This window comes from Plectropomus leopardus, chromosome 1, assembly GCF_008729295.1.
Source record: "Plectropomus leopardus isolate mb chromosome 1, YSFRI_Pleo_2.0, whole genome shotgun sequence".
Classification (NCBI taxonomy): domain Eukaryota; kingdom Metazoa; phylum Chordata; class Actinopteri; order Perciformes; family Serranidae; genus Plectropomus; species Plectropomus leopardus.
This window is the reverse complement of record NC_056463.1, coordinates 7,607,484-8,149,983: the sequence shown is the minus strand read 5'-3', so window position 1 is coordinate 8,149,983 and position 542,500 is coordinate 7,607,484. Positions and strand designations below refer to the sequence as shown.

Sequence of the window (542,500 nt, the reverse complement as noted above, 5' to 3'; positions counted from 1 at the left end):
GTAATGAATCGCTATTATTGCATTTTCTTTTTAATCACGTTTTCAATTTAATTACTTTTCATTTCAAAACAGTTTTGAAGTTCATATTGCCAAGGTAAAGCAATTCTTACCAGATTGTCTTGATTGGGAATCAAATGACAGCAAAACATGTAATGAGATTAGAATAAAGTGGGTGTGTTTGTGAAGGAGAGACTCATTATTCCAACTTCAAAACTCAGCCCAGTACCGCCTCTTAAAGACAGGAATGTTGGCCAATGAATAACGCAGTTAAAAAATTAACGCGTTAATCATGGACATTAATTGCATTGTGATAAAGGTATTAAGGCCGACAGCCCTGATATTAACAAATTTTTTCTCGTCCCAACATTTTTACTTCCCTGGATATTCTGCATCATAGCAACCAAATGCAACCCGAACATCTCAGCCTAAAAAACACTGTGCCTCCAGTGCACTTTTTGCCACTTTCAGCTAAGCGTTTCCTCAGAAGCACCTGGCATTTTCAGCTGGGAAAAAACACTTTGGTGGACACGGGGCTTAAATGTTGCTTTTCAACAGCAGAATCTGAAATCTCAGATGGTCCCACCTTTTTGAATAAAGAATTGTAAAACAACTCTTGCTTACAAACTGGATGCAAACCAAAAACAAGGTTTTATGCCGAGGTAGATTTCATATCTCAAGTTTCCCATGCAAGTTTGTCCTTAACAGAAGGAACTCAGTCAAATCTCTGCTGTGCTTTAAAAATGGTCAGCTGTAATGTCAAGTTAAGCCAATCATGCAATCTGAATCCTTAAAGTCCATGTGTTTTATAAATCTGCAGGTTTCCTTCCACCGTCTCATCCTGCATTAGTACCTTGAATGTGTTAAATCATGACATGTGCTTGTTGTTAAGTCTATGTGAATGCTTTTCACGTGCGTCCATCTCTTCCGTTAGTGTCTGTTTGCTTTGAATGTTTGACTTGTCTGTGTGTGTTTACTTATTTGTATGTGATGAACAGAACTGTAATGATCAGCCATCGCTTGCATCTTAACAGCGCATCCTTCCTTGCTGTTGGTTGCACATAAATCTGTGTTTAATTGTACAGTTTGTGTCTCCATCTGAATGCTGCTGTCTAACCATAACCTCGCCCCTCCTGTGAACTCTGCCTTAACATTTCCAGATGACAAAGTCAACCCACCAACTGCACTGGGACAGTTACTGTGACAGTGAACCGGTCAGTATCTGTGTGTGTGCCATCCGTGTGTCTGTACGTGTCGGAGAAACCTCAACAAGTAGAGTTTGGGTCACCTGAGCACTTGCAGCTCAAGCCACACTCTCCCCTGCTCAGCTGCACACACCCCTCCCCTCCTCCTCCTCCTGCTTGTGTTGTTGCTCTTTGGATATTTCCTGGTTTGGTTTGGGTAGTGTTTATCTAAGCTCCGTTTGTTTTTGCTTTTCCCTGGTTTTGCTGCTTCTCTGAGTTATGCTGGTATGTCTGGTCATATCCTGGCCACTGTAGCTGCCTGTGCTGCTGTGTGACTTTTTTGATCATTGACAGTAAAGTGTCTTCACTGCAGCGATAGTGAAATCCTCTACGCTGATGATCAAGTCCTCACTAAGTTACAGAGTGCAGATCAATACCGTAGGAGCACTCCCCATGCCGTCAGCTTCCGGTTCCAAAATCTACCAGATTACGTGTGTCATCAATAATGCAAGATGAGCTGCAACCTCGATGGTGCAAGATGACGCATTATATGTTATTGATAAGATAAGATGACCCATTTTGCAACATCAGTGACGCGAGACGATGCTTTTCATGCCATCTGTGACACGAGATAACCTGTTTTGTGCCATTGATGATACGAGAGGACGAGTTTTATGCTTTTGATGAAACAAGATGACCTTTTTGCACCACTGATGAAGGGAGATGGCACATTTTGTGGCGTTGATAACACAAGATCACCCGTTTTGCATCATAGATGATGCAAGGTGACCGGTTTGGCACCATCAATAATGTGAAATGACGCGTTATTTGCCATCCATGATGCAAGATGATGCTTTTCATGCCATCAGTGACACAAGATTACCTGTTTTGTGCCACTGATTATGCAAGAGGATGGGTTTTATACTATTGATGACACAAGATTGCCATTATTGTGCCATTGATGAAGGCATTTTATGCCACTGATAACGTGAAATGACCCGTTTTGCACCATGGATGATGTGAGATGGCACGTTTTGCTCTGTTGATGTCGTGTTTAGCGCCAGCAATGATGCCAAATGACATTTTTGTGACAATGATGATGTGACATGATGTGATTTGTGTCATTGATATGGCGTTTTACATCTCCGCCGGATCTTGGCTCACGGCAAGGGCGGGGAGCTCCGGAGTTGGCAGCAAATGCAGCATCTTAAAACCATTCATCTGCATTCAGTTGTTGGTATTTATCAAAATATCAAAATCATAATTGAAATAAACTTGGCGATGAGAAAAACAAAAAAATTTCACAAGTCTTGCTCTTAAAGATTTGACTCAGATTTGAACCAAACGTCTTCAAAGTACAGTATCTGTGCTGTAAGTTGCCTGAATAGAACATAATGCATTTCAGCAACGATACGTTTGACTGTTTGAGCAATGAATGGGCTGAGTTTTAATCACAGACCTTCCTCATTGTTCACCGGCTAGTTTGCGGCTGAGCTGCAGTTTATTTACTCGCTCACACCTCTGTGCTACCACAAGCTGACACACAAAGACACACCCTCACCTCTCAATTCCTGGATCTTATTCAAATCACACTCTGCAGTAGAAACACTTTGATTGAAGGTCAATGATCAAAAAGTCTTTTGTGATTTGTGTTGGTATTTTGGAGGGGTTTGTGGTAGGTGTTTACCTTTTTATTTATTAACACATGGTGTGAGTAACAGTGCTCTTTGATTCTTGAGTTACATTTTATTAATTCTTTAATTTTCCAACACTTTTATCTCACTTCATTTTTGAATACTGATAATACTGTGAGATGCACAATGTACTTAACATAAGCTCTGACAATAATGAATACAAAAAACTACAAATATGCAGTGGCTGTAGCATGATTAGCCTTGCAGCCATGACCTGTATTAGAAACGACATCAAATGTTATTACATGTTGGCAGAGGAAATATTTCAAATTGATGTATTTTAATGGATTTTTTTTCAGTGTTATTTTGTTTCATTTTTAACATTTACATCTGGAATCCAACACCCTTTTACTACACTGAAAGATTGTTTTCACTTGAAAGAAGAATAAATTAAAGCCACCTTTTAGTAATAAATATAGATATTCCTGCTATAGAAACATAACACCAGAGTCACTCACGGGTCAGTGTGAGTTTCTGCCATGAAAGCAGAGAGCGAGGGCGGCGAGAAGGAGGCACGTTGGTGTAAGTGTGAGTCTCATGTTTGGAGTGTTTGTGTTTCGGAGGCCTCGGTATGTGATAATTATGGCAGCCATAGTGGAATGGGCCCATAAAGCAGAGAGCAGGGCTCACATTACGGTGGGTGTATAATGCAGTGAACGACTGTGTAGTTATGTAGTTACATCAAAGCATGTGGTCCCAGTCTGAGAAAAAAAAAAACTCTTCCTCTTGTCATAAACAACTAATCCAGATCCAGATTTATCTCCTTTGCATGTGCATTTAAAACATATTTCTGTTTTTTGATTGTTGTATTTAATGCTTTTTGTTTTTAAGTAGGCTAATGACTATGATAGCTACGATAAAATGTGCATAGAAATGCCTGTTTGCACACTGTTGTTGCATCAAACTCCTAGTTTAGTGTGTCGTCCACTAAAAATGGAGGAAAACCCATAAACTGCTGCTCTTCTCAGCTCTTTTACCAGCGTGCCAAATTTCTGTGGATTGGTTTAAAGGGGGAAGCCAGGCCAGAATTTCCACTACATGAGCAGAACCTGCACCCGCTGCTGATCACTCTGCACGTCAGACTGCAGCGTTTGACCCCTGAGCTCCTTAATGATAGCTTATTTTAGTATGAGTCATTCATTCTGTCTGCTTTAGGCCACTCTTTTCATTTCGGCTGCAAAGTAAACTAAAAAACTATTTTAAGCATCTTTGCTCGACACTCTGTAAACATTAAAAAACTTTTGGGCACTGTGAACGTCAACAGTCTGTATGAGTCCTTTAAAGTGACTCGTCATTAGTTCTTTTGACGTCCAGACTGCTGTTTCGTAACAGCTGATGACACCCGGTTTCTACTTTTTTGTTTTTTTATTTGTAGGACTGCTTCACAGTGGAAGGAGAAGACCTGAAGCATGACTTTGAGAGGCTTCAGCTGGCCATGGAGATGGTGGGCTTTCTTCCTTCCACACGCAAACAGTGAGTGACACACACACACACACACACACACGACAGGACAAGACCGCAATAAGTGTGTGATCGACCTCATCATATGTAAATAACATGGAACTTTCTGTTATGCTGGTTTTGCACAATACCATTCAAAATCAAATATCCACCATTTTTCATAATTATTTACAGAAAAAAAGAGGAAGATAAATATAGAATAACAAAATAAATAAACATTAACCCTGTAAACACCTGCTGGTCTATGTCAGGAGATTGCTTAGTTCCACATTAAAACTGTTCTATAGTTTAACTTCAAAGACTGACATAAAAAAACTTTTTTTAGTGGTACGAGCACTATCCTGTTTAAAATTAAATTTCCCCCTTAAATTGTAATTTCCTGGTAGCAGGTCATTTTAAGGCCTTAAACATTATTTGTGCTGTTCGAAATTCCTCATGATCTGTAAGGTTTAGCTGACTGTGTTTATAGCAATTTTATTGTTTCACTGATAAATCTGTCATCGTTCAGACACACTAGTTCAGAGGAAATTTCGTTTCATTTTCATTTTTACTTATGCCGGTGATGTACATGCATCAGATTTAGATTCAAAATCACTCGAAAAAGAGCAGGGAGAAGAAAAAATGTCTTATTTTACCTGCCCCTTTCTCAAAACATATATAAACAAAATAAATAGATGGATTGTTAATAACTGTTTCTTAATAAACAACACGTAACAGTATAGCGTTAAGTAAATATGTGCAAAATAATTCCCTTTATTGTTGTGATTTGTTGTGCATGGAAGAAAGTATTGTTACAGTTCAAACTCCTCATATTTGCCATTACATTCATCATCACCACCAGTATCATAATGTAAATTTACATTTTTATCTTTTTTTTTCAATCAAGTCTGTACTAATAAAATTAAAGGATTCCACAGACTGAGAGTAACTGCAGCTAGACTCTGTCCGCAGTATTATTTATTTATTTATTTATTTTTGTTTTTAAAATGTAATCATTTGGCATATGAATACTTGTACAGTCTTGTTTGTCATTTACACAGATACCCACCCACGCCATCCAGCTTTACACAATAACCAAAATAGGGAAAGAAAGTAATAATAATACTAATAAATGGAGAAATTAATTAATTAATTTAAGTCAAATAACCGAATAAACCAGACAAATAGAGGTAACCAGTCTTGGCTTTGTATGTGACAGCTAAATATTATTCAAATAAAAAGGTTTTAAAATAGCTAAGGAAAGCCGGCCAAGTTTCATTAAACCTTTAGCGTGATCCACGTACACTATATCTGACCTGTAACGTTGACATCACCTCCTGAGTCCGCTGTTTAAAAGTCCTGCAGTGCTTTAATCAGTTCAATGTTTCTGTTGTTTAGGATCTTCAGCCTGCTGTCGGCCATCCTTCACCTCGGCAACATCCGCTACAAGAGGAAAACCTACAGGGACGACTCGATTGACATCTGTAACCCAGAGGTGCTGCCTGTCGTCTCAGAACTGCTGGAGGTACTGCAGAATAATCTGTTTTAGTTTTTTTTATTGCTTTGAGTTTTCTTTGACTTAAAAAAAAATTGTGCTTCACCAGAAGATTACTGCAGGGTTTTTTGTTCATGTTGCCACAAAAAGGCTCCTTTCACAATTACACTAACTATGAAATAACTATGAAATTATGAACTATGAAATAAATTTTGATAAATTAAAACATGGTCACCTTATGTCATGCAAACAAAGACTCCTTTTCATCCAGTAATTAAAAAATTAAATTCTCAGCGTGCACAAGACTTTTCTGACAGAATTTATTAGTTTACGGTGTATTTAACTGTCTGTCTCCAAGTTATTTTATTGTGCTCTAGACAGAATACTTCTGTGTTGATCACAGATACAAGACTTATCATTCATAGAGTCACATACTGTGTTAATTTTTCAAATGAGGTTGGGAAGGTGTAGGACAAACTATGCATGTAACTCTTCACCTAAGTTTGACTTTAATGTCCTTTGAAGCTGAAGGTACTTGATGAGTCCATAAGGGAGCCTCATGTTGACATGACAAGTGATAACTTTGTATTATCCAATAATGTGTTTTCACTTTAGCATTACATCATTATTGTTGGTGGAATATTAACCGACTCAGTGACGAGACTCTCAAAGTCTTTCTTTGTGCAGGACTGTCACGTCTCTTCTCTGCTAACCGGACGAAGACAGTTTTCATAACAGAGTATTTTGCTACTGTCGATTTTTTTAAAGCACTTCTTCAAGCTGCACACAAGCACTTAAACACTGTCAACGATGAAAGGCAGCTTGACTGGAGCTCTGTGATGATCCAGGAGTCTGTTGTCACCGCACACACTGTTGCTGTTATTCTGCAAAATGATGATGGGAATGATGGGTTTTATCATCTGATCAGTGAAGATCGAACTTATTTCATTTTCTCTCTCAATGTTGTCACAACCAGGTCAAAGAAGAGATGCTGTTTGAAGCTCTGACAACGCGGAAGACAGTTACTGTCGGAGAGAAGCTGATCGTTCCTTACAGACTCGCCGAGGTGAGACGCTTCTCCTAGTAGACATGTTACAGTTGATATCAGATGAGTGCGCAGTATTAAACATGGTGAATTTAGACATTTAGATACAGAAAAGCCACCAAATTTAGATGCAAGTCTCAGATATAAAATTCCTTAGACATGATAGAAAAATCAGTCTGCTGCTTTCTTGCTGTCAAGTACACTTGACCAGACAGAATCACATCATTATCAGTCCATGATCTTACTTACTTAAGAAATAGTTTGGCAAGTTCATAGACAGACCGAGTGCTGCTCCAGACTCCTTTACAACCTGAACTATATTCACTCATTGGCTTTTCAAGTCTGCAGCAATCTGTAACTGGTTTATCCCCACAGTCTCTCTGCCTCTCAGCTGTTCTTCTGAGGCAGCTACAGCAATGTCACTTAATGTCCCAACAAACATTAGATTAATGACAATAGAAGAAACAGTGAAATAAAAGCGACGGTAATAAAAATAAGTATATTTTTTTTTTTTTTTTTTTTTTACTCAGAGGTTCATAAGAAAGTTAGCCCGCTACGATTGCAATAGCAACCATCCTACTCTGTAAATATGAATGAGAATGTATGTTTAGATGAGAGCGGGCTTACAAAAAATAGAAAAGTCTTTCATTTGTGTTTTTACAAAAAAATGTGTTCATATGATTAAATTGTGAGAACGATCCTCGTGTGCGCGGATTCCCAAAAACAACCGAAAATGCTGTACTATGCATGCCAGGCCATGGTTGGTGATGCAATGAAACACCATAGAAGAACACCACGCGCAAAGTGCAGCCACAGCATCATCGTCCTCACAGGATCTGCACATTCCCAGTTTATACTCTGGAACCCGGTTTCAAAAGTTTGCGTTTTCAGGAACCAAAAACGCTGTTATCCTATGAACAAAAGGTCAATTTTCAACAAAAGTTTAACATTTGATGCAAGAACTGTTGCCGTGTAAACTACCCCTGAATTACTAAAAAAAAAATAAATTTAAAAAAGCATACTCAGTATGCCCACTTGAATAAAAGTTTGTTCTCACTCTGTGAGTCAGACCTGAATATATTTGAGTTTTTCTATGAGTTTTTAACGTTAAGATAAAGTATTACAGTCTGTAGTGTGACTAGAGGCGTCTTTCCAACTCAATAACGGCGCAGCAGCCTCGTCTCTTCAGTCTGACCCGGCTGTGTTTAGAGGACAGCGTGCACCAGTACTGGATCCCCTCCTGCTCTCTCTCTCTCTCTCTGCAGCTCTCTCCGTCTGTGACCACACATGAACACACATGTGCACACACTCACACACTGACTAACACACATACACAGAGTCCTTCAGTGTGTTTTGAAAGACGGGAAGGCATTTCAAGTCCCTCTAGTTTTCATTGAAAACAAACACACGTCACGCTCTGTAGATGAGAGCCATCTGAAGGAGGAGCGGGAACAACATGGATACAGTGTCAGTAGTTTTGACACTTGATGCTTAAATGTTTTTTATTCCAGTGATGCCAAATGTTAAACATTTTCTTGAACACATACTTTGAGTTAAGTTGCATGATTTTCGTATTTTCTAGCTCTCGATATTCACCCACAGAAACTGTCTCAGCAGTAATTTTACCACAAACTCTCCCAAAAGATGGCGGCGTGTTCCCATCGAAACAACCTCATAACGGCCTGTTGGATATTTAGGAGCCATTTCATATGAACAAACAGTGATTGTTTTGGTAGCTCGCTGGGTGGTCTCTGTATAAATATTGCTCTAATTGTCACAACAATCTCACTGCCTGTTAACTGAAATCATACACTCCAAAACCTCAAAAGAAATCTGAGCGTTTCTGTAATGAGTTTTCTCCATTTGGTCAAAGTTATGAGGCTGTTTCCCTTTCAATGTTTTATATCCAACTTCCTCTAAATAATGAAAAGCTTATGGGGTCATTAGACCGCAGTATGTATGGGGTTCAACATAATATCTGTCCGGACTCGTGGAAGGCATATTTGGTCTTTGGCTGCTAAAAATATCCTTGTTAATTATTTAGAAACAAAGGAATTTTAACTTTGAGTAGCCACTTGATGGTTTGTTTTGTTTCTGAAGTCCACGGCTCACCTTTAGCTGCAGCGAGGTCAAATCTTTCCAGCGGATACGGGAATTAAAGTTTTCTCAATAATTTAGCAAGAAAGCTTTTGTCTCTGTGTTTATGTAAGAAAACACAACATTAATCCAGCACACTATATCGTCTTCTATATCTTCCAAATATTTACTGTTTGCCATGAGAATATCATGTCGGCGTTCCCAGCAGCAGAGCCTCATATGTTGTATATTTAGTGTATGTCTACGCTAATGTTTCCATTAGACCATGACTGAGATTTTAACATTCTGCAGCCTCGTTCAGCAGATCTTGGCAGATCGTACTGTCTGTGCCACACTTGATCGGTTTGGCAGATCTCATGAGTCACCTAATGTAATAATAGCATTAGAAATGGCCCGGGGACGCCCTGCTGTGGCACTGAACTGTGCAGTCTGCCGACATGTCTGTGCCTTCTGTGGCAAAGCTTCACTCAACACTAGAGATGATTTTAGGCGGTACAGTTGTCTAGTTTCTTCAGATTTTTTCCTGTTGTCATATGTTGTGAATCCCTCTGAGGCTAATAGTGATTTGTGATGTTGGACATTATAGATCATTACAGCACTGTGGGGCATGCTTTGTGATTTGCCTACAATGAACTTTGACTTGACTAATCTGTAAAGCACTTTGGGTTGTGTTTTAGTGTGAAGTGTTCAATATAAATAAATTCTCCTTGCCTTTCAGGATTACTCATTACATTTTCCAGTAAGAGCTCTGAGAGTAATGGCTGCTGACAGTAAAGTGAGGATGTGATTTACACTCAAACTATATTTACTTACAAAGGAGAAATACAGCTGTCTGCACATCTTGACTCCACTTTAAATAACCTTTTTTTCAGGCGGAGGCCAGTGTTGTCTGGGACTTCATGTCTCAATTGTTGACCTTCAATATAAATCCTTTTTATTTTCTATCTTTAAATGCCTCCAGTCACTGTGTTTTTCTGTGTGCTGGACCTGCACTAAAGTACAATGCAACAAGGCCAAGCTGTAATGTATAACACAGATGTGTGGAGTGTGAGCAGGTAGAAACAGGAAGGATGTCTGGAGTTGTATTGTAATGGATGACTCCTCAAACCTCTGGATCTGCACAAATACGCATCATAGACTTCAAAGTATAATTTCACATTTTGGGGATTTTCTTGCTAGATGTTAGATGAGACAGTACAGTACAGGAAATGGGTAGAACTCAGAATTTGGTACCTCTGGACAGAAATGAGACAGACATACTTTCCCGAATATTATACTGTACATGTAAACAGTTGAAAAATTTAGACTTCTGCCTTCTTAAAGGAATACTTTACCCGCAAAATTCAGTTATTCACCCAGTGTTACCTTGAATTCATAATGAAAACGTCCTCTTACGTCGAAGAGTCCAAAAATGGCCAATATTCTTAATTAATTAAAGTCACTGGGGACCAAGTTTACAAAAAGTAAAACTATTTCAAAACATTTCTTTATAAACTCTCACACAACTCATGCAGTATAATCAAATCTATTTTATCCAACAGTACCACATCGGCTCGTGCGTGTTTGAACTCTGCTTGTGCATTACATTCAGTAGCCCAGGCACACTACTCCTGTTTGCATGAGAATAAATATTTAGATTTTAGCGAAATGGCATGTGTTGCATTGCATGTGGGAAGAACTGAACATACGACTGATAAATGTGGCTTGGATTATACTTAACGAGTTGTGTGAGTTTGTTAATGGATGTTTTTTATTTATGGTTTTGCTGTTGTTAAATCCAGACCCCTATGACTTAAATTCATCAAGAGTTTTTGCAATTATTGGATTCTTCGTTCACCATGAAGTTTCATTACCAATTTCAACAAAATACATATACATAACCAACATGAAGACAGATATTTTGTGGGTGAAATATTCATTAAATCAGTCAAATGTAGTAAACTGATGGGAGTAACACTAAAGAGATTCTCTATGTGCAGGCTGGTACGGTGCGAGACTCCATGGCGAAGTCCTTGTACAGCGCTCTGTTTGACTGGATTGTCTTCAGGATCAACCACGCTCTGCTCAACATCAAGGACCTGGAGGAGACCACCAAGGTGAGATGACACAAACAGAGTTCAGCCCTTTCAGTTAGACTCAACATCAAGTTCTAGTCTGAGAAATTCTTAGTCATGGACAAAATATTTGTATTATGTTTGAAAATGAAATTCTAGTTGGAAAACAATCGCTGTTACTCAAAGACTTAAAATTGTTACTAATGACTCTGCAACTGTTAGGTGCACACAAGCACGCGAAAAAAACAGAACAAACAAAAAAAAAAAACGCTACTAAAGGTGAGGAAACACCAGAGGCAGGATAAAACTTATAAATAGAAAGATAAAAATAAATAAATAGATAAATAAAATGATACTGGTAATAATATAGATAGACAGATAGGGAGATAAATAGATAAGTAAAATACTCAAACTGTAAATAAAAGGTCAATGAAAGGATAACAGAACAAAGTAAAATAATAAATAAATATGTTAAAATAATAAAATTATGTGGAGAGTAGAAAAAGTACTGATACAGATGAATTTTTGGATGAAAGATTGAATGTTTTCATGTTGTGTTTTTTTGTCTCCCTCAGATCCTGTCCATCGGAGTGCTCGACATTTTCGGGTTTGAAGATTACGAGAACAACAGCTTCGAACAGTTCTGCATCAACTTTGCCAACGAACGTCTCCAGCATTACTTCAACCAGCACATCTTCAAACTGGAGCAGGTGAGACGACTCTTAAATATTCTTGTTTTATTCTCAGGACCTGACTTCCTGTTTCAGGCTCCTGGCTGGGAGCTGAACCTCTGAGCTCCTGCGTTTATGTTATTTTAACACACTGTAAAATCTACCAGCTTACGTTCTCTAGCTGTGACCATTTCTAAGGAAATCCCTCATGCTTATCACACCACGCAGTACACGTACATTACAATGACACCGAAACAATAGAGGAATTCTTCATCACATTATGCAACAAGGTGGCTGACAGCCGTATGACTCAGTTTAGCCTCTAAACCGCGGCTGAGGATGTATGTTCTCTTAAGTGAGCTGATTAACTTCAAAAGGCTTCTTAAAGTCATGATCCGTAAGATTTTCCTGTACGTTGAACAGTGTGTTTACCTTGAGATTGGCTGAATGAGCAGACCTGCCCTGACATGTTTGACGGGCTGTTGACATGAACGACTGCAACCTCAGTCATTCCGGTTTTGTACAAAGGCCTGCCTAACCCCCGCGTCATAAATATGTCAAGACGTAATCTGTAGATGTTTTTAATGAGAAGAGACTTCAAAGGCTTCTTTGTTTTTGGAGGTGAAATATAGGATTATATTGTGCTGTAGATTAAGGATATGTCAGATTTGCTATGTTAAAGTGTTTGTTTTTCGTACGATCTGACGGTTTTTGCCAGTAATGACCCAAGATTTAAAGTGTCAAAGCTTCATAAAGCAAACGTGTTGTCAAGCATGCATGTTTTAATACAGGGAACAAAGAACATGACACAAACTTTATTCACAGATTGTTTTTTATAGTTTGGAAAAAATAAAAATGTATAGTTTTAGTGGCAAAAAGTCTTGTCACAACCCATTTCTTCCACACTTCCTTGTATGCTCCCAATGCTTCTTTCTTGAAACACTTGTAGAACATGTTTGAAATCAGACCAAATATTTCATTATGGTCTGGAAGGAGACCATTACAAAAACCTACCTTTATTTTTTTCATTTTTCTCATTGATTCTGACACTTCAGCTTCCAGTGTTTGTTGATACTTCTCAGAATCCCTCAGTACTTCCTGTGTTACTGGTTACTCCACTTAGTCGGGTAAAAAAGAGCCAGCCTACAGCAAAATAGTCGGCCACAGCACAATGTTTGTGTCTTTAAATGTAGCCTGTGATGCATCTGCTGTTTTCTGTTTATGATGCATGCTGAAAATGAAACTGCATACATGTTTTTTTTTTTGGTTTTTTGATGCATTACTATATTCCTAGTGGTCCTATTGGATTTCCTTCGTGCTCCAGGTTTTATCTACATCCATATATTAAAGAGCACCTTAACACCCTGTTTGGCTTGAACAAGCAGCCTTTATTTAAAAATGTGTGCCTAGAGGGGGAAGCAGCGATTGGGTGTTGAACATGATGTTGTCTTGTAATTTGGGACCAGTAATGTTATAGATTTTCACAGATATTTTGGGGCTCTGTATGGGACAGAATTACTGGATTTTTATGGAAAAAAGAAAATTACAATTATAATTACAACAATTACAATTATGCTTTAAAGGGCCTCTTTGGCAATACTGCTGAAAGAGATAAGGGTGTTAGCCAGGGGGGGACTAGAGAGTTGGTGCTACACTTCTGCAATGTCGTCTTCATAGTATATTAAAGTATTTAAATGTAAAGCATTTCATAGCTTTGTAATTCTCATTTTAAGTTTGTTGTCAGGCCTACAATGAGCAATATTCTTCATCACCTAGTGGGCATTAAGGCCCGAGTAGTCAATTATATGACATATAATTGTATGAAATTTACTGTTCTATTTTTTCTTTTTTTTATACTAGATAAAGCAATATAAAAAAATTGCAATCGAAATGTTAAGAAACAACGTTCTTGGATTTATTCTCTGCAGTAGTTATACTCCAGTATGCCAGACTGTACTGTACCTAAAGTACAAAGTTTGCTCGTACATATTGTCTATCATTGGCTTTATGTGTGAAGCAGCATTTGCTCCCACACATTGGATCTCATTCATGAAACATGAGCAGAACAAATTTGTATGTAAAGTGTTAGCAGAAGGAAATTTACATGTATGCTAGCATTCATCAATATTTTAGCACCTACGATCTGTTCGTAGGTACTAACAAAATCTGCCTCTGACCACTCGCAGAGCTTGTGTAAATAAGGAATGCAGATAAATATTGCTTGTCATTATAAGAAATAACAATTTTAATATGTATGTTGCTCTGTTGTGTTATAATATATGCAGATGCCTTTGAAACACATACATTAAACATGACAAAAGAGTAGAAAGAGCAGAAATATAACAGTTGGCAAATTGCAGATTCAGTTAAAAAACAAAGATCAGTGATGGCTGTTTTAATTTGTATGGTCATTACATATTCTGAAATACTGAGCCTGAAGAAGATAAAATATCTTTCTCAACTCCACTTTATTTAAAATAACTTCTCAGTGTCAGAAAAGTTTTTTTTTCTCTCTCTCTTTCTGTCTTTGTTTGTGGCATGTTCTCAGGTCGACAGGATGCTCTAATCAAAAGTCATTTTCACCTCCTTATACAGCTATTAATGGGCAGGATGTATACATGTTGCTGAGTAGCAGGAGCACAATGTCAAGTTGCGATTGATTTGCATTCATGAACTACACACGTGCCTACGATCAAATCCAAGTTTTCCACAGTTTTCATGAATCCAGTTTAGGTTTTTAATACCAAAGTGATTGATGTGCAGATCTGCTTGCAGGTTTACTTATGAATTTACCTTATGAATGAGACCCACTGTGTGCGCACTTTGAGCTGATGTCTGTCCACTTTCTGATGGCTAAAACACTGTTACAGCGTACACATTCAGTTTTCCAGTCAAACTAAAGTCACTGCAAGCAGCAAAAGTCACAAGTATTGACCGCCACTACACACAGTCTGCATGTCAACTGTATTGATTTCTTGTATTTTCCATAGATCAAACTGCCCATACAGTTTTTCAGTCGCGTTTATTTAAATCACACATACGAGATTTTAATCAGCCCAATCATAGAATAAAATGTACTTTTTGTGAAATTATCAGCTTGTTTTTATTTGAGTTTTGATGTCATAACACTTGATTAAAAACTGCACCAAAGACTTGATCAGAGAAAACTGGAAAGCTATTAAATTCATAATGGCCTGCAGCACAGTAGATACAGTAATGCATTAGTTGAGTGTGGAAAAATCGATGTGCACCACAGAGGAAGCCTGAAAAGCTTCTGAAAATGATTCAACCGGGATAAGTTGACCAAGAGCTGGCATGCTTCATATTTCTGCTGAAGCCAGCTTCACACCCTCGTCTACAGTTACATACAGTGTATTTCCATTCATCTGTCGACCAGTGAGTCACTCTGTTGGGAGCAGTTAGGGACTAAATGGTTTGCTTAAGGGCGCGTTGATGGTCAGAAAAGTACTTATTTTCTTCTTTTGCTCTATTTTCCAACCTTTTCAAACAACCTCTCTGCCAGTAATTGTTGAAAGACATAAAATGGAAAAAGAGAATGTTAGTATAATAATATTTATGTTATAATAATAAAGTATAATCATGAGTTAGCTTTTTCAATTGGTTTGCCAACATTTACATCTGTTAGCATGATGGTAAGAAAGAGGATTTGCATGATAGAAATGTGAATGGAAAGAATAAGTTAAAAAGAATAGCTGAAGGTAAATTTCATCTAATCCTCCTGTCACTGCTAATCTACCATGGATGTATAAAGACAACTGGATACAGCATTGGAGGTTCATTCTCATAAAATTCTTATAAAATTGCTCAGTGGCACATATATGCAAAAAAACTTGATTTCTGCAGAATGAAATTACCCGGATCTTCTGTGTCAAGGGGAACATAAATAATGCGCACTAGAGACAGCCAAAGAGCTAACGTCCGATTTAACCCTCTTCCAACTTGAGTGGAAATAGATATGATTTAATTGTGTAGCTCTTCTAAATTTTCCAAATGTTATTGGACTGAATGGATTAAATCTCACTAGTGAAGCGTGGGATTTTGTGTGGGTTGTGACGCTCAAAAACTTTTTTTTCCCTCAATGTAAGTCTATGGGAAAAAGAAGTCTCTTTTTTTTGTCCCTGTGGTTTCATGTAACGGACCCGGATGTTGTAATTCCACAGTTTGGCCACTGTGTAAAGGCCTGGGGCTTGTCATTTACAGGATGTCTACTGCACAAATCATAAATCCCTCCATGCTTCAGTAATTCCTGGAAAACTCACACATGCACACACACACACACGTATACATAAACTATAAACAATGGTCATTGAGCAAGCTTTAAGGGCACAGTGTGTTTAAGGTTTCAAGTAAATTTCCTGGGGAAATAATGGATTGTTTCATATTTTTCATGTTAATCTGTTGTTGCAACCAGGTGTTATTCAATCCCAAAGAGACACCATAAAAAAGCATTGATTGAAGTTGTGATGACAGACAGAGGCATGTAAAACCGCAGGAAATAGGCTATTATTTATACTATAATTATTGGGATAAATGAATGAAAGAAAAAGAAAAATATGAAGACCTGTAGAGCAGTTGTGCGGAAGCTGATTCTGCAGATTTTTGGAAATGTGTTATTGTCGGTGGAGTCAAAAAAAGAGTGAATCACAGCAGTAGTCAGAAGATGATTTAAAGGCATGTCGAGGAGGCGGATACAGTATCCTGTGCAATATAATGCAATCCAATACAACACCCCCACAAACCACAGCTCGGTGATTACCAAAGATTTGAGTCAGCAACATCTGACACATAAATTGAATGTTATAAGATTCACAAATGTTTATTCCAGAAGTGCTGAATTAGATTATATTGCACAGGTGTTTCTTTTATAGTTTCCAGCCTGTGTGTGTCATGAGTGTTTATTAAACGACACAAGACTGAAAACCTGTCATTAGTAAGTCACTCATTCAGAGACAACCATCACGTTTATGTTGATATTGTGCAAGAATGAAAAGACAGACAGCTTTAACTTTACAGGCGTGCACGTATGACACTAAACAACATAAACCAATACCTCTTTAAATGGTAATTTGCTGATGCAGTTGTTTATACCATGAAATTATTTCTCTCTTTAGCTTATGTTTTTCTGAAAAGACAGAAAGAGCCATGCAACAAAACAGAGTATTAAACAGTGTCTGAAACTTACATAAAGGACTCAAAACAATGTAAAAAAAAAGCAAAAATATCTCAATATATCTAGAAAAGCGTTTTGGTCATTTGAGTACTCAGTACACACGCATGTTTGGCTGCTGCAGCCTCACTCGGTCTGGTACGACCAGGAGCTTATGGTGGCCAACCTTTAAATATTTATTGCTCTGTTATTTTACATGATTGAGTCAGTTTGCCGACTTTTTGGCTCTTGTCTTTTTGTGCTACTGTGGGACTTCAAGTAAGCATTCACAATCATCCCGTCATTGGCATTATTGCTGCGTTAAATGTTTCTATAAGAACAGACGGTTGTTTTTCCACTGACTCGACACTGTTGCTGTTTTGTGTAACACAGTCTCAAAATAAAACTGCTCTTGTTTCTGATATTGTAATATATCCCAAAGACGAGCCAGCTGCACTTTTCAGGGGGGAGGGCAATTAAATAAATCTTTTGTTGTCAAGAGTCAAATGGAATCAGTTGGATCGTTTGTGTGGAGAGAGCTCAGCGAAACTACAAATCAGTGCAAAAGAAAAATGTGTTGCAGACTGATTCTCTTAAACTGTTGCAATCTTAATGTCAAACATTTTTCTACAAGAATAGCCGGCAACACAAGTCAAACAGAAATAAGCCCCTTTTGAGTGCAGTTTGCAAAACTTTGTCCATATCAGCACTCAGTTATTTGGTTTTATTAGACCAAATACGGATGATGAACATCATCTTCCTATGTTCTTCATGTCAATTTTATTAGTAATTAACTTCATTTTTCCAGCTTCTTGACTGTAGGGTAGCAAGAGAAGAGACTCCAGTGATTTTTATTGAACCTCCTCTGGATTAAGGTCTTTATTGGTTAAATCTCTTTCCCAGGAACACAGGAAAACAACATGTATGGGGAAGAACAAATGATAAATGCTCTGAATGCTTCTCTCATTATTAAACCACCGAGAGGCGGAGGCAAGATCTGAAGAGTGTTTTATAGCCCGGGAAGACGACATGAAAGCAGCCATACAAACATTGTTGCTTTGATTGAAAAATGTAAAATGGCTCAGCCCGCATAAGACCATTTGTTTGTTTTTGATGGCACGTTGATAATTAATATTTTTATGGGTATCTAGAGTCTTTTTCCAGACTTTAAGACTCTTGCTCTGCATCTGTCTTCTTTTTCCAACTGCTTAAAAAATATTATTTTTTAATCTGGATATGACGAAATAAGACATGTTGCATTGTTCTTGTACAGTAGGAGCTGCCAACATGGTCGCTTCATTGCAAGAAATGCATTAAAAAAAATCAACAGTTCCTAGAAAAAACAATGCTTGTAAGCAAGTTATTATTATTGAAGGTATCGCTAACACGGAGCTGCTTGTTTGCATTGTGTGTTCCTGCAGGAGGAGTACAGGGCAGAGGGCATCAGCTGGCATAACATCGACTACATTGACAACACAGGCTGCATCAACCTGATCAGCAAGAAGCCCACAGCGCTGTTCCACTTACTGGATGAAGAGTGCAAGTGAGTCTTTCCACCTGTCTGACTGAGAAAACTAATTGTGTATCCTGTGAGGTAAGCCGTCAAGTGCCTCTGGCAGGTTAAAACAAACTTGGCAGCCGTCCTGACAGTTGAGACACACGCAATGTAGCTTCAATATCCTTTATTTTATTTCAGCAGGAGGCCTTTGTTGGATGTTACTCTGCTCCCTCTCTCTGCTTTGCACCTGTCTTACTTTATACCGACAAAAAAGCAAACGAAAAAAATGTAATTCAGCATCAATGAACCATATAACACAACTGTTTGCTACAGCGTCATATATATGTGTTTACTTAAAAACTGAAGAAAAAAGACCAACCTACTGTGAAAGGGGTTGATTGTATTGACCAAGCCACGGTGTTGTCACCCAACTCTTTTGCCTTGCAGAGCTTTTGAGTCATTATTTTCCTCAGCACCAAATTGCAGACAGACTAAGACAACTCACTGGTGAAAAAAGATGGATATTTACCCCTTCTGAAGACCAAGATAGAGATAAAAAGAAATCAAGGGAGAATGTAGGGCTGAACCTGACTGAGAATTATGTCAGTTTTGAAAGTTTAAATGTTGTTCGGTGGGATGTTCAAGTTAACAGCAACATTCATGTAAAACAAAACAAAAACAAGTTAGCCCTTTGAGCTTATGCATATAAACTGTATTTTCTGCTGACACTAGAAATCAAGCAAAAGCTAGAGGCTGCATCATATTAAGTTGTTGTGAACTGTAAATTTGCCACTTCTAAGCAAAAGGGATAAAATAATGTTATATCAGAGCCTGACCAGCAACGACTCTCTTTGTCCAGGCAGCTTCCTCCGTCGCACTCAGACTTACTCTGGGTCTGCAGCTGCCTGTACAGCAGAGCAGCATGAAAGTGAAGACGAATCACTATGCAGCAAATCTGGGGGCCAAAATGTCCCAGGATGCTCACTGAACACTGACTGACAAAAAGAAAAGAAAAGAAAAGAAAACAACTGCTCGACTTGATTTAAATCTCAGTCAACTGAAAGGTTTCCCAATGACGATTCAGATCTCCGACTCTCAGGGGGGCAGCCCAAGGAGAATGCATATCGGCTGTCATTTGTCAAGTGGCCTTAAACTCCAAATGAATGCTAACATTTCTCCACGTCTGATGAGTGATGCACACATGCCACCTATTTAAGCAAAATTCAGAGCTTTAAATCCATCTAAACAGACTTAAACAAGCTTTATGCTGGCTGCAAAACATAAATTGTTTTCAGCGCTCAGTTTTTTGAGGTTTCACAAGAGAAACTGACAGTGAAGTAAAGCTCGTGTTACTATAAATATGATTAAATGTGATTTTTAATCTGGTTTTGTCTTGACATAAGTGAATGAAAAATCAAATTGACCCACTGCCAATTTTGCAGTTCTGCAAGATATAGAAATATTGTCATATTTCAAACAAAAGCATCTGACTTGTGTTAAATGTGCATGTTTTTAGACTTATATAATCCCTGTAATGTCTTTAAAATACCATAAAATGGAGTAGAGCAGAATGTAAACCCTTTAAAGTGCAGGTTAAATTTAATCCTTTCAGGTTCAAGACTGTAATGTGACTATTTTTACTAACAGTATTTCCTGCTTTATTCCCCCTTCTTCTCCGTTTGGACACTGAATCAAATTCCTCCCACTCGGAAAAGCTGGAAAGCTCCGAGTCTTTCGGCTGTGTTGTTTTCATAGCTCAGTTTTCACCCCGATCCAAAAAACCCCCGGTGTCTCATTCTTCCCCTCTTCTCTTCCTGTGAGCTGTTGATTTTCTGCAGAATCGCTGGCTCTTGATATTAAAGAACTGGAGGGAAATCTGAGCCGAGATCAGCTTTAAGTGATAATCCTCAACCTGTGGCGTCAGAGGATAAAATGTCAGAACTGGTTACAGATCAGATAACTCGCCACGTTTCCAGTCGTCCACAATGAGATCTGTTGTAGTAACTGTTGTTGTGACTGATGGAAAAGTCTTTGATTTTGTTCTTTGTGGACGATTTGATGACGATTGTGTCAAACATAATCAGTGTCATTTATACTCCAGCATTCATGACGTATTTTGGAGCTTTAAACAAGTGCATCTGGAGGGTGATTTCCCCAGCAGAGCTCCTTTCTCGATGTGTTTTAATATTTGAAATAAATGAAAAAACCTGCTGTTCCTTAAATGAAACTCTTCTGTCCTTTTTTTATTTCAGTTTCCCTCAAGCCACCAACCAGACTTTGTTGGATAAGTTCAAGCGGCAGCATGAGGGGAACAGCTACATCGAGTTCCCTGCTGTCATGGAGCCCGCCTTCATCATCCGACACTACGCCGGCAAGGTCAAGTACGGGGTCAAGGTCAGTGTTCATTCGTCGCTTCCACACCGAGTCGGTGATTTGACAAAGAGAAGTATGACTTTGGGGGTTTTTTTAGATTTTCTTGTTGGAGGGAAAGTTTTTGTTTTCCTCACATATTCACACACTTCAATGTCAAAACCAGTTAAAAATGTTTTTTAAAAAAACAAAACTAAAAATCAGCCACAAATCTTTGATTCATGTTGTTAATAATTTTTTTTTAATTTTTTTTTTTATACATTTTCTTTATTTGGTTTTACTTACTAGCAACAGTCACAGTCATCTTTGGTTAGATACTTTTACAGAATGAACTATTTTTCTAGTTTTTTACAGTGTAGACACAAAAAAACATAGCACATGGAGTGTTTTGCTTTTGATATAAATTAATAACATTAAAGAGATGAATTAACAATTTTAAATAAAAAAAAAATAAGTCTCTAGGGAATATACTCTTTCCACTTCTTCCATATCATAACTGGACTTTAGGAGTATTCATTTTGTCTGTAGGCTACAGCACAACAAAGTAAGAAGTAACAACAATAAACACAATTTTAAAAAGACAAAAAATAAAAAATAAATGCATAGTCTACTTAGTTTCTAAGGGTAGAAGCCCAAATATCAAGTGAGAATGACTAAATCACTAAGATTTGCAAGTCAAATTCAACAGGCGGGAAAAATGCTCTGCTCTGCATGACTGTATTTATTTTTTATTTGGACATCTGTTAATGTGCGGACCTCAGGAAGATGAGCAACTGCTTCACAGAATAAGACAAATAAATAGAGAAATAATACCATTGACTTTCATTGTCTATCTTTGTTACACAAACACACAGGATTTCAGGGAGAAGAACACAGACCACATGCGACCGGACATCGTGGCTTTATTGAAGAGCAGCAAGAACGCCTTCATCTGCGGGCTGATGGGTATCGACCCGTCGGCCACTTTCCGCTGGGCGGTTCTCCGAGCCTACTTCAGGGCCCTGGTGGCTTTCAGAGAGGCTGGGAAGAGACACACGCAGAAAAAGACCGGTGAGAAACTCCACTTATATGCACGTTATAGCAGGGAGGCAGAGTATGATTTGATATAGGAGATGGAAGGGGAAATATTTTCTAAGCTAAGAAAGTCAAAGACATGTCATTAACACTTTTATATTATTTTTATTGTGTTAAGGCATTAATTGATGTTTAAACTGTGACTTCATTATTAATTTATATCACTTTACAGCTTTCAGTGATTGATTATCTTAGAATAAATATTCAAAATGATGAAAATCTGTGCTCATTGTAGTTTATGTCAGAGCAGCACAAAATAATTTATAAAGGACATTTGACTTTACTGAATGGCATGTGATAACAAGTACTTTTTAGTGTGGCAAGAGTAATGATAAACTATAAAACTACTAAATCTGCAAAGGCAAATAATGTTTATTTTATTATTTGCCTCCTCTTGATATTTTTTTAAGCTCTCACTTTATTGGCTCAAAAAGAAGAAAACTAAGCACAAACAAAGAACAAATGGGCTCAGTTTAAACGGCATGAAATTTCAAATATGATTTTTCAGTTTTTCCCGCCATGCACGGTACTGTGTGCTCACATGCCACGCAGTTACGATTTAGTCCTCTTCATTCATTGTAGTTTGCTTTATCTCCGCCATATTTTGTGTCTCAGCAGTCACTGTTGTGTAGTATGTGTGCATATAGTGCTGGTAGTGCTGCCGTGTATTTACAGTAGCTCTTTGCTTTGTCTCCCTCAGCTTTGGCTTTCTACGAATGCCTTCTTTTCCCTGTAGATAGAGTTGATATGCAGTAGATATTACAATCAGATGTTCTTTCAGCACTGCCGTAGTTTGAATCAGCTCTGCACCCTCTTGATCCTCCCACACATTAAGTTCTACATCTAGATGTTGTTATGCAAAAAAAGAAATATTATACCTTCATAGATATCTTTTAGAAATCCTTCTAACTGAACTATAAAGATATCAGTTACCCAAGGGAACTTGATACATGTCTTCTAAAACATTTCTGCAAAATGAAAACTCTTTGATACATGTATTTTTATTGTTTTCATGGGCTAATGTTTAAAGGTCCAGTGTGTAGGATTGAGGAGGATATTTTGGTTAAAACAGATAAAACAAGTGTGTTTTTTTTGGTGTATAATCACTATATATCACAAACTAAATTTGTTGCATTTTCCATTACCTTAGAAAAAGCTCTTTATATCTACAAAGGGAGAGGGTCCTTGTTCCGAGTCCACGTTTTCGCACTGCAGCTTTTTTACAGTTGCCCAAAACATACAAATCAAACACTGGCTCTAGATAGGGCTGTTCGCATCCTGCATCAGCAACCATAGTTGGCAACCAATCAGTTACAAGCTGAACAGTGCCAGAAAAACAGATTATTTATGTGAAACTGCTGTATTCAGTGATTTTTACCGCTTTAAATCAGCGGGTCTGTTTTTCCTTTTTGGAGAACAGGAGGCCTTGGTCGATAAATTGGCTCCTGGTTAAAACTTCCTGAACATCTGGAGCTTAAGTCAGCAGAGAAAAAATGAGCCAAACAGCATTGAAAAAACACTGATTTTAAATGTGAAACTGCTTTTTTGTTTGTTTGTTTGTTTGTTTTTATCGGTTTAATATACTGGGTCCATTTGTTTTGGAGCTTAAGAGACCTCTGTGGATAATTCAGCTCCTGGTCAAAACCTCCTAAACATCTGGATCTTGAATTACCAGAGAAAAAACTTAGCATGCATTAGCAAGTACTGGGCTACAGGCCCATCTGCAACGAGCCAAACAGCAAAGGAAAAAGACTAATTTGTAACAAAAATGCTTCATTCTGTGTTTTTACCAGTTTTAGTAACTTAGTCCATATGATCTGGAGAGGAATAGACCTGTGGATAATTCAGCTTCCGGTAAAAGCCTCCTAAACAATAAACATTGAAGTAATCGTAACCAGGAGCTGACACTTGGCTCATGCAAGAAGTTTCAGCTGGTTGCAATCTGCATCCTCACCACTAGATACCACTAAATCCTACAGACTTCACCTTTAAGTTAAATTACCTTAAAATACTCCCACCTTGTCGAAGCGGACAAAGACTGTAAAATCAGTTTACAGAAAAACTTCTAGAAGACACTGTATGAAAGAGCCTTTGGGGGGCAAACACCCGCTCACAGAACTATAATGACAAACATCCTACTGCTGCAGTTTTGAATGTCAATCATCTTCTCTCCAGAAGTCTTGCACAGGTATCTCTCCAGTAGACGACTGCATCTCTTGATCTCTTCCTTTTCGCTGTCTAATCTCTCATTTCTCTCTCTCTCTCTCTGTTTCCCCCCTTCTCTTTCCTTGTGTATTTTTTTGCTCTCTTGTTTTTCTTTTGTTTTGCTTCTCCAAGGGCATGATGACGCTGCTCCCTGTGCAGTTTTGAAAAGTGTGGATAGTTTTAGCTTTCTGCAGCACCCTGTGCATCAGAGAAGCTTAGAGATCCTGCAGAGATGCAAAGAGGAGAAGTACAGTAAGGCTGCCAATACAACAATAACTCCTCCTTACTTTCATGTTAGACCATGACCTGGGGAAACTGTAGGGACGAGGCTGACCAACATCATCAATTTTACTGCACTGTGCTGCAGCCAAAGTCAAGCCAGAAGAGATCAAAATAATTTAAACTTAAAGAGAAAAGTTTTTGTTTTCTGCTTCATGATTTGAGCTCTTATTTTCTATCATTAGACTAGATGCTTGTTGGTCTCCGCTCCCTCTGTCTCCCTCCTCCCTCTTTCTCACGCACCTGCATGCATTTGTTCTTTGTCTCGTCTTGCATGTAGTTCTTGTCTTGCATGCTTCAGCCATTCTATCACTTACACTGTGCTAGTAAAAGGCTAGCAGAGAAATGCATGCTTGTATTGCTCTATCTGCTAATTCTGGTCTGGGGAAATGACACCTCGAGGCATCCATCACTTTTTTATTTATCACACAGACACACTTTTATGTCCAGTCTTGTCTGTTGGGCAGTGGGAAATGCATGCTGTGGTTGCTCGTCCACCACAGCACACGTCTAAAATCAACCAACTTCACCTGTCACTAATTCACATAAGCTGGTGATGGTGATAGAAAAACAGAGTTGTTTTAAGACGTCACTAACTTGCTCACAGGTAGCTTTTACATGCGGTGCGGGAACACACAGCCAACCGACCTCACACACTTCTCTCAAAGGTCACTTTTCCTTTGCAAACATTTCACCACACTCAGATGTGTTTGTGTCTTTTTGTTTTGTGCCACCCTGCAGCTCCTGATGAGAATGAAAATGTTGTACATAGTGATGAAACTGAAAACGGTATACTGTTAATAAAATGCTCTCAGATTATTATTATTTTTTTAAGTAGGCAAAAACACACTGTAGATTTCCCCGATTTCCCATCACTTTGATTGATTGGTTGGTTCAGAGGGAATGCTTGTGTCTGCCAGCAGCTGTAGGCTTATCACTACCTAAGTCATCACACTGTAGTAATGTAATAAGGAAACCTTAAAGGTTCAGTAGGTAACTTTTATAAAATATTTGTTTGTCATTTTTGCCAAAACTGTCAGTATATCCTGACAGTAGTACTTAAGAGAGATAATCTGTGTAAAAACCCTCCTAATGTTCCTAATGGTATTTGCAAGAGTCCACCATCAACCAATCAGAACTAGGAGAAGTCCCCCAATGCTGAGAAACAACCACCAGCAATGAAAAAATAACCCATCCTATGCCAACAAGAGCGTACACATAAACTATAGAGGACTGACAACAAAAAGCAAACTAAAAAGAGTTAAAACATCCCAGTCGCTAGAAGAAAACACTGGCATTATACGTTTCTGCAAAACATTACATTCAGATGTTTCATACGCAACATTTCAGTGTTTCTAGATTGAGATAGAATATGAGCTAACTTTGTCGAGGGGTAGAGGGGATGCTCACGACGCCAGCAAATTTGCACACCACTTAATGAAGCACAAACTACAAAGCCAGTTACATTTTAGCATATCATTGTTGTGTTTTAATCAGCGTTTTAGGCACCACATTGGGTGTTCTGTAGTGACCCACTGCTGTGTTTTCAGTGGCTTTATTATCGCCAAACTTGGGTGTTTTTCTACCAGTGATAACGACACTTTATTACTCATTTTTTGCAGATTTGGGGTAATTCTTTGTTAAGGTGCTCATTTTCATCTTTGCATTTGCTTAGGTTTCAAAGGGTTAACTGAGTGAGAGCGTGTGCAGGGGAAGGGGGCTGTGCAGAGTGCACAAACAGTGACTGACACAGCTTTAGAGACTCCCCCTCGCTCTGATTGGTTGTTTGCTCAGGTGCTGTGGATTCTTCCAAAGGACATTAGGAGCACAAGGAGGATTCAGAGCAACAAGACTATTTGTCTCATGTACTACTGTCAGGATATAGAGGCACTTTCAGCAAATATGACAAAATGTTTTACTTCAGATACTTGGTGACTGCCTGCTTCACCTTATTAGGCAATTGGGAAAATGTGTTTGAATATTGGTATTTTTTATATCAAATCAAGGTTTTAAGCAAACCTCCAGCACAGACTAAACTAAATAACTCTTCAGTACCATCTTCTGTAATTCGACACTAACAAAAGCCACTCCCTTTTAACCTCACAGATCTTTGTTTCAGTATTAAATCATCTGCAGCAGACTATATTTACAATGAAAAGACACATAACACTCACTGCAATAACACTGGAGTGTCACATGGGTTTTTCCTTGGAAAGGGTTTGAAGGATTTTAGTGTTTGTCTTTATGTCCATTGTGAGTGTGTGTGTGTGTGTGTGTGTGTGTCTGTGTGTGTGTGTCTGTGTGTGTTTTTGTGTTCTTTCACACGATGCCAACCTGTCTGTTCGTGATCAGGTGTGACCAGGAAGAGTCCACGCACACCGCTGTCAGACCTTCAGGGAAGCAACACCATCAACGAGAAGTCACCACGGTAAGAGTCTATGCTGTGAGATTTGTTGTAAATGTGTTTTTTTTAAAGCTTCCTAACACTTGAGTGATGTGTTGGGAAGCTTAACTTACATGTTAAAAGCAACACAGTTCAAAGCTTGCGACTGCATTCAGAAGATACCACAGATATGCAGGAGCTGGACGCACATGGCACCTTTATATATGTGTCACAACAAAACATTATAAGCTTCATAAAGGTAGTATTTCTTGCAGGAGTATTGTATTAGATCACATTACAATGCTTAGTTATTTATTTGTCCATCACATATATATATATAAATTAATATTGGGGCACATTAAAGGAAAATTGGCGTTTTCCACCATTTCTATTCACGTAAATAATGTTTTAAATCCAAGCTGATAATGATCGTACATTTATGTTCACATTCATGAACATAATTTGAAAGATTATTGATTTCTTACGTATTTATTTATATCTAGGCTATTATAATTTTCCATATATATTTACATATATTAGTTGAGAGATTTTATTTTTATTTTCCAGTTTCCCTTTTTGCATTATTTACTAGGGTTGAACTGAATACTCAGATAAAATGAGTATCGTCAGGATGAAATGTGTCAATCAGTAATATGTGTAGAGAGGAAAATTCTAAATTTGTAGTAGTTGTGCGCCAGTTCTTACTCTTGTGATCAAAAATGATCTGAAACTCAATCCTGAGATCTTTCTGTAAATAGTTTTCTCATGAATTATAAATATTGCAACTTCTGATCACCCCATATTAATTTCAGAATTAAAATAGTCTGGTTGCCACGCCCATTTAAACCCACCTCAATTATAAACTAAACTACAGATACAGATAATGTACTCGCTCATGCCTAATATTTACTCCTCATTTTGCCTTTTTTTGACAAGAAGACAAGTAAAACACAGCGATATCGGACAAAAATACACTGGACAGATATTATTGATATTTATGTGGTCTGTTCTTCATGATTCAGTTAAGCAGTACTGGGTAGAATTAACTTCTCCGAAACCTTTTGTTTGCTTATTTGTTTTTTCCCTGGCATTTTCTGCCTTGATTAGACAATTCAAAGAGGTAATGAGGGGAGAGAGAAATGGGGAAAAACCTGCAACAAAGGTCCCCAGTGCCTCAAACCAGGAATGTTGTGGTTCATTATCTTCACCTCGAGACCTCCAGGACATCTTAAAAACATAGTATTTGATCTCACATAAACATTACAAAGAGCTCTGGAACAAGTAGTTGTCAGATGCTCTATTCTTTAAATAAAATCTGCTCTTAATAATCATGTAAAGATATTAACCTCAGGGCGTTGAAACAGACGTGGCGTGGCTTAAAAAACAAGGCTGACTGTGCTGTGACCCCAGTCGTTGCTCTCATGCCACCCCACTGAGACCCCGGTCCACCACCTCCTCTAATTAGCTGTAGACCGTGAGATTAGCGGCCCACGACAGCGAGCGGTGGCACAGATTGACTCGCACAAGACGGCTTTTGTTACACAGGAGCTCAGTCTGGGGCTGTTAAAACCCCTCCTTAATGTGATTTGCAACCTCTGCCCTCCCTCGCTGTCTCTTTCTCTCACTCACACACACTCATCCTCGACACTCTGAGAGCACTAAACCCAGCACAGCTGCTTCCTCCGTGATGTAAAGTCTGAGCTATGCATCGGAGACGAGTGCCCGGAGAGTGATAAATATTAAGTCCCTACAGGGTGCTTGTCGGCTGGACAGAGCAGCGGGACAGTGCAGTGCTTTATGGGCCTCTCAGACAGAAGGTGGAGATAAACAGTCACTACAAGAAGCGTATTGTACCATCACAGTTTACTGAGATCAATTATCAGCTGGGGAGAAATTCTTTCTCATCTTCTTTATATAGTGGGCCAGATGCAAACTAAAGATTTGTGCTTAGTCTTTAGTACATGCTGAGGTGTCAAATATTATTTTTTTAATTTGGTCAATAAACCCTAAAACACCTGAGGTCATATAAAGATAGTGCATAAACTCAGAAATAAAAATAAATCCAGAAACTTTGATTTACACTTACATGTTGGAGCTTTGTGGAGCTTCTGCCGTAATTTATAATACTGTAATGCAATGCAGGCGTATGGGTAGTACAAATCATATGCATCTGCATCTTCAGGGAGTGTGCAGAATTACCCCAGACTGCGATAAAGATAGCAGTGTACTGGCTGTGTGTTAGAGAAGCATCCTCTGGGTCTCTTTCGTGGCATCCATAGAGAGAAAACCAATGGAGAAAAGTCACACCTCTGTTGGTGTTTTATTACACTTGCCTTCTATTTGTGGCTTGCATATACAATGTATTTCAGACTCAAAACACAGGATTTTTGATCTCACCAAAAAAAAAAAATAACAGTTTAAGGGATAATTATTTATTATTTCAAAACCAGAATCAGCTTTACAGACCAACTAAGATGCACAAAGAATTTGACTCCGCTTTCCAGCTTTTTAGCTACTTAACAGAACTGGAGCCATGTGAGGCTGAGCTTTGAACACAATGCTAATGTCAGCACGATAATGCTCATGAACCTGCTGACATGCTGATGTAATGCAGGTGTAAAGTTCATCATGTTAACTATTTAAATTTTATAAATTCAACAAAACAGACACACAAATTTGGTAAAAACAAATAAAAAAAAAGAATTGAAGAAATTAAAATTATGACCTGATATCGGCTAGGAGTGGGGAAAAATTATTACAAAAACATTACAAAAGCATGCACATCCAGGTAATAAACAGTAGGTGCTGGACAAGAGAATATGCAAGAGACCGAAAAACAGAGTCTGCATATTAAAATATGCCCACGCAAATATTTAAATGAATTACCACCGAGGAGACGTTTCATAAGAACAATTCAATTAAACATTTTTTGGGAGCATAGTCTAGTGTGCAGACTCTTTTATTGTCTCTTGGAAAAAATGATATGGCATAGTATTGTGATTTTGGGTAGCAATATTGTATTAATATGCAGACGCCAGGTAACTATATTTTGGTTATATAAATGATTGTTGAACTTTTGTTGGTATACCAGAATGATGAAATCAATTGTGTTTTCGTTCCATTACATGTGTTTTTCTGCAGTAAAAAAATGATTGAAGTGAGATAACTGGAAAGAAAACTTTATTGTAGTAGATAAAACAGATGTATTTACATAATTTACAGTTGAATATATTGCAATTTATGTTATCACAATAGTCATCATATTGTACAACATTCAAAGAGGCAGTTATATTATATTATAATTTAAGTAGCAAAATAATATGGTGTCATGGGGCCTCTAGTCATTCCAACTCCTAAGTTTTGGTGCTAGATGAAAAGCTGGGAGGATACATCCTCTTAGGACCTTGAATGTCACCAAATTTCTGGACCAAAGTGGTGGAGCAACAGTCATTACCATCTCTAGAGGCTAAAAACATTTCCAAGAGCAAATGTTGGTGCTTCTTATGCACAGAACAAGCTGAACACAGTGAACACACAGAGGGCTGTGGTTATTTTTAATGCCAACACTGCAGTGAAACGGGCACAAGCGACTTTTTTAAAAAGCATATTTATGTATTTCAGCATTGGAAAATCACTTTCAAGTCAAACAGCTGTCCCTGCACCAAAAAGCTGCCGCACCAAACAGCTCAACCTTTTCATCCTCTCTGTGTGTGCTGTGTGTTTGTACTGCTTTCATTTCCAGTAGCGATTAAAACGTCTCCACACGCTCACGTCCCGCCACGCTTCTCTCTTTCAATGATTCAGCCTCCTGCTAATAGCACAGCATGAGGAACCAAACACATCTCGATCCTGTCGTCTGTGTGTCATAGTGAGCGGTGTGTAACTCATCAGGAGAAGTTCTTGTAAATATGTCAATTAAAGTAGCGGAAGCAAAATTAAGCACTTCAGTGGATCTGAAGAGCTGAACCCTTAGGACCCACTTTAATGTTACACACACTTCATGCACACATTCGTGCACAAAATGCACCTATCAAAATCAAGCAAAAAATATTATACTTTATTATAATTTTCTACTTTCATTGAGTTAGTTTTTTTCACCAACATCAGTCCTAATCATAAATATAAAATATTTCTTTTTTTATTTAAACCTTCAAATGCCAGGTTTTTGTCACGATGTGACTATGTTTTAGATTTATTTTAAAAACACAAAAAAATTAATTATCAATGTATGACATGCTGAGTAGATTAGCAGCAACATTGATTTTATTCTTCTTTTTTTTTTGCAGTAACAAATACTCACTGCTCTACACACAAAATGCGCTTTTTCAAAATCAGGCTGTAAGAATATTAAACATTCAGATGATTTTCTATTCCATTGATTTTATTTTTAACCAACATCTGTCCTAATTATAAATATCAAATATTCATTATTTTTTTTAGAATTCTAACCCTATCAGTGCCGGGTTTTTGTCATGATGCCACAATGTTTTTAGATTTAAAAAAAAAAAACACAGTAAAATGAATTATTTTCAGTATACTACAAGTAAATTTTGAATTTTTTTTAAAAATTAAAAAATTAAAACAATTTTTTTTTTGAAAATAGCTTGTATTTTGTCCGTATACCAAATCTGGAAAAAAATGACATCATCAGGTGAAAAATTGTGAACGTTACAAATTCTGAGGTAAAAGCCCAGAATGACACCCAGAAATAATACAACGCATGTTTTTATGCTTTGATGGCTGTGGGATCAAAAATCGCGGTTTGGATGGGTTTCAATGGCACTTTGTTTTCACTTAACATGAATGCAACAACCCTGTTCATTGTATTTTAAACTTATTGGCTGGAAATTGCAAGATTAAAACAAATAATACACAATGTTGCCAAAATGTATGCCATATGGTGAACACAGTCAAAATTATCGAAGATGAAGAGTGTGTAAATGCATCAAACAGTCCCTAAGGGTTAATGATAGATAATTCTTGCCTCAGCTGTTCTCTGATTCACAACAATGATGCTGCAGATTGTTGGCTTTCCTCTTCTCGTCCTCTCCTTCAGGCTGAAATAGTTCAGCCTGGTTAATGGTTTTAACCATGACCTGACCGCTGCTGTTTGTGTTTGTCTTCTGGGCAGGTGGTGAGGTTTCACCTTGAGGCCTGAGGTTTAAACCCTTTGAGGCTTCAGTAAACTGTGTCGAATCATGTGTGAGGTGAATTCCTCCCTATGAGGGAGAAAACATGGAAGCTTACTGCCCCTGCTGGTCACATTCCTTCAGGGAGGAAAAAATAAGCTCCCCTTCAGATACAAAACACAAGCCACTGTTTGATATTACTTAAAATTATGCATAAGTTACACTTCTCTAAATTTAATCTACATCTGTGAGTTAGCAGTGTGTCGTGGTCAAGATTTCTGAACTTTTTTGATGCTTGACATTATGTTTGAAACCTGACACACACTGATAAAACCAGACTCTCTGACAAAAAAAATGTAAGGATGTTCATGATTTTTGTCAATTACCGTCTCTTTTCTGTGAAAAAATATCTCTTAACAATAGATGAGGCTGACAAATATGATCCTAAAAGTCAATATACAGTCTAAGAGCAGAGAAAAACACCAGTATGGTGTTAGATTGTGACTGACACTGTGTCGTTTATGTTTCATGTGTCATCATTCACTTCTTGTATTTCACTGCTTAGATTTGCTATATTTATTTTACATAATTGTGGCTCCAAGCTCGACATAAAAACAAAACTGTTCACAAATATACATATTTTATTATATTTGCAATTTAGCCTTGGACATCCGGCCTTTATGTTGACTTTATGTGTTGTGTGTGCACTAATAGTCAAACACATACAATCGCTGTAAAATGCACGTGCTTTTCTTGCAGTAAATGTTTTTAGGATTTTTTCTTCCTCTGTTGTAGTCGGTGTTTGTTTGACAGACTCCATGCAAGCAGTTTACAAATACGAAATAAACAGCTTAAAGTAAATTTAATAACAATAATAAAAAGAAATAACTGTTGAAATTATTATTTTTTAATTCTTTTACACAATAACAAAATCTGCCAAAATAAGAGGGTGAGGTTCTGTTTGCTTTAAAAGTGTCATGTAATATAAACATTCCTATTTTAAGGTAAACATAATGCATGAAGGCTTTTTTAAAATTATTTTGTGTGTGTGTTTTGTTGAAAGGAGTTCCCCGGGCCTCGGCTGGAATGGGCGTGTGGGTCGTCTGAGACGTTTGTCCTCCGGAAGCTCCACCACAGAAGAAGATGGCATCTTTGTCAACTCGGCCAGCAGCAAACTCCTTGAGCGAGCCCACGACATCCTCATGTCAGTAACATACACATCCGCAGTCACTGTAATTCTTCAAACTCCATTTAAAATTAGATTTATCCTCCTCATTGTAGTGTATTTTCTAAAAATTAAGATGCTGTTTAGTGGTTTTGTTTGTGCTTTCTTTCTGATTCTACGATGAAAATTTTAAAAATCTGTTTTTTATTCTACTGTTATTTGTTATGTTGGTCAGTAGTGTAGCCTCAAGGCGTCCTTAAAACTGAAAGAGATCAAACTCAGTGTCAGAAAACATTCCTACAGCTCCAAAGGTGCTGTTGTAGCTGACCTCTGACCTCTGATCTCTGTGCAGGGGAGCAAGTGAACAGAGAATTTCCCCACAGGCGATGAATAAAGTCCCACTTTATTGACACCAGTATGACCCGCTTGTAAAGAATTTGTGGAATTATTTAACGTATTGTTGAGCTTTGACTTACAAACTTACTTGCTGAACTAACTTTTGTGTATTTATTTTTTTTATTTACAGGAGGAACAAAAACTACAAATCAAAGCCGGTTCTTCCGAAGGTAGAGTCCAGGATGTCTTTGATTTATCATAGAGTCATAGATTTTAATATAGTGTGACATTATTAACATTATAAACGGACTCTCACTTCACTCCTGCAGCATTTACTGAACGTCAAGTCACTGAAGTACCTCAGCAACCTGACGCTTCACGACCGCATCACCAAGTCCCTGCTTCACCTCCACAAGAAGAAGAAACCACCCAGCATCAGCGCGCAGTTCCAGGTCAGACACACACACACACACACACACACACACACACACACACACACACACACACACACACACACACACACACACACACACACACACACACACACACACACAGCCGGTAGCTCACTGCAGAGCTCGATGATTTGCCATTCAGTGCTGTCAGTGTAAAAACAACACGATTAACCCGAGCTGCACTGAGGAATCTCCCTCCAGCTGTGAATATGATAAAAACAAGGTGTGTCATTTTTCCAGCCGTCCGTGGGTGGAAACAACCTTCCATTTTTCCGCCTGGTCCAAAACTCCCACTGTCCACTCTCTTATCCCTGTGTTTGTTTCATAATGTGTGTGAAGTCTGTTACGTAGTTCACACACCCACCCAAAAGTCTTAAATGTATGACATCGTGTCTGGGAATTTAATACAAAAAACGAAATAAGTGTCTCATAAAAGTTAACTTTTGGTTCGGTGAGAAAGTACAGCTACTGATGCACTCTTTTGAAATTCCCCACCAAGTAGAAGGAGATGAGACCAAAGACTGCAAAAAACAGGGTTCCCACAGGGACTAAATTAAATCAAGGCCTTTAAAGTTGTTGAAAATGGGGATTTTTTTTTTTGCAAATATCCAATATACCTATATATATCAATTCATTCGATCGATAATTGATACCAATGTGTATATATTCACTTTTTTTCGCACCTTTATTTTGTTAATCATCAGGTCTCTTCTGTGGAATCTACATCATGTTTTGCATACTCTTATTGTGATTGCACACCAGCAGATAGAGATATAAAACACAGTGCTTTTCACTGTATGAAGTATTCGTTCATTGTGCAAAATGAGAAAAAATACTTCAACTTATGGTTTATGTTTTGTACATTTTCACTTTGTCAATTAAAAATATACATACTGTTTTGTGATATCAACAGAAATTAGCATGTTGGCTGATTCTATTGTTTCTTTTTTTTCTTACTTTATTTTTTCCAAAAGAACATTGAAATACAGTTAAACACTGGAGAATGTACAAACAGTTGGTCAGCTTTGTATTTCTACAAGCAAATGCACTGATGGACATATAAGTCAGCTCATATGGTAAATATGCCGTGATCATTTTGTGAGTTCACATTAACAGTCCATCTTTCCCAGTTCTGCAGGGAATTATCATCAATTCCGATATTTGATTTTAAAGCCCATATCTGCTGAAACCAATGACGTGCAGATGTTATTGTGCATCCCTAGTTGAAAATAGATGCAAAATAGACATGGGTCATTGAAAGTGTTTCAGTTCATACATTTGGTGCAAGTGGCCATTAGAAAAATTGCAGCTTTTGGCACTTCTGCACCGGCTTCAGTTCTCAGCCCCAGAGGTTTCCACTTGGATGAGACCTGAGAACGAATATATTCCATTAAAACTGATGAAAACAAAGAGGACAACTGTAAATTGTTGGTGCTCTGCTCTTTGTATGAGCATGAGATAAATGACACTGACAGCTGCCATTAAGATTCAGAATAATTTGCTCAAAAATGTCTCTCATTTGCAGCCAGTAACACACACCAGCTCAGAAAAACTTTAAACAACCCCAAAACATTTTTATTTTGGTCCTGACTTCTTTGAACGTGAACTCAGTGCTCTGGCTGTTGGAGGTAGAGATGAGTGCCGAGGCCTCTCTGGCAGGCAGCCCTGGCCCCAGTGTGTGGATGACTTCACTTCCCACATCCTGTGCTGCGCTGATTGCTTTAATCTCCCATGGAGGAGGAGGAGACCGAATACCTCCTGCCACTGAATTATCACACACACACGCTGACACAACATGTGCATTTGTTTACACACACACACACACACACACAATTGCACATGGAAATACTGCACACATGGCTTTTTTTCCGTGGACATGTTGGTTTTATTTATGATCGCAGGCCGTGACTTTAATCTTGCAACAAAGAGTTTTACTTACAGATGAAGCGACAGTTATTCACAGCTGAAAGATCCGCCACCTGTCTGTCAAACAGCTGTGGAGCAACACCAGCAGTGTGCCTCTACATGCGCCTTTATATCCCACGCTTTGTGTTAAGTCGGACCTCTTGTTATTGTTTCTTTTTCTGCAGGCCTCTCTCAATAAGCTAATGGAGACTCTAGGTCAGTCTGAGCCTTATTTTGTCAAGTGCATCCGTTCCAATGCTGAGAAGGTACAGTATTTTCGCTCCAGACTTTGGCCACTTTGACTGTTTTGATTTCGTTTTCAAAGCATTTTTCATTTCCTTTTGAAGTTTGAACTTCTCTAAAGCTGTTTATCATCCCCCCGTCCCTTCTTCTCCTCTGTAACCTCTACCGCCTGTCGCTTTTCCTTTTTCTGTCATTTTCTCTTCTCCTCTCCTCGATTATCTTTTTTTCTCTTTCTCAGCTGCCCTTACGCTTTAATGATAATCTGGTGCTGAGGCAGCTGCGTTACACTGGTATGCTGGAGACTGTGCGCATCCGACAGTCGGGCTACAATGTCAAGTACACTTTCAAGGTAACACACACACACGTACACCTTGAAGATAGTCTAGTCTTTACAGGAACACTTCACCCACAAAATCATTAATATGAATTATTAATTATTTGTATATCGACTACTCGCTCCTTGTTATGATTTATGCATGAAGAAAACTGTTTCTTGCACGCCTCCGCAGTGAACAGAAAATCCCAAAACTGAGAAAATTCTTGATAAACTGAAGTCCTGGGGTCCACATTTAACAACAGTAAAAACCCATATCAAAACATCTGATTACCAACTCTCTCACAACTCCTGCAGTATAATCCAAGTCTCATTTATCCAGTCATGTTCTCAGAACCTCCCAAACACAAGCGTTTTTGCAAAAACCTTATTCACTTATTGTTCAAAACCCTTCCACAGTAGAAGTTTCGAACATGGACAAATAGTGTGCCTGCTCTCATTATGCCAATATTACGTATTTAGCAAAAATGCAACGTTTGTTAACAGATATTTTGATAGTTTGGCTGTTTTTAAACATGGCCCCCTTTCACTCCAATTCTTCAGTAATGTTCTTTGTTCGTCCTGAAGGCATGTCAGGGAAAACAAAGTTTTCACAACAAATTCAATGAAAAATGGAGTGAGTGGTCACTTACATAACTTTGTGTTTTACACTTTGAAGCTTGGATCGATATCACTTGTCTTGTGCTGTGTTCAGACGTCTTCCATATAAACCCTCAAAAATCTGAGCAAACTGTTTGCAGTCTTTTGAAAACATGGGCAAAAATGGCAATGAGCAACTTGGCAAGAACTGTTCTCGAAATTGTAAGAAATTACTAGATTTGAAAAATCATTTTCTAAAAAAGCAAGCGAAAATTGTCCAAAAAGAAGAGTCAATGAAGGAAATACTCAAGACAACATTTTGAATAATTTAAATGTGCAGGCGTTGCAATAAATATGGTCAATTCTATTTAGATAAAAGCTATTTTTAAATGAGTTTTGAGCATGATTAAGGAAGATGATGACTGAGAGACCTCTAAATTTAATGAGGAATTGAGTCGTATTAAACATGACCAGTAAACTGACCTTTCTGTGTAAAATTGGTGGCGTTTCCCTTTAATAGACAGTGCTATCAGTTTCCTGAGAGCTATAACAGACCCGCTTCATCCACTATTCTTTGTCTAGAGATTCCAAGTATCCTGTTATCCATGAAGCAAACACTCGATAAGCCAAATGGTGAAAAGAGTTGAGCAGCAGATCGCATTAACATGTTCCCTCTGCGCGGGCGTGTGCAGACCAGAACACCGATGCACTATCAATCTCACTGCTAACGTCCCGAAACTTAAACGACACTCAGGTTTCCACGAGTTTCTCTGCCAGCGATGAATTCATCTCCAGGAAACATGTCGCTGATGCTGTTTGAGCCACGGGTTCATTGTGTGTTGTGTCGAGGGAATTATGGGGGACGTGAGGTGGCAGCCATCTTAACCACGCTGGCTCTCGAAAGAATGACGTCAACCCTGTGAGAAATACTGTATGACTAATAAAACAGATCGGGTTTTAATGCAGATTGGAAGTGAGTTTTTGGACAGAAAACGTTCGGGAGTGGCTGACTTCCACTCCAGTTTTCTCTGACATTAGTTTCCAGTTTGTGGTCTTGAATGTTCATTTGTGCCAGTCATGTCACGTCAAGGTTTCAGCTAAAGATTAAGTCACTGCGCTTTAGTTTATACAGGAGTCACTTCACCAGATCATAATGTATTTTTTTTCATGGTGGTATCCACCACAGCTGCACAGATAGTTTGGGTTCTGTTTAATGTGCGTCTGAGACACTGGCTGCCTCCCAAAATTCACTCAAAAAGAACCGAATTTAATTTATGACACTCAAACCATTAAAAATGAGTCATTTCAGCAGCAGTGACTCTGTTCAGAAACAATGTCCCAGGATAATACACAGACCCCAGTTTCACTATTTTTAACTTGACTAGAAAATTGCAGCAGTGGAAAGTAACCAAATACTGAAGTATGGCACTTATATACGAATGTGGAGATACTTGTACTTTACTATATATCTAATGAATGCTATCAGAATGGGGATACTTCTACTGCACTACATTATAGAGGTAAAAATTGAACTTTAATCCCCACTACATTTATCTGACAGCTATGTTTACTAGTTACTTTTAAGATTAAGATTTTACAATGAAAATGTGATAATCTCATAAAATTTATTGTACTGCAAAAAAGTTAAACCAGTGATTTCAGACCTTTTGGTGACTGACTGCTTACAAAAAACATTATCTAGTCATGCTTCACATGTTTATAGTTTCCATCTAAATGTATAAATGCAAATTTTCAGCAGATCAGCAAAAGAAATGCGATTTATGTGCTTTTTCATCAGCTACTGGTATGTGAGTGCTGGGAGCTGGTTCATGAAGATAATCAGTGAGTGGCACTAATTCTCCAGACAGGTGCCACTGCAGAGGAGAGCGCAACCAGATGAGGGACAGTGAAACCTCAAACAACAACATAGGATGCGTAATATCAGAGAGCACACTGGATAGTGGAGCTACAGAGTTTTAGACGACTGATATTACAGCCATGAGCTCTCGACGAGTTTTCACTGTGTTCATTCTTAAGCTTTGAGAGTTTGAGGTGGCCTAAAAATGACAGTATGTCATGACTAAATCAGTTTATATTGCCCTTAGTCGCATTAACCTTTTATCAATGCACCAACTTTTCCACTCTTTCTTTTTCTTTTTAAATTTCGGTGTTTCCAATCAGGTTTTTTATGCACATATTGAAAATACACATAAAAACAAGTGGATGGAAAACACACTTTATGAGTTGTTACCAGTTGCGCCAAAAAGACATCTGTCCTTTAAACTCCTGAGACGCTGTTTTGTGAATATGTTTATGCCCCCAAAAAGGTAAAACCACCCAATATTATGCAAGATCTATCTTATTATTAAATAAGATAGAAATAAGATTATTAAAAATAAATAAATAAATCAGAAGCAGAACTTTATTTCCCCTTCTTTCCTCTCCCATGTATTATCTCATAACCCCTCACTTTTATCTTGTGACACTTTGACAGGTCCCAAACCCTAGATTGGGAACCACTGGACTAAACAACCAAACTGTTTATAAGATAGTTAAAACTATCTCAACCTTGAACAACTACAACAGTAAAATGCTAAATGGATATTTTTACCTCAGTATTAACAGTATAATAACATAACATAACATACATCACTGTCAACACTTAAGGTCTTTTACTTGCGTTTTTAAAACATTGCAGTGGTTCTTCTTCCACCACTAGAAAATAGTTCCCACTAACACTTGAAAATTAATATAAAAATGACACTATGTATTCATTTATTCATGTGGAATGACCTTAAAACCTCATAAAACTGTTTCTGATGAGCTCACTCACATGATTTCAGCACCAGACATCTTCATTTAGCAGAAATTCCCCCCAAACATATTAAGTGCTGCGGTCAGCACTAATGAGAAATATCTTGAGCATGGCATCACTTTGGAGGACTCTGCTGTTTCCCGACTCCTCAGAACAGAGTCTCTCCATTGTCCTCGGCTTTCTGAAACACTCCCCATGCTTGTAATTGTATAAACACAGCATCTGTTTCCCGATCCACCCCCTGCAGCCCAGGGTGCAGAGAGTATTGAATTCAGACAATGGGCCTCAGTTTGAAGAGTGGGAGTTCAGCATATTTATACCATGATGTTCGACCCCCTGCAAATATGGACAGCATGGACGTTTACCTGAAACCACATGTGCCTTGACAGCTTCTTATTTCTGCTCGAGAGATGCTGCAGGAGGCAGCTTCGGTTTCAGCTGCAGGCCAAGATTTATATTTTAAATTCAGGGCCGCAGCGTTGTACATCCCCAACCAATGAATCCTACCAGTGTTAGAACAAATGATGGTAAACATGTAACTGGACCGAAATCTTGTAAAATCCAAAACAGGTACTGTATGTAAACTGACAAACATATTTCTCATTCAGACTTCCTTGTTCTCTTGTAGGATTTTGTCCATCACTTCAGCGTGCTGCTCCCAGAGGGAACCAGTGCCGCCAGAGAGAGCATCCAGCAGAGTCTGGACCAGTTAGACCTGGAACCAGAGGGGTACCAAGTGGGAAAGACGATGGTATTTACCCTGCGCTCTTCTTTTTGTAGTTCCTTTAAATCAAGTGATAAACAAATATCATATAGAAAACATGATGCAACATCTGTTTTTAATATGGAACATTATCCCTAAGTGAATAAGCCTCATCTACTGTACAAACACATTAAAACCGTTTTTTTATTATAGATTACAGTTGAATTTAACACAGTTGAGCTACATTTTGTTTTTTTACATGGTCTTAAAGTTTCAATCAATACCAAAACTACCATGCAGAGTGACAGTTAATTCTATATAAACTGATTAATATTTTAATGGGAACTAGTTTTTCAGCCGTAAAAAAACAAAAAAAAAACAAAAGGGGGTCCGGTTTTGGATATTTCACAAAGTTAAAGTTTAAGCTTCAGGTAAGTTTCGGAACAAGCTGACAGCAATAACAAGATCACTTTATGTTTTTCTCAGAGCCAAAAGCTGCCAACAGCACAGGACACACTGTATTTTTCAAAGCTCAAAGTGTATGATCCAGATGTAAAATGAAAAAGTAGAGTAAAAAAGTCATGGATTTTCTTCCTTTGTGTCATTGCTTGTTGACACTGGCAAAAAGACAATGTTTGGGCTCATTAAGCTGTATATTATTATGAGCTTTATGTTATACTATCTTTAGGAATCTGGAAAATGTTGGTCCAAGACCCAAAATTGATTTACTGAAAATAATGTGGGGGTTTTAAATTACTCAAACTCAGTCAGTTTATTAAACCGTTGAATTACAGAGGCTTTTGAAAGCATCACAGACAAAGGGAAAGGATAGTGTTGGGAATAACCTCTTATTATCTGAAAGCATCCTCTCTCTGGAGAAAAAGCATGTAATAAAGACGGTGCCCCATATTTGGTGCTGGCATGAATGAGTCATGATGGAGAGCTCCCTGCCTTTGGGATGTGTCTATATAATTAGAGGATCATACCTGACATATTTGTGACCATGTGTCCAGCCGGGGATCTCTGCGGTTTGTGTGTGAGCAGAGCTTTTTAAAAGAGTGTGTGTGTGTGGAACCCCATTCTTCATTCTTCACAAGTGTGTGTGTTACCCTGTGCTGACTCTCCTCATGGTTCCTCCCCTCAGGTGTTTCTGCGGGAGGCTGGGCGTCAGCGGCTGCAGGCTATACTCCACGCTGAAGTTCTCAGACGCATCGTCACGCTGCAGCGGCGATTCAGAGCACGGCTGGAGAGGAAGCAGTTTGTCAAGATGAGAGAAGCAGCGATCTGCATCCAGGTACAGCACAGCGTTTTTCATCATCACTGCTCTCATCTACATCAGAATTCATTTCCATCTTTTCATTCTGTTTGATTTAAAGAGCTGTGTATTGTGTTTTTGTTTGTTTGTTTGTTGTGGAATACATATATATATATATATATATATATATATATATATATATATATACATATATATATATATAATATGTATAAATAATATACATATATATATATATATATAATATAATATAATATAATATAATCGGTTGAATTGTAATTAATAATTTGATCATGTCATGTTGACAGAATCATCTGGTACAAATGAATCCAAGCATATTTAAAAAAAACATAAATTTTTTACATTTTAATAATTTTAAAGGCTAACAAGTTAGTTGTTCAAGTAAAAAACAACTATGAATAACTGTGAACACAGTTCATGGCATCAGTAAGCAAATTATGTGGGATTTTCCCTAAATTTGCAACGCTATGATTCTAATCAATATCAGAAAGATACTGATAATTATATTGTGTTTCAGTTTTAGCTCAAAACAGCACAAAATTTGAAGTGAAACAACCCAAATGTTTCTGTTAATATCAGGATGTTTTACTTTAGTTCCTACACTGGAAATTACTTTTAAATTTAATGGGAAATCTATGTGAATGTCCCATGCAAATATAGTTAAAATCAACTTGTCACACAAAAACATGTCCAGTCCAGTTAGGGGTTAATTTGTTTTTAAATTCTATAAAAGAAAATTGAAATTACCTTTTGCATAAACCACAAGAAGGGCAGTCTCTAGCTCATTTGATAGACTGTTGGGCCCGTTAAGTGGCCCTTTGCTGCACTTAATTCCCCCTCACTTCCCTCTCTTGTCTGTGCAGCTGTCCTATCATTAAAAGAAAAAAATCACCCAAAAATAATCTGAAAAGAGTCTACCTATAATAAAGTGACTGTACTTAGTGAGCATGAAATTAGGTTCTGTGCTAAAAGGAAAATAATGCATCAGCATTTTCATCTTTGTATAGAAATGGTGGCGCTTGTTGCGGTCCATAGAAGAGGAGGAGGATTATGACCCTAAAGTCCAGGAGGGGGCAGCCCTGTGTCTGCAGACACACTGGCGAGGTTACCGAGAGCGTCAGAGGTTCAGGCTGTGGAGGGAAGCTGCGCTGGTGCTTCAGAGGGCGTGGAGGTCATGGCTGCACCGGCGGTGCACAGCAGCTCTGGTCATTCAGACGGCTTGGCGCTGTCATCAAGCCAGAGAGGCCTACTTGCGTCTGTATGCTGCTGTGGTACAACTGCAGGCAATTAGCAGAGGCTTCCTCGCCAGGCAGAGGTAAAGACATCATCTGAAACAGTGGTTCCCAACTTGTCCAGCCATGGGGTCCAGGTTTTGTCCTTAGTCATTCGTTCAAGGTCCACTCATTAGAAAAATTACTATGTATTCAATTTTATGTCACAAAATGTATACAACACATGGGCTTCAAACACAACGAAGTAAAACATATTACAAGAATAAAGTGCAATTACTCAAAATTTCGTAAATATATACTCTTGCAGCCAAAAAAGTGCATATTACTGCTTGAAGATCAGTGACATAAAAACTGCAAAGGCACAGCATGTTAATAAACCAAATAATACCAAGAACAGGGCAATAAAATATTAGCTGAACAGCAGGAAGCAGAACTTCAAAACAAAAGCCCTGTCTCAGAAATCTGAAATAAAATGTCTTTTACAAACTTCACAAGTTTGGGAGTCACTTGTGGTCCATTCAGAATGGACCCACAACCCTTTTTTGGACCATGATCCACCAGTTTGGAACCAGTGCTGTAAAACACTTTATCCTGAGCAGCACCACCAGTTCTGTTTTTTTAGGTATAGATGAAAAGCCAACATTCAGCGTTTTTGTGACGCCTCATTCTGTGCAAATAGCTTCTAAGGGAAGGTGACTGCATGATTTTTGTTAAAGATGGTGAAAAGCCAGATTAATCTTTGCACACAGCTCCTGCCTGCAGTGTTATGTGGTGTATTTGGTCATTGTTCAGTGTGCTAACAGGCTGTGCTTATTAAGAGCTTGACATGACGCAAGCAATCCAACCCAAAGCAGCTCTACAATCAGCTGAGCAGCTGAGAGCTAGAATTATATATCAGACTCTAAGTTTGGTGAGGTTTTCATGATTTTTTTAATAACTTAAGTTGTTTTAAAATGTTTCTTGATAAAATTAGTAAGAAGTAAGCTAAAGTTGTAACCGTGTCCTCTTGATTGACAGCTTCAAGAAACTGAAGGAGCAGAGTCTGAGGGAGAAGAAGGAGCAGCAGGAGAAGCTGCTTAAGCTACAGAATGGCCAAGTGATTCTCCTGCCAGAAGAAGAGGAGACGCCGCCTGAGAGGATCATGGGGTTGGACCTCAGCACGTGGGAGGATCGTTCCTACGAGCAGCGAGAGAGGAGTCTCCAAATCCTCAGCAGCCATGAAGACCCAGTGAAGGAGGAAGGAGAAGCTAGAGAACATGCCAGGACAAGAGACAGTCCGTCTAAAGTGCAAACTGAAGCAGTGGACTCGATCCAGACGTCCGCTGTGGTGGTGCGAGAGAGGTCCAGAACTGTAGATGAGCCCAGCCAGAAAACCACTCGGGCCAAGAGGGAGAGCCGGCGGATGAGGGAGTTGGAGCAAGCAAAGTTCAGCCTGGAGCTCCTCAAGGTGCGAGCGACCGGCGGCGGAGCCTCGTCCCCGTCCGAGGAGCGACGCTGGTCTGTGGAGCTGGTGCCCCCTGTGACCCCGCCTCTTCGTTCTCCTCAGGGCACGCCCGACAGCCAGAGCTCCAAGGGGAGCTTTGAGCTCCTCAGCATGGATGACGAGCCACCCAAGGCCACAGAGGAGGTGACAGACAGTGAGGACCTCTGCTCCCCTACTCCTCCAGTAGCTCCTGAGCCTGATGTGGTCGTTTCAATGAGCCCGGAGCCAGCTGAACAAAACAGGACAGTTTCTGATGCTGTTGTCCACCCAGGAAGCCAGAGCAAAATAGATCTGGCAGCCCCCACACATCCGCCCAAAATCGAGAACTACCTCCCTACCTTTTACGTCCCAGCTAGTGAGGGCAGCGCAGTCGTCCCTCGTCGTCCCGCTGAAGAGGCCAAACAAGACACAGAGGCAGCCGTCTCTACAGCCACCACCACTGTTAGCAAGCCTCTCAAAGAAAGGCGGGAGTCATCGCGTCGACCTGTCGTGGTGGTCATCAGTATGCAGAAAGAAACACCGCTAAGCCAAGAGCTGGGTGATATTGTCCGTCCCCCTGTAGAAGTTAGAGATAGTGCAGCCCAGACAGGGGAGAAAGAAGACCCAGCTCCTGTACCTCAAGATCCCGTCCCTGTTTCTACCTCTGCCCCTCAGGCTGACCAGGCCGTCATCGAGAAGCTGGTGCGACTGAACGAGGAGAAAGAGGTGAGGCAGCGCAACCAACAGCAGCAGAACGAGAAGGAGATGATGGAGCAGATCAGACAACAGAAAGAAGTTCTTGAGCGCCAGCGCCTTTTCTTCGCTCAGTACGAGAGAGACATGTTTGAGAAACATCGAGGAGAAGCTCTGAGCAGGATACAGCAGAGTCGACAGGGCGGGCAGGATGTTGGTGGAGCTGTGAGCTCTGTAAAGCCCGTCAGACCCAGTTCTCTGCTGATAGAGAGGACAGCAGGTTTAGCTCCTCATGTCAGGACACAGTCGGACTCCACTGTCCCATCAGTGCGCTCTCCCCCAAGCGTAGAACCGCGGGTCAGTGCTCCTCACCCCCAGCTGCCTCCTCCACCTGCTTCTGCTCCCAGAGAGAGACGTAAGGAGAGCAGACCCGTCGCTGAGGGCTGGGCGCCCAAACTCACTCTGGAGTCTAAAGATGGAGGAACCAGAGCGAGAACAGCCGCCAAGAAGCCACCAAGTCATCAGGGCACCGCAGTTAATATGACGGATAAAGCGGGCAACATCTTCTTCTCTCCAAAGGACAAAGTGACATTTACAAAGTGAGTAATGAAGTAAAACAATGCTGTTTTTTTGCTTGCACTTTGCATGTTTTTGTTGTTGTTTTTATCAGAATCAGGTGTGATTGACAGCTGAATGTGTCAGACGATGTGCTCGTGATCAATGGCGCTGCCTGCGATTGGGTTGGACAGGTGTATGTTTGGGAACTCAATACTGTGGCTCCACTTCCTGATAACTAATGCTGCCTTCACATGCTCCTCAGAACTATGGTGTACTCTCCAGCTGTGCAGTCATAATTACAACATACACGCATTCAAGTGCTCTGGTCACAAAAAAGCCAAATTCATAGACGCTAGAAGTAGGAAGGTTGTTTTTTCGTGGCTGATGTTTTACCAAAAGCAAATAGCACAGAGCTCCTTTGTGCTTTGGTGGCAGAACAAAACACGTAGAACGAACGTCAGGTATGCAGTTAAGTTTTTATTTGTTTATAAGCTTAAATATAATCAGTTTATATTTGCTTAGCTAGCTTTATGTTCCTGTTATCTCAGTGAATGAGGGCTTAAGATGTTGCAAAGGGAATTGCAACAAAAAACGTCTCTGTTGACACTGTTTCCATGGTTTCCGCCATTTCTGCTGCCCTGAAACGTCACGCAAACATCGCACCTCTGGCATCATCAAAATATCTCAATTTCCCATTCATAATTATGACTTTGGAGGGCCGTTCATGTTCTCGGAGGTCATTAACATGGTAAATACGATGTTTCTGCTGAGCACGTGAAGGCAGCATCAGTTGCAGAGTCTGGCTTCAAATTATGTCATCAGCACAAGATGGCAGCGTTTGAAGCCGTGATGTTTTAGCTTCGTGTTTGTACAGGAGAGGAGATGTGCTGTCTGTCTTTATGTACAGTGCACGGTGCTGCCCTGTGGTAATGTCACAAATGCATCGTCGCAGAGGGCTCCTCGCCGTATGGATTTGACACAGTGACATAGACGAATAAGCCGAAAGTAAAACAAAGACTGTAACAATTTTCATCAAGATTAGCTAATTTTTCCAACAAAAAAGAAGCACCATCATACTTATTTAAGAAGTGCTAAAAATACATCATACAAGTGTGTATTAATAACATTTTTATTAACATTCTTGGTTGCAACTTTATGGAATTCTTTCCTCTATTCTGTTTTCCTCTTTTTGTCCGTCAGGTTTGACAGTGATGCTGTCGCTAAAGAAACACCTGCAGCCGTTCCCAGAGAAGGACCGCCATCAGTCTCCAAGCCCTCTAAAGGAACAAAAGCGCGGGAGGTAAGCAAGCAAGCATCCTTTCTCCTTTTAGAAAACAGACATACAGCATGTTTTTTGCGAGTTTGCAGGAGTGCCTTTTTGTGTTGTGAATGAATTAATGAATCTTGGCAGCTCCCAGTCTTACACTAAAAACGACACAGCTGACCTACACGAAGAACAAAATGAACTGAAGCTAGTTGCCGGTCATTAAAGGCACCTTTTAAACATGCTGTTATCACTTCTGATGAAACTCCAGGTCGGCAGAGCGGGCCAAAAAAAGAAAGCCAGAATGGCACGGACCCGCTCCGACTTCCTCACCCGCGCCCCCATCCTCTCAGTTGGGGGCGACTCAGACGAGGATGACATTGATGGCGACAGCCCCGTCAGCCCCGTCAGCCCCCGTCATTACACTCTACCCCTCTCCAAACAGAGCTCCACGGAGGCGGGCTTAAGAGAGTCCTGTTTCAGTGACTCAGACATGGTAACAGGCACCAATCAAGCCAACAGTGGCCCTCTCTACACGTTCCTAAAGCGTGGCTTCTCTTTGACGTTTCTAACCCCCTCAGCAGAGAGAGCACAGATCACTGACTCAAACCGAGCTGCAACAGACTTTCTAAAAATGTACAATAACTTTAGATAAGAGTTAGTTTTGAATTGTGTTTTCCCTTTAACGCTTAGCATAGTTGCTTTTCTAACGTGATTGGGCTTTCTTTCTCTCACAGCTGTAACACTGACTAATTTCATGTTTTATTTTTCCTGGTTATTAACAATGTTTGCATGTTACTTGGTGATAATACCTCTCTTAGCATGTAGCACTAGTCACAAGTCAAACCTGGGAATCCTTGAAAACAGTCATTACACTCTTGACTTTCATCTTTTAACAAACCTCTTCAGTCTTTTAACCGCTCTATTTCTGGGACAACTGATTTCTTTTTCCTGGTGTCATATGTTTCAGATATACTATTTGTTGTGTTTGTAATATCATGATTGCTATAAACAGCATTTACACTCTCCCATACCTAGAAAAAGTTCCTGTAAATGTAGCTGGTGCATCTGCAGTGATGTGATGCCGCCATCTACTGGCTTGAACTTGAACTCCTCAGATATGTTCTCATGGGCCAGAGGAAAATTCACAGCAGAGAGGCTTTTCTTTTGGTTTTTGCATTTCTTTAACATTTTATCCAATCTGACCTTGTTTCAGCCTGCAAGCACTGAGGAGCAAAAGAAGATACACAAAGCTATGTCGTCTGGAGATTTGGTCAAAGTGGACTCACTACGCAAGAACTCGCAAGATGGAAGGTTTGTTCTTCAACTTAGCAATGCTTGCATCCAAGGTGCAGTTACTCCAGGGTGAATGAAATCCAAAAACTGAGAAAATTCTTAAATAAAAGTAAAGAGGGACCACTTTTAATGCATGTGTTTGGCAAGTACTGAGCATACAACTGGATGAATGAAATTTAGATTATGGTGCACAACTTCTGTGAGAATTTGCAAATGGATGTTGTGATATAGTTTTGCTGTTGTTAAATGCAACCCTATTAACTTCAGTTCATAAAGAATTGTTATGATCTGAACTAATTTTTTGGATTCTTTGTTCACTGGTAGTATGCGAGAGAAAAAAAATTATTCATCATGAATTTAATGTAACAAACTATGTTCAAATGATCATTTTTTGGTTGAAGTATTCCTTTAACAGAAATATTTAGAGTGTTTTTGTCACTTATCACTCAAAGCTATTTACTTTTTTTATCTCAATTTTTCATTATTAATCATATAATGTTTATCGGTTTTGTTTTCATTTTGAACAGGGTTCGTAAGATGCGTTTCTGGGGCAAGACAAAGTACGGGGATAAGAAGACATCCAGAGAAAAGCTGATCTGTGGGGGTGACTCTCTGGATGGAGACTATGGAGACACTGGGCCATTGCTAGGAGACGGTGTGTTATCCAAAAGCAACTAAATATATTTCAAGGACTCTTGGGTTGGATGCTAAAATACTGTATTTTTAAAATCTTTGAATGCACCTGAAGTTCATTTGACCGCACAAATCCTTTTAAACTGGTAACATTCCCACTGAAGTGTGACTGACTGGACTCTTATGGCACACAGCAGGTCAGGAGAACATGTCGCCCCCCTGCAGTCCCGACCTGACGCTGGATCGAGGCTTCAGAGACCTGAAGGAGAACAAGGAGCCATCTCCGAAGGTGAAGCGAAGGCGCAGCGTTAAGATCAGCAGCGTGGCTCTAGAACCTGCTCAGTGGCAAAACGACGCGCTGCAGATCCTCACCTGCACCAACGACTACCGGAGCATGAACGACTTCCTCATGAAGAAGGTAAACACAAACACGCTCTCTCTTATTGTCTTGATGTATATGTGTCAAGATTTAGTTTGCAGGTTTACTTCAACAGCTTAAATTTTAACTTTCGACATCGGTTTTCTTGTGCTGTGTTCAGACACCTTTCATAGATGTGAATCTTTGAAACCTGTTTCGAAAACATAAGGGAATAACCAACTTGGAAAGAAATGCCCCACAAACTGCAAGACATTAGTAAAATATGAGAAGAAAATTAAAAATTACTTTAAAATTATCCAAAAATAGGGAAAACATTATTTCTAATTTAAAAAATATATATTTAAAAATATGTTACAAAAAATATAAGGAAATAAATTAATGTTTTTCATTTTCTTGTTTGTTGTGTGTTTTTTTCTCTTCTTATTTTCAGGTCATTTTTTGTAACTTTTACTAAATCTTTCCTAATGTCATGTTGAGTTGCTCGTTGCATTCTCCCCCCGTTTTTGAAAGAAATCAAACCAATTTGCTCAGGTCTCAAAGGGTTAATGCAAGGAGAAAAACTCCAAACTCATGTCGAGTTTTCATTAGTGACATCTTTTCAAAGCTACGGGCAGTCCATATTCACGCTAACAAAATTATCATCTCAAATTTTAGATCAACGACTTGGACACAGAGGACAGTAAGAAGGACACCATGGTGGACGTCGTGTTCAAAAAGGCTCTGAAGGAATTCCGTCTAAACATCTTCAACTCTTACTCCACAGCTCTTGCAGTAAGTGATAACCTTAAATAACGTGATGAGGAGTACAAAACTGTGATTAAATCAAAATTCTTTTGACATTAGATAAAGGACTGGAACACTATTTCCACATGAGACAGATAAATACTTTGTGACCTTGCTGTCTTCCTCCCTAGATGGACGATGGTAAAAGTATCCGCTACAAAGACCTCTACGCTCTGTTTGAACACATTTTGGAGAAGACCATGCGACAGGAGCAGAGGGACTGGAGAGAGTCTCCTGTCACAGTGTGGGTCAACACCTTTAAAGTTTTCCTGGATGAGTTCATGACGGAGTACAAACCTCTGGACAGCACGCTCAGCAAGGTACACACAAAAAAAAGTGTCTGTGGACTGCTCAGGAAAACATGGATTTTGGATGTCTAAACTTTTAAAAGAAAGTTTAAGCTCCTTTGAGTTTATTCAGTTTTGGGGGTATGGTTAAAAATATTCATTAATTGTTGCGGATCTGATAAATTTGTGATGTTTTTTTTAATGTGTGTAAGGAAAGGAAGCATCTTAAACTACAAACTGCTAAATGTCATGTACTGTGGTGTATAAAGGTGTGTTAGTTTGCTATAATTTGTAGATTTTATCTTTCATGTCTTACATATACACTGACATAACTTAATAGATAAAAAAGCATACTGTTGCTCTGTTTTGTCTTTATATTCTACAGCAAGTAGCTAAACCTGAACGCAAAAAACGGAGGAAAAAGGACACTGACATTGTAAGTCTCTTTTTTCGTGCTCATCATGATTTTATAAAAAGGCAACACCCTAATCCAATAGGGAGTTCTCTACTTCTCCACTTGTTCTTTGGAATAACAGGATATAAATATACTAGAGACCAGAATAGAAAAGGCTTTTAAAAAAAAAAGGAAAAAAAACACATATAAATGTGAAGAGAAATATGCATGTGAACTCCAGATGAACCTGAGCTCTGCTGCCCTCTGCAGGTGGAGGAGCATAACGGCCACATCTTCAAATCCACCCAGTACAGCATCCCCACGTACTGTGAATACTGCTCCTCGCTCATCTGGATGATGGACCGTGCCTGTGTGTGCAAATGTGAGTGTGCATGTAAAATATCACGGCAGGGATTCAGCAGACCTTGAGAATCCCTGAATGTCACACACTGGATCAGAGAAAATTTGTCTCAAAAAGGTTCTAAAATTTAACAAAAGGGCGTGGGTGCCTTGGAAGAGGTTATTAGATCTGATTAGATTAAAATAACTAATTAGGTGTCCTCCTATCCCTGTTAGAGCGCATACCATTAAGGCTGAGCCCTGAGGCCTTTTGCTGTGTGTCATTTCTCTCTTTCTTTCTCTCTCTGTCTCTGTCTCTCTCTCACTATCAAATTAAGCAGAAATGCCAAAAAATCTCAAAAAAGAATAAAACAATCAATTGATAAAAAAAGACAGAAAATTATTCAACAATTTCAAAACAGTTTTTGTTTTATCTGTTAATAAAGGGGGAAAAACATATTTGCTACCTCCAGTTTCTTAACTAAAAATGTGCTGCTTGTTTATGTAAATGTAATTGTAAAAAGAATAGTTTGGGAACATAGGACCTCTAACACTGTCCAGTTTGGCTCTTGAAACTCATCCATTGCTTTTTTTCCGACAGTTTTTTAATTTGATTTGGAATTTCGCAGCACAACAACTCGAGGATAACACTTAAAATAATTTCTAAAAATGCTTATTTCCAAAGTGGTCCTCGGTCACAACACCAAACAATGCATGAAAACATACATACACAAAATATAATAATTATTATTATTATTATTATTTATTTTTTTGTTCCAAAATTACCAAATGATCATTCCGTTAATTGACTAAATAATCAACAGGTCAATTGCCAGTGAAAATAACTGGAAGTTGCAGCACAAAAATGTATGTGCTGTTGAAACACAGTGGACCTTAAAAATAAGACATTTTATCATAATTTCTTTAATATTATGCCTAAAACACCAATTAAGTGGAAACAAGTTTAATGTTTAGAAAAGAGCTTGGTGGTGGAAAGGCCAAATAATTGAGCCTTTAAACTGACGTCAGTGACTGCAGGAACCCTGCCACGTGCACACACACACACACACACACACATATACACGCTCATACAGTCAACTGATAGTACCAACACCAGAATATAAGATTAATTTATTGTCATTGTGTATTTAAACAAAAAACAACTGTCCAAGCCAAATCTTTTTGCCCAATAAACTTCACACAGACATTCACATGAACTTGTACACACACACACACACACACACACACACACACACACACACACACACACACACACACACACATACGCACCACACACACACACACACATCTGTGGCCGAGCTGTATTCAGTCTGGCTCAGACAGAGAGCCCCACCCTCTCTCCCTCCTCTGCCATAATCAGATTGTTTTCAACTGGACTCATGGGGTCTGCGGCTCCGTCTCGGCACAGATTTCCTCACACAGTTTGTCCTTTATTCCCTCAGGATGTTTTCCTCTCGCCAGCCAACGCTGCTTTGGTCTCTCAAGCGATAACGTTTTTTTCCCCCTTTTGTCACAACTTTTTGCTGAATAATGAGGAGGCACTGCCTTTCTGTGGAGAGTGGAAATGACCCGTTTGATTTCTCTGGTTGTGTTTATCCAGTGTGCCGCTACGCCTGCCACAGAAAGTGCTGCCAGAGGACGACCACCAAATGCAGCAAGAAGGTGAGCAGGTCACAACAATGTCCCATGACACTAATTGTTTTACTGGTGGTGTATTTACAGTGGATGGTGTTATTTCTGTCACATAACACCAGCAGTCCTAAGTCCTAAAAAAAAAACTGAGCTGGCTGAGAATATTCTTGTTTGCGTTTTGAATTATTACTATGTTTTGGTTTTTTTTGCTGCATGCATTTGTGTGCAAAACATGTCTATGTGTTTTTAACAGAGTGTATTTGTGTGTGTGAACAGTTTGATCCAGAACTTTCCTCCAGACAGTTTGGAGTGGAGGTTTCTCGTCTGACTAATGACGAGAGGACAGTGCCCCTGGTCGTGGAGAAGCTGATCAACTACATCGAGATGCACGGCCTCTACACTGAAGGAATATACCGTAAATCTGGCTCCACTAACAAAATTAAGGAACTCAAGCAGGGACTCGACACAGGTGAGAGATACTAGCCGGCTTTTAATACTGAGTAGAGATTAATAAAGAGGAATAAATACGATCACTAACTGTTGGTTTGGTTTGTCTGCGCTCTCCTTGTGACTGCACAGATGTTGAGAGCATGAATCTGGACGACTACAACATCCATGTAATCGCGAGTGTTTTCAAGCAGTGGCTGAGAGACCTGCCGAACCCTCTGCTGACATTTGAGCTCTATGAGGAGTTTATACGTGCCATGGGTGAGTGATCAACATCTAACCCCGTTGTGCTTCAAATGCATCACTACTTCTCTCAGTCTTTCTTTATTCGGGTCTCCATAGAGTGCTGCAGGGATGACGTGTTTTTGTAGGCCAACCCGGAAGTTAGCGTCGCCTTGGTTCCCTGAACAAAGCCAACGGGATTTTTCCATTAGATTTTGGATTATTGCAGAAAATAAGTTCATCTCAGCAAGCAAAAGTTTATGAACACATTTTGTTCAGCAAGATAATCTTCACAAATGAACACCACTTTCATGATTTTTGAAGCCTGAATGCAGTTATTAGAGGTAAAAGCCAACGTTAGGCTATAAACAAATCACACCACAAAGAGGCTGTAAAGCCATCTTCGGCACGATGACATTCTGTAGTCTCACCTATATTCACAAGTGATGTATTTACTGATGGATTTTTGGGGGGCTTTTCTTGCCTTCATTATAGTGCAGTTAGAGAGTAATAGGAATGCTAATACCTAATAACATAAATCTATCTGAATGACCTTAAATGATATATTTATCTGTCCTGTACTTTCACACATTTAATTCAAAGAAAATAAAATCTTAAAATATATTTATTGTCTCTACCAAGAGGGATTTCTACCTTCTTACACCATTTGGTCATAGTTTACAAACCCTGACATGTTTGGAGATAATGAATTTGAACTGTTCTTTAATACTCTTCAACAACATACACCAGCAATGAATTCTACCTGACCAGAGCTCCGTACTCAACTGTTTTACTGTTTATTACTTGTCTTTGCTTTAGAAATCATAAACCTTTGTTCTGTTGCATATCATGTTTGATAAGTGTACTGAGAGAATAACTCTCAGAATGTCTTTGGTGTTAGTGTTTCAGTACATTTCTGACTATATTGAAAAGAGCACACCAGAGATTCTGCCCACAACAAAAATGTATGATTGGGATCAGCAGAAGATTTATTAGTTTGCTGTTACAGTAGATAGATCCATGCAGCAGATGGTGATTTGTCTTGTTGGAATGCCTCCTCAGGTTTGCAGGATAAAAAGGAAACGATCAGAGGAGTGTATTCAGTTATCGACCAGCTGAGCAGAACTCACCTGAACACTTTGGAGCGCCTCATATTTCATCTTGTCAGGTAAGAATCTGTTCTTATGGTAATCTTAGAGAAGGATTAGCACATGAAACTGCTTTATTTCCCCCCTGACAGACTGCTCTAATACTGAATTTATGATCTAGGATCGCTTTGCAAGAGGAGACAAACCGTATGTCAGCGAACGCCTTGGCTATAGTTTTTGCTCCCTGTATCCTGCGCTGTCCTGACACCATCGATCCACTGCAGAGCGTCCAGGACATCGGCAAGACGACCGCGTAAGAAAATGCTTTTTGTCTATCAAATGAATTCTGTGCCTTTACCCTTAAGGGTGTGATTCACAAAGTGTTACAGGGCATAGAGTCATTTCAGTGGGGGCCATATGACCAGGTGGAAACATTGGAGTGGACCTGAAGATGAATTAATCTGTTTCATGAGGAAAGAATTCACAAAACTCTTTTCAAGGGTGGCAAGATCCAGTTTAGCAATATTTATTCAGAAAGTAAAAGTGCAGTTTGAACAGATATTTGATGGGGAAGAGAAGAAGTCAAAGCCAAAGGCAACCAAAGTTATTGTCAGGTTCAGGGTCGTTGTAGCAGAACAGCCTTGTGTAAGAGAGAGAGAGAATTCTATTAATCCCAAAATTAAATTTTACTGTTACAGCAGCTTAGAGCAAAAAAAACAAAAAACCTATACAATACTTATCAATAGTATAAAATCCATGTACTAATAAGGCAATAATAACTGCAATAAAAAGTGGGAGAATTTTTTCTGTGTTTGAAGTGAACATGAACATTAAGCAAGTCGTGCAAAATCATCAGCAGCAGCATTTGTTTTTTCAGGGAAAACTGACTCAGCATTAAGCTCTTCAGGAATTTACATTTATACGTGCTAGAGGGACACATATGACAATAACCAAAATAAAAGGATGAAAAAGTTCATAAAAGCAAATAACTAGAAGCGACGTCTAGCAGGAATAATAAACAGCAATGAAAACATTAAAATGACAAAAAAAAGTTAAATAAAAATAAATAAACAATAATAAACAAATCTGCCAGGAAGGAAGTATATGTACTTGCATAAATCTAAATTATGCCGTTAATTTTTTATGCTATTTTGGATCAGATCATTTAAAGATGTTGAAAGGTGAATTAGTTCATTACCTACACAACAATAATTTTGGATAAAAATATGATTAATTTGGCTTGCTTTGCTGCAGGAATTCGTAAATTAAGTCTGATGAAAACTGATGAGATTTGTTCTTTTTAACCAAAAAATGTGACAACCACTTGCGTTAGGGGAAAATACAAAGGTTATACTGTATTGCACTGTACATCTTTTTTTATTAGCATAATGTGAACTCATTTTGCTGTGCCATTAAGTATTTTCAGTCTTTCTGAAGTGGTCTTGCTTCCCTCCGCAGGTGTGTAGAACTTATCATATGTGAACAGATGAATAAGTACAAGGTTCGCCTAAAGGACATCAGCAGCCTGGAGTTTGCTGAGAATAAGGCCAAGTGCAGACTGACCCTCATTCGACGCTCGATGGTAAGAACAGATAATGAATATAATTTATCCCACTGTTCACTTAGATGAATCACATGTTTGCAGTGACTCATTGATAATTTTACCTAACTGAGCCATCCTAAAAACTCCTTCAGTGCTGCACCTTCCCTGATTTCCTCCTCTCTAAACTGTTTTTCACCTCTCCAGATTTTCCTCCCTAACCTGTCCTTTCCTTTACCCAGAAACCCGTACTAATAGCTGTTAGGTTTATGACCATAGCGCGCACTATGGTATGTATTCACACACCATGGATTACATCCCTAATTTATCATCCAGTGGTGATGTCGTTGTGGTACCGATCACTGTATAGTCTCATCTCTTTAAATATTAACATCTGTCTTCCCCATCCCGAAAGCATGACTCATCACTTCACTTAGTCTCTGCTTCTGTGTTCTGTAACTGTGAATGAAAGCATTATGTAATCATGCAATCACTTCTAATAAGATTTATATAATGCTGTATGGTTTATGGAGCATAGAAAGTTAACATTTTTTCAGCATATTTTATGAATTAAGATCTGTTTTTAGCAAATACTTCCTGGACAGATCAGTGTCTCATTTTTGTAAGAAATCTCAAATAGGAAATTGGAAAATATTATTTTATTTTTGTAATTACTTTATCTGAGTAAATTGTGGACAGAGATCATAATTAAGTTGTTTTCACATTATAGGGACAATTCAACCCAAAATGAAAGATACATATTTTTGCTCTTACCTGTACTGCAGTTTATCAATCTAGATTGTTTTGTTGTGAGTTGCCGAGTGTTGGAGATATCGACCGTCTTCTCTCAGATATAATGTACTTTTTTGGGAGTTTTGAGCACCAAAAGCTTAGTGCCATGTAGTTCCATTACACTCGCTATGGCCAATATCTCTAACACGCAGAAAACAATCTACACTGATAAATGGCACTACAGGTAAGAGGTAAAATATGTATCTTCAATTTCAGATTGAACTTTCTCATAAAAGAGAAAATGATTTTTAAAACTGGACTCTGTTTTCCTGTGCCTTTGAGTCTTAGTGTCTAATAGACGAGGCAATTTTTGAAATTGGTCCAGTTTTGAAAAGAGCTGCAGCAGCAGCAGTGAAACAGGCTGAAATGTAATCCCTGTGGGCAGCTGAGCACAGTCAGTTATTGTTTTGTCCACTGACAGACTCAGAATATCTGACAACATTTTGGAACCCTACAGAGAAATTAAAGGTTTTTTCTTACCTTTCGCTGGTCTGTTTGTTATTGTGAGCATGTCTCGCCTCTGTCTTGTTGTGAAATCTCGCGAGAGGTGACTTGTTGCAGGAAAAACAATAGTGGAAATATTTGTGAGAGTTGAAGGGAGGAGTGCCAGGATTTGCATGTTTATGTATGATCAAAAAGATGTTTAATTTCAATGACAATGTGGAAAAGTGAGATTTCAGGACCAGACTTCTCCTTGAGGGAAACACACCAACAAACACAACAAAGTAGTGTAAAGTAAAGAAAAACTTTTAATATCTGTTGTGAGATGCTTTTAATAACAATCTGAACCTGTTTGTTTAAAGGGAATTACATGGCAGCCTGTTTCTTCAGTGTCTTCAGTTCTCTGAATACTGGACCGATTTCCAATTTTGTTGTCTCCATTTGTCACTTAGACACAAAAACATGGGCAAATAGGGTCCAAGTTCAAAAACACAAAAGTTAATATTAAAGTGTTAGAGGACTCTTATTGTGCATTTCTTTAGCAAATATCATTTCTAAATCAGACAACTGTTACTGTCTGTTAGTATAAGTCCCTGAGCTGTACACATTATCTGCCACTCAGCTAGAAAGGCAGTGGATCAGCTAGATGTTAATACTGCAGATTAAAACTTAATTTTATGAGTGCAGCATTACTGATTACTTGTCTTTTTGCTTCTCACTTTTGCTCTTAAGAAGACAAATGCAGCTAAAAAGGTAAAGTCTGTGTATTGATGTGTTGCGTCTACTTTTGTGTTTGATCGGTCTGTTGGTGCTGCTAGATGTTTTTAAATGTGGCTGGTGTTTTCATGTGGTTTATTCACTGCATGTGTGCGTGAGCGACCTCTCGCTGACTGGGTAGAGTGTGCACTCCATACAGGCTGAGGCCTTTGCAGCGGCGCAGGTTTGATTCCAACCATGGCTGCGTGTCATTGCCCCTCTCTTCTCCCAGTTTCCTCTCTCTCCAGCTGTATTATACTAAAGGCAAAAAAAATCTTTAAATGAAGTGGTGAAATATAATGTATGTGAAAGCATAACTTTATCTTTGGAGTACAGATGTAATATTCACATTCTGCTCTTAATTTGTTTCTCAGGGAAAAGGCCATGTACAGCGACCAACCTACTACACGCCCTCTCCTCCGGTTAGCCCGCGGCTGCCATCGGTGGCAGACCCCGTTATAGAGGAGAGCGGTGGTGAAGAGGGAGAGGATTCGTTTTCCGAAATCTCAGAGCATCAGCAGGCAGCTATGCAGCAAGAAGAGAGAGTGCTGACAGAGCAAATTGAGAGCCTGCAGAAAGAGAAGTAAACACCTTCAGTGCACTTAAAATGTTACATTATCTGTAATTATTAATGCATTGGAACAATAGATGTTTTGAAGAATTTAATTTAAAAAGTAACATTTCCAATTTGTTTGCATAATTACTGTTAGCTGCGTCTCATCACTCTGTTCATCTGGTTAATGTTTGCCTCTGCAGGGAGGAGTTGACTTTTGAGATGCTGGCTCTGGAGCCACGGGCGTCAGATGATGAGACCCTGGAGTCAGAGGCCTCTATCGGTACAGCAGACAGCTCTGAAAACCTCAATGTGGACTCTGAAGGAACCATTTCTGATTTCTCTGGTATGTCACTTTGCAGAAGCTCACTTTCAATTTGCAGCTGCTGCCGATAGCTGTGGCCAGAGGCATTATGTCTTCAGGTTGTCTGTCCCACTTTCATGAACACAATATCTCTTGTGATATAAAACACCTTAAGGGAGTTTCTTAAAATCTGACACAAACATTCACTTGGACTCAACAAAGAACTGTTTAGAATTTTGCAGTTGAAGGTCAAAGGTCACTGTGACCTCACAAAACGTGCTTTTGGCCATAACTCAAGAATTCATACACTAAGTAAAAAATCTCACACAAATGTCTCATAGGATGAAATGATAAAGTGGTGAAATTTTATGTGCCAAAGGTCAGCTTCACTGTGACATGATAATGTTCTGTAAAAACACATTTCAGGCCATTAGTCAAGGTCATAACTCAGGAACAGAAGGGGAGACATTTGGTGTGATACTGAACTGGTGACTCTAATCTTGAAACCGTGTCGATTGTGTCAATTGTCTGTACTGCCGAGGGGGAATGTTTCACAGACAGTGATGTAAACTAAGTGCAACTTTACTTGTGCGCAGAAACCAAAGGTGGTAATTCTAGTTTATGTGTAAATAGGGAAAAAATATGGGAAAAACTCAAACTCAACTTGTCTCTGTCTTTCATTGCAGAGAGAGGTCCGGGGTTGACTTCCCCCTGGCCTCGGAGATCTGACATGACTAGCCCCCGACGCCGCGCTCTACGCCGTCAGCCTGACTCCCTGGACTCTGTGGACTCTTGCTCCAGTGTTTCTTCCTACTCCTCCTCATCACACTTCCATCCTTCATCCTCCTCCTCCTCTACCACCACTAGGCGCTTTCGTTTCCACTCCAAGTCTCCCACATCAGGCTCAGGTCCAGCCCAGGCTCAGGCTCTGAATGCATCTAAAGCCTCACGCTCCGACAGCATAGCCAGTAGCCTTACAGGAGATCAGGAAGGTGCATATGATGAAAGGCCCCAGTTTACCAGCCGAGGCACCTTCAATCCAGAGAAGGGCAAACAGAAACTTAAGGGGGCCAAGCATTCAACCCTGAGGCACCCCAGAGACGGTAGTGGCAACGGCAGGGACCCTCCAGACATACCACAGCAGCTGGTATTGTATGGCAGTAATGAATTCATGGTATGAAGGACAGTGGGACACCAAAGCACTCCCTATCCAACTCCCTGGCAGGTGTAGACGTTCTCAATGGGAGATAGCGACTGATCTCCACTCCTCAAAGCACTTCTTGCTTCTTCTCTCGCCTTTCTTTGTTGAAGTCTGCAAAGAAGAGTCCCCAAGTGCCGTGTACAGTGTTTCCAACCTCCAAAGGGCGGAGAAGTTTGCCAGAGGGACAAGAATCAGTGGAAGGACTCCTCTAAAACTGCCACCATGCTCTCACAGTGCCTCGGCAGCTCTTTACCCGTCGTCATGAGGAGCCGCACTGAGCAGGAGGACAGAGAAAAGGGAATGTTGGAATATGCGGAAGACCACTCAGCATCAGGGAATGTTACAGAGCTGGAAAGCAGTGTACTACAGTGAATAAGAAGAAATCAGGCAACGTCAGGCGTCACGGATGTTACAGTGAACTTAAAGCTCACCATTATTAGCTGCTTTATGAGTTTACAGTTCATAACAATCAGTGTAAGCAGTGGTTGCTCTGTTACTACAAATTTATTTTTCCCTTATTTAATAAATTTTAATGTCACAGAAATTCTTTATAGCATATAATATACAGGTATAAATACTGTACAAAGCCGGAACACCAGCCTCTGCTGGGTAGCTGAAGTCAAATATTTATCTTTTTTTTGAGTATCTTGGACAGAGATGTACGGATTTGGGCAGTGGATGATTTATGTGTGTATGTGCATGTGCCGAGCGCTCATGCGTGACTGTGTGTGTGAGAAAGAGAAAAACCACTCCATGTGTTTTTAAGTTTGTGCTGCTTCTTTTTCCCCCTTACAAGGGAAATACCGCCATCAAAGGGACCAAGTGAGCTGGTGTGTATTCCAGCCAAAGGGGATCCCAGCTCTGTAAAGAATGTCAGATATGTAAAAATCTCTGCATTCACTGCTTAACAGCCATACAACAATTGTAATGTACAGTACAGTTCATATGTACAGTATAGTGGACAAATGCCATTCTATTCTTGAGACCCATCGTTACCCCCCCGACTCCCAAACCCATCCCCACCTCCTGTCTCTAAAGTGTTTGCTCAATAGCAACCAAGAAAGAACATAAAATCAGCTCGTCTTTTGTCTTTATTATTGAGAATGTTTATGTTTTTAGCCTGTATTTTTGCATAATGTTTGTTATCTAGGTCTATGTTGAAATACCTAACACAGTACAGTACAGTAGGTGATATATTTGGAAATATTCCTTTTTTACATTTGACATTAGGAAAAACACAGGTGTTACTAATAACATCAATATTGACTGTATTCAAGTGTCATGGTATGTCATGACAGTAAGCAAGCATGTACAATACTGAGACCCTAAAACTGAAGCAGCTAAATGACATTTAGCCATTGTCGATTTTATTATTTACATCTGTGCTTCTGTGAAATGTCAAAATGTCTACCCTGAATAATACACACAAAAACACTTAACCTGGACCCTATTTTCTAAGCATTTGTGTTTAAGTGACTAATGGAAAAAAACAATTTTGAAAACTGGTCTAGTATTGACCAAGAGGGCTGCAACCGGCATCAGCGAAACAAGCTGCAGTTTAATCACTTATCACGACAGCAATTTGTGGACTATTTCTGATTAACCAAAAAGAATATTACTCTTTAACAAAAAGGTTTATCTCACACTTGAAATAACAATCTGAGCCTGTCAGTGACAAAACAAGCACTTCTAGTGGATGTTAAGCTCATCCACTCATTCATAGCTGCCGGCTGCAGCCCTCCTGCTCAATACTGGACCAACTTAAAATATCATTGAGGGCACACACATCCAAAGGACTTTTACAGGTGCTGGATCAAAAAGTCCAACCAAGGCAAGATCTTCTTGAGGCATTTTGGAAAATGCCTGAGGAACATCTCTGTTAGATTGAAACGTTGCACAATTAAAATTTATTGGGGGCTTTTAATACAGTGTGCAGGTCTTTTAATTGATTATTGTCCCGATTAGTCACTTAGACACAAAAATATAGAAAAATAGGGTCCAGGTTGAAAAATACAAAAGGTACACTTTAAGTAATTAAAGCAGTATTGGATCCAGGAGACGGATTTTACATTGCTTTATTTAAATGATACACAGTCAGTGACACCACAAAATAATATGATATATTACAACACATTTTACGAGGGTCCCGCGTCAATGTTAAAGTCAAACTATGTTACTTTCGATGCAATATAGAACAGCTTTTCTCCATTCAGTAAAGACAGTGGTTTTGCTGCTACAGTCTTACTCGGTTTGGTATGACCAGTAGATCATGGTGGCTAACTACCATAAGCAAATTAGATATTGTTGTGTCCTTAAGTTGCTGACTTATGATTCATCTCTACTACAGTTTTACTAAATTTTAGAATTTTATTTAGCATAATCCTATAAATGTCACAACACAGGTTCAGTAAAAGTTGTGTCAGGTGATTTTACAGGAAGACACTAAAGTGTTTTCTGACTCTTTTTTGCCTCAAAGATACATATCATCTGCTGCATTTTAGTAAAATTACACTTGTCTCAGTTTGTGTGTCTTATAGCAAATATTTACCCAGTCAGTGGCCATGTTTGTCCTACTGCATTTCATAATCTTTGATAACCATGGGTTTCATAATAGTTTCACATCCTGGTTGCAGTATTATTGCTTTATGGATCTGCTGTCTCCTTCAAGAAACAAAATGAGACATAAGTTCTGGCTTCTGCTGGGGAACAGGTAAATTACAGTACACTCTTTCTGTGTTGCTGGATTTTTCTACATTTCTTCATTCTTCAGGTGTTGCTTCTGTCCTGAAAAGTTACTCAATCCAGGTGTCACGTCCTGTGCATTTTTATTCCCACTGAACAGGTCAATCTTTGGTTGGGGCCATTTTTTTCCTTTGATATAAACCAATTTTTTTTTTTTTTCAAAGTTCATTTGTTTCATCATCTTTGGATATCACACTCAAGTACCTGTCCAAAAATAGACTTATACGCAGTTTAAAGGCACATCCAACTCTTAAAAAGGGGTGTGATGATGAAATACAATGTAAAGAGGTGTAACAACTTACTACCTCCTAGATGGATAAGTGAAATGTCTTTCTAAACTATGCACTTATAATGAAAGTTAAAGAACTTACAGCATTTAGTTGTTCACTTCTTCTTAAAAAAGAAAAAAGTGTTTCATTTTGTTAGAAGTTATAACAGAATGGACTCAAGTGAGTATCCTTGCTGCAGTGTCTTGATGAGAAAGATGAGATGTGCTGTCTAAAGATGTTTCAAATAGCCTTTCATATAATTCAGCCTTAAATATTTTTAGTACCTTTATAAACTGTGTTTTTATGCCTCTGTGCATGAGATAGACATGGCCTGTGGTGTTATGTTTGCAGGTTGTCCATTCCATTCTTGTGAATGTGATATCAAGAACACCTTGAGAAAATTTTGTCAAATTTGGCACAAACGTCCACTTAGACTTAAGAATGAACTGATCAAAATTTGGTGGTCAAGGGTCACTGTGACTTCACAAAACATGTTTTCATAATAATTCAATAATTCATGTGCTAATTATGACAGAATTTAACACAAATGCCTAATAGCATGTTGATAAATTGAGGACATTTGTAAAAAACAAAGTCAAATGTCAATTTTACGAACTATAGGTTGCATAAATAAATAATGGACTTAGCTACTGTGACGTCACCCATTGACTTGTGGACTTCCATTTCTTAGCCCCAATTTCAGCATTTCAGTTGTTACCGTCTTGTTTTTTGTAGCCAGAAGTGACCAAATTTGGACAAGAGGCTCATAAACTGTAGCTACCTCACAAGCAGCCAGTCACTTAACCGCCGCGCCCCTAAATATGCATAACTTTGTTGCTTTTAATAAAATGCAAACAGGTGAGTAGTAGAGAAATTCACCCCTTTAGAGTTATCATGGACGTTGAAATTGGGGGGCTTTCCACCAGAAAATTTTGAGCATCAAACACTGAATTTTAGTTTCTACATTCACAGACAGACAGACAGACACACACACACACACACACACACACACACACACACACGCGCATCAGATGTCACTCTAAATAGACTAAATGAACAACAAAAAAATGGACACCTATGGTAACCCATACTTCCCAACGCACACCACCTAAAGCCAACTAAAAAGCCTTAAAAAGCAAAATAAAGTTTAAAAAAGATCTCCCTTTGACATACCACAACAGACTGGATCTTATTTCAAAATAGACACGAGTGGACTGAAATCAGACTCATTAGAAGCGCACAGCTGACGTTACCTCAAAAATAAAGGTATGTCAATTGATCAAAAATGTCTCGAGGACAGCCTCCTGGTGACGCGGGCCACCTATCGAGCCGCGCATGCGCAGAGGCGCAGTGTCACGGCACCGTCAGGAGCAGCCGCCGCCGCCGGGGAGACACGGGAGCTGTCGTGTTGTTTATTTCACACAAGATAAACTTTTCTCCACCATGTCGGGATTTGACAGCAACCCCTTCGTGGACCCAGTGGACGTCAATCCCTTCCAGGTGAGACTGCAGTTTAGTTTTCAGAGTTTTTAAGGAGCTTTTTTTTCGTGTAAAGTGAAGACTGAAAGAGATATGCAGCAACAAAAACCTGTTTGGTTGGTTGCTGGGTTTGGCCTCAGCATTTCCTGGCTAAGAATCGTCACTATTATGAAGTATGACACGTTGTAGTCCAATTATAGTCTGTTTATAAAGATTATCTTTGAAACTGTGTGTTTACGCTGAACGTGGGCTGTTAACTCACCTGCGCAGGTGAGCAGACCCACGAGCAGGTGCCTGCTGATATTTAGCCATTAACTGTGACTCCTCCTCAGCACACCGTCGAAAGAAACCGCAATGAAGATTTTTAAACTGGAACCTGACTTGGAAAACTGGGATTTAATGGCGCGTTTTGTTTATTTTTAAGATCGTTATAATGTCAGTTTTCGTTTTATTTTCACATCCCAGTGTTCTCAGATTTAAAACCCCGAGGGAATAATGGTTATATGTGAGCATATGTCTTAGTGACAAATTTACCTAAAGAAAATGCACCTCTCTGTTTACTCAAACACAAGAAATTATGTCTTTGTCGAGACAAATGTGGTGCAGGGCCAAGAGTCTATTAATAGTTAATATGGTGAGAAACAGGTAAGTGTTCTTCCTGGACTAGTTGGGACTCTGCTGCCCCCACACATGTCTCCAAATACAAACTGAAGGCTTCTCAGTAACCGGGCTGCAGCTCACTATTATTTTAATGATAAATTAATTTGTCTAATATTTCCTCAATTAACCGTTTTGTCTGTGAAATTTTTAAAAATGGTGAAAAATGACAGATATGTTTTCCCAGAGCCCAAGCTGATGTCTTCAACTCATGTGTTTTTATCTGACCCAAAGTCCCAAAATCCAAAGCTATTAAGTTTGTTGTCATGTATGACAAAGAAAAGCATAAAACTCTTACATGTTAGCAGCATGAAACCAGCAAATGCTTTTGTTTTGCTTTAAAAAGTACTAAAAATTCAATTTGATTTAATTTGTAATTTGTCCCAGAGGGCATTTTGTGTTGCAGCAAGTGTAAAACCATAAAAACACATAAAGCACAAAAAATGTCACACAACAACATACAACTTTTGCCAATAATTTGTATACTGGGTGACTTGCACCTATGAACATTCAAGCTCCACAGGAGCAGATTAGTGTCTGCCATAACGCCGTAGGGTCACGCCATAGGGTCCATAAAAATTTTGTGAGCATCAAATATGACATCATCTCCTAACAACATAAACAGTTTACAATACAGTATACAGCACCCTCAACAAGTCATGACAGTTACAGTAAAAACTTAAAACATTATTTGATTATTTTTTTAAATGTTGAGAAAGTATTGAAACATGCCCTTATTAATTTCCCAGAGTACAAGGTGATGTCTTCACAAAGTGAAGCCAACTGTTCAAAAATCCCCCAAACTATTCAAATGCTTATCATGAATAACAGAGAACAGCATACATAAAAACATAATAAACTGTATGTACAAAATGCTTTGCAGTAAGGGAATTGCTTCACAGACAGAATGGACATAAAACAGGCCAACAACGTTATTCAATAGAATTGAAAAACAAAAAAGGTAATAACGGGGTACAAAGCAGGCATCATGGCTTAATAACAGCAAAATTATAAATTATAAAAGCACTAACTCACAAACAATAAGTCATAAAAGTAAAAAAAAAAACATTTTTAAAACAATTGCACCAGTGTGAAGCATGAAAAAAGGATTTTCAGGCCTGTGCTGATGCATGTATTCATGCTAGTCTGGGAATAGGGTCTGAAATGAATATGATTGACAGACGCTAAATGCTTCCAGGAGCAGGCATAAGTTTATTTTTCAGAATCTCAGGCCAGTTTTCATTTGCAGAATGTCAGAAGACTCATCATGGAAAACCAGAAACTGTTTGGCTCTTTTGCTTCAAAAGTACCGGAGCAATAGTTGCAAATTATTTTTCTGTCAATCAGTTAATTGACTAATCATTGCAGTCCTACTCAGTGATACATCACAATTCATTGTGTTCTCTTTCAGGATGCCTCAATCACACAAGCCACCAGCGGAGCCTCTGAAAACATCGGAGAGTACAACCCATTCTCTGCAACTGAAATGGTTCGCTCCTCAGTGTTTTTTAAATGTAAATACAGGTGTGATTGTTCTGTATCACTGAGAGGGAAGTTTGGTATTTAAAATGCATTATTGCTCCAATTGTTTCACAGTCCCACACTGGCACGACCATCCCTATCTCTGCTGGCTCCTCTCAACCCGCCATCCTGCAGACCTCTGTGGAGCAGAGCGCAAAAGTGAGACACACACACACACACACACACACATTTACATATAAAGGAAAATAAATAAACTGGTGTGAAATGACATTTCAGCCACTGGAGATTAACAGTCTGTATTTGGGAGTTTGCTGAAGCTTTGAATGTGCTAAACAAAAGAGGCTGACAATAATAATGCACTAAAATTTTTGATTTAATAATTTACTTACTGATGTCGATATTTTAGAGTCAATAAAAATCAGACATCAATACAGTAGTATTACTCAAATCCTTTTATATAAAGGTCCAGTAGGATTTGATGGCATCTAGTGGAGAGGTTGCAGAACTGAAACTTCTCTCTTGTGTTTAGCATGTGGAGCTATGGTGGCTGACGAGAAAACACAAATGGCCAGTGTTTGGTTCGTCCGTTCTAGGCTACTGTAGAAACAAATGGCAAACTCTGTGTAAAAGGGCCCGCTACTGATGTAGACATAAATAGCTCATTCTAAGGTAACAAAAACACAGCAATTATTATTATTTTCAGGTGATTATGAGCTAAGAAAAACATAGTTCTAAATATTATAAATAATTTCTGACAGCAGGTGCCCTTAAGTCCTACACAACATTCCTTGAAATAAGAGTAAAAACATGAAAGTCTAAAATACTTAAAGCAAAAGTCCTGAATTCAAAATGTTACTTACTTAAATTAAAGTAAAATAAATTTCATCTACAAAGTCATTTTAAAGCATAAAAAGTAAAAGTACTCATTATGTAGAATGGTTCCTTTTTGCAGTGTTATATTATAGCATATTATGTTTTTCTGTTCTGTTTGTCACTAACTGATAGATTTAAGACCATTTGAATGTTGTAGTTTATCAAACTAAAGCCAGTTTTTGAAAGTTAATGTACTACCGGGGAGGTTTGCAGTATAGCAGTGCATAGTAACATTTAAACATGTATTTTAATGTAAAAAGTAACCACTAAATACAGTGAGTGGCAAATAAAAGCAGTGAAGTAAAAAGCACATTTCCCTCTAAAGCTTGCAGGACTAGAAATATAAAGTAGAATAGAATAGAATTGAAATACTCTCCATTACTGTTTAAACAGTAATGGAATAAAAGTAAAATTAATTTGAATAAGGATTGTTGTGTCAGAAGAATTGTGACTATGTTTATTTTACACATTTTGCATTTTGAAAATTCAACTTATCTGTGCTCTTTGGTGGAATATCTTGTCACATATTGCATATTTGCCAATGCCAATATATCTGTATATTACCTAAAATACCTAAAATCGGTCGCTAGCCTAATTTTGGTATTGATATATCAGTTGGGCTGCAGGGGTGAGTCAGTAGTTACGATCAGAGAATCGGGGTAACATTTTGTCTCAGGAGCTGGTGACCTACACTGCTGAATTAGGTGTGTAGTGGGTGTACTGTTGCCTGTGGTGAAGCTCATGAATTTCCCATCACCGGGATACTGGGTGGAAAAAGTGCAGCAGTGAGTTTTGCGATGCAGTGATAGTATTGCAGTGTTTAGAGAGTTGCTCTTTCATCATCCTCTGTCAGGCAAACGCAGCTGCTGGCCAGGCTAAACTGATCAAACAGCAGGAGGAGCTGGACAGAAAAGCAGCCGAGCTGGAGCGGAAGGAGCAGGAGCTGCAGAACAGGAGTGAAGGCAGAGTGCTCAACTCTGGCGGTAAGCTGATGTTTTTGGAGATTGTAAGTACATTTGAGCTGTACATGTACCGTAACACTTAGATTCATGGTCTGCGTTCTTATTTGCTTAAATAATTGAACTTGATAGGCTTATATTTGGGACAGACGTTTAGACGGGACGGGCTTTTAATTCCTTTCACACAAAACTTTTGCTCAGCAAAGATGGGAAATACAGTCACATTATTTATTTAACCTTTTTAAACCTAGGCAAATTGGCTTTGTTTTTATTTAAAAACATAGGAAGGAGGTAATGAGCAACAGAAGAAGAAATGAGTAGTACAAGAGTACAAGATAATTTCCTGAAAATTTGCCAAACAACAAACAGAAAAAACTGAGAAAGTATAACAAAAAAAATAGAAAGCGAGAAATGACCTGAAAAAATGCTTTAAAATTACAGTGATTCTGTAAAGTATCTTTCATGATAATCATTAGTATAGTTCACTGGACATTTCTCACTAGCTGTTTTAAAATAGCCTTCTTCATCTACTACTCTCTTTTTTTGCTCTATTGTTTACTATGCCGGTAATTCTGTCTACTTTGTGCTCATGGTTTCATGAAAATGAACTGAATGATTGAATTGTAGAGCATCTTACCAAGTTAATGATGTGTGTAGCATGTCCATATTGACCAAAGTTTAAACATATATACATATTTGTATGCCTGATCTCAGCAGCTAACGAAAGTTATCTCCAGCAGGTAGCCAACAACCTGGTTTTATACATTCAAACACCTTCTATAAAAACGAAGTGCATGGCAACCAGACCAGGCCTCTAATACAGGCCTTTATTTGACAAAATGTTTAGCCACACCAGGCTAGTAAAAGGGACTGGGTGTATACTTGGGAAGTTTTATGGTAAATGATGAAAATTGACACATTGCTCGCAATGTTAATCCAGCTCTGATTTTTGTTGTCATTTAGCCAAAGAGAACAACTGGCCTCCTCTCCCCAAGTTCTCCCCTGTGAAGCCGTGCTTCTATCAGGACTTTGAGGAGGAAATCCCTGAAGAGTACCGCAGGATCTGCAAGAGGATGTACTACCTCTGGATGTGTAAGCACTCCTGCATGCAGTCTTTGTTTCATTCCTGTTGTTTTTGAATGTGAAAGAGTTATTGATCCATAAAACAGGATGATTGATATCTGATTATTTTGGTATTAAACCTGTACCTGAAACACTTGTTCTACTGCCACAAAGTTATAAATCGTTGAACCGCTCTCAAATTTAACACTTTAAAGTTACTTTTAAGATACTCTAATATGTATTAGTTACTTTTACAAATATTTAACAGTACACAATCCACATGAACCACTCTTGATGTCATCTTAAATAACATCTATTGCACAGCACTTTATGCTTCATGAACTTTATGTATTTAATGAGATAATATGTCACTTTAAAAGCTGGTTCTCCTCTTACTCCCATTACCTACCATTACATTACTTACCACACGTAAAAGTGAAGGCAGACTTACATGGCAGATCTGTTTAAACTAGATATTTCCTGAACTAGCTAAGCTAAAAACACAATAATACTGAATCTGTCAGCATGTTTGTGTTTCGCTCACTACCGAGTCTGTTTGTAACCAGCAGTGTACCAAAAACTTACCTTCACTTCACCTGCTCACGACTTCAGATAAAAGACACCCAACTGTCCTGCTATTGTTTATGCTGTTATAACAAATGTGTGAACTAACCGCAGACATTTACCTCGTGCATGGCTGGACTCACGGTGGTGTGCCACTGCACATCCATATTTGGTGTTATTTTGGCATAAAAAATGATTTTTTTTGCCTTTATTAGACAGGACAACTTAAGCCTGAACGGGGGAGAGATAAGGGTTGATGTGCAGAAAAGTGCCGGGGTTGGAGTCAAACCCGCAACCTTTGTGGCAAGGTTGTAGCTTCTGTACATGGGATGCCCGCTCTTCCAAATAAGCCACCAGGCACACAAAACAATTTTTTTGTTTGTTTTTTGTTTGTTTTAGCATGATGGAGGTTAAATTAAATAAATTAAAATTATTTTTAATTAATTAAATGGGATACGCTTCATGATATGATACATTTTTAGAGCCATTATTAGCATAAAATAAAACAAATTCACAAAAAAACCTTTTCTTTAAAGAAAACATATTAAAGTTGTCTTTAATATGTCAGAGCCAGTCAGAGAGGTTGACAAAGATGAAAAGACAACCACAGTAAAGACAGTGAGGAGGAGTGGGCTTCATTACAGATGTGGCAGTGGTGTTAGCAGTAGATTAGAGAGAGACGACTGTGAACCTCAGCGTCAGGTGAGGGAGACCCAGTGTGCAGCTTGACAGTGATTGCGACACGTTATAGTTTGTAATGTCAAAAAGCTCTAAGAGTTACTCAGTGCAATAATCAATGCTGTAAAGTGGTCTGGAGGGGGGTTGTATGTTTGTGTTATGGTCCCACCAGGCCTCCACAATTATTGGGGAAACACTGAAAAAGCAAAAACAAAAGCACAGTGTAGCCTTTGCTTTGAGGTTGATGTCTTTGATGATAGTCCAGCTCATTGTTTTTGTCTGTCCGTGCAGTCCACAGTGCCACTCTCTTCCTCAACGTGCTGGCCTGCCTGGCTTACTTCACTGCAGACGCTGCGAACGGTGTTGACTTCGGTCTGTCCATCCTCTGGTTCATCCTCTTCACCCCCGTCGCCTTCATCTGTTGGTACAGGCCTGTCTACAAGGCCTTCAGGTACACCGTTTCACTGACAAACAAGTATTCTTTGATTTGCATTATTTACAGGACAGGATGTTACTGTTAGCTAATTAGTGGTTTGTGTGTTTTTTCCTAAATAAATAAGACTTTCAAACTTCAGCCAGAGGGGTTAGAGGAAGGATATGGGAGTCACTTTTATTCTGCTTTTGTTCAGTTTTGTGTCTGCCGAAAAGCATAAATGTGAGTTTTTGGTAGAGGAGAAGCATCTGAAACAGCATCTACACCTTCACTGGACTCTAAAATAGTTTGATAGTTAACAGTTAACAGTAAAATCTTAAATATTAGCTTTAACAAACAGACTAAATACCAGGTTTCTGGGTGTTTTTTGGTCTGAAAGAGATCACTATATTTTGTTTATAGTAGATATTCTGTATCTATTGAAACTTTGATTGGAAAAACTGAGTTGTTGATGCTCTTTGGACTTTTTTATTTCTTCAATACACCAAATATTGTGGCAGCAGTATACCACGATATGAAAGTTGATGGTTATCATACCATTTGCTTACCTACAAGAAAAAATGCAACGCAATGGAAAATGTTACCATTATTTTAGACATGTACATAGGCTACATCCATTAAAAAAGTTTTTAAGTTTCGGATATAGTAATATGATGTGTGTCCAACCAAAAATAACCCTTCTATTATCATTTCTTTAAGGGTCATTTTACTGATGATAATGATAATAAGTTTGTAATACCATGATACTGTGAAACCACATTATTTTCTGTGGCAATCATCATACCATGAAAGTCTCACACCGTTTCAACCCTAATATCAATGTTATATAGATATTGCGATACAAGACAAGATATCGCCTTAAGTTTTGAATGTCATAAGTGTTGTCTTTTCTTTGTTTTAAAAAATGCATTAAAGTAAAGTGAAGTCATTTTCTGAACGTAAAAGACTGTTCAAGCTGTTCCATTATCTGCCTTTACCAAATTAGTCATGATACTTCTCATTATTGATGATTATTTAATCTCATTGTGTAAATATTTTATGGAAGCCCTAACGGTAAACCCAACAGTATTGTCGCAATATTGATATTGAAGTATTTGGTCATTTGCCGAGCCCTAACTTGTACACTTGAATGCCCTCTTGAACGCTAAATATCTTTAATAACCTGCTGTTCGTGTTGTCTGTTTTCCCTCTTTAGGTCTGACAGCTCCTTTAGCTTCTTCTTCTTCTTTTTTGTCTTTTTCTTCCAAGTGGCCGTGTACATCATTCAGACTGTTGGGATCCCCAAGTGGGGAAACAGGTCAGTAAGAACCTTTTTAATCTGGACAGTCATCTGTTTGTTTGGTGAAAGTGTGACGCTGTGGTGTAAATTGTTCATTGCAAACAAGATGTTTCTGTTTTCAGTAGTAATGATGTTTCTGTGCTTTGGGTAGTAAATGTAGGTGTGCATGGGTCTGCGTGTTTCTTCATTCACACCTGTGTTTGTGTGTGTATTCCTGCCCTGTATCTCCTCTCCTGCATCTCTTTGACAGATTCCTGCTGCCCTAACTTGTCTGGGTTGCTTCTTTGTAAGTGTGTGGAACTTTTCTCTTTGGGCGTCTTTCCTATATCATGTAATATATTCAGCTTTTCCATCATTTTTCAAACATTATGCCTTTCTGTGGGGCAGGTTAGGATGTTGGCTCCTTTCTCTTTTAATTCAGTCATTTTTTATACCAAAGCATTCTGTTGTTTTCTGTATAGTGCATGCTCACTGTAAATGACACGTGGCTATCTGTTGTCTCTGCTGTTGGCAGTGGATGGATCTCATCGATCAGTATGATCCGGAAAAACTTGGCCGTGGCCGTGGTTATGATGGTGGTGGCCGGTTTTTTCACTGTGAACGCCGTCCTGGCTGTCATCCTACTGAAAATGGTACGCTACATCTCTACACAAAAGAATATTGAATCATGTTACCGTTTGTACTTTGCACATAATTTTCTTACTATTTGAACATTAACTAGTCAAGTTCCATGTACCATGCGTCTCTGGGTAGGTTACATTATATAACCCTTATTATGCTATTTCAAAGTAAACTGCTTTCTAGACTTACCAAAATAGAAAGTCAAACATGGCAATAAATGGCATTTTTTGCTCCAACTTGGTGACAACGCATGCAGATCAAAGAAAGAAACAAAGCAAGAGAAACTAAAAATGATGGTGAAAAAAACTTACAATGCAGCTGCAATAAAAGGGCAAGCAAGACATCAGAGGGAATATGAAGATTTAGAAACTCTCTAAGGGTTATAAAGGTTCAGAAGCACTCTGATGCTGTGTTCAAACTATAGACTGTGAATAAGTATCTTTAATGTTTCAGTTTTAATGTTTTTTTGTTTGCCATTTCCCCATGAATTATTGTGCTAATTTGAATGACAAAAATGTGTTGACTGCCTTTCATTATGTGTATTTATTACAGATTTGGGCCAAGAAGAAGATAAAAAATGTCTTAAAGATTAAAATGAGAAATTGGATTGTGCAGTTTTGGTGGAAATATGGTGTGAGCACATAGTTTGCAGATAATAATCAACAGCTTGGTCTTAGCGCAGACTCCGCTTAGTGCACACGCTTGCTGTTAGAATGAAATTATGTCTTTAAAAGGGCCAGGGACACATGCTGCATCTTTTACAGCAAATTTTTGGGTGCTACTCTATACCAACTTTCAAGGGGTGCAGAGGTAGGTTGAGTCAGCACTGAGTTTGGAGCTGATCTTCTTTAAGACATTGTTTCTTGTGTGTCTTAGGTGAAAAATATTGTACTTGGGACAGATGTCAAGCTCTGGGTCACCCTGCACAAAAATGATCAACTTCTTCTCCATATTGGACATAAACTGATATTTACGGAAGAAAGGAAAGATTTATGTCGCCTGTGATTGGTTGTTCCTCATCACATGACATGCAGTGCGTGCTGCTCCGTTCCAAAAGTCGAACTTTGTTAATTCAGGACACAGTTGGGAACAAAATGTGTTTTGCATGGTAAACAATTGATTTGAGGTGCTGCTGCTCCTTAAAGAGAATCCCAGTTTGTTTTTTCGGTGCAGTGCATTCTGGTAGTTGTAGGTTTTCTATCTCAAGCAAAAGCGAATGCCACAGTACTTTTTATCTGTTTTCTCTGGTCATGTAGCACCGATTTCAAAAGTATTTGTGTCCTTTTACCGCATAGACAGCCTCTTTACAGCAGTGAAATACTTCTTTAACTTCTTATTTTGTTTTAAGATATCCTCCTCCGAACCAGCAGACAAATGGGACAGACAACATCCTTGCGATTTGTCTTCTGCTCTGATTTATGAACCTGTTACTGCCCTAATCTGAGCCCCTCTCCCTTTATCCCACAGGTCCACTCTAAGTACAGAAGGACAGGTGCCAGCTTCACCAAGGCCCAGGAGGAGTTCTCCACAGGAGTCTTGAGCAACCGAACCGTGCAGAGTGCTGCAGCCAGCGCCGCCACCTCCGCTGCCCAGGGAGCCTTTGGCAGGAGCTAGAGAAATTAGGCATCCACGTCCTTCATGCCTCAGGCTAGTCTCTACTCGGACCAATGCAGCCAAGTCCCAACATACTTTGTGGGTTTAGGGGGTGTGGGTTTGATTATTTAATGAAAAGGGCAAAAAAACAAGTAACTTATGATGAGGGGAATTCTTCTCGATACAAGACCAGCAGAGTGAGGTGCCTCCATTCTCATCTTACGATACAGAAAACAAGCTAGAGGTCTTATTCAAGCAAATAATTACTTGCACATGTCTCGGTTATTATTGATCTCTTTACCACCCTCATCTGCAAAATTCTATCAAAACTTATTCTGGAAAATGCAGCAAGTTGAGTTGAATAAAAAAAGGCGTAGAATGAGGAAGATTGGTTGTGACAAAAAATAACCGGAAACGGTATAACTAACTGGAACATATTTAACATAGTCGATTAAAAATGTAAATGTGAGCGCATCTGCGACGCGCCACAGAACAGGGCTGGGGTTTACTGATAAAGAACATTTATTTAAATCCTGTCACTGTTAAATACGCTGGCGGAAAGTATTAGGATTTTTCTATCTCACAGTTCATGTAGAAATAACATACTGGGGCCTCAGACTTAAACACTGCGAAGCGTTGGGATTATAGAGAAAGCGTATTTGACATGAGAATGTTTTACCATCATTGAATGATGGATCCACATAATGTATGTATACATATTTTTGTCATTACAGCAGCATGAAGAGCGTTGCAGGGTAACCAGGCCATTCTGCCGTATAAACACTTCTAATGTATGCACTACACTTTATACTACCGCTGCCCTGTAAAATGACATGCTTAATGTTACACTACTGAAGAACACAGTTACTGATTGAATTTCGCTTACTAAATTCTTTGTTTATGTGTGTATAACGTTGCGTTTAATAATTGCATAATTAATGAAGGTGACGGGATGAAGATTTGTCTTTCTACTGTTTTAACCAACTTACTGATGTCAATGAAGTGAGACAAAAAGCTCTTTTTAGGGCAAATGAAGACGTGGTTTACCTGGGATGGCATATTTTAATTCATGTTGAGTTATGTTTTATGTCATAGTATGGCGCCTTGCTGGGATTAAAATGAAAGACAGGGTGCTGGTTAAATAATGTAAAGTTACTGACATAGTATAGAACTTAGACGTTTTTACGTAGAGAAGTGTATTAAAGGGAAACTTTGGTGTTTTTCAACCTGGACCCTGATTTCCCATGTTTGTGTGTCTAAAGCGTTATTTGCATGAGAAGACTTTTACCAGGAGACCATAGGCTTTAGAAATGAACCCTCACGTCTGTATTTGGTGTGGCACATTTGCACGGGATAAGCAGAGTCTGTATTTTACTAGAATTCACTGACACCATCCCCCAGATATGATGTACGCAGTCATTTGTAACTCCACTTTTCACAACACAGGAACACGACACATCACCAGGCAGTGATGTCCAATTTTAACCCTTTGAAACCTGGGAGAATTTTTTTTTTATTTTAAATATATAGGGAGAAGGCAAGAAGCAACTTAACAACTTGTGGTCAAAAAATGAGTAAGAAACAAGTAAAAAAAAAAAAAAAGAAAATTTATGAAAAAGAAAATTAACTTAAAAGGGTTAGGGTTAGGCTTAAGGAAAAGTAAAAAAACAAACAAGAAAATGCCCCCTCCAAAATCCTTTTCAATATATGTGTGTGTGTGTGTGTGTGTGTGTGTGTGTGTGTGTGTGTGTGTGTGTGTGTGTGTGTGTGTGTGTGTGTGTGTAATTTTGTTCTCTAACATAATTAAATCATTTTAAATATATATATTACTAAACACTATTACTAAACACACATCTTTTTTTCAAATTAATTATGTGGTCATTTTCTTATTTCTTTTTAAGAATTACTTGAAATTTGGTCATTGCCTTTTTCTCCATGTTTTTTTAACAAATAAATCATACCAATTTGCCCACGTGTCAAACAATATAGCTTTTATAAGGTGTCTGAATGCAGCAGAAGAAAACTGATGTCAATCCAGTATTCAAAGGGTTTACCTTTTTCCTTTTAAATGTGGATTTGTACAACCATTGAGATTATTACAAATCACATGAGGTCCCCTGGTAATACTAGTCTCGTGCGAATAGGACATTTTTTTTTTAATTGGTCCAGTGTTAAGCAACACTGCTGTAGCTGTGAAACAGGCTGCAATGTAACCTCTCTGGGCTAGGACCCCACAGAGGTGTCTGTTTTTGCCATTGACAGGTTTAGAGTGTCTGACGATATTATGGAAACGAGTCTAGAGAGAAGGAAAACCTTTAAAGCAGACGGTAAATAAAAATGCTTAGTGTCTTTGTCAGACACTATGAATAACAATCTGAGCCTGTCAGTGGCAAAAACAAGCACTTACAGTGGACTTGGATTGATGGTGTGAGGTTCTCCCAAAGGATTACATTACAGATTATTTTTCCTCTGCTATCTGCAGGCCTCTCAATCAATATTGGACCAATTTCAAGAAATGTTGTTCCCATTTGTCAATTAGGCTAACAGAATATGGGAAAGTAGGGTCCTGGTTGAAAAATACTGAAGTTTCCCCTTAATGAGCACAAAGAACACTATTTATCTGTCGATAATACATTCTTTTGACTTTGTATCCATAAATTATACTGCATCTTAAAGTCATGTGTTACTGAATAGTCGCAGATAGTTTGTATTTTCTAACTGCTTTATACCTACTTGTTGTTAGGTTTTAGCATTTTCACATTTTTACTTGTGAATATATATAAACATGCTGTCCCAGTACGATCTTTTGTAGCGGTGACACTGAATCACTTTGTTTAGGTGTAACCTCAGTGCCTTTAGCAGGTGTTGGGTAATAGTGTTTTGTCTGATTTTGTTTGTCTTAATAGAGACATTTATTTTATGGTGAAGTTTCCCTTTCAAGGATCCTAATGTGTATTAAGGTGTGTTGTACATATTGGTGTCTTATTTAAAACATATTTACTGGAGGGGTATTTGCTCAAAATCGGTTCTCAGTCTTAACATTAAATTAAATAAAAGTCATTTTTTCCTCTTTTGAAAATTTGGATCATGTTTAAGATAGCTGGTTATATTAATGTTACGTTACCTGTGGGTTTTTTGCTATTGTTGTAAGTCTGTTCCTATGCACAGACTTCTTCGCTGTGCAGAAGTACAAAAAACGGTTGACTCCATATTCAGTATGAAGTCACATGTGTCGTGAAGAATTGAAATGACTTATAACTGAAGATGTGATGGGGATAAAAATCTACTGTGTACTGATTTAAGGGGTAAGCACTATTGGATATGGAGTAGAGCTGTAAAGTTATTTGGTAGGTTACGATATTTTGAAATATACTTTTTTCCTGCCTTAAATGGTGGAAAGTAATTAAGTAGCCTATATTTAGAAGTGCTGTACTAAAGTTCAAATTTAAGCTACTCCTTATTTGAATATTTCCAATTCAACCCTTGGGTATCACTTTAATTTACTACCACTTAAGGCCATTAAGAACAAAAATGTCCACTGTCAAAAACTTTCATAAAATGTTTTCATATAAAAATATTTTTTTCCCCACTTTTTTGGGTTAAATCTTTCAATCAACTTCAGTCCTGATCAAAAGTACGAAATATTTAAACATGTTTGGAATTTAAACCATTCAAATGCGAGTTTGATTCGCCAACATGATGTCACTGTTGTTTTAGTGAAGAAAATACAAAGAAAATGTTATTTTCCATTTAGTAAATGAATGGGAGCTGTTTTTTTAAGACAGTCTTGAATATGTTAATGATTAGCAACAAGATTGATTTTGATGCATAAATAGTTTTTGTGCATCATCAGATTTCAAATTTAGGACCCTTTAATGAGAGTAAGGACAAAAATGTCCACTTCCAAAAACTGCTATAAAAATATTACAGATTAATATTTTTTTCCTCTACCTTTCCTTTTTTTTCTCTCGATCAACTTCAGTCCTGATCAAAACCACCAAACACAGTGTATTATAGACCCATTAGAAAAGCTGATATCTGAACTCCAAAATGTATCGAGAAAAAAACAGCTAAAAAAAATCATGCCATATGCAGCAACACAGTCAGGCTGCTTACCAAAATAAAAGTTAAAAATGGCCCATTTTGACAAAAATGTCAACAATGATACCAGAAAGTAAAGTATACTCTAGTTAATTTAGCCTTAGACTCCACTAATGCTACGAATAGGCAAACTGGTTCTTATTTTTACGATTTAAAATACAAAATACACTGATGATTCCTCGGGCTGTGTATAAATCTCTTTCCTCCAACACCACCGGGCTTTAATACAGACTTAATTTCACTTGTATGGTGTTATATAATTATCGTAAAACCAAACCTAATATTTGTTGAGGGCGGTAACATCACATTCATAAATCCGACCAGCTGCTCCTCCGCATTCCTCTGGCGTCTCCATGGCAACAGCTTCTACTGTTGATCATCCCAAGATGGCGGACGAGGAGAAAGCCTCGGCGGTGAGTGTGAAACCAAAGCTAGTTACCGTGTTTCTGCGGGAAACACAAACATGCCGCTGGGTGAAGTAATGGTGGGACGCTCCCCGAGTAAACGTTACGTTGTGTTTTAAGTGCAGCTTTCGTTACAAGGCTCCTTATTTGATTTTTTAGCTAGCTTGGCTAACCGATAAGTCGGAGCTAAGTTGATTAACGCTAACGTGCAGCTGGTAACTTGCCTCTCGTGCTGTCTTTAATCTCACTTATCCAAGGACAAGCTAAAAACATGAGAGCTAACAGCTTACGTTACAGCTACATTGAGGTGCCAATAAAAGAAATGCGTAGGTAACGTTGCAGGGCAAATGTGCATTGTTGACCATCGTTAGCCCACGTTTTATACTAAAACTATTGACGTTAAATGACGTTATTAACTGTCCAGCTCTGCTGTAAATATGGCTGGCTTGAGCACAAACTCTTGCTGTGTTACAGCTGTAACTGGGATTTAGTATGTGATGAAGCATTGAGTATTAATGCACAACACGACAGTGGCAAAGCAATCCACAAGTGAGTCAAATATGGGGAAAAGAGGCGAAAGCGAAACACTGGGATTGAGCATGCGTGCATCTACCTGCACCTAAGGAAGCTGTATCACAACCTACTGATGTAATATCAACTAGCTAATGTTTCTGTAAACGCAGTGAAAACTGATCAAAACAGACTTTGCAGGTCCAGGTTAAAAAGTCTTTAAATGCATTTAATGTATTAGTCTAAAAGTAAGGCTTTAGTTAGTATTCAGTTGACTGAAATTAATCTTGAAAATGCTCAGATGTGGGAAGTGGGATTTTGGGATTTATTTTTCTTCTTATTTTACATTGCAAAATCTCGAATAAGTGGTAAAGTCTTTTTTATTTATTTATTTTTAAATGATTTAATAAATTCCTTGTATTAAGCTCATTTGGATGGGAATCCAAGCAGTGGAATCTCACATCCAGGCCAGAAATGCCAGATATCCACTTCTGTTGGTAAACTTAATAGATGCCTTTTATGATAATATAATTTGTCCATTCGTGTGTGCCACTGCTAAGAGTTATTTTTCCACTGGACAAAAAGTAATTTTTTGTTACAATAAACATTTTGGCAAAATAAAATTGTCCTTGTTTAATTTTGGTTATTAGAAAATTGGTCTTATTCTGAGTTGCATTAAAAAAGTCTTAAAAAGTCTTAAATATAACTAATCTAACTTAAACTGTAGGAACGCTGGCTAAAGTACTGTAATAATATTACAAATTTGGACCTTACTTGAGTATTTCCACTTCATGCCACTTTATAGCCCTTTTTTACTCCACTACTTTCCAGAATCTTGTACTTTTACCACTACATTTTGTACTACAACTTGACACTATTAATTACTGGTTGCTTTTTACATTGAAAAGAAATGCAGACACACTTATATGATATGATGCAATACTATACAAAACCTACCTACCTACTTACTTACTATCTGTCCAGTATACAAAAAAGGCTGTCTTAAATGGATTTCACATTGACAAACCAGAAAATAAAACTGCTCTTCTGTGTGTTAATTAGTGATAAAAACATAACATGAAAGTAACATAATAAATAATGAAAAGAGCCATTGTGCATAATAAGTGGGCTTTTTTGATACACAAGGACCACTTTGCAGATAATATACCTCTGTAACTTTTACTTGTAGACAATGTTTTTGTACTTTTAAATTAAGTATAGGATTTGAGTACTTCTTTTATTTATCTGTTTGTGTTTATTTCTTATTTTCCAGCTCCCAGTTGCTACCGAAGCCAAGAAACGCCGGGCACCTAAAGGTACAGTTTACACTTGCAAATCATCTTACAAAATGATTTTCAAACAACACCCATTATTTTGATTTCTGACCATTTGTCTGTAACTGGTAAAAGACACTAACAGTGAGTTTGGACCTAATCGTCCTGCAGAGGTCACCCTCTCTCTTCTATCTACCGTCCTTAAACGGAAGAAGCTGTTGTACAGTATGCTGCTCTGCCATGTTCCAGATATTTCTTTGCATGGAATATGTGTGTTGATCATTTTTCATATCAGGATATTTTGTCATAATAATTGTGGCTTAATGTCCTGTTAACCAGTTAAACTGTTTCTCATGATTAAGCTCTTTGATTTGGTTTGACAATATTTTGAATTTATCATCAGCACTGCTGAGAATATAAGTCCTACGAGAGCAATAAAGGACATGCGATGGTATTATATTATATGGTACTCTATTTCCTTGCAGTGACCTTTCACATGGCATGAACGCCCTTAATGTGGTGTACTTAAGTATAGTATAAGTATTAGTATAATTTGAGGAGTCAAATCAAAACCTGTAGGACATAAATGCAAGGCAAGATGACTCAGTAATGAAGAAAGTAAACAGTGTATTTTAATTGGCTGTACAATACTGTATTAGTGAAGTACTACAAGCTCCACAACTAAATAAAAAATAGTAGCACTTAAAATCCTCTTATATGCCGACATTAGAAAAGAGAGCAATAATTAAAAGTACAATAATTGAAAAAAAGCTAGAAACAGAATACAGTCTAAAACATTTTTTTAAAGAAATTTAAAGCAATAAAACATTTGCCACACATGCACATCTAAGAACAGAGGTTGTCTTATGCTGTAAAGCTCCTTGAGGCAGATGTGTGATATTTGGTTAAATAAATAACATGGACCTGACTTGGGCAAAGACTTCAAAGAACAGTTACTTGAAGAGAAATATCAACACAATATTTAAAAGCATCTTCTGAGTTACAAGTAAAGTGGCTGCACATGAACTTCATTACCTCCTCTTTAGGGAAACGTAATGCCTTACAAGTATGACATAAACCTAATTCTAAGTGTGAAATAATTGAGTTTTCATATCACTTGTACTAAGTCTTGAATCTAAGCTATGATTGGATATTGAAATGTACTCCAAAGTCACCTGAATATATGCAAGAAGTGAACTGTCTTTTTACTCAAAAATCTAAAAATGTGAAAATAATCCAATAAAAAGCCAAAAATCTGTGTTTATTTGCCTCCATAAGCTGCTGATTTTATACTCATTTTGTTGTTACCATTTTGAAATGTAATTAGGGTTATATAATGCACGCATAAAATTAATTATGTTAAGCCAATGCCAATAACATAAGGTCATTTCACTGTTTCCAGTGCAGTATAGAATCAAGTGTAAGTGTAGCCATCTGCCTTATTTCGGCACTAATTTCTGTCGAATTCCGGGAAGAATAAGCGTCGGCAAATTAATATGAAACTAAATTACTTAACAAGACCGAGGGGTTTTTGAAGTTTTTGTGGTAAAACTTCCCCCCCAAAAAATTCATCGTATTTTTCATTACATTCTCCCCATGTGCCTTTTGATCTCAGCATGCCTCTTCTCTGCTCTTATCCCCTTTTAACAGATGGTTGAGGCACATGGAAGCCAAATCTGTCTTAGCATTAGCCAGATCAAATGTAACAATGAGAGAATGCCTCCATGTTTGGGATGAAGTTTTTCACAGGACTATATTTAGGAGACCTCATGCTGCGCTGTTCTTCCAAGCTCCTTTCTACCCTTCTTCTTTCATACTGTAGTTACAGGAATACATGTCGCACATGTCTCCCATCTCTCCTCCAAGTACGCCCTGCTTTGTGTATGTGGACACTGGAGCGCCACAGGGCCCCATCTGAAACCCAGAGACAAGAATATTATTGCTGTCTCAGCAGGAAGAAAGCGGATTAGGATGCTACAAATAGGGCCATTCCGAATCTTGACGGGGCAAACGTGTGAAAACCCATGCAGTTTTCACACTCAGCGATGGAGAGGATTTCTCTGAAGTTGTTGGATGAGGCTCTAGTTCTAGCGGCAAATCAACAGAGCACCGCTTGAAGCGCTGACAGATAAAAACAGAAGGGAGCTTTAGTGTAATTCACACTGTATTTTTACACAAGCGGTTCATTAATAATATCCCCCCCCAATGGCGGCGGCAGACTCAAAGCCTAGCACTTCATTCCACGTTGCCTTGAATCCTATTTTTAGCCTCAGAAGAAGGTAGTAGGTGTAAGATAACAGGATTACCAGACTCAAACTAGCTTGAATTGGAATTACGTTTTCCCCCTTATGAAATGAAATATTGTACTCCATTGGGAAGAAGACTTGGAGCATTGTGGTTGGGTTCTTGAGGTTACCTAACCCTTTCTAAAGCTGGCTTTGTATTGTGCTGCTCATTCCTTCAGTCTCCCTCTTTCAGTCTGTCTCTGTACCCTCTCTGTTCTGTCACAAGCACCTGGCTTGCGAGATACATTGTTGCCCTGGCAACGGGGAGAATATCTCAACCTGCCGAGACACTAAAAGGGAGACGGGAAAAAAAGCAGTGTTTGTAACGAAAAACTTGCTTACAAGGTGACATTTTCAGCAAGACTGGTGAATAGATTATAGTTTAGCCTGGGGTTTTGGTTGAACTGTTAACACGTATGTTACTGTCAGATCAAAGACTTGCTACTGTCTGCAGAGGGAGGGGGCTTTCATAATTATTTGTTCAACTGCCAAATGTAAAAAGAAAAGACTGGATAAATTAAAAAATAGTCCAAACAGACTCTTAATAATCTTAGCAGTAAAAACTTGCTAAAAGCTAAGATTTGCAGTGTGATGGTGAATTGACCTAAATTTAGCCTGCGGATTTAAGTTGAAGTGTTACATCTGTGTTCACTGTCAGATCAGAGACATACTAATGACTGCAAAAAGAGGGAGCTTTCAGGATTAATCATTCAGCTATCACCTAAATAAGTCATCTGAACAGTGGAGGGTAATGAACTTTGAGGTTTTCCTGATTTTTATGCCTTCACGCCGGCGACAGTTGTGGATAGAGGCATTGTGTTTGTACGGATGTGTGTAAAGAAGGGTGTCCATCCCATTCTTGTGTTTGAGATACCTCAAGAACACCTCAGGGAAATTTCTTCAAATTTGGCATTGACATCCATTTGCACTCATGGATAAACTGATTAGAATCTGATGATCAAAGGTCACTGTGACCTCACAAAACACGTTTTTGGCCATACCACAAGAATTCATGTGGTAATTATGACAAAATTTCACACAAATGTCTATCAGGATAAGATGATGAAGTGATGAAATTTTATATAAAAAAGTCAAAGGTCAACTTCATTCTGTGATATAATGTTGTTCTGCAAAAACACTTTCCTGTCCATTAGTCATCACCATAATTTAGGAGCAGAAGAAGAGAGATTTAGTTTGATACTGAATTGGTGACACTAATATTGGGTAACCAAGACCCTGCAATTGTGTTTATTGTATAGATTAGGCTTTGGCTATATATTTATTTATTTATATTTGTTTATTATTTTCATACCATCCTCAAATTTCATTGTGCACATAAAGTTTATTTATAGTTTTGTAATGTTATCCTCACCACTGGCAGCAGTGTTATTTATTGGCTCGGCAGCCTGTTCAGTGGAGACTGACCTCTGGTGGTGTGTAATGTGCACCACATACATTACATCCTCAACACTGCAGCTCCGTATGCGTTTAATAGAAAGGGTGTTTGTATTTCTGACGGTATTAAAAATAATACCATTGGGATTTCTAAACCTTGGTTTACTTGGATACTGTGCAAGCCTTATATAGATGTACAGTGCTGCCAGGTTGGAGATGTATGTGAAAAATACATGTTTTAGAATTTGTCGCTTCTTTACAGTAACATCCATATTTGAAGCATTGTCTATTATTGTGGCTGCCAATGAGTCTGTACAGAAATGGATGTATACTGCAACTTGGTTGAGGCCAACCACTTTGCAGTAATTATGTTTTTTCACATTAATTCTTCTCAATGTATTATATTCTTCCTTCCAGCTCCAGAGCTTCCCATAGTGGAGAGGAGAAACTGGCTTATCCACCAGCACTACATCCACAAAGACTATGATACCTGTAAGGTAAAGTACTTCCATTTACCCATCCTCGCTACGGTTTATTCTACTGTTGACCCATGTCTGTGGTGGTCTGACTGACCGGTTAAAAAATAATGAAGATAATTAAAGCCTGGCATGTACCGGGTTCTGTCTCACACTGTACTTTATTATGGCCTTATTCACTGCATTGACCTGTGTATTCCCACATGAAACCGGCAGGTACTTAGTAAAGTCTCTGGATAAATGCCTGTACTTGTAAGCTATATTACAGGCATCCTCCTTCTCACTTTCTCTGTGAGAGATACACCTCACTCCCAGGGCCCTATTTTAATTGCTCCAGAGCAGCGACGAGCACAAAGCGGCAGGTCTTGGTTACACGGACTGTGTGGGGGCGTCCCTAAACACACCTGCTATATTGGTTCATGTATGTGCAGCAGCGCAGTGCAGAAGAGCTGGCGGACTATACAGTAGATTAAGGGGTGTGGCGTTTAATAAATACTCTGTTAGTCGCATCACTGGTCTCATCGCTCTGGAGCAGCTGAGCCATTCACAGTGATGCACAGTCACGTCAATAAATGAAGAATCTGCTTTTTCAGGAAATCAGATTTTTTGTGTGAATGATGTAGAGTGGCAGCCAGAGGCAGATGGCATGAGTCTCTTTTTAAAAAAGACAATAAGCACAATGGTGATAGAAACTAATAATAAAAATTAGTTTGGGGGAGCGGTTTATATGATTGCATCAATTCAACACTATTTCAATTTTAATTCTGTCGTATTTGAAGTTGCATATGGTTACATCATATCTTAAAAAGTGACAGAACAGCGTTTCCTTCGTGCCACAATTTCTATTTTTTATTTTTTTTAAGTTGGAAAAGACGCTGTGATGCATAGAATTCATGAGCCTCTGCCTTTGGTATTCCAGTTGTAGAATATTGAGACATAACAGACCTGTCTGATGTATGTGGAGTTGCATGGGGTCACTTTGTAGTAGCCTCATGCCATTTGGATGCGATTTAATGAAAGTGAAACATAGTGGATGGCCACCACTTTATTAATCAGAATATCAAATATATCACCATATCCATCCTGCTTGCTTCAGATGGCTGCGGAGATTTAATGAACTGAAGGTGAAAGTTTGCATATTATATACAGCAACTGCATGTAGACATCAGTTACTGTAAGAAACACTCATATTAATTAGATAAATGATTTACCATCGTTCCTGCTTTCACCACCATGATGCCAATTTAAAAGCTTCTACTGGCTGGAAAATTGTTTAATTAGAATATAAATTACATTTTAAGTATTATTCTGTAATTTCTATGCATTTGCTTCAAGTATTCAGTTTGATTTAGTTGATAAAATCATCACATTTGCAACAGACTGACCTGAAACAGATGTGGCTCAGAGTTTAAAGTCAGGCAGTTTATTGATATTTCATCAATATTATATGAGTCAGGTCCCTCTGTGTGGAGTTTGCACGTTCTCCCCATGTCAGCATAGGTTTTCTCTGAGTTCTCCAGGTTCCTCCCATAGTCCAGACATGAGGTTAATTGTTGACTCTATTAAATTGCTTTTAGGTGTGAATGATTGTCTTAATGTGTCAGCTTTGTGATAGTTTGGCGACCCATCCAGGGTGTAACCTGCCTCTCGCCCCGATGCCAGCTGGGATAGGCTCCAGCCCCTTTGGGGCCCCTTAACAGGATAAGCGATGAAATGAATGAATGAATGAATGAATGTCGATATTGTGGTAAGAAACTAGGAATCATCTCAGATTTTGGATATCGTTATATTGTAAGCGTTGTGTTTTCACAGTTTTCAAGGCTGCATTTTAGTGAATTGATGTAAGTTTTCAAACTTACCAGACAAGTTGTTTTTCTATTATTATTTTTTACCTGCTAAGTCATTAACTGATAATTATTTATCAAAAATGTCATGATGTAAATACTTTGTGAAAGCAGAAATAGTCGACCTACAATATCATCGCAATGTCAATATCGAGATATTTGTTGTATTAAAACATTTTGATATTTGATTGTCTCCACATCGCTTAGCCCTATTTTTGAGGGACGTTGATTTTCAGCACAAAGTCTGAGCCACATTTTTCGCCAAAATACCAACAACTTGCTCTGTGCTGCATCATTGAACAAACCTCCCACCTGTCTATGCCTCTTCTCTCCCCTGAGCCTCTTGCGCTCTGTGCTGGGCACCAAAATACCACACAGTCTGGCAGATTTCAGTGTCAGGAAATACCAAACTATCGGGGCTCTCAGTCTGTTGTAATGCAGATGTACAGAAGAGGGTAACATACTCTTGAATGACTCTGAATCCCACTGGGGTTAGTATTCATCGGGGCCTGAGATGATATTTAAAGCATTGTAGTCATTCATTTTAGCAGCACTCGTATTTACACATGTTGAAAATGACACACACTTGAGTTGAAGAAATTGTGTCCTGCTCTGTGTTCATGTAGGCGATCATCAAAGAGCAACTGCAGGAGACTAATGGAATGTGTGAATATGCCATATATGTCCAAGGTAAGCCTTATTTTTTGTAGTAACCCCTCCTCACACACGTATGATGCAAATGAGGAACTACATCAAATGAAGGCTCTGTGGTAGTCCAACGCCCAAGATCCCCAATACATCATTTAGTTCCCCCAAATCTGTTCTTTGGACCCCACGCTGTGCCTTTGATTTTTAATGTGCTTTTTTTTTTTACATGCTTGTGTAGATGAAGATCTTTTTGTGTTTTAATTTCTTGCCACAGCACTAATCATGCGTCTGGAGGGCAAGATCCAACAGTCCCTGGAGCTGTTTCAGAGCTGTGCCATCCTTAATCCCAGCAGCGCTGACAATCTCAAGCAAGTGGCCAGATCACTGTGAGTCTGCTGCACTCAGGGCGGGCTTGCATCGACCCTCCTTCATTGGTTTACAAGAGACATGTTGGAGAAAAACGCATAGAGATAGCAGCCAAACTGCAGGCCAGTTATGGCCTAAACTTTTTTTTTAATACTGTAGAGAAAAAGTTAATCCATCCCCCGTGACTATTTTACACTGTTGCAGGAATGTAATAAGGGCTATTTAGCATACAACGATTAAGATTGATTAATTTCTTATTTGGATTATTGTTGTTTATTCTTTCTGCAGATTTCTCCTGGGAAAGCATAAAGCAGCTATTGAATTCTATCACGAAGCTGCACGGCTCAACGAGAAAGATTGGGTAAAAGAAAAGAAACACACCAGACCTGAGATTCTGTTTTGTTTTACAGTTTGTGTGTTTAGTGGCCCTGACATCTAAAACACAACGTTAAGTCCTCTCCACAAAGTCTTCCACATTTAGGATGGGGAATGCCTAAAATGAATGTCTTTTTATGCAACACTTTTAGAGAACAAAACTTCAAACCAATCCAGGAATGTTTTACTGTAAGGTCTGTAAAAATTGTATCAAACAGGCCAGGCAGGACCATTAATCACTTACACTAGTATGTTTTGGAAACTGTCCCCTCTAATAATACAGTCAGTAATACTGTAGAATTTGTATTCCACAGAGCTGTTATCTTAAATAACTTTATATTTGGAAATTGAATTTGGCTCAGCATTCATTATTCATTAAACATGCACCAACACCCCATCTTTAATTTGACATTTCCTCACCCCAGGAGATCAGTCATAATCTGGGTTTGTGCTATTTCTTCGTCAAAGACTTCAAAAATGTGAGTATGCTGATTTTACCGACATTAATACAGAACAGATTGGACTCATTCTCAGGTGATTTGATCACATTAATCTTCTGTCTCTGTCAGGCCGAAGAGCAGCTAAACATAGCTCTCCAGATAAACAAGCACGACAAGACTTTCATGATGCTGGGGAAGGTTCATTTGCTCGCTGGAGAAACTGACAAGGCCATCGAGGTTTATAAGAGGGCAGTGGAGTAAGTACAGGTCAAATGTGGATGATGTTGAAAAGCACTGAGAAGACATTAAAGAGACAGTTCACCTTTAAGTCAAAAATACATATTTTTCCTCTTACCTGTGGTGCTCTTTATAAATCTGTATTGCTGTGGTGTGAGTTGCAGAGTGTTGGAGATATCGGCTGTAGAGGTGTCTGTCTTCTGTCAAATATAATGGAACTAGATGGCACTGGGGTTGTGGTGGTGTGGTTAGAAAAATTCAGCAGCAATGCATCTTTCCAGAAATCATGACCTAGTTAATCAAGATAATCTAAAGACCTTGTTATGGCAGTTTCATGCGGGTAATATTTTCTTTCTACTGAACTACACCCACTGTATCACTGCGCAGAAGGAAGTATATGTACTGCTAGCTCACCTAGCGCCACTGAGTTAGCTAACATTACAGCTCAGCTCAGCAAGGCTATTCAGTGAAGGCTGAGACACAGTCTTTGACACCATGGGAGATATCGGATATGACACGTACGATGTAACTGGAGCTGCGATGTTGGAGGGTTACAGCAGATGGTGCCAGAAAAAAAGGGACATCAACCACTCAGGGCTCTTTGTAGGTGGTCTTTATAGCCTCCTTGGCACGTTTGGCTTGATAAAACTTTTTGGCTGCGCTCGAATGGATGGTGGCCGATATAAGAAAGCATTTGTTCATGTTCATGGTAACTTTTCAGCATTTAAAGAATTATATAATTCTCACCGATATCTGTATTTTTAGTAGAAGATATATTCTGAATCATGACGACAGTGGACACTTTAGTGAAACCAATCAGTCATCCCCATTTTCTAGGATGGTTCACCAGCTATTGAGCCTTTTTGTAGATGCAGGCCAGATTTCACTGTGCATACGTTGTACCCTGATAATATGATGTGATGTGACGCCCTTGCAGCTAAGCTGAGGAGAGAGCATTTAATGTTTACATCTCACTCTCTCACAAGCAAGAGCTGCTTGTCCATGAGTAGATGAACAATTCCTTCTACGCGATGATACAGTTGGTGGATGGAGCTCAGTAGAAAGAAAATAGTTCCCTACATGAAACTGCTTACAACAACGTCTGTGGATTATCTTGAGGAACTGGGTCATGATTTCTGGAAAGAGACATTGCTGTTTGAGTTTTTCAAATATAATTTTTTCGTGCTTTAAGCACCATAAGCAGAGTGCCTTCTAGTTTCATTATATTTGAGAGAAGCCAGACATCTCTACGGCTCCAACACCAAAACAATCTAGATATATGAATAGCACCACAGGTAAGAGGGAAAATATGTAATTTTGATTTTGGGGTGAACTGTCCCTTTAGAGACAAATCCCTAAAATGTCTGTTTTTATCAAACATTCTTGGTATACACATGGTATTATGACTGCATTATATGGTTCTCTACATTTATTATTTTTATTTTTTAGAAATAACTGTATATTAATTCATATTGAATATTACATTTCAAGTTTTTTCATCCCACAAAATGATAAAAGAAACTTTTTTATTAATAACTGTTAATATTTACACAACCTCGGCATGACAGTTTTCTTCATGATAACATCCTCTCAAGACACTAAACGAGATAAGAGCCATTAAACATGCTGTTTCAGAAGAGGCTGGTTATTTCCGAGGTGTTCCCTCTTGATTTATCTGATGATTTTCAATCTTTGGAGCTCATTTCAAAAAGTAGTCCTCCTTCAATCTCTCACAAAGCTCCAGTTTTGCCACATTTTAACCCGGGGGGGCCTCTTCAGTTCAGTATAAATTCTGTTCATTTCCACCTCTATTCACGTGTTAATATTTAAACATTAGGTTGTGGCATAAATAAGGAAATGACATCAGTGTGTACAATAGGGCTCATTATGGCTACCTCCTGTTGGGGTTAAATTAATTAATCAAGCGCCCCAATGCTGGTGTTGCTTTTAATGAGATGTACCACTGTGAACCTTTTTTCAGTGCCAATCTGCTTCTTCTCTACCGTTCTTTTTTTCTTAGATCCACATCATCTCCCCACAGGTCATAATTAATACTCCACCATTATGCTGAATCAAACACTGATTGAATCAGCAGATTCCCTGAATATCAACTATGTTTGCTTAAGCATAAGTACAGGCATTAAATGTAATTACGGGCATAGATAAAGTGACATTTTTCATTCAACTTGTCTCAATTTCTATTCAGATTTTCTCCAGAGAACACTGAACTTCTGACTACTCTCGGCCTGCTGTATTTACAGGTAGATGTTTTTTTTAATAACCTTTTCAGTGAAATTATGTATACACAAAAGATGAGCATTACAAGATAAGAGTGACATTTACTGGACGTGTTAAAAACATCTAAGAAGCAGTAGATGTATAATTTTCTGTGTTCATGTTTTTGCCAGCTCGGGAAATACCAAAAAGCATTTGAGCACCTTGGAAATGCCCTCACTTTTGACCCCAACAATTATAAGGTACGTGGGTATTTGAACACACATTATGTCTTGGTTTAAACGAAGTTTGCTACTAAGCTACCTGAGGACAGTGCATTAGACTTCTTCTAAAGCATTTCAGTTAAAATAAAAGGTCACACTGTCAGGTGGTACAGTCCATCTTTCATCATGTGCAGTTTCAAAGGGTACATCTCCCTCTAATGTCGCTCTAATCATTGTTTTTATTCCCAGGCCATCCTGGCTGCAGGCAGCATGATGCAGACCCACGGTGACTTTGATGTGGCCATGAACAAGTACCGAGTGGCAGCGTGTGCTGTGCCTGAGAGCCCCCCTCTCTGGAACAACATCGGCATGTGCTTCTTTGGAAAAAAGAAATATGTGGCTGTGAGTAATACTGGTTATTTCATCTCTTGTCTTTATCAGTGTAGGACTCAATAAAGGAAGTACTTCAAACAAAAGACACAAAAAACCCAGGTGTGTACTAGTAGCCTAGCCTAGTACTAATAGTTTTTTGAGGCACTTGTACTTTACTTTAGTATTTCTGTAGTTACTTTTCAGATAAAGTTTTACATTAAAAACAAATAATATGCTATAATTAACAACCTTTTCGGCTTGTGACCTCTTATAAAAAAAAAACTGGTTAGAGCTCCTTTTCAGATGTCTGAGTTGTTAACAGTTTGAACATTTTCCCTCTTAACTTCTCACGTGGTTTTATTTAAATGTGTGTTTGATGCCCAAAGAGGTCAAATTGTCCAATATTCCTCAAAAAACAAAGGTTAGAGAAAAGTCTAAATAATGAATACAGATTTGTGTCGCAGAGCATTGTGTTAGCTTCTTTCCTCTCTCATTCATCATTTAGACACCCCTCAGATTTATCTTGTGACCCATCGCTGAGGTCACCAGCAGGTCCCAGGCTGCCGCTGAAAGGCATCCTCTCTCCCCTTCTGCCATGCATTTAAAGTGTCATATACTTGTTTGTGAGTGCTGACAACTTCATTTGCTATTTTACCCTTTGGGGAAACCAAATTCCTGGATTGGTAACCACTGTTCTTAACTACCTAAATGTATAAAGAAGAGAGAAACTAACTCATTTTGTTGTCAGTACGTCTTTAAGTTAAAGGTGCCCTGTGGAGTTTTCTCATTAACAAAGTTTGTGTTTATGTTCAGTGTTTCCCACCAAAATGAATTGTGTGTATCCTTGGAGTCTAACAAACTTATTGACTGCATTTCCATCCTTGTAAAAGATTTACGAAGCTGATTTCTGCATTCTTTTCACCTTGTCTACCAGCTTGCTCTTAATAAAGTGCCTCGGGGATGACATTTTTCTGTAGGAGAGCAACTCTGTAGGAAGTTAGCATCGCCCTGGTTCCTTTGTCAAAAAGCCAAGGGAATTTTTCCTTAGGATTTTGGATTATTGCAGAAAATAAGCTTTGTGGTAAACAAACATTTATGAAACTTTCAAATTTTGTTGAGCAAGATAATCTTCACAAATTCCACAACCACTTCAGGATTTTTGAAACCGGAATGCAATCACAGGAAGTAAAAAGCTAGGTTAGGTTATAAACAAACTACATTATGATCTCATGACTTGATGTCAACATCACAACAAGGCTGTAAGGCCGTGTTCGGCGCAGATTGACGTGAAGACATTCTGTAGTCTGATTTGGCCCCTTGTTAGCAACCGCAATGTATAAACTTTGCTTCATATTATTCATTGTGGTCAAAAACTCCACAGGGAACCTTTAAGTAAGCCTTTGAATGCACTCCTTTTACGTGTAATTAAGTTTTAAATCGCTGTTTTGATCATTTTATTTAAGAAAATGATCTGAGCTTAACCACAAAGGCTATAAAGACAACCACAAGAAAATCTCAGTTCAAAGTGCCAAAATAAAACACCCGCATCAGTGTTGATCGACTGATCATTTATACACTGACCGCAGACTGGGTGCTAATAACATAACATACACAGCTCAGAGAATTTTCACTGTGTTGTCGGCCTTTAATGTAAATTTAATGTAGTATGCTAGAAGCAGGATGTCTGCTTTACTGGAAACTATGCCCTGCCTTCAGTTTGACTGCTTATATCAACTAACAGACCGGTTTCCCTTCATTTACTGTATTTTATATCAGTTTTGGAGGCAAACAGATGAGATCATATAATAGATATATACTTTTCATTTGTTCTGTATGCACCTGGAGTTTTACACCATTGTACAGAATCTATTGTTTTCTAGGTTCTTCTTGGGATCATATATTATTAAAAGACTTGCCTAACAGTCCTGTCAGCTGTTTGACTCCAACTTCATTTGTCCCACAGGCCATCAGCTGCCTGAAGCGGGCTCACTACTTGTCTCCTTTTGACTGGAAGGTGTTGTACAACCTGGGTCTGGTGCACCTGACCATGCAGCAGTACGCCTCTGCCTTCCACTTCCTCAGCGCAGCCATCAACCTGAACCCACGAATGGGGGAGCTCTACATGTTGCTGGCAGGTACAGAGTCGGAAAGACGAGAAATAATTCATTACTGGTAAACTGATGTACTGTACTGCATTATTTTGCAAAAGATACATAGTATGCCTTTTGTAAAGTACATGTTATACTAAAGATTGACTGATTTTGGTTTTTCAGGGGAGATACCAATTATTAGTAGTTAATGAGACCGATAACTAATATTTGAAACTGATATGCACTTACAATAAAAATGAAAATCTTTCTGTCAATATTAAGAATTTGGAATATAAAAAACTCCAAAACAAAACTTTGATTAAATGCCTTTGAGCCAAATAATGGAAAACTATTGACAAAATCTACAAAGAGCCATGTCTCTCATGCAAAAATTTAGAAGCTAACATTAGCACGGCTGAAAGTGTTAAGTAATGTTTTAAAGATGTTATTACATTTTTAGTTTGAGTTTATTAAGATTGGTACTCACACTAAACAACTGAATAAATGAAAAAATCCAACACAAAACTTTGCTAAAATACCATTAGCAAATGTTTAACCAAAACTGAAACTCAAAATCATATACAGCAAGTTCCCTGCAATGTTTTTTTTTAATTTAGTTCAGTGAAAATTTAAATTAAAAATGAATAAATAAAAACAGCTCCCTGAGGTTTTACAAAGTAAGTTCCTCCCATGCTGACACTTTCTTTGCACCTTTTAATTAATTAATTTTAGCGGCGATCATTAAAATAAAACGCCAATGCAGATAATCGGCAAAATCTGTCAACCTCTATACTACACAAAACAAACTGAACATGCTGAATGTGCCTTCCTGAACAGTCATTTTGTGGGTGTATCAGTTCAAGTGTAAACGCTCTTATACTCATTTTAAACAGTGGCTCTGACCAACTTGGAGGATGTAGAGAATGCCACCAGAGCGTATGAACAAGCTGTAATAATGGACGAGTGAGTCTGTCTTACACCTTCTACCTTAAATGCACTGTGTGTCTGAACTTGAGTCTGTAGTTTAATCATTTAATATTTTCTTTCCTTGGTGATGAATTATCTACAGATCCAACCCTCTGGTCAACCTGAACTTTGCCATCTTCCTCTATAATCACGGTGATAAAAAGGCAACTCTGGATCAGTATCAGGAGATGGAGAGGAAAGTTAACTTACTTCGAGACAGCAGCAGCAGCTTTGAATTTGATCCTGAGGTACTTTAGATCCTGTTGATGTTGATGTCTCAATTGTTGAAGCCATTAACATCATTTTTAAGTCTTTGCCCGCTTGTCACTAACAGCTGATGGACATGGCACAGAAGATGGGAGCTGCCCTGCAGGTGTCAGAGAGTCTGGTATGGACTAAACCAGGCAAGGACTCCAAATCAAAACCAAACTCTGCAGCAGCCACCAAAACCCCTGGTGCTCCTCTTGGTACTAACCAAGTTCTGGGACAAGCCATGTCTTCTGCTGCAAGCTACAACAAAAAACTCCAGCAAACAACAGGTACAAATTACCATTATGGGCTGTAGAGTCAGGGGCTGATAAGACAATGAATGGCTGAATGTTTATCTGAAAGGTACAGTTCAACCCAAAATCAAAAATATATATTTTTTCTTTTACTTTTATTGCTATTTATCAGTCTAGCTCGTTTTTGTGTGAGTTGCAGAGTGTTGAAGATATGGGTTGTAGACATGTCTGCCCTCCCTCCAATATGATTGAACTAGATGGCACTCGGCTTTTGGTGCTCAAAGCTTTAAAAATACATTTAAAAAACTCAACAGCAACGTCTCTTTAGAGAAACCATGACCCAGTTACTCAAGCTAATCCACAGACCTTTTTGTGAGAAGCTTCATTTAGGAACTATTTTCTTTCTACCGCACATAAGCAAGTACGCCTGTCTTCATGGACGAGAGGCTCGAGCTCCTGACAGCATGTTATGTAAATATTAATGAAGTAACATTAGCTTGCTCAGTGGTGCTAGGTGAGCTAAGAGTAGATGCACACCTTCCTCTGCGCAGTGATTCACCTAGCAGGTGTGGTTCGGTAGAAATTATTATCTTGAGTCACCGGGACATAATTTTCTTAAAGAGACATTGATGTGGAGTTTTTCAAATGTATTTTTTGGGAGGTTTGAGCACCACAAGTTGAGTGCCATCCAGTTCCACTATACTGCAGAGAAGTCAGACATCTCTATGACTGATATCTCCAACACTCTGCAACTCACACCAAAACAATCTAGACTGATAAAAAGCACTACAGGTAAGAGGAAAAATGTATTTTTGAAAGGGGGTGAACTGTCCCTTTAAATTTGTTCTGAGCACAAACTCAAAATGAGTTAAGCACATGAAAAAAAATGTCATTAAAAAAGTCCAGTGTTACACTCTCAGTGCGGGTGTTGGCAAACTTCACAGCCTCCTCCTCCTCTCTCCATTAAACCAAAGCCCAATTTTTCATTTTAAATGGAAACTTGAAAATCTCTTCTCCTTGTATTCACGGCCTCCTGCGTGCACTACTGTAGCAGATTGAATATATGGGCTAAGGGAAAATGGAATATGTAAAAGACAGAAGCTAACCTCTAGCCAGTATATTTTCTTGGCAACAAAAGAAAAATCAGCAGTGTGGAAAAATGACACACAGTTAAGCCAATAAATTCAAGGCTACTCAGAAAATGATTGTCGCTGCTTACAGCTCTCAGATGTAAGTGGACTAGAGTGCTTTTCTTCACAGTCTGTGGGCTGTGTTTCTACCACTTTTGTGAGGCTGTTAACAAATAACACCAGAACAATGCATCATCAATGTTCACTGACAGACATTTTCCATAATTACACAGCTCTGACAGTCTGTCTGCTGTCGAACACTCAATCAGCAGTGTTTGATGACCAGCTTGTTGTGAATATACAAATACAGCTTGTAAATAGTCTTTAAAACAAGTTCATGTTAATCTTCTATAAACAGATATCTGCATATGTTTGTAGAAAATCTATGCAGTGTTACGAGATTTGGTTTGATTTTTTAAATTTTATTTCAGTAAAATAATTAGTATTGCATACAACCATGACATTGACAGATTTTTGCTGTTGATTACAAAAAGTTATAGTAATATATATATATATATATATATATATATATATGTGTGTGTGTGTGTGTGTGTGTGTGTGTGTGTGTGTGTGTGTATGTTATATATATATATATAATTAAACTGTTTTAAACTAGCATTACGTCAGTACTCCACCTCTTACTCCTACATGTAATGTTTAGTTGTGGGGTAAATTTTGTTGTTAGAGATATGAATGTCCCATGAAAGCATCAAACAGGTACTCCCTAATGATTCACCACCTTTTAAATGTGAGGAAATGCTACCGTTTAAACAAGCTGATCTAAACTGCCCATCTGGGGATGACACAACTGGAGATTATTTCATTTCATTGTATTTTATTTTATGAGGACCGTGAAAAGTACAAAAGATAAATGTTACCGCCTGATGTACCGTACCAGATTATAGCTTACAGCCTCGGCAGTTCAGAACAAATACACAGCACAATGACACGATTAATCTCAAAAAGTACAATAACATTAGGCCTTCATTAAAATTGCATTCAGCCTCAAAACACGATGTGGTGTCATAGTTTTGATATGTACATAAATAATTCTCAGAGCCATCGTGACGCTTTGTGGTCTGATGTGTGATGTTGTACAAAACAAGGTGCTAGAATAATGAATTCTCCATTTCCAAACACAGTGCTTCAGTGATTTTATTGCCCTCTGTTGAGATCTATTTGTGCACATCTGCTCGATTTAAGTTGAACAAAGTTGAAATCTGACCCATAAATTTGCTGTAGCCACTTTGGAACTCAAATTAAAACAGGAAACGCATGCTTGACCTTGTCTTTTGTGTGGGCTTTAATTGGAGTAAGTAGGAGCTGGGAGCTGGAGTGAATATAAGTGCAGTGTGGCTGTATCTTCATTTAGAGTCTGAGTCAGCTCCTATACTGCTGGATATGATATAGACATGTCAGCAGAAGGCTTTGGGACGACAGTAACACAAGCTAATCTCACCTGAAGTTCTTGAATAATGCTACAGATCTAAATATTAATGAATCCAACGTTAAGTTATTTATTCATATAGATCTTTGGGAACCTTCCCCGAGCAACCTTTGGTGAAAGAAATGGCATCAACTCTTGTGCTTTTGTTATTTTCTACCAAAGGCCCCTCGATGCCCCTTGAGCCAGAACCTGATGTGGAGAAAGCCCCCAGCCCGCCCACCGACCCTCCAGGCTCCCCAGAACCTGCAGAGTCGGAAACCTCCAAACCCAAAACCTCCAAGAAGAAATCTAAAGTGGAGGAATGAGTCAGTTTGGTAGCTACAGTCTTTCTTAACATCTTTGTCATAAGGTCACTCTGGTGTTATGGAGTCAAATTAAGCTTCTCAAACAGCAGCCACGCTGTTTGTGGGTTTCTAGCTCATTGTAGTCAGACATGAAGCCTCACGTTAAAGGTTTCTGGTTTAGATACGTACTACACATTTCATGTCCTACACAATAATTTACTTTAGACTGAAAAGGGCAGTGGTAATGTGCACTTTTGTCACACAATTTATTTCAGGAATATTGAATGTCAGTGCATCACTTTTTAAACCAAAATTCAGAGATAATGAAGCGTGTCTTGTCTATCAGTGTAGATGTGGCAGGTTTGGAGCACAGGTCAAAACCAATTCCACTGGATGTTGCAGTTCAAGAATGTCTCTATTTCAGAAAATAATAATGCACACATTCGTGCATTTACAAGTGAATATTCAGATGACTTTAGCAATAAGGTTAAATAATGAATTTCCTTGTAAGGACATTTCAAGGGAAGGTGTCAGTCCTATCAATGTGAAGGAAATGCTGCGACAATCACTGTTAAAATCTGAGGACAGGAAGGGATGTTTTAGAGTAGTTTCAGGATATTGTTTGTATGATAGGGCTCTTTTGGAGGGTTAAGTGTAAATAGTGACACATGCTTTTATATGTGGATAAATGTATGTTTATAGACAGAAATGTATTTAATATTAAATAATATACTTTAAAGAAAAACAGTTGTCTTGATTTTATTATAAAGGCTAGTTTTAGTGTTGTTTTAAATAGTTTTCTAATGTGGAATACCCCCCCCCCCCCTTCTGTTTACGTTTATAACCATTGTTGGCATATGAGCCATATAAACTGTCAGCCGAGAGAAAACGGTATAAATACATAACTTGTTGAGTCGTAATGTGACATAAATTCTACCTAACAAAGCCATGCATTTACAGTATTGCTATATGCATCACAAAGCTTTTTTTTTTGTTTGTTACACAGGAACCCACAGTTTATCAGTGATGCAGAAAATCTCAGCAAGAATATTGTTTACTTTATTCATCTGGTTGTGACTCCCACTGAGCTACTGAATGTGTCTGTGGTGTTTTCTGCTCAGTCAGTAGCTACAAAAGAAGCTCCTTTAAAACCACAGATCACACTGTACATTAACAGGTCACTACATATTTTTAATCATGATGTATGTTAATTTCAAATTAAACACAATATAATTCCCTCAAATCAAACCATACCGTTACCACTTATTATGTTTAGATGCTTAGTTCTTCTTTAATTAGGTCTGTTTTTTCACTGCTATTATATTAGAGCTGATAGATCAGTCTCTTGGTGTTTTTCACAGATATTATTCGATCCGTAAAATTCATTTCACCATGATTTGTCCAAAAACTAAAGTGATTTATACATCTCCTTCATAACAGAACAGTGTCAAAGGTAAATGTAGTTCTTCATTATAATATTTAAACCTGCTGCATCAAGTTTAAAGTTAAAGAGCTGCAGAATGTGCAGCTGTCACATCAGCAATAACGGAGCGATATCACAGCCTAAATAGATAGCTTATGTTAACTTGTGCATTCACTATATGTCATTTTCTGTCAGCTCTAGCCTTAATTGAAGAAACAGTGTTGCTTTGTGCTGTAATACGTTTTAATATTCTTCAAAGGCAGAAGCAGGCGGCAAGTGATCAATTATTTATTCATTCATTTTCTGTGAATCAGAGTCTGAAGCAGAAAGTCTGAGTTAACCGAGACAGTTGATAACCACCTTTATGGTACCCTGTTTATTTTATGAATTCCTTTGCCTTAAATTATTTTTGATGGAAATAGAACATTTCTTTAAAAACACTGACTAGTTCAAGGATTGAATTAGAAAAAAGGCAAGGTTTTTGAATGATAAAAATAGACTTGATAGTCAGAAAACACTTATTTTGAATGTATTTTTTATGGGAAGTATTACATTAATAAATGTAAATGGACTCAAAAGAATCCCCAAATACAATAATTTAAAATAGAACGTTATATCCAAACATTAGGCTGACTGAAAGCAAGCAAAACTGAGAAAACACTGGACATTTGTCATTCCTTAAACATTTTTGTTTCTATATTTAGGTAGAGAGCCCTAAGTATATATGTAAGTAGTTGTATATAGGTTGTACTGCATGTTTTTGTATTTGTTTTGTTTTTCTTTTGTTTACCTTGTCCTACTTCATTCTTGTTACATAACTGCATTTGTAAATATGCTTGAACCATGTATCCAACACAACTATAGGCTGTAGCTACTACTGTGGGAGCCGCATTCACATAGGCGTGCGCCTGCTCGATTAACAACAGCTCGCGGTAGGTGGGAGAGGCTTCCAGGTAGACGTAAACACTCGCGTGCACATACCGCGAGCTGACGTTGGTGTCGCGCGAGCGCTCATACGTGAACGCGGCTCCGAGTTTAGCAGCGACAGGCTACTACAAAGCTAAAAACATGACGCCAGTGACATTTTTCAAAACAGCTTGGCATGCAGGGGCCTGAGAACACTTGGATTGGTTTGGACTCGCAGTATGGAGACATTTTGTGGTTTTATCGTGTATTTTTTAACGTTTGAATCCTGGTCACCATTTGCTTCAGTTGCTTTGGAGATGAGTGCACCTGAACTTTCAGAAGTGTTTTGAGGGCTACGAAACTTCACCGGACTTTCCATGGGCTCGAGGGTGAGTAGATAATGACTGAATTTTCATTTTTGGATGAACTATCCCCTCAGTAGTCGCCAATTTTGGTGAACAACATACTCCTCATTTGAGTCTGGGTCTCAAACATTTAGGTTGAATGTCCTCGATGTTTCCTCTCATGCTAACGAGGCTAACATTAGCCACCTTGTTGCGCTCTGCTCTTTTACCAGTTAACCCAGCGCGTGCAGCTATAAAGGGAGTGGGAGGCAAAACTTACCGCGAGCAAACTTGTCAGTGAGGGAGTTTTTACTTTTTATGAAAACATTTGAAAGCCAAACAATATAGTAATCATAGAAAACGTGAGTTGAGAGAAACTTGCAGGTTCTGTAGTCGAGCAGACTCCACCACAAAGGCACAGTATTGTTTCAGAGTTTTAAGTGTCAGTCTATTATCTTTCACACAATACATGTTCTGATTGAAAAGAATAGCTTATGATTTAAAACATTTCCGACCCATATACTAATGTTGAAATTGTCAATCCCTTTGGTGAAGGCCTGCAGTGGAGTATCTGTCTCAAACATGTAACGTCATTATGTGAAGTGATGTTGTTTGTGTGTGTTTTCCCTTGTAAGCCTGCTGCATTCATCATGCTAAATATTTTTTTAGTCATTGTGAACATCCGATAATGGTTGTGGAGTTAAAAAAACAAAGGGAAAAAAAAATACTTTTTCTTTATACTTTCTTTTAAATTGAATAATATTTGAAGTCATTATCCATAATAATGCGCAATGTTAAGCTTTAGTAAAACTTAAATAAAAATTCAACCCCCCTGCAGTTGTCATGAATGGGGAAATCAGCTATTAACTGCATTAACACTTAGAAAGGGCTGCAGGACTGCGAGCATTTCCAAGTTGGCCAAGATGATAGAAATGTTAAGTTATTGTTGTGTTGTTCATTTTTTTTTACTTATTTTTCCCCTCCCAGTGGTGAGTGTAAATATTTATGCTATCTGGCTCAGGACAGAGTGAATAAAGCTGTGCACAAGTGTCAGGAGGGCAAGGTCACTGCTTGTCAGTCTCTTACATGTGCTGCAGTGTGTGTTGGGGTTGTTTGTCATAGTTATGCAGTCCTAGCTGCAGGTTGTGAGTGTGAAGGAATGCTTGTGATGGAAGTATAGTAGTGTATATATATTTTTATATATATTAATCTCAGTCTGATGCCATGTGCAGTCAAGTGTACATTGGGCAAAGTTCTGCACTGTTCTTTCACTTTCAATACACTATCCTGTCAACAGCACCGTATAAGAATCTCTCTGTTTAGCCTTTAGAATAGTCAGTCGGTCAGTCATTTTCTGTAACCGCTTGTCCTTGTTAGGACAAGCCAGACCATCGCAGGGCCGACACATATAGACAAACAACCATACACACTTACAGTCACACCTAAGGGCAATTTAGAGTCACCAATTAACCTGAGCTGCATGGAGGAAGCCGGAGACCCCGGAGAGAACTCACGCAGACACGGGGAGAACATGCAAACTCCGCACAGAAGGGCCCCCCCCTGACTGAAGCCCGTTCCAACTGGGATTTGAACCTGGGACCTGGGCAACAGTGCTAACCGCAAAGCCACCGTGCCGCCCGCCTTCAGAATAGTTTCTAATTATGTATTCATGTTTGCAAGTGACATATTTTCCCTCAAGAATTCATCCTACACATACATTGAGTTTTGCTTCAATAATGTGACAGCATGTATTCACTGAAGCGCCCTATAAAAAGACAAAGAACCTTGGTTTGGCCCATTTACAAGCACATAGCAGTATATGGCCCTGTTGGCTAATAAAATATTAACAAAAACTGATTTATTTGTATGAACTATGGGCTGTATATATGAACTTGGTTTTGCCTCTGCAGTTCTGTGTAGACTCCAGGTGCATCACCTCCAAACTTTTCACATTATTTGTGTAGCGACTACAAACTACAAACTAAAAGTCACTGTGAGGCTGAGGCTGGGCCTGGTCTCTTTGTCCGACATGTCAACAAATGATAAGCTGAGATCCGAAAGTACATTTAAAAAATGTATTAATAAAAAGGAATCAGCTAATGTGCACAAACAAGCACAACAGTCAATTATCACAGCAATCAAAGGAAAAAGTGCGGTCAACAAAAAATACCTCAACCCACTTCACCCTCTCCCACCAACCCGACATATTTTCTAAATCAACTCTCTAACTGAAGATTAAATCTAACTGGACCATCATTTGACCCTGAAGGTGCTCGCAGCACTGCAGCAAAGATCTGTCAGTGTTACCTTTCTTGTCTTGGCTTTTTATGTTCTTATGATGGATAATAACATTTACATGTGTTGCTATTAAGACTGCAGTTTTTTCATTAGATCCTTTTAAACTGTGCGTGCTTGAATTGCCTGTGGTCATAACTTTTACAGGCCGGCTGATGGTTCGTGATTTACCGCTCCTGCTGCAGTTATTTTTCAGTGCAGCTGTGGAAGATTGGTTTTCCATTTCTCGTCTTTCTACAATTCAAATCGCCTGTGGAAGCATTTCAGTACCTCGTGGAAGTTTCATTTAAAGTTCTCTGGCTCGGGGGAATGGTAAATTATGCGCTTTTTTTTCTCTCCATGTATGGGTTTTTAATTCAGGTTTTGTAAACTGTAAATTACATTGATAAGCCTAGATAAATACATTATTGTTCCTCTCTGGGCATTGATTAAATTACTAAAAACACATTTCTGTGTATCCAAATCACATATTTAAAAGTTTTTTTTTTCCATGAAAAAAAAATCCCTTCATTCCCTAAAATGTCTTCAATATAACACAACACCTTTGCGTCATTTAATATGGACGGATCTATGCATATGTAAATTAACCCCACAGTCTCCGCTAGCTGCATGCCTGCATCTTTAGCTTACCTGCTCAACTTTGACTCTGTTCATTGCGCTCCTCAATGTTAGAAATGTAATAGATTAATATGATATATAATATTTTCAGCTTCTATAGGTTGTCAAACAGCTAATAATGTGTTGCTAACATTAGTTAAACCTTGTTCCTCTAACGCCAGCTTTGACAAGTTGAAGTGAAACTTGGCTTACAGATATATAACTTTACCAGCTTCTTCTCTGATAGCCCTTGCTTCACTGTAGCATCATGCTAATGATATGGAAAGCCCCACTCCACCAATTGATGGGATTGGTTCCTTAGGTTTGTGATGCAGAAAACCCTTTCTGTCTAAATCTGTGTTTTTGAGACTGTCATTGGCACACTGCCATTCCTGGGTGGAAATAATCAGCTATGGTTTTGGATGCGTATTTTGCTCATGATTTGTCTTGTAGCATATAAAAAGCACCATGTTAACAAGGTTAAAAACTTGATTTCCACTGGAAGGGTTCCTTGAATTTCCATCCAGAAGCTCTTTAAAACCTGTGTTCCTTCCCTCTTTTACAGCACACAGGAGCATTTCTGTAATTTGCGCCCCCTACCACTGGACAACAGAATACTTTATATAGAACATTAACAGCCACAGTTTAAAATGTGGTTAATACTGTGAAATGGTTGCAGTTGCAACCCAAACTACGTGGTTATGTTTAGACAACAAAACTCCTTTGTTAGGTTTTTGAAAAAAGATCATGTTTTGCTTAAACTTCGTACGTTTAAGGTAAACCCATGACATGGTATGTCACATGTTATATGTCATGGCAATCACCTTGTCGTGTACATCATGTGCAAAAATTGTGTTTTGCTCAAAATATAATGTGTTGACATTTAGTTTCACACAGGACATATGCACTGGTCTCCTGGGTGAAAGTCCTGTTTGTTTGACCCATCCACCCTCCCTTTTTCTCGTCATAAACCAACAGTTTTGGATTACAGCACACAAGACCCTTCAAGTAACACCCCCTGCTTCAAGACACGTCCCATTCAAGTTACGCCCCACACTTGAGACATACCCCCTTTGAGTTTGCTTGAGATACGCCCCTTGCTTCACGACTTTGCCCTTCAGGTTACACTCCCCTGTTTTCAAGACATGCCCCATTCCAGTTATGCCCTCTGCTTCAAGACAAGCCCCTCTGAGTTACACATACTTCTTCAAGACACACCCCATCACATAATGCCCCCTTAGACACCTCATTTACTACTTCAGCAGTACACAGACGTACTAGAGGTTGCCACCTAAAAAAACAGTCGTTATAGCTAGTAATCACCTATGTGTAACTCATATTTTGGAGATGGAGGGTCTCGTTTTGTTACGTGCAGCTGATGTCAGAACCCCTTGTTCCCTGACTTTTTCAGCCAAGTTGCTCACAGCTGGCTGTATTTTTGTTTTATTGCAGCACACAGCAGACAGAGGCCTTACTTGGACAAAAAAGAAGACATTTTTACTTCCTTTGTCCACCTCGTATTCCTTATTTGAATTACGCAGACATGTGGTGGTTTGATATTTGAGGTCTCCGGCTGTCTGGATCTCAGATAAGCTGTGCTGTTAACCTTCACCCCTTTTTCCTACTTTGCATTTCTACCGTCTAACCTTACAGCTTCTACCTTGTTCATCACATAAAACTACTGTAATTCTGTCTGCACCTCTTCATGCAGTGTCTGCTCCTTGTCTGGCTCTTTTAAATAGGTCCCCAGATAATCATAAGGTCTCGAGTATCAAGCTCAGGACTGGCCGCTTGGAGAGGCTGAAAGTAATCCTCCACACGCTTCTCATCGTCTTTCCTTTTCCTCTTCAGTTACCTCAGTTACACATCATTTGTGTCCAGTTTCCTCTGAACTCAGCACAGTCTCTCCAGACTAAGACACAAGCTGTGTCCCATTTCCATGCTGCATACCAACTGTATACAGTAATACAAATATTATGTTTTTCCTTAGTTATATTATACAACAAATACACATACTTTGCTATTTTATACTACCAAGAAATGATTCAATACATGTATCGTGCAAATAGAATCCAAATTCAACTGAAGAATCCTACTGTCAATTAAACTTAACAAAGAGACAGTTTTTTTTTTTTCAAAATAGCTATTTCTGTGTTTTCCAGTGTGTAATTTGAGCTGTTTCGCCATCATCCACAATTAGATTTTTTCCAGCTGTGAGCAGCTCCTCAATTTCCTTTGTGCTTTTCTTTGTTGGAGAATCAACAATATACTCAGAAATCTAGTGCTTTTTAGCACCCAATGAATAGTTTCTTTTTACATTTGTGCTTTTTAATGAAATGTCAACAATTATTGAATTCTGAGTGAATTGAAATAGCTATGGACTTCTTTTGACTCAAAATTGTAATTTGCCCAAAACTTAAAGGTCCAGTGTGTGGGATTTAGGGGGATATATTGATTAAGTGAATAAAATATTCATAAACATGTTTTCTTCAGTGTATAATCCCCTGCAATCCAAATACTGGCCCTACATAAGGCAATACACGTTTTAATGTGTCACAAATACGCAAGACATACAGAGTGTAGCCACTATAGGAACAAACCAAAAGTCACTGAGAGGCTGAGGCTGGGCCTGGTTTATTGTCTGACATGCCAACAAAAAATTTGCTCAGATCCAAAAATACATTCAATACATTTATTAATGAAAAGGATTCAACTTATTATAACGTGGACAAACTTAGAGTCAAAATTATCACAGCGATCAGAGAAAAAGTGTGTTCAAAAGAAATGCAGCAACCCATTTCACCCTCTCCTATCAACCGACACAGTTGAAAGGCAGATATTCATACAGATTATTAATGTCACACCCCATATCCATGTGACCCAACTTTCCAAATAACCATAATCATGAAACGAATAAATAATACTATCCCAAAACACTAACAAATAAAACGTGTAAAAATGCCAAAATATAAACTATCCCATTAATATTACAAAATTCAATAATGAATTCAATAATAAGATAAGATAAGATAAGATAATCCTTTATTAGTCCCACAGTGGGGAACTTTGCAGTGTTACAGCAGCAGAACAATATGATAGCAAAAAATAGTAAAAAATAATTACAAATATAAAAGAATATTGAATAATAAAAAACAAGGTGCCAAGTAAATACGAAAGCAGGGTGCAAAATAGTAACAAAGTTACAAGGTGCAAACAGCAACTACAGTCTAGAAAAATATATATAAAATATGTACAAACAATGTAAACACCAATTGCACATGGAGGCCTGTGTGGTTCTTTTTGTTTTAATGTTTTTTGTTTGTTCGTTTGTTTTTTGAGGAGTGGGGGATAGGGTGCCAAATCAAGGTGCAGCAGGCTTTGTGGTAACCTGTTGCTGATTCATGCTAATTGTTGATGTTACTCTCCACAGACCATCAGAATCAGACGATGATTCAAAAGGTTTGGACGATGCTGGGAAGGATGAATTCGCAGCTCCAGGTGAACCAGGTGACAGCAGTGTGACGGTCACATGATTCCTGCTTCTCCATCAATGTAAGCACCTCTGATCTCTTTATTCACTCTTTAAGTGATTCTACCCGCCTGTTAGACTGAACACAAAGTGATTTATCAGTAGGAGTATTCAACTTTTAATTTCATACACTGACATCATGTTCTGAAAGCTGATATGATGCATAGAAATTGCCTGGACCCTCATTTATTAAAGTTGGACACACTGATGAATCTTTAATGACATCATAAGATCATTTTTCAGTTTGTACATGAGTTTGATTTATGAAATTATCTGAATTAAGTGAGTCTGCCCATTTAGAAAACATGTTTTGCACCTGTCTTAATATAAACCGGCTTGGGGATTGTAATAAATCAGGCATCCCTCGCAGATCAATTTACAAATTTCTATGCAGCACTGTTGGCATCTTAACACGACCATTGTAGAAACTTAGGATTCAATCACAAGCCCATCTATTTAAAGATTAAACTTGTTTTCAAGAGTAATATGAGCACCATTAAAATTTCAGGGCACTTTGTATCAAAATATTTATGCAGCCTGCATGCACCTCACCACGGGGGTTCACATGTGGTTTTGAAACCTCAGCACAGCAAGCAAGCAAAAAGCTATGTCAGATATAAATCTGGTTTAGTATTGATGTTTTACAGAGGGTATTTATTTCCTGCACACATGGTGGTAAAATCAAATGTAATACCCAGGCTTTTCTGCAAGTGAAAATCTTAAATGGAAACATTTCAGCTCACATAGGTTGAAAGGCATTATTTATCCAAATGGATTGTTAAAGAATGAAATAGTTTGTAAGTACAAAAATCTAATTTGTTTTCAGTTTAACCAAGTCCGGGTTGAAAAAAAAACAACTGACCGACATGTATAGATATTGTTTAGGTATGGAGATAACACACATTTTCAGAAAACTTAGTCTCACTCCATTGAGGTGATGGCGGGGTTTGGGACGCACCAGACAGCAGCACTTTTTCATGCTCTGAACATCTGCCATTACACAAAGAGTAAGAAAGTCCACGTGTGGGTCCGTGAGGTGAGGTGGATGGTTCAAACAAACTCTGGACTTTCACCTGTTGGTTGTGTCCTGTGTGAAACCAAGTTATAACCAAGTTAGTTATCACCAACCTAGTGTGCTATGTGTAGCATGCTACACTAGTGTTTTATGTCACAATGTTAAATTTAGTTAGTAATTAACATGCTTATATAAAGCCAAACCATGATTACTTTTGTTTCCTAAAAATATAGTTTGATACTTAGGTTCTAAGTTTATTTTTAAGAAGACTGCATGCAAAACAGCGGTTTATTTTGAAAGACACAATGTACGGAGCACAAACTGTTAGGCTGTTTCTGAGTGTCCAAACCTGATGCTGGAGGGGTACCTACAGGGTCATAGTTTGACTTGTAGGGCCACTGACCAAGACTAAATTTACACTACAAGTCTTGATGCCCAGGCCTAGAAAATTATGATAATTATGTAAAATACAGTTATGATAATTATAGTTTTTCTCATTTTCCTTAGCTTTTGAAAGAATAATTTTCTGAATATACTAATTTTGTGCAAGTTAGTGAACATTTCTTACCAAGTTGCTCATTGCTTTTCCCCTTATGTTTTAAAAAGAAATAAAACCAATTTGCTCAAGGTTAAAAGGTTTAAATACTTGTGAAAGGTGTTTGAATTCAGCACACGAAAAGATGTCGATCCAGGTTTCAAAGAATTAATGCACCAAATATGTGTTAATCCACTGAAAGCAGTCTCCAACAAATGCACTATTTGTTCCTGTTTGAGTAATGTTTGCTGAAAACTGCAGAGCCAAGCTGCCGTTTTAAGACATTATTTACCCCTTTTTGTGCATATTAAAGACTTTGTTGGAATAACCAGGATTGGACACAGTGACACAGACAGGTAGGCAAGCTAGAAACTAAGAGATGGACTATTGCATTGTTGGGTTTGGTCTATTTGTGGGATTTATTGTCAATAGCAAAAATATAAAATAAAGCCAAAATTATCCCATAAACTGTCAATGCTTCCTGTAAAGAAAGAATTATAGATGACAGGTCGACATGGGTGGTGATTGAAAGGGGGAGATTTAGTCGCCAGCTGATTATATGTTTTTTTATTTTGTGCTTTTGGTTTTATCAGTATGTTCAATCGTTTGACATATCAGATCTTGTACATATAAAATTGACTTGACTCTGCGGGTGGAGAGCTACAGATCAGAGGACAGCAGAAACATTAGACGCTCTGCTGAGAGTGTAGGCAGGAACCAGAGATGAGATGTAATTATCATCTGTAGATATTTTCCACACCTGTAGCTGAGGTGTCCTTGACCAGTGAATTTAACCTCTAGTCGACACGGTGCCCTGAACAGAGGCTGAAAATAACATTTTTCTTGTAAGAGCTTCAGAGGTCATGGCTTTAAACACAAGACATCCCTGATGTCATACTTATGGAAGACTGAATAGTGCCAAAGGATGAAGGATAGCTCATTTATGCATCTGGATGAAAGAAAAGTAATAACTTCTTCTCTTGGCTTTTTATAGTGGTGCTAATCGATTTATCTTTATGGACACTGGGTCAAAGTGTCATATGTAATGTAAAAGGTCTTGCTTGTATTGATGAAGCTGCAGAGATACTGCAGTGCAGTTACACTGAGCTTCATGCATGGGCGGATGACGTGGCAATGGGTCCCTGGGTACAGCCATGCAAAAGGCTCCACCACCTCTCCTACAGAGGTACAAGAAGCACAGATTTTGTGCTGGCTTTACCTCTTTTTGTTGTTGTTGTTTTGCATCTCCTTGAAGTTGTCTGCATCTTTTTATACTTTTATGCCTCTTTATGGTAAATTTGTGTCTCTTTGTCATTCCTTTGCATCTATTTGTAGCCATTTTGTATCTCTTTGAGGTCTTTTTTCTGACATTTTGGGTCTCTTCTTAGATATGTATGTGACATCTTTTGACCATTTTTGTTACTCTTTGAGGTTTTTCTTTGGTTTTGTGACTCTTTGAGGTAGATTTGTGTTTTGTTTATTTTGTGCCCCTTTGTGGTTGTTTTCTATCTCTTTGTAGACTTTGCATCTCTTTGTAGTCATATAATAGTCATATAATGTCACTTTGGGGTCTTTTTTGTCAATTTGTGTCTCTTTGTAGTTCTTTTTATCTCTTTCTAGTCATTTTGTGTGCTTTTTGAGGTATATTTATCTTTTTGGTCATTCTATGTCTCTCATCTCTCTGTAATTGTTTGTGTCTGGGGTCTTTTTGCGTCTCTTTTTGGTCTTTTCAGTCATTTTGTGTCTCTTTGTAGTCTTCTTTGTATGTCTCTTCATAGTTCCTTTGCATGTCTTGTTGTGTTGTCTTTAAAAGGTCAATTTGAGTCTCTGAGATTTTATTTTTTGGTAATGTCTCTGTGTGGTCCTTTTGGGTCCTTTCTTGGTCGATAAATGTTCATTTGTAGGTGAAGATCAGGCGGGCCCAGATACTTTGTTCCGGTAGGCCCATTCAGTAATCAACTCATGGTTCTTTGGAGTATTTTAGTGTCTTTTAGTTTGTTGTTTTGGTTTGACAACTTCAAACTTGAATGTTTTGGGTCTCTCATCAACATAATTTGCATCTGTAGCAGGCAGCAGTTTTCAGCAAAAAAAAGCTCAGATAAACCCACTAAATTATACCTACTCCATATCAAACAGCAGACGAACAATATTAGCTTCTAACATAAGGAACATAGTGCAGCACTAGCAGCAGAAAGACACATTTCTCTCAAGAGTTGGTGAAGACCAAAGCAGAGCTAAAATAATGAATATTTGACTCATGAGTGGCCAGAAACATGACTCCAAATATATTTAATGTTTCCCCTATGTCTACTAGATGTGAAAACAAGTAATAGTTATCTAAAACATAAGCTTAACTAAATGCTAGAACAACTTCAACTTAGTAAGACTGGAATATGTCAGAAGTTTGTGACCATATACAGCATGTTGTAGATTTTTGTTACCAATTGCAGCTTTATATTTCGTATAAACCTACAAATGTAACAATAGTAAACAACAGATATACACTTCTTACGCCAGCATATTTCTTAGAGAACCACGTTGACTGAGAGGAGCTATGGCCTGTCTACTTGTCTGTCTGCCTTCCTGCCTGCTGACCATGTCAAAGTCCAGAAACCAAACTTTTCAGTATCTCTGAGGCCTTTAAATAATTCATGACCACTTGCTGTAACCTCCAGACCTGTTTCACAGTAACTGGGGTTTTTGCCCGAGTGGAGACTTCAGAGCAGCAGGGGACATAAATCTGTTTTATCAAGGAGACATATAAAGGGTTGTAATCAAAACCTATTAGCACAGCACAGCAAATCAAGACTTTATTTGTTACGCCCCACTTCAGCTCTGCAAATTCATGATCAATACATGATTAAACCAACTGAATCAAGCATGTTTGGAGTTTTTGGAGTCTTTTCAATTCACAAAAAGCACTCCCAGATTGGTGTCCAAATTTAGGAGGTTGTTATTCCTTCTGATGAGACATGTTTATGATGTGGGCTGAATTGCTTTGCCTCCTATGGATGCATGCATCATGTCTATGATCAGGGACAACAAACACTGTAAGAAAAAAAATTTCCCAGTGGAGTGTTTCTCCGTCTCTCAGTGGTGCTGGTGGAAATCTGGCAGGCTGTAAAGAACCAAGACGACTCTGAGCCAACGAGTGAATTAAGACCTTGGTGCTGAGATTTTAGAAACAATATATTGTTTACAGTCATGCTGTATACGTGGCAGAATATTTCTATCTCTGGGAAATACTGTGTTGGTGTTTTACTTCCACTTGTGTGAGCAGAGCCTGGAGATCTGACCTGATTTTACTGTTATATCAGCTTCAAAGGAAAAGATCAGCCCAAATAGTAAATAGGCCTGATACTGCATGTGTGTTGGCATTCACTTACAAGCAGTGAAGACATAGAGCAAAGCCTCCACATCAACTGCGTTTAACTGCATGTGGAATTTTATTTCAGATTTTTGGGGGGAGTGGTATTGCACTTTTGCCAGAAAAATGTTTTGGTATTGTACGTTTCTGCAAACCTTGAGTATATTATATTTGTAGGTTTTATACATACTGGGGCGCCTTGTAGCTCGCTGCAGCGACCATGGGTTTGATACCAACCTGCTGCATGTCATCCCTCCTCTTTCTCCCCCTCTCACTAAAAAGCCCAAAAAATATTCTTTATAAACTCCACTGTGCTATGGAGCTCTAGGCGTGATGCCAGACAAAAAAGTGTCAACATTCGAGGCTGAAAAACGAAGCCAATGTGGAAGTGCCAAAAATTGCAGTCTATCCAATGTTTACAGTGTAGTAAAAAAAAACAGTTTGGTTTTCTATAGTTAGGTTCACCATTCATGACAAGTGTATTTTTCCTTATCAAATAATATTTGTGCCTAAACCTAACCACATGTTAACCACAGCGCTGTAGAAACATAAAGAAACAGAGTTTCAAGGTATCTGCAACATGATAATGCACAAATACTTAAGCCAACATTTTCTGACAATTGGGTTATTTACTTACTTTATTGACTGCAGTTAGATGAGCTACGGTCAGTATGAGGCTACAGCCAGCAGCCTGTTAGCTTAGCTGAGCATAAATACTGAGACAGGAGGAAACAGCCAGCCTGGCTCTGTCCAAAGGTAAAACTAATCTGCCAACTGACACCTCGAAGTTTATTTATTACCATGTTTAATCCCGTTTGTTACATTTTTAAACAAAATGGGAGATGTCTGAGTTATTGTCTTACAGGGTGTTCCCAAAGTTTTGTTGCTAGTCAACCAACATAGAGTCCACATAAATGATAATCCTGTTGTTTTTTCAGCATTAATGTGAAAACACATCTTTGGGGTGCTTTTTGGCAGATTGTGTAAGCTTCAGACAGAGCCAGGCCAGCTATTTTCCCCTTTTCTAGTCTTTATGCTAAGCTAAGCTAACAGGCTTCTGGCTGTAACCTTATATTTACCGTGCAGACATGAGGTGGGTGTTAATCTTCTCATGTAGCTCTCGACAAAAAAGCAGATGAGTGCATTTCTCAAAATGGCCCTTCAGTAACTAAAAGACATCCAAGACAATTGCATGTTTTTGTTTAGTCACCAGTGTTTAAGGTTAATTATGTAACTGAAATTGTTAATTAGGGTGTACAGGATGGATGCTCTACCTTACTTTATTTTTAAAGATTTAAAAATGACTCCGAGGATCACTGGATGTGACATTGTCCTCGCTACTTTCACTCGTGGTTGCCCTTTTATAATTCCACTTGGTTTGACACAAACCAGTGTTTGGGATTTAGAGCAGCAATAGATGGATTATAACAGAGAGAGAGAGAGAGAGACGCCTCAAATCCAGTGTGTCTTTGAGGTGCTGTTTCATGTAATTAATCTGCCTAGCTTCACTAAACTTGTGCCATATTTCATGATGACACTAATAATGCCTAATTATATGATGTTGTAAAATCGTATTGGTGTTTAAACATGTAATTTAGGTAGAGTAATGGTGCATATAATGTATTTTACTTTTAATCACTGGGTTTTTCGAGAGGAACTGAAGGAGTGAGACTTTGCATTTCAATAAAGCCACTTGATTAGGGAGTATGGTTGTTGCTGTTGTTGTTTTTCAGCAGATACTGTTTACTCTGAGCTCTGCCTCCCAAAATTCCCCCCTCCGCCCCTCTCCTGGAGACAACTCAAAGACCCCCTGCTGGCAGCTCAGCGGAGCAGCTTTATCTGGGTTCTCCGCTTCTCCCGTCTTTCCACAAGCCTCGTCTTATTGTGTCACCCCAATGTGTCAGCCACAGGCTGCAAGTCGCAGTCACAAACTGCATCTCAGGGATGAGAGAGCCATTCATTAGAGCATCACCACCAGCTCTCTCAACAAAGGTTCACTGTTTCATTTCCCATCGCTCCATATGCATGTAAATTAATACAAATAAAGGAGCAGGAAAGTGGATGTTCTGTTGACAGCGGTTAAGGGAATTTATGTGCAGAGCAGCAGAGATAATTTTCAAAGTTATCTCTTCAAAGGGATACTTTGAGAAATGCAAAGCTAGGAGTAACTCTCTCCCCATAGCTATGTAAAATATGTACAATATGTACACGAACAGTATGCACTGCAAGAAGCTCAAGCTGGTGAATCACATCGACTTGTGTTGTCAATGTCACCTTAGCTTTAAATTTTCAGACTAATGCCTGCTCAGATCTTTGTTTCCAGCGTGAATACAGACTCCAGAAGCTCTGAGGGGAAGTTTGTCCCCTTTGGTTGTTTCGAGGGTGTGTGGAAGTTTCTTTGATGAGAGTTTAGGGATAGCTAAGATAACAGTGCAATTATAACAAAGGCTGCTGAGTCCAGGGAACCTGATCACAGGCATAGTCGGGGGTAGCCAATAGAAAAGAACTTTATTTGAACCCTCATGAACTTTTAATTAGGCTTTAGGCTTGACTTTGCTGACGTCAAACCTGGTTGTCAAGACAACACTTTTTGCCATGAAAGTCCTGACAATAGTCATAAAGACAGTGTTTACACCAAGACCCAATCCTAATAATCCTTACAGTCCTAATACACCCTTTCTCCTACTACTTAGCCCTTACCCCTCAGTTTTACGCATTAATTTCCAGGGGTAGAGTGAACTATTTAACCTACATGACACTCTAAACTGAGTATTTTAAGAGGCACACTTCCTAAGAGGCATTTTTTGCACTGAAATTGCATGACAAGTGAAAATTGTAAAAAAGAGTTGTGATTCAGAATTCAGAGCATATTATTATGAGCACTGAGTGTTTCCCACAGACTTAAAATCTCTCTGTGAGTATAGGAGCGTTGAAGGCAGCAACAACTGCTTGTCGATGCTGTTCAAAGCAGCGGTGAAGGCAGAAGTAAATATCTGACACCAAACAATTAATCCCACACCAACACCGAAATAGCTCGCCTTTGTCATTGAACCTGTAAATATCTGTTAGGCAATATTAGCCATGGTATACTAACAATTACGCCTGTAGTCCTGCAGTACCACAGCAGCTGATGAGTGAATCAATACGCTGTGCATAGCTCTACAATGAAACAAGCTTTTACCTTTTTTTAAATACTTAAATTTGTGATAAAGTTTTGCTGAAAAATTGCAAAGTCCTGCAGAATTTAAAGGGATTGGCTGAATTTGCATTAATTGTTGCAAACACAGTCCAGGCTGGCAGGGCAGGAGCACGGATTGCTATTGTTTATTTACCGAGCACCATTTGTTGCCTGGTAATGAAGCAGTGTGCTTTTTTATTTGAATACTTGTTTAATCGACTGAAAGCATGAAACTTCATTTGTGATTGAATCACGAGCGTCCTGTCAACTGCAGAAAGGACGCCTGTAGCCCACGCAAGAATCTATTAGCAATGTCTGGCAGCACACGCACACTAACGCCAGCATACTATTGACGTATCTCAGTCATGAAGGGTCGTCCCATTTCAAGTGTGCAACTACTAGCTACAACTTGGTTCTGAGGAGCAAGGTGGCAATCAAAATAAGTGGTAGGGGTAAAGTTTGAAATGGGGTTAGGCTAAACTAATCCTGTCGCTCCCCTGGAGAAACCTGTGATAACTTCTTCAGGGATTTTACACAGTAATTACAAATGCTGCCTATTTCTTTTTTCAAATTTTGTGCAAATACAATATTTAAGCGTAAGCTTCCTGTCAGATCAGCAACCAAAATCTACAATTAAAACTTCTCCTTTGTTTGAATACTTGGAGGGAACTCTAAATGTCGCATAGCTTTAGATCTCTGCTTGTCTTAAAATAAACTGGCACTGCACTGACTCAAAGTGGGATTTCACAGTTTTTCATATACTTTGGGAGGCGGTGAGTTTTGCCTCAACCGTCGATTTTCTTTTTGCTGGAGCAGTGAGGTAAAACAAACCCGCATGACTATTGGAAAAAGGAGTGAGGAAGCATTTTTAAAATAGGGAGAGGAAATCGTAGGGGATTTATCATATTTCAGTAATTTATTTATTTACTGAGCTGCCTTTTTTATGGTGTGTGCCTTATTAAAAATATGTGAAATGTGAGTAAAGTCCCTGGTTGGTTTTTCCACTTTATAATAGACTCCAATGTGATTTTCCACTCGAACAAGCTGAACCAGACTCCCATTGCAGAAAGTCGACATTTAAGCTTTACGTTAAAATACGAGCACCCTGTATGAACTCGACCACCTGAATTATGTTTTACTGCCGAAGAAAGAAGCAGCTTCCTCTCATAAGCTGGTTTCAGAATAAAATACTGTCCTTTTACTGAATGAAGCCAGTTTGCTGAGTCATATAAAACCAGTTGAACATATATCACCAGCTTCCTTCCTCAACCTCCATCCCATTTCTGTCCGTGTCTCTCTCCAGATTTTTATGAGATATGATATCGAGAGCCTACTCACACTCTTCCACTTTGTTTTCACATCTCTCTCGCCAGCAGCCTGCGAGAATTAATTTTACTCTTGTAAGCAAAATACTGTCACTGCAGTAATCCGGTAAGAAAGACTATTTATTTCACTCCTCCCTGGCAGTATTGATCTGTGGAGCTATCTGAGCCCTGTGGTGAGATTGTATTCCACGCAGAGTCCACGCAGGCAGGTAGGCAGGACAACTGCAGCGTAAACCGACATGTCAGCCATCCTGTCATCCAGTAAACCCCGCTCCTCCTGTGTGAGCTCATTTAAAATAGATTTAAACACAATACTTCCTGTCATGGATGTTTTACTGCTGTATGTCATAACTGGGTTTAAGATTTTAAATGCTGAACTCTTGTTTTCTCATCATGGTAGATTGTAAGGGACCACATTACTCCGTTACGTGATCCAGTGTGTTCAAAAGGGCCTGGAAGGTTTCTACTGGTGGAGCAAGACAGTTAACTTATATCACCAAATAGTCGTACTCACAAGTGACTACTAAACCCGGCACAAGTGGTAAAGGCTGAGACATTTAACAGAATTTCATCATGGCATGATTGGAACAACGTACCAGCTGACAAGCATCTACAGCTCTGCTTCCAGAAAGTGTGTCATGCTTTAAGGAAAGTTTTTGTAGTGACCAAACACTGGAATTACTGTGTCTTCTGTGTCTGTCAAATGATGCCATTGGCCCCCCAAAGACTTTTCCGTAGACTTACATTGGGAAATAGACAACCGTAAATCAGTGGGTACATATTTCAGGTGCTCGGCTTACAAAAGTCTGTAGTGCGTTTGCTCTGGTGGCCCAATGAAATTGCAGGTAATTTTAAACCCAGGAAATTGAACTTTTTGACTTTAGGTGCCAGTGAGCACCTCTTGTTATACATCCATGATGCAAAAAGCTCAGTGAGGCTGTACTTAGCAGGAATTATACATATACAATATAAACATTTTAAATCATACCAGAAATATTTGGCTGGGGAAAGACAGTTTATGGTGTATAATGTGTGTTTGCTGGCTCCAATTTGGATTGCCACAGCAGAACAGGCAGCACTGTGTTTATCAGACATTATTGCATATCGTGATGCACAAATAAACATGCATGTGCTTTACTACTACTACTATTGCCTATTTATTTTATTTTATTTATTTATTTTTTTTAGTGGTAGTAAAGCACATGCATGTTTATGTGTGCACATAAAGGAAAAAACAGTTGCACCATGCAAAAATTTAGATATTTTAGAGCTCCCCCTAAATTTCTCAAATGAGACTTCCTGGGAACTCATGTCTCTTTCAGGCGAGCCCTGTGTTGCTTCTCCATGTTTTCAATCCTGATCTATGCATTGAAAGGCTATCAGACACCAAAACACAGCAAAACGTTTTGTAGTACTCACAGAAATGATGTGATCACAGTTTATTCTTTATATATCACAGTGATTACTATTTTAACTTGTGTTGCAATGCAGTGTTTTACAGGATGAGGTTGCGTTTGCAGTAAGACTTGAACCTGGTTAAAAAAAAATTGTCTTTACAACTCTTAATTGTTTTGCGGGATCCTCCTCAGTTAGCACCCCTCCTGCGTCAACAGACATGCTCCATTCAAATGAATGAGAGGTTTCATTTTTCCACACAGGTCTTAAGTCGGTCTGAACACAGCTTTAGGCACAGCCTAAATGCTGACAATAACAACGTAAACATGCTGATTGTTAGTCGACGCATTGATGATGGCTCTTTAGTTGAAATGCATCTCTTTTATCAGTTTTTACCCATATTAAATAAATTAAAATGTCTGTGAGTGTCGGTGTCAAAATTGTTTTATGATTTGCACCACCTCTATACAGATTTTTGGAGCTGTGCTAAGTGCTGGTTTTCATTAAATTCACCACATTGACCATCATAGCTTAGCAAAGCAAAGTGCTACAGTGCTGCAAACACAGTAAAATCCTGGGTTAAGTTTGTTATGTAAAGTTAGTTAACTGATGTTGGATCAAAGTAGCAGCTCTTCAAAGGTTGACCACTCGTCATCTTGGAGACGTCAGAAATGTGATCAGAGTCAAAATGTCCTCGACCAGTGAGACTCGAACTTAAAGTAGAAATATAATCAAAGGCTTAAGTGGCTCCTGCTGAGACTTTATGACTCCTCATTTTGGAAATGAAGACACACAAAGCTGTCAGAGTTGTGTGAAAATGAACTGCGCCAACAGCTTTGTTGCAGTTAAGCACAACAGGAGATAAAATCTCAAAGAGTAAAGCAGCATTTGGTTTGGAGAGAGGCAGATAGCACATCAAAACAACCTTCTGTGACTTATAGATTGCATAGATGATTTTCAAACCTGAGCACATCAAAGTGAGAAAATTCACTTACAGCAGCAGGGTTACATTTAAAATGTTTTTTGAACACAAGAGGAAGGCCTCCTACATGGCCACCAGTCTTGGGAACGCTGATAAATACAGCTTGTAATCAGAGGCTCAGCTGGACGTGTTCGCAGCTCCACAGCCTCGTTTCAGTCGAGAGGGAAACTCCAGGAAAAAAGAAGGACGTTAAGTCATAAAGACAGAAACCTTTGAAACAGCAAGATATGCAGCGTCAGGGGGAAACATGTTTTCCTTGGTGATATCATGGGTGCAGCAAAGCGATGTCTGCACAGTCAACTGATTATATTACAGTTTGCAAAAAGCAATTAAACAACTGAATCATGATCAGGAACAAACTGCTGTAGTAGCTGCTCTGCAGCAGTGATGTGACTCTGCAGGACGCTGTGGGGCTGATGCATTTAATATCATCTGTCATTTTTACGGCATATGTCTTGCATGCAGTATGACACTTAAAATGTTCCTCAGAAGCACACCACAAGGCCAAAATTATGTGGACACCCAAACATTCTCCCCAAATTTCACTGCGAAGCATTTTTATCACAAAACCATGGGTATTAATCTGCTGCTACAGCCTCCACTATTCTAGTGTGAGGCTCTCTGTAAGGTTTTTGTATCGTGGTTGCAGGGATTTGCTCTTATTCAGCCACAAGGGCATTAGTGAGGTCGAGCACTGATGTTCGGTGATAAGGCCTGTCTCGCTGTCGGCGATCCAGTTCATCCCGGAGGTGCTGGATGGGGTTTAGTTCAAAGCGCTGTGCAGGCCGGTTAAGTTCTTTCAGTCCAAACTCTGAAAACCATTTTAAACTTTATGAACTTGGATTTGTGGAGGGTAACATTGTTGTTTTGTTCCCAAACTCTTGAAAATACTTTATTGTCTAGCATCATAGTGTGCCGTAAGATTAAGATGATACAATACCCCACGCTTGGCTCAGTCCAAACACACCCCATGCCCCTACCACTTAGCCCTTACCCCTTTGTTTTGCACCTTTGAGTCTAAGAGTTAGGTAACTTGCTTGCTGGGACAGAGGTGTAAGGCGAGGTGTCGGTGCTACATGGCCCTCCGAACTCAGGCTTTTCAACCAAATGTTAGGAGAGAATCATCAGCAAGATGGCTGCATGAGTTTTAAAAGAAACCCACAAATGGTTTTTTTTGTGTGTGTTAAGATTTGAAAATTAGAAATCATATAATCTCAATTTAATGTTGTTTCAATATATTATGGTCTTTTTTTTTTAAGATTATTCACTGGCCAACCAGCACATATGTTCTGTGCCTGCGTTAGAGGAAATAAAATACCAGCAGAAGGCGATAGTTTGTGTATTCAAAAAGGTAAACCAGAAGACTGTCTTGACACTAGCTAGCCAGTTAGCACATTAACAACACAATCCAGTGTTGAAAGAACTAAGCATATTTACCGTCTGCCAGTGAACAACAACACGAACCACCAGAAAACATTTCTCCTAAAGAGCTCAGTAGCTAAAAAAAACCAATCTTAGTTTTATATCCTTCATATCCTGCTAAGTTACTCATTGCCTTTTTTCCATGTTTTTGTGAGAAATCAAGCCAGTATGTTCGGGTTTTTAAAGGGTTAACATTCTGTAAAATATGATCCCAAGATTTGTTTTTGTAAGGTTACGCAAGAAGCAGTGCATAATTTCAACTCTTCTACCTTGATCAGGACTCTGCACGGCAGGAAGGTTTTCCACTTCGTGGAGTGAATTCTGATAACTGTGGAGATGGATCATACCGAGCCTTCCTCTGTGTTTTTTTTTAAATTTTTTATTAATAAATACTGCGAGAGATGAGGTATTTAGGGAGCAATGGTAAAAGAGTTGAACAGCCTCAGGCCAAGAGCGATGGCCAGTGAATAATTGAAAACGTCCTTCCAGCCTGAATCAGGCTGTTTCCTGTGCTGGGATCAATCGCTGGCTGACGTCATGTTTGAGTGACGTGACTCGGCAGGTCTCTTTCAGGGTGCAGATAAAAGTGTGTGCAATGGTTACAGAACATGAAGGATAGGTTCACATTTTTTCAAGTCAGTCTTCAAACAATATTCTTCTGCCTGATTGTACATTGAAACAGTTTTTGTCTGCTGCAATAATTCATTACACGCATTCTGGGTCAGAAACTAACCAACCTCTCACCTTCTCTCGCCCACACAGCTTTTATGTTTTACCAAACTAAGTGCCAGTTACCAAAAATGTAAGCATTGCAACCTTTAAACTATTAAAAACTGACTTAAGTTCTGTATGACAGAGTTTTGCTTGCCTTTAGAAGTCCAGGTGGTGACTGGCTGACAGATGTTTTCCCTCTGGGCTTACCGGAGCTCAATGCGCTCACTGCTGAGACCGTTGAGGACAAACCAGCATACTCAAATTGACTCGACTGCTTCTGATACCGGCTCATATACACACTCGCTGCCCTTGACAATTCCTGGCTTCCTTGGCTTGCCAGAATCGTTCATGTAGCAGAGTCAGACTGAAGACTCAGTGCTTGTTAGCTTTTTATAGCCTGTGGATACTATTCCCAACTGTCTGCAGAGTTTGAAGAGACTGGCTGCTGCAGTTTGGTGGATGGTTAGACAGTGTTTACTACCCATTAGTGTTAATGATTTTTTTTGTATATTGATTGAAATACTCTTGTTCATTACTTATTTCAACCATTGAAATGGCAAAACTTACAAAGAAGTTGGTGTATTTTTGTTTTTTACTGGAAAACGCCCCAGTAGGCAGTAATACCGTCAAAATACCGTCCATCTCTGTCCAAACAATGCTCATACACTGTTCAAATTTAGTCTGCTTTAAGTTTGAGAGAGACTGAATAAGTGAGAGATGTATGAAATAAGTAACCACCGTAACATTTTCACTGCCCTCGATGCAGCTTTCTAGTGTTTACTAAACTATTTTCTGGTGTATCTGATGTTGAAGTAACACATCAGGAAAATAAAAACAGAAAAGTGTACTTGTCTACACACAACTCTGGTCTACTGGCAACGGGAACGGAGACGATTACTGATGCTAGAAAGTTTTCCCGTGTTTAAAAACCTGCATATGTGCAAATTTTGGGGGAGAAAGGGTATGAGTTAGCTAAATCAAGTGTTTCTCTTTTTAGCTAGTTTTCCTACATTAAAAAATATAAGTGCTAATTTTGGTGGAAAAGGGTAAAAGTCTATCTTCTTATTGTTCCTCCATTGCAGCTAAACAAGGAAATACTGTTAAAGGGAACCATAAAAGGGAATACTTTATCAAAAAGACTATAACTTTGGAAGATACCCTCTTGATTTACTCTAATTAACTTGCTCCAATTTACAGTGCTGAGCCCTATATTAGCTTTAACAGAGCTTCAGCATGAACAAAGACTGTAGATTTTGTTCTCCATCTCTTGTACTGAAGTAGCTTTAAGGGGGATCCCCTGATGGCTATATGGACAGCAGGAACAATTACACCGACCATATACTCTTTTAATGTTCATACGAGAGAGCTGTATTAAGACAGACTTGAAAAATATGAACCCATCCCTTGACAATAAAAGCCTCCAGCAGCCAGTGTTCACGAGCAGCTCTCCTATAGTATTAAATGGCCTTGGTAAACACAATGTAAGTGTGAAAATGTCAATGATAATCTCTCTGTATTGGTGCATGCCTGTGCTTGCAGACATGAAAATATGCACCAACGACTGAGTTTGTCATGTCATTCAAATGGGTCATAAATCAGCCCTGACCTGGGTTTAATTGCCCCCCGAGCTGCCGTTTCATTGTTTTAAATGCCTCTCCACCACGGCATGGCAGCACAATAACTTCCTACTGTGGGGTTTTTTAAGACAACCCAGTAACAAATGCCGCTGGTGGTGCTGGAATTGCTTTCTTGAGACAAGCTGAACAACCAAGCATAGCATTATGCTTCTTCACGGAATCGATCCCTCCGAAAGGATGTTGCTTGAATTAGGCCCCTTGCTCAGAGACTGTTTCTAAGCACTCAGATGGTCCAATGTTTATTCATCGGCCTGTTTATCTGGGGGATAGCAATCAATGGATGAAAGAGAAAGGCTCCATTTGAGAAAATACTCTTAATTTTCTTAATTTGGTTATCTCGTCCAGCAAATTTCAAAGGAATCAAAAAAATCCTTTAAACAATTATTTCAACCCCACACCTCATTTACTCCTTATTAGAGCTCAGTAAATATTGGCTACTTTCTTAACATTTACACATTACCAGAATTAAACTGGACCAAGATGATCTCTTTAAGTATTACCATATTGGACTTATTTCTATCTCAGCATCTAATTCAGTGAAATACCGTTTTATATTTTAACAAATCTGTTTTTCCTTTTTCCAGTCCCCAGCTACTTTTTTATATAAACTGTAACTTCAATTATAAATACATTAAAGACAATAAAGTAAAGTGACACAGATAACAAAGTAACAAAGAAAAAAAAACATAACTTATTATCATGATATTCAAAATTTGAAAAATAATAAAAATTTTAAAAAGGGGCTGTTGAGTTTTATGTGTGCATGCAGTTGAGGTTAATTTGTAGATCTATTAGAAAATAAGGACAGCAGGATTCAAAGTGTCATTTTAAAAAAATGCATATAGGTTAAGGTGCTATAATTACATTATTTTATATTTACAATGGATTAGATAACTGCAAATACATGAAAAAGGATCTTGTGTCAAATTACAAAATACTGGTATGAGAAAAAAGGAACTAGAATTTGTGATCTGAAAATACACTAAAAAAATTATATCACATTTTTTGTTACTTTATTGCTGCAAAATTACACTAACTTGCAACATCACTTTTATTTGCGACGTTTCGGTTCTAGATCTTCATCAGGCAAACTGTGTGTCAAACGAGAAGCCGTCTTAATTAGGGGAGTGGTTGTAGGTAAGCATTCAGTCCCATTACCCACATGCAAAAAAACAAGCAACTAACTAATTATGATTATATATTATAAAAACATTAAATAGTGATTCTGCAAGTTAGACAGCGTGCCGTAGACCTTTTACAGCTTTTTGGTCAGTCCGTCCCTCTCCAACGCACCTGTCTCATCTGATAGATGTGCGAAGTGTTCTCTTGTTTGTTACTTTATTGACATTTGAATTCAGCCATAATCTTTCACTAATCTTAACCAAAGTGTTCTTGTTGTCTTAACTTAATCACACATAGGATTCAGGATGAAAACCAATGGTTTCCAGTGTCAAAGTCTTGCATTTTGTATGTCCACTATCAACCTGAACCACCTCTGTGCAACTTCTGTGTGGTCCAAGAAATTAACGCTTCGGTCCTTAAAAAGAAACATTCTCATCAAACAAAGTCTTACTAGAAAGTCGCTTTGCAAACATCACAGGCAAAGCAAACAAGTAGTATAGAAATGTAATTATAGGAGACAGGGTTGCTCAAAAGCTAATGTAATTGTTCCCTTTATAGCTTCTTTCTGTCATATAATGCCAAATAAAAGCAAATGCAAGTTTAAAATGTAACTTTACTTCAAAGGGCTTCACTGTGACAATCTGAAAAAATGCCTAACATCATCAGAGCCTCGTAATTAATGGTTAAAAAAAGTCGTATATGTTCGATGCTGATGTTCCCATGTAGAGAACTAGCAAGTGCGAGAAGCCAAACATGAACTCAGCTTTGAGGTCAGATATTTCTGTAGGAGTGCTGCAGCAACTTTCTAAAGCCAGACCCCCCGGTGAGTATTTTCTCTCTGCCAGCCTCCAGCAGCTAGCAGAGATGAGCTGTCTGAGAAGAGAGGCCAATGCAGCGCTGCTCGTCTCATCTCCTCCTAATCCAGCATCCCCCGCACCCCGCCTTCCTCCACCACCACCTCCCCACCCCGCTCAGTGACACTTAGCACTGGACAGTCTTTCCAATATATTCCACATCCCATTTCACCTCCGACTAATTGGAAACCTGGAGTCCCTCTGTGTTTTTTTACTGTCTGTCTTACATTTCCTTTGTTCCTCTACTTCCCTCAGTGTCTGCCGTCTCCCTTTTCTCTGTCATCTCAATATGAGAGACAGGCGGTAAACTAACCTCGCAGTTGTCGGTGTAGCAGAGAAATGAGAGCGTGAACCTTGTGAAACCAAGCGCGCCCTTTTATATTGGTTCATCTGCATGCAAGAGTGCGGCCGAGACACTGGAGGCTTCACTGGAACAGATGACCTCGGGTTTATGTTTCATACATCATTATCACAAAGCCACTCTGCCTTTTTAAATGCGCACGTACACACACACACACAAGCACACTTTATCTCAATCTTCATTTCTCTTTTTCCCCTCGTCTTTTTCACACACACACACACACACACACACACACACACACACACAGAGTGGAGGAAGGACAATGTGCCATAAGGGTTTTAGTCCGGGGACTGGTGGTAGTGCACTTAGACTAACAGCAATTACCTGATGTGCAGTAGAGACCATGTGGAGAGTCCTGGGGAAATCCATCAAAATGCAGTAAACCCAGTGGGTCTGTAATGAACTGGTGCTCTCCAGGCTCCTGTGCTGCACATCAGTGTCTGGAACCACGTATTAGTCATGACAAATGAAGGCCTATGCCTCGCTTGTGTGTATATTTAAGAATAGGTAGTGCCGAAAGTCCATTGAGGTCTGGTAGATGTTTCTCTTTTTGCAGAGTTTAGAGTTGGTTCGTTGCTTCATAGACTTTATGTTTAAGACCCACCTGTGCTGTGTAAATATCTCTGTAATGATGGTTTTTGCTCACAACAACAAAAAAGTTGATGTTCTTTAAATGCCTTCAGTGAACATGTTGAAACTTTGTTTTTTTATATTATAATTTTCAATTTTATGTTATTGGCACAAAAACCACTAGATTAGAGTGAGGAAAAGAATATATTTTGACTTTTTGACAGCTGGAAATGTTCCAATGTGCCATCAAAAATAGCAGTTTTTGTCACCACAAACACTGCCAGTAGTATACCAACGTACAGTTAAAAAATCAACAGTTTTGCTGTACAGAAACATGGTTGATAATGTACCTGTGTGTTTGTAAATACCCAGTTCAGCTGATGCAAACACTAAACACTAAAAATGACAGCTGGCAAAAACATAGCTGGAGATGTCCTGACGTGTCGTTAAAAAATACCCGGTTTTGTCACCACAAACACTGATGATAGCCTCCCAATATGCGATTAAATAAGGTCCAGTTTTGTTGCCACAAACACCGCTGGAAATAACCCAATGTTTTATTAAAAAATAACTGATTTTGCCCCCCAAAACATGGCTGGAAATATCCTGACACATCCTTATGTGTTGTTAAAAAAATACACAATTTTGTTGTCACAAAAACTGGAAATGTCCCAACAAGTCGTCAAAAATACCCTATTTTGTTTGTTAGTTTCAAACAGTGGTCTGCTGCTGTCTGCTGTTTATGAGCTGTTATGTATATCTTACGACGCACCGCTAAAAAAACTTGGTTTTGCCGCCACAAACACAGCTGGAAATGACCCAATATGTCATTAAAAATAATCTCAGACCTTCAATTTAATGTCATTTGTAATTTTTGTGGGTTAAACTGCCAAAAAAAGGTTTTTTTTAAGAACATGATTTCAATATGACTGAGCTCCAGCTACACGTCTCAGTTGTGTTTGTCCACATGTTAGTATATTGTGCCTTGTGTTGCAGGTCACCTCTAAATCACAGTCACTATTTTGACAGTCTGTATTGGTCCGGCAGGAAGTTTTGCGGATTAATTTTCTCCTCATGACATCCCATTTTAGGATTACCTGGGGAGGTATTGTGCTGCCATGGACAAGTAACCTCCTTTACTAATCTGTCACCAGCCTTTAATGGATTTCTATTTGGGATATAATTATCTGTTTAAGCTGCCAGTCAAAATCTTGTCAGACATCGGGATGCCCTTAAGCAGAGAAAACTCAATATTCTCTTGGCAAAACACTGAAGAATCACAAATGAAATTGAGCTCGTAGGAAACTCATTGATGTGATATACCAGATGCTGCTGACAGAAAAACTTACATGAAAGAAAAACAAACAACACTGCAACATATTTTCATGTAATTGGAACCAGATGTCGAAACAATGCATGTGCAAAACAATACATGCCGTCTTTTAAACGCAAAAAAAAAACATAATTAAGACGAAAAACAAAGCCTGTCATGAGATGGTGCTTACCTTCAAACCACATCTACGTAATGGAAACTAAAAAGAGTCACTGTTGTTTTGGATATGAGCTAATGATGATTCATCTGAGTAGAAAGGACTTTTTGTAAACACAGAAAGGAAGAAGACTCAATTAAAATATAAAATAGCCGTTAAAATATTAATAAACCTCTATCTTCATATTATCTTCACTGTGTTTCTAATGACCCAAAATCATTAAAATATTATAATGTCGGTTTTACGTAACCTTTTTTAAAAAAATTTATACATATTATTTAATATGATTTCTTTTAGTATTTATATTTATTACTCATTTATTATGGCTGAGCGTGCACCCAGATTAAGCTGAGATGAAGGCAATGTATCTTTAAACAGAGATGTTTTCAAAGCATCCCACTCTAACACCACCCTAAAAAAAAACTACAGCTCCCATAATGCTTTGGTGTCTTTAGGAAGGAAATACAAAGTTGGGCTCCATGAGCCCAATCTGTGCCCTTGTTTTTTTTTTATTCTTATTTTCTTTACATTTTTTTAAAATTGGCATTGAAATTATGCCAAATAAGCTACTGGCAGCTCATGTTTACACATGGATGTTGTTACTCAGTTTTATAGTGAAGAAAAGTTAAAAAGGTATAGATTTCGAGGTAAGCTGTGAGGGGTGTCTTTTTTAACTATATCCAAGCGGATGCATTTATTAACGATTGACATGGGAAATAACAATAATCTGGGAAATTGTAAATTACTTTGAACCTAAAAATATCTGTATTATGTCTTTGTGCTCTGTTATGACACAGAGAAGAGGCACAATTTTGTCAGAAATTTAAATATCCTGGCCTCACTTCTCTCTCTCGAAGTTTGTAATCTGTTATAACATAGAACCACAAATACACATGGACTCTATCATTTTCTAATCACTGCGTCTTTGCTCTTTCTGTGTCACAGATCGGCTGAATTGGTTTCTTCTGGGTGAAAGCTGAGAGAAGTTCTGTAGGTGCAGAAAGTTAATGTATATTTGCCAGTTTTGAATTTGATTTAGTCATATTCTGCAGGTTTGTAACTGTCTCTTGGCAACAGTCTTTTTGTTTGTTGCTTATTGCTCTCTGAATACGGCTTTGCCATATGTTTGAGGTTAAGACTGTTAAAAGACTAAAGTTTGACACCCTCTCAAATTTAAGAATGCGCAAAGATCTTGCAGAGTCACTATTTGCAAAAATACAACCAGTTTACTTTTAAGGTTGTTTCCCATCATGCTCCTGTTAGAAAATGCTACTATAAATTCCCTTTAAGAAATACAATATATTCCTTATATGTCTGCAGAAATGCATAACTCTGGAAACACAAGATAAAAGGCATCAAATGTTGATGGTGCTCCTTTCAATTTGGCATCAATAAAATCCACAAGGAAAATGTATTTGCATACCAATTTACATTTTGGATTCTGTCATCTCAACTCGATACAAGCGTCTGCTGGTTAGCTGCACTGTTATAGTGGGAAGACACTATGCCAGTGAAGGAAACCTTTGTAGAAATTAAGATTTCTCACTTAAGTAAGTGGATCAGAGACATGCAGAATTGAACATGGACTCTTGTTCATTCAGCAACTCCACCAGTTTCTCCTTTTCCTTGTTCATGTTCCTGTGCCTCCTTGGCTGGCATTTGTATTAGTGTGTATTAGTGTGTCAGCATACTAACATTTGACAATATTTCAGCACTTTGCTCTTAGTACAGCAGTGGTTTATGGATAAACCAAAGTACTGGACAAATTTAAAATGTTAAACTGATGACGGCGTTAGAGGAGAAGTCAGAGGATCACCAAAATCCATATGATTCATTTCCAAAATGCGCTATATTGACAAATGCTGATGTGGCCAGTTTGCATAAAAAGTTCACAAAAGCACGAACATCCAGATGGTAAAAAAAACTAGGTGCTGGACGAGAGATAGTACAAGAGAAGAAAAAACAAAGTCTGCACACAAGATTATGCTCCCATAAATATTTAATACAATTACCTGTTTAATTACCTCAGTGGTAATTGTATTAAATATTTATGGGAGCATAATCTAGTGTAAGGACTTTGTTTTTTTCTCATTTTTTTCAGCTAATTTCCATAAAATCAAACCATTTAAACTTGTAGACTGGCCCAGGCTCTCAAAACTGCTAATCGACCCAACCCCGGCCGTAATGCTGCTGGAGGAAAAGTCAGTCACCCAAATCCATATGATTCATCCACTGGGGACCATGAATGTCTACGCTGCATTTCATGGCAGTCCATCCAGTGGCGGTAGAGATATTTCAGTCTCGATCAACGTGGCGTACTCATTGACAAAGCAACATTATTATCTGCAGAGCCATTGTTGCCTGACTAAAAATATGTGGCCTCCATTTACTCAAAAACCTTTTGCCAGTTGAATAATGTTCCAATTACATGTGAATCTGACTGAAATTTAGATAATAAACTAAATCCTGCATTTCTGTGATGAGCAAAGAAAATTAATAAGCCTTCATGAAAGTCAAGCACATCAAACATAAAGAGGAGCCAAATGTAACAGCGTTTCTTTAATTTCATCATTTCTCCCTCCGAGTGATTTTAATTCACACTCTGAAACTAGCATTCGATTTCAGAAGCATAATTTAAATTTCACCCAGACATAATGATCAGCAGCATGAAGGTCGGATCGCTGCTGGCCGAAGCGAGGCACGAAGCGTGATAATTCATTGTTAAATGGACACATGGCCAAAACCACATGTGTCCAGGATTCTCGGGTACCTGCGGGGTATTAGTGGCGAGCGGGAGGGACGGGCTGTGGGGTGCTGGATAGAGAGGTGATGACACTTGGCTGCAGTAAGCAGGGATTCAGCGGCTGCTGCTGCTCACACACACACACATAAATATACATACACACACGCTTGAGCCAGGCTTTTAGGGGCCTGATGGGCCGCGGGAGGGGGAAGGCAGATGGGGGAGGACATGACCGGTGTCTGCAGGGACAGCTGCAGACGTCTTCCCTCCTCACCGCCTCACACCTGTTACACATCATGTACGCTACAACACACACAGCTTCGTGGGTGAACCCCAGCACGCCGCCACACGCTCCGAGAATTAACAAACACAACACACACACAAATAAAATAATTATTATTTAATGGGGTTGACATCCAATGATTCTTCATTATCTCATTTGTTACTCTTGAAGTCAAAATGCATTGTTGCAACTTTAAATACATTTCTTGCATGACATTTATTTGCCATTGAGTGTGAATGATGAATACTGGAACATTATCAGGACATTAATTAAAAGCAGAGAATTACTATGACTGCCCTGAAATTCAATTCACTGACTGAGCTACAGTATTCATCCAGAAAGCCTTATCTTTGTGTGAATTCACCACTGACTTTTTCCATTTTTTATTTATTTTAGCTCTGTCCAATATTCCGTATCTGCCAGAGTCTTCAAATTAATTCATGAAAGAGAAATGGAAATGGCAGGCGTGTTTGGTCTTGTTAAATATCCCCCACATTGTTGTTGGTATAGTGTGCAACAAAGAAGTCTCAGTGGATTATTCTCTTAACGTACAACTGAAGTTTAAATTGCGTGTTTATTTTTCTGCTTCAGCATGCACAACTATGTATCTGCTCTGTGAAATATTTAAGAAAAACAAAACAGAAAGAGAGAAATTTACATTATCTTTGCATTAATTCAGTGAAATATCTTTAGTTCTTCGTCCACACAGATTCAAGTCATTCATGAAGCGTGAGCAGAGTGAATTTGTGTGTAAAGTGTGTGTAAATCTTTGCTTATGTACTAATCTACACTGGCCTCTGAGTGCTTGTACTTGTGTAAATAAGGATTGCACGTAAATATTGTTTGTCATTATTAGAAATTACAATTTTAAGTCATAATGTGCTTAGTTACTTTCGGTTTTGGGCCCAAGCCCATTTAAAAACCTGAATTTTAGTATTTAGTTTAGTATTTAGTAATTAGTTTTAAAATAGGCCAGTGTTATATTACATTGTATATATCATAAAATTACGATTTTTTTTAAATGTAAAAACATGTTTTACATGCTAAGGGCTGGCATGTTACCTCATACCCCTTCTTCTTCTCTTACTTCTGTTATCATCTTGTCATTCATATTTGGTGCATAAAAACAAACATAGTAAGAAATGTAATCCAAGAGTCAAATTTTACCTGACAATAAATGAATGAATGAATGAATAAAAGAAGGTAAGAGAACTTGTTTTCATGCAACCAATAAAATTGCTTGTTTTATATCAGGACTCTTGAATGTTTTTCGGCCCAAGGGCCCCTTAGCTGAAAGAAAGACAGAGCTGGGACCCCTTACTACAAATAGGCCTAAAGTATAAGATTGAGTTGCATATCAAACCAGGCAGATGGAGGTTGTCGAGCAAAAGGCAATATCAGCCTCAGGCTGCAGTCTTAACCTGTATTAGCTTTTTGGGTGAGGGAGGAAACTCCACTTTCCGAAAGATAAGTTCTTGCAAAAGGCAGAATATTTTGGATTCATATTAATGTGTATTTTTAGACATACTTTATTTTTTGAAAAGAAAAACCAAACCAACTCAATCAACAAATTGGTGCCTCCCCCTGCAGTAACTCTGAGGACCCTCTAGGAGTCCCGGCCCTCTGTTAAAGACCCAGGTTTTAAACCATATTTGCACTAAGCTCTCTGGCAGATTTTGTTACCATTGGACGGAGCCGTTCTAGCTGTTCCACATTGTTTCCACTCTTTATGCAATGCTAAGCTCAGTGAATGCTGGCTCCAGCTACTACGGACTTTACATCAAACGATTTTTTCAGTGATTTCACTGTAACAAATTTCAGTTTTAGTTTTTTCTCTGTTGGTGCGTGATCCTGTGATGTCATTCGTTGGTTTAAGCTGCCTTTTTTCTCATCTCGATGTTCCAACGATAACAAAAATGTTTAATATTATTGTAAGTTTTAGTCTTGGCTCATGCAAATACTGAAAATCAATGACATGAATATTGTCTACAACCCACAGCTGCACTTTCTTCAGTGCCAACAAGAAGCAGCAAACTGTGTAGACAGCAAACATGGAGGAAACTCTGGGGAGGCACAAAAACATGAAAAGGAAAAGGCGGACAAACTGGTGGATTTGTGCAGTAAACAAAAGTCTGTGTTTAATTTGCTGTGAATCTGATCCATCAACCAGCACTTGTTTTAGTGAGAAATCTTAACTTTTGTAACATTTCACCTCACATTAAGACGGTCTCCTCCCACTAAAACAGCGCAGCTGACCAATGGAGGCTGCTTGGGAGTTGAGGCGGGAAAAAAATCCAAAATGTAAAGTTCATACACAAACACAGTTTATTTTTATAGATTATGTTGATGCTGAATTGACAAGAAAAGTTTTGGCATATGTCACATTTTTTTCTTGTGTCTCTAAAGGTTGTGTATTTTTTCGGGCATGTAAGGAATTATCAATATGTTGTATGTTTGTATTAGTTTGGTGTAATATTTTCTACAAGGAACAGGATTGGAAATAATCTCTAAAGAAATCTAGTGCAGTCTTGCAAGTAGTGACCCTGAAAGATCCCCAGTCTTTGCAAAATCTATATGACTAAAAACTCACATTGTATTTACAAGTGAGAGTGTTTGCTTTTAATTGCTTTTAAAGTATTTTCCGAGCCATCTGGTGTATGGTAGGCATACATAGTTATTGTACAAATAAGAGAGCGGTATAGATATTTTAACGTAACTCTTGAAAAGAAAGCACAACATATTTCCTAAAGCACCCAACTATTCCTTTAAAAAGCTGTATGTATGTTTTTACTTTTCTCAACTTACTTTGTTTTGTACATTTATTTATCCTGTTCCTCAAAGCAACCAGTCCCTCGACATTTGACTTGAAACTTTAACATAAAAAGGATGAATTTCTCTGTCAGCAGGGGTCATGGTGTTCCTTGATCTCAAATGTTGTCGGATGTAATCACAGTTCGTTCTGTATTGATGGAGAAGAAGCAGTTTTGAAAAGCTGACTTTTATTAAGGTCTACGTGACTGGTGAACGAGAGGTCAGGTGACAGAGAAAACAGAGGTCAAGTGAGAAAATGACTCATGGCTTCCTTCAAAGTCTTTTGTTCCATCTTGTGAAGTTTTTACCTTCATTTAAGTTTAAGAAGCCTGAAAAGATTATTAAAAAAGGTGCAGTGTATCAACAAACAGAGGAAAAAAACGGCATAAAAATGATACAAAGAGCAAAAATCGATAACCTGGCTGACTTTGTAAAGCTCATGTCTCTTTGCCGCTGTTTTCACTTCAACAGATGTAAGACACTAACAATGGATTTCTTTTCCACAGTTCATGAGTCGCAGCTCCAGGCCCAGCAGATGACTGTGCCGAGGCCCGGTTTGCTGTAAAGATGTCAGTAGAACCGCGTTTCCATTACCATACACAATACTGCAGAGGAAGTCCGATTTTTCCTCCACTGTCCAGGGCAAAGTCAGAGCACAGGTAAGTCCAAAGGAGCCTGTAGAGAGTTGTAAATTATACAGAAGTTGGAGAAGTTATTTTCATAAAACATAACGCCGATGGCAACTCATTTTGAATTTGGTCCTAGGTGCCTGAAATATTTACAGCCCAAGTGAAGAGAAGTGGATGTATTTTTTTTTAAACATTAAGGAAAGAGTTTCTGTGTTTATGCATAAGAGAAAAGGGTGTTATTTTCAGAATGTAAAAGAATGAGGAGCACATACAGAAGACGTAGAGGACTTTTTGCCACAGTAATGTGGAAATAAAATTAATGATGGCTGAATTCCATTTAGCTGCCTCGGGTTCAGGGTCCTGGAGCCAGATGCATAAACAATTTGCACGCACAAATACCGTGCATACGCCTTTTCCCACACATAAATTAGTATTTATAAAGAAGGAATGTGCGCGCCTCAAGCATTCTTCAGAGCAGGCGCGTGTACAGTTTTAGCTGAGTTAACTGCAGGTGAAAAGGTAAGAAGATTAAATGTAAGCTAAGAGACTACATTGTTTTTAGGATGTTTGCCAATTTCACCGATAAATATTATTTTTGCTGCACAGCATTATGTAAAATGTCAATCAATGGATGGATTTATAAAGTTAATTTAAATTATGAGTGATTAGTATCAGCATTATTTTTATTTACATTTATCTCTCTGCTAGTGATCATTTAATTTTATCCTTTATGAACGCTGTGAATGAATCATTGATCTTTCTGATATTTGATATTCAGAATGATTGTGATTTTACCACAATGATGGTTTGTAGAATTGTAATGAATTAGTGGTACGGATGCTACAAATACCCACAGCTGCGTGTAATGACAGCTGATCTGGCACCTTTGGAGAACCTCGCCGATGCAAAACAGTCAGCAAAATTGCACTTTCTTTACCATATTTCTAACTGACAGGTGTAGTTAATGTTGGAGGGCTAAAAGTATCACTATGCAAACTGATCGAGATTTATAAAACACAATCGGACGCAGGCACAGCTTTATAAATCTGACAAATTCAGTGGGTATGCATATTTCTGGCTTTATGCGTAGACACAGTTTTAGTCATGAGTCTACACAGTTTTATCTGGTCCCTGATGTTGTGCGTGCTGGCTCACAGTCATGACTCATTGGGACACTTGAGTCAATTTTGTGCTCTTAGTAATACCTTTGCATTTTCCTGTGACACGTCAAAATGTCTGCTGTTTAAAAGGCTGGTTGATCTGAGGACTTTGAAAAGATGTCTGTAACTCAGTTACTGAAAAAAGGTGTAAATTTATTCATTTTTATTTGAGTGTTTAATAATGGCTCTGTCTTTTATGTTTTGCTTAATTTCGAAAAAAAAATGATGAAAAACACCAAAACTGACAACAAATTAATCTGTCTAACAAATATAAATACTTTCAGCCAATCTAACATGCAGAACATCATCCTTGACCAGTAAATTGTCATTAGAGCACCAAATTTGTATTAATTCACATCAGAAAATATTGCCTGCCAAAAAACAGAGTTTACCCCATTTTTTTGGCTCACAAAACATGTTTTTTGCCAAAACTCAAGAATTTTTACAAAACTTTGCACAAATGTCTAAGAGGATCTAAAGATGAAGTGATGACATTTTATATCCAAGAAGTCACAGGTCAACTTCAGTGTGACATTATAATATTTTGCATAAAACAATTGTGCATTGGTTACTTATTTTGGGTTCCCTCCTTGAAACTGTGCTCAGCTGGGGGGGGTGTGTGTGTGAAGCAGCAGTGTTTTCACAGACATGGATGTAAACTGGGAAACTTTGCTGGAGCATGAAGGCATACAATGGCAGGATGGTAATATTATTTGCTAAAAACGACAATTTCCAGATATTTCAGATTACTATTTAGCCCTTTTTAAATTCAAAAGCATATGTTCGCAAGCATTTTGTAAAGATTAACATCTTTTCTAGGATCGAAATGGGCTTTGGGCTGAGAGCCACACAGGAGCTGGGGATGTGGGATCATATTGAATATGTTCCCACGTCCCCAGCTTTGTGTAGCTCCCAATATTACTGACAGACGGACTGACAAATGTTGATTTTGGGCTTTTCACAGGATTTGTTGACAATAACAAAAATGTGACTTATCCTTTAAATAATGAAGTTAAAGAAGCAATGTGCTTTTTATGTGGTAATCATTTATTGTTATTATAACATTATTATGTTGCAGTCACTTATGGCAGTAATAATACAGTTTTTTTTTGTCTTTGGACCATTAACTGTATTAATCTTGACATTTATGACTTTAAGATTCTTATGTTTTAATCATAATGGTGTCTGTAATAAACAACAGGGCTGTTCAAGCGTATATCAAGTAGGCTCCAACTCAAGAGGATATTTTTATTTTTGCCTCCTTAAGGCTGTGTGGTTTTTAAAGCTGCAGGATGAAGCTTAAATGGCTAAATGTGTGAAAATCCGAAATGTCACCCTTTTCTGTGTTTTGAGTGTTGTGTATCTTCTGGCTACCAGACATCAAAACAGGGAAATCTGCACTGATGGACATTTTCGCACCTTTCCCCCCACTTGCTGTTCATTTTGTGATAGTGTGAGCAAAAACAACAAAAACACTACATTTGACCATTCAAGATAACTGTAAAGTAGCCGCTGAGGACCACAGACACAATATTAGTTCTTTAATATTAAAGGAATATTTCAGACCTGCTGTACATTCTGGGTTATGCTGATATTGTGTAACAGGAGTAAACCAAAAAAGATAAATGTAAAGATAATAAAATAATTACTATTTTCTTGAGAAAACAAAGGATAAATATAAATAAACTCATAGCCTTTCCAGCCTTTTGCCTCTCTGTATGTGTGAACAATATTATCATGTAATTCAAATTTGGGAAAATACATAGTTATCAGAGCAATTAATCCAAAATAGAAACAGAAATAAAGATAAATTTAAAGGTCCAGTGTATAAGATTTTTGATGGGGTTTTATGGAATCTAGCAGTGAGGATTTCAGACTGCAACCAGCTGAAACTTCTCCTGGTTAGAGTTTCTTCAGCGTTCATTGTTTGTACAGGGAGCAAAATTGTCCACAGAGGTCTCCTACTCTCCAAAACAAAGTGACCTGGTGATTTTACTGAACAAAATAGTTTCACGTTACAAATGAGTGTTTTTTACGCTGTTTGGCACATCAGACACTGGCCGCTAGCCTAGAACCTGTTAATGTGTGCTCACTTTTTTCTCTGATAACTTAACATCCAGACATTCAAGAGGTTTTTATTGGGAGCTGAATTATCAGGAGAGGTCATTTCCTCTGCAAAACAAACAGACTAGCGATGAAAACCGATAAAAATACTCAGTAAAGCAGTTTCACCTCACAAATCAGTGTTTTTCCAGTGCTGTTTGGCATGTTGGAATCGGGCCGCTTGTCCAGGCACTGTGAATGTTTGCACACCTTCTTCTCTGATAACTTAACATCCAGACGTTCAGTAGGTCTGTACCAATAGCCGAATTATCTGCAGAGGACTCTAACTCTCTAAAACAAATGAACTTTGTGATTGAAACCAGTGAAAACACTCAATAAAGCTTTATTTAAAAAAAAAAAAAAAAAAAAATTCTGAAGCTCCTTGCAGAGCAGCTGTGAACGGGGCGACTGTAGAAATATGAAGGTGCAAGATGACAATCTCTGTAGACAAGGACCTGCCCCCTTTGCAGGTTTAAATGGCTCACTCTAAGGAAACAGAAATGCAAAGATTCTCATTTTCAGGTGATTTTACACAGAAGAAAACTGTAAAAACACTTATTATATCATAGTTAATTTCAGCTGAAATATCCCCCAGAATCCTACACACTGAACCTGTAGTTTTGCTTAACCCTCGTGTTGTCCTTGGGGTTAATCTGACCTCAAATGAAATCTTTTGCTATCAAAATATATTTTTTATACTTATGCAAACAAGGTCTATTGGCCCTAAATTCCAAAACAAAGGGAAAAATGTGTGGTAATGGGTTGCACTGAAGTAAGACTAAAGGTATAACACAGAATTGATCGACAATTTATACAACATGCTTTAAATAACAGTCAAAACAGGGCTGGGTCAGAATGACCCCAGAGGACAAAAGGTATATGGCAATCGGGAGGATATTACAAGGAGCTTTGCTGTAAAGATGAGACATGCGTTAGTTAGGTAATAGTTATAGAATTAAAGATCATAGATAGTTGTATCTATTATGTCTCTATATATGAATGTGTCTTGGTATCTCTCCTAAATGATACCCTTTCTTTTGCCACAGTGTCAGACTGATTCCCTGGCGGACTCCAGGTGGCTCAAAGTCCTCCAGTTAACGTTGCCAGCTGCCCTGGGGCGAGTTTAACCTGCGAGGAGAGATGCACCTGTACAACATTAAGCCGGGATTGCAGCGCTCAAGCTCCCTAAATCTCTGTCCACTCAACAGGTATTAAACCCCAAGCAGCAAAGCACCACACAGGGGGCTGCAAACATCTCCTCTCCCCTGCTGATGAGTCTTTGCTTCTGCCAATGTTGTCAGTAGTCATGCAAAGAAAACCAGTGGTGCGGTTAGTCAGCTTGCAAATTATAGCCAGGGCAGTCGGTATCAGTGTTAAGAGAACGAGTTATCAACTCTGCACATCTCTCAACGTCTCAGTTTCTTTGGCATAAATCAGCCGAACATGTTTTCAAATCTCCTTCCTGCTCACTTGTAAACATCACTTTGTTTGTATGAACGGAGCAGCATATTTAGGTGAAGCAGGCATGGCGTGATTGTGAATGACCAAGCTAAATCTATCCACCAGAGAATAATGTATACCCTGAGCACCAAATGGTTTTGATTATGAAACAATCTGTTACTCATGTTGCATGGTTCACAGCAAAAACCCTGCAAACATCCTGCCATATATATCAAACAACCCTCTGAATCTGCACGGCCGGTCACAGATGTCCAAATCGCTCCTTCGTCCTGTTTATCTGGAAATGTATCTCTGTTTTACTCTGGTGGCTAAATTATGGCCACATATGTTTATATGCACAAGCTGTGACTGGTTATTTTGGTAAGTGTTTTGTCCCTGAGGCAGTTTTAGGAATAAGGTGATGTTGTGCTGCAACATTTATCTAGGGACTTTATTTTAAAGCTCGTTCTTGAATCAAAAGACTTAAAATTGCACCGAATAGGGTAGTAACACATACTGTATTTGGGTGATTCATCAACAGATGTGTTTTTGTGTCACTGTCAGAAATAAGAATAACAGAATCACATTTCTTACTTTTCTTATTTTTGTCACACTTACTTGACACGATAAGGGATATACAAAATATAAATGGTAGATGAGTTTTAATCCATAAAAAGTGACCTTTATGTGTGGTTTCTGCTATATTTCCTTTGCCACTGAGTCAGATTTTGAACATCCAACCTGGCTTAATTTAGAACTGAATATTTATCTAATATTACCCTCAAATATAAATGACACAAATACCTATTTTAATGAAATGTATACATATATAAATGTAGATATATTAGTGATTTATGTACTTTTCATGTCAGTGTTCATGTCATTTCAACCACGCAGTACAAAATGTAAATTCAGGGATTTTTTTTTTTTTTTTTCCCAAGTTTATGCAGCATGATAACAAAAGCTGCTTCATTACGCTCTAACTCTTGGGATGGTCACTAGGCAGGCCCAGATGTCCTGAGGGTCCGAGAAGCTTGAAAAATGTCATTTCTACAACAGTTTCCATCTTTTTTTTAAATTCTGATGGGAAATTCATATGGTTATGTAAATGACAATGCCAGTTTTAACATTACTAAAAATATCGTCTTAATACAGTTCTCTAAAAATGTGTTAGAGTCTCTTCATGTTTCCAGGCCAATTTGGACCATAGTTGAAGAATGACCCATTTATCCTCTTTATTCTTTGTGTCATTGCTGTTTTTGCCATGCGCCTTTCATCAGTATAGAAACAGTGTTTAGTCATCAGGATGTTGGTCAGGAGAAAATGATTGATGGTGTGTTTTGGTCATGATGAAAGGAGGTCAAAACCACAAGGGTCACATTCTTTTCTCTTTGTCTGCAGCTCTTTATCTCTGATCACCTTTCCTCCCACACACACACACACACACACACGCACACGCACGCACGCACACACGCAGACACTTAAAGGTTTCTTTACTTGGTACTCTCACGGCCTTGACAGTCGTTCATGCATCAACACGGAAAAAAATGGAAGTTTAGATGATGTCATCTATTGACAGTAAATACAGTATGTAGATGGTGCAAAAGTACCCAAAATAATGATGGGTTGTGATGTTTTTTAGAATACAAAAGAAGATGGCATGACTTGTTAGATGACGACTTAAAAGATAAAAGAAAGAAAAAGATGAAACGGAGATTCATCTGAGATCACAGAGTATTCAGTGTTGCCAGAGAAATTCATACACGCTAGAAGCCAGCTTTGTTTTATTAAAGAGTCCAAAGATCTCTACAAACATATCCTTTTCCACATGTTTCAGCTCACAAAACCTCACAGAGATGAAATGGGAACAGAGCGAGATGCCCATTCCCATGTGCTTCACATTTGTATTTACTGTTGCTGTCCTCTCTGCAGCTCATTACAGCTCATATAGTGAAGTGAAAAGGTTTGGAGAGACACCCGGCAACACTGCCTCCCATACAGCTTTCCTGAGGGGCATTTCCCTTACCATGGCAAGGGCTTTGTAATCTGAGCTCAGCAGGTATGTTGAAGGAGCTGACGTTTGTGTGTGTGTGCGTGTGCGTGTGCGTGTGCGTGTGTGTGTGCGCTGCATAGCAACAGTGGGGAAAAAGAATGGGAGGTCAAAACAAAGAAAGAGGGAGGACAGAGCTGGAAGCTTACCTGGATTTTACAAATGTTGATGCATTTGCATCAGTGTAAGTCAGTAAGATTTTCACGATGCTGACATGTTGAGCAGCTGAGAATGTGTTCACACACAGCAACATCTGGCACATGAAAAATATCTTAAAATCTCTCTCACCTTTGAGGCTAAAGTTAGAAAAGGCAAGATAAGCCAAAACACTATAATTACATTCATAATCAAAAATATAACTTTCTTTCTATGAAACATCCTTAACTGGTGTATCAGCAGATAAAAAAATCTTTAGAACACAGCTATATTTCTCTCAGGGGATTAATGAAGTATTTCTATTCTATTTCTGTTTCTATCTATATAATATGATGATTTATTTCTTGAAATTAATGTATGCAAAGAGATTCAAAAAGACACGCACATCCCGTAGTGGGTGCTGGCTCCAAGATAAACCAAAATGTGAAAAAATAGAGGTCCTCCAGTTAATGTTGCCAGCTGCCCTGGCGCGAGTTTAACCTGCGAGCAGATGCACCTGTACAACATTAAGTCGGGGGGGGGGGGGGGGCAACTAGCAAAAAGTGCAGCAAGGACATAGCCTTTGTACATGGGGCACCCGTTTCTACCTGATGAGCTACTCCAGACTTCAGCTGTTGACACTGCTGTCCTCAATGACTCCCGAGTTTAAATAAAGTATAAAATAAATAAAAAATACAGTGAACAAATAAAAAATAGTGCATAATACATAAACAAATCAACAATAGTGCATTATACGAAAATAAATCAAGGTGCGTTATATTTAAACAAATAAATAAAAGTGCATAATATGTACAGTTTAATTTTTTTGAAAGTAACTGGACACGGTATATTTACAATATTAATTTATGTTATGTTTGAATATGAGTAAATCATGTATAATGTCAAACGAAATCATATAATATACAAAATATGTATTATTATGTTATATGTGTTTATATAATGCATGTAAATAGGAACAGAATACAGTAGCATAATAGAAAAAAATAGACTAGTTATTAAGCATCCTTATTATATTATTATCCTTATTATACGGACATACAGACAAAGAAGTAATTTCTGATCTGACATCTTCATCAGCAGGCAACTTCTTAATAACAATTGCCAGAGGTAGCAGCATGAATAAAAACAGTGAAGATGTATAGCTGCACTAATTAGCTGATGAGCGATGTCAGAGCTAACAGAGTCACAGAGGGGTGTTGATACAGTGTAGTGCTCACTGCTGTTAACACGACAGGGCCAAATGCCTGATATCTTACATTAGTGTTTAGTAGTGTAGCAACACATTTATCTGTTAGAACCAGCCACCTGTTTACCGTCAAAGAGAGAGGCAGCGCTGTTGTTAGTATCAGCGGGGAGTCCCTCAGGGCTGTGTTTTTAGGCCTCTTCATTTCTGCCTGCTTCTTGAAATATTGCAGACTGCAAAACGGGACATTTTTTTTCCACTTCTGCTGTGTTTAGACTGCTCATTATTCATTTTCCACCTATCACAGAAGCCAGTGAGAAAGTTGTCGGAAATGTATCTGCAGCTTGCACGGCTCCACAGGTTGCTGTCGCTGTGGCAGCAGGGAGGCTTAAAAAATGCGGAAGATAGAGAGGAAAGGGACCTAAAAATATCCTGGGAGAAATTAGGTGATATGAAGCTATTCACATGAATGATTGATGTAGTTATAATGTGCTGCTTATGACCAGCTTTTATGAGCCAGTTAAAGTTTTGTTCGCTCAGACTCAGCTTGAATTGCATGAACAAAATCAGAAAAGCGGCACACAGACCGGAGAGGATCCTCATTTTATCTTTCACTCTTTGACGTGAGAAAGCAAAAAAAAAGGCACACTTAAATGTGCTGTGAAATTCCTTTTATCAGTTAAAAGCAGATGCCCGGCGTCGCTTATAGGGACTGTATTTCTGATGTGGATGTGTCAATCGTATCATTGATTAAGAGCCAGGTAATCCATCTGACGTGGAGATTATTGGATCACTGCAGCACCTGCTCCAGGCTGATTCCTATGTATAAAATGGCTGCGTTAATCCATATGGGTGGAGGCAGCCCTTCAGGCATAAGCAAGGACAGGGAGCGCTGCGGCCAGGAGAGAGGCTGTGTGAGATATTGAGAGGCTGTCGGAGCTGGAGACGGTTCTTCTTTGCTCACATGTTTTTTGGTGGAGTTTGGAAAAGGGGGTTGTGTGGCTTTCAGTCAGTCATACAGGGTAATTTAAGCCAGATTTAGGTGAGCTGTCATCAAGGTCATGGCATATAGAGGTGCTGGGAGAAGTGCAGGTCAATAATGTAAGCCTGGGAAAGGAAGTCATTGTGACAAATTCACCAAAGATGCTGTGGTGAGTTTTGGGGTATAACGGCTTTCCCAGCCCCTCAGTATGTTGCTTTTACCGTTTTGAGCAACATAATAAAAACTGCACGCTGTTATGACTAGTTCAAGATATAAAGTAACCAAGAGGGACAGTGGTTAAGTGTTTGTTTTACCACTTTAAACAGCTAGAATAAACAACAGTGTTCATTAGTGCGCAGCCATTACTTCCAGCTATGTCATTCACGAGATCCGGAGTCAAATCTCTCAGGTTACGCTACTACTGTCAAATGTCATGTTTTACAACCGCTGGGTTTTATTATGGGCCCTGTGGCTTCTATACAATGGGCCTCACTGTGGAATGCACCCTCCCCGCTTCATGTACGTGTGCACTCACATACAGCCGTTGTGACACGTTGTGTAATGGAGACAGTTATATCAGGGGCAATGCTCTTTGGCAGTGCGGACATGCCACTATGACTGTATGTTGTTATTGGAAAAAGCAGAGAGCTGAGCGGGGTCATGGCTGCCGCGTAGCACCTCATCAGTCAGCCCAACCGCCCCGAGGAGGGATTGTTTAAATTTGGCTCTGCGCCTCGTCTTGAGTTACGTCCAGATGGTGGATGAGAAGTTGAGAGGCGGGTTCTTGCTTGGTCGAGCGTTTGGCCAGTCGCGGCTTCAATTTTGAAATGGCCAGTCGTTTCATATGACATCCTATACGCTTGTCCTCAAGAACAAGTAAAAGAGAAAATACTGCCACTGATGCTCATAAATTCACTGTATTTTTTCAAGTTCACTTCACAAGGTCACAAAAATGTGCTCTGGCTTATTTCATCAGAACTGTGTTGTGTGTTGCTGCAGATGGCCTTCTACACCACATGGGAAGAGCTTTCACCTGCGAGGCAATCAGAGACTGAAAACAATCTGACGTGCTGCTGGTCATGTGTTATATCACTAAACATCAACTAAATGTTTCCGTGTGCTTTTTGTTTGGAGTCTCAATGGTTTTTCTATTCAGTGCTCACAGATGAGCCCATCATCTGTGGAGTTTAGTCAAGCCAAGGCAATTTTATTTATATAACTCAAATTTACAAATAAGTGAAACACTGAAATGATTTTGTTGCTGATATAATTTGAGTTGTGTATTTATAGTTAGTTTACATGCAAGTTTTTTTTTTCTATTTTATTTGATTTAAGTCTCAGCATTTATCTTTGATGTAGTTATTGTAGATCAGTGATACATAAATTACGTAATTTCGTAATTTACAATGAAAATGAACTTATTCACCTGTTGGGGCTCCAGGCTAAGCCCTGAATGCCCTCAAATTTGAGAACATGAAAAAAAAAAATACAAAAGGCTAAATAACTTTAAAAAAAAGGGTCACCTAACCCCCCCTCCACAAAATTATTAAAGAGACACAACGGGCCTACAAAGAAACACAAAACAACTACACACAAATCGACACAGTTACCTAACAAAACTTACTTAAAAAGACACAAAAATAACTACAAAAAAGGCAAAATAACTTAATAAAGGGGCAAAAGAACCAAAAAGGAACACAAAATAACAACAAAGAGACACAAATTGACAAAAACTCACCAAACCATTCCACCTGCAAAATTACCTCAGACACAACACATCTACAGAAAATCAAAATAACTACGTGAAGGGGCAAAACAACCAAAAAGAGACACAAGACAACAGCATATAGTGGGGCAGCAAAATCTGTGTGTCTCCAGTCCTACGCAGGGAAAGTAGTGGGGCCCTAAACATGCAGGCCTGCTGCTACTGTAAAGATATGGAGGAGAGCAAACACTGAAAGTGGCATTTTATTTACCATACCGTAGATACTGATAATTATTAGTGTTTGTTTGTTATCTGGCCCCTGGCCTCCTGTCATGCAGAAGTGGCAAAAGTTAAGTATCCCTGTTGTAGATGTTTCTTTGCACTCTTTGTTGAATTTAAAAGCATTAGAGGGCCGATGACCTGCAGCTGTACCTCAGTAAAAGGCCTCTCTCTCTTTTGGCAGTGATTGGTCAGTACCTGCTGTAAGCTCAGAGGAAGGTGGACAAAGAGCCACTCAGAGGGACAGACTGAGCTGTCGGCTCATGAGATATGAGGTCAACAAGCCTCCCGGATGCAGCAGGTGGGAAGAGAGTCTGGGGAGCCAGATGACAGTGATGATGATGATGATGATAATGGTGTAGATGATGATGAGAGGTAAGAGTGTGACCTGTGAGTGGAGGAAGCAGAGTCTTGTGCAAACAGAGAGAGGACACACAGACGGAGGGAGAGAAGGATTTAAAGACTTTCCTACCAAAAGTAGAACAGCAGGGAGATGTAGCCAGCAGACCTTACAGGAAAGAGAAGAAAACCACATGAGAACAGCAGACGAGAGAAAACAGATGATAGTGAAAGGGAAACATGGGTCAGTCTAGGAAGAGGAGTGAGACCAAAAGACAGTTAGTGGCTGAGGAGAAAGGGAGCCAGACAAGGGCTGTGGTAGGAAATTTAAAAAAACACTTCTCTTTGACCTCATTGGAAAACATAAGATAGAAAAAGGATGTGACACAAGATTCACAAGGACTGCAAGAAATATCCGACTGCGTACACTAGGCGACGTAATCATGTGAAGCAAATAATCGTGAAGCGAATGTAATGGATGTTAGCCTACCGTGCTGAAACTACTACAAGATGGATCACTAAAAGCATTTCTTAGATACTTCTCCCTGTGCATTCTTAACGTTTTGTTTCACGCACTATATAAATGTGGACAATCAAGTGAAAGATTTGGCTTTATTACCAAGTTTGACATTGACATTAAAAAAAAGGAGTACAGGCTACTGGTCACAAAAGTGAAACGAAATGGTCGTCACATTGAGAATGGTTGCCCCCTCACCTTCCTGTCCGCTCACTTTTATCAAAATGTACCTCAATTAACATGAAAATAATTGTTAAATCTATTTAAGATATGCATATTGTTTTTTTGTGAATGGCACATCACTTTAATGTTGCTGCAGCAAGGAATTGTGGGATGGCATTATGTCCTTTCCTTTTGTAAAGGATGGTCTGTTGTATCATGTGCTAAAACAGATAAGAAAGGAAGAACTGAAGCAACTTTCCTTACCATTTAGAGATTTCGAATAGTTCTCGTATGATATTTAACAAATTGGTACCTCCATGAATGGCATCGGCACGTTACTTACCCAATGTAAAGTTACATAGGTTAGGTTTAGAAAGAAACACGATGACGATGTCTCAAAGTTTACCTGGTGTTGCATGGGACATGAACATTGATCTCCTGTGGAAAAGTCCCGTGTTTGTTTGACCCAGCTGCCATCCCTACTTCCTCCGTATGCAGAGTTTTGCTCTTTATCCGAACTAGTTGTTTACTCCCATCAGTCTATTAGTTACATAATCGTAACCTTCCCTATTACAGGGTTTATGTTTCTGTCTCATGATTATGTGCGTTATATATGAATTCTGGTGCATTACTTTTAATAAGAGGATTTTTCTGAAAGCCTCAAAAATTGGAGCCTGAACAAGCACATTTGTGGCGAGTTGAATGATGTGTCAGTCTTGGTTTTATGGACTTCTGACTGTAAATGGAGGCCTTTTACTCCCCTATACTGAAGCTGTGTCATACTGTAATTCCAAAGCACATTTTTGTTCATGCATATTACAAAAAAATATACAAAGTTTAGTATACAAAATAAAATAGTGTAAATACTTAAAAAACAAAACAATTGAAACTGGAGTTTGTAGGTTATGAACATTATTGTCCCACAATGCAATACACAAAGATAAAGGATGAGCTGCTCACAGCTGGAGAAAAACAAACCAAAACAAAGCATGAAATCCTTGGAAAACATTCTGCATCTCCTTGTGAGATTTTTTATTTTGATTAATGTCCACCAGTGCGCATATTTCATATTTTTCTTTTCGTACAAATCATCAGAGTGCATTATTTTCTTGTATAATGACTGCAGAAACTCTGCAGTGGGGACACAGCATGCTTACGTCTCCACATGTTTTTTATTCTGGGCAGATATTACAGTGACTGAATAAAGGAAATTTTTAAAGATTCTAAAATTTTATACTGTTATTAAAACACATTTCTCTAACGGTTAAAATCCAAGAAGGAGGCTGACTTGTTGAGACACTGCCTGGACAACTCCCCAAGCTGAGCTGTAATATTGTAATACCATATCATTCATAAACCCCCGGCCCATAATCATTAACTCATCTGCAGACTACTATCATATGAAAATAGCACTCTCGCTCCACGCCCTCCATTCGTGCAGTGACAAGATATTTAACTGGTCTCACAGAGTCCCATTCATCATCATGGCTGTCTTTAGAGGAGAACATTTCCCCTTCCACTTCTGTCTGTAAGATGAACAGCTCCACTGGCTCAGCTCTCATTTTATCGTCCTGTTCTCTCCGTGCTGCTGGAAGACACCACTGACTTCAAGCTGCTGGCTTTCAGCTCGTATTGTTGCAGTGGGATTAATGCTGATGGCCAGTATGATGTTCCTACACAGATTAAAGAAGCATCGCCACGCTTCTATTTTTATAAGTAACCCTTTTTAATCCACCAAAGTGAGCAACACGCTTTGAAATATGTAAATCATGTCAACTTCCCTCCACCCATATGATCATCACACCACATATTTCATGCTAATGAAGGCAGCACGCAAACATCCAAAATGCTTTTTTTCCCTTTTTTTTGTTCCTGAACAGTGTGCATCTTAAAAGCTTTCGTAGTAATCCGTGTGTTAATTGCTTCTCTACAATAATGTAATCTGGCCACAGTGGAAGAAAACAGTGGTAAACAGAGTACATGCCGATAAGCCAATGTTGTCTTGTTTGGTTGAAAATTGCTCCTATTGTTGTGTATGAGGCAGAATGATGGTGCTCAAGGTTTAAGCTATATCCTACATAAGGATAAAAAAATAAATATATTATAGAAAAGAAATCTATTTGAATCCCATATGTAGTAAACAGTACACTACAATACACATTGTACAGGAACAATGATTCTATACATGTTTGTTTGGCAGTTTTTAATCCTATAATGTATATTTTCTATATCCATCCCAGCACATGTCGTCATTTTCTGCTTTTGAACGACTCCAATTCAGAGATCATTACCACTCTTGATCTTGTTCCTCACGTTTAGTGACATTTAGTCCGGGTGCCTTATCTGATAATGTCAAACAAGAAGCTCATAATCGAGGCATACATTTTGGCTCTGAGATGACTGTTGCACTTTTGTTTTATTCATCTGAGACATTTAACTAAAAACTTTCATTCACAGTTGTAGAGATCAGCACTTTTATCACCTCCAAACTTGATTATTAGAGTGCACTTTTTTCTCCTCACAGCAGGTGAAAGAGCTTAAAGACTATAACTTAAACAAATTGCTGCTGTCAGGCTTTTAAAGAGTTCCTAGTGAAGCAACCACATCCCATCAATTGTTGCTGCCTTTTACTGATAGTTTTACCATGCAGGACCGGACTTGCTCCCTAAAAGTCTGATTGCTGCCTGACATTGTCTGACAGAGGCTACTAGTGATTCTGAACGTCACCTTGTCACTGATAACTTAACTGGAGCCCTAAACGCGATTGTAAAGCGGTACTCCATTCAATATGATATCACTTTTACGGTGTCTCTAAAGGCAGGTTTTCATTAACCCTCAAATTGTGCAAATTGAAAGTGGGAATATGAAATAAAATTAATGGAAACACGTACATTTTGAAAATAGAAATAACCCGTCCCTTTTATCACAAAAAAATTTTTACGCTTGCATGAGGTGGCATTTCAGGTGATTCAAAAAAAGCCACATTTCTCAAAAGTGCAATGAAAACACTTCTTCACTTTTATAGGTCACATGATGCTATGGCTATACGCTTGTCCTTAGGAACTGGCTCCCTCGGACGTGATGCAGCAGGCGCTACAAGAGGTGTTATTGCATCACATAACGCTTCAAAAGTTGAGCAGATCATAGTGAAGTTTTGAATCCACACTATCCAGACTATCACCTCCCAGGAATCCCTCATATATGGCCACTCTCATGTATAAGGGGCTTGCCATTACTGCTCACATAATAGGCCCATTTGCACATTTTGGTGTGTAAAAGAGGGTAAAAGAGACCCGTCGAGTGCCGGCAATCTCGCCTGACATTACTGTCTTTCAGAGGCTGATTTTTGAAGCTAGAGTGATGATACTGGTATCATATAAACTAGAAGACCTCTGTTGGAATTGGAAACCATTGGTACCAACAGTGTCATGGTAGCTTGTTTAAAGGAAGGTTAAGTAAGGCTGCAGTTGGGATATATTATGGCGAGGTGAAAAACTAGCATGTTATTTGTCACATGGGTCTCTTTAACTCTAATCTCAAGACATCTGAATGAAATTTCTATGGATAACCTCGAATCTCCCCTTTGCAGACACGCCCACTTTATGCTTGTGCCTGAACCTCTAAAACAGTCAGTGGAAATACATAAATTGTGTATGACTAAAAAGCGAAGATTTTTGCTGATTTAAAGAACCTAATTGTATTCATGTACAGTAATGTTTGTCCACATAGTGGCCATTTTATTGTAGTGAGAACATTTTTTTAATCTTTTGTGATAATAGACATGCAGCATTTAGAGGATGTATGACTTTCATAGGCCTGTTGACAATAATAGTAGTTCCAGTAGTAGTAGTAGTAATACTCTGTAGTTTCCAGAACAGAAGTACTCGCCACCCAGTTGCTGAAAAATGCAGTCCTTACAGAAATCTTCAAATTTCAAAAGTTTTTGGTTCCAAATCACAGCCTTTATTTTTTTGGTGCTCACCCTTAAGATCTTGGTGTCTTAATCTGGTATTTTTGAGGGATTTCTTGACCATTATTATCAATTCCCAAGTTTTTAGTACTTTAATTTAGCACCAAATCTATATTGAAAAAAAGCGTATCAAACCAGAAATTGCTTCAGCAACTTACGAAACATAGTTGAGCATGAGATTGGCCATAATACCTACACACTTTAAACTTTCAAAGTTTGAATAGGTGCAAAAACACAAGGTTTATTACATATTTCTGAGTGGATAATCTTGACTTACGGTGCTGAGCCGCATTTCAAATTAATCTGAAGGTTCCCAGCTCTCAGATGTTTACCAATACTATCTGGCATTTACTGTTGACCTGCTATCTACCTCAAAGTATCCCCTGCCCGTCCCCCCAAAGTGACAAAAAAGGATGCAGATCGATGGTAGATCTTAGAGGGTTCTCTTAACTAATGAAATGTGTTAGAATTGTTTAAACTATTATTTTAATTACTTTTTATTCCTTGTTTTACCCCAGAGCACTTTGTAACTTTTTAAGTTAATGAAAAGGGCCATGCAAATGAAGTAATTTTGTAATTATTATTATTATCATTATATAAAAACACAGTGACTGTGCCACTTAGTACAGCAATCAAAGTAAAGTGAGGCAGGGTCAAATACTTTCAATTAAACAAAGTCACTATGGCAACAAAGCCACTGGTGCAGGCGTGATGTGTCAACAGGGGGCACCATACCACTGTCGTGCTCTGGACTTTTGACAGGAGCCTTAATTAGCATATGATTGGATCAGTGGGTATGAATCCCTCTTAAATAAACCAATTTGCAGTCGTACTTAGAAAATGATTGAGGTTGACAAAGGCGGCAGATTTGTGATCACTAAATGGCTCGGGCCGCTGATTGATGGCTGCTGAAGATGTCAGAACAGGGCGAGGCTTCAGCGGCTTCATTTCGCTCCCAGCTTGACCTTTCTTTTTCCTCTCAATACTCGTAATGATTCATCGTCCTGGAGCATGCTGATGAGTGCTGAGCCCACAGTAATGCTGACTGATTGATGAATGGGAGACATGGTGGGATGCTTTGTCTGTGTCATATCATATTTTGAGCTGCAAAGTGCTTGATGATGCAGCATCTTTTAGTTTGGGAGATGATTAATTATGATGACTGAGCGCTTATTAAACCCCAAATTGACCAGATGAGAAAATGGCCTCATATTCGGCCTGATGAGATGATGACTCTGATGTCTTTCTCCCTTTGAATAAAATCCCTAGACGCCTGTTTTTGTGTTTCATGTGAACCAGCTGTCTGTACTGTGATTTTCTCAGGGGGTCTCGTTCCAGCGATCATTGCTGCTTCGTGTGTTTGCCTGTGCGTCTGTCGTGTGATTGTTTCTAAGACAATTGTGTCCTGTTATAGGACACACACACACACCGCTGCCTCTCTGAGGGCCCGGGGCCTCTCCTCCACCCTCGCTTTCTCCCCATCCCACCTGGCATCGCTGTCAGAGGCATGGCTCCGTGCCTTGGCATGCAGCATGCCGTCTCCCTGGCACTTCGTCTGGTTGCGGGGCTGAGAGACGGTGCCGTGCCAATTGGGGCTCCTCCGACCATTGTGCTTGTCCAGTCTTCGGATGCCCAGAGGGGGGCTTTTCCACCTGTTCATTGGGAACCTGAAGTGCACCTCCAGCGGCTGCCATATGTCACTCACATTCACACCATCCCCTCGATGCACTGTGACAGGTGAGTCTTTATTAGCAGCGTCTTAGACAAAATGATACAGAAAACATGGCACTGAAGCAACAAACACACAAGACATTTGGATTCGTCATACTAAGAGAACAGAATATTAATAACATTAACAAAAGCTTTGTTCTATTCAAGTGTCCGAGTAGGTCATTTCAGTAAACCAGCATGCTCAACACGGAAACCTAAAACTGAAACGGCTAAATGGAATTTAGCCATTATTAATTTTATTATTAACGCCTGAGCTTTACCTACTGTGACATGTCAAAATGTCTGTTAAAAAGATGTATAGTGTAATAGTGCCACGATAACTCTTTGCAACCTGGATTGATATCAGTTTTTCTTGTGCTGTGTTCAGACCTTTGAACATTGAAAAAATTGGCTTGATGGTAAGAAAAAAAGCAATCAGCAACATGACAAAAAAGGTCCAATAAATTGCGAAAAAAAAGAGTAAAAAGTTACAAGAAAATGACTTTATAATTATCTACAAAAAGAGAAAGACAATTATTAGAAAACTACCAAACAACCCTTTGGAAAAATAACAAGAAAATTTGATTTATAATTATTAGAATTTTCAGACATTATTATTTATATTCATTATTGATTTTATTTAACTTCTTTTTTTCATGTAATTTTCTGTTTTTTGTTCTTTACTGTTTTTTTTGGCTAATTTCAGGTAATTTTCCAGTAACTATTCACTTACTTTTTGGGCTATTTTTTCTTTCCTTGCTCATTGCCTTCTTCTCCTGTTTTTGAAAGAATTTGCTCAGGTTTAAAAGCGTTAAAGCTGCAGTCCAACAAATGTTATGACGCATATAGTGTGTGATGTTGTTTAACGTAATTGTCGCTGGTGTGCAGTTAAATGTTTGGCGAGGGCTCAAAGCAATATCAGTCGGTTAGCAATGTTGACCTTAAAGCCAGCGTTTTTTTTTCTCTTCTAACCTCCGGGAACCGAAGTGTCCACAGAGGTCTCCTACTTTCCAACAGACTCGTTGGTAAAAAGACTGAATAACGCTGTTTCATGTCACAGTTCAGTGTCTGTCCAATGCTGCTCATTGCAGAGGGGCTTCTTACTACAGTGGCCCTATCTGGAGCCAGCGTTTGGTTTGTCTTGTTTTGGGCTACCATGGAAACATGACAAACAACGTGGTTGTCTCTATAAACGAGGACCTGCTCCCTGTTAGATACAAATGGCTCATTCTAAAGTGACAAAAACAGAACAATACTTATTTTCAGATGATTAAACACAAAAGAAAAAAATGTACTTATTTTCTTTAATCCTACATATTGGACCTTTTAATTAACAATCTAAAATCAAAAGCATAAAATATTTTGTATACACAAAATGGGAATACGTACAAAAAATTGCATTTAGCTTCTGAAGCTTCACTTTTGATTGGGTAGTTACAAATTGCAACACTGTTTCCTTTTTTGCCAATTCGGTTTGTATTTGGCTTAAATGGAAATGATTTTTTCAGTTTCCTCTTGACATATTAAATAGTTTGCAGCTTTCAAGTGGTGCAGCAACAGTTTTGGCTCAGACGATACAGACTCTTCAGAGCTCTGGTAGCTCTCTCATGTTGCTTTGAAAGCTCAAATAGCCGTACGCTGATTGACTTTTTTATAGCTGACAAATGCGGAACAAAATACGATTAAAATAGGAATGATGTGGCAGTCATGTTCATGCTTTGATTGCAAAATTAAGTTCAAGGAATATTAAATATAATGTGCCATTTAGGTAGTTTTTAAGTCCTGCATGTTGTATACTTACAGTAATATAATTTTATACACAGTATATTAAAAGAAAAAGACAGTTGTCACTTTCCCTTCATCCGTCTGAGGTTTGAAGGGGTAATGATTCTGTGTAGTGGTGGTTGTCAGTTCTTTGACACCACTGACAGATTCAACACCATCATGCATTTTGGAATAGTCCCCGACATTTTATAAGATCAGACTGACACGGTGAAATATTCTCTTTGTGCTTCACATTAATGTCTGAGCTGAGCTGCTATCTTCTACTCTCATGGTGTTTATGACTCCCCCTGAAAGTCCCTTCAATAATTTAACATTTCCAGAGCATGAATTAGCAAAACTGATCTTAAAAATACATTTGCTTTTGATAAGAGCTCTTCTTAAGGGGTGGGGGGGGTGATTTTTGCAGTCAGAAGAAGGATCTAGTGTTCTGATCACACTAATACGGAACAGAAGGAATAGTAATGCTCCTAAAAGACCTCAATACATCAGAGACATGCCTCTTCCAACAAGTGACTGCAGCATCCAGCTCTATAAGCCAAGTGCACTGTCTTGGGTTATGAATGGCTTAATTGGCAGCAGCGCCGCAAGTGTCACACAAAATGTCAGCAGTGAAAGAGAGGCTACTGGAACAAACTCTCCAGTGTAGGCACAGTGTCAGGAGAGAGGCTCGGTAAGGCGCTCTGTGAGTTCAGAGAACAGTCTGAGTTGATTTCCTGTCATCACAGACACATAATTACCTCCAAGTCATGTCATTGTGGAAAAAGAACAAAGAGTAGCTCCTGTGGTGGAGGAAGTATTTAGATTTTTTTACTTTAGTAAAAGCAGTTATAACACAAGGAAAAATACTCCAGGATAAAAGAAAAGCTTGCAAAAAAGTACGTATCATACTCACTAACATATCTTAATGACTGCATGGAAGTTTGGGGTAACACTTACAAAAGCAACTTACAGCCAATATGGATACTTCAAAAGATATACATATATATATATATATATATATATATATATAGTTACATGCATTGAAGTTAATAAGTTCTGGTCAAATTCAAAACTGCAATAATCACATTTAGAGCAATAAATTATTCACTTACGGGCAACATTCACAACGTTTTGAGACAAGGAGGAGGGGTTAATATTTAAATTTAATTTCAAAAAAGCAATGTGTTCGTATAACTAAAAAGACTCTGCGTTTCAGTTTACAGGTGGACAGGTGAATAAAGCAGGAACATAAATCAATTTAAAAAACTGTACAAAAAAGATATTTCTGGGAGGTATATTGATGAGGAAAGGTCGTTTTGGGGGTGTTATTTATTTTATTTATTTTGTAACACTGGGGGATATTTGGATTATAAATAAACCTGGGATGGTTATTTATTAATTTAATTTGCCGGTACGTAAACTGGGGATGGTTGTTTGTACACTTATTGTAAATAAATATGGAAATAGTTGACATAATATATGAGTTTTAAAAAAAGTGAGAAAGCACCACTCCTTTCAGACACTGTATTTTTGTTTTTTTTGTTCATAATATGTTTTAATTTTTGGTGTGAAATTAGGTCATTCATTCATTCATTCATCAACACTGGATTTTGTTGACAAAATAATCTTACGACAAGATGCATTTAGCAGCTGTTAATTGTTCAGTGCACGAAAAAAAAAAAGGGTTGCTGAAAAAAATGTGTGTTATGATAGAAAGCCCCAGGTGAGCTACTAAATGGACCTTGACATTATTTTGTAAACTTCATCTGTAAAATCAAAGTTACTGGATTATTATCAGTATTGATGCATGAATTGATATATATATTATTTTTATCCACCCAGAGTTTTGGAACCTATTCAAACACCTTGAACGAGGATCAGTGTACGTCCTGGACATCTTACCTGCCGAGCCATCCATCTATAAATGGTAAATAGAAAATATTTTTTTGAAATGATGTAGGATATATGTGGATGTTATGTATGCAAATACAAATTATTAAAACATACATAAGCATAATTTTAAATTAATAATTAATTATCAATTTAAAAAACATTTTTTTAAATCTTTTACAGTGCCGACGATATGTTACTATAGCTCTAAAAGAAACAGAATATTTTGGGTGGAGTACAAAATAGAAACAGGCCGACTTAGTCTTACAGGTGGCATTTACAGCAACAACAATCTCGCTGTGGACAAATCTCCCCACCTGGATGTGTTCCTTAAAACACGGCACACAACCTATTGAGACATGTTTTTTTCTCGTTTAATCTTCATTTATCCAAGTAAAGCCGACCAGCCTTGTTTTCTTGTCTGGTCCTGTACTCTTGCACATGCATCTACCCACTGCTTAGTCTGATAGTCGCACCTCTCCGCCTTTATCGAGCACTTCAGCAGCAGACAAAGCAGTAAAAAGTTTACTTAATCTATGCAGTTTCTACGCCCACATCCTCCATATCCAATCTTGGAATTCAAGCTAAGATTTCTGCTTCCTTTTGACTGAACTCCGCGCTCATATTATGTCCACGTATGCGTTCACTGGCCTTGTTTTGGAGATTCATATCATCCAGCTGAATTAACAAGGCGAATGTGACTTCATTTTCTGTGTCGTCCAGTTGTACCAGTGACTTAATGTTCTCTTAACACAACTTCAAGTGTGAATATATTTCTGCTATATTTCACACTTCAAAGCCAGCAACTGCTCCATCTCCTGGGAGCGTTTGTCACACCACACTGCACAAACTCCACGATTTATACAGCAGCTGGTGCAGTAAATGTGCTGTAATTGCACAGTCACACATGGATTCGGGTGTGTTCATAGTATCACACCAAATCTATTCATCTGCAGTCCATGTGATAATGATGCTCGCTTCAGCGCCACACCGCCACCGCCGCTGCCACCTCCCATTTCCCTCTCAGCACTTGTGCATGTTATTTAAGGGTATTGTTATTATTCCTGCATATAAGCATCTGTCCCCTCGGTGCATTGTTCGCTGATTGGAGGAAATGCTTTTGTGTTTTGATCTGATTGGGCATCAGCAGTGATCTCTGCAGTAATGACCCGTGCTGGGAGGTGTTACAGGAGCAGATTTGGAGGCGCTATCCTGTTAACAAGGAGCCTGCTGAGACAAGCTGTGAGCAACACCGCTCGGAGATGTGTGATTTCAAGCAAGGCCTGTCCGTGCCAGACAGTTGGTGATCTTCACTTTCTTTTTTTCTTTTCCTTTTTATTGTTATTGAATATGACAGTGAAGGCAATCTAGAGTGCTTTAGCTGAGAGACATACAAGAAAAAAAGGAAAAGTAGATGTTCATTGATTTACTTTTTGAGTCTGTGGAGAGATTCGGGGCCTTTTTTGTTGATATTTTTCTTATGAATGGCATACAAAACTGTCAGTGTCAAAGTGTGGAAATAGGCGTGACTTGTTAGTTTTAACCTTCTGAGACCTTGATCGACATCACCTTTCTTGTGCTGCATTCACACTTCAGATGCCTTTTACAAGCTGTTTAACCCCTGTCCTTCATAAAAAAGGGGGAGAAGTGAGTGAACAACTGGACAAGAAGTGTCCTTTTTAAAGATGGGAAAAAAAACTAGGAAAATACATACTATTTTTAAATTTTCAGCCTTTTATTGGGTTTTTTCTTTTTTGCTATTTACCCTTTTTCTTGTTTTCTTTAATATATTATTATTTTTTATTTAATTTTATTTTTTTAATGTATTTAATTTAATTTTATTTATTTTATTATTATGCTAATTTTATGGACCATGTCTTATTAAGTTGCTCATTACCTTCTCTCCATGTTTAAAAAAAAAAGTCAAACCAATTTTCTCAGGTTTCAAAGGGTTAATAAGGGCAACCTACAGTATATTTAGATTTATGTAATATCTTTTATCTTACTTTTGCCATGACAGGAAGAAGCTTAACAGAGATCCTTGTTGATTTTTCTACATTAGATTTGACTCTTTGATCCCTGTCATCCCCTGTAATAATCTACAAAAGTACCGTTAGAGTAACAGTTGTGTTATTTAGCCTGATTAGCCCCAGATTTAGGCCCCCTGGTTTAGTTTACAGACATACCATTACCCCAGGGCAACAATCGCGCTCTGTGTTAAATGAATTCGGCAAAATCCTCAGTAATCCTGGACAAAGAGCGGCTAACAACACAAATTCTTCTAATTCAAATAAGGCTAAACTGTTCCAGTGTTTACAAGCTGTGAGGTTGTGGAGCAAATCCAGCAACCATTCAGTGACTAAAGTGACTGAGTCAGAGTTCACATGCGAGCTGCTGACTTGAGTTCATGGCCAGTCTGTTACAACTTCTGGCACCCCCACTGGCCTCCCCTGACGAAAACAATCTCAGGCCACTATTACTGTTTTTAAGAGACTGTGGCACGCGGGTATTTAAGATAGGTAGTGGTGTCTTGTGAACGTTAACAACCTCAGGTATCCATTAGTACCTAACTTGTCAGGGAGGAAGCTATAACACTCCACATTTTGGCGTCAGTCATTTTGTCACAGTAGTTTCCCTAAGCTCTTGCTCCTCAGCCGACATGTTGCGTTTGTGGAGCTTCTAGCACGAGTGGCCGCTAGGTGGGTTTCCGTTACAGATATGCGCGAAACTTACGCGATATTTTCGAAATGGTGATAAATATACCTGTAAATGTCAAAATGTCAACATTGTCGTTTTGAGAATTAAGCTTAAAAATACAGACTCACCGAGCTGATAGTTTTGCTGGGGAATCTATTTCTAGTTAAAAAACACAAGATATTGAATTGAATTATGACCTCATAAATGTAACATAAATTGCAAGAAATTAGTAGATTTAGAAAATTTGTTTTAAAAAATCAACAGAAAAAATGTCAAAAAGACAAAAGCTAGGGAAAAGTTGTATTTTTAACTATCATAATTATATATTTAAAATTGAATTATGGTTTATTATCATGTTCATTTTCAGGTAATTTTTTTGTACTTTTAACTGATTTCTTGCTAATTGTCGGTTGTTGTTGCTCAGTTCCTCCTTCCCATGTTTATAAAACAAATCAACCCAATTTGGGTTTTCAGGTTTCAAAGGGTTAAGCTACAGGTTTTTAAGTATAGTATATATTTAATATCTGTTCCACCGCGTACAATGCTGCAAAAACACATCATCGCTTTTCATACGTGAGACATAATATGCTTTGATTCACGTAGGTCTCAACAACAACAGAAGGGCACATGGTGTAACTGAGAAATTTGACTGTGATTTGCAAAGTAAACCTCACCATCATCTCCTGTTCCGTACATGCAAATGACCGTGCCTTAGCTCCATGATTGATACCTAAGTGGAAAAAACGAACGTTGGTTCCTTTATAGAACAAAGGAAGAACTATCCATCATCGCTGGAAACAACCCCGGCTACCCCTGTGCTCCGTAGGCTACATGCAGAGTAATTCTCGGGGGGATGTATTCCAGACATAATGAGAAAAAAACATCAGGGTAAACAAATCGACTTTTTTTTTTTTTTTTGCTGGCTGGCCTAATTACAGGGCAGGAATAAATAACTATTGGAGAAGAGACAGGCACGCTAGTGTAATGCATTGTAATGGGCCGTTGGGGAGTTAATGCGTCATTTTTCTGCCTGACATGTTGCTGTGGCATGTTCGGCTCACTCTGGTCATACAGATGTTTTTTAGCAGCTCTGGCATGCTGCACAGACGTGGGCAGATTGTTTTTGTAATATTAATTTTTTTCTGCATATCCTAAATGTTCCAGAGATTTGCTGCCAGGGTCATTTTGTCACACGTAGTGATATCGTGAATTGAGATATGTATTTAATCTCTAACCATAAGGGCTGAAAACAGAGACTTGTAAAAGGGTTCAACTTAAGTTTTGGTGTTTAAATGGAATATATGCCTGAATGACAGGAGGGAGCATCTTAACTTTTAGAAAAATATGCCCTCGGACACCCTTAGGCGGGGATCACACACTGATGCTCAGATCTGCTTCGAAAATGCCATGGCAGAGCTAAATGGTTGGGTGCGCCTGGGGCTGTCTGGCCCAAGTGTCACATTGATAAGCACTGAAACCGTCGAAAATATTTTCAGTTTTATGCATCTCTGGAAAAAAAAACCCAGGAAAGCATGTCATAAGAGAGATGGATGCATCCCAGACGCATCCTATCATCACTGGTTTTTTAGGTCCAGTGTATTTTTAGGAATCTCCTTTTTTAGTGTACCATGCTACCCTCAAACCACCTCTTTACTCCTACTTAAACTATGTATCCCAGGATGCCTTTCATCGTCCAGTGTGGGGACCCACACTTGTTGCCTTCACTCAAAGGTCAACATGAGTACATACTGTGTATTATTGCTCATTACTCAAAACACAACGTAGCATGTGATCGTTATTTTCTGCAACGTTTTCGACCTTTATTTGATCAAAGGTCGAACGTATTAAGAGGGAGCGGACTAAATGTGGGAATACACACGACCTATTATGCTTTTGCTCATTTTCTGTCATACATATACATATATTGCAATGTCAGATGTTCATATTAAATGTGGCCAAAGTCTCAAATGATGACACGAACCTCAGACTACAGAGTGTTCTGGTAAGTGTTTTTTTCTGCATGCAGGCTGCAGGTGATTACATCATGTCGCCTACACAAGAAGCTACATGCTTGTCAATGTTGTAAATTTCTAACTGATTTCACATCATGTTCCTGCTGGAACATGTCTAGTTGCAAAGTTTTTGGTTTAGAAGCTTTTATTTGTTATTTTTCACAATAGAAAGTACTCCAGCACAGTCATTTCTGGCTTCATGTACTTTACTATATGCAGCTACATGCAAACATCAGGGAAACATGCGATTTTAATTGTTGATGTTGTTGATTTCTTCCTGATTTTGGATCATATTCCTGTCCGGTTGTGAAGATTTTGGTTTACAAGCTTTGATTGGTGATTTTTCACATTGCAAAATGCTGCAATAGGCTACTCAGTTAGACCTACAGTTATTAACCCGGCTGCAATGACGGCGCGAAGATCAATCACAGCGGACTGGGCTTTTTTTTGGATTAGTATTTTCTTAAAGCATGTGTGTAAACATGTTTTAAGACATTGTTGGCTTGGTCTCTTTTAATGGCAGTTCTTCTGTCTTAATTTTTTGGGGGACCTGTATTTATTTTTTACAGCCCAAAGACACACACAAAACAAAATAAATATCTAATAAGATAGATTTATCAGTCCATAAATGACATTTTTCCTCAAATTCTGCTACATCTTTTGGAGTCATGTGCACAGGGGGTATTTGAGTGACAATAATTAGCTAAAAAATATATCAACAACAGTAAACGCACTATCGAAATGAAGTAAAAATATGAAATTTAAAAAGAAAAGAAAAAAATAAATGATAGTTTAATGCCATTTTTAATACCATCCTTTAATCTCTGCAGCAACTAGATCAGGTTTTTCATTTAAGTCTTAAAGTGGGCTCAAACTTAATTTAAATTCATTTAGGGGTCTCCTTAAATTACACATGATGTTATGAATAAAACATAAAATAGAAGCTCATTAAACCATATTGATATAGAAGGTGGATTATTTTCTTTCCAACAAAGTGTTTGCTGCCATTATAGCTATTTTTGGCTAAGATATCATAATGTTGGTAAGAGTTTTAAAGTATCTCCTAAAGATAACGTTATGTTTGTTGATTGTTGCTATAAGAAATGTTATTATGGTTCATTGCAAATGAAATATCTTTTAAGTGCTACATCTTGAGCTTGAAGGTTCATCATTCTTGACTTAAACAGCAAAAAAAAAAAAAAACCAACAACACCACATCTCTTGGTCTTCTTCAGTGGAAGAAGCAGCCCAGTTGTCATAAAGATGTTTTTTTGTAATGTGACTGAAATTCAATCTTTAGATCACATGATAACATATATCTTTGTTTAATCTATTTCTTTTTTTTTTTTTTACATGTGCTAATCTCATTTTTGCCTTCTTTACACATGTAATTCATAAAAACCATGAACGATCACCCGTTTACACACATCAAGGCATGATCTGTTAGCGTCTCTGTCTCTCTCTCTGTCTCTCTGGTCTCTGGTCAGAGCATTCATGCACTTCATGATAGATGAGGTGGAATGGAGGGGGAAAAATCCCAAAACTGAATATTCCCCTCACTGTAATCGTTTCAATCTGTTCTGCCAGAACAGATTGTGGTATTTTGCTTCCCTGTTGGAGAGCTGTATATATCTCCTCCCTCCCTCTCTTATTTCCCCGCTCCCTCTCCCCTGTTCCCATTATTGCAATGTGGCACTCTCCATTTCATTGTCAGTCTGGGCAGCGCTGCTGTAGCATAGACTCGTTACATTGTGCCTAAAGCCCACTGGCCACCTCCCTGGTGAGGGCGCATGATCATCCATCATGGATAAAACATTACCCTACACCGATGTGACCACCAGTTCCTGCGTAGCCTGGAATTGGTGGGGATAAGCACAGAAAATATGCCGGTAAAATTGGCCACCTACTATCAAAATGAAACTCTTAAGGACAGCTCCACCCTATTTGTCGGGTCATATTGAATGCATTTTTCTGCGCTGAGAGAGCGTGGAGCATGCAAGATTAGATGCTGCTTCTTGTTTTGTGTTTTCCGGTGATCCCCGAGCCCCGTTTAAGGAGTTGCAGTCCCTGTTGATTGAGAGAGCCCCTTTAAGTGGCCATGGCAATTCCAACAACAACAGTCGACCTCCTCTGGCAGGAAGAAGGCCCTTAACCACAAGAGCTGGGTCTGGAGGGGGGTGGGGGGGTGGGAGGTGAGCCAGGAGGAAGGCAGCTTGCGGTCGTACATCTTGGGAAGGCTGCATGTGTTGCCCAGACAGCCCCTTAAGTGACTTCACCTCATCTCAATGGTGCTCATTACGAGCGATAGAAAGCCATCCATTCAGGGCAGCAGTATAAAACAAACCAACTCCATCTGGAGAGAGGACAAGAGGGTGTCAACACGGGCTTGCAAAATTGATTGGGTTCTGCACAACCCTGTGAATAGCAGAGGGCTCTACATCTCATCATTTTTACACACTTGACTCCTTCACTGTCACAATTACTGCCACACATTTAGAGTCTGGATGTATCAACAGGGTTCCCACAAACTCTAAATATTTACTCATAAAACAGAGAGAAAAAAATCAAGTGCCTCCACAGTTGCCCTCTAAACATATTTCAATGGCTGAAACTCAAAGCAGGGCACCATGGCAAAACCCACACAGCATCCAGTATTCGTTTTGAAGCCCATGTTTACGCCGCTCAGTTTGGTAGCCTAGCGTCTCCGAGCAGCAGACTCCTGCTGGGATGTTAAGGAAGGCTCTGCCTTCACAAGATGGAGTCTAACCGAGAGGAGGGGAAGACAGGAGGAGAACTCTTGAGACTGCATTATCTTCCGCTGTCAAATTCACTTGGAATACCAGTTCTGACAAATTACACCTTCCTTCAAACTAATATCTCACCGCAAATGCCTTTTTCTCTTTCAAGTAATACACTTGGATGTTCACGTATGGCTGTGGCGAGCAGGAGCTGTCCATATATAGCAAATGAGCCACAGATAAAATCACTCACGCCTGCCTGTGAAATAAGCGCGGAGACAGGATTGTGCCGGTGAACTGCAGCAGGGTGAACAGATTTAGCCAAGCAAAAGCTGTTGGGCGTAATGGCTTTGATTTGAATTTCTATTCCTTTCATTAGGAACCGTTGACATTTCAAGCACACCTGAACGCCTTTGTCACTGACTAACCTTTAAAAAGAAGAGCGATGTGTCTTTCCTGAGGAGACAAAAGCCCAGAAACAAATACTGTCACGTTGACACACGCTTTCTCTAAAATACTGAACCAACTAATGAAAAAAAACAGGAAAAATCATGTTTACAGTAATTAAAGGGTTTAAGGGTTTATTCAGGTGTTTGATGTGCCTTGAGACGAGCATAAATTCAGGTATGTTGGATGCTTCAAAGCGGCATCATCCAATCAAGCGTACACATGCAACATTAGAGGTTTATACTATGTAATAAATGTAGCTCTTATGATCCCAAAAGACCTGCAGGAGATAGATATAAATGTATGCTCCGCATGAAAAGAAACTCAAACTTTGATGTAACTAAATCAACATTGCAAACCAGGTGAGTCATATGTGTTTTGATGCCATTTAGTCATATATTAGTGCTATGTTTTCCCTCCCCGTCTGTTTGGAGTATGTTATCAAGATTTTCCTCGCTGTTCCTCTTATCTCTATAATATACTTTGAATTTATGGTCCAAAGTTTATGGTAAAACAATGCGTCCTTGTCACAGCTGACGCCAGGAATAACTTTGCAGTTTTGCAGAGATGCACCTGCAGTCCGGCCACGGAGAGTGTGGCCTCTTTGGAGCTCATGTTGCTTTGAAAACTCATATATCAAAGTGACGATTGCCAGACCTCTAACATAGCTGCACTCAATTATATCTGACCCACCTTCATTGCACTGTTTCTTCTTGTTATTAAGTTACCTAAATGTTTCTTTAATTGTGTCTCTCCCATACGGTGAACACATGTCAGACTGCAAGTCATCTTTAACTATGACATCTGATAAAAACGTATGCGCCCTATCAATTATCATTAAGGTTAAAGGATGTATGCATGTATGACTGCATGTAGCTTTTTACATGTATTAATTATTTTATTGCCAATGGGTGAATGAATTGTAAGGTAACTTAAAAACTGAGAACGTCTCTCATTTTCTTGGTTGCCTGCATACCCTGTGGATGTTATATGTAAAGAACTTGAATGATGAATTTTGCGGTAAAATCAAAGGGATGCGATTAACATTAATCAAAAAATTTCTTTCTGACAGAAAGCCCTCAAGGCAAAATTCTCCCAACACCCTGCTGCACGCTGACATATTAAGAGAACTGGATACAGTGTTAATGTTGATTGCAGGGCTCTGTTCATTGCTGTGAGAGTTGGTCAGTGACCGATGAAGCCAAAATTGTTCAACTGCTGCGGATAAAATTACCTAGATGATACAGGGATGATCGGCACTACTTCTGCACTGTGCGGCATAAAGAGCCGGCGCTCTAAAGACTTACGGCAGCTGCACACAGCTGAGTCAAGCCAAGTAGGGATGCACAAAATTGGATTAATTAGGCGATATCTGATATGCCGATATACAACAACTAATTTGGCAGATTACCGATAATATATCTACTTTTTCCCCCCGTCTAATTTTAGTGATCATAAGGTCTCCTCTGTAGTGGAATTAACATCATATTATACATTCTCTTACCATGATGACCCACCAGCAGATGGAGACATAAAATACAATGCTTTTCAAAGTATGCAATATTCATTTATCGTGCAAAATAAGGAAAATACATAAAGTTGGGGTTGATGTTTTGTACATGTTCCCCTTGTCAATTAAGAAACAAAAAAGATCGTAATATGATATTGACAGAAATCAGCATGTTGGCCGATTCCGATATTTCATTTTGAAGCCAGTACCTGCTGATACCGATGACGTGCCAATATCATTAACCCTTAGAGCCAAGTGTGTACAAGAGGCCAATTTCCACTGGCCAGAAAATTTAACTTCCGGTTTAGTGCTCCTTTAGTTTGCATCGGGATAAAATTATTTAGGTTGCGGCTCTTCTAGACTTTCCAAATGTTATTGGACCAAATGGATCAAATCCTGATCAAAAAATGTATCCAGATTACAGAGGTCTCTTTCGTTTCTCACAAAACCTTCAAGTTTCATTTAAGGAAAAAGGAAATGCCCAGACAAGCTGCGGGCACACTGCCTTCTTGTTTCCAGTTTCTTCATTTTATACATATTGACGACAGTTTAACCATGAATAATGTTTTACCATGTTTGCACCACAGACTGGCCACTCCCTGCAAAATATTTGTAGATGCACATAGACTTTGCTGTTAGAATTATACAACTGAATCAGTAGTGATTTAAGCTCCATTCCTCATATTTCATCATTTATAATATCCATATTCACATTCTGCCCTACATTTCCGTGTTCCATTTTGATCAATATTTCATATCCCATGTTCCATATTCACTATTTTATCACTTAGATTTTGTTACTTAGGGCCTACCGCATTGTACGTTTGCTCTGTGTGCTTTGTTTTATTTTTTATTTGTTCTATTAATCTTTTATTATTTACTTTTTTTTTGTTTTATTTGTGTGTTTTCCTTTTCTTTTTTTTTTTAGATTTCTACAATGCACGTCCATGCAAGAAAGGAGAAAGCACAGAACAGGTTGTATATGTGATGAATAATGAAGAAATAATTTTAAAAATCTGGGTTTAGGTCAAGAGAATATTTTAAATTAGTAACCCACACACACTTAGCGCTCCAGTTTGATCAAATTAGCTCCATCTCCTGTTTCGCTCAACTCATGGGCTATCATTCAAACTTGGGATCCAATACTTTGCAACAGAATTTAACATTAGATTTGGTTCCTTTGAGAGTAAATCTCCAGACAGCGGTCATTCTGTGGATTTTTAAGCAATCTGACAAAATCCACCCCATTACCCAAACTAATTAGAGCTCAGACTGTCATAGATTCCACTTTATGTGGCCATAAATCTGCTCCTCTGCCCTCTCCATCCTCGTCCTCTCCCTGACTTCTGACGTCAATCAAGCGTCTGTTTTCAGCGGGCTGTGCGCTGCGATATTTCAGCCGCACACTGAGAGGTAATTAGAACAATGATTACCAGCACCTAGGAAAAGAGTGAAGACAGGGAAAGAAAGTGCTGACATGTGTGAGGTGAGCTGTGCCAGGTTCTGAAAATGTGCCCAGGCAAGCACATGTATGACGGGGTGTCTGAGCGCACACCGGCTGCTTCCTGCTGAAGCAAGTTATGTGCTGTGCAGTGGCAGGTGGGAATGCTCCATGAGGCCATGTGCTGCTGCCATCTTTAGCCCGGGGTTTGGGCCAGGTACACAGCAGCTGTTTGTCTCCATGGGCAAATAACCGTCACACACACACACACACACACAAATACACACCCATGCATATCGGTCAAATGTGTCAGATAAGAAGAAATATCACCGCTGGCTCAGAAGTGAAATGTCATCCTTTTCTTGGGGGTTTAAAACTTAGTTTTAAAGGTCCAGTGTGTAGGATTTAGGGGGATACATGGACAGAAATGAAATATAATATAATGAGTGTGTTTTCTTTAGTTTATAATCACCAAAATCCCCCAAAACAAATTGTTGTGTTTTTGTTACCTTAGAATGAGACTTTTATATCTACTTGGCAGGCAGGTCCTCATTACGGAGATTGCTTTGTTGCACAGCAATGTTTCTACAATATCCCAGAACGTATAAACCAAACAATGGCTGTAGGGCCATTCACATTTTTTGCGTTGGAAAGTGTAGTTAGCAGCTCCTCTGCAACAAAAGTGTCATAAAACACTGATTTTTAAACATGAAACTGCGTTAGTCAGTGTTTTCCCTCGTTTAAATCACTGGGTTCATTAGTTTTGGAGACGTAGAGACCTCAGTGGAAAACTCCTCTCCTGGTCAAAACCTCCTGAATGACCGAATCTTCAGTTATCAGAGAAAAAATGTGAGCAAAGATTAGCAGGTGCGAGGCTAAGTGCCCATCTCGGACATGCCAAACAGCATCAGAAAAACACGGTTTGTAACATGAAACTGCTTTATTTAGTGTTTTACTGGTTTAAATCACTTCATAAAAAAAGGTGAGTTTACATTAGCAGATGCTGAACAAGCTGCCCATCTTCAATGAGCCAAACATGTCGGAGAAACAGCGATTTGTCAAGTGACACTTGTATTTTCGTGTGCATTACTGGTTTAAATAATATGTTCTGTTTGTTTTGGACTGTTTGGACTTTAGTGTATTTCTTAAGCTAAAGAAAAAAAGGTGAGCATACATTGGAAGGAGCTTGGCTAACCGCCTGTCTCAAACTTGTATTTGAGAAACACTCATCTGTAACTTGAAACTGCTGTTTTCGATGTTTTTTCCAGCTCATATCACTGGCTCTGTTTGTTCTGGAGAGGAAGTGACCTCTGTGGATAATTTGGCTCCCGGTAAAACCCGCCTGAACGACTGGATCAGAAAAAAGGTAAGAACACATCACCAGAACATCACATCACAAGACTTCAGGTCTGTCTGCAACGTGCCAAACTGCATAGGGGGAACATTGATTTGTAACATAAAATTGCTTCATTTAGAGTTTTAACCGGTTTTAATAATATGGTCAGTTAGTTTTGGAGAGGGAGAGATCTCTGCGGATAATTCGTCTTTTAGTAAAAACCTCCTAAACAAAGAACACTGAAATTACAACTGGGAGAAGTTTCAGCTGGTTGTGGTCTGCAGTCCTCACCACTAAACAATAAATCCCCTTAAATCTTACACATTTATTCTTTATTTGAGCGTTCATTTGAGCTGCACTTTATGTGCAGTGGATGAAGCAAGATTTCACTCAGACTGTAAATAATCCTCAGGATTCATCAAATGCCACACTAAAGACCGCTCATCCGGCTCTGCTGTGATCTGACCCGCGTGCCCTTTAATCTGGATCTAAATAAGATCAGGATCGGGATCATGCTGGGATCACATTCAAGTCAATGCCAGTATTGGTAATCCACTCCAATCATTTGAACTGAATAGCTGATTTACTGATATTAGTGGATATGGTTAGAGTGGTGATATTTAAGAGAGGGATGGTTCTGATTAAATAATATTACATCTGTGTAAAAATTATAAAATCAGATTCAGCGTGTAGATTTTTCTTTAATCTGCACTGGCTGCCCCTTTTTGTCTCCTCCACACGTTAAACTAATGTCAACACCAGTCTTGTCCCTACAGTCCTCTGAAAACACACACATCAATGCAATTTAACGATGCCTGAATATATTAAACTCTACATATGGCTGCTGCTTTTAGAAGAGTTCAAAATACTTAGAAACGTTTGAAATATTACGCTCAACAGCTGCTTCAAGTGCAAGTTAATCCACCGTCCGTTGCCGTGCTGAAATCTAATGGCTATTTCCCTGACTGTGTGGCTGCCATTACTTGATTCATGATGTGAATATCTCTTTAATGTTGGAGATTTGAGATTTGGTCTGACCTGGTGCTTTAATCTGGAAGAAATATGTTCCCAGAACGCATAGCAACAGGCTGTGAGGAAAAAAAAACATGCTGTTAAAGAATTAGAAGCGAGTTTGAGCGCAGCTGTGTGCTTGTACATAATATAATTGGCCTGTGGATGTGAACCGACTTTAACAGGCAGGTCTGCTGTGGAATATATTGCTTCATTATAAAGAGCAGAGCATATTGTAAAAATCTGGTGTTGGGCTTCATGTAGTGTTGGAATAATTGTTATGGTTTCATATCAGCGGACTGGGAATATGTCTTGTAGAGGAGCAAATGTTGGCCATTACAGTATAATAGACGGTCATGTAAACCTATCTGCAAGCCAAAACCATGATAATCTGTCAGACTGAACTGTACGTTGTCTTAACTGTGTTTTATAGGTGCCATTATCTGAATATCATACATTTATGCAACACGTAGAGAAAATCTAGTGACTTCTCCAGTGTAATCTTGCTGTAAAACAAAATTGCCAACATTGGCAGCAAAAGATGTGGAATAAATTACATGCTTTTAATTTGAAAATACAAATTTTCTCATCAATGATTTACGGGCACAAAAGTCCAACACATTATTGATTAATGTTAACATTTCTTTTGCCCCAAAATACCAATATTTAGAAGATTTTTCATGGATGAATTTAAGGAAGCAAGACTTTTCTGAAAGGAATAAAGTCTTTGATATGTAAATCTGAAGCACATCAGTGTAAAATGCTTTTATTTATTTATCTTTTTATTTATCTCTGCCTAGATTCTTAAATCATTGGCAGCAAGTGTGGAAAACCGACAGGTATGAAATTATATAATATTTTACTATCATATAAAGCTTGTGGATTGCTGATATTTTGGAGAATGATAAAACATTAGGAAAATCTGACCCACACAACCCAATCGCCAGAAAATATGTTGGTATTGTACCTTTATATAAACCACGGATATGTCACATTTGCATGTCATTATGTAGTAGATACACTAAAACTTTACATTTCAAATGATGTGGTTAGATTTAGGCACAAAACCACTAAGTTAAAGTTTGGAAAAGGTCAGCTGCTTTTCGTGGCACTATCTTCATAGAAAAACAAAGACAGTTTGCTAAAACTTTTTGCAGAATAAAATCCTTTAAGGGTAGCTCCGGACCTCTGTTTTTTCACATTTTGGTTTATCTTGGATCTAGCACCCACTACGGGATGTGCCTGTCTTTTTTTTAAATCTCTTTACTACAACACACCCACATTTGGGGGCTAAAAAGCCACAGGAAACACAGCAATGGGTCCCTTAAAAACACCCACACTTAGTGCTTATAAAGCCATTCAAAAATAGAAATGACACTATAAAACCTGTTATATCTTGGCCTCAAGCAGTAGTTTACAGCGTTCTCGCTCGGGTGTCAAACCATCAGTGTCCTCTGCCTCCCTATTGCAAAGTCAGTTTATATACAACATCACTTTAGAAATGATTTGCAGAAACGTGAAATGCATACATTTTCTGGCGACTGGGCTGGATCCTCAAAGCTCACATTTAATTCAGAGGTTAAAGCAGGATTATTTACAGCAGAGGTGCTCAAAGTTTTGAAGACAATTAATGGAGCTAGCATATGATTATGGCCTGCACAGGAAAAGTGCTGTTGCTAGTGGTCTACAGATATCACTAACTTCAGCCAATAGCCCCAATGACTGAATGTAATTCCTGTGACACTCATACTATTAGTTGTCTTGCAACCACCAGCTTTCTTGTTGTCATCCTCAACCTGCCAGATGCCCACACAGTCTTGAAAAATGCAATTTTCCTCAAAATTAACTTTTTTGAACTAGGATTTCTAATAGTTGAGAATATTGATTTTCATTCAGATTTCGGTAGATACTTAATGAGACACTCAACTTTGATAAAATATGTGTATTCTAACTACTTAAAGCCAAGTTTCCAGAGGCTTCAGTGATGTGATGATTAAAATATGATGTGTATTTCATATCATGTTCAGAGGCTGCACAAAATGTTTTTTGAAGGCCACTATTGGCCCCTTGGGCTACACTTTGAGCAACAATGATTTCCAATCAAATCCAAATTTATTTATGAAGCAAGTTTAAAAACGATAGAAGTGACCAAAGTGCTGTACATCAATAAATAAGTAAGAAAAAAGCTGCATAAATATCATAAAACAGGAAATTAAAAAAAACTGTTTAAAAAAAGGGCAATTAGGATTTGAAGGTACACCAGTGTGTCGACATGGGCAAATGATGGCTGAATATAAACCTCTGTCTAACCCAGTTGTATCTGATGATGCTCAGTGTTTCTCAAATGCATCCAAAATGCTTACACGCAGGAAATAGGCCTAATAATTTGTAAATTAGTACTTTGATTGATTGTATCTATCCATTCACTGTCATAATTAGCCTGTCTGCCACCTACTGCCCACCAGGAAGCATGGCAGCATTTACAGATGACAAATTGAATCATTCATGCCTTCTCCTCTGCTGTCCTGCTGAATTGTGTAGTTTTGTGTGTCCTAGTTACATTTCGATGTATTCAGGGTAAATAACAAGAATAAAAAGTATGAACTGGGTAGAAGGGATTTCTCAGATCCATGACAGCAGCTAATAATCACATTCGACTGAAAAAATTGTTTTCTAGATAGATATTTCTATACTTGTAACAGAATGAAAATCAGCAAGACGAAATATGACCACTCTCTTTAAAGTCCTTCATTCTCTCTGCAGTCAGGCTGTGTAACCTTGACAGTAGTCTCTGGGAATTAACATTTTATTTTACTACTCTGGATATTAACCGCTTGTTTATCTGTTATCTGGTAACCTTATTTAGTTACTTATTTGTTGTCTCTGACATACTCCTTACTCCTGTCTGCTGTTCAGTGTTTAATGTTTGTACGATCTGTAGACTGTTAAAACTGAATTGACCTTTGGGATGAATGAGGTTGTTTGAATTGAATCGAGAAAAAGAATCCGGCCCTAGAGGTGAGCCCTGGGGCACACCATGTGATCAGTGACGCAAAAAGCATTTATTAAGAGTGAAAATGTGATATTTGACAGTTTATATGAGAACAGGTCCAGCAGCCACAGTGATTTTAAACAAAAAGAGGCTCTGTTTTGGCCCATGGGGTGAAATGGTTACTGTTAATGTCATGGATTACTCAGACCAGCGGGGGGAGCTGTTCCATCTGCCTAACTGTGATTCAGGAGCATTGGGATGTCACTTGTTACCAAACAGCCCCCCACCACCCCCAAAGCCTAGTCACAAGCTGACGGAGAATACAGCACTTGTTTTTTTTTTTAGCTTTCATAATTCTGCTTCATGTAACTGCAAACAAATACTTTTATAACGACAAATACAGAGTGACGCAATGTCAAATTTTTCACCAATACTCTCTCAGTCCCCTATCCTAACAAAAACCAAAACAAGGCTCTGTACTTTATCCCCTCCTTCATCCCCTGTCCTTTAACAATACATACCAACCCTTGGGATTATTTTAAGCAACCTGATTTGAAACTTAAAGGATTTAATCCTAGCTTCTGATTTCTCAGCCACCATGTGACGTCATTTTTTTGGAGACAAGTTACAGATGTTGGCCTCTGTGCCTGTTTGGATTTCTGTGATCATTATTGTAAACAGGAACACATTTTCTCATTATTTGTGCTATGTATAAACCTCTTATGAGTGCAGCCGCAGTCGACATGGATGTATCCCTACTTGGTCTACTGTATGAGAGCTGTTCAATCACAGGATTTGGCTTTAAGAAACTGTGGTTAACTAGATTCACAGCTATTGAACTCACCACCACTGGATATAGAGGACTCCCGAGGTGTGAATTAAGATCATGTTTTACTGCTTTTCAGCTAAGTCTCAGTCTATGTCCCTCTGAGGACCATGACTCGATTGCATTGGAGGGTAAACCCACCTAAATTCAGTTTATCCACCTTTTTATTTGCTAAACATAGTGTGACTTTTACGGATCAGATTTACAATGTACACTATACGGCACTAAACAATGTCAAAAAGATGCCACTAAGTATATAATGACACAGTGGTGTGGGAGTTAAGTTTATCATTCACTGTTTTTTTAGAAAGTTAATTCAGCTTTTTTCAATCAATCGATCAGACTTTATTTGTATGCCACGTTACATACAGACAAACTGTAGCAAAGTCCGTACAATAATAACAACACACACGAATAAAAACAAGACTTTGTGATTAAGTAAAGCACTAAAAAATAGGAGTACTCATTAAAACCAGGAACTGAGGAAACACTATCATAACTGAGGAAACACTGGAGGCAGGATAAAAGCTAAAATAAGTAAATAAATAAATAATTAATAATAATAATATTAATAATAAAATACTCAAATTGTAAATGAGTGGTAAATGAAAGGATAACAGCACAAAGTGACAATAAACATGGTGAAAATAATACAATGATATAGGAAGTAGTAAAACTGTGAAACGGAGTAAAATGTATAAATATATAGTCAATAGATAAAAATATCAAGTTTATATTAACAGAACATTTTGAGTCATTTCACCACCATTAAATTTTGCATGACATTATTATTGTAGAAAACAGACATAAGCACAGAAAAACTCTGCAGCCTTGAGCATTAATTAGTCCAGTTGTGTCACTAACTTTTGAGTAAACAGCTGCTTCCTTACCGACCAAATAGAAATAACCTCATTACTACACCTGCCAGTCCTCTTTGTCATTACAGTTTGATTGCAAGTAGGAAAAATATTTTATTTTTACATTTGAGAATTGGTTGAAAGGCCTGTGTTGATGATAAGCATTGAGCCACTGGAGGCACCAGCACCTTTTTCTCTACAAAGATAAATGGATTTGCTATAAACAGTCTAAAGAATTCAGGAATGCGCCATTGTGCATCATGAGTAGGTTACCTTTGGTACATTAAGTACACAATGATGCAAATACTTTTGTACTTTAAGTGAAAGTTTGAGTGCAGGACTTGCACTTGTACCAGAGTATTACTTCCCTGTGGTAACACTATTTCCTTTATGTAAAAGATCTGAGCACTTTAGAACAAAAGTCTGAATATTTGTCGTTCTAGTTGGGTCGAAAAGTATTTTGAGCATCTGAAAATGTTTTCAGAAGGAATGTAAGTGTTTTTAGGTTTTTCTGTTTGCATTTTTTAGAGAGATCCTCAGTTAAATTTGCCTTTGGTTAGCTAATCAGCACTGTAAAAGTTTTAAGTGTAAAAGTGAGGAATCCTTGAGCGGCACAGACCAGTGAACCGGATGTATTCAGACTATCTTTATATTCAGTGTAGGCCAGGAAAACGCATAATTAATAATATTTAAAGCCTAATAAATAAATAAATTGCCTTTTTCTCTCCCAACCTTTTGATGTCTTATTCATCTTTGCCAAAAAGCAAATAGAGTCACAGCCGACTGGCACAGTTCAGGTGTGTCCTTAGGATTTGAGGGCATTCAGGGCTTAGCCCGGTCCTCTGTCAGGGGGGTCTTGAGGATCCCTCCATGGCACTTTTTCAAATCCCTGTTTTGATGCTTTTTTTAACCCATCAAAAGCTGAAAAGAAATCAGACATTGGTGTTCCTAGTCTGCTGGGTGCTAATAATTAGTAACAAATCTGTCCCAAACGGGCCATTTAAGGGACTTCTAGTTATTTATGATAGGGTGTTGCAAAAAGGGGGAGGAGTGTCAGATATTTTTTGATCACAGTGGAAGACTTTTGTTTTTTATTTTAGCTTAAGGGGAAATCGCCAAAATTAGGATTTTGGATTTTGTCTTCAAATTTTAACTTTCAGACATCGAAGATTTATAATTGAATCTCTATTTTTTAAAATTTTCCTTAAAAATCGTCAAAATCACACCATGTTTCATAGCTAGAAACTGCAAAAACAGTTTGGATTTTTAATTTCCGTCAGTCCTTGGACATATATGCTATGAACAGTTCCCTTAGTCAGAAAAACGCACAACCAAGTATGAGTTAACAACAGAGATATGTTTATACATGCTGTTGGTTGTATCTATCTATCTATCTACTATTATTTATTTTAATGATTGCCGATAAAATTAAATAATTAAAAAAATAAAACTTTACTGAACTTTAAATTTGTAAAACCTCAGGGTGCTATTTTTAATTAATTCATTTTTTATTGACTTTATTTTTAAAAAACTCGCTGGGAACTTTCTGTATGTGATGTTGATCGCTTCAGTTTTGATGATACATTTGCTAAAGGCATTTAAACAAAGTTTTGTGTTGGAGTTTGTTATATTCCAAATTCTTAATACTGAAAGGAAGATTTTCATTTTCATTGTAAATGCATATTGGTTCCAAATATTGGTTACTGTTCTCATTAACTTCTAATAATCCTGTCGATATCTACCCTGAAAAACCAACATCAGTCGACACCTGTCTATCTATCAATCTAATCTATCTATTTATCTATCAATCTATCTATCTATCTTATCTATCTAAGAATATATCATGTTATAGAGGCTATAACGTGACAGAGCTCTTATGGAAATACAAAAACTGTGTTTTGTACCTCAAGCCAGTATTGACTTATCACTATATTATTAAAACATGTCAAATTCGCACATGATTTAACACACCTGTGTTGAAAAGAGGATGTGTCGTGTTGGACTGAAATCCCACACCACAGTTTAGTTTTCGCCTGAGCACACAGGATCCAAACTTCCGTGTGACTCCACACCCTGTTTTCCGGGGAGCCGGTGGAGATCCAGCCCTTCAACACGCTGCTCTCTTACGTCCCGTCCGTGAGCAGTGAGCTGGCCGCGGCGGAGATTTCTCCTTCTGCCCGGATCTTATCTTTTCTCCAACTGAGCTCTTTCTAGTCTTTTCCGCGCCTGACACACAGCAGAGTAGTAAAGTCGGCGCGTTGGAGCTCAGCCGCCCGCAAATCTCTGTGTCCTGGCGCTGCGCCTCCGTGGATATGGATTGATTTCAGTGTTTTTTCTCCGACCTCTGCCTCGACCAAGTTGAGAAAACAGTCCGTGTAACCTGCGGCTCTCTCTTTTCCATGTTTCATCCGGCCAGTTTTAAAAGTACCTGGCTCCGGATGTTTCTGCACATTTTGGGACTTTGAACTTTTTTTTCCACGCTTGTGCATTTTTTTTCCCCAGGAGGTGGCCGGGGATTTTAAGGATTTCTGTATTTTTTGGAAGAGCTTCTCCCGGGGTTCCTGAAGCCTGCAAAGATTTATTTGTGAAAAGTGATGGCCGAGCGGGGAGCTCTGTCGCTCCTCTCTCTCCTCTGTCTCACCTTTCTCTACACGGAGACCACCGCCGCAAAGCATGTCGACAAAGGTAAACGTCTGTCGGTGTTTTCTGCTGCGTGTCTGCCTTTTTACGCAAAGAAACTTACCGACATTGTATCACGAGTTGCGAAAAGAGAAACACACGGAATGCAAACTGTTGGCTCTGAAAACCAGACACGGAGCTAGGTAGCTAATTCCGCCGTGTTTAGGTCAAATCACCATTTACACAACTTTAAAAGTAGCCTACTTTTCACAGCATTTCCACCAGGACATGTTTGAAGCTCTTTTTCCACTCCGTCCTTTTGTCTGCATTGAACTGTTGATAGCTGTTTGTATTTCAAACGATTCACTAACATGCAGCGTGGGTGCTTCACAGATGTGTCTTTGTGTTGTGTGCATTTGAAACTGAAAGGCGTAAAAATACACTTTAAAAAAACTGCTGGTTTAAGATCATGCATGCATATGTGTGTTTGGTCGTGGAAATGCAAAGGGTGGCAGGAACTTGAATGGAAAAAATGGAATACAAAGAGTCATTAGTGCTCTCTGTCAGGTAATAAGCTAGCATCATCAGTCCAGCAGACATCTCATTACCTGGGCGTCAATACATGTTTAGCTGATGGATAAACAGACCTCAATTCATTTGCTTCTGTTAATTGTTTTGAAGTGAGCGGCTCTGCACTGCAGCCTCTGCCTCAGTCCAACTGGTGGTGCTCTGTAGTGAGATATTTCACTGGCATTAGGGACTGTTCTTCATTTATCAGAGAGAGGAGGGCTGGTTGAGATGTGACTTGGTTTTTTTCTTTTCTTTTTTTAAGCTTTACATGTTTGCATCCCTGAATGACTGGCAGAAAACTTCTATCTATCACGAATTGGTTAAGATTAGTAAAACTTTTGATGTTTGAGAATTAAAAGTAAAAAAAGAAGATTAAATCACAGGTGTTGAAAAAAGCCCTGCTTTTACAGACTTGCTTGGCATGCTGGTTAGTAAGCGCAAACCTTTTTTTTTTTTTTGGCCAGATTTTAAATGAGACTTAATAGTGATGCGGATGAAGTTTTTTTTTTCAGTTTTGGATGTGGAACATGGTGTGATTTTGCTGATTTTAAAAGAAAATTTAAGAAATACAGATTTGATTGTAAAGCTTTGATATTTGAAAGTTAAAAGACGAATCTTGGAGTTGAAAAAAGCCTTGGTTTTTCACGCTTGTTGTGCATGCTGGTGAGTTAGTGGAAATACTTTTATTTTTGGCCAAATTTAAAATGAGACGTAGAATAAAGTCATTTTGATGAAGTATCACTATTTTAAACTCAGATTTGGTCATGTTTTTTTTTTATTCTGAAAGAAGCATTTTTCACAAATGATGCAGCCAAGGACCGCTGGAAACTTTTAAAATCCAACAATTATTTCTATTTTTACAGTTTCTGGCGATGATAATTAGTGTAATTTTGGCATGTGATTTTTTTTCAGGAAACATACCTTTCAAAACCGGCGTGTTTGGAAGACATCTTTTCTGTAAAACAATTGGCAGTAAAATAAATGCAAAATACAACCATGTAATTTAAACCAAATAAAAAAACATAAGTCCCTCCCCAGTGCTCCATAAGTAACAAACAGTCCCTTCGAGGTCTTGATATTAGACGTATTGATTATATTTCAGCACAACACGCAACAATCTTCTCTAAGCACTCCAAGCCATGAGTGCCTGAGATAAACTAGAGAGCCATGAGGAAAAAATGACGGAGTGCAAAGCTCCAGCTTATATCACACACCCCATCGTGACAGAGTCACATCTTTATCATTTAAGCCTTAAGACGCTATCAAACACAGCAGCATGTGGTCTGGAAAATTGTGAATATGACTTGTGCAACATGGCCCAGTTTTTTCAGTCATTATGCAAAATAGCTGTGTGTGTGTCAAAAAAAAAGGCAGTCCATGTGCCTTTGAAAGCGTGTTGTTTATTCTAAAAAGAATGAATGTGGATAGAAGACAGGCCTTGGAGTGACAGGCCTGAGCTAGCTGTTGGGCTCTCTTGCGTGTGGAGCCTGATGAAAGACCCTCTCCTGCATGAAAAGCGCTCTGCAGTGGTGGAAGGGGAGATAGAGAGAGAGGGAGAGAGGGAGAGAGAAAGCCCCTCCTTGGCTTTGCTGGAGATCAGTACAAAAGAGAGAGATGGGGGTAGGGTGAAACAGGCCGACTGTCTGGAAAGTAATAAAACCAGGAGATTAAGGGGACCAGGGAGTTCCTTTGGGAGCTTTGATTGATTCCAGAGAATTGGACTGGGACCCACACACAGAGAGAGTCTCAAATTACAAATTGTGGGGTCCCCTTCTCTGAAAATATCTGTTTATTCAAAACACATTTCTTTGAGGTCCCGAATGTGGCCAGAAGTTACCTTGCTTAAAGTTGGCAGAGTTGCAACCCTAAAGAGTTTCAGTCTCATTTAGTTTGGGAACACTTTTTTTGTACTATTTGGAATAACCTGTAAGAGTTCAGCCAAACTTCAGCTTTTTTTTGTAGCTCTTACAAGTTGTTAGAACTTTGAAAAATGCAAAAAGTTCAGCTTTTGTAAATAAGCCCCTGCATGGGGAGTGTAAAATCCATTTAGGCTCTATCTTATCTCTGTAATCCTGCAGGGAGGAGGGAATAGTGCGCTGATTGTCTCCCCGAGGACAATGCAAATAACTTGCTGAAATGTGTAAACATTTGGCAACGCTCTCTGCTCTTACAGACCACTCACCAGGGTTTTCTCCTCGCAGACCACCTCAGATGCAACGCTGCCCAGACTTTTATAAACAGCTGTCGTTTTCTTTGGCGCATTTAAGGTCTTCTCTGTGGACTCTGCAGCTAAGAGCATAATTTACCACCTTTGTGTCGTTGTATTTGGGAAGCCCTGGTGGTCCTACATCCCAAGTTGTGGGGAAAAGAAGGAGAAGGGCTTAAAGTTGGATCTCATTCATTCTGAATTTGAAGAATAATTCATATATCATCCTCATTTTTGCAGTGTAATGAGTAAGAAAAGTTAAGTGATAGGTTTCTTTTCTGCACAAATTAATGGGAATGCATGATATTGGATGTTTTCCGATATCTGATATGCAGCTATTTTCTAATTTTGGCCGATTGCCAATGCCCATGCTTCGACAGAGGATCAGGGCCATGCTGAAGAAAAAAGTCATAATATTACAATAATGAAGTTACAATTTCAAGAAAAAATTGTAATATTACAAGAAGAAAACTTGTAATTTTGTGAGAAATAAAGTCACAGATTAAGATCATGAGATGCAGCCAGACCCGAACTCTGACCTTCAGCATAGAAGTCCCATTTACTAACCATTCATCCATCACTTCTGATCACTTATTCATACTTTGTAGCTTTTTATACCATATTACCTGACTTTCCAGTCTTAATCTGTGACTTAATTTCTCACAAAAGTATTAGCATAGTCTCATAATGATACAACTTTTTTTCTCATAAATTTACGAGTTTAATTTCATAATATGACAGCTGTTTTTCTCATAAATTTATGACTTTGTTCTCATGATATTATGACTTTATTCTCAAAACCTAAGACTTTTTTTTTCAAACATGGCCCTAATCCTCAGTTGTATGATTCAATACGTGCACAAATGTTTTTCCACCTAATCCATCAACTCTCTCCTGTAGTGGAATTAACATATTACGCCTGCTATTTGTAGTGATGGCCGACTGGTGGCAGATGCAGACATAAAATAAAATGCTTTTTAAAATGTACACATTCACTGGGCAAAATAAAAATGCTTTTTTAATTTAGATTTTGTGTAAAAATCATCTTCAACTCAAATTAGCTGCATCATTTCCACATGTCCACATCATCTTGTGATGAGTTGAAAGGGGACATCATGTGGAGTCACCTGCTGTCTCTGCCAAATACAGTATGCTGTTTACTGATCATTTATTTATGGGCTCCAATCGCTCATAAAGTCCTAATGACCTCCATCCACGAGAGACGGATAATTGCATACTTGGCCAAGTGTTTGATTCATCTGTTTCACTAATGAAACCGCCCCCATTAGGAAATGCTAGTGATCTGCTGTGGACACCGATGTTTGCTGCTGCTCCGTGTCCTTGTGTAAGAGGTGGCGTGGCGAGGTCAGCAGTATGAGATCACAGTGGAAAATAACAAACTTTTTTTGTGCTTTGTTTCTGTTTTCTGCTGTTAAATTTGCTTGTCCAGACTTTGTCGGGGTGAAAATGACAGCAGTTATTGAAATAATGTGCCCTAATTGTCACAGCAGTTTGTCACATGTAATTGGCAGGGGGAGAGGTAGATCAATATGCTCTGAATAGATGGCACGACATCTGCTGTTGCATCTTTTTGGTGATTGGGGATCACTGTAATCACCCGCTTTTCGCTTTTATCTTTAAGCTGACTATTGTGCCAAAAATAATAGCACCATTGACTGTAATTTCATCTAACAAGGCTCTCCACTTTGTTGATTCCCTCATATATTGCTGTTATAAGCACGATTTATATAGACGTAGTGCAGTTAAACTATAGCATGGCGGCATCATTTGCACCGTGGAAATAATGCACGCCTTGAAATGCACGTTGTTTGATCCCATTTCTCAACATATCAAACTTTCACGCCTCAGCTGTTAGTCTGCAGGTTTAATGCTTGTACACCAGATTGAATCTACATGAATTCTTTCTCTACACTCCATAAATTTTAATCCCTTATTTTTCCGTATGTTTATTGATTGCTGTTCAGCATGCTGTTTGAAACAGTTTCTCTAATTGGCACTGTTAGCCCCCTGTGTATGTGAGGCATAGACTGGTCGGGCTGGCTGGTTGGTTGTGATGGTGAAGGGGGGGCTGTTGAGTGGAGAGAAGCCAGGGGTCATGGTCTAAAACCCAAAGTGGATCACAGACAACAAATCCACGGTTTCTGCTGTCTTCTAGATGAACTTACCTCGATCAGAGCAGCTTCTTGTTGTGTGGTGCAGAGAAGCACGACAGAAGTGTGCTTTTGCTGTTTGTCCTCTGAAGCCTGTATATCAGTCTCTGATTCTGGTACATTCAGCAGCTTCGAAGACTTTCTTAGGGCTGCATGAAGCTTCACCCACTTTCAGGTATATGTCTTTACATTTTTAGTTGTTGTTGTATCCCTGAATATCATTTTTCAAATATATGGTTTTATGTTTTTTTTTATGTCGTAAACCACCCGTAAAACAATCCACGGTCTGTCTACCTTTTGTGATATTGAATACATTTACCTTTTTTTATACATACTGATATTAAGAAAATTAGGGCTGCCCCTTGAAAGTTGGAAATCCAAATCATCAGTCAGAGAAACCTCAGTTGGCTGAGATTGCTTTAAGTTGAGCAGTCAGGTTTTTTTGTTGTGAAGTGTACTTCAGGTAATGTTTTGGTCCCCAGGTTTTTCTGCAGAGTGAGTGCACTTGACTTTTATGCTACTCTTTGTAACAAGGAGCTGCAGACATGCAGGCAGCTGCATGGAGTCGGAGGGAGGAGACCTTCTGCTTAGAAGTGTGGAATTTACAGATCACAGCAACTTCATACGATACAGTCTCTGGCTTTTGTTTGATATCTGATTTGATGTCTGCAAAAACTGTACATTTAGGACCAGTTGTTAATGCTGTTAGCTTGTTTACTATATTTTGTGAATTTTGCTGTCACATTGACCTTCCCTCGGAGCCTGCTTTAACACTAATTCTTGAATATTAGCATAGAACAACAAAATCCAATTCGACTGGTATAAATCTGAGTTGGGTACAGCACTAGTGACCAGTTAATGGGTGCCTGGTTATTGAAACCAAAAATTTACTGAAACTGACTTCCCGAGCTGGAAACAACTCCTGCCGTCCAAACGCTTGGTTGAAGTTAACTTGAATTTCTGTATTCACCAGCTTTTGTGTTTTAATGTTAAAAACTTCCACACTTACAGCAGTCGCTCCTGGTTCACCAGTTCAATCAGCTCTACCAGGACATTTTGTATGTGCTGGCAGAGAATAAAGGCTTTTTTTGTACACTTACCACTTCTGCTAATCAATTTCCTGGAGGGGAACCCTGCTCCCTGGACACAGGAAAGCCTTTGATTGAATGTGGTGTGAAAGGGGGTATAAGGTGTTGTCCTGAACCATCAGTTTTCTCTGTACTTTGAAAGCCAGCCTATTTGGTGTTATGATTGGTCGGTTCACAAAAAGCGGCTCACATCAAGTGCGCTCCTCTTAAAAGCTGAACTTCTCTCAGCCTCCGAGGTGCTCCTGCTGTGACTAAAACGATGTCAGACACAGCACCTTTCCAATCCGGCTGCTATGACTTCTTTGTGTCTGCTGGCCCTTTCATGTCAAAACAAAAAAAGAGCTGAAAAACACTTGCTGAGAGTTTGAAATAAGTTGAATAGCGTCAAGAGGCCATAAAGCTGTCCATACTGCCCAATGTGATGAGCCCTTTGAGACTTTATGGTAACCCGAGAGACATTACTTCAACAGCTTTGTTATCTTTTACAGGAGACATAGCCGGAGACATGTGCGCCTCACTGATTTCCAGTCTTTCTTTAGTTTCCTCTCTAAAAATAGAACAAAATGCAAAATTTTTTAATTCACTGTGGTGCTGTTGTGCTCTCCAGGCTTCCCTGTTCTGCTGTGATTGAATGATGCTCAGGCTTAATGACCTCTGGGAGAGCAGTCTTTTCAGTTTCCATGGAGCTGACGCACATAGCTGGAGTCTGAGCAAAGAATACAAAAAAAGACACTAAAATTGTGGCTTTATTTTAAGAGTTTAGCAAGTTTAGTTTAACTGATCAAGCTCTGCTTCTAAGCCTCACCGCAGTCTTGCAGTCTAGGGCTGTTGCTTGAAGTACAGATTGTACTTCTGCATTTTTGTGTGCCCACCACCACATTCACAAAGAGGACAGAAGTGGATTGAGAGGGAAAGACAAGTTTGAAGTACAGAGAGAGTGAGAGGTGGCTCTCTATGAAACTCATATCAAACCATAAAAACTAGGCAGTGCTGACCAATATTGTGTTACTATATCGCCTATTTTTCACCTAAAATTCCTTCAGAAACATATTTTAGTGCTCTGTTTGGCTGTTATATGAGAATTTGTGAACAAGAAGTGGGCAGCATACTTTCCTATATTGTGAGAATAGTGTCTGAAAGTACTGAGATCTAACGGTAAAACTAAGCAGAGCTGATAAAATACGAAAATGAAAGATTTTGAAACTGCGTGACCCATTTTTCAGCTCAAATGTTTTCAGGAATATATTTTAGTGTCTTGTATAACTGTAATACAAGATCGTTTGTAACCAGCCAACCAAGCTTGCATTACATCAACCACCAGTGGGAGCGTTTATTGGTGCGGTGCGGCACAGTGCATTCTGGTAGTTGTAGGTTCAATGTAAATGATGCAGCCCCTTTTTCTGTTTACTCTGGTCATGTCGCACCAATTTCAAAAGTACTTGCTTCTTGTTACTGCATAGACAGCCCAGATTTATTAAAAAAAAAACCAAAAAAACCCAACTTTTTCCAGCAATGAAATAATTCTTTTGAAGTTGTTATCAACTAAGTAAATCATTTGGTTAAAATTTTAAAATACCTGTAAAATGTCTAACAAATAGCATATTTTTCAATTTGTAGTGAAATTCTGTGAGCTCAGTTGCTCTCTTTTTGACATCTTTAAAAAGATATAACTGAAAGAAAGCAACATAGAAATCTCTAAAGCATCTGATTAGGTGAGAAGCTGCAAAGATAAAATCTTTTCAATATCTCATCCTGTTACAAGGCCTCACCCTTTGATTTGAACATTTCTGCACAGATAAAACTCTCAGTGGTTTCATATCACAGTAAGCTGGCCATTGTACTTGCAAAGTTTGTTAAACCAAATCAAATAATTTACCATTTTAACACGCAGATATGACCATCACCATTTACTGAAGCTCACGCCAGAGCAGCACACAAACGGGACGAAAGCACTAAGTGAAGCTTGTGTGAGTAGCAGGCAATAGTCTTAGCGCACGACACACTACAATATTAATGTTCTGCTTGACTGCAGTCACAGTTGGTCATGTTATTCAGGACGCCGTGGCATTGTCCAGTCTGTTACCGCATTCAGAAAAACTGCAGCAGTCAAGTTACTGTGTTTCAGAGCCTGTCCTTTACAACTGCAGCGTGACGGCAGTAAATGGCAGTGAGTGTATTGACGTTAGATTTAAGTAGTGTACTGCAAGCAAAGAAGTATTTCCCCCTGGCCTGGCACACAAGCAAAACCTTGTAGGAATGGGCTTTGTGGCCCTTGTAAAGGAATCATTATACCAGCACAGCAGGACAGTGAGGACTTTTTTTCCTGAAAATTTTCCTCAAACTTTTGCTATTTTGGTTCTGCCGAGCTCCTGTCGTGGTGTCTCCTGTCGGTAGTGGCAGCTGCGTAGGATTATGACACATGCAAGCTGTGCTTGTCAGATGAGCCTGGACTAATGAGTGCAAGGCTCTGTTATACACTGAACTGTTTTTACAACCATGGGGGGCATATTACAGACATTTCCTATTAACATAAGGCCATGTCTTTTTAGATGTTTGCATTTTCATTTTTACGTCCTCTAAATGTTTATTTTTTTGTCATTTCTAAGTCAAGGTTTAGTTGACATTTTAATGGTTAGTAAACAGTAAACAGCAAACAAGCCCGGCTTTGTTTTGCATTTTTATTTTCATCATATGATCCCATTAAATAAAAAGTCAGAATTGTGGGAGTTAGTGGTCGGGTTGAAATGTGTGAAAACAGATCTTGATATTTTTTGTCAATGATGTGAAAAATGATGTTGGATCTCTTTGGGGGATTTTTCAGTATTGACAAAGCGGCATTATCTTGCGAAAGCATCTCAATCACTTGCATAGACATAAAGGATGATTAACAGCTGTCATTATGAGGCAATTGGGGAACTTCAAAATAGGAAGGAAGATGGTTATCATTAAAAAGGAGTTTTAAAATGACAAACGCAGTTCAGGCTTTATTCTATGAACGTAATCTACACAATGAGCAGATTAGAGAGCTAGTTCACATAATTCCTTTAGATTTTGGCAACTCCTTCCCCAATCTCAAGAATGTAAATATAATTATCGTAATGTGTATTTGATATAACCATGAGGTGGCTGGTTTTATTCCTGACAGCGGCTCTTGCCATATATAAAGAGAGACTTATATTCTTCTTGAAAGACTGATTAATAACCTTCATTTGGTTGCTCTGTAGCTGCTGGAGCTCCAACACCCCACAGCTCTCAGACATGAATTTATTCTCTGCCGTCTTTTTGGAGGACGTCCAGGGTGTGATGAATTAACCTGAGAGTCTTCTCCATGGTGTAGTTTATGGTGTAGTGCAGTCGTTAAAGCTATGGTAGAGTTGTTTTTTTCTTTTTTTTATTTAACAAACACGACAAAAAGATTTTTTTTTTATGACTGTCAATATATTCCTGACAATAGTGCATGAAGCCAATAATCTGTGAATCCTCTGCCTCCTGATAGTCCTTCTAGACATCAAGATTCAGTTGCTGCATTGTCTGTTTCTTGCCTTAAAAGTTATCAGAAACATATTATAGTGTACTGTTTAGCTGTAAAATGTTCAAATTTGTGACCCAGCTGCTATGCTGAAAACAGCCATTCCAACAGGAAACACAGGCAGGAGCACAACACTCTTATTTTAGAGCTAAACGGTACACTAAAATGTATTTCTGAAAACATTTTAGGCCAAAATAAGCAATGCAGTAACAGAATCTTGATTTCATATTTGATCAGCGCTCTCCACGTTGACAGCAGTTAACAAGCAGTGATCAACATGATTTCTCGCTCCAAATATTTGCAGAAATATATTTTAGTGTATTGTTTAGCTGTAAAAGGACAATGTTTTGCTCCCACTGATGGACAGTGGCTTTTTTGGCTTGACTGTTTTCAACGTGGCAGCTGGGTCACAAACTTTCACATTTTACAGCTAGAAAGTACACTAAAATGTGTGTCTGAAAACATTTGCTGTGAAAAATAGGCAATGCAGTTACAGAATCTTGATTAATATTTATCATGGATGTGTAGTTTGAAGTTTGACTGCATCTCATGAGCTGATGATGATTCAATGCAGCTTTTCCAATATTATTATTTTTGTTCATTATAGTGGTCCAGTATGGACTGGGCAATCTTGGTATTCTCAACCAAGGATTGTTTGATTGCTCAGGTCTCCCAACATATGCTACATATTCTAAAGCCTAAAAATCTTCAAGAAAACAGAGCCAAGAGGAAGTGCAGACATCTAGTTTTCTCTCAGACCACTTCAGTTACAATATGCTCAATATGCAAGTTTATTATGGGTTTGTGGCCAAATTACGGCAACATTAAACTGCCTACCCCAGTTTAAAGTATCTTCAAAGAAAATGCATGCAAACAAGAATCAATAAAACTTTTTCAATATAATGGGGTTTTTTCATTTTTACATTGCCCGTATGGATTGTGCAATCTTCTTATTCCCAACCCAGGATTGTTTTTATGAATTCTGTGGCCTTCTGCACCCGACCAGTACAAGTTCAGAGCGGTGCTTGACCTATTTCCCTCACCAAATTAACTTTTAGAACTGTTGTCTAACCCCAAAACATCATCATCTTTAGTTTACTCATCATATTACTGGTGCAGGGTTTACCAGTATGTGTATGCGGGAGAGATCTTACAGTCACTCATAAAGTATCAATCACTCATGTACACATAGAGCCTCTCAGCCTTCACTCAGTCAAAGGAACGTTTCATGTGCTGAAAGGGTGTGGGGCGGTCGGTCACAGAGAGAGGATTGTGAGCAGCGCTCAATCGAGCTGGCTGCCATCGTCTTGTGCCGGGCTGTGGCTTTTGGCAGCTTTAGCCATGGTGGGATGTGTGTGTGTGTATATGTTTGGGTGGGTATTTGTATAGGCGTATGCCACCCATCTGGGGTTGCACAGCTGTTTTATCAGCGAGGTTCAGAGAGTTTCCCGACTTGAAGAAAAAAGTGTACTTTCACTGAGAGAATGAAGAGAAATTAGACCATTTTGATTCAGCCTTGAGCTTTTTATGTTTTGCAACTAGCAACCTTGGTATCATTGATTCAGTATAATGCAGTGATATTTTGAGGAACAAAAAGGAGTAGGCGTGCACTGTTTTCCACATTTAGGCCAAATTTTTATTGTCAAAGTCTTTATTTAGTTAAAGACAAAATTACAACTTTGCACACAGCTGTGAATCGCAAAGAGGTCGGTAGCTGTGTGGTGTGGGTTTGTTAAAGAACTTCGATTTCTAAAAATGTGCTGCAGAAAAGATTTTATAAGATTCACATAAATTAAAACCCGATGTTTCCCATTGGAAAATATTGACATGTGCACTGGCAAGCCGACACATTCTTTACACAACTTTCTTAGAAGGCACACACAACCCAGTTCAATACCAGCTCCATCCAAGATTTCTAATTATGGTGTGTTTTTAATAGATTATGAGCTGCTGCAGCTTTGGTGAGCCGTGCCAGAGCAATTCTGTTAAGTTTTTGTATTTTCTCCATAATTTTCTTGCTTTGTTTCACAAGGCAAAAACTGGTTTGTCCGGTTGTCTGTAGTGGAAATCCATAAAAACCACTTAACTTAAAACGCAGTAGGCGTAGTGTGTTTAGGCTTCAGCAAGAATAGAAGAAGGTGTCATTTTTTGTCCTGCACAGTACTTTTCCATGGCACTGTGTCAGCATGCGAAGCACAGCAGCGTTCTGGATTGTTGAGTCTCAGACGTTTAGTTTAAACAGTTTAGGGTTTAGAGTTAAGACCACTGGAGGCTCCGTGCTTGTCGTGTATATATCAGCTTGTGTACCAGTTCCTCTTTGGGCCTCTCCAGTCAACCTCCCAGGTTGTATTTTGATTTCACCTGCTGCTATGGTGACTCCTAGAAAAAAAAATCTCCCGGTATTAACTGATGTTTCTGCAGCTAAACCCAAACTGAAACGATTCTTTGAAAGTTCAGCGTCAGATAGAGGCTCCTTTGTGCCGCTGGGAGCTCCCCTTTGGCATGAGGCTCCACTGACTGCAGCGACTTCTTACCATGTTATTGGAGCCAGTTCCTTCTCAACTCTGAGCTCATCTAAAGCTAACAGAGGTCAAGAGAGGCAGCTGAAATTGTGAAATTACTGCTTTAAGCCTTTTTTAATACATTGCCATGATGTAATGGAATTGGCCGTCTCTTTTGATTCTGCTTTCTTGGCCCTTCACAGTTGAATAAAAACGTCCCTCCGCAGCACTTGCTTGAAAGATGATGGCTTTTCTCCTTTTATATGAATGTTACACAGCTCTTACACGACATAAATTTGAGCTTGGCTTTAGAAAATGCTAATTACAACTTGAAATTTGATTTACTGTACATCAGTGGTGAATAAATGTTTTACTGTTGATGAAATTGCCAACCCTTAATAGAGGTATTGGGGCTTCTTTTTTACATTATTACAAAGTTTAGGTTTCTGGAAGGACCTTCAGGTCTTGCAGTTTTTGTGCACAGACCTGCAAAAAAGTTCTTAAAATGACAGGTGTTTTAAACTGTCTGCAACCCTTTTTACACTGCCTGTTCAAGGAGGGAATATTGCCTAATTATTCTGCCTCGCCGATCTTTTTAAAAGGTATGATCACGGCGTGGGGGGCAGAGTATTCTCGTCTTGAAGCCCACATCTGAGGTAGTAACAGCGGTGAATAGACGTCTGTTTAAAAAGGACAACTGGCAGAACGGTCCCACTGACGGGACAGGTGTGACGTTTTGACAAGGTGTTATTTGTGCGACCCATTGAGGGGAGATTAACCTTTGAACGCTGCCATAAAAACGGTCCTCCGGTGCCCTCATTGGTATTTTTCCTCATTATGATGTCATTCATTGAAGTATCTTAGAATTACTTCATATCCAAAGGAAGACATAAGCTTTAGCTTTCTCTTGCAAAAAAGAATAAATGTTGTAGCTATTATGGTTTTTATTTTAGATTGATTCATACAAGGTTATGCAAACAACAATCTCCCATGAAAAAATCTCTGTGTAATTCTGGTGAAACACTACGGAAGACAGAAGAGTCTCTGCTGCAAAAAGAATGAATGCTCAAGCTATTATTGGTTTATTTTTAAGATATATTATATAATGTGTTGTCGACACATGTGTGCCAAACACATGTGTTTAGGATTGTGGCCATTACAAGGAAATACCGGCGTAATGCTGTGCAGTGTACTGACATTTTGTCCCCAGATTTTGCTGCAGAGTGAGTGTTCTTGACTTATGCTACTAGGAGAGGAGAGACCTTTGGTTTTGATGTGGTGAATTTACCGCTCACAGTTGGTCTGCTGCATAAAGGATGAATGCTCTTGCTGTTTTGTTTTTTTAAAAAAAGTAGTTAGCAGAAAATCGGTCAAAAATCTGCAAACTGAGGAGGCAAGGAGGTCACACGCCTCTTATACTTACTGGATGCTGTCATGCAATCTAAAATCACACACTGGGGTGGCACAGTGCTGTCATTGTTTAGTTCAGTGTTTGAAAGAAAAAAGCAAAGGCTAAGGCCTGACCCTGGCTTTTGAGGTGGTCACTCTGACCCTAATGTTTGAAGTGAGAACTACACTTCCTGTGTGGCCAACAGTGACTATAGTAATAAAATGAGACCTCACTCACTCCCTCAGTTATGACTGTCCTTTTCCTAGTGTGGATTTAAGTCCTTGACCTTTAGGGGAGATGATAATCTCTGCCAGTGTCTGTTTTATGGAGTCTGATAAGAGACTTTGAAAAAGGTTCGGCTGGGATATGAAACCTAAGATTGTGAGAAACAAGTTTGGTTATCGTCAGGCTTACACAACGCAGAGAAGGATTGCACAATATTCACATTATGACCCGGAGCATTTCTCTCATTCACAATTGATGACATCATTTGGATGATTTTCACATTGGAGAATAATTTTGTTCACTACGTATGGCGCAATGCCAGAACTACACTAACAGTACAGCTGAGTTTCAGTCGCTGTCGGATAAAGCTGTACAAAACCTGAGAGCAGCATCTGGGACACCACAGTCTCTTGAGCTGTGTCTAAATACAGACACGACCTTCCTCCGTCTGATATGGAGGAAGAGGAGGATGGGCTTGGCGAGGAGGATAAGCAGGTGGACGCAGGGCCAAAAGCCTGTGGAGGTGAGGATTTTAGTCCAGCTTGAAGTGTACACAACGGGCAGTGATGGAAAGCAGCTGCATCAATTCCCTGTGATTCCTTAACCATTGTCCCTTGAACCTTGACTCCGCTCGCTCCCCCACTCCCTCTCAGCCTGTGACAGGTCACTCAGCCACAGCACCAGCATGGCTGCAGAGTGGATGGCGGCCAGCAGGGAGCACCTGCGGAGGAATAGCAGGCGAGCAGCATTCCATCACAGGACCTCGAGACACAGATGTCATATGAGACACGAGGGACGTGTTTGGAGTGGGGGATGGGGTGGGAGGGCCGGTGGCAGAGGTTTTGGCATGGTGGGGCAGTAATGGGGAGGGATAGTAAGCCAGCTGCTACCAACAGATTCTTAATGAGGTGTCCCATCAAGAACACAGGGAGATGAACATTAATGAGTACAGCTATACTTGTCTGTTCATTTATTCCCTCCTCTTCAATCTCGCTAGCATGAGGTGTGTGACATGTCTGGGCACAGCAGGGCTTTTTCCCTACAGGCCTGATTTGGATGTAGTTTGGCTTGCATTTTCAATAATAAAGCAGCAACCAGCACAATTATTCTATTCTGTCTGTGATTTTTTGGTTGATTTTCTGTTCAGTCCTTAAAGTTGGAATTTCCCAGAGCGGAGAACCCAGTGAAATCCTCTGTCATTTGCTTTTGTGACTAACAGCACAAAACTCCAAAATATTCAATTTAGTATGATTATACTTACAGGGAAAAGCAGCAAATTCTCACATTTGAGCACCAGCAGGTGTTTTTTTTGCATCTGCTTTTTTGATTGATTAATGACTGATATTATTATTATTGTCATTATTGAAATTGTTGTCAGCAATCCAGCCAATTGGGGAACGCCTAACTTTTGCCCTTTTTACACAAAGATCACTCTCTAAGCTCCCTTTTTATGCAGCCTATGCATTTTTACACAGAACCAAACAAACCAACCAAACAATGGTGGCATCATGCAGCTCCAGATTGTGATTTAAGACATCATGCATCATGTAAGCAAAAGAGGCATGACGTTAAACACAATAGCTTCTGCTTCTAGTGTGACATATAAAATACACATCGGCAAGGCCTTCTAAACAATAGCAATGGCATAACATGGCAACAAAAATCATTAACTGTTATATGGCAGCTGATCTCATCCTCTGCTCTGAGAGTAAGGAGCTCCCAGACTTCATTGTTCTCCTAATTTGTAGACATTTACGGCCGTTGCTCTTTTTCTTTGAGTTAGCCGCTAACTGCTACATGCAGCTTTTTAATCTCTTGCGTTGGGTTGCACGCATAGCGTGTCATCAAAACATCACACCTGTCCCATCCAGGATCCCACCCTACCGGCTGCCCCTTTTACATAGACCTTGATTCAGCGATGTTGCTACTTCTGTTACCAGCTCTAGGTGAGACAGCTGTATCCCCACATTCTGTGATATTACTTTTTATACAGAAAAGTGAGGCAACGTAATGGTGTGATTTTCCTGCCTTGAACCGGCAGTGTAAAAGGGTCTCTTGAGAGATTTGACAGGTGTGGATGCATGGGAGATGCATTATTGTCGTGATCAGAATGTGTGGACTAGCGCTGGGAATCTGTACTCGATATCATCTAAAAAATCTCAGTACCAAATAGTATCGAAACGTCTTCAGTCAAATGGTTCTTACATTCGATCCATTTTTTGTCAGGCATCTGATCGCGGTCCGTCCCTATTCCATGCCAGACTTTCTGTTGCTGCTGTCTCTGGAGCCGCTCTCCTTAGCAAGTTTTCAGTTTATTATCTGCTTGTTTAGCATGAGCTAAAGCAGCAGGCGCTAACATCGAGCTGTTTAACAGTCCCAATAAACGAGCCCGAGCTAACACAGGCAGCAGCATTTAGCATCTAACACAGGGCCATTAACTGATCCCAACAAACTTTCTGTTGCTGCCGTCTCTGGAGCCACGCTCCATGATGAACAGTCAGTTCACATTTTCCTGGTTAGCACAAGCTAACACAGGCATTAATGGCTAACATCCAGCACTGAGCCTTCAAACGGTCCCAAAAAATTCATAGCAAAACGGCTTGACTCTGTTGCTAAACCCAGTAACAACCGTTGGGTATTGTTAGCCGTGTGATGCTTACAGTTAGCCCTGTTACTGTTTAGTAACATTAGCCATGTGATGCTTACAGTTAGCCCTGTTACTGTGTGTGTGGCCAGGTGGTGCCCCCGGAGTAGAGCTCACACTCCTGCATCTATAACCCATGGTCTGTGGTGTGGTGAGGTTGAGTTGGCCGAGTTCCCACCAAAATGTTGCCACTTCAGTCAAATTATGGGTATCAAATGAAGTATTGCTGGATTTGGTATCACTATAAGGGTACTGGTATCATTTTTTTAAAAAAAAAAAACAAAACACAGTCTTAGCCTGTATGCACAGAATTTTTGACCTTTATGAACAAATAAAAACTTCCAAAGTGATGTCAAAAGTGAAGCTCTGTTCATCAACTATTCCCTTTTTCGACATTAACAACAGGCAGTAGAGCTATGTAAAAACAACCGAGCTAAAAACCGTTGCTGAGGATGTGAATATGTACAGTATGTTTCGCTCGTGAGAGACGGTGAGTTCTTGTATAACCTTTTTCCAGCAACCAACAATCCAAGTGCTTGAATTACTGGTTGGGGAAATAAGCAAAATGCTCTTTCTGCTTTCATACTTCATTTACCTGGAGTGGTCTAAATTAGTCCTGAGTGCATAAGCATGTCATTCAGGCTTTCAGGACACCTGCTGAACAAATTCGCTCAAAGAGCACACATACACACACAAACAAACACACACGCTCAGAGAGCAAGATCCCCTAAATATGTCCTGCAGTCTGTTTGTGCCATATGCCGTCTAATATTGTAGTGAACTGTAGCAAGTCGAAATGAAAATTCACCCAACATTATCTAATTAAGCAGGTGTGAAAGCAGCTTAATTCAAGTCAGTTTTGGCACCTCTCACCGGTCCATGTTCAGCGTGAAGCAACAGTTCAGCTAAAAGATGTGAATACTTTCATTAAGCCAAAGGACCGAGTTGCACACTTTCATTTCTCCTCAAAAGGAGATGTCAGAAGCGGTCTTGAGTTATAAAGGGTGGTGGTTTTATTAGCCACTGCTAGCCCATGGGGTGCTTTTTGTTATGGACTGACAGGGGACTTAATAATGAAGCTCTCTAACCCAATGAGCCCTGAATCACTGGAGCCCCTCTTCCCTTTCTTTGTCCCTCTCCCAATCCCCCCACAGTGCCACTGCATTCCCAGCCTGGCGGGGCAGTGTCTCTGGGCCAGGGCCATGTCACGCACCCCTTTTGGCCCCAAACCACTGCGGTGGGGGGGTCAGGGGTTCAAGTGCTCCCCGTGGGGCGATGCACGGGATGCCTAGCGACGCCGTGGCTCGGCCCCGGCACCGGCTACGTCGGTAATTAATTTCTAATGAGAAAGAAATTGGCTGACCTCGCAATAGCTAGCCTCTTGGCTCTAGCTCACGATTACTGCCCCTTTCCCATTTTGCCTTTCTCCCACACAGACTTCAAAGCAGAGGCGAGGATAGCCCCTCCTGGCTCGATGCTGATAGTGGAGCGCTCGGTGAACATTCCTTGCGTGCTAGACAGAGGTTGAGTGTGGATTTTATGGGCTGTGTTTCTGCTAGTCCCACACATACCTGTGGTTCATGTGCATGCTGTTCTAGGAGGTTAACTGTGTTAACCCCTTCTCGTATGTAACAGAAATACAACTGGCGGTACTGAGGATGAGGAGGTTTCTCAGCTTTTATAAAGATACTGTGTTAGCCTGTGTGTGAGATATTTTACACAAATCTACAGTTGTTTTTTGAAACATAATCCTGTAGTTAAAGGTTGCATCTAATTCACCAGGCCGTTATTGTCATTTTAAGACCATTTTATGCCAATGGCGTAATAATATAACATCATAATAATGCCAGTACATGCGTTTAAAGTTAAGTTAACGTTTGATTCTCAATAACCTTCAGTTGGATTTGATTTGATATTTGAATTTCAATGTGAAAAAAAAATAAAAATATAACATAAATAAAATACGACAGGTGTCAGGCGTCAGTTTGTAGCTTTTAATTAGCTTCCATTGAAAATGAATTGTAGTCTGTGAGTGTGAATACAGCATTACTATGACATTTTAGGAATTTATGTTTATATCTTTTTTCTTTATCAAGGATTTCAATTCGAAGATCAACAATCCATTTCAATGCTTCTCAAATGGAGAGCGTGCTGTTTGATATAATTTGGATTCTTACTGAGGCTAGAAACAAGGGAAACGGCAAGTCTCTCTCAAAAGTAAAACAGATTTAGCTACCCACAAACCCCAAAAACCATCTTATTTACCAGTGCATTATTTTTAGTAAGAAAGCCAGCACATCAAAGAGTCAGCTGGATTTTGTTCAGAGGTACCAAAATGTGCAAAAGCTGGCAACTTCACAACTGGGACAAGACCTCTCAGATGATGTGTGCAGCTTCCAGGCCCAGTTTTTGTTTGTCAAGCCGTAGCCCCAGCACATGAAGCTTACTGCTTCTTTAAATATGATGTCCTGTTTTCCTGCTGTACATAATTAAATACACACATAACCTGAACAGCTTTGCAGTTGTAATGTATCTTTTATGGAGCTTGGCTAGCTGCACACTTGCTTGTAGTTAGTGTTAAGTTGGGTTAAACACCTCACAGAGGCTCCTCTTTGAACATCTTTAAGATTTTTTTATTAGTTAAAGGAACAAAAAAGTCATCTTCCCATTCAAAGATGCTTAATTAAAGCACAATATCTTTGTGTTGTGGGTTTTTTGGTCAGCGCGGTGGCAGTGTGTATCGATAAGACTTCCTGAAGGGAAACAATTGTGTGAAATGCAGGAAGCCATTAGGAAGCCAGGGACTCATGTCTCTCCCTGCTGAGTAAATAGTGTCTGCGCCTCCCCCCGTTTCATCCACTTTTGAATGAGCCCAGCACTTGTAACAATAAAGGCAGGAAATGAACTGTACTCACACAGGAGCGTGCAGGATGCTCATTGTGTTCCTAATTGACCAAACTAGGTTGGGTGATAAAAGCAGACTTTCCTCTTGGTTCTTTGAAAATAGCTCAAAGGTAGCGTGCATTAGGTGTGGTCCAAAAAAAAGCAGCTAATGAGGCTGTATTTTATTGCTTAATTTTAGATTTTTTTGGAGTGTTTTGGTCATGTCCTAACTGACCCAGTTTGTATGAAATTGGAGCTCACAGTTTGAATCCATGACTGCCTAACGCTTTTATTGCTTTCATGTAGCATGCAATATGTATGTGAGCACGCAGTGGGAAATAAAGCGCACGAGAAAACAAACATGGCACGCAGTGTTGTGTGTGCTGTGCGACACCAATTGCAGTCCTCAGTGTTAACCTGTTTACTATTGTCTAACCTCACCTGGCTGCAACATCCTCATTTTTCTCTGAGGAATGCAGGTGTGACTCACAGCCAGACAGCGTTACTTAAGTCGTCACCTGAGAAGCCCCCGCAGGGGAAAGTTGTGCTGCCCTTGAGTGTGGAGCATAAGCGTATTTGAGCTGACCTGCATTCAGAGAAGATTGGCGATGTAGTCGGGATTTAGGTTACTAGTGCCAATCCTACTACTCATTAGTCAAAACTTAGTTGTGTGTTTGTGTGTGGGCAATAATGCCAGCCCTCCCTGAGCCATGAGCTTTTTCTTCATGAGCCTCTGCTGTGCTCTCATGGAGGGAAGGGCAGTATATTAATTACACTAGATATATCGCATCTCGTCCTACATGAGATATATAACATGACTGTATCTGGGCATCAAGTATGAACTGTCATATTTAATGTTAATTTAACCTAATTATGATAGTACTTCATTCAGCATCACTACGAGAGTACTTTATCTTTATTATCACAGTACTTTATTCAACTATTTTATAGCAGTACTTAATTTAACTTTATCACAGTACTTTATTAGCCTTAATTGTCACAGTACTTCATTTATCTTAATCATAACAGTACTTTATTTAACTTTATAATGACAGTATTTTTTAATTTCATGATGACAGTATTTTCTTTAACCTTATTATTACATTAATTTATTTAATTTTATTATTACTTCTTTTTCTTTACCTTTATTGTAACAGTACTGTATTTGGTAGTAGTAAATGTAGCAGATGTCGTACATTTACTAGTATTTTAGGGTCTACAGTAGTTCAGAGGAGATTTCAAAATAATGACATAGATGTATCACAAGATAGCCTAAAAATATGGCAATGTTATTTATAGGCTATATCACCCAGCCCTAGATGACAAAATAATGACATGTAAAATAAAGAATATATTGATACTTTATTTAACTTAATTATAAAAGTACTTTAATTAAAATTGCAATAACAGTAGTTTATTTAGTAGTTTAGTATTTCCGTAGACTATAGTAGTTACAAGAACATTTCAAAATGTCAAGATATAGATTTTATATCTTAATAATCCCGAAAAAATATGGATATATTGCAGGGGCCATATCACCCAGCTCTGAAGGTAATGTCGGCCAATTAAATACAGAGAATCAGATGAACCAGTTTCCAAATTTTGGTTTAATTGTTGGGTAAGGGATCAGTGGTTATCTGGCCCACATTTTGTGCTTAGTGTAATTGATATTTGGTTTACCCCCCAGATTAAGTGACAACTAAGAAGGTTAGCATTGAGGATTTTCCCAGATTAATTCCAGGAGGCCAATCCGAGCGGGATGACCACTCTCCCCGTATCATCCCAAACGTCTGCTTTACCTGGGATTTACTAGCATATGAAAAAGAAATGAGATCAGAGGTGGCGATAAATCCTGCAGCAAAGCCTCCCTCAGAGAAAATGAGATGCACACTTGGCAACGTCAGTCACCAGCCGCTCATGTCCTCATTTCCTATAAATTGATTTTGGGCGCTCAGGTGATGAGAGGTGGAGTAACTAATGCGTATAAAGAAAATGAATGTTCAAACTAGTTTGAACATTCATTTTCTTTATGGCCAATCCGAGCGGGATGACCACTCTCCCCGTATCATCCCAAACGTCTGCTTTACCTGGGATTTACTAGCATATGAAAAAGAAATGAGATCAGAGGTGGCGATAAATCCTGCAGCAAAGCCTCCCTCAGAGAAAATGAGATGCACACTTGGCAACGTCAGTCACCAGCCTCGCTTTCGTGCCTCTAATTATGTGTGATGCAGTTTTTGGCTTTGTTGCATGTAAAGAAATGTGCTCCAGTGAGGCCAGCTTCCCTTTGTTGTAGTCCATTTAACCCCAAGAGAAATGTTTTATTTTAAATGAGACGCTACACATTCACGCTGGTAAGGTCCCAGTGTCCCAGCAGATTCACCAGCAACTAATTTAGGAGTTGCTAAGTGATTTAGCATCTGTTTTTTATGAGACCCAAGTGAGCTACAACTGCCACCCCCCTTCTGCCCATCACTGTCTGTGCCTGTGGCGTCAAGGCTCGCTTTTGAATTTCAATCAGCCCTGGATGCATTGTTGTGTTTATTTGAGGGGGATGGGTCAGACGGGGTGTTAGTAGTAGTAACTGGTTGGTGTGTGTCAATCACATATTCAGTGTGACCAATGGGCAGCTCATTGGAGGCTAGTTTGGTGTTCTCAGGGGGCACAAGGCTTTAACTGCTGCCCGCGGGGCGAACCCTGCCCTTCATTCTTCACACATCGTTCTCCCTCCTCTCGTCATCCTCCTCGCAACCAGAACACAGGCAGCACAATCAATAACAGCCTCACCCTCCGTCTCCTTCCACCGCCCTCCCCCCCATCTGACTCCTCCTTTGGTCAGCCGCTCCCTGCTTTCCATTTATCAACACTGCGTTTGATGTTGGCTTCATCATTCTCTGTCAACCCCCCAACACCTCCATGTGTGTAATTGTATTAGATTCGTCATGGTGGCGCAGTCATTTGGCCCGCCCCAGCTGGTTTTGGGCCAAAGGGGCTTCTTTCCATGTACCTGCAACCCCACACATTAGTTTTAAGTATCTTTAGAGTTTAATTCATTTCCATATGGTGTTGCACTGCTATGGTTCAGTGGGTTCCGCAATACCCTAAGGTACATTACGTCTTTTATTAAAGACCGTTTTCCTTTTCCTTATTACCATTGTTCCTTTACTTCCCTCAGTCCTTCTCTTCTTGCCAGGCGCTGAGGCAGAAGTGTTGAGCTCGCATTAAAAATCAAACCCCAGATGTAGAGGGCGAGTGGAAATAATGGAAAAAATGAATCTCACACATAAACATGCACTTGGACAGTGAAGATGCCCGCATTGTTTTCACACTGTGAAATATTCCTTCAAAAATTTATTGGGCATTTTTGCCACTTGTGCTCATTAGCAGTTTATTCCTTGAAGAATGTGCTCAGTGTGAAAATATTTGACAATAACAGTTTTTATTGCCCCCACAAGGAAAACTGGCATCAGTGACTCAGTATCTGTTTTTAACTGTGTGTCTGTGTTTGTGTTTGTGTGTGCAAATCTGGACAAGTTGAAAATTTTAAATTCAGACCTAATAAAGTATGCTGTGTTTCTCGGAGGTGTTTATGTAAAGGCCAGTGTAATACACGACGTGGATCTTATGGTCATGAAAAACTCGGAAAAATCATGGAATTTGCAAATAGCAGTTTTCAGGTCTGGAGAAGTTTCAGAAAAATAAATGAACCCAGAAACATTTGGAGAAGTCATTGAAATTTGCTTCACAAATATCTGTCAAATGGAGAATATGTGGTTCACTTAAGATCAGACTGAGAAAAATCTATGCTGTTTAAACAATAATTTCGGGCAGATCAGTCACTTGAAGTTATGTTATACGTTGGTAACATCAGACCTAAATTGCAGCTTTTTCTTGTAAATTTGTGCAATGATAGGAAAATGCTGACCAAATTAACAATGTATGGCTCCACTTTGACAAGTTTAAGGCATATCTTGAGACAGACCAGGACCTAGGAAGTGCAAAATGTGAAGTAACAACATTCAGCATTTCTTAGCTGACATCACTAGCTGTTACATATTTTTTAATTTCTATGACCAGGATGACACCTGCTGCCACCTGCAGTGCTTACCTTGCGTCCACCATCAGGCAAAAGACTGTTTCTAGTGCTGTGTCCAAAAACGAAGCCACATTTGCAGAGGCACTGTGGGCGCTAAAGGTGGTTAGTTCTCACTATTTCCATAAAACACAAGCCAGCTTTTTCAGGTCATAATCCCCAAAAGCAAAGTAGCTGCCAAATTTGCATGCGGTGTGCACAGGTGCTTATTGGACTGTTTTTTCTGAGAAACTGGCAAAATTGGATATGCACTGTAACAAAACAAAACCAATTTTCCCCAAATATTAGCATAACCTACCAGGGGCTGTGGTTACTAGTATAATACTGTTATTCTATGGTACTATACTGTATTAACTTCAACAGTATATTACAGTCAAATTTCTTACGCTATTCTATGGTGAGAAGAGAGAATGTGAGGTTTATAGTGCGATACTGTTGCTAACCTGCGTGCGTTTTCTGTCCCTCCATTGGGCCTACTATTGGTAAAAGTACTGCATAATGCTGTAAGTTATACAGCAGCCTACTGTTTATTTTATCTGTTGTTTTGGCTACAAAAAGCATCATGATTTACAGTATTGTATTTTCAAAAATCAGTACATTACTGTCAGAATTTGGTCTTATTTTTACAGCAATTTGTTACAGCGTGATTTTTTTAATTCTCATTTTACGCAGACGTTTCAGAAAGGTATGGATATGAAAACTTGCCTCTAAAGCATAAAAAATCTTGGATATTTATTGGTAAAAATGTGTGTGCGCCCTGAAACTGGAGACATATTCACACACTGGGATCAGAGCTTCACTGGCAACACAACCACAGAAGCTCTAATTCCATTTTATTGTTTTCACCTTTGTCTCATAAAATCCCTTTATCAACTAATGAGCACTAATTTCCTTTTGTGAAACCTGTTGTGTCAGGGTAATCTCTAGCCAATACATTTCTTGTTTTGAGATTTTGAGGAACACTGAGCGGACGTACTGGGAGAGAAGAGACGGGATGGTGTGCAGAGGAGAATGAGGAATGGGGAAGACTTAAAAGGCACAGTGAGAGAATCTGTCTTTGTCGATTACACACGCAGTACAACCTTGGCGGCCACATTAGATCTCTTTCTCCATACACCAAACTACCATTAATAATGGATACAGCTCTCTAGCTCTTTTGCTTTTCTTCCCCTCCCCCCAGCCTTGCCCCTCAAGGCGTCTACCCCTCTCTCCCTGTCCCCCCTTTTCCCTACCTCCATCCTGTCCTGGCCTTCCCTTCTCCTTTCCCCCTCCCCCTCTACACTGTTTCAGCTGTGAGACTGCTAGCCAGGAGCCATGGCAGGTGTGCATACATCATCATGGCGCTGGCCACACAGCCTGCAGCGCCCAAACAGTCATCATCACATGCATCCACCTGCCTGCAAAAAAAAGAACATTATTGAATTGTTGAGCGTGTTTGGTTTCCCGTTTTGTTGCAGTCGGTGTTATCTGGGTTTTCGATGAGGACATTAGCTTGTTTTGTTTCTCCTGACAGAAACCTACAGACAATGACAAATGAATGACAAACACACTCTGTGGAGATATTGAGAATAAAATGGAGTGCATACAAGCCATTGTTGACACTCATCTGCATGCACAATGGGGAAAAGGCTTGTTTTATTAATATTATCTTGATTGTCACTTGAGCATTGCATCTGTCATTTGAGCCGAGATAATGTTCCCCAAACAGAAGCTTCTCAAGCTTAACCCTTTAAAGTCCCTCTCCAGACACGTTTTTAAAGTGTGTTATTCAAATACTAATATTTTGTTTAACATGGTTTTCCCACATAATAGTTAAACTCTGAAAAGGGGATGAAAGCAGATTTATTCCTTCTCCCTTGCTATGAGCCGTTTGCATGCATGTTTGAGCCGCAGTCAGACCCAGACTCAGATGAGGAATCTGTTCACCAAAATTGGCGACAAGCAGTCATATCAGAAAAGAAGTATGAATAGCATATTGTAATTATGTACTTTGCTAGCTTGTTGGATAAACTGGAAGTTGCTGACAGAGCATTAGTGGTTGTGAAACAAACAGTAATCTCTGCTGTGATTGGGTTATTAGTAGATAATGGACGGAAATGCCGGGATCGGATTTACATCCAAAACACTCAGTACTCTGCCATGTCTTTTCTTCCTTGTATATGTCCCTTTTACATCATTCTGTGTCTCCTCTCTAAATTTGGATGTTTTTGCAGGTCAGTACATGATCTTTTTTTTTCCTCAGCATCAGTTTGTAGAGTCTCAGCATGAATAATTGATTTGATCACAGCTGATCAGTTCAATAAATAAGAGGAGCAGCTGCTGCAGAGAAAGGGGAATGCAAAAATTTAACATAATCAACGGTTGAGTTTCTCTTTACTGTTCTAATGCTCTGTATGTGCCCAGAGTACGCTCTACGCTCCGACAGCGTGGTGCGATGAATATCCAAACAGTATGTGTATTCCTGTAGCGCTCGTAATGAACAATGCAGGTCCAAAAATAGAGAATCAACATTTAGCGGCATATGTTTTAATTGTGGCGGACCACCACCAATAAATAAATGTGAGGGAAAAACTGCAAACTCTCGCTTTCTGACAAGTCTGCTCTGTGCTGAAGGCTTCAGGTCTTTTGGCGGTTTTGTGTTGAAGTCTGTTCCTCCGTCGATATGTGTTTCCTAAGTTAGACAGTGATTGGCTTTCGTATTATTGACATACCCTGACTATCTAAGATTCAAACGTAGGCTGGGCAAGCCTACGTTTGAATCTTAGATTTTAGGGAAGTGCACAGACATCGCCCCCTTCAGTAGACAAATGTGAAAACATCTCTCAAGTGACAAACTTTGTGCAGATGCAAGACAGTTTAGTCAAGGTCAGAAATTTTAGACTGCGTAAAGAGAAGAAAAACACATTTTTGAGTGGCCCAGTAATCACCGCAGAAGAAAAAACAAACTGCATACAATATTACATAATCAGTAGACTCCCAGTTTAGCAGCAATCACCATCCTTGTGTGTCAGTTAGCTGAATTATTTGTCCTGTTCACTGTAACATTTGCAAGGCTACACTGATTTGCAAAATACCACCTGAAGCACTTCTTTATCATGTTTTCTCCTGCACGGGGGAATACAAAGGTTTATCTAAAAATAGAGAAACATTATCGTCCATCAGTCTAACCCAACCATTCAATTTGTCTTGATGTAAAATCAGAGTGGTGTTTAAGCAGACGGCTAAATCTGGAGGACAAACAATATTGAGGAAAGCAGATTTGCAAAGCAAACAACAACACTTAAGTAATCTGGTCTGAGTTTCCATTTTCAGCACGAGATGAAAGAGTTCATACATTACTAAGCACAATAGTTGCCACGTTGTATAGCCGTTTAGAAAGTGCACATACATGTGTCACCGTTAATCACGTGTATGGGCTGATGATGGATGATATCATAAATACAGGCCATTTGGTATTTGAAAGACACTAAAGCCCTTCTAATCCTCTCACCATGATAAATGTATGTGTAAGAAAATGGGACCCAGATGCATAACACAGTAGCTGCACTGTTAATCCTTCTGGAGTCACTACTTGCTTTCGAAAAATCCTCGTCTTGAGATTGACGCTGCGTCATTGTCTCGATTTGGCAGACACAAAATAACACAAAAACAGTGTAAAAGTAGAAAGGTGTGAACAGACACGTCTACTGCGCGAGGAACATAAATCATTTTCAGTTTAATATTATTTTGTCATGGCTCAACAATAGATGGTGACCTGTTGTGGGTGTTTCCTTTTTTTATGCATGCTCCAGTGAGCTCTGATGAGTTATCTGCCACTTAGGAGTCTGTAGGTGGTGGTGTAGTTGCTCTGACAGCAGCGTTCTCATATTTGGTGTCTGATATTGTGGTTGTTTCCTGAAGTAATCCATGTGTTTCATGCCACTTTGTCACGTTTCTGTGGCGGGTAGTATATTTCCTCTCAAAGACACTACCATCAGGGTCATAACACCCGAAACAGGTCCTAGTTGGATCCCCCTGTCATGGATTGTCATGGTGAAACCAGAGTACAATAAAAAAAAAAATCAATGAAAGAGGGGCGGTGGAGGGTAGTAGGACTCCCAGTTGACAGATTAAGGACAGGTTCACAACACTCACAGAGGGAAAAATCGTATTTCCTGTCCACTTCTGTGGGATTATCCTTATCTGCTATAACTGTCTATGTCCTCTGCTGTATTTGTGAGGTTGTTAATGTAGTTTAAAGTGCTATATGACGTAGTGCTGCAACATTCCCACTGAAGTGATGACTTGCAGAGAGAAAGAAATATAATTGTGGTTTTAGACCCAGTGCAATGTTTCACTGTCTGAGGTCTCAGACACTGTAAACCATATGATCAAACCTCGCTTTATCTATTGGGGCTGTACCAAACTAAAATTTATGTCAATTGAATTGGATTTGGCTGTTGAGTATGAATATTTGTCTATCAAGGGTTTGGTGAGGCGTACAGAGACAGAGACAGCAACATTCATGTAAAATAGTAAATAAGCCAAGTTAGCCCTCTGAGCAGCGATGGTTGCTAACTATGCTAATGACAGATTAGAAATGTGCAACAATATTTTCAGAGTCAGAGACTGTATTGTATTCAGCTGCTGTGAGGTGTAAAATCACAATTTAAAGCAGAAGGCAGAACTGCTGCAGAGGGAAAAAAAGAACATATGCAGAGCTCTGCCTCAGCTGCATTCATAGACCCGCAAAAAAACCTCTGTATTTAGAGAGGGGACACATAATTAAACGACAGGAGACACACATTTAAAAGAAAATATGAACCACTTAAATTCTGTGGGAAACACACAAGAGCTTTCTCCAGGTAGCTGCCTCCATCTCACTAGGACTCACTCTGGGTCTGGGCTCGCAGCTGCCTGTACTGGTGTGCAGCGTTTAAGTGAGGAGCGCTCACTCTGCAACTAAATCTGGGGACTGAAATGTCCCCAGAAGCATACTGCTAGGATTTCCTACACATTTATTTATTTGTGGCAGCCTGCCATAATTAAACATCTGTCGCCATGTATTGATTTTATATTTTTGGAGCTGGACAATTCATTAGGGGCTCTATTAGAATATATATATATATATATATATACTGTCTGGTTTTTCATAGCACCACAATCTTGGACCGCAGCGTGTACTCTGGGCACAGATGGAGCAGTAGAATACCAGACAAGGTGAAAGTGAAACATTGCACTGGGTCTAAAAGCCACTCACGTCTACATCAGCTGCTCCTCTCATCTGTTCATCAGACTGGATTGACAGATCAGTTAGCTGTCCTGCCACTCAAACTCCTGAAACTGCTGCAGAGGGAAGCTATGAGCTAGGGAACCTATGAGTTCTGCTTTTGCTGTGTCCATGGAGCGCAAAACATTTAAATTAACAGAGGGAACACAGAACACACAAGGTGAAAATAACGGGAAGTTTGCTGCCACAGATAGATTCTAATTACTGATAAAATACAATAAAGGACGACCTGAAGAATCTGATTGAGCGGTCTCCAACTGATGATTCAAATCTCCGCCTTTCAGGGGGCAGCCCTAGAATCTATATGGAGCATTATCAGACAAACCATGCTATGAACAAACAACTGCTCAGTTGCTATTGAATAATTGGTGCTTTTTTTAGCTTTATAGCCATAAACCAAACCTCTGCGCATCCATCAGATTAACGTGTGTGAAGAATGCTAAAGTGAGTTAACACAGCGCGGAGGATGCTGTGAAGATAGGACATGGTGGCTGGGGGTTTCAGGCTTTAGAAATTGGGAGCTTTGCCCATCGGAATTTGTTTTCCTTTTCCTCACGGGAGAGTCCTCCCCTCTCCACCCGAGGCAATCTGTCTTCCTGTCATCCTATTGATCCCCTACAACGCTCATTAATATGGGGAAAAGGCCATTGAGCCTGAGATGAGAGGCTAGTGGCTGTTGTCTGTTGAGAAGGTGTGTAAGCAGAATAAGAGGAATGATTCATCTAGACCAGAATTATATCCTCAGAGCTGGGATACCTTCCATCTCCACTTAGAAAATGTCTGGCTCAGAGGGAGGAGCAAAGCTTTTATGAAAGCCCAACACTCGGACAGCGATATGAGGGTAAATAAAACTGCAATATCATCTCGACACACGGCCACGGAGGTGTGCAGGGGATGTTTGACCTTGCGGACATGGATGACAAAACCCTCCCAAGAGGAGAGTACACAGAAACAAGGGATTTTAATCTCCTTGCATCAAGTGGCCTTGCTGAGCTCAAACCAGCTTAGAATCACTCTGGTGAATGTCAGTGTCCTCTCCAGCAGCAGACAACTTCCCTCTGCAGTTTGCTTACAGAGCGGGAGTGGGTGGCGGCTTCAGAGGCATTATGAATTGTTAAGATGGCTGGAAATGAAACATAATCTCAAATCCACTCAGGAATCTACATGTGCTTTTCCTTTTTTCTTTATTTTTCCCATCTGATGTTGTATTTTGATTCGAGCTTCATTTACATTCATATTGAATTTGTTGCGTGCCATATGCTCCCTGACGTTGTCATGGGATACAGGCCAGACTCATCGTTTCCCTTTTGGAGGCAGCTGAGCACATTCATTTGTGTTTGTTTTAAGTGATGAGATAAGAAGAGGAAAAGTCCATCCTCAGACAGTGGGTAAATGTTGGATAAAACCAAGATGTTAACACTGTCTGCTGTTTCATATCAGTTTGACACATACAAGAAGCTAACAAGTTCTCCTTGAATGTCATGTTGCACCAATACACGTGATGTTTATAGAAGCCTCTTTCACACATGCACTGCTAACATGAAATCAAAATCAATTAAGACATTACTGAAGGAAATGAATGTGAGAACTCAAATGTCCCAATCAGTTGGATTGGACATTAAACAGACTTTCCCTGTCATCTCCCTGGTACAAAGTCTGTAGGTCGGTGATTGTCCGGTGAACTCACAGCAAGTGAATGGGCATTTTGGTGTGCGAAGCCAGCACAAAACAAACATCTGAGGGTCAACATCATTCACACAAAGGGGTTTTGAATGCATTACAGGCTCCCATGGGTTGTTTTTTCCTCAGCAGCAGTTTGTAGAGTTTTGAGTCACAGAGTAGATAATTGATAAGCTGATCCAATTGATGGAGGAGAGGAGCAGCTATAAGTGAAAGCAAACTTTTAGACCCAGATCAATGAACGAATACGTTTCTCCATCCTTTGAAGTTTCTCCTGATGCTCTGCTGCTCCATTTGTGCCCAGAGTATGCTCTGTGCTCTGAGAGTGTGGAACAATAACCAAATGGTATATATTCCAACAGCACTCCTAATGAAAGGCCCAGCTCCAAAAATAGCAAATTTGAACATTGCTAAAGATGTTTAAATTGTGGCAGGCTGCCTCAAATAAATCAATGTGTGGGAACCCCTAAATATACACACATCATGTAGGTGAAAGGCTGTCAAAAACAGCATGAATCGTTGTTTAGACCTGACAAAGATCCAAGTGGGATTGAAGCGTTGTCTCCATTAAACTTGTGTGGCAGGTGTACAGGTGTGACTTTTTTCCTCATGTGTGGGGAACCCTGTCAGATTACAAACCAGCTAGGTGTAATCTAGGTCATGTCCTGCCACCTGCATGTTCTAGCCAGTCACCAACCCTCGCCTAAACCCTACAGAGTATTTCCAGTGGGTAAGAATGCCTCTGTTGTGTGCTCTATGTTTGAGAGCGAAACTCGAGACATTGTACAGAGTTCATATGACAAAACGGCGAGAGATAGTGGTCTTTACGAAGAAACAGCCGGCATGCAAAAATCTCAAGCAAAATGAGCAACTAAAGCAACTGCAGTGTCCTTTTGGCCAATCTTTCAAATAAATCTCTGTTTATTTGTAATAAATCTTACATCTTATTCACTGTTAATGACTGCTTTGATGGACAAAGAAATGTCTTTGGAGACTCCATCCAGTGCACTTGCCTCACAGGATGGCACATTCAGGGGACTTATTTACAGCAAAGCTTACGCCCCAAATCACTCTCACGCTTTTCTTTAACCTGGGATGCTGTGGTGAGATCTCTCTATTCAGCTCCCTCTAAACTTGTTAGTAAATCAAGGCCATTGTGTGCTGCCAGAGAAATTGTCCATTAATAAGCACTATGCCTAGTCAAGTGGCACGGGAAGCATAGGGGTCAGGCCCGCCTTCCAATCATTACACCTCATCCACTTCCTCGTAAAAGGCCCCTAGCCACTCAGCCACAGGTCGCCATGGAGACCCGGGACAGGGAGCGGAGCGTGAGGTGGGGGTCGGGGGTTGGAGAGCGGCGCAGACAACCATTAGCATCCCATTCCATGGTAATTAATGATCATCCCACTGGCTCAAAATCAGGGCCCAGAGAAAAACAGACACGGAGCTTGCTCTCTGAGTGCAAATGTCAGCGGTAAGAAATACGTCTGAGGACTGGAGACGGGAGGTGGTTTTTGTTATGATTGGAAAATGGTGGCAGGATGTCGGTGAAAGCTGTAATGTTGCACGGGGGATCGAGGTGATGGATGTGGAAGTGATTTATGATCAGGATGGATTGTGTGCAAGAAAATAATAAATAATAGCTTTTTATTTGCATAAGCAGCCCTCTACACGTAACTGTTGTTTGCTATTCAAGGGCAGAACTTACAAAACCCTCGTCTTTCAGCCTTTGGCACCTTCCGCACCTTTGACTGGTGTCTATCTGGCTGCGCTCGGATAATCACTTGTCTAATCGAGTTATGAGCGCTGTTCACATTGCAAATACGAAGCTCACATTATTGGGTTTGTAATCAAATCTTAGGTCTGCTTGTCCTTAGGGGATTTTCAGTCAGCCGGCGAGCCAGGCAGCCAATCAGCCAGCCACAACGGCTTTGAAGTGCCGGCAAACCAAACTACCCATCTTCCCCCTTTCTCTCTCTCCTCAAGCAGAGAGCTCCTCTCCACACCGCACAACCAAATGTGCATCAACTCAGACACAAAAGCAATTCTGTGGGCAAATAAAAATGCAAACAAATGCCACACAGATGCCGATGTTTGAACATGCTGATGGGCATAGACAATAACATGGCGTGCGCGCACGCACACACACGCACACACACACACACACACACACACACACACAGCAGAACAATCGGTGGCACGCAGACAAAGACTGTTGCCACACCATTCAGTGAGGGCCAGTGCTGCTCTTCCTGACAAGCAGGCTGTGTGTGTGCTCCCTCAGTCTGGGCTCACAGACCACATCCACAGCACTGACACCACACCTTTATCTCACAAACACACTGGACAGATTAAGAGGAATTTTGCCAGTTTGATATGCAGACGAAGGTAGGGATGTTTACAACAATGTTTAATTGCCTGGTGGTTTTTAAGGACACTGATTTCTATGACAACAATTTCATTCTCACCTAACAAACTCTGTTACTGGAGACATAAAGCCCTGTAAGCTCTGTTGCATTCATTTATCTTATTTTAGGTGTTTCATGCTCTCACTTTTAGCGCGTTTTGATGAGTTATGGCTTGGCTGTGGCTATAATTTTGACAGGATGGATGTCAATTATGATGACAGCTTGACGGTTTTGCTGGTTGTTGCCAGATGGCATGTGAACTTTGGGTTCTTGCCAAGGTCATTCGTATTGTCCAATATTTGCAATCCAGTGCAATACTGTTGCAAATAGCCTCAATTTTTGAGCTCCTGTTTTCTTTTCTCTATTTTTACAAGAGAAGGTTGTTTTATTGCAACATTCATTATAGCTAAAGGTGATTTCCAAAAGCAAATGAAGTAGCTAACTTCACCACTACAGATCAGATTTCAGTCTGTTTTAACTCTTTTAATTTGGTTGACTGGTCTTTTTAGACAAGAGCTAACCCCAATATCACAATATTTTTGACCAAATACCTTGGTATTGATACTGTGATCTAATGTCGAACTTATAACGTGAAAAACAATGTATAATTTGCTTCAAATTACTGAGCAGCCCCTGGGGTTTAATTTCTTTTTAGCTTAGGTATTTAAGGTTGTTGTACAAAAACCCTTAAAATCTTTTCTTAAGGACAAACTTTGAGGCATTTGTTGTAATTAAAGGGATTTTACAGATGTAGCATTGTTGTTTATAGCCATACTTTTGATAAATAAGGTCTTTTGTGCAATTGTTTAACTAACTTAAGCGATTCCTCAAGTACAAGACAATAAGACAGAAAAAATCTCAACTTGGACTTTAAGGAAAATCATAACTTGCCAGTGTGTCTTTGATCACACTGTCAAACAGTCATTCAGAGCTGCAACGAATAGTCGAGGAATCGATTTAGTCGATCAAAATAACGACTGTTTTGATCATTGATGAATAATTTTAGTCTTTTCTTTTTTTAAGCAAAAATGTCAACAGTTGAACAAAAGAAGATAACATAACTGATCAAGTAATGTAGTCTATCAAAAGAAAGTTAATCAGCAACTATTTTGATAACCAACCAATCATTTTTTAAGCAAAAATGTAAAAAAAAATGCTGGTTATAGCTTCTTAAATGTAAGAATTTGCTGCTTTTCTTTGGTTTTTCTGACAGTTGATGGTGTGACTTTGAGTTTTGGACTTGCTTGGATGAAAGAAGCAAATAGATGTCCTTTTGGTTTCTGGGAAATTGTGATGAGCACTTTTCATATTTTTTTTTTGTGACATTTTATAGACCGATCGATTAATCATGAATATAATGGCAGATTTGTCAATAATTAAAATAATCGTTAGTTGCTGCCCTGTAGTCACTTGTTGTTTTAAAACTATACGCAAAGCTGATTTTAAATCTGCAGCAGAGCTGAAATAAATAGAGCAGACCTTTTGATCTGCAGTTTGGATTGAATGTGGGATGAATAAAGATGTGAAAGTCTTTTCATTCAGAAAAATCACAACTCGTGTTGAATTAGAAATGAGTATTCAGCCAACGCTCCTAATATTTCAGGATAACACATACAAACACGGAATGAGATGTAACCCCCATTCTTCCTCCATTTTTACCTCTCGGACTCCTGCAGGTCATTGCCTACATACAGTAGGTCCAGTTAGTGATACAGGCAGCGGTTGTTGTTATTCTAGACATTCCTGCTGAGGGTTGCATTATCCTCCGTGGCATGGCGGCGAATTCTAGCATGTCTGTCACCCACCGACTCATCCCACAGGCGCTATCAGTGCTCAGCCTCTCACAGGCATGCATGTACACACTGTGTCCCACTCTCCTAATCCCTCCCCCCACCCCTCACCCCTCTTTCTCTCTCTCTCCCAGCTGCACCTCTTGTTTATCTGCCTTAGCTTTACCTTTTCCTCCCCTCCCTCCTCTCTCTTCTCTGCCCTCCGCACTATCAAAGGCAGTGGAGAGTATTATCACCTAGGAACCATCCTCTCCTCGCCTTGGCTAATGCAGCCCGACCGCACACACACTGGAAAACACACTAAAACGCACATACAGTATATACACAGAGAGAGCGAGAGAGAGCAGCCTTATCAGCACCCGCTGGTGTCAGACCCTCAATTAATTTTGTCATTAACCGAATCCCATTGCTCCCTCTGCCATCGCAATGCCATGACGTCTCACCCACATGGATGGAAGACACCGCTGACACACATGTATTATACACACACACGTGCAGCATAACACACACATGCCAATTCCACCCTCTCTCACTGACATCCATTTACATCCTAATGATGGAGGTAAATCCCCAGTGCGATCACGTGACCTTTCACCCCTCCTTGCGAGTCACCATGAGCACATTTAGGTCTGTGCAGCCAATCCGCCACCAGATAGTGAGCGATGAGAGGGGAGGGGTGATGGATAGGGATGCAGACGGGCCTGGTGAGGAAGAACAGGGGCGGAATAAGAAACCAAGAGGGTTATTAAGTGATAAGAAAGTGCACGCCACGGAGAGTTGAGGTGAGAGAAATGGAGCTCCTCACACATCTCCATTTGTTTTGTTTTTTTTTAACCTCCTCGGCACCCGATGTGTTACTGCGGCCCCTGGGCTACAAGGGAGCCAGCGGTGAAGCTGTTTACTAGACTCACCAGATCATTTCCTTTCGAGGGAACCGCTCGTGGCCCGGCCCGCTCAAGCCTGATACCGATTTCCCTCCCGCTGCTCACCGTTGTCTGGCTCTGCAGCCCCCCCCACCACCACCACAATGATCTCTGCCACAGCAGGCTGCGGTGCAGAGTAACCCGACTCCATTTTGAAACCCTATTGGTCTTGTTATGGCTCTGACTGGTGGAGTGATCTTGGCTCGGGGGCAGAGAGGGACAAACTCCCTTTCTGGGGGATTCAAACTTCCAGAGTTTGACTTCCACATAATTTTGTTTTTTGTTTTGGAGTAGCTCATTGATGTTCCGCTGCCTTTCTGCTTATCTTTTTTTCCTCGAGCTGTAGTGAGTTGGTTCTCCCTGTCTTGCATAATATTTCTGTTTTTCTTTCCTCCTCGCTGTCCCCTTGCAAATATTTTTTTTCCTTGCGGTGCATTCTGTGGTTTTGAGTGAGCAGTGTGGGTTGGGCGTTGTGTGCACATGGCTTATGGGTTCGAGTCTGGTTCACAGCTTGCAATGCTGTTTAGATTATCCCCGCATCACACTGGAAGTGATACAATGCTGAGGCGTCCTGCTGCTGCATTTGGCTCAGGCTTGTACATATTCCTTGAGACCCCTGGTGTTTGAATTAAACCCAGGATGCCTCTCGCTTGTCAGCCCCCTCTGTCTTCCACTTGTCCATGTGTTAAACTTATGACTACAGTTGAGGAATGTGTGATTTAGATGAAATTAGTATCACAATATTGGGATTAAGTGAACAAGGAAAGAATATAAAAGCAATAATGAAGAAATGTCCCAGAAAATTTTCCTTTAAGAAACTGTACAATGCTTTAAAAAAAATAATATCCATTTACCGGTAACTAACTGCTTAGTTTTTAAGGAAAAAGACTAAATGATGTGAAATACAAGATCCTTTAGATCGGCTTGTCATTGACTCAATTAGCTTTAGCACTGCATTTAAAAGCACTATCTATTTAGAGGTGGGGAAATTTTAGTTTTTATGATATAAATGTTTTGACTTTTGTTTTTTTTCTGCTTGCTTTGCTAACAGACAGCAAAGCGCATTAAAATGCGGAAACAACTAAAGCTCTGGTCTTAACAGGTTAGCTATGTTAGCCCTGGCTGCTCTGCTCTGTGCACCACCCAGATTGAGTAGGAGTTAGCGAGCAGCGTCGCTTATTCTGCAGTTACTTCTAGAAATGTCGTCCCAGTTGTAGGATGGTGTTGCTGTGTTAACAGGATAGCCACACTCTGGTCTCCCTGCATACAGCCCCCGCAAGTAAACAGATTAATTTTAAGCTGCAAAACCAAGCATAGTTAACTATGTTAGCACCACTAGCCATGCTCAGGCTGCTAACTGTGCTAAAAAAGCTAACAGTGATGACAATGCTGATGGAGTTTTAGGCTTAAAATTGGGGCGCTTACACACTGGGGCAACCTGGGAGGAGACAAGAGGATGAGCACAGTGTTTCAACAGCAATGCTGTTGGGTCAGGGTGGCGTTATGTGTGACTCACAAATGTGTCAAGCTTGTAAAAATAGACACTTTGTTTTGAAGTACAGTGAATTTCTGGCACAGAGCTTTTATTTTGAAGGTTGTTTGTTGTCGTTAAATATTAGACAGCTGCTTCAAAAAAACGGCAAACTGGCTCTAAGAAATGGCCAAATGTATGAAGCTGAATATATTAAACTGTGTGGACCTTGAACTAATGACTGAGAAGAAATCTGGACCTTTTGGCTGGACCAGTTGGAAACCACTGCGCTGACTCAAGTGGGTCCAACATGTACAATATCCCAGGGTGCAAGCCTGTTACTCCTGTCAGTACATCCACATCCCCTTAAACTTCCCAGCATTTATCTCTGACTGTCATCTCTGCTGCGACTTTTTTTCCTCTTATCCATCCAACTCAACCATTCTCCTTCACAGTCAGTCACCTTTGTGCTACATAATGTACATATATACAGTATGTGTGTTTTAGCACCTTCACCTCTTCTTCTCCCATCCCTACCCCTAATTCGGTCTCTCCCTCTGTCCTCCCCACCCTTGCCCAGGGGGCTCCATAAATATCATTTCATCCTGTGGAGCCGCTGACACGCTGCAAAGGGCCTATGATAAATAATTCACTCCCTCGGTGCAGGGCAGGCAGACTCCCCTGCTTAGGAATTCAGCATGAGTGTGTGTATGTTAGGGTGGAGGGGCTGGTGGTGGTGGTGTGGCTGTTGGTGGGGGGTTGTGTAGTGGCGGTGATGATACACACAGACTTACAGAGTCAACTTATACTGCATACTAACACACATTTCATTTTATATGAAGAAGTGATACAGTGGAGCAGAGGGTGTAGACTCCATCAGTCCTCCACATTGAGCTCCCCTCTCTCCCTAGTGGTCAAGAAAACTGAATTTTCATTTCTCACTCATGCCTTTATCTCAGTGTTTCCCAACTGGTCCGGCCACTGGGTACACATTTCTCCTTAGTCATTAGTTCAGGGTCCGCACATAAGAGAAATGACCACGTATTCAATTTTATTTGATAAAATGTAAATACCACATGGGCTCAAAACACAATGATATCAAACATATTGCAAAAATAAAGCGCATTAGTTATAACAAGCAGCTTTTCTAGCGTTTGAAGACATCAAGACGTCAACGTTTAATTTTTGACTTCTAAAATATTTTGCTTCTATGCTTTTTCTCTAATTTTTTTTGTTACTTTTAAAGAAAACATGCCTTCCAAACCGCAGGCCCAAAATGCCACAATGATGCTATTTATCACAGCCAAAAACTTAAAAAAAAAAAAAAAAAAAAAAAATATTTCTGAATTTCCAATGGTCCTTGAACACATCATGTGGGACAAACACTTTGTGCATTTTCCCACAGTCACTCAGGGAGGCTCAAAAAATATTTGTAGTTTTGGGGGAAAAAAAACAACAAAAAACAGACAGCCAGTTTTTCAAAAACTGGCAATGGTTGCGGGTCAAAATGGACCAGTGACCAGCTGTTAGGAACCGCTGCTTTATGTTTTGTCCCCTTTTACTCGCAGTACTTTTGTCTTGGCTGGTGATAACCTGACTTCCTGCCATCTCAACCGTCTGTCTCCGTCCTTCCCCCTCTTCTTCCCCTCCATCTTCCTGCATCGCTCACAGCATGCTGAATAGGGTTGATCTGGGGGATTGTGCACGCACCATCACCTGCCCTCTTAAAGTACTGGCTCCTTGATTTATTGATGAGGCTTGGGATTATTAATGCCAATCGCCTCCCCTCGGCTTACTCAGCCGGCACGAGCGCCAGCCCTCCCAGTTATCTGTGGGCCGAGAGACGGAGAGAGGCAGACAGTGGAGGAGACAGTAAGTGGGCTTTTGTGGAAGCTTTGACTGGAGAGTGGGAAATCAACACCAGTCGCGGCGTCAGACAAATTCTGGCTCAAGTTGGCAAACACTGACAGACACTTTTCATTTTGGTAGATTTTTTTACTTTGGGGAGATATGAGAGGGAAGATGAGTGGCAGATGAAGAAGGAATGTCGGCGCTGAGACTGTTGTCTGTCAGGCCGTGTGTGTGTGTGTGTGTGTTCTCATGCCTGTATGTGTCCTATATGGAGTTGTGTGTGTACCTACAGTATTCATTCATGGTGTTACTCGACCTCTGTCCTGTCAGGAACCTCCTATCCGCATTTTCTAGGCTGCACAACTATGACTAAAATAATGATCTTGCTTTTTTTAATCAATATAGAGATCATGATTTTTATTTATGGATATTAGGCACAAAATATTGTTATTGCTTTTATTGTTTACATTTTAGTATACAGAGCACCGCTTTCACCTGTGTGTTCTGCTATATTTCTGCTAATGTACAAATTTTTACATAAAATACGACTGGTCCTTTTTCACAGTGCATTTTCTAGAAGCAAAATATAATGTACATAAGATTGAAACAAACCTTTTTTCACCCAAAATTAAATCAGCAGAGCATTGCTTTTAATTTCATGTTGTGCCACATTTCTGCAAATTAACAGATTTTTGCTTTTTGAATTAAAAAATGAGGTTCTTCTTAACATGAACTGCAAGAAGTTAAATATAAATCAAACTGTTCGCTGGATGCACGAATGTGATCTTTGGCAGCTGGACGGATTCTGTGACGGGCTGTACAGTGTCACTGTTACAGATGTCTGAGTTGATGCTGGACAAGGATGTGGATTCAGTGCGATTGCATTAGCAATGTTATTCTTCTTGAAAAAGCTAGATGTTTGCAGGTGTTTTTTATTTGTGAAGTGGGAAAGTGGCTTTACATTTTTACTCTGGACTGCAGCCGCAACATTCAGGAAAGTTTCACAGGCTGCCGCTGCAGTTTGCACGCACAGTAACGCAGCTGTTAGTTTAGTAAGCGCATGATTTGATATGAAGCAATGTTTTTTATACGTGTATCAAACATTTTAAATGTCAATATCACAGTCACAGTCATTTAATTGAAGGAAGCCAAAATCATGATTGATATTTCATTAATTGTGCAGCTCTGACATGTTCACTAACAAACATGGTTCGTATCATTTGGCAAACATGGACGTTTTGTCTGAATAAGTCAACCCCCTTCTCTGTGCGTGAAGCCCATTATTTACCACGTCATATAATATAGTCGACTTGTTGCTTCTCAACATCTGTATTTCCTTGCCATAATAATAACTTTTGTTCAAGGCAGGTGTGTTCCATGTTCAGATTAGCTTCTTGCTGATGAATCATATGACCGGTGCCACAGCAAAGCCTGGTTATCTGTATGCCCACCTAAAGGGAAGACTAACAGTGATTTCTGTTCCCAAGCCTTCAATCTCAGGTTTTGATTCTGTGACAGCCACCTTTGTTTGCTCAAGATCCCCTCCACTATCTGCCCCAGCTCTTTGTGCTAACAATAGTGTTTTCTTGTTTGTCTGAGGCTTGAATGAGTGCTGCTCCAATAACACACACGCACTGCAGGCCCACTCACACCACAGAGCTGCTGTAAACAATGTGGCGATAGGAGGAAGTGACTTGCACTGTGGCTGCAGGAAGGCAGAGGCCACTAATGTTTAGCGTCTCATCTTCACCCTCAGCCCCTTCGCCCGTTCTAATGGATGCCAAGGAAGGAGAGGGAGTCTTGGATTTGATTAGCCTCAAGCTGCAGCGTCTAATTGCCCCTTCCACCAAAGCCATATTGAAATGATTTATTCATCATCAAGCTCCAAACAGTCCCTTGTAATAGGCTGCCAGAAAATAGGATGCCCGATCCCTGCTCCCCTCCCGTGCACTATTGTCTCTGTCATAGGAGAGGATAATGGGCGTGATGTTTCCATGGCTAGCAGGATGTAGGTTGATGTTTACAGCCATAATAATGGAGGGCATTACTGTTGTTAAGCATTCAGTGTGTGTAAGAGGGAAGGCTTTCTTGGCACAGTGGAGGGATACTGCCTCTTAGTCCACTGCTGTGTCTGCTCCATGCTATTGTTGCATCTGCAGGGATTGTGAAAAGCCTCAGACCGTATTAGATATACCGTTTCACACCTGATTACTTCATGAACAACTGTTGTTCGTGTGTGTGAGTTCCCGTTGTTTAATTTGCATGGGAAATGCGCTCATCCTAGCCAACCCTCAAGGGTTGATTTAAAGGCAAATTACACACAGACGCCATACATCTTCAGCTGTAGTAGACCACTTGAGCCAATCCAATTTTTGATCTGTAAGCGAAGCAAGTTTGTGAAAGGCTTTCGTCTGAAAATGTTCGGGAAACTTTAAATCTCTTAGTTCTCAGCATCTCAGCATCGCTCTGCTCTTATCCCTTATCCAAGAACACACCAGTGGGGCCACAATCGCTGTCAATTCTGAGCAGAAGAGCCTCTTACGTAGTTAAATATGCCCTTTTAAGAACCCTTTCAGCTTAGCTTTTGATATTTAAGCATGAGCAGGCGATGGCGTGGAGTATGGGTTAGTGGTGGATGGTGTAAGGTTTGCTGGGCCGCGTGTAACTAATTCAGAGCACTGTCTGTATTTCCGCTATTTTCACTTTTTTGGAAATAGCCGTAAACGTCTCCAACCACCCATGTCCACGCTGACCCTATGAGGACGTCCACTTGCAGTCAATTTTCTAATAACCCTGCAGTCCAAAACACTGCTGTCAGTCCAGCAGCAGCCGCCTCACCACATTAAAGTTAGTTTTAAGTTAGATATTGGAGAGGCATTGACACCAGACGCAGCAGCACTGTTTAGTTTTACTTTCATTCGATGTTGGCAGCAGGAGGACCACCCAGCCCTCCCGTTAACTGCTGGGGGCTGACACGCACACTTTATTGTACTATGAAGACATTGGCAGACATTAACTTTGTGTATTTATTTTTTGTTTACCTCAGTTCAATGTGAAAAGTATGTCCGAGCCTGCGGGACCTAATGGCCCCCTCAGCAGAGATTCATACCGAATGTTATGAAAAGTCATCGGCAAGATGACGAGCAACGAAAGAAACCCACAAATGTTTTTTTCTTTTTAGATAAGGATGTAAAAATTCTTAGAGCCGTCACATCTTAGTTTCAGTGTTCAGTGTATTACGGTCCTTTTTTAATAGCAAAACAAACATCACAAAATGTAACATAACACAACAAAAATTGCTAGCATGCCATTGCCTTAGTTGCTAACTAGCCAGCTCGCTAACATTACATTGTTATGGGAGATTTGTGCATGACAGTCACATATTTTGACATATTTCCATGTTGCATTCTGCCACTTTTAATGGCATATGATGCTTGAAATGTAAAGTCCGGCAGCAAAGTTGTTGCACTTTTTACCACTCCTCTAATATCAGTGCAGACTGGCCGGATAGCAGCACGGGTTGCTAATGTTAGCCTACAGAGCACCGCTCGTGGCCTGGTAATGAAGCAGCATCCTTTTTCAGTTGATGACTTGTTTGATTGATTAATAGCGTGAAACTTAAGTTGTTAATGAAATGCGAGTGTCCTGACAACCGCTAAATGATGCCTATAGCCCACGTAAGAGAAATCACCACTGCAGAAGATGATATATTCTTAATGTCCGGTAACACTCGTCGCGTCCGTTTATGTGCACCTCAGCATACCAGCGACTTATCAGGGTCTTGAAGGGTTGTCTCATTTCATAGGGGAAGTTTCAACCACTACTTCTTGTGTCTCGCTTCCAAGGGTCAAGGTGGCACTTGAAAATGACGAGTAGGTGTAAAAATATGAAATGGGATTGGGCCTTAACCTCGCCCTTGCCTAAATCTCCCTGGACGGCAGTAAGTCACCTTGATGTCACACGAAAACAGAACAGCCCCTCAGAGGATCAGTTTAACACCTAAGCAAATCGGCTTTCAACAGAGTTATATTAATACGTTATTGGCCAGCAGCTAGCAGCAGGTTAAATATAGGGTGCTGCTGGTGTGGGGCTATTGAGGTGACCCTGTTACTATTCAAAGGGAAACAAGAACCCGAGCACGTTGGCTCAGTTGACTCGCTCAGAACTGGCTCGCATGTAGGCCAGTTGTGTGTCCTGTTGTGCACAAAGACTGGCCATATGTAGTGTCACAGGGGTTGGCCGGCCCCGCGGCTTTTCTATCCTGATGGCAGCGTAACCCAAGCAGTCTGCCTCGGCCCCGAAGGCCAGTGTGGAGATGGAGTTCAGAGAAATGGCATGGGCTTGCCCTTCTTTTTATTATCATCTGCTGCTGTTTCTCTCTGACCCCTCTCTATCCGCTCCGCTCCTGTAGGCCAGATTAATGCTATTCCACAGGCCTCGACTTAATCCTCAAAAAGGATTGTTCTAAGCCTTGACAAGGTAATATCGGCTAAACAGATTGCAATGGTGCACAATCAGAGTTACTGTAATGTGACGCTACAAATCTGGGTGTTACTGCATTAGCACATTATCCTTGTAACCTTCACAGGTCTACTCATTCTGCTACTGTTTTTTGATCTTTTAGTCTAAAAAAAAGTTTATTCACAATTCTGCTTTAAAAATGCTTTTAATATGTTTTTTAAGGTAATTTTAGTCGTGTGTACTCTTCCATTCAGGGAATCCTGTGAACGTGCTGAGAAGGAGCACAGGATACGAGGTGTGATAAATGCTTATCAAATTGGAAGTGTCTCCCACCATCACATTACTGCCTGGAGAGGCTCCATCATCACTGTCTCAGCTGCCAAGTTTAAAAATGCATATAGAGGAAGGAGTGAAGGCTGGGGGGGGGGTAGAAGGAGATGGTGTCCTTTACCTTGAAATAATGAACTACGTTATTGATGAGGTTCTCAATTCATGAACAGAGCATAGAATTTGACTGAATTAATACATGACCGACCTACAAGAACTTTATTGACCACACATACAACATTGTTTTGGTGTTAACAGCTCGTGTTGAAATTGTAATATCGATACTGAATTCTGCCTTGATGCCTGTCAAGCGAACAGTTGGACGTAAGCCAATGTTTGATCTTCAGTGAGCATCTGTTGCCCAAGTTTCTTTTTTAGTCGGCCCTTGTCTGCTTTTTTCAGCAGATGTAGCATGTTAAATTGCCAACGTAGTCTTCAGTAAAGGAAATCACTCTGATTGGCAGTTGAGCTCAGTTCTCGTGAAGAGAAACAGATGTGAAGAGGGCATGAAATTAAACATGCTTTATTAGGTATGAATATTTTTTTAGCTGTCAAGCTCTTGAGCAGATTTTTTTGTGGTATTCTTTGTTGATATCAAAGATGCTCACTAATATCAAAGATCTATAGCAAAAAACTTCTAGTCTCCTAAGTGGGCGTGGTCATGTCTCCCCTGCATACCCCCACCTCTGTAGGAAGTGCAGTAAACATAATGTGGATGGATGAAATCTGATTATCTTCTGTCTTCATTTCTGATTTTAAGCGAGTGTAAGATCACGTCAGGTGTCGTGAGAGTATGTTGCAAAATCAGAGACGTGTCTCAAAGTTCAGACAATTTTTCTGTCTGAAAAATGCCGTTTCAGTGTCAGAATGTTTAGAAGGGTTGGAGCTTGTGACATATTGTCCAATATTTACTTCAGTGATGATTGGACTAAGGGAACGGTCATAATCTGTACTAGCATCTTCAGACTGTCCTGTTGATCTTCAGGTCTGCTGCTATGTAGAGTTGTTCCCTCTCATGCATGCGCAGAATGTATGTGCTACTTGGCCACTGGCTGTCGTCTTCGTGGTGTGTTCAGGTGCAACTTTTTGACTGAGACACAGAAGACAACATTAGGCGACAGTCGGCCATCATTCCCACTAGTTCTTTGATGTTCATTTGGTGTGTCTGAGCCTTTAAATGTGTTGAGAAAGAAATCACAGAAAACATGGAAGATGGACCGTTGCGACCTTCAGGTTTTACATGAGCCCTTTCAGGTGCGATGTGGTTTTTTTCCCGACTTACTGACTTAATTGCACTAAAAAAAGCAACTGATAACAACCCGGGAAATGAGAAAATGAACGGTTTGACATAGACCATGAAATGTTCGCCTAATGCATGCCATTTATTTATGTGTGATTAGTGTCAGTTTTTTTTTACGTGCCGGTTTTATTTGGCTTGAAACAGGCACAGAGAGACGTGGGCCAAATTGATTCTGAACGAGACATATCGGCTGGTTAATGAATCTGGTTAATTGACTGTGTAAGAGGGTGCCATAACAGTCAGACAGTTAAGAGCAGCGGCAGCCTGCAGAGTCCAGCCAACTCATCTGTGATTACGTCACTCTGCTCTTATCGATTCTCGTCTTCTCTCGGTGGCATGACACCATCAAAATTGTTGTAAGCAGAAAAGGATTATGAGCGCAATCATGGCGGTCATTACTGCACTATCATGGGCGTTTGGATGTCTTGACACTCTTGTAAAGTGATTAGCCTCTTCGCTGAGAGTGTAAAAGGGTCCCGCCGGGCTTTGTACTCCCCCTCTTTCCCTCCGGGACTTGAACTGACAGCTATGTGTGACGTGTAGAGACAAAGAAACTTCACCAAAAAGAGAGTGTGGACTTCTCTGCCTGAGAGACTCCTCCGTTCTGCAGTTCCTTCCCTCCTTACAGGTGAGGGTGGATAAGTATTTGAAGAGATTGTGGTTTTCACATCACAGGAAATGAAACGTGGAGCTCCCGACCGTGCAGTGACAAAGAAATCCACGGTCCCTGTTCTTAAGCACGTATACGCCCACTCGCACACAGACAGCTTGTACAAACAGTGTCGGAGGCATCTCCCTGGGTATTGGCAGGGCTCTCCAGGAGCTGCTGCCTCCTCACAGCTCCTCTTCAGATCACCGCCACCTCACGTTGGAGAATTTATTACCCTTGTGATTCTCCGGATCTCAAAACTACCCCTCCCTTCACTATCCCTAATCCTCTTTGTTCTTTGTTTGTTTGCTACAAGATTTATTACGCTTCTATGTATCTACTACTCCGTCCTATTCTACTGTACCTCCCCATCAGCTCCTCTTCTCACTCCTTTTCACACATCCCCTCCCACCTTGCTCTCTCCAGCTCAATAAGCAAACAAACTCACTTCCTCTTGACACTCGGCTCCGTCGCGGTGATTTGCTGTGCTTGTCAGGTCGAATATTGAGCGACATTGTGGCCCCTGTCAACAAAAGGAAGGCCCCGGAAGCCAGAGGGGTGGCGTTATTTGTGCGTGGGGTGGATTATCTCCCCCACACGCCATTCTGGCTTTCCTCATTGTCTGGCGGGTAACCGGCATGCAGCGTGCCGATGCCAGGATGGCTCCCTTGTGGCATCCACAATACACAATGCCTGCCATGATTTACCCAACTCACTTTGGTAAAACTGGATATTACACACATGGCATTCTCACACAGACTGGCTGCTTCCCTTGCATCCGTGTCTCACTGGTCTTCTGGACAATATCCAACACAATTTTCATGATTGAACATCGGGCGAGGAGGCAGGAAGGGAGTTCCTGCGAGTGTCTCATGAGGTGACCTTGTTGGGAGCACTGTCAAGGATGTAAAGCCACTGAACATATGTTCCTGTGTTTCGAAGCCCACATCTCTTCATGCTTTCATTATTGCATGTACATGTCTGTGTCTGACTGCGCTCTGAATTCAGCCCACGTAGTTTTTATGTCTGAATGCCTGCATGTCTGTGTTTGTATGCATAATGCTGCCTCTCAGTCGGACAGACAGTTTTCAAAGAGCGCACTCAAGCTGCGGAAAGACAAAGAACGCACCCAGGTAAAAGACAGATTTTGAAATAGAGATGGGGGTCTTGGCTGGAGCGAGGAAAGACCACCAGCACACCCATCCTCCGCCACCCTGATTACACCCCGCAGAGTCGCGGTTGGACATTGCAATCAATGGCGCAGCAGGTGCTTTAACCCTAATTGACACAGGTGGAGTCGCCTGTACACATGACGCTATATGCAATTTGCTCTCAGACGTGACGCTTTTGGACACAGAAATTAGACTTGTACACCAAGCCCCACTGCCACCAGTGTTTGTTTTACAGCGGGTAATGAGATGCAAATGATCATGCATGGGGAATTGGGGACCCTGAGCCACAAGAGAGGGTGCTGAGGGGGAAGGGATATGACACATGTGCTTGCACGGTGGGACATTCTTAGCCGCTAAAACCAGGCGACAAACAGATTTCACGGCAGGGAACAAGACGGCGTGTCAAAGGTGTCATGCCAAAATGGGATATCAAACCAGTCTATTGGTGGAAATGTGGGGAGGCAGGGTGACACTGGGTGCTTTCCACACCTTACAACATTAGACGTGGATAGCTTGGCTTCCCCGGTGGTATTGAGGAGGTGGCTGGGGGTACAAAGAACGAGGAAAAGCTATGAAAGCCTTGGTAGATGATGTGCTGGGGAAGTAGAAAGCTTGTCACCATCTTTACTTGTAACACAGTAGCTGCAGGCTAACAGGTTGTTCTAAGTAGGATATTGGCTTTTTATGTGCTGGTTTCTCTATATGAAGAAGCGGGTGATGGAGGAGAGAGGAAAGCAAAATACTATAGAACCACGAAATTTTTATGCACAGATTTTTGCACATGCAGCTTGAATTTGCATGAGAAGCATGCATATGCAAACAAGGTAACAGTCCAGCCCAGGTCTGATTCTAGCCACCTGAATAAAGACTCAAAGGGTTAAAAAAACACTTTTTTTCCTGAGTTTATCCACACTGACATTCAAGTGTTGCTTGTGCAAGCTCAAAAGTTAACTTCCTCTAATCTCCCAGACAATGGCTGTAATGGTGCGACAGGGCCTTTGGCTTTCAGTGTCACCCATCATCATGCATGCGTAGAAACAGGCTGGCAGCTTGGTGGTTTGGGACCTACTGCTGTGGCAGACGGTGCATTGAGGGGATGAACTGTGGCACACGCTGTTTTCACCATAATCTTGTGATGGGCTCCAAAATGCCCCCCTACCAGTGAAGCAGACCTGCGCCATAATTTTGCATATAAACCATCGAACAGTTGGTTTGACATCTTGACATTTTGACAGCAGTATCAAAGAATCTTTCATAAGGTTAAGAGCGCTAATTTTTTTTTCTCGTGTCACTTCTCTGGTTACACCTTGTCCTCTTAATATTGGCATTTTTGTCAAAATTTTGTTATTAATATATTCTTATTCTATGAAAACTTATTAACATTATTTGAGGTGTTTTTGTTAAGTTAGATGTATTTTTTTGTTTTCAAAATAATGTTAATATCATTTATTCTGTTTGCAATGCAAAGCCTTCAAGCCCAACATCTTACATTGCTCAGAGTGCAGATAGAATCATTAATTTTAAGGAGGTGACCTGCAGAAGAAACTGCAGATTGGTCTGCATTATAACTTGAGGAAAAATAATCAGGATTATATTGATTTATTATTTTTGTGGACAGGGTTTTTTTAGGCATTATCAGACTGGACAAACTTTTTCATGCGAACCATAAAAACTGGGAATGATAGTAATTTGTAGAATTCAATTTGAAAGGACTTTTTTTGCGTCTTTTGTGTCCCAGCAAAGGGGAGCCAGTAACCTAAGTGGATCTTTATTGGTCAAACACAGCCAATGCAGCACTTTCAACCCCCATTTTCATTAGCCGTTTAAACAACGGACGACAACACAAAACACGAATAACCGCTTGTAACAAAAAAGGGCCGGCAGTGAAGTCCAGGCTTTTGATTTGTGAAAGCAAAGGTGATGTTGTTAAACCAACTGCCATCCAGTTTACCGTACATCACTTCAGTGTTCTTTGTGGTGCAAACACGGACCGAAAAACAGCCACAAAAGATATGTAGTTCTTGAGAAACTCCCCCGAACAGTATAGTCCAAAAGTACCTATTGTGCACTTTTTTCTTTTTCTATTTTTTTTATTGATTGCAATATTTCTCAAAGCAGCAGCAGTTAAGAAGTCTGGTCATCACCTCGCCGTCTTATTTTTATTCTGCTCTCTACTTACAAAATTCAAATAATACCAAATTACTAATACATTGGAGGTATATAGCTACGCCCAAGGCAAACCCTGCACTAAATCACACAGCAGTCCTCCCCAACACTGTGTTGATCTCTTCTTCTCCACTCGTCTCAAAAACAGCTTATACGAGATTTATGTTTTCCTTTCCCATTACAGCTGCCTTTCCATATTGACCTTAATATCAGTCACATTTACACACAGAAGATGTCAGCGGACACATGTAATAGATGAAATCATTAAACCGCACTGGGGTGTCTAGGGTAATTGAAAATGTAACAGACACACGCTCACTCTGTTGTTCAGCCATAAATTGTGGAAACATGAAATTGCGGCTGTTTGTTATTCATTTTGCGGCCTTATTTAAAGGAGGAGAGGAGCACAGGGGGTCTCGTGGGGCAAATGTTCCGCAGGAGTCTGGACATTTGTCTTGATCAGAGCCGAGTCCGACTGAATGACTAAAGTGTTTGTTTGGTTCCTCTGAGAGAATCTAAATGAGATCTATCCTGTCGTGTTATGCTTATTTACTATTGTGCAGATTTTTCATTATCTGTAGATCGGTGTGTGTTGGTGTGTGTGGACAGGTGCTCTCAGTTGGTCATTGTGTTTTGAGACACTAAAAAGTTTCATGTGTTTTAATTGATGTTGTTTGTGTAGTTGTGTGGGTGAATGTATGAAATTTGCTCAATCGAAGCTTCGTGGTGGCTTTTGTTAAAAGAATACTTCCGCTGCAAAATGACCATTTTTTTAAAAATCAGTTTGTGAAGAAAACTTCTCATCTGCCTCCACGGTGAACGGAGAATCAAAAAAAAGTCAACACTTAATAAATACAATGAACAGGGACTGCGCTTAATAGTAAAACTGTATCAAAACACTCGTTTACACAACTCACATAATCCAAGTCTTATTTATTCTCAATATGACCTCACTGCATCTTCACATAGTGTTTTATATTATAATGTTTTTGCAAAAGTACGTGTGTTAGTGAAGTTACGAGCATCGGACTGGGTAAATGAGACTTGGATTAAGCAGCACGAGCTGTGTGAGAGTCTTTAAAAGGAAAAAGAATATTTGCCTTTTTTGAAGTCTTTGTTTACCATGGAGACATGCAAGAAAATCAAAATCCAACATAACATGTGGCCAGTAATGGACCAACACAATTGGTCATTTTGCAGGTGAAGTCTTCCTTTAACTGAGCTAGTTTCTGAACCAATATTAATCCTTTGAGTTTGTATCAGTAGCTCCCATATTTGTGTTATGTCACATCTGTGTTGCTTCTGTATTTTGCACGTGAGAAATGTTTCGAGCCATAGCTCATATGCACGGCTTCCCGCGTGCTTTGGCTTGTTGCGTGTTTGTGAGGTGAAAAGTGAAAGAGACTTGGAGACTGGGAAAGAGTTGCTCAGTCTCTATTCCAACCACCTCCCTCCAATTTATAGCTCTTGGAGCGAGATCTGTCTGACAGCAGGCCTGTAATTAAAGTTGAGAAAAAAAACCCTCTCCAAATGCCCTCCAGAGTTTTTTTTCCTTCCTTCTCTTATTTTGGAAGAGTTGAGGGAAGAAAAAGCTTTTCCATCTCCTCTTCGCACTCCTACTCCCCCACTGAACGTCACTGCTGCGACTCCTACAACTTCAAAACTTTACCCCCAGGGACCTTTTTCAGTGCATCATAAACACAATAAACTAGAAGTTATTTGCTTTTAAGTGGGGGATTTGTTTATCTAAAGAAAAGCCCCGTTAAATGTCATCAGAGTGATTTATTTTTTCCGTTTTCTGTCACTGTTTTACTGCGTTACTGACTTCAGCCTGAAGCCTCAAACACTCATGTAGCAGTTTGTGTCTTCAGCATGTTGGCCACATACCGCTACACACTATAGACTGACATTGAGCCCTGTTGATTGATCTGAAATTATGGTCTGGCTGCATTTTACGTTTAAATTTGACAGCTAATCAATTCCTCCATCAATAACCTCTTGGTACGGAGGCCCTGCGGCTCCTGAGCTACAGCTCTCAGGTCTCCGGGTTCAGAAATAAATCAGCGGTAAGGTCCTTTGGCTCCCATTTATGTTTCCCTGAATTGTTTAAGTTTATTTGTTAGGATCTGAGTGATGTTTGTAACCATTTTTTTCAATTTTCAAATCCATATTTCTTATTTTTTTTAAAAATGATATAATTTTCCTCATTTTATTGACAAATATGCTATAGAGCATAATAACTATTTTATGCTAAAAATATTTGCCAAAAGCTCATCTTCATTAGCAAAACGCAGTAGCACTTTTATCTCAGAGGTGACTGTTAGATGAATATATGCAAACTCACACAAACAAAAACACCACCAACAGCTTTCAACACATCCTTAAAATAACGAAGGAAGTCTGCAATTAGATTGTGCCGCAGCAAACAGAAGCCTTTTTATTTTTATGTTGCTTGTTAGCAGATTCACACGTGTATCTGTGTGTCCTCCTCACTGACACTTTGAAACCACATGAAGGTTTACACCACGGTTTACTGCACCTCTGACATGTTTATTTCATTAACTTGGGTACTTCTTTGACACCGTCCTCCCACATGCACAGTCCTTCCATATTGCAATGGTTCAAAAATACATCCGCTGGGTATCTGTACTGGATAGCTTTTAAGCAGCGGTGGCCAAACTGTTTTGATTGTGAGCCACATACAGAAAAAGGTGCCAAGCAATAGTAAATGTGAAGTAATCAATTTGTTACATGTCAAGAAAAGCAGTTTTTAAAAAAAACAAAACAAAACATCAACATTACTACACAACGCTACAAACATTTAAATGTTTCACATTATATTAGTTTCTTGGTATGCCCATATATTACAGTTTTATTTTTCTATTTCTCTCCATTTTAAGGCCCTGACAAAGACTTGTGGTGGTCAAAACATGTTGACTTTTTAAATGATTTAGCCAATACAAAAAAGGCTTTTTTTTAACCTAATTCCTCCTTGTTTTTCATGTTTTTCATATTTTTGGAGTGCCTGGGTTTCCTTTCTGTTTATCGTGTTTCTTCCTGTTTTCCATGAGCACCCGAAACAAGTTTTGGACCTATGTTTGATCATAGCCTACAAAGCAACCAGTCACCTCTCTCTCTATCGAAGTTTTTATCTATATTCTGTCTTTTCATGTTTGCCGTATCTTTTTCTCAGGTGATTGTTTTTTGAGTCTACTGTACTTTACTGATGAAGTTTTCAGATTAAGACAGGCGGTGTCAGGGCTTGCAGGTAGTATTCTGGTAGTTCAAGGTGACAGTAATATTGTGTTTTCCTTTTTGCACTCAGATGTAGAAAAAAATGACTATTTGTGCGGTTTTGTTTGCAGTGAATCACTGCAATCGTTCATCATTTTAATGCGTTGTTTAATTGGCACACTACTGCAGCAGCTACAGTCTGTACAGTCTGTGGTGTGGTGAAGTCGAGCGTGGTGTATTTGATGGGAGTTCAGAGTACTGAGATGCCACCAAAATGTTTGAAAGTGTTTGCTTTACTACACAGTTGTGGCATCTGGTGGCATTTCATGCAACTGAAGGCTTCCATTCTCCTGATGGCCATGAATTAGAGAAAGGGTATAAAATGAAGCACTCTATTGCTATCAGTTTCACTTTAAACATACTGTTATTGGTACTGGTATCATAACTTTTTAACCATTTTCAGCTAAAAGAATACACCATATACATGAAGATTTGCAGCTCAAACTTTTATGCTCACCTGTGCAGTTTCCAGCAAGTAGAAAACCTGAGATTTTCAGCGAGCTGCTTCTTCTGGCTTCTTTGTGTGTCACCATCCCTGTTCTCTCCTTTGCTAAACGTTGGTCTCCTTCTTTTAACTGTCCCTGACATTGCCACAAGGGAACAAAAGGGCACTGAGGAGTTTTGTCTACAGTCTGGTAAATCAAAAGGACTCCTTGGGGAGCATGAGAGTCTGCCCAGGTAACCAGTGTGAGCACAAGTATGAAAGGAAACACTTTTATGTAGGAATCCCACTGTGGAGCATTGTTAGAATGTAGTTGTGCATAGAGATGTGTGATTATTACAAGGAACAAATGCACTTTCGGCTGTGCTCATACTTTTACTTCCTAAGGGTGCTGAACGATGTTTTTGCATCAACATGGGGTTCTCTGTCTAATTCTGACCTGGGAGCACATGTTCAAGCCTGAGAGTTTTCACTGTTGAGCCCCGATGGGAAGGAAACAGTTAAAGGCGGCTTATGGAGTGAGCGTTTAGTCTGCCGCGGTGGACCTGCGCAGCCAGTCGACTGAAGCAGGACTAGCCCAGTGACTGAGCCGAGCTGGCCGGCTGCCAGGAGCGCCCCACGCTGCAGACAATACCCACCTGTGTTAGGCAGAGGAGGGGGTTGGTGTGAGAGTGATTGTGTGTGTATGTGTGGAGCTAGTTACTCAGTCAGAGTGTGGCTCCTCCTCCTCCTCCTCCTCCTCCTCCTCCTCCTGCTCGCCATCCTCTAGCTCTCCAAATGTCTATCAACAGGCTCCAGCTCTTGTTTTGGCTCATTGTGTTGGACGCAAACGTTTGAAAGCAAAGTCGGAGATGAAAATTGAAACTCGTTTTCCGAGATGACGAGGGGCTTACAAACGGACAGAGGGTCTATTGGCTTGCTTGTGCATGTTCTCTTCAAAGGACACCCCCCTCCACCGGTGCCAGACACCCCCAGTTGGATCCCGGCGACCCCTCCACAAACGTGCCGGAGGCTAGAGGGGTGAGGGGGGGAGGTGAGGGGGTCCCTAGGGGTCTTTACTCTCTGGTTACTGCAAAGAGACTGCTACTGCCAGAGGGTCGCCATGGCAACGCTATTTGATTCCTACAACAATGCCAGAGTACCACTCCCCCCCTCCATCCTCCTCTGAGCTACACACACACACACACACACACACACACACACACACACACACACACACACACACACACACACATTTACCAACAGGGCCAGTGTGATTGGAAGATTACATTGGGGATCACGACAAAGTGGGCGCTGTAGCTGTAAAAGAGACTGGCTATGCCCATGTGAATTACAGGCTAATCTATGCGTAATTAAAATGTTGTCTGTAAATTAATTAAAATCTCATAATTAATATCAGGATGTTATAAATCCTTATTATCATAATACATTTAATGTACTTTTCTTCATTAAATTAAAAACCCAAAGATATTCAAAACTGAGACCTTGCCATGTCATATCTCTGCCAGACGAGGGTTTATTGTGATTGGAAGACAAGAATCTTTTTGCAGAATTCAGTGTAAAAAATATGACAGTTTATAGGGCTGTCCAAATACCTCTTTATGGGCTTTGAAGCCTCAGTGATTACTACCCACAAATATTCAGTGTTTCAAGGGGACGCAGAGAAAAAGTGACAGAGAGAGGGAAGAGAAGGTGGACTATTGCAAGCAACGTTTCTGTGAGTTCTTACTAACTGCGGATGTTGTAAGTCAGACCTTATCTCGAGATGCAAAGCCAGTGCTTCACTACTGTTGGCAGCCGCAGATAACCGTCGCCTCACCTGTTCCCTTTCCTCCTCAGACTGCCAATTCAGTGCTTGAAGCGGGGATCAGTAACTGTGCTGAGGCCGCTGGCCTTGTTCATTTCTGACACTTGCCATCCCATTTGAATTTCCAAAACAAAACAAAAATGTAAGCATTTAAATACTGATTTGGACGTTGATTACCATGGCTGTGATTGAAGCTTTAAGCATTTGCGTCAGCCATAGTAGTCTACATCTTCAAAAGTCAAAATTGTCAAAATTGTTTCAATACTTGGAATTCACTAGCCAGAATTCACCAGTTTAGTGACTGAAGCAAATTAAAGCCTTGGAAATAAAGTGAAGTTTTGTTGTATTTATCTTTAATAAAAATGCTCTCAATGTGGTATCAAAAATTTATATTTTTCAAGGCTTTGATTTGAAGTTAGCGATTCCAGTACTGTTTCAACACAACTGATACATTACAACCTCTTGTTTTTGTCGGATCAAACACTTGACGAAGATGTATTGTGCAGCAGTGAGGCAGTTGCCAAGGAGCTCTCTGGCAGAATTAGAGCCATGCAACAAACAGTACAGTGTATTTATGGGTGTCCAACTTAAATTGTCACAGAGAATTACTCTGGAAAAAATCAACAATGAATGTCTCTTAGTAGTTTTTTATCCCTTCAGATAAAGCAACAAAAGTATTTTTAGCCACTCTGCTGTGATGCTGATTGGAGCATGAAGCCAGGTGCTAAATCACACAACAAAAGCCTTGAACATACTGCTAGTAACATGTTAGCGTGGATGGGAATCAGAGAGCGAGCGAGCATCTCTTTGCGCCTGTTACACCCGACTCTCACAGATAGCCGTTCCACTGACAGTATAAATGCTTGTTGGTGGATAGTGCTGCTGGAAGAAAAAGATGTCAAGACATGAAGTGTATTTTACGGAGGCTGTGTACTCCTCTCAGAATAAAGAACATAGAGGAAAAGTAGACCTCGCTGCCTGATTGTCTGAGACAGCGTATGTACAGTGCGTGGTCGAGAGCAATCATTCCTCTGTGTATGAATGCATTGTCTGCCGGTGCCTGTGTGTGTGTTCGTCTGCTGCAATTTGCATGCTTCTCTGTTAAGCGACATGCTCTGGCTGCTGCGGGATTAACACCACTGTGCCTAAGCCTCGTACCGTAGTATTCCTCATAGACGCACAGATACTCCGACAGCTTCTCTGTAGCCCAGTGGGACATATTTTACGAGTGTATTTTGAAAGACAAGCATTTTATAGTTGATATATCGTACAGTTTTAGTTTTTAAACAGCTGATGAAGCAGTGCTTGTGATGTCTAAATCCCTTCCAGGTGTCCAAATTCATTTGCATGACATGTCTACTAACTACAAGCCAGTTAGATGTCTCTCCCCCTTGTGAGCTGATGAAACATAATTGCAAGTTGGTAATTTGCTCTCAGAAAATGACACGGACAACTAATTTGAAAGATTTGACCACTGTGAAATTCGACAGGAAAATCCCCAAGCACCAAGTATTTCATGGTATAAATAAGGCCTTTTGTATATATATATGTTAGCTAGGCCATCTATGCAGTAGAAAGTTGCAAATATTTTTTTAATTTGTGCTACATAACCAGAGAAGAGGTAGAAAAACCTTCAACTACCAGAATGCAAGGCGCTTGATCAGACTGATAAAGGCTCCTGCTGGCAGGTGACGAAATGTGGATTGGTCCGTGTGAAATAATGGCCGCCGGCCAGATCTCATGTTACCGTTAAACGGTAAGCTAAAACATATTTCTGAGAACATTTTAGGCGAGAAATATGCATCTCAGTGAAAGACTCTTGGTTTATATTTGATAAGCGCTGCATGGTTTTGGTGTTTGATCTCCGTTTTCTTCACAAACTGACTAGTATGGTGAAATGGGGCATCAAAGTATGTTTCTGACAACACTTTAGGCGCAAAATAGGCAGTACAGTGATGCAGTCTTGATTTATTTTCAATCAGCACTGCCTAGTTTTACCGTTTGGTCAGATTTTGGTCCAGGACTGAAAAAGGGGCGGGTGCGTCTCCTAATCAGCTGTATACTCTTTGAGTTCATGTTGATCGCAGCAGGGTTGATGAGCATTATGAAAATGCGGAAGTATGGCCTGTAGATCGAGCAACAGCCTCAAGAGCCAAATTACTAGGGCTGCCCCTGAAAGTCGGACATATGAATCGTCAGTCGGAGACCCCTCAGTTGACTGAGATTGCTTCAAGTCGAGCCATCATTTTGTTTTTGTTTTTTGCTAGTCAGTGTGCTGTGCAGCGTACTTCTGGGGACATTTTGGTCCCCAGACTTTGCTGCGGAGTTAGTACTCTTGACTGTCGCACTACTCTTTGGTATAGAGCTCGAGTGGACATGATGCAGCGGCACAGAGGACACACTGTAAGACTCCCAGATGACATTATCTTCTGTCTTCTGCTTAGAAGTGGTGAATTTACAGATCACAGCAACTTCATACAACACAGTCTCTGGCTTTTGTATGATATCTAGTGTTGGCAAAAAACTGTTGTTGCACTCTGCCGATCTGTCATTAACACCCTTAGCTTGTTTGCTCTATTACATGAATTCTGCTGTCTTGATGAAATCCCTGTTAAGCCTGTTCAAACTCAAAACTCAAATATTGGTATTTAAGGGCCAATTCTGATTTGACTGACATAATTCTGAGTTGAGTACAGCCCTACAGATCACACCATTTGGTGGTGTTTTGGCTTAAACAGATATTTAGGAGCTGGTCGGATGGAGGGAAGTCTACCACACTTCATCTACACATATTATTCACATTGTTTTGATACAAAGCTGGCTGAAAATTGGTGATATCCCTTTAACAGAGAACACAACTGCCATATGCCCACAACACATCCTATGCTGTGCCCAGTGCCTCGCTCCAGGGTGCAGGCAGGAAATGCCATATTGGCCTCCCAGGACAGTGAGATCATTGGCTTGGCCCCCAGGGTGTGGACACATGGTCCCAGACGGCCTCATTCTTCTGTCTCAGCCCTTTGTCCTCCTGCTGACATGACAAGCTGTATGCCTCTAAGAACTCTTTTGAACCTTTTCATCAAGCCTTTCACCTTTTAGGATTGATGTCTTCCCTTTGATTAGCTTTTCTTGCCTGAATTCAAAGAATAAATGCTGTGAGGTTAACAGTGAGACATGAATGCATTACACCTGTGGCGGACATTAACCAAGAGCCAGAATAGAGGGCAATTTTCCTAATCACAGCCAATTAGAGGGACAGCTTGTTGCTTCTTACTCCAAGTTCAGATTGAAGCCAAGGAGTATTACCTATATCTTGGCTATAGCTGGATGGCCCTTGCCGGCCAAGCGGGGTCCCTTTTAATATGATTAGGACGGATTACGGCGTTGTCTGCACATCAAAAGAGCCAGGACCAATTATCACCCCTGCCTTTCAACACGACAGCCGCTCCTCCTCCCTCCCAGCGAACGTAGGAGAGAAAAGGAGAAAACAGAGCCCAGGCGTCTTGTAACACTCCAGAAGCCCCGTGCTAATGGACGGATTCATCATTCATTCAGGCCTTTCATGTACAGTATTAAGCAGTGATGGTGCACAGTTGCCAGCGCTTTGGCTAGTCCCTAAAATAGATTGAGCGTCAGAGCTAATTATCCCGGTCCCAGAGGCATGTACAAACAGGTTCATATGACAGAAAATGTGCTCAAAGGCATTGGAAAGGAGCAGAAAACTGAAAACAAGAACTTCATGCCTACGGGTGATGTTTGTGAATATTTGTCTTTTTTTTATTTTCTTGCAGATTTTTCAATTTTTCTGCATGCTGTTGTAATCGAGATTGTGTGCAGGGTAACAGCTTCGACTGTTAGCTTTGCTCCGTTTTGCTTAGGTGCCCATTACCATAATCCCCAGTCAGAGCGGTTCTTCTATTAGCCCTTTGTGCTGTCTGCGCTCATGACAGGAAACCAAATGGATGTGGATAAAAGTAGTCCCCATGCCCCCACCCTCCCCATCTTACAACACTTACACACAACTCACACACACACGCTGCTTTGCCAAATTACTCTCATAGTTTCACTTTTCTCTAAAGTGCCAGAGCGTAAGCGCTTGAACAAAGGTGCCCCCTGGATCCCTACCACCCATCAAAGGCAGAGTTGGAGTCAACCCAGAGTCCTGTCAGGAGTCAAATGAAGCCATTAAAATCCCTTTTTCCACTGCCCTGACATTTAGTTTTTTTGTGTGTAGCATGGAGCTCTTGCCTGCACAGAGAAGGCGCCACATTACTTTTGTCGCAACATAATGAACTGTTTCCAAATATCAGTACCACACCATTTTTTGTTTTGTAATAATTGTGTGGCTTGTATCATGAGTCGGGTTTCCATCCAAATGTAACAAAATTTTAACTGAAATTTTGAGAAAAAGGAAAGAATATGTGAATTTATGTGCTATTCCGTGCAGTGTTACGTGGATATTGGGAGTTGGTTCATTGAGAGAAGCAGCAGGTGGCGCTAATTCTCCGATCAGGTCACTGCAGAAGAGGGCACAACAAGATAAATTAAATTAAAAAGAGCAACAGCTAAATCTCAAACAAATGAAAACAATTAATGTCCAATAACAGAAAGCACACTGACCAATAGAGATAGAGTTTTGAACAACAAAGATTACAGCCACGTGCTTTGGAGGCTGTGCAAACAAACGCATTAAGAGACGATGAAAAGAGATCGCAATGACCTATGGTACATCATGACTGTATGTTATGTATTCCCTGAATCTTTTTACATCGACCTTAGTTGTATTACCTTTTATTCATACACCAACTTCTGCACTTCCCAATGCATAAAAAAATGTTTGCATTATTTTAAGATTTTTCTAATTTTTTTGGCATGTTTTACTGTGCATTGAAAAAGAGTTTCCCCACACATTCCTTTATTTGTGGCGACCTGCCAAGATATCCACATCTGCCGCCACATATTGATTTTTTTATTATATTTTTTTGAGCTGGACTGTTATTGGACTAGCACTCAGACTGCAGAGAGGACTCTGGGCACAGATGGAGCAAACTCAACCAAAAAAATCTTACCAAGAGTTCTACCTGAGCTGCATGACATGCAAAAAAATAATAAAGGTGCACTGGGAAGCATCAGTGAGCAGCTACTTTGTGTGGTTCATTTCTTCCTTAACCATTGTCCTCTACATTTTCTTCTGGTTAGTCTGCCATAACCAGCAGCACAGAGTAGAGCTGTTACCTGCCTGTAAAGATAATTATGCTCTATGTCCTGAGCTAATTCCAGTGGGCAGACTGCTCCTTGTATCGCTGCACCACAGCTGGCCTTAGAGTGTGCACATCCAGCTCTCCTGCAGTGCTCAGTTTAATTGCAGAACCTCCACAAGCCACGGCCATGAATTTCCAATCCACTTGGGCGTACGCCTCATGTGAGATTTCCGCCTGTATTGTGTTTATACACAGTGCACGTATGTATATTAAATGCTTTGGGTATACAAGTAAATCCATAGCAACCATGTCAGCACAACTGACATCACTGTGGGCGATTAGCAGGTGAACACTCAATCACAATCCCCACAAGCATGTAAACAAGGGGCTGAAGTGGCCTCTGTGCACTACATACTACCGCCCCTGCCTTTTGGCTAACCTGCAGCCGGCGAGGGCGGCATTAATAATTTAACCAAACACTCAGACGTGATGGAGCGGACAAGGGAACCCAGTGAGGAGCACTGCGGTTGAGAGAGGCTATTAAATATGAAAACTATTTGTGGTGACTAATAGTATTTTTGTTTTCCTAGAGATTAAAGTCTCTCGTACTGTAACATAGCGTCTCCCAGCCAGTGAAGATGGTAAATTGTTTGATCAGGAGAGATTACTCTGGATGTGAGTGCCGTCTGGGTGTAAACTGACTCTCTGTGTTTGCTGGTACTGTGTCGCATTCAGCTGCCAATGAGCTTTACCCCAAATTTAACATGATTATATGTACAATTATTATCTTTAAGTGTAGTTTACATGTTATCTGTGCTGGTCGTTGCTGACAAATAAGCCTTAGCACATGTGTTCTCTAGTTAACCCCTGTCAGCTGAGCACATATTCATACACACACAGCCAACTGGGGACAGCAGCTACTTGTATATTTATACATTCATGGGGTGCTGCTGCGTGCTCCATGAAAAACACACACACACACACACACTTACAGGGGGCCTTATTCTTGTGTCGAGGATTAGACGGGTTCAGGGCCAGAGTGCCCCTCTGGTTTCAGCTCTCGCCTTGGTGCGGTGTTTTAGGTGGGTTGGTGGGGTGTGCGCTAAACCCTCAGGGGGACAGACTGCACTGCACACAAATCATTACTGTTCATCAGTTGCTGCCACTCAGCCAATTATTTACTCAACAGCTTGGCTTGGCTGAGACGAGGATACACGAGACAGACACACACCTACTTGCAGAAACATACCTCATTATACATCGGGATTGTACGGGAGAAATCATTGAGAAACAGTGTTTGTTTAGGGAGGGATGTATTTGCGAGTGGGTCAATACCTCCAGCTGGATACACACAATTCGTCATAACTTCAAAGTCTGGATGAAGTTTTCACAACTGATTTCGGCGTGTAATTTGGAAGAGGGCTGTCAAGCGAGGCTCGACATGACAGAAAAGTGTTGCTTCAGCAATACACAGGCCCCTATCTAATACCTTTCCAGTGAATTATTTATAACCGCTATACCACGTAAGCTATATGTAGCATATTAAACACATAATCCTCTCATCTTTTATTGATGCTCCTTTGATACGAGCCTCGCTGATATGTTTAATAAGAGAGCTTAATATGTAGGCCAGTAAGCAGATTTGACTGCCACTTTGAGCCAATAGTGATGAAACTTCACCCAAGCCTGATTGGTATTGCCGTTTAGTTCACAAGTGCAGACTGGGAGAGGGGGAACACAGGCCAGATTGCTCTGGAGGAGATTACGTCTGTTTATGATACACTATAAACACTCATACTCAAGCTGGTCATGCTCAGCGGCTGACTGTTTACACACCTTGGCTGACGGGTAAGAGGGAATTTCAGCTGCGCTCCGATCAAATCTGCCACAGGACGAGGCTGTGTCAAGTGCTCACGCTCTCTGCTTCCTGTGTTTTTATTGCGAGAGGGACAGATACATGCAGACAGAAAGGTGGGAGGGCGAGGGGGGACTCCCTTTGATGGGCTAAACCTCTTGCTTTGTGGGCGGTTATACGCACACACATGCACGTAATCACATCGCACAATGGAGCTAAGATATGATCCGTCAGTGTTCAGGAAATGGGATTCATCTATCTAACTCGATGACGCTGAGACGCACCAGCAATTGCACAGATAGCACTGTTTTGTCAGCAAATTGATTCTGATAATATGGTATAATTGCTGCAGACAAATGAGCCACCACAGAGGAAACAAGTACTGCCTCTATGTTGCTTTCATTCACAAGTCTTCAAAGAAAAACTCATGCTGCTATCATAAAGCTGTAATTATATCTGAATTATTTACAGGTAGTTAGTGGCACTAGTTTCTTTTGGCAAAACCAACATTTATTACTCCTATATAATTATACTAGGGGTGTCAGTAGCAGTTAATTTTGCTCTCAAAGTCCTGATACTGTTAACTGAGAGATTCATTTTTAAGAAAAAGAAAACACCATGAAAAGTGGCCTGTATTACAAGAGGTCTTTTTTTTATTTAGTCCGGTGCACCACTGACTCATTGAGCTTTAGTGCTGCATTTCAAAGCACTATCCATTTAAAGGTGGTAAAATTTTAATGTTTTCTTAAGGAAATGCTTTGTTTTTTTGTTGTCAGACAGGCCAATTTGTGGAAAGATAAGCCCCTTTTTCGCTGCCTGTTCAGAATCAGAGTCAAAATACCTTTATTGTCATTGTACAGGTATAGTGACATGTAGTTGAAGGCAGAAATTTCGCGCTGTAATGCCGCCTCGCTGATCTGTATTTAAGGTAGGATTGTGGCCATGGGAGGGTAATAACAGTGCAGAAATAGTGTCAGTAAAAACAGGACAGCTGGCAAGATGTTGTGTGTTATGTGTGCGTCCCACCACAGGAGATTTAAAAAGTTGCTAGTAGCAGTTAGCATCTAACACAAAGGAGGAGGACAGCAGCTGTAAATGTCTGAAAATAGGGAAAACAATGAGATCCAGGAGCTCCTTAACCTCTGAGCAGAGGACAAGATCAGCCTGCATATAATAGGGAAGGTAAATGATTGTTATTGTCATGTTGTGCCGATGTTATTGTTTAGAAAGCATTGCTGACTCTGATGTTTTATGTCACACGAGAGACGGCTGTTGTGTTAAACGTCACGCCAGTCACAGCTCTTTCAGTTCTGTGATGCCGACATGCTATATAAAAGTCACACACTGGAGCCATAATAATCCAAAAGGGCTATAAAGAAGCGGGTCACCATTGATTAGCCAGGTTAACATAAATAGCGGCGCCAGTCATTCGGTAATCACTGCTGGGCTTAGCTGCAGAAACATGCAAAACCCTGTTAGCATTGTTTACTATATAAGCAACACTATCTATGCTGACTCTGCTCACTGTGCTAACGGAGCTAACAGTTAAAAATGCTAAAAGGGGTTTGCGGCTCAAAATTGAGCTGTGTGCTCACGGGGCAGACCTGAGGAGGGGCGCTGACAGTGGACGCAATGTTTCCATAGCAACACTCTTGAGTCGGGACAGCGTTACAAGCGGTTATCACCAAATGAGTGGCGTGGCAGTGCTGTAAACTGAAGAGTGAAAGTTAACCTTTAGACTGACATGCATAACATGTAAAAAAAAAAAAAAAAAAATCTTCATTGCAGTTGACAGTTGACATCCCTTGAATATAGGCTACTAATGAGATTTTACAAAAGTTTTTCCTCTGTTTTGACCACAAGAAATAGACAAAGACATTCAGTCAGTGTCGGCAAAAAGGGACAAGGTGACATTTTCAGCTGAATTCAATAGCTGTTTTTATCTTTTTAATATCATGTCATCAAAAACATTTGTCTGTAAATTCAGACAGTGTAGGCTTAAGAATAAACACACACCCTATATTTCATACTGTGTTTTTGTTGTATAAATGATTGAACAGTGAGAAATGACACTCCTAGTGATTGAGTCACTTTGTCCTTTTGTGGCTGCTGGGACACAAAGCTCTTTTTTCATTCTGCTCTTATCTAAGCCAGACTGATTGAGGCCACATAGCCATAATTCTCTCTGTAAACAAATGAGACGACTTTCTCTCTCTCTCTTTCTCTCTCTGAGATGCTCGTACAAACACAGTGAGTGACATTCACCTTGTTGTGTCCTGTTGGATTTTTTTCTGATGTCTTGACTGCACAACAACAAAAAAAGGAAACCCATCACTCTGTCTTGTTGCCACATCACTGCACCTCTTCCTCACCGGCAATACGATCCGCATTAGCATCCACAGCAGCCTGGGCAGCTCCTGCTGTCCGAGCTGATAGGAATGAGAGCAGAGATAAGCTCACTGTGTAATGAGTGTTCAGCCTCTGTTGGACAGGAATAAGAAAGAACAACCCTCTTGTGCTGCAGTGTAAAATGGGAAATCAACACAGGTCACATGCATGTCTTTATGTCAAAATCAGTCTCTGTGACCAGGAATGCAGTTTTCGTGAGGATGTGTGGTGATGCGATGCTTTGTTAATGGGTGATATTTATGCCATGCTTCACCTCCCATTCATGCCATCAGCGCTCCTTGCGAGCTCTTTTGTCGTAGTTACACCCTCGGAGACTGGCACAGGCCTCACGCTCACTGTTGGAGTGTGAAGAAGAGAAATGCCGGCTGCAGTGGAACAAAGGTGCAAACAAAGAAGTGGAATGGTTGAGCAGAAATGGACGTATGATGATAAATGCATGAAAGCTAGACGTGCTGATAACACAGCAGAAGGTCCCAAAGGAAGGAGGGGATCAAAGATAGTATCAGCTTAAAAAACTCTGCAAATCATTCTGTTTTTAAGGCTGGGGATATACTTCCTTTTCAGTACATGTTCATGTGTGCATGATGGCTTCCTTGGAGTGGTGGTTGTACACATTAAGAAATGCTGTAAGACACATAAAACACATGAACAGTGGGGGCAGTGTTGGCATAACAAGAGAAACATACTCGACTTTAGGCATGTGTATCACAAGTTTCATCACGATATGATATATTGATTCTATTCTGTGATATTTGCTGATACCACAAAGTCTGCCATGATAGGATTTTGGTTTGATTCAGTTCAAAGGACTGCGACTGATATGAGACGATATCAGTAAATATCCTCATTGTATTTTTCTTGGCTGCTTACCATCTTCTGCCTGGCATTAGGCAGCTGGCATTGTTTAAATGTTTCTGACGGAGGTGCTCCTGGATGGAAATGGTGAGACAGAGGTGAGACTGCTATTTTTTACAATCTCAATACAAAGGTGTATCAGCAAGATAACAATATGTATCCATGTTTTCACTTTAAATTGATAAAATGCTATATCTATCTAAAGCGATGTAACACTACAACCTTACTAGGGCTGCACTATTATGGCCAAAATGATAATCACGACTTTTTTTAATGATATTGAGCACGCCTTTTTTTTTTTTTTTGTCAATATAGCAATTAATTCTGCACATTTAATTGTGGGAAACCAAATTTGCGATTGTGATTAATATTTGATTAATGTGCGGCCCTACCTACTCACCACTGTCACATCGTGCCTGATGCATATCATATATGACGGCACTTTTTCTGCTGTGATCTGCGGTGATCTCAAAAATCAGCAATATAGTTCCATACTTGAGTGAAATCATGTTTATTTTTTGCATCATTTTTACAGTGCAATCTCTAATGTGCCCTCTAGTGGAGTCCTCGAGGTAATGCGTATAGTACATAAGCAAGTACATGAACAATTCCCTTCATGACATAGCGTATTGTCTATGTGAACACTTGGTTAAAAAGCATTGCTTTAATTTAATCATCAACACATCATGAGAGAGTGAACTCTGGCAGATGAAGCATAATAATAAAATGGACAAGACAACAACATACATGGAGCCTATCGAGCTCTGAGCAAGCCTAAGAAACGGTTCACCAAAATAGAGCCGGGTCGAGCGTTTTTTTTCGTACAAGCAGATTATTTCTAAGGTGAATTGCTGAGTCACAACATGCTGTGAGATCCTTATTCAGAAACACTGAATTAATCTAGTGTTCGTTCGTTGGCATTATGTCCAGATAGGAAGAGGTGCAGTTCTGCAGGTCATCTTAGTTTAATACACTGATGTAACACCACTACTTCCCATCTGCTAAATGACACAGCATCCTACAGCATTACAGCTGTTGGCACATCTGGTCAGACTTTGGTTGGACAGAGACCAAGTAGGTCTCTCATTCCTGCACTTAATGCAGTGAGGAGAAGATTTCTTCCTCCTGAGCCAAATTGATGTTTCATGGCATTTTCTGCTTTGCCATGTTCTGGAAATTGAAAGGAAAACTGAACAGATAAACGCGAGGATTCAAACTCTTTATCGGAGACAAAGTTGGCAAATACAAGGTATATATTTTGGTCTGCTGTCCTATCTGTTGAGCCCAGGTTTTGCTCTGTAATTTTGCTTGTTGTGGGTTTAAAGGTATTTATTCTTGACGATTGAAATATCTGTGGACTGAGCGGGGAATTGGCCTGTGTCTGCAGGCTGGAAGTGGGAGGTGATGCAAGTGCACTCTCGTTACAAATAAAAAAAAGCTTCTCTCCAGGAAAAAAAAGATGCTTTCATGACTTCAAAGGGAGCTTGACAGTCTTGTACACTACAGTAATAATATCTGAGAGACCTCCCTTTATGCCCCACACAGCCTCTTCATTTTGTAATCTAACTATGCCCATGGTGCAAACACTTAACCCCTGTAACCACACTTAACTCCACCATTATTACTCCACTGTCTTCAGATAGCGTTCCCCCCTGTGCCCATGCTCCTCCATATGCCCTGGATATTTTGTCCAGAGTATATTTTTTTTGGAGGGGCAACATCCAGTTTCAAGTAAAATAGTAATTGAGTCTCCCTCCCAGTGTTGGCTCGAAGGCTTTGATCTCTCCCGTGCTCCAGTGTTAAATGGTTTCCTCCAAATCTCTGCGAACATGCAGCGACTGGCTGCTCTTTTATCAGCAGCCTGCTAACAGCGCCTCTTCGCCGACCACTTTGAAGCCACAAACAACTCACTCTGAAAAGAACAAAAAAAGGGTGAAAAGCATGAGAAGTCCTGCATATATACTACTTATATAAAAGCAGTTGCTGTAGTGCCATAGGTTAACCCTTGGAAACTTTAAGCGACGTCAGTTTTCTCGTGCTGCATTCAGACACCTTTCACATGTATTTTAAACCTTTGAAACCTAAACAAATGGACTTGATTTCTTTTGAAAACAGAGCTAAAGAGGCAATGAGCAAATTGGCAAGAAATGTCCCATAAATTGTAAGAAATAAGGTAAAGAAAATGACCTGAAAATAGAGAGAGAGTCATTATCTGGGGATAATTATTAAAAAAGAAATAGAGGAAATGTCCAGAAAACTACTACTACTAAAATATAACTATATATCTATCTATATCTTATATTTTTAAAATAATAATGATAATGCTAAATAATTATTATTTTTTAAATTATTATTATTATATTATTATTATTTATTCATATATTTATTTCTAATTTTATTTTTATTATTATTTTTAACCTTTTAAAAACTTTTTTTTGTGCTAAATTTCAGATAATTTTTTTGTAACTCATAACTTGTAACTTCCCATTTTTTTAAAGAAATAAAGCCAGTTTACTCAGGTTTTAAAGAGTTAACGGCACAGTGGTGGGGTTATTATAGAGGAAGACACTGTTGTTGAGTGTGAGATAGAAAAGATACAAATTGGAGACTATGTCAAGACTTTTTCTTTTTCAGAGGAAAGTAATTCTATCATTTCTGTTCATGTGATAAGAATTAGTCTGTAATAGTCAGCTAATGTTCGCTGGGAATTTAAAAGCGGGTGACTCAGCTTTCTTCTTGTAATTAGCAGAATTTGCATGCAGATGCTTATCTTAACAAGAGGGGGAAATTGAGATAGTTTGAAATGTTTTTGTGTCTGGGGCTGGTAATTGGCAGCAAGCTTATCAGAGGGAGATTGGCCACACTTGAGCGCTCAAAGGAGCCCGAGCCAGAGTCTGTGATCAACTGAGCGGCTGGGTTTGACCTCCAGTAGACTTGTCCGATGTGACTTTCATCCTCAGCTCTTCGTACCAGATGCTGTATTAACCATTGCCACCCTGTGAGGGAAATGTAGGCATCCCCTTCAATTCTTTTCCTTCACGATTAAAAAGAAATGACAGCAGTCAAGGACGAAACAGGCCAAAGATCCAGACTTTGAAATCCAATACTGATAAATTGCCGGGTGTTTGACTTTGCAAGGCATACTGGATTATATTGATTTTCCTTCCTTTCTGTGTGTATGTGTTTGTGTGAGTGAGTGTGATAGCAGAGAAAACCAGGGGCAAGAGAATGCAATATTGTGTTTCATTAAAAAATCTATAGGATATCTCATTACAGCCGCATGATTTTCTTTAGTATCGGGGTTGGTGGGGACGGGGTGGAGCTGGTGGGTGGCAAGATGAATGTGCTTTCCTGTCTCAGATGACTATCTCATCTGTTGTTGTTCATGTAGAGAGGAGGAACTGGGCTCAATCTGCCCAGTGTGTCAACTGCTTCCTGGCCATGTTTGCCCACTGCTCGCTGATTTTTAAAGCCGTATCAGATAACTCATGCATGGCAGAGCTAACTGAAAACTTCAAAAATCACAATGTCTTGAAAGAATTTGGGGCATTTTTTTTTACTGTATAGTACTGGCTAGGGATGTCAGATTTGGTTAATTTTACTTTCCATAGCAAAGCACAGATTAACTGGTACCATTTATACTCCCTCAATGTTCGAAAGTACGTCTACTACAAACATTTTGAACATGACTGCCTTCATACTTCAGTGCGTCCTGGAAGAGTCAAAGTTACACGCAACAAATGACACGGCGATGGAAAAGGTTGCAGTAATGTTTCTTTTAGGCAGCATTGTCATTATTGTAATATGACATGCGCCTTTCTTTTTGTCATCAATGTAATTCAACTTTCAGGGGTTCTTTTTGGGGAGTTTTTCCTTAGGCAGTGTGAGGGTCTAAGGGCAGAGGGATGTGATGCTGTAAAGCCCTCGGAGGCAAACCGTGTTTTATGATACTGGGCTTTATAAATAAAGTTGACTTAACTAGATGGCAGTGGTCTGTGAGGCACATATATACATCGCGACTTGTGGACAGAGAATTCTTTTCACTGTTTTACAGATTTGTTGTCTCAGGTCATGTCTCACTTGAACTTCGAGCGTGCCTGAGTGGGTAATTTTTGCCAGTGGAGCGTAGGTCGGACATGCATAACAGGTCGAAAATATTCTTGCTGTTTACATCCCTACTACTGATATTTCACACACTAGCTCTCTCTTTGTTAAAAACACCACCTGCTCCTATATTGTGTTTTTTTTTTTGAATGATGCTGTAATGTCTCATAGGTCAAAAGGAAATGTTCATTTGATCTCTGCTTAATCGTGTTACAAGTATTGAGTTCGATTTGAAGGGAATCTTACTCAAAAACAGCAGATAATGGCATAAGCCACCATAGTGAGATTTTTAGTCAGCCTTCTCTGATAACCATGAAAGGTTATCCTAATTCTCAAATCCTGACATTAAGTGATGGTTTTAACCTTTAGTCTGACTGCTCCGTGGGTGCCCATTTAGCTTAAGAAACATGCTGTTTCTCGCTGTTTTGCTTTCCAATTATTCACGGTGAGGCGGAGTTTTTGACGTTCTCACACACTGTACCCACACACACCGTTTCTACACAAACTCTCACAGTTTGATCGCATGTGCCGCCATCGTCTCAGTGGGCCAGTTCTTCAACGAGGGCCCGTGGGGAGCCTGATAAGAGGGGGAATTCAAGCCTCAATCAGTGCTGGTTAATTATCACAACCAGGGGAGGTGAGAGAGGTTCCTCCGTCTACCCAGTCCCTCCTGGATCTCCATCTCCCTCTCAAACACCCTCGTCTGTTGGAGCTTTGTCTTGCAGTCCGTTCTTCAGGTGTTACTTTCATGTATTGATGTTCAGCCATACTCAAAATAATAGAATATAATAGCCGGTTTCATTTTTATATCCATTATTTTATTAATTTATTCTGTGTATTTAATTATTTACATCAGTATATATGTCTCCTAGGATAACAAGGTTAATGTGGTATCATTTGCAATTATATATGAATATATATGGTATAAATGATAGTTTGCTTTGGGGGTAGTGGTAGTATTTACACAGTGGGAAAAACCCATAGTGACTCTTTTGTCTCTGCAGTTCTGATGGCATTTTGAATAGTGACGGGAGTCTAGCTTAGCCTAATTACTAAGTGTCGCTACGATCAAGTTTAATTAAGAGTTATGTATTTGTAAACTCTCTAATTCCATTATTGAGAGCACAATTTGATTACATGTATATCCAGCTCAAATGCGCTGCCATGGCGGAGGAATACAAATATGCATATTTCAGAAACACGGGTTCCAAATGTAATTGTTGTAAACGTTGATGAAAAATTAATGCCACGCTAATGAGTGCAAAGCATGAATCATTCAGCATTGGAGGGCTATTTCCCTACTTTTCAGAGGAGCCAATTTTCAGCTCGCCATTCAGCATTCTCTTTTAACTGCATGCTGTGACACACGAACACACACACACACACACACACTCACACACACTCACACAAAAAAGAAATCTATGGGTTTTACTGACTCAGCTTAAGTAAGAAAATGATGTGATTCAACAAAAGTCAAACTATCCCTGAGACTGTGGTCTTCAGTCAGGACTTTTGACCTTTAAAATACTCAAAATACACAAAGAGAAAAAGAATTATAGAAAAAGGTGACAATTTGTATGGTTCTGCTGTCACCAAGCATTTTTCGGTTAAGCGAGGCACTAACTTGGCCTTCGACCGCAGCAGCTACAACCCGTACAGTCCGTCGAGGGTGGTGTTTATGGCTGAGTTGGCAGTTCAGCATGCCGAGATGTCATCAAAATGTTCGAAAATATGGCTATAATACAAGCTTGTGGTATCCTGTGGCATTTTGCGCAACTGAATCTTTCCATTTACATGATGAGTATTATATAAGGTAGAAAAAATATCTAATAAATCACTCTATTGGCATCAGTATTACTTTAAAGGTAATCGTACTGGAGTTGTATTTTTTTTAACCATGGGTCTTCAACAGGCTGTCGTCAAACCATAGGGGGTCCACTATGAGTATATACTGGGTATGTTAATGCATGGCAGTTTAATCTGTACCACGTTACTGTCGGCAAGTTTAACATACACCTTCATTTTATGCAAATTATGTAGTGGTAGGTCCCCTGCTCTGTCTCTATTTCGCCTAAGGGGTAATCGGCCTAAAAAAGTGCTGATGACTCCTGTTTTAAATGATATATAGCCCTAAAAATTCCAACAATATAAAAAAGAATTTGCTGTTCAAACTTGCTTTTTCACTGTAGGTCACTTATTTTTTGCAATGATTTAAGATAACATAAAATGCATTAAAGAAGGACTAATGCAGACCCAAAACTTTCAAAATGGAAAGTGTTGCATTCAAACTGCTTATTTGGTTGGAACAACAGTTGGATATTTTTATCTTACACCGTGGTTTATTATTTAAACTGTTAGTTGTGGAGCTGGTTATAGGTTGCAGAAGCTGCAGCAGCAGTCGTGTCTCTAAGGTGGTCTTGGGTTGAGCCTCTCGCTGCAAAACAGGAAATACGGGTCAGTGTGTGTGGTTTTTGGGAAAGAGGGATTAAGTACTCTTTAATTACTCTTATGCTACAGCATGACACGGTTACTAAAGGGTAAGAATGCCATTCCCTGACACAGAGTCAGGATCAAAATCCCTGCAGGTTACAAACTGTGCACATCAGACATGGTTGTTTAAATTTGATATTTTGCCGGACTCTTGCGCTCAAAGCATTCACTAATCCCATTAACCAGCAGATCGTTGGAGTAGGATCTGTTTCTTCATCTGATTAAAGAGAGACTGACATTTGTATTGGAACAACATTTTCTGGCACTATTCAGTGAAGCCAAAGCTGATGGCGTAGCAGTGACCCGGCCCCGCCTCTGACCCTGTCATGTTTTCTGCGGGCCTCCAGAGTTTTACAATGGCACCGAGCAGACAGGATGACAGAGAACTGCGAGCTGAAAAAATTGGATCCTTTCCTCTTTTTAATCTGCCAGTTGAGCGGGTGCCAGCGCAGGACAGCCAGTGTGCGCTCGGCGCCCCAATCATTTTGTCCATCCCTTTATGGCTTGGCCTCAACCCCTCATTTCATCAACTGCTGTGGGGAACGCTGAGAACACCAGAATTGGTGGGTTGTGGTGTCCCCGATCATAGCTACCTCCCTCAGGCATGTCAGATATTGTTCCTGGTGTCAACTCCCAAAAGAAATACATGACCGGCCACACTAAGTCTGAAAAAGTTCTGTTACAAATCTGCAAAAAAATGAACTGAACTATGAGCTGTAACATCTGACAAGCTGATCTATTAGAAAATAACGAAGCAAAAAAAAAACAAACTATATAACTAATATAATTATCATAAATTATTATTATCTCTATTTTGTGTTAGCACTTTTTCAGGTCATTTCCTGTTTTGGTTCTTCAGTGGAGGTTTGTTCCTCTAACCTGGGATTTTGCCCTTTCTCAGATTTCTCCAGACTCATTTTAAGAGATAAATGTCTCTCAAAGCATTGAAAACACTAATCTGTCTTAATGAATGTGCCCCCTTCTCCTTTCTTTTCTATTTCTTGGTAATGAAAAAGATGTCTCCACTCAAATCTTCACTTCTTTCATTCGTTTCAAGTCAAGTGCCCAAATGTCAGTTTTAACAAAATGAAAGAAAGTAAGCTAGCCGCCTCAACTTGCAGCCGCTCTGTATTAGAATCCTTGAAGGGACCTCCGTACTCGTCCTTTGATTGGAAAAGGACACACCTTTTCCTTTTTTTCCCCAAATAGATACATACATCGAATGAAGGAAGTTAGCTGCAGCTCCTTCTCCTCTTCTATTAAAGACACCTCGTCCCTCTACACTCGGTCTCGGGATCATTGTTATTTCCCTGAGGTGTTTCTTGGAGACAGATGGGCTTTAGACGGGAGTTTTGAGAGATGAAGGATTCTGCAGAGAGAGAGTCGCAGGTATAAAGATGAAGGAGAGGCGGAGAGGAAAGAGTGGGAGTGAAGCACAGACAACCATTTCCATTAGTGTCATTAAAGCGACCCTGACGCTGAGGGTGGAAGGACAAACAATGGAGGGATGGAAATAACGGAGAGGCAGCAGCTCGGTGAATGAAGTGCTCAGCTTCATTACAGAGCAGCCCCCCCGCCTCCACCTTTACCTGCGTGGAAGGTTTCCATTTATCCTTGATGGGCTGTGAAAGATTTTCTACGCTCAGCTTGTTGTTTCCTCATAAAGGTCTTGAAGATCAGGGATCCAGTGACACATTTATAACAGGAATACAGAACAAAGACTGTGAAAACTGTTTCCTTCTAGTGATGTCAACGGTTAACTGTTAATTTGTTAACCACCAGGAATATTATTGACCTGTTATTCATGCAGGTCAACAAGTTCATTTTGTTGCTCTTCAGTTTACTGCACTGCACACGAGCCAGGGCTGGTGTTAACTAGCGAGCAGCGCCACTCATTCGGGAATTACCCACAAGAGGAAACATTTCGCCCAACCTGTCTTCCCCCCAGGTAACCGTGGTGAGTTAGCAGCTCAATTTTGATCTGCAAACCCCCATTTGCATTAGCTCTACTGGAGGCTGGGCAGCAGGCTTTATTTCTGCATGGTAACATGGTTAGCTGTCTGTCAGCAAAACCAACAGAAAATACTGTAAAAGGAAAGACATTTACATCATATGGCATTCAAATTTCAACTCCTCTAAATCATTTGTGCTTAGAAACGTGGCCCTAAAGCTCACTAAGTGAATAGCACCTTTTACGCTGCCTGTTCAAGGCGGGAATGTTGTGCCATTCTGCTGCCTCGCCGTTCATAAGGTACGATCTCATAATATGGGGACGGAGTTTTCTCAGGAGGTGGAAACAGCGCCGAAATGCAAAGGAAGCAATGTTTTTAACATGTTGCCCTGTTTTTAATCGTGTTTTCACCATGTTGCTCTCTCCGTCTTATTATCGGCCTTTTTTAAAAGTTATAAGAAATAGGTGTTAAGTCATTTCTTCTTTCTTCTTTTCATGTGTCAACATGTACAGAATGACAATAAATAAACCTTGAACCTTAAAGGTCGTTTTAGGCCCTATAGCACTATCTTTGTGTAAAAGTGCTAAAAGAGCATTGGAAGAGAAAAGGAAAGGCCTCTTGCATTTTGTGTCAATTTGCAATTTTTATTTTGTTTTTTTTAAGTAACCAGTTAGTCACCGGTTAATGGGTGTCAGACTGTCAAAAGCAAAATTAACCAAAACCGACACCCCTGCTTCCTACATAATGATCACAATGTCTGTATTACTGTTTAGCCTCTTAAACTGTAATGACCATTTCCCATTGGCTGTAAATGCCCGTTTTCATTTCAGGATTTCTTGTCCCTTAAGTCCGAGCCACAGAAAGGCCTCTGTTGTTGGAAAAGTGACTGGTTTTGAGTGGTCTGCTCTGTCTCAAGAGCGGCTCAATAAGGAGGGCAGTCAATATGGCTGCTCTCAGACGGTGGGTCAAGAAGGGAGGAGGCTTCCTGCTGCGCCAAGGGTAGAATAGGAAAGAACAGGGGGTCTTTGTGTGGAGTGCAGACCCTCGCCCACTCCTCTTTACCGCCTCCTCTGGGATATCACACCTATGGTTTTAAAACTGTGTATTTTTCTGCTGGAATTGTAAACTGTATATAGGCTGGTACACAAAAATACCCATCATAGAATACATGTTGCACAAGTGAGTTATTCACTTTTTTTTTCTGGCGATGACAGAGTTGTTGCAAACCCTGAAGCAAAAAAATGTCTTGACATGCATTCTGTGAACACATTACCTGAGCTCACACACACCTCACCTTGACAGTAAGCCCTGTAACATCCAGAAATATGCTTTCAACGCCGGCTCATGATGGGAAATGCAGCACAAGCTCCATGTCTCCATTCTGTCTCTCTCATCTGAGAGCAAGGGAGAAACTGTGAGGGAGAGAGCGAGGCAGCGTATCAGGGCACCACCTTAAGCTGGGCTCCCAAACCTTTTATGACTGCTGAGCAAAGTGGATTTGGGACAGAGGTAACAGCCCATACTTATCAAGCAGACAGCCTCATTTTCTAGCCCCTTGCTCTCCTTGCCCGGTGTGGTGGCTCCTATTTCTCAAAGACAAACGGGGGCTCCCACACTGCTGGGCCTGAATAGATTAGACTTCCCACACCGTAATGTGGTTTCTAACACCCCCTTCCTATTTTAACTCTGCAGCTGTGTTGTTAAAAGCCCGCAGTGTTTCACTACTAATAAATTCTGGTGTAAAGATGTGTGTGCTCTGCATTGCAACAGGTGAAGCAGTCATCTGGGCCGTTGCATATCATAGATGACTGCATTACAAGACCAAAAAGTTTTTGTACAAGAGGCCGAATACTCCATTGTTGTGAAATTCATCTCCTTTTTTTCCATTACATTCTGTTTCAGCGAGGTTTGGTTAGATACTTTCCCTGCACTTTAATGATGTATGGGAACATACGCTCTGTTGAGTTTTCTTTCAATGAACGCTTCAGAATACATCAAGAGGCCGCAGCTCGTTCTGTAGGTGTTCATTTGAATTTTTTTCACTCACTCCCAGCCTTGTTAGTCGCCAAAAGTAAACTTTTCCTTTGACCTAAAAGTTGAAGCTTGTTGAAGTCTGTGAGGGGTGAATTTTTTTTCCCTTTTGTAATGTTGCAGATAGAGATCCTTGCTTCCTGCTGAGATCTTGGCCTTATCTGGCTCATTTAGCTCGCCTGCTTGTCTCCCTCTCTCTCTTACAGGAAAGATGGGGCTTGTTAACCTTTTGATATTAGCGGCTAATATTGTGGTTAATAACCACAGACTTGGTTTTCCAGCTTTTTTTGGGTGAAATTGCTTGTGGTGTTATTTGATATTTGGGCTTTGTTGTTATTCCTAAGGGGCCCAATAAACAGGTGAAGTTAGAGTATTTTGGTATATGTACTCATACATTACACCTCATTTTCTAAAAATAATTCAGGAGAGTTTCAAAGAAATGAAATTACCACTTTAATAGCGCACTGTTTAGACCAGGAATACTCAACTTGCTTTGCCTTGGGGCCACCTTTGCAATTTTATTGAGGATTTTAGGATGTCTCTAGGACTTTAGAATGTTTATCAGATTTAAGGCTATTTCTAGGCTTTTTGGACATTTCTCAGATTTTAGGACATTTCTCGGATTTTAGGACATTAGGGACTTAGCTGGGACCCGTGTCAGGCCTCTGCGCGGGAATCTATCACTGGCCTTTTTTGTAAAAAAGCTTAATTTTGATGATGTTTTATGCACTCTATCACCTTGTGTATACTCAAAGTACAAAACAGTCCCCCATGTGAATCACTTTATTTTTAAAGTGAATCAGAAAATGGTGGGGGGGGGGCACCTGGCACCCTATAGGGGCCAGATTTGGCCTGCAAGCCTTAAGTTGAGCATCACAAGTTTAGACCTCGCAACCAGGGTTAGGTTCCAAATCTACTTTTCTTCTGATTTCTAGTTTCTGTGTGCTCCAAAGCATGGAAATACAAGACATTTGGTCAAAGTGAAAGCTTTTTGGCAGCCGGTGTTGCTTTTCATCAAAATATTTGTTTAGTCTGTGCACAGTGGGCCCAGCATTGATTAAACTGTTCCACCTTCCTGTGTTATTATAGTTTGGACTTTGACCACTATGAAGGGCATCTTTGTTTTGCTTTGTTGTCTGTTCGCATGTCTGTTTGTCTTCCTGCAGTTTGACTGCTGCTGGTGGTATCGTAGTTTTTTTAAAAGGAAATAATTTCATGTGGAGATATTGTGGAAAAAAACACTTGTAAATGAAGCTGAGGTCAAGTCAGACCCTTAGCTTCTTGTCCACCCCTCACACCCCCTAGGTCACCTCCATCTCCAGCCCCATCTCCTTCTCTTTCCCCTGCTCTGCTTTGCTGACAGTGGATGTTGTGTCTGCAACTGAAAGCAGATGGTTCGCCATTTTGTTAGGCAGTACAGCTGAAGCTAAGCCCTCCCCTACTGCTCCTACGACGGGGATAAAAAGCTGCTAAAGGCGGCTGTTTTGGCTCTGATAGGATGCCGCAGGACCCTCAAGCCCATTCAGTTTTCTCCTCAGATAGAGAGCGGCTGAAGATGGTCTTTTGACTGGAAAGGAGCCAGGCTACAGCCTGGAAGCTCTGCCCAACCCACACACCCACTGTTCCAGCAGCGTAAAGCAGAGATGATTAAGCATGCCATGGTGCCTCTGGTCTGCAGGAGTGACAAATCCCCCCACTGCTACTCCACTCTGCTCTCTCTCCATCTGTCATGTACACCATCAGTGAAATATATTTTCTGGTGTTGTCACATTCTGCCCAGTATGTACACTCAGCTGCTCTGAATGTATCGATTTTCCTGAAATCAGCTGCTTACTTCAGTTTGGTTTAAAACCACTCGCTTACTGCAAAGAGTCAAACTTGTGTTGGCTTTGGACGCGGTTGATCTTTTTTTCTTTCTTTTTCTTAACCGCTGTTTATTCTCTTGAATCTCTCATCCACGTACGCCTGGAGGAAATTTCAAAATAAAATATTGTATGTGTGAGCACTTGTGCCATCTTTGCATCAGCAGATCTAATACACTCTTCTGAAAATTTGCTTTACTTGCATCGCAGCTGTAGCTGCACATATTATCAGATTTGAAACATGGCAGTGGAACAGTTTGATTTCTGTAAAAATGACACTCATGCCGTCATAAGAAGTAGGGATAGGAATCACCAGAGGGCCCCCAATATGATATTATCACAATAATTAAGTAGCAATACAATATTGTTGCAATTTAAGCAATTTATGTTTGCAATATGTTGAGTATTGCAGTATATTAGATTTATTACCTTTTTTTTAATCTCCAAATTACAGAAAAACTTTTTCAACAAGTGTTTTTATCTAGGAAGATAGTTTTCTGTCTGTTAATCACACCTCAGTAATCTTTATAGCAGCAGTGAAAGTGAGACTTAACTGTTTATTGTGCCGGGTCTAAAAGTTTGCTTTCACTCACCTCTGCAGCAGCTGCTCCTCTCATCCATTGACCTGATCAGCTCTGCCTGGATCAAAAGATCAGTCATCCACCCAGCAACTCTTTAAACTGCTGCTGAGGAAAAAGAAGAGCTCATGATGCAGCTGCACTACATTTACAGACCTACAAAAACGTCAGAATATTGAGAGGAGACACAGAATCACACAAAAGGGGCACACACAAGATTGAAAAAAAAAAAACATCTGCTGACACCCTAATCATGCTAATCAGTCAGGCTTTGACGCTTCAGTCAGAGTAGCAAAGGTCCAACACTTTCAGTTGAGATAGAGTGAGGGCACTGTCCCCTCCCTCTCTCTCCTCTATTCCTCTCCATCAGTGAATTAGTGTGGAAACAATAGCACAGCGTAGTTGGAATGCGGTGTTGTCTTCCCTCTATTCCCCAATGTGAGAGTGGAAAAAATCTATTCAATTCAGTCATTTTCTGCAGCGTTTTGCAGTAATTGTTTGTGCTTTCAAGAGAACTAAGTGCACTGAGGACAACCTGCCATATTGCCACCATAATGGACCGCGCATTACATTGCTTCTCTCTTTGGATCTCACACTGGGGACTCGGTGCCGTAAGGTAGAGAAATTACCTCCTAGTAGTTAAATAGCTGAACCATTGACATAGCATCTCTCTTTTCTGTCTCCTTCCCTTTCCTTCTCTTTCTGGTCTCGCTCTCCCCTGGAGACGTGCCATTTCCCTGGAAGAGAGCAGGCATATTTTAAACTGCATTTAACATTCAGCCACTTATTTCTCTCCATTCGCTGCATTATTAAAATACCTTCATACCCTCTTAATTATTTTTCTAGCTTTCCTCCATCCCTGCAGAACTGATAATTGGTGTTATTTATCTAAACAATACCACTGTGTGACTCTTAGGGTGGGAGCGCTTGAATAATGGATGAGGACAAATGCAAAGCAATTGCACTTACTCCGACTTTGGCACTATCCATGTCAGTGCGATGTTACCATTTATGCTGGAGGAAGGAAATGGCGACCGCGTTCCAAAGTGTTTACTCCTTCGCTGCACTCTCTACTTATAATAAAGCAAGACGTGATATTAACTTGCCAGGGAGGCTAGACTGGGTTAAATTTGTCAGTTCCTCTCGTCCAATTCCAGCGGGGCTTGTGGTTTCATAATGAAAAGCCTCTCGGAGTCTCTGGGATAGACCGAGGCGCAGTGGCTGAAAAGATAGATTGAACACAAAGATGTTTTGCTTTGGAAACATTTCATTGAGTGTTTGGGGCACTCAGGGTCCTGTAGTGTCCTTTCATTTCAGCCACCAGCACATTTTGTGTGAGTGGGTTTTAAAATGTTCCACTGAAGTTGATGACGTCCTTGGAGATGTGATTTTGCAATCACTTGTCATGTGGTTGAACTCAAATGCAGCCTGAGTAGTAGTTCCCTGTATTCCTGAATAACAGTCAGCATTTTACTGCTCTCTCTCTCCTCTGCTGCAGAATAAATGAAAAAAAAATGTTAGAAGTGATATGAACTCATCTTTCGCAGCAGTTACAGCACTGGATGTTGAATGCGGCCTGTCATTGGCTGGCGATTTAGGCCGGCGTTCTCCTCCCCTCTATCAGCCTGTTACCATCAGCTTAGACGAGTATAAAACACGAGAATAAAAGTTACAGTGCAGTGCAAGAAATGGATAAATATTTCATAAAATGCAGTGGCAAACAGAAACATCTTCAGTCTTGATTTAAAAGAACAACAACAAAAAAAAAATGTCAGTGAGTTTACATGGACATGAATAACCTATTTATGATCGGGTTTTTGGAGTATTTTGTCATGTGTTTAAGCATGGAAACAACATTTTTAGTTAATAAAAACCAAAATGTGCCACTGGAGCACTCTGAAAGAAACAGGGATGTATACTCGGAATATGAATAACTCGATTTCTCTTTCCCTAATATGATCGTAACTGGCATAAGCCTCATGAAAAGGAAATTGATGTCCATGTAAACACACTCACTGACTTCACCAAACTACAGATCCCTTCACAGGAGCTTCTGTGATATCATCATTTTGTGACATTTTCTTTTGTGGAGAATCAGACATTTTAATGACAATGCTTCCCTCCCCATGTGCAAATGTTTTACCCAAACAACTTCCAGCCTGGCACTGCATTGTGGGCTAAGCTCGATCTCAGCAGTTGTGATTGGTTTAAAGAATTACAAACAAGCCAGAGCATTTCCCCCCATAACAGAATGATCATTTGTGCTTCCAGACCTTTCTGGAGTGCTGACACAGCACTTTGGAGATAGGTTTGGCTTTGCATGACTACATATACTTGGCTGCAGTGTTATGTGAAGCAGTATATCACAACAGGTTATGATGAACCTTTTTTTTTTCCTTATAACATCTGCAACAAGCAACAAATGTACACTTTTACTGCTGGTGGAAAGAAGACACATACTGCTGTTATTTTAATAAACTCATTAACATGAATACTGCTATCCGCCGTAGTGACAATGGAACGGAGCCAGTTTTTCGATGTCAATGAAAAGAAAGAAAATCATTTGGGTTTTTGCTTGTTGAAGCTCAGGCTGCATCCTCACTCTCTCCTTTTGCCCTCCAGGTTCAGCAGCGCAGCCCTTCAGCCCCTTCTGGTTTACAGTGGAGCCCGAGGACACACTGGCCATTCGGGGCAACTCGGCACTGCTCAACTGTTCGGCCCACAGCGACGCAGCTACGCCGGCACGCATAGAGTGGAAGAAAGATGGCACCTTCATGAGCCTGGTTTCAGATGAGAGACGAAACATTCTCCCCGATGGCTCGCTGTTCTTCACCCACGTGGTCCACTCCAAGCACAACAAGCCTGACGAAGGCACCTATCAGTGCGTCGCCACCATCGACAACCTCGGATCCATTTCCAGTCAGACGGCCCGTCTCTCTGTAGCAGGTAAGAGCAGTCAGATTTATCAAGTTTTACCATAACCTGTACACCTTGAACACCACCGTTGTAGTTTGCGGTGAATTGTGTCGAGAGAACATCACATCTTTATTTCTTTTTGTTCTTATACTGATGTCAATTTTTGATAAAGACTGTAAGACAAACTGTGTTATGTAACATACAGGAATGGAACCATTTCTTTGAAAGTTTTGATTCTCCATGGCTATGCTGCAAATACACACCTGCGTAGGTGTGAAGAGGTTCTTTTGTTCCCTTGTTGATTGTTTTTTGTCCTTGAATTGCGTAGTCGTGTGTACTCTCTCCTCTATAAAGTCCTTCACCTTGCTGGGGCTTGAATGCATCGCCCTACAGGATAAATGCTTGTAAAAGGGTCTGTTTTTTTTTTCATTACCAGCCCCCACAGTGTGACCTTGTTCAGTTTGGGAACAGTAAGTGACGTGGGATTATTAGGTGTTTTGAGTCAAGTCGTGCCCCGAAATTCAATTTGCAGCTGAAGGAGCCACAGAAAGCGTCTACTGTGTGCTCTCTACTCAGGAGTGCTCTGCCAGATTTAAGTCGCTGGAGAGAGGCCTCTTGTTGACAATGGGATAGTACAGTATAAGCCTCTCGGATACTGAGTGCCTGTGTGAAGTTGCTGTCTTACTGTGATTCTGTTTCTTCTCATAGCCTTTTGAAATGTAAGCAAATGAGGCAGTACATTACCGCTGGAGAGATTGAGAAGAATTTTTTCTTCTTAACACAAAGACATCAGTTGTCTAACCACATGTGCAACGCAATTTCTCAGACAAAATCAGTGTTTGAATTTAGTGAATGACCACATAAAAAGTATAACTGTAATAGCTTTGAAAATTTGCAAAATGATACATTTCAGGACTGCAGTCTGGCATTTAAAGACTGAGTAGAGTTAAGGCATTATGTTGGCAGAGATGGAGTATTAAGATAATAAGAATGTTTTCTTTAGTGTGTAATCACCTGAAAATAAGAATTGTGTTTTCACTATAGAATAAGCTGTTTATGTCTATATTGGGAGCAGGTCCTTGTTTATAAACATTAACATGTTGCACTGTCATGTTTTTACAATAGCCCAGATCGGACAAACCAAACACTGGATCAAGATAGGGCCATTCACATTTTTACGTTTTCACATTTTCTCATATCAGCCACCAAAATTAGAAGCCCATTTGCAACAAGCAGCATTTGTAATGTAAAACTTCCTTATTCAGTGTTTTTACCGCTTTCGATCACCTGGTCTATTTGTTTTGGAGAGGAAGAGATCTTTGTGGGAACTTTGGCTCCTGATTAAAAAAAACTAAAACATGAACACTGCAGGAATCCTAACCAGAAGTTTTAGCTTGTTGCATTTGCAATTTTCACCCGTGGATGCCACCAAATCCCCTAAATTTTACACACTTGACCTTTAAAGACCTAATGAGGATCTTAGGGCCCTGACACACCAAGCTGACAGTGAGCTGTGATCAATGTTGGGCCGTCTGTTGTCCTGTTTTTTGTTGTGTCTTGCACCGTTGGCACTAGTCGGACGCTGTCTGGTCTTGTCTGCTGTTTTCCCAGCTGATTCAGCATGTTGAGTCGGAGGTGAAGCTGAAAGAACCATTCAGTGGGTAAAATCACTTACATTGACAGTTCAAATTAGTGCACTAGAAGAGAAATGTGTTCAAGTGCAACGTTTTGGCCAGGACACAGGCAACTTGAGGCGATACAACAGCCTGCTTTCATCCCCATTAGTTTTTTGATATTGGTTTAGTGTTTCTGGGCCTTCACAATTTAAAGTAAAGATTTTAAAATTTGTAAGACCCCGAAGTTGGACTTTGGAGATGACATATTACTTGTGTCCTTGCTACAGCTGCTTTACATGTTGCTGATCCAAAATAACAGAAAGGGCAACATGTGCTTGGTGTAATTTACAAAAAAATACTCTTTGTATGCACACATGCTTTAGTCGTTTTCAGCCATCACGTAGATTATCTTAATGTTGATGTGATGGTAGGTAATTAGTGTCTGGCTTTGTTTGTGGGGCTGTCAGAGCTTGTTTTTAGTCTGCCTGACCCTGTGGTCACCATGGCAATACTGCTGAATCAAAAAGAGGCTGTCTGTGTGCACTTAAGAAAATGAAACACTTATTATACACACATGAAACTAGATATTGTGTTAGATTTTGGATGTCATAAGTGCTGTCTTTTCCTGGTTTTAAAGGCTGTGTTACAGTAAAGCGATATCATTCTCTGAATTTACCAGACTGTGCTAGCTGTTCTGTTTTTTTCCTCTACTAACATTACTGATGATTATTGATCAAAAATCTTATTGTGTAAATATTTGTGAAAGCACCACTAGTCAACCTGACAATATCTTTGCAATATTCAGGTGTTTGGTCAAAAATATGGTGATGTTTGTTATTCTCCACATCATCCAGGCCTGTATGTGAAATAAGTACATGTCAGTGGGCTCATACGTGTGCGCGTCTTCAAGTTTTTTCAGCCAAAGCTGGATGGTAGACAATCCATCTCGGCGCTTCATCAATACCTGTCACTGAAGCTGCGTGGACGTATGATGCAGAGGGGATTCGTTTAGTTCCTGCGCCAAGATGAGTTCTGCTATCAGACAACCTCACACCCAGTGGGATCCGCCTGGGTCAACCATGATGGGATGTTAGATTCAATCAATTTCTACTTGAAGAGTGGAGCAGGTGAAACCTGTCAGCTATCACAGGCACACACACTGACACACTTTTCACATGGAAGTCCACCCACGTAAAAGCACCGACTATTGTGCACATTCATACACGCACAAGCGCCAACACATTAAGCCATTGCGTTTATGGTTCTCCTTACACACACACTCACACATGCACATGCACAACCACTGATGTATCTCCAGCTGGCTGGCAGGTGGCCAATAAAAAGGTTAATTGCGGTGTAGAGAGAGCAGGCCATTAGGCCGCCATCAGACCCGGGAACGATGGCGCAGGCGGGGGCGGAGTGGGCGTGACCTCTCCTATGTAATGACGGAATGAGTCACGGATGGCTGCCGTGGCAGGGAGCTTATCTGACAAATACCGGGGTAATATCGGAGATTGATTGCTGGGAGACGTGCGGCTCATTCTTCTGAAGGAAACACCTCCACTTCCACACATCACCACCATTACCATTGACACCGCGTCCCTTTGCTCCTCAGCTTTATGTCCTTGCTTTACCAGACTCCTGCTGTCGTCTGCTGTCTTGTTTCATTTTGATGATGTTTACAGCTGCACAGAATGTGTTTGCTATCGTATAAGATTCAGCAAGTAGGACAGGTCACATGTAAACAGGAACTGATGTTGTTGTGATTTTGCTGCAACTCCTAGTGGGTGATGAAGTTTTTACCTCCTGTGAGCTTGAAATAATTCCTGTCCACACACACGGAAAAAAATAAAATCCCTGTCCAAATTTAAAATAATCTTGTTAGGACAGAGTTTCACAAAAAGGTTTGTTTTCCGTGACCTTAAATACAGTGCGTGTGTGGAGAAAAGGCCATACGCTCAGGAAAAGCTGTTTTTAAATGTGCCGGTGTACCTTTGGACAAGACGTAAGGTGGACATGTACATTTTTTCCAAAATAACTACATCATATTCAAACCATCTTAAGGAAAACACTTTATAAAATTATGTAAGCAGCTTTATTATCACTGAAACACTGAAAAAGACCAAAGCCACATAAGTGCTAATTTGCAGCACTTGTTCCTGAATGGCAGTTATATTACTTTACTAAGAGCCGGACAATATAGTGATTAGTCTTTGCTAATCACTATAATCATAGTATGATTATGATTATGATTGATATGATTGTTGATATGATTGTTTCATAAGTGTGACTGAATTGCTGGCGTTTGCATTAACTTATAATTGTAGTGCTTCAATAATAAGTTGATTTAATGAGCGATGTCAGCCATTAGAAAATGTTACTATACGAAAATACATGCTGGGTGAAACATCTCACATGTCAAGTTGACAAGTCTTTTATCAGCTTTTTATCTGTGTATACTATATATTTTTTTTCCTGATTCGACAAACAAAATAAGTAATTATATGATCCCGATAGAATTCAATGGATAGTTTTTTATAGCCTTAGTCTTAGAGAGTACACAAAATGCTTTACAACACAAGCACCATTCACCCATTCACAAAACCATTCGTGGCCGAGACCGCCATACAAGGGCCCACCTGCTCACCCAATAAGCATTCACGAGCACACTAACGCACAGATTGAACAGCTATTGGGAGCAATTTGTAATTCAGTGTGTTGCCCTGGGATACTTTGACACGTAGACTGCAGGAGCCAGGGATGGTCCACTGACCTTCTGATTGGCAGACGACCGTCCTTCTTCTTGATCCACAGCTGCCCCGAGCTGCAACTGTTAATTGATTAATTGATTAGTTGTTTGACAGAAAAGTGATCAGTAGCTTGTTTGATTAGTGATGAATCGTTTCAGTCGTTTGTAAAGCAAGAAAGTCAAATATTTGACGGTTTCAGGTTCTCATATGTCAGATTTTGCTGCTTTTTGTCACCTTAAATTATATAAAGCAAGACCTTTGAAGATGTCAACTTGGAGTCTCAGAAAACAGGAACGGATTATTTATTTATTTATTTATTTATTTATTTATGTGTAACAGGGCTGCAACATCTAATTATATTGACAGATATTGCGATGAGTCTTAATTTTGGTGGAAATGGTACATTTTTACATTTAATTTTCCCTGAAAATAGTAGAAATATGTGATTGTTGTTATTGTCTGTACCAAAACAAGCATTTTCTGGAATATGGTTTTTAGGCGGTTGCATCTGCGTCATTTGTAATAGTATGATGTGACATATTTCACCTATTATCAAAAAATTGCACCTTCTGTTATGTGGATATTGCACTTGGCCATATTGCAATTGGCGTTAATATTCCAATTATTTGTTCAAACCTATTTTTTTTTAAACCATTTTCTGATGTGTTATAGCCCAAATGATTAAGTGATTATTAGGAAAATGATGAAGAGATTCTTAAAAGATTAACAAAAAGCCTTAAAGAAGCTCTTGACACCACTGTGATTGTAACTAATTTAAAAAATGTGTGTGATTAATAAGGTGGAAAAATAGTGGTTTAAATGAAACGATCAATGATAGACTAATCGATCATGAAAACAAAACCATTAGTGAGTTTAACTCCAAAACATAAAATTTCTTAGTATAGATTTTTAAAAATTAATTGGCTTTCCATTATTATGCAGAATAATATGATTAATATTTAATTTGTGTGCCTTGTGATCACACACACACACACACACGTATCCTGTAAACCATTATTAAAGTAAGGCATTGTGGTTTTAGGACATCTATTATTCTCCATACGGTCCAGCTTTGAAGTCCCTCTCTGCCGTGTGTTTCCTCTTTGCTGTTGCTTTGTCATGCAGTCTGCCTCTGTGTGTTTTATCCTGTGTGTGCACAGTCAGATACTGTGGAAACACAAGCAGACTCAGAAGAAAGAGGGAGAGGGGGGGAGTTCGGCCTAGTGGGGCCCAGTCTTATGTATTCAGTTTGAGTCTCTGTAAGAGAAAAGGAGGGGGGAGAAAAATTATAGGGCAGAGAGCGAGATAGCAGTATACAGCAGTGATGGCCGGGACATGGAGCGAGACGCGGGTAATGAGAAATCCCATCTTAACTGTCTGCTGTTCTCCCACACAGCCGTCCCCCACCTCCCAGTGGCACGCTTTGAACTCCTCCTTCTTAGGAATTGCTCGAGGTGAGCGCCACCTCACCCCCGCTTAACAGGGAAACCCCCGAATGAGAAAACGAAGAATTAATTTCGCCCTCTCTCTCTCTCTGTCCCCCTCTATCTTACAGTCTCTTTGTTTTCCTTTCTGACCTCTCAGTATGTAAATGAGACTGCTCTCGGTTCACATGTATCAGCTTTTTGTTTTAGTTTTTCTCCGTTTCCGCCCTGTTTGCTCCTATGTTTTTCGCTCTTCCTCTCTCACCTATTGGCGACTGTGGTGCACTGAGATAACCGAAGCCACTTATTGCTTTGCTTTGATATCCGGTTTCACTGAAATCTAATTTCTCCCTCCACACAGTAGTAGAAATTATAAACTGAACACTCTTCATGTGTCATGTGTGTCGCCTCGTATTTAAGCATGCTCATCCTTTGATAGAGTCGGACGCCCTTTGAAGGATTTAGGGGTGTCGGCAGATTCTTTAATCCCTTTTTTGATGTATTTTAATCTATTTTTTTTTGTGTATGTGTGTGTGTGTATTGGGGGTGTTGGACCCCCAAGGACATGACAGCTTGAAAATTCGAAAAGGGATAATTGCGTCACTGTTGCATGGATAGCCCTTTGTGGTAATGTCGGAGATACTTCGCAGTAAACAGAGTCGATTATTTAAGTTGGCATCTCAACATATTGTGAATAATCAAACGTCAGCTGTGTTTTCACAACAATAGTATAAATGTCAAGTAAACATGGATACAGACATCGTTTGGGATGAAACATCATAATGGTCGATGTGCGCTGTGGTGTCTTAGAGAAACATGGATGCAGTAGCATGTAGTGCGATACGTCATGTAGTTATTATCATGTGTTTAGTTGGATATTATCTGAATACAGCAACTTTTTTTTATTACAGAGTAATAATTTCCTTTAAGCATCTGTCTGTCCTGGAAGAGGGATCGCTCATCATCCTCTGCCGCTCTTCCTGAGGTTTCTTCCTCTTTTTTCCCCCCGTTACAGGGGTTCTTTTTCGGGAGTCTTTCCTCAGGTGATGTGAGGGTCTCAGGGATGTCGTACGCTCTAAAGCCCTCTGAGGCAAACAGTGTTTTGTGATAATGGGCTTTATAAACAAATTTGACTTGAAAATTGACCTGCACAGCCACTCTTAGGTCCTTCAAGGTGGACTGATGAGACCTGCATAGCTCTTCTGTATTTTGACAAACACTGTGAGGGGCCTGTGTAAAATGTTTTATGAGCTAAATGTAATCTGTGCGATCAGTTCTGCCGTCATGGACCTCAAAGCGTGCAGCCCGTCATGTTCAGTTTGTGTTGTGTTGGGTTTGTGGTGTTGTTAACCTCTGTTGGGTTAAGACACAAGGAGTTTCTGATGTTTTGTTTACAAGGTACAAAGTAGATTTTCTAGTATTTTTTTAAACATAGTTTAAAAAATGAAATGAAAATGTGTCTTTGATCCCTCTTCTCTCTCTCTCTCACGCTCTCTCAGTTTGTGGGCAATCTCTTGCCAAGTTGCTCATTTCCTTTTTTAAAGAATTCAAACCTATTTTCTCAGGTTTCAAAGGTGTCAGTGCTTGTTAAAGGTGTCAGAACGCAGCACGAGAAAACCGATGTCAATCCAGGTTTCAAAGGGTTAAATTTGGAGTGATTAGAGTGCGTTTGCCAAGAATATATTCTCAAATGTCTACCTTAATTAACCCGATGTTTGTCAATAACCAGTTTTTCTTGTGCGCACTTAGTCCGTGTCACCTTGTATCAGTGCGCTAAACCCGCCCTGATTAAAACAAACACACACAGAGCAAAGGGCAAACAACAAAACGGCTATCTCACAGGCTGATCTGGTTCCAGCACAGATAGAGCCCAATCAGATGATGTCTGACCACTCACTGAGCTGTATGCATTCATCCTACTTATCTCTTCACACTCTGCCCAAAGAATACTCCTTCATTTTATCACTCCTTCTCCTGTGTCGTGCTCTCTTTATCCGTTCTCCAACTGAATCAACCTCCTGTCCTTTCTTTTTTCACCTCCTTTACTACCTCTCTCAGCCCTCTATTTTCTCTTTATTATCCTCTCAGCCCTCCATTTCTCTACTGCTCTAACACAACACACCCACTGGCACACACACACCTACACACACTTGCACTCACCCATTTTGCACTTCCACAGTGGCTGCACCAAAGTCATAAAGCGCCAGAATGGCAAACAAACAGTAATAAATCTCAAAAACAACAACAAAAAAAAACATCTCCCTCATTCTCAAAGGAACCACCCGAAAGAAATGCATCAACCGTGTCATTGTTTTCCTCTTAAAAATTTAATCTTTTGTTTGTCAGCGAGTGCACGTGAGTCTTGACAATGTCCACACCAAAGCTGGCTAAATTTAAAAAACAAATCTTCTCCTTTCCAGTGTTCACTTGTCATCTGCAATAAGTCAACATATCCACACCCAAAAGCTATGCTTTACTAAAACACTCTCCTACCTTTAGTCTAAAAACTCCACTCATGTATTTCAGTTTGTGAATATGATTTAAAAAGGATGGCACATGTCTGTTCAAGCACAGTTAGTTGCTGTTTAAGAATTTGCCATACTGTATTTTGAATGCCTATATTTCCCGTCACATGATCCATGTGTATCTCACAACAGCTTCCACTTATCAGCTGTGAAAAATCCATACATAGTTTAATTATTTGAAAACTGAAACAACCAAGAATACACAAGTTGTGATAATATTATTCAATCTAAGTGATTGTGGAAAGCAGATGATGAGGTTTAACAGGCTGATATAACCCGGCTGTCTGCCTTACTTACCACCGAGTTATTGCTTTAAAGGTTCAGGTCGCCTTCAAATAAACAATATTTTTATTTATTTATTTATATTTTTACAAAAGATTTCCTTTTCTTGGTGCTCGAAGCACCAAGAAAAGGAAATCTTTTGTTTATTAGTGTAATGTTTTAGTGTGGACAGAGAACTAATGTGACAAAATGACAACCAAAATACCAGCATAGATTTTGGTAGTTTCCAAATGTGAGCAGTGTTCTTAGATTTACAGTACAGACCAGCGGACACATTCCTTTAGCCAAGCCATTTCCAGGTGCAGGTGCTTCCCCTTATGACCAATTATGTGCTGCTTTACTGATGAATGCCGGGGTCGTTGCCATGACGAATGGCTCTGACCCGGAAACAGGGTCAGGGTCACCGTGGCGTTCCATTACCCTGATTTCCATCTGTCTGTGGCACACGTGAGGAGCGACGGGGGCGACAAGACGGGAGCGGCTGCAGATAAAGCGTAGAGGAATGACTGTTGCAAACCTGCACTTACACTGAGGTGCATTAATCATATGTTGAGCTGAAAAATGAAAACATTCAGGTACCCTTGGAGCACAAGTAATGAAAAAGGAAAATAAGTAGAAGGCTGTTTTTTAAAAAAAAAAAAAAGTGTACTTGAGCTGTTGTAGCCAGCTGCAGACACGAGGCTGTGAGAGAGAAACAGGACTCAGCTGAGAAAATATGACGTGGGGAACGTTGGTTGAGGATGGAGCTGCAGGGAAAGATCCATCTTTTTTTTTTCTCTCTAGAGGACGGCGGCGGGAGAACAGTGACGGCAGGGAGTCTGTTGGGTTGGAGGTAGATGACAGCCTCCATTTTACGTGTATTCGTTGACTGATTAGGTCCTCTGGGTAGGTGGAGAGGCTGATGGAGACGGCCCTATCTCTACTCTCCAGACACCTCAGTGCCTGCTGTGTGTTTGGGCGTGTGCGTGGGAATGTACAGTGGTGCGTTTAATTAATTTAATTGTGTTTCAGGAATTCTTCTGTTTGTGACATGTCATCTCTCGACATGAGCTTTATTCTGATTGTAAATTCACAGTTGAGCACCAATGCAAGGCTGTTGTTACGTGAGTTACCAGCGTCATTGCAAACAGTCAGTTTTTAAGTTTTGTGTTTTTGCAGGCTAATATGTCTCCTATAACACTAAAACCAAGTGAGATTTTGTATAGAAAACAGGTTTACAACCCATATTTATTACCAATTTTCAATTTATTTGTTTTCTACTGAGTGGTCTTTACACTACAAGTTACTACTAAATCACAATTTGATGTACTTAAACAGGTATTTTTGAAGTAGAATTTTCAGGGTTTATCAAGTGTCTGTAGTTTGGTTGTACATGATTTTATTTTTTTTAAAAAGTTGATCAGATCCTCGATAATCGTACTCATCCTGTCCATCTGAAGTTCAGAAGGAGCAGTAGGTCCAGCAGTAGAATCCTGCAGCAGAAAATTAGAGCAACAAGGTGTACTAAATCATTTGTGTCAACAGAAGTTTGATTATTTAACAAAAAAGATGAGTTGTAATGGCTTAAGGCAGACCTTTTTTATTCTTTTATGAAATGCAATTTCAGATTGTTTTCTATACTTTATGTTTATTGTCAGTTTTGCACATTGTGTGTGTATGTGTGGCTGTGAATGTACTGACAGTATATTTTTAAGTTCTGTTTGTGTACCTTTGTGTTCCTCAAACAGAGTGTGTATGAATGCATAAGTTTCCCCTTGTTGGATAAAAAAAAACTTTACAGTGACTGTGACTAAATCTCCTTTAACATGTGCTCTGTAATGTTGTTTTTACTCTGGTGATTCACCACACTGGACAATTTGTGCTAACTTGGTCACTTTATGAAAGGTTAATGTAAAAGTGCCCTCTACGATCATGTGCAATTGCTTTTGACAATAGTCGAATCAATAGCCAACAGGGACAGAAATGGCTGGATGTTCACCCTGTTACACAAAAGCTAAACCGTGTCAGACCTGTTTAAACCTCATGTTGCAGGCCGGGCTGCAGACCCAGTTCAGCTTCCCAATATTACCCAATTCACACCAACTTCATTTAATTTTACTGAGATTGTGTCTTCGGCTACATCAGCACTCATATAATTTGTTTTAAATGCATTACTATTGCTATATTTTCACCTAATGTTCACATCACTCTGGCATTTTGGAGCCACTAAAATGGAGGGAGACCTTTACAAAAACTGCCGACCTCGACTTAGTCGAAATACTCCAGAAATTATAGTCTGAACATGCGGAAAGAGTGACTTTTGAAACTGCCGCTTGCCTCCTGGTTGACTCTCATCAATCACAACTTTTCGAGCCAAAATATTATAGCTAAGTCTATATAAATTTGTGATTTCATGCATCTTGGGTGGTTACCCTTTTCTCATTGCTGTGATTTCCTCTGGCGATGGATGATGCTCCTGTAAGGCTCTAATATGTGGCTGTATTTACTTAGTAACTCCTCATTTCTTGACCACCTATGCTTAAAGCTAGGCAACGAGGAAAATATGAAAATCAAATATTATGATTTTTTTTTTAACCAAACACCTTATTGTCGATGCTGCAATGACAATGTAGGGTCAACTGTGGGTGCTTTCACAAAATATTCACGCAATGAGATTTTTGCGAACTAATCATCAGTAATGTGGATTTAATGACTCAGTGGGTGAAGACAGATGATAGATCAGCTATTTAGCCTATAAACCGAGAAAAGACAAGCCAAGTCTGTTGTATTTAAATAGTCAAATCGTAACGAAGTTATCAACACTTACACTTTTACTGTGTCTAAAATCGAATACAATATCTAGTCTTTTATCACGATAACGAAATAAAAAGTGCTTAAACTCGTGATACTTCCACAAACACTTTTTGCCATCTCTGTAACATTTTCTGTAAGTAATTGTAACGTGTTTTCACACGTATGCACATGCCCAGTGTCTTTAAAGAGCCATGTGAACGGCGTTTTCAGAGACGTTAGTATGGATAAAGATTATTTCTGAAACAGTACTAAAATGCTTGAATGTTCTTGAATGTGGTTTTCATTTTGAGACGCTGTTGTAGGATGAAAACACTTTAGTGTGGGTTCGGCCTTGTTGTGCCAGGAAAGCTTTACAGTTTCCATCAACATCTCTATCATTAATTCACCTGTTAAAGCATTCAGACAGGAAATAAGCTAATTCCTTATCAAATGAATTCTTCATCACTGTTATGTGCCAACATATCTTCAGAGGTTTTTCCAATTCAGATGGAGTTTTCTTCTGTGCCACATTATGTGCAGCTGCTCAGAAAGGATTTCAAAGAAACCTCCAAATACCTGGGGACATTTTCTTCACCACAATGAAGCCGCATTTACAATTTCAAATTAAAGTGTACTGTCCGATTGAACTCGGACCGTTTTCAGCTGCTTTCTGCACTGTGCTTTAGCTGCTGCAATTACTGTGTTCTAATGAGAGTGATAATTGACTGCTGCAGTCAGCAGATGAAGATAAACTCGTGCATAATGACTTCCCCAACTTGCTCCTCTCATCTGTGTTTTCGAGCCCACTGCTCTTCATCCTGCACCTCAAATCCCCGACTACCCGAACGTCTTATTCCCAGCTGAACACGGTGCATCTCCCAATATGTGTAAGGCATCTACACTTCAGTGAGGAGTCTTCAAGGTGTTCACAACCTCTGAGATTTCCCTTGAATGCTCTCATTTTCATTTCGGACCCGAAGGATAGAATCACGGCGTCAGTGAGAATTTGGCTGCTAGCGTGACATGTTAATCAGCTTGAGTGTTTTGTCTTTTATAGATGCCTTGCTACCATCTGCTCTAAAAGATCTTCTTGAACGTGCGCAGCATAATTTGGGGGTCTCATACAATCATGAGTTGCCCTTCAACAGCTCCAGTTGTTTGTGGGATTTACTTCAAATATATGTCAAAGCCACCTGAGACTAAACTTGGCAAATCCCCAAGATCTCACTAAAGCGATGGGGTAAATTAAGCCATTTTTTTAAATGTGGTGTTTATCATGTTAAACAACACATCAGAAGGTATCCTTTACACCAATCAAGTGGAATAAACAATGAGGACTTAAAATTAATCCTTCATGGTGATGGCAAAAAGCAGATTAATCATTGTCTGCTACTTGCATTACTTAAAAAATCAAGTCATTAGTAACCTGTAGTCGTCCACCAGCTTTCCTAACTGCAGAGCCTGAATTCTTGCTAGTCACGGACATGAATTGCATGGTAGTTATGCTGCTTGTGTTTTGGCAGAGAACTGGAATTTGATGTTCATAAAATGATCTGTTTCAAACAGAACATAGGGCACGAAGAGACGACCCGAAGGAGAGTAGTTTCCACTGTAGCATGCAGATCTAACCACACAAATAACTTTAACCATTTTGACTTAATTCTGAACTCCTGGTTTGTTTAATTTTAGGTTTCTGTGTTCTGCAGTGTGTCCCTCTGGAATGCCAATAATTGCTTTAATAATTGCTTTTTCTTTTAAAGAAAAAAACTTTTTTTTTTTCCATTGGCATTTTCCAAATTAAATTTTTGTCCCTTCTCGTATTGTTTCTTCGTAGTGGAGATTGGTTAACCATTTAAAACCAAATTGGTTCAAATTCTTTCAAAAAACGTGGAGAAGTCAACAAGTATCTTAACAAGACTTGGCCCATAAATTGGCAAAAAAAAAATAGTAAGAAAGTTACAAAAAAAATCACCGGAAAATAAGCCAAGAAAATAATAAATTAAAAAAAAGACTCTGAAAAAATGCTTATCTTTTCTGTAACATCATTTTAAGTATAAAATTAATATAAATTTAAATATAGATATTTTACCTATTTTTTAAAATAATTTTCTAATGATCTTCCCCTCTTTTATATATATTTTTTTTAATTTTACATTATATGGGATCATGTGACTCCTGGAAAAAGTAAAATATTCCTGAGAAGTATTCCATGGAAAAATGTTCAACCTTAGCACATGTCAATTACAAAAAGGAAGCTTTTTAATTCCTGAAGCCAAGGTGTATTACTCAGTCCTACCCTGAGGATATGGGGTGTATGTGCTCCTAATGTTGAGCTCTCAGGGTGGACGTGCATGGCAAAGTTCACACTTAAGTCAAAAAATAGCTGCTTTGTGCAGGGAGCTCTGCTACCTGGGGAGTGCCTCATTCAAAGCCGTGAAAAGTTTTCGGGAGCGGACAATCCATCACTCTCGCCGTTTCTCTGAATCTGCATAAAAAAGAGGCTTAGACAGCACTTGAGAGCATTTTGTTTATCCTCCCCTCCCTCATTGACATTCACCGTCCATGTCTTCTTCCTTGCGGTTCTACAGATAGAGACACCTACGCAGTAACGGACCGGTGTGCTCATCCGCATCGCCCTTTCATCTCTCAGCGCCCGTCCGAGCAAGCATGCATGAGGCAGTTTTGGGTTTTCACATTAAAACGTCCCCGTGTTTCAAAGCTAAATTGGGCTTCATAGAGCTTTTGAACCCTGAAAGAGAGTTGACTCACGTTTTTTTTATTTCATTTATTTATTTTTTTTATGATGGCTCCCCATGCCATGGGGAAATCTTTTCAAACGCACCTCTGTATTTATCAGACACACGGGGTGGGCAGAAAAAGTGAGCCTGAAAGTTTTCATTTCAGATTGAAGCATCGCTAGCCTCGAGTTTTAATATTCAAGGCCACTTGTCTTGACACTTGTTCTTTGAAAATGTTTTTTTAGAGAGAATAGCAGCGAGAATCGATGTTCTCGTGAGCCTTTTTACCATCAATTAGATGATGACAAGCATATCATATTTCTTTAAGGGATGTCCTTTGAAGACTTTGTGGGTAAAATGTGTGATTTCAGGGTGACAGAAAAGGGATTTGATTTTGCTACTCTAGGTGTAAATAAAATATGTTTGATGCATATTTTACTTGGCTTGTGCTGAGGATGCAGAAATATGGTGCAACCGTGAGTGTTTCATTGCATATTCTGCACTAAAAGAACGCCTCGCCTTGGGCACAGATGGAGTGTACCGAGGAAACCAAAGTGCGAAGTGCTCAGTTGGTGAGCATCTTGGTTTCTTATGCTTCAGAGATCAACGTTATTTATGGATTGACTTTTTCGCACCATCTGAGCAGGTTTTCTACAAGCATTGACAGCATGATGATGGCGGCAGAGAGGTGGAGCTTTAACTGAAAGGGGCGCGCTCAAGGTGTGAGAGGTGACACCTCAAAAAGCATTTCTCTCGGCTTCCTCGCAGTTCATATCCCACGCTCTGTCTTCCAGCTGACTGGATTTCACTCTTTCTGCAGAATGCCTCTTTATGCTTGGGGAAAATAGGAAGAAGCACTGCAGTGTTCTTTCCCACATTTCCCTTAATTATGGTAGATTCATTCATGTTTTTTTCTTTAGTGACAAACTAAAGGGTTTAATCCTGGGAACTTCACATTTTGCTTGACAATCCTTAATGGAAAGTTCATTTGCATTTATTTTGTTGCTTTTAGCCAAAGACAGACAGTCTGCATTCCTCACTGAGAGTCACTCAGAGCTAACTTGAGGGTAAAAAGGGGGGTTTGAGGGCGGAGGATGGATTGGTGGTGCTTGCCAAGTGTTCCTATGCATTCTGCAGAGCGACAGGGATGAAAATAAAGGTCGGAAATGAATGGGGCACCGTACGTGTTCTTCATAGGAAATAAAGAGTGTTTTGGGAGCTGTTTGAGCCTGTTCAGACCTGCTTGAACACCGACTCTGTCTTAATGTGCAGGGGCATGACATGTGTGATGCAGGCAAGACTTGTGTGAGCAAGAGCAAGGTGTGAAGAAGGAGAGAGTGTGATAAACAAAGAAGACGGAGAGCAGGAAAATGATATGTCGCTTCAATGAGCAATTCAGCTATGCAGGGAACATGAAGACACCATGAAAGTGTGCATGAATGTGTGTGTGGAGATCCTGCTTTGACTGAGCTGTCCTGAACTGTGTGTGTGTGTGTGTGTGTGTGAGAGAGAGTGTGTGTGAGCCCTGGTGAGGGAGTTCAGACGTCTCATCTGTACACCATGCAGCGCCTTCACACTTGGTGGTTGCATGCTGTGGAGGTGTCATTCAGGGTTGCATGTGCATGAGTACGAGTGTGCGCACACACATGCATGATATCAGGGCGGCGTAGAGGCGTTTGACTCGCTGAATTGAGTATGATGAGGCTTGATTGATGATTTAAAAAATAGAAAGGCTTGCGGTGTTCAAGTAGAGACTCCCTGCTGTTAGTGTTGGTGTGTGGTATTATGGAATTGCTTTTTGTACAACAGACTTCATTCTGCAGTATCACAGAGTAAAGCTTTCATGTCTCCAAGGGGCAATTTGGCTTATAGACAACAGTTAATAGTTACAACAGTGAATAAAAATAGCAATTAGTTTGATACATACACAAATAAACACAAATGCAAAGGTTAAAGGGATACTTTGCAGATTTTCAACCAGCTGTGTATCATAGCAGTGTGGGTAGCATGTGTAGATGAACTGTGGTAAACTTTCTATCTCTCTCTCTCTCTCTAAAACTATGCAGCGCTGATCAAAAACAAAATCAATATTGTGTTGCTGGATGGTTGATTTCTTGCCTAGAAACATCTGGTCACACAGCACCAAGTTCAAAAGTATTTGCAACTTTCTACTGTATAAACAGCCCAGTTTAAAGACAAGACCATCTTTCCAGCAGTGAAATTCTTATTAACATTACATTACAGTTGTCATCACAGTTTAAAGCATCGGAGAAAGCACCGAAAGAAAAGAAGCCAGAAACCAGGAGAAGCAGAATCACATCCTCAGCTACTAACCGATCAAATCACATTTAGTTAAAAAAGCCAGCAGCTGATGGAATAAAATACCACTCTGATCCTCAATCTCCGACTCCCACTGATTGATCCGGAGCTTCAAAACGACCTGTCTCTATGATACGTCTGACAGTCGTTTGTGTACAAGACAAAAACAAGAAAAGAACGCTGCCCCGAGGAGACCTACGCTCATCTTCGTCAGTATCAGAGTGGGATGCTGTGTGTGTGTGTGTGTGTGTGTGTGTGTGTGTGTGTGTGTGTGTGTGTGTGTGTGTGTGTGTGTGTGTGTGTGTGTGTGTGTGTGTGTGTGTGTGTGTTTCTTCCAAGCTGTAGAATAACTTGTGCTCAAGGTCAGTGATAAGTATCTCCCCTATTGTTTATTCACGTGCACATGCGCGCGCACACACACACACATACACACACACACACACCAACCAACACACACACAGTTAAAAGAGGCAAAACAGCACAACAACAGCATGTTTTTTATTCTACACACTGCCAGCACTTTTATCCTCCCTCCAACTCACCTTTCAGCTTTCTTGCACCTCAGTGCTGCATTTTAACACTCAGGTCTCAGTTCCTGTTACATTTACAGCCAGCCAACACAAAGCATGCTTGGATACAGCTATTGCATCAAAGCATTTGTCTTTGATGTCGGGGATGTATGTATTAAATCTTTCTCCAGGCAGAGCAGATTGTGCAACCTTTTGCTTAAAGGACAGAAATATGCCGAGCAATTTGTATCGGTGAAATGTGGATTACACAAGCACAAGCATTATCTTATTTTGGGGATTTGGATGGCTCGTTTTTGGATGACACAATGTGCAGGCACATATTCTCACATATATACAATTAAGACTCATCAGAGGTTGATTCTGTTCAGAGGCGTTCTGCGTAGCATCTGCTGCGTTTGAAGGCGCTGCGCTGCAGATGGACTGGTGTAATTGCTAATGCCACACTGTCAGAGCGTCCAGGTGTTTTCAAGATCTGTTGCATCTTTTTCCATTAGGGCTGAGTGATCGATTCGATTGCCTTTATTGTTATTTTGTCTTCCTCACTTTCCCTGATATGATAATTTCAACACCTACTCTTTTTTTTCCTTTGCAGAAAAGCCACTATTTGCACTTATTAAATGTATCCACTTCATATCTGCACATTTAATTCACAATAAATAAACAGCCTACCTATTATTTGTGTGTAAAGAGATGGCCGCTGAGGGTTTAAATGCTGCTGTGTGATCCCCAATCAAACACAAATCTCTCTCCTGCAGCCTGTTTAATATGTACAGTATGTTTTCTCAGTTTTTGATGTCTGTGTTGGCTGCCGTTTGTTTAATCTGTATTATACATGGCATCTGCATCTCACCAGACATGGCTAATGAACTTTGAAACTGCGTTGTGTTTTATGTCTACATGGGCAGATTGGTCTCGTCATGTCAGATCCCTCTCTGAAATTTGAGTGGCGTCTCTGCTTGTCCTGTTATTGATGCTCGCTGGAGCATCTCCGAAATATGTTTACATGAATTTGGGAAAGGGGTGTGGGGGGGGATCAAAGGGGATTTTTGATCTTTTAGCTCCTGAAAGGCGCACGCAATCCCGTTTTTGCAGATACTATGATTTCAAGTGTATAAACTTGGATTATAATTATCCAACTAAAAGAATTTTTGTTTATTTTTTTATTTATTTCTCTTAAATTTAATCTTTTAGCCCCTCAAAATGATGAAATTCGACAATCTGTCACTCAGCTGTCCAATTCTATTTTGCAATTTCTTTGTTAGACTTGAACCTGTCACCATAATGTTGATCCTAAATTTAAACTCTCATTATTCTCACTCAAAATAAACATTAATATTCTGATGCTGAATCTAAAATTAGTGCGAGAGATGTTGTGTTTGTACGGTGCGGAGGAGGGTCGGAGAGCTGCTAACTGACGTTAATTTGCCACCCCATCACACCTCTCGGCGAGGTAAACGATGATGAATGCCCCTGGCTGTGTTGAGTGACATCATCGCCGTGCACTACATCTGTGTGTTCAGAAACATCTGCTGCTCCCAAGCTGCCAGTCCTGTGCACATGTACACATACTCACCTTAATGCAGGCGTGGCTGCTGTTTGTGTAGTGGTTCGTAGAGAAACTCATCCATCTCACCTCACATTGTCAGCAGCCATTCTTCCTTTCACGACACTTTCAAGACAATTCCCTTCAAGTTCAGGAGTCAAGCTGATGCTTTGTGCAGCGTGGTTGACTGCCTGAGCTCGCCTCATTGTGTCTGCGGCGCATTTCATTATCAACAACACCACAAAGCCCATGCTGATATTCTCCAAATAGCAGCTGCAGATACTTCACACTGATATTTGTTACAAACTCTCTACATAATGTGACTGTTTGTGCAAATGTGAGTGTGAGTGTGTGTGTGTGTGTGTGCAACAATCCTTAGTAAACGCAGCTCACTTCTAATCTCACTGATGCAGGAAATGTTTTTTGTTCCACCTTCACTGGGGTATAATTTGAAGCACACACCCACACACTGTTTTAAAGATAAGTATTAAATTATGCTGGAGAATACTGTACAGTAAGTTTGCTCGGTGCTCGTGTGTTGTGTTTGACACATTTGCATTAAGCTCCCATAGATCAGTGCAAAAGAGGAGAGCTCTGTGGTGTGCTCTTTTATCGTTGTGCCATGATGATGAACTACAGGTCGGCCTTTTTTTATTAAAAAGTTATCCTTAATAATTTTAGGGTTGTAAGAGAAGTTGGTTTGACACACAAGAGTGTATATGTGTGTTTTTTTTTTCTTTCTGTGCTTTTCCTATGAAAACTCCCGCTCAACTGTCATTAACAGTAGTGACGTAGGCTCCCCACACACGCTGTTCAGTGACATTGTTAGCATGAACAGTGTGGAAAGTTTTATCTTGGAAGATTTGAGCTCGGAGTTGGAGGATGGTGCTATTAAACCTTTATTTAACGAGGTGGAGACACACTGAGATTCAGTATAATACTGCATTCATACTGTACAACCACATCATTAGATCCACAGTTAATGTATTACCTACAGTTAAATGGAGGTCTGAAAGCTTCCAGTTTGGAGAATCAAACAGGAGTACCACCTTAAAACGATCAATATAAGTTATCAGTATAAATCAATACTAATGGAACTGAAGATATTATCTTTGCTGCCAAAGCCACCCGACGCCAAAGACAGAAATGTAAATTAGCATTTCTGTCTTTGGCGTAACAAATCAGTCAAATTTGACCTCACAGCACTCGGGAGTTACTGGTCTCCTGCTGACTCAATAGTTTAGTCTGTTTGTTGACTTTTGGAGCCAAACTAACACGGCGTCCACAGCAGTATGTGCAGAAAACATGCAGAAACCTGTCAGTTCATATGGGAAAAAGTTTTTAGAAGGGCTTCGGAAAAAAGCTTTTTTTTTCCAACTCTTTTTTTATTGTAGCAACAATAAAAAAGGATACAAACATACATACTACATACCAGTGCATGAAAATTTGTGTGCAAAAATACATACATACACAAACAAAAAATCCAAAGCAATACTGGACACCTGAACAAAATCTTAGTACGATGACGAAAGATTTAGCACACATGGAAAATAGCATTTTGAGGATAAAGCATACCTACTTCGATCTAAATTGGGCTTCTCGAGTTTAAATACATCAGGAACACTACTGAAAAGCTACAGAATAATATAAAAACCTAAAAAAAAATAAATAAAAAAATAAATAAAAATAATGGAGCTGCCCTGTTAGTAATTTCCATATTCCAGTACTCATATTAAATTAATATCGAGTCCTCAAGCACTCTGAAAAAATAAATAAATGAATAATTTAGTGTAAGACAAGGGTCCAAAATGGACACCTAAGTGAAATGCAGGCATGGTTTAGCATGCTTCTAAGAAACACAGACTGTAGAGATTAGCCATTAGTTGCAAAGTAAATGTTACATAGCTTGCACTGCACATTGATTTTGTTTATTTAGTCAAAATACTTACAAATATTACTGTTATGCCTGGTCGCCATTCTTCCAGCAACATTAGATTGTGTGATTTTTGACTGAAAATGTTGCTGTTGCTGTTTAAATCTCTGTAGATATTCATAGATAGTAGTAACATCACTGCATCCTGTCCAACAAAAGTAAACTTTCTCCGTGTAATAGGGTCACTTTACATTTCTATTTATGTATATTTGTATGTTTTTATTTAACAAAGCAAACAAAAAGCAGTTTCTCTATATGTTGAATGAATCCCGACGTCCCTCTGGAGTCCTCATGCTCCTCCCTACATCAGACTTTGAATGCTGTCCTAGTTTTTCTCTGGACAGGCCTTTGTTTTTCTTGTCTAGATCACCTTCCAGAGGCTCTCCCCTCTCGGCCCCCTTACTTCATCAATTCTGCTGAGAGAGTTTCTCCATTTTCATGCGGCCTCATCCTCCATCCATCTCATTTCCCCGCTAGCTGCTCTTGCAGGGCTGGAGCATAAACAGAGCAACAGGCCCGCCGATAGCATCTACAGATGTGCCGCCAACATCCCCAGATAAGAACCAGCAGCAGCATGCCCCTCTCCAGCAAACAATAGAGCTCCCACTGAAATGTGTGGTGTGAAGATGGAGAGGAGAAGGGGAGGGATGATGGAACGGGTGGAAACTGAATGAATACAAGAGTAATGCAGGGAACGAGGAAGAGACGGCACGGTGGCGGAGAAGAGGCTGAAAAATTGGATGGAGTGGTGGAGGGGAGAGAGGTGAATATGGAGAGGTTAGCTCGTATCTATGTGTCCATCAACAGCAGGACAGGGGTGTGTTTGGCTCCTTTATCTGGATGGCCTGTTGAGCTACTGGAGGGCGGAGGGGCCCTTCATTCCAGGGGAGGGGGGGCGTTGCTCGGGGCCTTAAGGAAACTAGCATTTGACGAAAGATGTGAGGACGGGCCGGCGATAGCTGCTCTCTGTGGCACCTGTGTCGGCCTTGATTGACGTCTCCTTCATAATACCACACCTGACTCTGCTGACATTGGCTCTGTGGAGCTTCTCTCTGCATCCTCTCACCTCCTCCTCCTCCTCCTCCTCCGCTCTCCTCTCTGATAAGGGAGCGAGGGAAAGGGGGGAGGTGAGACAGAGAGAGCAAAAGGGATGTACGGTCGTAGTGCCAACACATTTATCTGTGCTCTGGTAATGGGAGCAGCCGCCGCCACGGTCTCCCGTGGCAACGACCTCTGCAGAAGGTTAGCGTCAAAATGGGCCAAGAATGAGCTAAATTCCCAGTGATAAAATAAGACACCTTAACATGATTAAGGGCCCTAATGCAATCAGTATTGTTTCAGCTACAACTCAATTACCTGTAATGAAAAAGGCCTCGTTGCTTCTTGATTCTGTGGGGAGTTCGCTTGGCTGGAGGTCTGACTGTGAACAGGTGAAACACACATGGGAAGCAGAGGAGACACGTGAGGATGAAACAATGACATGCTGACTCACAAACTGAGGATCAGGCAGAATCCGTTCAATGTGTGGACACACTGGTCACATCAGCTCCCTCACAGGTGTCATAGACGGGCGTACAGCTTATCCTAACATGCAAACATCATTAGAGCTGATTAGCATTTAGAAAGTTAACCCCTCGAAACCTGAGCAAATTAACCTGATTCCTTTCTAGGACATAGGAAGGCAATGAGTAACTCTACAAGAAATTACCCCAAGCATTGGCAAAAAATAAGTAAAAGTAAGAAGTAAAAGGGTAAAAGTTTAAGAAAATTAGCAAACAGAAAAACAACGTAAAAAAACCTGAAAGAAAGTGCAAAAAAAAATTTAAAAATGGGATTTTAAAAATAATATTATTTTAAATACATTGCTATAATACTTAGATAAACTGAACGACTACTGACTTTTTTTTTTTTTACTGTGTCCATAAGAAAGGACAGAAAATCAAACATTTCACGGTTAGCTTTTTATTGCAGGCACATGTAGATGTGATTGTTTGATTTCAGCCAAATTTTGTAGAGGTCAAACAGTTGAATTACAACTTACGAGTCCGTCACATGATGCCATGGAACCAGAAAATATTTTTTTCCATAAACTTATACTTAGCATACCTCTTCTAAAGAGTTAATCTGTGCGTCAGGCCGTAGTTGAAGAGTTGGATGTGAGACCAGTTTAGTTTAGGAGTCTGATGTTACTTTCAGTCCCTCTCTATATCCGTGGAAACATTTAAAACTAAAGCCACGTGTTTGGGTCATTGATGTAGTTGTGTGTATAAAATATTTATTCACTATAAAAATAAAAAATGATAAAGAATTTTCCAACATGAAGCCTCAAAGACTTGACTCAGACTTCCTTTAAACTATGAGAAAGTGTGTTTTCCACATCAACCACATACAATCCAACCAAATACAAATATGCAATACAAATACAACCAACTACAGTGAGAATCCTTTTATACTTTTTTTACTGCACAGGATATACAGTAAATGGTTAACATATAAAATATGCATATAGTTTGATTTGCCTATTTCCACAGTAATAGGGTTGAAACAAGCGTCTCTGAAAACGAGATCTGGATTTCCTCCTCATTGATGTTCCCATGGCAACAACTGACCCGGCCCTGTCATGTGTCCTTCTCCATCCTTCAGCATCCACGAGCCTCTCCTCTGTCTGTTCCCACAACATCCAATCAGGAGCTGTCAGAGTGCCAACTGTGCTTCATCCTGACGTGTCATTTCCCATCTAGACACATTTGATTGTGCGCGATTTCATTGTTGGCTTTTTACTAACATTTGCAAGAAGAAAAGAAATCCAGCAGTCAAACAAGCAACGTGTCACACTTGTGACATGCAGAACGGAGAGGCAGGTTACTGCCGAGTGTTCAGAGCAGACCTTTTACAGTGACTGTCTTATAAAGCGGATGTTATGTCGCCTGTCTTCTGAGCGCTGCTGTTGTAAAAACAAAGCAAGCCTCTGTGAAGACTGTAGTAATCAGGCGGCGGTGACTTCTCCACGCCTCAGTTGTACTCTAAACAGCAGCTGCGCCCCGGGGCCCATCCGCTGATAGTCATAAATGTTTAGAAGGGCGTTCTTTTCTCAACATCTGGTCTGCACCCAGAGTGGCTTAGCAGTTAAAAATATCCCTCCCCTGGCTAAGAGCTATCAGAGATGTTAAGCCTCGCAGAGTTAGCTTAACATACTTAAAGGTGTCTGTCGGCTGTGGGTCAGTGCCCTGAATTCACTGCTGCTGCTCCAGCAGGCTTCTGTCTGCATTTTTTTACAACAATGGAAGGATTTTGTTTTTCTGATTGCCTCCTGCTACCACTGAGCGCTCGAGCAGTGTTGGACAGATCACTGAAAAAAAGTAGTTTATTACTTATTACAAAAGCAAAGGAGTCTTCACTCAGGTCCCAAGTCAAGTCCCATGTCCTACACTTTGAGTTTCGAGTCCTAAACAAGTCATAATATGAGTTTTGTGAAATGTAAAGCCATTTCAACAGCAGAGTGTTGATCAAATACATTTACAAAACTCATGACTGCTTTTAAAAATTCAGACCAAAAAACCCAACAAGTTTGTTGTTTCTCTGTCTTCTGTCTACAAAAAGGCTCAGTTAAGTTGCAAATGACTGCCGTAAAAGTCTTTTTTGATTTTGTCAAATTGAGTCTAAAGTCATCAAATTTATGACTCCAGTCTGACTCAAATCCACACATCAGACTGAAAGTAAGTGTCTCCATCTTCCAAGCTAGCTGGTTGGTGACGTACATGCACGATTGTTGAAATTAGACAAAAGTATGGTTGTAATAATTTGCTTTTGGGGTGACAGTTATATTATTGAAATTATTAGTCATTTGTTACACTGCTTGTGATTTTACTACTGTACCTGCCCAGCACTGGTCTTGAGTTTGTCATGTTGGTATTTCACGCTGGACAAAAGGCTTTAGTTTCACTCTGCGACACCAGTTGTCTTCTTAGGGTTTTACTGCAGGCGCTGACTGGTTACAAGGTCAGGAAACGCTCTTTCTGTCATCTCCTGCACCCGAGAGTCATTTTTACAGTCCAGTAGATAAAATAAGAACCCCTGTCTGAGGCTGACTCCTGCAGAACGCCATCCATCCATCTTCCGCCTGTCCCTCTGATGTGTGCACACAGCACAAGCATATATGTGTCGGGTAGTGTGTGCACTTTTGCGGTTGCCATTGCTCTGCACACATATCATAGAGTTCAAAAGTACTGATTCATTCTCGCATCACATCTCTGCGCTGATTGCTCATTACATGTTTCAGTGTGCCAAAGGTGGTATTGGAGTAGGCAGCCCTATTTTTAGCTCAGTCGTAAACTGGTGTCGTTGTTATCCGTTTATGTTCACAGACAGATGTTTGGATCAGATGGAAACTGAACATATTTGATGCATGAAGATTAAGACGAGTTTTATGGTTCGACATGGTTTCTGTTATGGCAGTCAGTCACTCCCGTCTCCCCTCCCTGTTGGTGAAAAAGACAAATATGTTGTGATGACACCGGCAGACTGAGCATTTCATCATTTCCTCAGTATGTCAGGCTTGTCAGGCTTCATGCATGATGAAGTGCCTCACTGACTTCTTTATTAGATTCCAACACAGAGTCATTAATTAATCCTGTTTTCACTCTTGTCAATCTTGCGAGACCTCCCACCTGTCAGCCCCCGACAGGATGAAGGTTGCTGTTGGCTTTTTCACTGCGAAGAACAACAGCAAACATGTTTTTCCAAAACTGACAAGACCTTCAAAGTTCCTGTTTCCTTCATTTCTCTTGACTTTGTTTACTATGAAAGTGGTACACTCTTGTTTTCTTTGCCTCCGAGTTGATTGAACACAGTTAAACTAGCATGTTTATATGTATTTTTAGATGAACACCCACAGTCTTTCGCATAAATTGGTATCTGTAATTCTATTATATCTTCCCCTATTATCCTGTCTATTTAAACATTGAGGTTTTCTTTGTGAAATACTTCAGTCAGCCTTTTTTTTTTTTGACCACATCCTATATTTGTATTAAACAGCAAAAAGCCAAACTCCCTCTTGGCGTCAGATTTAAAGAATTCATGCTGTGGTTTTCATGCAACATGCAAAGCCACTTATAACTAAAGCACCACCGCTCAAAGCTAAATTTCACAAGTATCTAGGCTGCATTGTAGAGATAGAATAATCTATTTTCCCGTGTGCCATAACACCTAAAAGGCCTTTTATTAACAGTGATATCTGGGGGTGAACAATGTAATCTTCATGTTGTTTGAAGGATATACATTTGAATGCATTAAAAAGCAATTAAAGTTTTATAACAACAGAACAGAGGAGGAATATGAGTGTTTGTCTCAGACATCTTATGCAACTGATTGTTGTTTACTGGCTGTCAGCCTCCACAGTGTTGCCTTCACTCATGCACGCGAACTTGAATGCATACAGAGTGCATTAATGTATTAATAATCTCACATAACCAATGCTGTACCAATGGGACGTTTATCTTCTCGTGATAAACCCTCTGAACATTCTGGCCCAGCAACGTTTTCTCAGAAACCCAGAAGGAATCACCCCGCTGACTTTTTAATCCAGTTTTAAAAGTAAAACGTAAAGCCTGAAGTTGGATGCATAATACTCAAATAAATAAAATGTCTATTTTTTTTATAAAGCTTTAATCTGGCATAAGAAAAACTCAGAAGAAAAATATCACATGAAATATTTAGTTTATTTTAACTTTTACAGAAAAACTTTTTTTTTTTTTTTTGGTATTTCAAAATTACACAAATTTACCAATTAAAAGAGAATGTGAAGTTCCGCTGTGTGAAATGAGGGCGCCGTCTTTGAGGTGCATGTCCTGTTAACTAACTATAATTAAAGTGAACGCACACAAAAACATGATAGTGGAGGAGGTAAATCAGCGTCTGTAATTCAGGTTTGGGCTGCCAAGTCATTTGGATGGATGTTGTTTATTGGGATTAGTTTGTCCAAAAAACACTGCTGGACCCAGTGTGGCACCCACAGGTAACACAGGGTGGCCTTTCCAGATGGTGCCTCCGATTTTATCACACCTGATATCAGACAGATTCGTCAACTCATTATACTTCGTTTCCATCTTCAGTCTGACATTGTGACTGCTCTTACTGATTTCCGAGGGGGATTCAGTTGCCCCTAACCAATCAATCCAGACCAACATAGGCCAATTTAAGTCCATACTGATGTTTAGCCATGCCAACACAGCGGTGGAGTTTTATAGAGTGGAGTGGAACAAAACAAAGCAAAACAAACTTTGATGTCGGGAAATATTGAGAAGGCATGTTAATTTAGAACAGCCTCCACAGCAGCGTCTGTCGTGTTTGTAATGCTCGCTATTGTTGATTTTTGTGATAGCTCCTCATTGGCTGCGGTGTGCAGCCATGGCGCTGATTGGATTGTTTTTGTATTTCAACTAGGGTTGCAAATTGTACTTTTATTAATCGATTCATCTTTAAAATTAACAATCAGATAATCAATTTACAGTTATTTGGAAAAAAAACCCATGAAAACTTTGCTTATTAAAAACAATACCAAATGCGTTTTTTCCTCGGTCAATGCAAAAAGCAACTTGTCTCATGGCCTATACTTTGACAGCATTTCCATTAATCACTTAAATTTCACATTTGACTAAATTCTTAATGACCAATTAATTGATTGTCCATTAATTGTTATCATCTCTAATTTCAACTGAGAATTTAATGATGCCAGAAAAATCATTTCAAGGACTGAACTCAGGCTAAATTTTATGTCCACCTGTACGTAATCCAGCACAGTGAATCTTACTGCAGTACAGTTTTTATATTCAGTGTCTGTTGACGCTGTCAGAGGCGTTGATGTAACTCTGTGAACTTTTTCTTTTTTCTTTCGTATTTGACTGCATTATAATGAATAATTTACTGACGAGGTGCAAAGAATGTAAGAAAAATAATGTATTTCAACACATCACCAACATCTCCACTAACAGTATGCTCAGAAATTACCAGAGAATTTAAGTAAGAGCTTTCTTACACAGAGCCAACAATATTTCCAGGGTTAAGGGATTGTATAAGATTGTGCAGTTGTACCTAATAAACGCACAGTACTGGACTTTCTGACTTCAATGCAGTACTTTGAAAAATATTGATATTCAATACTTTTTGATGATACCATGGGGGAAAATTGACATTGAAGGCATAAAATATATTTTTTTAATTAAATGATAAATGTAACGGCGACTTGTCTTTCTTTGGTTAGAAGCAGAGAACAGCAGGATGACTGCAGCAAACACTAACAATGAGAGAGAGCAAGGAAATGCAGCTGGTACCAAAGTTCAGTTCTTTGGAAAATGAGTAACAATTTCAACTATTCAGAATCAATATGGGTCGATAAAACAATATTTTTGACACTTTCATGAGTTTCCCGTCATTTTTGACTGAGTAAGTAAGTTTTGTTTGCATTCAAAATATCAAAAAGATGTGAGTACTTTACTTTTTTACTGTAAGAATGTAACCTTATAAGTTCGTAGGCGGAATAGATGATTTTCTGTAATAAAAGAAGACCTCAGAAATATTCTCCCCTGAAGCTCTGAAGCCTTCAATTAGGGAATTAATTATCACTTACTCTGCTGCTGGCCTTAAAGGGAGTATGAACAGAAAGAGGCGCTGAACTGAATAAAGCACATAATGTACATATTGTTCAGGAGGATTTTCTCAAAGCCAATACATCTAATAGACATTATTGTCTTTTTTTTTTTTTGGCCTGCTTGATTACTCTGCCACTCCCACATTCGCCTGGAGTCTCAGATACTCATTGCCATTGATTGTCTTCACACTCTGTCTAATTTGCTCTTCATCTGGGGTTGGATCTAACACCTCACTGTCTGAAATTGGTCTTTTTTGGCTCAGCAAACTTGATTTGGCTCTATGTGGTGTTGCAAAATTCATAAAACAATAGGTTGTTCTGTCTTTTCGTGCACGGCATGCAAAACTGTAATGGATGTGTTGATAAGGGAGGGTGAAGGCGTTATTATTGTGCTTTAAAGGAAAACCCTTCTCCCTTCGGACAGCCATACACTAGTAAATATCAATTTGTAACAGTCGGTGCATTCTATGAATTATTCTGTCATCAAGGGCTTTAATTTACTTTTTTAAGTGTACCCACTTTGCTTCAATCTGACTGGTGTACTTCAATTTCAGGTATTGATTTCCCCACATTTCCCAGAATGACTTTGTCCATCCCCGGAGGATGGGCGTGAACTTGTTGAATTCAGAGAAAGGGAGAAAGAGAGAGAAGTAGTGGAAATAATAGCGTGATAAGAATCAGAGTCCCAGTTGTGGCTGTGTTACATTCTGGTCTACTGATTCTGTTATCTGTGAAGAAACTGGGATCTCTGCCTCTTTTGTGATGTGTTGCTTCCTTCTGATTGTTCACGACCGCAAAATGTCAGATCTAGGGAGAATACTTTGCCCTTTGACTTGAAGGTACAGACACCAAAGCCAAACATTTACTGCTGATCTCCAAATATACTGCAACAAAACTCCACTGTAGATTTGCAAGATAAATCTACAATAGATGTCATGTACTGGTCTGTATTTCAAATAATTGATCACTGTACCAGCAGGGGGCATTAGCCACAGCTGGAAAACAGCTGGTCAGTTCAGTCTTGTACATGAAAACACATTTGCTTAGCTATAATAGAGATGCAACATGCATTGTGCAGCCAGTATCCCACAATGCCTGTAGGCAGGACTCATGGATACAATGTGTTTCTGTTTCTATTACTGAAATAGACTTTTGAAAGCATTAGCATAAAGGCTGGTGTATTTTGCAGTTTGTGTACGTGTTTAATGCCAGTTTGATAGTTCAGATAAAGCTGCTGTTGTGCAATACAGTTTTTAAGTGGTTATCTCATTGAGCGTTAGGGATTGGGGGAATAATCGGCATTAAGATTTGTGCATTTGAAGAATTACCATATAGACTGTTTTTAAGCAACAGGCCTCCAGCATTTAATTTTTTTGTTGTTTCAGAGATAAATGTGAGCTGATTTGGACTGTTATGAAATACATGGATTTAGTTATCATACCTCTGAATCATAATCTAGTCAGAGTTCATGACAATAAATATTTATATAAACTGGTAACTGGTCTAATCAATATTTTTCTTAAACTCTCATGCAGTGTACCATCTAATGACATCTCCATATTAATTACATGAATATAAACTAATGGGGGCATTATGTGACCAAGCATCATCAGTGCACCTGACGAGGACAGCTTCATAAGTGCTTTCAGCAGCCATGACCGTTTCTCAGGGTTTGAGTAGTTTTGCACAAAGTAGCCTGAGGAAATCCAAGTTTCATCGCCACATCTTTTCGGCCCATCTTTGGTAGCTTATAATAAGCTTTGAGGAGATGGTTTTCATTGACTCTCCTTTTCCTGTCATGATTACAGTGTGCACACAGCACCAGCCTCAGGTAGCTGGAAGCAGACAGTGTATCACTACTCAAAAGATCATGGGAGTAAAGTAAAAAAAAAACAGCTTAACTGTCACCATAGTATTTCCCCCTATTTGTTGTCATGTATGACAAGTGAACACTGTAAGCAGAGTAGATTATTACACACAAATAATTTAAGCAGCATTTGTGTAGGAATAATTCTGTCTCAAGCCTTTTGATCCAGTAAGTCACTGTAACCGTGATCACTTTAATGGTGCGTTTTCACCAGCAGGTCAGTTCGGTTCGGTTCAGTTCAGTTTGTTGTGGATGGTACCTTTAGTACCTTTCCAATTTTGTCACCCCAGAGTCACCCCACCACAGATTCAGTAGTAAAAGGTGGAGCTGTAAACGCTGCAGTCGCTGAGGGCTGAGCTGTGGCTTATGTGAGTGCTGTATGTGGTGAAAACGCTCAACAGATCAGGCATCTAGGTACCCTCTCTGTGTAGGTGCTACTTTAGGCTCTAAACGTACTGTACCGAAAGCTTTTGATCAAAACATGGCTTATAAGTGATTCCTCTGTAAAAGTGTCACACATCACATATGAACGAGCACAACATCAGTTGAAAAAGCATTACAAAAACATAATCATAAGTCATGATACAGGTGCATTTTTTTAAAACGATATCTGGGAAAAATTTAGGAGATAAGACATTAAACTAAGAGTGCTATTTTATTAATCATTTTAAACTGACTTAAACTCCCCCATAATAATCAGCTCCAACTGTATCAGGTCATTTTTTAAATTATTTCAGCATGAAAGCTTGTTTCATTAAACCTTTGAGAGTGCAGTTCATGTTGATTTTGGTTTTCAGACATGTATGCACAATATTTAAAATATCACAGTATTATTAGTCATTTATGGTTATATATATATGATCAAATATTTATAGAGAAGTAAAGAATTTGATCTTAAATAAAAGCAGCTGTCAGTTCAGATGCTGTATTAGAGTTAGATTGTATCTGTTAATATAAACAGTTACGGTCTAAATGGAAAATATGAGCATGCTCGGATGCATTAACTGTGCCCCTTTTTTGATTGCTTGATTTTAATTTTTTTTACATTGCAGATTTTTATTATGGAAAATAGGTTATTTCACGTTGCCAGTCCAAACACAGCACGTTGTCAGGGCAGAGACATATATGGCCTCTAGGCAGCTCAGAAACATGAGCCAGTTTCTGTTTTTTTTCCTCCTTAATTACTTAAACTGACTGCATGTAAAATATGTAACGCAGAGCGCTGTGTATTTTTGATCCAAGGTGAAAAGCATTCTACAGCCAGTTTATAATTCAGCTGAATCTGGAGGGAGATCCTTAAAGCCTTTTGCATATTCCATTAAGCTGCTCATTGTTATTCTATACCTGATTTTAATTAAGAATAGTAGAAACCCAACTGTGTGATTTAAGTGTATGTGCATGTGATGCTGCTCTGAGGCGAAGTAGACCGTCGTTACGCCTGTTGGTACAGTAGCTCTGTGCGGCGCAGTTCTTTCCTGCTAATCTCCGTCCCATGATGGACACATTCATTCATTCATTAGCATTCATATGATTATAAGCTCTGCCTTTAAAGCCGAGCAGATGATGCAGGGTTTTCTGACGAACCACTCTGCACAAAGGAAGCTTTTGGTGGCTCCTCTGGGTTAACCGCTTGATTTTCTCGGGAAATATTATTTGGAGACACAATAAGATCAGCAGTCACATTTTGCTTTCATTTAAAAGGTTCGAAATGAACAAAGAAACAGCTTTTGCATCAGCATAAAACTCCTGTGTTTTGACCACTAAGACATTATTGCTCCCTCGCAATCATTTGGCCTCATCGCACTCTGGTAATAAGTGTTGAGACTGGCAGTACAGCGCTTCTGCTCAATAGATGGTGCTGAGCAAGGGTGTGGAAAATGAAGCTCCCATGCAGTCGATTTAAATGGAGAATTGTGATTAATTGGAATCGATAGTGTTAGCATCGACACTCACCACTTCCCGCCTCCTCAATGCCCCGTCTCGACCCTCACTTAATGTGCTTATGCACACTTCATCCAGTCCGCACAACACACATGAACCCGCGCATACATATCTGAGACATTATAAAGTAAATGCACTTCATTAGCACTGGCTGCATCCTTAGTCATGCCTGTGTGAGTTAGGATCCCCACACACAAATACACACACACACACACACACACACACACACACACACACACACACACAGCAGACTGATGAACTCAGCCGGAGAGATGTGATGAGGCTGGAGGAACAAAGGATTAGTCGATTGAGAGCTGGAAGCTCAGCAGACTGCAGACTGAGTGCTCACAACAATCTGAACTGAAGTTGCGAGATGGGCAATGTTTTCTCTCCTCTACAAATGTTCTGTCTTTGTAGAACTGTCTTGTCTGCAGATGACTTTCAGAAATCTCTCCTGCGTCCTCTTTGGACCAAATGTCTGAAGCTGTGAGACAAAGTCGTATCGATATCCATTGAATATTTTTGCTATTAGATCTTGGATGCATATTACTCAGGGCATTGTTTTCCAGCTCGTGTTTTTAAGTGTCATTGCACCAGGGGCCCAAACACAGCCTAAAGTTTAAAGTTTCAGTTAAAGGAAAACCTGTCCTGCACAATTATCAATTGTGTTTCTATTACTCACCACATGTTGTGTTGAACTCATGAAGAAAACGGTTTTCTCACATGCCTCAACGAACAAAGAATCCAAAAACAAACAAAACAAAAAAATATGAATGAACAGAAATGGATGATAACCTGCAAACCCAATGAATAGATTCAAATAAACAACAAAACAATATGTGTTACATCTTCTGAAAGGAGGAAGAGGAAGTGTAAACTTATTGTTTCCTGTAATTAATTCATGAACTTTATCGCTAACATATATTAATATATAATTACATATTACACACACACACACATACACACGCACACACACACACACACACACTCCTATTCCTTTAATACAGTTCAACTACAACCACTAACAGATAAAATATTTTTTTTATCATTGAGATAATGAAACTGATGAAACTAGAAAGATAGAGGACCGTCTGTGAGCACGGTAGCTGTGTGGCTGTGGCTCAGAGGTAGAGCGGGTCGTCTTCTGATTGGAATGTCAGTGGTTCGATACCCGGCTCCCCCAAGCAACATGTTGAAGTGTCCTTGAGCAAGAGACTGAACCCCAGTTCCACGTGCATATGAATAGTTACTGAGTAGCAGGTGGCACATTGTACGGTGGCCTCGGCCACCAGTGTGTGAATGTGTGTGTGAATAGGTGAATTTAGTGTGAAAGCGCTTTGAGTGGTCGAAACACAAAAAAAAAGCTATAAGTACAGTCCATTTACCATTTACAATTGAAAGTGTAAAAGAGCATGACATTCAGATTCAGTGAATTCATCAAATCACCATCATCATGTAACTACCATTATATCCTCTTGATTAAAGCTACATAACCTGAAATCAAATTCTTAAAAATAAAATCTAATAAAGATTGAATCTTCTTTTTTTTTAATGAAAGTTCATTTAAAGAAGTGCATCCAAGAATTCCCTCTAACGCTCGCTAGCCTGATTATGATTACTCGCCCTGCACTGCAGCTGCTAATCATAAAACGTATTTGATTCAGTGGGGAGCTTCAGTGACTTTAATCTGAATGATTCAGATGAGGCTTTTTTGCCTCCCCTGGCATGATTATACAGTAGTTGATTGGCAGCTTTGACACAAAACTATCAGTGCTGGGATCGGCTAAGCCCATATTAGCTGAACTATTGTGCTCAGATATACTCAGAGAAGCTGTGCGCGTCGACCCGGGCCAGACGAGAATGTGTAGCTGTTGGGACCTTATCTTAAAGTGTGATTTACCCTGGAGCCACTCTTGGCAGGGGATTTGAAGAGCTGTCTGTAGGTGAGAGAGGGCAGAGACGCCAAATCATCACTCAGCAAGCCGTCAGCATCACTTCCTGTGGAAGCGCACAGTTACAGCAGGCATTCATAAACAGATAAACAAACACTGAAACGAGCCATTTCATCCTCAGTCACACAGTTTCTCATTTCTCACACACACATTACCACGGAGACAACCACAGCTAGCCCAAAAACTCAAGAGGCCCTCCATGGTGGGAACACAACATGATATTCTTTTTGTTGTCGACGGAATAGCCTTCTTCCTTTTTTAAAAACAACTCCTCCTTCCTCGCTAATAAACCCAAGAATACCATTTGCAGTTCACACATTGTAAGTTGTTTTTAATTGAAGCCATTGTGTGCAATTGTTTCGAACGCGGCCCACCAGTGTTGGTTTCAGATCAATGCTTTCAAACGCAGGAAATAATTATTTTGTGTGGAGATGAAAGTCAGGGTACAGCAGCATAAACAGCCTGTGGATCAAGCCTTTTTTAATTAGTGCTGTGTGTCTTCTGCTCTGCGTTGCAAATTAACATCCACCATTGAGGATAAGTGACTGTGCTGCGCAACTGTGTGTGGGTGGTTATGTGTGTGTGTGTGTGCATGAGGGGTTGTGAGTGCAAGAGGTCGGGTCTGGGTGAGGATGGGGGTTGCATGTTTTGGCCTTTTGCACTCAGAATCTGGATTGCAAGATGTCGCTTCCAATATTCTGGTATGTTTTGCAGCTCTTGAGATTAAACCAAAATATACATCTTGTCATATTTTAAAACAGATTCTCTGAGTTTTTATGACTTCCCAAGCGGCTGTGTTAAAGGTCCAATATCAGTCTGGTTGTTTTCCCAGCCTGGCTCGATAAAAGTATGGTTTTATTTCAGATGTTTTGAAAGTAAATATAGTTGAAAGTTGAATTTTTAAACAGGCTTAACAGCATATTTTCTCAGAGTCAAATGCCAGGATCACATCACTCCCACTAAACTGATGAAAAAACACATTTTTTGCCTCTTATAAACCTTTAAGTGTACATGTATGGAAGAACATTGGACCTCTATTTCTAAGCAAATGCTTTAACATCTTTGTCATGTCGTTGTCTTCCAGGGATGCCCAGGTTCGCCAGCCAGCCATCGGCGGCCACCGTGCATCAAGGCAGCAGCCAGGTGATGGCTTGTGAGGTCAACTCGGATCTGGTGCCTTTCACCCAGTGGGAGAAAGACCGCCTGCCGCTGGAGCTGAGCAGCAGGCTGGTGCAGCTGCCCAGCGGAGCCCTGGTGATCAGCAACGCCTCGGAGGCAGACGCCGGTCTTTACCGCTGTTTGGTGGAAAATGTGGGATCATCCAAGTTCAGCGACGAGGCCCAGCTCCAGATACTGCCAGGTAATTGGAGGAAATAGTTTTGTCAAATGAAATGCTGTCAGTAAGAATGCAGGTCAGCAAGCTTTTTTTTTCCAGATGTACAATCCCCCATCCAAAAAAGTTGGGAGACTGTGTAAAACACATAAAACCAGAAGGCAAATCATTGCCTTCTGGTTTTTTATGTGCATCCTTTTTGACATACAGAAGAAAAAAGTCTTCAACGATTTTTTTCCATTTCACATTGATCCAATGCAGCTATTCACATGAAATTGCGACCAAACATTGGTAATAACCCAATAAAACTACAATGATAAAGCAATCCTGATATGTCAATTGATAAAAATGAGGTGCGATGCAGTGGACACAGACACAGAAAACATATATAGAACATGCTAACTGAAATGCATCCAAGCCTTTGTTTGCAATTTCAGCTTCAAGATTCTTCCTGTATGAGGAAACTAATCTCTCACAGTGTTCAGATGGGATTAGGGATTCTCAAAAAAAGATTGTTGAAATTGAAATTCTCAAAAACTACATCAGCTGGTGTCCTCAGTTCCCAAATGCTTTTAATGATGCCCCTTTTCCACCAACATGGAACGGGTTCCGTTCTGGTTTCTGCACCTAATTTTGAACCGTTTGGAGCATTTCGACCAAAAGTAAATTGGTTTGGGACCAGAAAAGTTGATTCCCGGTTGGAAACAAAAAGAAACAGGTTTTCCATGACAACATCAGTGGGCGTGTCATATACTACAGGTTAGAAAAAGGGGATAAGTCTCAATAGTCTTGAACAACTTCTCATCATTATTTGTTGTTCAATGCTTGTTTTTTGGATAAAAATGAATATCTGTAATAACAGAACAAACAATAAATGCCATCTGCCATCTTTCAATGACTCACTGCTTCCATTGGTTATTGTGAAATGTCCTTCATTGATGATTTATAGTTGATTACAATGGTCCTGCTTTAAACAAGTGTAATGGACTAGCTTGCTAAGTAGTATTAAAGTTTTAAGAACCAGAGTTAATTTTGTCAAAAGTGGTCTGAGTGTTATCAAAAGAAAAACTGATGTAACATAGTGGTACACAAGACTCTGTCCCAAATTTTTTGGAATGTGTTACTGGCATCAAATCCAGATTGGGTGCGTATGCACAGAAAACAGTTAAGTTTATAAATTTCAACATTAAATGTCTCTTCTTTGAATTGTATTCAATTGAATACAGGTCAAAAAAAGATTTGTTTTCATTTAACGTCCCAAACTCTTTAGAATCAGTGTTGATGGATTTTTTAGTCACGAACATCAGTGCATCATTTGACTGACACTTACTTCCATTGTTATCTAACGGTGAAAAACTTATTCCTGCTTGCCCTTAATATTGCCTGTTAATCGAAACATTTTCACATGCTTGATTACGGAGCAATTATGTTGGAGCTTCTATTGTAGAACCACTTGTGCGGCAAATTGAAATTAAAATATAGTTCAGTGCATCATTTGATTAAAGCTGTACATGGTGTACTCATACCTTTAGCATGAAAAAGATTGAATGCCAAACGGAGAACTCTCAGCGGGGTTATCGGTAACGCCGCAGTAACTAAGCTGCAGCTCAAAAGGGGGCTGGATTCCATTGTGGCAGCATCCCGTCTCGCCCCTCCAGAAGTTTTATTTACTGAGTTGTTAAGCACCAGGCTCCTGGCAGCACAGAGAAGATATTAGAGGTCATAAATCAGACTTCAACAAGACCCCAGTGGGGGTCTTTATCTCTCTGTGACTCCTCCAAGGATGTGTGTTAGAGTGGCAAAAGGCTGGATGCATGCAGAAGGAAAACCCATAAAACTCTGTGAGGAAATTGAAAGACATTTTGTTTGGATGCTACCAGATGTTGAAGAGACAAAAATACATTTACAGTTTCTTGGTTTCTTTGAAGTTGCAACAAATCAGCTTGAGAATGCAGTAATGTGGGAGTCTGCGGAGAGAGACTTTGAGAGTTTGGAAAAGAGCTGGGTGAAAATGATTTCTGTTTTTTAATTAAAATCCCGGTTCGAGCTTCATAGAATTATGATCTCAGATAAACTGATAGTGCTGAATTCTTATGTATGTGCTCTGGCCACACAGGACCTGGATATTGCAGGATCCGACTCTTGCACTTAGTTACAGCTGGAATTATATGGGATCACTTTGAACTCCTAAAGAGCCGAGACTTGAGCTGTCTCAGACGTCAACATGGACATTATTCATCTGACCATTCTTGGTTTGGGTGTCAGAAAGGACTGCCCTTCTTTTGAAGTTTTTAAGACAGATGACACCCATTACGTCAAAGGTTGCCTTTCTGCTTCACCTACTCAACTCGACCTTAACCTCAGCCTTAACCCTGACCCTTTTTTCTCTGTCGAAGAAACCGGAGAGGAGAGGAAGCTGGAGTTCCTGGTTCAGCCCGCGCCAGTGACGAAGGTTGTGGGCGCCAGCGTGCTGCTGCCCTGCGTGGCCGCTGGTTACCCTGCGCCACACGTCCGCTGGATGTTTGGAGACAAGCTGCTGGAAGAAAGGTAAGAGCGTGAACTCTGGCTGTACGTTTGATTCAGGATACCATTTCAGAAATGAAAGAAGCCTTAAAATGCTGCAGGTTTTCTTGGGGCATGCTTCTGCTCTGACTTGAAACTGCTCTGCTATGACTTATTCAAACCAACCTTTAAAAATCACCTTTGCCCATCAAAGTCCACACACTGCTGTGTTGAGCGTTCCCCTGCTCTCACACTTTCTTAGCAACACAAGCAAAGCAACACAACTATAATGCACTGCTTTTTTCCTACTTGATGCCTTTGGTCTCCAAAAGCTTACCTGTTACATCCTCACTGATACATTGTAGTTTCAGAGCTTTTTAAAAGTAAAATGATCTCTGTACACGTGAACGTTTTAGCAATATTTCAGAATTATAGTGTGTTGTATTTGCATTGGGAAGTTGGAATATCTGAGTTCCCAGTTGGAAATTTCAATCTTCAAAACCCACTGAAGTCAGATTTCTGACTCAGAAAGTCAAAGAAAACGCCAACGTCAAAATCCAACATAGTTGTTTGAACATCAACAGAAGTGAAAGCTGTAGGAATGTCCTGTATATTATTTTCCCTGTTTGCAGGTTATTACGGCTGCTGTTCTTCCTCTTTGAATTAGCCTCTGTGCTGACAGCTGCGTTTTAAATCTCCCGCGGTGGGTAGCACACATAAACATCTCATCAAAACATCACACCCTTACCGCTCATGGTCACGGCTTTCCGGCTTTATGTTTTACACAGAGGCTCGTTGCGGCGCTGTTACAACGTCTGTTTCCGGCTCAGAGGCGAGACCACTCTGTCCCTCCATTGGATGTTATATACAGAATGTTGAGGCATCATAACAGTGTAATATTCCCACCTCGAACAGGCTGCGTAAATTCAGGTTTTGTGGTGTGTTCAGGTGCAACGTTTTGGCCGAGGCACATGTGAATTTAGGCAACATGCTTTTAGGTGCTCCAAACGCCAGAGCCGTGTGGACGCTAGGCATAAACGCAGCAATAGTTTTAGGTTTTCAAACAAAAAGGTATTAGTGTGGATGCAGCCTGAGTCCTGGCGCCTGCTCCCTAAGGTGTTAATGCTTTCCTGCCACTGCTACTCAGAGAGCCCCGGGGGGGAGGCGGGGGACCTGGACGTGCCAGCGGAGCCACTTCAGCTGGGAGAAGAGGCTGCAGGGTTGCCAGCTGAGGGGAAGTTCACAAATTAAGAGCCAAGAGAGAGTGTCACAGCGCCTGTGCTCTCACTCCTCCGGCTCTCATTAGCTCAGGCGGAGCAGCTCAAATCCCCGAGAGCCTCGCGGTGGACGTGGGAAGTCCGATTCTCACCAATTAAGAAAGCACTTTGTTGACCCAAACCCTGTGTACCAGTCCTGTAGAATAATAACTTTGCAACTTGTAGGGTCAACAGAAAATGCCTGGAAATAGGGCTCATTCATCTAAATCCAGCCCCAGAATGGGATTTCTACCTTCAGTGAAATTAAATGTAAGGTCATCTCATCGGAGGCTCCGGAGTGGTGTGAGCCAGAATATCATTAGACTTTCTCCCAACCTTTACTTCCAAGCACAGCACCACATCTCAAGTTAACACCTATTTGAATCATCTGTGAGTACGTCTGACCTCCAGTGGGAGCCGACTAAAAAAGGGACTTATTAATCTACCTTGTATTAATTGCGAAACACTATCCAGCATGCTTATCCGCCCCCCAAGGGTGTCTCAGTTCGTAATTAGCAAGCTCACTCTGAACAACCAGGGAAGTCTTTTCGATATTGAAGTGGACCTCCACGCTCCTGCCTTCAGAGCAGAAATAGATTGTGTGGCGAATACATTACCGAGACTGTTCTTTTGATTTTAATACGACATTGACAATTAAGAAGAATAGCAGTGGAACTTTATTTTTTTTTTTCTCCTTGAGAGTCTCCCGTCCCTCTCAGGCATTACATGAGAGATAGAAGAGCTGCTGTCAATTAAAAATCTGTGTGGCGTAGAGTGTGAGCGAAGAGAGAGAAAAGGGGAATCTGCAAAGAGCGTCTAATTGGTCTTTGGTGCGCGGCACAAACAGGGCCTTGAAAGTAGCGTCGGCGAAGCTGTAGACATGAGATGAAAGTTTATAAAGATGTGTCAGTGCTACCAATTGAAGGCAGGGTGACTCACTGACAGCGGGGATTATCACGTTGAGCTTCTGCCGTTGGTGCTTCAGCTTGGTCATGTCTCTTGTTGTCTTTCTGTCTCTCTCCCGGTCTGTGTTCACAATAGCAGAAAGCCAGTTTTATCCTGAGCCACAGATAATGTAGGTGATTCAAAAAGAAGTGCAGCATGAAACTGTGTAAGGCTGTTTTAGACACGTTCAGACTCTTGGATGTCTAATTCTCTTCAGTAATTCCTTGCCAGTCGTTCCTGCAGCTGACTGACTCCTCAGAAGCAATTGAGGATACTTTTAAAGACACAGTTGAATCCTTCAAAAGTCTTTTTAAAATGTGCCATATAAAGGATTTCTGCCATAAGTTGGATTTCTGTCTTAAGTCTTTGAAGAGTCTCATTAGTATGTTTTTCAGAACCCTCCAGAAGACTGTTTCTTTGTCTCACCTGTCCATATCACCATGTAGGACTTAACGGCTGCAGTAAAACTCTTTGATGTCTGCGTTGACAGATGGGGACAGAGACCTGATATAGAAATTCCAAACAGGTGGTTCGTCTGACTCTCGGTTGTTGAGAAGTTGATTTGTCTCTGTTCTCTGTTGAGAAGTTGTTGAAATCTCTTTAAATTGAGATGATCAATCACTTTCAGATGAGGCGATGATGAGTCATAAATTCTTGCTGTGACTTTGGTGAAAACATGTTTGACGACATGTTGGACCATGACCAGTCACTGCAGCCTGTCAGACATGTAGGTCATGGGGATGGAGGTGCAGAGATGTTTATGAATGAAAGTAAATATGGAAGCATTCATCTCTCATAAACTGGGAAGGAAGGGTCCGTCTTTTTATTAGGGTTTGATCGGTATTGTTTTTTCAGGGCTGATACTGATACCAATTACCAGTATTTAATGAGACCAATAAGCGTTTTATATGCATTTAGAATAAAAACGAAAAGCTTTCTGTCAATATTTAGAATTTGGAATAATAATTTTGGATAGGGTTAGGGTTAGTATAATAATAATAATAATAATAATGATAATAATAATAATATAAATAGTTATCACATATAATAATAACAACAATCACACCAATAATAATAATAATAATACAAATAATAATAATAATAATAATAATAATAATAATAATAATAATAATAATAATTTGGATAACAAACTCCAACACAAAACTCTGTTTAAATATTTTAAGCTAATGTTTAATCAAAACTGAAACTTTCCACATTATATCCAGCAAGTTCCCATCAACTTTTTTTTTCTTTGTATAAAGTCAAGTGAAAATTTAAATAAAAAATGAAATAGCTCCCTGGGGTTTTACAAAGTAAAAGTTCCCCCCATGCTGACCCTTTCTTTGCATTTTTTAATTGAATTAATTTTACATGTGATCATTTAAATACAATTCTGATACAGAAAATCAACAAAATGCCAAATATCAGCCCCAATCATTGGCTAGGCCGATAATCTGTTGATCCCTCCTTTTTTATTGAGCATGCACTTGTACAGAAGGGCTGTGTATTGGCAAGAATTTTAACAAAAAATGTTATGCTGGTCTTTTGTCAGGATATTATGAGGCGTCCCAAATTACACTGACACAATCAAAAACAATCATGATGACTCTGGCATGTCGGGTCTGACTGGTTAATAAAGTGTAGATCAAATGTAGATAAAAACTCTAATAACCACTGCCTTTTAATTATGTAGTTGTCCATCTAATACCAGTTGTTTTATATAAGGTTTTCCATAGAGACGTGGCGGGATACTACTCAGACTTTCTATTACGCTCTGCTGTGTGAGATTATTCAGCTGCGGTATCTCCAGACAGTATCTGGAATGAAAGATTGATATTGCTGTATGAGTTACACCATGGTTTATTCTACTGTAACACGCTGTTTATGTATTCGCCAGATCCTAGTCTCACATTCATTTAGGCTCCGAGCAAGTCTATTGCCAAGGACACCAAGCTCACCATTTATTCTGATTAAGCTCAGCGGCACCGTGACAGAATATGTAACACTTGAAGCTGCTCAGTCAACACGTTGAAAACGCATTCTTAGCAAAATGCCCGTCGTGTCATCGATAGCATCCCCCAGGTGCGGGCGCGCTCTGAGAAACGGGCCTTTGGATTTCTCACAGTGGTCCTGATGACGCTCATGAAAAGGGCAGTCATCTTTTGTTCTTGGGAGTATCACTCTATCACCTAATAGAATTCCCCAGAAGTCAATAAAATGGATGAATTATGCATGACCGCCAGCAACAGGGAATTGACAGAGCATGTAAATCAACCCCTTTCCAAAGCCTCCAAGCCATCCGTCTCCTCTGCTCCTTGTCTTCTCGCCCTCATTTAAATATGATTGTGTATATTGCATTTACTTGTGTATTGAGAGAGAAGCATGGTGAGGGAAATTTGTTTGCAATTGGACTATTATTGGACTGCAGTGTAACCCTCTTTCACATATGTCTCGCATACAAAAGCGCACACATCACCTTATTCACTCTGCTGTTTCTGTGGGTGACGGAAGAATAGACACACACACACACACACACACACACACACACATACACGTATATGTACAAATGCACAGGCACGTTTCACTCCATGGGAAGTCTTTATGTTAGTGAGCTGCTATGGGAATTACATGAAGGAAAAACAGCTTTTAACAGCTTTATTTTCCATGCCATAATGCACCACTGTTTTATAGTAAGAGCTCAAAAAATGTCGGTGTTGGGGGTTTAAATCAAAATCTTGCTAGTGTAACCACATAGAAACCTGTACATCAGCAAACCTCATTTGAAATTACATCATAATTAAAAAGTCCAAAGTATAAAGATGTTTAGGAATCCCACCTTTCGTGCCTCCTTTCAAATTCTTAACAGTTTTTTTATAATTTTGATAATTTTATTTTTAATAGAACATGAAGCAGAAAAGCAGCACAAAAGCAGGGGTAAACTGTTCTGCATCACTTGCAGCGTTGTGGTCGAAAGCATAGCAAAGTCATTGATTTGACAGATATTTTTCTACTGCGAAACACACTTGGAAAATAAAGAAAACACAAATACAACAAACGAGACAAATCACCATGACAGAAACTGTTGCATCTACATATTTTGTGCTGAAAAAATCAATGTGAGTTAGATTGATCATGAATTGGTAGTAGCATTATTGTTGTATAGATCACAAACTAAGAACAGTGCGATGTATTCTGACTGGAACAAGTTGCCATTTTTAATAAAATTATACCGAAAAGCAACTATTTTTCTCTTGCTCCTGGAATTCCTCTGCAAAAAAGCCACAACAATATCAATCCCCCGAAAAAGAATATGTCCTAATGTCCTTTTTTTAAAAGAAACTGTGCAAGTAAGAAAGACAGATGATCCTAAATTGCTATTTTATTGTTAATAGTGAGTAATTCTTACATTCACAGACCTTGTTGACTTGGTGGTACCTATGGTTGTTGGTGGGAACGTCAGGTGTATTTTAGAAATGGTGATACAAGTCCCAAGGTTGAGTTTGAAATGAGGTACTGGAAATTGCCAATTCACAAACAAAATTTCAGTAGAAATTATGGATGAATTGTGGTTGTGGAATTCACACCGCCGAAACTTTTATAATGGTTTGAGGATTGTGATAGCTCCGGTAATTCTGCATGCATACACAGAAGAGAATTGGTTTCTACTCCTGAAAAGACAGCACGGCTGAGTAAATGGCACTGCCATTTAAAATTCCATCCGAGCTAACAATCCTTCAGATGCAATCATCTGTAATTGTCTGTATTTTTGAGTAAAGTCACCAAGTGACACTTAGGCCTTTAACCTGCTTTGTTCTCCACATCCTTTTAAGTGCAGTTACATTTTTAACACCCACACCATCAACTGCTGTCATTGATTTTTTTATTTTTTTTAATTCTCAGTTTTGCTTTTCAAACCAATTTTAAGACACTCTGCACCAATCTGCTCTTTAATGTTGTTTCCAAACTGCAAGCGAAATAAAAATACATTGTTAGCGCAACTGAACCTGTCAGCCTGTCAGAGAGTGAACCTATCAGTGTTAATGGCCTGTGATTTTCACGTGTTCCTTCCCTCAGAGTAACACTTAGTGAGGTTAATGGCAAATGTCCGTCTCATGCTGAACTCATCCTGCAACAGCAGCAGTTCTTAGAGGTGTTTCGGATTCAGAGAGATTCAGCTGACTGATACAACAGTCACTCATACCGCAGAACACAAAGAAATCTGCCCAGCTTATTGTTAAGGAGGAAAAATAGAGAATTGTAGCTTCTTGTCATCTAAATGCAGACTGAGAGTATGAAAGCACTTCCTGTCCATCTGTGCAATATAATGCAATCCAGTACAAAAGCTCTGCACATATTCTTCCTCAAAGAACCTTAAGAAGTTTTTATTCAAACTTTTCCAAATGGCATTGACGTCTTTATTTCTGACATCGTAGTTTTTGGTGGGGTTATGCTGGACTACATTATCTTATAATGTGTTACAATGTTTTCCCCCTCTCATGTTTGTAGATTTGGTGGTTAATTATTAGAATTTAATGCGCTGTGGCACAACATCACAGCCAACTACAACTTTGTACATACACATGAAGTTGACTTAATACCTCTCTGGTATAATTATCTCTGCCAGGTGTAAGCCTGGAGGAGATGGTGCCTTTAGTTGTGTGTGTGCTGCACATATGTGAGTGTGTATATCTGTCTGTCCACAGCTATTCTTGCAAACTACTGGACCAATCAGACAGTTATTTTGTGTGCAAATGTGTGACTGTATGCTCGAGGACCTCTTGTGTTTGCGATGATTCACATCTTTTGAAAAAGCTGTTTTATTGACTGTCTTACACGGTCATTGACTGCTGACTCCTCATTCCTCTTACTTTCCTCGAAATCAGCTGAGCTAAAATCAAGCCTTAGGCCCAGGTCCACCAAAGTGGATTTTTTTTTCCCAGCTAGAAAGCCATGCACTCCTCAAGAAACGCTTTAGAAGCGTAGCATTTTTTTTAGCTGAGGGGAAGACTGAAGCATGCAGAGAGAGAGGACGGACCTGCCGGTCTGTGTGGGTTCATAAGAGGAAACATAGTAAAGGCTATATACTTAATATTAACAGATATCTCCTCTCTTTATGTTGTTCAGCACTTGCTCAGGTCAGATGTGACAATTTGTCTTTGCGGTAGACTGTTTGTCTCTCTTCAGCTGTGACTGAATGTCTAAAGTGACAGTAGTCGGGTTTCCATTAACCCTCAAATTGTGAAAATTGAATATAGAATAATGGCAGCATGTCAATTTAAAAAAAAAATCCATTTATTGCAAAAAAAAGTGTTTACACTTACATGAAACTGCGATGGAAACACTTTTTTTAACCTTTTATAGGTCACATGAAGTACAACAAAGAGTGTTGTTAGGAACTAGCTCCCTCGGGCATGATGTGTTACAAGAGGTGTTATTGCATTGCATAACCCTTCAAAAGTTGAGCGGATCTTCCAGAAGTTTTGAATCCACAATCCTCTGTGAAATCGTGGACTATCACCTCCCAGAAATCCCTCCTATGTTGGTGCTTCCACTTATTAGGGGCTTGTCTTTCCATTATCGCTCGCATAACACACCTAAGTCGCCTTCGAATTGGAAATAATGACGCTGTTGTGATAGCTGCAATAGCAATAAACATCCTATCTGTAATCTGTAATAGAAACCTGTATGGTGAAGTGTTGAATTTAACCCAAAGATGAGTATTTTTCAACTCTCTGCACTTAAAAAAATGCCCAATGCGCAGAATCCACACCCAGTGCCTCATCACGCTACTGGTGTAGCGCAGCGTATGTATGCAGCCCTCCCATTGCAAAACAATTAAAAACATACATCGGCCTCAGAATAAACTGCTTTGGTGGACACGGCCCCTTACTGTCTGTTGCAGGTCACACTTTGGCCTTTGTTGTGGATCAAAAACTGACGTCATTAAAAAAAGTTTGGTCTCATTTTGACCAGCAGAATCTGCAGATTAATACCTGATATGTTATGAGCCATGATGCAAGATGAATAAATCAACTGTTTTGTTATATTCACCGCAATCTTGACTGGGAGAGACGATTCCACCGGGTGCAGCTGGGCGACGTCCCGGCAGTGGCTCGATTTTGTTCCATCCACCACTTGGCATCATACTGCGCTATGACTGTTTCACAAGTGAAGCAAGTAGTTAAATATTTGGTTTTGTCTGTTTTAATTGAGTTAATTGTTGTTTTTTCCTACTTTGTCATGTTGTATTCTACAAAGTTAATACCATTTAAAGTCCAGTTATGACCAACATGGTTCAAAAATTTGTGTCCGTGTTTTAATTATCAAAAATACATTAATAATTATATTATATCAATATTTCACATTCAGTGCCCATAGGCAGGAGAACTCAGTCTGCTCTGTGTAAAGCATTGCAGCTCCATCAAAAGTATACAAGGCGCATGTTTTTTGTAGCTTCTGGGTTGTGCTGCAGTGCATCAGCTGGAATTACACGATTTGTCTAAAGCAGCAGAGATCAGTTTGAGCGGCCAACTTGCACAGATCCACACTCTACTTTTTTCAGTTTGTAAAGGTAGACTTTATGTCTAGACCTCTTACATTGGGTTGCATCAGATTTTACAGGTGTATCTAATATAGTGTATATAAAAAGTAGCATTTAAGAAGGGGTTAAGATTGATGTGAGTCTGAATAAAAACTCTTCTGCTTCATATGTTTCCCTCATTGAGAGATGTTGGCATGTACGGTACTGTAGGTGTCCAGCGCCACATTCCTTCACATACACAGGAGGCTCATATGGTCACAATTCTGCTTAGAAACTCGAAATTTCTTCAGCACTGGAAAAATGATAGATGGCAGTAGCAGATTGGGTTAAAGTAATGGAGTGGCTGTGCTGGCATGTGAGGCTGAGAAAACAAGACAAGCAACATGGTTTTCTGGCAGTGGATTATGGGAAGGCTCCTTTTTAGGAAGTCTCCAGCACATCACAAACACTCACAATCTCTTTGGCTCTCCTTAAGGCGTGTTTCCTGTCACAGCAACTATTGTTCTCTTTTGCATTCTTGTCATAATGTTGCTTTTATTGTCATGTAGGAATTGAGGATAAGAGGATCAGATTTGTTTCTGGATGAATCCACAGTTTCTTGCATTTTTCTTTTTAATTCTAAAACACTAGAATTGAAGAAAATCTGCTCATGAACATACTGCAGTTTAACTCTAAAAGTTAAAACTGTGCAGCATCATGAGTTGAAATAAAACTGACAATATGGGTCTTTATTCACTGACAGACTAGACCTGCACATTGTCTTTCACAGCATAAAATCTGCTGCGCTTTACTGTGGCCCTTCATAAGACATTATGCAGGTATATGTCCCATTTAAAGGCTTTATAATGCGTCAAGTGCTGAAGTTCTGCAGACGGGATGCCCAGGGGTCATGTGGCTTCAAGCGACCCACCAGAGCCATTTAAAAAATATATACTATGTGAGTTATGGGCTGCATGATCTATTGTAATATGCACTAGTCAAACGATCAGTTTACTCTTGGGAACCCTGGTAGAGTTAGAAAAAAAAACCCAAAAAAACAAATAAAGTCAGGTATGTAAGAGCTGTTTTTGTCTCGAGGGCCCTGCGGCTTTCCATTACCAGCCAGAGGAAAACAAAAATGTTTTCATGGCTGAGTCACTTGAGAAGCCCCAGCCTGTGCTGTTGGCACCAGGTTGTTTCTCACATTAATTTCTATTTGTTTATTCATTCACTTATTTCCTTGATTTATTTCCTCTCTCCTTTGTCCCTCACGTTCGTTTCCCTGAATACTAAAGCTCAAAACTGAACAAAATTAGTTAAAGAACAAACTGTTTTGTTTTTTGTCTGCCCTCCTTGGCTGTGAAATGAAATCCTGCTGCTTTCTTCACACCTTGAACATGATTCAAATTCATGGAACTGTTGTGATTATGTTCGGTCAACAGAGGGGAGTTCAATTTGCGTACAAAGATGGTGGAGGAGGTTGTAGACATAAAGGAGGAAATCTGAACAAAGAAAAATAAGAGGTAAAAGAGGGCAAACCAAAAAAAAAAAGTTTAAAGATCGCCATTCTATCCATTAATAATGAATCCCCTTTTTTTGTTGTGACAGTTGTGATTTCACCTGCCTCCTCTTTGTGCTGCAGATAGCATGACCCATGCCCAACCACTGTCACAGCACCACTGATTGCTCTGTGACAGCATGCTGCACGCCTTCATCGCCACACACACACAGACCCATACTTCTTCAGTGATCTGCAGCTTCCCCTCGCCCAGGTGTACTGACCTTGCCGCCACTCTGTTTTACGGAAGGCTGAGTCACCACTCACACATACCAAATGTGTTCTTCCCCCGCAAAGCCCTTCTCTGAGTTCTCTGTGGCTGCCACCACCGTCAAAGCTGAATGGCAGAACAGGGGACAGGATTGTGTGAGAGACCTCTACACGCTGACAGGACATCCTCAACGCCTTTTACGGACCAGTTAGCCGCTAGAGCGGATCAGAGGGAGGAGGGTGTTGTTGTTCTTTCCATCATTTTGGAGCTCAGAGATGATCTTTAAGCGTAACGATCAGAGTTGGGTACCAAACTTGGAACTTTAAGGGTGGCAACTGAATTATGTTCATAGTACTGCCTGCCAGTTCACATTAAAACCATTGTGACCATTTCAGTCCCTGAGAGCGCCTCAGGGTGAGAAAGCTCGAAGCTCCAACAAGCTGCAACTTTAAATCGGAGGCAGAAGCGCCCTGAACTCGGCCGAGCCCCTTTGGTTGCTCTGTTGGTTGCTCTGTTGGCTGCTCCATTTGCCACTTCGTTGGTTGCACCCTTGGTTGTCCTGTTGTTTCTGCCATTTGCCGCTCCTTGGGCTGCTCCGTTGGCTGCTCTGTTGTCTACTCTGCTAGCTGCTCCGTTCGCCGCTCCATTGGCCGCTTCTTGGGCTAGTTTTATAGCCGCTTCATTGGCTGCTCTGGTGACCGCACCATTGACCGCTCTATGTGTTGCTCCATGTGCTACTTGCCCGTTGGCTGCTCCATTTGCAGCTCCATTGGATGCACCATTGGCCAATCCATTGGATGCTCTATGGTTAGCTCCATCAGAGGCTCTATCGGCTTCCCAGGGAGCCAAAGCTATCCTTGCAAAGCCAAGTTGATGAAATATTTTTGGTGTTTGGTACATTTCTTGTCTGTATCATTTAAGAGTATGGAATATCAATATTTTTCAAGGTATTAAAGATAGAAATTACAGCATGCTGACAACAGCAAACAGAATATAAAAACATTATATATCCTCCTATATGCACAACACAATGTGGAAAGTTGCTGCTGCTGCTTGAAGTGCAAATAATTAAAATATTGACACAAAACCTTGCAGAGAGACCAGGGCCAATTAGCATCAGTGCACCTCGGCTACCTGACATATTTACCCTGTAATCTTCACGTTGCTTGTACTGCATGTACACATGTGTGCATCTGCTGTTTTGTAACAAGATAAAAAGTGACAGCGGCAATGGTGGGCTAATTTAACAGCCCTTTGTAGGTGAATCCAGATAATGCAGTTTTAATTAGAGCCTCACTTATGAGCATCTCTCACCAAGGACCTGCAGCTAATGCATAAGATATCCTTCATATCCTTACAGCAGGTGCTTTATCTTTACTTAAATGACCACAAGTGCTCCTTCATAATAACACAAGGTATCTGCAGCCCCATTCAGCTCAAGACAGTTTACGCGGTCTCCCTCCCTCATGGTTTATTAACAGTAACACATTCTTTGTTCCACAGAGCACTTTAGCTGCTGCAGTTGGACTGACTCTCTCTAAACTGAATGAAGAATTGCCTGGTGGTTTGATATGTGCTGTGTGTTCTTCTTTCAAGTACAAGAGAAAGCTGTCAATGCCCTTTACAGTGCGTGCGGCACTAAAGGCCAAGAGTGTGAATAGTTGTCCTGGTGAGGCTAACTGCAGGAATGCCTGGCACAACAAACTCAGAGACGTCTCTCAGAGGAATTTCTCATTCAGCAGGGATTTGACATGCAGAGCCTCTCAGCAGAAACAGCCAGAATCTATAATGTGTACAGGGAAGTAGTCAATGTACAGAAAGGCTTTTCGGCATTTCAATTCAGTTCAATTTTATTCATAAAGTCCAAAATCACAAATCATACTTTGTCTCAGAGGGCTTTACAATATACCACACTCTGTGTCCCTGAACCTTCACAGCGGATAAGGAAAACTCTCCCCTAAAAATAGTATTTAACAGGGAAACAATTGTAAAAAAAAAAACCTCATTACCAATGGTTCTGTGTTATTTTCTGCTGTCTAAAGGACTTAAAACAGCAATGGCATTTTTTTCTGTGATGAATTCACACAAATATTTTTTCTGTTGTTTTTGTCACAAGTACTTTCACAGAGAACATGAATATAACATGCTGAAAAAAAGCCAAATTATTTCAAAATGAGGTTGTTTTTTCTGAGTTAAAGTATTGCAAACAAAGGTATCAACCAATCGTGAAGCGCCTGTACTTACGAGGATTATTAAACAACAACACAGAAGCTCCACAGACTGAACCAAGTACCCAGGAACAGCACCAGGCTTTGAAGTCAATCTTACGTAGTGGCCACATGTGGAATTACAACTTCTGGGTCCGTCACGTGATGCCAGGGGGCCCAAAATGCCTCATTTCACAATCAGGATTTAGTCTATTCACCCTGATAACATTTCAGAAGGTTAGCAGAGCACTCTGAGAGAGAACTTTGTCGCTCAGCTCCCGTACGTCTTTAGTACGTTTGCTCTACATGTGACCCCCCAGTGTGGAACGTCGAGTTTTTTGGCTTCATGCACCACTGAGCAACTGAAACAGGAATGAACTGGGCCATGCCTCCAACATCATCATCCAGTTGTTTTCATACATCAATGATCTGCAACAAGACAGCAAACTTTAATACTCATTTCAACCTTGACAAAGGCAGTGCATACCAGATCCATTCCTTCTTTTCTTATTTCACAATAAAAGCCCTAAACATACACACTGCATAACCATTTACCAGAGGGATCCCAAATTCACTGAGAGGGGTTTTCTAATAGGAAAATTAATGAAATATTGTACATGATCCCAGGCTGTACAACAACTGACCTCAGTCAGAATGTCAGAGTCTGCTTTGGGTCAATATGATTCTGTAAATGCAAATGTGCATCGCTGCCAGTATGAATAGTTTTGATGCAAAAGTGAGTATTTTGCATTTCATGTATATTTGTCATAAGCTGGTGGATAAAGGCCTTAAGGACCAAAAGAAAGGGCAGCTACCTACTGATGTTGCCTCTTTTTTCTCTTCCACCTTGAGGACTCAGGGCATTCTCTGTCAGACTTTCTGCTGAGTGCAATACTTTTTCTTGTTATACATCGACTGCTGTCAGAATCAGCCCAGTGTGCTGTTTGAAAGTCCTTTCAGACTGACGTGATCTGGGTTCAGCTTGTGTTTCCTGTCAGTCTTAACAGGTCAACAAGTCTCTTTTGACCTGCTGCCGGCCTGGGTCAAACAACAGGTCTTACTCTGCCTCAGATTTGTTATTAATAGAGCCTTGTTCCCACTGTACAAAATAAAATGTGCTAACACCTGCTGACATCTGGCTTTTTAAAGCAATGAGAATGCGCATGATCGGCATTCACATCCGGGTCAAATGACTCTGCAGTAGAAATGGGTTTTTATAGCCTCCGGCTCTGATTGACATTGATGGAAACACAAAACCCAGGTGAATGTGGTAATTTCAGCTCCTTTAACCAGCGAGATGCAGTGACGCGCTGTCACTAATTACTCTCCGTTTCCTCCCAAGCTGCACTAAAACATTGATACAAATACACCTGCCCCGAGTTTGAAAGAGAGACTGAATAAGTACAAGATAAAGAGATAAAGAGAAGAAACCACTGAAAAGTTTTCAAAGACCTCTGTTCCTGCTGCTGTCTACTATTTACCTGTTCTCCTGCGTGTCCGTGATCGCGCATGGACACACCAACAAAACACACACACACACACACCAGCTGACAGAAAGGCAGACTGGTGTGTTGTAGCGGTGTGTTCACTGGCAGTGAGAATGCATGCATGTTTGAAAAACCCAAATACACATGCTAGCTTTAATGCCAAAGGGGTATCCGTGAACGCTGGTTTGTAGTTTCTACAGGTTTACTGTGATTTTTATAGAATGTTAACAGTTTTTCTCCAATTTGACAGCAGTAGACATTGGTGACAGCTTAAAGACATCTCAACCAAACTTCTCAGTCTAGATATTTCAGCATTAAAATTGAAAACTGCAGGTGCAAACGTGGGCAGTGTGTGAACAATGACAATCAAACATTAACCTGTCATTGTAGCCCAGAAATGTCAAAAGCAGGTTAAATACTATATTCATTAAATCTGCGTCAAACAAAAGCTTTTGTGTGAGCCTGATGTCAGGCACATTATTGCAGCCCACCACCATCAGTGAGAAAAAACCACGTTCAAAACCTCTACAAAGCATTGATCTGTAACTGCATATATCTGAGTTTCTCATTTTCCAGGCACTAAAGTTTGCTCGTTTAAGACAGTAAGTCTCTCCAACCCGAAGCTGAAGTGTTAGCTGACTATTATACTTCTATGTGAAGTTAATAGTGTATTTTATCTCTACAATACAAGTGAAACAGTGATGTCATTTCAGTGACAGCAGGTCGAGTGCCACTCGAATGCTCCACTCCAGCACAGACAGACAGGCAGATGGTCTCAATGCCAAAGCTGCCAGAACGAGTCAGGGAGAGAAACAGGAGCTCGAATTGAAAAGCTCGAGCTAGTCAGCAGTTTAAAACTAAATCAACCTGATGCATAGAGTTGTTTGCCTCAGTGCACTCTCTCTACCTCTGCATGTATCCTCACTCCTCTGCGCAAAAACTATTATGCACTGATCTGGCTTTCCTCAGTCGCATCTCACTCGCTGTTGCCCTCTTTGAATTTTTATCCTCCTCAGCCGGCTCTTGCTTTCCTCTCTGTTTCTCTCCTTCTGAATGCAGAGTTCTCGCTGTAAGCTATTGATTTCTGTTTTCTTTCCTCTCAGCCTCCTCCTACTCCCATGCTCCAGTGGTTGTTGAATCAAGCCAGCGCTTGGCCACAGACTGCTTCCCCCCTGGGCCTACTGGGAAAATCAAAGATGGGACTGTTTAAAATGGAGGAGGGTCACCGGTTCAATAAGAGGCTATTCAAATAGATATACGATTATATTTTTGGATTAGGCGTGAATAGTTTAGAATAATAAATATTTAAGATTGCCTAGCCTGAAATGACTGATGTTAGTTCTGTCTGCACCACTCTGTGTTGCAATATGTAAATACATACATTTTACACATGAAAAGATTACATTTCATAATGATTTAACTGTGGGGAAATATATATATAATCGGAAGTTCTAGCACACCGCAAAGTGAATGATACTCGGAGCATGTATGAGAAAATAAATTCTCAAAATGTTTAGAGGTTGTGAACCTTCAATGATAATTTTGCTCTGGATATGATCACCACGGGCAATACTGGATGAAAAGAAACAATAGTTCAAGGATGCTTAACTTGCTTTGCTTGGGGGCCGCTTTTGCAAAATGACAAGAGGTCAGAGGTCAGTCGCAGTAGTCCCATACATGTTTCTGTGATTTTAGGATGTCTTTAGGTTTCTAGGATTTTAGGATCTGTCCAGGATTCTAGGGCAATTGTAGGATTTTACAATGTTTCAAGGATATTAGGACACTTCTAGGTTTCTAGGATTGTAGGACATTTCTAGGATTTTAGGATGTTTTTAGGATTTTAGCACGATTGTAGGATTTTGGTGCAGGGGCTTGCAGGGGTTCCTCTACTGGCAATTTTTTGGGGATTAAAAAAACTCTATTTTGATGCTTTTATGGAATCTTGTACCTTATATATACTAAAAGTACAACAACAATTTCCAGTGAAAATCACATTATGTTTATTGTGAATCAGAAATGGTTCGGGGGCCACCCGGCACCATATCGGGGGCCAGATTTGGCCCGCGGGCCGTAAGTTGAGTATCACTGCATTCGTTCTTTAAGTCAGAATCTCTCTCCTCAGTGTTGGATGGTTGTGTTGCTTTTTTGTGTATGCACGTCAGCTCACTTTATTAACAGCTGGTTAAAAGAGAAACAGAACATTTGTTACACAACTGCAGAAGTGACACTCAACACAAACTATGACAAGCCCCAACTGTAGCTTCAGTCCGACATGTATTTTTTAACGGTATTAGTTTATGCAAGTTGTCCATAAATCATGATTGCAGTTATATCTGCCTTTAGGATCTTTTATTTATTCAGAGAGTTGTTAAAAGGTGACAGAGCGAAGGAGGCGAGGAGGAGACCAGGAGTCAACCTCAGGCCAGTAGGTTAACATGGAGCTCCAGGGGCTGTGACTTTTACTACTCAGTGCAGTGAGCTGAATGAGCGGGAAGGGAATATGCTTCATGGAAGTGAGCTGTTATGGCTTTTTACATATTTTACCAGTCTGTTTTTTTTTTTTTTTTTAAAGTACAGGGCGATGAGGCCCAAGGTTTCCTGCATGTGGTGTTGACAGTGTGCCATCTAGAGCAGCCCCAAAGGTCATGAATACTGTTTTTAAAAAGGAATCAAGATGAAGGACTTTTGCACAGTCACACCTAACTTTGTGTCTTTGTGTCTCCAGTGAGGGTCGTGTGGAGCTGCTGGGAGGAGGAAGTATCCAGATCTTAAATCTCACAGAGGAGGATGCTGGCATCTACACCTGCATGGCGGACAATGCTAACACAACCATTGAAGCCCAAGCTCAACTCACCATACAAGGTAATGTCAACACACACATGGTCTGCCTTATTACAAATAAATACATAAACTGTATATACTGACTTTAAACACAAGATGAAGGGGAATTATTTGAAATTCACAGCATATGAGTTGTCTGAACAGGGTTCTTAACATGGCCAAGTTAGCAGCTAGAGGTGCTGACTCAGATAATTATCTGTAACTGCTGTATGAGGGAAGTGCACAGCAGCAGCGATGAGCTAGCCAGTGGGACACATACATGCACTAAGGCTCCAGCCACACTTTCCACTACCATTTCTCCTGCGAGGTTGCTCCTGCGGCTTTTAACTTGCTGCGTTACACCTATTGCATTGCTCCTGCTGCATTGCTCCTATGGCGTTGATCCTGTGGCTTTGCTTCTGCTGAGCTGCACAGCTGCCTGCTGCTATGACTACTGTATTTTCACAATTAAAAGCTTGTATTCCACTAGTTAATGGATCCATGCAAGCCACTGTCAACAACACGGCCATGCACATACTTCTCAAAATAAAGCCCTACATTAACAAATGAAGGAATTATGTCTACAGAAACGTGGCTTTTATTTTAAAACAGAAACGCTAAATATTGAATATAACAATTAATATTTATATATTTATTTAATATCTGTGACTGACAGAGTCACTGAAACTGAAGTGAAAGGATGGTATGATGTCAGTATGGTTATCAAAACACCATTCTGTTTTTGCTGAAAAAAGCACAAAGTACATGGAATGAATAGGCAATACTCAGAATCTCTGGATCGTCCACAGCTGAATAGCAGTCAAGTCGCACCTTAGCAGTGCTGCTCATGGGACACAGTGCAGCCCGGGCAAAACATGCACATATGGCTGAACTGGATACAACAACAAATAATAGAGAAGCTTGCATAATAACACTCATAGAGGGACTCCATTCTGTCTTAACATAGCAAATCGAGGTTTGCTGCTATATTAATGCTCTGAATGTTGCATCCAGAACCTATGATTCAGGCTTTCATAGTTACAAGTCAGCCAATCTTTGAACACAGTCATGGCTTTACTCTTTGGAGTAAATTAGGAACAAAGTGACAGCACAGGCTGAATTTAAGGCAGAGATTGAAGTTCAGTGAAGATGCATTAGTTAGCAAGGAGAGTGCAGTGGTTGAGAGCTGAAAACAGTTTCATTTCGTCTGATTATGTTTGCAATGAGCTTATTAAATGCCCACAGGACTCATATCCCAGACCCGAAACAAAGCCACCGACATCTTAGTTTGAAATGAAATGAACAAGGTGTTTTCTGCATGCAAACTATGTCGAGGTGCACAGGCAGGTAACTAAGCTCCGTGGAAAAAAAGGAAATGTTTTTGTAGATTTACTGTGAGGCAGTGTTGAAAGTGAGTAATATATTCAGCATAAATAGCATATAGAGTGTTTGTACTTGTTTATATCTGCCGTTTCACATAACTCCACCCCACACAGGAATAACAGAAAGATTTGAGCTGCATGTATTGCTTGCAGGAGAAAGATGTGAATTAGAAGAGACTGAAAGAGTAGCTGGCAGTTACCAGACAGCACAGTGAAACTGCACATATACACCTCTGAAATAGAAGTACCACACTGTGGCTTTTCTCTATTGTGTGTCCAAATACATTTATCCACACAAGTCGCACTTATATATCAAATAAATGGAACTCAAAAATAATAAGCATTGCTATTTGAACTGTTCATTTTCAGCAATAGTGCACACATTTGTGGGCTTCAGGTGGAAATGATGTCTGTTCTGCATCTAACTTGAGGTCATTCTGTGAAGGAACTGCTGATTCTGTGGCATTTATCTCTCAGGAATTCAGTGTTGATGAGCAAATTGAAATTCTAGACATACATTATTTATTTTAGACATATTTTTTCCGAGCATTAATTATCACACTTACAGGCAACAGCTGCTATTTCCCCAAGTGAATGCTGACTAATCTTCGCTTTCAAACTCCTACTTTAACCTAATTTGTGCAACACTGGTCTATAATAAATACATTATAAAGTGCTGTGTGTCGAGGTGCAAAATACAAAAATAATGCATATAAAATCTTAAAAAACCCAACTGCAATATATGATGTGACCAGTGAGACCTGCACTAATATTATGCACCATAAAAAATTACAAACAACCAGCACTTAAAATTATCATGACAAATTGTCAATAATCAGAGCCCTATGCAAGATGAATTTTTTATTATTATTACATTTTTCCATCACAATGTCTTCATCAGCCTTTCTCCTCCCAATCATTCGTACAACTTGTCTCTGAAAATGTCTTCGTTCCTAAAGCACAAAAACAACACACAGATGTTAACTATTTTGGACACTATCTTCTGCGGCTCATGTGGAGACATTAAGTGAACTACGTGAAAATTGAGCAACGATGAAACAAATTGAACACAGTATATCCACATGCTGCACAGGGTTGACACAACAAGCAAAAATGATGCATAACATTGTTTACAGGGTCCTTCCAAATCCTTACAAAGTCTCTTAAGGCTTTGCATTCATTAGTGGAAAATAAAGCCTTAATTGCTATTGAAATGTCTCGAATCAGTCTTTCAAAACTCTTAAAATGCTAAGTAATACAAAGTAGTTTTTTTCTGACTTTCTGAATTTCAAAATAGGCAAACTGGTGATGTCTATCTTTCTGAAATAATTTACCAAATGCCTCTAACGGTAATGTCACGCAGATTAGGATAGTGGAACCAACTACACTCACGTGTTGTTTTTGTTCGGAGCAGAGGATCCACTGCCTGCTAGATAGCTTTCACTGTGCCCTGGATAATGTGCGGAAAGGAAAATTCAATGAAAACTGGCTCTATAACCATGATTTTGTGGCTGAAACCAGTACAAGGCAATAAATTTGAGGCTCAGTGTACTTTATGCAGAAAAGTTTTTCAAACTCAGTTTGGAAACGAGGTAGAGTGAGAAACAAAAAAATCACCAAGGAAACACACTGCCAAACACAAGGTGTTTACCAAAAAAGTAATGATTTCTGTTACATCTTAAACAAATGTTTCCTTAACCCAACATAATGTTGGTTCCGGTTTTTTTTTGTCTCTAATTTTACTTTCATTTTAATTATAAATGGCATTAAAAGTCTTAAGTCTTGACTCTAACCTGCCTTAAGCGGTAGGAACCTGTTTATTTTTTAACTATGCTTAAAAGGAAAATGACATCTCTAATTTTGTTATTTGTGGAGGTGCTAAAACTGAGCAGGTCACTTTATGGTTGAATCTCATAGGAATTAAATTTAAGTTGTTGATGTTGGTGGTTCAGAAGTTAAAGACAATCACATCTTCCAACTGTAGAAGTCCAAAGTAATGTGGAGCTACATCACTATTCACAGATGTACCAACTTAGAACATAAATATACATAAATATTAACATCTGTGCATCAGAAAATGGTGAGAAAAGTCTTACTTACTCATTTAAAATCATGTTTCACACACAGTTTCAGACACACCCACTGTAATCGCTTTGTAATTATTGTTGCCAGACTTCGTGTTGGTGAGGAAAATTACACATGAACACAAACTCGTCATGTGTGCTTGTACACTTTTCCCAGGTGAAGCAGGTCAACAGGATTTGGTGTGAAATAACTTTAGAATGGGGGAAACACCCCGAGGCTCATTCCCGGGTTCATTGCATTTCACACGCGGACACATCGTGCCATGACTCCCATCTCTTTCTTCCCCCAAATCCCTTCATCTCTCCATCACCCCCTCCACCACTCTTTCATCATGTCCCGTCGCTCACTGTGATTAAAGGAGACAGTAATGGAAAATCGGATCAGGTCACAGGAGGACATCTGACTTCACTCGTTTTCAGTCTTCAAGTCTTGTCCACCAAATTCTCGCTGAAATCCCTCATGTCTCTGACCCGACCCCTGCCAGCCGTCACCTTTAATGTGACAGGACTGCGGAGGATTGGTCAGCGCTCTCAGAATATTGTTGAAAGACATCAGTCATTGTAATACAATAAAACCATTCGATTAGATCCCGTGCCGTTGACTCACAGGCCTAATTGCATTTGCTTCATCCAGATTCATGAAGAAACCAGATTGTGCCATTGATTTGCTCCCTTGACAACAGAAGTGACACTTGAAAGGTCAATTGATTCCCTCAAGAAGTTGTTTCGCTTGTAAAAGAGGCTCGTACAAATCAGTGTGGCATAAATCTATACCAACATCAAAACAACGTTTTTTTCTATGATTGACTGCTTCTGAAAACACCTCAGGGCCTGTTTTGCTGCAGTAACAAGGAGAAATTGTGTGTTTATAGCGAGTGGCTTTTCATAAACACTGGACAGTTTGTGCTGAGGAAAGATGCAGAGAGTCAGCTGGGGATTTGATACGGTGAAACATTGTTAGGTTTCGCCTGGAGATAGCTTGGGGGTTTGTGATGCAGCTGGTGCTCATCTGTAGAGGGAGAGATGCATGGGGGCTGCAGCAGGTGCGCACACACACACACACACACACACACACACACACACAGATACACACAAGGATGCATACATAATGATCTCACACAAGGTCAATTATGCACTTACTCTACACACCTGTATGCATTCACTACCTGCAGATTGAACCATTATTCAAATGTCAAACCTCCCTCAGTGACTCCTCAGTTAACTTAAGTCTCCTTGGTTGCTACTCTTCACCTAGAATACTTCTTAACTTTCTTTTTTCAGTCAATACACTTTGGTGACTTCTACATTATGTAATATTTGTTAGAACAAAGTTGTTTAATTTGTAGATTTACAATGCCCTAAAAAATTCGATTTAGTAGTAAAAGTACATGGATGTTTCTGAAAATGTAATGTGAATCATTAAGTTACGATCCACTCAGATCTCTTAAATAATCAAGTTAATACTAGTTACAACAGTCTTAAACTGCACCGTGTGGATTATCCAGTACCAAGGCCAGCCACTAAAAAACCTTGGGTCACAGGATCCCCCCAACTTTGTATTTTGAGTATGTAAAAAAGATTTAGAGAAAATCACACAAGACATCACATTTAACTTTATAAGGATATAAGGCAGCCCAAGTTAATAAGATAGAATATAACATAAGTAAAATATGAAGTCTGGACCATGTAAGTAGAATGAGAGTAGATGGGACATTCCCATTCAAAGCACTGAACTTTTCTGTGCACCATTTCCACTGCTAAGAATTGTGACTGTTGCTTTGTAGCAGGCTAACTTTCACACAAACGGATTTGCAGCAAGTCGCCATCTCACTGAGGTGAGGTTTTGAAGTAACAACCAAGTGAGCAGTGGAGTAGTGTGAAGAATGGAGAGTTATCTTTTCTGCACTTTCTTTGTTGATTACTGGCCAAGACTACATAATGAGCATCAACAAGGGACAGACAAAAAAAAAGCTGCCTGCTCAGTGTGTATGGTAGGACAAAACGGAGTTAAACTACAGAGGGGTGATGCACTTTATGGCTCCATTGATGTGGGTTGTCACCATAATAACTAATAACAATCGACTTTTTTTTTTTTAACTAGCTGAATGACCATGGCAAACAGTTCAATGTCTGTTCTCTTCTCATTCTGTTTTTATGGTCTGGACAGAAAAGTGGGGCTGCAAGCCTCTTTCAGATAAGATTTCACCTGGGCAGAACTTAACATATCCGCACTACGGTTCATATGACATTTAAAGAATAGACACCCCTGCTGGTTACGTTTGGTTTAAGAAAAGAGTCATGGTTTGTTTAGGAAAGTAAATTTTGGTAGGTTATCTTTAGGAAAGGAAAACTGGTTGGGCATCGTCAAGTTACATACTTGACATAGGGTTGAGCACAAACACCAATCTTTTGGGGAAAGTCCTGTGTTTGTTTGACCCATCCACTGCCCCAACCTGCATCCTCATAGCAATGTTCACTTTCTATGTTTTGTTCTTTACTCCCTTTAGCACATTCGTCACGACTGCAGCCTTGATTACGCTAATTAAATATGAATTCTGATGCACTAATTTTCATAGGTATAAATACAAACAGTGCATGAGAACAGCCTGCAGAGCTTTGTAGCAAACAATAGCAATATGTTGCTTAACTGACCGTTTTCCATGTTCTCAAAAATCTTAAACATTCGGCTGCAAAGCTTTTATGGACAAAACAACAGAATGAACAGGGAAACCTATTTGCAATATGAAATGATGTACAAACAGCCTCAGTAAAGATAATGTCAGCGGCTGTCAGAAATAAGCAATAGGTATCCCAGAGCAGCGTGTGCCGTATCTTTTTTATTAAATATTATCTAAGTGCCAGAGAGATAAAGAGGATTACAGCCGGTATTTGCGTAGACACAAACACAATCTGGCATTGTGTTGAAGTTAAAGTTTTTCTTTTAAGACAATGGAACTCCAGGCAGTTTTGAAAAATGTCAGACTCTTAAAAAAAATATATATATATGTTACGGTAACATTTAAGTCATCCTTCCTCTTGTATCACATGGAGGATTTTGTGATTATTACAGTATGTTTGTTCTCTGTTTAGTGTGACTTTGCAGTGACATCTCACCCTCTATTAGAGCTGGAAACAGGATAAATGAGGCCAAAGGAGGGAGCAGCTTCTGATTATGGTCTTCCATGACAGGGGCACCTCCCAGACCTGGACTCTCTCTGTGTGTGTGTGTGTGTGTGTGTGTGTGTGTGTGTGTGTGTGTGTGTTTAAAGGACTGAAATAGTCTCTCCACTAACATGTATGTTCCCACTTTTATGGGGCTCTGAGTGAGTGGCCCTCATCTATCACGGCCCCATGCTATCGTGTCATCAACTTAATTGTTCTTTCCATGTGCAGCACTCACATGCAGGAAATCCCTGCCCTCTGTAAAAGTTCCATGTCTCTCCTATGAGCTGAGGATTTATAACCACAGGCAGACAGGAGGAGCGTTGTTGCCTTGTTATAGAGAAGAGCAAAAATAGACAGACATGAAACCCTGGATATGCTACATTTCAGCTCACAGTTGTACCTTCTTCTTTACTGTCTTGTTGCAAGAAAAAGTAAGACTTTGGTTGTATATCATATCTACATACTCAGTAAACACCTAACTTTAACTTTTGAAACCCTAAATTATATCACTTTTGTTTTGCTGTTGTCAGACATCTTTCACAACTATTTAAACAGTGTAACCCCGAACAAGTTGGTCCAATTTCTTAAAGAAACATGGGGAAAAAAGCAATAACAAACTTGCTAAGAACTGTTGAACCCATTGCAAGAAATTTGTAGATTTTGAAATTAAAAAAACTAGGGAAATTGTCTGGGAAACAAATAAAATAAGCTAGGGGAAAAATGTTAAGAATAATCATAATTTTTGTATGTCTCAGAATTATTACAATGTTTAAGCACTTTTTTCCAAGTTTTGTTGCCCTGTTTTTTTAATTACTTTTCCATGTTTTTGTTTGTTTTATTTCTTTTTCTATTTATTAATTTCTTTATTACACATTTTTGTTCCTCATGTTTTTTTTCTTTTTCTGCTTTATATCTTTTGGGTCATTTATTCTTCTTTCCATGTTTTAGAAAGAAGTCAAACCAATATGCTCGGGTTTTAGAGGGTTAACTTGACAAAAATCAAAGCATGTTGAAAATGCTGTGTTTTTTTTTTTTTTTAACTGTGCCCAAAGCATTTTTTCCCACAATGGTGAAATAGTTTTTTTATGATGCATGGAATAATTAGAGATCTGATAAGATCTTGTGGATATTTTTACTTTAGCACATCATCTTCCTGCCCTCCCGTCAGTGTCACAGAGCAGCTACATTCTGGCTGTAATAAAAAGAAACTTTCCATCTAGCTATTAAAAGACCACTAATCTGACAAGAAACAGCACCCACAGGCACACACACCTTTTCCCTTTTTTCACAGGGGGTATTGTCTCACCCAGTGGGGCGTGTGGAGGTGTCTGATTTCCTTCTCCACCCTGTCTTGTTTCTGCATTTGTTTTCTATTTATTTCAAATGGGCATGACACAAAGAACATGCAAGTAGTGTTTTACTGTGTGTTTTATTGAGCCTGTGCTCTCGCAGAGACGTTGTGTTGGTAGGTCCCATGTTGCTGCATCTGCTGCGGGGGACACAGTCCAGCTCGGCCCACCTTACCAGGTGTTTGAGTGGGCAGCAGCGTCTGACAGGCGTTACTCAGCCTGTCCAACTGTAAAATGAACTCACTGAGTCATCCATGCATGAAAAAGTTGGCACCAATCCCCATTAGGAAAATATGATGAAGTGGTAACATTTTATGTCCAAAAAATCAAAAATCAACCTCACTGTGGCATCATAATGTTCTACAAAAACACTTTTCTGGCCATTACTCAGTATCATAACTCAGGAACAGAAGGTGAAACATTTGTCTGGATACTGAATAGGTGATTCGAATCTTTGGTGCCCACATTGAAACTGTCCTTATCATATAGGTTGAAGATGTGTGTGAAGCATCTACAATTAAGAATTTTTAGTTCCTTTACAGCAGCATCCATATTTGAAGTATTGTCTGCTGTCATAGATTCATATGAGTCTGGACGGACATGGATCTAAACTTTAACTTGACTAGTCGCTGGAGGCAAACAACTGTGAGTCTGTTGTACCAGTTTAGAAATAAAGGAGTTTTCTTTAACGAGAATATTGTCATGACGTGCATGTCATCCAGTGATCGATGCACCAGACTCCCAGGGATGCTCTTGTTATACTTGATAATAATGAATACATGTTATAATTAAATACACTGTACATAATATACAGTTTAAAGGGATAGTTAAGGATTTTTGAAGTGGGGCTGTATTAGATACTACGCATAGTCAGTGTATTACATACAGTAGCTGGCAGGAGCCGAGCTCCTGGGGTTCACAGAGGTTCATATCACATTTTGATGCCGACTGTAAGTATCTTAGTATCTGATACAGCCCCACTTCAAAAATCTGTCCCTTTAATGGTCAAAGCAATTGGTTTTTTTTTTGTCGTGTTTTCAATACGCTTCCTACAGGAGTTTGAGTCTTAACAATCTGCTTTAGAGCTCTATTCTACAGAAAATTGATCTTTGATAAAAGCACCGTGCAGAGGAAGCTTCGCCTTCAACGCCTCTATGTGCCGTAACCAAACCATACAAGTGCTCTTTGTTTCAGCATTTCACGGACAATCTCAGGCCTCTGCTTTCAATCAATTCCAGTCATTTTGAAACCATCAGAGTGAGTCAACTGAAAGCATCCAGAGACTGAGCTCCCTCTCAATGAGTCTGCCTCTATCAGGACGTTATGCTCTCCTCGATGGCTAGGAAAGCAAATACCGAGCATCTTTCTTGCCTTACTGCTGAAGCTGTTTGTTTTGGCCGGGATTAAGAGTAAAGCTGTTATCTTTGGAAGAGCAGGACGGGTAATTAGCGCAGTCCGAGTTCCACTTGCCCTCGGAGTAAACCCTGACTGCCCAAGAGCTATTGTTTAACTTTATGAAGCTGACTGGACTTCGGCCAAGCTTACAAAATAGAAAAATGTCTTTTTGCAGCTTTAACAGTCTCACATTAGGCCTTGATAAATGACTGCTGTAGCCCAAATGTCGGAGAATTTAAAGATTTTGACTCATCCTAGCAATAGTACACCGACTGCTACAGCTCCTTTTTTTCCCAGCTTTTTCACTTTGATATGTCACCATTTGTATCAGTAGATAGAGGCTGGGCTTTTTTCCCCTCAGAATGTCTCCTTTCAGTGTATTCCTAGCTACCAGTGAGGCTTTAAGTAAAGTAATCTGCCCAGAATCCCTTTAGGAATCCTATGGGGTCTTGTTTTAACAAGCTCACAGTCAGACACACACATGACCTTTTTGTGGCCCTCTTTTAGTAGTTCACTGGAGTCAGTGTAAGTCTGCATTAAAGCTGCTTTTACTAAGCTACAGGCTAGAGAGATAATACCGGCCCCAAAGAACTGCCATCAGACTTCTTTCGGCTATTCGCCCTCCTTTATACTTGTTTCGATGTTGTTTTTTTTCTCCCTCTTTTGCGTATCTGCCTTTCCTTTGTTGTTTTTCAGTCTCTGTTGGATTTCTCTTTCATTAGGGGGTGGTTTTTATGTTCCAATTTAAGTCAGCCTGCTTGGACACACTCCAGCTTTAGAGCTGAGCGTGTGTGTCTGTGAACTGGAGAGTGAAGGAAAACAAGGGACATGTGACGTCATTCACATGTTTATGAAGAGACATATTTTTAGTCCTGGACTTGGATTAATCAGTCGTCACCATCTCTGTCACTTACTGGATCCAAAAACTCCAAATTTGGGGAAAGGCTGCAGCCGGGGGAGAGATGATGAGAAACGTGAACAGATAAAGCGTTGCAGAGTGTGACAGGCTGAGACACCTGTCCATCAAGCAAATATGCAAGACAAGGCAAACTTATTAATGGAGCACATTTCATTACAAAGAATCCCATCTTTGTACTTTTAAAAAATCATCAAGCAAATGCCATGCAAGGATATGTTAGATATCTTAAAAAATATGTGCTAAACAGACTGTCTTTAACCCTTAAAGGCAATAACATGGACATTTTGTCATATACAAATACAATTTTACTTATAGTTAGCTATTAGGATTTAAATTTTTTTCCTGCAAAACTGTATACATTGTTTAATGAAATTTTGAACATTTCTTACCTATTATTTATTTTTGTTTCTTTAACCCTTTTTTTGTTGAAAATTAAATTCCTTTTGTTTGCATATAAAATGAAAACATTGCTTTACTCATCCCCAGTCATCGTAAAAGAATGTTTTCATTGTATGTTTCATTTGAACATTATTATGGAGCAGATTCATTGAATCTTTGTATCTCAGCAACACTGCAGTAAAGGTGAGGTTAGGTTAAGGCACAAAACCCCTTTGGTTATGTTTAGGAAAAAGATCATGTGCTGACTTAAAACACCACGTTTGGCACCACAAAAGCAGCTGGAAAAGCAGGGACAGATTGGTGAAAAAAACAAACCACATTCTGTGTCTGAAAAACACTCACGTTCACTGACAAAACACCCAGGTCCTGGTCACGAATGTTGCTGGGAAATGTTGTGATGTGCGACTAAAAAACAACCAGGTTTGCTTAGAAAACACACAGGTTGAGTCACAAACCCCATTGGAAATACTGCAAAAAACAACCGTTTTTGTTGTTTGTCGGTCTCGAACAGTGGTAGTGGGTTTAACTTGACAGGTGTCTGGCCTACGTGTCACATGATCCGCCATTCCCGCCAACTCCAGATAGCAAAATCCACCCATATACTTTGTCACTTTAAAAATGCTGATATGATATGTGTGGTATGTTCAAGTGTAACATATTTTTGGTTTGCAGAAATGTACAATGCAAATACTTTCTTCAGATGACTGGGGTGCCTTACTGCACTACCAGTGGTTTAAAAAAAACACTGGTTTCTTCAGGGTTAGGGTTATGAATCACTTATTTCTAGGAAGAAGTTGGATTATTCACATAATCTGTGGTGCTTCAAAGAACAGGTGGTGTTTGCAGCTTTTCTCCACATCATTTTGCAAATGTGACTAACTCCACCTTTGCATATGCATGTTTCATGCTGTAAACAGCCAATTAAAGAAGGTCAAAAGAAATGTTGCATTGAGAATCACCCACCACAGAATCACACACACACACACACACACACACACACACACACACACACACACACACACACACACACACACAATTACCCTGACACACACGTCACCCTCTGTTGAGTCCTGAAAGCTTCCTCTACCCCCACCGCCTGAGCCTTATTGGTATATTTAGGCATTTCTACTCATTGCTCAGTCCAATAGGTTCCAAATGTCTGAACTCCATTTAGAGAAAATGGTGCATGTCTGCTCAGATGGAGAGAGAGAGAGAGGGAGGGAGGGAGAGAGAGGGAGGGGAGGCTGGAGATGGAGAGATAAACAGGGAGTTATAGGAAGATTAAGAGTCAGGGGAAAAATGAGAGACTGAAACGGAGTGAGAGATAAAGAGAGCCGCTGGGTACCAGTCACCATCAAAACCTGTCACCAGCAAACCTCACTAGGGGGGCGTGCACACACATACACACACACACACACACACACGCACACACACACACACACACAAAATATATATATATATGTACATAAGAATTGCAGTGTAATGCAAAAAGCTGTATGAATATATAAAATGTGCACAGATTGAGACAGCCTGGACGTACAGAAACATATGTCCGCATACATAAGCAGCCACTTGCACACACACACACACACACACACACACTTGTATTCCAAACAGCAAAACACAAGAAAATCCACCCATCCACATATTGCCCGCGGGAAGGAAGTAAACACAATTATGTATAGCATATAGCACCAGTAATAACGGGGCGAAACAAGTATCCTTTTAAAATTCATTCATAGCCCGACACACACACACACACACACACACACACACACACACACACACACACACACGCACAAACAATGACTCACTGGTGTCTTAACGGTGTGTCCCTGACACACCAAAGTAAACCAAGGATTCCACCTGCCTCTGCTGCACAGCTACTAGAGGCAAATATCCAGGGGACACCACACTGTGAAACACATTATTCTCAGCTCACACATCCCTCTGCAGGGAACACCGCTACACGCACACAGAGACACACACGCACACACACAGCAGGGCGATGGCTGTCTTGACAATCATACAGTGATCCAGTCCACAAGCATCACCATCCTCATTTCCATCCGGTCGTCAATATTCGCCACAGTACAGAAAAGTCTAGACGCTCATTAAACGAGGCGAAGGGAAGGTTTCTATATTCTCTGGCGCTGTTCAGTTGTTTGACTTGTTCTGCTATATCGAGTGGTTGGAAAACTGGCATTTGGAAGTCACAGAAAAAAAAAAAGATACTATACGGCGGGCTTTAGTTTGAAACACTGCAAGGTTTTTTTTATTCTGTTACATCAAACCTGAGGGGAAACCCAACCCTGGGATACCTCTGCACTGTGAGACATGTTTCATTTGTGAGGAGAATTGTATTTTCGACTGTTAAGTTTAAGTAGGAGATTTATTACCCAGAATACATTTTTACAATCTGAGTGACAGGCATGAATTTGAAGCTGTCATTAAGGAGGTAAACCTGTGGGGATAAAAATAGCGCTCGGAGGGCAATAGTGAAAGGAGAGTCATCATGTGTGTCACTTGCACCCCCGAATATGTAAAGAGAGCTGGAAACAGCATTTGAGTCAGAGCCCCATTCATTCCTATGAAAGCTGCTCAGCGGCACATGAAGACAAAGAAGTTCAAATGATGCATATATAATACCTGGAGATTCCAATTAACCCTTTGAAACCTGAGCAAATTAGCTTGATTTCATTCTAAAACATGAGAGGAATTCAGTGAATAACTTAAAGAAAAAAAATTAAAAACATATTTTGAAATTAAAACTGCATACTAAAGCTAAGGAAAGTTAGGAAAAAAGAGAGGATACACACACGTGCTGCTCCCAGTATTTTTAGAGGAAGATACAGACAAAGCATACTTTGGGAATGTGCTTTCTCTTTGTGTGCATCTTCTCTCAAGTTGAGCCTCTCTTCCCACGTTTGTTCTATGTGCTATGTAAAAATACCAAACAGATGGACAAAGTGCATTTTAAGGTCAGGAAAATACAAACATGTCATATTGCCCACAGTGTCTGTAGCTGCACTGCCTCTTGTTTTTTAAGCTATTGTTGGTGTAGAAGTGTGCACAAAGGCAATTGTTTCTTTTGTAGATTTAATTACAAATAACTGTAATTTGAGAGTCTTAATTTTCTTTCTATTAAAGATGTGTCCCAGCAGAGTGAAGGCCAATTTGTTAACTAGCAATTTCATGCAACTGTAAATTAGCTGCAGCTACATCAAGCATATGCAGGCGACTTGACCTCACAACCTGCTCCTCTTCTGAATAAAGCCAAAAAAAAAAGGACCCCGTCCACCCACTGCTTCTAATATCCAATCAGCCCATGTGAATAACCACAAAATAGATGCTAATAACTGGCTATCACAGAGCCCAGGAGGCTGATGGCGAAGCTTGACACACTGCGACACACTTACAATACAGTCATTTAAACTGTGGTCAGCGAGGTCGCTGCTTATCGGAGAATGCACAGAGGCAGCAAAGGCACTTGTGCACGCAAACACACACACTCACACACGCACAGTCTGTCTTACTCTGTCTCTCCTCACATACACATGCAGTCCAATTATAGAGAGAGGACGAGGCCTGGGCCCTGCGCTCCCGGTGACCTTGTTCCAGGACAGATTGATGAGGCGCTGTATCACCCCAGCAGATCAAATAACTCCTTTCTGGCCCTCATTACCAGGACGAGGGCAGATCTGCAAGTGCTCGGCTTAGCTAGTGTAGCATGCTAACACACTGCACTGGTACCAAAGGAGCTGTTGTTTTTGAATAAATAAGACCATAGGTTACTGAACCTTTTTATCAAATATTCCAAGTGCTGCCATCTGCTGAAAAGGTCGCCGTTTTGTGAAAGGGTGCAGAAAATAATTGGATAAGTTGTTGTTAGATTATATTGTTTGTTGTTCTTTCCACCCTCCCTTAACTGGCAATTTGGCAGTTGGAGGGGAGGCATGGCATCACTTGTTCATTTCCTGGCAGAGACTGAAGGCTGGACTTTGATGTGCCTGGTTAGATTTGACAAATTGGTTCCTGAATTTCATGAAGAAAAGATGACACATTTTCTTCAGTCATCTCTTATTTGCTCCTTTTTTGTGAAGTATTAAGTTAGTCACACCAAATTCAATGCAATGTTTTATTTTTGATGTGCCTGACTCCTCTTTCTCATCTTTCTTTCACAGTTCCTCCTCAGTTTGTGAAGCGGCCAGACAACATTTACGCCTACGAGTCTATGGACATCATCTTTGAGTGCGAGGTTTCGGGGTCGCCAGCTCCCACCGTCAAATGGGTCAAGAATGGAGATGCTGTCATCCCCAGTGATTACTTCAAAATAATTGTACGTTAATTTGTCACTCAGTGGGATAGCTCAGATTTTTTGAAGTGGGCTTGTATGGGGTACTTTTCCATCGTCAGTGTATTGAGTACAGTAGAAGTCAGTTTGGAGTCCAACATGGAAGCTAAGCAGTCTACCGCTGTTGATGAGGGCCAGCAACAAAACCTATTTTAGCCACTTAAAAAAATCAATATCAGTTTAAGTGTAAGCTCTATTTAGTATCTATTGTCGACGCTCTACTTTGATGTCAAACAGTGATTTCTAACAAGAAAATAGAGCCATTATATCACTCTCTTTCAAGCCAGACTCGAGAAAAACAGTGATTTAACATCACTGAACACAGCAGCTGTTGGTGTACAGCTGCCTCAAACATTTAATTTCTTTGTGTTATATGTGACTTTGGCGTTTAAAAGAGTTAGTTCGGACCAAAGTCACACAGTAACAAACTAACTCACTGATTGAGGCAGCGATGGTGCAGCAGCTCCTGTGATTAGCAACTAAAATTACTGTTTTTGTCAATGGAGTCTGGTGGCTTTGACGAGAGATGGAAACGGAGGCCATTAATGGCTTCCCCATCAGAAATTACCATCTGACGATGCAGTAAAAATGTTTCAAATGTAGCATTGTAGCATTTTTTTAAGGTCAGGCTTTTTATGTGGTTAAAATCCATTTTGTTGTTGCCCCCAACACAGCAGTACATTAGCTTCCGTGTTGGACTCCTTCATGCTTCTCTGAATCTGTGACATGCTGACAAACATCTACTGTTTGTGATACACTGACGATGGACAAGTACTTTATACAAACCCACTTCAAAAAATCCAAACTAAACCTTCAAGTTGCACCTTTTTCCCTTTTCTGCACTAAAGATGCTTTCCTATCAGCAGTATATGCATGATTTTGCTTAATCTCAGTGTCAAAGTAAAATGTTTTAAATTATTTAAAAATGCCAAAATTGTTATCTATTACCAACTATTTTCTTCCTTCCTGTTTTGTAGAAGGAGCACAACCTGCAGGTCCTGGGTCTGGTCAAGTCGGACGAGGGTTTCTATCAGTGCCTCGCAGAAAATGACGCAGGCAACATCCAGTCCAGCGCCCAGCTCATCATCTTAGATCACGGTACGCCACTCACCAGGAACACTCGCTATAGTGTGCAAATCAGATGTATTAGCTCACAAGATCAAATTGATTACCGCTCGAGGAGACGACGAAAATGCACCATTGATAGAAATGCGTCATTGATGTAATATTTGGCGTCTTAGAAATGAACTGTGTATGATTAGTATAGATCAGACAGTCAGGTGCTATACAGCTGTAAATGCAAGTCTCTGTTCACAGCCATCAACACCACAAAGAACCTCGTGATTATTTCTTAGCTTTTAACAGACACACCTTCTGTGAATCTAAGTTATGGCGGCTGGAGCTGTTGAATGCAAACAAAGTCATTATTGTTTCATCTATGTTGATATGATTAAATATCAAGTATAGTGGTAGAAGCCTGTAGCTCAGAAATTTCCAACAGAGAAAGCAATAAAAGGAGCAATCTTTGCAAAAATACATGTTGAACAAAGGCTCGTAAACAAGAGCTAGTTCTGCTCTCTATACAGTTTGCCTTATTTATAAACAGCTAGAAGGATTCTAGAGGCTGTGCACATCTGTGAAGGTGTGAGGAGTGAGGGTGTGTAGTGAAATGAAACCACTGGGATCTTGTTAAACCAGAGGTGACTCAAAGGGAACAGAATTATATCTGGGCCAAACGATGCTCGATTTGCACGCAGTCCATTCCACATCTAGCGCTACAGAAATGTTATGAGGACTTCAGGAAAGCAGCTTCACACAATGCTCATGCTTTGATGCAGCGGCATTAAATATGAACACACATGCTGGTAAAGTGAGAGCGCCTGGACAGCTGCACCATAGTCTCTCTTATTGTACTTTGATTTAAAGGTCCAGTGTGTAGGATTTAGCAGGATAAAGTGGCATGTAGTGGTGAGGATTGCAGATAGCTGGGACTTCTCCTGGTAAGAATTCCCATCAGAGGTTTTTAATGGGAGCCAAATAATCTGCAGAGGTCTCTTCCTCTTCAAAACAAACAGACCAGGTGATTAAAACTGGTAAAAACATTGAATAAAGCAGTTTCACTTTACAAACCTTAGTTTTCCTGACGCTGTCTGAAATGTCGGTCACAGGCCGCTAGCCCAGCACCACCTGATGTGCGCTTACCTTTTTCTCTAATAATTTATGATCCAGACATTTAAATCACGACAAACACTAAATATGCAGTTTCATGTTAAAAAAACAAAACAAAACAAAACAAGTTTTTTAAAAAAAGGAAGAAAAAAAAGTTTTTTCCGAGACTCGGGCTGCTAACTACCGCGTCCCTGTGTAGCAGGACTGTATTCAACCAAAGAAAATCTTAGTCAACCTCCTCTTCAACCAATCAATGGGATGATGGGAGAAAAAAAATCTACTCCGGTGAAATTATTCCTGTCTGAAGCTTAATTCAGCCATGAACTGAGTATTTATTTTGAAGACGTAGTAAAATAAGTCTGAAACTGATTCTGATAACTTTGGTTAAAACTCGTCACTGTCACCAGACGTCTAATCACAGTAGACAAGGGGTGGGACAAATAACACAGAGACCAAACATCACAGGGGACAAATAAAATGCTGGACAACAACTGCCTTTTCCATTTAGGTAGAGAAACACTTTGGTGGACACATGGCCTTATGAAAGTAACACCAGTGGTCATTTGACAGATGAGAATTTGTTCGGACAAGCACATATCAACCAGCTGTCCAGAAGCCCTGATATTTAGAGCCAGTGTTTTGTTTGTCCGTTCTGGGCCACTATAGTAACAAAACAGTGCAACATGGCAATCTTCGTACACCAGGACCCGCTGTCTATGTAGATATTAACAGCTCATTCGACGGTAATAAAAACATAATGATCATTATTTTCAGCGTTTTATACAATAAAGGACACATGCTTATGATATCATATTCCATTTCTGCCAATATATGCCCTTAAATCGTACACACTGGACCTTTAAATTCAAAGGAGAGGGTTGAACAGTAATTCCTGGAGTAGATCTGCTGAGTGCAGAGTACAACAAAAGCAGATAGCAAGGACAATGTCTTGAGGCACAGAAAACTAAGTACCCGAAAATAGAAGCAAATGTAGAAAATGATTTTAGCATCCTACTTGAGGTAATTTAGTTTCATTACCTCTGATCATTGGAGAAAATGTAATACAACTTAAATTTGAGATCATTTGCGCAGTCATTATGATCATAGTCTAACCCAGGGGGCTCGTGAAAACCTCTCCGCCAAACAAGAAAACAAGATATTTAAGATGATAACCAAGACACAATTTCACTAAAAAGCATCATTTAAATAAAATAAGGTTGGAAATGGAGGAACAATAAAACCATGAGGCGAATGGAGGTAAAAGAATAATACAGCACGAATCAGGTGTTTTTTTGTGTATTTTCTTGATATTAAAGTCAGACTCTTCTGTTTTGTTGAGGGAGGCAAAATTTAATCAGGCGTGAACTCCTCCTCACTCGAAGCAGGTGGCTAATGGATTAGCATAGTGGTGTCCAACCGGTGTCCCCCCAGCTGTGACACCCCCTCTGATTGGAGGACAGTAAGTCAGAAATAATGATGACCTGCAGCTCATTGTGTATTTTTGTTTGACTCCATTGATAAGGGCGTTGCCACTTTGCATGGCCCCAAGTCTTTTCTTTTTTTTTGTTTGAGTTGGAGATAAATGGGATGAATTACTGCGGCAGCTGGCCTTGTGCACGGGGTCTGCCCTGAGCTGGGCTTTGAAGAAATTAATCTCTGTTTAATCCATAAAGATCACAGAGAATCTTTTCTTTTCTTACTTCTGAGTGTGCACCTCCGTCTTTGTCTCAGTAATCCAAACACACTCACCGGCAGAAAGTTTCCCAGGTTCCTGTTTATTCATCAGTTTATTATCCAGTCATCATCAGAGTCTCGGATGATAGATCTAGAAAATAACTCAAGTCGCAGCGATGCTGTTTATTCTCCCTGTAAATTATTGACGTTTGGTGCTTGTACAGACACATCCACTGCAGCGCTCTCTGCGAATGCTTGCTTCACTGTGTCAAAGTAATTTCCTCTCTCAGAGGTGCAATGGTGAATCAGTGAGAACATGTTCGAAATCAGCTCATTTTCTACAGCTATTAGTGCTTTGTGGGTACGGCTCTGCGATGTGAGATTGAAATGAATCTCTCCAAGTTCTAGCAGAGTTGTATCTCCCTCCTAGGAGTCTCTCCTCTGTCATATTCGCGTCTCTTTCCTCCTGGACACATTCGATTCTGCAGCCATCTGCCACCTTCCTCCCCTCTTCCTCTCACTTACTCTCTCCTTGTCTTCCACAGCCACCTGCTCTCTGTGATAATCCAACACACTGGGCTTTATGCTAATTGTGCTGGCTTGAAAATTCCCCTCTATGTGGCCACCCCCCCCTCACAGCTGGGCATCTTTGTCCACACACTCCTGCTCTTTGCTGCCCCTGTGTGTTTCGTCTCGGTCAGGTATCCCGCTCACACCTGCCAGGCTTGAATCATCCTGAAACAGGGCCAGAAAACACCCGGTCTGTCTGTCAGCTGCCTTGCAGTCGGGGGAGATAAGCCGGGGACTTGCCACAGGGATAAAGTTGTCTTCACCCAACAGGGAAATCAATGGGGTTGAACTGCATCTAAACACCCAGCGGCTGCACGTTGGCTAATATTCATTAGTGCTCCTAATCTTTGCATCTTGACGCTGCCAGCTGCAGTTAAATGTGGCTCCGCTGATGATTCCCACTTGTGGATGTGTGGAATGGAAAAAGGTCAGCTGTCAGCTGTTAGCATATGCACAGTATCTTGACTGTTATTTATAGTGATATGTGCTGTGTATCAATACCACTGGCTTTGATCTCCACTACAGCAGATCATATGACCATGAGTGAGTACACAAGAAACTTCAGCAGAAAGCTTTTTCCTCAAAGTCTTATTTCATTTTGCTTCAGAGATAGAGATTCAGAAAACACATTTTTTGTGGGAGTGGAGGTCAAAAATAGGGCCTCAGATTGCAGTCACAAACAGTTTTCCTGGACATTCCACAGCCATGTGCAATATGGGTCAACTAGTTGCAAACAGATGTGGGTAAATAGGAGCACAAAAGCCAAAAGTGGACCTCAAGGGGAACTAATTATGCAGTGTGCTGCAGGCAAAGTAAGTGCCTCTTAATGTCCCTTGTAAAGCTGCCACATTCAGACGTCGTCTTCTGGAAGTGCTCGCAGTTTATGAAGTTCTAGCGCTGTAGTTACAGTCATCACATTAAGCCACAGAGAATGCAAGAAATCATGTGATTTAGACTTTTCACTCTGACAAATGCTGTATAATTTCTTGTTTTTCATAAATAATACAGATTTTAAAGGGATAGTTTACCTACAAAATCAAAAATACATATTCGTCCTTTAATTGTAGCGCTATTTATCAATCTAGATTGTTTTAGGGAGAGTTGCCAAGTGTTGTGTCTGCCTTCTCTCCAATATAATGGAACTAGATGGCCCTCGGCTTGTGGTGCCTAAAGTTGCTCAAAATAATCCACAGACCTCGTTATGAGCAGTTTCATGTAGGAAATATTTTCTTTCCAACTACACTTGCCAACCGTTTAAACGTGCGGAAGGAAGTGTGTATTTACTGCTGGCTCACCTCTGAACTAGCTAACATTACAGCTCAGTCAGGGAGGACAGCGCCCTGCCATCGTTCCAAAGCCCCAAAATACTGAAGCCCAATTGTCCAATAAATGTCCCATTGTACCAAAAGCCTGTTATCTCAAAAATAAATGCCCATTGCTCCAAATTCATGTTTTTCTGAAAATATACACACTTCCTGCAGCTAGTTTCAGTTTCCAGTGGTGTTTACAAGTGTTTTTACTGACCCTTCACAGCTTTTCCCAGCAGTGTTTGTGCCACCAACCGTTCCCTGCTTCTCCAACATCTTTTGTGCCACTGAAAATTGATGTTTTAACCCAAAATGTGATATTTTCCAAACTTAAACAAAGTGTTTTTATGACTATACTTAACCAAACATTCACCAAAGCCAGTCAACAAATGTAAAGTATCCCTGGTTTGAAGAAACTTACAATGCAAACTTGTTTTTTGTTTTTGCGATGGGGTTTTAAAGGTGTGTATCTTTATAGAGAAACAAGACTCCTGAGAAATGGTCATTTGTTTTTGGGCCTAAGGGCTGTTGAAGAAATGGACTGTCTGTTCATTGAAATGAATGAACAGACGAATGTGCCATAGGAATTTCGGACAGTCCCTGAGGATAACAATGTCCCTGAGAATGTATATTATTTTATTTTGTGCGAGCTGTACACACCTAGACAAAATAATATTGGATAATATATGAGAGAAGGCAGACATCTCTACCGTCAGTATCTCCAACAATCGGCAACTCACACCAAAACAATCTAGATCGTTAAATAGCACTACAGGTAAGAGAAAATATATGTATATTTAATGTTTGGATTAACTGTCCCTTTAAGTCTACTCAAGTTCATTGTATTATAACAAGCCTACATATGCAGGACTTGAAATCAATACGTTCTGATCAGAACAAGTCCGATCCAACAAATGCATACTCTGTGTGAGGTTTTGTCACATTCTTGGCAGATTGGCCCGCTCTTTCCTCACTTCTCTATAAATACAACCTCTAATTAACACTGTGATGATTCTCTGCTGGCAGTTTGCCGTTAACATGTAGACCTTATTGTCAAAATGTTCATGAGGGAGGTTAGTCAGCTGCAGAGGATATGCTATTTAAGGGATTATCGTCACGTGTCATCTATAGACAGTGTGCAGCAACAATTTGTGGCCTTTTCCAGGCACATGATTATGTGAAGCATTTATGCATGATACTGTAGTAGGCGGCAATTACAGCTTGGAGAGGAAATGGGTCATGCTTTTCAACTTTGAAGCTGTACACGCCTAGACAAAGCACTTGTTTATATGATTGTCATCTATCCATATGCAGAACAAAGAGTAAGGCTGTTTGAAGTTTGGTAAGGTGGCAAACTAAAATGTATGCTCAGTCTTTGCAGTGCGGTTGCTTTTTGTGTCGTTCTTTGAGATCAGGAGCAGAGCTGAAACAAATATTTCGTTTTAAGCATGGGCTGGGATGGGACTAACATTTTCTTTCAGAAAAGAAAAGCTAAAGCGCATTTGCCAGCATTATTTGTACTTATTTTAACAATCGGAAAGCCCAAGACCACAAATGAGCCTGGGAACTCTTATTAGATGCCCACTTGTTGAAAAATGGCGTTTAAGATTCAATCACCTGCAGTAAAAGCTCAATATAAAAAATACTCACAGATCTGCATTCAACATTGGCTAACAAATGAGACGCGGGTGCACTCACTTTGCTGTTTGCCCTTAAGTGCATGGTTTTTGTTTTTTTATTTTTGCATAAATCCGAGAGATGCACTTCCATTTGCATCTGAATACTTATTTCTGCTCCTTCCATATGCTGTGCTGGCTTTAATATGGAAATACTCCTCCGTCTGAGTTTGTATCTCTCCCTCCATCTCTCCTCAACTCTCTCCATTCCCACTGCTCACATGAATAATGTTTTGACTTTTTGCCTCCTAGTGCCCAAGCCAAGTACTTCACTGGAGAGGCTGAAAGCTTGTTTGGATGTTCAAGCTCTGAGCTCTCATGCTGCTTGAGCCGCAACTGTTGCAAGGCAATTTCATAAGCCATTTTTCAAACAGAGATTCTATAACACTGCTGTAAAGAAGATCTGCTGATTTTAGGTGTTTTACACTGAACCAAACGATGCACAAGTGCTGTTACGTGTAACACAACAGCATTGGCGTGGAATATTGGTGCATTCATTTGAGGTTGTGTTTACCGTGTTCAGGACTTAAGTCCATATTACACCTCAGTCATGTGGTGTTTAAAAACTCGTAACTGGCAGCTCGGATTTCATGAGTCTTGATGGATTTTCTGACATTTTCAGAAACGGCACAGGCTGTGGATGCTAAGTTTTTTGCAGATGGTCAGTTAATATATTACCATTTTATTTGTATAGAGTCTTTGTGATTGTCTTTGTTTTCTTAGACACTCTGTCTTTGCATTTGCTGCATTATATTACTCGCTCACTAGCTTGTTAAATTGTTAGCCTCAGTGGGCCCCTAGATGTCGACAGCAGCGTCCATGTTGCAGCAGCGGTGCTTTCACGGCTTAACCACTTGAATGCCAAGTATGTTGTGTACATGACTTCCCATGCCGTAACTACGAGCTCACAAGTTGTGTTTGAGCGCAGCATATGTACACAGCCCTTTTCCACCATGGTCCCGCCATGTCGGCTGTCACTTTCACACAGAAGTCAGCGCAGTTAGTAAATGTTTGTGTTATTTTTTTGGCACTCTGTAAGTATGCTTTGTTCTTTAAATACTAAGTTGTGCAAGTAATGTGCTAACTGGCTAACTAGTGTTTTTTATCCATCCTATAGACTGTATATAAAGATGATCTCGATTGCCCCCTGGTGGCTGGTTGCAGTACAGGTCATAACCTTGCTTCTGTTAAGTTCGGTTCTTATTCAATTCGGCAAAAAAGGTTTTTCTCGCAATGATTGCCAGTCCAGGCACTCGTGTTCAGTGGGGCTGCTTGCAATTGGTCGAGTGGGTGTTTGAGCGGGAACTTCCCCACCACAGAGATCGATACTGCGCAGACGCTAGCGCTGAATGTAGTCATCAGCACAAGACTTACATGCTTGTTGGCCTTTGACTGTAGTCTTTGTGGTGTGTTCAAGTGCAACTGTTTTTTGTGGACACACAGGCGTCATGACTGCCACACTACTTCTTTCATGTTGGTTTGGTGTGTCTCAGTTTTTGAAGAGGCTGTTGAGATGAATGAGAGGGAAGCATTTCACTCAGCCATCCTCAGGTAAAGGATAACATACATAAAAAACATCAGTCGATGCTTGATGCTGTGTAATGGTGCTACACACAGCAGAGCTTCTTTATTCTAAAGGCTGGTGTCTCTGGCTATTATTCATATTGTTTTCTGACGAAAAAAAGATGACGCACTACTGCTGATGCAAATGTATTTTTTCAAGCTTTTGATGAATCCAAAGCTTAAACAGGCAGATCCCTCCCTCTCTTTCATCTCTTTCTGCTTCCCTTTCTCTCGGCTTCACTCTTTCAACCTGTATCCCTCCTCCTCTCCCTTCATCTTCCCCTTCATCCAGCCATGCTGCCATTAGTTTTCCCTCCCCCTCTCTTAGACCTGTGGCAGCAAACAGAAGAGTCCTGTCCTCCCCTCCCATCAGAGGTACTAGACCCCCACTGAGAGATGGAGATGCCTCATCGCTGCCTGAGTGCTCACCGTGTCTCCCGCGTCTCCTCCATCACTCAGTGTGTTTCTGAGTGCAGGCATCAGGAGCGCTGGCATGATAACCTGACGTGTGCTGTCCCCAAAGCTGCAGCCTGACAAAGTGACAGGGACAGGGAGCTACTGGAAGGGTTATTTAGAGAGTCGCACATACCGTAACTTCATTAGTAAATCAATTAATTACAGCCGACTTGAGCATCAGACGTCCCCGTGAAATGACACCGAGACCCAGTCTACTACAGTATTTGCAGATGACATAGCGCCGCCGTTAACAGCTGAAATTAGATGGAAGCACCGACTCTCATTTGCTTTGATCTGGGCCAAGACAGTTATCACCTAATAAAGATTATGCCTCGGGGTTGATCCAGATGTCAAGAAAACCCACACAAGTTTTATTTAGATGTCACTAATTTACAACACATGAAAGCAAATCAAGTGGAAGTTTAACTTCAGTTGTGAAAACAAAGTAATTAGAGGCGACATTGAACTTCTGTACTCTTAGTACAACAACTCAATTTGGAGAAATAATTTTCAAAATGAATCTAAACAAATCTCTGCAAAGACGCAAAGCTTAAAGGTCTTGTGCAAAGGACTTAGTGACATCTTGTAGTGAGGTCCTGTTTATGCAGACACCATTTCGGCACAGTTGCTTCCACCCATGGCAGATTAAAAGCAAGACAACTCTGTCACCCCATTCCATGATCCTACCTTGTATAAAGAACGGCGAGGTGGCGTGAGGGCTGGACAGCATTACGGCACGATAATCCCACCTTGGACATGCAGTGTAAAAGGCTTAGTGTTTAATTTGTCCGTTCTGCACTACTGTAGAAACAACATGGCGGACTCAGAGGAAGAGAACCTGCTCCAAATGTAGATATAAACAGCTACAAACCCGACGATTCTTATTTTCAGGTGATTATAAGCTAATTAAAACACAGTTATGAATATTATATTCCATTTCTGTCAATATATACAACTAAATCCTACACACCTTTAAACAAACTGAAATACCAGAATATGATCGCAGCCAACAGCTTCTCTCATTGAAAATGAATGAAGGCAGATACATCGCAGTCATCTGGAGCCACACAGAAAATCAGCCTTAAATAAAATATCAGCCCACAAGAAAACTATTGGCAAGAAACAACCACAATGTAAAAATACAGATAAATAGACCACAGCCATTACAGGCGGCTCAGCTGACCATAAAGTGAACACAACCCGGCCAAAGAAAGATGTTATGGAGCTGGTTGCCAGAAGCAATTCTGCTCGCTGCGTTAGCAACAAAAAGCCGAGAAAGCCTCAAACTCTTCCACCTTATGTTCAAAACATAAACCTTAAGAGATGTTTGTTTTTTATTTCAAACAGAGCTGATATCTGCAGCAGATTTGTAACACAAACAGGCACTCAAATATTGACACCATCGTTTCAACATGAGCAGTAATTATTTCCACATGGAGTACTGATACACATGAGAGACGGGAACACAGCAGCCGAGAAACATCACTGTGTGTAGAGCAGAGCGGGATTTATGTATAATATATCTTGATGTTATCCTCTTCTTATACAAATCAAGATGTATTTGTATTGATATTGAATTGAAAGCAAAGAGAGACACTTAAAAGGAGGTCCCAGTACTGCTGTCAGTGTGGCAGCAGCGCCTCTAGCTGGTGTTGAGGAAAGATATTTATTATGAATCCATATCATATAAAATGTACTGGATCATTATTTAACAACAAAGAGCTTCAGTCAAGAAGGCAGAGCAGTAAAAAAAATCATATCAAAAAATCCCCCTAATACATTTGTAGCAGACAAGCCACAGACAGGGCATCCTACCACTACATCCGAGCGCCACCCTTATTCCCTGTTCAAATCAAGAAGTGAGAATAGGCTGCTAAAAGACCCTTCCCTCCAGCCAGACTCTAGTCGCACTGAATAAAAGCTCAGGCCCACTTCAGGGAATACGGTGTGCTCCATCATCTGCTCGCGGGGTCATGGCCGGGCCAGCAGGAGCAAATGTGTAACGTTGTGAGCATGTGAATGTGTCAGCACAGTGCAGGGCTGCGCACCATGTTTGCTGTTGGCACACTCTGCATCGTAAGTTCAACAGCAGGCACCGGTGTGAAAATGTGACAGTTAAACAGCATGTCATGTACTGCTGGGATGCACGCGCACACATATGGTCACACTTCTGTGACTGCATGATGTTTGCCTTTATGAAGGCTGCATGATGTCACGGGGATGCATTGTGTTTACTGATTGAGCCAACTGAATTGTTTGTCATTGTTCATCCAAGGCAGCAATCATTATGTCAAGGTCGCTCTCGATTGCTTTGACTGTCTTTGTTCCTCGCTACATTTCCGTCTTATACCAGATGTACAGAAGTGGCTACATGCATGTACAGTAGCAGTAAATAGCGCTGCAGCTAATAATTATTTTCATTGTTGATTCATCATTATTTCCTGAATGAATCAATTAGTCGTTTGGTCTATAAAGTGTCAGAAAATGGTGAAAAATGTCCAAGATGATGTCCTCAAATGTCTTGTTTTGTTGACAATCCAAAGATGTTTGGTTTGCTTTTATAGAGGGATGGAAAATATTCATCTTTAGGAAGCTGCAATCAGGGGATTCTGACTTTTTCTTTAACCTCTAATACTGTGAGGGAATGCAGTGTCTTCGGGCAACATAACTGTCTTTCAGAGGCTGTAGCAGGCTGAGTTTTAAAGCTGCAGTGAAGATAATGGTGTCATGTGAAACTAGAGGACAAAGGAATCCCCTTTACAGACATGCCCACTTTATGCTAATCTTATGCAGTTTTTTTGCATGTAGTACAAAAGTGTTCGTTTCCCCTTATGAAAGCTGAGTCTCTTGTGGATTCAATGAGCCCAATTGCATTCAGGTGTAATGATGCCGGTCCCCATAGTAACCATGCCATTGTAGTGAGACCATTTTTTTTAATGGATTTCACTGTATAAAATGACCTTTTGTCTCATCCGTGATAATCGCACCCTCATGAAACTTTACAGCCTCAAACTAGAGACCTTACGCATCCAATGCATGTATGGCTTTCACATGTTTGTTGACAATAAGGTCGATTCTGAGCAGTTTCCATAAAATAAGTGCTCACCATACAATCGCTGAAAAATGCAATTCTTACAGAAATGTCCAAATGTCTTCAATTTAATCAAGTAATTGTTTAGCTTTGGTAGTGATGTCCAGTCTTATTTAGAGACATATTGATTCAATTCTATGGTAATTTTTGAGGCTACAGCCTTGGGGGGGTTGTTTATTTTCAAAATTTCCAAAAGTCAATATAATAAACATCCCATGAGCGTGATGCCGCAGAAACAGAGATAAGAAGCATAAAAAGGGAGAGGAGCGGTTGTTGGCTCTATGCATGAGCTAATAAAGTGCAACTAGGGGATGAAAATGCCTTAGAGAAAGAAGTTGAATCCTTAAAAAACATCAGTTAACACCAAATTTACCTGTTCTGCTACAGCGACACCATGTAGCTGCAGGTTCTGTTCTACACTGCCAGCGCCATTATAAATTAATATTATATTAATAAGTATCTTATCTTAACTTACAGTCTTGAGTAGCATTTAATATTGGGGTGATATAGTTGATTAAACAAAGGATTGTAGTTATATATGTAAGTGCTCATGATCATGAAAAGGGAATAAAAAACAAATCAGGGACATTTGATGGCGAATATTAATTATATGTAAATGTGAATACTGAATTCTGCCTCTAAGCAAAATATATTGAAATTCAAATTTGGGGATGAAGCCCCAAAAATATGCACACAGTGTCTTAACTGCTGTACACACATGAAACCTCTTTGCCATGCACACACTCTGTGTTAGTGATAGTGATTAGTGAATGTGTTCCCCCACTGGGGGCTGTAGGAAGCTGATCAGAGGGATTGTAGCCTAAATTGATTGTGAAGTGCTGAAATCAGCTTCCACCAAATTGCTGTTTATTCGGGCGCTGATGGCAAAGTAAGTGTTTGTGTTGTGGCTCCGTCTCTCAGGGACGATGCTGAGTGTGTGTGTGTGTTTACAAGCCGAGGCTCTCGCAGCACGGGCTGAACTTCACTATGGGTTGTATTTACTCGACCGTGGTGAAAGGCTTTGCCTCATTTATAAATGGTCTGTCGCCTAAATGCTAACTGCAAAATGTTATGGGTGCCTATTTTGCTCTTGTTTTGCACAGGAAAGAGAGAAAAAAGGTTAAAAAGTAGCCTTCAGCTTCTGCATCAGTGCTGTTTTTTGAAGGTCAGTCTTGTTATCAACACCAGTTTTAAACCTGGCTGCGTGTATGTGTGAGAGATCTGCCTTTTCCTGACAGTCTGTTTTACTCACTACCACGCGCCCTTATTTACGATATAACACCATCCGCCTCCAACACACACTCATCCAGGATGCTGATCTGATGTTTTTGGACGTGCACAGTCCTCTGGGTGTAGTAATTGGAAGTACCACATGGCACAAAAACATCACTTTCCCTTCACACCCTTCCCTTAGCTGCAGGCAGCTGACCCCTGTGAGCGGCGCCACCAAAGCTGGAACTTTTATTTTTCCAGTTAGCCCCCCCCCCCTTCTTCCACTGAGCCTCCCAGTTTCCATAAGCTAAAAGTAGAATAGTGAGTAACGTCACAGTGGGTTGTGGGCACCCCGCTGGCTGCGAGCGCTATGCAATAGGCGCTTCTCAGTGGGTCTAACCCAGGGAGGCCGCTTTATTGGTAGGAGTCTGATTAGCTGGGCCTGTTTGTTAGAGAGTCTCCCAAGGGGGGTGCAGCTGCTCCCATTTCTGCAAACATCCTATTTGACCTTTTCAGCCCTTCCCTGGTTGTTCAGCTCCACTCACTTTATACATAAAACGTTGCAAGTGCATGTATCCACACATACACACTGTTACACGGGCTTTCTCTGAAATCAATTACTTCATCCCAGGCTGGCTCTGTTCCCCCAGAAAGGTTGAATTGTATTCGTGTACCTCCGAGGTACTAAGATACAAAGGCAGGCAGTGCTGGAGAGAAAAGCTTGTTTTGTTTCCAGTGCTGGTCATTGGTGGCAAAATGCTCGGGAGATGTGTAGCATCCTCGGCTGTTTTGATCAGCTTGAAAGGCGAACCCAAGAGGCCTCGCTTTCCTCTCCCAGCCAGCATGTAGAGCATGTGATGCATATGATGTAGATTCGTCAAAGTGGGAAGGGAGTTGGAGGGGGGGGGGGGGGGGGGGGGTTTCATTGGATCCCAAAGTCACACGTCCTCATTTGCATACAGAGTCTGAGCAAGCAGCTGTTGGCCTCATGATCGTGCATGTTTCTTTGAGTGTGTGTGTATGTTGAAGCAAGGCATTCGGGGAAACAAAGCAATCACACCCATATTAACTCACCAGTGACTCACGGATCAAGGGGGTACATGTGTTTGATGGTGAAAGGACGCTGCATGTACAAACAGAGGATGATTAATTATTGATGTACCCGACCCCATTCAGTTACTGTTGTCATCTTCAGATAAGACTGTTAGTTTTCCCCTATGTCAGTGATACTCAACTTATGGCCCAAAGAAAAAAAAGAAACATTATTTTTGTACTTCAGTGTACAAAAGGTACCAGAGTGCATAAAAAGCAGCAAAATGGGGCTTGTCTATCAAAAAAGTGCCAGTGGAGGATCCCCCATGCCCCTGACAGAGGTTCTAGCTAAACCTCTAATGTTCATAAATCCTAGACATGTCCGAAATCCTAGACATGTCTGAAATCCCAGAAATGTCCTTAAATCACAGAGACCTCCCAAAAACCTAGAAATGTCCTAAAAACCTAGAAGCATCCAGAAATCCTATAAATATCCTTAAATCCTAAAAATGTCCTAAAAGCCGAGATATGCCCTAGGAGCCTAGGAGCATCCTAAAATCCTAGATACATCATAAAATCTTACAAATTTCAGAAAATCTTAGAAATATCCTAAAATCCTGCAAAGACCCTGAAAGCAGACAAATGTCCAAAAATCATAGAAACATCCTAAAATCTTAGAAATGTCAGAAAATCCTTGAATCTTCCTAAATTTCTAGAAGTGTCCCGAAATCCTAGAAATAAGTATGAGGCTGCTGCGACTGGCCCCTGGCCTCTTGCCATTTTGCAAAAGTGGCCCCCAAGCAAAGCAAGTTGAGCATCCCTGTTCTATATGTTGAGATCTGATGATCTTCTGAGGGTTTTTTGTTTTTTTTCTCAGTAAAACATATATGGCATTTTACACATTCCCACACATCCAATCCGTCTGTTTGTTTATTTTGAGAACCAAGAGCAGGGATTGCCTTTTTTTTCCATGAAAACCAAATTACCAGAAAGTAAATTGCTGGAGGGCCAAGAGTGGATGCAAACCCAGACATCATCCCATCCAAAACATATCCCATACAAATGCCTTCTCCTTGTTTATGTAGTCCCGCAGGGAATTTGAGAATGTTGATTTTGGATGTGAAAAGCAAGATATATGTAAAACTGAACAAACTCTGGCATTTAAGGGGAAATTTGCTGCAGGGTTTTCAAAGAGGTGGCTTTTCTGGTTGATAAACAAGAACACACTGAGGCTTCAGGAGGTTTGAGCCGCCTGATGAATAGAAAGACTATCCTGCAACACCACATGGCATCCAGGAGGCCTGCGGATCTATCAGATGCGTCCTCTCTCACACCCCACTTTGTCTCCGACACCACAGAAGTGTTTAGGGAGTGCAGAGACATAAATACATCTGTGACCCACCCCGAACCTTTTGTAACGGCATTTATTGTTTGTGCTCATTGAGGCAGAGACTCTGTGTTTTGCTGTTTTATACATTTTTTTTGAGAATGTTGACCTTTACACTTTCTGCGCTGTGAAACATGCAGCACTGGGAGTGTTAGCCGGCCTATTTTTCAGTCTTTTGTACCCGACTATGAAAGTGCTGATCTCTCAGTATTATTGCTGGTAAATGTCCAGTGTGTAGGATTTATGGGGCTATATTGGCTGAAATTCAATATCATAATAAGTATGTTCTCTTCAGTGAATAATCACCTGAAAATAGGAATTGACGGTTTTTGTTACCTTTGAATGAGCCGTTTATATCTAAACAAAGAGCGGGTCTTTGTCCACAGAGTTCATCGTGTTGCAGCGCCATGCTTTCGTGGGAGCCCAGAAAAGACAAACCTAACACTGGCTGGGGCCATTTGCATTTTCACATGGGCCCAATCCAAAAAACAATACATTTTTAAGGTGAAACCACTTTATCCGGTGTTTTAACAGTTCAAATCACCGGGTCAGTTTGTTTTTGAGAAGAAATATCTGTGGATAATTTCACTCCTGGTAAAAACCACCTAACTGTCAGGGGCCATATTCACAAAACTTGGGGGTAGGAGAAATGTTCTCCAAAAGCTGGATTACAGTAAGTAAATGAAATGCTGCAGAGTAGATGACGCTGTTCATTTCATTTCCACTGGGTGCCCACACGTTGCAGGCTCACAAAAGGGTATGTCTGTGACAACCAATCACATCTGTTTCTCTTCCTCTTAGAGTTACTCTGAGAAATCTCTCCTAAGCGAGGACTCCTCTCTATAATCTTTAAAGCTTAGTTAGGAGCTCTTTTAAAGTTTCTGAAAATGGTTGTGAATACGGACTCTGGATCTCTTAAATTATCTGAGAAAAAAGGCGAGCACTTTTTAGCAGGTGCTAGACAAGATGTCTGTCAAACAGTGTTGAAAAAACACTGATTTGTAACGTCTTTTTTCAGTGTTTTACCAGTTTATTTACCAGGTCCATTTGTATTAAGGAGGAAGAGACCTCTGCTGATAATTCGGCTCCTGCTTCAAACCTCCTAAACAGTGAACATGAAAGAAATTCTAACTTTCTAAGAGAAATTTCAGCTGGTTGCAATCTGCTGTCCTAACCGCTTGGTGCCACTTAATTCTCCTAAATCCAACACACTGCTCCTTAAATTTGTCTGATTTTGATGTGTCCCCTCTGGCCCCACCATCAGCATCTTCATCACCCTAAAAACTGTTCAAGAAAAAATATTTCAACCACTCAAGTCTTAATGAGGAGAACTTTCATTTTGGGGATTGAAATGTGTTTCTTTTAATTAATAAACGCTTATTTCTCTCTCGGGGAACATGCAAGATTTTAAACATTTCTCAGCAGTGGTGAATGTGCCCGAGAAAGTGATGGAGAGAAATGTGGAGCAGATGTTGTTTCACTTTTTTTGAAAATCAGTTTGAGGCACAAAGCGCCTTTTTTTTTCTTTTCGGATTATGTCAGCGTGTTGGAACACCTCGTCACTTTGAGCTTTTGTGAGGTTGGAGCTGCTCTTTAATCTTGACAGTCTCTGATTATAACAGTGAGAGGGTGTGTGTGCAGCTGCTGATACGCTCCACCAATCTGATACTGTATGTGTCAGTTTCCCCTCGGCCAGTGATAAGGTTTACACAATACAAGGTGCAGGAAAGGTCTCCAAGTCAAATCTTAGACTCCTAACAAGGAGGTCACCCTGCGGTGTAATGAGAAGGGATTTAATTATTCCCCCTTGGTGCACAAAGCACTTTCATGCTTTGTTGATAAATACCTCACATTTTTATTGTTTATTTAATTGCTTTTCATTTATTGTTGTATTGCTTGTAAAGCACTTTGTAACTGTTGAAAATTGTGTTTAAAATTTAGTTTATTATTGTTCTCGACAAGTTAGTTGAGAGGAAACGAAGAGAACAAAAAAACCTGTGCTTGGTCAGCCTTTTTCTAGCGCTCCCTCGTTTCTCTCCTCACCTCTCACTTTGTCTTCACTTGAAACATTTGTCTTTTCTTTCTGACTCAGTTTCCTTTGTCGGTGAGTTAAGGAGATGCTCAAATGTCACGAGCTGTCAGCCTCGCTCATCTTTTCAGTCTTACCTTGAAAGAGAGCGAGGGGTGCGAGAGGGGTGTAGGGGAAAAAAGCAGCTGTAGTTGTCAGCAGTTGCTCTGAAGTACCAGCAGTTTTCCTCCACATTTACTTGAGAAACCATGAGAGCATGTGTCGAGGTGTTCTGTTGTTGCTTACATTGTCTTTACATTTTAATGACTTTACATGCACAAAATATTCAGTTTTTGTCCCTTATTTTAAAAAAAAGACTATTTCTCCTGAGTTGTTTACATTGCTAATGAAAATGAATATTGCTCTAATATTCCTGATTATATGCAGCTCTGCATACTCCGAATAATGTGCCCTAACATGTCGTTAATCATGTCAAAATATGAAAAACGTGGAACAGCTGGAGCCCCTTTGTGCCATTTTGCTCTTTGGATCAAAATAAGATTTTTTTCACAGTTTTCATACCAGTTTTCACTGACTCGTTGGACCGTGCAAACTAAAGCTTTCATCATGCCCGACCCTACATTGTCAAAGCCCAACCCAAGAGCCTGAACCACAACAGCAATTTTGGGCCACAATCCAGTTAAGAACCCAAATTTTCACTGTAAAAAATGTATATATTTATATTTTTTTAATATGAAAGTTTCCTTGCGTCGCTTCTTTTACTTGTCTTACTTAAGTTATTTCAAAAGTCTGTCGTGGGCTCTGTGTCTCAGGCCCAATATCATATCAGCCATCAGGTGGACATGCAGGTGTGACCAGTTTGTCAAGCTACTCATATCCCATGAAAGTAGACTTAACTGGTTTATGCCCATTGCTTTTCATGTCACCGTTATTTCTCCATACTCAAGGTCATGATTTGGTTTCAGTTTTACAGGACTTTCAATAGATAAACCAGCTAGAGTGACCATCACAAGCCGGTGTGACCAGATAAACCATCAAAATTATGCGAAAATATCAAACAAGCTGGTCAACAGGCTTAACCACCTTAAGCTGGTCAGGCTGATTTTTCAGCAGGGGCGATATGTCCCAGAAGAGGCTTCATTCAGAAAAAAATATAATTTGTAATATCAGCGCAGAATACTGTTATACTGTTTCCATGACCCCTCAATAATTCAGAATATTCTCATAATCAGGATAATAGTGGAATATTGATTTGCATGTAAACATATATCTCTGTGCATTTTTGTCTTTGTCCAGAAGGATTTACCTCGATGTCCTTCAACCACAAACCCAGATCTGTGCAGTTTAGTTCATAGTCCCACATTTTCCCTTCATGCGACTATCACATGTTCATATGAAGCATGACAAAGACTTTCAGTCCTAATCGACAGTCTGCTTTGTGTCGGCTCTTTGAAGGCTCTGGACGGAGCTCTTTGAGTACATTGTTCACACATGCTCTATTCACTCTATGGCAGATAAAAGTAGTGACTCAGTAATGGACCATTAGCATTGTGCGGGATCTGTGTCCTATGCACTCATCATTACCGAACCACATTAGACATGGAAACTAGTTCTGAGAAAATCCATTTTGCAAGAGCCTGGCATGGCCTGCTGAATTCCCTCTGAAAAGGCTATCTGTAGTTACAGTGCTGTGGGTGCTTCTGGCAGATATCTGCGTTCAGTAGATTTATGCTCTCTTGGTGGAGGTGCGTTCGTCTGAGCCAGTGAGGTAGGCTCTCTTATCTGGGTACTCAGAACACATGATGAAAAAACGACTTGGCGTAACTTTACAGCCACAGTCACCTGGGAACACAGCAAAGGATTATGGAGTTAGCAGCACAAGATAAAAGTTTAAGTTATGAGGCTTTAATCAGAACTTTAACGCTACTCCAATTATTTTAATTTCGGAAAGGGCTCTCACTTCCTTTAAATATTAAGATGAATGCTTTGCTATGCACGTCTTTGTCTCAACTGTTTTGCGTATTGGTTTCCCAGATTTATTATGCAGATCTAGAGTAACCTTCCTCGTTAAGCCTTAATGCCAGCCATTCATTACCTCTGGCACAGAGACTAATGACACTATTAATCAGCTATGAATAGAGCTTGGCAACGGCAGTGGGAGGCTGACACCTCCTTACAGTAACAATTTTAGGCACGCATGTACAAGACAGATTGTCAGAAGGACACAGAAAACTGCCCAGCATGTCAATTACCTTCAGATGACAAGGAAACTATATGTACTGGTCCTTTTTTTTAACCCCACAATGCATTTCATACCAGGCTTTACTTCATCTCTGATTTCAGGAATATTTTTTTTATAAGTGCGGTATACTTGATTATATTTGCATCATCCTATCTTTTACTCAATTTACTCAGACAAATAAAGCAGTGTTACCTGTTCGCAGCGCCATTGTAGCCTCGCTGACCTCTGGGACACCTCTCCCACTCTCTCTTTAGCTGCACTGATGTTTTCTTTAAAATAATTGCTCTGCTACAGTTCAGTATGTCTGTAGCAGCAAAGCCAAAGATGAGGGTTTTTTTCCAAGTATGTCCACACATACAGTACATGTCTCAAAGCTTGGCTCCGTTTCTGTCGGGCCATATTCTTCTGTCAGCAAGTGGTGGCTCAACTCCAGATGATGAAACATATTTTGAACACATTGGATCCTCTCCTACTTGTAAACTTACATTTTTCAAACTGTTTGATCTCTTTAAGAGAAAGAAAGAGAGTTTAAATGTGCTATATACAGCATTCACACAATTAATGTAGCAACAAATAACTATTTGCTATGTAAAGATGAATCAGAAAAGAGTCTTCCTGAGCAGAAAATGAAACAATACTCCTCAGTTCTAGTAGACAGTCTGGCCACTGCATGTTAGTGTCGTGGATGTATGAAGAGAACTGGATACAGCTTTAGAGAAGGGACCCTGGTAATTTCTATAAAAAGTTGCACAGCGGAGCATGAAGCCAAAAAATCTCAGTTGCTCCATATACAGTTACCCGGATGATCAGCGATGTTTCTGTGGCCCATAAAGCAGGGACTCAAAGGCTACTTCTGTTTCGCTGTTCCACTAACTTAAATGGGGCTAAAATTACTAAATCATGCAACTCTTCTAAACTTGGCAAATGTTAACAGACTGAATGGATCAAATTCTGATAGTCAAACAAGTTTATTCTGCAGGGGCTGTGACACTCAAAAAAATGTGTCCACAGATTTTGACGTGTCTTTTCCAAGTTTATGGGGAAAAAAAGTATTTTTGGGCCGCTGGGCATCATGTGATGGATGTAATGCTACTGTTTGGCCTCTACCAAAATTGCCTTCAGAGCCTGGCGCACTTTTTATGAGACCTGTAACCCTTTCCTACCATCTTTTGTGTTTGTTTACTTCTGTTACAATAGCTGTTCAGCTGTAAACAAGCCTCCATGCTAGTCTTTCTATATTAGCAACTTTTTACATCAGGGTCTGAGCGCGGCCTCCTGGGCTCTCTGCAGCCGCCACCGCAAACTCTACCAGTCAGAAACCTTTGGTTAACAAGTAAGGGTTAGTTACGGCTGTTGGGGATGGATGTTTTAAAATATTTTTGACTGTGTTTATGAATCTTTCTATTTGTTTTCATGACCTCCCTGTTGTTTCCTGTCTATAAACCATTCCCAGTATTAGACTCAGTACTTTTTTCAGTACTGAGTTTCAGTTTGTTTATAGGATTATAGAAAGAAAATACTGGCCAGATTTTAATGAAACTTACTGGAAAGGTGTACTGTGGGCCAAGGAAGAACGCATTAAATTTTGGATCGAACTCAAATCACAGGGCAAAAACACAACTTATTTTTTGCTTTTGTTAACCTTGCAAAATATGCCATTCAGCCTTGGTGGACGTCTGCACTCTCTGGATGCCTTTTTAGTTTGTTTTGTTTTTGCACTTTTTATGAGTGTTTTTATGTATGTATTATGGATGGAACTTTGTCTCCAGTACTAATTTGTGACAGTATTTGCTCTGCGTTCTGACTGCATGTAATCCACTGTGATCCTTGTTTTCACATTTTAGTAATGCAGGAAGTGCTTCCTCGTCAACAAACAGGCTTCAAGCTTTTGTTTATCCTGTGAGCTGCTCATGGTTATGTAGTGATAGACTCATGATGTGAGACACTAGAGCGCTGTGTGTGCGTGCGTGCGTGTGTGTGTATATCTCTTTATAAATGAGGATAATTGTTCAGCATCTGGTAATTTACACTGCAGTCAGAGAGCATTAGGACGATGATCTGTTTTCCTTTGTTTCTGGCTCCTTTCCAGCAAACTGGATTTGAAATGAAACGGTGGCTTTGAGGTTAAAGTGTCGACTTCCAGCTTTAATGTACGAGGTTGTTGACATCCATATCGGGTGAAGTGTTCTACATTAATCCCCCAATTTTACTTCACTAAACATACAGACAGGCAACCAGTGTTTTTCTTTGTTTTTGTTTTTTTCTATGACCGACTGCTGGAATAATCTTGACAGGCCACATCAGTCACCTGACCTCAAACCACTTGATGAAAACAAGACTGAAGGCAAAAATCCCCTTAAATAAGCAAGAAATGAGGATATTGAGTATCTGCTAATATCTCTGAGTTGTAGCTTCAGCCAGATATCGACTTTTGCAAATCTTATATATGACGCATTGATTTTGATTTAGGTCTGTGTCAAATAATCTGAAATGAAAGATCATAGTCAGAGCTTTAACCTCGTAAATCACTGTTTTCATTTCAAATCCAAGGCGCTGCGCCTTCGCAGAGCCGACACAACACTGAAGGTGTCACTTGCCAAAGAGGACTGAGTGTACTCACACAGATGTACAAATACATGCAAACACTTTTTGTATTGATTTAAAGGTTCAGTTTGTTGGATTTAGGGGGATACAGAGGAAGAAATCAAATAAAATCTAATAAGTATGTTTTCTTTAGTGTATAATCACCTGAAACTAAGAATAATTTTGTTTTCGTTACCTCAGAATGAACTGTTTATATCTAATCAATCTCTACCACAGAGATTGCCACGCTCCACCGCTGTGTTTCTACAGTAGCCCAGAATGGACAAACCACACACTGATTCTAGACAGGACCATTCAAGTTTCCTTGTCAGCCACCATAGTAAGCAGCTCCTCTGCCAAACAGCATCGGAAAAATGCTGATTTTTAATTTGAAACTGCTTTATTCTGAGTTTGTACTAACTTAAATCACTTGGTTCATTTGCTTTGGAGAGGAAGAGACCTCTGCAGATAATTTGGCTGCCGGCAAAAACCTTATGAAAGTTTGGAACTTAAGTTATCAGAGAAAAAAGGCACTAATTTTTAACATGAAACTGCTTTTCACGGTATTTTTAACTTTTTTACCTGGTTTGTTTGTTTTGGAGAGGAAGAGACCTCTACGGATAATTCGTCTCCTGCTAATCCTCCTGAAAAATGAATCCTCCAAAATCTCACTTTACCTTTAAACTGAAGTTCCTTCAGAGTTTGGTGCAGAAAGTTCATAATAAACAAACTGATCACAGGGTTTGTGTGAGTGAGAACATTTATGAGGACCAAACAGCAGCAAATGCTTCATATCACAAAAGTCATTGAACTCTGGGAATTTGAAATGTAAACAAATATCTAAAAGCCAGGTTAGTGGTTAGTCCACATGCCATGACAGACAAATATGCTAGCGGCCGCTTTGCATTTCAAAACAATTTCTCCAGTAATAATACACCATTTGCACACTACACTACACCGTGCTCCTTCTTCGTATTTCAGCTCTGCCCTCCAGTCATTTTCCCTGACCTGCAAACAAATGGAAATGTCATACAGACTGACATTCTTTCCGTATGGTTTCGTTTCGCCCACTTGCCAGGCAAATGGAAAGCAGATCTCGCTGAGTCTGACCACAGATTGTTCCTCCAAAAAAGAAAAAGAAAAAAAGGAAACCACCAAATGAAATCACAAACATCTCTGTGGCTGAGCTGTGGAATGTGACGGCAAACGTGTTCAAAAAACATCATCTGGTGTACTTGAGAGAATCTAGAGCTTTTTAGGGGTTGGGTTACTTTTGCTGTGTTTGAAATACAACTGGTTAATTCCCTGAACTCAAAGACGGGCTTCTTGTGTGCATTTGAGAGGCTCTTAGGTGGCTTTGTCCTGGTCAAAACAAAGTCCACCTCCGTTTGACAGTTTTAATTAATGAATAAAAATTGCCAAAAGGAATGCAAACCAATCATTTTTCATCTCAAATGATTGGCAAGAAGGCCGTCTATGAAAACTACATGTCTGACGCAATGTTCTGCTCCCACTACCCTTACATTAGAGAGCTGTGTGTAGATCTGCATGTGTAGTCCCCCTTGTATTGTGCTTTTATTTGTCAACTTTGTGAGTGTAGTAGAAGTGTTTTATTTATGTGGTTCCTTGTCACGCCAAAAGTCTTTTTTTGTTACGTTGTTGTTATTTTGTTTTTCTTCTTTTTTTGTTTCCTTCCTTTCTTCCGTTTCACTGTCATTTCCATTTCAACTCCTCTCCTTGACCTGTTCCTTTCGGTCGCCTTTCTTCCCCTCCTCCGCTGCCACTGTCTCCCACCAACCCTCCCCGTCCTCCCTGCACCCACCCCTCCCTCCTCCTCCTCCTCCTCCTCCTCCTCCTCCCAACCCGAAGATGTAGCCCTGCCCTCTTTCCCTCCCCCCTCACTGACTCCTAACACTACTGACCATGTAACGCCAGGCTCTGGAGGTGTAGCCAGTCCAGCAGGACCCACCCCCTCTGCCCCACGAGACGTCGTGGCTTCGCTGGTTTCCACCCGCTTCATCAAGCTGACCTGGCGCCCGCCGGCTGAACCCCATGGAGACGAATTAACCTACTCTGTTTTCTACAGCCAGGAGGGCACTAGCAGGTACTGCACATAGAAAATGTAGTACTGCCAGGAGGGTACTAATACACATATTACTGCAGGATTCAGCAGGGTACTAATATACATACATTCCTGCACAGAAGTCTCAGACCAGTCTGAAAATACCTAATTAAAGCAGTTAAAGCACTTAGCATAGCAGTAAGTGTTAATTAATTAAAAACAAACATCCTCCCTCAAAGGATTACCTTTTAACATCCAAGTATAAACAAAACAATTCAGTTCTAACTCTTGTTTTAAGTGGCTCTGTGATGATTTTTCCCTCGGCTTCATGTGTAGGGGATTTACTGTGTACAACTTAGGAGGAAATTTAAGAAGCTCATAGGATTTTCCACAGTTTCTCTTGAGGCGTTTTGGCTACTTTTTATGTTTTTCTCTGTAAAATAGCTGTAAGTCATTTTCAGAAGTGGCTACAGACATAAAAAGTGTTTTACTACGTGCTAGAGCTCAAGATGCAAATGCATACATTGCTGTGTGTGCAAATCCATGGAGCATACAAATACTGTTTACACTAACCAATCTAGTTTTACATGTACTGTTGGCCTGGAACTAACTATACTGTTTCTACTGTAGACATGAGTGCTAAAATGCTCATTCTTAGTCAATTACTTGATTAATTGATTAGTTAATGGACAGTTAAAGTGTCATTTGAGTCATTTTTACAGTTTCCAGCTTCCCCAGTATGAGAATTTGCTGCTTTTTCATTTCAGTTGCCAGACAAAAAGGTTTGCATTATACGTTTTTGCAAATCACAAATACGTTACATATGTATCATATCAACATTTCAAATAGTGGAAGGGATGGTGGATGGTGTGTCATTAGGGAGACACTTGCCAAGCTCTAAAGACCACCATTTCAAAACCAACAATCCCAGTTATTTTTGGCGACCATTGCAGCTTTTTGACTGGTTTTTGTGGCACTAAATCTGGGTGGTTTTTACCGACACTTAGCAGTGTTTTCCAGCAGCATTTGTGGCACTGAACTTGGGTGTTTTATTCTGAAACCTGGGTGTATTTAATGGCACATTTCCGCATTTCCTATCATTTATGGTAGCGAACCTGTTTTCAGTGTCACACCACAGCATTTCCTAACAGCTTTTATGTTTCCAGACCTGGGTGGGTTTTTTTTACCAAAACTTGGGGGTTTTAGTTGCACATTTTGGTGTTTCCCAGCAGCATTTGTGGAACTGAAGCCAAGTGTTTTTTTTGTTTTTTTTTACCAAAACCTGGGTGTTTTTAGTGGCACATTGCTGCGTTTCCCAGTGGTGTTTACGGAGCTCAACCTGAGTATTTTTTTACATAGCCATCTCTGCTTTTCCTGCAGCTTTTGTGCAACCAAGCGTGGGTGTTTTAAGCCAAAACATGATTTTGTTTTCCTTACCATAACCAATTGATTTCTGTACCTAAACTTAACTACACCGTCACATCAGTGTTGACACTGTATAAATGTAATGTATCCATGGTTTGCAAAAACGCAAATATTATTTTCTGGTGATTGGGTTTTGCTGTTGTCAGGTTTATATCAGTGTTGATTAAATGTCTGTGGTTTAATTCTCTGACAAATCCAGAAAGATGTCACCCTGAGCTTTGTTTTATTTTATTTTATGACATTTTATAGACTAAATAATTCATCTGCTAATTGAAAAATTAATTGGAAATTCTGGGGAAAAAACCCACCCTCAGCATAAGGCAGCAAATACGCACTGATATGTCTTCAATCAAGATGTCACAAGTACTATAAAATACACAATTACATATTACTAAACTGTGTACTAGGCAATAAAAATGCAATCAATTAATGAATTCCTCATTTTATTAGTACCTAATACTTTCTGTAGTGCATTAAACCTTTCAAGTATGTTCTCACACTTACAATGTAATATTTATTTGTAATTAAAAGATATTAGAGTTATTAAATGTTCTGCTGCTGTTTGTGTGTGTGTGTGTGTGTGTGTGTGTGTGTGTGCGGCCACATCAGGGAGCGAGTGGTGAATACCAGCCGTCCCGGTGAGATGCAGGTCACCATCCAGAACCTCATGCCAGACACCAAATATCGCTTCAGGGTTGTGGCCCACAACAGCAACGGGCAGGGAGAGAGCTCTGCAGCGCTCAAGGTGGCCACCCAGGCTGAAGGTAAAGACACACAAACACACATAAACATTCATTTCTATGTGCTCAGTAAACAGGACGCATAAACATAAAGGCAAACTCCAGCCAGTTTGTTGGAAACATGTTCACACTGGCACTCTGAAGCAAACAGGATGCACTCAAAAAGAGCGTGCAAATGTGCAAATAAACATTCACACAAACAAATATTCACTCACATACAGCATACGCTCACTTCAAACAGAGACACCACACAAACACACACACAGAGGAGGCTGTTTGGTGCTGCGCGTTATGGCAGACCACCCAACAGCAGACCAGAGAAATGTGGCATTTTCTTCTTATAAGCCGCTTCTTGTTTATGCACCACCATTTACTATAATCCCTCTGTGTGTGTTGCTTTAAACCATGCCTACCTGTGTAAGGAATGAAATTAGTGTTCCATTTTTTTTGTAAAACATTTCCTTCATCCAGTCTGTGCAGAGATCCTGCTTTTAAGTGGAGACGCAGACGAAATATTGAGGGTAGAGAGGGGACAAAGTGTTTCTCCTCTTCTTTTCTCTTTGTTTTTGGGTGTGTACGCCTCCCCATGGCTGCTGCTTCAAGTCACCCAGTTTCACCCACATTTGAAAGTGCTGTGGCGGGGATTTCCCTGCCCGCTGTCAGGGAGGACGTCCCCACCTCCCGATTCAGCTACAGCTCAGTCACTGTCACTTTGTAGGTCAGCCGCTGTTCCTTTACCTGTGTCCTTGGTTGGAGGGCAAACGGATCAACACTCATACACACAAACTTCACTTTAATGCCTGCCAGCAGGCGTCTAGCCACCCGTGGGGATAGCAGTGTGGGCGGCCTGTACCTGTGCAGTATATCTCTGTCGTGCATGTGCACTTTTAATATAAGAACATGCTCCAAATGGGAGCTTAAATTTTGGACCTGCGTCTGAGTACTCGGCGTGTGTGCACAAGGCTGCACTGTGTCACCTCTCTGCAGAGACTGGGTTGATACACCTGCACACGCACACTCAAAGCCAGGCCTCTGATATCCGTGCACAAATTGAGCTTTTCTGTTGTGTCAGAGACACCTGCAGCTTAAGCCTACAAGATATATACGGCGCAGACGTACATCTGTGCCTGACAGCCAGCACTTTAACCTCTCAGTCATTGTTTCCAGCTGCGACAACATTGCGACGGCTGTTATTGTTTTCACCTTATAAGTCTGTGTCTTGTTATCACGGCAAAAGTCTGGGAGACACCTATTGTAGTGGGAACTACCACACAAGCTGTTTTTAAGTATTCTGCCTGGTGTTTACAGTGTTTCCCCTCTATGCATTTAGCACCCCTGCAATATAAACATCCTCCCACATGCAATTAACTTTCAATCTCTAGGCCCACTTCAAGCAGCCAGTCGGGGACGAGCAAGGATTATAAATTGAACACCCTTAACAAGGGTGCTCCGATCGATCAGCCACCAATCGTCAGATAATCATTCTAAATAGTTTAAACAGCCCCGCCAGGATTTTGCAGGCTGTTTTTATGATATTTCCAGCGTGAAATGCCTGATTTCATGGCAGCTTCTCTTAAAAAAATCTAACAAAATTTTAAAGTCTTTTTATCTCCCCTGACAAGAATTTCTTTCTTTTCACAGTTACATATGATGCACATCCTGATATGATGCATATTCAGAGCCAGTTCTGGTGTAAAGTAAAACAAATATTAAAAAAAATAAATCTTTGTTATATACGTCAGAGCCAGTAAGGGGGGTTTACAGTGCAACAGTGGTCCATGAGGGGGGGCACATCGGGGCAACGAGGGGCTGAGACAATCGAAATGCTGCAGGCACTATACTGAAAAGAGATTTTAACCTGTTGTAAAAAGTCAAATTTGCAGTGAAGTCGTACATGACACTAAAAATAGCTTCCCTGACCTGTTGGTCCTGAAAAAGTGTCGCTGGATTTACAGGGTGGAAAAGGGGAGACCGAGGGAAATTGTAATGGTTTTTGGTTTTGGTGTCACTGATCACAAACCTCTCAAACTATGTGGATAAAGAACCAAAAAGAACTAGCTTACCTTAACGTGGTGGAGTGGTCTCTTGAAGCGGTCACAGGCACTTTTGTATCGGAGAGGAAAAGAAGTGGGAAAGACTAGAAAGCTCTGACGAAGGGAGCTGTGCCGAATCACTTTTTTTTCTACCTTTTTGGTCTTTCCGATTTCTTTTTCTCTCTGATACAAGAGTGCCTGTGGTCGCATCAAAAGACCTCTCCACCACGTTTAGGTAAGCTGGTTCTTTTTGGCTCTGTTTTTTAATTAAAGCTACAGCAGAGCATCTTGTTGTACCACAACTCACACTGAGCATGCCAGTCAATTTTGTAAAACTATGTGTCTAAGGCCCGCGTAGCATCAGTGGATGTACTTAAATATCTTCCAGTGACACGAAATAGAACTGAAAAAAAAATCCTAGCAGAAATACTTGTTTATGTGTCTGTCTGTGGGATTTTTGTCAGTGTGATTACGTCGCAATAATACAACATGTAGTCATGACACTTAGCAGCTTTTTAGTTAAGCTCACATTAAAGGTAGAGTTTGAATATCGGCGCAGTGTCAGGAGGGAGGCCAAAGGTAGGGGGGGGTGGGAAATAGGAAAGGTTCACACACCACCACCACCATCACTTCACATTACACCACTGACCCACATTTGTGGAGTGGAGTGATCGCGTTGCAACATGGTCTCCAGTTTTATTTTAAATCAAGTTTGTCACAATACAGACACAACTAGAAATGTCACAGTCCATATACTTACTGACATATTCTGTATACAGCGCAGTCACAACGTGTTAGTGTAGCAGAGATACATGCGGTGTTACGTTAGCTCTGTCCTCCAGCACTGTGAATGTGAAATGAATTATTTACTTCGAGGTTAAAGTGCTGACTGTCAGCTTTAATTTAAGTGTGTTTACATTAGTTTTAGATGAACAGTGTTGAAATACTAGCCTTGTTTATCCACGGCCCCATGCTCTCAGTGGATGTAAAATAATCAGACAAGTTCTCATAAACTTATATGAATATATGACGTTTATGTTCTCATTTGTTTTTGTAAGATGTCAGATATTAAAGTTCAAGATCTTCACTGCACAATTAAAACAGCCAAATTTAAAGGCAAAGTTCTTATATCTGTTATGTAAAGTTTCATCTAATATATAATACGACATTGCTAAATATTCAAGGTTTACATTTCTGACCTTTTCAATGTCCCTTTCAAAAAGTAGAACCGATACATGTCACAAATCTTTCTGTGTAATCCTGCACTCTATCTTGAATAATCAGACGCAATAAGATAAACTGATGACCGCACTGAATCTAAGCTGAAGGCAGATGTTGGTGGAATGCAAGAAGCACATTGATGTTTTTGTTGAAGCTCACATGCAGTTTGTTTGTCGTGGGAATAACATGCGAATCAACGTGGCTGGCAGCCCAGTCGAGAGGGGACAGATTGGTCTGCACGGAGCTGCAGCGGACTGAGCCGTCTCGTGGTCTCAGCTCTTCCTAACGCAGGGAAAATGTGGCTTTAATGTAGCCAAGAATTGTGTTTTTGGCAGCGATCACTGGACATTGCCAAATTGAGTTCCTGTCCTCAAGATGTAACAAAAAGCAACATAACTTGGAGAGGGCTCAAGATTAAACAAAGGGAAAATTGTCAGGTTTGATGGTTTTCTAATTTCATCTTTCTTTCAGTCCAAGTGCCCGGCCCTGCTCCTAACCTGCAGGCGGTGTCCAACACGCCAACCTCCGTGTCTCTCAGCTGGGACAAACCGCTCACTGGCAACGGAGAGATGCTCACCTACAAGTTGTACTACATAGACAAAAGCTTTGGCACCGAACAGGTAGGACGTGGTCTTCATTCACTCAGCTGTTAATTAAGATAGCAGAATGGTTTTCAAATTTCTAAAACATGGTGACAAATTTTGATGACTTAATGAATGAAAGAGTAAGGTTTTCTTTTTTAATGACAAATCACGCTCCACAGTGCTTCACACTGAACTGATTAAAAAATAAAAAATAATGAAAAGGCTTGATTTAAAAAGACACAAAGATGGATGAAAATTAAAATAAATGAATAAGTCAAGTGAAATATGGATGTGCTTTCAGATTAATGGTTCTGTATGCAACATTCGGAGTACTAATATAGCAACAGATAACTATTTGGGGATTTCTGTTAAGTAGTCAATGATACATTGGCAGTTATGGTTGCTTAGAAATGTCAGGCGCCACCTGCTTCTGCGCCCTTGAAAGTTGCCACAGAGCAGACACAAGAGTAGCACCCAGAGCCTGACCTCATGTTTCCAGGCAATAAAACACACGCTGTGTGTCGCGGCCCTTACAGTGTTTTCTTGTGTGTTTTTCCATCACTTTATTGACGACACATTATTAAGATTTAAACAGAAACATGCGGTTCATATCTTTGTGTCACTGCTCACACTTGTAAGACCTTGTAAGAGGAGAAGTGCTGTATGCAGCTGACGCTTGCTTTTGCAGGGTACATTAGATAAAAAGAATATGACTGCACAGCCTAATGTAAATTGTGATGAGGTAAGGAGTTCCTAATCATCCGCCAAAAGACTCTTTGTATTGCTTTTTGGCCACAGTCTTTATTATGCACCTCACACTGAAACTCGTATTGTGCAGAGAGAAAGCAGATATGATTCACCCAGTGGTTCTCTGTAGGTCTAACTCCGTCACCAGAGTGGAATTTAGCTGGTTAGATATTGAGTCAGCCCCAGCAGTAGCAGTGTGCAAGCCAGTGAGGCATTAAAAAGCCTTTAATATGATAATGGATGAAACGTCAGCCAGCGTACTGAGTAATGATGCCTCAGCTCCCCAGAGAAGAGAGCCAGAGATGAGGTGAAAAAGGCAAGAGAAGTAGAGAGGGATGGAGGGAAAGAAGGAGGTGAAGGAAAGGGATGGAGCAGAGATGAAGTTAGAAAGATGCAGTGCTCAAAGGACATGAAATATTAAAGGACAGAGGGAAGTCAGGGACAACCTATGTATGATGCATCAAAGGGTGATGTGGTCACAGGAGATCATCTGCCCCCGAGTTCAAAGGTTGCGATCGGGTCGCTCTGAAAGCAAGATTAGATTTCCACAAAGTCTCTGCTTTTTACTCGAAAAATGTCACAAGCGGAGCGCTGAATGCAAATCGTCTTGAGGTAATTGGGCATGTGCCAGCGCGCCCAATTTGTACAGCAAAAAGTCGTGATCACAGACGGCATAATTTGTTTCTCAGCGGAAGATGACATTTTTACACAGAATTACAAACAGAAATGTTAGTGTGATGAAATGATGAAAGCAGGCATCACATTTTGCAGCTTTGCAATATTTGAGATTGCTCGGGTTGTAAATCTATTTGAACTGTCTCATTTACAACATGTTTGTGCCAGTATCAAACTCGAAATGGTAAAATTACAAAATTCTGAATTAATCAACATGCTGTCAGCGGTGAAGTACTCAAATACATGTATGATTTGCCTTTATTTTTGCAGATAATCTTTGAACGAATAAAACATTTTTCCTTTTTCACATTAACTTTACATGCTTTGTTCAATTTACATCTTGTCTTTACATAAAATATTGGATTTCCAGTGAGCACATTCACTTAAGATATTTTGTTTTATATCTGAGAATATTTAAATATCCAAGTTGAAGAATTTGGTATTCGTATACTCAAACGACTGTTTTAGATTTTAAAGTAATGTTCTCTTCTCCTTCTCCTGCAGGACGTTGACGCTGACAGTCAGTCGTACACCATGACAGGACTGAAGAAGAACACAGAGTACAGTTTCCGTGTGGTGGCCAACAACAAGCACGGTCCAGGTGTCTCCACTGACGACGTCGTGGTTCGCACTCTGTCTGATGGTCAGTTGTTTGGTGAAGGGAGAATTTACGGCTTTTATTTTATGACATCCCCTCATTCATTTTATCACCACTGTGTGTGTGTGTAAAATGTTATGGATGTGTGGAAAATAGTTAATATACATCAAGAAAGGCACATTTTCACAGTCTAACTGTTACTTTGCAGTAGATTAGAGCTGTTAATAAATGATTATTTTAGTGATTAGCATTAACCTGCTAGCAGTGCTTGCGTAGTTAACAGCGCGTAAAGGGTTTTGCGGCTCAAATATAATGCATAGCATCCACCCCCAATTTCTCCCCCCAGGTAGCCTCGGTGAGTAAACTGCTTTATTTTGAGCTGCAAAACCATTTTAGCATTGTTAATTATATTAGCACCACTTACCGTTTTGACACTGTTAATGGTGCTAACAGAGTTAACAGTAGAGGAGCAGTAATGGAGCTGCTTACTCACTCCAGCAACCTGCAGGGGAGGCTGGAGGGTGAGCAACATACTTCCACAGCAGTGCTGTTGGATTGGGACGGCGTTACAGGCTGTAATCGCAGCAGGATGAGCAGGAACACCAGCTAATGTTTGCTCCCAGCAGACCCTGGTGGTGCGCAGTGCAGTAAACTTTTATTTATTTTCTTATTTATGATTTTACTTTTACAGGGACAGTGCACATTTATAATGATTAAAATGACAAGTACATATAAACAAATTCAGTGTGACAGTGATAGAGGGTAAGGCACAATTAGAGGATTACAAAAAAAGACAAGAAAGGGATCCGTATAACAAAGCTGCAGTATCAGTATCAATGATGGTTATTTTTTGTATAATTCTGTATGTCTTACTCGTTTGTGCTTTAACTGTGGAAATGATTTGTCTCCTTGAGGACGTATAATAAACTCTATAAAATAAAATCGATCTATTTATGCTTGAAAAATCACTTAGATAATAGCTTACATTTACATTTCAATCAACTCATTTATTTATTAATTTATCAGCTCTTCAAGTCTAATGTTTGTGTTTTGCTGTGCGCTTCACTAAAAAATCTTTCTTTTGTTTCACAGTACCAAGTGCTCCTCCTCAGAACCTCACCCTGGAGGTCCAGAACTCAAAGGTAAGAGTTAGTTGCCTTGACTGAACAGGAAGCCACAGTTTGAAGGACCTCCAACTGATCTTGATTTTTCGGTTGTTTTTATTGAGGGCTTAAAAGCTTTTACAGTTGTTGCTCACGCTCCCTCAGATGCAACACACAAATGAGAAATGCACCGAAACTGCCCGCAGCTCAGCTGTATGGTCTGCAGTGTATGTAGCCGCTTCACCAAATCCACAAGCACTCACTCACTTACACACACAAACACTTGAGCAAATACGGTACATAGCCTGGGGGCCAGAACACCGTTGTTTCTCTGTGTGATTAGCTGCGTCAGAGGCCTGTAGCCCCAGCTGGTTAAGAGGGTGTGTGAACCCTCATCGATCCTCTCATCGGCAGGAGACTCGCCTGTCAGAAGGTTTTATCCTCTGTATCACTCTCCATCCATACAGTGTCTGGCAAAGAAGCCTGCGGCTCAAATCTGAATGGATACGGAACAATATGAGCCTGGGAGATGCAGGCACACTGAAAACAAGACTAGGGGTGTTAACGGGGATAGTTCAGATATTTTTTTCACCTAAACATCCATGTTAACGGGGGTAATTTGGCTGGAAAGTGAACATTTTGGCAGGTGTCTTAAAGGGATAGTTCGGGGGGGGGTGCATATATAGGTATCGGCATCTGTTATCAGCCAAATGTGTTGTTATTTGACAGCATATCGGATGTCAGAGAAAAAAAATTCCAATATTGTGCATTGCTACTGACCATGGTTAAGTACCACATAAAATACCACTTCATAAAATTGGAACTATCCTTTTAAGACGGCAGTCAAAATCTTTGCTTTACAGCCAAATCAGCTCAGTAAAATATATATCGAGGTGTAATTTGATCTATAAGTTGCCATATCAGTGCTGATCAGGATGCTGTGTGCAAAGCCACCCTGCTAACAGCCGTTTCACCCTGTTGGTTAGCATGTTTTCTAGGAGACGGGATGAATAGAAAACAGATTTAAGTGTTTGAAAGTCAGATTTCTTTTATCTAGATTGAATTTCCCAGCGATAACTGCATCAAATCTCTCACAGCCCAAGCTGACAACTCCAGGTGTCTCACACTCGTTTTAAGTATCATTGTTTAATCAGATTTATTACAGTTAAACATACTGTAGTTCTTGCGTGACGCTCGTGATTAGATAAGCGTGCTGAGGTGGCTGCAGGCTTCACAACAGACTCCTGATTAAAACAGGAAAGCGGCCTGAGCTGTCTGTCTCTTTAGCCATTTGATCTTCAAACAGAGAGCTGTAGGCCTGTTTATTGTATATTTCCACCCGAGTGACGGATTAAATTTGATAAAAGATGTTTCTCGCTCGTGACATGTGAGACAGCGAGTGCAAACAGAGCGGGCGGCAAAGAGAAGAAGATACGGGAAAACCTTGGGGTGCATGCATCGACTACAAAAGCAGCAGCCGGCGCTTTTAGCCCTTTGCTGGTCGATGCAGAACCCGAGTGAGAGAGAACTGTCAAAGCAAACTAGGGAGAAAAAAAACTGGTAGACAATCCTATCACACACTCCCAGCTTGAGTGAGAACTGGCCACCCATGCTGAGGGATACTCAGCTGAGATTTGTGGAGAGAAAACGCTCTCATGCTAATGTTAAGAGTAAAATGAAGAGGAGGCGCTCTGCGGAGACAACAGGAATTGTAGCCGAATTGTTTTTTGAATGGATAGTGTACATCCAGCTGTCCCTCTCCAATTAGAACCAAAAAACCCATTTAAAGCTGTGAAACAAACATCTGGCATCCTTTATTCCTAAGCATTATTGAAATTAGTCATCTCATTTCTGCTTCTTTGTTGTCATTGTGTTTAATTCTGAATGTAAACAGTCATTAAGTCAATAATTCTGCTACAAGTATAAAGATACAAAGCATTTATGCAATTAGCAGTTTGAAACGCCCAGCCAAATGGAACTGGGAGGCAAAAAAACGAATTACTATGCATTTCATATTCAGTCTTCTCTTTGGGCTTTGTCACGCAGAACTGCACATCTTTTACCTGCGAGGAAACCTGAAAATCATGTTTTCGTGATCTTATTTTTTTCCCGGTGATTTTTCCAAAAGTCAATTAAACAGGTTTTCATGATTAGGGAGAAAAGACGGGAGAAAAGCAGCACGCACAACGAGCTGGGTCTGATAGTGTAATAAGAAAAATGGAATAATTGAACACATTTAACACAAATTTAATTTGCGCAATTCCCTTGACTTGGCTGGGGAGGAATGTGTGTGTGTTTGTGTGTGCGTGTGTGTGTGTGTGCGTGTGTGTGTGTGTGTGTGCCCTCTACATGTATTCAGGCCTTTGTGCGTCAGTTTGACAGTGGGGAAGCGTTAATTAACTCCTCTCCCACGCTGGGCTACCCCCCACCTATCTCTTTAAACACACACGAAAACTCAGATGCATAAATCCCACAACAGTGCGGCGCGTGCCCCGCCAGCAAAAGTCCCGCATTCATCTCCCCGCCTCAGAGTCTCCGCAGGGTTAACCTGACCACATGCACACCCCAATCATCGGGACACCTCCTTCTATTATTCATGTGTTTATTTCTTCCTAATGCTTCAATCTGCACTGCGTCACCCGTGCTCAGAGGGGTGTTTGTTTTTGCGAGGCCCTCCCATTTGCACCACTGTCAGGAGGAGAAGGGAGGGGCGGGTGAGGCAGTGTTCCTGGCCGACAGTACAGTAAACCCGCAGAGTTACGCTAACACATACGCCTGTGCCAAACTGTGTGGGAAGGTGTGATTCTACCTGCCAAGCCGTGAGGTCACCTTTACAGCTGCAGGCCCAAAAGCAGATGGTCCCACATGTGCTAAGCGTAGGTTTTTGTTTCAACCACATTCGTTTTTCTCCTTCCTCAGAGCATCATGCTTCGGTGGCAGCCTCCACCTCTCAGCGGACAGAATGGGGAGATCACTGGCTACAAAATCAGATACCGGAAAGGATCCAGGAGGAGTGAGGCAGCCGAGACCACCGGAGGCACCCAGCTTAACAAGCTCATCGACGGTAATGGACGCTGAAGTTTTTGTCTTCTGTTGCAGTTTCTCTGAGAGACCGCCAAGTGATCTCCTTCAGGGGGTGTGAATGTGGTGCATTTATTACCGTATGTGTCGGTGGAGAGGAGCTAAAGACCCAGTTCAGACCAAGCACTTTACATTCAGTTACATCCAGTAGGGAGATACTGATTCCAGTGTGTTAAATCCGGTTCTGGTACACAACGGTACCTTTTTTCTGCACTTTAATTCAGTTCAATCCCATTTTAACTATAAAGCCCATCATCACAAATCACAAAACACTTTAACAAGGATAAAAAAAAATGTTTGAAACATCAGGTAGAGCGACTGAGGAGGGATCCCTTTTCCAGGATGGACAGACATGCAATGGCTGTCGTAGAGAACAATAAAATTACAGTAGATCACTTTACTTTCCCTGTAATAACAACAATTGAATATTTGAACAAGCTGCAGGGAAGACTAAAAGGCAACTCTGCTCTTGTACTCTTTTCTAATCACACATCGAGCTAATCTTCTGTGACCGTCTGTCCGTCTGCTTGTGTGATTGAATGCAATTGTGTCTGCTTGAGTAATAGTGATGTTAGGCTTTTACTAAACTTACATAGAATATACCAGACTTCAAAATTGTCACAGCAGATTGGCTTAGCACTGATAGTTTTGGCTCAATGGGAAGCTATTGAAGTCATCCCCCAGCTTTGGGGTGCATCTGCCTCTTGTCCGTTGCCACCTTTGGATTTACTGACTTAATTGGTTGGTATCCTTCAACGTACGGAGTTCGGTACCTCACCCTAACATCCAGTTTGAGCAGCGATAGAAAGCAGTTCAGACCTGGCACTAATCTCACTTTGCTCCTCATATTTTATCTGTGTTCACACTTGTGTTCACAGCTGTCCACTTTGATCACTGAGAGTGTGTTATGATGCTAAGTGTGAAGAGTTTCATTGAAATTGTGATAGCACTGCGAGCGATCGGTGTCCTTGACTCAAAAACAGCTTTTCTCCTGCACTTTTATATTAAAAACCATAGACTGTCTCCAGGTCTTGTGTGATACATTGCGACGTGATCGCTGAACATGATTTTGAAATGGTGGATCCATAAAAAAAACCCTCTTGTTTTTTGTTCATAGGGACTACCAAATCCCCATGTTCCCTTTTGATGCTTTATATAGGTCCTACATCAAAAAGTTTATGCTATCAGTCTCCGTTTCATCTCCGCTGTATGTGTCTCAGATACTGTCAGCTAACTGACACGCTACAATATTTACAATCTAGATCTTGAGATGTGTCTGATATGTTGTTTGCAGTCAGTCTGGACTGTTTATTAAGTCAACATCTGCATTTCATCTGAATACTTTGAGACGCAGTTACACATCTTACCGTATCCCAACGTTACCCGCTGCTTCCACCAAAATATGCACAATATCACCAGAGAGACACAGCAATGGTGATTAATATTAGATGTTGTCTCAGCAACTTTCAAGTGGCCCGGCCTCACGCTGCGTGCTGCATCAAAGAGAATATACACTTAAAAGTTGATTTTTGAGAACATTCTGGGGGGTGAAACAGAGGGGTGTTTGTTGGTTCAAAAGCGTTTAGAAGGAGATGTTGTAGCCTCGGAGGCACGGATAGTTAGGCAGTCTTCAGAAGCTACCCCCAAGGGCGGCCCAGAATAGTGGGTACACAGAGAAAAGACTACAGGATTAGCATGTAGCGTGCAAATGGGACAATATGACGATGATGAAAAATTTTACAGCAAATTAATACAGCAACACATCATTTGTCAGCGGGCGTTCCCCTCTTTTGTGAATACCAAAGCCGGCACCCAGCAGTGAAACGGCTCCTTCTGAAGGAGACATAGCTCTAAAATATGAACGAAAATCCTCCTCCTAAAGTTTTTTTTAACTCTTTTTAGCTCCTTAGTTTTATATCTATTTGTGCCAGCTGCTATTACACAGTTTCTTTTTAACAACTTCTTAACCGCAAATAAATTTTTACCCCCCAAAACATATTAATCAAAGGTGAAAAATAAGTCTCAATCACTTTCATGATACCGAGTGGAAAGGAAAGTTAATTGCACCACAGAAACCTTCACTTGATCCGTCCCTCAGGCAGGATTATAGATTTTCTCCTTAAATTGTGCAGAGACGGATTGGACATCTGTTTAAAATATGTGTGCTTTCAAAATATTTATTGTGTCTGCAGTCTGAAACCACAGTTGTCCAGCCGAGTGGAGAGCAGCAGTAAATTATAGAATAAAATCAGGTTTTAGAAAGAGACTGACGTTTTTAATAAAAGCGTTTTAATTTCTGCTTAAGATTCAGTTGGGCAGCAGCTCAGTCTAAATACCCGAGCTTTGACTCTGACCTGTTTGTATTGCCTTTGCAGGTCTGGAGCGTGGGACAGAGTACTCCTTCAGAGTGTCGGCCATGACAGTGAACGGCACGGGACCGGCAACCGAGTGGACCACAGCAGAGACGTTTGAGAGCGATTTGGATGGTAAAAAATACCTGCTGAACCCCTCTCTTCCCCTTTCACACTTAAACTGTCCTGTGACATAAAGGCAACAAAAACCCCAAAAAATAATCTCAACGAAAAAACAGCTAACGGCAGTGAGTGGCTAACTCGGAAGAAGAATAGCGGCCAAAAATGTCTGCAAATTTGGAAAACAATGAGCACCTTACCCTCTGAGCAGAGGATGAGATCAGAGGCCATATAACAGGGATCATAAATGATTGTCATTGCCATGTCACGCCATTGTTATTGTTAAGAAAGAGCTGCCAATCAGACATTATATGTCAGACTAGAGGCTGATGCTGTTGCGTTAAATGTCACACCCGTAACGCCTCTTGTTTCCCGATGCCGACATGCTGTCTAACATCACACACTTGATGTAGCAGTTGTTAAGGTCTGTGTAAAAATGTGAAGGAAGTGCAAAGAGGGGACTTAGGAGAGACCTTATAGTGCGATCTCTTTGTAAAAAGGGCTCATTTTTACAGAAATCATGACCAGATTACTCAAGATAATCCACAGACCTTGTTGTGAGCAGTTTTGTGGAGCAACTACTGAGCCGCTTCCGCCAACTGCATCACCGCACAGAAGGAAGCGTCTTTATGAAGGCACAAGATTAATGGCGTCCTCCTCTGCTGAGCTGTAATGTCAGCTAGCTCAGCTGCAAGCCTCCTTCTGTGCAGTAATATGGCAGGCAGTGGTAGTTTAGTAGAAAGAAAATAGTTCCTTCATGAAACTGCTCACGACAAAGTCTGTGGGTTATCTTGAGTAACCGGGTCAGGATTTCTGTAAAGAGACATTACTGTTGAGATTTTTTTCAAATGTCATTTTTTAGGCGCTTTGAGCACCATAAGCCGAGTATCATCAAGCTCTATATGATGCTGATATCTCGTCAACTCACACCCAAACGATCTAGATTGATAAAAAGCCCCACAGGTAAGAGGAAAAACATGTGCTTTTGAGACTGGGCTGAACTGTCCCTTTCCTTCACCAGAATCACGTGTACCGGACATGCCCAGCTCCCTTCATGTCCGCCCGCTCGTCAACAGCATCGTTGTGAGCTGGACGCCACCGGAGAACCAGGACATCGTGGTGCGCGGTTACACTATCGGCTATGGTATCGGCAGCCCCCACGCTCAGACCATCAAAGTGGACTACAAGCAGCGTTACTACACCATCGAGAACCTCGGTAAGAACAAATAACATTCTGCTACATGTTTATCAAAACACTGCACTGCTGGTGTCCTTTTTTTCTGCGATATTGATTTTGATCACTCTGATATTTGACACCCACATAATTACACTGATGAGTCTGAACTTATTTGTCAAATAACACAAGTCAGCTGGTGATGAGGCTGCGGGAACAAATGCACCTTCACCTGAATTGTCAGCATTTATAAAACATTACAGTCGTTGTCCTACTTAAAAATATCACTGAGACTTTAATTACAAATGAGCAAACACAGACACAAACAATATGAAGCAATTCATCTGTGCTTCATAGAGAGTATTTACAGAATTAATGAGATCTTCTCCACCACACGCCTGAGCTGGTAATTATACAGATTGGCCTAATGAGGACACAATAATTAAAGGTAAAAAAAAATAAATGTTTAAATAAAACAAATGTGTTTTAGTTATTTTAATACTCGCTGGCATCAAAGCAAAGGAAACATCAAATGAAAGGTCTACTGCACTGAAATGTTCCACTTTGTGTCATTTTTCTGCATAACCTCAGTCTAACCTTTGACAAACTGACACAAATTGTCACCACTGACTAAATTAAACCATTTTTTAACCCTTTTTTATTATTGTAATGTCATTTCTTGGAGTATCTTGAAACACTTTATATCCCTAAAATCTGCACAACCTATGCTAGATGCTTATGTAAGTTAATAAACCATAATAATTGATAAAAGTATTGAAATTGTGTCACACACAAAGCGTCTTGATGCAAAACATAAACGAGACAATTCTTAATACTCAATAAGTTTTTGAAGTAAATGCATCATTTAGTTCTGAGATATGCTCATGTTTATGAGCAGAGTGCGAAGCCACTGTGATCGATTCATCATTTACTCCTCTGGCGCCATTACGCCTTTTTACTCAGTTTTGCACCATTTGCAATGTAGTGTGATGACATCATCACGGGCGTACAAAGTGATGACACCGTTGAAGGAAGCCTTAGCTTTGTGCTGCAAAAAGAACAAATGTTCTCGCTGTTATGCGTTTTTTTAGATCGATTTATACAGGACTATAGAAACAATGATCTCCTGTTGCCGTCTGCTGGACGTCAAGAAAGCTGTAGTTCTTATTTTAATAACAAGCAGTGATTTTGCTCTATTGGTAAGCAAGATTGTATTTCTAATGAGTCCATTACGTAGATCATACTCGTTTTTTGGTTTTTTAGTAATGGTATTTATTAATTAATCACCATCAATAATACAACAATAATCAAAGCTTCAGGAAGGAGTCTAGAAGTAGATTACGAGTTAAACAGTAATCTCAGGGATCTGAGGGAGGAATTGTTGTGAAATATCTGTATATGCATAATTGAAGCCTTCATTACAATCAGAGTACGAGAAATGATTGTATTCAAATACTCATTTCGGCCAATATCGCAATTATGAGTCGAGAGTCTCGAGAGTTTTGGCTTGATTAGACGGTTGGATATCTAATTTATCTTGGCCTTCATGTCTCTCTCGCTTCACTCTGGGTTAACCTCTCTTTCTCTCTCTCTCTCTCTCTCTCAGACCCCAGCTCTCACTACGTGATCACACTGAAGGCCTTCAACAACGTGGGTGAGGGGATTCCTGTGTATGAGAGCGCCATCACCAGACCACAGTCAGGTATCAACGGCACACATCTCAGTCTGCCTGCTGAATGCTAAAGGCTTGTTTAAATAGTTGCATTTACAGCATTCATATCTGGTAGAAAATCCTTTTAAATGTGTTCTCTTTGCTGATGCACAACAAAAGCCACATTCAGTATTATGGGATATACTCGCAGAGCTGTAGTGACTGAGCTCAAAGAAAGGCTTGGACTGACATTTATCTTCGCTCTCTCTCTAACCTGAGATCATTATGAGACAGAATGTGTCTCGACTCCAAATTACCAAAGAGATAACGGGTCATCGGGGCGTCTCGCTGCTCTAATTAACTCTCTCCTTAATGGCTCCCCGTATACTCTCTTTTTAATCAAATGTTCAAAACCCTCCAGTTTCGCCGCGTAAATTACCATTTGTCCTGATATTAGGATTTCAGAAAAATAAGATTAGAAGTTATATTGATGGAAAAAATATTCAACCACAAAGATTGGACAGAAATATTACTGGAGAAAATACTATGTACAGAATAGGCTTGGGTGGTATCACGGTATTACAGTGTACTGGAGTATTATGAAATCCCGACGGCGTGACTTTAAATACGTGCAAAAAATTCAGACCCTCATCTTTTTGTTAACTTCATCCTGGAGAGGCTGTATTAAGGATTTCTTGCATGCAGCGTGCATCACGTGCTCTGCAGGTAATACCCGGGTCAAACTGCATGTGTGAGTAGTGTGTGTTCACACTGAATATGTGATTATTGAATCATTCAAGGCTTGTCATTAATTGTATATTACAAAAACATCAGGGCCGAAAGCTTGTTTAAAAACCCAACAGCCGAGGGAACGAATAAAAGTAAAATGCCTTATGTCGACGACTGAAGGGATTCTGTCGACTGAAACGTTGTTATAGATCTTTTCGCAGATGATACGAATTGTATCGTATCACCTGCGATGCCGTTATCTCTGCATATCCGTGCGCATTACAGTGAAACAACTTTTGTTGCATCAACAACACAGTCTGAACAATCCAGTTTTTGCTAGCAGCCCCACAATCTATAATCCCTCAGATCACGACCCTGTTATCAATTAGAAGTAGAACTTAAGTCTCAATCCAGCGTCTTTGACAAATGATCTTAAAGTGAGAAACAGAGCCTGTTAGGCTGCGTGCTTGCTGAGTTCACAGAGTTTATGTGACAGTGTCAGAAGACAACCAGCCCATGCTCCCCGGGGTGTCCCAGAATGTGGGCTGCTCCCGCCTCCTCTCCCATCCAGCCTCCCACCTCCCTGCTCAGCCTTGATCACTCCAGTTTGTCTCCGCCGCAGCACTGTTGCAAAGCCGAGCTTGAGAGGGGTGGGATGCTGGATGACATGAATCACGTCAACATGCTTCGAGGGGGGGTGGCAGTCTGAGTGTGTGCGCACACACCCCGCACACTGTCATACTGTACACTTCTCTCTATGAAGCTCTCTCTGCCTCACACACACACGCAGCGCTGCACGCACACACACATACACACACGCAGACCCCCTGTGGTGGCTTTGGCAACCCTTCGTCAGATCCAAACGTTTCCTCTCAAAGCAGAACCAAAGCCCACCACCATCGTCTGCCGCTGAATCCTCTGGGGCGCGTTCCCTTCCTGCCAGTTTGTTCAAGTCGGGATTAAAAAGACGAGCTGACCTACATAGTACTTTTACTTTTGAAAAAAACTGAGGAAAAACTTGGTGAACTTAGGTTGAGAAGTTGAATATGTTATAATAATATGACGTCTTAACCGAAGAGCAGGAAGTGAGGGACTGCACCTGCGTCTCTAAAAAAATGTAACAAGGCGAAGTTCGGCCTCTTCCCTGTAGAGTGCGCTGTACTGGTTTACACTAGTCTCTTCCAGGCTGGGAAGAGAAAAGCAGCTTGCATGCCACTCCAAAAACCTCAGAGCCTCTCCACAACCACATGAATCCTCTGATCTCCATCACACACACGCACACACACTGACTCAGTCTTGGGAGTATAATGAGGCCAGCTCTGCACAAAGAGGTGTCAAATGGAGCGAGGCGGAGAGGAGAAGACCAACAAGTGGTGGAGGAGTGTTATCGTGGGTGACTGACCAAAGCTTTTTCTTCAAACCCGGGACAGAGCACTGAGACCAGCAGCCAGGAGGCCATCTTGAAGCGTTTATCCTTCAGTATGGAGGCCAGAAGCTTCTTGTTCCAGCCCCTCTTTCTCTCATACACACACACATGTACTGGGTTTTATGGGGTGTACTCGGCAGGCACCTTACAAACAAACACACTCAAGTGCTCTCTGTGGGAGCGCATATACACACTGTCACTCTTACATAAACAGATGATTTAACAACAGGTTGTTGTTAAACAACATAATGAAAACCATTTATCATATTCAAGTGCTGCCCTGTTCGTTGTTAAGGTGAATACTTCAAGATTTCAGTGTATATACTTCAGTTTTTGCTGGATAGAAATGATGATCAGTTATACTTTATATCTTTGGTTGTTTTAGCATTGCAGGTAATATCAAATCAGCAAGCACGACGGTATTATTTTGGTTTTTTTGGGGGGGGTTTTTTGGATTTACAGAATTTTTGCAGCAATTTGCTGAACTGTTATATTTTTCAAGTATCCCTTTATACTGTTTTGGACAAAAACAGACAGATTTATCTGGTAATTTTATCTATAAACAGTTTCCCAAATAGATGTCTATAAAAATGATTTAACAACAACAGGAAGTATTTTGATATTTCAGAATAAAATGACAAATACTGATAAAGTATTGACAATTACTCTTACTGGTTTGGTACATCTAGAATTAATCAACTAGAGCTGATAATAATACTTTATCACTCTTAATGTTAAAAAAAACCTAATTTGAAAAAGGACAGTGTGTCTTATTTATTATTATTTTATTTCGTCATTTAATTGTTTATTCATTTTTTTATTGTATGGACACTGCACATTAATAGATAGTGTTGTATTTGTGCCAGAGCTTTCCTAAAGGCTCATCTCCTCTTCATCAGATGTTACATAGTCACTCTAATAAAGAAAATTAAAATAAGCCATTTTTAAATTAAAAAGGTATAAATATACTGTGTTAGATTTCAGAAAAATACACTTTTTCCACTTCTTCCAAATTTCCACAAATTTATTTTCCTGAAGCCTGACTGAAAAGGGAATTGTTTTTGTCACAGAGATTTCATAAATGACATCATACCAGTGCTCTACAGATGTGGCGTTCCTTGTAATTGCTTTTCTACTAGCTAAAAGTTACCAACTTTAAAATGAGTGCACTGTTAGGTACTAATTAAAACTTGCAACGCAGAATCACATGACAAACGGAGAAATTAAGACGTCATGAACCAAACTAGAAAGGATTAGGTTTGTAACACTCACATGATTACGATTGTATCCTCACAAAAGGCCTGATGCTAGTCATTATCTAGTATTGATTCAAGGAAGAAACTTCCCCCCAAAAGCTTTTCACAAAACACTTTTGAGCATCAGAACAGAAGCAGCACAAACACACACACACACACACACACACACACAAAAACATCCATCCACGTGTCCGTGACCCTCTTCTCTGCCTGCAGGCTCCACTACGCAGTATTCTTTCCATAGTTTTCAAGGACATAATGTAGTTTGTTGACGTCGCTCTGCTCGGAGGGAAAATGTTCCAGTGCGTTCAGTGTCCTTCTCTTTATCCACTTTACATTCGAATGTTGTGAAAGCTGCATGATGTAAACATAAGGAACACGCATTCACACGTAAAAGTGTGGGTGAATGCGTAAATGTGTGAGTTTTAGAGTTTGCTGTAGGATTGTGGATATCTGCTTTCAGCTTAGTTTTCCATTTAATGTAATCCTTTCTTATGAATAGAGTATCTCCTCCTCTCTCTCTGTAGTGCTACAGTAGTTTTTTATAGATCACAGCATACTTCTGTAGAGCAGCCAAGTCTGTAGATTTGTCTGTTTTTCTAATAGAATCTTCTCTCTCTTTCTCTTCACCCTTCCCAAATCCCATCCGTGTTGCATGTATCTTTTTCTCCCTCCCTCTTTTTCATTTTAACTCATTAACCCGATTTTCTCCCGTCCACTCCTCCCTGCATCCTGTTTCGACTCCACTGTCTGATCCGCCACGCTTCCTGTCATGTTTTAATTTTGGTCATTTTAATTTGTGTCCATGCATGCTGGTGCCCTGCCTAACGGGCAGACCCCATAGACCCCGATGTTGACCTGTACGAACTCTTCCATGCTCCATACACCCCAGTACCAGACCCCTCCCCCATGATGCCACCCGTGGGCGTTCAGGCCTCCGTGCTGAGTCACGACACCATCAAGGTGACCTGGGCCGACAACTCGCTGCCGAAGAACCAGAAGATCACGGACAACCGCTTCTACACGGTGCGCTGGAAGACCAACATCCCTGCCAACACTAAAGTGAAGGTAAGAGATTTTAGTTCTTGGTTTGATGTGTTTATTTAACCCTTTGAAACCTGGATAGACATCAGTGTTTGTGTGCTGCCTTTAGACACCTTTCACAGACTTTAAAATCTTTAAGCCAGAGTAAAACATGGAAAGTAAGCTATTTAGCAAGAAATTTCCCAGAAAAGTTGCCAAAAATTAGGAAAAAAGTGACAAGAACATGACCTGAAAATGTGCGAGAGAGAGATAGAGAGAATTAATGGAAAATTATGAAAAACTTTGGGAAAATGTACAGAAAACTTAACATGAATTATAAATTTATATAAAAAAAAATGAAAAAAAAAAAAAAAAACTTTTTTAATTTTAAGCATTTTTTCAGGTCATGTCCTTGTTTAAATTTTTTTTTTACAATTTTTTTTTAATATAAATCTTTTAGTCTTCAATGAATAGGATAGCCCGATTTTATTTTAATTTATTTTATTTTTTTATTTTTGCTTTAGGTAATTTTCTTTTCGCTAATTTCTTTAAAAAAGGAGGATTTCTTGAGAAAGTTAAAGCCTCACTTCGCTAATTTCTTGAAAAAAAGGAGGATTTCTCAGAGAAAACAAAGCCTCACTTTAATTTTTTAACCCCCCCGTTCTGGTTTAGCTCAGCACTTTTCAGCTCACGTAAGTTGCTTACAACTCTGTGTAATTCACTAAAGTACAACTCGAATCATTTCACTCTGATCAAACTTTGGTGGCACTCCATTTAATACAGTACGATTTCTGTGTATTTCAGTGCTGTGGGACTTTGGGCTTCCCTTCATGCCTACACTTACCAGAGAGATGTATTGATGTGCAGAAAATAAAAAGTAATGTCGTACAACGATATTTAATAAAGTATTCCCTCAGCAGCTCCCGAGCACAGTGGCAGCATAATGCTGATGTTTGTAACTGAGCAATAATCTATTTTCATCTGACTTTTGAGGCACTGTAAAGAGAAGCCGTCGCTCTGTTTTTAACTGAGAAATTCTTCCTCAGAGTTTAGTGCTCCAGTTTTAGTCTTCCTCAACTGGAGATGATGACATGAACATTTCAAGTCATGATTATAAGTATTATCACAGTAGCGTTAAGTTCAGCTTAGGTATCGAAAAAAAATAGCAGGAAATTAGCAAAAAGTACAATAAAATTTACTGATAAATAAATAAATAAATCTTTTTTTAAAAAAGTTTAAAAAGTAATAGGGAAATAACTCAGAAAAAGCGCTTTAAATGTATAATAATTATCTAACATAAGTCTTTATCAAGTTGCTCATTCCCTTTTTTCACATGTTTTGGAATGAAATGGCACCAATTCAGTAAAAACAACAACAAAAAAGAAGAAAGTTTAAAAAAGGAACGAGGAAAAAACCTGGAAAAAGTGCTTGAATGTATAATCATTCTGTTACATAATTTGAAATATGTAGTTATGTATTTTTTTCCTCGACATTTTAGCTCAGCCAGTGTAAAATTATCCACTAATTTCTTGCTATTTGTGGAATATTTCTTACCAAGTTGCTTGTTCCCTTTTTCCCCATGTTTTTGAATGAAATCACACGATCGATTTGCTCTGGGCACAAAGGTGTAAATACTGGAAGCAGCACAAGGTTGCAAAGGCTTAAATAAAGTTTAAATATTTGTAGTGATTCACAGATATCTGATTCTGAAACAAGGTGTTTGAGATTCAGCCTCTGATTTTTGACCTGAAGCTCAATTATGGTGATTACTTATATCCGAATACTGGATCACGGTTGGTGTGTACGTGTTCATGGCTGCATGTGTGTATGCAGACCTGTGACTGAGCAGAGCTCTGATAAAGGCCAATGTTTACTGATTAATTATTCAGCAAGGACAAGACAAACTGAGCACTGGAAAAAGAGAATCTGACAGTGCATACAGCCGACTCAGAACACACACACACACACACACACACACACACACACACACACACACACACACAGACTCAGCAGTCAAGTCTCGCTGCTTGATGCTCAAATTGGTTTGATTCTCTCACTGTGACTGTAATTAAAGACTTCCAAAGGCTCATTATCTTTCTGTCCCATTAACCAAATCCAATATATTAACAAGTCTATTTGGTCTGTTCTTTTGGCCTGTTTTGTTTTTTTTTTTTTGTTGATTTTTTTCCTTCTCTCTGAAAACGACTTCCTGTACATCCAGTACGTGTGCAAGTATATCATGAGACCAGTCTAACCGGCGGTGATGGCTTCACCTTAATGCTGCTGTTCATCATGTCCGCTCCACTCTTAGAGCGAGTCTAGCCAGACAAGCTTGTACATTATTGAAGAGACGACTGCTTTCAAACCAGCAGCGTGTTTCTTAAGAACAGAGTGTTTTCTTTTCCTATCCCACTGCCCTCTGTTTGACAGCCCCCACAGGAGAACTGCACTTTTGTCATAGCACGCAACGTTATAGATAGGGCTGTTAGAGACGGCGAACCTGCTGCGACCCCACAGCCAGCACTTATCAACATAAATGGTTATATAACTCAGGATTTTGTAATCCACTGTCTAATTTAAAGTTTGTAATGGCACAGGAATGTGAAATACATCCTTTGTGTTTTGCATTTTGAGAGACTATCCCTGCTGTATTTGGTTTTACAGCTGTTCATAATGGCCACTTTATGTGGCTCTATGTTTCACACATCACAAAATGTAAAAGCTTCTGGTTCCACTCAGTGGTCAGTGTGTGTAATGTATCCTAAACTCTGCACAACCTTCAGATTAGTGATTGTGTTAACTATTTGTCTATTAGTCTTTTAAGGGAAAAAAGTATAGAATTTGTTTTGACAAATTGTTTAATGGTTTTTCAAGCCAAAGTGTCAAACATTAACTTACAGAGATTTGGTATTATCTGATAGTATATTTAATGTGTTTAGGTTTTTGAGTATCAGAGAACAGACAACATTTGAAGATATGTGATGAGTATACATTTTACCAACTAAAATATTAATCAATCATTCACAAAAATAGTCAGCAGACTAACGAATCAACCCGTTTTCACTCCAAACTCATCAAATACTGAAGCTTGGTCAGTTCCCCGCAGCATCAGATACAGATCAATGAGGCACACTTTAGCGTAAGTGATACACTAGGCTGAATCATGGTGGGACGCTATGAGCAATGACTGTGTTATAAAGGAAGGGAATTATGTATCGATCGGTGTCAAAGAAACACAGGACTTTCACTGGAGATCACTGTTTGTGTCCCGCCTGAAAACGAAACTCAGTATAGAGCTAGTTTAACAATGAAACATAGTGTGTCACTATGTGACATTCATCGCTTTAAACCTAATCAAGTACTTTTGCTTCCGTAAACCTACGCTGGAATTTTATTTTGAAACAACATTGTGTGCATTTATCAAGCGGAAACTTGACATTTTCTGTAGGCACGGTAGTTTAATTTGAAAAGACACTGCATCAGCATATCACAATACAGGATTACAATTCAAGATATTGTTATATATTGCAATACAGTTACCAAGACAATTTTTTTAAACCTAATTTCATGAGCGAGCGGTGCTTCATTATGACTGTCTGCCATATACACCGGTGTTCTTTGTGTTTTCCTGAGCAATATGTTGTTGCATTGCACTGAAAGAATCAAATGTCTTAAGATAGATTAAAACATTGTATTCTAAACATAAAATAAACCATTGTCGTGAATCTTTGCATGTAAACAATCAATTATAAATCAATGCATTGTTTTTGAAAGTTGATACAATATAGCAACATATTATGGCAATACTAAGTTTTATCAGTTTTTCTTACACCCCTACTACGCATATGAAGAGTATAAACTGACATGTCCCTGAGCGTCTCAAACTGATACTAAAGGGATAAGTAGACTGTCATAGTTTGGCATTCTTGTTTTATTGTGTGTGTGTTTGTGTGTGTTTTTCTATCCCTCTGCAGATGGCCAACACCACCAGCCTAAACCACATGGTGACGGGTCTGAAGCCAAACACGCTGTACGAGTTCTCCGTCATGGTGACCAAAGGCCGCCGCACCAGCACGTGGAGCATGACTGCACAGGGCACCACCTTTGAGACCAGTAGGAGCACACACACACACACACACACAAATAATTGTGCAGAAACATGTAAAATGCACACATTCACAAAGACATAAACCCACATCATGTCCAGTTTTGGGAGCCCCTGGCTGGCTGGGAGTAACAGTTGACTTTTTGCAGCCCAAAGGCAAGGAGAGGACACACCTGTGGAAAATCAAGCTGTCACTGCACAGTAAAATGTAATCGAAATATTAAGAAAGGTATTCATCAGTAGATTCCACACTAACTGCAAGTGAAATTGAGGAAACCTGCGGAAAATTTGGTGATTGTGGAATATAATTTCAGCACTGCTCGATTTACTGAGAGTAACTCAGACTAACCCTGCTTCCATACAAAATACATGATTGGACAAATTATGAAATAATAATAATGATCATAATTATTATAATAATACAGTCTTGTGTTACAACAAATTTGGTTTACATTTTTCTCTTGATTTGCAGACTGTTGGCCATGTGTTTCGGCCTGAGGAGCAAACGGAGACCCGAGTTTTCAAGCTTAGAGAACAAAACGCATTTTGTTTTGGTTCATTAATCTTTTCTGGATTCATTATTTTATTACTGTTTAACTTTTTGTTGCATTTTGCTTGGCACAATATCTGAGGGATGACAGTGAGTGATCACTGTCTCCCCGGAGTCTGCTGGATCCAAATTGCATGAATTGTCTGTATCGGTGTTAAAATTACTCATGGCGCTGTCACCACATTGTTTTTAAAACCATCGGCCATTCTGTATTGAAAACACAGTCCCCTGAGTATTTGTTTAAGATTCCTGCAGCGCTGCGTACCTAATACTGCAGATACTAAAGTGGCAGAGCTCATTCTTCATTGTGAGTTGGAACTGCTGAGCTAAAAAGTTGCCTGACAATAAACTGGGCATTAAAAACAAAAACTAATTTTCTTTCAAACGCCGTTTTTTATACACCTTATTGAATTGAGATTTATTGCACTTTTAAAAAGAAGTGGAACTTTTTGTTGTTTTTATTAAGAGGTGAGGAGAAAAGCCAGTTTTCATCTCTGCCCAGCCAGGGGGTTTGTTTCACAAGTGTGCAAGGGGATTTTATCTACAAGGTCATAAACACACACACACACACACACACAGGTGCAGACAAGTCAGAAACTTAAGGTTGTCAGTTTTGTGAGCAGAAGAAGCACCGACAAGATACACACAACACAAACACTTAATTGTTGTTTGTGCATTTTATGGATCTAAGTTACACCCACACACATGCAAAGACTCACAGACTTTACTCAAATCTAGTGAGTTCATCATGTCCTTAAATTAAAAAAATAAAACATATGAATTTACTTATCAACAACACAACAAATGTTCTGTCTCAATCACCCCACAGTTCCCAGCTCCTCCCCGAAAGACGTGACTGTGGTGAGCAAAGAGAACAAACCTCGCACCATAATTATCAACTGGCAGCCTCCCTCTGAGGCCAACGGGAAGATCACTGGTGAGTCGCAAAGTCTCTTCTTTTGTTCCATAATTTGTGGTCCCATGGATAAATTCACAGTGAGGAGGAACCCTTTTTTTTAATGGTGCAGAGGCACAACGCACACACACACACACACACACACTCAAAATGTAAAACAAATAGAAGTGCAAGAAGACTACATGGCTTTGTTCATTTAAAACCAAATAAACAACCAAAAAGTAAAAACAATGACAGTTACAGTTAATAAGATTACTAGTTAAACCTTGAAAATCTACACTCACTTTCAGTATATACAGAATATCTCTCCCTAACTATAAGTATAAGAAAAAAGTCTGACATTACTGGACTGAAAAGTTAGATTTCTGACTTTTTGACTTTAATTTGAATAATTTCAAAGTTTTTTGTTGCAAGTCAACACTAAATGTTGACTTAAAATAAATCAGATTAAGGTGGAGAAATGATCTACACAAAATGATTACATATGTAAAATGCCCTGTTAAAAATGTATATTCTTTGCACTTTTCAGCCTTTTTATGCAGTAGTGTTCAGAGATGAATCTCTATTTCCATCTGATCACTGTACTGCAGGCTTAAGCGTTTTCATTAAAAAAAGATGTAATGCAGTAAAACTACGACTACTACTACTGCTACTACTACTAATAATAATAATAATACATTTATTTTGTATAACACTTCTAACAGAAATAAAATTCACAAAGTGCTGCACAAAAGAAGACAATAAAATCATGTAATCAATAAAAACAAATGCGAGACAACAATAAAAGCAAAAGCTACACAGTGAAAGTAAAAGAAAAGACCAGAAAACATGGACTAAAGACAGCCTGCTGAGGAGGACCCCAAAAGAAACATACCAAATAAAGAGTGGGATGACTCTGATGATGTGGTTTGTCTTGAAAGAATAAAGCCAAGAAGCACAAAACATTTGAGTTTATTGGCATTAAAGCCACTGAATCCAAAAAAAAACAACCTCTCTCTCTTCTAACCCTCTTCTTTTAGGCTATATCATCTACTACAGCACAGATGTAAACGCTGAAGTCCACGACTGGGTTATTGAACCTGTGGTGGGCAACCGGCTGACCCACCAGATCCAGGAGCTGACGCTGGACACCACCTACTACTTCAAGATCCAGGCCCGAAACTCGAAGGGCATGGGCCCCATGTCTGAGGCCGTGCATTTCCGCACTCCAAAGAGTAAGTTTGGAAAACAAGATGAGACGGAAACGCGATGAGATGGAAACACAATGAGGACAAATGGTGCAATAAAACTGCATCCACCCTTTTTGTCAATTAATCCCACGTAGCACTTAAAGAGCCGTATGTTTTTCTCAGGAGTTGAAGAGCTAAAAGGCGAGATAATGAATATTGGATTTACATTAGTCAGGCCGCCAGAAGCACGACTCCAAACGAATGCTAATTTTTCAACCGTTTGCTGGAACGTTATGCATTTTATGAGCACTTCATTAGTGGGGAGTCAGGCTGAAAACATCAAAACAAGGCAGGGGGCTGCGTTGGTAGGACCGTATTCTTTAACTCTTTGCAACCTGAGAAATATGGTTTGACTTCTTTCAAAAACACAGGAAGAAGGCAATTAGCAGCTTAACAAGAAATGGCCCCAAAATTGGCAAGAAATTAGTAAAAAAAAAAAAAAATTACAAGACATTTTCCTGAAAATAAACAAAAACAAAGAAAGAATGAAAAAAAACAAAATGAAACAAGAAAAATGAAGATAGAAATAAATTAAACATATTATATTTCTGTTTCTATTCAAAGAAATAAATACAGATTTCTGGACATTTTTTTCTCCACTTTTGATATTATCTAATAATTTCCCCACAGCTAATTTTCAAGTCATTTTCTTTTCACCTTTTACTATTTTTCTGCAATTTGCCAGGCATTTTTTGCCAAGTCGCTTTTTGCCTATTTCACATGTTTTCAAACAAAATCAACCCAATTTTCGGAGGTTTTAAAGGTTTCTGTGCTTTTGAAAGACACACAAAACTGATGTTGATGCAGGTTCCAAACAGTCAAGGCACCAGTGAGACAGTGAAATTTGATCAAGGGAGTTCAGATTAATGCGTCTATCAGACACCAAAACACCACACAAAAATTTGTAATATTAACAGACAGAATTTTTTAAGCTCTGAAAAGTTATCATAGGGAGAGCTGTTTTGTCTTTCACCATGAAGATCAGATGATAGACGGTAGAATCATAAGCTGCACATTGCAAAGTAATCGAGCAGGAATGTGCGCTTGCATGTGTGTTATTAGCCAAAGGCTTGTTCTAGTTAACACTTTAGACTAATTCTCCTGATGACGCTGTTGTGAGAGAGTCTCTTGAGAGCTGACACAGATGTTTTCTAATCTTTGTTGATTGGTTCGGGATGACCAAATTACTGCAAAGTCTGGTCAGGAAATTTGCATCCGACTCTAAATGTATCAAAGCTTTTTTAGGTAGAGTTTGGAGGTGCTGTGCACACCTTTTGTGTTTTATCTTGATTTGACATGGCTGCACATGTTTAGTGAAGTACTTAACATCAATATGTGTTTAAGTGTGCTATTTCTTGGACTTTTTTTTCCGATGCTTTGCTCTTAATCTCAGTTTGGCTGTGTCTGCAGTGCTCTCTTGCTGTTTGGTTTTCTCACTATATTTTTCATTCTTTTAGTATTGCCTCTTTCCTCCTCACAGCTGCCCTCTCTCGCTTTAATTCCGTCTCCCTCGCTGCTCTTTTCAGCTAACCTGTTTTTTGCTTTTTATTGTCTCTCCCTCTCCCTGCTCTCCTTTGGCCTGTTAAGCTGAGTCCTCTGACAAAATGGCTAATGACCAAGGTAAACTCCCCCTCCACACTCTATCTTCCACTGCTGACTCTGCACCTCTTTCTGGAAATTACCATCTTCTAGGCTGATGAAAACTTGGGCTGCATGACTGGCAAATTCTATTCATAGATGTACACAGATTGTATGTCGTGAACATAAGACAGAGGCATGAATGTGACTGTAGAGGAGGTCATGACAATACTTAAGGAGTAAAACATATTTTTTCCGTTTTGAATCAGCCTCAAATCTTCCACCGAAGCCGGGGCCTCCGGGCAACCAGCATCCACAGGACCATGGAAATGCAGTTGGTAAGATTTTCCTCTCACCTGTTGTCTTTTACAGCCTTCTTCAGATATTTAATGATATCAGTGAGACACTGCAGCAACTAAGAGCATGATCTGAGAGTGTCCAAAAAGTTGGTCTTTAAAAAGATAGAAGGGAGTCCCTCTTCGTTTGACATAGCATTTTAAAATCTGCAGTTTTGAATTTGTCTTTTTTTTGTTGCTATAGTGCAATGATTATTTTGTTCTTTAATTTGTTTTATCTTAATCTTACGAGGAATATCATCGAGATTAAAATCTGATTTCCAAGGGAGTCCTGGAAAAGAAAGCAGAATAAAAATTTTTACATAAAAGATCAAACTACTCAAACAAAAAACAAGCAACAGCCTTAAAATAAACAGAATATTTACAACAAACTATTGAAAAGGCAGCATTCAGTAACCGAACATTGCATTAAGTGCTCAAACAGTCCTCAATTCTGTTATTAAAATCTCCCATTCTTAGAATATAATCTAGTTTGAAGTGACTGTAGCTGACACCAACATGAGGGAGCAAAAACATTAAATAAACTTCACCAAGGACAGTGCGGGTTTGAGGAATGATGGTCGTAAATTGTCTGCATGTCTGAAGGTTGCAGCAACTGAACATTAATAAGGAGGCAGTTTGTTTGATATGGCCTTATAAATAAAAAATGTCAGTTAGAAAGTTAAATTTCAAAAAAACAAAACCAACTTTCTCATATTGACTGCAGTGATGTGTCTGGAAACCTGAATCTGTGACAAACTGTAGCAAAGCGTAGCACGCTGAATTAGGTTTGTAAACTATAAGCACTTTCCTTAATCGATTTTTTTTTTTAAACAGAAAAACGTTGCTGATACTAAACAATATCAAATACATTTTTCCTTGAATCAATGCTGACAGCAACATTTTTGCATAAACTCAACTCACTAGCCCATCAATTGATGGATTAAATTTCACATGTTAGATCAAACTTTTAACGAATGATAAATCCATCATCAATGAATCATTATCATCGCTACACTGAATCTAACCTTTTCAAGGAAGGAGAATTTGCATGCATGTATAAAACATCACCATAATCAACTGTTGATAAAAGCATCACATCAACCAATTTTTTTCTTTGCACCAAAAAAAGATACGTTTGTTTCTATAATTAAAACCCAACTTTACCCTGAGTTTTTTGTAAGACACTCATCGTGTATTTAAAAGACAGATTGTCTTTTAGGATGTCCCCAAGTGTCCTACAAAGAGGTTTTTGTAAATGTAACTAGTCTAATCCAGTCTTTCTCCTCTCGAGGTAAATCAGGGGTGGGAGGCAACAGCGAAGGTCACATCCTGGTCATTGTCATCATCATCTCAGTGGGAGCATTCACCATCATCGTGGTGGTGGTCGGGGCCTTCCTGTGCACACGGCGCACCACGTCCCACCAGAAAAAGTAAGACACTTTGTCACTTTTTTACACAAAATGCATCTTCTGTAACTCTCTTCTAGTAACAGCTCAGCTCTCTCCTGTGTCCCTCTTTGCTTTCACATCTCTATAAATGAGGTCAGTCTTTCACGTCTGTGTTCTCTCCTGCAGAAAACGAGCCGCCTCAAAGTCCTCAAACGGCTCCCACAAATATAAGGGAAACTCCAAAGACCTGAAGCCACCTGATCTTTGGATCCATCACGAGAGGCTGGAGCTAAAACCCATGGACAAGTCGCCAGATCCCAACCCAGTCATGACCGAAACGCCCATCCCCCGCACCTCGCAGGACATCACGCCGGCTGATAGTGGCCTGGATAGCAACCCTCACCTGCAGCAGCGGCGCAACTCCTACCGTGGTCAGTCATGCCCGAGGGGCGAAGACTTTAAAATTTGATGTTATGGGAAAGAGATCAAAGTGAAATGTCACACTTGCTGCCTGGGCCTACATGCATAATAATACTGAGCAAACTTCTTGAGTTTGGCCGGCAGACAGGAAAGTACATTTTGGGAGCTTGACTAAGAAAACAGTTTTTTTAAAGGCAGGAAGTGTGTTAATACCCTCAGGTTTAGCTCCAGCGGGATGACTGCGGGAGTCTTGGAGAATTTGGTGTTTTTGTTTCACAAGTCAGCACTTGTGTTTGTTTTTTCTGTGATTATCATGCAAAACATTTCATGCTTTTCATACGTGATGTCCATTCCCTTTCATGATCGCAGTGCTGCAGGAACACGCTGTAGATCCACTCCATTAAATTAGATCATAGAGTGTGACATTTAAAATGCAACCAAAAACCAATGATGTCAAATTCAATTAAGGATCCAAAGGTCTACAGATGGATCATTCACAAAAAAAAGAACAGTAGAGTAGCGTCTCATTCTGATTGGCTGGTTTCCACCGTACCTTTTAGGCCACGAATCAGAGGACAGCATGTCTACACTAGCAGGCCGACGAGGGATGAGGCCTAAAATGATGATGCCTTTTGACGCACAGCCGCCTCAGCGTAAGTGTGTGTTTGTGAGTGTGTGAGCCGCAATCTACAGATAGTGAGTAGTCGATTTGGAAAGTCTTGACATAAAATTTGTTGATTACAGCATATTGAATTCCCAATTTCCAGACAGAGTGCCCCAGGGATGGAGTTTTTCTGTAGCCTGACAGCAAAGTTACCATCGCCAAAAATTCAGTGGGATTTTTCCATTGGATTTTGGATCATTGCACAAAATAAGCTCTGTGGTAAACAAATGTTGATGATACTTAGATGTTTTGTTCAGCAAGATAATCTTCACAAATGAACACTCATGATTTTTGAAGCCTAAATGCAGTCGCCAGAGGTAAAAAGCTAACAATAGGCTACAAATGAACTACACAGGTGTCCCATCACCACCACGTTCTGTAGTCTCATGTAGCAACTTGTTAGCAAATGCTTTTTTTAAAAACACATTAAAGCTTGAAAGTTCACAGTGGGGTATTTACTGACGTATTTTCCAACAAAACACGAAAGTCTCCTCAGCTTGTGTTAACCACAGACCTCATTTTAGGCATCTATACAGAAATCCATTCATTGACTTTGATACGAGCGAACCGAAGGTGCGGAAATGCTAACTCACTTCTGGGTTTTAGGACTCATTCCTGGGATACTCTATTTATCTCATACCATCGTTTGTCTAATCAAGAGACCAAATCCATCTCACGTTCCCACAAAATGTTCATTTTAATTGTTTGTTTTTCTAAATTTGGTGACTGAGAGAACATCTAGTTTGTTTATTTTAGAAAACTGCACGTGTGTGTTTCTCACCTTCAGTACTCCCACACCCTTCATCGGTGTTACAGCTGCTTAAACATCTCATCTTGTGTGTGTATCCATTTCCATTCACAGCTGTGATTAGTGCTCACCCCATCCATTCCCTCGATAACCATCACCACCATTATCACATGGGCAGCCTGGCGTCGCCGACACGCAGCTACCTCTACCACCAGGGCAGCGGGCACTCACGCCCGCACGCCTGCGCCACCCCCATCTCCCATCTAGACAGGGTGGACTCTACAGGTGAGACACTACTGCCACCTGCTGGACAGCAGGAGACACACAGAGGAGGACAGAGCTGCTCATGTTCATTCATTGATTTATCATTTCCTCGTTCATTCATACGCAGGCGCCATCTTCTACATTCATGTTTCAGTTTTTGAAAATGTGACTAACAGCTCCTCTCTGATCTCCCCGCCTTCTCAAGTCATTTTTATATGCTCTCTTCGACTCATCGTAACTTTTACCAAAGTAATTGCCATTGATTTTGCACTCTGGTTATTGAGTTTAAGTGCAACAGATGAAGGCTGAACAGTTAATAGCTTAACTGATTAAAAATGTATAATTTTTTATGTAATAATAATAACAATAATCTTAATTTATAGAGCATTTTTCAAAACAAAATATCTTCACAAGGCAGCAAAATAAAACAGACAAGTCATAAAATCAACTGTTTTTTTAAAGAAAAGAGATTAAAAAAACATGTAGTCAGTGGTATAGTGGAGGGTATATGCGTGTATTTTATATGTTTTTCCTGTGCGTTTGCATTATACCCACCTATTAGCCTAAATGCCACTGAATATACAGGAGGGTGTACCCACTTCCTCCTCTGTAACCTACACATTTACCTCATCGTACACCCACCTCATCAACTACAAGTACACCACTGAATTTATAAACCAAAGAATTAAAAGACAGTTCAAAGGAAATTAAAACTCAAGTACATTCAGGAAAGCCTCTCAGATAAGAGTGCGTTTTAAAAAGGGACTCAAAAGAGATCACTGACTCAGCCGAACTAATTTCTTCAGGCAGAACTTTCCAGAGCCTCGGGGCCTCTGGAGCAGACAAAAGTCCTCCGCCCGAGGCTCTCAAAGCACGTACTGGTGCAAACACTACAAAGAGGTTATCGATATGGCAGCTGGAGAGGCCATGTAATCAGTAATACCTTAAAATTTATTTGAAAACATACTCGGAGCCAGGTGTGATCATGTCTCTGTTATTGATTGTTGATTAATCATATAGTTGTTTCTAAAGTAAACCGTTTTCTGGTTGCAGGTTCAAAATGTTCAGGTTTTCTTGCTCTTTAACTTACATAAATGATCTACATTTTATGTCGTTATTCTATATCCTTGTGTATTAAGGGCACTTTTTACTGTAACACAAGTTTTTGGGTTTTTTTTTAAGTAAACTGAGGAATGAGTGATGGTGGTTAGTTTCCGTGGGCATGAAAAACAGAACAAATACAGAATTTCAGGACTGCAACTTGCAGTCTTTCTTGAAAATATCAAATAGTCTATTTTGGTCTTTAATAATGGTCTGTAAAATCTCCCGGAGACAAAGTTCATATATATTTATATTGTTTGTTTTGTCGAAAACTCAAAGATTTTCACTTTACATTCACAAAAGAGTTTGAAAACTGGCAAATATTCTTATTTAAGAAGTTGAAACTGATGCATTATTTGCATTTTTGCTTCACAAAACCGCTTGATTATAAAGTTTGTTGCCGATTTTTACTTGTTTAGTCAATTATCAACTTATTGTTTCAGCTCCAGTGAATTATTACTCCGTTTGTGGTGTAAGAAATCTATTGATATTGAAAGTATCATTTTAAATACAGTTCTGCAGTAATGATAATAATAATATATACTTTTTTTTTTTTTACTTGTCTTGTATAAAGTCTGAAGTTGGTTGGCAGTCTCTGGCCCTTGGGTGTAGAATTTGAAATCGACCTCAATCACTCCTCAGTCCCTCCTCAACTTCCTTTTTCTCCTCCTCCAGAGTCGGTGAGGAACACGCCAAGTACGGAGCCCCTCCCTCCAGCCACCGCCTCCTCCCAGGTCTCCTGCCCCTCGGAGATCATGGCCGACCCTGAGGGCAGCTACCACGGCTCCACCACCACAGAGGAGGAGGCCAGCTACTCCAGCAACCTGCCGCCCCACCGCTCGGCTCACCCGCATGCCCACGCCCACCCGCTCAAGAGCTTCGCCGTACCTGCCATCCCAGCCACCGGCCATCCAACGTACGAGTCTGCTGCCCTGCCCAGCACTCCCCTGCTGGCTCAGACCGGTGAGCAGAGACACACACACACACACACACACACACACACACACACACACAAATCAGTGTGTCAGTTCAGGTCAGGGGAGAGAACAAGACTGCCGACTGTCATGCAAGCTGTTCACACTGTGACCAGGCAACGACCCGCAATCTGCACACTTGCTCCAGCTCATTTGTAATCATCTTGGTGCAGATATTTTGATGAAATTTTCTTTAAATTATTCAGATTAATACAAAATTTAATGGCAATGTTTATCATGAGGAGAGATTGTGTCTATGTCTTTGCATTTGAGTTTAAATCCGATGATATTCTGAGTTTGATATCGTCTGTGTGATATCTGTACAGACTGTGAAAACAAATTTCCTCCATAGAGGACAATAAAGTACAAAGCCAAGCCTGAATCGCGTGTTGCATAAAAAGACCAAAGCCAGCAGTGTTAGTTTGTCTCTCAAAACTTTCACACCAGAGCTTTGATCTCTGCCAGAGCTCGACTGAGACCAACCAGAGCCGCAGGGTTTGGGCCGGGCTATAATTTCTTAATATTCTCCTTGGCTTGAATCAGGTCGGGTTCTCACCAATTTGCTGGTGTGTGTGTGTTTTTCTTAATGAGTGGCAGTTCTGGTGCATGAATGGCAGGAGTTGCATTTGGCTGAATCAAGAAAGAAAGAGAGTCAATGATGGGGGACAGAAAAATAGACCAATATAGTGGAAACCAGGGAAGAAAAAGACAGAGAGCACAAAAGAGGGACTGCAAGGTGGTTTTAATGGTAGAAATTTGTGTTTTTAATCAAGCCGCGGCTGAAAATGGCTGCTGTAGTTGAGGTTCAGGTTGGGCTTTCACAGAAACTCTGCAGGTTCACGTAGGGTCGTTTTTTGGGCCCAATCAAAGCTCTATTACAGACGTCCTCAGCCTGTTGGTGGCACTCAGATCTGAGCCAATCAGTTTGCACTGAAGATTTCAGTCTTTAAAAACGTCACACTTGTTTTAGCAAAAGTTACTGAAACAGGAGTAAATAGGTAAGTATTTTCCAGCTGTTGAGTAATACAAATACTTCTCTAGTGAATATTTGGGTCAGCAGTACGGTGTAATGAAGAAACATGTCACACAGTGCAACAGTGTGGCTCACTGATGTATTTTTGATAGTTTTTGGACAACAAAGGACCTCTATAGCACAGAAGAATCTGCTGTAACAGACTTTGAATTCAGAGCCAGTACTTGTTAGTGGTTATTTTTGGTTTTGGTATTTTCAAAGGACTTGGTCTCTAAAAGACACAAAGTCCTTTGAAAATACTACTCTTTAATAAAAAAGCAAAAAGTGATTCAGGGTTGATGTATTCATTGGATGACCTCTAGCTCATCTGGTAGGCGCTGAATTTAGGCCGAGGCCTTTGCAGCGGCCTGGGTTTGAGCTGTATGCTGCGTGTTGCTCGTTCTTTCTCCCACGTTTCCTGTCTATCAGCTGTCCTGTCAATAAAGGCAAACACACAAAAGTTTATGCATTCAGTCTTGCAGAAAGCTGTTTTTCATGTCATCTGTGTGTTTGTCAATTTCAGGGGCCCCCACTCACCCCCACGTTGTTAAAACAGCCTCTATCGGAACACTAGGAAGGACACGAACACCGATGATCGTCACTGTGCCCAACGCCCCCGATGTGCCAGAGACCAGCAAGATGCTGGAAGATGTAGACAGCGTGAGTATAGCGCCCCACCCTGGCTGCCCAAAGCAGAGCAGGCTGTTCTTACCTGGCTTCACGGGGGTGAATATGTGATATTTAGCCCTTTTTTAAAAAAATAAAACCAATCACACATTTCCTTCCAAATCCATGTTTTCTTTGGGCACTGGATTATGCAGTTATTGGTTTTAACCACAGTTTCTGTTTGTTCTTTCTCTCTTTTTTCCAACTTCAATCTCACCATTTGATTTGTGGTGTTGTCGGCTGCATTTCGATTCATTTAACTTCTAACAACTGATCGTAACACGACCCATAACCGGAATGATTTTATTTTGACCATTTAATCTCCGTGTCCTAATCATTGATTGGCTGTCGACCATCTGTTCGCTCCTCTTTTGGATGTTTTGCTTTCGTCTGCTGCCTCTTTTCGTTTTTATCGTTTTTTCGACGCTTCAGTCCCATTGACCCATCCCCCCCTCCCCCGGCTCGCCTCACCCCACCCATTCAACTCCCCGATCCTCTGTGAGAGATCCCTGACTGACCCTCTCCTCCTCTCCTTTCCTCTCTTCTCCTCCCTTCCTTCCTCCCTCCTTCCAGGTGCTTGCCTCCCTCCCCCCCCCCCCCTCCCCCGCCCCCCGCAGTAACCCTGTTCCTCTCCCTCAGAGCTACGAGCCCGACGAGCTGACCGAGGAAATGGCCCACCTCGAGGGCCTCATGAAGGACCTGAACGCCATCACCACAGCGCCATGAGCATGCACACACACCTACACACGCAAACACACACACACTTTCTCTGTCATCCACACGAACACACACTCTAACGTCAAACACACCCAAACACAAGCCTTGGGAGCCAGAGGCTGGTGGACACAAAATGGCTTCTTGTGCCCAAGAAAACTCCCCCTGCAGAGAAAAAAAACAAAACGAAAAACAAACTGAAACTTAGGAACTTTTTTTCGGCTTACCTTGCTCAATCTCAGGAAGGAGATTGCCATGAGAGGGAAGAAAAAGTGACAACGCTTCATCTTTTTATGAAGAACCATTCTCAGAGACAATGAACTTTTAAAACATTGGTCGCTTTCAAACCGAAAGATTGTGAATTTTTTCCTCAGCAAAAATATGCGCGGTTGGTTTTTTTTGTGGCGGCTCGCTCGAGACGAGACGACGGTTGATTCAATGTCAAAAGGAGAAAGTCCCAAAATATGCTGGTTTTAATGTTGGTGCTCATGCGGCGCAGTCTACACACAGTGTTTGTTTTAGTGTTTTCTTTGTGCATTTTGTATATCTATTGGGCCGTTTCAGTGAAGTGAACATTGGATATCAGCCCCTCCCTCTTTACAAGCCTACATTATCATAAACTTGGTCATTTTTTTTTTGTTTTTACCCCCTTGTGTCATATATTGTGCCATGACTTTTTATTATTTTCTATGTTATTGTATTATTTTTTTTACTCACATATCCTTATAAACATGTACATACGTTGTGTTTTTTTTAAAACTGCCTCATTCTTTTAATGTTTCCCATGTTTCATTATTGTTATTTGGGATGAAAGTTGGGAAGTGAAGCTCAGTTTTCATAGCAAAAGGGGAGAGATGTGTTTTTTCTTTCTTCTCTGGCATTTTTTTCCCCCTTTGTACATTAAAACGGCTTCTTTTTCCGTCTTTTGTTGTTGTGGGAGCTCCGTTTTAAAAGCCTTACCAACGTGTTTGTATGTTGGACAGTCGAGACGTCTCCGCGGATGTCGCTCGGAGTTGTGCTGTCACTCACCGCCATGGCAGTTTCTGTGTAGTTCTGTGGGACTTGACAGTATCTCCTCACAGGTCAGGGGTACCAAGGACTCAGGGCGCTGACCCCCACCCCTCCTTAAAAAAAAAAAAAAAATCACATGGCACCCAATCAGTCAATCACCTGCAACAGACGAGTTATCTTTTATATGAGAAGTTCGATCGAATGTGTGTTCCAAAAACCAATATTTGGTTTCAGACGTCCGTACTGCTGAACCACGTGTGCATTTTCCCGCAGCGGAGTGTGTTTGCCGTTTTTATTTTTCCCTGCTGTTCTTCATCAGATGCCCTGGTTCTTTTACAAATCTTATAAGATGCAAAGATGTTGGCCTTTTGAATGGGACTCCCAGATTTTTTTTTACATGGTAGTTTTTGTATGAAGAAAAAAAAAGAAGCTTGTTCTATACACAAATCCGATGTAAAAAGGAAAAAAAAAGTTCATCTAAGAAACTAGTTTTTCATTACCCTCTTACCCAAAGAAATTTGTCATTTGCAATCATAGTAATTTGCTCTACTTTTGTGAATACCATGTTTCTCATAAATGTACATCATCATGAATGTCAATATAACTGTAAGAGATTTTAACTATGGATACAAACAAGGAACAAGTTTTGGTGGGAAAAAAATGATTGAAAACAGAAGTGGGGAGAAAAAAAAAGGACCGGACTCCATTTGGGAAATAATCTATTGAGTTGTAAACAGTTGAACCTGTATTGCACTTTTTCACAATTTTTGAAAAGTACATTTCTTACATATCTTGTGTTTTAAATATCAAAAGCTGTTTGTGTAACGTAGTGTCCTAGGTAAGCAGCAGGCAGCTGGTCTCGTTTTTTATGTTCATTTTTTTCTTTGCTCCAGAGGTGATATGAATTTGAGCAGCCGGGTTGTTTACTCCGCAGCTCATGATGAGGAATTCTGTTGTTGCTTGTTCATGTACAGAGCTTTCTTTGCTTTCTGTAGAAAAAAAAAATCTGTGGCTTTTTAAAAAATGTTGAAAAAAGGTTTGGGAAAAAAAGATGTTTTTTTATTGGTGCTCCTATACATTGTGTATACAAACTATTATGAATACTAACAAAGTAAATGTTTCTGCTTGTCTTCTTTTCATCAAACATTATCAGGATGCCTTGTGACGCCGGCTGATTTTCGTCTGTTTTTGGGCTGTTGGTTGAACTACAGATTGTATTTGTACTTTATCTGCAACCACACAGCGGACATAAAAATTTAAGGTTTTTAGCACACTGTTTCACAACAATTTGTGAACAGGAAGTGGCTGCCATACTGTTTCCTGTGTTGTTAAAACAGAAGCTGAGGCTCACATCAACCATCAATGGGAGCGTTCATTGCTATGGGGCGATGCAGTGCATTCTGGTAGTTGTAGGTTTTCTACCTCTTGAGCAAAAGTGAATGCCTCTTTCTCTGTTTTCGCTGGTCATATAGCCCTAATTTAAAACTATTTGTGTATTTCTACTACAAACTCAACCAAGATTTATGATGAGATCATCTTTCCAGCTGTGAAATCGTTCTCTGAGGTATTTTACATGAGTATTTCCATTATAAGCTACTTTCTACTTTTACTCTACGACAATATTGCGCTTTTTGACATCCCCTGAATATTAATCTACACATTCGGATTATTCAAACAAAATATAAATTAACAAATGACGATGTGTTATTATGGATTAAGCTACCGGACAGTAATTAAATTCAGCTCCACCTTTACCAGCATCAACATTAAAGTGATGCTTACATGTGAATGCTACTAACTATACTCCAGCGATATTATATCTATGATTCGCAAATTGGTCATTTTACATAATGAGTACTTTTACTTTTGGTACTTTTAATATATTTTGATATCTATACTAAGATTTTGAATGCAGGCATTTACTTGTAACACAGTATTGTCACACTGTGGTATTGCTACATATTCAAAGGTAAAATACTGGAGTACTTCTTTAAAGTCTACAGTATATCCAGTCAACAGAAAACAAACCAGAGACAACTTTGACAATAGATTTATTTTTTCAGCAGTTTTTTAAGAAAACTGCCAAATATCTGCTGTTTGCAACTTCTGACATGTTGGTTTACTTTTCTAATATCTCTGAATGTTGGTCAGACAAAACAAGCAATTTAAATATTTCAGTTTCTTGACAACAGTCGTGAGTCAGGGCGTGACTCTAGGTTTGGTTTAAATTGCCATGAATAAGAAATCTAACAAAAGCACAAGTTTCATGTTTAAGTTTTTCAGCCTCACGTTGTTAAAGAATGAAAGCCACTTTGTATTGTCATTATTTGTATGGTCTCAGATTCTTAAAGGCCCATAAATACCCTCATCTCATTTTATGTTTTCTTTTTCTTAGACTACCTTCAAGCTGATTGACTAACCTGTTTGTCGGTTTCATGATTTGTAAATCCTGAACTCTTAGATCAGATTTCTAGCTTCATCATCATGTGAGAGAGTAAAATCTGGCTTTCTGCCTGCGTGGCTGATGGAAGTGACTCACTCAGCATTTGGCTGCCTGTTGTTAATTTTAAGTTTCAAGTTGATGCAGCTGAAAAAAGTGTGGCATGAGATTAAATTAAACTGCAACACACTTGAATAAACCATGACATTTGAAAAAGCAGACACGTTCAAAGTCAGACAAATGAATTGAAGTAAGTTAAGAGCACAGGAAAGATTAAGTGAAATGGAAAAAAATGAGATGGCTTCAACTCAAAACACTGCGTCGAAGAAGTACTGATAAAGTAAAAGAATGGGCTTTTATTCACAGCTCATACAGTCTGTCACAACCATTTTAACTTCACTGTTGCAGGTGAATAAACATCTGGCACTCCTGTGCATAAATGTAATGTGATTTGACGAACCATTGGAAAAGTTTGTTCACTTCAGGTAAGTTGCAGAGATACTGTCTGTGTGTAAATGAAGGTAAATTCAGCTAGTAAAATAAAATTGATATATTCTACTTTCTCAGTGTCTTAAAGCTTTTCAAATATTTGACTGAAAAAACACCCCATTCCTAAGATTAAATTTTATTCCTTATGAGCTGTTCCATAAATGGGCAGCAGGGCAGTTGGCCACTTTTCCTGTTTACTAATTCACCTTTAAGAAAAGATTAAAATATTGTCCTTATACAGTAAAGTATAAAGTATCTCAGAATTATACTTAAACACTTGAGTAAATTTACTTAGATGCTACATCAAGTCTGAAGTACAGATATTAAAAATATTGAAAATGAGTCCAGTAATTAATAGGCTAATTAATAATAATTAATAAATAAATAAATAATAAATAATAAATAATAATAAATGTTATTTATACAGCATATTTCAAAACAAAGTTACTAAGTAGTTCAACCAGTAATGAAACATTTCAGGGAAGCATATGCAGCATAATACAAAAATTATACTTTTTGTTTTCTAAAAAAAAAATATATATATATTTTCAGTCAGATTTTGTAGATACTTTATGAGACACTCAACTTTTACTATTTAAAGCCACGTTTCCGGAGGCTTTAATTGAGCAGGTCTTTGCTGTGTGGTGTCCTGTTGCTAGGCGACCAGCAGGTGTCGCCGCCGCCGTTTCCTCGCGCTTGTAACATCCGCCTACGTCAGTCCCTCTCACAACACGGAATATGGCGGCCAGCTCGGATCGGATTCCTCCTCCTTTCCCTCCTCAGAGGAGCCGGGAGCCGGACTGTCTGACATGGCAGACGGGGACAGCGACGAGGGAGAGGACATCTTCGTCAGTAACGTATGTTTACAGCTCATTCTCGTGAATTAAATCCTCCGCGTGGCGCTTAATGTCTGAGGCGGGGAGCCAGCCTCTTTATCTGATCTGACCTGCATTCACGGCAGCAGCCAAAATAACTGGGAGCTACCCGACAGAGAGGCGAGAAATTAGGTCACTTTTGTGACAAAAAGCTGCGAAACTGATTCAGAAAGTTGGACGAAGTTAGTTAGAGCAGAAATTGAGCCGTTTTGGACTCGCAGCTAGCTTGTTTTGCATTGATTTTTGGCTTGTTTTCGGCCTGCCCTGGTTCATAATTGTTAGTTTAAAGAGGCTCCTGTGTAGCTGTATTTGTATTTTTTTTGTTAGGAATTTAAGTTTGCTAGTTGAAGAAATGTCCACCTTACATGACCCGAGGCAGACACTTTCCTTTTCCTCCTTATCTGTCAGTAACCGATTTAACGGTCATGAGACCAAATAACTGTCCTCCCCATGTCAACGCCTGTGTGTGTACCAGTGCAGGAAAATACTCAGATCGTGTACTTACATATAAGAAGAAATATCATAGTCTAACATACTCCATTACAATTAAGTCCTAAAATTAAATGTTATATAAAAGGAGTACTACAGAAATATTACCATCAAAAACTAAAAAAAAAACTAAAAAACTAAAATAATAATATCAACACACTGATACAGTTTCTAGGTTGAAACATTATTTGATATTTATGAACAAAGCATGAGTTATGAAATATTTTGATCTGCTTTTATTTTTTAAATTTCTAAATTTCCCCTGTGCCGGAAAATACCCATGTCCAAGACAAGACTTCACAACTTCAAACTAATAAAAAAATGAGTTAAAAGCCTTCAAAATGAAAAACTTTGTTTTATTTTTTTAAAATATTGGCCTTCTAACCCTTTGAAACCTCGAGCAACATCACTTTTGTTGTGCTGCTTTCAGATGCCTTTCACATGTATTTAAAACTTTGAGTGCTAAGCAAATTGGTGCAAAATATTTTAGAAATATTGGGAAAAATACAGTTTGGTAAGAAATGTTCCACAAATTGCAAGGACTTTGTAAATTTAGAAAAATATTTTCTAAATTTTATTTTAAAATAGCCAGGAAAAGATATCTAGGGAAAGGAAAAAAGTATATTAAACATGTTAGTACATATTTGAAATTATGTTGCAAAATTATTCAAATTTTTAAGCAATTTTCATGCCATGTCCTTGTTTTTTATTTTTTTGTTTTTACTTCTTTTCTTTTTTTTTAAAGACGTGTCCCAGATTTTCTTTGACAATATATTTTTTATCAGGCTTAAAATGGGTTCCTGTTTTCTAAAAAGTTGGGAATGCTGCTAATGGCACTAGTAGGCTCTCTGTTTTTTAATTAATTCATAAAATAATTTTGCTGCTGGATGTGTAAAATGTAAACTCTGTGGCCCCTCTGAATTATGATGTACGAACCAGTATTTTGTTGAACATTTAGAGATCTCTATGCACTCTATGCAAAAATAATATAGCTGTTGTGAAGTTGACATAAATATCTAACTTTTTATTCATTCCTCCACATCTTACCTTTACAAAAACACTGGGAGGTTGGCCCACTCCGAGGTTTAATAGTCTGGACTTTTCCCCAGCTTAATTAAAGAATTTAACAGATTTTTAGTCCCAATTCTCAAGAATGAATGACAGATACTAACTATCAAAAGTAAAAGTACACTTTATGCAAAAAAAAGAGAAATTTTGTGGAGTAAAATTTTAAAGTGCATGAAAAGAAGTGACTTAAGTTATATACAATTACCTCAGATATGTACATGAGTACAGTACTCAATAAAATATACTTTGTTACATTCCACTGCTGGTATTTCCCAAGCGTTTCTGTGTCTCATTAAAGACACGTGTCCTTCCTGTCTGCAGAGTAACCCTGTGGCTGTCAGTCGAGGAGTTTCTCAGCCCGACCACGTCAGCGAAGAGCCTCCAGATCTGTTCAGTGAGGAGGAGGCCAGCAGCACCACTGCCAAATCCAACGGAGTTCACTCCGATGATGACAACGACCTGTTTGCAGGTACCAACAATTCATGGACATTTTATCCAGCTTGGTTTAAATTTCGCAGTGCTTGCAGGCCCTAAAACGAATCCAGAGTCTTGTAAGATGGTTTATTTTACGCCTAATGGTACTAGATGAAACGGCATTCCTCTGATTTGAAAGCATCGAGCTCAGTTTACGAGTCATGAGACTAAACACTTGAACAGCTGATATCATCTCTGCTTGAGCTGCAGCCACAGACTACTCTGATCATCGCTTAAACCACTGATCATTTTTGTTTTCAACCTTAGGAAATAGCGAACCTGATGCTTGTTTTGTCTGCTGTCACAAAGATACTCAATTCATATTGATATTAAAAAGAAAAGCAGCAAATCATGACATTTAAAAAGCTGGAACCAGTGAATGTTGTTTTTGCTTTATAATTGCTTGCTACTATTGATCCACTAATCAATCAATCTACTACACGTTTTAGATCTAGCTTTGAGACTGGGAATGTATTACAGTGAGCCAATATTACAAACTTTGGGCATGAAAGTTTGAAATATGTGGCCTTTGTTTTTTGTCACATAGTTGAGATATCTCTACTTCTGCTGTATCGGTTTTACTACTCTTTTTTTTAAAAGTCTGTCTGTGCAATACAACAGCACCCAGTACTTGTTAAATAAAGTCAGGGATTCAAACATAAGGTTTGTTTTGGTTTTGTTACCCTAATTTCAAGTATCATATTACAGTGATAACTTGTGTTTCATTACAGGCAAACTTTTAGTGCTTTACATTCAATATGTAGCCCACAATGAGAGCAGTAACGTGCAATAAAATAGAAATACGAGTACGACCTGCGCTAAGAAAAAAAAGATCAAAGAGAAAGTGCAAGAAAAATGACATTGAAAAAGACATTTCCAAACCATAACAGCTAATCTCAAGCAAAAATAGAAAGGTTTTAAGTTTAATTTTGAGCTTGGACATAATTTTTAATGTGTCTCAGGTCAGAATAAGAAAATAATTTGACCATAAATTCAAGTTCTTCCCTCACTGCTTTAAATACAAAGACATATTAAGAAATATAAAAGGGATAGTTCACTCAGAAATTAAAATTAGTCATATCCTCTGTTGTATCTGCTCACCTTCATGCCGACGGAAAGTCGAGTGAAGTTTTGAATTATCCCTCTAAGGTCAGTCCTCAAAAAGTGCTGAGCCTTTATTTCCAAGCATATAATCTTGTTGTCATGCGGTCAACAGCCTACAGGAGTTTAAAAGGGAAACGGAGAATTATCAGACATTGTCATTAAACTCACTTTAACAGAGGAATAAAACAGGTTGAAATCAAGTTTTGTGAAATGACAAGTTGTGATGGGCATCAAAATTAGTCATGTACATGAAAATGATAACTTTTCCATCGTGAAGTTCTAATTTCTAACTAATATTTAATCTAATGAAATTTTCTATTTTTTTTCTGGACAAAGCAGATGTGGTGCTGTTTCATGACATAATGTGTTATCCCTTCTGAAGTACTCTTTAGTCATCTGTGTTTCTGGTTTTTTTTGGATGACGAGAGCCAAACATTAATTAGAAGTCTTTCCTCAGAGGCACATGTGGAGCTCAGCACAGACACGGCCGACAGCTCTGCTTGCAAGGAGCTCTCCACCTCCTCTGGCCCCCGTCCTGCCTCCTCCTTCACTCAGAGCCCTGCAGCCATGCAGCCCACCTCCTTGGAGCAGGTACGGCCACAGCTGAGCTGAGCTTCCTGCGAACTTGGAAACAATTAATTACATCCGTGCTTTTGGAATGCACACTATGTAATCGGCAGCTAACCTGCCTCTAACAGCCTGTTGTGCTCTTCTTGTTGATAACAGTTGGAGGAGGAGGAAGCCAAGGACAGTTTTGACGTGGATGTTGCCGTCACAAACCCAGAGAAAGTTGGTCAGTCTCATTTTTCCATATTTTCTGTCTGTAAAACTATGATACAAAGAAATAAATTATTTAGAAAGTCGCTGGATAACTATAGTGCTGAAAAGTTTTTATCAACTTCTAAATGCACTGACATATTTGTTTTAGAGTGACACATTATTAATTCTCATCTTTAATGTATTTTCAATGTTTCTGTCCTCGTAGGAGACGGCATGAATGCATATGTGGCCTACAAAGTATCCACCAGGGTCTGTAGTTAAGCTCATATCGATACATATTTTTTGTGTACTTTTACATGGCTCCTAAAACTGCAATTATGTCTAAATCTTAATTTCTTAATTTCCTGTCCCTGTCTCTGCTTTCAGACCTCCTTGGCCATGTTCAAGAGTAAAGCCTTCTCTGTGAGGAGGCGTTATAGTGACTTTTTGGGTCTTTATGAGAAGCTGTCGGTCAAACAGACGCTCCACGGCTGCATCATCCCACCACCACCAGAGAAAAGTGTCGTAGGTGAGTGTCCTGGTTGTTTTTTTTTTTTAAAGTCTGTGTGTTTTTGTTTTTTTTTTTTTTTGTGATTGTCCCTTTTGGTGATTGTTTTCATCATTTGGACCAACAGGAATGACCAAAGTGAAGGTGGGAATGGACGACCCGTCATCGGTAGAGTTTGTGGAGAGAAGAAGAGCAGCTCTGGAGAGGCAAGGATCCAAACATGTTTCACACAGTGACCTCTTTAAAAGACTGCTTCACCCTTCAAATGACCATTTGTATTCAGTCATCCTGTGATATGTTGGATTTCCTCATGAAAACCGTTTTTTTCTCTCGCATGCCTCTGGTTAGTAAATAATCCAAAAACAGAGAAAAATTCTACATTAATTAAAGTCATAGGGGTCCGCATTTGAATACAGCAAAACTATATCGAAACATCTGTTTACAAACTCGAGAGTTTAATCCAAGTTTCATTTATCCAATCGTGTGCTTAAGACAGCCCAAGCAGACACGGAACTGAACTTAAGTAAAACTTATTGGTGCTCTTTTCAAGCCAAGACTCCATTGACAAAAACAGCAATTATACTTTCTGAACACGTGGGCTGCTGGTCTCCCACTGCCTCAATCAGTAGTTTGTGTGACTTCGGTGTTTTAAAGGTTTGTTTTTTTTTCGGCTTCACCAATGTCACAACACAAACTACCGATCGAGGCAGCGGTGAACCAGCAGCTCCCATTTTCAGCGATGTAAGGTTACTGTTTTTGTCAATGAAGTCTGGCTGGCTTTTAGGAGAGCATAGATGTTTATTTTCAGTTCAGTCACCTGTTGGAGAGCGCTGACTGTTTGAGAAATACTAAGCATACGACAGGATGAATGAGACTTTAATTACACTGCATGAGTTGTGTGTGAGTTTGTAAAAAGATGTTTTGACACAGTTGTGCTGTTGTTACACACATACCCAAAGACTTCAGTTCATCAGCAGTTTTCTCTGTATTTGGATTCTTCGCTCAGCATAGTAAAAAAATAATAAAGCATGATAAAAAAACAAAATTTTCTTTACAAATTCAGGATCCATGTGGTAATTCATTGATTTACAAATGGTCATTTTGGGGGAGAAGTATTCTTTTAATGAGATAATAACATTCATACTTGTTCTTTTTAACTTGATTCTGCCCGTGCCCGTGTTTTTGTGTTCATGTGTTTGTGTTATTTTCTTCCTTCCTCTTACTTACGTCATCTTGCTGCCTCTGTTTTTTCTAGGTATCTTCAGAGAGTGGTGTCTCATCCGTTGTTACTACAAGATCCTGACGTGCGTGAGTTCTTGGAGAGGGAGGAGGTGGGTATTTTAAGACATAAAAACATTTTCCAGTAGCAGTAATCTGGTTATTGACGGTTATGACATTTGAGCCATGCATGTGTTTGTTTTCAGCTACCCAGAGCAGTGAACACGCAGGCACTGAGTGGAGCCGGCTTTCTCAAGATGATCAATAAGGCGTCAGATGCTGTCAACAAGATGACCATCAAGATGAATGAATCTGACACTGTAAGGGGACTCCGGATGACGTGTTTTCCTGAGACGATTGTGCATCTAGCCTGCACATAGAGTTAACTATGAAAATAATTCTGTCATAAAAGACATATTGTTGGATGAACCACGTTAGATCAATAGAGGCACCATAAAGTTGTGATGCAATAAATATACAAAAGTTGGACAATATGGACAAAAATTAGTATTTCGATAAAAAAAAAAAAAAAAAACAAATAAAATAAGCAAAATTATAGACAAGACAAACCGGCCCAACACTCTGGAAGTTATGAGACATTTTTTTGTTTTTTCTCTTGATATTTTTTCTGTTTGTCTCAGTGGTTCGAGGACAAGTTCCAGGAGGTGGAAAATGAGGAGCAGCAGTTGAGGAAGCTCCAGGCCGTGGTCGACTCTCTGGTCAACCACAGAAAGGGTGAGTCTCATCTGCCTTTCACGACTTGTCTTTGTCTGCTGAAATTTTATTGAATCGAAGTGGAAGTTTCAAACTGAGGAAACAGAAGAGTACAGTCTAGCTGCCTGGTCTTTTAGGCTGAAACAAACAACACTGAATAAGTTTTCTGTTTCCAAAACCAGAGCTGTGTGGGAACACGGCAGTATTTGCCAAAAGTATGGCCATGTTGGGAAACTCTGAAGACAACACAGCCCTGTCGAGGGCCCTCTCCCAGCTGGCAGAGGTGGAGGATAAGATGGAGCAGCTGCATCAGGAGCAGGCGGCCAGTGACTTCTTCATCTTCGCAGAGCTGTTGGCCGACTACATTCGCCTGCTGGGTGCTATGCGGGTGAGATCACAGCTGCAGAATGGTAGTTTTTCAGTAGGAAGAAGTAAAGATCCGATAATGTGAAAAGTAAAGCTTGAGTAGTTCATGAGACCTGGACTAAAATGAAAAAAAAAACTAAAATATTTTAAGCCACCATCATCTACTAGATTACATAAATTGATTTTAATGTGAGGAACAAAATGTAGTAAAAAAAAGTGGGCAGGATCACTTATACATAACAATGTGTTCATTAGTGAGGGATGAATTGTGATTTAAATCAGGAAATTGCAAAAAGTGTCTGTTGAGCCAGTTGAGATGAAACTAATCTCTGCAACTGTGAGCAGTGTTTTTTAACAGTGCAGTATGTACAACTCTTTCTCTCTTAACCTTTCATTTTGTCGGAGCAACATAAATACAGCAGTAGGAGCACGCTTTCACAGGGTTCCCGTGGAACCTTTAAAATTTTTTAGTCATTTAATCAATTAATCTAAAAAATAAGTCCTTGATTGATATTAAAATGTCTTAAAAAGATCTTGAAAAGTCTTAAAAATGATGAGACATTGGAAGTACTATTGGAGATTTTTCTGAATTGTTTTTCTGATGTTGCATTATAAAATTTCAAAATATTAAAGAATGCCTCACCAAAAAGTCATATTTTATGTTGCAATAAATATTTGGGCAACAGTCTAACTGATGTAGGCTCGTGTTTTTTCCTTCAGCTTTAGCTACTGTAAAATTACTAAAATGCTGTCTTAAATTTAATTCTGAGTGGCATTCAAAAAGTCTTTGAAAGTCTTAAATCCCACTTTCTTAAGGCTGTAGGAACCCTGTTTAATAATTTTTGATAAACCTGTGGCGTTGTGCGAGGTCACAGTTTTACTGCGTGTGCTACCTGTTCTCTGTTTGGTATATGGAGTGATCGGGTATTGTGTGTCCACAGGGGTGTTTTGACCAGCGCGTGCGGGCGTGGCAGCGATGGCAGGAGGCTCAGAGCACACTCCAGAAGAAGAGAGAGGCCGAGGCAAAGCTGCTGTGGGCCAACAAGCCGGACAAACTGCAGCAAGCCAAAGAAGACATCACTGAGGTAACAGACACAGTGAACATCCAGCTGCTGCAGCATCAAAACAAGCTGTAAAGGTCTTTACATGAACACAAGTTCTTTCAGGGCATTTTAGATTTTAAATAAAACAGCTTGATTGTCATATTAGTTTGACCTGAAGGGAGTATGAGATCCTACCTAGCTGACCTATAGTCATTTTTCACTACTTTCTGACATTTTGTAGACTGAAAAAAATGATAAATAGATCAATAAATATAACTAGTTATTTGCAGCCCTCTCTTTAAAACTGCAAAAATAATGTGTTGGATGTGATTCAGTGTCTTTATACTAGAAATGAAGAATGCTGAAACATTATCACAAATCCAGTGACAATTCACCTACATACCTGTTGTAGTATTTTGTGCCATCAGTGTTTTATTCTCAGTAAAAATATTTCCTGTTTCTTTATAGATGTTTTCAGATTAGATCAGTGTTTTTAAACTAGGACATCTTGTGTACAAAAACCTGTCTGTAGTTCTTTAGAATAAGCATCTGCTGTATATATTTTACTGTTTAAAGGATGTGGTGTTCGACAATTTTAATATCACATGCTGGAAAATATCAAGACATTGATATTTTGTGATTGTTTTTGTTTTCCTCCTCCTGTTTGTCCTCAGTGGGAGGCGAAGGTCACTCAGTACGAGAGAGATTTCGACAGAATTGGCATGACTGTACGCAAGGAGGTTCTCAGGTTTGAGGTATGTTTATGTGATTATAATTGCTATTAAAAGCTTGTTTATATCATTATGACAACTGTTGATCAAAGTAGATGTTATGTGGGTTTTTGTTTGGTTTTTTCTTTTTTTAAAAAGATACTATTCTCAGTCTATTTAAATGCTCTTTTAAAGGTCTGGTGTGTAGTATTTAGAGGGAAATGGAATATTATAAGTATAAGTATGTTTTCTTAAGTGTATATTCACCTGAAAATAAGTATCGTGTTTTCGTTACCTTAGAATGAGCCGCTTATATCTACATAAGGAGCAGATCTTTGTTAATGGAGATCGCCATGTTGCACTGCCATATTTCTATAATAGCTCAGAGCAGACAAACCAAACATTGGCTCTTAATAGGACCAGTCGTATTTTGGCATCAGCCACCCCTCTGTGACAAAAGTTTGGGAAAAACAGATTTTTTTAAACTTGAAACTCTACTCAGTGTTTTTACTAGTTTTAAACACCTGGTCAGTTTGTTTCAGAGAGGAAGAGACCTCTGCGGATCATTTTGGCTCTCAGTAAAAACCTCCTGAATATCTGAATTTCAAGGTTTAAGAGAAAAAACATGAACACATATGAGCAGGTGGTAGGCTAACGGCCCAGCCACACAAGGTCAGAGAAACACTGATTGGTAAAGTGAAACTGCTTTATTCAATGTTTTTACTGGTGTAAATCACCGGGACCGTTTGTTTTGAAGAGGAGGGGACCTTTGCAGATAATTCGGCTCACTGTAAAAACCTCCTGAACGTCAGGATCCAAAATAATCTAAGCACACATTCAGTTATCAGAACAAAAAGGTGAGCACAGCGCACATGGCAGGCGCTGGGCGAGGCACCTTCCTGACACGCCAAACAGCATAGAAGAAACTGATAGATTTGTAACATGTTTTTACTGGCTTTAATCGTCGGGTCCTTTTGTTTTGAAGAGGAAGAAAAGTTTCAGTTAGTTAAAATCTGCAATCCTCACCACTAGACACCATTAAATCCCCCTTAGTCTTAAACACTGCTCCTTTAAATGTATTTTATGGTGACCCTGACGAATGCCAAAAGCTTCTTGGAAGTAGGTGAAGTTTTGCCAGAAATTTCTTCAACTGGCTTTTCCATTGGCAGAGAGCTTGAGACGTGACAACACTTCTGTCTTTTCAGAAAGAAAAAGCCAAGGACTTCAGGACCCAGATAGTCAAATATTTGGAGGCAATGCTGCAGTCTCAACAACGGGTAATCTTTCAGCTATGTCAATATCATATTCACCATGTACACTTTATTCAGTGGGTTTAACGTTACTATAAAACTGTGTTATTATTATTATGTGTATTATTATGATAATGACTTCTAAATATTGTGGTTATTATTAGAATGCCTTGAAATATGAAGTGATGACAACACATTTTAACTTTTTTGACTTTCTCACCCTGATTGTATTGCAGCTTGTAAAGTTTTGGGAGGCGTTCCTGCCTGAGGCAAAGGCAATAGCTTAATGAAGAGGGAGACTTTTTAAAGACCCCAACTGCCTTTTTTAACACTTTACCTCTTGACCAGGAACTGAGAGGACAATTTTGAAACACACAAGAAACTTCCATCCATTTTTTTCTTTCTTTTGTCTTTTTAATCATAGTGTATTCTCTTATCTTGTACAGTTCTTTTTGATATAATAAGCTGCCGCATTTACGAAACATTTCTTTGGCATAATTCCTTGTTTATGATTGAAAGATGGTATAAAGCAGGAGATGCACCTGGCCGTAGTATTTGTAAAATCCCACTGTCTTCAGTGGGCTATATATTTATGTTTCTTGGTTAAACCAGTATAATAAAGTGTTAACACAGAGGTACTGCCCTTGAGCAACATTGTCTATAGTTTACATTAGAAGATAGACGTTTGTAAGTCATTCCAGCCTCTAACAGCTTATGTTGATGGATGCATGTCAGATACCGTTTCGATGCACTAAAATGCATTTCACAGTTGGAAAAGCTGTTTTTTAAACAAAATACCACTATTGATGACTGAGGTCATTTACCAGGAGTATTAGCACATTGTTATTGCAACACATATTAGATCATAGAAATCATATTAAAACTCACATTTGGTGAGGTTACAGGCTTGTCGGAGTTGTGACAAAATGATAACAGAAATGTGATGTTACAGTGAGTGCAGGTTAAGAAAATGCAGTCACTGCTTTGTTTTCTATGATGATGTATTTGCTAGAGTCATGTTTATTGTATTAATCCACTTCTTCCGCAACAGTTTACTTAGATTTCTTGAGGCCCAAAGTAACTCATCTGGAAGTGCTGCGGAGATTGTTTGCTGCCTGTAAATGACTGTTGACATGTATGTACACATGTACAGTACTTGAATTAAATCATACAACTACATTCAGATATTAGTAATCATACATGTTTTGATGAATCGGTTTAGCAATGACAGAAAAGGCACAGACATTCAAGTGATATGGTCCCTTATTTTCTTATTCAGCATTTGTAGTTTTTCAGTCATGTCATATTTACGTAAGAATGTGCTTTATTTTTGTAACCACTTTGCATTAGCACACACATTTTCCTGGAAATGCTAAACAGGTAGATGTACAAAATAAATATGATTGGTTAAGCTTTGGCACTGGTGTTGTGTGTACTTATTTTTACTTTGTGGGATTTTTTAAATTTCATTTCGGAAGTCCTTCGGGCTTAACGGTGTTAAAAGGCCCTCTTGTAATTGCAATGATTTTGTGTCTTTTTCAGAAGCATTTTAAAGGTTGACCATGACTTTTAAGTCCTGCTGTCTTTTCGTGCTGTAGACAGTCTGTCTGAACCACATATTAAATACACTCATGCACGTGGCGCAGGGTATAATTTCTTGGCAGAACTATTCAAGTGCCAAACTTATTTAGATAAAATCTAATTTTAAAATCTTCTGTGCATCCTGAGCAATGAGAGACAGACTCATTCTTCCCTCTGCACAGCCCAATGCATTTTATCTTTCCATGAAACTGATTTGTAATGCGAAACTGCTTCATGTAGTATTTTAATCTGTTAAACATCCTGGTTTGTTTATTTTGGAGAGGAAGCAACCAATGCGGATAATTCGTCTTCCGTTTAAAATCCACTTTAGCAATTAACCCTGTTGGTATTTTAACTAGGAGAAGTTTAAGCTGGTTACGATCTGCAATCCTCACTACTAGATCACACTAAATCCCCCACACTGCTCCTTTAAATGTGTATCTGTAGTCCACAGAGGCAAAATTATCCAAATCTTACATAAAAGCTACAATTATTTATATTAAAAAAAGGGGAAAATGTGTGTCTCATAACTTAGTTTCTCCTTCTTTCCATGACCCTTTAGATTAATAAGGTGACCCTTGGGAGGGGCCCAACCCCTCTGTGGGGAACCAGTGGACTTAACAAGCTGACTGTAAAATCGCCAAGACCATCTCCACCACCAGCAGCTACAACAGTAACCTGCTGCTCTGACACTCATGCACAGTGGTGGAATGTAATTAAGTACATGTACAAAGTACATGTACAAAGTACATTGACTCAACTACTGTATCTGAGTACAAATTTAAAGTACTTGTACTTTATGTGCGTATTTCTTTTTCATGCCAGTTTATACTTTTACCCCACTACATTTCAGAGGGAATACATTATACTTCACTACATTTATCTGAACACTGAAGTTACTTTGCAGATTAGGATTTTTGCATTAAACCACAAGAGTTTCAAAATATAATGTTTTTTATAAGTTAAATAACCAGTTTATACAAGTACAGCTGATACAGTTGATTGACATAAGAATTTCCAACTGTTTTGATAGACGTTTAAGTTTGTTTGTTTTTTTCTTCATTTTTAACAAATAATTTTAAGGTTTGGGGGTTGGTTCTATTTCTTAATAATAATTTTAGGGTTTGGGGGGTTTCCTTCTAAATTTTTGTATAAAATTCAACTTTTTCCTTTTTCTCCTATTTTTACATAATGTAAAATCTTATTTTTTTGAAAAACTTTGAGCTATTTTAAATAACTTTGAAGGGTCTGGGGTGTGTTTTGTTTGTTTTTTGTAATTATTAATATTTTGAGTTTTAGGGTGGGTTGTTTTCTAGTATTTTTAAGTATATTTTCCTGATTATACTTAATTTTACTTAAGCATCAACAATACATCAGTAGTAACCGTAGTATAATGTCACATAGAATCAGTTATCAGCCACAGGATTTTACTGCAGACTGAGGACTTTTCCCTGACAGATGTTACAGTAACATTAAAAAAAATATTAATAATTTTAGGAAAGCTACAGATGTTTCTCCTTAAGCCTCCCTGAGAAGAAAAATGTTTTTCTTCATATTGAGGAATATTTCATGCAAATAAACGTGCTTTTGTTCCTCTGCATCAGAATATCTTTAAATCTGTTATTTATTTAAAGAAATTCATTGCTGTCACCTTATTAGGGATGCAAACTTTGAGCAATTTTTCCCAAAAATATTCATTTGACATTTTTTATGTTATTGTAACATTTTTCAAAAAATATACTAAATATTTTTATCTTCTCATATATGACTTTTTAAAGCTTTTCTTTGTCATACATGGTCATAGAGTTAATTAGCCTGTATGAGTCCTGACCTGGAAGTGTGCGTGGTGAAGCGGGCGGTGCCGTTTTTGTACATCCGGTGTGTTCGAACCTTTCACGAGCAGCGAAGAATGGAGCGAGCTGCTAACGACTGTCCGCCGTTAGCGTGAAACATCACTCACAAACAAGTAACACTGAAAACCTCCACATCAAGCTCCGGGGTACTCCTCTACGTTTTGGCGTGACAGACATACAAGCCGTGTCCTGACCGTCTGGATTTATCACAGCGAAGGTGAGCCTGTTGTGTTTGTGTGCGACGAGCTAGCAGAGCAATATTTGATAGTAAGCTTTTTGGTTGTTAGCTAATATTTTCGTTGCTAACGGAGCTAATTTCCTTGTTGCGCTCCGTCCAGCTGTCACCTAGCCATCAGGAGGTGTTAGCCAAGGCGTTAACACCAAGCAATGAGTCTTGTTGTTTTATTTGGTGTCTTTTAAGTCATTGAATTTTATGATTAATATGAAAAAATATATGTGAGTTTTTTTCGGAGGTTATTTTTTAAACCAGAGCAACCACTGTGGCTAAGTAATGTTTGGCTAACGTTAGCTTTGTGGCTGGTTGGTGAGGTTTTCTGCTGGGAAGGTGGAAAGCTAACTCTGCTAACGGCGAGTTAATCGATGTGACCATCACTAATGTTAGACTGCCAAAGGCTCGCTTTGTTCGCGAAACGTTGGCGTTCAAACTGCCAACTCGCTTCCTTGTTTTGATCCGGCTGGAGGGCCCGCTTACAAAGGATCGATCATCTTTATATTAGCCTCAGCTGCCTCTGCTAAACACTTCATCACACACAAAGTGTTATCACTGCCTCCCAGTGCAAAGGTAACGGATGCAAAGACGGGATGGTATAGAATATATAATGTATTTTAGCCGAGGCCCCTCCTCAGCCTGGTCACCGTGGAAAGAGATGTATTGAATCAAACTGACGCAAGTTATTTTGATTTTTTTGTCAAGTGTGTATGTAAAGAACAAGTTAAATTGTACCTCAGAATGTGCACGTTTTCTTTGCTTGTGGTCAAAAACGCAAAGATACTCTCTAAGTGCATCTTTTTCTCTTGCTCAAGTGCATATAAAGTAAAATCTGAGAGGTTGAGCTTACTTTTAAGAAATCTTGGAAACCTATTGCCATAAAGTCAGTATAACTGTTAGTCCAAGATTATGTTTACTTGACAGTTCTGTGCAGAAGTCTAAGACCATGTTAAACTATGTTATTAAAGCAAGGTTATGATTATCATATTTATTTCTCAGTAGTCTCTTTACTTAAATAGAACTAGAACATACAATAGATATGTATAAAGTATCAAAAACACAAATATTTAAGAAAAAAATAACTTCATCAGGCTAAAGTTGCAAGTATTTAACGTGACCTCCATTTCCACTTAGCGTGTCTTGAACTTTCTTGGGCAGACAGTATGATATTTACAGTACTAGTGTATATACACTATGTTGCATTCAAGTCATGTCCAAATCTCAATATATATTGTTTGAGTTATCTTTTGTTATGGATGTACATTTCCATGTTTGGTCTTAATACCTTTCTTTGTTGAGCAATACATGCACTATTTGTGACTCACTGGAAGCTGGCTACTATAAAAGGCCACGTCACCTTCACATCATTCCATTCAAAATGCCCAAAATCACACAATTTGACAGGCATCTATAGTGGCCTAAGGCTTTTGCGCAGTAGTATATCTAATTGTGAAATGTACCTAATTTTGGGGAGTTGTAACACAAAAATGGCTAGTGAAATTAACTTGTTTTTTTTATTATATCTGTTTGTGACTGAAGTAAGCCAAGTTAGTCCAACTAAATTGGACAGTCATCGTTACTCAGTAAAATTTAGGGAACTGATTACCTGAGATAAATATTCAAAATCATTCCTTTAAACTATGCTTATGCATATGAGCTGTAATAAACAAAACAGCATTTTAGGTTTTAAAATTTTGCTGAATCTGGGTTGTTGTTTTTGTTTGTTGATTGTAAACTAGTCAATCAAATTTAAATATTCTAAAACATGTCAACAAATCAGAACTTGCAGATACCCAAACTGCACCACATGCAAAATTGTTTTTGTCATTACACAAAATACATGCTTTCCTTACATATTTATATAGAGCACTCAGTTTCCTAAATTGTCCTGAGTAAACACAACTGCCAATTCAGAATAACTTGGTTTACCTAAGTTTCTTACACTTGTAAAGAGCAAGTTAATTGCACTTGTCAATTATAAGTTGAAACAACTTCACAGAATGACGTAAATACAACTGTTAGTAAACTTAACAAGTAGATGTTAACAAATATAACTTAAACCAATAGTCATCTTTACTTACTTTTCCTTCAATGCAATTGTTTCTTAGCTTTCTAAAAAAAGTAAGATCAACTTGTCACTTTACAGTGTAGATGGCATATTACTAAATCAATAGAGTATTCTGTTACTGTTTATCTAGTAAAATAATTGATTTCTACTAAACATCACAGTGCTTTGAGAGAGCAGTGCAAGCCATTTCTGAAGTCATTTTATTAAAATGCACGTTACCAGCTGGACTGTTGCCCAAATTAAGGCTATGTGGAACTAGCCATAAATTGTTGTTGGCATCTTTTAGAAGAGTTCCACTAAAGGCTGATATAAAATATTTTCTGCACTGCATTTATTCAAAAAGTCATTATGATATAGACGAAATGCCTGCCTGAATAAACTCAGTGTGTATAGACCTTGACTTAGCAAAATCAACATTTAAGTAATTAAATGTGCTTTTCATTCATGTTTGTTGACAACATTTTATTGCTATCTTTAAAGATTTTGCAGATAATTGTTTATTTGACAAACATCTTTTCAATGTCTCATCCTTTATCATATGTGCAGTTAATTACTACACAATGTAGACGTCCTCAGTAGTACTTGAAGTTGTCTTTACAAGATGGTAGTTTACAGATTTTTAAGCAGTGTAGTCAAGTCATTTGAGCTTTTATATCTTTCAGGCAATTTGTTTCATATTTTCACATTTTCAGCAATGTGTTTCCGCTGTCAGCATTCACACACTTCCAAAAGAAAATGCATTTTCTAGTCACTATATAATGTGGACTACCTCAGCAAAGCTCAAGTAAGATGTAAGATGCCTGCTGATCATGCAATATTTATAAGATTTGGGTGGAAAAAATTGTTAATTGTTAACTGATTTTATTTATTTATTGATTTTTTAGAGTATCCCTTGTATTTGAGCGTGTAAACACCATGTGAACAAATATTACCATAACTAAGCCTCATAAAGAGGTTATTCATGTACATGTAATCACACTGAAGTGAAGAAGGGAATCTATTTTAATTGTTATTTTATATATTGGTATCTCTTGATTCAGGTCCTGAAAAGCGCTTTACAAATAAAAATTATTATTATCATTGATAATCTTAATTCCCACCAGTAATAGTTGAGAGCTGGCGTTAAAGAGAGAGAGGCAGCTGTTAGCTGGCACTGCCACAGTAGGAGTCTGCACTATTGGCAGGCCCCCCTCCCGGGCTGATCTTTCCACTGAAGGTTAATCACTCCACTCAGAGCCTTTATGTTTCTGTAAAAATGAAAAGATGTCAACAGATTAGTCATTTTTAATAGATGCTAATCAACTATAAGCACCACTGTTTCTTGAGATATTTTTGCAAATTTGTGGTTTGTAATCAAGGCTTTTAAAGTCTAATATACATTTTCAATGCCACCTCAGTGTGTTACCAATAGAAATATACCAGTGAATAACCCTGGATTTTAAAAGCACCTATTTACCAATTACACCAACTTTCCTGAACTCTTAAAATGCTTCTGTTTTGATTAACAGCATCGTCAGCAATCCCTTTTGCCACTTTTAGTCAGTCAGCCTTGCTGCTTTGGCTTTGTGCCAGTGATTAGACAGTAAATAGTTGTGTTTATGTGTATATTTTGATACTTTCTCCACATTTCACAGGGATTTATAACAGCATTGTGAAAATAATACTGTTATTATACTATGTTTATGTATTTCTATAAACACCAATTCCTGCATCATCATTTTCAGACTATAACTACAAAATGAAACGGTCTGGTGCATGCTTTCAGTGTGGCACAGATGAGAGATATGCAGCTTGTAGTCACAACGACTCATATTTGAAGGCTTTGTCAGTAAAATGACACATTTCTTAGTTGTGCAGAATGAGCTTAATTTGAAAGTGTGAACAGAATGACCTGCGTATGATTTGTTTAAAATATGCAGTGGTATTACTGCATGGTATTTTGCCTACTTGTATTTTGTGAGTTTAGCTCATCAGTCAAGTTATCACTGCAGTTTTTCAGGAAGCAAAATGAGTGACAATCTAATTATAAGAATGTAAAATATTTGTCTACTTTTTGCATTTAATGTTAAATAGGTTGATTAATCATTGCACATAATGATGTGACTCCTTTAGCGCGCATACAGGCCAAGCCAGAGTCAAATGAAATGCCTTCATGCAAATGAGCACTATATCAAGTATCAGGCTGCACCATCATAAATCTATACCACCATCAAACAGTCAGCCTCATTTACTTATCTGCTCTAGCACAAGCCCAGCTAAAGTTTCCACTATGAAATTACGACATTCAAAGTACACAACTGAACACTACCTCAACTTTTCTTCAACATGGGATTTTTCCCATGTTTAGAAAGCCAGCGTACACACCAAATTTTAGTGTGAGAAGGGTATTTCTGTCCAACTTTGGAACCCATCAACAATCGGTCTGATGACGATAAGGCTCTGGTAAGGTGCAATGGCTAATATATTGGGAGATCCAGTGTAGCAAAGGGATATACGGGCCAAGACCTCCTCTTCAGTGCACTGCTCATTTTTTAAACAAAAATGAAAATCATATAGAGCGAAATCATTGGATGATAGTTGATTGGTTCCAAGATTGCATTATTTTCAACTGTTGTTTAAAAATGTTTAGAGCCCTCTTTTCTCATAGCTTTTGGAAGGGTATTCCATAATTTTGGAGCATAGTTAACAAAAGCTGAGCTGCCTATTTTCTTGCACGCATAACTGTGTATATTTAAAAACCCAGCAGCAGGAGATCCGAGAGCTGGTGAAGGATTATAGAATGACAGAGAGTCTGCAATGTAGGCCGGTCCCAAACAATTAAGAGCTTTAAAAACAAGTAAAAGAACCTTTAAATCTATTTTAAAAGACACTAGGAGCCAGTGTAGTGTAGCTAAAACCAGAGTAATATGCTTCCTCTTCCTTGTTTGGTTTAAAAGTGTAGCTGCAAAATTCTGAAGCTGAATTTTCTTTTTCAGTATTAGTTCCTTGCATTAGTGACTGCTTATTGCTTGCAACAAGGCATTTTAATGTGAGAGCTCAACCATAGAATAAAGGCTTTTTTAAACGTGCACACATTTTATCTGAAAGAAGGTAAAATGCTGTACTTGCGGTGGAAATGTTAAGCAAGCCTGGCAAAATCAACATACACTTGCATATTTGTTTGCAATGATATTTTTATTTGCTGACAAAAAAGAACAGATTGGAAAGAAAAGTGTTAATAAGTTCCATCTGATTTAAATTTATAAAGTCCTTTCATGCCTTCTTCTTCATAGAAAAAAAATTACTCTTATAGGATGCCAAAAGGTGTGTATCCTCAAACATTTATCAGGAGACACGGCGCCTCCGCAGGGATAAAGGCCGGGGATTCCCCACATCACATCAAAACTGAAGAAGCTGTTTGTAGAAACCACAATGTTTTTTAACAGTCCAGCTTGAATTTGTTCTCCACTTTATTAATTAGGCGGTCAACGGATATGAGTTTACACAGAACGATGTAATGAATTGCCATTTTATGCAGTTGCTCTATCATATTTATTTGAGGTGAACAAAACTGCAAGAACATCTTAAAATGCACAGCAACACCACCACTTATGTCCTAAAACTGCTGTAGTGTTGCAGAGTTTCAGCTGAAATGAAACATTTCATAGTTTTACTTTAGTCAAACTTCTTTCAGTAGATAAATATATATTTAACAATGAGCACATAACAAGATATTAAATGTAGCCTATGTATCAAGAACCAGAGGAAACGATACACAAGTAGATAAATAATACTTAGGGGTTCTTTTACAGCGTGTAGCGTGATACGCCTTTTGTAATTAAAGGCTGCAGATGTTTTGCTACCCTTCATGAAGTGTAGTTTTGCCTCCTTATAGTATGAATTGAGTTCTTTCCCCAGTTTAATGTTCATTTTCCCATCCTAATCCTCAGGTTAGGCATGTCTGAACATGTTTGAAACATAATGTGGCTGTGGTAATTATATGACAGATGCATAAAAATAGGCAAAGAAACTATGCTTAAAATTAGCTCTGTGATACTCTTATAATGTCATATTGTCACACTCGGATTTTAGCGTGAAAACACCTTTAAAGTGAAGCTTGTGTGTAATTTTCTCCAAATGAAGTAGACTCAAACTAACTGGTGTTAGCCTTGTCTGTTGCATTATCATCTCTAACCATACACTCAAAATTAAACTAAAGAAGCATTTAATATACTGTAGAATTTAGGGTAAGGTTTAACTGTACCATAGAATTTTGAATTATTGTGGAAATAAAGTTTTGAAACATTTGATCAGCCTTAATTTACACCAAAAAACACAAGTGGAAATAACAAATGACCAACAGTATGACAACTCGGTGTCTACTGACCAGAAATAATCATGCCTCTCTTCCTTATAACAAATAACCACACTCAAATATAGTTACACATTTCAATATTATTTAATCTTCAGTATAACCTTATTTTTGTAGTGACTTAGGGACTGTTCCTTATTTCTGAGTGGAGGGGGTGGTGCAGGAGAGGCACTTCCAATAAAAGTGAGAATTATGGAAGAATTATTAGGGAGTTGTGTGCATAAAAATAAATGGTAGTATTTTGCAGTTTTTCCACCTAAAATGCCTGAGGGATGATGTTTTTTTTTGTAAGCTGCTGCAGAAGTTAGCATCGCCATGGTTCCCTCATTAAAAGGACAATAGGAATTATCCATTGGATTTTGGATTATTGCAGCAACGTGAAAGTCTCTTACGCTTGTGCCAACCACAGACCATATTTCAGGCTTCTAACCAAAAACCCATCCAAATAAATGAAACAAGACTTTGAAACAAGGGAACTGGAGGTGCTGAAATGCTAATTCATTTCTGGGTTTTAGGAGTCATTACTGGGGATCTCAGAGCCCCAAGTGGATTTGAAAGGCATGTTTTTTTTTGTTTTTTTTTAAATCTCCAAAAGCACACCATTGATCATTGCCAGAAACTGTGAAATATGGTTATTTATGGTGTAGGGAGGGTCATGCATTTTCCCCCAGTCACCCAGGGAGGCTCAAGGAAAAGCATTAGCTCTGAGGAGGGTCATGATATGAAAAAAAGTCAAATCCCAGTCACTCTGATAAATAAAATACAGTCCCTTAGAATAAACTGAAAGTTTAAAGCTGTGCTCAGCAGTATCACAAGGTCAGGCTGGTATAATTCAGTAGTTTAGCTGTGATATGCGATGTGGTGTTGCAGTCTGGGCTCTCAGGTTAACAGCAGCGTCCAGGGAATTATCAGAGTGTGTGTTTATTATCCTGCGTCCACCCTGGAGTTTGTGTGTGTGTGTGAGGACGGTCTTTGATCAAGAGAAACACCTAGCCAAGCTAATCTAAACACCCGTGTGTGCTGGATCAGAGTGGCCTACAAATGATTATTTGCACAATGGAAACTGTTACACAGCTCACTATTTGTCGTTGCCGCAAACCTGTTTTATAGCCGTGTTGTTCTGTTCCTGGTTTTATGTAATAGCAACAGTGCACAGTTGCCCTTGAGAGCAAACTAGCTGTCTTTGATGCTGAGATCTGTGCAGGCACTGCAGGCAATACTGAGCATGAGTCATCCGGAAGCCCACACACAAATACTTTTCTGCAGCAGCCTTTTCCATGCTCTGGATTTACAGCATTGTCATGAAAACATTAGTAGCTGTTGTTTTTTTATTGAAAGCATAAAGCGTATAAAACATATTTTTTAATGGAAAACAGTGCTTTTTAAATGCATTTTTGGGTGAAATAATTTGTGGTAATCTCCTGATTTTACAGTCAACATTTTGTCTGCAGCTGCTTCAGCACACTAAGTTGCTGAAGATGAATAACAGAATAGGAAGTCCTTATTCCCAAAGAGGCCTGAAGCTGATAAACATCATATGTCTCGTTTCTTAATGATTGCTGAATCATACACCAAATTGCCTTCATGTTTCAAAGTCACGTAATTTAAAATCCGCATAATTCTTGCCTTTGGTAGAAGGGGGTAGGGTGAACCCAAAATCATTTTCCTGAGCACTTGACAAAATCCGACCAGTGTCCATCAAGTTAAGCTACGTTGTCCTTGTGAGCAGACATAGCTTTATATAATTGTTTACATAATATTCCCCGCTGACATTGTCTGCCAGGCTATAGCTGTGGGTGGTGGACAGTCTTCATGATCACAGACTATGACTTCAGGTTTGTGTTGATGCTCAAAACTGTTTACTGGTGTTTTCTGTGACCACTGTGACTTGATGACTATCTCTTTAGCTCAGCAGCGCTCTTACAGTAAGCCGGCCATGTCCTCATTTAGCACCGTCTGCTTGTAAACAGTGAGCTTGCGTATGATTCATGACCTTCAGAAAGGAGTTCAACTCGCAATGTTACAGTGAAGTTAAATTTAGGAAATATTTGTAACTGTTGAAATGTCATTGGTAAACTGCGGTGATTAGTGGCGACTGTTATTATAGTTCTGATGATGATTAATTTTGACAACCTTTTGGAAAAGTTAAGATGAGCAAATGGAGCCTTTTCTCAGTTATTAAAATGAAGTACAGTGCTCTGCCATCATGTCTCACTGTCTGTGCAGCGCATGACTTGCCCCCTGACTGAACTCTGCTAGGATTAGCAGCTCTTTTTTTCAGATTTTGCTGCATTTCCACATAAAATTAAACTAAATGACAGAATATCTGTCTTAATCCTGAACAACAGCAGTAGATCATTATTGAGTATTTTAAGGCCAGTTGAATTGTAATTTTTGTTTTATTTTTACTTTGTGTAGTCTCTTCGCTAATTTAGGTACAAGGGCATGTTTTCAAAAGTCTAAAATGGCTTAAATGTTCTCAGTGTGGCTACTTTGAATTTACATTTGCAATGGTAAAGTTTTCATTGTGAAAGTGTTTTGATTTGTAGTTTAAATGTTACTTTGAGTGTCATCATTTTGTGGTCAGTGTTTTTGTGCTTTTAAGAGCTTGTCAGATATTTGAACAGTTTTAGCTTTTTGCTGAAGAAGAAGCTCACTGAATAGGATTAGCCTACATTTTGTAGTTGTTTTCTTAAACTATTTTTTTTTTGTTTTCACATTAACATGGGAGACAATTCCTTATGCTATGCTCACGCTACGAGAGACACAACAATAGGCTGCAATTAATTTTCAATGGAAGCTGGTGACGTGAAGTGACAAACTGACGCCCGATACTTGACAATTACGATGGACGCAATGCAAACTAAACTACAAACTAAAGTTGAGCTGCCATCAAGGTTTTTCATCTCCCCAATAATGCAGTGAAGTGTCAGGCAATCATATATTTGTTCCTTTATGAGCACTGCGGTGCACACAGGGATATAGTGAGGTGGCAAAGCATGATGTAAAACAGGACTCAGACACTAATCATAAACATAGATATATTTATGACCAAATACAAACTTTAGATTGTGTTCAGTTGGGGCTGTACCCAACTCAGAATTAATGTCAGTCGAATCAGATTTGGCTGTTAAATATGAGTATCCGACAAATTGTTTTGTTTTTCCATATAAAGTTTCAGAGTTTGAGCAGGATGATCGATGTTACAGTGGCATTCGTGTTATGTAGTAAACAAGCTAACAGTGCTCACCGCTGGCTTGTTTGATTTCTAAACGGGTGCTAAAACACTTGTGTGTATGGAGATAGTTCTCATTTTAAAATGCTGTTTAAAATGAAAATATATTAGTGTGACTGTGGCCTCAGAATCACACTTTTATGTTCCATCTGCTGCTCTTTGTTGAAAGTTAACGTCTTTTCTCTTTGTCGTGTTGTGTTTGTTACAGGTCTACCACCTTCTACTTCCTGTGACAAATGTTGAGGCCGGAGATCAGCCTTTTCAACAACTGTTAGAGGTGACAGGGTGAGGACGGGAAGGAGTGTCTGTTAGCTGTGCCAGGTTTTGTCTCATGAGAGTGACTGTGCCATCCAGGCACTGCCAGTGACCAGGGCTGTGGCTGTGGGGGGCCCGGCCCAGGAGGCCTTTTTGTACATCACTCCAGGCTCCCGCTGACCTGTGCTGCTCACACCATGGATCAACAGAGAGATAAATATGGCGAGCGGCCCGCCCGGAGCACTAAAGTTTCGCAGGGAAGCCGCAGCGGACACTCGTCCCGACCATCTGGCTCCTCCAGCTCATCTGGGGTCCTCATGGTGGGGCCAAACTTTCGTGTGGGCAAGAAGATCGGCTGTGGAAACTTTGGTGAATTGAAACTGGGTAAGTTGAATCTAAATCTTGTGTTAAATGGATAAAGACACAATGATGGTGTGAAAGCTGAGTTTAGTTTATCACAATTATTGATTGGTGTGAAAATTCACTCTGTTTTCAGTTTATTAAGTACACGTAACCATAACCATCACAATCGTGAAACATTGTTCAGTCTTGATTTAATCTGTATCAGAGAGGTGAGGCCTGTCACGATAATTATGCTATTGACTTATCATGTGATATATGGACATGACCTCAATTATTTTTTGCTAACCTTGATATTGCACTTTGTGTTTACGTGCGTGTTTGTTTACATAAGAATGTCACCTACAGTTCAGACAATATGAGTATGAAGAAAAGTAATACAACTCTTGAAAGATGACACAGCATCGCTTTAGGGTAGAACGCAATTGCACCTCTGGAGTGGAGGAGGCAAAGTCCTGATAGTAGTCAGTTGTTTGTAGTTTTACTCTCCAACAACTTTGTCGTCCACTCTTTAAATCCACCCCCAAAAAAACCAAATGCCTGGCTCCCAGGCCTTTAATTCCTGAAAGCTGTCATTATGGAGGTAACTCCAGTGTTCATGAGGCTAGGCTTAGCCTGTCTATTAGTCGCAAGAGGCATCATTTGATTTTTTTGTGGCCAAATTTTGTATTGCGTATCAAACTGAGTAATTTTTGGCTACTTCTTTAAATGTATATGTATGTATATATATATTTCACGTTTTCACATTTCACACATATCACATTTTTGTGTCTGAATATTCTGAAAAATGAAAAGTTTGTTGCTGTTTTAAAGGTTGTACTGGTATTATTGTGCTATTATATTGTTATGTCATTGGTATAAAATAATTTTAAAATGCCAGTAATATTACTAAGTGCATTTTTTCTATGACAGTATATCATCCAACAAAAGTAGTTACTGAGACAGGCTTGGTGTTAATTCAAGTTTTTTGTCATTTTGAAGGTCGCTTGTGTTCTGTTGAATTTTATTGCATTATACTGAAATGTTTCTAAAAAATTTTCCACCCCATTCATTTGAATCAGTGTAGACAAAAAAATCTTTCTCAGTATATTGCAATACAAATTTACATCAGCCTCCAAAATTTCCATGAACTAAACTAAAACTGCTCAAAGCAGTTAAATTCAAAATGAATATTATAACATTTTTAAGGTACATTTTTTCAGGACTGTTGTGTTAGACTGGGTTATCTTTGGGTAGGTAACTGACTACATAATCACAGTAGAGCTGGAAAAACAGAAGCACCATTGGATCATTTTGTGTTGCAAAATTTGCAGGAAATTTAAATAAGAAATCTTCACTCAATCAGACACAATCACTTACAGAGTTGCCTATTCCCCGGTGAACCTCTTTTAAAGACTTAAGTGGTGTACTTTATTTTAAAAGCCATCTTTCCCGTCTTATTTCAGGTAAAAATCTCTACACCAACGAGTATGTAGCTATTAAACTGGTAAGTGCACACTTTTCTTCCTCTGCTTGATTCCTCACCTCTGCAGATATAAGAATCCTTTGCAAAATGATGCATACAGTTACAATGATGCATTATGAATCACTTGATTTTAGTGATGCATCTAAAGTGTTATGAAAATTACATGATGTCAGTGCTGAGCTCAGACTGGGAAGCTGTTATTAAACTTCAATTAGACACAAATTGCATGGCTGTCGAGATTGCATTTGCACTTGATTTCCAGAAATATGAGGTTGCACTCAGGCGACACAGTGGGGTCGTTGTTATACTGGACTATTCTGGTCTTTGAGAAAAATGTGAAGGAGGTGTAAATGCTTGGTGAAGTGAGTCTTTCCAGTGGCTGCTGGACCGGGAATCATGACTCCTGATTCATGCTTTTATTATTGCTCACGAGAGAGTAGTAAGTACAGTAGATACAGTAGTACTAAGGTTACAGAGCCAAATCACTTCCAGCTTCTTACACTGCTGTATGGTGTTCTGACACTGATGTAACTGAGAAATGGTCCACTTAAATGTATCGAGAAACTTAAAACATCAGTGAATTAGGAAGAAATTAAACAAATCTGAGGCACTATTGGGCACATTGTATCTTTAGATTATACGCAGGTCACTTTTATCACAAAATGGTTTTACAGGTGACTTTTCCAGGTAACATTGCACTTAGATTTACTGTAGAACAGTTTCTATTTTTTATTCTGTGTCCCACACTAAATGGGATATTTTGGTAACTTTGGGCAAAGACAAAACCTGCAAACTGGAGACTGATGGTCAGGTTTTAGGATGAGTCAGATACTGGAGGAGTTTGTCATTTGCTCTAACAGAGTTTTTGGAGGAGGACAAAGATTACGGACATGTTTTTGATCCCAGGTGACAGGAAGTAATTGTTGTTTTAAACATGTTGGTAGAGAAAAGAGCTGCTTGCGTTGTTTGTGCAAAAACTGACACTGACATTGTTTGTGCTGCTAGTGCCAGTTCATTGGGTAGAATCATGAGTGTGTCATAATGGGTTTTCCTAGTTCATCCCAAATTCTGTTATCATTATTACATGGCATGTTTGTATGTGACCTTATTTGCATTTCATGAAAACAAAATCTGAATGGTATACTGTGCAGGATTTCCTTAAAAAAAACCCAAAACATTTTATTGACTCGTACAAAAGTAATACCTCACAATCATCGTTTATGAACATTTAGAAGTGTGCTGCGGTTTATTTATTTGCAAAGTCTTTGACCTCTGTCAGTATTTTCTTATTTTGCCCTTATTGTGCTTTGATTGGAATGTTCCTGGTCACAGCATGCAGGTGAGGTCCGGACTTTATCATAAGCAGCATGCATTCGAAAGTATGTTACAAAATTAAAGTTTTTGATTACCAGTCAAGCTAGTGAAGCACTAAACGGGAAGTCAGTTGCTCCACTGGTGGAAGTTTCCCGCTCAGGCACTGTGCACATACTCTATGGGCCAAGTAATGTGGAAGATTTGGGTACTTTCGTACTGCAGAAATTGAGCATGTTTTGCTTCATGCTTCATTTTGCTACTGAGCCACTCTCATAGGAAAGAACAGGGTCCTGCCTCCATGGCTGTATCCAGGTTTTCTTAATACATCCATCTTCTAAATGGCAGTCCGCAAACCAGTGGGTGATGTCACTTTAGCTGTTTCCATTATTTATACAGTCTATGCTTCCAAAACAAGAATAAATTGGGGGGTGGCTTTTACTTTCATTGGCAATAAGGTTTGCAAACAGTAACCGACAATTTCTGCGTACTATACTTTCAAAGAATAGCATTCATTGTTTTTCTTAACTGATTTAACACACATGTTAAATTCTGCTTAAGGTGTTTGTTTTTTGTCTTTTCCCTGTCTCATGTCAGTTTATGAGGTTCTTGTCATTAACTTAGTACTGGTTTGGGTGTTTTCACTGTGCAGGAACCAGTAAAATCGAGGGCACCACAGTTGCATTTAGAGTACCGGTTCTACAAAACGCTGGGAACTACAGGTAAGGTCACACACGGGTCTGCATCTCCTTGTGTTTTTATGTGACTGCATGACATTGATTTCACTGTTTTGGGAGATCAGATCAGAAGATTGCATCATTTCCACAACAAGTGATTACTCCGCTCAGGTTACATATTGATATTAAGCTGGGTCAGCGACTTATTTTAATCTCAGCGACTTTGTGGACATGTGAGTGCGAATGACTGTGCGCATATTAGAGCGTGTTGAACAGTGACCCTTCTTGACAATAGATTTAACCAGGAGGCAATTCAATATAAAATGTGTTGACATAAAACATCTTATACACCCACAAAACAGATGCAGCAACTTGTTTTTTTTCTGATCCACTGAAGAGACTTCCTTGTTTTTTTTCTGGGCAGAATATGCAGGAAGTCTTGCACACTACATTTGAGGATGTAACATATGTTCAGTGCTGTTTGTCTGCAAAGTCACTGGTTTCCTGTCTGCAGTAGACTTAACGCATATGTGTCTATTCTCCAGGTCTAAATGAGTTATTAATAACTTAAACAGTCCGTTTGTCACACTGGCTCAGTGTGTGTCTGTTTGGAGGAAGTCTGGGTGTGAATATGAATCTGTATAAATAGTGTACGAGTAAGCGGCTTTTGAAATATGGGCAATTATTTGATGCAATAAAACGTCCTTTAAAACAAAACAAAACAAAAAAAACCCACTAAATTTTGGACACTTGCTGGCAGTGGAAAAAAGCTGTCAAAAATGCAACACTGACATATTTACACCTTATTAGGTGGACATGGCAAACCTGTTAGCACATCCAGCAGTAATAAAGCAACATTAACAGTCACTTCAGCTATTTTTTTATATGAACTCAGGACAATGTGCGAAGACTCAGGGCTTGAAATTGTCGGGAGTTGTCGGGACACAACAGGAGATTGTATGTGTCAGATGTGTTCTCACCTACTCTGTTTGGTTTAGACAACCTATGGGTGGCGCCTAGATAGAGAATGCAGGAGGCAAGACATGATGCAAAAAGTCTGCTGCAAAAATCGCAGTGTTTTGTTTACATAGACAGTTTGTAATTTGACCATAAACAACTGAGCTTCTTGCCATTCCTTAAATTTGTCTGAAGATTTCAGCGTTGGCCCTTATAGACAGAAGTTCTCCAAATCTGGTTGCCTTTCCAGTTAGACAGACTCTTGAGGGATTTATCTGGCACTAAATGTTTCACTACATTCACCATCTAGTTGTTAACTTCATCCTTTTTTGCAACCAAAATGTTCCAGGAGCTATGGAGCCACGCAGAGAGGCTTTCTTTCAGGAAGGAAACTAAAAGTCTCTTGTGTGTATTCCTATTGCATTTCCAAAGGGTGCAGGGTGGTGCTTGGCAGGTGGCATGTCAGCCTTTTTATTGAAAACAGCTGCCAACTCCGGCTTATAACAATAATGATGAGAGCGGAGAGGGTGAACAAAAACAATAAAGTTGTGGGCTGGAAAACCAAAACAATGCATTGAAAGATGCTAAAAGGAGGAGCTGCAGAGTTGGGTGATGGTTCTGTATAGATATGTTACTTTGAGTGACCCCTTGACATTACACAGTCATTTGACCCATCTCATAAAAATATTGATTACAGTCGCATTCAGGAAACAACTGAACTGGCGCTACCTTGCAAGCCAGCCAACTTAAAAGTGTTGGTTAGGAGAAGAAGAAAAATTATTTACTGTCACAGTTGGTGTTACTTTGTGAGGCATCACACCCATTAGACAAATCTTCTCTGTTTGCAATTTCTTAAAGAGATAGAACACAAGATGTCTTCTTTTCAGTCTTTACTTTCTCTGCTTTTAACTTTGCTGCTTGCTGTTAAAGAGTTATTGTTTCATTGTAGAATGTAAACATTGGTCACATGATCCAACTGACATTTCACCTAGGGCTTGTAGAAGTGCAGTGTGGATCATATAGCCTTGGGTTTAAATGAACCCTGGGTTAACTGTGTGTGGAAAGGAGCTAAGAATATGCTAAGTGAAATGCCCTCTTTTTTAATTCTGTCTAGTCAAGCCCAAATGACACCGACACTGGCACTGTAACCCAAGTTTTTTTCCTGAGACATATATTATCGGCAAGCTAAAAAATAATAATAATAATATTAACAACAACAACAACAAATAAACTTTATTTATATAGCACATTTCAAAACACAGTTACAAAGTACTTTACAATAAGTAGAGTGACAGTACAGTTAAATACAGAGAGAACAAAATGAACTAAGCCAGACACTAGCTACATAGTAAAACAGATAAGACTAGGCAAAAAATATATAAGTTAAGTTAAGTTATTTATTTTGCTTTGTTTACACATAATTGCCAGTGTCAAAAGTTACACTACACTGTCTTGTTCATGGTGTTACGTAGTGATGTCAACACTTACAGTCCAATGTCTGACATAACACTGTTTGTCTTTCTCCAGATCCTCATATTCTTTTTTCCAGATTTGTGCCCTTTACACTTTATTATTCTGTGTTCAGAATGAAACACAATACAATAATTGTTTCTTCACGACTTCTCTTCCTTTAACTGTGTTCCCCTGAGGATTTGTCAGTTTGTCATAAAAGATTAGTCAAGGTCTGCTGACGCATCCTTGTTGCAGCAACCACTGACAAGGATCTTGTGAGGATTAAATGACTACAACAGAGAAATAAATGAAGGGCAAACTTTTTTAGTCTTGGTCCGAGAGGAAATGGGTGGGAACACTAGTAACAATGGAACAATAGAAAAATCTTTTTTAGTAGTTTGTTGCTCTTCTGGTAGAATGGTTAAAATTATAATGTATATATTGAGCCAGTAGTCCCAAGAACACGCCTAAACTGGAGCAAGAGATTGATACGAGATAACTTGGATAATGCTGCTTTTAGATTTATTAATTAAGATTTTTTTTTTACAAAACCGTTAAAACACAGTTAAAGGATGGTCTCAGTCACAGTTTGTCATGGAAAATAGAAGCCTCGTTTTTGTAATGTATGGTCCTTGATGTGGTTTTTGGAGCTCTACGTGCATATATGATAACCAGACTGGGAATATAATGGCTATTGTTTTGCAAAGGCAAGGGCTGCAAAAGGCCAACTGTGCGGAAACTCATTAAATATTTAGAGAGCGGGTCTGCCTCTCTTAGTACTAACCTGCCTCTGTCCTCTCCTCCAGATGGGATAACGTGACCTCATTTCTTCTTGGCTGTGTGCTGTGCCACATTCCTCCCAGCCAATGTGGTTGTCACAGTGTCTGTGCGACAGGGTCTTTATGAATTAATGTGGTTTGACTCGGATGCTCAATCAGGTGTTGTATCTGGTGCATAACCAACTGTCAATGGATATTAATGAGGATGATTCAATTAGGCATCATGCATCTCTTTCCAGATATGATGTGAGGATACTTATCAGTGCAGTTGATAACGGTTTTATCGCTGCTTTGGTTTTTTACAAAACGGCAGACTGCGAGGCATTATTGTGCCGAGGACAAGATGGTTTTGAAGATCAAGAGTTTTTTTTTTTTTTTTTCAAGGGTGGGTGGACACTATTGAGCTGTTAAAGGCATTGGCAGTCAGAGCTCATCGTGAAACACTACACCAGCCCTGTGGCCGTTGCAGTCCCGAGGAGTAAACATTTCCCACAGTGACACAGCTTACCAGATTTTACAAACATGTAAAGGAAAGGCCGGAGGTCTTATCCTGGATGTCTGTTCCCACTAATGCGAACACATGGATCTTTGTTAAGAAAAGAAATTCTCTCAGTGCACGGATTAGCTTTAAGTGAAAAAACAGGGCACTGAAACTACAGAGCAGTGTTTTAAATGTTAAAACCTTTTAGTCTATCAGTGGTGAAGAAAAAGCTTAAAAAATGAAAACAACTGCATCAACAGAGATGTAAATACAGTATCAAGTTGCTTTTAGCATTTGAATTAATTTAAGTATTTGAAAATTCATTCCAAAATTAAAAATACAAATTCTTCCTCTTACCTGTAGTGCTGTTTATCAGTCTAAGATGCTTTAGTGTGAGTCGCAGAGTGCCGGATATACTGGCTGTAGAAATGTCTGTCCTCTCTCAGATATAATGGAAATAGATTAGGGATGCATGATATTGGATTTTTTGCCAATATCCAATATGCTGATATTTTATCCCACCTAATCTTAGTGATCATCATGTTTCTTCTGTTGTGGAGTTAACATCATATTATAAAAACTTTTATCGTGATGGCCCGCCAGCAGATTGAGACATGAAATACAATGCTTTTCAATGTATGTCATGTTCATTGTGCAAAATAATAGAACTACTTCAACTTAAAGTTGATGGTATGTACATTTTCACTTTGTCAATGAAATAAATATATATCAGTTTGGGATATCTGCAGAAAACAGCATGTTGGCCTATTCCAATATTTCATTTTCAAGCTAATAAATGCGGATACAGACGAGCTGATGTTAGTGTGCATCCCTAAACTAGACAGCTTGTGTTGCTCAAAGCACCAAAAAATATAAAAATTAAATAAAAAATTGAAAACTTAACAATAATGTCTCTTTTCATATATCATGACCCGGTTACTTAAGATTATGCACAGACCGTGTTTTAAGCAGTTTCATGTTTAAACTATTTTCTTTCTGCCAAAGTACACCTGCAAACCTTATTACTGCACAGAAGGAAGTGTACATCCGCTGTTAACTCACCTAGCACCACTGAGCTAGCTAACCTTACAGCTCAGCCGAAGAGGACATTAATGATTTTTAAATCTCGCGCTGTAGTTAGCCTCTCATCTATAAGAAGATGCACGTTTCCCTTTGCACTGTGATCTGATTGCTGACTGTAGTTCAGTAGAGAGAAAATAATACCCACATGAAACTGCTCACCGGGTCATGATTTCTGGAAAGAGAAATTGTGCTTCGAGCACCACAAGACAAGTGCCATCTACTTCCATTACACTGGAGAGAGGGCAGATATCTCTATGGCTAATATCTTCAACACTCGGCAGCTCACACCAAAAGATCCTAGATTGATAAATAGCACCACAAGTAAGTAGAAAAATATATATTTTTGATTGGGGGGGGGGGGGTTCCCCTTTTATTTGATGGTCCTTTAACAAGAATATAATCTCTGTAATCTGAGACTTGACAAAAATGTTTAATATATTTCCGCTCATTTTGGCTGCAACCACATCATCATGACACATCATAATCACATCATATTCATCTGTCATGTACGTTTACATGTTACAGTTATACAGGTTACTGAGGGACACATTTGTTTATGCATAACGTAAAGTTAGGGTCATACTGGTAATTTTGTTAATTCTGAAACATGTACTTTTACTCTGAAGTTTAATAATTCACAATTTAATTGCCATGCAGCCAATGTTTTTTGAGTACTGGGTAAATTAATTTCTTCTGTAAGTCTTCAAAATTCAGAAAACATGAACGTGCATGGACACTTTAAAATCAAAGACAAAACTGAATTTTCCTGTAGCTGTAAATCAGAGTAGAGCTACAGTCTAATTACAAGTGATTTCTTTTCGCTTTTGGTTCCAAGTAGAACAACCCTTTCGGCTGCTTGCTGACACCGTTTTGCAGTGCAATTTACAAAGCAAACTGAAGCAAGCCAGTAAATGTGTCTGTCAGAAATGTAACCATGCAGGCATCATGCGATCAGAATTGGATCAGCACAGTGCACGAAACTTGATGTGAATCAGAAGATGGCTGTATTTCGCAAGATGCAGAACCAACAGAGGTTGTCTGTTTCCACTCCCGTTACACAATCTTTGCACTTACCTGTCATAAATTTACAATGTGAAAAAAAGCATCCATCCATTGATCTCTAAACTGCTTATCCTGTCGTGGGGGGCTGGAATTGATGTCAGCACACAGTGGGTTAATAGTTGGGTACACCCTGGACAGGTGAGCAGCCAATCACTGAGCTGAGATACACATACGTATATAGTAAAAGAAACACATTCTCACTGACACCTACAGCTTAATTTAGAGTCACGAATTCACCTAACCTGCGTTTTGTTGCACTGTGGGAGGAAACCCACACAGGCACGAGGAGAACATGCAAACTCCACACAGACAGGAACCACACAGTGATCTCAATTATTTCTGTGATGTTTTCTTCCTTTATTTAAAAAAATGCACTTGATTTTGCTGATATGCCTTATGAAATTACCGTTTTTAACCTTTTTTTTTTTTTTTTTTAACATTTTTGTCTGGCATTAAGCATCCTATAATATTCAACATAAAAAGGTCTAGAAATTATTGCTTTAAAAGAAATTAAAGAAATGGGTAAAAACAGACTCTGGGAGAATTTCTACAACCTTCAGTGACAAAGCATTGGATTATTTATTGATAACAGAATAGCTATTATCAGATGTCAAAATAAAACTTCCAAGCACTGGACTGCTCTCATCAGAGTTCAGAGAAAGATCTGCTCTTTGACAGCTGGTTGAAAAATTGCACGCATAGAAAGTCGTGTGCAGGGAGATCCGGGCGACTGCCTTTCAGTCGGGCTCAGAACCAGTCATATTCATCCGTCACACATTCATCTTATTCCCGCTTTTGTTGCAAAGGACTGCAGCCAGCACCTCTATTAGATTACAGTAATGCATAGGAAAATGTAGTCTTTAATCCTTTCACACAGGGCGGGCCGTTTTACTCACTAGCTGACAGAACTGACACATTTGTCTGCATAAAATCTTTGTAGTTAAAATTTTTGTGCTGATGTTGAATTCTATTCTGATCACAGACTTGCTGCTCTGCGTAATGATTTAAGTTAATGTAATATATCTTGATCCAGTATCTGTATTTTAATACTTAACACAACTACATGGTATATACTTAGCATTTATATTAGTGAGGATAATTCACTCAAATATTGTTATTGCTGTGGAGAATGTAGTGGTAGTCTGTAAGGTCTGAGCAGACATCATCGCTAGCATGAACAAAATATTGAAGTTCAAAAATTAACGAATCAGCAAACTTGGTAGGTGTATGTTACCTGCAACATATTGCTTTAATTGAGGTCAATTAACCTTTTGTTGTGCCTCTGCGTTGGCAATAGCCATAGCTGGAGGCTTTCTGTTTTTGGGCTGTTCGTCCGTCCATCCAATTCTTGTGAACGTGTGATATCTCAAAAACACTTTGAGGGAATTATTCCAAATTTGGCACAAACCTCCACTTGGACACAGAGATGAACTGGTTAGATTTTGTTTGTCATAGGTCAAAAGTCAAAGTCACGCTGACCTTGAATCTGTCTCAATTTTGGGAAGATTTCTAGAACGTCTTCAGGGAATTTCTTAAGATTTGGCACAAACATCTACTTGGACTCGATGATAAAATGATTAATTTTTTGGCTATAACTCAAGAATTTATACATAAACTATTCTGAAATTTCACACAAATGTCAAATAAAATAAAATGATGATTTGATGACACTTTATATCTAAACATACAGAAGTGAACTTCACTGTGACATCATGATGTTCTGCAGAAACACTTTTCTGGTCATTACTCTAGATCATATCTCAGGAATAGAAGTGGAGACGATCAGATTTTGAATTGGTGACACTTATCTTTGGTGTCCATCTTGAAACTGAGCTGATTGCATAGATCTTTTGTGCTGTTGGGCTTAAGATGTGTGTGAAGCATCAATGTTTTTGAATATGTTGCGTGTTTGCAGCAACATAAGGTAGTATATTTGAAGTAGGACAGGGCAATATAAAGATATTATATGGTGTGGAGATATGAGACTATATATTGTTGTAGACTTTGGATATTGTTATAGATGAGGAATAAAGGGTGTTTTTCCCTGATTTAAATGTTCCATTACAGTGGAATTTTGTACTTTTCTTAACTTATCAGACAGTTCTCATTGTTTTAACACTTGCCTTTACCCACTCAGTCGTTATATCTACATTACTAATGATTATTGATTATAAATGTAATTGTGTTAATATTTTTCAGTATCAAGTCATTCCTACGGTATTACCACATCAAAGAGAGAAATGGTTAAAAAAGGAAAAAAAAGATGTAATGTTCGAAGTGCTTTTGAGGAGATTTAAAAATATTTAGATGTTGTGTATCGAGATATAGCCTAAAAATATTGCAATATAATTTTCAGCCCATATTGCCCAGCCCTGATTTGAAGTGCTGTCAACTGTCGTAGCCACATATGAGTCTGGACAGACATGGATTTATACTGTAACTGCAACTTTAGGGAGGAATACAACCTTAACTCTGTATCTCTAGTTTTAATCTAGTGCTCTTCTGTGTATTTACTCAATGATGCATTCTGTCCGTGAACATATTTTGTTTAAACGACTGTCTTTGTTTGCCTAGACCTCATGCCATTCATTTACTTTAAACACTGAAGAAATGTCTTGAAGACCGAGTCAGAACTACACCCAGGCATTGCTCTCATTATTTTAAAGAAAATTAGATGAGAGAAGTCAAAAGTGGTACCTACAAAAATGGTAGCCTCCATTAAAGTTTGAGTCTTTCTGTACAATTAGAGTATACTTTACAGTACAGGACACACAGATTCGATGTCTTTGCTATACATAATGATGGCTCTGCGTTCCCCAGCTCCCTTTGCTTGTAAAAAGCTTGACCAACCAACCAAAAGCTTGTTTTCAATTGAACGACGTTTATCCACTTATTTACAGCACATCTCCAATCTGACACATTTTTAGGCCTCCCACAGGCACCCGGGGTTTCAAGGCACTCATTCCTATGGTACAATTAGCAACCCACAGAACTGTATAATGGTGTCCAGAAACACAAGATGGAGCACAGCATGACTCCTACATGCCCATATGCTAGCTGACAGCATTTTATGCCACCTTTCATGCTGCAGTGTATTTCCCATTACCCAGCTGGTGAGTCCAAATGTCCTCAGCAGCATGCTCAGGATGAATATGTTAATGCACTACATCAGGATTATAATATAGCTTTGTGATTATTAGTCTTTTGCAAATTACTTGAGCATAATATTAAGTTTATGGTTGCTATTTGGTCCATTCACAGAGAGGTGTTTTGCCGACTTACATCTTAGATCTGTCTACTTTATGGCAAGCAGAACATGAATTAACTGAGCATAGAATCAATATATTTTGAGCTGGTAGTTTGTCTGACTTGTTTACCTGTGTGCAGAAGAAAAAATCTTCTTTAAGCTATGAGGTGAGTGAATGATGACAGTTATGAGGATAAGAGCCAAATGTACCAAATCTGGTCAACAGAGAGTTCTGAAGAGAATTATAAATGTAGTCTCAAAGCTGCACCAATCAACATTTTTATTTTAACAACAGTTCAGAAGATAATGTGTAATGTGAAAGGTGTTGCTCATGAAGAAATATTATTTTTTCAAATTTGCGTTTCTCCATAGCCTCATAATGTCCTCAACATTAGCTCAATGTTTTAATTTTATGGGCGGCGGCTTATTGATTTAATAAATCTGCTAATCTTTAGGCTCTGCTAAGAGTCTACACACAACTATATATCAGCCTTAAAACAGTGTGTGCACAACCGTTTGCTAACATATTCACCAGGTCAGCTATAAAAGGGGAATAATATGTAAAGGTTGTGTTTACAGCTTGTTAAGTGGCCAAAAATCAGTCGAGATTTAAATCTTTTATTACAATGAATCATCCATTTAGAGGTGAGGAACAATGGCAATGTATTTTTATTTCTAAATATACATAGATAATATACATATCACTTATATAGATATATTGCTCATACACATGCACAAGTGTAAACACAAAACAAACAAAGCAACTGTGTAACCAATAATAGTATCTCCCAAAGAGCTTCTTCATGTCAGAATCTGCAGATACTCAATGTATTAAAGGACTTTAGAACCGGGGACATGAAAAGCAATCAGGACGTCCCTACTTCTTTTAACTTCTATGCAATTATAATATTTCCAAGGACTGAATGCAGCTTAAGCATGTCTGATAAAGCAAGGTCTGTATGATTGAAGCGCCGACATTTCTTTGAAGTTTCTTGAGGGACCCTCTTTTTTTAATGGGACTCTGACTAGCAGCAAGCAGGGGCAAACTTTGAATCATGCTTCCTCCCTGAAGGCAATTAACAGTTTGACCTGATTTCCTGTTCTTTGAAACTGAAGTTCAGGATGTGGTCAGGAAGACGACAAAGAATACAGATATCAGCAATTGCAAATAATTATAAATGAATAGGAGTTGTATGCGCAAAAACATTAGATAAGATTAATTAGAATTTCATACTTTGACTGTAAGATAGTGAAGCCTTTGTTATCCATTTAGAAATCCCCTTTGTGTGCTTTTTAGATAATGTCATTAAAACCGCAGGAATAAAGGAAAAGTTAAAACCATTCACACCCTGCCGTCCCATTACAATACAATTTTAGGCTTTAAGCTCACACACTTTCCTAGAAGTTTAACAGCACAAGGTGCTTTAATTTTCAGATTGGACGTGTTACAAATAACCCATGCGAAGGAGTGTAAGAGCGTTGGCCTATACTGTAATTACTGTTGCATTGGACCGACCACACAACACTAAACTGCACTGTGACAAGAAGTAAAATAAGAGCCAAGGTGACAGATGGAAGGGATTTTGGAGCAATTAGAGTGAGTAGAGCAGAGAGGATATGATTCAGTAGGGAGGATGTGATATGAGGCGGTGAAAAGATTAGTTTTCAGACTGCATTAGAGGAGTGACACAGTTTTATTTGCAGGCGCTGTGCTGTATTTTACTTTAGGGTTAATATTTACCTTACAGCTTTCTCTGCTCTCTGTACTTGGTAACCTTGCGGTGCCCCTTCTCCTATCTGACTGGTCTGAGGCCTCTTATGGTTCACCTTGGACCCAACTTAGAAATATCATTAGTCAAAAGAGACAGGGATAATAAACACTTATGCCACCCAAATGCTCTCTGAATTCCCATGAGTATATAAAACTCAAAACATTGAAGGCATGCTCTACTTTTTGTCATCAACTAACTGGTATTTGCTTTGCCTCCAACAGTTATTTACTATCTAAGCTATAATTAATGAGCTTGCATACCTTCATTTGTGAATGCATATTTAACGCTTTGAAACCTGAGCAAATTAGTTTGATTTCTTTCAAAAACATGAGAATAAAGCAATGAGCAACGCAAGATATGACTCAAAAATTAGCCCAAAAAGTTACAAAAAAAACCCCCTGAAAACAAGATAAACGATTAAAAGTAAAAACAAACAAACAAGAAAATGACCTAAAACGTTGTGAAAATGAAAAAAAATACATGCATTTATTTTATATTTTTTATAAGACATAATTTTATACGTAAAAATTGTAGGTAATTTTCTTTTCACCTTTTTAGATTCAGAAATACTTTATTGATCCCCTGGGGGAAATTATGGTCCATTACAGTCACTCTGATGCCAGCATAGAGAATTATCACAAGTAGAAGTAAGAACCAGCACAGGTACATAAAAATAGAAAATAGAAAATCAGTAAGAGTGAACAATAAGGACAGTTAAATATTTAAAATAAAGTATGTATAGTATGTTGATTATGTAGGTGTGTAAAATATATATGTATGTAAGCCGTACACATCACAATATTTAATATTTTACTAATTTCTTGCAATTTGCAAGGCATTTCTTACAAATGGGCCATTGCTTTTTCCCCCATGTTTTCGAAACCAATTTGCTCAGGTTTAAAATGGTCAAATTGCTTATTGCAGAAAAACTGATGTCAATCCAAGCTTCAAAGGGTTAAACAAAAAAGACTTGTGTGATAACTGACAAATGTGATTACAAGTACAGATGTGTCCACTGGACTTGAATCTTCTTCTTTTTTAAATCTAATTTCTTTCTTCCTGTGTTTTCAGCTGAAGGAGTGCCCCAGGTGTTTTACTTTGGGCCCTGTGGGAAATACAACGCCATGGTTCTGGAGCTGCTGGGCCCGAGTCTAGAGGACCTCTTTGACCTTTGTGACAGGACCTTTTCGCTGAAGACCGTCTTAATGATAGCCATTCAGCTGGTGAGTTCAAAGCTTTATATGATCCATTCAGTTGTTTTAAAAATAGCTTCTACTAACTTATTGTGACTGATGAAACACTTCCTGCTCCAGCATATGTTTCACAGTAAAAGCACCCCAGGGTTTTGAAAGGATTCTGCCCCCTGAATCACTTGATAGGTTCTAATGTGAAACAGATGGAGGAACTGCGACAAAAAAATCTAAACACCTAGTCTACTGTCCAGATATTTGCGGGAGCTTTCAAACAAATTTTTCTCAGCAGATGGTGTTTACTCAGGTGACAATATGATTAAAAGCTCTGGAAAAATCTAGTGATACCTAGTTCACATTACACAACTTTGATTTTCCACTGTGCGACAGTTTTCGGAGCTCCTTGACAAAAGCCCCAGATCAGAGGCAAATCATCAGCTCAGCTCTTGTAAAGTGGCGCTTAAGCAGTATGTGTGAACTGTTCAGGACATAAGCCCAAAGGTTTGCTGATGCATTGCAGATGCTCCCCAGATATTTAGCAGGCTTAATATCTGGACCTGTTGGGGAGCCACAGCCGATGAGAGTGGTTGTGGGAGGGAACACCTTAGGGGGAGGGGGAGCTTTCCCACCAGAATAAGTGCAACAAGCGAGGTTTTAAAACACATGTAAACCCGCAAAATACTGCATTCCCACTGCCAGTGAACACACCGCATGAGTCTGCCTTTCTGTCAGCTTTTGTGTGTGTCTGTGTCTGTGTCTGTGTGTGTGTGTGTGTGTGTGTGTGTGTGTGTGTGTGTGTGTGTGTGTGTGTCTGTCTGTCTGTCTGTCTGTCTGTCTGTCTGTCTGTGTCAGTGTCTGACAAAGAATAAGTAGACAGCAGCAGGAACAGAAGTCTTTAAAAACATCTCAGTGATTTTACTCTCTTACTTATTCAGTCTCTATTTTAAACTTAGTGCATACTAACTTGAAATGGTGTTTTAGTGCTAATTAGGAGAAGATGGAGGGTAATTAGTGACAGTGCGTCATTGCATCTCACAGGTTAAAGAGCTGAAATCAGCACGTTCACCTGGGTGTTGTATTCCCATCAGTGCTGATCGGAGCCGGAGGCAAAAAAAACCTGTGTCTACTGCAGAGTCATTTGACGCAGGTGTTAATGCCGATCGTACGCATTCACATTGCATTAAAAAGCCAGATGTTTGCAGGTGTTTTTTTCTGCAGTGGGAATGAGACTTATGTGTTGCATTTGCGGTATAGATTAAAGCTGTTGTTGCCAGATTTGCAGGGTGTACAAGGTTTTCCACACATTTCTTTACTTGTGCGGGCCTGCCAAAATTAAAACATCTGTGCCACATTTTGACTTTTGATGTTTGGATCTGGACTTTCGTCAGGAGCACCAAATATATGTACAGTTCGGTTATTCATTGCATATCACTCTCAAAGCACAGCGCGTACTCTGGGCACAGATGAAGCAGCTGAAACCGGATGCAGTCAAAGTTAAACTTAACTGCTGATTATGCTGGGTCTAAAAGTCTGCATTTCTCACCTCTGGAGCAGCTGTTCCTCTCATTGAAGTGTTCTGATCAGCTATGACCAGATCACCAGATCAATTATCAACCCCACGACTCAAACTCCTCAAACTGCTGCTGAGGAAGAAAATAACTCATGTAGAGTTCTGCCAGGGCTGCGTTCACTGACCCACAAACACATCCACATTTAAAGAGGAGACACAGATTGGTAAAAAGGGACACACACACACTCCAAGATGGAGCATATGTTTTTTGGTGATGGAAGGTAGATCTTGTAATTTGTTGCACTTTGTTGCCAATCAGTCATGTCGTATGAAAACGACAACATCAAGACTCCCAATGACAAGTTAGAACGTTGTATGGCGTGAACTGTACAGTGATCTAACAACTTTGTAAGTCATGTAGTGTGAACTAGGAAGAAGTGGACCAAGAGTTTAAAAAACTGTCACATTTTTTTCAAGGTTAAGAATAAACTTTCATGCCAAGATGGAGCACATGTTGTGTTTCCAGCTAATAGAAGAAGTGGCAAATTAAAATGTCAAAGGAAAGCTAAATTTGGTATAATATGCATAAAATGGGAAATTAGACGATTTAAGTCGATTTTTTACACTCGTTTAGCATACTGGATGTCTCCAAAAGCCTAGTATAAAATATTGTACTGCTTGAATAAGATACTTAAATAGCTGTTTTTCAGTGTTTCAGCAATCAGCCCGACAAATTATACACTATTTTATTCACACTAAGTCCTGCCTGCAGAGGGCCCTGGAGCACTGGTACCCACCAGTGCCGAATCTGCAAATTAGCAATCTGTCAGTTTGTACGTACTGTTGGTCAGAGTCAGGTAGACTGTCAGAAAGAGCAAAGCCATCACTGAATCTCATTAAGTTTGAGCAGCTCAGAGGGTGGTTTTACTCAGAGTTTTTGGTGCCTCAGACATCTCAAAATTTCTAGCATTTCATTTTGTCAGCACAAAATCTGCACTGCTCTGTAATTCAGATAGCCCCTGCAAATTCTGAGGAAACCTACAAAACAGCACAACATAAGCATGATGTTGCAGAACAGAGAGTTGCTAAAGCAGCTAATCTCTCCTCTGTGTTTATCACATAGGTCTTCCTCTTTATTTTTTGGCACAAGTGAGCGATCCCACAATAAGTGCTGTGAGCTTGTACTTCTACACAAGCTCTTTTTTTTTTTTTTTTTGATCAGCTTAAAGAAAAGAGTGTTTCAGTATCCCACAAGATCAAACCCATGTACAGGATCTTATTACTCACACCATTACTTATGTTCCCATTGTGTTTTAGCTGTTCTTACAAATCTCTTTCTGGCAGGAAACTGCTCTGAGCAGTTGGTTAAGATTTACATCCATAAACATATTGTCATTCTGATTCCTAATTGCTAGCACTTTCAGAGTCCTAATTCCCAGCAGGATGGTTTTGCATCTCAGTGGCTTGAAATTCTGGCTCAACATCAACAGAGGCTTTTGTTGTGTGATAGTAATTGATCACTGTGGTAGCTGTGCAGCAAAGTGCTTAGGCAGTTAGTCAATTAATGATTGGTCAATCAGCATAAATTAATTGACTGTTTTCTAAATGATTCTTCACTTAACAGGTAAAAATACTTAGGTTGCAGCTTTTTTGCATTAGGAGGTAAGGGTTACTTCCACTTTGGTTATATAACAATCTAAATGATAATTGCTTCACCAGTTGTTTTATACTGTTCTAAAGGCTGTTTAAAAGCAGATAAGGCTGTGGTTTGTCTGATTGGCACATCTGGTTGATGCTATCAAATGTGCATTAGCAGTGTTTTCCACAAACGCAGCGCAGGTGAACTCTTTCAGCTTTTTTTTTCCTCAGCAGCAGTTGCAGGGTGGATAATTTATCTTTTGGCGCGGTCAGTGCTGACCAGAACAATGAATGTGATGAGGAGCTGTGGCAGAGAGCGTGAAAGTATAACTTTCAGACCTGGTGCAATGAACGGTTAAGTGTCACATCACTGTGCCTGGTGGTCTGCTGCTCTGTCTGTGCCCAGAGTATGCGCTGTGCTCCGAGAGGTGCAGTTAATAACCAAATAGTATATATATTCCGATAAAATCAATACATGATGGCATGTTTTTTTATTTTGATAAAATAAATACATGTTAGCAGATGTTTTAACTTTGGCAGGCACAAATAAATGAATGTGTGGGAAACCCTGGTTTTCTGTTCATACACCCTACAACGGTGGAGCAACAGGCACATTGTCCTCGTTTACTATGTAACTCTCTCCGTTGCTGTTGCAGTTGGCCAGGAACCCACACATCTCTTCCAGCTCCACCTTCTCATTTGTGCTTGTCATAGTGTGACTGTCTCACACGCCAGTCCATTTGTTGTGCTAACCTAAGCACATGTTATAAATTTTATAAACTTTGGTTTTACATTAAGTGCATCAATATACATACCATTTAGTCTGTGTGTGGCTGCATGCACCAAAAGGTGACCCCCAGACAGTGATAGTTTGGCACAAATACACAAACTGTTACAGGCCTACACTTAAAGTCTCCAAGCTGAAATGACTTGCGTGTTAATGTGTAGTGCTAGTGTTATCTTTGTTTCCATGGGGGAAAAAAAACACATGGGGTCTGACTAATAACTGGAAAAAATCAGTCATGTCAGTAGACTCCTGTGTCATGAAACCTAGTTTACTACTCCAGCAAGTAGGCCGAACCTAACAACCTAGCAATAGAGATGATTTCAAATAAGAAATATTATGCTTTAATCCATATTTGTTGCGCTTAGCCTTTCAAAAAAATTTTTTGGGAAATTGCAGTGTTGCTGTTCTAAATATGTGGTTTACAGATCAGATTGCCTGGTTGGATCTACGTGTTGTTTAATGTGTAATAATGCTGACATCAAGTCCTCAGTCAATACTGTATCACAATGTTTATGAGAAGACTGACATATTGCAGCAGTCAACTTTCATTAAAATGTCACTTTTGAGTAATTTTGACATCTTGATTCCTGTTTTGCTGAGTCTGGATGGGTTTGCGATTATGTTCCTTTTTGCTGACTCGGCTGTATTCCTCTTCGCCAGATTTCTCGAATGGAGTACGTGCACTCTAAAAACCTCATCTATAGAGATGTAAAACCTGAAAACTTTCTCATCGGACGACAAGGGAACAAAAAGGAACACATCATCCACATCATCGACTTTGGTCTTGCCAAAGAGTACATCGATCCCGAGACCAAAAAACACATTCCATACAGGGAGCATAAGAGCTTGACCGGCACTGCCCGATATATGTCCATCAATACACATTTAGGCAAAGGTGAGATCAGTTTCAAAGTTTGTGTTTCTGTTTTGGTTCTGAAGTGTTCTGACATTCTTATTATGTAATGTTGTTTGATGCTTATATTCTTGAAGTTTCTCAGTGAAATGTTGTCACATCCATTGATATAGAGCAAAGCCGGCGAGACGACCTGGAGGCCTTAGGCCACATGTTCATGTATTTCCTGCGTGGGAGTCTACCATGGCAAGGACTGAAGGTATGCCAAGTACATGGAAGTGGTACAACATCCTTTTTTATACTATGTAGAAAAACATTCATTAATAAAATAGCATCTTGGGGCTGACATGATTTCATGACAGTCTGCAACCTTAAAATCATGATCTGATCATCACATCAGTATCATTGTTTAATGTGCAGTTTTGCATCCATATTTGTTATTATTACTAGTGACAGATTGTAAATATAAAGTTTTCAGTTATCAGTGATTTCTTCTCCACTTCAGTCCTAACTGAGTATTAAACAATATGGCTACAGCCAAAGAGAAATAAGTAGTGATGGTATGATTTAGATATTAACGGTCACTTTGTGTAATCCAGTGAACTGTACAGTCAGGATTTAAGATTTTTTTCTGACCAGTCAGTACAAAGATATACGATTTATATTAAAGGGGAACAATGTCCATGTTCAAAATTAATAATTGTTAAATAAAATCATAAAAATAAAAAAAATTAATACCTGTACCTCTATGGTCCAAGGTCGTCCAAAAATGTTACTAAAAATAAACAAATGTCTCCCAAATGGAATAAAAATGGAAAAATGGACATTGACAGCACCTAGGACTATGTTCTCAGTGTTTGGGTACATTTTTTTTACTCTAGAAATTACAACACTATGACAGAATAAAGCTCATTTGGGGATGAATAAGAAAACAAACCTGTGGGTCCATGAAATCAGGCTCCCATTAATTGTCTGTTGGGCAGCTGCAGACTTTAAACCCTGTAACATCACAAGATTGAGACTCTTCTCTAGTTTCTGGCTTTGAGAAACTAGAGAACACAAATATTGATGAAACTTTCCTAGGCCATAAAAATAACATTTGCAATCTAAGAATGTGTTTTGATATAATTCTGATTGATGCTTGTTAGACTGCAGAACCGTTTCATATGTATCTTTCTATTTTAATACTCCTGAAGGCCGACACGTTGAAAGAACGATACCAGAAAATTGGAGACACAAAACGAAACACTCCCATCGAGGTCCTCTGTGAAAACTTCCCAGGTATTCATTCTGATGATGTGATCTATCTGTAATGTACTTACAGATCAGACTCTAAAGCTTTGAATCATTACATAGAGATTGGCTGTGATTTGACCTTTTTTTACAAGACTTTTTCAAATAAGGTGTTTTAGAATTTCAGCCCACTCCATGTTTAGAATTATAGTATCTACTGTATGTTGAAGGGTAAAACATCATTTAATTCTTTAAATTTGTTTAATTCAGAGGAGATGGCCACCTACCTGCGATATGTGAGACGGTTGGACTTCTTTGAAAAGCCTGACTATGAATATCTGCGGACTCTGTTCACTGAACTGTTTGAGCGAAAAGGATACACCTTTGACTACACTTACGACTGGGTTGGCAGGCAGATAGTAAGTGACCCACATAGTGACAGATGCATTTTAAGTCGGCCAATGACTTTTAGCAAGCTGCTCGACTGCACAGCATTTAACCGATGATTATTCCTCTCAGCCCACACCAGTGGGGTCTGTCCATATAGACTCTGGAGCCTCTGCTGTGACGAGAGAGAGCCATCCTCACAGAGACCGGCCATCACAGCACCCACCAATCAGAAATCAGGTACGTACTGTTTATTACAGTCGGACATTTTTATATAAGGTACACACCCATCCCCCCCGCTTGCAGAGATATCCACAAAGCGTTAATCTCCGGTTTAACCCTTAATAAACTTGACCTGCAAATAAGGGAACCTGTTAGACAACATTATGAACAACTCTGGATTCTTCAGTTATATCAAGACCTCGTCATTATTACCAATCAAAGCTAATCTGCCTTTTAAGTTTTTAAGATTTTATGAAAGCTATTATTTCTAGAGATGCGCCAATTGATCAACTGGTGACCGGAATCAGCTGATTTTAAGCTTTAATGACCATAACCGGTGACCGTCCACTCAGTCTCAGACATAACCGATCCGATGCTGATGAAACATACATGCAGTAGCCACACAGTGGTTCACGTCGCACACACAGCACCACAGACAAGAACTGCTGCTGCAACCTGTTCTCATTCCCTCCTAGTGACTTTATTTCTAAAAGGCAGCTAGCGACACATTTAGTGACTTATACAGCACATTGGGGAGAAGTTGTAATATTTCCTCATGCATTATGCTCGGAGTAATTGTAGTGATCGGCTCTTCTGCCAATTTATCTTTAGTTCAATTTTATTTACATATTACATATGGAGCACTTTTTATTTTGAGTTTGAGTGAGAGAAGGTCATGTAATCTAGTGCAGATTTGTCAAAAATGTAAAAAATATTTAACAGTCAATTTTTATTGTGAACATACAATTGAATTTTCCATTAAAGAAAAAAAATTGAAATAGAATCGGCAGGTCTGACCTTTAAATGTTGACTAAGAAAATTGCAATAAGTTCATCTTTAATTATCTCTTTTGATGGATTGAGTGTTAAGTATTTGTTTTGTTGTTGTTTTTTTTTAAGAAGATGACAAATATTACAGACCGGAAACTGAAATGAGTTCCACTGATTGACAGCAGCCCACAAGGATGAGGATAACTGATAATTCTTTAGAAACATACACATACTTTACTACATTGAAGTGGAATAGTGAAGGAGGAATTATTTGATTTCTTTGAAAAACCATCAGAAAATATGCTGTGGTTGTCAGTGCAGGTGTGTTTTATTAGTGGTTTTCTGGCCTGCATCTCCCAGGGACGACAGTTCACCCTTGCACATGTTTTAGTTTCAGAGCAATGGTGCAAAGGCTCCATATAAGGTTTGGGGGGATAAAGTCATTTGAATGTTTCTGCCAATTACAGACATTTTTCAGTGAGCTGAATATTCTCTACATTTTGTTGTACTGTTGTATAAATACTTTGAATACTGTTGTTAATTACATTTATAAGGACAGCTAGTCAAACAAATGACTTGTTTCACAGAAAAAAAATACTTAAAACATTTTTAAAACCTTGTTCAATGATTTAGGTTTAATTTGTGTTATTTAAGTGTAATGAGATTGAGGCCAAAGCTTACCTCCGTTTGGCTTCAGGCTCATTAGTTTCTGGTTCAGTTCTTTGGCTGAAGCCTTGCTTTGATTTTGATTCACTTTTTTTATTTTGTTACATTTTTTTTCTTCTTCATTTCTCATGCTGCTTTGCATGGTACCTGGCCTCGCACATCCATCTTTCCTAATGCAATTATTCCATCACCACCCCAACCCTCTCCCATCGCACCTCCCCCCAATCCCACTTCCCCTCCCATCACCGACGCCCCCGACTCCTGAGCAGACAGCGGTCTCAGATCGACGAGGAGCATGGGAGGTGCAGCCCACACGCCAAGCAAACTCCTCCTATCTGACCTCCCACCTGGCAGCGGACAGGCACGGGGGCTCAGTGCAGGTATACACCCCTCACCTGATCAACCACAGCCCCCACCTGATCTCTATGGAGTCAGATCTGTCTCATAGGATGTAATACAGAATAATGTTTCAAGTTAAAAACCTAACAATATTCAGGTGTGTCATTTGAATATTTTGAGCCAGCTTTTAAAGAAACATTGGCATGTACAAATTCTGATTCATTTCGCACATGGCATTTTTGGTTCCTATTAAGAAAGGGTTATTTAGATTTTTTTTTTAAACATGGATCCTATATACCCAAGTGTATAAGTGACTAATCGGAACAGCAATTTTTGAAATTGGTGCAGTATTGAGCAAGACAGCTCCAGCCGACGATGATGAAACAGACGACAATGTAACCACTCAGGGCAACGTGCACCCTGTATCTACGTCCCTAAAAGTGGTTGCTTTTGTTACTGACAGGCTCAGATTCCTATTCTGAGTGTCTAACAACATTATGGGAAGGATCCCAAGAGTAAGATCCTTTTGTTTGACCAGAAACAGCCGTGAAATTGCCATTGCTTAACCAACCAGACTCCAACAAATAAACGGTATATATACGGCATATTGACGGTATGATTTTAGCATTAATAGAGCGAGCATATTTTCACATCGCAAAGGGTCAATTGAGAGTTTATTTCAACCAAAGCAAAGTTAATGATATTTGGAACAGTGTAAAGACAAACCAAGACAGCAGGGAGTTGTATTTAGTTTCTGTCAACAATAAATGAAGTTGGTTTTATGATGATAAAATTATTATTTAAATGGAGTGTGCTGGGTTTAGCAATTGCAATTTCAGTGCTGTTTCTGGTAAAGCATAAAAGATTTTACTCTTTGACTTATAGGTCTGTCTCTGTAGGGCTTTTTGACATAATGTTGTCAGACTTACAACAATCTTAGCCAATCAGTGGCAAAAAACAAGCACTTTTAATAGATGTAAATTGACGGGGCGCAAATGCCCCTAGTGGTTACATTGCAGCCTTTTTTTGCAGCTGTTGGCTGCAGCGCTCTCGGTCAGTGCTGGGCCAATTTCAATAAATGTTGTTCTCACTATAAACTTTGTAACAAAAACATGGGAAAATGTATTTAATTTAATGCAATTCACATAATTCCAAATAATTGTATTTGCTGAATGTTATTGGTATTTCTGAAAGCAGTTGCCATTTCTGGTTTACAAGTAAATGAACAATAGTAGATAACAAACATTTTACCAGGACACAACATTTATTTTGTATTTCAGCCTCTTGTGTGAGACAGATCTGTAACCATGTACCTCCCCCACCCCTTTTACCCCTGGCTGGGAAATGTTATTTTTCTGCACCACCATAAGCATGTCATCTGGTGCCACCCACCCCAGATGGTGAAAATGTGATTTAGCTTTACGAACAGCAGCCCTGGTTGATCTCAGATCTTACAACTCTTCATGGCACTCAGACATTCCTTGCAAGATCAAGAAGCCTCTTGCATGGCAGGGTGACCTGGCTTAGCCGGCTAAGTGCATGCTCTTTAGTCATAAAGGGTCATTATGTTAAAAAGAACATCCTGGTGTAATTTTGACTACTTGCCATTACCCAAGCTTGTCTCTGTAACAAGCTCTGTTTGTATAGGTGTGTACAGTGTGGGCTTTAGTAGATCTCTGGCTATTCTACTAAACACTATTGACTGCCATTCATGTTAAAACAGTGTGGAGACTTGTACTTTGCCGCACATCAGTAGATATTTCAGCCATGTAGGTTCACTTAGGCAATTTCTCCTGGTTGTTTTTTTATTGGTAGAAACATGTTTTTCAGCTCAGATTGGACTCTCAGTGCAGGATGAGTCATGTAAAGGTAGAGAAAATGATTCATTGTGCAAGATGATGGCTGTAAGATTAACTGAGGGAGCAGAGCTAATGACAGCGAGCTTAGTTATTATACTGTTAAGGCTCCTTTATACTGTCCTCATACCTCCATGCATCTTGGCATAGACACATCCACTACTTGGCAGTAGAGGGCAGACACAAAAGTTTCTGACAACAGTAAGCATGGCGACAATGTGGAAGGTTGTAATAATATACCTTTAAACAGAGGCAGCGATGTAGATGGCTGTGGTCTGTTAAATACATTGCAACATGGGAACAAATAATTTCTTCATTATATAACCGTTTTGTTCCATTGGGCCATTTTTAAAATGTCTTTGTGGTATCGTACAGAAGTATCTTGCTTGACCACTACACTGCCGCCACAATTTCTATTGGTATTTCTCCATTTTGTCCGCTTCAATAAGCTTTAAGAAAACTGGCACAGGTCAAATGACATGAATGCAGAGTACGTTCAGAAGGCTCCCTCTATGTCCCTATACCTATCCAATGTTGAGCATAAATGAGTCCTTAGCTTACGAATCATCATTAGCTATAAGTTTCACTCTGTTTTATGAGGTTATATGAAGGTGGCTGAAATAGTTACATTTCTGTATACAATAGAATGATTATTGGCTCTTTATGGATCTCCATGCAAACATATGTACAGTTTATCTTTTGAAACATTTCCTGAAACTCTTTAATGTGTGGGGCCACCCAGAAAAACAGATTCTAACACTGTTGGGGATATCATGATGGAGAATTGGCAGATAATGAAGAAGGCAATCCCAAACACAATGCTGTGCATAAGGACCAAAGAAAAACAAATGTCATTTGCATTCACTTCTCTACATATAAAAATGTATATATTTTTATGTTAGCTCATTAAATAACATTGAGTCAAACCCACAGACAGTGGTGGTCTGTAGGACTTCTAAATTATGCCGCACACAGACATTGTGGTTGACTGACGGTCAGAACACAGAAAAGCCAGCTTGCAGTCGCTCCAGTACCTCCGCCAGTCATGTGACCCTCAAAACAAAGGTCTCATATATCTGTGCAAAGTCTAATTATTTGCTTGGATCCAGACCTTTGAGTCCACCCTCTCAACTGAGTTCGAGTTGACTGAAGATCGAAACGGAGTGTAAAAAGTTAACCATTCTGTCTGATATCAGGCAAATAAACTATGTTAGTTGCAGTAATTTGAATGAAACTAAGCAAGTTATTTCAACAATTTACAGCAGTTTTATCTCCAGGAAAATTGTCTACACTGTTGCATCATGACTGGAATTGAATGATATCAGGACAGCAGAGATTAACAAAGGTGAACACTGTACACGCCTGTGCACCCAAAATACACATTTTTACAAAAAATATAATGCCTTTTTTCTACAGGTGAATGGGACAACCATCAGTAGTTTATGTTTGAATACTGTAATTTTATATTTGTCTGTCGGTGGTTGTTTGTTTGATGTCTAGCTGTGCATTTATGTCTTTCTTTTCTGAAAAAGGTTTATGTTAGGTTTCTTCTATACTGTATTACAGGCTAGAAAGTGGATTTTAAAAGCTGTATAATTAGGTTTGACACATTTAAAAAGAAGTAAGCTTGAAGTTTGTTCTGTACAATTTAGACTGATAGTGGTGGAACTGCAGCAAAGCTACACCAAATTAAAACACCCCAGATTAGCAGATTATTGGAATTATTAATGTCAGCTATAGTCACTGGCAAGAATCGTTCTTCGCACGCAAGAAGAGCGGGATTTGTTTTGGACAAAGCTAACACACTGCGAGCCAGACTATCTGCTAACAAGTAATTTATGGGTGGAGATAAAGATTTTGCAGTTTTTGCACCATCCCACTGCATAATTTTCATGGTTCTCCACCCATCTCTTGTTGCCATTTTGGACTAACTTTCAAGTTTTCCAATTTTTCTTGAAATGGCTGTGACAGTATTAAAGGGAGACACACTGATCACAATCAGGGTAGCTATGGATACAAGATACAAGCAAGAAAAAAAAGTAGTTAACACATGCTGATGTGCTTTGTGTGTTATTGATGATTTCTGCCGTGCTCCATAGAAGAGGCAATGGTGGTAAAACAACATTCATACATTAGTTTTTATCCAGAGAGACTCTCCATCACAGCAGGACCGGTTTGTCACAGTGATTCAAGCCAACGTCTTAACTGTTTTTTTGAAGTAACACCCATCTGTGCCACAGGTGGTCAGCTCGACCAACGGAGAGCTGAACGCAGACGATCCACTGGCAGCTCATTCCAACGCTCCCATTACAGCTCAGGCAGAGGTGGAAGTGGTCGACGAGGCCAAGTATGTGTCATACACCCGCCACACCTCTCCTCCATGTCCATCTGTCGCTTCCTTTCTCTCCCGCTCTTCCTCTCTCTGTCTCTCTCTCTCACCACTTTATGCTATGCTGTTGAATCGTGGCAGCCCCCAGCTGTCATCCTGCTCCTGCCCCTCGTATCTTCTGTCTGACTGTGTGGAGTTTTGATCCTGACTGCTGCCTGTCGCCATGCTGTTCCCTCAATTAGATTTTTTTTAAAAAAAAAAAAAGAAAGAAAGCAAATGTCGATTAACTTCTCAGTCAGAGCTAATTCAGCTTCTCTGCCTGTAGTCTGCCCGAGCTGTTGACCCCTAACACAGCTAGCAGCCATTGAGGATTTTATGTCCTAACAGCTTGACCATCTGAAAGAAACACGGCACTGTTGTTCAACCTGAACATCATGTCTTTAACAGTTCCAGTAATGATCAATGCAGTGCAGATCCCGTCAGCGTATTAATGTAGCAGCCAGATCTCACCAGATTGTCCATGTGGCAACTTAGTCACATGGACAAAGATTATGCACATGATATCATCGTATCCGTCACTTCTGTTTCTCTTTGAGAGTCAAACGTGGAGAAAAAACATGGTAACCACTGTCATTAGCACTGGTTTCATTCAGTTCATCTTGGAGCTGGTAGCACCAGCTAAACGACTACTGGTGTTAGTCCTCAGTGCCAGCAGCTGGAGTGATGCCATGCTGCATGGCTGGCCGCCCACTGTGATAAAACTGCGCTGCTGGCTGAATGTCACGAGGTTCAGCTGACTGAGAAGAGCTCTTTTGAGACGCACAACTCTCTAAGACAAAAATATATATATTTATATATATGAATGGAGAAAATAAGCACTTTGCAGATAAAATTAGAGGCTCTTTGTGTTTTGATAAAAGTACAAACAACACACATGAGAGTGAAACGTGACTCCAAAATATAGAGATTTAGTTAAAAGCTACAAAGTACTGAGAGCTATGCATACTGAGACATTTAAAAATGGTGCTTGTCGCTAACACAATCACATTTATATTGAGCCAATCATTTAATTCTAAGGTTCAGCTTGGATTTAAAGAAGGAGACCGCCCTGGTCGGGTCCGAGTCAGTAGCACCACAATAGCGCGGGTCAGCCCAGTTATTCACTGGTGCAAGGCTGTGGTAGAAATATTTCTTATTATGGTGCAGCCAAGATTGACTTTACCAGGCCTCATAACAACCGCTTTTTAAAAGAAATGTGAGGCGTCACTGGCGGTGTTGTCATAACTAAATAGAAAGATGCAGGAATGAGTCCTAAACTGCGAAAATCAGTTGGCATTTTAGCACTCCTGGGTCCCTCATCTCAAAGGTGATAGGTTTTTTGAACTGGTTTTTGGTTAGATGCCTGATGTAAGATCTGTGGTTAACACAAGCTTAAGATATTTTCACATTTTGTCCTGTGGTGTAAAATACATCAGTAAATACCCCACCCTTAATGTTTTTAAGCATTCATGAGTCCTAACAAAGAGAGTTGCTAACAAATGGCTAAGTGAAACTATAGAACATCATTATGCCACACACGGCTTTACAACCTCGATGTGGTGAGTTTAAAGTCACATCACTGTGGTGTACTTCATTTATAGCCTAACGTAGTATTTATGCTTCAAAAATGATTAAAGTGGTAATCATTTGTGAAAGTTATGTTGCAGAATATATCATGTATGTATCATAAACGTTTGTTTGCCACAGAGGTTTTTCTCTGCTATAATTCAAAATCCAGTGGAAAATCCTATAGGCTTTTGAGGAGGGAACCAGGGCGCCCCCTGGGCCGAACTACAGAAAAATGTCAACCCTGCCTCACCCCATAATATGTACTACTTAACACTTTTTTTCTCAGTAAATACTAGGTGTAGAAGTATGCCGCAACTGGCAAATGAACAATTAAAACAGCAGAACATTTCTTTTTTTCAAACAAATGTGTTTGTGTTCAGTTGTGTGTTTAATTACAAAGTTTCCACAAAATAAGTAAGCTGATTTTAACTTGAAAGTCAGTGCTGAATAATTATTCCACCGAGCAGGTAATGTATGGTCACTTATCATTGGGTCAGCTGAGTATTTTAAATGGGGAAAATTATTCTAAAAGCAAAATATTAGCACAGTTAACTCCATTTCCCCCCTAAAGTAGACTGTAGATTTCATCCATTAGCATTGTAATATATTATGGTTATCATGATGTGATAATGTGTATCACAATGCATTTTGTATGCCTTGACATGAAACGGCTATCAGTGAATTTATTTTCAGTTCAGCTCTCTTTGAGTCATTATGAAACATATCAGGGATTTTACTTCCCATCTTTCCCACCAGAGTTTTTATCAAAGCTGCTGTAAAAGATGATTCTCCTCTGCTGAGGCTCCTCATGAATCTCCCAGAGGTTCATTCACTTTAATCTGCGATCGTTTCTATTTCTGCCGAGATGACGGGCCTCTTCCTCCTGTTGTCTCCATTCACACTATTGTTTGATATGATGATTGGCGTGTTCGCTGCCAGTCTCTTTGATACCTCGTCAGACGAGCTGATGTGTGATATAAGAACATGAAGTAATGAATGCAAATCCTGCATCTGATGCAATTTAATTAATGTTTTGCATATGAGGGAATATCGGGTTCCCATGGTGAATTAATGCCACATGTATTGTTGGCTCTTTCATCTTTTTATTAGCATTCATGGGCAGAAATTTGCTTCTTACTGTTGAACAATAAATAATTTTCAGTCTGTGCAGGATCAGGTTAAATGTACTTTGAATTGTGGCTAATATTAGTGATGTTATAATCTACAGTTGTTAAAATTCTTATATACATTTATGCTTCCTCCATCTGACTTATAGATTATACAGTAGAAACAGTACACTGCATTTAGATCTTTATTTACTTTAAATTACCAAACATCCAAATATGTGAATATTTTTTAAATCACTCCTTCATTTACAAAGGCTTTACTGTTATACTTAATGTATATTTTGACCTTGTTAAGCATATTTGTGGAAGTTTTTTTTTTGGCTTGTGATGCCACAATGACTTCCTGTTTACATAACTGATTGCTTTTTTATTGGACAGTATTAACAGATATTTCCTAGCAAATGATTTGCACGACTGAAGTCTTTATGAGCGGAGGCATTTAAAGCGTTACTTTAGTATTTTTAATAGACCTTTTTTCAGATATTTCAGTGACTACTGTGAACAGCAATTTTTTAAATTGGTCCAGTATTGAGTGAGAGGGTTGCATTTGGCGGCTGCAAAACAGGCTGCAGTGTAACCGCTCCAGGCATTTGTGCACCCTGTCACCTTATATTCACTAAAGGTGCTTGTTTTTGCCACAGACAGGCTCAGATTGTTCTCTCCCTCTGACTCAATACCGAACCAATTTTAAAAATTTTTGTTTCTATTAGTCACTTAGACACAAGAACATAATAGGGTTCAGTTTGAAAAGTATTGAAATGCCCCTTTAAACTTGGCGTAATCGTTTAAAAAATAGTTATAAGGGATTTAACACAGAAAATTAGTGAATATTTGGAAAAGTTCGGTCAACCAAATCCTGCACTTATTTCCATTATTTTGGGTGTTTTCAAAGAAACTGGATCATAATCAACTGATTTTTTTAGGAAGCAGACAAAGTAATTTTTAAAACAGGATTTTTAAACGCACATTTTTATTGCGAATGTAGCCTACATTACACCACATACTCTGATACTGCAGCATCCCTCATAACCAGGAATTCAGCGAGAAATAATCGACCCAAATGAACGTTGCTCCTGCTCTCTGCTAAACACAGGAGCTGCAGATTAGATGTTCTGTAACCTTTTCTGTAATCTTTTCTCCTTTAACCTTTTCAAACGTTCCCTCTCCGTGTCCACCGGCGTCCTGTTGGTGTGTTCGTGTGCATGTTTTGTGTGGCATGTGCCCAGTCCCATCATCTTGGTCTTGCTGTATTAATCTATCTTTCTTTTCTCTTTACACTCTTTCCTCTCTCTTCTTCTGTAGCTGCGTGAAAATGCTCAACCTGTGGTGAGTCCCTCTCTGCTCGTCCACATCAGACTCATGGGACAGGGAGTGGACCAGCCTAGGCTGGGGCCCAGTGGAGTTATCGTTTACAGTTTTTAACTAGACTCTCACTGGAGCAATAGTGCCATAAACTCCTGAGAACACTGTCTACTATGTGAAAAACACTCTGCTTTTTTCTGCCTTTTTTCCACCACTGCTCGAGGTTAAGTGACAAATGAGTAAATAATTCTGTAAACAGTGCTGCCTTGTAGGCAGGCAGCTTAAAACTCGATGTCACATCAGGGCAGAAAGAATAAACAAGAAGTGCTTTGATAAAAGCTAACTAAGGCCCTGTCTACGCATATATGGGTATTTTTAAAAAAACTGATATTTTCCCCTTTGGTTTTACAAATTATTTCTGTCCACACGACTATTATTTTACACTGTCGCCATACTAGAGCGCAAAAACAGTCCCAAATACTTTGGCTGTCTTTAGCAGTCTAACCTCAGCACAAAGGTATCAAATTGTATAGGCTAACATTACTTTTTCCAAAACACCAACTGTACATCTCAACACTGTTGATTCCCAATCCAATTTTACGATTAATAAAGTTCGTAAAAGAAGGAAGTCTCCCTCTGAAAATTGGTTTGACTGGTCTTGATCCAAAACTGTCATTTTTGGTGAACATGAAACCTCAGCGCTGAAGTGGAGAAAAAACATGGGGTGCAGCAGGTGACTTTTTTCATCCATGAAGTAGTGCAGCAATACCATGTAAAAAGGGATATTTTGCCAATTTTAAATGAGCTTTGTAGCAAAACAGTGTGAGTCGTATGTGTAGATAAACTGTGGTTAACTTCCCTCCCTCTAACCAGTGCCTAAATAATGCAGAGAAAAAGACACCGAGGCCAAAAATACAGAGATCACTGATCAAACATACACCAAGATTATGTTACTGCATTGCCTATTTCTCACCTCAAATGTTTTCAGGAACTGTAGTACAAGATTGTTACCAGTTGGCCGCCATTATGTCACATGGACGAGGTTCGCATTATGTCACCCATCAGAAGGAGCGTTTATTGCATTGTTATAATTGTAGGTTTTCTGCCTCTTGAGCAAAAGCGAATGCCACCGTCCTTTTTGCTTTTTTCTCTGGTCATGAAGCTCCAATTAGTATTTGCGTCTTTCTAATGTACAACAGCCTAGTTTTATGAGAGGATCCTCTTTATGTCGGTGAAATGCTTCTTTATGGTGTAAAGTAATCATTCTGCAGTCCAAGTAGTGCTTACAAAAAGTTAGCCACATTGTTGTAGTTTCAAACATAACACAAAGCAATAACGGACATGCACAAAGGAGATAATGTCAGCATTTTCCAACGCTACGTGTCCACTCAGATAAACAGTAACCAGAGTTTTGAAAAATTTCCATTTTCAAAGGCGCTTTAAAAAAACAACTGTTTTAGTACCTCTACCCTAGTAGCCTTGTGCGAGTCAACAAAAAGCCAAATCAAAGAGGAAAATATCTGTTTTCAAAAATATCTTTGTATAGCAGACATTGCCTAAAATCTTTTTGTGAGCCCTTATAATATTAATAAGCAATCACTCTTTTAGCAGACATTTGGCTTCAGATTAAAGGTCTTTAAACTCTTGTTGCATGGTGCACCATTACTCGTTTTTACTGAATTAATCTAAGAGAACCCAGTCACTGTCCTATGTCTTGATCCACAGCTTTTTTCTTGTCTTTGTATGTTTTTATTGACCATTCAGGCTCACCGTGTCTTGTGCTCTTTGTGTGCACTGCTCCATTTTTTTTGTTTTGCATAGGAGAAATATTATATTCAGAGTCACTGCAGCAGTTTGTAGTGAAGGTGAAGAAGCATGCAAACACTTGGTGGATGGCAGTGCGTCCACCTTGTTCTTGATGCTAATGATTTACTAATCAAACTTTTTGCCAGCTGCAGTTCTCACTATTATGATCCAAAAGTCTGTCCACATTTGGAAGACTCAAATTCAGCTCCTCTGATATTCAACACTAATTTAAACAGCTCGCCCGTGTTTGTTGTTTCTTTTTTGCTTCATGTAGAGTCTCCCTCGCCTACATATCCGTTTAATGTCTGTCTCTGTCCGCAGGTGCTGCTGTTTCTTTAAGCGAAAACGGAAGAAGAACACGCCGAGGCACAAATGATCATCCACCACCGGCCTGAAATGCCCCGAGTGTCCGGCTCAGTTGATTGCGATTTCAGAAATCAATGAGGTCCCATTCAGAATAAAAGAGGGAGACAACTTAAACATCGTGATTGAATTGTTCTCTGGAGGGACCCGTTTCAAAATGGTTTGTTGAGATGTACGAGACGCTTGTGTCTTTTGATGGGAGTCCTTTTTTTTAAAAAATGTTTTGGTTCTTTTTTTTCATTCTCCGAGATGTGTGGGAATGTTTTGCAGGCCAGTCGTCCAAACGGGGAACCTTTTTGGTGGAATTTTGCAGATTTTTTTTTTTTTCTCATCTCCCAAAGACATCCAGCATTTGTATTTTTCACTCCTCGTTTTTGGCATTTTTTGTTTCTCTTGTGGTATGGCAAAGGAAATGACAGATCTTCCTGTGAAATCTTGCCACCTTCAGCCTACTATGATTTCTTTGTTTGACTCACAAAATCATGTTTTCATTCCCCCTTTCTGTCAAGTCTCCAGTTCAAAACGGTTCGCCCCTCGTTAGTTCTGCTAACTCATTTTGACACAAAGCCCTTCTGGTTGCTCCTGATGTGGGACTGAATGTAAACCTGAAAACAAATGTGGAGCCAGGAGCATAAACCGCCTACCTTCAGGCACACAGAGCATCAGTCTGCCATTTGGCCCCTGCACTTTTTTTCCTCCAAAGAGGTCAACCCTGGCACTGGGACCCCTCGGGGCCCTGAGAGAACAGAAGATACCAGAGACGCCTCCTGCACTGTGTTCTCTGAGGACGATTTCTGCTCACGCTGCTTGGTTAAAGCACTCCCCTTAACCACGCCGCTGTCGAAAAACACACTACAGTCTCTTTTTGACTCACATGCAGTTTTGCTCCTGTCGGCTTTGTGATAATGAGCAGCAACTTGTACATGGGGCTGAAAAAAATGCTATTTATGCTATTTATCTTCTTGGTTGCCACCAGTTTTCTTACTAATTCTAAAAACATACACACTGAATGTATGGACAGAGACGTAAATGACTTTGGAGCGTTTATATAATCTGTCATGCGCATGGGAAGGAAATTGCAGTTAAAGACCAATGTCTAAAAGAGGAAAAGACCAAAACAAAGTGGATTTAAGGGTGAGAGTATCTTAATAATGTGATGGACTCTACACCAGAAGACACTGGGGGACGTTGCTTTGGAGCGACAAGAGAAACTGGCGTGATGTGCTTTTGGAGATCGAATCACAGCCTCTCGACTGTCCAATGCCTTAACCCCAACCAACCAACAGACCACCACATCTCATCACCACTTGGAGAAACAAGCTGGCAGCATGATGGTTGCGAGATTTGCAATTTTTGGGGTCGCTTGTATGATAAAGCCCAAAGTTGCGGACGGTTTCCCAGCTAGAGCAGTTAATGACTTCCCTTGTTAACACTGAGGATGTATTCCCGAGAGAGAGTGATGCCAAATGGAAGATTTGGCGTAATAATCTGTGTTAAGACGCACCCCCACCCCCCGCGTGTCCAGTCTGAAGACCCCTGAGCTGCAAAGTGATGATTTTAAGTTTGGACGACTCTGCTGAACCCATCGGTCCCTCTTCACCTCGACGCGGCGTGAGAAAACATGATCGAGGGTGGATAAGTGAACGTGTCCATACCATTTTTATTTTAGTGTCATGGAGGACTGCCTTGAAACAAAATCCTCGATGTGTCACCTTGCCTATCCTCCGAACAGAGAGTGAATTACCGTACATAGGTGTTTTATTTTTTTATTTTATATCTTGCTAATGTGAATTTTTTTTTGTTTTGAATGCAATTATTTTCCATTCCAAATAGCCATGGTTTTATGGGGAAAGAGAGGGTAACAAAAAAAAAGCTTGAGACCATGACTGCACTACATTTGTTGACCCCGGCTTTCCCTGACGAGACCCTGCCTTCTTAAAACTGTACTTTAAACGTGCTTATTTACTTTAATTGTAGCTGCCTCATGTGCAAGGCCTTTTCCTAAAGGGTGCAGGGAATACACTTTAAATTGACTTTTATCCCCGCCCACTCCTTTTATTTGTGCCATGACACCCTCCTCATCACCCCTTCCTCTCTGCGCGCACACACACAATAACACACATACACACACGCACGCACGCACGCACGCACGCAAGTCCTAGATGAGTAACTTCTCAGCAGAGTATGGAGATAGATTTGTCTCTTATTTGTGTGAACAGATTGACAATCTATGTGTTAATGTGTGATCTCAAAGTATAAAACAACTTCCACAAACACTAAAAAATATTTGAAATCTCACAGAACTATTTAACAAATATAAAACGGATCTGCAAATACAGAAACAAATGCCACAAATTAAAAAAAAAAAAAAAAAAAAAACTTGGTGTGCGAGAAATGCAAATCCACAAGTGTAGAAGATTCACAAATACAACGACAATCGGTCACAAAGCTGTAAATGTTAGGAAGGCATTCGCAAATGTTTTTAATTTATTTGTAAAGTCATTAAATGTATTCACAGATATTTTTGAATTTGTGGAATTTGTTTCTGTATTTGCAGATCTGTTAAATATTTGCAAAACAGAAACATCAATTTTAACACACCGCTTTGGAGATAGAATTGTCTCAGTATTATCTGTATGAACAGATCGACTATCCGTCTGTTAATGTTTATTCTGTAAATATAAAACAACATCCGCAAATACAAAAAAGATTTGTAAACTCAAAAAACTGTTTTGCAGATGTTAAATTGATCTGCAAATACAGAAATAATACCCGGGTGGCAGTCTTGAAAATTCTGCTGCAGCAGAAGGAAATGTTTGGTTTGCATTAGCAGTAACTTCATACAGCATTTTTTTCTGCAAACGTTGTTGCCGACACCCAGTTAATACATCTGAGAATATATAAATAATGCAGTACTTTAATCAGTGGGCCAGAGGCTCAATCGCCTTTGTGTTTCGTAATTTGTGGACAGATAGTGACTTAAAGACATTCTTTTTAATGAAAATGTTTAAGATTATTACTTTAATGTGTAATGTTGAATTATAAAACATCTTCCACAAATACAAAAAAAGATTTGTAAAATCAAAAAAACTGCTTTGCAAGTATCAAATGGAACCACAAATTTCACAAATTAAATAAGCCCAAAAAACAACACTATAAAAAGTGTAAAATTGAGTTTCACAGATGAAAACAACATCTGAATCTTTTCCAAAGTTCTGTATGTTAGAAAGATATTCACACTTATATATATGTTTGCAAATTGATCAAATGTATTCACAGATTTTTTTTTATTATTTGTAAAATTTGTTTCAGATCTGTTTTATATTTTCAAAACAGTATTTTGAGACTTTTTTTTGTATTTATGGAGGCTGTTTTATATTCGAGATTACACATTGTCTCATGGATTGTGGATCTGTTCACAAATATAATCGAGACAAATCTGTCTCCATCGCGGAGTGTTAGATTTGACGTTTTGTGGACCTGCTCCGTCATGTTTTAGAAATGTTGTAGATGTTGCAAACTATCTCAATGAATCAGTATGTAAACCTGCTTGTTGCGTGTATTTACACTGTATAGCTTTTCGGTTTATTCTCACCCCCTGACATGTCCGAGGTCTTAATTATCGTGTTATTGAAAGTACTTGAATATGAAAAATCTATGGGACCTTTTTTTTGTTTTTATTTTCTTGGTCATTATCATAGTAATTCCGCGCATAGGATTTGAGGGGAATGGTGGGAAACCAGGCTATTTGAATGACAGGTATTCATTTCTTTGAGATGTCTTAGTGCCTCTTGAGTGTGTTGGACAGGTGTCGGCTCACCTGCGGAGTCATGTGCCCGCTAAATGACCCCATGAGGGTTGGGATCATGTTTTTATCTGGTTGCAGTAAGATGTTGGTTTGGATGTTAAAGGGATAATTTGGATTTTTTTAAGTGGGGTTGTGTGAAGTACTTATGCATAATCAGTGTATTACATACAGTAGATGTCGGTCAGTTACGCCCCCAGCTGGAGTCTAACATGGGCGCTAAGAAATCTGCTGCTGTGTCTGGGGTAGCAACAAAACATATTTTAACCACATAAAAACAGTCCCACCTAAAAATAACAATATCAGCTTCGGTGTACAATATATTTAGAATATTTTCAGTACTTAGCCTTAATGGCAGACAGTGATTTGCAACAGGAAAATGAAGCCATTATATCGCTCTCGTCAAAGTAATTTAACATCACTGAAAACAGGAGCTGTTGGTTTACTGCCTCAAACTGTTAGTTTGTGTGACCAGTAACCAGGGTTCCCACATTCATGGAAAATACTGAAAATTCATAGATTACAATAACATTTAACGGCCCTGGAAAAGTCTGGGAATTTTATTGTGTGTCATGAAATAGTTACTGTAATCTGACTTATTTTCTGTAGCTGTTAGCGTAATATTGCACTGATATGCGTATGTAAATGTGGGACAATTTAACAACCATTATACATTCTCCCCATATTTCCGATCTCCTTTTAGGTTTGCCAACTTGCTGCAATCATGTTTGAATAGATTTCGAATTTGTCATGTTTAAAAACTATCAGGTTAAATCTGGCAGTTTTTTCATAACGTGTCCTTGAAAAGTCATTGACAAGTTGTAAAATGTTGTCCCTGATAATGTGTGGGAGCCTGATTAACACTAACTAACTCACTGATGGACGCAGAGGCTGATCAGCAGCTCCTGTGTTTAACGAGCTCAAATGAGTGTTTTTCTCAGCGGAGTCTGGTGGCTTTTAAGAGAGCACAGATGAAGCTGTTTCCCTGTGCTACCTGTGATACTGTGATACTCTCAAAATAGCATACACCTGAACTTAAAATACTAAAACACGTTTTGTTTCAGACACGATCTGCAGCAGTAGATTGCTTAGCGTCCGTGTCAGACTCCAGCCTGCTTCTCCAAACTGGGAACCTGCAATCTGACGCCTACTGAATGTAAAACACTGACTACGGACAAGTACTTCATACAAACCCACTTCAAAAAAATCCAAACTCTCCCTTTAAAGCTGTCACATTTTGTGAAAAATCACCGTACTGTACTTTGTGGTCGGTGAAATCCTTCATTTGCTTCATTTGCTCAGACACCAAACCTGTGACATCCGCTGCCTGTGATTCCCCCTCCAGCGGCTCAGACTGTTTTCGTTCCAGCTACCTGAAAAGTAAAGTTGAAAGTATTTCTGTGTCGTGAGATGGATATCCAGACTATATAGCCTTCAACGTTCCCCTCCTTAATTCCCCGAGTGCCATTCCTGAGACTACTACTATATAGCCCATGCCTTTTACCTGTGCCAGGAAAAAATGAATGTTTTTTGACCATTCCACCTTGTGTCCTTGACGTGTCCGCTGTCATTTTCGAGAAATTCAGTACCAGGAAGTGTTGTTGTTAAAGAGAGTCGGGGGAAAAAAAAGTGTTTTATGCTTCTGTTGGTTTCTTTCTCTTACATTGAAACCATTTTATCGACCTTTATCACAGATCATCTTTGCCACATCTGCTTCTTAAACTGTGGGTCGCCTCGCTCGTAAGCTCCCGGCTGTAACAGTAGATATAGAATTATTACTCTGATGTATTTACGTTTTTTTACTCTCTGGGCCTCGTACAGAGCGATATTAGGAGTACTCTGTATGGTTCGTATGTGCATGGCTTATCTGGAGACGACAGCGAGCGGCCTCTCTCTCTCTCCAGCGGATTTCCTCACCTGTAGAGCTCGCGTACTGTCGGCTCAGTGAGACGTTACGACTTCCAGTCCTCATGTAAGATAAATAACTTCATGTCCTCTCACAGCACATCCCATCTCAGTTCCCATTATTTCCGATGATACTTCACTTCGGTCAGACTCGTGTTTATGGCTTCGGTTGTGTGTGAATCACATTCCTGTGTGTCAAAGCTGTGTAATCAAAGCAAAGGACAGTTCAAGTGTGAATGAACGGCTTTAGGTCTTTATGGGTTCTCTGGCACTTTTTTCCTTGTTGCTGTACTGTAGAATTGTCTTGGATTTACTGTATATTTTTCTTTGAGGGAGAGGTTTAGGGTGACATTTACTGCAATATTGTGATGATTATTTGAAAATTGTAAATTGTACAGAGTTCACAATTATACTCTTTGTTCTTTCTGTTGGGATTCCATATAAAATATGTATTATTTGATTTTTTTTTTGTTTCCTCTCAGACTGTGGAAAATCAAATTGTACAGCTCCAAGAGTTTATCCTCCCCTCAGCATTATTTTTTTTTTTTGATTTTGTTTTATTTCTCAGAGCTATGATTAAGAGAAATCTTAAAACTGTAAATAAATATTATTGTGTTGAAATATGAATGTCACTTCAAAAATGTATTTGAATGAGTTAGTCAAGGGCTTCAAGAATGAAGGACCCACATTTCTTCTTTTTATGGTTTCATATTTTTAATTTACAGAAAGGTAAAGGTCCTTTTTATCTGAGATGCCTCTGTTTTTTTCTCCTCCTTGGATTCATATAATACAATGTGTCACACACGAACCTTATGAAATCACTTTTTATTCCCTCCACACTTAAAGGGAAACTCCAGTTTGCACCCTTTTTTATGTAAAATAAAAGATCTCTCCACCTTGTGGGAATGTCTTTTGTGAGATGATTTTGTATTTAGTGCTTCAGATGATGTTTTCGGAGTTAAATGAAATTATACACAGATGGTAAATTCAGCTCCTTGTCTTCATAGATGCTCGGTGCTTGTTTCAGGATTTCAGTTTGATGTCTGCAGGTCCTTAAAAAGTCTTAGAATGACTTAAATTTAATTTTCTAAATATTAGACCATGAAAGTCACTAAATAGTCTTTATGAGGTCTTAATTGCCACAAACATTTTATCTTTATTAATTCATCTTTACCTTTCTTTATGTCCAATTGAGTCAAACTCTTCTTCTTCAGAAAGTCCACATTTCTGATATTACAAATCTTAAAACCAACCCCTAAACCTAATACTGTATTTTTACTTCACACTTGTTTCTTCAGGGGTCAAATTATGCAATGGACTCTGAGTTGCTGAGTTGAAATTGTGTTGCTCTCTGTTATGTTTTTTTTCTTTGTTTTTTTTCGCAAGCCTTAAAATATAAAATGATTACAACTTATAAAATATTTCAGGAGTGATTATAGTATGAATACAGTATAGAATAGTATATCAGGCCTATTGTACAGTACAGTACAGTATAGTACAGTGCAGTACAGTATAGTATAGTATACTATACTATACTTACAGTACAGTACAGTATAGTATAGTATAGTACAGAATAGTATATAGTACAGTATAGAATAGGATAGTATAGTGTGAAATAATGGAGGATTACAGTTTAGTACATATATATATACACATACATACACACACTATATTATAAATATATATCTTTATCTATATAGATATAGATATATAGATTATAAAAATGATTTTGGATTATCCTTTGGTTGATATGGGAGAGACAAAAATAAGCTTTAAAATTCAGCCCCATTTCTTTTTCGGTTATTGATTGAAAAACAGAAAGTGTGAAATAATCTGTTTCTCATGATGCATGTAACCCTAATAAAATACTTCATAAACATTTTTTTTCCTCCCGCCGCTAGTCCGCGCTGTTGTCCTCGCGGCGGTGTGCGCGTGACAGCGGCGGTCGGACTCTATAAACTTCCTGCATGAACTTCCGGTGCTTCTCTTCTTCCGCCGGTCCGAGTCAACATGGTGGGTAACACAGATAACACTTCATATCATCAGCCCTCACAATCCTCTGCAATCCTCCGCTTCTGTCCTCACATCAGGCTGTTTGAAGCAACAGTTTAAACAATAACGACACAAAGGTTCATAAACGTTGGGTTTGGAAACATTTATAGGTGTTAAATACACGTAAACACGTACTAAATGTCCGCTAACCGACAACCAAACGGTCACAAACAACAGAATATCACCGGAAAACATGTCTTTATTATAAGTTTGTTTTGCTGTTTTTATTCGGTATATGTTATTTATGTCTTACTTTTGTCTTTTTGTTAATTTAAAGAGGACATTGTGCATTTTAACAGTTAATTTATTCGTAACGTTAGAGGAATGAAGTCAGTGTTTTCAATGATAACCGGCGATGTACGTTAACGTTATTAATGCAGGACAAATGTTAAACTACGGTTATTTAGTTAGTTTTAGGTATTAACTTCTAAAGCTTTAAATCGCTTTAATGACACTTGACTCTACATTTTATTTTGAAAATGTTGCGTGTTGATACTATGGTTTCCTGGTCAGTCGCAGACTTATTAATGCACGAAGTGTGTTATTCATTTCTAATATTGAAGGTCCCGTATTATGTGTATTTTAAGGTTCACACCAGTGTTTTGGACAAGACACTTTATGCAGTTTTTTATTCTAAAAACACTTTCCTTACACTGAGCATCTGTGTTCACCCTCTTACTGAAACACACTTTTCACACACTGCAAAACATTTCAACAGGATCTACTAACGGACCTATTTAAAAAGTTTGAGTTTTTAAACAGTTTTATAGCAGCCTGTAGTCGTGGCAACAGAAACTCACAAATCCTGATGTAACTGTACAGTTTGTGAACATGGTCTGCGTGCATTTCTTGCTTTTTGATAAAGCTATACGTGCTATATATTAAATAAAATTTTAATCTCAACTTTACAATATATGACCTTTTTTTGAAATTGCTCTTAATTTGCATTAATTGTGGCCTTTATTTGGATTTAAACTTAATTTGTGAGTTGAGGAAATGTGGCACCCCAAATAGTAAAATACTTTCTGCAGTGTAATAGCATTGATTTTAGGTGAGGAAATTGAGAGATTGAGGAAGAACAAGTGGAAATGTGCATTATTGATTTTGAGATTTTCTGCAGATGTATAATAGTATATTCCACTTTTTAAGTGTGTCTGCAAAGAGGCGTTTTACTTATTTATTCATTAATTCATATAGTGTATTTGATGAGGACAGTGTAAATTAATGTAGTACAACTTCAGCCAAAGCTGCAGTAACTGCACACATAGACGTTACTGCTAGTTTCAAACTCCTCATTAGTTCGGCTTTTTAGTAAAGAAAAAAATAAGAAGAAACAAGTTTACATACAATAACATGCATGCAATAACAGTTATGGTAAAAAGACAAAAAGGTAAATATTTAGACATAAAAACTTTAAATGCTCACATCTTCTGATTTTGCTTCTGCAAACCTTTAACACTTTTATTAAAAATCTTAATATCTTGTTATTTTATTTCAGTTGATAATGACTATAATATTGCTGATTTTTGGCTCAACAAAACTAATAACTGAATGATTTCTTAAACACCGTTCGAGCTGAAAATATTCCCAGTGTAACCAGTAATGATGCAGTTCAATGCAATGAACATCACCCAGACAAGTTGACATGAACACTGAAAGTGCGTCTGTTTGTTTGTCTTCAGGGGCGCGTCAGGACCAAGACAGTCAAGAAGGCCGCAAGGGTCATCATCGAGAAATACTACACACGTCTGGGCAGTGACTTCCACACCAACAAAAGAGTGTGCGAGGAGATCGCCATCATCCCCAGCAAGCCTCTGCGCAACAAAATTGCAGGGTGAGTGTAAATAGCTGCTGTTTTTGAGTGTGTGTGCTGCAGGAACATGCACTCCTGCTGGCTGTTCACGTGCTCAGACCTCCCATCAGTCTTACGTGATTTGTCCGGCATCAAGTGAGAGTGTGTTTGTTTGCAGCGTGAGTTACCTTTTAGAGCTCATATCAAATTTGATGGTGACACAAAAGCATAAAATAAGCCGTTTTAGGGTCAGAAGAGGAGCATTGCATGATGGCATGTCTGTCATTTTTTTTACCAAGAGGATGTGTGGAAATCAATGTGGTGTTTCTCTGAGCAGTTTTTATACGGATCAAACGTTTTTAAGCACTTGAAGATCCTCTCATCACTAAAATGTAGATCATGCAATGAGAGCCAGTAGAAACAAATATAATGGTCACAGTTTTCATATTGACGTCATGATGATTGGTGATCCATGATGTAATCAGTCAGGTATTATTGACCTCTTAAGTAAGACAAAAAAATCTCAATTATTGAATCAATGAGCAAAATGCTGTTGAAAAGTTAAAGTTGAGTAGACGTCCACATTAGAGATAATATTCACTTTTCAACCCCAGTTTGCTCTTTTACTGAGTGATGCGATGACCGTGAGTGATCGTCCGGTCGATGTGGACTTCATAATATTTATCTGGTTGTCACAGCAGCAGAGAGCAGCATGCCTGCTGTCATTGGCAGATCTCAGCTTACTGATCGTAAAAGATCAAAGTTATCGTTTTAAGAACCACGATTGATGAAAGTTTCTCTCAACAAAAGGCTGGGTGGAAATCATGACTGTGAGAAGTATGTCGGAGGTTTTGGTCTGATTGGTTGTACCTGTGGTACATTTTTATGAACTTACAGCAGGTTCAGTCTCAACTTAACCCTTTGAAACCTGAGCATAGTGGGGGTTTTTTCTTTCAAAAACATGGAAAGAAAGCATTGAGCAACTTAAGAAGAAAATAGTAAAAAAAAAACACAAGAAAATTAAAATGTTTGCAAAAACAACAACAAAATATATTCTATTTTGTCATTTTATATATTTAAATTGCTTCTATATTTTTATCTTATCTCCTATTCTATTTAAATTCACTATTTTTATCCTTCCTTTATGTCAGATGTTTTGCACCAAATCATCAAATCAAATTCCTTGTATATGTTAATGTACTTTCATAAACATTTACATGTAAATCTGGCAATAAAACCAGATTCTGATTCTGAAATTTTTTTTTAAAAAAAAAGCAAAACAAAGACAAGGAATTACCTTTTTTTTTTACATCACAGTGACTCTAAATTAATTTTAAATATATATCTATGTTTCAAAAGAAACCAAACTAACTTGCTCAGGATTCAAAGGTTTAAGTACTTGAGAAAGGCGTCTGAATGCAGCATGGACAAGTGATGTCCATCCAGGCGTCAAAGGGTTAATTAACTCAGTAAGAAAAAAACAGATGCTGATCTCTTGATTTGCTGGATTACAGTTTGTGTTTTGCAGTAGTTTATATGTTTTGTTTAAGTGTTTCTAGCGTGTGTGCTTTCTCAGCAGACGTTGAATCAAAAGCACTTTAACTGAATGAATCCGTTTTGGGATTTTTTCGTACTTTCATACTGTAGAACAGCACAAAGTGATTGTTATTGCTGAGTTGATTTTCTGTGCTTTATATTAATGTTACAAAATGCAGAATAAATAAGCTTGGTCATTGCGGTTATGAATTTAAAGTTTTCCATTTCCATTCACAGTCTCAGGGAATGTGAGTCACAATATTCATTTATTGAATAATCTGTATATTATAAGCTTGAGAGCTGTTACAAAATAACCACGTATTTAGTGACACAATTCCTCAAATTCCAACTGCAACAAGTGTTTTCAATAATTGATATTATTTGTATTTTTATGAATATAATTGTGTATATTTTTATAATAATTTTTAGTTTTATTTTATTTTTTTAAATTAGTTTTTATAATTTGTTAGAAATTTTGAGAAATGTTCATCACAAGTTACCAAATCAATGTCTTAAAATTGGCAATAAAAAGTAATCTATTAAAATTATATTAAATTTGATAAATAGACATCAGAAAAATTGTAATTCATTAAGTTTGTCTAAATTAGCAGTCAGCTGATGACTAAACTCTATAAATGTACGGTGCTGTCGACCTGCTCCGTATCCTCGTTCTAACCGTGTGCTCCCGTTTGTCTCAGATATGTGACTCACCTGATGAAGCGTATCCAGCGCGGTCCAGTCAGAGGAATCTCCATCAAGCTGCAGGAGGAGGAGAGAGAGAGGAGGGACAACTACGTCCCAGAGGTCCGTCCACACTCTTTCCTTTGTCTTATCTGCGAGCGTGTTTCATGAGACGAGACATTTGTTGGTTTGGAAACTAGGACGCGTCTTGTAGTTTTTAACTGTTATTTTGGGTGATAATACAGAAATGAACTGACAGAAAATCCAAACGCCTTGTAACTTTGCAGTTGTTGCTAACAAACTTTGGACATGTTGGAAAAGACACAATGCAGACAGCTAATATGCAGCGTTTTTTATCTCGTCTTTTAGATTTCTGCTCTGGACCAGGAACTCATCGAAGTGGATCCAGACACAAAAGAAATGCTCAAGATGCTGGTGAGTGTAAAACCTAAATATATCCTGCGCTGAATAATCATTATTTGTACATTATTTGATTTGTACACTCATTATGAAGTGTGATGACTGACATATTCCTATTGATCCACGGAAATCATGAATTCTTTCTCTTCCTCTTCAGGATTTCGGCAACCTCTCCAACCTTCAAGTCACTCAGCCAACTATTGGAATGAGTTTCAAAACACCACGCGGACTGTAAAATCATGTGTAATTATACTCTTAATAAAGAGACATAATTATCAAAAATTGTCCCTCTGTCTTTTTTAAATGGTAAATTGACTGTAGTTGTACAGCGCTTTTCTAGTCTTTTCGACTACTCAAAGCGCTTTCACAGACACGTCACATTCACACATTCACACACACATTCACACAGTAGTGGCCTTATAAGGTGCCACCTACAAGGTAGTACCCATTTATACACATTCACACTCCAATACGCGGCATCAGGAGCAAATGGGGGTCCAGTATCTTGCCCAATACTAATGCCCGGAGATCGAACTGCTGACCTTCTGGTCAGAGGACGACCACTCTACCTCTGAGCCACAGCCGCCCCTGAAAAACCTGAAAATGATGAAGTTGAGGTATAGAGCCAGAGAGACACAACCATTTACAGTCACTACATGTTCATGATATTTATGATGTATTATGCTAAGGATTTTTTTAAAGTGACATTTTCTGAAGAGCATGGTATACTATGATATTTTTTAAAAACATTTTTACAGACTATATGGTAGACTATACGATGAAAGTTTTCTGATACCAGGGATTCTCAAAGTTGTGATGACTGGTTAACCAAAGCGCATGTGTGCATGCATGAATTAAACTTCACTCTGGGGAAAGACCATATTCTTGCACGATGTGGAAGAGATTTCACATTTAGCAGTAAGTTGCAAAGCTGCATGACAACTCACTCAGGTATCTCTGCAGCACAGCTGCATACTTAGAAAACTTAGAAGAGGGCTCATGAAAAGAAATTAGTTCAGAATTTAAACGAGTGCATTACATGATGTGCAAATGAAAAGATTTCAAATGTGTACAACAGTTTGTGCATAATTTGGGGTACTCAAATGCATGCTCCAATCCACACACAAATGTGATGTAATTTGAACACATGTAAAACAGGACAATCTGAATAAATATTACTATTTTAGATACAGAATTTTGACATCACAGATCTGCCAATTTCCACGTTTGAAAAGCTTCCTGAGTATACAAATATCAAAATATGTGTGATGTATGTATTCATGAATTGTTAAATATGTGTGACTGCGCGCATCAGGTTACATTTGTGTGGACTTGTGAGACTTTTATGCTCTCCGGCTCTGCACACATCCACAAATGTGTGCAATGTTTAACCCACAGGGACTGTTTGGCGCATTTTACACGCTTTTCATTCCTAATTTTTGATAATTTTGGTTGTGTTCATGCATTTGGCACACATTTTGGCAACACTTTATTTTTGCTTAATCTCAGCAACTACAATACATTTTAAAATTCACAGACAGCCATCAAAACATAAAAACATGCACTGTATTATTTCTGGGTGTCATTCAGGGCTTTTACCTTAGAATTTGTATTTTTTCTATTTTCTACCCGATGATGTAATTTTTACCTTATTTAGCATATTGAGAAAATACATGCTATTTCAACTAAGTGCAACATCAATCAATGTTGCTGTAAGTCATTGATACATCTCAGGCTGTGGTAATGTTTTTAAAAAATCTACTTCAATAAAGTAGATAATCATATTAATGTATAATATTTTTTAAAGCTTGATTTAGAAAAGCACATTTTGTGTAATATCAGAGAGGGCCCTATGGATTAAATTCTGGAGGAAAACTGTTTTTACCATCTCAGGTTTAGTGAAAACAAACGGTGTAAAACTCCAAAACGCGCGAGCACACGCACGCACAGGAGCATGTGACAGGTCAGGTGACGGTCACGTGGTTCAGTCAGCTGATGCTAACGCTGCTAACCAGCTGGACTGACGGACGGTTCTTTAGCCGCGGCAGAGACGGATCTGACGGTCAGACAGGATGCCTTTCTCCGAGCTTTATTTTAACGTTGATAACGGGTACCTGGAGGGTCTGGTGAGAGGATTTAAAGCCGGAATACTGTCCCAGGCGGATTATTTAAACCTCGTTCAGTGTGAGACCCTGGAAGGTGAGTTTAAACGGCTGCTAGCTAACGGCTAACAGCTAGCCGCTCAGGGCTAACTGAAGCTAACGCAAGCTGTCAGTGTTTAAGCTAAAGTTAGCTCGGTTTATAACGAACTCAAACGTTTAAATCACAATATCAAACTGTCCGGGTCGTATTAATGTCACTTGGTGTTCAGTTATCAAGCTTCACATCGAAAAAGTCGAAATACTCGACATTTGGTACTAAAAGCTGGCTACCCTCTGCGTCTTAGCTAGCAAGGTAGCTAACGTAATGCTAATATATGCTGAGCAAAAATAGCCAAGTGTTTTGCCGTCTTTTAAGCAATGACGGGATTTTTTAGAGGAAGTGAAAGCACAGTTGGAAGAGACTGTCTTGTTAGACATTTCGGATTTGACACACTGAGCCGTTTCGTTAGCCTCAGCTAGCTTTAATGCACAGACATTCCTCCGTTTTATATGGCCATTAACGATTAAAATGACTCGTGACCGTCCTCTGGTGCACATCAGTATAACTGAGATTTTATTGCAGCAAACGCTTCTAGTTTTATTGCTAAGCAGAAATGTGTTATGAATAAAGTGTCTAAAATGGTCATGTCAGAGTTTGGTATTACAATTGTATTTCATAATACTGTGGACCATTTTCCACGCAGCCCCTATACGCTTATTTTTTCCACTCTGCGTGTTTTTAATTTACTGTAGTGTATCACATCAAAATTAAGGAATGAAAAATAAGATTATCAACATAGGTTTGCAATGGTATGAGACTTGGAAGACACAATAACCATCAGTTTCACAGTATTAATGCTGTTGCCATTATCTGTGAACGAAAAGCTTTTTTTGGTTGAGGAAGCGCTGTATAATAATTGAAACTTGAAACCATTTTTTGAAATTGAGGTATGCATAAAGTATGACAGGGACTCAGAGAGGACAGGAAATGTGCATGTGCAGGTTAGATATGCGTGCTGTTGCTTTTCTTTATCACCGTAATTAGGCAAATCTGCTTTAATTCATTTCAGCATTATAATCAGCTGTGTTTCTCTCCTCATATCTCCTGCAGATCTGAAGCTCCACCTGCAGAGCACAGACTATGGCAGCTTCCTGGCAAATGAGGCGTCTCCACTCACCGTATCTGTCATCGACGACAAGCTGAAGGAGAAGATGGTAGTGGAGTTTCGCCACATGAGGAACCAGTCATATGAGCCACTGGCCAGCTTCATGGACTTCATCACGTAAGAAAAAAGACTGTTGTGTTGAAATGATTTCTTGAACATTCTCTTTTAAAATTCTCTTATACCGCAATAAAGTTGCAATAACTTCATTTTTCTACAAAAAACAAAGATAAGATAATAAAAAAGGATAAATAAAAGATAGATGAACATGTAAATAAATTAAAACATGAAAAGATGGTAAGAACAGGACATCTGAAGGATAAGAAATGGATAAATAGAGTAAGACCAGCAAATTGAATGAGTAGAGAAAGACAGATAAATAAATAGATAAATAAAGGCGCCATCACATAAAAGCAAGTCTGTAAAAGTCAGTTTAAAGAAGTGATTTAAAAGATGTCGCTGATTCTGTGAGCCTTATCTCCTCAGGTAGGTCGTTCCAAACTTTAGGGGCCCTGATGGCAAAAGCACGATCTAGCTGATTTCCCTCCAACAAATCAGCCACTGTTTTATTTAAGTACACAAAGAAAACCAGCTTGGCGTCCTAACAGTCCCTTTAGACTGTTTTTCAGTCACCTATGTTTTCTTTGTCAAACTGATGTTATGTTGTGGTACTGCATCTTCAAGCAGGGCTGTTTTTGAAATTCGAAAGGTTGCTTACCTTGTTTGTGTGACCAAAGAAATAGCACAGAGATAGAATTGGCTTCTCCGCTTGCTCATGACAACCCCCACCTACCTTGTGTCTTCAGGTACAGCTATATGATTGATAACGTCATCCTGCTGATCACGGGCACCCTCCACCAGCGCGCCATCTCCGAGCTGGTGCCAAAGTGTCACCCACTGGGCAGCTTCGAGCAGATGGAGGCCGTCAACATCGCCCAGACCCCCGCCGAGCTTTACAATGCCATCCTGGTGGACACGCCACTGGGTGAGTGCCTCCATTATAACCTGCTATTAAATTAAAAATGATGTGGAAACTGAACTGTAATGTGTCCTGCAGAACAGGAGATGGCACCAAAGTGTCAAGATGCCTTTTGGTTTAACGGAAATAAATTCTCTTGTCGTTTTAGCTGCTTTCTTCCAGGACTGCATATCTGAACAGGACTTGGATGAGATGAACATTGAAATAATTCGTAACACACTTTACAAGGTACTGAAAATTGTAGCATTAAATTGATAAACATATTTAATTATCTGAGTTATCTGAATTTTGAACCTGTTGTGTCAGCGTAGAAGGACTCTGTACCTTCGGTCTCAGGGGAGGAGCTGGTATTCGGGGTCAAGAATATGGGCTGGATCTGAGATGATTTTTTGTGTCTTTGATTATGATGTACCAGGAAAATATTCAGTAAATGATCTAAAAATGATCTTAACAACAACACAAAGATTGAAAATAATTGTTGAATATTGCAGTTATGTGCATTGCAAGAAAGTTAAGATTTGACATTAGTTTCACATTATAATTTGATTATCATTTTTACTTAAATCACTAACATTTTAAACAGCTGCAATGGTTTTGTTTATTTACTGGTTGCCTAAATTTACATTTTGGACCATGTTCTCTCAGGCTTACCTGGAGGCCTTTTATAAGTTCTGCTCCAACCTCGGAGGAACCACAGCTGACACCATGTGTCCCATTCTGGAGGTAAGACACACACACACACACACCTTTTCACACAAACAATTAAAATCTGAGGCATCAGCAAGAAGATGCATAGATGGTGTGCACGCCCAAAAACCATGTGTACGCACATAAACCAGTATTTATGAAGGACGAATGTGCACACCTCAGACATTCTTCAGATCAGGCGTCACACAGTTTTAGGTGTGATAGCTACGGGTGAAATGATAAGGTGCAGATGAAATCTAAGTTGAGAGACAGTTAACATTGTTTCTAGGTTGTTTGTCAATTTCACTGATAGTGCTGTAACTTTTGCAGCACAGTGCTCTGTAAAATATCAATCAATGGTGCATTTATAGAGTGGATTTTAAACTCTTTATGAGTAATTAATTTCATCAATATTTGTATTAAAATCCAGCCCCCTGTCAGTTGTTATCTTGCCAAGCACTTTGCAAAGTAATTTTTAAAATTGAGTGTTATGAATAAGTCATTTATCACCCCTCTAATGTTTAATGATAATAATTGTGATTTTACTGCAACAATGCTTTGTAGAAACGTGATAAATGAGTGGTGCAGATGCTGATACCAGCTGCTCTGGCACCATTGGAGAGCCTCGCCCATGTGACACAGGGGGTGTAATTGCATTTTACCGTATACCTCAATGATGGGTCAAATGACTGGTGGAGCGGGCACAAGTATTGATATGTAAACAGATATTTAAGGGCATTTCTACATCCATTCAAGGTGAAGTGTGGGTGTGGAAATGTGCCTGGTGCGCCCAGCACCACAAGGTTTCTAAAACAGAATCAGGTGTATGCACGGCTTGATGTAATGAAAAGAATACGTTTGCCTGTTGTTGCCTTTGTGCATACACACAGTTTTAGTCTCGAATCTACACAGAGTTTAATGCATCCGACCCACTGAAGGTTCACTGACACCTCCACTGGTTCACCGCTGAACAAAGGTGACAGGATTGTCACATTTGAGAAATTTAAATTTGGATTTTCTACCAAAATAAGTAAGTTAACAAATCTATATTGACTTATTGGATTATTACAACAACTTGAAGTTGTGATATTAAGATGTATTCATGAAAAAGTTTAAGTTTGTTCAGGTTGATTATCTGGGTGCATGTAAAAAGAATGAATGTTTTCGGTTGAGCATTAAACAGGGTTCATTCAAATCTTTAAAAAGTCTTAAAAAGCATTGAATTACTTAATCTAAAAATAAGGCTTTAATTGGTTTTAAAATGTCCTAAATAAATCTTTCAAAAGACTTAAAAATGACATTGGAAATGGGATTATATGATTTTTTTTTTTCTGATGTTGCATTGTAAAATACAAAAGTAATTGGTAATATATTCTGCTACTGTTATTATTACTATTAGCAGTAGAAGTAGTAGTATTAGTATTAGTATTGTTATTTTAAATATATAAAATCTGCCACATTCTCCTTGCATAAATGTCACCAAAAAAGTCATGTTTTATGTTACAATAAATATTAATCAACTGATTGTCAGTTTTATTTTTTTTTGTAAAATTCACCTTAAACTTCATTAAGTCTTAAATCTAGCGTGCCTTAAGCCGCAGGGACCCTGTTTAAGTGTCGGCTCTGTCAGTCACTTGCTGTTTCCCGTTGATCTTCTCGTCTGCTGTAGTTCGAGGCCGACAGGAGAGCCTTCATCATCACCATCAACTCATTCGGGACAGAGCTGTCCAAGGAGGACCGCGCCAAGCTCTTCCCCCACTGCGGCAAGCTTTACCCAGAAGGCCTTGCTCAGCTGGCCCGGGCAGATGACTACGAGCAGGTCAAGGCTGTCGCTGATTTCTATCCTGTAAGTACAAAAATCAGTGTGGCCTTTTGAGATCACCTCATATTTTAGATATCAAATCTAATCAGAGCCAACATGTCTGTTTTTGGACCGTTACCTCTGTTTTGTTAAGACAAATGCAATCAGAGTTCCTTAAGAGGTTCTTAAGGGGTTTTAACTCTCTAACTTTGTCTTATTTCCTTGTTTCTCCTCAGTTCCCTGTTTTTCATTCTCATGTTGATGTCTGTTAATGTTACAGTTTCACTATCAGTGTCCATATTTCTGAACTTGCCTCATGTGTCCTCAGGAGTACAAGCTGCTGTTTGAAGGCGCCGGCAGCAACCCAGGAGACAAAACACTGGAGGACCGTTTCTTCGAGCATGAGGTGACTGATGGATGGATGATCAGATGTAAATTTAGTCCTGATTAAAGATGCAACTTAGCTGTCTTACACCTGATGCACACAAACTGTGCTCCGTTGTGGTTTCAGTGTCCACCCGAAACATTTCACAAGCAACATTTTATGTGTTTCGCAATCATAAATACAAATTTGCAGCTGTTTAGATGAAACCTTGCAGGTATACTAAAATATGACAACCTTTTTTCGCTTCTAACCTTCTGTGTCATTGCTCATTTTAAATGTCCTTATATTGTAGCTGATCTCAGTGCACAGCTGCTGTTATTTACCTGTTTTTATTTATTTTATTCCATCATTGCGTGATCATTAATCTCAGCACACTTGACTCCAACAAATACACCGACTTCACCACAACAGACTGTGTGGGCTGTATGTGCTGCTGAGCGAGTGTGAGCTCCATGTTTGGGACAGTTAGTGTGAGTCTGCGTGTCTGCACACACACACAGAGACCAGGCTAACTGTTAGCATCACTCGGGGTTACTAACGGTTATTAACAACAGCGCTGAGTATCAGTTTGTTGGAAGCGTTTAACAATAGAGCAGCCTCTGCTGCTGTGTTAGCTCACGTTAAACCAGCAGACGTTCACCGAAGATAGCAGCTGCAGAGACAGCAGCAATGAAAAGATCACTGACACAGTTAGCTGGGACGGTTTCAGTCCCCTGGTGCAAAAAGGACTGAATGCAGGACTGGAGACGTTTCTATACCACTTGGTACTTTATTTTGGTCGATGTCTGAAAGTTATTGAGTAAAGACACCCAGCCCTATTTGTAAGTGAATATAGGCCAATATCAGTTTATTACTGATCGTGAGGTAAATAAAGGTCCTGTCAATATAATAATTATGTTATTAGGAGTGTGCTTGACATTATGTAGCTTGGTATTGTTTGAATGCTCATATTTCTCTTCCTCCTCCTTGTAGGTGAAGCTGAATAAGCTGGCCTTCCTCAACCAGTTCCACTTCAGTGTCTTCTACGCCTACGTAAAGCTGAAGGAGCAGGAGTGCAGGAACATCGTATGGATCGCAGAGTGCATCGCACAGCGGCACCGCGCTAAGATCGACAATTACATTCCTATCTTCTGAGCCTTCTCTTCCTCTCTCTCCTTCTTCTTCCCATCATCATTTCATTGTTCTTATGTCTTGAGCGGTGTCTCCAGTCCCACCTTGGTGTGAAAGTTTCTGGTGGTTTGATGCTAAATTTTCTCCGTTCTTCACTCACAGGTGTAAACTGGAGTAACGTGAGCACCAGCCAGGCTCATTATTGCTTACAAAGTCAAACATAATCAACTGAAACACAGAGCTTTGAGCTGGAAAAAAAACAGGCGCCTGGTCGGCAGCTCATTTGACTTTCAAACACTCCTCTGATTGTTTCGACTTTCTGACGCTCAGTGTGTTGTTTGTTGCGACGCGCCCTGACCACCTGACACATTGGCTGGCAAAATACACCTTAAGGAAAATTTGCAATTTACTGAGTCATGGAATCAACCCGACTTCCACCAAGACGGAAAACTCCCGTTTACCACCTGCCAAAATTAGAAAAAAATAGTCAACATCCCAAATTAGAATTAAACACGACCACAGAACTTCAGCCAGTCATAAAAACATTCCTCTGCTCAGCATCAGGCTCCACCAGGTTCTATATAACCTGTATTTATTTCTGTTTTAGTGCTCGGTTTTGTCAGCATGTCTGGACATTACAGTGTTTTTTCCCCCAAAACTAGCAATTGAAGTGTGTGAGCGCCGTCTGATTTGCTGTCTTAACTAGATTGTTGTTAGATATCAAAAATACAGCAGCTGAACAGGAGCTCCCCATCCTCACCGTCCCTGTTCCAGTGTGAGTTTCTGTAAATGAACGTAGCGAAATGAAGCGATATCTTGTGAGTATATGACCGACTTAATGTTTAAACTATACAAAGATATATAAATATTTAAAAATTACTCTAATTTTTTTTCATGCTGTAAAAATGATTTATTTCTGTTTTGATCTGTTTCTTACTCGTGCAATGTGTACTGTAAATGTGACAAAAAATAAATGTACTGAGGCAGATCTGGAGAAATTTAAAAAATGGCTTTGAAACATTTTCTCAAGTTTGACGTGTTTGTGACAGATGTAGCAAACTTAGAGATCGAGCTTCAACATAAAATGTCAGTTTTCAGAAGAGTAGAGGGGGGTTATATTTGCAGTAGGCACTGGAACAGCTGTTTGAGTTAAGAGTGAGGTTTTCTTGGATGCTAATAGAAAGGAGTGATTTTAAAACCGTAAAACGTTGAATTATAAAACGTCACTTGCAAATTCAATCCTCAGCCAGTTTTTAAACTACAGTCAGATGTTTTTTCATCCTTATTGTTATGAAACGAAGGATTGGCCAAATTTAGAGTTTAACGCCGTTGACTGTGCTTGATTAAAAGTCAGTGGATCACCAGATTTATTACACTTCATCATGGAGGAAACATGAGTGCGTGTTACAAAATTTCATGACAATTCACATGTTGAGATATTTCAGTCGGGACCAAAGTGAAAGACCGAATGACTGACTGACTGACTGACATTTCTTCTTCTTGACCTGCATCACTAGCACGGCTAATAAAGTGGCAAAAATGAAAACCTTAGATTAGATTTTAAAAAGATCATGTTTTGTCTAAAAATACCTGGTCCAAGCAGCAATGTTTCTGTAAAAACACTTTTTGTGCACAAAAAGCTCTTGGAGAAATGGCTATGGGTTGCTATGCTTATTGGTGTGGGACAGTGAGCCGCAGTTTGGCAGCATTAATTGGGGTTAAATCTAGGGTTAGGGTCAGGTGTGTTACCTAGGTTTCATGACATCCATCATCACTTCCACCTCCAGATGACAAAGTCGGCTCATACACTGTCGCCTCAGAAATGCTGATATGATAAATATGAAATGTGCAAATATAAAGTAGTCGTGGTGTGCGGAAACATGCAATGCCGACATTTTCTTTTGACAGCTGGACTGACTGAGAAGCGCTCACGAGGGGCTTCTGAGACAATCCAGATGTTTGATGTCTGTCAGAGTTGTTTCAGTAACTTACGTTAAACACTTCAAAATTCCTTTAAAATAAGGTTAAACTAATTTCTTGGAACTATTATCTCAAAACGTGTTTGTAAATATGGTAAGTAAGTGCATTATACTGTAGAATTTCTGTTAGATAATGTGGAAAACCTAGTTGGAACAAAATAACTTGTATGGGTTATTATTTTAAAAACTTTTGTTCATAATTATGGTAACTAAGTATTTAATTACTACATTTATGAACACATTTTTGAGTTGATTCCTTGTATGTATGTATATATATATATAGTTGATTATAAGTTGATTACTAGCAATAATTAAGTTGGTCCACTTATTTTTTCCACGTTATTTAAAAGGAATTTTAAAGTGCCAAAACTGAAAAAGCATTGTACGTCTATCACAACAGATCAATTAAGCTTCAGAAGCTTAAAATAATTGTAGTTTTTATCAAATATAATGTGTGAAACAAATTCAGATGTTTTAAATTCACATGTAGCTGCAGGCGAAAGTATCTCTCTTGAAAGAGTGACTCTGCACCTGCTGAAGTCTCTTTAGGTGTGATTGAGTGTAATCAGGCTGTGGAGCTCCAGCTGTTGTATCAGCAGCCTGCAGGGCTGTCAGAAAACCCGCAGCTCTAATCAGAGAGCTTCTAAACTGAACAGAGAGGAAACAAACCCGTGAAATGTATCCAGCCGTGACCTTACAGCTTCAAACTGAAGCTCGACTCTTTGACCTGCACTGCTCTGTGGGCCTGACGGACTGGGACATGGACATGGAGCTGAAACTGGCAACAACCACCGACCAGTTTTACCACGGTGACCGTTTTTTTCCTTTTTCTGTGGTGTTTGGCTTCACTGTAGGTTAGAAGTGTTGGCCATTTACTTCCATTTGATCCAAACAGCAGCAGAGAGTACTTTAGTGATGATATAGTTGAGACACAGATATCATCAGAGAAACGTATGTTTAATGTTACCTCCAGGAACTGAGTCTGAAGGTTAAAATCAGTTGATTTAAAGTTCAAAATGCAAAGTTTGTCAGTATGAAGTGTTTGTGTTTGTCTATCGCTGTTGACAGATGACAAACTGAATGATCAGTATGTGGTCCAGAGGCCTTCAGCAAGAGCCTCGAGAAGAAAAGATGAATTCATTTGGTACGATAAACTATCAGGTGAGCTGAGAGAGAGAGACACACACTTTTTTCAGTCTTTTGCCTTGTAATTTGTGATTTTTAGTGTTTTCCACATTGACACTGATCTTCTTTTAACTTGTGGCAAAAAGGGAAAATATTGCTTTGCTTTTATCTTTTTTTCTTTATGAAACAGTATGAGCCAGAAACTTAAAATCTTCAGCTCTGTTTGCTCTGAAATGAAATTGACTTCCTTCAGTTTTGTCTGTGTGTCTATTGAAAATATAGGATAACATAATCCTTTATTTGTCCCAAAATGCAACACTGCAGATTTTCCAATAGAATAGAGTAGAATAAAGTATCTTCTATTCTGTTCTATTTTATGGGGAAATTTGCATTGTTACAGCAGCAAGGTGTGTGCAAGATAATCAAGAAAAAATATATAAATATTGAAAAACGAGCAATAGTAAAAAAAAACCAAACAAAAAAAAAAACAAGGTGCAAACTCAACAGTTAAAGTTTTACATCAATAAAGAACTTTATTTGTCATTGCAGATGTACAACAAAATTATTTTTGGTTACTCTCAGGTTGAGAGCTGTACACAAACATTATAAAACATTAAATTAAAGCTATATTTTTCTTTTCCAGTATAAATAAAAGGCAAGGTAAAAACACAGTTAATGATGGGATGAAACAGAGACAAATAACTCCAAGCATAAATAACAAAAAATGGTAATGCAAATTGTGACTGAATCATTGCACAATATTAAGTGCACATGCTTAAATCGGTGCATTTCTGTCATTTGGCCTCCTGATCCTTGCAGAACCTTGAATGTCAGCTGTGACTTTTATTTCCTGCAGACACTTTTGTGAAGCCGAATCTGTGGCTGCTGGTGAATCCCAACATCGCCTGTCCACTCCAGTACGGAGAAAACACAGCAGATCTACAAACTCTCTCTGAACCAGCTGAGGAAATCCGAACTTCTCCACTGAACCCTGCAGAGAGCCAACTACAGCTCACCACAGAGCTCCTCACCTTCACCTCCCATGGTGCTCCTCCGCAGGAGGAGCCGCTGCACTCCACTGAGCCCACGGTACATTACAGGCTGCAGACACCGACAGTCATTTTTTGGTTATTGTGTGTGGGTATGACTTCACCTTTTGAAAAAAACAAGCAAATTTGCTTTTTTTAAAAAAAAAAAAAAGAAATGGGAAGAAGGCATGAGAAATTTGAGAAGTGGCCTAAAAATTAGTAAGTTAGTAAAGCTACAGAAAATAACTTGGAAATCTGCAAAAAACAAACAAACAAACAACATAAACATGGAAATTACAAGAAAAAAGTAATTAAAGTCCAGGTAAAGTGATAATTAAAATGTGTTCTGAGTTTGTCACATCGCAAAAAGATGTCTTATTAAACACCTGACCAAATTTGAATGACCAAAAAAATCGCCAAGTATGTAAAAGGTGTCAAAATCATGAAAAAATGCACAGTATTCTCTGATCTGAAATGCTGGGGGCGTGTCTGCTGGAGGATCGGAGGCCACACCCAATTGCAAGACTATGCTAATGATGCTTTTCATTTTTATACTGCTGCTTGTCAGGGGCGGGGGTATGCAGAGAATTGCTTCATTGTATCATTGAGCTATGGTTTTAGGCCGGCCCAAAAAATCTTAAAATAGTAAAATGGTGAAAAAACAGTCAACCGTCTAACTCCACAATACCCAGTGAAGTGTCCAAACCTTTTCGATCTACCAGGGTGGCCCAAGTGGGGTGCTGACTACAAGCACTGCTGCAGGCAAACATGTCTACATAGCTTTAATTTACCGTTTTGTTACCATTACCCAGACCACCTTTAGTTACTAACATTTCAAAAATGTCTTGCATTACTTTTTATAGTTTATTGTATCGATCAATGACAACACAACATAGTGACACCACACAAATGTGTAATCTGACTATCTTTTGATTATTAGATCAAGAATAAAGACGTCTCCTGTCGTCCAGCCAAGAACAGACGCAAGGGACGAACCCCAAAGGCCAGGGTAAGAACTGTGAGCCTGGACCTGACCCAGGTTCCTCCTGTGGGATGTAGTTATCTTAGTACGAGTCAGGGGGTTTCACATGAAAAGTATTTAACATACTGTCAAACTTCAAATAGAAGCCTCGTCCCAATTAAATGCCCTTTTATACAAATAAAGTCCTGTCTCAATAAGAGGCCTGATCTGGTTACCATACACCTCATTTTTATTGAAGCTCTTCAGATGTATAAAAGCGGGTTGTTGGCTACCTGCTGGAGCTTAAGTTAGTTAGCTGCTTCGATCATGCATAAAAATATAAATGTTTAACCTTTGTCAATATAGACGTGCTGCACACATGGCTGGCTTGGTAGATTCTCTACAGTTCAGTCTCTCAGTTAATTTTACTGAAACCATGAACACCAAAGAAGACGGTCATAGTAAACAAGAGAGACGCAAAAGCAAGGTTTAAATAAACAACTTGTTTGTATTTCCCATCTTTGCAGAGCAACAGTTTTGAGTGAAAGGAAATAAAAGCCCATCCCATATAGATGCTTGTCCCAAATATAAACCTGTTGAGTTCAGTGATTCGTGCAAATAATACAAGATACAGGGATGAGGGTGGGCTTTAAAAATCAGATGTATGGGTGTGTGTATAAAATATAAATATGTTATAAAATATGTGGTAATAACATTTGTAATAAGATATATGTGTGTGTATATGCATGTATGCATGTAGATGTATATATATATATATATATATATATATATGCATGTATATACATATACATATATATGTATATGTGCATGTGTGTACATGTGTATGTGTGTGTACATATATATATACGGTGCATATGGGTATATGCAAGTATATGTGTATATATAATATATTTATTTAAAATGAAGATAATTTGGTAGAGCTCTGTTGGGAAGAAAAGTTGGTTCTTCTGTGCACGACTCAGCATTTTTGCATTATTGCAGTTTGGTTGTTGCCAGCACTGTCAAAAACAAACCACCCCCAGTCAGACCTGATAGAGCAGATATTAGTTAAACCTATTTTTTCCAAACTTTGACTGTTGCTTATTTAGTAAAATGAATACAATGAATCAATGCAATTCTGAGTTTAGGGTTTTCATGTGTTTCTTCAAAGTGCTCTGGAAATGAATTATTTTTGAATCTCTTTGCTGGAAATGAGATCTGTCATCCATGTGTGGAATTACTTCACTTTTAATTAGTTTCCGTCTCCCTCCAGGACAGTAAAACCCTGAAGCCTGGTTGCTGGCCTCGTCCACCTGTGAACTACTGCATCCTGATCGCCTTGGCGCTCAAGAGCAGCCACACTGGAAGCCTCAAAGTCCAGCAGATTTACAACTTCACCAGGTCAGTGTTTGATTTGTGTGGAAAAATGCACAAAACGTGTTAAAGATCATAAACCATGAGATTATACAACATACAGCTGTTGATTTAACAGAGGTTTTTTATTTTCCAAAATGTCAGACTGATCCTTTAAGTTTCACTGGAGCAGCATGTTGCACCACAGGCTGTTTAATGTCCCTCGTGGTCCTGATATTCCTTCCTGTATATTCCCAGAGAGCACTTCCCCTTCTTTCAGACGGCTCCAGACGGCTGGAAGAACACCATCCGACACAACCTGTGCTTCAACAGCAGCTTCCGCAAAACCTGCAACCAGACCTGCAGAGACGGCAAGAGGAAGTCGTGTTTCTGGTACCTGACCCTGGACGGCCACCACCGGCTGAAGGACGAGATCAGCATGCTGACAGGAGAATCCTTCAAGCAGCTGGAGAGGAGCATGTCCCACCCAGGTAACTGACAACTCATTAATCTAAAGGAATGAAATCAAAATCTCCAAAACGCAGGCGCTGCATAAAAATTTCCCACCTAGAGACCCTTCTGAAAGGAGTTTTTTTTTATATTATCAGTCAAGATATTACAGTATTAGATTTAATTACCTTTTCATTTTGGTGAAATGCAAATTTTATTTCAGGAAACTATAACGTTATTGAGAGCTAAAGGTGCTACTACCTGTGACTTCAAGCTATTAGCCTAATTTCGGGGAATAATTTAATAATTAGATGGCAATAATTATTAATAGTTAAATAAATAACTACAAAAGGCCTTGATACCTGCTGGTGTTTGAAAATATTGGACTTTCCTTATATATAGCATCAACACACTCAAATTAAGTAAAACTAAGCAATTAAATTTTTATAAAAATGAGTTCTGTGGCAAACTGGGGTGCTAATCTGTAACAATGATTCATTGATTTTAGATAAAATATTTAAATTGCTTAAGTGAATAAGTTGCTATATGTGACGGACAGAACATATTTAACTCTAATGACTGTTTTTTGTTTGTTTGTTTCAGATGCCATTCAGACATTATTTGAACTTTGATTTCGGGTGTAAAAGAGTTTAAATCAATGCATAATAAAACAATAAATGCAGAAAGTTTTTTTCTCTGTTAATGCTAAATATTCTAGATGAATGTATTGTTTAATCCTTGAAAATATTTGGAGAGCATTTTGTTTACTCATTACTAAAAAAGCAGTTAGCTAAAAATATATGCGCAGTCCTCACTTAAATGAAACATCCCTGAGCCAAAAAAAAAAAGCCAACATGTTTCGACGACTACTGGTTTACAGCGAGGCTTAAAAAAAACACATGCAATATAGGTGTGGCCCCATTTTATATAGTAGCAGGAAGCTGCCCGGAGTCTCTTGGTCAAAACACATCTAAATGTTTCAGGTCTGCAGGTAAATCTCTGCTTCATTTGCCAAAAGTCAAATGGCTTCTAGAGACGGAGCGAGTAGTTGATTTAAGCGTTGTCTGCTAGTCAAATGATTGATCTGATAGGACGAACTCGGAGTAGTAAGATGTTCAGCTGGATGTTGGACGCTCATCGAGCAGCACCAAGTGTTTTTGCACCGAGCACGTCGCAGCAGAAGAATCTGCAGAACGACACAAAAACGGGTAAGAACACAGGCTGAACACATGCTGTTGATTGTTGATGAAGGTTTTACTTGACTTAGAGTCATTTAGTGTTTTCAAATGGTCTTTGGCAGCAATCTGCCATTATTTGTCTACAAAGAATGTCTCGTCATGTGTCTGGTATGTAAATATTCTTTAAAAAACTGCCAAAGATATTTAGCAAGTCACCTGCTGAGAATTTTATTTATTTTGTTCTTACTACAAACAATAACACAGCATGTTTCAATGAGATGTTTTCCTGAACTACAGAATTCTGATAATAAGGATGAAGAGCGACCTCTTGGGACCCTTCCTCCTCCTCCTCTTCCTCATCAGCAGTACCGTCACTGGACTGGGATCAGTGGTGACGAAACAGTACTCGTACATGCAAAGTCATTCGACCTGGCAGAGCGCTCAAAGCTCCTGCAAGAGGTGAAGCAATTATTTTCAAAAAATCACCAATAACTATTTGAATTTGTGGTGGGATTATACAAAGCAAGGCTTAAATGCAACACTATAAATATCAGAGAATGAAAGCTAGATAGATTAAACAAAACATCACTTGTCACAAAACAATTCAGTGTAATAGCTTTCATCATCCCTTAGCTTTTTTTTTAGTGCCCTCATTGGGTCGAAATTTTAACTTGTCCAATTCTCTGTTTTGTTTAAACCAATGGCATCCCATCAGCCTCGGCTGTATTTGCTCATGTTGAACTAAGCAGCAACCCCTAAGGCTGAAAATGAAGCCAGTGAGGAAAACAAAACTGCAGTTCCTCTAATGGCAACTTGTTGCTGCCTCAAAGAGCGCGTGAATCTCTGCAGACCGCCATGTTAAAAAGCCCAACATGTTTACAGCAGAAGTAAACATTATTACAGCCTGGTACAACAAAAACATGTAATACTTTTTTTTATTACTCACTCATTTACATTTTATAAAGGCCCAAGTGACTCCTGTCTGCGAGTCAGCGCTACAGTCTGAGTCAGATCCACCCATGTCCAAATATGGTCACTTCTGGCTCCAAAAAACTAAGATGGCGGCAGCTGAAGTGCCGACTTCAAGGCTTAAAAATGGCTATCCACGAACCAGTATGTGACATCACAGTAACTACGTCCATTATTACTTATCAAATACCGACGCTAGGTCAGACTGTGACGCTGTGGGTCGTCCACCAACGTCAGGTCTGGATGGCCAGGCAGTGTCCGTTCAAAATAAACTTTAATTTTCACAGTAATTGTACAATTTCTTTTTTTTTTTCATTTTTTATCCCAGGCTGTAAGCATGTTTCTGCTGCAAAGTTGGGCAGTTTCATGTATGTGGGGGTCACTTCTACATTAGCTTAATCTTTTAGCCTCACAGGTTTCTACTCGAACTTGGACTCTCTGCTTTGTGTAGAATTTCTCACTCTTTATGCTGCAGTAGTTGCTCAGACCAAAAAAGATTTTGCGCGTCTCTTACTGAAGCCTGCTATACACTGTGCTATTTTGGGCCGTCTCCGATGACCAATGTGAAAAAAACGTGGTGATATCTACGGCTCTGAAACGATGGTCCTATGTTGCACAGTGGGAGAGCTTCAAGGATGGCTGTTGTCACAGTCTTGTGATCAAAGATAGGGATGAGCATCTCATTGTGTGACTGCTGTTACGACCTACGTCTACATATCGACCGATAGAAATGCAGCATGAAACCAGGCACCAATAGATGCTAATAAACAGTTACGCTGTCGTTGCTAAATTGGCGTGCCAAGTTGGCCTCTTTTCTCAAATCACGACTGCATCAACATTCTCCTCCCCATCCTCTTCTTCAGACTTTTTTGGACACGTAAATACCACTGTAATGAGAGCCCGATCCATGTTTGTTTACATTTTACCACATCAGTAGCACAGATGGATAATGCACACTGATCACATTTTGATTTTGCGTATTGACGTCAATAAATATACGTCATAGCCTGTGATTCAGTAAGCATGGTCATTTTACAGTCTGCATACATCAAACTTGATGTTGCACCCTAGTTTATTAGATGTTGCACAGCTTGCACTGTACTTATAAGATTGCTAAAATTGAAGTCTGCAGGAGGCTTTAAGTTAAAGGGTGCCTCTGTGCATCAGTATCTGACGCCAAAGGCCACTAGCCAAGTGTCTGTATTTGATGTGTTGAGAGTGAGCATTTACTGTTATTAGTATTTTTTTGTTTTTAAGCACTTGTATCCTGATAAATCTTAATTTTTATATATTTTTTTGTACGACTAGCTCAACTTACAACAGTGACTTGGCCACCTTCTTCACGCAGTCAGATGAAGACCTGATCACTATGACGTACTATCATGCATGGATCGGCCTGCACCTAGTCACAAACAGCAACATATATTGGACTTGGACCTATTCGCCATATACTTACAGCTCCACCAACTACAACTACTTCTCCAGATGGGCATCAAGCGAGCCAGACACTGGCGAGAGCTGCGCTACCGTCTACTACACCAACAGACTGTAAGGGAGACTGTTCTTCCACCATGTTTCAGTCTTAGACAGTGTTTTTGAATGTTTAGAGGATTATATATTATTTATGGGACTATTCATTCCTTTATTAAGCTATTTCATGTGAATTAATCACAAAATCATAGAGATGTGCATTTTGTCACTGGGCAGCAACATGCATTCATGCTGCGTCCTGTATGAATTTATGATAAAATAATTTAAAGCTTTACTTAGTATGTGATTTCTACCTTTTTTTAAAGTGTTTCCCAAAAATCTAAAGCATGACTTGATTAACAGTACTGTAAGCTTTTTGTTTGTAGTAAATGGGCTAAAACATCAGAAACACTGGTATCCTCCTAACACGACTAACATCGTCAGCTTTAAACACCTTGAAATGTTTTTCTAATGAAAAGGACACATTTTTCCTTTAACATTTTTTGTTCATATTTCTCTTCAAAGGATTTATGGCCAGAGTTGTGGAGAATCTTTCTTCTTCTTTTGTCACAAACGCCAGTCCCAACAATTTGAATACATCTTTATACCACAGTCGAAGTCATGGACTGATGCCCGGGAGCACTGCCAGAGTGACTTTGATGATCTGGCAACTTTTGAAGGCATGTCCAACCTGAACTCAGTTGTCAATCAACAGGACTTTCCGGTCTGGATTGGGCTGCACAGAGATGGTAAGACCGATTTGCATTTATGAACTACTGATATGTATTCAGTCCAGAAAATGGTCCATTGGTGATTTATTTTTCTTAGATTGGACCAGATATGTTAAGTCAATTTCTCAAGCAAAAGTATCTTCAACATCCCTCCATTACTCACAGCGGTTCCAAATATTATTCTGTTGCTTTGTAACAACAATTACACATCGAGAGACAAAAATTAAATCCTACAGAAATTGCTACAGACACAGGCAACCATCATACAACAGCCATGAACCACTTAAAGGGATTATTCAGATTTTTGGACTGGGGTTGTATGAGGTACTTATCCGTAGTAAATGTATCACATACAGTAGATGTCAGTCAACACACCCCCAGTTTGGAGAAGCAGACTGCAGTCAGCAGTGTACTGCTGTGGATAGGAGTCAGCAACAAAACATATTTTAGTCAGCCAAAAAAGTCCCACCTTAAAAAGTCAATATCAGTTTAAGTGTATGCTATATCTTGAGTATTTACGCCACTTTACTTCACCAGGCAGACAGTCTTATCCAATGTGAAAGCTGTTAATGGCTTTCGTCTACGATCTCATCGAAGCCACATTGGCCATTGGCAGAAACAGTGATTTTAGCTCGCGGAAAGTCACACAGTAAAACAAACAAAATAACTGTTTGAGGCAGCTGTAGACGGCATCTCCTGGATTCAACTGCGTTAACATTGTTTTCTGCAGAATGACAGTATATGTGAGGGCTTGCTTCTCCAAACTGGGAGCGTGCTGAATATATTTTGGGATAAGCACCCCAAACAACCCCAGTTCAAAAAAATCTGAACTCTCCCTCTAATGACTTGAAGCCAGATGCTTTAACTTCCATCACAATGAAAAACCTTGAAGGCACAGCTTGTTAAGAGCTGAGCATGTACAGCCGCTACAATCTCCCTATAAGATGGACAGAGTGAAGGATGCCAAAACAAAGTTATTCTACATCTTCAAACATGTAGAAAACAGTAAACTCCCCACTAGGTTTTTTTGCTTCTGTTTTCTGGCTCAGTACAGTTCAACCCCTGTCTTTAGTAGACTTTCTGAAGACAGTTAACAGGCAGACTTTCACCTCAAGTTTCCAAATCTGTTCTTCAGGATTAACATGGAAGTGGAGCTCAGGACTGTCGGAGTACACAAATTGGGCACCGAATGAGCCAACAAACAACAACGGCGATTGTGTGGCCATCACCTCCACCGGGAAAAAGATGCACACCCAAAACTGCAACGCCCTGTTTCCCTATGTCTGCTTCAGGGACAACCTGGTCCTGGTGAAGGAGAACAAGACGTGGGAAGAGGCGCTGGAGCACTGCAGAGCCCTGCAGCCACCCGACCAGTCCAGCCTTCGTTACGAGCTGGTCAGCGTGCAGCCTGGAGAAGACCACAACTTCGTGATAAACAAGGTCAAGGAGGCCGACACTGAGGAGGTGGGTTCATGTTCGATGATGTAAGAAATGCTGAGATCTTTTTAAAGGTGGCATGTATTAAGATGCAAAAAGTGGAAAGCAATCTCCACCAACTGCTGATAATTTGGAGGGAAATTTAAATATTCTTGTTTTTTGTGGTCAAGTTTACAAAAAAAAGACTCTTTTTCAACAGCAAACATAGTGTAAGGCAGTGAAACTCAATTTATAATCCGTGGACCAAATCTAAGCTCCGATTGGATGGCAGGTCCCTCCAGACATTTTCTGATTCACAATAAAAATAAAGTGATTCACACTGTGAATTGTTTTGTATTTTTAGTATAAATAAGATGCCAGAATACATAAAACAGCATCAAAATGGAGCTTCTTTATAAAAAAATAAAGTGCCAGTGGAGGATCCCTGCACCACCTAACAGAGGTCTTAGCTAAATTCTATAAATGTCCTGAAATCCTTAACATGTCCTGAGATCTTAAAAATGTCCTGAAATCCTAAATTTGTCCTGAAATCTGAGAAATGTCCTAAAATTCTAAACAGGTTTTGAAATCCTAGAAATGTCAGGAAATACTAGAAACATCCCAAAATCCTAGATATGTTCTAAAATCTTAGAAATGTCCTGAAAATCCTAGAAACATCCTAAAATCCTAGAGGCATGTACGGGACTGCTGTGAGTGGCCCCTGGCCTCCTGTCATTTTGCAAAAGTGGCCCTCAAACAAAGCAAGTTGAGTATCCCTGATGTAAGGTTTCAGGTTCTGTGCATAATCTTTCTTTGTTTTCTACCTTGAGATGTATTCCCCCTCTGACACTGCACCTTTAATTAATGAGCAAAGTACAGACTTGGCACACAAAATCGTTAAGTTGAACATCTGAAATTATTGATGCGATATGTATGAAAGTTAAAGGGTTTAACTTTTTAGGGTATTAAAAACACTCCATCTCCTGGCTCGCTGTCTACACCTACCAGCAGACGGACTCTCCCGGGAATGCTAATGAACACGTTTCCCTTCCACTATAAAACTTAATGCTCTGTAACGTTTCCATTTTACATTTAATGAAACAATATAAAGATTAGATTGAATATAAAGAGCAGAACCTGCATTACGCAATATTTTTACTGGAGTGTATTCAAGCATGTGTTAGCTAAGAGGTCGAGTGACTCCTGGAGAGCTCCCCAGTCCTTCATGTGGCCAAAACTTAGACAGAAACGCAACCTGTCACTCTTATATTCATTAAATGTTCAGTAACTTAGAGTAAAACCAGCGCGTTATTGGACTGTTAGAGGAAACAAAGGGAAGCATTCAAACTCAGCATAGAAAGACCCCAAAAACAGTCAAAATCAGGACCCTCGGGCTGTGAGAGTACACACCCAGAAACCACAGAAGAAGGGAAGCTGTAAGCATTTGCTCTTTGTGTTTATACAACAAAACATGTGCTTAGTTGCGTCCCACACCACCTCAGCAAGTGATCGGATTAGAAATGCATCAACTGAGATGCTTGTTGACGCCTAATCAGGGTGTGTGAGATGCACCAGGCTTTTAACTAACTGCAGTGTAAACCCATCCGTGGCAAAATTTGACACTGAGAGCAACTGATATAAATAGCGAGATGGTTCGTGGCTGGCCAGAGGTGAATGGGTCAAACAAAACTGTACTTTCATCCAGGATATTATCTTTCATATCCCATGTGGAACCGAAAGTCAAGGTTATTTTGACATAACGTTATGCAACTTGCGTACGGTCATCACACACTGACGATACTCATTTGATGTATTTAGTCCCGTTAGGTAATGAGACAAAGGTAGCTATGTTAACCCAAAACATGATCTTTTTTCTAAACTCTGTTTTTTTTTGCCCAAAGTTGAATTGTTAACAACATTAATCAAGTTTAACAGTGTTTCATCTGTGTGTCACACAAGGCTGGTTTCCACTACAGATTGGTGCAAAACTTAAGCGATATTTTCAAAGTGAGGATAAAACACAATTGCGACACACTTTTCCATTGAGTGAAGTTATTCGACAACTTCTCTCTTGAAAACATTCAAAGAAGCACGACAATAGATGTTCAAGACATAAGCAGGTTTATTTATCTTGCAGCCACCACACTAGCTGACATTATTTCCAATCGAAGGTGACGTAGGCGTGTTATGTGAGTGATAATGACAATGACAAAGCAAGTCCCTTATACATGGGAGCGGACAGGTATGTGGGATTTCTGGGAGGTGATGGTCTACGATTTCACAGAGGAACTGTGGATCTAAAACTTCCAGATGATCCACTCAACTTTTGAAGTTATGTGATGCAGTAACACCTTTTGTAGCACCTGCTGCATCATGCCTGAGGGAGTCAGTTCCTACTGACAAGTGCACAGCTACAACATTATGTGACCAATAAAAGTGAAAGAAGTTTTTCCATTTTAGTGTTGCGAAATTTGGCTTTTTTTGAATCGCCTGAAAACCACCCCATGCAAGCGTAAAAACATTTTTGCGAAAAACAGGGATATTTTTTTCCGAAATTGGCTTTGTTGGTTAGTCGTATTTTATGTTTGCAATTTCAATTTGCGCAATTTGAGGGTTACCCCGCTTAAACCTGCTTACAGGTGTACTTAAGTTTACTCTGCTATGAGCTGCTATGAGTTGCACAGGGGCATGACAAAGCGTCGATATTTTAAAGCCGGGGAATGCGATTGGGTTGCAGCTTGCATCTGCTCATTGGCATCTCTCTTTCCCACTACTCACTAGAACAGCCCATAAACTTTACATTGAGATTACATCATGCACATAAAAATAGTTTCTCTAGGGATGTACTAAAATTAAACCTTAAAGAAAACAAATCGTACAAAGAGTTATAATTGATGTTATTAACAGTTTTAAAGACGTCTCTTTAATGATGGTAGTCCTCAGGGAAAATGGTTTGAGAATAGCAGGTGGAGGTTAATTAGTTGTTTCCTCTCTTTAGGTGTGGGCGGGCCTCCGTTTCCTGGCCGGTCATTGGTTCTGGGTGAACGAGGCAGATATGTTGTACTCCAACCTGCCCGACTGCCCCTCCGCGGGGCAGCACTGCGGAGTCTTATCCAAGAACGATACGGGCAGTGCGGAGATCACAGACTGCTCTGAGAGAAGGAACTTCCTGTGTTACAGCACATACTGACATCATTCACACCATCTGCTTTAGCGGTTTATGTTGATACACAGCTTCTTTAGATGGTAAACACCTGTGTAGACTTCTAATACATCAATGGTATATGTATCATACTAAGGAATAACTTTGCAAGCTTTAAGATACACTTTGACTCAGTATCTAATAAATGCATCATTCCTACTTTCTCTTAGTCATGTATCAGCTCAGTAAAAGTCTTTAAAACCAACTGATCTACTATCATTTCAAAAAGTAATCTAAAAGGTAACTCTACTTTTTTTTTTTTTTTAATTCAATAAAATTAATTATAATTAAAATGTAGGTGACTTTACAGACATTGGCAAAGTGACTATTGGTGTGATGCTAGTTAGTCAACCCAAATATTTAAAAAAAAAAAAGCACATTTTCTCTTTTTTGGTGGACTTTTTTTATATTTCATGTAAATTTAAACTCAAAAAACTAAACTAAATTCCATTCACTGCCATTGTATTGTGGTGGCATACCTTAAAGAAGACATCTTTCAGCACATAAAACCAAAACTGCAAGGCTGAGTACCACTACAAAGTATAATACTATAATATCAGTTTGTAATACATGACGATGCTCCTGATAATGGAAAAAAAAGCTAAAAACAAGAAATTTGTCACATTAACCAGCATTTACAAAAATGAAAGTTTTCATCAGTGTAATGTTAATGTTTTCACTAATGTAATAATACGAATAGAAAAACATTATTTTCACCCCGTTTTCATATCCAAAGTGTAAATAATTCAGCTTCGTCAGTGAACATTGGCGTCTGAATAAACAGCAATTACAGAAAAATTGGAACAAAAGAAAGTTTTATCCTTTTAATCTATTGCTTAGGTGTGTTGGTGTCGTCACATATCTCCCAAACAGCCTGAAAATACACAGTTTTAAATGGCGTTTGCTCACAATACGAGAAGACGTGCCATACTTGCCAATATTTTGTCTGTCAGGTTTTACAAATAAGTGATGACCACCAACATTTAAAATTAATCCAGTTTTAAATTTTAGGTAGTGCTAGTGTCTGAGTGCTTGTAGCATGGGAGAGCTAACTTATTTCAGATGCAAATCATACAAACTGTTCACACTTTAGCTTTTTGTAATATTTTGTACTGATTGTAGTTTGTGGTTGTTACTGTTGGTTTGCCTGCGATGATAGTTACACTTCTGTTTACATAGACAACATTAATATCATAAACTGATGCTTTAACAAAAACTAGAGCCTGTTTCACTTTTTTTACGTGGCCACTCTGCTCTTTTCACACTGTTCAGCTGAGCGTCGATGGATGAAATGATTAATAGTGAAGCGGGCTGCTCCAAAAACACGTCCATAACTCACTGTGAACCACGTCCATGTTGTAATGGAAACACTGGAGATGAAACTGATTCCTGTCACTGATCAGAGTGTTGCTGTGCAGAGAAACATACTCTCTGTAAATCACTGAAGTCAGCTGGAAGAGTATCAGCGTTGGCCGACACACACGCTCACTCTCACACACACATATGGCATGTCCAGCATAACAGAAGCGTCAGTGTGCTCAGCAGCTGAAGGGAGTACTGTCCTGCTGTCTCCGGAGTGACCAACGAGATAATTCTAGTTTTAGAAACAGATAAAAATGAAATAAAAACAGGATATCTGGACGGTATTAAAAGCTCTGAGCGCCAGTCCTGAACATTAACAGCTAATCCCTCACTGTGTTTAATGAAGCTGGCAGCTACTCAGTCACGAATGTTTCACAGATGTGTCATGTACTCGTTATGAGCGAGCGATGGAAACCTTTCCAGGAAGGCAGAGTTGTAGAAACCCAGTCTCACTCTGAATCTGTGTGTGTGTGTGTGTGTGTGTGTGTGTGTGTCTCTCAGAATTGCATGTTAGCTTTATTTAAAACCCAATACATACAATACTTAATGCAAAACTATTGAGTGTTAATGATTATATTTCTTCCTCTGTATTGTTGGGATTATTTTCATCACCACACCTGGCTCTACAAATATTGCAAATGTATCTATTTATTGGGAGGCTTTGTTTAATTTTTTTAGGTAGTGTATAAAATATATCCATTACATCTTATTGATGTTAAGAGGAGGGTTTGAAAGTATTTGTCTGGCTTCTCTCTCAATGTAGATTTGGGATTAGTGTGGCGAGCATAGTTTGTTCTAAAGGAGCTTAACGAAGCAGGAATTTTGGTATGATATATTTAAAGAGTTTTTTGAGCTACTCGAATGAATGAATGAATGAATTACTTTATTTCGAACCAAAAATGAAAACATATTATAAACAAGGAAACAAAACAAAAGTACAGTGTCCAAAAAGGAGGGGGTTGAAGTAAAACTTTTTCTAAACCTTTTTCACTTTTTTCTTTTATCTCATATACTATGTCAACAAATTCCCAAACTTATTTACAACTAGTGTACAAACAACCATCCCAAGTTTACTTACCACCCAACTGAATAAATGAATAACTATCCCAGGTTTATTTACGGTGTTACAAAATGAATATAAACACCTCTAACGCAATCTTTAGTCATCCATATGTATTAATGTTCATGCTTTGTTTCAAGCATCTTTTGGTTATGAATAATTAAGCTGATGTCATTGCAGATTGATCTAATGAGCATCTGTTTGTCTTTCAGTGAGCAGGTCCGGTTTCTCTGGTCTCCAGGTGACGTGCGGTTCGATGCTCAGGAGGTGACTTTCTCTGACAGGCTGCTGACACACTGAAAAACATACTCTCGCCCTCTCACGTGCTTGCATCATGACGTGGGAATGTTCTCCCAAAACTCTGGGTTTGACCAGAAGAAGGTGTTTTTTTTGTTTTTGAGCTCAGCGGCAAACTTAACAGAGATCTGATAAAACTTGAAATCTGAACTTGGACCCTCCAGCTGGCTCGGAAACAGTGATGACCTTTAGCATACGCTGCTCCGCGTAGGATGTTGTGGATGTATTGTCAGCAGCAGAGAAGCCGTAGCTGTCCATTCATTTGTTTAGAAGTTACATTTTAGTTTAATTGTAATAGTATTTAGGGATTTGAAGCGGAGAAATGTTGAAGTTTAGTGTCAAGGGGAGATTAAATGGATGAGAAGTTAAGCTGAAAATTGATTAAGTGGTTGACGGAGCTGACATGACTCATTCTTGCCTTGACCTTTGGAAGAGTTGATGTCAGAGTTTTGTTTTGTTTGTTGGTGCAGGCACATACAGACAGTGAAGTCAACAGCTGTGACCCAACAGAAAACCTCAGGCCACATTCTGGTCCTAAATCGCTCAGATCGTCAGAGGAAGAAACCAAACATCCCAGTCACTCTGGCATTCTTGAAATTTATTGCAGAAGAATTACTGAACATATGAGCTCACCATGTGTTCTTCTTCATTTTTACTTAACAAATGATGGATGGAAGCAAGACTGAAGGCCCAGACACACCAAACTGATGTAAAAAAAAAAAATGTTATAATTGACTTGTTTGCTTTACTCCCTTCCGTTCCTCGTCTCATGCACTGAGCTCAACCGTCGTTTTGAGTAATTTAATTCAGCGATGAGCTCCACTGGATACGACGTCAGTTAAACATACCAAATTGGCTAAAAAGCAGCCGACAATGCTCAACTAGTGCAGACAGTGTGGGATACACTTGAAAAACTTGTGACAGATGCTCACCGATGACCTGGACTGACAATCAATCATTGTTTTGGTGTGTCAGGGTCCTATAAGTCTGCAGCCATTCTAGCAGCCCTTTGAGGCTGCAAACATCCATCCATTTTCATCTCCCTCTCTCCTCCTTGGGGATCTTAAGGCCCCCAGGCCAGATAAGATATATCATCCCTCCAGCATGTTGTCCCAACTGGTTGTGCTCAGAAAACGCTTAGAAGGCACTCAGAAAGCATCCCAATCAGATGCCCAAACTATCTTAACCGGCCCTTTTTGACATGAAGGAGAAGCAGCTTATCGCCAAGCTCCCTCTGGATGTCTGAGCTCATTTATACTCGGCCTTATATGTAGAGATGGAGACGGTTGGAGCCTTCTGTCTGTTTTCTGAGAGCTCACATATGCAGACAAAAGTGAGCATATCACTGTAGATAGTAGGTGGTAGTGTGGAGTAGTTCAAGCAAGACAGAACCATAGAAGACTAAAAAGAAAATTAATTCAGTGAAATAAGTAAAAAAAGAAAAAATCTTCAACTAAATAAGGGGATGTGTATAGTGGCCACAGAAACCTTCGCTGTCTGCAATGCTGCCTCCGTTATAATATAATTTCCTGCTCCAACCTCGCCTCATTTGTTATTTTGTGAAACTATTGACTCTGCTCTCTAGTGCCATTTATTGGATGTATTAATGAGAACTTGAAGGGCCTATGGAAGTATGAAGGCTGTGACATTTACAACATTTGAAATATGTGTATCTATTTTCATTTGTAAAGGGAGTATAAATGAGCCTTTAGGCTGAGCCCAGTCACCCTGTGATGACTGATGATGATGATGAGTGTTGCCAAATGGCTCCTAACACAAAATACAGCTGAGGGTGATGGGCAGGCCATTCGTTTTAAAGGTATTTAAACCAAAGTTTTGGACAAATTGAAATTGACCTGATAGTGGCACTAGATGTAAAGTCAGAAGATATCCAAAGTTATTACAATTCATCGTAAGGAGAACATGATTGTCCACTTCAACTTTCATGGTAATCCATCCAATGGTTGTGTAGACATTTCACTGAGAACCATAAATATAAACCTCATAGTGGCACCAGAAGAAAAGACGGGATCAACAAAATCAGACAGATTCAGCATCTGGGAACCGTGAATATCTGCACAGATGTTTGCACAAATCCATCCAGTAGATGTGGAGATAAACACTGGAAAAATTAAAACGTTAATCTGCTGGCGCTTGAGGAAAGACAAGAGTTTACCAAAGTCATTAGGCTTCATTGACTGGGCACAATAATGATCTTTGCCAAATGTAACGGCAATCCCACTGCACTTTACTGACAGACCGACAAAACAGCGTTCCCATCCACGGGGCTGAAAGGAAAGTGAATACAAACAACGTTAACTCAAAGCCGCTCCTGGGCTCTTTAGATCAGTGACCCTTTTTGTACTTTACACCCACACAGCAGTTTTTATTTCCACCTTATGTTGAAACAAAGATGGCCTTCCACCAAGTGATCTCTTATTTTCCTGTAACAGATTTAATGACAGCCCGTGTACATCCGAGCATCAATCACTTGTTGAGCTGAACAAAGACGTTGCACTCCTGAGGCAGTGTTTCCTTTCCAAGCTGTGAACCATCTCCAAGAAGCTCCATCAACTTTAACTTTCTCGGATTAGCTCTTGAATGCTCTTCCTTGACGTCACTCACTTTGAATCCCTTCCCTCATCTGTCTGGATCAGACTGGCAGCGGCTGCTTTCCTGCTCGTGACGGCGTCTTTTTGGGACAGCTGGCAACGTTTACCTCAGTGAGGGAGACTGATGGGCTGTTTTGACTCAGAGGGGGGAACAGAGCTGCAACCTTCAGGCCCAAACTCAGGTGGAAGTTCTCAAATTGTACAGGAAACTTATTAAATAGTAACATGCCTGTCAACTTAACTGTGATTAAATGTTAAATTGCACAATGGATACAATGCAAAGGCAGCATGGAAACATACAAAGTGAGTGGAAAGAGTGAAAAGGGCAGGTTCACTCCAGGTGACCTGAACTGAGGAGACACATCTGCTCACATTGAGAATGTTTTAACTCACAGTGAAAAATTTTAATGACATGACAAAGTTTTAAGACAACATTTTATTAGATAGAGGTCAATTTTAAATGAATAATTCCCAAATTTACATATTTGTAAAGGAAAATTTTATTGATGAATTCATTTAAGCATGTCGTCACTACCAACAGGGGGCGCCAAAGTAAAATATTTTGAAAATCTTATGACGTTTAAAGGCGTATTGGGGAGTATTTGTCCATTAGTTGTGCTGTGGAGCAATATTTATACTGTAAATTGGTCCCGACTGTAAAAGGAGTTGGTTAGATTGCTTAGGAATTGGAGTTCTGCAGTCTTTTACCTACACCTTGTAGTTCGCTGTCAAACCTCAATGCCAGATACACCGTTTTCTCCGACTGCTTCACAATAGAGGCCCCCAGTCTTTCACATTCAGTGTAAAGCAGCAGCAGTGGGACATATGTGGATTGCATTAGCAGTAACTTAATACAGGTGTGATATGACTGCAAGAGAGTGAACAGTAGCAGTGAGACTTTTATTTACTGATTTACTTACATGCTTTGTCTCCTTGTGTTAGTAAAAGGTCATTTAAATCCAGTGTAACAACGGCAGATTCTGCCACTGAAGGCTGAGCCCAGTCACCCCATCATAGCTGATGATGATGAGCCTGGCTGATTGGCTCTGAACATGAAGTACAGCTGAGGGTGATGGGAGGGCCATTAGTTTTGCAGGTGTTATTCCTGTTGTATGTAGCTGCACAAACTGATTAATATTTCTGAATATGTCATTTATCACATGAAAATAGGATAAAGTGGACTGGCAGGAACCACTTGTGCCATTGTGCTTCTTTGCGTCAAAATAGGATTTTTTTCACACAGCCTCCCTCTTTTATTCTTTCAACCACTTTTTTTAAAATGTTGCATGAAAGTTGCTGCGTAATTTGTGCATATCCAAAAACCTGCTAATATCTAAGTCTTCAATGATGTTTTAAAGCAGGTGTGTTTCTCCTTACATCCAGGAATGTAGGCTTTTCTTTTGTGCATGCATTTCTACCACACAGCCTTGCAAACTGTTGACCCACTAGTTTGTGTACAATCGATTCAAGACAATGCACATGGCTGACTGTGTCACAGACGGTGGTAAAAACCCCAACTGAAATGCATATTTTGAAAAATGCTCTGGATAATATCCCACATGCATTTATCAAAAAATGTCATGTTTGGAAAAAGGCCTTATTTGGAATACCAAAAAGAATATGCTGTGTAGAGGACCTGCATCAAATTTCAGAATATTGTCATATTCAGAATCATAGTGGAATATTAGTGTGCATGTAAACATAGTCAATGGCATGAAATTACACTGCATTACATGCATGCGTTGTCATCTTGTGTGTGTGAAGGCAATTTTGAATCCAGTGCAGAAATGGTGGACAAGCGCACTATAAATATCATTTATTATTATTATTATTATTATTATTATTTAACTGATGGATGTAAAAAGATGGAATAGCTATTGCAGAAAAATTGCCCACATTGTGTCAAAAATGAGCTTTGTTTCTTGACAATCTTAAAGTTTAGAACTTTTCTTTCTAGTGTAGTTGTATAGTTACCATTCAGATGTTGAAAATCTGTTAACCGTGGTGAATGTGACCTAAAAAGTTAAAATGTATGTGTATGTAGGCCTAATAATTATCAACATATTGATAAATAGGGAGAACGGTCCTTCCATTGAAAATCAAAGAGCTATCAGCCATGAGGTTTTTCACACAGGACAGTAACACTTTGTATGTTTTTGCGCTTTAATTCCCTGAACTGAACTCCTTCTCTGAGGGAAATATTGGAGAAAGTGTTGAAGTTGGCGGGCGGGGGCTGTGTATGTGTGTGTGTGTGTGTGTGTGTTGCTGTGTGTCTGCGTGTGTGTCTGTGTCTGTTAGAGAGAGAGGGCGGCAGCTCAGTTCGTCATCATCAGCCTCTTTGCCGAGCTGCTACAACAGTCAGACTGTGTTAAGTGCTGTGGGAGTGTAGTCGTGGCAACCGTTTTGTGGAGTGTTTGTGAGTGTTTCAAGGTCCCGGTGGGATTTGGGGGGTGGGCGAGCGAGAGAGAAAGCTGTGTGTATGTGTGTAAGAGATTGTGTAAATCAGTGTTGGCTGGAAATGCCTGTGTGACCTAATGCACATCTGTGTGTGTTGGACTGATAGCTGGAGAGTTTTTAAAGAGAAAAGTTCTGTCTTTGTGTTCAGTCTCTTATCTGAGAATCTAAACAGAGACAAATGAGCAAACAAACAAGCAGCGGCCTGGGTGGTGTCGATGGGCCCTGATGCTCTGATGACACTCAGTATTTGGAGCTGGACGGAGCCGATCAGCTCGTCACCTCCAGCAGCTGCTCCTGTTCAGAGCTGCCATATCTTATTCATAACCCGCTGAACAGAAACCAGATCCAGCGAAACTCATTACTCCTTCAGCCTCGTTCTCAGGCTGCTGCTCACATTTGAGTTTTATACACAAAGGCTTTTCTCCCCTGAACTTATGTTCTTATTTCAAGTCAGTTAACTGCTGTTATGTTTTTATGTCATCAGTATTATTATATTATTACACTACAGTCAGATGTTTTTATTTTAATTTGTTTACATGACTCATGTTTACAAGATCAATTGTGTTGTTATAAAGCAGTAATTTCCAATTCTTAATTTTTGACTGTTTTTTCTAAAATTCCTTTAAAATTAACATACATTATATTAGAAAAGTGGCCCACTTTATTTATAGTTGTCTTAATCCTATAGAAATTATCATAAGATCTGGCAGGGCTTTGCCTTCCTTTTTTTTTTGCAACAAAGGTCCTGGGCCCGAAGCAAGTGCTGCAATCTGCAGAAAATGTAAGTACATCTTTTTTTTTGTAATATAAAGGCATGCCATGCAGATTGCCTGGTCACTGTTTGTTAACACAGCATTTACACTTGGCCTTCTCACAACACTGCTTTTTTGTAAGCGTATTATTATTATTATTATTATTATTATTATTATTAGTAGTATTTCTATTATTTTTATTATTATTTTTATGCCCTTTTTAGATAGGACAGATGCAGTGTGAAAGTGGGAGAGAGAGGAGATGACATGCAGCAAAGAGGTCGAGGGTGGAATCGAACCTGCACCTACTGCAGCAAAGATATAGGTTTTCGTGTATGGGACGCCCACTCTTCCAGGTAAGCTGCTGAGCACTTCACCACACCGCTTGTGCGTACATTGCAAGCTAGTGAAAGTAAAAGTCAGCTCTAGAAACACAAATGTTTTGAACAAGCTTTGTCAGCTTGGCATCCCCCCTACACTGTATTTTTCCTGCACTGAGCCCACAGTTTTTTGTTGCTTCCTTTATATGACCAGACACACCAAACCAACATCAAAGAAGTCGTGGTGAAGAAGACAGACTATTGCTTTACCTTCACGTACCTCACGCTTTGTCTCGGTCAAAAAGTTGCACCTGAAGACAATGCAAAGTCTACAGCAAAAAGCCAACTAGGGCATGATGCAGCAGGCGCTACAAGAGGTGTTAATGCATCGCATAACTCCTCAAAAGTTGAGCGGATCATCTGAACGTTTTTAATCCACAATTCCTCTGTGAAATCGTGGACTATCACCTCCCAGAAATCCATCATGTGCTTGCCTTTCCATTAACACCTACGTTGCCTTTGATCTTAGATTATTGACATTTTGAAATTATCGCTGAAGTCTTGTGCAAATCTGTAATGGAAACCTGCTCATTAACACAAATGATTATGAATCATCTCTGCTAACAAAAACTCAATGGCTAAGAAATTCATCTTACCCAACAGGCAATAACTGTTTCAATCTCACATCTTCATGACTTTAGCCGTTTGTTTGCTTTCCTCACTTACATTTCTCATGTGCTGAGCTGATTTGCCATTTAGAGTGATTTCATTCACCGACAAGCTCAACAGTTTCCGATGCTGTTTCAACATGCTAAATTGTCCAAAGACAGCCAACAAGGGCCGACATTAATCAACAATCGATATGTCAGGACTCTTGGATGTGTGCTTACTGTCTGACACCTGGTCGCTGGCACCATTTCATTTCGTTCTGACCTCACCTGCACGCTGTGCCCAGAAACGTCCTGAGCACAGCAAAATAAGATGAAAATAAGAAAATACAGGCAGTGGGCAGAGTCTCTGCAGATAAAAACACTGCCAAACACTTCTAGTGGGTCAGAAGTGAAACTTTTGTATGAGTCTAAATGTTTTTCTTATTGTTTTTCTTAGGGGAAATTTCTGCCTAGTACTTCTTAAAGGATATTTCCCCTTTCTTTTATCTTAGTGCTTTGATATAAATAGGATGAAGGATGAAGATAAATTAGTGTATTCGATCACCTGAAACTTTAAGAGAAAAACACACAAATCAAAGAAACACCCCGGTCTTGTCTGTCATGAATTCATTTAAACTCTTGACCTTAAGTTGTTTTTAAAATGTTATATTCTCCGTTATTTATCATCTTTGCTGACTGATTAGACACTTCCAGGATTTCTCTCCTCTACCTGGAATTCAACAGAAAACAGAAAACGAATCAATTACCGAGTGTCAACTTGAACATTCAACATGTTGCTGAAAACTGAGTCAGCCATCAGGGATTATTGGGCCGACTGAAGGATGCAGCGGGTGCAAAATGTAAATCACTTAACCCTAACCCGTAACCCTATGAAACCTGAGCAAATTGGCTTGATTTCTTTAAAAAAAACATGGAAAGAAGGCAATAAGCAATGACAAAAATGACCCAAAAATTAGCAAGAAATGGGTCAAAAAGTATAAGAAAAATACCTAGAAAAAGCAAATAAGGCAGACAAGACCTGAAAAACCTTCCTTAACCGTATAATTATGATAATTATAAATATAGTTATATATTTTTTTAAAAGATATCCATTGGTAAAAGTAATGTAAATTAATAGATTCTCAGAGACTACCCAGAAGGTTTCCAACCAGGTCACTTTCTATAAGTACAGCAAAATGTATTTTATATTCAGTAAACAAAAAAGAGTTAAAGCTGTATGTTGCAGTAATAGTTGCATTTTTTAATCACAGTAAGTGACACAAGAATTGACTATTTCTCTTATGACCGGTCTCAAAATGTAAACACTGACGTACCGTCGCTGTCTCTCACTTTGGCACTCGCCTCACAGTTTGAACACTATGCATGCGTATAGTATTGTCACTGATCCACTGATATGATATCATCTTACTTTCCCCCATGGGTGAGTCACATGACCCCCGTTAGGGTGAGAGAGGGAGGGTCAGAACGCTTCAATGAGAACCACATGGAGGGAGGAGAGAGCTGCAACCAAACAGAGAGAGAGGGGCCAACGCGAGCCGCAGAGACGCATGAAGAAGAGCGAGAGAGCAGCTGAAGGAAAACATCTGAGCCTCCAGGACCAGGACCGAGGTCAGACCAGGGACCACAGGCTGCACGACAACCAGAGCCAGAATCAGGACCACAGACCAGGAGCAGCCCAGTCCACCATGTCAGAGTCCATCAGGAGAAAAAGCTCCAGCAGACAGCTCCTGCAGAACCTGATCAGGTGAGAGGAAAACGACTCTCTGACACAAAAGTTTATTTTTTAACTCATTCATGCAGGATGAAATTAGTTAATTCTGTGTTGATAAAGTGTTGCACTCTTACTCTACAACATTAATTGGACAGTTAGTTGCTTGTTACTCTGCATATAAAGATTTTTAAAACAGTGCACCTGGCAGTATCTAAAATTTTAAAATTAATTCTCATTAAGATTGCTGCAAATGGGCTTAATTTCTTTAAAAACAAAAAAAGAAATAACCCAAAAAATTGCAAATAAATTTGCAAAAATATTGGAAAATTAGCAAAAAACAATAAACAAACAAATGAAAAACAAAAAAAAAGTAAGTTAGGTTTTTTATGACCTGAAAAAATGCTTACAAGTATAATAATCTCATGTAATATTTTAAATAGTCTGTTATGGTAATAAAAAATATGTTTCTCTGAACATTTTCATAAGCTTTTTTTAAAAAAAACCCATATAATTTCTAAATCTGCTAATTTCTTGAAAATTTAAGGGAGTTTTCTTGCCGAGTTGCTTGACTTTGACCCCAAGTTTCTGAAGGAAAACCAATTTGCTCAGAGGTTTAACTGCTTGTTAAAGCTGTCCGAATGCAGCATAAGAAAAGTGATTTATTCAGTGACACACTGACACGAGGGCCACTCTGCCTGCATAATTAGCACTTTTATACTAAAGGAATTTTTTTTTATAATACCTACGTACTTTTTTTGTCTTCTGTACTGTGCTGCATTGACACTTGAATCTATCCATCTGACGTTCTATCCCACTTTGAATGCAGGACTATTATTAATATATTAATATTATATAGGAGTGTAGTATTGATACTTGTAAAACTATTGATACTTTTACCTTATTTGGATCCCCATTAGCTGCCATTAAGGAAGCTGCTACTCTTGCCAGGGTCCACACAGAACAAAACAAACATTAAAAAAGATACATAAAACAAAAAGCCTTAATAAAATGGAGTGAAGCATCTGACTGAATTGTAATGTATAGATATTAATATCCCATGCCAAGAATAAACCACAAAGAAAAACAATTACATGTTCATGAAAGCACAATGGAAGTAAACCTCAATTACTTGTTACCTCTTGTGATGTGTGTCATGGTTGCAATCTTTTTAAATTATTTAATTTAGGAGATATTAAGGCATATAAATGACTTTATTGTGAAGGGTGGGTTTGAATGAGCCAATCATATTTATTTGTGGTGGTTGTGATTTGCTCTTCTGCCTTCACCTCCACCCAGGATCCTTTGCTCTAATTTAGATTTTCTGTCTTAGTGAAAATACCAAGATGACATGAAGTGATAAACCCAAATTCCAGGCTCATAGTCATTTTAATTCTGTAAGAGGGGGATTTGGGGCGGGGGGCAACAACTAACAGGGAATGTGCAGGATTACTTGCTTTTACCTGTACTTCAACTTTAACTTTGTTGTCCTCGAAGAGAAATCTGTCATGCAGCTAAATTAAACACAGAACACACTAACTTCAACACAAAACACATTGAAATATTTAACAAATTAAATTAAAATATGTACAAATTTATGCTAGAGCCCTCCACAGAAGTTCATAGAAATGAACAATATTAACAAAATGACATAAAACCTGGAGTACATCCAACTATCATCATCCCACTTAATCATCAGCGGTTAAAACAGTTATCATCATTAACCACCAATATTATATAGCAGTCAGATAATCAGCTCACTCAGTCCGAGCACTTAAGTTTCACTGCATGATCTACACATGACAGAAAAACCAAGGTTAGAAAAATATACGCAAACTTGACAGTAGAGAGTAAATATTCGTCCTTAAGTCTTAACTTAAGATAAATATTTTAATTTCATCATGAGACTCATTATAAAGAGTTAAGTAAGTTTCTGAAAGCTGAAACGAAAATTAACTTACTCTGTTTTACAGGAACAATTGAGGAATTTTCCCATTTGTTTAATATAGACAGAGATCAGTGTAGTGGCCTTTACAAAATTTAAACTTGAAACATTTCTGCATTAGCCTCAGCATCAGCAGGTAGTGGTCCCCAATTAAGAGGGGTATACTGTGTACTCGATACGAGAACAATAAGGGACCGAGAACCAAACCATGTGGAACACCAAACAAAAGATGAGAACAAAGAGACCAATCGATGGATGATACGGTTGAGACCATTTCAAAGCCTGTGTCCAACAGCTGTTGTCTGAGGTGACTGTCGTGAATGCAGTGCTGAAGGAATACTTGTATGTTCATTACTCATCACATGTGACCTGAAATTTGTGAAGAAAACTTAGTTTTTCCAACATTTCTAGTGAACAGAGAATCCAAAATGGAGAAAATTCTTGATGAATTGAAGTCATAAAGGACCACATTTAACAACAACACTATATTTAAACATTTGTTTACAAACTCTCACACAACTAATGCAGTAGAAAGCAAGTCTCATGTATCCAGTCATATGTTCAGTACTTCCAAAACACATTAATTTTCTCTAAAACATTATAATTTAAAACATGCCAGTAAAAACAGTCTCATGCACGGCTGAGTACCGTGCCTGGACAAGTATGTGCGTTTTATATCAGTCATGCTCAGACAGCATTTTAGTAAAAATGTACGTGTTTGGGAAGCACTGAGCATACGACTGGATAATTGAGACTTGGATTAAATTGCATGAGTTGTGTGAGAGTTTGCAAACAGACGTTTTGCTATAGTTTTGCTATTGTAAACCCTTTGAAACCTGGGCGATTTGGCTTGATTTCTTTCAAAAACATGGAAAGAAGGCAAGGAGCAATTTAAGAAGAAATAACCGAAAAATGGGTAGGAAAATAATCAAAAGTACAAGAAAATAATCTGAAAATGAGCAAAAAGAAAGAAATAAACCCAAAAACCAACCAGCCAGCTCAGCCAAACAAAACAATACAAAAATGTGAAATTAAAAAAAAACAAATAAACTGAAATGACCTGACAAAAATCTAACCCCAACTTATTCCACAGACCTCTTTCATGGGTAGCAAGTGGCCAGTGGAATTATGAAGCAGTAAAAAATGTACAGTAAAAACGGGAAAATAACAGAAAATTATTAACATTAGTAAAGATAGTGCCTAAAAATAAGAATAAGCATAAATAACAGAATTTCTTCAATGTTTATGAACATCATACGTTAATAACACAATAACATTTATAAATCCACCCAAAGACAAGATAGTGGACCCAGGAGGAGTAGCCATTGCCTTTGTAACAACTAATGTGGATATAAATAAACAATAAACAATTTTACTTTTCCGTAAGACTCCCTCTTATGAAAAACATCCTGTAATTTTTCAGTCATCGGATTCCGTTTCAGTGCGATCACTTTTTTATCATATTCCTTTGTTCTCTTTTGTACCCTGATGCTTTTTAGTTCTCCAATACAATCTACTCTGGTTTATCTCCTAACAGGCACATGGAGCCCAATTTAATGTGCTGTTTTCTGTATTTGCATCTAACTACTGTTCCTTGTCGTCAGTGAGGCTCTTGTTTCCTCCGTGATCGGTGGAACATTGCTGTTCATACATTGTGACTTCACTAAAAATGACACTGAGCTCTGAGTTCAATGGCTTCTTTTATAGCTGCAACTTCCTTAATGGCCATGACATCATCTGGCAGAGTCCTGAACCCCCTCCTGTGCAACTGCACACACACACAAAGAAAATGCAGTTCCCCAGGCCTCCATTGCCTCATTGTGTAAATGGTGGAAAAAGTGATGCGTATCAGACAGATTTCCTCCATAATTTGCTCGTTTCACATTTATGCTTCGCAGCATCGCTTTAAACGTCCCGGCAAACTCTGAAGATACCTGGAAGTACAGATTGTCCTGCAGAGACAATATCCTGTTACAACAGTAGTTCAGTCTGTGAATAAAACAGAGCAGACATGCCTCATCTACAACTACTACAGATAGTGATTTCCCACCTTTAAAACTTAACGTCTTTCAAAAGAAGGCCGTAACTTGTTGCACTCAGCTGTGATCTCGACATGTCACTGCTCTATAGCTTTGCTTTTAGAGATATTTACTGCACTCTCTAAGTCCCAGATGACTTTTTTATTTAACATAATGTGCACAAGCAGCCTAGAAAGCCAATTAGATTTGCTAATTACGCTGTGGTGTCATACGTAATCGCTGCTTGGATTACGTTCAGAGGCTACGTGTTTTTGAGTGAATGAAAAGCTGCTTTCATCTTCCGTACTTGAGTCACAAAGAGGTGGTCAGAGTGGTTGAAGGGCGTATAAAGCTCAGGACTTAAACTACAGAGTGCATGCAAGATCCCGTTTGTGGTTTGGCAGCAAAAGCACTTTGGTTAAGGTTAGGAAAAGATTTTGGTTTCGACTGAGTAGCCTAATTAATAAACATGTGTCTGAAGTCACTGCTGAATTCATTAGACCAGACTATGATCTTTCCCTAACTTACCTAAGTGATGTGAGTGCCTAAAACATTACCATAAAAAGTTTAATAATGCTGGACTCAATATGTGCAATTGGTTTAATTTAATTTTACTTTTAAAATATTTTATTAAAATATTTTGATTTAAAATGGGGTTTTTTAACTGTATTTCTTTTATTGGCACAATAAAACCACAACAAGTTAAGCAACAGATTAAAACAGATTTTGCAGGTGAGATAAAACCTCCATGAAGGGATATGAAGATGTCTCACCTAAATAAACAATGCAAACAGCAATGAAGACTAAAAAACACAGACAAATAAAAAATAAAGCAAATAACTTTTTTTAATGAAATAAACAGCAGAAACATGACATACAAACATTATATAAGAAAATTAAACAGAATAAAGCTGACATGTCCCTATTTAAACTTCAAACACTACAGAGAAAATCTGCATACAGAACTTCAGGCTCCACAACTTTGTCTTCAAAAATAAGTGCAATATTTATTCTGAAATTAAGAAAATACACTTCTGCAAACCCTGGCTATGTTACATTTGTACGGTTCATAACAAAGTTCAGATTACTTGTATATGAGCTGAGTTCCTCATCAGATGAGGAAGGGATGGTTGGGGTGACATTAGAGAACAGCAGACTTCTGTTCAAAACCAACAGTGGCATTTCCTAACAAGTTCAGGACATTTTCAGCTGTGTTTGCAGCATCCAAATTGGGTATTTTAAGTTAAAAAAAATTTCTTTCTCGAACCCTAAGCACGTGTTATTTGTACCTAAACAAAAACAGTGATGTCACAACATAAAATTGATAATTGCAATGTAAAGAAACAAAAAGTTTTAACATGTCCACTAAATATGAAATATACAAATCAGCCCATTGTCATTCCAGAATCGTGAATTAGCGCCGCTTTGACTGTACTTTTGGCATAAGTTCTCAACACGGTGGATGGGTCCCACAAACAACAGACTTTGGGAGTCTGGTGTTTGCTTCATTTCCGAATTTGAAGTTTTTTTTTTTGCACCTGACTATGAACCTCCTTCCCCTAATCTGTTCCCCTAAACCATCTGTGCCAGCATGTGCGTTTGCTGATGTTCTGACGTTGGTTGTCATGTGTCATCCTTGAATGTGAGGAGCAGATGCAGAAGGATATCTAAAAGTCCAGAAAATGCTATCCAAAACAATGAAGAAAAGGGAAAAACCCAAAAAGCATAATAAGTCCCATTTAATAGAAAACAGAATCCATTTTGAAACATATTCACTGTTGCAAATTAGTTGCATATAAACAGAGACAAGGTTTGCACAAGCAACCTCACTCCCACCTTGTCAAATTCTGACGCTTGATCAGTGGCGCTTGGCGTGCACAAACGAGCACTAGCCACTCAAAGGGAGAGTAAGGCCGGTCATAGGATTCGCAAATTTACCACCCATGAGACCAAAAGTCAAGTTATTTAGATAGCGATGTAGTGTGCTGTATGTGTAGCATTTTAGCCTGTGATATATGTCCTGTGGCATATGTGACTTATCTCATGCAACATTACATGTCAGCAGTAATAAATGTGCATATTTTAAGCCAAAACATGATGTTTTTATAACCACAGACTTTTGTTGCCTAAACCTAAGGAAGTAAACCTAAAAACTATGATTTCACCTTTGTTTAAAACTTTATTTTAAAAAGAGACTGTATGCATTTAACAAACGGAAACTGCACATTTCCTGTGAAAACAGAAGTTCATTTTAAAAAGTTGCAATGTATGTAATGAGTGAACATAGACACGCTGTCCCTGAGCGTCCAAAACTGATGCTAGAGGCATACCTAGATAATCTAGTTTGATGTGCAAGGCCACTGACCAAGAGCTGATATCTGACAAGTTGTAAGTGAGAGGATATTATCTGCACAAGTTATTATCTTGTTTGCACAAAATGCCCATCTTGATGATGAGATAATCACTTGTGTGGACAAGATGTTTGATCCATAGGATGAGATAAATCAGTCTCTTTTCTTGTAAGGAGTGAAATGATTTGTATTTACTGACTAAAGCTCTTTAACATGCAACAGCACAGAAAGGTCCTTTGAGGATTTCATGCTTTTCCTCCTTCAGCCAACAATGATGAGGTCCAGACAGTTAAGCCTAATATCCAGTTGACCCAGTTCCCTCCAAAAAATTGCCTGACTGAGATCCAACATATCCCTATCGCACATCAAATTGATTTATAGCAAACTAAAGATGGACTTTGCCAATATGGCTCCTGCTACATCTCTAGTGAGTTTGATCTTATTTAGGTCACCTTCCCACATGATAATGACCGCAGCATGTTTGACTGTTTGAATCACTCGCCAGCAGCCAGCACCAGTGACAGTCATCAGACTTTTGAATTTTGAAGATTTTCTTTTTCTTGTTGATTTCATTCAGCCAAATGTTTGATGAACTGACATTGTTGGGAGAATTTGTCATATTTTTGGGTGAAGGCCTTTTCATTCAATCTACTCACTACCGGCCAACACAAAGGCAACTGGTTTGCGTGTTTAATGTTTTCTTTTAATGAGAACCAACAAGCTTGAGGCTTTGGCCTGTTTTTCTTCCATGATGCCTCTGCAGTGTTGGGACTAAATTCACATTTGCTTTTACCAGCAGATTTCACCAGTCATCGGCCTGTGCAAAATGCAAAGTTTATTTTTTTAAGCTAATATGAGGTAACTTTGGAAGATATCCACTTAATGATTTAACTTACCAACTCAGACTGCTGTAGTCTCACATTAAATCCCTACTATGCAGGATTTTCCTAAAAGCAATGCATAGACTCATACAGAAGTAATCTCTCTCAATCATCACTTATGACCCACTTGAAGTGTGTTGTGTATTTTTCTGCAGAGACTCTACCCTCTGCCTGTTTTTTATGTTCTTCTTATTCTCGGTGCTCACAACATTTATGAGTTTGCAGCCCACAATGTTCACAAGAGGTCAGGGCTTTATAAAAAGGTAGCGCTACACCATAAGCAGCATTCAAGAGACACAGCGTTGTGGGGGGAAAAAAAGCAAATATATTTAGGAAAAAAACGCCAAACGAGAGTGAATCTGGGGTTGGTTTTCTATTTCACTTTCACAGTAACCAAAAATACTGCATAGAATACCTTTTAACATGTAAACTTTAAATATAGATATAGGACTGTAGATTTTGTCTTTTAATTTAATCTCTTGAAAACACAATCCCTTCTGTCACCAAGTAAACTGGCAATGCACGGATCCTGTGAGAACAGTGACGTCATGTCCGCACTTCGCTCATGCGCATGGTGTTCTTCTATGGTGTGTCATTACAAAGTTACACCGCCAACTACAGGCCTGGCTTTCATACTACAGCGTTTTTGGTTGTTTTTGCGGATCTGTGTACACAAGGATCGTTCTCACAATGTTATAATATGACCGCAGATGTTTTGAAAAACACAAAGTACTTTTTCATTTTAAGTAGGACCGTGCTCGTCTAAACGTGGCCTTAGTTTCACATGGGACACGAACACCAGTCTCCTGGGTCAAAGTCCTGTTCTTGTTGGACACATCCCTTCTCACCTGCCCTTAGCTGACTTTAAACAATGTCTGTTGCTGTGAATGTCTAGTAATGATGCGGATGGGTGCGTTGGTTGGTTGGTTGGTTGGTTGGTTGGTTGGTTGGTTGGTTGGTTGGTTGGTTGGTTGAAAGCCTTGTGCGCCTCATATCGGTGCTAAAGAATGCCCCCAGCATCATTTTAGGGATGCCAGGGGGCACTGCCCTGGGAGTGAGATCAGACTGACCATTTCAATAATTAGACAGGTTTTAAAGATGTTTAAAACATTTGGCCATTTGGCTTAAGTGCTTTATTTGAAAGTAATATTAAAAGGGAGTGTATCTGAAATGTTGATAATTACTACTCACTGTGCAGGAAAACTATGTTTGCAAAACTAAAGTGCAGTTGGTAAAAGTTGTAAACTGTGATAAATGTTTCCAACAGACGGTACCAGCATCTGTATTCTCTTTTAAATCAGTTCGACGAACCCCTTAATCCCCCACCCGTGTAGGTTTAAACCAGTCAGACATTTTTAGTAATGGCACCACATTCTTTGAGATCTCAGCAATAACTTAAGTGATTACAGTGTCATCATAGCCAAATCATAGTTATAAACTGTAATTATTCTTTAAAAACAATGACATCATGCTTCGGAAAAACATGTTTGCACCCACCCAAAGTCCAACAACAGGTGCTCTCCCGAGATGTGTGATTTCTAATGGCTGACTGAATATTTCCAAAGTTTATTATTCCAGTTTTTTGACAAGATTTTCTCCAGACCTCCACGTGCATGACGAGATGGAGCTACAGAGGATTACAGTCTCTCTCCATCCTCCTCCTCCTCCTCCGTCTCTTCACCTCCCCCTCCCTCTCTCTTTGTTTCTCTCCAGAGGTTGAACTGAAGTGAAACAGCACAGCAGCTGGCTCCAGCTCCACCAGATGTGCTTTGACAATAAAAAGAGTTATTGTTTTTTAAGTCCCGCCCTTTTGGAAAGAGAAGAACTGAATGAGTTCTCTATGAAAGAGAAGAACAACTAATTTTTTCCTATGATTTTAAAATCCTCATACATCAACTTTTCTATAAATATCGTTCACTGTTATAGCAGAAAAATAACAAATAGGAAATGTGAATCATGTGTAGTTGGCTGCCAACATACTGCGTGGAGCAGGTAACATGGTTTTCATTTCTTGACTCGTACAGAATCTATCATCACTATATCTACCTGCATTATATCCCCCCTTCAATCTACTTTTTAGAGGTTTGGCCTCAAATTGAAATAAATCTTAATGTTCAATCACATTATGATAGAACATTAATCATGATCATGCTTCATAATTTCTCTTGTTATTTTAGACAGTCATCCAAGCTGGCACAGGATGTCAATATGACATCAGAAAGATGTTTGACAGATTTTAAATTTTAGTTGGAATGAAAACCAGGTTGACGATATTTTAGATGTCTACCGATGTGAGAATTTCTTGTTATGTGGACGTTACTATTATGATGTTTTGCAGATGTTTGGTTTTCTTCTCCTTTCAACTAACTTTTGATATTCTACATCAAGATGATGCTGGCATTTGACAGCCTGTTCTCATTCTGTTTGTGTTTGTGTTTGGCGTAAGATCCTGACGCCAAAAGCCAACTTTATGTCAGCATGATACACTGCTGGACCCATGTGCCTCTTTTGCCTAAACCTGACCATCTGTGCCATCATGTGATTTTGCTGACATCGTGGTAGCAGCATCAGATGCATTAGATTACCTTGAGCGTATAATGTAGGTGTGGAAGTCCACTGCAAAGTGGCAATATGTAATGACTTAGGATGAGAGCATGTTTCATCAGAGGTTGTCCTGACATTAAGTTTTAGTCATCTGACGTTACAACCTGAACTGAAATATCAACATCCAGCGATGCTGATCACCAGCTGGAATGTTCTTTCAATTCTGTGGAAACAAACTGGGCTCGACCTCTTCTGGTTTCAACATGAGTCCTGTACACAAAGCCAGGCCCGAAAAGAAATTGATTTTCCAGTTCGGTGTGGAAGAATTTGACTGACCTGCACAAAGCCCTGACCTCAACCCCATTTAACACCATAGGAACAAAGTGGAACGAGCCAGATCCGATCACCCGAAATCAGTGTTGGACCTCACTAAAGCTCTTGTGTCTGAATGGGGGTAAATCCCTGTAGCCTGGCTCAACATCCAGAGGAAAGTCTGAAACCAGAAATCAGAGGCTGTTATGCAGCAGATTGATGCCCATTATTTAAGAATGACGTTTTCGATAATTGCATGTAGGTGTAATGTTTGGTTGTCCACATGCTTTTAACCATGTAAGTATCTGCAGCTTTTGAGCTCCTGGAAATGGCGAGATCTGGGAGCGCTGTGCTTGACAGTGGTGAGGCAGTGGAGGGAAAATGTTGCAACATCTCTTCGACAGAAAAAAAGTCTTCCAGATTGTGTTTAAGTGGCATCATACAGATGAAAGCTTTGTGAAAGAAAAAAACATAACTTTTTTGTTGATATTTGTTTATTTTTTTCAGCTTTATTGATTCTATTTAACGTCTTAGACCATTGATTGTAATAACAGTTAATACAAATTCATTTTGTTAAACATTGGTAAAACCAACAAAAATGCATCTTTTTAAATGTCTAAAGATATCAAATATGTCACTATTAATTTGGAGAAGCGTGTATAAAAAATATGGTTTGGATTTTGGGTTTAAAGAGTGCAGTGTAAACATTAAATAGCTTCAGTTAAGAGCAAACAGACACAAAACATAAACTACATGGGATACTGCCAGTGAGTTGGAGTAAAATGACTTTAAAAACCTTTCAAGCAATTTACGAGATTAAAAACAGCAAGATTGCATGTAAAGAGGTAAATATCACTGTGAACCCCAATACTGCTGCTGACTTTTCACATATACAGGTTCTCCAGCTAAATTTTAATCCAGTTTGTCATCCTTGGAAGAGAACTGGCTCCTAAAGGATCTTAACTGAGAGTTTTTGGAGTGTGTTTCAGGAGTGTGATTACAGCTTGTTGGTGTCCATGTTGGTTGCAGTTTGACGGCCCAGCGGAGCCAGGAGGATGCGGAGGAGTTGGAGCGGGAGCGAAGGAGGAGAGCCAGGGAGACGCAGAGGGAACAGAGGAGCCCTTCCTGGCCGGAGCCGCCCCAACACAACGAGCTCTGCACACACAGCACAGAGTGAGTTCGACACACACATTTCACTCTGTACAGGCCTTTCAGCTGGCTCACTACACGTAAACATTACCTGTGAAAGCTTGTTGTAATGTGGCTTTAGATTCACCACAGTCTTAGAAGATTAACTGCAGTCTCAGTATGTAAAGGTGGATGACGTGCCTCCAGTACCCTACTGTACAAAAATGAAGCCAAAATATGTAGTAATATTTGGTGCCAGAGTCTGCGCAGTAGCAAATCTGATCTCTATCGAGTTCCTGCCAATCTTTAACAAAGCCATTGATCACAAGCACACCGATGGGCACACACAGCTTACAATCATGACCTCAGCCCCCCTCTTTTATAAAAGACTACATGACGTATACTGCAGTCAGCTGCCTATTTTCCCATCTAACGTTAAGCAAGACAGTGAATCAGGCAAATTTGAGTCCTGTGTTTTGAATTTCGAAGATGAGCTGACCGGTTTGTTTGCATGAAGCTGTCCTTGATGTTTACAGCTGAGTTTCCATCACCTGCAGTGCTGATTATAGTGGAAATGAGCTGTTTGTTTGTGTGTAATCAGTAGATCAGTTACAGTCCAGCGATGCTGCAGGTGAATAAGCTGAGAGTGCCGCCTGACGTCTCCTTAGGGAAAACAATCCTCATCTTCTGAGTCTGTGAGCTACTGAGCAGAATCACAGCACTGTAGCGTAAAATGCAGTTCACTCATCCAACAATTCACTATTCACTGGTTCAGTTATTATCTTAATGATTTTTCTTGTTAAGAGATTTAGATAATCCTAATCTACTACAGACACAGAAGTTCCATCAGCAGGTGCACAAGTTTCCCAAATTATCAATACCAGAGGTCAAACTTTAGAGCACATCATTTAGCAGAGTTGTGGTGCACAAAATAGCCAAACTATCTAAAGGCTCAGTCTGCTGCTATCAGATGACAAACCAATGGCTGAATGTTACTAATTATTTTTACTTAAGCACAGTACAAATACAACTGTGAGGTACTTCTACTTGAGTATCTCCATTTTATGCTCCTTTAATTGGGAGGCAAATATTCTGCTTTTTATGAAACTAAATTTAATTGACAGCCATAGTTACTCACTTTCCCAATCCAAAATATACAAGCAACTACTAAATTCTGATGTATCATTATAGATGGAGTTGTATAAAGTTATTCATATTAGTTCCACCTTTACCAGCTGCAGCATTAATGACTCTTTTATAGTAATGCAATTATTGTTATTATTATTATTATTATTATTATTATTTATTATTATTATTATTATTATTATTATTATTATTATTATTATTATTATTATTATTATTTTTATTTTTATTATTTATTTTAAATGAGCAATTCTGCAAAGCTACTATGTATACCTTTGGTACTTTAAGTATATTTTCAGGCAAATAATTGTGTGCTTTTACTTACTTTACTTGGCAGAGTATTTTTACACTGTGGTATTACTATTTTTACAGAAGTACAATATTTGAGTACTTCTTCCACCACTGGGATTAACTCACCTCTCAGAAAGAAAATGAAATAATTTGTATTTTAGCCATGCTTCTTGGATTAAAAATGATATAAGTGATTAAAATTATTTTGGGTTTTTTCATACTTAAATTATATGAAAATGCTGTGGCATTCCAAAAAAATAATAATTCTAACATTTTTCTTTTAATTTTTGAAGTTATATATTAACTTTGGTTAAAAAAAGGAATAAAAAGGAATTCTGGGCAAAAAGTCTTGAAAAATTTCTCGATTTGTTTTTTGCCCCATGTTTGAGAAGTTATTAATCAAATCATTAAACTTTTTTATATCTAAGCAACTATAAAAAAGGGCTACCTGGTTGCACTATCCACACCATAAAGAATAACTTTTACCTCAGCCTGTGGCTTTACATCCCACCAAATTTGTTGTTGTTGGTTGTTGTAGTTGTTTTTGAGACACGTGTTAATAGACAGACAGGACTGAAAAATATAATCATACACATAACAAAGGATCAACTAACAATCAGCTAAATTTCAGACTGAACTCAGAAGGTAACAGTATTAACTGTGTTTGCGTTGTTCCCAACAGTTTGACTGTGTGTGTGTGTGTGTGTGTGTGTGTGTGTCGTGTGTGTGTGTGTGTGTGTGTGTGTCTGTGTCTGTGTCTGTGTCTGTGTCTGTGTCTGTGTGTGTGTGTGTGTGTGTGTGTGTGTGTGTGTGTGTGTGTGTGTGTGTGTGAGTGATAGACTGCCCATCAAACACTTGAGTTTCTCTTGAACAAAACATCATCTTTTAGGTGTTTAGTTAGAGCTGATGAGATCCAGTCTGCTGATTGGAGCTGACCTGGATCGGGCAGCTGCAGTGACTCTCTGTTTGTTGTTTCCATGGACACCGTCTCCGTTGCCATGGAGTCTAAAGCTGCTGGTCCTGTCTGCCACCTGCCACCAGGCTCAACACACTGCCCTCTAGGAAACCTCTGAGTCATACCCAGTTGCCCAATAAAAAAAAAAAAATCCATCAGCAGCGACAGGAGACATTCACACCATTTAGATTTTGCAGTTTTAAACCTCACCATTCAGATCTGGATTTAGCATCTTTGGCACGCATAATGGCATTTCTTACTTTGATACAATACCATAATGACCATTGATGAATCTGGGAAAAATTGGCATTGATGGCAAAATATATTTTGTAATTAAAGCTTAAAACAATGCAGTTGGTTCTGGTGTGATGATACTGCAGGAAACTGTTTTAAATGTTCGGAATCAGTAATATATTTTTGATAAAATTATTTTTGACAATTATTTTTGGCAAATGAGATGGAGATGAAGCTAACAATGGCAGCGTGGCAGAGTTTGATTGGCTGGGACATTTGTCAGTGAAGCCTCAGGATTAATGCCTCAGTCACAACCTTAATTGATCTCAGAGAGCATGATCTGTCACCACAAGTGAACGCATGATTTTATGACACTTAACAGGAAGAGACAGTTGTGGGATTTTAAAAAGACACGTGTAAAAATAAAGTGGAATTACATACTGTAAACCAAGCATTGTGACAACCATTCAAAATATATATGCTGAATACAGAAGCGTATTCAGTCTAGAGGGGTTCATCCAAGTTCAGAAATAAAGCTTTGGATTTACTAATTCAAACTAGAAATTATGTTCAATAAATCCTCTCAGCTGCTGACAATGATGCATTACATCTGCAACTCTTCAAAGTAAAATTTCCAACAATAGCCTGACGTCACATCTCGTCAATCCGATTACTGCACTAACTTTTCCAACAACATGGATCCAGTTCAGTTCTGATTCCTGCAGCTAATTTTACACAGTTCAGAGCATTTGGACCAAAAATTGGTTCAAAACCCCAAAAGCTGGCTCTCAAAAATAAGTTTTTTCTTGACTTTAAGCATAAATCATGAGGACATCTGTGTGTGTGTGTGTGTGTGTGTGTGTGTGTGTGTGTGTGTGTGTGTGTGTGTGTGTCATATAGAAAAAGAGAAGAAGAAGGCAACTATGTCAAGTCCAGTCAAGTCAAATTTATTTATAAACCCCATTATCCCCAAATCACAATTTGCCTCAGAGGGCTTTAAAGCATATCTCTCTGTCCTTAGACCTTTTTCGACTAAGGAAAAATTCCCCCAAAACAACCTAAAATGGGGAAAAATGCAGAAGTCAAGCGAAAAATTGTCAGAAAAGAGAGTGTTTAGTGGTTTCACTGATAGTTGGTTCATGCTTGTCTTTTGTGTTAAAACAATATCTGTAACAACTGAAAAAGAGTTTGCAGGTGATCAGTGTAAATCGTGATTTTGCTACTTCTGTTGTGCACCGTGAAACTGAACCAATACAAAAATCACAGCTATATTGGTGAAAAAAGGTAACGGTTCTCCCCTGCATTCTCCTCAGGTTGGATGAGGAGCTGAAGCCCAGATGTTGTTTGGTTCTGGGAGGAGGACGAAGGCTTCAGCGACTGGAGTCACCGGCTGGAGAGTCGTAATGAGCAGGAGGTGCAGGATGACTGCAGGGCCAGAGTGCAGAGACCGCCACAGTGGAAACCGGAGGCTGAAGAGGAGAAACAGCAGCAGGAGAAAGAGGAGGAGGAGGGAGGTGAACCACAACAAAGCAGTCAGTCCCAGGAAGCTTCAACAAGACCTCCAGAGAAGGTACACCAACCTGCAGCTAAAATTACTCAAGAAATGATGATGATCATTACACTTCATTCATGATGTTTAATTAATATTTTCATTTTTTGTATATATACATTTCCTTTTTTCTTCACACACTGGACTGAATTATATGTACTTCTTGGTCTTTGGATTAATGTTAACTCACGGGTTATTGTTTTTGCTCTTTTTTATCATTTATCTTTTGCTGTATTTTACTGTAAAATGTTTTTTTTTTTCTTTGCTTTTGTTATTGTTTGTTGTTTTCAAATTTAAGAGGGGTGCGTTTGTATAAGCCTCTTGCTTCTTGACCTCTCTTGACAGGTTTTTTTTATTTATTTAACTTTTATGTAATTTTCAAATGTGTACAAGTAAACTAAAAGCTAAAAAAAAAACCAAGCAATATTTCAACTGCTTTGCTTGTGGTTCATTTTAGTTGTCCAGCAATAGAAAAGAGGGCAGGATGTCATACAGCTCATCGGTCTTCATGTCACAGGACGCCAGGCTGCAGCACGCCATGGGCCAACCAGCAGACAGGACATCATACCTGGCAGCGGGGACGATGAGGCCACGGTGCGGTCTCCACACATTGGCTTTTTTTCCCCTTTATGTTTATTAAACTCAAAGTCAATACAAAGAACACACAACATAGAGGAGATGTTGAAATGAACCTATTATTTCAGCAAATAGCCCAAACTTTTCTCTTTACAGTCCAATGAATATATATTATAAACACATATATGACAAAACAGTAATAATAATAATAATAATAATAATAATAATAAAGTTAAAAACAAGTCAGGAAAAAAAAACAAGTCAGGAAAAAAAGAGAAAAAATATGTAAAAAAAAACCCAGTTAATTAGCTGGTTTTATGTCTCTCTTTTTTTAAAGTGACATGTTTTCAGTGTGTGATGTGTTAGTATTTTGGGATCTGAACATGCTCATTTCTTCAATAAGTAACCTTCCACCCTTATCAACCACTAAAATCATGTCCTCCACAGTGGATCGGCCTGCAGGGTGGATGGGGAGGTGGAGCAGGAGAAACAGAAGGGAGGGGTGCAGGAGATGCAAGCTGCTCTGCAGAGGGAGTGGCGGTCTGTAGAAACCAGACAGAGCCCCAGAGATGAAGATGATCAGGAAGAGGAAGAACTGAGCTTCACACATGAAGAGAAGGCAGACCTTCATCTCAGGAGGGAGGAGAAACAGCAGGAGGATGAGGAGCAGAAAGACCGGGAGGAGGAAGAGCACAAGACTCCAGACAAGGTTGGCTAATTAATATTCTTATTAACTATAAACTACTTTGGAGATTCCCTGACTTTTTGTCATGTTGAAATTTCTCCTCGGTCAATACTTTAGTTTGTGGCAAGATTGAAAACTAATGAACATTGCTGTGGATATTCACTGTCGCCAGAGGATAAGTCCTATTGTTTTTGTTGACTGGCTCAACTTTCACACCACTAATTCTATTATAAACGAGATTTTAAAAAAAAACAAAGATAACAATAATAGCAGCGATAGCTCCATAACATTTCACTGTTTTCCACAGAATTAGAGATTAGTGTGGCTGTCGCTGACGACAAGGCAGCATCATTCTGTGTCCCCTCTGTAAATTACGGGTCTGTGAACACAACACAGGCGGAGCTCTCCACAAGTTATTTTTTTTCCTCAGCAGCAGTTTGTATTGCGGGGTGATTAATTGATCTGTCGATCTGTTCAGAGCTGTTTAGAGCAGATTAATGGAGAGGAGAAGCAGCAGCTGTGGCAAACTTTTAGACCCGGCAGAATGAACGATTAAGTTTCACTTTCACTGCACCTGGCTTCTGCTGCTCCATTTGTGCCCAGAGTAAGTTCTGTGCTCAGAGAGTGTCTTGCAATTCATAACTGAACAGTGTATTTCAGCAGCGCTCCTAATGAACAGTCCAGCTCCAAATTTATTTATTTTTTGTGGCGTCAGATGTTTAGGTTGTGATGGACTGCCATAAACAAAGGAATGTGTTGGAAATGCTGCATTTACTGAGCATCATGCTCCCCGGAGGAGGAATAGTTTCCTTTTTGAATACTCACGACCATTTTTTTAGCATCATTCTCAGTCTAAACTGTCAGTTCTGCTTAGATTTCCTCTTATCTATTGAGCAGATTGTCGTATTTGTTGAGCACATTCAGATTTTCAAGCAGATACACGTCTTTGATAAAAAAAAAGTTACCCCTGTGGAGCTTTCTTGTTAACAAACGTTCTGTTTACATTCAGTGTTACCCACTAAAACACATTGTGTTAATTCTCAACAACAAACAAAAAATCTATTTCCTTCCTCATAAAACATTTACAAAGCTTATTTTTAAAGTACAAAGTGTGCAATGTTTATTTTCTTGTTAACTAGCGCTTTCCTAACTTTGCTGATGCACAGCTGCATTTCTTGGCGCATTACTTCCTCTTAATCAGTGGAACAGCGTGAAACCGTCGGCAGGAATGTGTATCACATCACTTGCATGCACATGCATGTGCGTCATTGTGCACGTCAGTGAAATCAAACTAAACGGGGTTCAACTCTTAAAAACATTACTCCGTATAAAACTGCCTGCCTGCATTAGCGTCTCTTTAAATCACTTTCTATTAATGCGAGCACACTTTTTTTTTTTTTTTTTATTTCAGTTTCTTATTAGTTTTATAAATATCATTGTTTTTAATCTTATATGGTTTCGGGGTATTTAATTCCATTTTATTGTGTATTATTTTAATTGTGTGATTTAAATGTCCTCTTTGCAGTCCTGTAATGTTTTAATCCAGGTTTAACCACCACCGACTTGTCATTTTTTTCAAGTACTGCATAGATAAAGTTTTTATTATTGTTGTTGTATTATTATAGTTATTGGTCAACAACTTTTAAAATAAAAATCACCATTAAAAAGTATCAAAAGGGCAGACAAAAGGTCTAAAGATAAAGATTATTTAAAATGTCATACAGTCCAGTTAAAAACAAGTTTGCAGTAATTAGTGGGCGGAGGAAGCAGTGTAAAAATGCAACTTTTTTAGCTTCGACTTAAAAGTTGTTGGAGTCGAACTTGTCTAACATTATCTGGAAGGTTATTCCAGATTTGTGCTGTATGACTGGATCTCTAATTTGTATGTTTTCTCTTACATTTTGTGGTGTTATGGCTGGTTTCTGGTAGGAACTGCAAGTTCTACCCCAATTATTTATAAATACTTTCACTGCTAAGCAGTAGTGTGCTGAGCTAACACCAAACATGTATTGTTTCTCACAGTGTTTCATAAAACATTTAATAATACATATGCATGCTTATTAGAAAACTCACAGAATTTGGCCTCAGATCTTAAAGTAATAAAGTAAAAGAATGCAGCTTTGGCTCGCGGGGTGCAGAACTGAGGCTTGACGAAAGCAGCTATGATGTGAAATGTTGTAACAAATTCCTACTTTTAGCTCTTTCCAGACTTTTATTAGTCTTTTGCCACCAAATAACACAGCGAGGGGGAACAGTGTGAACACGTTTTTAAGAGTTTTAACCAGAGAAAGAACAGGTATTGAGGAAAACTTTTCTTGAGGCAATATACAATAAGAAATGTATGATACTGTTATACTGATCTCTAACTATTGATGAGACTTCTGCATATGAAATTAAAACATTTGCCGATATTTGGTGTTTTCCTAGAGGCCAGTGGAGGGCAGGAGGAGTGAGGAGGTGACCAGAAGATCTGCAGTTTCTCTCTGCAGCAGCAGCGAAGGCGAAGAGTCAGTTAACTACGGCCCCATGAGCCCGACATTTAAGGTATCTCATCAAATCATAAGAGGGTCTGTACAAGCAAGTTTTCCAGATGTAAATACTGTGACACTGAAGTGAACACCAGCATCAAAAAGTGACTGTTAAATGGAGAAAATTAACCCTTAAGGACTGTTTGGTGCATTTTATGCACCTTTGATTCTTCAGTTTTTGGATAATTTTGGCTGTGTTCATGCATAAGGCATACATTTTGGAAAGATTATGAGTTTTTGTTTAATTTTGGAATTTCCAGTTCAGCTTCTACAATAAGTCTAAAACACACTCTGTAAACAAAATTGTTACATTCATACTGTTAAATGCAAAAAATGTGCCATTGAAACCTATTCAAACTGCAGTTTTTGATCCCACAGCCATCAAAGCATGAAAAGATGCTTTGTATTATTTCTGGGTGTCATTCTGGGCTTCGGTCTCGGAATTTGTACTTTTTGCTATTTTCTACCTGATAGCGTCATTTTTACCATATTTGACATTTGGAGAAAATACTTGCTATTTTTATGAGGTGCCCTGTCACAAATAATATTGCTGCAAATGATTGACATAGCTCTGAATGTGATAATCAAAAAAAAAACAAAAAAACAACATATACCTTGTCTGTAGTATATTGAAAATAATTCTTTATTTTTTGTGTTTTTGTTTTAATCTAAAAACTTTGTGGCATTTACGGAGTTAAAATTCTGAAAACTAATGACTATTTCATGTTTAAGATTAGGACTGATGTTGGTTGACAAAAATAAAAGTAGAAAATAATATTAATGTGTAATATTTGTGATAAGCTTGATTTTGATCAAAGCGGGCCCTAGGAGTTACAGTAAAAATTGCCATGAACCATCAGATTTTGATGTCCTCTAACGTGAACAGAGTTTTCGAGCTGCTATTTTGTTGCCGTATTTTAATAACCAAATTGGACACTTGATAATCTGCCTTTGCTTATGCATCAAATCTCTCCACATGCAGCGATATTCTGCAACCAAAACATGAAGCTATAAAATAACAGACTAATGCAGTAATGTAGTAGTAAGTAGTAGTAAAGTCCTGATTAGATATCTAATCATTCATCATATTTTTTTTGATAACACATTTGCAGAGTGCACACTATAATGTCAGCTCAACTAGGAATTTAAGGGGTTTTCCTCTTAAACTACATTTCCCATAAACCCAAGTTTTCTGTTTGTATTAAGAATGTTGCTCTGGAATAAAAAATAATTAATTAAAAAGCTGCAGATTCTGACCAACATGTTGGATCAGGGAGATCAGCGTTACAGGCTGCCAGTAATCAAAATGATGTTAACGCTTCTCAATGACTGTGATGAATCACTGATTTTAACCATGCTATGTTTATTTCATGCTCCCTGCTCTTCTTCCAGAAACTCCTCATTCAGTTTTATCCAGTAAGTCTCTGCATGTCTTCTGATTGTTGGCATTGACTTGAATTTCGCACTATGTTAGAAATAAGTGTAACTAAATAAATGTCATAATTATACAAAAAAAATGTAATTTAGTTGAATCTGTTGACAGCTGCAGCGATCTGTTTTTAAACAGTGTGTCTCTTTACAGGATGAAGTGAACAGCAGAGTCTCAACAGACGGTAAATGCACGGTGAGTGCTGCTGTAGACGAGTGTCAGGGTCAAACGTCACCAGCTGATATAAACTTAGTGATATACAGTATACTAGAAAAATACCTGAAAATCAGCAGTAAAGACAAATGGTAACAAACTAACAAACAAACAATCAAGCAAGAAAATGTGCTAAAAATGAAATATAATTATCTTTAAATATGTAATTATAATTAGTTCTCTGTTTTATCTTTTTTTTCTAATAACTTTCTCCCTCTCTCTCTTTAGTGTCACTTTTTTCTTGTTCATTCTTGCCAGCTTTTCCATATTCCTTGCAATTTGTGGGACATTTTGTGCCAAGATGCTTGTTGCATTTTTACAAATCAAACCAGTTTGCTCAGGTTTCATGGGTTTAAATGCCTGTGAAAAGCATCTGTTGCACAAGAAAACTGATGTCGATCCAGGTTTCAGAGTGTTAATATTTTTATTTTAATCTTATGTTATTGTTTGGTATCTTGTTTTTGCAATCCTTAATTGTATGATTTTATTTCCTCATTGCAGATTTGTGTTAATCCCAGTTTAAGCACTTGGTTTAAATAACGGTCTATAAATACAGTTCATTGTTATTTTAAATACATGTTTTTTCATTCAAAACACAGACAAGTAAACAGACATCAAGTCTCTTCCACCAGTCTTTGTGCAAGCACTCAGCAAATGTCCACAATGTGATAAAACAACCCTGACAGCTGGAAGGATAAATAAAGTAACACCTTGAACAGCTCATTTGTTTTCAGTGTTCTAGATTTTAGGGGATCTCGAAAAACCTCACGTGCAAAGCAGTCAGGGAACATGCTCCCTGCCTCGATCTGTGCAAAAAATTACAAATTCGTGCCAGTTTGTAGCTCTTAACTGCAGCCTGCTTCTATACAAATATGTGTTACCATTGGCCATTTCCCAAGTGTGTGTTATCAGCATAATCATTGTGAGTTTTAACCATCAAATGTTTGAATTGTCCCCTCAGATCATAGAGAGAGCTGAGTCTCTGAAGAAAAGGTGAGTCTGTGTTTGTGTGTCTTGACATGAATAAAACAAAAAAAAAACCTGCTGAAAACTAATTTTCTTCTATTAGTAGTTGCCAGTGCTACTTCACTTCTTTGAAATGCTTCAGGTACCAAAAATCCTATTTATTTGCAGGTACAAAAATAAAGAGCAAAAGAGTTCAGAAGAAAGTCTGGTTTCTACACAGACACACTGCTTTAATAAAGTCATACCCAGACTTGTCCTGTGGTGTATTTAGCTCACGTGCATCAATAGTATGACACTTGTTCAACAGCAGATTTCTAACAGAAATATACTTGTGCCACAACTAACCTGAACATTTATCCATTTGTTTAAAGCACCAGCAACATAAAGAAGACGCCACCTCCCGTGGCTGTTTCCAAGATCGACAAGAAACTGGAGCAGTACACACACGCTCTCGAGGTAAAAACCCATTGAGTTACCCTCTTTTTTAAGATTTGTTTTTATTCACAGATGCTCAAATTACAGTGCAATTGCAGTTCCAGAAATGCATCAGGTTTCCATTTGTGCATTTGAAATTATGATTTAAAAAGGAAAAGTACAAAGCTAAAAAACTAAAGAAAAGAAGCAAAAACAAAATAAAACACAACAAAACAAAAACACTAAGCTATGGGGATATTATTACTTAAATATATATACAGAGAAGATGTAATACTAAACTTTAAGGGTCATTTGGAGGTGAAATGATACTTGCCAAAGCAAAGTATACCTTTTAAAGAAGGTTCCCATCATCCTGTGGATTCAGATTTATTATATTTTGTCTTTACTGTTAATAACTTTATTGGAGTCTTTGTTATATATATATGCGTATAGGCATTTTGTTAAGAGAAAATAATCTAATATAAAAAATGATCTGTTCTCTGATGCTGTTTTTTGTTTAGTAAATTGGCACCAGAAATGTTGTCATTGTAGCTTTTTGAAATATGGGTTACGCTGTAAAAAACACAATTAAAACCTGTCATAATATTCACTATAGTAACGAAAATACTTCAGGACTATTACAGACACTGCCATTAGGTCAGTCTTTCAGAATACACAATCCCAATTCCAGAAAAAAAGTTGGTGTGCTGTGTTTAACTTGAACAATATATAATGTTCAAACTGATAAACTTTAGTACTTTTGTAGATATATCCTCATCCTGAATTTGATGCCTGTATCACCTCATATGAAATTTGGCAAAGGAACATGTTTTCCACTGTGACATGACAGATGAGCTCAGATCAGAGAAATCGGTGGTGTTTCCGGATGTTGTTGATATTTGTAGTGATAAACAGTAGTAGTGAAGGTTACTTTTTTCACTTTGTTAATAATACAATATTTATTAACAACACAACAAGCTATTTTCCACTCTAAATCACCCGTGACAGACGACCAAAAGAATTTTATCTGCAGGAGACGTAACACAGTCCAAAGCATTCCTAATATATCAGTTACTACATGACTTATTCTGAACATCAACATCTCCAATAAAAATGTGTTTATCCTTAATGACATTTTCTTCTGCAAGACTACAGCTCTTAAAAAACTGAATTCAGAACAATAGCGTTTTCTCCAGTGTTTCCTCCAGTGCTACTGTATTTTTACTAGAGGTGTACTGACATGTCATTATTCATATCTGTATGCGCTCGAACCCTTAGTTCCATTAAATCATGCAAATGTTAATATTTCGGACCTAATATTCACTGGCTATACAATTGTTGTGCCTGAAAACATCGAATTGTCTCTTTCTATATCCCCCCATTTCTGTTTCCAACTGAACTTAGTTTTTCAAACTGTCTGAATCCCCACCATCATTCCTTCACACTTATCATTCAGCAGCTGAAAAAAATGCTCTATAAATCAAAAGATTAATTGATTCAAAAGTTTGCATTTTAAAAATGACAAAGCAGTGTGACTACTTATTTATAATTTACAAAAAACATTGCATAAAATAGTCCACCTTTTTTATTCTTGTGGTCATCCACAATGCTAAGAATCTATATGAGGAAACATAATGGCCGAAACAAAGTTGACTTGATTTTTTTTTCCTGAATAATGATGAGCAACTTCAGGTAAAGTTATAGTTTGTTTCCACCAAATTATTTGTGCTTTTCCATTTAAAGTATTCTGGTACATTGCTATTATTTACATAGTTTAGAAGGTGTCTGGAGGGAGACTTTAAATAAAGTCATTTTCTTTTTGTGCTGCAAATGTGGAAAACTTGAGTGAGTTCGGCGGCTTTTGCTGAACGCTCAGCATTTTTAAACAGTAACTTAAAACGCTTACAAAGCTACTTTCATTGACCCCTGTCTGATTGTAAAGTGCATCTAAGGGATGCACCAAAACTCACGAAACTTGGCACACACATCGTAAGTCCTAAAATGTGATATCTGATATGATTTCTTTTATTGCTTCGGTGTGGCAAGATGTGTGGCCTTTGGTGTGGCTCTGTAGCACCCCATAGAAAATTTAAATGCAGCAGCCCCAGGACTAACCTTGAGCTACAACATTTTTGGAGACATGTGTAACACCCCAAGACCTACAAAAAAAGCCTCTTGGAGCCATGAACTAAACTCAATGGGAAGCTTGCCATTTTTAGTTTTATTTTCATCTTTAGGCAATTTTTTGCCATTCCCAGCCTTTGCAATTTAGCGAAACAGATTTCAATGGATTGACTTAAAATTTGGGGCAGTAGTTTCTACAGAAGTTGGTGATATTAACTTGTGAAGCGTTTTTGATTTTGTCGAACAGTGTAGCTGTACAAAGCTGAACAATAGCTGAATAAAATTCAATATTCCTAAATAACACAGAAGGTTGCTGTCATTTGACTTTCCAATCTGCCCCAAACTTCACATGTCGCATGAGTGTCCAGGCCTGTGGACATCTACATGTCAGTTTTCAGTTATTCTTATAGCCCCATCACACCTCTAAGTGCTGCAGCTCTGCTCTGGCAGACTAAATATTTTGTTTGCTGACCTGAGCAATATGCAGGTATTTGTGGATAACCATATTGTTAACCATGACAGTATTCCCAAAGCTGCAAACTGCTTTAAGATAATACTTGCAACTCCTACATGTTTGTTTGTTAAAAGAAACCATGACGGATAAACAGCTCATCACTGCAGATACACTAATAGCCAAATTCTCCCAGTGAATCAGCCATGACCAGAGAGTTTCATGGATGTTTATGTGATGTTACTGAACACCCTGAATCTCATTTTTTTCGTAGGTCTCCTCAAAGGAAGGCAGATCAGGCCATCAGGTGATGACGGACCTGACGAGTCCCTCTGAACCCGTCTCCTCCAAGAAGACCCTGTTTGAGGCCGGAGAAGCCTGGAACCAGAACGCCATCTCATTCACGCCATCTAAGGTTAATAAGTCGATAATGCAACTTTAAACAGCAACAATGATACATATCTATTCCTCATTTTGTTTTTTTTCTGTGGCAGTGTTCAGAAATTTACTTTTGCTGTTGTTTGATGGTGAATGTCCACAGGAAGGAAGGTTTTCATGTGACTTCCCCCTTTTTTAAAAAAATTAAGAACAGCCCTAGAACATTTGCACAGTATTCATGCTGACTGAAACAACAGCAGCCTACTGTTGTCGCCCTGTTGTCTCCTCCCAACCACGGGTACGTCTACCACAGAGGGTACCTCAGTCATTTGGGGGTGCCTGAAAAGATTGCAGAATAACTAAACTAAACTAAACTAAACTAAACTAAAATAAAATAAAATAAAATAAAATAAAAATATTCACAAATATAATACATATTCATGCGTGTGGTGTTTGTTAAAACTATTTACTATATGACAAGATCCAAAAAGTGGATCAAGTTTAAAAGTGCAAACTTGAACAAAACTACTGAAAAAATCAACTAAGCCACCTGTCAACTGCTGTGTGAAAAAGAATATTATGACAATATAAACAGGAAGGAAATCCAGGCACTCCAAAACTGTGAAAAATATGAGAAATAAGGAGGAATTATGCTAAAAAGCCTTTATTATAGTGGCTTTTTCTAATATTATAACAATTCCTGTTTAAAACATAAGGATTTAAAACTATTCATGAGACCTCAGGAAACTTTTAACTTTACTTCTGTCCCTTTCGCTTAAATTGCTAATAATCGCTTATTTTATTTTATTTTTTACAATAATTTTTGTTATTTTGCTCAACCAAATCTTTTGTGAAGTCCTGCATCAGGGATAATACAACATTTTCTGCTACCTTGCATTCTTTAAGGATAGATGTAGTGTTAAAACATATATTGAAAGTACATGAAATAGATGTAGATGATTATTAAACAAAGTATTTGTTTTCACAGTGATTCTGAATATTTTTTCTTCTCTGTCTCAGGATGCAGATGGTTTAAAAGTCGGCGTTGCTGATCTCATCAGTCAGTGGGTGAGAGGAAGTGAAGATGGGAGCAGGTGCAGCTCGCCCTCCAGACCTGCAGTAAGTCTAAATTTTTACCTCGAATGAGCACGACTTTATGAAACTTGTCTTTTTGCTTCACTGGCTTGTTTTGTTGCTGTATGTTTGGCAAGATTCCTAAATCACTTTACCCCTGAGCTCATCTTTACTTAAATAAGTTTTGGTTCTGGGACATTAGACCCACAAAAATTGTTTATGTCTGTCAACTTTTTTTGTCTTTTCAGTTTTCTCCTCAACTCTCTGTTTGATAACTTCCTTCTCTTTACTTTATCTCGGTTTGTTTCACAGCTCTTCTGAATCAGCATTCCTCTATGTTCCTCTCTGCTTCTTCGTGCAACCACACCCAGCTTCTTTCATCTGGTGTAAATCATCCCAACTCAGTTCAACAAAGAAATTAATGCAGTCTTCCCCCTTGTGGTTGCTGAGATGATAAACTATGTATTTTGTCATATTTGCAGGACATGAAACATGGTGGTGTTTTGAACAAGAAGAATTTATGGGAGAGTTTTGGTGACACATTATCTCCTGGACGTGAAGGGAAGGTGCGAATTCACACACCATAATCTGTTAATCGATGCTCTTTTATTACATTTATTGGATTTTCCTGCAATGATGTGTGAAAGAAAATAGTTCTTTAATGTCCAATTATGTGTTCACTGTAAATCAATGATAAACTTCTGATCACTTTTTTTCTGGCAGACAGTTGTAATTTTTAAGCAGCAAATACAAATATTTTACCACAAAAATATCAGATATCTACAACTATATACTACTATATAATGTGAATGCGATAACAGGCAGTTTGAGATGAGCAGAAACTGCATTCACACTGGATGTTAAACAGCATAAATGTTTGTGAATCTGTCTTCGGTAAATATTGTTTTATTTACTGAATTTCAGGAGAGCTCCACTAGTAAAAGATATAAGTTTGTGGTGACGGGTCACGGGAAGTATGAGAAGGTTTCTGTGGACAGCGACTGCAATGACGATGCAAACTGTCAGTCAGGTAAGACAGAAGACAATTAATCAACCAACCTTCATCTGAAGGAAAACAATAATACATGAGAAGTTTCCGGGCTGTTATAATGTTAGACTTATTTAAATGTTTACCTGTTGTTAAAGTAACTGTTTGATTTAATAACTTAATTACTAATTCACTTTAATACAAATAGGTAAAATGTTCCTCATCTTCAAAAAAAGGTACTGGATTTGGTTAGGTTCTGCAGTTAAAAAACATCATTCTAACTTTTCTTAAATTTGCAAAGCTGGCATGAAGTTTAATTTCATTCATGTTAAGATAAGTTAAGACACTGACGTTGGATTTCTCGAGAACATCATTTATCACCAAGTATGAGGGTAGGGTTAGGATTTGTATGATAATTGTTAAAAAATATAGACTAACACAAACATTATGCGTTATGCTTTTATCTAATCAGTTCTGTTGGAAATTGTCATTACTATAGTTTAGGTGCCAAACAAAGCATAAGGATTAAAAAAAAAAAGAAATATAAGACCAGAGTTCCACAATCAACTTTATGCATTTTTTAAATCACACATTTAACAATAACATGTTAAAGAATCAGTGTAATAAACGGGGCTGTGTTTGTTTACAGGGGTAAAGTCCCCCTCACCTAAAAGAAATTCCACAACAATTTTAACAATGCTATGGAAACAAAAAAGCATCAAAATAACAACAAAAACAACACGCTAATATCTGCTACTGCAGCACCAAAATCTTCCAAAGCTGTGAAACATCCCACCCATCGTCTAATTCCTGTCCTTCTTCCAGCTATCACTCAGTTTTCACTTAGTCTGTCTTCTTACAGCAGGCCTCATCACGATCATTATCATCAACATCATCATAATTATCTTATTGTCATTCATTGATATCCACTTCTACATCCTGAATACAGTCTTAACTCCTGGACGATCCACCTTAAGGCAGGAAATTACAATCCACCAACAGGGTCACTGAGTTTATCTGTTACACTGGTTGGAAATATTTTCATAATATCATCTGTGTTGGATGAAAACAGTGGATCTCCAACTTTCTGGAACTGAGGAAAACAACCTCATACAGTACATATATACACACACAATGTGATGACAATGTATTTTAGTGAAAATTTGAGAGTATTCACACAACACTAGTGATATGATGAAACAAGAATTTGATTCTGGGATGTATTAGGGCTGGGCAATGTATGATGTGTTGGTCTCTCATAACACCAAGAAGTGATGATGTGTCCATGAGTGATGTTTTAAAAAACACTTGAGAATGCAGTCTGACCTCTCGTGCAGTTGAAGGGCCCAAACACACCAAACTGACATCAAAACCAAATGGTGATAAAGGCCAATTGTTGTGGTGCCTCACATTGCCTGTGTCTCAGCTAGTTGCACATGAACAGACCCTAAACACTACAATTAATGGCTAACCAGCATGTGCATAACTCTCTATGCCAGCAGGCGGTGGTTATCTGGAAACTGTAAGACTGACAGGATGGATTCAAGATGCTAGTTGGCCAGTCAGCACTTTAACAGCACAACCCAATGTTAAAAGAGCAAATTATATTTATTTTGCACTGGCAAACAATAACACAATTACAAACCGTTTCTGCCAAAGAGCTCAATGGCAAAAAAAATCTTGCCTAATGTAACAGGCTTGTTTTGATCTTTCTCCCTCTTGACCTTAGCCATTTGTTAGCTTTCCTCACTTTTGTTTGTCACTGCCAACCAGTGACTTCATTCATACCAGGCTTCGCCATTTATGATGCCAATTCAACATGTTGAATTGACTGGAAAAAAAAGCCCAACTGCTGCAAACAGTACAAAATGCAATGCAAAAACTTGGGTGAGACCCTCACCAACAGCATGACATTGACAAATGGCTACTGTGTTAGCATGCTAACATTTACGTCATAGCAGTGAGCACAAGGCACAGCTGAGGCTGAGGGAAATGCCATTGATTGCACAGGTACTTAGCATTAAACTAAAGTTTTTTCACAAATCTAAACTTCTACCTGATGGTGGCATAAATATTTTAACAGAAATTATTGGCAGTCCTCTTAATAGTTGTTGAGATATTTCAGTCAAGACCATAGTGGTGGACCAACCAATGTTGCCATCCAGCTAGAAACGAAAAACCAAATACATCCCTTAAACCAGTACCATACAATCATAAATCATAAACTTACATCAGAAGTGGATATTTTAGGTATCATGGTATTTTCTTTAAATATTGCCCAGCCCCAAGATGTATCACCTTGTGTGGTTGTAGTTTCTTGCCCTAATTGAAAGCCCAGACATTTGCTGCTTCATTTCCATACCTGACTTGCAGAAACCTAAATCTGTTCTGACCAGACCTTCATGCTTTATCCATCTTTGTTTTCCTTCTTTCTCAATCCATCTGCCCTGTTGTTCCAGGAATGTAAAAGCCCTATTTATTACAGTGATAACAAACTGCCTACCAGCGGTGTACACTAAAAGCCTTACTTTCTTTAGAAAAATAGAAAAAGATAGAAAGCATGACAAATTGGACAATCTTTTATCTATCAAAGTATCTACAGAGCATGCATTTAACACTACATCCAGGTTATCATCAAATAAAACAAAAATATAACCAAGTATATAATATTTCTGTTTTTGAATTATATTTATTCTTTTTTTGTCAAGTCACTAATCACTAATTGATTTTATTAAAAGTGCAAAGATTCCACACCTCTATTACCACTGTTGTTATAACAGCTAATGTATAGACTAACCAATACATCCCAAATAACCACAACTGATAAACATGTCAGAAATATGTATTTGACATAGGGATGATTTTACTTTTAATTAAACTTATCTACTTTCCAAGTTGAAGTTCTAGTACATATATAGTATAGTATTCGCGCAAGTTGCAAACACTGGTGATTAAGTGGTAATCTGTTAAACTTATAAATTGTTTTTCCCCTTTAAGAATAATTTACCTCCTCATTGGAGCCCTGATTTATAAAATTGGCTTTTATCGTTATATTTTCTTTCACATTTCTTTTTGTGACACCTTGTCTTTGAGGTTCACCCACCTATTTGACATCATCTTTCTGTTTTCACTCATTTATCCATCCCAAACACTTCCGCATCAGTTCAAGTATCTGAATCTGTAGGTTTCATCGAACCAAATCCTTTTGCTTTCCTGTTGAAGTCCTTACGTTCTTCCTCCTGGGATTTACGTTTTATCAGCCCCTTTTCAAATACTGCTGCTATTTTTGAGAGCGGCCTCTCTGCCGCCTCTTTAAGCTTCCTTGCATCAAAACGAGGGCTGTACAGCAAAATTGGCAGGCGATTGACAAATGAAGGAACTTCTGCTTGATTGTCTTTAGTTTCCTTTTTCTTGTCAGAATCCTTCTTGTTGGTATTGATCTGATTCATGATTCGCTCTTTGGTGGAGAACATTTGAAAGAGGAGGGCGTCCCACATTTTCAATGCCTTGGGACCTTCATGGTTGTTAGCCACCTCATTATTGGTGCATTGTTCGTGTGACATATCATCACCACCTTGATCTGTTGTCTTGTTGCTGCCACTGGAGTCGACGTTAGATTTGTTCTCCGGCTCTGGAAATGTAGGTTCCTCTGGCTCAACAACCATGTGCTTTTTGAGCCGTGTCCATCCGCTGAGCTTACCCTTGAGGCCTTTCGACTTCTTGGCCGTTTTTGGCTCAGTGGGTGCAGCTGGTTCATCAGCTGTAACAGTCTCCTTATCAGCAGTTGAAGATGCAGTTGATGTCGTTGACTTCGTGGAGGGTTCGACTGCTGGTGCTTCCGTTGGTGCAGGTGAAGTTTTGGTCCTCAGAACATCCTTGTCTTTGAGTCCAGTTTTTGGCTGAGATGGCAGTGACGTTCCTCTGTTTGGGGACGGAGCTTTGACTGAGACTGAGGCCTGAGGCAGAGAGGCAGGAGTGGCAGAGTCAATCACAGCGGCTTTAACTATGGATGGTTTCATGACAGATTCTGTTGCTGGCTTTGCAGGGGAAATTTTCTCTACTGGTGGCCCCGTGGAAGGCTGAACATTACTGGTTTGCGAGCTAATCTGGGTCGAATTGGAGGGAGACTTTGAGGAATCTGTTTTTATAACTAATGGTTTTGTTTCTGAAGTGGCAGAGGATGGTCTTAATTCTACCTGCTTAGTTGGAGGCTGTGGTTTTAGAGTCGGTTTACTGGTTGAAACAGGATCAGTTTGGATGGGAGCACTAGTTTCAGTGTTCAGTGAGGAGTGTTTTCCTTCCTTATTGGCATTAGCTGCTAGGTTTGTTTTTATTTTTTGTGTTTGGGAATGTACTTTTACCTCAGAGTTGTTAGTTAGGACTGAAGCCTCCTTTGTTGTAGATGGTTTTGTGTCTGGTATTGAGATTTTCTCTGTGAATGGCTTTGCAGGGGGCTGAACAGTGCCAATTGGTGTATTATTTCTTAGAGGTATAATGGGAGGGTTAGTCTGGTCTTTCATAATGACTGATGAGGGTTTCGTTTCCGTAGTCTGATTTGAAGAGAGGAGAGTTTGAGAGGACTGGGGTATGGTTGGAGTATAGGTTGAAATAGGTGTATTACACACTCTTGGCTCTGGTAGAGGGGATGCTCTGGTTGTACTCCAAGGTTTAGGTACTCTATGAGGGCTAAGTGGGGCTTTGGCTTCTCTGGTGGTTTCAGCAAGGGGGTGAATGTTTGTAGCAATGTGGTTATTAATGTGGGAGAGAGTTTGAGTGGTTACACTGTGAATGCTGGTTTCTGTAGATTTCTTAGTTTCAGTGACCGATTGTCTGAACTGTGTCATTCCAGTTTGAGAGCTCACAGAAGTTTGAACGCTATATCCGGACGACATTTGACTTGCAATGGTTTGCTGTTCTACACTTGTACTAGATATGGTAGCCATAACATAAGAAGGAACTGTAGGCTCACTCTTAGGTATTAAAGCATTTTTACTTTTAATTGGAGGACTTGCTAAAGGTTTATTGATTTGAATTGGCTGGATGGAAAGGTTTTGTTCTTTTACAGTCATTTTAGTAGTAAATGGTGCAGATGTCTCAGTTGATCTGTGCTCACCAAGAAGGTGAGCAATCTGTTTACCATCTGTTCTTGAATTTGTGTAGATTCCTCTTTGAGCAACAGGGCCAGAAATAGATTTTGGATCGATGACTGACTTTGTTGCAGATTGACTCTCAGGTCTGTCTGATATAAGTTTAGGGCTTCTTGGTGGTATATGCCTCATGATCGGGCTCAATGGCACAGTAGGTTTACTAACTGGCACAGTATTCACAAGTGGTTTAATACTCACTAATGGTTCTACTATCGTAGGCAAAATAGCATCTGTATGAAGACTACTGGGGACTCTGGAGACAGCAGCAGTCATACTTTGAACATTGCCGCCCAAATAGGGTTTGTTAGTCTGTGCAGTTTCTACAACAGGTCTGCTGTGCTGATTAGACTCTACACCTCCTGGTTGTGCAATTCGAACCAAGTCTGTTGGAGACTTGCTGACTGGTGGCAATCCTATAGATGGTATATTGGACAGTTTGGTTTCACCGCTAAGATTGTTCACTACTACGTTTCCTTTCGGAAGATTAGTAACTTGTCTCGTTTCTGTGACGTTTTTTGTTTGTATGGTTTCTGCTTTAATAGGTACAGAGGAGAGATGCTCTGTTGGTGTTTTCCCAGTCAATAGACCTGCTCTTCCACTGGCGGGTAGCGGATTCAATGCTGTATCTACTGTTGAATTGCTAACTCTGTTAATGTCAATATTATTGTAAGTGGGAGATTTAGGTTCTGTATTAACTTGGCTGGGCAGTATAGTGTCTTTAGCAGGGATGTTGAGACTAGTTTCAGTAGCTTGTATGGCCTCTCTTGTTGTCCTGCTTGAGTCTGTGTAGAAAGTTGCTCCTTGAACAACTTTATCTTGGCCATTGGTTAAGATGCTACTCTGTGTGTTCAGAAGTATATTCTCACGAGTCTTAGTTAGCTTTGGGAGCTCTTTTGTTGGCACACTGGCAGTCATATGTAAAGGAGATTTAATGCCTGAAGTCTTGGGTGATTTGGGTGCTGCGATACAAAGGTCAGGTAATGTGGGTTCTGTGATATGTTTTCCCACTAAGTTCGGTGTAACAGTAGGTGTATTTGGTACATTTGGTGCTTGAGGAGATTTCAAAGAGAGTCCCTCTGCAGGCAAATGGATCTTGCTTCCTACTGCTTGACTATTTCTGTGAATTTTGGTTTCTGCACTGAGCTGTTGTGTAATTATTGGGCTTTGGACACCTGCAGATACTGTGCTGATACTGTACTGTGCAGGACATACAGATGCTTTGACAGGCTCATGTTGCAAAATTGATCTTGTTGTTGCAATAATGGATTCTTTAGAGAGTACGTTTGAGAACTGGGGCTCTGTGTTTGTTTTGTCAGGGATATGCTCTGTATTAGCAACCAAAGAGGGCAAAATGTTCCCTATGTTTGTTTTATTGGGTAGGGTTACCTTCCTGCTTGCTTTTATTTGCTGGCTTACCTCTTCCTTTTGTTTGTGTAAAACAGCTTCAGTAGCCACTTTACTTGGCACTGGTGTTTCTGAAACCAGTGTGGTGGCTTGTTGTAATCCTACAGTGAAGGAACCATTTATGACAGCATTCCCTGAGAATTTGGGCTCTAACTCCGTGGCAGGAGATTGAACAATTAGGTTTTTATGGTCAGCTAGGTCCTTAACAGGTTTGGCAGTGAGTTGGACATTGAAGCCATTGGCTGTCGACTGACTTACTCCACCAGCAGTTTGATAAGACTGGACTGTTGCTATCTCTACTTGTTTTGACTGTTGTTTTGCAACCTTGGATTCTCTTTTTGCAAGTGCTTTCTCATGATTACCACCTTTCTTTTTGACGTCTATCAGTTTATGCTGTGTTTCTGCATTTGAGTCCACTTTCACTACGGGAGGGGAAGTGCTCGACAGACCATTGCTATCAGTCAGGCATGTAGTCTTATTTAGCCCTGCCTCTATGGAAAATATTGCCGCACTTTGTGTGGGTACCTCACCTGCTTTAAGAATTGGTATTGGAACCTCAGAGTATGAGTCTTTTGGTGTGGATACATCACTTGTGGATTGTTGCATTGTTTTCTGTGCCAAGCCAAGGGGAAGCTCAGGTTTTATTGTGTCCACGCTAGATGTTTTAAGTGATTGTACTCCAATATTTTGAGCTTCAGAGTGACTCTCCTCAAGTACATCTTTGTTATGTGTGAAGATCTGTTTGGCTTGAAGCTCAGAAACCTCAATTGAAGATGGAAGTTCTTGATGTCCATTGAATTGTTTTGTTGCATCAGACTTTGAGATGTTCGATCCATCTACGGCTACCTCTGACTGTATTTTGTTTGAAGAGGTTTCATTAATCCCTGGGGGTACAGGGCTGTGATGTGATGCAATAGTCTTAATCCCACCGTAGGCAGCATACTCAGCTGGAGTAAGACCATAATATGTTGATCGTGATTTAGGCTTTGAGGAGGCTAATGACATTTGACTCTCCAATAGTGATGACAAAGACTTCCGTGCATCGATCACTGGAGGATGATATGGGGACGACAAGGGGCTTGAACTTGGTCGTGTTTGGATTGAAATCACCGGCGTAGGGTTGAGATTCAAAGTCTTTGGTGCAGTGGATAAAAATGATGGAACTTTTGGCAAAGGTGAAGCTTCATTTTCTGAAACTTGGTCTGTTAGTTTTGGGATGACTGATTCTGTTGGTGTTGGTTTTACCACAGGAGATACAGGTGAAGTCATACTTGATGCTACATTCTCTCTAGGGTACAGCTCAGTATTAGTAAAGTTTAGATTTATTGTACTCCTTTGTGTGTTTTGAATCTCTATCTCGTTGTAATTGTTTGCCTGTTTGATAGATGTATTGTGGTCAACATCAGTCCGCTTTCGTTCTTCTATGGCAACTGGAGGTTTACTTATACCTCTAGTTTGAATCACTGGTTTGTGTCTTGGAGCCTCATTTGGAACTGCAGAATCGTGTTGACCTTTGGAGGAGTTAAAAGCAGCAAATAAAAGTGGGTTTGGTTTTGATATTTCAATAAAGGGCGTAGATACTCGAGCTGGTGTACAAGAGGGAGTCTTAGGTCTTCCACCTTGGGTCTTGAACACATTCAGTGTCTGATCAGTTTTCACCACTTTAACAGCTGCTTTCTTTGTGTATACGTCAGATAAAGATGCTCCCTGGTAGGTAGGGTTTAATACGGTAAGGTCCTGGATAGAGGGAGGTTTAGAGATCTCATAAAAAGTTGCCTTTGAGGTATAAATCCTGCTTTGTAGGGGGTCAGGCCTTGTCTCTTTCACTGCTTCAACAAGTGATATTTTTGAGGCGGTGATCTCAGGGGACATTTGGCTTGGGACAAAGTTGCCATTGCTGATAGGTCTGGCAGTCCAGGACACTGTCTGGCTCTTGTCGTTTGAACTGGCGTTTGTCTCCCTCTGGCTGGGAATAAAAGGTTGTGTCTGAGTGTTTGAAACTGATAGCAGCGCTGGAAAAGGAGGTAGGTCTGCAACCTGAGAAAGTGTCGGGTCTGGGCCACAGTTGGGGGCGGCTGGGGATAGGGTCAGGCTGTGGGTTGATATTTTGGTGCTGGCTTGTGACACAGCGGCTGGAGGGATTGTTGTGACTGACCCATGGGAGTTTGGTGTCATGTTCAAATTGAGAGCAGTTGGGAGAGGTGGTGCTGGAACCTGCTCAGGTGATGATGGGGGTGGTGAGGTTGAAGGAGGCATCATGAGAGGAGTCACGTCATCGAATAAAAAAGAGGAGCACTCATATATCGGAGCCACCTGCTCATCAGAAGTCCTGATCTGAGCTGTGTAGGACTGGGGGGGGAAGCTGCCAATTTGGGCGTAGGGGCTGCTCTGAGGATGAGGGAATGCAGATGCAGAGTGATCGTAGAGGGAGTCAAAGGGGAAAGTGGACACTGACGGGTCCGTAAAGTAGACTGTATCGGGTGTTTTTGGTGGGCTGGACTGGTCGCTGTGCTCAAGGTCTGTGCTCGCTTCGTTTACAGGAGACAAGCAGGAGCGGAAGGGGATAGGCGTCTGGGAGAGGCTGCCTTTTTTCTTGGCTCTCTTCTTCTTGAGTTTCTGAAGCCTTGCGTTATCTTTGCCTGGCTTTGGCAGTAAGGGAGGAGGATACTGCTGGGAAAGGTCAGGCTCCAGCCCGTTAGTGTAACCCACTTCCATCAGCATTTTTAGACTCCTGCAAGACACACGAGACACATCGGTTTGTTAAGCTTTAGCCAAAGATCTACTTTTCTAATAACAACAAAGCAGATGCAAAAATATGTGAAAAATATATTCATCAAAACAGGCTTGCTATTAAAAGTTAGTTTCATCACATATACTTGACAACAAATAAACGCCTCTAACATAATTTGAAGTCAATACTAATAATGAGTCAGTAGTAACTCCCACCCAAAAAAAATCAGAGCCAAGATCCAACTAAAGGAGGTTACACATGACCTTGTTTTCTGGCATTGACTTTTGTGGCTTAGGAAATACATTATCAAGACACCAGCAGGAATTTTTATCAGGGTTGCATGGTTTGATGTTTTCAATCACCAAGCAGTTAGAAATTTTAAAAGGTTTCTAAGACAATAGAGTAGAAGTATGTGGTAATCACTCTTTGCATGGATAAAATATGGTCTTAATAAAAAATGTAAAAGGCAAGTCTCCTTCAAAAACAATCCAAAGCACACTGTATTGTCCACAACTGACAATGGCCCTGATGAAGACCTGTTGGTTGCAATGCATTGGTCATTTTAAATATGTACTGTAATGTAAAATATAATGAATGTAAAATATTTGAATTATGCACATATCCTACAGTTTGCCTTGGATTAATTTTGATGGAGACTTGCATTTGATATTTTTATTGAGACCATATTTCACCCATGCAAAGAGCCCTTCACAAGACGTTAAAGAGTTTAGAGTCGGATCAGAAAGTACATTTTTAATGCATGAAATGTCAGCATTTGGCCAAATAATCTGAGTTTTTTTTTTTAAATAATCATTGATAAAAAATATATTTGATATAGGTAATGAATTTTATATATATGAAAGCTACAAATTTTAATTATTATTTTTCAATTGGTATACAATAGATATTTGTTGATAAATTGTCTGTGTATGAAGCATATACATGTCAGTATTCTTTTTATTAAGTAAATGATAGATATTTTATATAGGTAATTAATTATGCCTATATGAAGGGTATGCATACAAGACTACATACAAGGGTATACATTTTGTGCAATAAATCTCAGCAGCTGGCCAAATTATGCTAGGTTTTTTTTTTAGATAATTAGGGATATATCAGATATTTGATAAAGGTAATTTATTGTCTGTTTATGATTGAACTTGTTAATAATATATTTTTAGTTATGAATAATCTAGATATTTGATATAGCTAATTAAATGTGTGTATATGAAGGGTATATATGTCAGTAATACATTTTTGGGATTTTTTTCTTTTCAGCTGGACACTTCTATGAAGATTTGTGAAACACACGATGGACTTTGAATTTTGGATTATCAAAAAACAATCTATATCACTTCACCATTCTTTGTATTTCAATCTTTAGATTGGAAATGTGCTTCAAGCCTGTTGTAATAACAATTTTCTTGTGACACTTTGGTATCATATTACAAAAGGTAGTGCAGCAAATACATTTTTTTCTGTTTATATTTTGCAGGTATTCGTTTGATCCTGTGAATAATAATCTCAGCTGTGGTAAATCTTTTAATACGATAATATAACTTCAATTAAACACATTTCCGATGTTTGTTTCCTCAGTATTTTAGCTGTTAAAGAGTTTCTGTTCTTGCTGTCTTTGTCATTCACTGTGTAGGTGAGCTCATTGTCTGCCACTGTGTCCCCAGTGTTGGTGTATTCAGCTGCTTCCCAACTGCACTGATTTAACCCGTGCTAATAGCTCCGAGACAAGTCTGCAGCTGACTTCGGGAAACTATGAGCTCTCATGACAACGAGCTCATTAGCAGGTTTCAAAACTCTTAATTGGGTCCTGAAGATGCTGCATGGCTACAAGAAGCGTCACTCTTGGAAATAGAAAGGCATGTAAAGCTGTTGCTTATGGCGAGGCTGCTTTGAATTGATGACAAACTACTTATGAAAATAGTCTCTCAAGGAGACTGTCGGATTTAAAAATGACCTCTGGAGGAAATAAAAGTAAACCAGAAGGGAGATGATTGACACATACAGGAGGGTGAGCTGGTTCATGCAGAGAGGAGGGGTGGCAGCATTTAGCTACTGTTCATGAGCAAAGAAACTTAAAACGTGAGCGGCAGTAAATTGGATCCAAAGTCCTCGGCAATTAGCATTACAAGTTAACAATAAGAAAAAGGTCAAAGGTCGGAAGCGTAATTAACTGACAATAAACGTAACATGCACCCAGGATTATATTCAGTTTTCCAGTTTGAGCTGTGGTTAAATTTGTAACTCACATATTGTTGGAAAGCTTACACAATATCTTAAATCATAATTATTTTACAATAGTGTGTTTTGTTCATCTTACTTTTACTTCTCGAGAGGCAACACAAGCTGAATTGTTCCCCCTCTGTTTGACTATTGGAGTGGCGTGTTGGTGTGACACTAGAAAAGGTCTGTGGACTAATTTTAGCCCGAGGGAAATAAGAGCAAACATCCTGACACCGAGCACCTGCTGCCTGCCGTCCTGTACTCATACAAACAGCCTCAGTCTGCTGGAAATCAATCCGAGGCCCAAATCCTCTCAGAGCGGCGCCGACGACGAGCTTAGCCTCGTGTTTCGGGGCGATGATTATCTTAAACTTTTATATATGTCATGTTAACACCACTATGGCCTGAGAGAAGCACAAGAAACATATCCAGTGGGAGAGATTTTCTGCAAGTTTTGCCAAGCTCTGTTTCAATATTTAAAGCGGCAGCGTAGAAATTCCTCCTTTGAGATGTCCTTAAACATTTTTTTGGCTGTTTTGTGAGCAAATGTCTAACGCAAATCCCTGTTGTCAAAGCGACTCCTGCAGTCACAGTGACAAGGAGGGCAGCTGACACATGAGAAGCCCCCCTTTTAAGGCTCTGGGGTTGGATATCTGGGAGGCTTCCACTGCAGCAGCTCAAAAGAGGAAAGTGTAAGATTAGCTTTGTGATAAAACTGTGCCATGACCTCAATCTATCTGGCTGTAAAGAGCTCGATTAAACAAAATGGAGGACGAGCTCTTTGTTAATTGATCATCAGGTTGTTAACGTGTGAAACTGAGCAACACTTACCTAAAGCAGAAGTAGGTGTTTGTGTTTTGCTGGACAGCCTGCAATGCAAACAGTCAGTGTCAGGAAGGAGCTACAAGGACATATCATTAATTTACAACTAAAAGTGGATAAAGACGCCAGAAAGAAGTGTAATCAATGTGCTGGTGTGCAAGTTCTGTTAATCTTTGACTCATGCTTACATGTATTTGTCATGGCACCATTGTGCAGAAGCATACAACATAGTAAACACTGCTTTGCAAGCTCTTCCTCTCTATGTCTGATATGCATCATGCGTCAAAGATTTCAGATCGTGCACGTGCTTCTATCAAATCCTATGCAGCTTTTGCAGGTTAGCACCCAGCCGACGGGTCAGGACCACTTTGCAGTACCATCAGCTTGTCAATCAACAGGCACTGAGTTTGACTGGTTTACCTTTGGTGAGCGGCTGTCGGGACAAACTGCTCTCTGCTTGTTAATCCCGGCTCAGAGTGCCACAGGGCCACTCATCCTGAAGTGAACTGAAGCCTTAGGGAGCGAGCCACCGTGCCCGTGGCCACTCCAAAAATAAAACTGTTGCCTTCAGTGTGTGTTGCAGGGGCAGAGGGGGGTTTCCAGGCCACCTGAGATGGCGGAGGTGCAGCCCCTACAGGCAGGCGGCAGACACCTCCACCTGAGGGAAGGTGGTCAATTTATCAGCTCAGTGGGAAGTCCTGTATTTAATCAGGAGCCTAGCCCTCTACCTAACATCAGCAAGGTTGAGTTCAATGTTTCTGAGCTGTTCTTAAAGTGTTGCTTACCATTACAACCTCAGCCACAGCATTTTAGTAACTTTTCAGTTTAGTTAAATCAGGCATTCATGAACTGAGATAAAGCTCCATTCACAGACAGAAAAGTCTCATTTTAGACCAGATTTTTTGTTTTCTGATAGATCTGACAGAAAGCATGATTTAAGCTGCATGCACATGGAGCATGATCAATCACAAGATGGTGTGCCACGTTTTGCTACGGTTTCCAGACTGAACGACATGATTCTTTGAGGCTATGAGGTACTTTTTTTTTTTTTTTTTTTTTTTTTTTTGGGTGGGTCTGTCAGAGGTGTTGACCAATCAGCAGCATCGTGATTATAAATAAATTCCATTAGATCTTTACTTATAATACTCACATCTTTTTGTTTGCATTTCACACTTGTTAAATCTATATTTTCCATGCCAAAAAAGCCCTCTGAACGCAACTGAATTAAATCTAGCCTTATTAAAAGGCAGTGCACCTGTGTAACATTACAAAAGTGTTCAATGCACCACCATTTCTGTTTTAATAAACCTTTTGCTACATTTAGTCAGGGCTAAATGTTACCCAGATGTCATTTTAGAGGGTGAGAGCAGTACGGTAGAATTAGGTGAGGCTGGGCAGAAAATACCAGCAACAGTATTGGTAGATGGCACTACAGCACAAGCTAAAATACTGTAACCTTTTTACATCTCTCAAATGACTGTTTTGTCTGTAAAAAGCCAGAAATAGGAAAAGAAAAGCCCATCACCAGAGAAACAAGCTCCCATGTTACCAAACTCATGTTTGACAGTCAAAAAATAACAACAAAGATATTACATTTACTTTAATATAGAACAGAAAAAATGTAATCTTCACATTATAGAAACTGCATCCAGTTAACGTTTTGCCATCACCTGCATCAGAACTTACTACTGGATGTTACATAACATTGTTACATTGTCTGTATTTTAATATGGTTTGGGTCGAAGGACTGTGAACTATCTGTTAGTATCTATTTATCGAACACACAGACTGTGTGTAGCTCTGATTTGGCTGCACATGCAGCGCCTGTCATCCGCTGCTATAAACACATGTTGCCATGCGGCGCCTGCTCTGTAAATCAAGTGTCACTTTACCTCGTAAAACTTCACTTCCTCCCGTGGAATTTCTTTCTTTTGGCAGGTTGAGGAAGTGGGTATGAGACTGACGTGAGTCTGAACTTAAAATCAAATTAAAAAATATTTTAATTTAAAATTGAATTAAAATAATTATACTAAAAGTAGACAAAGTATATTACATATGAATTCAAAATCAATAAGAGAACAACAAATAGAATAAAATAAGATAAATAGATCAATAAAAGATAACACACAAATAAAACCACAAAATAGGATATCAATTTATCAGTCACACAAGCATGCCCCCACATACACACACGTATACAGGCACATCTGTAAAAACAAAAGAAGCAAGACTTGTAATTAATTTAAGAACTGAAATAAGAGTACTCATTAAAACCAGGAACTAAGGAATCACTACCATATCTGAAGAAACACCAGTGGCAGATAAAACCTATAGATGAAAAGATAAAATAAAATAAAAAAATATAATAAATATTATAGGTAAATAAATAAGTATTTGAGGAAATTGAGGAAAAATATTCTAAATATTAGATAAAAGGTAAATGAAAGGACAACAGTACAAATATTAGACAAAAAATGTTATAAATAATACAAATAATATACCATCTAATAAAAAATGATAAAAGAGACTAAAATGTGTAAATAAATAGTCAACAAATAAATACTTAAAGTTAAGTTAAAAGCCCAAAAGATAGCCAATATCTCAGTTATATGTAACTGTATGACATGGTTTTGTGTACTTTGTTATGGTTGTTAGAATAAAACTCTAATTATAATGAATAATGTATACCTCTAGCTTTCCTTAAGCATGTGCTCAAAAAACCCTGATCATCACTTAGTGTTGTTGCAATAAATCCTCCGACCACCAGAGGCAGTGATGTGCAGCATTAAACAGCAGCACTCCAGTCTGCTGATAGGTTGGCTGGATGCAGGTAAACCAGGTGGCATCTCAGATCACGAATTAACATTAGCAACAAATTTCAGAGCTCCCTTACAAGTTCAGGATGTTCCTCTTCTTCCCTTAAAATTTATCTAGCACTTTTACTCCAAAGAGGATCCTGCGTAATGAACAGTAAGTACATTTCTATGAAATCTAATGTTCCTTTACACCAAGTTAACAAACACATGAATGCTTTATTGGTATCTTTAAAGCTGTATTAATTGATTTTGACCACTAGCTAAAAGCTGTCAACAGGTTAAACGAACTTGTTACAGGATATAGCCGATTGGCAAACA

At 39.4% G+C, this 542,500-nt stretch overlaps 12 protein-coding genes across 32 annotated transcripts in view; 11 read left to right on the top strand and 1 right to left on the bottom strand.

Annotated features, from left to right (window-relative positions):
- Positions 1-61,001, top strand: part of myo9aa (myosin IXAa) — a 141,086-nt gene extending 80,085 nt beyond the window's left edge. Inside the window, exons 6-45 of one of the 10 annotated variants that reach the window (XM_042490995.1) lie at positions 1,158-1,211; positions 4,251-4,348; positions 5,714-5,840; positions 6,787-6,876; positions 10,932-11,048; positions 11,582-11,716; positions 18,266-18,387; positions 20,595-20,736; positions 21,567-21,762; positions 24,124-24,243; positions 26,623-26,698; positions 32,846-32,986; positions 33,474-33,513; positions 33,613-33,735; positions 35,826-35,906; positions 36,122-36,232; positions 40,240-40,362; positions 41,459-41,608; positions 42,616-42,923; positions 43,858-45,594; positions 46,754-46,853; positions 47,089-47,313; positions 48,034-48,131; positions 48,641-48,768; positions 48,944-49,164; positions 49,780-49,896; positions 50,040-50,228; positions 50,581-50,631; positions 50,860-50,971; positions 52,550-52,611; positions 52,858-53,050; positions 53,161-53,289; positions 54,313-54,418; positions 54,520-54,651; positions 55,797-55,920; positions 56,121-56,168; positions 57,844-57,864; positions 58,242-58,450; positions 58,624-58,766; positions 59,411-61,001. In XM_042490995.1, the coding sequence (XP_042346929.1) occupies positions 1,158-1,211; positions 4,251-4,348; positions 5,714-5,840; positions 6,787-6,876; positions 10,932-11,048; positions 11,582-11,716; positions 18,266-18,387; positions 20,595-20,736; positions 21,567-21,762; positions 24,124-24,243; positions 26,623-26,698; positions 32,846-32,986; positions 33,474-33,513; positions 33,613-33,735; positions 35,826-35,906; positions 36,122-36,232; positions 40,240-40,362; positions 41,459-41,608; positions 42,616-42,923; positions 43,858-45,594; positions 46,754-46,853; positions 47,089-47,313; positions 48,034-48,131; positions 48,641-48,768; positions 48,944-49,164; positions 49,780-49,896; positions 50,040-50,228; positions 50,581-50,631; positions 50,860-50,971; positions 52,550-52,611; positions 52,858-53,050; positions 53,161-53,289; positions 54,313-54,418; positions 54,520-54,651; positions 55,797-55,920; positions 56,121-56,168; positions 57,844-57,864; positions 58,242-58,450; positions 58,624-58,766; positions 59,411-59,904 (6,993 nt within the window). In that variant the 3' untranslated portion in view covers positions 59,905-61,001. Of the gene's footprint in view, positions 1-1,157; positions 1,212-4,250; positions 4,349-5,713; positions 5,841-6,786; positions 6,877-10,931; positions 11,049-11,581; positions 11,717-18,265; positions 18,388-20,594; positions 20,737-21,566; positions 21,763-24,123; positions 24,244-26,622; positions 26,699-32,845; positions 32,987-33,473; positions 33,514-33,612; positions 33,736-35,825; positions 35,907-36,121; positions 36,233-40,239; positions 40,363-41,458; positions 41,609-42,615; positions 42,924-43,857; positions 45,595-46,753; positions 46,854-47,088; positions 47,314-48,033; positions 48,132-48,640; positions 48,769-48,940; positions 49,165-49,779; positions 49,897-50,039; positions 50,229-50,580; positions 50,632-50,859; positions 50,972-52,549; positions 52,612-52,857; positions 53,051-53,160; positions 53,290-54,312; positions 54,419-54,519; positions 54,652-55,796; positions 55,921-56,085; positions 56,214-57,843; positions 57,865-58,241; positions 58,451-58,623; positions 58,767-59,410 lie in introns of those variants that run through there. The other 9 variants (XM_042491003.1, XM_042490986.1, XM_042491017.1 and 6 more) reach the window with 9 other exon arrangements.
- A 3,263-nt stretch (positions 61,002-64,264) lies between these two features.
- Positions 64,265-76,202, top strand: scamp2l (secretory carrier membrane protein 2, like). The gene is made up of 9 exons (XM_042491249.1): positions 64,265-64,436; positions 66,484-66,561; positions 66,669-66,752; positions 68,281-68,410; positions 69,350-69,478; positions 70,982-71,141; positions 72,319-72,420; positions 72,917-73,034; positions 74,491-76,202. The coding sequence occupies exons 1-9, from the start codon at positions 64,272-64,274 to the stop codon at positions 74,635-74,637; spliced, it is 1,113 nt and encodes a 370-aa protein (XP_042347183.1). The 5' UTR covers positions 64,265-64,271; the 3' UTR covers positions 74,638-76,202.
- A 2,868-nt stretch (positions 76,203-79,070) lies between these two features.
- bbs4 (Bardet-Biedl syndrome 4) lies at positions 79,071-98,922 on the top strand. Its single transcript, XM_042491175.1, has 16 exons — positions 79,071-79,130; positions 80,905-80,947; positions 85,003-85,082; positions 87,532-87,595; positions 87,828-87,939; positions 88,208-88,280; positions 88,720-88,773; positions 88,864-88,991; positions 91,178-91,232; positions 91,380-91,448; positions 91,659-91,811; positions 93,745-93,916; positions 94,765-94,834; positions 94,941-95,085; positions 95,172-95,376; positions 98,080-98,922. The coding sequence occupies exons 1-16, from the start codon at positions 79,071-79,073 to the stop codon at positions 98,220-98,222; spliced, it is 1,626 nt and encodes a 541-aa protein (XP_042347109.1). The 3' UTR covers positions 98,223-98,922.
- Positions 98,923-175,083: 76,161 nt separating this feature from the next.
- Positions 175,084-391,689, top strand: neo1a (neogenin 1a). Of its 8 annotated transcripts, none has more exons than XM_042491097.1 (28): positions 175,084-175,690; positions 255,894-256,217; positions 291,109-291,384; positions 293,754-293,904; positions 310,769-310,905; positions 325,741-325,895; positions 326,888-327,008; positions 350,837-351,005; positions 352,998-353,152; positions 356,854-357,002; positions 358,893-359,031; positions 360,079-360,128; positions 363,009-363,153; positions 365,546-365,656; positions 366,663-366,857; positions 368,422-368,517; positions 372,713-372,945; positions 376,875-377,013; positions 378,385-378,492; positions 379,491-379,685; positions 381,548-381,616; positions 382,908-383,046; positions 383,191-383,435; positions 383,985-384,077; positions 384,951-385,121; positions 386,877-387,164; positions 388,711-388,847; positions 389,427-391,689. In XM_042491097.1, the coding sequence occupies exons 1-28, from the start codon at positions 175,600-175,602 to the stop codon at positions 389,577-389,579; spliced, it is 4,434 nt and encodes a 1,477-aa protein (XP_042347031.1). In that variant the 5' UTR covers positions 175,084-175,599; the 3' UTR covers positions 389,580-391,689. The 8 variants fall into 8 exon arrangements, with proteins under 8 accessions (XP_042347031.1, XP_042347057.1, XP_042347017.1 ...); XM_042491123.1 differs by having other exon boundaries at positions 350,771-351,005; positions 372,770-372,945; positions 389,493-391,689; XM_042491083.1 differs by having other exon boundaries at positions 350,771-351,005; positions 372,770-372,945.
- A 2,556-nt stretch (positions 391,690-394,245) lies between these two features.
- LOC121946566 (sorting nexin-1-like) lies at positions 394,246-405,502 on the top strand. Its single transcript, XM_042491187.1, is given in 16 exon segments — positions 394,246-394,282; positions 394,285-394,364; positions 396,261-396,408; positions 397,975-398,108; positions 398,244-398,310; positions 398,503-398,546; positions 398,664-398,805; positions 398,912-398,990; positions 400,040-400,115; positions 400,209-400,322; positions 400,644-400,737; positions 400,899-401,104; positions 402,024-402,167; positions 402,800-402,880; positions 404,041-404,112; positions 404,322-405,502. Coding segments are annotated over 16 exon segments (1,569 nt in total). The 3' UTR covers positions 404,373-405,502.
- Positions 405,503-407,576: 2,074 nt separating this feature from the next.
- On the top strand, positions 407,577-458,899 carry csnk1g1 (casein kinase 1, gamma 1). 3 transcript variants are annotated; one of them, XM_042491199.1, is made up of 13 exons: positions 407,577-407,736; positions 417,611-418,041; positions 419,463-419,503; positions 421,446-421,515; positions 433,375-433,526; positions 438,089-438,323; positions 438,455-438,540; positions 439,478-439,562; positions 439,785-439,933; positions 440,034-440,141; positions 441,829-441,939; positions 445,995-446,101; positions 452,248-458,899. In XM_042491199.1, the coding sequence occupies exons 2-13, from the start codon at positions 417,855-417,857 to the stop codon at positions 452,300-452,302; spliced, it is 1,386 nt and encodes a 461-aa protein (XP_042347133.1). In that variant the 5' UTR covers positions 407,577-407,736; positions 417,611-417,854; the 3' UTR covers positions 452,303-458,899. The 3 variants fall into 3 exon arrangements, with proteins under 3 accessions (XP_042347133.1, XP_042347142.1, XP_042347151.1); XM_042491208.1 differs by lacking the exon at positions 441,829-441,939; XM_042491217.1 differs by lacking the exons at positions 441,829-441,939; positions 445,995-446,101.
- Positions 458,900-459,974: 1,075 nt separating this feature from the next.
- On the top strand, positions 459,975-464,762 carry rps17 (ribosomal protein S17). Its single transcript, XM_042491387.1, has 5 exons — positions 459,975-460,012; positions 461,734-461,885; positions 464,078-464,183; positions 464,430-464,495; positions 464,638-464,762. Exons 1-5 carry the CDS (start codon positions 460,010-460,012, stop codon positions 464,713-464,715), a joined length of 405 nt encoding a protein of 134 aa, XP_042347321.1. The 5' UTR covers positions 459,975-460,009; the 3' UTR covers positions 464,716-464,762.
- A 1,724-nt stretch (positions 464,763-466,486) lies between these two features.
- atp6v0d1 (ATPase H+ transporting V0 subunit d1) lies at positions 466,487-473,128 on the top strand. Its single transcript, XM_042491261.1, has 8 exons — positions 466,487-466,679; positions 467,733-467,904; positions 468,591-468,769; positions 468,912-468,991; positions 469,409-469,486; positions 471,120-471,296; positions 471,580-471,657; positions 472,609-473,128. The coding sequence occupies exons 1-8, from the start codon at positions 466,553-466,555 to the stop codon at positions 472,768-472,770; spliced, it is 1,053 nt and encodes a 350-aa protein (XP_042347195.1). The 5' UTR covers positions 466,487-466,552; the 3' UTR covers positions 472,771-473,128.
- Positions 473,129-475,239: 2,111 nt separating this feature from the next.
- foxr1 (forkhead box R1) lies at positions 475,240-480,327 on the top strand. Its single transcript, XM_042491273.1, has 7 exons — positions 475,240-475,534; positions 475,794-475,886; positions 476,707-476,939; positions 477,819-477,887; positions 479,113-479,240; positions 479,451-479,683; positions 480,246-480,327. The coding sequence occupies exons 1-7, from the start codon at positions 475,402-475,404 to the stop codon at positions 480,272-480,274; spliced, it is 918 nt and encodes a 305-aa protein (XP_042347207.1). The 5' UTR covers positions 475,240-475,401; the 3' UTR covers positions 480,275-480,327.
- An 806-nt stretch (positions 480,328-481,133) lies between these two features.
- LOC121943817 (secretory phospholipase A2 receptor-like) lies at positions 481,134-488,596 on the top strand. The gene is made up of 5 exons (XM_042487440.1): positions 481,134-481,279; positions 483,098-483,337; positions 483,785-484,008; positions 485,126-485,454; positions 488,405-488,596. Exons 1-5 carry the CDS (start codon positions 481,134-481,136, stop codon positions 488,594-488,596), a joined length of 1,131 nt encoding a protein of 376 aa, XP_042343374.1.
- Positions 488,597-499,587: 10,991 nt separating this feature from the next.
- On the top strand, positions 499,588-537,904 carry LOC121946550 (non-muscle caldesmon-like). The gene is given in 16 exon segments (XM_042491163.1): positions 499,588-499,883; positions 510,928-511,071; positions 514,963-515,002; positions 515,004-515,219; positions 515,656-515,792; positions 516,222-516,483; positions 518,887-519,003; positions 520,380-520,403; positions 520,570-520,611; positions 521,591-521,622; positions 521,967-522,051; positions 524,859-524,999; positions 525,983-526,081; positions 526,519-526,602; positions 526,961-527,066; positions 537,585-537,904. Coding segments are annotated over 16 exon segments (1,827 nt in total). The 5' UTR covers positions 499,588-499,611; the 3' UTR covers positions 537,611-537,904.
- Positions 529,195-540,384, bottom strand: LOC121946529 (proline-rich protein 33-like). Of its 3 annotated transcripts, none has more exons than XM_042491152.1 (4): positions 539,787-540,384; positions 539,376-539,413; positions 535,613-536,306; positions 529,195-530,980 (listed from the first exon to the last, which is right to left on the bottom strand). In XM_042491152.1, exons 3-4 carry the CDS (start codon positions 536,294-536,296, stop codon positions 530,189-530,191), a joined length of 1,476 nt encoding a protein of 491 aa, XP_042347086.1. In that variant the 5' UTR covers positions 536,297-536,306; positions 539,376-539,413; positions 539,787-540,384; the 3' UTR covers positions 529,195-530,188. The 3 variants fall into 3 exon arrangements, with proteins under 3 accessions (XP_042347086.1, XP_042347070.1, XP_042347079.1); XM_042491136.1 differs by having other exon boundaries at positions 530,721-530,980; positions 534,106-536,306; XM_042491145.1 differs by lacking the exon at positions 539,376-539,413 and having other exon boundaries at positions 530,721-530,980; positions 534,106-536,306.
- Between the last annotated feature and the right edge of the window lie 2,116 nt (positions 540,385-542,500).

Coding starts and splice junctions, on each gene's coding strand:
- csnk1g1 (XM_042491199.1), top strand. CDS start 417,855: ATGGATCAACAGAGAGATAAATATGGCGAGCGGCCCGCCCGGAGCACT. Junction 438,541..439,477: donor TACCATGGCAAGGACTGAAG/GTATGCCAAGTA, acceptor ATACTCCTGAAG/GCCGACACGTTGAAAGAACG. Junction 439,563..439,784: donor CCTCTGTGAAAACTTCCCAG/GTATTCATTCTG, acceptor TGTTTAATTCAG/AGGAGATGGCCACCTACCTG.
- LOC121943817 (XM_042487440.1), top strand. CDS start 481,134: ATGAAGAGCGACCTCTTGGGACCCTTCCTCCTCCTCCTCTTCCTCATC. Junction 481,280..483,097: donor GCTCAAAGCTCCTGCAAGAG/GTGAAGCAATTA, acceptor TTGTACGACTAG/CTCAACTTACAACAGTGACT. Junction 485,455..488,404: donor AGGAGGCCGACACTGAGGAG/GTGGGTTCATGT, acceptor TCCTCTCTTTAG/GTGTGGGCGGGCCTCCGTTT.
- atp6v0d1 (XM_042491261.1), top strand. CDS start 466,553: ATGCCTTTCTCCGAGCTTTATTTTAACGTTGATAACGGGTACCTGGAG. Junction 468,992..469,408: donor TTCGTAACACACTTTACAAG/GTACTGAAAATT, acceptor ATGTTCTCTCAG/GCTTACCTGGAGGCCTTTTA. Junction 471,297..471,579: donor CTGTCGCTGATTTCTATCCT/GTAAGTACAAAA, acceptor ATGTGTCCTCAG/GAGTACAAGCTGCTGTTTGA.
- rps17 (XM_042491387.1), top strand. Junction 461,886..464,077: donor CTGCGCAACAAAATTGCAGG/GTGAGTGTAAAT, acceptor CGTTTGTCTCAG/ATATGTGACTCACCTGATGA. Junction 464,496..464,637: donor AAGAAATGCTCAAGATGCTG/GTGAGTGTAAAA, acceptor CTTCCTCTTCAG/GATTTCGGCAACCTCTCCAA.
- neo1a (XM_042491068.1), top strand. CDS start 175,600: ATGGCCGAGCGGGGAGCTCTGTCGCTCCTCTCTCTCCTCTGTCTCACC. Junction 175,691..255,893: donor CGCAAAGCATGTCGACAAAG/GTAAACGTCTGT, acceptor TTTGCCCTCCAG/GTTCAGCAGCGCAGCCCTTC. Junction 378,493..379,490: donor GGCCAACGGGAAGATCACTG/GTGAGTCGCAAA, acceptor CTCTTCTTTTAG/GCTATATCATCTACTACAGC.
- LOC121946529 (XM_042491136.1), bottom strand. CDS start 536,296: ATGCTGATGGAAGTGGGTTACACTAACGGGCTGGAGCCTGACCTTTCC. Junction 530,981..534,105: donor AATACCAATTCTTAAAGCAG/GTGAGGTACCCA, acceptor TCTCTGCCTCAG/GCCTCAGTCTCAGTCAAAGC.
- bbs4 (XM_042491175.1), top strand. CDS start 79,071: ATGGCAACAGCTTCTACTGTTGATCATCCCAAGATGGCGGACGAGGAG. Junction 87,596..87,827: donor ATATGCCATATATGTCCAAG/GTAAGCCTTATT, acceptor TTCTTGCCACAG/CACTAATCATGCGTCTGGAG. Junction 88,774..88,863: donor TCGTCAAAGACTTCAAAAAT/GTGAGTATGCTG, acceptor TGTCTCTGTCAG/GCCGAAGAGCAGCTAAACAT.
- scamp2l (XM_042491249.1), top strand. CDS start 64,272: ATGCGCAGAGGCGCAGTGTCACGGCACCGTCAGGAGCAGCCGCCGCCG. Junction 64,437..66,483: donor TGGACGTCAATCCCTTCCAG/GTGAGACTGCAG, acceptor GTTCTCTTTCAG/GATGCCTCAATCACACAAGC. Junction 66,562..66,668: donor CATTCTCTGCAACTGAAATG/GTTCGCTCCTCA, acceptor ATTGTTTCACAG/TCCCACACTGGCACGACCAT.
- foxr1 (XM_042491273.1), top strand. CDS start 475,402: ATGTATCCAGCCGTGACCTTACAGCTTCAAACTGAAGCTCGACTCTTT. Junction 475,887..476,706: donor TTGGTACGATAAACTATCAG/GTGAGCTGAGAG, acceptor TATTTCCTGCAG/ACACTTTTGTGAAGCCGAAT. Junction 479,241..479,450: donor CAGATTTACAACTTCACCAG/GTCAGTGTTTGA, acceptor GTATATTCCCAG/AGAGCACTTCCCCTTCTTTC.